The sequence below is a fragment of the Saccopteryx leptura genome, chromosome 7 (assembly GCF_036850995.1).
Source record: "Saccopteryx leptura isolate mSacLep1 chromosome 7, mSacLep1_pri_phased_curated, whole genome shotgun sequence".
In the NCBI taxonomy this organism is placed as follows: Eukaryota; Metazoa; Chordata; class Mammalia; order Chiroptera; family Emballonuridae; genus Saccopteryx; species Saccopteryx leptura.
This window is the reverse complement of record NC_089509.1, coordinates 53762854-54299908: the sequence shown is the minus strand read 5'-3', so window position 1 is coordinate 54299908 and position 537055 is coordinate 53762854. Positions and strand designations below refer to the sequence as shown.

The window sequence follows — 537055 nt, the reverse complement described above, 5'->3', positions numbered from 1 at the left end:
TTTGCCAGTATTTTGTTTAATATTTTAGCATCTGTATTTATTAGAGATATTGGTCTGTAGTTTTCTTTTTTTGTGCCGTCCTTGCCAGGTTTCGGTATGAGGGTTATGTTGGCCTCATAAAATGTGTTTGGAGGTATTGCTTCTTCTTCAATTTTATGGAAGACTTTGAGTAGAATAGAAACCAAGTCTTCTTTGAATGTTTGATAGAATTCACTAGTATAACCATCTGGGCCTGGACTTTTATTTTTGGGGAGGTTTTTAATAGTGTTTTTTTTATTTCCTCCCTGCTAATTGGTCTGTTTAGGCTTTCTGCTTCTTCATGACTCAGTCTAGGAAGGTTGTATTGTTCTAGGAATTTATCCATTTCTTCTAGATTGTTGAATTTGGTGGCATATAGTTTTTCATAGTATTCTACAATAATTCTTTGTATATCTATGATGTCTGTGGTGATTTCTCCTCTTTCATTTTGGATTTTGTTTATATGATTTCTTTCTCTTTTTTCCTTGGTGAGTCTTGCCAAGGGTTTGTCAATTTTGTTGATCTTTTCAAAGAACCAGCCCCTTGTTTTATTAATTTTTTCTATAGTTTTTCTGTTCTCTATTTCATTTATTTCTGCTCTGATTTTTATTATTTTCTTTCTTCGGCTGGTTTTGGGTTGTCTTTGTTCTTCTTATTCTAGTTCCTTAAGGTGTGAAGTTAAGTGGTTTACTTGGGCTCTCTCTTGTTTGTTCATATAGGCCTGAAGTGATATGAACTTCCCTCTTATCACTGCTTTTGCTGCATCCCAGAGATTCTGATATGTCGTATTGTCATTTTCATTTGTCTGTATATATCTTTTGATTTCTGCGCTTATTTCTTCTTTGACCCATTCATTTTTTAGAAGTATGTTGTTTAGTTTCCACATTTTTGTGGGGGTTTTTTTCTCTTTTTTGCAGTTGAATTCTAATTTCAAGGCTTTATGATCAGAAAATATGCTTGGTACAATTTCAATTTTTCTGAATTTGCTGATGTTATTTTTGTGGCCCAACATATGGTCAATTCTTGACAATGTTCCATGTACACTAGAGAAAAATGTATACTCTGTCACTTTGGGATGAAGTGTCCTGTAGATTTCTATCATATCCAGGTGCTCTAGTGTTTTGTTTAAGTCCAATATATCTTTACTGATTTTCTGTTTGGATGAACGATCTAGAGCCATCAGCGGTGTATTGAGGTCTCCAACTATGATTGTATTTTTGTCAGTTTTTGTTTTTAGGTCAATAAGTAGCTGTCTTATATATTTTGGTGCTCCTTGGTTTGGTGCATATATATTAAGGATTGTTATGTCTTCTTGATTCAGTGTCCCCTTAATCATTATGAAATGACCATTTTTGTCTCTGAGTAATTTTTCTGTTTTGTAGTCAGCATTATTAGATATAAGTATTGCTACACCTGCTTTTTTTGGATGTATTTGCTTGGAGTATTGTTTTCCAGCCTTTCACTTTAAATTTGTTTTTATCCTTGATGCTTAGATGTGTTTCTTGTAGGCAGCATACAGTTGGATTTTCTTTTTTAATCCATTCTGCTACTCTGTGTCTTTTTATTGGTAAGTTTAATCCATTTACATTTAGTATAATTATTGACACTTGTGGGTTTTCTATTGCCATTTTATAAATTGCTTTCTGTTAGTTTTGTATCTTGTTTGATTCTTCTCTTTTGTTTTTCTATCATTTGTTTTTGTTTGTTTGTATTCCATACTTCTTTCCTCTGTTGCTACCTTTTTCAAATCATGTGCTTCTGTGGTGGTTTTTTCAAGGGTGGTTACCATTAAGTAATGAAAAGGGTACCTACCATATTCATTGTAGTACCCTATCTTATGAGTGTTTCTGCACTCCATCGTCCTTTGCTACAGTTAATCTCCGTCCTCTCCCCTTTTTTTGTTTTTGTTGTCACAGTTTAAATTTGGTTTTATTGTGTTCTTGGTGGAGCTTTTACTTGTGGTTTTGCTTTGTTTTGTTCTTTGTATCTGGTTGGAAAACCCCCTTTAGTATTTCCTGGAGTAGGGGTTTTCTGATAATAAATTCCCTCATCTTTTCTGTATTTGTGAATGTTTTTATTTCTCCTTCATATTTGAAGGATAGCTTTGATGGTTATAGTATTCTTGGCTGAAAGTTCCTCTCTTTCAGAGATTTAAATATTGGGGTCCACTTTCTTCTACCCTGTAGAGTTTCTGTTGAGATATCTGATGATAATCTAATAGGCCTTCCTTTATATGTTGTATTCTTCTTTTCCCTGGCTGCCTTGAGAATTTTTTCTTTGTCGTTGGTTTGTGCCATTTTCATTATGATGTGCCTTGGAGTAGGTTTGTTGTGGTTAAGAAAACTCGGTGTTCTATTTGCTTCTTGAATTTGAGGCTTTAGTTCTTTCCACAGGCTTGGGAAGTTCTCATCTATTATTTGTTTGAATATGTTCTCCATTCCATTTTCTCTCTCTTCTCCCTCTGATATACCTATTATTCTTATGTTATTCTTTTTTATGGAGTCAGACAATTCCTGTAGGGCTTTCTCATTTTTTAAAATTTTTGAGTCTCTCTCTTCTTCTCTCTGTTGTGCTTGAAGTTGCTTGTCTTCTATGTCACTAACCTACCTTCTATCTGGCCTGTTCTATTAGCTAAGCTTGTTACCTCATTTTTAAGTTCATGAATTGAGTTTTTCATCTCTGTGTGATTTGTTTTTATAGTTTCAATTTCCTTGGTAATATATTCTTTGTGTTCATTGAGTTGTTTTCTGAGCTCCCTAAATTGCCTTTCTGTGTTTTCTTGTATATCTCTGAGTATTTTTAGGATTTCTATTTTAAATTCTCTGTCATTTAGCTCCAAGGTTTCCAATCTATTAAATTTTTTTTCATAGATTTTTCCACATCTATCTGTGCTACTTCTCTATCTTTTGTATCCATGATATATGATTTCCTTTTTCTTAATGGCATCTGAGGGTGGTCTTGTTGATAGCACTAATGAGAATTAATAAAGAATAAAGAATAAAAAGTTAAAAAATGGAAAAAAATTTGGAAAAAAACAAAACAAAACAATAATAATAATTTATTATTCCCCCCTTTTTTTCTCTTCCCCTCCTCTCCCCTCCTCCTTAGGAAAATATCATGATGAACTGTAAATTATATTATGCTAAATGAAACAAAAGCTGCCTATAACAGAGGGCCTGAGTTGGGGGGAAATGTTCAAGGGGCAGAAAAGGAGGTAGGGACCCACAAAATGCAAAAAAGGAAAAAATTTGGGTCAAGTATAAAATGATTTGCTTGTAAGTGATGGTCGACTAAGAGATATAATGAGAAGGATAAGAGGGAAACAGGAAAGAAGAAAAAAATTACTATTGTATTAAGTGGAGCAAAAACTAAATAGAATGGATAGCCTGGGTTGGGAAGAATGCTAATGAGTTTAAAAGTGAAGTAAAAAGCACCCAAACTGCCACAAAAAAACGAGTCCCAAATAAAATAATTTGTTTGTGATTGAGGATTGAATAAGAGGAAAAGTAAAAGGAGAAAAGAAGAAACTAATAGAGAGGGAGAAAAAAGAAAAAGGGGAAAAGGAAAAGAAGAAAAAATAAAAAACACAAAGAAAGAGATAGAGAGAGAAAGTTAAAGGTTTTGGAGTGTAACCCTCACGGAGAGTAAGGAAGAAGAAAAGCAATAAAATGGGAAATGTAACACTTATGGGTAGTATTGTTCAAGAAGAGGAAAGAAAAGACAGGCAGAGAATAAAGGGACCAAGGTGGAGGAAAAAGAAATAATAATAATAAAGGCCAGAAGATGAAAGAAACAAACAAAAATAATAATGGAACAAGTTATAAAGTCTATGGATTTTTCTTGATTTTGAGAGGTTAACTTCTTCCTTTTTCTTTCCTTTCCCTCTTCCTGGTTGGTGACTCTGTACCCCAGGCTCTGCCCCTGTGGCACACTTAGGTAGAAATTTGCAGTTGTTGAGACTCTACGGCGATGTCATATATTAGGCTTCAGTCTCATTGGTAGTCAAGGCTTGCAAATGCTAACAAGCCTTGACTTCCTTTTTCCTCCACCTTGGTCCCTTTATTCTCAGCCTGATGATCGAGCTATGAGGCTGCCTCTGCCTGGGAGTAAGAGGCTCAAAGAGCTGGCAAATCCCCACTCTATCCCCACTCAACACAGGGCTCTGGGTAAGGTTTTGTCAGTCAGAGCCACCAACGTAATCAGGCGGGGCTGGGAGCCAATTGCTCTCAAGGTGACTTTCTATGAGCCTCCAGGCCTGTTCAGCATGCCTAGCACTCTGTGGGCCACTCTCCCCAGGCTTTTTGCACTTTGTAACCTGTTTTGGCTGGGAAGAAGATGCACTAGTCACTGCCTGCAGTATAGGAGGTCTTAACAGCTGCCAAGTCCCTCTTTTTAGCGTATATTCCTGAGTATGAAAGCTCTGCCAATCAGAAGTTGCCCCCACCCCTTTAGCAAGAGGCACTAAAAAATATCACACCTCTTGTCTTAGATCGCTGAACTGAGAGAGATCTTGTCAGTTAGAGCCACATAGGTCAGTTGGGAGGTGAGCAGACTGTGGGTTAAGCTAATTTCAGCGATTGAATCCACCGATCTGCTCCAGAAAGAACTGCAAGCTGCCCGCGTGCCCCTCCATCGAGGCTTGATTGTTAGCTTGAATGGCTGGGTGAGGTGCCCCGCCTGCCCAGAGAAGCTCAGGTATAGGGAAGTTCGAAGTTCGCTTTGGCACACTCCCCGCGCTGCTGGCAGCTGCTGCTCGCGTTGCAGGGCGTTAGCCGCATGGGCTGATTCGCTGCAGGCAAACTCTTTCCTCGGCTTGAATGAACGTCAGTGCCGCAACCTAGCTTCCTCCACACCCTTAGACACCCCCCCGACTCTCAGTTCCAAGTGAAAGCAGCCTTTGCTCAGGTTAGTGAGGAAGGCAGAGTGTTCCTTTCTCCATCTTATTTCCTTCAGGGTTGATTATATATTTAGTCAATTTTTTTGCTCGATCATACCTTTGTTTTCAGTATGTGGGACTCCCAGACGCTCCAAGGATAGATTTTTCTGTCTCTGGTTGATGAACTTGTTGAAATTTTGGGGAGATTTGTCGGTCACACTCCTCATGATGCCATTTCTCTGACGTCACTCCCCAGCACCATTTGTTGAAGAGGCTTTCTTTTCTCCATTGTGTGTTGTTGGCCCCTTTATCAAAAATTATTTGACCATATACATTTGGTTTTATTTCTGGGCTTTCTATTCTGTTCCATTGGTCTGAGTGTCTATTTTTCTGCCAATACCATGCTGTTTTGATTATCGTGGCTCTATAATATAGTTTGAAGTCAGGCATTGTAATGCCCCCAGCTTCATTCTTTTTCCTTAGGATTGCTCTGGCTATTCGGGTTTTTTTTATAGTTTCATATAAACCTGATGATTTTTTGTTCCATTTCTTTAAATAATGACATTGGAATTTTGATGGGAATTGCATTAAATTTGTATATCACTTTGGGTAATATAGTCATTTTGACTATATTTATTCTTCCTATCCAAAAACAAAGAATATTTGTCCATTTCATTATATCTTTTTTGATTTCCCTTACCAGTGCTTTGTAGTTTTCATTACAAAGATCCTTTACATTCTTTGTTATGTTTATTCCCAGGTATTTTTGTTGTTGTTGTTGCAACCATGAAGGGGATTGTTTTGTTTTTTTTAGCTCGTTTTCTGATGTTTTATTGTTGGCATATAAGAAGGCAATGGACTTTTGTATATTAATTTTGTATCCTGCGACCTTACTGTATTGGTTTATTGTTTCTAGTAGTCTTTTTGTGGAGTCTTTGGGATTTTCGATGTATAGGATCATATCATCTGCAAAAAGTGAAACCTTTACTTCTTCTTTCCCAATATGAATGCCTTTTATTTCTTTCATCTTCTTAATGATTTCTGTCTACTTGTTTATCAATTACTGAAAGGGAAGTTAAAATAACCAATTATATGATAAATTTTAGTTCTGTGATTTTGCTTTATGTGTTTTAGAACTCTCTTATGAGGCACATACAAATTTAGGATTATGTATTATAGAGGAATTTATTTTTTATTCCTTATGTAAAATACCTCTCTATTTTTGGCAATATTTTTTGTACTGAAGATTACTTTGAAATTAATAGAGCTACCTCTAATTTTTTTATAATCATAATTTTCATAATGTATTTTCCTGTTATTAATTTATTTTAAAAAATTTTATTGACTTTTAGTGAAAGGAGGAGGCAGAAAGATATAGGAACATTGATCTATTCCTATATGTGCCCTGACGGGGGATCAAACCAGCAACTTCTGCACCTTAGGACAATGCGCTAACTGGTTATGGCAATTTTCTTTCTTTTTTTTAATAACAGGCTTATTAATGTATAATTCATATAGTGTAAACTTAACTCCTTTTGAGAGTACAAGTGCTGCTTGACCAGTCAGTGGTGCAGTGGATAGAGCATTGGCCTGGGATGCTGAGGAACCAGGGCAAAACCCTGAGGTCACTTGCTTGAGTATAGGATCAAAGACGTAACCCCATGGTCACTGACTTGAGCCCAAAGGTTGCTGACCTGAACTCAAGGTTGCTGGCTTGAGCAAGAGGTCACTGGTTGGCTGGCTTTCCCCCATCAAGACACATATGAGAAAGCAATCCATGCTTTCTCTAACTACGGTTTCTTTAACTAAGGTTTCTCTAAGGTTTCTTTAACTAAGGTGCTACAACTATGAGTTGATGCTTCCTATCTCTTTCCCTTTCTGTCTATCTGTCCCTCTCTCTCTATCTCTCTTGCTAAAAAAATTAAATAAAAAAGGGGCACAAATGCTTTTAAATATATTCAAAGTCATGAAACTAGCACAAATATTTAATATTAGAACATTTGTGTGTGTGTGTGTGTGTGTGTGTGTGTGTGTGTGTGTGTGTGTGTGACAGAGACAGAGTCAGAGGGACAGATAGGGACAGACAGACAGGAAGGGAGAGAGATGAGAAACATCAATTCTTCTGTGCAGCACCTTAGTTGTTCATTGATTGCTTTCTCATATGTGCCTTGACTGGGGGGCTACAGCAGACAGAGTGACCCCTTGCTCAAGCCAGAGACCTTGGGCTCAAGCTGACGAGCCTTGCTCAAACCAGATGAGCCCACGCTCAAGCTGGCGACCTCGGGGTTTCGAACCTGGGTCCTCCACATCCCAGTCCGATACTCTATCCACTGTGCCACCGCCTGGTCAGGCTAGAACATTTTTATTATACCTCCTCCCAAAAACCTGTATCCATTACCAATTATTCTCCTTCCATCTAGCCCTTAGCAACCACTGATCAAATTTCTGGCTCTCCTCCAGTCAGGCTACAGTTGCTACCCAAACCCAATAAATTCAATGTTACTGACAAAAAACAACAACTAAAACATTTATGGTTTTATAGATTTGTTTTTCTAGAACTCATATAATTGGAATCATATAAATATGGCCTAGTGTGACTGATTCTATTATTTAACACTTTTTCCAGTTTCATTCATGTTGTAGCATGTATCAATACTTACTTGTTTATGATTAAATGATATTACGTACATCATCCATTTTGAGGATTTTTTCTCCCCTTTGGATGGTAGAGGGTAAGAGTCCAACTTCATTATTTTATATCTAAATATCCATTTGCCCCTAGCATCTCTTATAGAAAAATTTTCCCCAACAAATTATCTTGGTATCCTTGTCAAAATCAATTTACTGTAAATGTAAAGTTTTACTTCTGGATTCCCAATTCTGATATATTGATTTCTCTGTCAATTCTTATTCCAGTACCACACTGTCTTGATTACCATTGCTTTGACATAAGTTTTGAAATCAGAAAATGTGAGTTCTCCAACTTTGATCTTTTTAAAGATGGTTTTGTCTAATCTGAGTTTCCATATGAATTTCAGAATGTCAATTTCTGAGAAAAAATATCTGATATTACATTGAATTTATAGATCATGCTGGAAAGTATTGTCATCATAACACTATTAATTCTTTTGATCTATCTTCTAAACAGGAGATACCCTTTTATTTAGTTGTGTCTTCTTTAATTTCATTTAACAATATTTTTTTGTTTTTAGTGTGAAATCTTATACTTTTTATTAAAATATTCTTAAGCATTTTATTCTTTTGGATGCTATTGTCAATATAATATTTTTTTTCTTAATTTGATTTTTGGATTGTTCATTGCTAATATATAGAAATAAACAATACAAATAAAGTTTGTATTTTGATTTTGTATCCTCTAACCTTGCCAAAATTATTAATTCTAATATTGTTTTTGAGGATTTCTTGGGTTCTCTAAATACAACAATTTTACTTCTTCCTTTTTAATTTGGGTGCTTTTATTTCTTTCCCTTGTTTAGGGTGATTTAATCTGGCTTGGATTTAAGCTTCATGTGGTAAGTATGGCAGGTTAGCAAAAGAATAAGACCTGACCAGAGCTTATTGATAATGAGGGCAGCTGCGTGAGGCCACAAAATGGGACAATATCCCAGGTGTCCGCATGCTGCTACAGAGAACATGGTATGCAATCATTAAGCTGTAGCTTCCCCTGCATCACTGTATTCCCACAGAATGCTGGCCTTCCCAGCTGACTGGGAAACAAAAGTAGTGATTACCTGTTCTAGCTCTGAGACTTTGCAACAGGAACCTACAGAGAAAAGCGCCAGAGTTGGTTCCAGTGCCTCAGAAATATGAATTATTTAGAGAGATTTTATAAGTTTGATAAACATGTAGTATTGCTGCCTTTTTACATAAGTCTTTAAAGGACACGTGAAGAAAGTCACTTACTGTGTTTCTGACTGGCTAAAAGGTCAAAGCAAAAACTGCTCGCAGCTAATCATAAGAGAAGCCAAGCAACTTGGCATACAGCTGTGGCTAACAGAAAACTCCTGGCTCAGAGGGAGTAACTGGGAAATGAAGTCTCACAGCCAAGTGGGGGAAGTAAGTCCACACTCCTTCTGGTTCAGTGTTCATTCCTTGCTGGTGTTTGGATGGGGATGTGGGCAGAATTCTGGGCGAAGCAGCCTTATTCACGTGGAGGGATAGAAAATTTGTGGTATACATGGGTCATGTGGATAATCTTTAGCTCCCAGTTGTTGCAAAGATTAAACAAATAGTACACGTACCTCATTTAGCCCAATCCTGCCTCATTAGTACACAATACACAGTCATTATTGTTAGCAGTGTGATTAGATCCTCTTCTGTCAGAATGAGCAAATAGAGAAAATCATCAATTATAGAAAACTAACATTTTGTAAAGCAGAGCCAATCTGAATCAGCAGGACATCCCCAAGGAAATAGGAAAAACTTTGAAAAATTGTAATGTATGTTTACAACATAATTCATAGACAATATATTGATGAAACTAGCTGATAATTCATGAAAAAAAGAAAAAGAGGAGGAAAGTGCTCTTGGAAATGCAGATCACAATTGCTGAATTATAAACAATAAAATATAATAAAATTAAATTATATAAATAAGCAAATTAAACATGACAGAATATTGATTCAGGGAACTAGAAACATGTTCAAAATAAATTCCCAGAATTGAAAAGGAAAAGGAATTCAAAATGATAGAAGATCAGAGATGAAACTGAGAGTCAATGTCTGTTTAACAGGAATTCTAGAGAGAAAGAGGAAAGAAAGTAGAAGAAAAACAATAGAGAAATAATAGAGAAAAATATTTGTAACCTGAGGAATAAAGTGTAAGTCTTAACATAGAAACAACTTGGTAAATGTGATTCAAAAATTGAATAAAGGCTACAGATGCTCAGGAAAATCATAGAGAAACTTAAATGTAAAATTTAAGTACAGTTTAATTAATACAGTTTAAATAATCAGTAGTAATTAATAAAACCTACAGTTGGTAATTAAATAATTGTTTTTATGAACAATTATTGCGGACATGAAAGTGTGGCTATAAAAATTAATATATATTTTGAAAATAATTACTTAATAAGAATACAAATATAAAAAAGAAAATAATATTAACACTTGGAACTTAAAGGCCTGAATAATTCCACACATAAAAAAAAATTATGACAATGGGAGAAAAAAATAAGATATATGCTAAATAAAACCAAACTTCCATGGATATATATTGACATTAATAGAAAAATGTATGTTCAAATTTGTTTTCCAAAAATTTAGAGATGATTCTATTAGTTTTCTATAACAATAGTAACAAATCCCCATGAATTTGTGGTTTAAAACAACTGTGAATTTAGTCTCTCACAGTTCTGGAGGTCAGAATCACTGGGCTGAAATCAAGATAGTGGCTGGGCTGTGCACTCTCGCAGGCGTCCCCAAACTACGGCCCGCGGGCCGCAATGCGGCCCCCTGAGGCCATTTATCCAGCCCCTACTGCACTTCTGGAAGGGGCACCTCTTTCATTGGTGGTCAGTGAGAGGACCACTGTATTTGGTAGCCCTCCAATGGTCTGAGGGACAGTGAACTGGCCCCCTGTGTAAAAAGTTTGGAGACCCCTGCCAGAGGCTCAGGGGAAAAGCTGTGTCTTGCCTCTTCCAGCTTCTGGTGGCTGCCAGCATTCCTTGAGTTGTGGCCGCATCACCCCAATTTCTGCCTCCATGGTTATTTTGCCTCATCTCTCTCTCTCTCTCTCTCTCTCTCTCTCTCTCTCTGTATGTGTCTGTGTCTGTCTTTGTCTTTTTCTTATAAGGACTCCTGTGATTTTATGTATGGCTCATTCAGATAATACAGGATAATCTCTCCATCTCAATATCCATAACTTAATCACATCTTCAAAGACTCTTTTTCCTTTTAGGGTAACATTCACAGCTTCAAGATTATGGATATATGAAGGGATTATTTTGCTTATCACCATGACCATTAGCAAAATAAAAAATTCAAATCACCAAATGGGAAAAAAAGCAAGGATACTAACCCAGCATAGTAAATGATTTTTGTTTTAAATAGTAAGAAAGCATAAGAAAATAAAAAGTTAAGGAAAATCAATTATATCCATTTTCAAATAAATAAAAATAACTTGAATTTTACTATAAAATAAAAAAGACCTTTAGATTGGATCAAAAAATCACATCTGCCTGGCCTGTGGAGGCTCAGGTCATTCTCAGTTGACCTGAAATGTTGAGGTCATCAGTTCAAAACCCTGGGCTTTCCTGGTCAAGGCACATGTGGGAGTTGATGCTTCCTGCTCCTCCATCCTTCTCTCTCTCTCTCTCTCTATCTCTCTCTCCCCCCTCTCTAAAATGAATAAGTAAAATCTAAAAAAAAACCTTAAAAAAAAGTAAAAACCACATCCACATATTAGCTACTAATGAAAGGGCCAATTAAAATAAATAATAAAAAGAAATTAAAAATAAAGTTATGGGCAAAATATAAAACAAATAAAGAAACAGTGTCATTATATATATATCAAAGTAGAACTCAAAAAAGAAATCATTAAATGGAGGCAAAGAATCTTTTTTATATTGATGAAAGGTAAAATCCACAACAAAATATACTATTTAATAACACTTATATGTTAAATTACATACCTTTAAAATATAAAAGTGATTGACAGATACAAAGTGAAACTATTAGCAAGAATATTTAATATACCTCCATCTGTTTTTGTAGATTAACAAAAGTTAATCAAGGAAATGCAGAAAAATCAAGTATAATTACAGTTATACAGAAACTGTTTCGAATCAGCTCTGCCAAAGGTCATGTCAATTTTTCTGCATGTATAAGAGTGAATGAAAATGCTCAGTGTCTTATAAAAAAGCAGCAGATGGAATGACAAATTAATTAACACAAGTCTGATGAGTTCATTTACAGCTAAGTGAACAAAGGCAATTTCTTACAACAAATACCTTCAGTGGTATGCTTTTAAATGTTTTACAACCAGTGCTCCAGTGGGAAAAATGACGCTGATTTGTAGTATTTGCCTATTTCTGTGATGTAAGAACTCCCACCATGGGTAATTTCAAACTAACTGTGTTAAGTTACTAAAGGCAGAGTGGTAAGATATATCCAGTTGGCTCTCACAAGCCAGTATGAGTTAGCTCTAGCATATGACTGATGCAGTTAATGACTTAGATAAGAAGCACATTTTTTTAAATAAACAAGTTTGAGAAGTTTTTTGATCACTCAAGCCTCTTGGATAAACAGTGCATTCTTCAGAGACATAACTAAAACTTTATAGGTAAACAGTTTAGTATCACAAAAACCCACTTACCCCTATCATCAAATATAAAAACAGGACCTGATAATAATGCCAAGAAGGAGAGCATGGAAAGACTTAAATTTATTGCTCCTCATGGTTAATTTCCAATGGTGTTCCTTGCTTATTATATCATTGTGGCCACCAGAATATAAATACATCTAAGAAGAATAATCTGAAGCTTTTTCTTTTTAAAGCTTCTCATCAGGTAATCTGTAACCTAAAGCCTATCACTTTTTTTATTTATACATACACACATAGAGATTTATATCCTACCAAGTATACATTTTCTGTGAATATTAATTGTTAGTTACTATGCAATTTAACAACCACAAATGGTCAAAAAATTTAGAGAGGACATGATGAGATTGCACTTAAAATTTATACAGGTATACCTATAAATGTATTAACTATTGCTTATTAGTTTTGTGGTGGAGTAGCGTTGATATAGGGTAAGAGGATAGGTCAACGGCAGTTTACTGGGAAGAGAAGAAATTTACATTCGTGTAATAGAAAAATGATAAGAAAAAGTCTTAGGTTAATGATAAGTACTTGTGGTAAATGTATTTGTTTACAGGGTTCATAAGCGTATAATTATGTAATTATGTATGTTTGGGCATATTATGTGGCAACAGAATCAGTGTACAGAATTAGTGCATTTATGAGAAAATGTCTTGGTCAATTAGATGTACGAAGACTGGCAGGATAAAGAGGAGGGAACCACTTGTTTATAATCTTGTAACCACAGAAATGAGACACAGTTGGATTCATCAAATTGGAACAAAGGGTACAGTTAAAACTTAACTATTTAAACACCATTTCTAATTGCCCCAATAATTTAAAGATTAGGTTCAACTGAAAACTCAAACTAACAGTCACATTAGATAGAAATAAGTACTTCTTTCTTGGAGAGCTCTGGAAAGGTGGTCCAGGGCAAGGCATTCCATTGTGACTGGGCTCCTTCTCCTTACTCCTCTGTGTGTTGCCTTAATTTCATTGTACCAGGTGGTGGTAATTCATCCCAAGCCACCAAATGGAGTAATGGGTGAAAGGGAGACTGTCAATATAAGAAGCGTCCACACTCGTAAAAAATTTTTTTTAATTTTTATTTTATTTATTCATTTTGGAGAGGAGAGAGAGAGAGACAGAGACAGAGACAGAGAGACAGAGAGATAGGGGGGAGGAGCTGGAAGTATCAACTCCCATATGTGCCTTGACCAAGCAAGCTCAGGGTTTCGAACTGGCGACCTCAGCAATTCCAGGTTGACGCTTTATCCACTGTGCCACCACAGGTCAGGCCGTAAAAATTTATTTGAGCCAAACTGATGACAGTTGCTGGGAAGCAAGATCATAACGGATTGAGAAAATACTCCAGAGAATGGCAGCTTTTCACTTTATTTAATGCGTTAGAATCAAAGGAGAAGGTGTAAGGGGGTTACATAAAAACCATTGGTGGTAGACTAGGGAGGGAGAGAAAAGAAAGCGGGGAAGTCTCTAAGAATGAGTAAAAAGTGGAACAGATACTTCTTTTACATTGGTGTGTACGGGATAGCTAACAGTGAAAACATTTAGAGCACACAGAGATGGTGTTCAGGAGAACAAGGTAACAATGAGGGACTTTGTGCTCTGGTGGGAGGTTGTCCCCTAAGCGGTCTGGGGAAAGGGAATCACTCTGCCATTCCAAAGGCATGTTATCATAGATATAAGAAGACAACAGACAGGCTCAGTTAAGGTAAAGATTGACCTTTGTCAAGGAAGGTACTGGCCTAATACATGACTAGCTGCCATGACTCCCTTTTAATTAGGAAGTTTTAATTTCAGATCATCCAATGTGGTTATTTTAGGTCTCTGAGTTTTTAAGGCCTGAGCTTGTCGAGTTTAGCATGTGGCCCCTTTTTCATCCCCAAGACAAAAGGTGTTTTGGACTTGTCTCTTAAGGAAGGTTCTTGGAAGGTACTGTACTCTATTTCCTCCTAAATCCCATTGACTATGTGTCTAAATTTAGCAGAACAGGAGGCTCAGAAACGTCCTATTTGTTCCTGACTGCCATGGACTTGGCCAGATGTTTTATTTTTTGGACAGAGAGAAGGCATACTAAAGGACCCCTGGGGTACTGATGAATACTGCCTTTCAAATTAGTGAGAAGATTCTACTACAGCTGATCAGAAGGCTTCCCCTGATATGACATGTTAAAATGAAAAAAGGCATGTGTGAATCATTTAAATGCTAATCAATAGCAGAGCAATAAGTGACAGGCTTTTGACGAAATGTAGGAGCAGCAAAGATGAGATGGGTCAGACTATATATCAAATGATAGAGACATTCTGGGTTTTCTCAAGGATATCCTGGGCAAGTTACCTGACTATTAGTATATTGCTATTTGAAGTTCTGCCTGTAGACCATTAACAGAAGCTTCGTGGAAAGTGTCAGAATGCAAATCTTGGACCCTACCCTAGACCTATGAAGCAGAATTTCTGGAAGGAGTTGGAAGGTGGGGCTGGGCACAGGAATCTGTGTTTTAATAAGTACTCCAGGTGATTTTTAAGTGCTAACAAAAGCATTGTATTAGCATATGGGCATGAACAATGTAAACCACATGTTTTAAGTCCAATTTGCTTCCCTGATGCTGTCACTGTCTTTGCATAAAAGAAAACATTAGATGGAACTGGATATAGAAGTTAGCATTAGTAAAATAAAAATTAAATATTTATATATTTAAGAAAATAAGAATAAATCTTCCCCATATGCCTATATATAATAGAATTACTGTATTTTTGAACACTAATATATATATGAATATATTATAACTATTAACTGACATTATGCTTGATGTGGAAAATTAGACACATTCAATGCAGTCAGTTGTTTCTATTATTTAATATTTTCTTTTCAGAGTTAAACAATGCAATTAATCCCCAAATCAAAATAAATACAATACATACTGGAAAGGGTACTATAAACTTATCATTATTTATAGATATGATTTTCTTTTTAGAGAAATAAACCTGCTTGAAGGAATCATGTAAAAAACTAGCACAATAAATATGCCAGTCTTTATAGCCTAATCTAATCAATTAATGATATTAAATTAAAATTTCAAAGTAATATTTAGAAAAGGTAAACTACTCTAATGTTCAATTACTATATTAGCAAAAGTAGCTATGGAAATTCTGAAACTATAATTGGGATCTTGGTTTTATATGTACTGTACAAATAAGAGAAAGAAATGAAACCATTGTAATAACTGCACCAGAATAAGAGGGCAAAATGACAGAACAAAATGAAAAATAAAGAATCAGACACTTACATATAAAATAACTTATTATATGATAAGGAGCATTTGAAGCTAGTGAAGAAGAAAAAGGTTACTCAACAAATGAAGTTCATAACTTGAAACTGTTCATATTCTTTGACTCAGAGATATGTGTAAGAAAGAATATCCCAAATATTCATATATTTTTTTTAATAGGTGAAAATGGTAATAATTTATAGGGAGAAAAGGTATAGTTTTTGAACTGTGGCACTGGGATATTTAACTATATGACAAAATAAAATTATATTCTTACTTCCTGTCTAACAAAACAGTATATTCTAAAAAGATTAAAAAATTTTTATGTTTAAAGGATATAAATGCAAATGAAAATGTGATACCTTCTTAAACTTATCAGCTAGAAGATTTAAAATCAGCCCTGGCTGGATAGCTCATTGAAACGCAGAGGTTGCCAGTTTGATTCCCGGTCAGGGTACATGCAGGAATAGATTGATGTTCCTGTATCTCTCTCCCTCTCTCCCTTCCTCTCTCTAAAATCAATACAATAAACATTTTTTTAAAAAAGGAAAGTTTAAAATCACACTATGTTGGTGAAAGGGTAAGGTATACAGGCACTCTTAAATATTGCATGTGGGTGTACATATTAGCATAAGCTCTTTAGAAAACTATAAATATTTAGCATTATTTATGAAAAAAAAATGCTCATCTTCTTTGACTCACCGTGTCAGTCAGGAATCCCCAGACAGACAGAACCAACAAGACATATGCAGTGGTAGGATTCAGCCGGTTTACACCCATTCAGCAGAACTGATGTTTAATTTTTTGTTGAGTTCGGCGAACCGGTTGTCAAAATGGTACTTGTAATCAGGGTTCTCTCTAAGGTGGGTGCCTGGGCAGCTGTCCAATGTGGAAATCACAAATTTACACTCCTTACTCTTTTTTAACATTCATCTGTGCAGCAGCATATTCTAAGTGCCCATAGTAATGTTCATTCCATCCATAGGTGAAAAAAAAATTGATGAAACTCTGCTTGTAATACTTATTTATTCATTTTATAAAACTCATTGTACCTTTGATGAAATACTACATTTTAATTCCCTTGTGTTTGTTACTTTAGTAAACCGGTTGAATTCCACTACTGGTTTTGTGTACCTCTTTTATTATTCTTATTTAAGTATTAAATGCATAAAATAATAAACTATATACCTTTTGGTATGTCAGTTTTTTATACTTAAAATGGCCATTAGGGCAGAGAACAGGTTGTTAAATTATTTGGATTCCACCACTGGATATATGTATAAAGAAATTTCTTCTGAGGAATTGATGCAAAAGAATGTAGAGCAGGCCAGCGGGTAGAGACTGGCGGGAGTTAATGCTGCAGTTGTCAGGCAGAATTACTCCTTTTTGGAAAGACCTGTTGTTTTTTTCTGATTGAATGAAGCTTGTATAATTGAAAACTGACAGTATTCACTTCAAGTCAACTGAATGTAGATGTTAACCATATTGATAACATACCTTCACAAAAACACTGAAATTAGTGCTTGATTAGACACCTGGTTACTATTCCTAGCAAGGTGATAGATAAACCATCAAACTCACTAAACTCACTTCTAAGAGTTTACTTTAATGAATATACTTGCCCATGTAAATGTTACACACACACACACAAAATAATTGCAGAGGATTCCACGATGGCCACGCAGTAGTCAGACATTACAACAGCCTTCTCCCAGGACCAAATTGGATTACAATTTACTTTAAGAATGACCATTGTGAAAAACCAACTTTGGACGAAATGAAGGACTTTACTATAACCAAGGATCACAGAAGAAGCCACACTGAGTCTGGTAGAAAGTGTTAAGACGCAGTGGGGGCTGCCCCACTCCCAGGAGCGAGGGGTAGCAGAGTGCCCAGAAGGACTCTCACTGCGGGGAGAGGGACCCTGAGAGATGGGGGAGCCTCAGCCCCAGTTTGGAGCCCCAGTGACTGGAAGAGGCAACCAGACAGCACTGAGTGTTGAAAAGAGCAGGGTTTCTGTCTGCAGGGGGGAGATGGCTTTCAGAGTGACAGACTCAGCCTTAAAGGGCCCACACAGAAAATCTTGTTCACAGCCACTTGCCTGAGGCTCTGAGGGTGGGAGAGCTGAGAGGACTGGAGTTGCATGAGGAAAGTGTAAAGTTGGAGGCACAGGAAGAACTATGGTGACTGTGACCAAAACACCTGTGCAGAGTCATTCTCCAGGGCTAAAGTGGACACATACAGGGGACGAGCCCTCCCTTTGTCCCACACCAGTCTGGGAAAGGCAGCTGCGCCACCCCCGGAAATCTCTCCATATCCAGCCAAGGGAAAGGCTCGTTCAGAAAGGCAAAGAAGCAGGGGTGGGTCAGTGACTCAGGTTTCTGGTGAGACCCGAGTTATACCTACCTCCTCCACTGCTGAGAACGCACCCCGTTCCCGGAGAGCCAGCGAGCAGGCCACACTGCTGGAACCCTGAGGCCACACCCACCCCACTTCTGTGGCAACACCCTAATGAGATATGTGAAAAAATAAATAAATGTCTGGAAAGAGTGACAACAACTGAGACTAAAGAGCAAGCCACACCCACTGCCACCACACTAATCCCTGGAGTTCCCTGCTGGGCCCAGTGAGTAGCTAGCAATTAGAGGCAGCAGAAAGAGAAAATCAGATGGAATTCAGACTTTCCTGTGGCTCACCTTGTTGGGGAGAAGTAAAATTCAGGTATCCAGCAGAGTCCAGGGTTAGGCCCTGGAGTAGGGGCCACATTCCCTGTATTGAGCTACAGCCCAAGAGACCCCTGAAATAAGGGTTCCCACTAACATCATAGTCCCGACCTCAGCTGCCCTAATCCAACAAGTTTGCAATTTGTGGAGGGGTAGGTTAGGTGAGGCCAGTCAGGCTCACACTACAGTCTTTCAACAGAGGACTCTGGAAAGATGAGGCAGCTGCAAGAGGAGCTGGAACAGCTGAAAAGAGGAGGCAAATATTTCAGAGCTTACAGCTTGTACGGAGCTGCTGACAGCTCTAAGCAAGAGGAAGTTGATCCTTATAGACAGGTTGGCCCCTCACACACTACCTAGGCACAGAAACCACCCACAAAACAGCAGAAAGAGCAGTAGCTGATGACAAGCAACCCACAGAGGATTACAAACAACAGATGATGCCAACCCAAGAAGATCTAGAACCAACAAAACTGATAGCTAGAAGCAGAAAACTTAAACCCTAGGCTCAGCTAGCTATTCAAACAGCACACCCAAAGGAGGTGTCTATACACAGAAAAAATGGGAAGACAGAGAAATGCAACCCAAATATATCACCAAGAGAAATCCCCAGAAAAATAACTGAATGAGATGAAAGTAACCAAATTACTGGATGCAGAGTTTAAAATAATGATTGTTAGGATGCTCAAAGATCTTAGAGCAACAATGGATGGACATAATGAGCACCTAAAAAGAGAGATAGCAAGCATCAAAAAGGACAGTGAAATCATAAAAAAGAATCAGTCAGAAATAACAAATACAATATCAGAAATAAAGACTACAGTAGAAGGAATTAAAAGCAGGCTTGGTGAAGCAGAGGTCAAATCAGTGATTTAGAGGACAAGATAAATGAAAGCACAGAAGCAGAGCAGCAAAAAGAAAAGAGGCTCAAAAAGTCTGAGGAAACTCCAAGAGAGCTCTGTGACAACATTAAGAGAAACAACATTTGCATCATAGGGGTTCCTGAAGGAGAAGAGAAAGAAGAAGAGATAGAGAATCTGATTGAATAAATCATAGCTGAAAGCTTCCCTAAATTGGTGAAGGAAAAAGTCACACAAGTTCAATAAGTACAAAGAGTTCCATTAAAGAGAAATTCAAAGAGGCCTACACCAAGACACATCATAATTAAAATATCAAAATTAAGAGATAAAGAAAGAATACTAAAAACTGCAAGAGAAAAGCAGTTAATTACCTACAGAGGAGCCCCATAAGGATGACATCTGACTTTTCAATAGAAACACTAGAAGCCAGAAGGCAATGGCAAGAAATACTCAAAGTAATGCAAGACAGCCTACAACCAAGACTTCTTTATCCAGCAAGTTTATCTTTTAAAATTGAAGGAGAAATAAAAAGTTTCCCAGACAAAAAACAACAACAACAAATAAACAACCAAACACTAAAGGTTTATTACAACTAAACCAATGCTGCAAGAAATGTTAAGGGGCCTGCTGTAAACAGAGCAAAGGAAAGAAAAAAAAATCTAGAAAAAAAGGACTGTAGATTTAAAAAATAAAATGGCAATAAACAACTACATATCAAGAATAACCTTAAATGTAAATGAATTAAATGCTCCAATCAAAAGACATAGGGTAGCCCTGGCTGGTTGGCTCAGCGGTAGAGCGTCGGCCTGGCGTGCGGGGGACCCGGGTTCGATTCCCAGCCAGGGCACATAGGAGAAGCGCCCATTTGCTTCTCCACCCCCCCTCCTTCCTCTCTGTCTCTCTCTTCCCCTCCCGCAGCCAAGGCTCCATTGGAGCAAAGATGGCCCGGGTGCTGGGGATGGCTCCTTGGCCTCTGCCCCAGGTGCTAGAGTGGCTCTGGTCACGGCAGAGCAACGCCCCGGAGGGGCAGAGCATCGCCCCCTGGTGGGTCGAGCGTCGCCCCCTGGTGGGCGTGCCAGGTGGATCCCGGTCGGGCACATGCGGGAGTCTGACTGTCTCTCCCCATTTCCAGCTTCAGAAAAAAAAAAGAAAAAAGACATAGGGTAGCTGAATGGATAAGAAAACAGGACCCATTCATAGGCTGCCTACAAGAGACTCTTCTCAGAACAAAAAATACAAATAGACTGAGAGTGAAGTGATGGAAAAAAGTATTTCATGCAAAGGAAAGGGGAAAAAAATCTGGAGTAGCAATACTTATATCTGACAAAATAGACTAAAACAAAGGCTGTATAAGGGATAAAGAAAGTCACTACATAATGATAAAGGGAGCAACCCAATAGGAAGATATAACCATTATAAGTATCTCTGAGCCTAACATAGGAGCAGCTAAATATATGAAGTAGATTTTGATCGACATAAAGGGCAAGATCAACAGCAATACTATAATAACAGGGGATTTTAATACCCCACTAATATCAATGGACAGATCTTCATGAAAGAAAATTAACAAAGAAACAGCAGCCTTAAACGACACATTAGATCAATTGAATTTAACAGATATTTTCAGAACCTTTCACCCTAAAGCAGCAAAATATACATTCTTTTCAAGTGCTCATGGTACATTCTCTAGAATAGACCACATATTAGGACACAAAATGAGTCTCAATAAATTTAAGGAGATTGAAATCATACCAAACATCTTCTTGGATCACAATGGCATGAAATTAGAAATTAACTACAATAGAAAAACTTAAAAACTTGCAAACACTTGGAGACTAAATAGCATGTTTTTAAATAACAAATGGGTTAACAATGAGATCAAGGAAGAAATAAAAAATTTCCTTGAAACAAATGAAAATGAACATATAACAACTCAAAATTTATGGGACACAACAAAAGCAGTCCTGAGAGGAAAGTTCATAGCATTACAGGCATACCTTAATAAGCAAGAAAAAGCTCAAATAAACAACTTAACCCTGCATCTAAAAGAACTAGAAAAACAACAGCAAGTAAAGCCCAGATGTAGTAGAAGGAAGGAAATAATAAAGATCAGAGTGGAAATAAATGACATAGAGGCTAAAAAAACAATACAGAGGATCAATGAAACCAAGAGCTGGTTCTTTGAAAAGGTAAAGATTGATGAACCTTTAACCGGACTCACCGAGAAAAAAAGAGAGAGGACTCAAATAAATAAAATTGGAAATGAGAGTGTAGAAATAACACCTGACAGAGCAGAAATACAAAAGATTGTAAGAAAATACTATGAAGAACTGTGTGCAAAAAAATTAGACAACCTAGATGAAATGAACAAATTCCTTGAAACATATAATCTTTCAAAAATCAATTTGGAAGAATCAGAAAACCTAAACAGACTGATTACAACAAATGAGATCAAAACAGTTATCAAAAAACTCTCAACAAACAAAAGTCCTGGGGCAGATGGCTTCACAGGCAAATTTTACCAAATATTCAAAGAAAAACTAACTCCTATCCTTCTCAAGTTATTTCAAAAAATTCAAGAGGAAGGAAGATTTCCAAGCCCCTTTTATGAGGCGAGCATAATGCTCATTCCAAAACCAGGCAAAGACACAACAAAGAAAGAACACACTATGTTTTGGATATGGCAATGTATTGCCAACTATGTATTGGATGGGCCAATATCCCTGATGAGCTTAGATGCTAAAATTCTCAACAAAATATTAGCAAACCAAATCCAGCAATACATAAAAAAACTCATACATTATGATCAAGTGGGATTTATTCTGGGGAGGCAAGGCTGATACAATATTTGCAAATCAATCAATGTGGTTCATCACATAAACAAAAGGAAGGAGGAAAACCACATGATAATATCAATAGACACAGGAAAAGCATTTGATAAAATTCAGCACCCATTTATAATCAAAACTCTCAGCAAAGTGGGAATACAGGGATCATACCTCAACATGATAAAGGCCACCTATGACAAACCCACAGCAAATATCATACTCAATGGGCAAAAATTAAGATCAGGAAAAAGCAAAGGTGCCCCCTTTCCCCACTGTTATTCAACATATTTCTGGAAGTCCTAGCCATAACAATCAGACAAGAAAAAAAAAAGGCATCCAAATTGGAAAAGAAGAAGTAAAACTATCATTATTTGCCGATGACATGATACTGTACATAGAAAACCCTAAAGTCTCAGTCAAAAAACTACTGGACCTGATAAATGAATTCAGCAAGGTGGTAGAATATAAAATCAATATTCAGAAATCAGTGACATTTTTGTACACCAACAATGAACTGTCTGAAAGAGATATTTATATTAAGGAAACAATCCTCTTCACTATGGCAACAAAAAAAATAAAGTACCTAGGAGTAAATTTAACCAAGGAGGTTAAAGACTTGTATTTGCAAAATTATAAAACAATGATAAAACAAGTGGAAGCATATACCATGTTCATGAATAGGAAGAATAAACATCATTTAAATGTCTATATTACCCAAAGCAATCTATAAATTCAATGCAAATCCTATTAAAATACCAATGTCATACTTCAAAGATATAGAACAAATATTCCAAAAATTTATATGGAACCAAAAAAGAACACGAATAGTCTCAGCAATCTTGAAAAAGAAGAATAAAGTAGAGGGGTATTACACTCCCTGATATCAAGTTATATATACTACAAGGCCATTGTACTCAAAACAGCTTGGTACTGGCATAAGAACAGACATACAGATCAATGAAACAGAACTGAGAACCCAGAAATAAACCCACACCTCCATGGTCAATTGATATTTGACAAAGAAGGTAAGAGCATACAATGAAGTAAAGACAGTCTCTTTAACAAATGGTGTTAGGGATATTGGATAGGTACATGCAAAAAATAAAAAAATGAAACTAGACTACCAATTTACATCATTCAGAAAAATAAACTCAAAATGGATAAAAGACTTAAATGTAAGTCATGAAACCATAACTATCTTAGAAGAAAACATAGGCAGTAAACTCTCTGATATCTCTTGCAGCAATATATTTGCTGATTTATCTCCAAGGGCAAGAGAAATAAAGGACAGGATGAACAAATGGGACTATATCAAGCTAAAAAGCTTTTTTGCACAGCTAAAAACAGTATGAACAAAATAAAAAGACGAACAACACAATTGGAGAACATATTCAACAATATGTCTAATAAGGGGTTAATAACTAAAATTTATAAAAAAAACTTTGAAAACTCAACACCAGGAAGGTAAACAATCCAATCAAAAAATGGGCAAAAGAATTGAATGGACACTTCTCCAAAGAGGACATACAGATAGCCAATAAGAATATGAAATAATGTTCAACATCACTAATCATCAGAGAAATGCAAATTAAAACCACAATGAGATACCACCTCACACCTGTCAGAATGGCACTCATTAACAAATCAACACACAATAAGTGCTGGTGAGGGTGTGGAGAAAAGGGAACCTTCCTGCACTGCTGGTGGGAATGCAGACTGGTGCAGCCACTGTGGAAAACAGTATGAAGTTCCATCAAAAAATTAAAAATGGATCTGCTGTTTCACCCAGCTATCCCACTTTTAGGAATATATCCTCTCCATGGAAATCTTTAGTAAAAGGCGAAAGATTTATACGATATGAAGAGAAACAAGAGTATAGGAATATATCCTAAGAATATCAAATCAATGATTCAAAATAAGACATGCAGGCCATGTTTATTGCAGCATTGTTTACAATAGCCAAGATCTGGAAACATCCCAAGTGTCCCTCAGCCGATGAGTGGATTAAAAAGCAGTGGTACATATACACAATGGAATACTATGCGGCCGTGAAAAAAAGGAAATCTTACCTTTTGCGACAACGTGGATGTACCTGGAGATTGTTATGCTAAGTGAAATAAGCCAGACAGAGAAAGAAAAATATCACATGATCCCACCCATATAAGGAATCTAATGAACAGTGTGAACTAAGGAATGGAATAGAGGCAGAGGCGGGGTCAACGGGACCAGAGGGAAAGGGGATGAGAGGATGAGATCAAAGAGTGGAAAGGGATTAGTGAAATTATGTATACATAACACAGAGACAAAGAGAGCAGGACTGCAAATCCTGGAGGAAAGGGGGGGCATTAGGGGGAGGAGGTAAAGGGGTTATCAAGGGGAACATGGGGGGTGGGGGGAGAGGGAGATATATTCAATGGGACATTTGAATCTATGTAAACACAATAAAATAAAGTAAAATAAAATAAAAATATAATAAAAGAAAATAATTGCAGCATCTTTTATAAAAGACCAGTAACAACCTAAATGTATAGAAACTGAGGACTTTTGTGCAGTTGTCCAAGAATGTTCATAATAGCTCTATTCTCAATAGCCAAATCTTAAACAAATATTGAACTCTAGTTAATAATATGCATGTAGTTAATACATAGTAAATGTATATTAACTATCATATATTGTAAGTGTACTTTCACCTTTCAAAAAGTAATTTGTTTTCAATATAAATATGCAGTATTGGCTATGGCTCAGTAAATTGGGCTTTATTATACACAACTGATGGGAAAGTAAGTGTGCAAATAATGTTTAGTATGTAAAATTCCTAAATCTAATCTATCAGAATTGATTTTTTAGACAACATTTTAAAGTTAATTATTGTATGTATATTAGATGGGACACTAAGCAAACTAAAATTCTAAGAAATTGTAGAATATCAATTGCATGAAGACATCACAAAATGCTTGAAAATAAAAATTTTATTAAAAAAATTAACACAAATTATATAATATTTTTAGAAAATGTACTAGAAAGATATATACTAGAATTTTATCAGGTATTATCTTGTAGTTGTATATTATATACTATTTTTTCCCTATATTTCAGTATTTTCAAATTTCCTACAATCAACTTATTGATTTTTAATAGAAAAAAGGAGTAAGTACTATTCTTGGAAGGAAGTACTCCAAATATTTGAAGCAACCAGGAAATTAAAACAAGTTTAACTAAGAGTAGTTAGCTTTGCTGCATAACAAACTACCCAAAACTTAGTTTTTAAAACGATAGCCATTTATTTGAGTCATGATTCTGTGGGGCAGCAGTGTGGGTTGGGCTAAATCAGACGACTGTGTTCTGTGGCCAGATTGACTGGGGGTGGCTGGTTGTTGTCTGGGGCGTCTTGGCTCTTTTCCATGTTGTTTCTCATCCTGTAGCAAAGTAGCCCAGCCTTGTTCGCACAGTCACTCAGCAAGTTTCCAACAGAGCTAGTGGAACCGTGTAAGGAAGGACATTTTAGGTCTTGGTGAAACTGGCAGACATTGCTTCTATAGCATTCCATTGGCCAAAGCAAATCTCAAGACCAACCCAGAGTCTAGAGGTAAAAAAAGAGATTCTACCTGAAGGAGCTAAAACGTCACATCATGAGGGGGTTTGAATACAGGCAGGGGAATAATTTGTGGTCATTTTTGCTATTATGCCATTAATACTGATATATTAGCTAATATACTGAGTGTTAAGGACATGAATAATATGTAAAGATCTTTAGAGACAAAATTATAAGGAATCAACAAATTCATATGTAATTATTTATAAAAATTAACTTTAAAAATCTACTTTTATATTAGTTATTCAACATGGTAAGGTACATCTACAACATGCTATGCTTTTTAGATTTGGAAAACCTTAGTCATGAAACGTTGAACAGGCCTCATTCATTTTAGGAAAAAAGGAATGGGGGAAGTGAACATAAGATTTCAAAATCAAGCAAGAACATCCAGCAGAGTCTCTTCATTGTCAGTCTTTACCATTTGTATGCCAGTTTGTCTTTACCTATTATGAGAAATTTTATAATTTCATTCATGAGAAATGAATTGATACGCACAATACATTCACACACATTTCCTTTCTTTTCTTTTTTAAAAGGAGGAGAGAGAAGGCAAGTGGGAGTAGCATCAACTCATAATAGTTGTTTCTTGTATGTGCCTTGACCCTGCAAGCCTGGGGTTTCAAACCAGTGACCTCAGCATTACAGGTCAATGCTTTATCCACTGTACCACCACAAGTCAGGCAACACATTCCTACACAAATTCTCCCCCTCTGAAAAGTGAATCTACATTGTTTGCATCTTTGAACTTCAGCCAGTTGAAAGTTTACATAATGTTAGCACAGAAGTGCTGTAGAATTTCTACCCAGTATCTTTTCTCAAGAAAGTCTAGAACACTGTGTGCATATATACCAAATCTTGGAGATCACTTCTAATTTTAGTTTTATACAGATAACTAGGTCCCAAAATTTAAATTTTAAAAATCTAATGCTGGTAAATTTTAAATTCAAGGATGCTACTTGTAGTAGATATGGTGGATTGGTGTTTAACAGCTGTTCTATCTTTCTGTATGTATTGTATTATACTGTGGAGGATGGGAAACTAATAACTATGTTTCTCAGACTTTCTTGCAGCTAGGGTTCTGGATGTGATTTTGGATCAACCAATCAGATGCTCTTGCCACTGTGAAACTTTAGCTGTGCTTTTGCTCCATTTTTTCCCTCCACTGATGGGAAAAACAATGATAGACACATTTTCTTTTTCTGTGGAAGTGTTAGCTAAAATCCCACTGTTCCAAAATTGCTTCCTGGTTTCTTAAGACAAAGTGTGGACTGTTTGTTTCAGCTCTGGCCCAATTGTGGAGCCAGCAGCAATAATGTGACTTCCTGATCCTGGCAGGTTCTTCCAGCCTGTTGGTTTCCCGACTGTAGTACTTTCCTGATCTTTAAGTCTTGTAAACTACATGCTGACCTAGAAGCATGGTTCTGAAACTGGAAGATCCCTGAGGGTGAAAGCCTCAGCAGCTCCCTTGGTATCCACATTAGCTTGGTAGGGCTGCCCTAACAAAGTACCACAAACTGATACTTTTAAAACAACAAAAATTTATTTTTTCACAATTCTAGAGGCTAGAAGTCTAAAATCTAGACATTAGTAGAGCCATGCTTTCTAAAGTCTCTGGGGGCAGTCATTGCTCACCTCTTCTAGTTTCTGGGGGTTGTGGCGAGTCTTGGCATTCCTTGGCTTACAGATGCATCACTCTAATCTTTGCCCCCAGCTTCCCGTGTCCTTCCCTCATGTGTCTGTGTCTCTTGTTTTCTTGTAAGGACATTGGTCATTAGATTAAGACCCACTCTAATTCACTTCAACCTCATCTTAACTTGATTACATCTGCAAGAACCTATTTCCAAATAAGGTCATATTACAGGTTTCAGGAAGACATGCATCATGTGCAGGGATACTATTCAACCCAGTACTGTGCTCTAATACAGCAATGTAGCTATTGGAATCTTTTTTGAAAGTTCAATCCAGACTCAGTCCCTTCATTCCTCTCTCAAAATCTGAAAATCTTTTCAAGTCCTATAATGAATAGTTTCCTTTTTAACTAGCTAGAATGGATTCCATTCTTTGCAAATGAACTCTAACAATGTGGCTTTATACTTATTTTTCCTTACATGTTTAACTTAATGTTTTGCTTTTTATCACAGATATTGGTAAAAAAAAAAAAGCCTCCTAACTTGAAAACTAATTCTTTCATAACCATACCTTTGAAATATCAAGAGTTCTGTTTTTAATTGCTACTTCTGGGTCTATTAATAAAGTCCTAATTAATACAGATGGAAGGAAAAGAAACAGCATTTACTGAGAGACTATTATATGTCAGAGACTTTATTGTTTAATTTGGCAGTACAATTTATCTAAGTTGAACAGAAAAGAAAAACAGGGCTCAGAAAAAATAAATAAATTTAATGGTATTTTACAACTAGTAAGTGGAAGTCTAATTAATTAAACAATATGTACTTCATTGGAGTGGGAGAGGGTAGTTAAAGGATTTTAAGTATCCTGACTGGTAGATCAACATGGCATAAATAACATAATTATCAGAAATGGAACTAATTTAAAACAAGAACTTATAAATATAAGGGAATAAGAGATGACATCAGAGTAATGGCAGTATGAGAGATACTCCTGATCTCTCCCATTGAAATTTCAACAAATTGAACAACTAAAACACAGTGAAGGAACCCCACCTGGGCTCACAGGTGCACCTGAAAGATCCATGCATTGAGTGGACTAAAGTCGGGACAGGGTAAAAAGGGGGTTGGAAGATAAAACACAATTGCAGTGGGCTTTGGAGAGGAGAGGAGACAAACCTGGAGTGACTGGGGTTTTTCTTTTTTCTCTGCTGAACTACAGGAAGGAAGGAAGATTAGGCTCTCTGGATTTTATCTGAAGGGTATGGAGAGGGAAACTTGGCATGACTGGTTCTCCTTCTGCTGGGAGGAGCAGTGAGATAGAGGGACAGAGGGGGCGATAAACCAAAGCGGCCAGAGTGCACGGTCATGGCCAGTGTTCTCACGGTCTGCCTGCAATCCACACTTATCAGAAAGCTAAAGTGAAGCCCTCAAGCTTCCCAGATACCTTCTCTCACCTTGTGGTATGTAGAGAAACAGAGACAAACCCCACAGCTAGCTCTCCAGAGCCACTCTCTCCCCTGAAGAACAGAGGTGCTCCACATCCAGTCCCCAGGTCTGTTGAGACTAGGAAAAGAGTGCCTGAAAGCCTAGAAAGCTATTGCTAGAGCCATAAAGCCCTCACAACATGCCCCACCTACCAATGTGACTGAAGCCCCACCTACTTCATTGCAACAGCAATATCTCAGTGGACAACCCAGGAACTTCACAGAGCTAAAAGTTGTAATATAGTGACACCTACTGGAAGAAACCTCTCAAAACTGAAATTTATTTTTCTGTTTTATTTTCCTTTTTACCTTCTTATTCTTTTTTCCTCTTCTTCTCTTTTGAATTTCATTTTCTTTAATTTTTATAAATTTTATTCTTATTTTTGGGGGGTGTTTTTAAAAATATTTTGTTTGCTTTCTATCTTTTTTCTGTGGTTTTCTTCTTTACTTGTCATAGGTTTTTAAATGTTTATGTTTTTTATTGTATGTTTTTATTTTAACTTTTCATTTTTAAGGGTTTTTTTTGTTGTTGTTGTTGTTAGGGTTCTTAACAATACCATTCTCAAATTCTATCAAGAAAGAAGAAATTGAATACCATGGCTACACAAAATAGAGACATTCTTCAGAAAGAAAATAAAAAATCTTCAGAAAAAATTCTCAATCACATGGAAGCCTTGGAGTTAAATGATAGGGAATTCAGAATTAAAGTTCTGAAAATACTCAACAAGATTTAAGAAGACACCAATAGGCAATTTAATGAGCTCAGAAAACAAATTAATGAACAAAACAAATACCTCACCAAGGAAATAGAAACTTTAAAAACAGAGATGAAGAATTCAATATGTGAATTGAAGACTGAGTAGCAAGTTTAGCTAATAGAACAAGCCAGATAGAGGAACGAATCAGTGACATCAAAGACAGGCAACTAGAGATGCTACAAAGAGAAGAGGAGAGAGACTCATGAATTAAAAAAACTGAGAGAGCTCTACAAGAATTGTCTGACTACATTAGAAAGAGCAATTTAAGAATAATGGGTATATCAGAAGAAGAGGAGAAGGAGAAGGGAATGGAGAGCCTATTCAAACAAATAATTGAAGAGAACTTGCCAGGTATATGGAATGAGTTAGAGCATCGAATACAAGAAGCAAACAGAATGCCAAGTTACCACAACCCAAACAGACCTACTCTAAGGCACATCATAATAAAATTGTCAAAAATTAATGACAAAGAAATCAATGACTCAAGGCAGCTAGGGAAAAGAAGACCATAACATATAAAGGAAAGTCCATTAAGTTATCATCAGACTTCTCAGCAGAAACTCTACAAGCCAGAAGAGAGTGGACTCAAACATTCAAAGCACCAAAAAGCAGGAATTACCAGCCAAGAATATTATATCTAACAAAGTTATCCTTCAAATATGAAGAAATAAAAACTTGCAGACATACAGAAGCTGAGGAATTTATCACTTGAAAACACCTCCTGCAGGAAATACTCAAGGGGATTATTTGACCAGATACAAAGAACAAAACCAAAACTATAAGTAAAAGCTCCAACAGGCAAAATAAAAACAAAGATTATCTTGACAACAATAAAATAAAAAGGGAGAGGATAAAGATCTGCAGTAGCAAAGGAGGATGGGGTGCAAAAGCACTCATAAGACAAAGTACTCTTGTACATATGACAAGTTTTCTCTTAACCTAATGGAAACCATACACAAAAAAGCTACTACTGAAACATATAGTTTTAAAAAAGAAGAAACAGGAGAAAGAAGTATGGAATACCACCAAACAAAAATAACTGACAGAACCCTAAAAGAGAAGAACCAAACGAGACACAGAGCTATCAGAAAACAAAAGTAAAATAGTTATAGGAAATCCTCAAGTGTCAATAATTACCCTAAATGTAAATGGAATTAACTCACCAATAAAGAGGCACAGAGTAGCATATTGTATCAAGAAGCAAAATTTAACCATTTGTTGCCTTCAAGAAACACATATAGGCCCTGGCCGGTTGGCTCAGTGGTAGAACGTCGGCCTGGCGTGCAGGAGTCCTGGGTTCGGTTCCTGGCCAGGGCACACAGGAGAAGCGCCCATCTGCTTCTCCACCCCTCCCCCTCTCCTTCCTTTCTGTCTCTCTCTTCCCCTCCTGCAGCCAAGGCTCCATTAGAGCAGGGTTGGCCCGGGCATTGGGGATGGCTCTGTGGCCTCTCCCTCAGGCGCTAGAGTGGCTCTGGTCACAACAGAGCGACACCCCGGATGGGCAGAGCATTGCTCCCTGGTGGGTGTGCTGGGTGGATCCCGGTTGGGTGCATGAGGGAGTCTGTCTGACTGCCTCCCCATTTCTGGCTTCGGAAAAATACAAAAAAAAAGAAAAAAAAAGAAACACATATAAGTTGCCAGGACAAAATAGATTCAAAGTGAAAGGTTGGAAAATGATTCTCCAAGTAAATAATATCCAAAGAAAAGCAGTGTAGCCATACTTATATCTGACAATGCTGACTTTAAGACTACAAAGATAATCAGAGAAAAAGATGGACATGTCATAATAATAACAAGGACATTGTATCAAAAGACATAACACTTATTAATATATATGCAACAAACTGGAGACACCAAAACATATAAGACATCTAGTAACTGACCTAAAAATAGAAGCAGACAAAGATACAATCACACTTGGAGATTTCAACACACCATTGACTGCTTTAGGTAGATCATCCAAACAGAAAATCAATAAAGAAATATCAGTCTTAAATGATACTCTGGACCAAATGGACATAATAGACATTTATAGGGCATTTCATCCTAAAATATAAGATTATATATTTTTCTCCAGTGTGCATAAAACATTCTCAAGGGTAGACAATATGTTCAGCCATAAAACTAACATCAATAAATTTAGAAAGATTGAATTTATACCAAACATATTTTCTGATCATAAGGCTTTGAAATTAGAATTCCACTGTAAAAAGAAAACAAAGAAACCCACAAAAATGTGGAAATTAAACAACATACTTCTAAAAAGAATGACTGGGTCAAAGAAGAAATAAAAGCAGACAAAAGATATATATATAGGCAAATGAAAATGACAACATGACATATCAAAATTTCTGAGATGTAGTAAAAGAGGTAAGAAGAGGGGTGTTTATGTCATTATAGGTCTATATCAAGAAACAAGAGAGATCCCAAGTAAACAACCTAACATCACACCTTAAGGAACTAGAAAAAGAACAAAGGCAACCCAAAGTCAGCAGAAGAAAGAAAATAGTAAAAGTTAGAGCAGAACTAAATGAAACAGAAAACAAAAAACTAAAGAAAAAATTAATACAATAAAGAGCTGGTTCTTTGAAAAGATAAAAAAAATTGACAAACCATTGGCTAGACTCACTAAGGAAAAAAGGGGAAGAACGCCTATAAACAAAATCCAAAATGAAAGAGGAGAAATTACCACAGACATCATAGATATACAAAGGATCATAGTAGAATATTATGAAAGATTATATGCCACCAAATTCAACAACCTAAAGGAAATGGATAAATTTCTAGAATTATACAATTTTCCTAGACTGAGTCATGAAGAAGAAGAAAACCTAAATTGACCTACAAGCAAGGAGGAAATAGAAACAACTATCAAAAACTTTCTCCAAAAGATAAGTCCAGGACCAAGCGGTCACATTAATAAATTCTACTAAACATTCAAAGAAAATTTGGTACTTCTCCTTCTCAAAGTCTTTCAAAAAATAGAAGAAGCAATACTCTGCAACACATTTTACGAGGCCAACATAACCCTCATACCAAAACCTGGCAAGGACAACACAAAAAAAGAAAATCACAGACCAATATCTCTAATGAATACAGATGCAAAAATTCTAAACAAAATACTAGCAAGTTGAATACAACAACACATTAATAAATAATACATCACGATCAAGTGGGATTCATTCCAGGAACACAGATTGGTTCAACATAAGAAAATTAATCAGTGTAATATATCACATTAAGAAAACAAAAAAAATTATATGATCCTATCAATAGATGCAGAAAAGGAATTTGATAAGATGCAACATCACTGTATACTGTATTTCAAACACTCAATAAAAGAATAGGAGGAAAGTACCTCAATATAATAAAGGCCATATATGACAAACCATCAGCTAGCATCATACTAAATGGTGAAAAAAATGAAGGCTTTTCCTCTAAAATCAAGAATGAGACAAGGTTGCCCATGCTCCACACTCTTATTCAACATAGTTCTAGTAGTTTTAGCAAGAGCATTCAGGCAAGAGAAAGAAATAAGAGGAAATATTGAAGAAGTAAAGGTCTCACTTTCTGCAGATAATGTGATCCTATATATAAAAAACCCTAAAGACTCCACCAAAAAACTATTAGAAACAATAAACCAATAAAGTTGCAAAATACAAAATCATTATACAGAAGTCCACTACTTTCCTATATGTCAAAGATGAAACTTCAGAAAATGAACCAAAAAATAAATTCCTTTTACAATTGTAACAACAACAAAATACCTAGGAATAAACTTAACAAAGGATAAGAGGGACCTATATACTGAAAACTATGAAACATTATTGAAAGAAATTGAAAAACACACAGTGAAATGGAAAAATATTCCATGTTCATGAATTGGAAGAATCACCATAGTTAAAATGGCTATATTACCCAAAGCAATATACAAATTTAATACAATTCTCATCAAAATCCCAATGTCATTCTTTAAAGAAATAAAACAAAAAATTACCAGGTTTGTATGGAATCATAAAGAACCCTGAATAGACAAAACAATCTTGAGGAAAAAGAAGGAAGCCAGAGGTATCACACCACCTGACTTCAAATTATACTATAGAGCCACGATAATCAAAACAGCATGGTATTGGCAGAAAAAGACATATAGACCAATGGAACAGAATTGAGAGCCCAGAAATAAAACCATATATATATGGACAAATCATTTTTTACAAAGGAGCTAAAACACACAATGGAGGAAAAAAAGCCTCTTTAATAAATAGTTCTGGGAAAATTGGAAAGCCACATGCAAAAGAATGAAACCTGACATAGTTTGTCCCCCTGCACAAAATTTAATTCAAAAAGGATCAAAGACCTAAATATAAGATCTGAAACAATAAATTACATAGAAGGAAACATATATATTAAGCTCATGGGCCTTGGTCATAGTGTACAATTTATGAATTTGACCTCAAAGGTAAGAGAAGTAAAGGCAAAAATAAATGAATGGGACTATATCAAACTAAAAAGCTGCACAGCAAAAGAAACTGACAACAAAACAAATAGGCAGCCAGCTAAATGGAAGATGATATTTGCAAACAACAACTCTGATAAGTGGTTAATATCCAAAATACATAAAGAATTCACAAAGCTAAGCAACAAACAAGTAAACAATCCAATTTTAAAAATGGGGAGAGGACCTGAACAGACACTTCTCCCAAGAGGACATACAAATGGCCAACAGATATATGAAAAGATGCTCATCTTCATTAGCTATTTGAGAAATCAAATCAAAACTACAATAAGATACCACCTTATACCTGTTAGGTTGGCTATTATCAACAAGACAGGTAGTAAATGTTGAAGAGGCTGTGGAGAAAAAGAAACCCTCAGTCACTGTTGGTGGGAATGCAAATTAGTACAACCATTATGGAAGAAAGTATGGTGGTTCCTCAAAAAATTAAGAATAGAATTACCATATGACCCAGCAATCCATCTCCTGGATATCTACTCCCAAACCTCTAAAACATTGGTATGTAAAGACACACGCAGCCCCATGTTCATCGCAGCATTATTCACGGTGGTCAAGACATGGAAACAACCAAAGTGCCCTTTGATAGAGGATTGGATAAAGAAGAATTGGTACATCTATATAATGGAATACTACTCAGCTATAAGAAATGATGACATAGTGACATTTATATCAACATGGATGAACCTTGAGAACATTATACTGAGTGAAAGAAGTAAATCAGAAAAAACTAAGAACTGTATGATTTTATACATAGGTAGGATATAAAACTGAGACTCATGGACATAGATAAAAGTGAAGATAACCATACCAGGGGGAGGGAATATGGTGTAGGGGGTGTAGGGGGAAGGGAATAAAGAGGGACAATATACAGTGACGGAAAATAATTTGACTTTGGGTGATCAGTACACAACATAAGCAACAATTCAGATGCTATAGAAATATTAATATTTACTGTCTGACCAGGCGGTGGCGCAGTGGATAGAGCATTGGACTGGGATGCAGAGGACCCAGGTTCAAGACCCGAGGTCGCCAGATTGAGTGCGGGCTCATCTGGTTTGAGCAAAAAGCCCACCAGCTTAAACCCAAGGTTGCTGGCTCCAGCAAGGGGTTACTCGGTCTGCTGAAGGCCCGCGGTCAAGGCACATATGAGAAAGCAATCAATGAACAACTAAAGTGTTGCAACACGCAATGAAAAACTAATGATTGATGCTTCTCATCTCTCTCTGTTCCTGTCTGTCTGTCTCTGTCTATCCCTCTCTCTCTCTGAAAAAAAAGAAAGAAAAAGAAAAAGAAATATTTACCTGAAACCTATGTATGCTTATTGATCAATGTCACTCTCTTAAAGTTAATTATCTAAATAAAATTTAAAATTTTTTTTTAAAAATGTAAAGGAATATAATTCCCTTCAAATAAGTCAAATTTGGGGGCTCTGTAGTGATTTCAATTATTTTCCTAAGTAATTTCAATATTTTCTTTTGGAATTGCCATTAAAGTTGGAGTCACACTTATTTGAACATGTTTTTTTTTTTTTAATTTATTAATTTTAATTTATTATGTTTACATGAATTCAAGTGTCCCACTGGATATAACTCCCTCACCCCCACCCCTGTGTCCCTTTCTATATTCCCTTTGCTCTCCTCCCCCTAACTCCCTCCCCCCTTCTCTCTAGGGTTTGCTGTCCTGTTATCTATATCTCTGTGTTATATATATATATACACCATATTTTTCGCTCCATAAGATGCACTTTTCCCCCCCAAAAGTGGAGGGGAAAATGCCTGTGCATCTTATGAAGCAAAAAATACAGTATTTTATTAGATATTTTAACACTCCATTTGCTTCAAAATATTTTGTTTTCTTATTTTTCTCCTTACAATCCTAAGTGTATCTTATAATCACATGCATCTTATGGAGCAAAGAATATGGTATATATTCTCAATCCCTTTACCTTCTTTGATCCCATCCCCTCATCCTCCTTTCCTCTGACTGCTGTCCCGCTGGTCCCTGTGACCCCAATTCTGCCTTTATTCTGTTCCTCAGTTCACTTTGTTCATTACATTCCACAGATAAGTGAGATCATTTGACATTTGTCTTTTTCTGCCTGGCTTATTCCACTTAGCATAATAATCTCCAGGTCCATCCATGTTGTTGCAAAAAGTAAAATTTCCTTTTTCTTGTCTGCATAGTATTCCATTGTGTATATGTACCACTGCTTTTTAATCGACTCGTCCACTGATGGACACTTGGGCTATTTCCAGATCTTGGCTATTGTAAACAATGCTGCAATAAACATGGGGGTGCATTTCTTCTTTTGAATCAGTGATTTGGTATTCTTAGGTTATATTCCTAAAAGTAGGATAACTGGGTCAAAAGGCAGTTCCATTTTTAATTTTTTTAGGAAACCCTATACAATTCTCCACAGTGGCTGCACAGCTGCATTCCCATCTTCTTAATTGTGAGTTTTCTTCTTTTGGGTTGCTTTTTTTCTTCTTAGAGTGACTACAGTTTTAAAGACCAGCCAAAGTTGTTAGTGCAAAGAGTAGTGAATAAAATGATCAAACAATGATTTACACAGCACACAAATGTTTTAGAACCACTGCATAATAAGCATGCCCTGCTGTTTGACCTTGTAGATTAATTCAGCATGCCATTGATGTGGAAGAAACAAATTAACATTGTCTTCATTTGTGATTCGGGCAGGCGTACTTTCTTAGATCTTTCGTTTCTTGGAGTTTTCCACTTGAGATATTGGCTTTTTCTTTTCGGGTCATACTGGAAATATCAAGTTTCCTCAAGTTTCTATTGTCCTCCAAAACACATTACTTTGTCCAGCTTCTCTTGAAAGGTCAGAATAAAATGTCAAGTTTTCTGTGTGTCTGCTTATCACTCCAAATGCACGGCACAGTCTTCAGAGCACCTTTGCTTTTGCTCAAATTTTCTTTTGCAATCAAGCTGTTTCGTGGCTATAAATACAGGAAAAGATGTTCAGCATCTCTCCAAATAAGAAAAACAAAATTAACGCTACAATTACACCTTTTTTCACCTACCAAATGGGCTAAGATAAAAAAGTTTGATAACTACAGGCCTGACCTATGGTGGCGCAATGAATAAAGCATCGACCTGGAATGCTATGGTTGCTGGTTTGAAACCCCAGGCTTGCCTGGTCAAGGCACAAATGGGAGTTGATGCTTCCTGCTCCACCCCTGTTCTCTCTCTCTCTCTCTCTCTCTCTTTCCAATAAATATGAATAAATAAAATCTAAAAAAAAAGAAGTTATAAAAAACTTTGATAACTACGGTATACTGCAAAATAAGCCTTCATAATAGTTAAGAGGAGTATAAATTAATATAAACCCTACTGTAAGTAATTTGTCAATATCCTTCTAAGTTAAAAATATACATTCCCTCTGATCCAGCAATCCTACTTCTAGGAATTTTCCCATAGGTATATTTTGACTCATGCCATGTAATACATGTACATATAATATTATTCACTGCAACTGTGTTTATAACAGCAGAGTCCATCAACAGAGGTCTGGTTAAGTCAATCATGCATGACACATCCATGCAACGGACTGTTAACTTTTAAGAAGAATAATTATTGAATATTCTATATCCTGTTTTGGGAGGTGATTATATCAGGTATTAAATTCTCAAAATGTATCACATTGAACCTGAGAATCTTAGTGAATGCAAATTATAGCTCAGAAAAAAAAACCCCAAAAAAACAAAAAACAACCAAAAAGCCATGGACAGCATAAGGTTAGGGTTTTTTTTTTAATAAAAAGGTAATGATATCTTTTCTAAGATATGTGTTAAGTGAAAACAATGGGGCTGGGGATCAGTGTGTATGTTATCATTAGTATAGAACAACAATATGTAAATATAGTTGTAAATGCGTAAGTATCTCTTGCAGGATGCAGCAACAAGGTAATAGTAGTTGCTGTTAGGAAAGAGAACAATGTGAGTGGAAGATAAGGGCAGGAGGGAGAGTTAGTTTCCATCCTATACTCTTTCTACTGTTACGTTTTTATAACTTATACATGTAAAATGTATTCATAAGTGAAATAATTTTTTAAATGAAGCACTTTCATAATCTAAATTTGTCATCAGCCACTATTCTCATGGTTAATTGCTTATTTGAACAAATCTCTAATTCTGTCAATAGATGTATGAACTCTTTGGGTTACTAGGCTGCTACTTTCCACTTCACAATAAACATGCTGCTAGATTTTTTTCTTTAGATTTTATTTATTGATTTAGAGAGAGGAAAAGAAGAGACAGAGAAGAGAAAGGAGGAGCAGGAAGCATCAACTTGTAGTAGTTGGCTTTCATATGTGCCTTGACCCAGCAAGGCTAGAGTTACGAATTGGTGACCTCAGTGATCCAGGTCAATGCTCTATCCACTGCACTACCACAGGTTAGGCACATTCTTGCTAATTTTTAATAAAATATTTGTGCCAATAAAAATTTTTTGACATGATATCATCTCCATAAGATCTTTCTTTTAGTAAGTTAAGTATCTCACTTGCTGAATTAAATCCATACAATATCTATGGGAAATATAAAATGCGCCACACATTTTCATCAAAAGGGATAAAATAATGTCCATTCTTTATGCATGCAGCTGCTTTGATAGCCCAGCCAAAGGAACATAAATGGTAAGCCTGCTATGATTCTCAATATTCAAATACCATGTGCCTTACATGACTTGAAAAATAACAAAAAATTGTAATTTTTATTTTTTTCAAAATTTTTCTTTTATGTGTTAGTGTAATTTAAAAATATTTAAACTAACAAAGTAAAAAATAATGATCTGGTTATTTATTGAAATGTTTCAGACTCTGGCTGGTTGGTTCAGTGGTAGAGAGTCGACCCGGCATGTGTATGTCATGGGTTTGAATCCCAGTCAGGGCACACAGGAGAAGCAACCATCTACTTCTCCATTCCTCTCTCTCTCTATCTCTTTCTCTCTCTTCCCCTCCCACAGCCATGGCTCAATTGGTTCCAATGCCTCAGCCTGGGAGATGAGGATAGCTCTATGGAACCCTCACTTCAGGGGCTAAAAATGGCTTGGTTGTGAGCATAGCCCAGATAGGCACAGCATCGGCCCCAAACGAGGGTTGCCAGGTGGATCTGGTCGGGGTCCATGCGAGAGTCTGTCTCTCTACCTCGCCTCCTCTCACTTGGAAAAGAAGAAAAGAAAAAAGATAAAAAATGAAATGTTTCAAAGTTCTTTAATATTACCTGGCTTTTCTGGTCTATTGAATTGCTTACATATACCACTATCCTTTGTATCTAAGGAACAATTGATTTGGAGATTATTCACTACTTGACTGAATTAACTGCTTCATATAGTTAATGAACCATGAAATACCTTTATACAGCTTTTACTTGATTGGGAAACCTAACTAATACATCATTTGTGTAGATAATTCAAACTAATAGTTTCTTTAGCATTTTTAAAACACAGATTAACAATGGCCATTGTTCACAGACTATTGTCAAAGGTGCATAAAAGTAGTTTTGGAACTAATATTCATAACATTTGGATGGAGGAATAGAGGTACGTTTTGAATATTTGTCTCCAAACTCATAATTGTCAAAACTTGGTGCTTTTTTTTTTTTTTTTTTTTTTTTTTTTTTTTTTTTTTTCATTTTTCTGAAGCTGGAAACAGGGAGAGACAGTCAGACAGACTCCCGCATGCGCCCGACCGGGATCCACCCGGCACGCCCACCATGGGGCGGCGCTCTGCCCACCAGGGGGCGATGCTCTGCCCATCCTGGGCGTCGCCATATTGCGACCAGAGCCACTCTAGCGCCTGGGGCAGAGGCCGAGGAGCCATCCCCAGCGCCCGGGCCATCTTTGCTCCAATGGAGCCTTGGCTGCGGGAGGGGAAGAGAGAGACAGAGAGGAAAGCGCGGCGGAGGGGTGGAGAAGCAAATGGGCGCTTCTCCTGTGTGCCCTGGCCGGGAATCGAACCCGGGTCCTCCGCACGCTAGGCCGACGCTCTACCGCTGAGCCAACCGGCCAGGGCAAAACTTGGTGCTTTAAGAAAGGATACTGTATTCTGTTCTTAGGGATTGTTTCCTGGCTATCTACCTGCCTTACCTTCTGGTTTTAAGTGTCATTAAACTGCATAGCACAGCAGTAGTCAGGTTTAATTAAAATTAAATTATAATTTAATTCAGTACAATTTTGTATAAAAGTTTAATGTAGTGATAGCAAACAGGTCTTTGTCAAGAGAGAGGAAGGTAGTGCAGAGTGTGTTTCAGGCTTTGACATTGAACAGAGCAAATTTGAATCCTGGCTCTGCTACAGATAAACTGTGATTAGGGTTCGGTTTAAGTTACTTAAAAATTGTTACCTTCAGTTCTGCCATCTATAAAAATGCACATATTGGGATATACATTATTAGGTTAGAGAAGATCACTGAGACGATGTATCTAAAACACTTCCTATAGTGTCTTTATAATTTCTAGCTATTGTTATTCTTATAAAAGGAAATGCATTGAATTGTAGATATTCCTGAAAATTATCCTAAAGCAATATGTTAAGAACCAATGTTATCTTTGTTATGAGGATTGAAATTTCATTTATTCACCCACGATTCATTCACATGTGGAGTCTGAAAGAGAAAGTTACACTAACGTCTCCTTTGTATCAAAGGAAAAAAAATCCTTCCCCCCCCCTTTTTTTTTGAGAGAGAAAGAAGAACGAGAGAGTGTGAGAGAGGGATAGAAGTATCAACTCATTGTTCCATGTAGTTGTGTATCCACTGATTGCTTCTCGTATGTGCCTTGACCAGATATGGAACCGTCAACCTTTGGCTCAACCCAGCGACCTCGGCACTCTGGGCTCTATCCACTGCAACACTGGTCAGGCAGGAAAATAAAATCTTTTTATATTAAGGAAAAAGCTTAATTTTGTGTATAAACCTGATTAATTTATTGTAAGGGCATTCTTTTAAGACATCATTTTTGGATCTTTCATGTATTAATAGCATCTGAAGTTTCTATTGTTTTAATTTTCTGTCCTCTTCATCGGCTCTTCTCTCCCAGGTTTAGGGGACCCTCTACCAAACCCAGGCTACCAGAGAATGGTTAAAATAGGACCCCGTGGCCCAATAATTTGAATGTTCTATTTTTGGAGTCTGATGCAAAACTATAATCTCATTCACATGACCAATCTATTTCCCTATCCCTGAGGGACAAATTATTTATCTACATATTGGTTTCCATTAGCCATTAAGCTCCTTTGAGAGTAGGGACATGCTCATTCTCTCTTTCCATCATTCCACAGCCCTGTGTAGAAAGCTAGCACATGGAAGCTACACATAGTTTGTTTCTTTAAAATAGTGCAATAAATGTTATTTTATTCTAACCATTTTGATGACAATATTTAAAAAACAGTTAATATTTTAACAGTTATTTCAATTTTCTTATTTCAAAAAGACTGAATCCTTTTTAATGGGTATTTTGCTTTCATTGTCATTTGTTGTGACTAATTCAGGAAAGTCACCAGTGACCACTGAGCCTTTGAGGGGTGTCACCTTTCTGGGCGCCCCTTGACGGGAGTGCTTTTCTAGTTGTGGCTTTCCGGTGTCACAGTGATATTCTCAGGGCTGTCACAGTTATTTCCAACCCTGGCTGCACATCAGAATCATCTAGATGCCCAGTTGCTACATGCAGATTATGGTTTCATAGAATATAGGTGATACCCAGGCACGAGGAATTTTAACAAGCTGCACAGGTATTCTGATGCCCAGCCAGGCTGAGAAACACTTGGATCATTTGTGCTTTGCTCTGGGGATGACCGAAGTGCCGTTCTCCCTGGTCTAACTCGTGCATAGGCTCTACGCCTTTTGAAACATGCTATTAAAAGGCTGCAAAATAGTGCTCTACTGTCTGAGGCAGACTACAAAGGTTCGGCCTGCACAGCATTATTGTTCTATAATTGTGAAATATTTCAAACATACAGAGCAGTAGGAACAGTAATGTAATAAAACCTTATGGACCTACCAACCAGTCTCACAAATCTTATCATCTTGCTATATTTATTACTGATTTTTATTAAAGCAATAAAACATTACAGGTGCCACGGAAGCCCTCTGAGAGCCTTTCCCCTGCCTCCCCTCTCTAGGGGTAATGACTACGCTGAACTTGGAGTTTATCATTATGACCCATGTTTTACTAATATGTATTTATTCAAAGACTGTGCTTAGTGTTTTCTTGTTTTTAAACATTATGTATTATGGTATCAGATTCTGTGCAGTATTTTTTAAAGTTGGGCCAATATTTAAAAACTGAAAAATTTCACATAAAATCAGATTTGTTGGCTTCTCTTGAAACTACCAGAAGATCTGGCAACATTAGGCTGGCTTTCTGGCCTGACAGTGTGCTGTGCTGGGCCAGCGCTGTGCTGTGTGACACAGTCCCACGGCTCACACTGTGGAGGCATATGTGCCTGCACCTGGACTGTGTCTCCTTTGATGCGGGCTTGGCCCCTGCTTCTGAACTCCCTTTCATTGTAATTCTGTTCTTTCTTCAAGGCCATTTGTGCTGGGCTCTCCTAACTGCTTCATATCATAAGCACTTACCTCTCCATGTCTCCCTGGCTGCCACTAATATCCGCTTCCCCTGCTCTCGACTCCCTTTTGTCTGGTCTCCTTTTTTAATTTTTCTTGCCATATTTTGCAAATTCTCTTAGGATTCTTGACTTTAGCACCAGAAGGGCATGCGGGTTAGGTTTTTGTTTTTGTTTTTAGACTTTGCCAGTCAATAGTAAAAGAAGTAACTTATCTTGGTCTGCAAAAGAACCCAAAGCACCCCATCTCTGTGACCTCGGATTTTGGCCGTTCTCCCTATTTTAAGTGTTGTTCATATGTTTTGGTAACTTTTGGGGGCAGTTGGGATGCTCAAAGACTGGACATGGAATAAAGTGGGTTTTATGGGTTATACAATTCTTAAGGACTGAAATAGTTCTGTCTTTTATTTTTTCTACAGTATTTGGCAAAGTGCTATGCAAATTATAGTCCCTAAAATATATTTACTGAATGAAAGAATATTAATAAGTTGAATTTTAAGTGTTTTATTATATACTCCCCCGAGCAGCCAGGGCAGCCCCTGCCCTCTTGTAGTTTTCAGAACGCTGGTAACCCAAGAAGCCTCCCCTGATAAAGATCAGGGCCTGGAGGGACGCCCGAGAGGCAGAGATATGGAGGAGTGGTCAGGGCTGGCAGATCACTTCGGTGGGAGGATTTTTTAATAGAGAAGAAGAAAGAAGCTTTGAGACATTCTTGGTGTTTGGAAAAATCTGAAGGTGAGAGGGCTGAAAAAAATATTTTCAGAAAGTGTTGTTTTGTGTACTGAGTGGGATTTGTATTGTGGTTCTTCTTCTTCACTGGGAACAGGACTAAAGAATCGAATTGCTTTTAATTACATTTTTATGACATTTTACCTAGGACAGGACTCTCAGGTTTTAGACAGATTCCATCATAAAAGAAATACATATGTCAAGTAGGTTTACTAGAGTACCTTTAGATGTCTTAGCAGAGGACAAGCCTTGCTAAATACAGAGGTCTTCCCCCATGGGTGGAGAAAGCAGGGCTTCTAATGAAACCTCTCTCCCCAGGACTCAAATCACGATCAGATTCCTCTGAGATTAATGAAGAGGTATTAACTACCACCAGAGCAATTTTGTCTGTAATATAAAATGCAATAGGAAGTCAATTTCAAGAGTTGGTTGGGAAATAAATGAAAACACATGTCTGGAAGTTATAATTCATGTAAGTTTAATTCCCTAAATCACATGTGATGAATTTAAAACAGTGTCTTTGCAATAATTCTGTTTAAAATAGATGTAAGTCTCTCTTTTCATTTATGGTTGGGAAATAGGCACTAATGACACCTTAACACTATGTTGCGTATTAAGTCACACCAGCTCCGGACTTTGGAAAAGATGCAGCATCGGCTATGTCAGAGAAAAGCATGTGACATCGCTCTCAGTTAGAAAGGTTCATATATTCTCAAAAACATTTTCAGATAGATATTTGCCATCTGTGTCAATAATTCATTCACATATTTACTCTGCTGTTCTTTTAATTATTATTATTTAAAGTAACATTAAGAACAAGTTGTAAAGTCCAGGGCTTTGGTGGAGTGGTGGCTAATTTCCTCTAGTGCTCATTGCTAATGTTGGTCCAAATAAAATATAGTTAGCTAAAGAACAATCCTGTGATCCCGCTGTATTAGTTCCCTATGGCTGCTGTAACAAAGTACCGCAAACTTGAGTGGCTTACAACAACAGAAATCTACTCTCACAGTCTGGAGGCTAGAAGTCCAAGATCAAGGTGTTGGCAGCATTGGTGCCTACTGGAGGCTCTGAGGGAGAATCTGTTCCATGCCTCTCTCCAAGCTCTGGTCGCTGCCAGCAATCTTTGGCATTCCTTGACTTGTAGACATATCATTCCAATCTCGGCCTCCCTTGTAGTCACATGGTCTTCTCCCTGCGTGTGTCTGTGTCTGTGCGTCCAAATTTCTTCTTATAATGATACCAGTAATTGGAACAGAGCCCAGCTTAATCCAGTATGACCTAATCTAAACTTAATTACATTTGCCAAGACCTTATTTGCAAATAAGGCCACAGTCACAAGTATTGGGGTTTAGGACTTCAATATATTTATTTTTGGGGGGACACAATTCAATGTATAATACTCACCTTCCTCTGAGACTACCACCCCTGAGTCTCTCCGAGTCATAAATTCTGGAGCCACTACTATACTACTACAGTGTGTGGTATGGGTCAGGTGTATTGAATATACCAACTCACTTCATCCTTATAGCAACTCAGTCATTCCAGGAGATTGTCGCTATTTTAAGGAAACAGAGTCTCAAAGAGTTTAAGCTGCCAAACAAATATTTAAATCCAGCTTTTACTGACTAAACTCATACCTTTTCTACTATGCCTCATCATTACCTTAACTCAAAAAATCATTGCATCTTTGTCTTTGGAAACAATCATGTAAATCAAACTCAGCTCTTTAACAACTCTCTGTCCCCACCCCACCCCAAATAGGAGAGAGCTGTAGATGGAAAATATATGATAAACGTTCTCACACCCAAGAACATCTGGTCTTTCCCACCATGTAATGGCAATGACTTTGCAGTAAATTACAGGTTAGCCATGGGAGAAAGACCATCTGCCAATCAAGAGAGCCTCCTATTCCTTCTTCAATAGATGAATTTCTAAAACATTTTATGAATTGCACTTGTGCCCATTTTAAAGTATTGGGGCAATTTGACTTTTAACAGAATCCTCATCTGTCATCAAGTTCCATTTCTCCATTTCTTAAATAATTCTTAAATCTACCCCTCATCATTATCCTCAATATCATGGCTTTATTCACATACATATTTCTCTAACTTGACTACTGTATTGGCTTCCAAATAGGTCTCTCCACCTCCACTTTCCTCCCATCTAATCCACCCTTGACATTGCTGATTCATTCTGATGCTTCAAAGCATGTTTTTATACATTTAGAAAGTGTTATATTCATTGAACAAATATTTACTGAGTATATTTTTTGCCAGATGTTATTCCAGGCACTGGGATACAGCAGTGAACCAGAGGAACAAAAATTCTAGCACTCACGTATTTTGTACAGTTCATGATTGCCATATCTCTTTCTCCAATATCCTTTGTTACAAATCTTGGCAGATAAGAATAATGATGATGATGTCATTGATGAGAGTTTTCATTTTAATGAACACTTACTATATATCAGTCATTATGCTAAGCTGTTTATATACAAATTATGTTGTAACAACTCATATGCAAGTTATTATGATGTTCATTTTGTGAATGAGGATATTGAGACTCAGTTTAAGTACAAAGTCAGAATTTAAAAAAATGTTGGAGGCCTCATTTGAATCTTGACTCTTTCTTCAAGGTGTTGGCCCCTCCACTATGCATCTTCTCTTAGATGTTCAAAGTGTTTTAGAAGATGAAAACACTTTTCCTCTAAACTCTCAAATTTAATAACCAGAGGCCTTCAAATTAAACCAGCAAAAGATGTTAGTAAGAGGAAGTGAGGTTTATTTGCCTATGTAATGAGCATAAACAAGGAAGTACTCATTGATGTATTCAAAGAGTGATTAGAATCGAGGGCCTAGACCATTTTAAGAAAGGGTGATAAATTGTGGAGAAGTGACAAAAGAAAAGGGGGTCTGGGCTCCTGGGCAGGGTAAATTGTGAGAGGGTGAGTAGGAAATATACAGGGGTGGGAGGGGGAAACTAATGGTAAACAAGAGTTATTCACACAGATCCATCTCAGGGTCTCTGGGGGGGGGGGTCATTCTTTCTTCCTGATATAGGGAGGGCACCTTTAGAAATGGAAATTTCCTTTGTAGAAATGGAAATTCCATTTACAGAATAGAAATTTATACCCTAGTTTTAGGCAATAGGGGGAAGGCAGAGAGATCTTCCTGTGACTGTCTTGTCTTCATTGCCTTTAACTCAAAATTATCCTTATGCCAAAGTGGCATATTTTGGGGTAGCATAATCTGATCCCCTTCAGGGTTTATGAATAAATATCTGAACACTATTTAAGCTCTTTTATTTACTTTTTTTGACAGAGTGTGGGGCAAATAAGTTTGTAAAATTGTGCTATTTGATTTTGCTCACTTTTATTGTTAAAAATGGCCACTGCCCAGATATGTGATCTGTGAAACTGCTAATTACCTTCCTGCTTGGGAAGGGGCTTTGTTATGCTAATGTGTGCTGGAGGAAGGGTTTTTGTGCCAAAATGTTTTAAGAGAAGAAGAAGGAAGAAGAAGGAGGCCATGTTTTTGCAGAGTGAGAGCAGGGAGGAAGTGTGCTGAGGAGAAGAAGCAGCCAAGATGGCAGGGTGCTGAAGGAGAAGCCAGATTGTGCAGAGATAAGAAGAGAGAAGGAGCTGGGGAACCAGAGGGGACTGAGGCTGGTGTGGGGGGGTCCTTTGATTCTAGGAAAAACCAGAAAAGATTCTCCGGTTGTAGAACTGGAGAACATGTGAGTGGGTTTTGGTGCTCTCTGTGTGTTTGTTTTTACTCACTGGCTGGTTGTGAGGCTAGAACAAAGGCATGGCCCACCAGTTTTTGACTCCACTCTTTCTTTACCATCTGCCCGAATTCAATGAGAACCTGCATATGAATGGCCACGATTGCGGCAGCCCCTGGCCTTATACAGAGACAGAGAGAGAGTCAGAGAGAGGGACAGATAGGGGCAGACAGACAGGAAGGGAAAGAGATGAGAAGCATCAATTCTTCATTGTAGCTCCTTAGTTGTTCATCGATTGCTTTCTCATATGTGCCTTGACAGGGGCGGGGGTGGTGGTGGTTACAGCAGAGCAAGTGACCCCTTGCTCAAGCCAGTGACCTTGGGCTCAAGCCAGCGACCTTGGGCTTCAAGCCAGTGACTTTGGGTTCAAACCAGCGACCATGGGATCAAATCTATGATCCCATGCTCAAGCCAGTGACCCCACACTCAAGCTGGTGAGCCCTTACTCAATCTGAATGAGCCTGTGCTCCAGCCGGCAACCTCGGGGTTTACGATCCTGGGTACTCCTTATCCCAGTTCGACGCTCTATCTACTGCGTAACCAGCTGGTCAGGCTATTTAAGCTCTTTGTAAAGCAAATAACAACTGCAATGATCTGTTTATAAAATGGCAATTTTGTATAGTCAGTATACTGAAGCACTGGTTTGCTTTTAGAGGACATTTGACAATGTCTGGAAACATTTTTGATAGACATGCCTGAGAAAGGGGATGCTATCGCATCTAGTGTGTAGAAGCCTGGGGAATAGACCTCTACAACACAGAATTATTTGGCACTAAATATCAAGAGTGCTGAAGTTGAAGAACCCTGACATATAATGAGGCAGTTGTAAACACAATAAAACTGACTCATATTTTTTCTAACTTTTAAAATCTGACTGAATGTATTCTTTATGTATTGAAATAAATCTAGTTTATATTTTAAAGGTTTTCTGCTCTGCCATCTTTCAGTTTAAATTCAGTAATGGGTTTTCCTTGAATTCGCTGCATATCAGTTGACTACTATTTAAATACATGTATTTCTGCATTTTAAGTAGCATTTCACTCAATTATTTATGAAAACATTAGCTTAAAATTCTCATCTAATGCTTTTATGTAACAAAAATACTTCATATATAAAAATGATGCCAAAGGCCAGTGAGAGAAGACATTCTTCTTTAAACCTATTAACTGGTAGTACTGATGGGTCTGTACTGAGTCATCAGTTCTTGCAAGTCCTCACCCTGGTAGCCATCTGGAAAGTCATCCACCGGGGACAAATATCTGGTATGTGGTATGGAACAGTTGGTCTTGTGGAAAACTAAGTGATCTGTGTTTGATTCAAATCTGTGCTATTGATCTTGACAGCATCATGCTTTCCTCTTAAGTTCTAAGAACTTTCCCTGCCTTCGTAGTTCCACTTCATGGTTTGAAAATCAAAATTTAAATTCATCTGACAAAATGAAAGTTATATTCATTTAATCATTTTTCTTTTCCCTTAAAAATAGTTCTTAGAAGTTCTCTGGGTTGGGGAGCAGCACTTGAGCAGGGGAGCAGCAGGTACGGAAAGCTCCCGTTCCCTAGGCCTCCCCACTGAGAATATCAGAGGCCTCGAATTGATTGGTTCAGAAAGTCGTCTGTTTCTTGACAGACATTAAAATCAATACACAGTTTTGAACAACCATGCATGAAAAAGTACATGTTCTTAATTCCGCATACATTTCTGCTAATAGACCAGAGCACCAGAATTGCTTTATGTCCACTGTTTCATAATGCTAAGAAATTAAGCACACTCAAAACATTTCACATGAATGTTTTGATTAGATATATAAGGTTTCTCTTAACCAACTTCTGGGTTTCCTCTGAATTAGCTTTTTTTTTTTTCTTTTCTTTTTTTTAAAAGTAAGGTGATTTTTGTGCATAAATGCAGGAGACAAAGTATCACAATTACAAAAGATTATGTTCATTATTCATATTTATTTAGTAGTCATCACCATGAAAGCTACATAAGATAATTTTGGCCAACTGACCAACACAAGCACTGGTTCACTGCATCGTTTCAGTTTAAGATGGGAATGGTGTAATCTTGGTCATCTCAACTAAGGGAACACAGAGAACATTCAGTGTTAAATACGACACCTGTAATTAGGAAGACTTATGGTTTCACCACAGCAATTTTAAGGATGAGGTAATTTGGGGAAGAGTTGAAAAACCAACAATTAATTAAAAGTTTTCAGTGCAGTTTATTTATGCCGCAGTACATTCTTTGACACCCAGAATATTCTGTAAAAGAAACGCCTGCAACCTGTTGTCCCAACGGGTTAATGTGGTATGTAATTAATGGTACAGAAATAAAGTGTCCAGCTCTCTCTTACATTTCTTATTCTAACTTCACAGGCCCTACATCCCTTCCCTGGGATCCACGCGGTTTGGAACAAACGAGAAAAAAAAAAAGTCTGTGAAACAACCAGGAGCTTAAGGAATCATGTTTCACTAAGAAAAAGTAGAGGGGCAGCGATTAGATTAGCAAGGTGGGAAAGTGATATTGGCAGGTAAAGCGTTGGAAAGTTACAACTTGGGTTATTTTTTAACTGGCGTCCTACAAACGGCCGGCGTGTAGGTGTCTCTCTCACTAGCTTGTAAAATGAACTTCGGGTTCTGGTTAGTTGGGGAGACTCCTGAATTTGAGAACCTGACGGCGGTTCAACGACCCCTCCCCGGGGTTCCTAGGGGGCACCTTCCGGGAGTCTGACTGGGGCGAAGGCGCAGGGAAAGCACGACATTGAGGGGACGAGGGACTCGGGCCCCGAAAGCAAACACAAAGCGGCCTTGCTCCCCTTGGGCGGAAACTCCTGCGACCCCGTGCGGGGCGGGCGGGGCGGCGGTTCTCCTCGCGGAGGCAGACAACCGCGCGCACGAGGTTCGGGGCGCGCGGCGAGCGCGGCGGCCGCCGCCTCCTCCCCTCCCCGCCTTCGCCGGCGCTGCCTCCTCCCTCCGCCCGGCTCGGCCTCCCTCGCTCCCTCCCCTCGTTGCTGGCTCCCGCGGTGGCGGCGGCGGCGGGCGGGGAGGGCGTGCGCCGGCCGAGAGGTGTAGGCGGCGAGGAAAGGGAAGTTTCAAGTGGAAGGTCGCCCGTCGACCGGCGCGTCCTCCTGCTCTCCTCCGGCAGCATCATGGCGGAGCCGAGCGGTTCGCCCGTGCACGTCCAGCAGCCCCAGCAAGCGGCCCCGGTGACAGCGGCGGCGGCGGCGGCCCCGGCGGCCGCGACAGCATCGCCGGCGCCCGCGGTCCCAGCCCCGGCCCCGGCCCCGGCTCCAGCCCCGGCTCCAGCCCCGGCTCCGGCCCCGGCCCCGGCCCCGGCCCCGGCGGCGCAGGCCGTCGGCTGGCCCATCTGCAGGGACGCGTACGAGCTGCAGGAGGTTATCGGTCAGTGTAGCGGGCGGCGGGGCCGGCCCAGGCGGGGCGCCCGGGCCGGGTGGGAGGTGCGGCCGGGGGCGGGAGGGGCGCGGGATGCGGGGCTCGTCTGCACGCACGCCCGGGAGGCAGAGCGGCCGGCTTCGGGGCCTACCGGCTTCAAGTTTTTTTTTTTTTTTTTTTAATTTTAATTTATTTGTTCGTCTGTGAGCGCTGGTGCTGCAGAAGGCGGCGCGGCGGATGTGACTCGCACTGCAGACAAGCCGCATGCTGCAAACTTTTATCTCCCCGACCGCCCGGGTGGAGGAGTAGGGGCCCCGGCAACGCCGCTGCATCTCCTTCCACCCGCGCGCTGGGGCCGCAGCCCGTGGCCGGCGACCACGCGGATAGGCAGCCGCGGGAGGGGTGGGGTTGCGGGGGCTCCGCCCTGAGCTTCCAGCGCCCCCGCCTCGCGCCCCGGGGGACCCTCTGGGCGCAGCCGCGCCTCTGCCCTGGTCAGCAGCCTCTCGCTGTGGGTGAGGCGGCTACGTAGAAGTCGCGGAGGCCCAGGTTATTACTTGAGTCCGGGAGGATGCTGGCCTCCCTCCCTGACAGCCGCTGCTCCAAGCTCGCGGTGCAACCCGGCGCTCCGCGGCGCCCGGGTACCCGGCTCTCCGCGCCGAGGCGCGCCGCCTGCTGCCCAGCCCGGCCGCCTGGGGAAAGCAGGCGCTCTGGGCTCCTGCCCTGCGTGAGCGGATGCTTTCTTCTGGTACCAGGCCGAGTTGCAAGGGTGAAACTCGAGGCTTCCGGTGATCTACTCCTTGACTTCGGTGCCTTCTAGTCGGTTCACAAATATCACCTTATGTTATATTTTTAAAAACCTGGCAAAGTCGACAGGCAGAAAGACGGAGTTACTTTTCCTTGGGCCAAGCACGTGAAGGGTCAGGAGAATTGTGTTCACCCTTCACTTTTGAATCTTCTTTATTGAATCATCCTATTTGAGAGGCTTGTTAAACCCCGTTAGGGACACCCCCGGGTAAAGTGCGCCCTCAGCTTCTAACCTTACTGGCGCTGGGATGGGATTTTGCCTTGTATCTTGATAGAGAAGTACGGTGACAAAAAAGGAATTCAGAGTATTCCTCTAAAATACTGTTTTTGCTTTTCATTAAAAAAAGTTCTTCAAATCCCCACCTTTAAAAGACTTAAGACATTAGATGTTTAAATATATAAATGTATATATGAGAAAATGATGGGCAGAACAGTAACCTAGGATTTAAAAGCTTCAAATAACCTAAAATGACATCTCTACATAAAATCCTTTGAAATCCGGACCTTCCATAACTGTTGGCCAAAGAATTTCAAGGGATGAGTCTTGGTCACTGCCTGGATTAAATAACTTCAAAAATGTCTGAAAGCTTAGAATAGTCAATGAAAATCCCTTCCTTGTACCTGGCATATAAACCCCTTCATCTTTCCAGTTTTACTGCCTGCCCTCGTCCTGTTTGGCCCCTCCCATATTGTAGGTTCATGAACTGTACCTGAAATAGCTGTTAGGACACATCTGGTCTTCCATTCCTTGCTATCTTTATACATGCTCTTCTCTGTGCCCGTCTTTCTAGTGAATCTTGCTCGTGCCTTCTTCTCCTGAGGCAAAGGACTTGTGCTTCTGCCCCTCTTTTCACATACTTCATAGCATGTAACCCTATAGTTTTTATTTGTTCTACAAAATCCGAGCCTGCTATATCCTAAGCATTGTGTTAGGTGTTCCCAGTATAGAAATGAATAAAGATGGCCCTTACCCCTCTTGGAATTCAGGTATTTATGTAAATTATTCTATAGGATGTGACCCGTGAGTACTAGGAGAGCACATAGGGAGTGGCTGCTAGGAGAAAGAAGGAAGCAGGATATTCCACAAAAGCATTGAATTTGAGCCAGATTTTAGTCTGAGTAAGAGTTGGTAAGGTGCTCAGTTATTTCTTTGGCTGCATTTCCTAACCATCTGATTCCAGGGTGGTCTGATTTAACCCTGGGTCTGCAACTTGTAGGGAAAGTCCATAGAAGTTGAATGATGGTATCTATCCCATAGTTTTCCATAGGGTTAGGACCAGAATTTATTTATTTATTTATTTATTTATTTATTTATTTAATTCAGTGAGAGGAGGGGAGGCAGAGACACTTTCACAGACGCCGGGACCAGGATCCACCCAGCAAGCCCACAGGGGGGCGATGCTCTGCCCATCTGGGGCATTGCTCCATTGCTCCATTGCTCAGCAACCCAGTTCTTAGTGCCTGAGGCTGAGGTCATGGAGCCATCCTCAGGGCCTGGGGCCAACTTGCTCAGCTAGAGCCATGGCTGGGGGTTAGAGAGAAATGAGAGGGGAAGGGGTGAAGAAGCAGATGGGTGCTTCCCCTGTATGCCCTGACTGGGAATTGAACCCGGGACATCAACACGCCAGGCGGATGCTCTACCACTGAGCCAACTGGCCAGGGCCAGAAATTACTTATAATCAACTTAGATGTTTATTTTGATAATTATTAAGGTTAAAATGCAAGCTTTGTCTTTTGAAAACAAGACTTTTTTAGTTAACCAGTTTTGTGAACTAAAGAATAAAATATTAGTTTAAGTGATGGTATTAATTGCAAACCCTTTTTCAGCTTGCAGTAACAACATTGTTAATTATGGCTGATCAATTTAATACAAATGAGAAGAAATTTAGCTGATGAATTTGAGAACAGAAACACCTGCTCATTACTTCTATTCTGATTTTTTTTTTTTCATGTTCACACTGTGGGAATAGCTTCTCTATACTTCAAATTTATCTCATATTTTCTCAACTAAAGGAGGTGCCCTGTGTGGAGGACATTATGTTGAAAAATCAAATTGCTGGAAAAGGATTTTGCAAGGGCTTAGTGTTTATAGGGAATTACAAACCCATTTCTATTTAGTGTGTAATGCTTTTTGAGTAATTAAGAGTGAACTGTAGTTAAGCAGTTTTGCTTAAACATTACACACAGAAGTTAGTAGTTTAAACACTGAACCAGTTTGGACATGAATGTGGGTGGACAGTGTTTGCCTCTCCCAGCCATACAGCAGGTGACATCTGATAGGGCTCCAGCAGTGTGAACTGTGACCAGCAGGAGGCTCAGATGTGCTCCAGCAGATGGCCAAGGTGTTTGAACTTTCCAGTGTGGCAGGGAGCACTTTTTCTTCATTTCCTTGTGGATGGAGGTTGGGGCCTCAAGATTAGGAGAGAATAAATAAGTTTGCTGAAATCCAAACAAAGCAGGTTCAGTTGTCTGACTTCTGCTTTAGAAAAATAAACACAGGCTTTTGCAAGTCTAAAAATAAAGTTTTCTCTTTGTTGTACTGTTCTTGTGTTGTAAAAGATCAATGAAGAATTTGTAATGCTCTGAGGGGTAATCTGGTTCAGAAAGTTTTACATAACCTAGAAACGATGTAAAATCTGTATGTGTATATGGGAGCTTTATATTTAAAGAGGGCTGAGCAATGTGAAATTACTACATTTTTTAAAGCGATTGGTATTCTTGTCCCTGTAGTTTTCAAATATTTATGTCTTCTATACAAGTAACTGCTATTTGGAGGCTTTCTAACCTATTTATACTCTTCGGGCTCATTGATCTTTGTTTCTCACTTCTCCCTCCATCTCACCCTCAAATTCCTTCTTTAGAAGTGTAAGAGACACTCAAAGATATGCCAACTGAAAAAATAGTTTAGTTATTGGTGATGTTACTACTATCATCTTGATTTGCTAAACAAAGAGTCATGTAAATGTTGACTTGGGCATCCCTAATAGAACCAAACAACCTCAAAGAACCTTTCTGTCAAAGAGTGGTAGTCTTTGCAATATTAGTTTCTGTGTTTGAATCAGACAGTTCTAGCAAGGGCTATTATCTTTACTGACTTTCCTCAGAGACACCATAAATAGACTTGTGTCCATAGCATGTTTAATTTTCTTAGATTTTTTTGCAGTGTGTAAAAAAATCAGTCGTTTTGCACTTGATTTCTCAGTGTTGTTTCACTTTTGCTGTGGGTGGTCATTTAGAATGTTCTAGAAGTAACACCTGAATTTTCAGTCCTAGTGAACAAAAATAATTTAGTCCTCTGTTGACTTTGTTCAGTTCTCTCCTCTGAGGCTTTGTTTAACCATCAGATGCATTTTCTGTGGCCCAGGTAATAGGCGCATGGTCAAGTCTTCAAGGAACAACCACCTTTCTTTTCAGAAAGACCCACAGCAGCCCCGAGTGCTCGCGCTCTCTCTGCTCTCGGAGTTTCTGCGGAGGTCTGTGGGGCAGGGATTAGAGCTGGTTTTACAGATGTCCTGGAGGGAGCTGGGGACAGCAGGAGCCACACCGGGTCACAGTTGTTTTTGAAGGGCCGGGAGTGCGGGAGCACTGTGTGTATTCTGGTCTCTCAGGCCTTCTTCACACCCGGCTTGCTTTGCTGCTGCCCCTTGTTTGTTAGTTTGGCATTTTGTTTTTGTTTTTAACTAAAAGAGGCCTGAGATGCTTAGCCCAAGACAGGGCTTTTGATTTTCATATTATTTCTTTTTTTTTTTTGTAAAGAGAAAAATGTATCTAGAAATACCCTTTTTGTATTTTTTTAAGTCATTACGGTAAAATATACAGATATACACAGGATTTACCATTTTGACCATTTTCTAAGTGTGAAATTCAGTGGCATTAATTATGTTCACAACAGAAATGCTCCTTTAAGTGTATGCTGTTCAAATTACCATGTGGGAAAATCTTGAAGTAAAAAAAAAAACTTATGGTAGAATTATGCGATCCTTGCTTTATTTATGCATTTATTTGATTTGTGGCCGATAGCATGAAATTTCCCTGACTCTTACTGTCTTTTGTAGACTACATGTTTGATGGTATTTAAGAGTAAATTAAAGCATTGTGGGCTGTGGAGTCAGACGGCCTGGTCTATTTCATATCTTGGCAATGGCAGTCACTGGCCTTGCGACCTTGAGCAAATTACTGAGATGTGTCTGCATTCAGATTCCTCATTTGTAACATTAAGGTGATAAAAATAGGGTTGTGAGGATTGAGAGAATGTAAAGCACTTAGAACAGTGTCTGACATAGTGCGTGCTCGCAATTAGTCTTAGCCATAACTGCTGTAAACCACATTTGCTAATCAGATTCAGGTTATCAGAAGGGAACACGGTCTGTCTCTGGCAAGATTCTGGAGTGGCTTGATGAGTTTCCTCTGCTTGGTTTTTTACCAAGGAGGAGGCAGGAGGGAGAGGGTGCCCTGTAGTCTCCTCCTTCCATTCGGTGGCTAGAAGGTGGCTTTCGGGAGGAGTCAGAGGCCCAGGTGGGACCGGCTTTCCCGTGCCCCTCTGCCCCTCTGCACCTCTGCTGTGGGAGGAAGCTGGAGAGGCCTGTGGAGCTCCTGGCGATTTGGACAGCTCAGGGGTTTAGGTGCCAAATGGCCCTCTGACAAGTGGTGAGAGCATCCTGCGGGAAGGTTGCTGGGAGGAACAGCCCATTATGAAAGGGCTCTGGGAACAACCTGCTAAGACTGCACTTTTCTTCCACCTCTGAGTTTGCCCTGCGGAGGCTGCCATGCTGGCAGGAAATGCTGCTGACTAAAAGAAATGTTCATTGTCCCAGTGAGTGAAAGGACAGGGGCATTTGTTTTTAGATAAAGTCATCACTGTTGCTCCACTATCTCCTTCCCTCTCTGCTTTTTCCTCAGCCTGTAAATATTCTCCAGTCTCTCTCTCTTCATACTGAACAACAACAAAGAAGAACAGAATGAGACACTCTTACTACTCCTTCCTCCTCAAGCTACTACCTTACTTCTTTCTTTCCTCACCTAAGCCATTTCTTGGGAGAACCTCCCATTAACCTGTCAGCCCTCTGCAGCCTGGCTTCTGCCCTTCTGCTGTGAAACCACAGTTACCATCACCCTTGTGTGGCCAGAGCCATGGATACTCCTTGGCGCTCCTTGTCCCTTTTCCTCTTTCCGGGCTTCGACACCGTCTGTCCCTTCTCCGCCCCCTTTCCTGCCTGACCCTGCTCCATGATCCGCTTCTCTGTCTTGAGGCTTCACCCACCACCTGCAATGCCGACGGTCTCCCTGATCTTTGGATTGGTGTGTGGGCTTCTTTTTGTGTGTCTTTGTTCAGATATTCCACAGAATTTCATACTCAAAATTAAATTCATTGTCTCTACACTTCTGCTTCAGTCTGAATTCTTCTCTTTCAGCATACTCCATCATCCTTAAGAACCTTGGGTAGGAAACAGAAACACCTGGCTATCCTCCACTTTCCCTGTCTTCTTCCATCTCCCACGTCTAATTGGTCACCATTCCTAAATATTCTGTGTACTTGCTGTGTGCTTTGATCTGTCTCCAACTCTTCCCTTTGGCCATCACTGGTTTAGTTCAGTTCAGGCTCTTATCAGTTCTAATCTGGATTATTGTAATAACTTCCTGACCAGGTTCTTGTCTCCATTCCTGCTTCCAGCTCTAGTATGTATGGCTACCAAAGTGAGGATGCTATACAAAAATTTATCAGTTACTCCCAGACTTAAACACCTTGACTGGCTTTCCCATCATTTTAAAGATTAACTCTGAGCACAGTGTTTAAGGCCTTTTGGGAATTTGTTGCCTGCCTTTCCAGCCATACATTACCATTTCCATTCTCAGATTCCCAGCCAGTGGGAACCTTTTGCAGTTGCTGAAATGCTTCGTGCTTGCCCAGCCTGTGCTAGGAAAGTTTTCCCCTGCTTGACAAACCGTTTCACCACCCTTCCTTTCATTTTCATCTTTTTAACACAGAGCTTGTCTCACCTTTATTGAAGTAGCCTATGCTTGTGGGAAAGTGTACACCTCATAAATGTATAACTTGATGCATATTTATAAATTGAACCCACCCTGTTCTGGGCTCCCTTTTAAGACGTGGAGTAAATGATCCCTCTTCACAGAAACTGTCTCTGCCCCTCGCCTCCTTCCTCTGCCCCATTCTGTTGAGTATTTCACCCTCTGGCAAACCTCACACTGTATGAAAACTGTTTGCCTCCTTCCCCATCCTGGTGCTAGATGTTAATTCCTCCTTGAGTACAGCATGTCCTGTCTCCATACTCCACACCCTGTATTAAGTATAGAATTTGATAAGTGTTTTCTGGATGAAAATCGGAACTCTGGAGACAAATACTCCCTTCCTCCTTGTGGAATAGGAACATTTGCCTTACTTCTAAAAATTGACCTCTCTGGTTTCTGAAGATTTGATCTTGTCTGTGGCTAAAGATGATGCTTATTTTGTTGCATTTGGGCCTATCAGCTTAAAGGGCTCTGAAGAAATTAGCTCATTAATCCTTCCAGCTCAAGCATAAGCGCTTTGAGTGCTTCTACCTGCCTGTGTTGGCAGGTACGCAGGCAGGCCGTGGCCTGGCTTCCCTGAGGCCGTCTGACTGCGAGGGGGCCTCTCAGGACTAAAGGGCCAGAGCTCTTGCCACAGTTGTGGCGTCCTGCTTGAGCACCACCGCGCAGGATAGGGAAGTCCCAACACCACTTTCTTCTCCACAGCTTCCCTTTCTTGAGGGCACCCCTGAACTCTCCCTGGGTTATGTCTTTCTGTATAATCCAACCTCGGAGCACTCTGTGGGGGCTCATGCGGTGTAGAGTCAGGACAGCTGGAGAGATCCGGATACGGGTGACACCCAGGAGCAGACTGTCAGGACAGGTGGTTTTCAAAGGTTGTTATGGTGACTGTAGTTGTGTTTTTGTAAGTGACAAGGGACTGAGGGTGATAGGATTGGTGAGGGACATGCTAACACTATAGAATTGGGCCACTCCTTTTAAGTGAAAACCAATCTAATAGGTGTTATAATTCCTTTTTATTTTTGGGGAACTTCTTTTTTTTCTATTTACATAGAATTCTCCATGTAACCACATGAGATTTTACATTACCTTCTCCCCCACCTCAGGACATTTTTTTTTTAATTATACCAAAACAACTCCCCAGATGGTTGAAGTGATACGAGTGTTTCAAGTATTTCTTTTTCCTAATCTGCTATCCATCCTTCAAGTTTTTGCTACTTAAGAAGAATTCAATATATTAATTAAAAAGTCATTTCAGATCTGGCTTAACGGGGAAGCAGAGGAGAAATAGCAGCCCTTAGAGAATGGATTGGCAGTGCTTTAGCTCTGAAATTGATTTAGATAAACACTTTGGAATCTGATGTGAGTAAATGCTGATGTATTTCAAGTTTCTTCTTACTTGCCAAATAGTTATTTGAGAATAAAGTCTGGCTTTGCTTTAAAAACTTCTTGGGTATTGAGGAATTAGATGAATTGACCTTTTCTTTTTTTGAGTTATTGATTGATTTGAGAGAGAGAGGAAGAGGAAGAGGAAGGGGGAGAGAGCGGTCTACATGTCCTGTTCCACTTAGTTGTATAATACATTCATTGGTTGCTTCCCTTATGTGCCTTGACTGGAGGTTGAACCTGTAGCCTTGGTATTTGGGACGATACTCTAACTGAGCTAACTTTGGCCAGGGCTAAATTGACGTTTTAAGATGATTGTGTATTTTGACATATCAGAAAACATCATTTTAAGATAGTTTTATTTTCAAACTTCTTCCAAGTAAGTGGCATTTATTATAACTCTCAGAGGCCTAGTACTGGGGATACTCATTCAGTTCTTCCCTTAAGTGAAAACATACATTTTGGTGACATTTATAGAATTTATGTTTCCCAGCCTTTAAGCAGTACTAGAGCTGTTTACTGGAAGAATTGGTATGGTAAGTAGAGATTGATGGCCTTCTGTCATATGAATGATTGATCCTCATTTGGGGAGTATTTGAAGCTAGTGACCTGTGACAATACTGAAACTTCTCACAATCACTCTATTGATGGTTGCGGTCTTATAAGAATTTGTGATCTTGTTTTGAATTGGTAGCATTAGTTTGTGCCAGGGTTTGTAACAGGGGTATTTCATTTGTTCCTGCCCTGTTTAGTTTGGGAATTGAAAAAGGATTGTATTCTCTGGATTGGTGCCTATTGGCCTATCCTGTGTTGCTTACATTTTAATTTGAATTATCTGGTCTGTCCATTCCTCTTTCCTCCCTCTGTCCTCCTTCCTTTCTTCCTTTTTAATTGGCAATATCACCATCCCCTTTGCTTAATGGTGGGGCAACTCAAGGAAGCAAGGGAAGAGAGTGCTCAGGGGAAGGAATGATAGGTCCGTGCTGGCTTTTCCAAGTGAGGAATGATGGAAGAACATAGAGGGGATAATGAAATTTAATTTTGGAATAAACCAAAGAGAAAATCCCTTCTTGCTCCTTTGTTTTACAGCTGAAGACCCTAACAGCCTAATTTGAAATGATTTTTGTAAGGACTTCTGTGATCCAGAAGTCCTTACACCCTCAGGCCCCATGACTCCTAATTAGTTCACTATTTTCTTCTGTTTACATCACACTGCTTCCTCATTGGTGAGAAGGAAGAAGTTAGAAAAAGTATCAACACAGTGAATTTTATAACTACCATCTTAATAAAGTGAAATATATCTCTACCTGGGAATATATTTATTATGTAGATATAGTAAAAGTTTTATTTATTCATTTAGAGATGTTAAAATGATCTTTATAATATTTCTTCACCACGGCACGTTTATTTAACATGTAAACCAGATGATATATAAACATAAAATAGCGTCACTCCACCATCAGCATTTTGCCTGGTCTGTTACGATATTGTATTTTGAGTCTTTGGTTGTAACCTGTCAGTGAGGAGAGGTGTGCGCGTGGTGGAAAGTAGAAGGCAGAGGGGCAGCAAGCTGAGGGAGGGTGAAGTAGATGAACCGAGTTCTGCACGAGAGCTAGGTAGGTCCCATCTGCCAGGCCGATAACTTTAAAACACAGTGGCAACAGCATTCCTGTCAGTCTAGGTCCAAGCTGTCCTCTATGGTAGCCGCTAGCCACCTGTGGCTATTTAAATTGAAATTAATTAAAATTAAATAAATTTGGGGCAGGGAGAAGGATGAATAGGCAGAGTGATTAAGGCAGTGAAACAACTCTGTGTGATACTATAATGTGTCGTTATACATTGTCCAAACCCACAGAATGTACATCACCAAGAGTGAACCCTAATGTGAACTGTGGGCTTTGGGTCATAGTGGCGTGTCAGTGTAGGATCATCAGTTGTGACAAATGTATCACTCTGTGTGTAGGGGAGGGGATGGATAGGAAATCTCTGCTTTCCTCTCAATTTGGCTATGAACCTAAAACTGCTTTAAGACAATAAACCGTTTTAAAATAGTTATAATAAAATATAGTTCCTCCATTGCACTAGCAGCATTTCAAGTGCTCAGTAGTAACCAGTTGTGGCTGATGCAGGAACTGTGTTTTTTTTTAGTTAATTTTAAGTCTAATTCTCATTCAATAAAGTACTTTATTGAGTAGTGCAGATACAGACTATTTCTAGCACCACAAAAAGTTTTGTTAGTGCTGGACAGTCATTTCTCAGAAATGTGAAAACTGACTAAATATTACTGTGATGGCCGAAATGGCAGGAGGCCCCCTCCTGGTAACATGGTGAAGCAGGACCACTGACTTAGAAGTTCAGAAAGGCAATGCTGACCTGGCTAAAAAATAATCTTTCATTTTTACTCTGTGTTCTCTTTGAATGCTGATTTATATTTTTAGAAGAACATTCATTCTTTTTTGTGTGTGGTGAAATAGATCCCCCCCATTGTAGGAAGATAGCTTTGAGGCATGGGTTTTTATCTTACCCACTTAACTCACTCTGGGATGTTCTTGTGATTACTGTAAACAAAAGAGAATCCTTGCAAATGAAATTCAGTATTTTCATAATGATTTTCAAAATGTCACATTTCCCCCTCTTTTTAAAAAAGTTTTTCATTGATTTGAGAGAGAGGAAGGGGGGAGAGAGAGAGAAAGAGAAAGGGGGGGAAGAGAGAGAGAGAGAGAGAGAGAGAGAGAGAGAGAAAGAAGCAATTAACTTATTGTTCCACTTAGATGTTCCATTTTCAGTTGTGCATTCAATGACTGCTTCTAGTACCTGCCCTGACTGGGGTTTGAACCCATGACCTCAGTGTGCCCAGACAATGCTTTATTTACTGAGCCACCCAGCCAGGGCCGAAGTGTTACATTTCCTTAAAAAATCACTTCAGAGTCTTGGGTTGGATGTGGTAGCCAGAATCACTTCAGTGTATCTTCTTTTATGCTGTGGAAAGGGAACTGACTAGGTCTTTTTTTTTTTTTAAAATAAAGTTCCAAAAAATTGTAAAATTAATTCTACTCAGAAAAAGTAATACCTCTGTCAATTTGAGTCACTTAAACCATATGTTTTGAATTATGGTCCCTTCTTTTACTTTGGGTTTAAAACATTTCAGTATTTGAGTACTTATAGGATTCATGGTTTAGCCTAAATTATATATAACAAATAAAACATCCAGTATTCTCAGGACGTTAATAGAAATTCAAATTCAATAACCACTGTTTGGGTGGGACACGTGCTATGTTAGGGAAGGGAATTTGTGACTGAGGGTGAAAAAAAATCTGTGTGGGGAGATGAACTAGATTTCAGTTTGGGCAGTTTGGGAACAGTCTCTACTTTTTCTCATTTAGTGTCCCTTGGGTGACTGGGGCCGTAAAATATAAAGTTTTACTATGTAATCCTTTTTTATTTTTCCACATAGATGCCCTTTCAAGTTTCTGGAGCCCTAAATCCAGTGCCTGCCCTTCAACAAGGGTTGTTGTGGAAACATTTTTAACACGGCACCTTTCCTGGGCATGTGGGTGGCCGAGCTCAGGCTAGGAGAAGTGTTTCTGTGTAGTTTCACATTGTGATCATTAGGACAAACTTAGTATTTTTGGCATAAGGAGAGATCCGAGCTAGATTGTTTATCTTCACTAACGTAAATATTCATCAGTTGTTTAAAAAGTGACAGTCTTGAGGGCTAAGAGATAATGAGCCTCCCAGTACATTGGTAACCATCTTTCTGTTTCTGTGGAAACAGCAAGACTTTTTAAGGGCTATGATTTTGTGTCCTGCTCTTTAACACTCATAAGAAATAGACAATGGAGGCCGGGCCGGTTGGCTCATTGGTAGAGCATTGGCCCAGCGTGTGGATGTCCTGGGTTCAGTGGTGGGATTCAAATAATTGAACAACTGGTTCTCTGCACTAATGACCGTTTTAAGTATAAAAAAACCCCGATATACCAAAAGGTAGTTTATTATTTTATGCATTTAATACTTAAATAAGAACAATAAAAGAGGTACACAAAACTAGATTATGTTATGAGTTTTAAAATATTAATGGAAAAATATTAATACCTGAAAAAAACAATAAAACTTATTTAAAATGTTTCCATATTGCTCCTTGATTGGCATCCTCACTTGCAGTTGTCTTCGCTTTTATCTGAGCATCATTGGCTCTGTGATTTATCCTTAACCATCTTTTCACTGTAGGAGTAGGATTCTATTCTTTTACCTGTGGATGGAGTGAACATTACTACGGGTGCTTAGAATACGCAGTTGCACAGATGAGCATTAAAAAAGAGTAAGGAGCAGTGGACAGAGCATGGACTGGGACGCAGAGAATCCAGGTTCGAGACCCCGAGGTTGCCAGCTTGAGCGCGGGTTCATCTGGTTTGAGCAAGGCTCATCAGCTTGAGCCCAGGGTCACTGGCTTGAACAAGTGGTCACTAGTTCTGCTGGAGCCTCGAGGCACATATGAGAAAGCAATCAATGAACAACTAAGGAACCACAACGAAGAATTGATGTTTCTCATCTCTCTCCCTTCCTGTCTGTCTGTCTGTCTGTCCCTATTTGCCCCTCTCTCTGACTCTCCCTGTCTCTGCTACAAAAAAAAAAAGAGTAAGGAATGTAAATTTGTGATTTCCACCTTAGAGAGAACCCTGATTGCAAGTGTCGTTTTATTTTTTTTTATTTTTAATAAATATTTTTTTTTTTTCATTTTTCCGAAGCTGGAAACAGGGAGGCAGTCAAACAGACTCCTGCATGCGCCCGACCGGGATCCACCTGGCATGCCCACCAGGGGGCGATGCTCTGCCCCTCTGGGGCGTCGCTCTGTTGCATCCAGAGCCATTCTAGCGCCTGAGGCAGAGGCCACAGAGCCATCCTCAGTGCCCGGGCCATCTTTGCTCCAATGGAGCCTTGGCTATGGGAGGGGAAGAGAGAGACAGAGAGGAAGGAGAGGGGGAGGGGTGGAGAAGCAGATGGGCGCTTCTCCTGTGTGCCCTGGCCAGGAATCGAACCTGGGACTCCTGCACGCCAGGCCGACACTCTACCGCTGAGCCAACCGGACAGGGCCAATAAATAAATTTTTATTAATTTTAATGGGGTGACATCAATAAATCAGGGTACATATATTCAAAGAAAACATGTCCAGGTTATCTTGTCATTCAATTATGTTGCATACCCATCACCCAAAGTCAGATTGTCCTCTGTCACCTTCTATCTAGTTTTCTTTGTGCCCCTCTTTCTCCTTCCCTCCCCCTGCCCCCCGTAACCACCACACTCTTGTCCATGTCTCTTAGTCTTGTTTTTATGTCTCACCAATGTATGGAATCCTGCAGTTCTTGTTTTTTTCTGATTTACTTATTTCACTCCGTATAATGTTATCAAGATCCCACCATTTTGTTGTAAGTGATCTGATGTCATCATTTCTTATGGCTGAATAGTATACCATGGTGTATATGTGCCACATCTTCTTTATCCAGTCTTCTATTTTTTTTTTACAGTGATTAAAGCCTTTACGCAAACTCTTGGCCAATACAGCAAGAATTCATAAAAGAGTAGTGTCTTTAACAAGTTCACCAAGTCCAAGTTGGCCCCAACACCATGCCAAGTCCCTGATAAATGCAACCCAACCCCAGTTCAGTCTGTTAGGAGCTGTCACAAGGAGCAGGAGTCCAGGAAAGTCCACATCCAGGAAAAGTCCACATGGCACTGGAATTGTTGCCACAATTCTATACTTTGGAGCTCACGTCCAAGTCCCAATGACTGCTGCTTCTAGCTGGTAATGATTCGGGTAGACTGGAAAAGCCATCTGCAGCATGTGTGGATATGGAGCTTCTGTTCTCCTCTGCCTGGAGAGATGAGACCAGGTTGCTTTTCCCTGGAGCTCTGTGACTGTGGCTTGGTAAAGAGAACCTTGGGATACACTAAGCCGGGTGGCAAAAATAGATTCATAATAGAAGTTGGCAAAAGGGGGAAAGAGAATTCTAAATTAGGAGTAGGTCCCAGCCTGAAATATGAGTGGGGCATTGAGGTAGGAGGAATAAAGGAAACACTATATATTAAACAAAGCAGCAGAAAATAGGACTATCAACACTCACAACAGAGATCTTAGAGGGAAGAATAAAAACCTGACTATTCAGGCAAGACATAGTTAAGTGGCCCTTGTGCAAGTCATTTTAACAACTAGTTTGCCGAACTCAACAAAAAATTAGATATCAGTTCTACTGAACTGGTGCAAACTGGCTGAATCCTACCACTGCCTGGGTTCGATTCCCGGTTGGGGCACACAGGAAAAGTGATCATCTGCTTCTTTACGCCTCCTCTTCCCCCTTCTTTCTCTTTCTCTTCCTCTCCTGTAGCTATGGCTCAATTGTATCAACTGCATTGGCGCCAGGCACTGAGGATAGCTCTGTGGAGCCTCTGCCTCAGGTGCTACAAGTAGCTTGGTTGTGAGTGTGGCCTCAGATAGGCAGAGCATCGGCCTCAGAGGGAGGTTGCCGGTGAATCCTGATCAGGGAGCATGCGGAAGTCTGTCTATCTCTCCTCTGATCACTTGGAAAACAAGAGGAAAAAAGAAATAGACAATAGAGGCAGCTTTATAGCTTATATATTTACTTAAATAGCCTTAAAGGTAAAGGGGGATGGGATAGCTGATGTGCACTTGCTGCAACAGGTGCAAGTTACGGTCAGGCGCTTGTTCTGCTGTGCTCACGGATGATAGTCCCTTTAGTTTCCCATAGTAAGAGTGAATTGTTCTCAGTTTGTGTTGTTGTTTAAAAATTAAATATTCCTATGTCTCTTGAAACTCTTTAGAAGCAAGAGAGTGAAAAAAATATGAAATGTTAACTATATGAGGGATAACTGACTTTGAAATTGATCACATTAGAATTTATTCTGTATAAAGAAGTATTGTTTCCTTCAAGGGTGCATGGTGGGAGAGTGTCCAGTTATACTTTATAGCTACATTTTGAATTTTAAAAATTACCCATTTTTTATCAGCCCTCCTATGAATAAATGAGACTAATTTCCTAATGTGACATTCATTTGCTCTTAAGATATTTCCTGAACTGTTTTAAGCAGTTGTGGCTTTATGGGAATAATTACTTATATTATTAGTTGTTTAAAGTCAGTTTTATTTACAATTGTTTTTAATATATTCTGCATCACTACTTCATGGAAGTAATGAGATCATACAAGACACTGGTTTGAGATGACGATGAGCTGTTTTTCTAGAGGTAGAGATAGCAAGAGCCGACGGTGGACTGCGAGGATGGGGGGTAGAGCGGGGTTGGGGGGAGGATTCCAAGGTCAGGTCTGTAGAGCCCAGAGACAAGTCAGGAGCACTGAGCAGCAGAGGCTAGCCGAAGCTTCAGAAGACCTCAGACCTGAGCAGGAGTGAATAAGAGAGACAGAACTCAGGAGCATAACCAAGTTGTAGATTTTCTGGGGTTCAGCAAGGGGTCAAGGCAAGTAGGGACAATGTAATTTTTCCCCAGAAAGTTTTAGTGGCAGCATTTTGTTGAGGAGGGCACCTCACTTGAAGCTTTGCCTCCAGACAAGGGTGCCTCTGACATGCTGAAAGCCTAAGTTCTCTGAGTGGGGATTCTGACAGTCTCTGTATCAACTATGCATAGCTGTGTAACAAACAACCCCAAAATTTAGTGGCTTAAAATAATGACCATTTTATTTGCTTACTATTTTGTGGGTTGGCACTTTGGGCTTGGCTGGGCTAGGCAGTTCCTCTGCTCCCATGTAGGGCCAGTCCATGGCCAGCTGGGCTGGGGCAACCTGTTTAAGATGGTCTTACTTGTGTGAGTGGTGGTGGATTCTGGCTGTCAGCTGGCCCTCCCTGTCTGCTGGTTCCTCATTGTCTTTTTTGCTTGTCCTTTATTCCTTGTCTATAGCAGTGTTCCAAGACAGCTGGAGTTAGCTGCAAGGACTCTTGAGGCCGAGGCTTGGTAGTCACACAGTGCCACTCTGCCTCGTTCAGTTGGTTAGAGCACATCACAAGGCCAGCTCAGATTCAAGGGAAATTGACTTCCTCACTTGTTGGGAGGCGTGGTAGAATCACATGGCTAAGGGACAGGTTTACAGGGATGGGAGGAATTCTTACTGCCATCGTTGCAAACTCTCGATCACAGCCGCTTTATTTTGCTCAAGGTGGGTGAATATGCAGCGTTTGTCATTCACTGAACTTCTGTCTTTAACTTCTGATGGGGGAGCTAAACACCAGTGATCTTTACCCTGGTGCTTGTCATGTGGTTGACTATAGGTTTTGTAAACTAATTTGTTGTGTGAATTATCCATCAGGGTGATTTTTGCTCGAAATGTGACTTTAGAAATGTATAACTTGCTAAAAATTTAAAGATGTTAATTCCAGTGTGGCATTTGAAGGGCGAAGGGGAGTGTGTGTGTGTGTGTGTGTGTGTGTGTGTGTGTGTGTGTATGTTGCTGATCCTTTTTAGCTTTGAGGTGTTTTATTCCAGACTGACCTCCTTAAACCTCAGCACCGCGTTAAAAGTGTAGATTGTTTGCATGCGTTTGTAATATTCCTCCTGCTGTGTAGCAGTCAGCAAAGTAGTCCTATCACAGCCCTAAAAATAACATGTCAGTTTAAGGGCAGATTGGTGCGAAGACAGTTATGAATGTTTCTTTACTTTGAAGTCAGTCCAGCAATATTTTACTGCTAGTTATAGTGTCCTTAAAAAAAAAAAAGAATTGCCAGCCTATTAGAATAAAATGATGAGAAGCCTAGTAGTAGTTATTGACAGAATTTTCCCGTATTTCTATAGTCAATCATACTCTAGTGGCGGAAAGCGTAGATGGGGCGGTGCTGTGCAAGTTAAATTGCAAAGTTTCTGGTAAAAGGCCTTATAAAGTGTATGCTTTTAGATGTGGGAATAAGATTGAATGATTGAATGTGTTCTTTATAAATTTAGAGATTTAAAAGCTAAGTGACTTGCCTTTTATTTCAAAAGGGAGGAAGATCCGTACATGGATTAGAATTGAGGAGTGCCCTTTCTGTGGTTGGCCAACGCCTCTTTCTCCCGTAAGGTATAATGAGAAAAGGACGTTACCTAGACCTCTGAGTTATATACATAAGTCCAAGCTGATTTTATCTTAAACTTCCCAAATATTACACAAGTAATTTAAATGATCATCATAGAAAATGTGTATAATACAGAGGAGTAAAGAGAAATGTCATTAGCTACCTCGTCACCCAGGGCGAGATACTGTTTGAATTTTGGTGTTAGAGTGTAATTTTAAATGGGATAGGACTTTTTTCATAAGAAAAAGTAAATTGATATTTTTGGAAACTGATACTTTTTAGCATTTCCAGAACTTTCACATTTATTTTATTTAAAGTAAGAAAAATATAGCAGTCTTAGATTAATACCTGCTTAGCAAAGTGATTTGTTTCTTGTGAATTTGGTGTACACTGAGAGTCAAGCATACTTTATGATTACTGGACAGAGTATATATGTGTATTTTTCTTATACTCAAAAGTTTGCAGAATCCCAGAATACATTTACTAATGAGGCCTAACACCTCTATTACAATTTAGTATTTCTTAGAGTGTCTGTTATACTTCGCCTTTTGTGCCCTGGGTACCATGGGTCACCTTATTATGATATTTGGCACTTTACTCAGTAGAAGTTATGAGACAGGGAAGTTAAGAGTAAGTAACTCTCTTATTGTGGATACATTTGAGTTTAGTAATGACTTCTAGATTTCACACTGACCTTTCATATCAAACACAGAGCTGGCAGTGTGAGAATTTTCTAGGTTGGTTAAATGTGATCTCTTTTTTGTAGAACTAGTTATTGATTTCATGTGAATGTGGGAGAAATGAATCCCTATGAACTTAATTTGATGATTTGAATGTTGAAATTTTTGTTTTCTAAATTTCATAGTATTTTAAACAACATTGTTGTTGGCATGACTAGTCTTTATTTTATTAAAAAGTTTTAATTTTTATTCACTGAGCGGAGAGGAGAGGAGAGGAGAGGAGGCAGAGAGACAGACTCTCGCATGCGCCTTGACCAGGATCCACCTGGCAAGCCCACTAGGGAGCGATGCTCTGCCCATCTGGGGTGTTGCTCCATTGCTTAGAGATTGAGCCCTTCTTAGTGCCTGAGGTGGAGGCCATGGAGCCATTCTTAGTGCCTGGGGCCAACTTGCTCCAATCTATCCATGGCTGTGTGTGTGTGTGTGTGTGTGTGTGTGTGTGTGTGTGTGTGTGTGAAGATACGAGAGGGAGAGGTAGAGAAGCAGATGGGCGGTTTTCCTGTATGCCCTGACCAGGAATCGAACTTGAGACATCCAAACGCCAGACCAGTGTTCTACTGCTGAGCCAACTGGCCAGGGCTAATACATCTTTATTTTTTTAAGATTTTTTTACTTACTGATTTTTTGAGAAAAAAGACAGAGAGGCGAGAAATGGGAAGCATCAACTTGTGGTACTTGCTTTCTGTATATGCCTTGACTGGGCAGCCTAGATCTTTGAACCGGTGACCTTCAGCATTCCGGGTCGATGTTTGATCCACTGCACCACCACAGGTCATTAAAAAGTTTTTAAACTACAGAAAAAGCAACCCTCAATTTTTTATTTTCCAGATATTTCCCCTTTGTGGTCATTTTGGTGTGTATCCTAGACATCCTTCTGTGTATACATATACACAGATTTTTCCAAAATATTATTTTACATGTAATGTGGTAGCTAGGCATATGATTCTACAACTTACATAAACTTTACTTCTACAGAGTAATATATATTATGTATATATTTTACTTCTTTGTATTTCTGAATATATTTGTAGTAAAATATACACATTACAGATACTCACAGTTACCACTCTAGGCCATTTCTCATAGATCCACTTCATTAAAAACTATGCCAGTTTATTTCTTTTCTGGGCCCACCTCTTGAAGGTACTTGAATCCTTTATTGATTAACTGATTGGTGCCTCCAGGTTTCCCTGTTTCTGTGAGACAGTATCCAGAAGGAGGATTGCAGGGAGAAACGCTATTGCATTTGTAGTTTTGAGGGATACTGTGAAGATTTCCTCCAATTTATTTTGCTAATTGTCTTCTTAGTTGTTCCCGTTTCTGCCTTCAAGGTAAAAGGGAATTAGACTGAGAGGGCATCTTGCCTTACTCCCTCCTTGACCCAGACCTAAAAGATCTGAGACTGTGAAGAGAAAGTGGATGGGGTGAGGTCTTCGTGGATTGGAAAAAAGAAGAATTATCATCTGAGTTTAGGAAATGAAAGTTGCATCATTTTATGGACCCGAAATATGAAATGTCATGAAATTTAAAACTGTGAACAAATTTATGGAAAGTTTTTTCTGAATTGGTGAGAAGTCTAGAGTGTACAATTAAGAAACTTGAATAATATAGCCTTTTGGTTGCAAGGACCAAGGACTTACTAAAATTCCCCACAAGTAGATAGGGCATTTCTTATAAAGATGGATGTGGGGCTAGGAAGGCAGGAATCACATCCTTAATCCTAGATTTCACAGCAGCCCTGGAAATACTGAGCATCTAGGTCTTCGGAAATTGCAGTCAATTGTGTTTTCATGAACCCTGGAAATGAATGAGACCTCAGCAGCGGGAATTGTCACCTCATACCTGGGTCCTCTGACCTGGATGTGACCTAGCCAGTCGGTGTGCGTGCGTCTACCTTTGTTCATAGCTACCTGTTCATCTCCTTCTATCCTGTAGTTTCTGCTGAGTCAGAATTTTGGCTCATTCAGAGCCTTTATGGCCCTTACAGTTTTCACTCTCTTCCTCTTCTCCTTTTAGTCATAGCTACAGGTGCTAATAGCTGTATTCTCTCTCTGTTTCACGATTTTAATCTCAAAGATTGAGAATCCAGTGTTTACCAGGGTTCCCTCTATAGGACACCTGCCAACCTGTGAACTGCTGCCCTGAGCCTGAGTGCTGTCCTCCTATAAGGGTTGTTAAGGGTATATGTAACATGGAAAGCTCTTGCCTGCGAAGGGGACTTGAGTGTGTGGTAGGTACTACAAGTTAGTATTTATGTAATGTTACGCTTAGGTAAGGATCCTATCCAAAATGTAGCTTGTTGCTAAAAATATTTATACTTATGAGCTGCTTAAAAAGCAGTTCTTTCTTTAAAGTCAAGTAAATACTTCCCTGGGAAGCATCCTCCCTTTTCCGTATGGAGTGTAAATTGGGAAAATCTGTGCCCTGTCTCAGTTGTAAAATATCTTCAATTCTGAAATACTGATGCCCAGATTATAAAATATGGTTGTTCCTTTCTGCTGGACTTAAAAGTACTATGAAATAGTTCATTCAGTTTATGTGATGATGATGAAGTTCTGAAATATATACCTGGAACCCGCTACAACTCATTTTCTTCTTATGTGAATAGGTTTATCCCAGATGTGTCTTCTCGGGTGTGTATTGGGTAGAGGATGGGGTCCTCCCCGATTTCCTTAGGTGTTTGGCACTTCGTTGCTTCAGAGATGAGAGGTTGTTGATATTTCTCTGGAAGATTTCTCCTGTTTTTCTTCCTCAGAGTCATAGTCAGTACACGCCCCCCACCCCCTTTTTTCCCTCTGTTCTCCCTCCTCAACCCCTGTCTGCTTCTCTTTCAGATGAATGGCTAGTGGATTGAATGATTCAGTGACTCTTGAATTCTTGAGTCCTTAACTTTGGTGTCTGTGTCCCTCAGCATCTCAAAGGCCAGTTTCCCTGTTATTTTTAAAAATGGGAACCATGCTCATAAAATGCTGTTTTAGTTTGGTTTCAGATCACTTGAGATGTAACCTGATTTGAGAGGCATCATTTAAGCTCCTGTTTACCAGAAAGTTTTGATTATCATTTTGTAGGAACTTTTGTTAGGTAAAAGGAAGATGAACAACATATTTGCCTTCGGAAAAGACAACCAAATGGTCTTATTTCATTTTGGAAAGTTTCTTCTGGTGGTCTTGAATTCTGTTTTAATCTGCTTTAAAAAAATCTTTTAGCGCATAAGCAAAATTAAATATTGTTTTATTGAAGTGCAATACTTTATTATTTAGAAGAAAAATCTTGTAATTACATTTTAGCAAGGATTTGTATAATTTAAAGCTTTTATTTGACAGCCTGATTTTAGCTGATAGGCATGTTAATCTCTATTTGATTGCTTTGGTTGGGAGTTGAAAATGACCTAGGGCCTACCTCACAGTGCGTTCATAAATGTGCCTTATTTTATAGGTTTTCATTGTGTGAAATAATAAAGTAAATTTTCCTGCATTTCTAGTATAGATTTGAATGTTTGTCTGATTACCAGGTTTAAAGAAAAAGTTAACCGTTTTTCCTTTGGGCTATATGTCCCCTTGCTTCCTTTTTCTCTAAATGCTGGAGTGTGTGTGTGTGTGTGTGTGTGTGTGTGTGGTGTGGTGTGTGTAGCGAATTGCCCTTTTATCAGTACTTTGTAGCATGATAGTGCTTTAGGAAAGAGAATTTTCTTGTTTTATAAGAATTTCCCCTTCTTTTCTACTTAGGTTTAATTTTCATTACACTTTTTTCTTTCTCCCTTTGGAAGTACCAAAGGGTGTGTAAGAATGATTACATATATTATATACAACTATTTATTATCATTTTTATGTGTGTAGAATCAAAAGTTATATTTGTATAAAATTATATATGACCAAAGAAAATTTATAAGTTATTTGACTCTTGGGGGAGAATTTCATTATATATTTTGAGAGATAGTAATCTTTGGGGAAAAAATTTAGAATTGAAATTCTGGGGAGGGGGTTTCCTCTGTAACAGGAAGATTGGAGGACAGGTAAAGGTGATTCAAGCCGACAGGATGATTCTGTGCCAAGGACTGAACCGAGTACTTCCCATCCTTTATGTCTCATCCTTACCTCCTTCCTACCTGGATTGGTATGATCGTCTCAGTTTTACAAATTAGGAAGCAGATGTGGATGATCACATAATCTTTTGAAGGTCACACACACCTGGATCTGAGCCCAGTGATGTCTGGTCACAAAGTCCCTGCTCTTTCCAAGGTTCTCTTTGCCTCTTCTGCTTTTGCTATCTGATCTGCCTTTAGGATTCTCAAGCTGTCCAGGTGAGGAGTTAATTTCTAGAAGAAGACGCACAATTTTTAAAGCAGCATCGTGTGGTAGTTAGAGCTGAAACTTGCACATCAGGCTGACCTGGGCATGGATCCCTTTGGTGTTACAGACCAGCTTTGTGACTGAGCCAGTTTCTTGGCCTCATTGTGCTTTGTGGCATTTCATCATTAAAATGTATATTTTCCACACCAGTGGACCTTTCCATTGGTATAGATAAGTGACTATTCACTGACTTAGAGAATTCAGTAAACTTTAGTTAACACCTCTTATATGGTCATTAAGGGAGATAAACTTCACCCTCTAAGCCTTTTAATTTAGTGATAACTTTCTACATATACATATATATCTAATATTTTAACAGGTTTCTTTTGTGTTGTTAAAAAGGATGAATCTTATAATAACTTAAGCACTGATTTAAACATTTCACAAATGGAAGATCACGGACAGATGTGCCTATATTCCAAAGCAATTTTTATGTGTTCTCAAATAAACGAATGCTACTACATTAGTTGAAGTGGTTCTGGAAATTATACGGGAGGATAAGGAATTTCTAAAAATGTCCTCTACTCTTCGACCTCTCATCCTGTCTTCTCTATCATACAAAGTACCTAAGAATTTAATAAATAGTTGCATAAAGCAGCAGTTTTCATGGCCTGTATCATCTACCTGAGTCAATGATGGGGACATTGAGAGGTTTAAAAAGTTATTAACATTAATGCTGACTTGTTGACAACTGTAAAGAACACAGAATTCTGGCAGTGAACCCAAATACATTTCTTTTTAGATGAGAAAATCATAGGGCTTTGCTCATATACTTCACACCATTGAAACCTGACTAAAATATTCAACCCAAATACCAGACTATTAAATATTTAAAAGAAAAATACCATGCAAACACATTACTCTCGAAACACTCCTCTAATACCCTGGAATCGCCTGGTAGGTGGTACGAGGCTAGCTATTGGTTAAGAAAGCTCTTGCATGTTGAGAAAGTGGAAGCATACTTCTCAACACGAGAAGAGGACGAGGAGAGTGATGAGTCTATTCTTTAGAAAGACCTGAGCACTTGTGAGCTGGCTGCGGGTCAGAATCTCTCCCTGCCTGTGCTTATTTCATCAGAGGCGAGGTTGCTTACCCTCCATCTATTTAGTTGGTGTGTTTTCAGCTCCACTGTGTGCCAGTCATTGTCTTGGTGACATAAGGAGGAAGCTCTTTTTGGGGTCTGGCATTGAGGAACTTAGAAAGTCTAGAGATGAAAACAGAAAGGGACCCAATTATACCCCAGTGAGGCAGTGCTCTGGTGGAGGTGTGTAACTAAAATTTAGAGCTAATTGCCCATCTCCAAAGTCTTTCTGTTTTTCTTTTTTTTGTGTGTGTGACAGAGACAGAGAGGGACAGATAGGGTCAGACAGGAAGGGAGATGAGAAGTATCAATTCTTCATAGCAGCATCTTTGTTGTTTATTGATTGCTTCTCATATGTGCCTTGACTTGGGGGCTACAGTAGACCGAGTGACCCCTTGCTCAAGCCAGTAACATTTGGGCTCAAGCCAGCAACCATGGGGTTGTGTCTGTGATCCCACGCTCAAGCCAATGACCCCGTGCTCAAGGTGGTGAGCCCTTGCTCAAGCTGGATGAGCCCATGCTCAAGTTGGGGACACCTTGGGGTTTCGAATGTGGGTCCTCTGCGTCCCAGTCCGACACTCTATCCACTGTACCACTGCCGGTCAGGCAGTCCTCTTTTTCATCAACAGCAATCACATATTGTCAGGATCCTAAAGGAAGGAATTTCAAATCCAATTTGTGAAATTCCTGCCGCCTGCTGTGTTCTGTGACGTTTGTTCCAGGACAGAATTGTAGATAGACAGGACTGATATTTTGATCAATCTTGGTAATTCTCTGCATAAAAACAATTTCTGTGGTTTAGTACTGTCTATACAAATGTGGATTAAATGCTAGTATTAGTTAAATATACAAGGTGGGGCAAAAGTAGGTTTATAGTTGTGAGTACATGAAACATGGGTTTATTCTTGTGTTATTATTTATTAATTATTATTTCTCATATGAACAACTGTGTAACCTATTTTTGGCCCACCCTGTGTACATAAGCATGTGTATATGTATAGATATGTCTGGCTTTTTGATGTGCATGTATTAACGTCATGCTTTTATCTTATATAGTACGTAAACCGCGGACTCTGAGACAATCAGTGTTTAAACTTCCAACAAGGAAGAGAAATAATGAAAAGGAACAATGGTTTTTTGTTTTCTCAGAAACTAAATTTGCCATTGTTCTGAGAACTCAACAAATGACCACAGGATGTGAATTTTATCAAGAACAAAGGTATCCTGGTTGTAGTGGAATTTTTTACTTCCCCTTATCCTGTTCACATGTCTCCCTGTGTAGAAATGAACAGTTCACTATGATTAACCAAGTTAACAAATAATTTCAGTACAAAAGAAATGGACTTGGGAAACAAAAAGAAGAATTATTTCTGACTCTGTCTTCCAGATCAGAATTCGATGTCAAAGATTTTTGCCTTTTACTGGAAAAATATTTTTCTGTATATCAGGTGGCCCACTATGAAATAAAACCCCTCCATCAGTACAGCCTGGATTTAATTGGAGGCACTTTAATTGGCAGTGAGTCAGGGTGTATAATCTTACTCTTTAATCTCCTCAGTTGCACACATGTACAATTATATTATCTTTGACAATTTAAATAAAAAGTTTTGTGTTTTCTTTTCATCCAAAAGAAACTAAAGCATTTAGAGGAGAACAATACAGAACCAGAACTTTCCTTAGAAATACTGGCTTTCATTTTATGGACTGTTTTTCTTGATCCAGTTGAAATGTCTTACTGTTGATTTTGATGTTTCTGTGGCATTGCCTGTGTGTTTCGTCATTGCGGGAACAGCGTTGTATTTGTGTTGCTCATTAACTCTTATACTTCGTTGGTGCTGTGTTAACAGCTGCTCTGTCCAGTGCTTTATATGCATGTCTCATTTAATGCTCGCAAAAAGCCAATGAGGAAGCCAAAGCCTGAGATTAAAAAAAACATTGCCAGGGTCTGACTCAGTTTCTGTCCTTGAAAACACACCTGCTTCACCATTACCGCGCAGAGCCCAGAGTGGTCCTCGCTCACCGGAAACCCCGTGGTGGACACAGGCGCTGCATCGCTGTCAGAGTGCTTTGTTTGCCGGTTACTGGAGTTGCTCATCGCGGCATTTCTTTTCATTTCATACATTTTCTCACATTGAAATTTATTGTCATGATTATTCAGATACACAAGGTGACTCTCCATTTCTTTTCTGCATGAATGCTCCATAGTGTGCCGTTCTGTTTCCACAGTAAGATAAGCAAATAAAGGTTCACACTGTACAGTTTAGAGTAGCTAGTGAATCAAAGTTAGCAGTATGTAGTTATCAGAACTCGATGTCAGCAAGAAAAATAGGTTCAGGAAACTTTATTTTCTGTTCCTAAGCCTGGGTTCATGTTAGACAACACTGGGGTTGCTAGGAAAGCAATGGAAAGACCAAAGGTTTTTTTTTCTCCCCACTGAGAGAGGAGTGCTTGCTACAGAGCAGTTGGAGAGATTAGATAGAAGTGTCTGAGTGGCATTGGGTTTGGACAGTGGAGAACAGGAGACTTACAAACAACCCTCCGATAGGAGGGAGGTGAAAGAAGCTGAAGGAAAGCCTCCCTCTCCGGAGGAAGGGGATTGCCGGGCACTGGCCTGTGCGACCAACACTGGGTGCAAGGAAGGCGCCTTAGTCATGACTTAACCTGTGCTCTCCAGGCAGCTGACCAACACACTGAGAGTTCAGTATATATGGAAAGTATCTGAACAGATAAATCATCTGAGACTTCTCTTTCTTTCCACTTACTGAACATAAAGAGAGACGTTTGGGCCACCAAGGCCCAAGTGAACCGCCACAGACGCTACTTTTGCTGGTAAGGCTTTGTGTAGTCAGCTGCCTGGAAGAGGTGACACACGAAGGCACTGTGAAAGTGAGCTCTCCCGAGACATTGTTTCGGGACTTTTATCAGTTTTTGTGGGTCTGTACAAGTTACTTGCCTAAACTGGATACCCTGGGCAGGCCCCAGAACCCTCTATGAAAACGAAACAAAACCTCTGCTGTCTGTGGGGCTCAGTGCGTGACAGCAGTGGTGCTGAGGGCTCGGGAGAGAAGTGCTTTGCTGGGCAGACACAGGACTGGCGGAATCCTCAGTGTTCCCAGCAGCAGGAGCCGTACCTGTAACTTCCATTTTTGCCTCCTTAGTGATGATGCTATATTATAAGATGTTTATGTGATCCTTATATATTCTAGTATTTTCAAAGTAGTGAAAGTGTAAGTGATTTGCTGTTAGTACTGTATTTCCCCATGTGTAAGACGCTCCCATGTATAAAACACGCCTTAATTTTGGGGCCCGAAATTGGGGGAAAAAATGTGTTACATGAAGTTATTGAACTCAAGTTTTATTCATCGTAAAATTCATACAACTGCTCATCTGCGCAAAAAAGCGGGAAATGCAAGTAAAAAAACTACAACCACTGTATAAAACACACCCAATTTTTAGACCCCAAATTTTTTGAAAAAAGGTGAGTCTTATACATGGGGAAAGATAGTAAGTTATTTCTATCTAAATCTTGATACTAATGTGAACTTGACCTTGAAGTCAGTACTTATGCTTTAAAAAATATATATTTTTAAATAGAACACATTAGTTTCCAGGGCTGGCTTTAAGATCTATATCTACATGTCTGTATCTTCTATATGAATCGCCTTCTCTGATAATGAAGGTCAATAGGAAACTGAACTAGGTAGATCTACAATGGACTGAATTCCCTGTGTGACTTAAGGAATTACGACACATTTACTTGCCAGGCCCCTTGAATGTTCTTAGCTAACGTGGGAGAGCGGGATGCTTTGAAAGATTCCAGCAGGGCTGCAGTGAAATGCTTCATCACTTATTTGGGTTTTGGGAGTTTGTCCAGATTCATAAGAAAATGTCTTGTGGCAATACAGCACAGGCCTAAGAGAAGTCTCCTTCGCCGACACAGCACATCTGCCCTGGTGCCTGGGCTGACTTTTAATTTATTTTTATTTTTTATTTTTTTTTCAGAGACAGAGAGTCAGAGAGAAGGATAGACAGGGACAGACAGACAGGAACGGAGAGAGATGGGAAGCATCAATTATTAGTTTTTCATTGCACATTGCGACACCTTAGTTGTTCATTGATTACTCTCTCATATGTGCCTTGACCACAGGCCTTCAGCAGACCAAGTAACCCCTTGCTGGAGCCAGTGACCTTGGGTCCAAGCTGGTGAGCTTTTGCTCAAACCAGATGAGCCCATGCTCAAGCTGGCGACCTTGGGGTCTCGAACCTGGGTCCTCGGCATCCCAGTCTGATGCTCTATCCACTGTACCACTGCCTGGTCAGGCTGGGCTGACTTTTTAAAGAGTTTTGTCCTCAGACATGGCTGGGGAAAAGTGCCCTGTGCTGAGCAGGGGCAGGTTGAGCAGGTAGTCACCAGGCTGGGGAGCGCCTGATGCAGGCATGACAGAGACCTCCATGGCAGATCTAAGTCCTCGCCTGTTCTTGGGATCAGCTCTGGATAAGGGGGCCCTCGTGGAGTGAGCTTCGATTTTAGAAGGTTGAAAGCACATGGGTATGTCTTCCTCTGAACATAGAACAGCGTTGGCTTATAACAGCGTTTCATTGCTGAAAGGCGTGGATTTCTGTAAGATTTGCTCAAGCTAAAAATGGTGATTTGCTACTATATTAGATAATTCACTTCCCTTAAAAATGACATTTAGCCCCTTCTGGATGGACAGCCCTGACCCAGGAATTTCTTGGAGGAACTCCAAGGGAGTTTTTCAACAGCCAAACACTACTTGTCCCTTGGTGCACACTTCTGTCAAAATAAATTAGACTGGTAAGTCATAAATTAGGAAAATATTTGGTGACTTGTGTTTATTATTTAACAAGTAGAATAAACAGTTGGCCTCAAGAAAATAAAAAACAAACAGAAACTCAGTCCCGGGTTGCTTGACAGAAGATCATTTTGCTGTTTGCGAATAGTGAGGACATACAGGCTCTGGGGGACGGAGCCTTTCCTCCGTCACGCTTTGATTTTGTTCACAGCTCCCTTGCACCTTTCGTTGGTCACCTTGCGCCCTGTTGGCCCTGCCCTGTGGATTGGGTGGGGAGGTGGAAGCCTGGGAGGGAAGGGGTTGGGAGCCCTTTCCGTATCTCACTGTTTATTTCCCTTCTTTCCTCCATGTTGCAAAGTTTCTCCTTACTTTGCTTTTATCAAGTCTATGAATGACTCCCTTTGTCAGGCTTATTGAAATGCCCTGTGGGACGGATGCTATGCAGAAAAATAATTTGATTGCATAACTGCCCAGTCCTTAGAGATGCCAGATCGCCCTTGGCACAGGGACAGACCCTCCTCTCTGGCAGGTCCTATGAGAGCGGGGTGCAGTGCGTCTGAGAGGTGCCTCTGTCCTCCACCCTAGTACCACGGGGATGACCTTTTACCCCAGCTCTGATAAAAGGCTTATTTTAGATTTCTGAAATGTCTGTCTTTCCTTAGCCCAGAAGGCAACGTTTCCTTGTGTGTCTGTTTGCCCTGTGTGATTCTTTCCAGTGGCTGTTTCTTCACAAATGTCAGGTTTGTCTCTCCTGTGTCACCTTGAGGCAGCTGATATTCGTGTCTAATTATGAAAAAGGGCAGTCTTTGAGTTTATTTTGATGAGAACAAAATCCCAGAGAACTCTATTAGATACACTGTAATTGGGCAGGTGATACATTGGTGTTTGGAGTTTGGAAAATAGATCTAGAGAGTGTTTTTGGCATGGTTCTTGGAGGAGCCAGAAGCTCCAGGGCGAACTTCATGGACTCATTACTGACACTGAGTGTATCCTCTGAACTAAGTCCAGGCCTTTAAACTTAATACCAGACAGCCAGGCCAGGCGGTCACTGCACTTAGGGAAGGGCCATCTTGGGGCGAAGCATCATACAATGAACTCCTATACAGCTAACCTTTTTAAAAATTTTTCCTCCTCTGTAAAATCAAATTAAAACAACTTCAGTTTGGTGGTTGTGGACATGGAAGGGGTTTAAATGCACTCTTTGGCTGTTTGGTGGAAGCAGTACAGTTGGGGAGGAGTTTGGAAGGATGCATATAAAATAGCTCTTAGAACCACAATTATTTCAGAATAGGGTTTGATTTTGGCATAGGCAGTTGCATAGCATATTTGATACTTTGTTATGAAACTTTCAGTAATTGGCATATTAATTATGATCAAATAAATGAAGTTGAAAATGTGTGGATCTTCGTACCAGCCTAGAACTTCAAAATGATAAAGGATGGTATATACTATTGAGAGTTCCAAGATACATGCCAGTGGGTAGAAACAGCAGTAGCATACAAGAGAATATCATTTACTTATTTTTTATTTTTTAAAATTCTTTCAGAGAGAGGCAGGGAGAAGGAGAGAGAGACAGAGACAGAGACAGGATCATCAATTTGTTCCTGTATGTGCTCTGACCGGGGATTGAACCGGCAACCTCTGTGCTTCAGGTCAATGCTCCAACCAACTGAGCTATCTGGCCAGGGCTTAATTTTTTATTTATTGATTGATTTTTAGAGAGACAGAGAGGAAGGGAGAAAGGAAGCATTTTTTTGTTGTACCACTCAGTCGTTCATTCATTGTTTGCTTCCCATTTGTGCCCTGACTGGGGATTGAACCTGCGACCTTGTAATTTTGAGACGTTGATCTAACCGATTGAGCTAACTGGCCAGGGTGAGAATATCATTTCTTTAAAAAAAAAAAAAAGGCAGCAATCCAGTACAGTGTTTGGCCCCCAGGTGTTGAGGGTTCACCTTCCTGTGTCACATGGCACTCTGTCATCAGCAGGCTGGGCAGGGGTTTTCTCAGAATTATGCTCTGTCACATGGTTTCTTGGCTTTCATTTATGCCTGTTCCCCTTACTCATTCTTTCCCCCCTTTTATTCTTTGTGAATGTTTGTGTTTACCCTATAATTTGTATTTATTCTTGTAAAATACTTGTTGTTTTGCATGTTTTTTCTTGAGATGTGATTCATATAACATAAAATTAACCCTTTTTAAGCAAGATAGCATTGAGTACATTCATAGTGTTATGCAACTACCACCTTTATCTAGTTCCAAAACTTCTATCACTCTAAAATAAAACCCGGGGCTTCTTCAGGAATTACTCTCTGGTCTCCCTTTTCTCCAGCCTCTGGCAGCCATCAGTCTGCTTTCTGTTTCTAAGGATTTACCCGTTCTGGATATTTCATATAAATGGAATTATACAATATGTGACCTTGTGTGTGTGTGTGTGTGTGTGTGTGTGTATTTTAAAATCAAGTTCATTGAGGCTAATTTACATAAATAAAACACGTTTTTTTAGAGAAGCTTATGCATAGGTTTTACTGTCTTTTGCAGCTTTCACATTTATTTACAGCAACCCCATGAGGGGGCACTGTCGTCACCCTCGTTCTGTAGGTGAGGACTGAGGCTCAGGGGGTCTGAGTGGTTTGCTCCCGTTGCACAGCTTCTGAGCGGGGGCTGGCTGCACAGACCAGGCTGCTGACCACGTAGTCTACCGCCTCCCAGGTCACTTCCATGTGCATTGTCAGAGCTTGCTTTCTCTCACACAGCAGTATGCTATTTTCCCACTCTGACAAAAAGTGGCTATGGAGTATTCTGTTCCCTGCATGTACCATAATTGAATTGTTTTCCCTCATTGATAGATTTTGTGGATGTTTCTCTCTTTTTTTTTTGGTCAAGAAATACATATTTTTTTAAATTGCGTATTTTTTGTTATGAATTATGAAAGGAATACTAAAGACCAAAGAAATTTCTAAAGCAATATTTTTTCATTCTAGAAATACGGCCGAACAAGGAGAATAAGCTAGAACACACACGATTTCCCTCTGAGGTGGTTACTGTAAATATTTTTTTTTTTTTTTTTTTTTTTCATTTTTCTGAAGCTGGAAACGGGGAGAGACAGTTAGACAGACTCCCGCATGCGCCCGACCGGGATCCACCCGGCACGCCCACCATGGGGCGACGCTCTGCCCACCAGGGGGCGATGCTCTGCCCATCCTGGGCGTCGCCATGTTGCGACCAGAGCCACTCTAGCGCCTGAGGCAGAGGCCACAGAGCCATCCCCAGCGCCCGGGCCATCTTTGCTCCAGTGGAGCCTTGGCTGCGGGAGGGGAAGAGAGAGACAGAGAGGAAAGCGCGGCAGAGGGGTGGAGAAGCAAATGGGCGCTTCTCCTGTGTGCCCTGGCCGGGAATCGAACCCGGGTCCTCCGCACGCTAGGCCGACGCTCTACCGCTGAGCCAACCGGCCAGGGCACTGTAAATATTTTTAACATAGCTTTCCAATCTCTTTTATACATTATTTTTTAAGTAAGGGAAAAGAAAGCCCTTTAAGGAAAGGATGGTACTGTGAAGTTTTGTAATAGAAGGTTTATAATATATTGTGAACATTTTTTAAAATCTAACAATAGTATTTACTAAGTGCTCATTAAAATGTGACAAGGACTATTTTTAGTGTTTTATACCATTTCATAGGAATCATGTGAGGTATGTGTGGTTATTATAGCAGATGAGGAGATTTACTTATGTTTTAAATTTATATAAGAGGCTTTGTGCCCTAGCTCTATTTCTTGCTTTTAAAATTCAGCCCTATGTTCTTATGATTAATTTGTTTACCTTGTTGTGTTTGCCTACCATTGGTTCCTACCATGAATTTCCTTATGTCTTCCTCTGGCCCCATGTACAAGGGAACATCCTTGTACACGCCCCCGTGGACCTGTGGGAGGAGTCGTTGGGATATGTATCCAGGAACAGGATAAGTGGATCATGAGAAGGGTATACAGGGAAGTCACAAGTAGGTTTACAGTTGTAATACAAATAAATAATACAATAATTAATAAGTAATAATATAAGAATAAACTTGTTTCCTGTACTTAAAACTATATGTACTTGTGACTAAGAAGTCACAGAGGCAGAGTCTTCTCCAGAATGATTGTGCTGGAGTCTACAATCCTATATGTTTTGTGTGGTTTCAGAGATACGTGTATAAATGCCTAGAAAAAGGACCAGAAGGGTATACACCAAACTGGCAACACTGGGACACGTGGCAGGGGACCGGGAGGGAGATGATGGTCAATGGTTACTTGAACCTGATTGGTCATGATCTGATATATTATAAGGAGAATGTCTTTGTGTGTAACTTGTCATTATAACTTGCTGTTTAAAAAAGGTCTGGAAAGATGACCTTTATCTGAAGTTTTCAGTTTTCTTCTGTGAACACATGTGAAGTTGTGAATGCATGTGTTGACGAGTCACGACACGCAGGATGGGTTTTCTTGCAGCTCGGTGCTTTTTGAGGCATGCTCTGAACAGTTATCCTAGGAATACCTGTAAGCCCTCTTTAGACATTTAATTCAGGTCCTTCACATATTGAGTGGCTCAGAGAGGTTAAGTGATATTCCCAGTGGTACAGGGTCAGGAGAGCTAGCCAAGTTTGCTGTGGAGATGTGGTGCTGGAGAGGTGGGCCGAAGCAGAAGACTGCTTTCCGGAGGCCTCATTGGTTTCAAACCAGGGCTGGGGAGGAAGTGGGTGCCGCTTTCCTGCAGGTGAGATGGGGAGGAAACATTCTCAAGAACAGTGAGTTTCAGTAACTTCCTTATGCAAACACTTAACTGAATGAAGGCATTAGTTTGGTCTGTTTACTGAGCACAAGGTATTAAGGTAATCTTTGCCAAGCGCTTCTCTGTAAAAATGAGTGTGTGTGGTTGTTAAGTCAGGACTCAAGTCTCCTTTTCATCTCTTCTAAAGTGAGAGAAATGAAGATTCTTGTAGACTGACGTGATACTTATTAAAAATTTTATTGATTTTAGTGAGAGAGGAAGGGAGGAAGGAAGAGAGAGAGAGAGAAAGGAACACTGATTTGTTCCGTTTATTCATCCATTGATTGATTTTTGTGTGTGCCCCGACTGCAGATCGAACCTGCAACCTTGGCGTATTGAGATGACGTTCTAACCAACTGAACTACCCTGCCAGGGCTGAAGTGATACTTTTTAAAGGTACCATTCAGGTTTCGTTTGGAGTTTAGTTTCAACTAAGATGCCTCATTCTTTTTTATGGAGCCCAAATGAGTAACAATAAAGAACTTTTTAAATAATGGTGATAGAGCAGGGTAGTTTTCTACATGGACCTCGGTATAGTCTCTGGTCCGGTCACTTTCATTACACCCTGATGATGCTGCATGATTTGGTTTGTAACGGAACCAGTGAATGTTTGTGTCTGAATTTTACTTTCAGACCTAAGAATAGGGGTATTTACATGAATGCGTTGTGCTGAAAGAGGAGGCGTGTGCACCCAGCTGCTCTGATAGGTTCTTTTTCATTCCAGCCCAGTGATAATAGGTTTCCTCTGATGTGCTACTTGGAGACAGAAGACAGGATGTTGATCATGCTTTATGAAGTAGACATGTGTTTGCTACTTAGAACTAAGTAAAAGAAAAATAAAGGTAAATTGGAAGGCAGATGCAAATATAAAGTCACATCTCTAAGACTGGTGTTTCCTACCACAGATGAGGTCTGGGAATTCACTGGTTTGCAGGTAAAAGGCACAAAAGCACAGTTGAGAAGGCAGAGCTTCCGGTTTATTTGTTGTTCCCAGGGTTGGTGAACTCTGTGTAAACTGCAGAACAGAAATGACTCTTAAAAACAGTTGCACACATGTGATAAGTACCGAATGGATGTGTGCTAACCAATAAATAATTTATACTACTTCCTCTGGACTCATTTGATTGAAATAAAAGATAGTGACTTTAAGTGCATACTTGTTCTTGAGCAGGGAGGTTGAGCAATACTGCCACATTGAGTGACACTCTTGAGATGAAATAGGTAGGTTTTTCATAGTTTGCCTTTTGGCTGAATCTAAGTTAAAACCTTTTAACTGTCTGGATTTATAGCTACTTGCTAATCTTTTGCCCTAGAATATTAAAGGTACAAGACTTTTAAGTTGGGTTGAGAGGACTGAGTTTCAGTTTGTTGGGTGTGTTTAGATTACCATAGAGAAAAATGGGCTAATTAATTACCCTTTCTTTTTAAACTATGTAATACTTGCTCAAGATTGAAATTTTGGTGAGCGCATTTCTGCTTTATTTCAGAGAAAGATGAGTGAAATAATAATTAAATTGTATATAATTTTGTGTAGATTTTTTTTAGATAAAAAGAAAACAAAAGGGATATTAAAGGTTTTTCCAAGTGCAGATTTTCGATCCATTATTCAAAGGGTGACAGTTTGCTAACTGGTAGATAAACAAATGGGAATGTTTGTCTTGATGTTTCTGTGCAGCTTGTGTGATCTGAAAAGTGGTAATGAAATTCACAACACTTGTAAGCTAGAATGTTGTTTTTTTATGAAACCACACATACATTTTCTTTCATAACTATTCTCTGGCTCTGCCTGTGTGGGCCTCTTTCAGGAAGGTGTAGGAAAAATGGTGCTAAATGACTTGTGAAGTGAATTTTTTATATTTGCATTACAATTCTGTGGGTTTAGACTTTTAATTTTTACAACTGCAGGTGCTATTTGTAAGGAGTGTCAGTTTCCAGTACATTCTGAGCAGTCGCAATATGACCCTTAACAATATATGCATATGCCTATTTTATTTTTTTCTGATGTCTATAGAGTTCGCACGTCCTTGCAGCCTGTGTGGAAATTGATACTGGGTTTTTTGTTTGTTTGTTTGTTTTGGGTTTTTTTTTGTATTTTTCTGAAGCTGGAAACGGGGAGAGACAGTCAGCCTCCCGCATGCGCCCCACTGGGATCCACCCGGCATGCCCACCAGGTGCTACGCTCTGCCCACCAGGGGGCGATGCTCTGCCCCTCCGGGGCGTCGCTCTGCCGTGACCAGAGCCACTCTAGCGCCTGGGGCAGAGGCCAAGGAGCCATCCCCAGCGCCCGGGCCATCTTTGCTCCAATGGAGCTTTGCCTGCGGGAGGGGAAGAGAGAGACAGAGAGGAAGGAGGGGGGAGTGGAGAAGCAAATGGGCGCTTCTCCTATGTGCCCTGGCCAGGAATCGAACCCGGGTCACCCGCACACCAGGCCGACGCTCTACCGCTGAGCCAACCGGCCAGGGCCGATACTGTTTTAATTACCGTATTTTTCGCTCCATAAGACGTACTTTTCCCCAAAAAAAACTGGAGGGGAAAATGCCAGTGTGTTTTGTGGAGTGAAAAATACAGTATTTTATTAAATATTTTAACACACTATTTGGTTCAGATTTTTTTTTTTTAATTTTCCTCCTTAAAACCCTAGGTCCGTCTTATGGTCAGGTATGTCTTATGGAGTGAAAAATACGGTACATTATCGTATGGTAAGAGAAAAGATTCAGTGGTATATCTAAGAGTAGACATTCAATTTCAGCTTCATGGTTGAACTTCCTCCCATCTCCCCCAATAAGTGTTTTAGGTGGTCTCTTGATAATTTCCATTATTTTTTTTAAAGTCTAACTGTAAATTCTCTTGACTTTTGCTTAAGACCATCAATAAAAATTTATCAAACTGCTCTGTGTGCTTTCTTCGTCCAGGCTGGGTCTACAAAGGAGCGGGGCAGAGCCTAAGGTTCCGGGGTTCCTGGAGTAGAGGGTTGATAGGCTTCTCTGGATTTAGGTGGAAGTAAGTGGATAGTTTGATTTTAGATGGATTTTTGGTACCCTTGGCATGTCCATCAATCTTGTTCCGTTAGTTAGGGGAGGCTGGGCTTTATTTTATTTATTTATTTTTCTGAAGTGAGAAGCAGGGAGGAAGAGATAGACACCCGCATGCACCAGACCGGGATCCACCCGGCATGCCCACCAGGGGGTGATGCTCTGCCCATCTTGGGGTGTTGCTCTGTTGCAACCGACGTCATTCTAGGACCTGAGGCAGAGGCCAAGGAGCCGTCCTCAGCACCCGGGCCAACTTTGCTCCAGTGGAGCCTTGGCTGTGGGAGGGGAAGAGAGAGAGAGGAAGGAGAGGGAGAGAGGGAGGGGTGGAGAAGCAGATGGGTGCTTCTCCTGTGTGCACTGGCTGGGAATTGAACCCGGGACTTCCACACGCTGGGCCGATGCTCTACCACTGAGCCAACCGGCCAGGGCCAGGATGGGCTTTATACAACCCCCAAATCATAGGAGCCTATCACAACAAAAATGTATTTTTTTCTCTAAGCCCGTATGAGTCTGAGAGATGCTCCAGGTCAGCTGTCCTTCGTGCAGAAACTCAGAAATCCAGGGTGCTTCTTTCCTGTGGCTTTGTCATCTGATGGCTGCAGGAGGGGGAGGCATTGCAGGGAGCTTTCCTCTTCCTCAGTGATGAAGAGTCACTCATCACTGCTCACATTTCATTGGCCTGGTTATTTGCATGGCCTTGTCTTTTGCAAGGTAATGCAGTGCTTTTGTGCTTAGGAAGGAGAAATTGGTGAGCCCTGATTATGTTTACCACATGTCTGATTGAGGATGGGGATATCAGAGAAGAGACTGAATTAGAGATGAAGAAGTGAGAGAGGTCATTTATAGTAAAGGAAATGGTGGAGTGAATTTATAAGGGAAAGGGTACACTTAGAGAAGGTCTTTGCATATAGCTTCCTTCATGACCCAGGCAGTATGGTGCTGTAGCAAAGTATGAGAATAGCTATTGCTGCTTTCAGGAAAGTGCAGAAGGTCTGCTGGTCCTGTTGTTGATTTTCATGTCTGCCTCCAAAAGTGTACTTGCACTTTTGATTGATTGATCATTTTAGGGTGATGTGAACTTGTAGGTTAGCAGATCCTTAAATCTTGTTGACAACAGATTGTCTTAGCCAGAGCTTAGGTGGTAAACTGGTAAAAATGCTTATTATCATTATTATTATTTTTTAAAATCTCAGTGGGATTAGGAGAGAGTTTGTATGTGCTCTTGTGCATATTAAACATTATGAAGACACTGGTCTTCTGATATCTTTTTTCCAAGGGTGTTTGTTACTTGACCTTGACATTGGAATGTATAACCATACTACTTCTAACCCTATACCCAGAGCATCTACAGAGAAGCACTCTACTGGGTCCAACGATGAGCCACTTTTTGTGGGTGCTTACTGCTCTGGTTCTTCGTCTCTAACCTTGTTTTTCTCACCCCTCTCCTCTCTTCTCAGCAACTCTTCCCGTTTATTCTGCCCTCTATGGTCTTGGGGAGCAGGCAGACCTGTATTTGGAGCTTAATCCAGTGACCAGCTGTTGACTTTGGGCAAATTGCTCTCGAAGATTCAAGATTCGGTGTCTATATCTGTAGCATGGGGCTAGATAGCTGCCTCAGGGGATTCTTAGTATTTAGGAATGTATGCAAAATACCACGGTACCTAGTACATTCGAGTTGCTCAATTAATGTTAGCTATGATTAGTATTATTGTCATTTCCCATAGTTCTATGCACATGTTAAGTAATTTTTTCATGAAAACTTTTTCTTCATTGTTTCACCAGGCAGTGGATAGGATTTACTACATTGAGCTGCCAAAGCACTTTACAGCTCCGTTGACATTTATGTTATTGTTTTCGTATACATAGACTGTGTACTGAAATTTAGCATCCCACAGGGCAGTGGGTATCCGTTACTCATTGCTATTATTTGCTGCATTGCGTGGGGAAAGTAATAGATGCTCAACTAAAGGTTAAATTTTGTCAAAATGCAATATAAGGGGAAAGGGCTCTAATATATTTATAAAGTAGTCTCCCTATTTGGGTGAATTTTCCTAAGCTGGTAAATAAAATCACTCTTGAAATAGTATTGTTACTTTTCTGGTTAGAGTATATATATGATTCTCACTGGTTATGTAATTGAAGCTTTAATGCAAAAATAAAGGAAAATTAAAAGAAATGATAAAAAACCATGCAAATGGTGTAAAAGATTATCACTGTCATAAAGGAGCAGTTCATGAGTACTGAGAGGTGAACTTAACACGACCGTGGTCATTTATACAGCTGAGAAGGTAGCTCTCATTTCTCTGTGCTCAGCAGCTTGCAAGACTCACAACTTTCGGACTGGTTCTGACCGGGAAGTCGTACCTGGTAAGGTAACAGAGGGGTAGTAGATGAATCTCTCCTGAAGTTGGAGTTGCACAAAGTGGATGGATTTACCTGGAGCTATGCTTGTATTTTGTACCCAACTTGTGTTTATGGAGTTGGTTCCTTTCCTCTGAAAGGGTGCAGTTGCCTTCTTGCTTCTCTCTGCCCAAGGGCATCTCGGGAAGCTTGGCGATGGTGCGGGAGTTCTCTCTCCCCTCACTACCTGCCTGGGTTGGTCATCATCTTTGAACATCTAATCCCCAAAGATATCCTTGAGAAAATGCTTGCTGTTTTTTGTTTGTTTCAATCCTTTATTTTCTCCCAGAAGTAAGAGTGATGCTGGGTATCTGTCTCATAGGTTTGAAACAGTATAAAATGTTCAAGAATGTAGAGACAGCTTAGTATGCTGAGACAAGCACTCTCATTGTTACAGTTAGGGGGTCATATGATTTGCTCAAAGTCAGCCAAGGAATCAGGATTCTTGATACCATATCTGCTGCAACACTTGACTCATCAGGCATAGCTTTTTGCTTGTGGGTATTGTGCTCTATGCATGGGACAGAGAAACAGGTGTAGACATGCCAGCGGTGGGCTTTTGTGGAGACTAAAGGAAGTCCCCATGTGGACATTGTTGTCAGGGATTGTGCTCTGTGTTGGTGGTACACCATATGGATAGTATGCAGCTGGTAGAATGATATGAATTGGGGGCTTTGTCTTGCAAATCTGCTTAAAAAGAACTGGCTGCTGAAACACATGTCCTCATTTTCTTGCCTTAATTGTCAAGAGTAGGCCTTATGGCATTGTCCTCTTCTGAGTTGCTTCTTCCAAAATTTGCTACTAAAGCAGTTGAACCTATATGTAAAAAGATCCACTGCAGTAAAACTTATTATTGCCCATATAATTCTCAATAGTAAGTAATTTATATTTGGCTATAGAGGGTTTTTTTTTAACTTTAATGGTATAAAGTAAGTTTTTATTACAAAACAATACATACTCATTGAAGAAAAATGGGAAAATGTAGGAAAACACAAAGAAGGAAAAAGTCACCCATAATCCCATCTCTAAAAGAGAAAACAATATTTTAGTGTTTACTGTATATTCACAAAATTAGTTTATAACCTATTACTGCTATTATTAATATATTATCAATTTTCTCCTTGTCTTTGCATATTATTCAAAGATAAATTCAGTGTTACTTAAAGTTTGCTTTCAGCACTTTCTTATGCATCATTTCCAAACATGCAGCAAAGTGGGAAGAAATTTGCAGTGTCGATCAACCTATATTCTACCATCTACCCATCCCTCCTTATACATCCATTGACCTATCTTGTTGCCCCCCCCCCGCATTTCAAAGTGAATTTCAGTGTCGTATGTTACTTTTAATTAAACTAATTTACCTTTATAATTGTGTTTGGTTTATATCAATATGCGAGGGGGTTTGTGTTCTCTGAGCCCAGAACACTTTGCAGGAGGAGTTTGTTGGTTGGGGGGAGGAAGGACATCCAGGGGTTTTAAGTTGGCCGTGGAGCTGAGTGTGCATCCTTAGCCTCTGAGGAGCATACGAACGCCTAGGAAGACTGACTTCCTTTGCACTCATCTGCTTTTGTGCCTAATTCAGACTCCAGCATGGGGACAAGGGAAATCTTTAGAGGGGCTAATACTTCTCCTTTGTTCTCAGCGCTGTTGAGAGCCTGATGCTTGGTCAGCAGTGAGCATGGACTGACTTGTTGGTAGGAAGCACTCCAGCCTGGTTTCCACCAGCCTGCAGGTGGGGCGGTTGGCTCTAACTGCCCTGTGGAGTTAGATCCTGTCCTCCATGCTGTCTTCCACCTCGGGTTCCCTGGGCCGGGGGTTGAGGCACTATTGCTCTACTCTGTAACCTCTCTCTTGTTTCTGCTGCAGACAGGTTATTTCCTGGTGTTTGAGTGACAGGCTCTTCCAGGCTTGCGTGGTGGTTGCGGAATGTTGAGGGGCCAGTGCAGGACAACCTGGGAGGGCACAGGAAACACTTCTGACATGGATCTCTCCAGTGCCTGCTCTGAAGTTGCCCGAAGCAGTGTTTCCCAAGGGGTAAGGCCAGGTGTGAGGCCTTGCTTTGTGTGCAGTTCCCATGTTAGTGCCTTGTGTATTTAGGCACTGAAATGCCGATTGACAAGTGGCCTGCCCCTCTTCAACCCTCCAGACTCCCTGTAGTTATTCTCTGTGAGCACGCGGTGCCTTTCACAAGCCTTTCAAGAACACACGTCGGTTCTCCAAGCCGTGTAACCTTTCCTGTGCTTTCAAGTGTCCCCAGGCCCTTCAGAGAGTGCCGGCTCTGTGTCTTCCCCCTGCTTCTCTTCCCACGCCTCCCATTCCAGGGTGTTCCGTCTCAGTGTCATGTTAGCACCATGGTGAACCATAGGAAGCCTCAACTCTGACATTGGTGACAGCTCTGACGTGTGCTTTCTCATAAAGTCAGCCTCGGCTAAAACACCTTCCTCGGGACGGGGCTCTCTGGAGCCCTGGCTTTGCAACCAGGTCCCCCAAGGCAGAGTGAGGCCTCTTCCCTTCTTTGGGCTCCATCTCCTCCTGAGGACAGTCCATCCTTGAGCCTCTCAGGCAGGCTGTCCAGTTTCCAGGTATCCAGGTGTACGTCGGTTTTCCCTCTGGCAGTTTTAGTTCTCAGTGACTGGGTTGGCCAGGACCTTGATACTTGGATGGAACATCTGGTTTTTGTCCCACCCCACCTCCTCCTTCCCTCTTTCAGACAGATACCCCTCTAACTCAGAGCTGTGGTTCTCAGCTGAGGGAGATTTTGACCTCTTCTCCCTCCACCCTACGGGTTTTTGTCGTGTCTGGAGACACCTTTGGTTGTTATAGCTGGGGAGGGGCGCGGGAATGCTGCTGGCCTCTTATAGGTAGAGGCCAGGGATGCTGCTAAACAGCCTGCAACACACAGGACAGGACCTGCAACAGAGGATTATCTGGCTCAACATGTCAGTAGTGCCGAGGTTGAGAAATCCTGTCCTAGATATAAGGTGCTTTTCTTGAAAATCTTCCCATTGATGGCTTTATATAGCCAGTATTATACTCTTTTCTATCAAAAAGTTCATCTGCACATCTAACTGAAGTCCCTCATGCTTCAGTCAGTCTGAAGTGGAGGTAATAATTTGTGCTCAGTTTTCTCATCTTTTGCATATGATCACATTCTCTGAAACTGCTCTCAGTTAACTTTTAAAATGTATTCTCTTATAGCCTCTTTCTCTTTTTTTAATCTCTCGAGGTGTTTTCAAAACTTTTCATATATAATGTCTCTTAAATTATAATTACTCAGTCCAGAGGCAGCTTTCTAGCAGTTTGACCACTGCTGCATATGATAGAAGTGATTATTCTTGGATGGAATTGTGGGTGTGGGGGGCACTTTAAGACTGACCATGTAAATGACCAGTAGGAGGGCAAAACAAATTGCTTATTTACTTTTCCCGCTTAGTAGAAGGAGTCACGTGGAAGGAAACTTTTCCATTCAGAGACCTGGTTACAAATCTTTGCCACTTATGAAGAATGACCTTGGACCTCAGTTTTCTCAGGCATAAAATGGGGTTGTTGGGAACCTAAGTGAATGGGACTGTGTCTGTACTAATGAGCAGTGGCACTTGTGAGTGAACAGGGACTTTGCACTTGAATTTATTGTGTCCATGATTTCTGTGGAAGGAAGTGCCTCAGATTCTTAGGAAGCTTCATCTCTGACTAGTTGTTTTTTGTTTTTCTGGGATCATTGACAGAGAATAATGTTTTAGAGTATTTCAAGAAGGACAAAACTTCTTTGTTCTCGTTTTTAAGGACAACTAGAGATATCTTTTTATTGGATGGTCTTCTTGAACATTAATTTGACTCAGAGTCCTAAGTCTTTTGGGAACAGCTCAGGGGTGGGAAAGCCTCCTTGTTCCTTGGCTGATGGGACTGTGATTCGGGGCTGGTTGGGGGAGGTTGGAAAGAGGTGGTGTTTATTCTCCATGGGGTTCTGGAAGGCTTTGGGGAAAAGAAAAGGTGAGACATGGACAGGATTTTTCCGAGCTCCAAACTATTCCTTTAGGAATGGGATAAAAATGACCATTTTCCACCCACTTGCAAATTATTTGTGTCTAGTTTGTCTTTTCTCTCATTGTATTATGCCTGGCAATCTCAAATATTGACTGCATTCATATTTTAAAGAGTTTCTGTTTGCAGTCAGGGTTCGAGGTGTGGGAGGCGGGCTCACTGCTTGGACCTGTGATGACTAGGGCTTGCTAACTCCTGAAATGCATGTTTGTCATTTCCGGACATCAGGCAAATTAAACCTCCCAGGCTTGCCCAGAAATGACATTTTACTGCTTCTCTTGTGCAGTAGTGCTGGGTCTGCGAGTGTTCGCAGGGAGATCTTTCTCTGTGGGATAGTTTTACCCACACTTTTCGTTCAGGCAGTCTTGCTGCCAGCCAAGGTTTGGCCTCTGCAATGTGGGCTTTTAATCCAAAATATTTAAAAAGAAAATCTTGGAAGGAATTTTCATCATTTATTTAATAAATGAAAGTGTGAGGTAGATATTAAGAGTCAACTGGGGAGTGGAGTTGGAAATGTAAACCACGTGAGATGTGCTTTTCGAGTTTTTAAGTTCCTTGTTAATTTTTTTTTCTTTAAGAACTCCCTTGAAAGTCCTGTTGGTTGAATTTAATTAGTTTGAAGTTGTGAATGTCACTCTTACATGAAAAGTATATAAATCAACAAGTCAAGTTGTTCTTGGTTGTTATATTATTATTATTATTATTATTTTAATGAGAGAGAGCAACAGGAAGGGAGAGAGATGAGAAGCATCAACTTGTAGTTGCATCACTTTAGTTGTTTATCGATTGCTTCTCATATGTGCTTTGACCGGAGGGCTCAAGCTCAATCAGCGACCTTGGGCTCAAGCCAGCAAACTTGGGATCATGTCAGTGACCTCAGGCTCAAGCCAGTAACCCTGCTCTCAGCTGGCGAGCCTCTGCTCAAGCCAGATGAGCCCACACTCAAGCTGGCTATCTCAGGGTTTCAAACCTGGGACCTCGGCATCTCAGGTTGGCACTCTATCTATCCACTGCGCCACCACTGGTCAGGCTTGGTTGATGTTTTTCAATCCCACATACAAGTCTTAGCCTCACTGAGTTAATAGATTTTTCTGTTTGATATTGTTGGGTGCCTGAGCCCATGAAATTCATCATAATAAAACCAAGTAGAGGACATATAATTATTTATAAACTGGTATAAATATAAAAGGTGAATGTTTAATGGTTAAATGGTAGTGAAAAATGAGAAGGAATTAGCTGAACTGAATAGTTTTTAATTTCAATTTTAATTAGAGGTATTTTTAAAAATACATTTGGTTTTAAGTTGAAAGTGAGCTGAGATGGTAGTTGGTTATGCATGGTTCTTATAGATTTATAGTGTGCCAGTTTCTAAGACTATGGCATTCATTTAATATTTCCATGGATTTTTGCTGTGTAGTCATAGCCTTTCCCACTTCTTAAATAATTTCATGTATAGTTTTTGATACACAGTTGACAAAAAAAGCATGGAAATGTTACTTTAAAGTTCAAGAGAGAAATGAAGGTGAATGGAAAATAAACATTTTTTTTTGTTGTTGTTGGCCCTATTTGGTCATTTTGGTTCTGGCTAGAGAATGTGAGGAATTGTACTGCAGGTCAGATTCTATCGTGAAACAGAATATGACATCCAGATACTCTTATAGCCAAACATTTCCAAGGCCCTGCTGACAGCTTAATTATTTCAAGTAGTATTTAATATGACTGAATACCAGTTGTCCAAGAATCGGAGGTCCTTTGGAGTCTTTGTCCAGTATAAGTCCTGGCAGAAGATGGGAAAGTCTGCATGGCCATGATGTTGACACACAGGGTGACTGTTTCCTTTACAAAGGCATTTCTCCACCAGTGACTTGGAAATACAGTCCGGCTTACAAAACTCCCTCAGGTCCCAGGATGCGGTGCAGGCTCTCCTGTGGTGAGGTCTGCTCAGTACTGTAGACAGCCATCATATTTTCTCCTTCAGACATTCTCCCAAAATGGTTGGACTCACAAGTTAAGAATAGCTAATAACAACACGGGACAGGTAACCCATTTGGGTTGTCAAGGCTTGTGAGCATCTTCACAGAGAGACACCCCCTGGCCTCCTTTTAGAGCTGAAAACAACTTCATTGGAGTCAGCCTCCTGTCTGCTGAATGGTGTAACTCCCTGAGTATCAGTGTATCAAGGGATCTGGGGTTTTTCTTTTAAAAATCCCTAAAGTTCTCCTGGCCCTCTGCTACTTTTAGCACTGCCTAAAATACGATGCTGTGGCGAAGAATCTGGGGGACAGCTGGGAAACTGCCGCTTGCATGAGCGTGACATTTTTTTAGACATGCACGGAGGAGTTAGGAAGCCTTGAAGGAAAAGTACCTTTAGAATGCAGTATAGTATTCTCTCCATATAGAACATGTGTCTGTATGTTGTTTGCATGTTTAAATTACAACATGTTTAAATATAGTAAACTATTTTAATGTAGTGCTGTTCTTAAAACAGGCAGAGAGTTGACCCCTTGCAACGTGTCATCTGTGAACTCTTTAGAGTACTTAGCCACCTGGCGAAGGCTAAGGCTTTGAAATGACAGTGCTGCGAATGTGGTGTTCCATCTGGGTCCAGATGCCATTCACTCATTTAAAAAAAGTTCACACTTTCTGGTGCAGGTTCAGCTGATTTCCTTTTGTGCTTTATGAGTTATTCTAGTATCCTAGGTAAATAATCCCTGAATGAAGTTGATGTATTTCTTTTTACTCACTTGACTTGGCAAGTCATCGACAGATACATGATTTTATAAGCAATTTAATGAGTTACTAAATATAGTTGACTTAACAGGAGCCTTAACACTTATGCATTTGGCATTGTTTTAGCTTTTATTTGCATCAAAGGTGGGCTATCCCTTAAACTTTTTTATTTATTTATTTATTTATTCATTTTTAGAGAGGAGAGAGAGACAGAGAGGGAGAGAGAGGAGAGAGAGAAGGGAGGAGGAGCTGGAAGCATCAACACCCATATGTGCCTTGACCAGGCAAGCCCAGGGTTTTGAACCGGCGACCTCATCATTTCCAGGTCAATGCTTTATCCACTGCACCACCACAGGTCAGGCCCTTAAACTTATATGTACAAAACTGAGAGGAAGGAGGGTTCAAATACCCAATTTTAGGGTTAAAGGCAATAGTTTATGGTTTAGTAACAAGTTGGGATGTTGTGTTGCAACTAATATAATTATAAACATATTTTAGAAACAAGAAAAATGTTTACAGTCTAATTCACAATGCAAATATCAGAATACAGAGCCATAATTATTATCCCAATATATATGAGTATATGTAAATTATGTGTGTGCCTGTATATGAATAAGGATTGGAATGTAATATGCTGCCATGAAAATAGCTGTGTTTGGATAATGGGATTTTAAAAAACTTATTTCAAAAACTCTTTGTCATTGTTTATTATGGTTTGACTTTAAGGAAGGGATGAAAAACATTTTATTTGACTGCTTCATTATTTCTTTTAAGCCCCCAAAAGTAAAATAGCGGGAAGTAAAATAGCGGGATGGGAAAAAATACATTCAAATACCAAATATTTCTACTTATTCTTTTGTTTTTATAAAAGGTTTCATAGGAGGCAGTGCACATAAATATTCCTTTGTAAGAGAAGACTGAACAGTTCTTTTTTCCCAGGGACTGCCTCTTGAATATGTAGAAATACATCCCTCCTGTTGCTTGTCTCTCCTCACTTAGCAAGTGGGGGCGAGCAGGAAGGAGGCTTTCACATCTCCTTCCTGCATCCTCACCCTTCCTTGTTCTTTTTTTTTTTTTTAATTATTTTTATTTATTTATTCATTTTAGAGGAGGAAGGGAGGGAGAGAGAGAGAGAGAGAGAGAGAAGGGGGGGGAGCTGGAAGCATCAACTCCCATATGTGCCTTGACCGGGCAAGCCCAGGGTTTTGAACCGGCAACTTCAGCATTCCAGGTATCCACTGCGCCACCACAGGTCAGGCCCTTCCTTGTTCTTGATGTCAGAGGTTGATCAAACAAGTCATGAGAGCCCAAGCCTTTGAAATTGTTATCTGTGCAATAAGAATGTATTCTGGTGGGTGGACCAGCTCTGGTGGCAGAGTTTTGAGGAGGACTATTTCTTATAAAATGCAGTGATGATTATAGTAGAAGTGACCACCTAGTTGGTTTTAGTCCTTAAATGTTCTCTGCCCAGTTTCCAATCCATCAGCAAATCTTATGGCTGTACTTCTATGTTCTAATCCAACCTCTCTCCTTTACTCAGTGACCTGAGCTGTGACCACATGACTTTGTGCCTGGACATCTATTGCAGCTCCCTGACCAACCCATGCTGCTTCTCTCTTGCTCCACAGGCAGCCTCATCTCCACAGAGCAGCCAGAGTGAGCTTTGTAGAATGTGAACCAGGTCATGTAATTCTTCTTCTCAAAGTTCTCCAGAACACTTATTTTAGTCTACAGCGCTCTCTCCATGTGTCCAGCCCCCTTCCCACCTGTCTAGCTGACAGTTTTTCCACCAGCCCTCACAGTCAACAAGTGTCAGCAAGCTCTAGCCACACCACCCCTGTCTTTGCCCCTTGAGCTCTCCAAACTTGTTCCTTTATATGTTAGAGCTTGATCAAACAACGCATGGCAGCCCGAGCCTTCGAAATTGTCATCTGGAGCAATAAGACTATATTCTGGTGGCAGAGTTTTGAGAAGGACTCTTCATTATAAAATGCATTGATGATTGTAGTAGAGGTGATCACGTATTTTGTTTTAGTACCTAAATGTCTCTTCTCCAGATACTTTTCTGGGGGGAAAGGGCCTCAGGGCCTTTATATGTGCTGCCCCTCCTCTGGGAATGCTTCATTCATGGGCATTTGCATGGCAGCTCCTTGTCATCAGCCCAGATGTCACCACCTCAGAGAGGCTTCCCTGATCATCTTAGCTCAAGTGCTCTCCCACCAATCAATCTCATGCCTTAGTTTTATTTTTGTCATAGCACTTATCACAAAATGAAATGATCTTATTTGTGATTTTAAAAATAATCTATTCCCCCTATTAAAATGTAAATTCTATGGGGACAGGTAATTTTGATCTCTTTCTTTTTTTCCGGCACCTTAAGTAATGCCTGGCACATTCTAGAAGCTCAATACAATCTGCTAAGTGAATAAAGAAGAATATTCTCTTTCTTTTTTTTTTCTTTTCTTTTTTTTCACTTTTCTGAAGCTGGAAACGGGGAGAGACAGACAGACTCCTGCATGCGCCCGACTGGGATCCACCCGCACGCCCACCATGGGGCGACGCTCTGCCCTAATCTGCCTGTCCTGGGCATCGCCATGTTGCGACCAGAACCACTCTAGCGCCTGAGGCAGAGGCCACAGAGCCATCCCCAGCGCCCGGGCCATCTTTGCTCCAATGGAGCCTTGGCTGCTGGAGAGGAAGAGAGAGACAGAGAGGAAAGCGCGGCGGAGGGGTGGAGAAGCAAATGGGCGCTTCTCCTGTGTGCCCTGGCCGGGAATCGAACCCGGGTCCTCCGCACGCTAGGCTGACGCTCTACCACTGAGCCAACCGGCCAGGGCCAAGAATATTCTCTTTCATTACATGATTGTACGAAGTTCTTTCCAACTTTAAGATACTGTGATTCTCTGTGTGTTGAAGGCGTTAATACAGTTGTACATAGCCAGTAGATCATGTGCTTTGGTTGCTCCCCTCCATCCCATCTCTGTTAATGGTGGGGCATTGTTATACCTTCCATCCATTTTGTCCTTCTGACTTAGACTGGATGGGCTGAAGTCACAAAGTGGAGCTAGTTGACACACGAGGAGACTGAATCTGAAACTTGGGCCTTTTCATGATTTGGCCCATATACTGCACCTAACAGGCCACAGCCCAGAGCCTAGCCCTCAGGGCCTAGCCATTCTCACCAACAGGTTTTTACTCCTTATGTGCAGGGCATTCATCTTGCCAGTGAGCAGGCAAGGGTGTAGGTAACTGCCTTCTGAGAGCTTAGAGTTCAAGGTACACGTATTAGTTGGTCAAAAACTTGATAGTAAAGACATAAAACTAAGTACTATCATTTGTTGAGTAAATGAAACAAAAGAAATAAACAAGTTTCTCTGTTGAAAGATCAATTTAATAAGTACTTATCAATCTGATCAGCCTAGCTATCAAAATAAGGTAATAAAATAAATGACTATGAGTCATATTGAAACTTACGCCATCCTAAGCGGCTCTCCATAGAAACACATCTGCTTCCTATTAGAGATATGATCACAGTACTGGGACCTTGTACTGTAAGAAAATAGTTTCAATGAAAAAAAAAAGAGAAGAAATATTTGTAATGACTCTTTTCCTGGAAATAGTATACCAGGTAATCTGTTTGTGTTGAATTTAGACATAGCATTGCTGTGATAAAGTTTAGTTGTTAAGTGTGAGTGGGGCTGGGAGCCCAAACTATGATAAATTAAAGCATATACAGTGAGTGATCTGTATCCTTACTTACCTGTGGTACTTGAGGAATCATGTTTTCTGGGTTAATAAATTTCTAGATAACTGAAGTCCAATTAAATCTCAACCGTAGTTGCTGAAAATAATTCTGAAGTTTACTTGCACTTTGTCCACTGAGGCAGGAAAGTAAGTATAGTTGTCCTCATCTTTCCATTTGTAGTGAATTTCTAAAATGGACCTAAAAATGGGACAGTAGACTTACATGTGGAGGGCAGTGTTGAATCTTTATTTTTGCAGGGCTAAATGCACATCATGTTCCTGTAGGAATGTGCTCCTTCTGGACTCCTGCAAGCCGGGAGCCCCCTCCCCAGGCTGGTGCCTCGCCCTAACTCCCCAGGCGTCCACGGGGGCTCCGCGTGGGTCAGGAGCTTTCTAACTTTCTCCTCTGTGAGGAGGTAGGTGCGGTGCCTGAAAGCTTTTGGGTGATTTTTGTCAGCTGTGTCCCTGTGCTCTAGCAAGTCTAGGGACCAGCCGCATCACATTCCCTGGAAGTTTGTGCAAACATGGAATCGCAGAGCCTACCCAAACTTACTAAAGCAGCGTCTCCGTTTTCATAGGCTATCCGGGTGACCTCTGTGGCTCTCTGCACATCTCCCAATTCTTATGTAGTCCTAAAGCTTTGGCCCCCAGACCCAAGACTGTGGGAAGAAGTTCTCCTGATGTCCTGCCAGGCTCCCGCTGGTGGTAATGAGGGGTCCTTCCTGGACTTCCAGTGGGAGAACCCACAGAGTGGGGCTGGTGGAGGCAGGAACTGAAAGCATGCTGCTGCTTCCGTCAGGGACTGGTGGGTGTCAGGGCCCCTCACGGGGTGTTTCTGCATCTTTCTTCTTACTCAGCCATTCTCTCAGGACCCATGGGGTTGCCAAGGCACTGTTTTCCACTGCCCTGGACATTCGTGTTCCTGTAGTCAGCACTCCATGTCCAGCTGCCATTGCGTCACCCCTGCTTCTGGGTGAGAGTGCTCCAGAGAGAGGGAGAGGAACTCCACGCTGTAGCATTGCCCTTACTTCCTGTTGTATGTTTGTAACTTGTGTGTGGGGGGCTCAGTCTGTTGCCTTTACTTCCTGTTGTGTGGTCTAATGTGGGGTAGAGCCTCAGGTTGCCAGGGGAGACCAGATAAGCAAGAATTTGATTATGAGTAAAATTAAATCAGTTGGAGTGGTCACATCAGGTGGGTGGCATTAACCTGAATGGATTTTTTTCCCTCTGTCCTTGAGTGAGGAGATTTTTTTTAGTTACTTGCTGCTTCATGGATGTGGTCGCCAAGGATATCTGATTACCGGAGAGGTGGAGCTGCAACAATGAGTCACTTCCCTCCATCATTCTCTGTACACCCAGTCACGTGGTGTACAAGGTAGTTGCCAGCACTGGCTACCAGAAGTGGGTTCGATGAGATGGAGTTCATAAGAAGCTGGCAGGAGCTGGGCGATTTGGGGAGGTGCAGGAAAAGGCATTCTTTCTTCTTTTTATTTCTCTTCCCAGAAACTTGTAGTAGGCCTAGTTCTAGTGTCCATGTAGGTGTCTAGGATAATCATATTGTTTATAATATTAATATTAATAATTAAAACGTAATGAAACACTTAAGTGCCAGGCATGTTCATTGGCATTATTATATGCATGCATTCTTTCATTTAATATTAATAGCCATCCTGTGAGGTGGGTGCTGTGGTTTTTCCTTTTTATAATGGAAGAAACTGAGGCACACACGCACGAGCAGCTTGTCCAAGGTCACAGAGTTAACAGCTGTCTAGCCGTGTGCTCCCACTCACAACTGCTGCGGGGCCAGGAGGAAGGTCAGTGGGCTGCGCTGGGTTTGGCAGTACAGAGTGCACGTTTTGGGAGTGTTAGACATGAAAAAGGGTCATGTTAGGAATTATGTTTGAAAACAGAGTGAAATGACAACTGAAAAAAAAAAGCCTGGCCTTTGTTAGGTGGAGCTTGGAATAGGCTGCAGCCTGTTGTTGGAGTGGCCTCTCAGCGTGCACTCTGGGCTCCTTGGAGGCATTAGATAGACCTTTCTAGACCAGCTCGTACACTGGACGGGCGCGCGGCAAAGCACATTTCTTCTTTGCCTGCTGTTTCTCTGTTAAACGCTCCTCATAAGGAATACTAGGGGGGTTCTGGGGAGCTGGAGCGGGAGAAGGGACGTGCTGATCCTGTCTGCTTACCGTGCCTATCAGCTTCCTTCCAGAAAGGGTCTGTCTTTCACTCTGCTAGCCGCAGGGCTTTGGTCCCAGCTTCCTACGTCCTGGAACCAGCTGCCTCGTGCCCCTCCGAGCTGCCATCACCGACCGGGCCTCGGAAATCTGGTCCCTGCCCCATGTGGACTCTCACTGACAGCCCGGCCTCCAGGATCCTGAGGGGTCAGCCGCTGCCCCTCAGAAGTCTGGGCCTGGCTCTTGGGCCTTCTCTAAACTGTTAGATTCTGATAACTGCCTCTGCCCTCTTTGAGGTCCCCAGCCCGAGGGGTGGTAGCTGCTTCCTGAAGTCACTCCACATCACTAAGTCTTTTCAGGGCTCTCCCACCTATTGAACTAATTCTTTATATTAAATTATACCTGTTACATTACCTCCTGTCATAGTTTTCTCAACTGGCCCCTGGATGATTCACTTTCCCAACTCCTGGTGTCCTGGCTGGCAGAGGGGGCAAGAGAAGCCAATGTCCCAAACCATGGTTCCCAAGAGGGTAGGGGAATTGCTGGAGAAACTTATTAAAATGCAGATTCCAGGCATCTAGTTGCAATAATTCTAATTCAATAGCTTGGATATGGGCTCAAGAATCAGTTTTATAAACAGACATCTTAGGTGTTTCTAATGTAGTTACCCAGTCTCAGATACTTTGAGAAAATGTACCTTAACCCAGGGCCTTCTCATTCTCATGGGGTTACTAATTGAGTGTGGGGTTGTTGTCCTGGGTCTTAGAAACAAACTTCACACACACACACACACACACACACACACACAAATAAGTAGGCTATGGGTATGCTGATCATGACCAAAGGTCACCCAGGTCATACTTTGCCCCTGGAGTCTGAATGTTAACTTTTGTTCTGATGCAATTTGCTGAAGAAAGGAGGTTTTCCCTGATTGTGCACCATCCACTCGCAAGGCCTTGCACCCCTAGGTGCTGTCCATTCAGAGGGACACCTTTTTCTCCTTCATACAAAGGCAGTGTGTGTGCATTTAGCCGAGAAGGGGTGAACAGGACTGATGTCAATCAAAGTAGATACTGGCTCTTCTTTTTGCATTTAGAGCCCTTCCATTTCCAGGTGGCTTAAGGTAAGAGCAGTAAGGAGTTGGAGATCAGCATCATACCATATTAGAACAGGACACTTGTGTCTTTTGGCCTTTGCCAGTGGGTGTATCTGTTTATCTGCGTTAATAGCAGTGGACATTTCTTTGTGGAATGTTGGCTTCTATTTGGTCGATTTAATCAGCAAAATGAGTAGGTTTTGCTGCCCCCTCAAAGCAGAACAGGAAGTTCTTCAGTCCTGCCAGATCATGGGGCTTTGAGTTTACAGGGCACAAGGACTTCAAGGTGACCTTTAACTGAGTATGAAAATCCAGTTTGCTCTGTAGGAATGTGTTCCTCCTGCAGTCTAGGGCCTGATGCAGTGTTTCCTGAGATGAATTTTGAGGGCTGTCATCGGCTCCTGTCTGTCACCTCGTCACGTTGTTAGGTGTTCTGTGTCACCTCTTTATACTCAGGTGGAATCATAGACTGCCTTGCTTTACTTTAGCCCACCTCACTGCGTATGGCAGGGGTCTCAAACTCAACTCAGCATGTGGGCCGCAGAGCAAGATCACAGCCGTTCGGCGGGCCGCACTAGGTCTACAAAAGGCAACTGTTACGCAACACTTTTCTCACTGCAGTTGAAAACAAAAAAAAATCAGTACAACAAGCACAATCGTACATGCAGTTTACTCAGTGTCACAAAACGACCAGAAACTGTAGTTCGCATCACAACTGCTGTTAACTAAGCTAATATCTAGCTAGGATGCTAGAGAAACGAAAAATACAAGTAGGCCCCTAGGCTTACTTAATTTTATCCAAAATATTTTGAACTTCGTGGATTAGTCTGCGGGCCGCACAAAATTGTTCGGCGGGCCATGAGTTTGAGACCCCTGGCGTATGGCTCCTACTTGCTGAGCAGGGGCTGGTGGATTCAGTATTTTTAAATTGAGTTTCCCAACTCATTCTGGGTCTCGCTAAACTAAGACTTGGGAACTACGATGGTGGAACATTGCTCTTCAGAGTGAGCTTTCCTGTGACTCTTGACTCCAGAATTGAAAGGGATGTTCTGCAAATCAGAAAGCGTTCAGGTAGATGGCAGACAGCCTCCTTGGGTTCATTCTGGAAGGTAACTGCCACCAATGACTTCCTTGAAAACATACAATGAGCCGTCCAGAGATAGCATATTGAGTAAAAGTGCTCTTTTTTGCCTCTAGGTTGTATAGCCTATTACTGGGGTGTCCTGTGTGTAGGCCCAGCTGTGAGCACAGCTTCATCTCCCTTGTCTGTAGGTGGCCTCCCAGGGATGGGCTGATGCGAGTCGCACTCACTTTGCAAACACTGACGGCCTGCTCAGCGTTCCAGGCAGGGCTCTCGGTGAACAGGCCGATTCTCAGAGAAGCGAGGCTGAGGGGCTGCTCCATGGGTGTGGAGGCGCTACGACGAGGCAGTAAGGAACCTTTGGGGGCAGCGACTGACTCTGCTTGGGGTTGTTAAAGAAGGTAGCAACTCACATCAGTCCTTGTGACCAGCTTGTCAACAGCTGGTTCCTCCCAATCAAAATAGGATATTTTTTTCCTTAAAAAGTAAACACTCATTCTCTGACAGTAATTATATGGTTTACTCCAAGTTTCAAGTTGGTTATTGTCAATGTTGGGCCTGGAACCCTAGAATACAGTTTCACCTTTGGGGGGATCTAATCTCTGAGTGCTCTTCAGACTAATTGTTATTATTTTTTTTACTGGCAAGAAAATATATTCACAGAATGTTTTTTTCAGCTAGTGTGTATCATTAAGAAAACAAAAAATGATAAGTAAATCCCAACATAAATCACATTGAATTAGATGGAATTTTTTAAAATTTTTTCATTTATTCATTTTAGAGAGGGGAGTGAGAGAGAGAGAAAGAGAGAGAGAGAGAGAGGAGGAGGAGCAGGAAGCATCAACTCCCATATGTGCCTTGACCAGACAAGTACAGGGTTTTGAACCAGCAACCTTAGCGTTCCAGGTTGACGCTTTATCCACTGTGCCAGCACAGGTCAGGCAGAATTTTTTTTTTAATTAAGTGAGAGACGGGAGGGGAGGCAGAGACAGACTCCCTCATGCGTCCCAACCTGGATCCACCCTGCAAGCCCCTACCAGTCAGTGCTTTGCCTGGCTGGGTCATAGCTCCATTGCTTGACAACTCAGCTATTTTAGCACCTGAGGCTCAGTCCATGGAGTCATTCTCAGTGCTTGGGGCCAACTCTGCTTGAATCATTCAAGCCATGGCTGCGGGAGGAGAAGAGAGAGAGAGAAATTGATAGAGGAGAAGAGAGGGGTGGAGAAGCAGATGGGTGCTTCTCCTGTGTGCACTGACTGGGAGAATCCAGGACTTCCACACACCAGGCTGATGATGCTCTGCCACTGAGCCAACGGGCCAGGGCCTAGATGGAAATGAGATTTTGTTACGTAATAGTTTCTTATCACCTGTACACTGTTCTTCTTTAACCTGATTCTTAGAATTTCCCTGTACCTCAATAATAACTTCTTTAATGATTTTTTTATGTTAGATAATCCCAATCTACCCCCTGCTGATTTTAGAAAGGTTTTTTTGTAATGTGTTGTTATATTTTTTTAATTTTGGTTTAGAAGTAGCTTGAGGTCCAAGGTAAGTTTATTGACATTTCATTTATTCCAGTTTGATTCCACACACCAGTTTTTCTCCATCTCTCTTATGATCAGCACCCCAGGCTACTTTTTTGTTTTTCCGTGCTATTAGTTGATTCTTGCTGAGTTCCACAGATGCTCATTTTCTTGGGTGAGGCCTATGACCTTTAAAGATATAAACAAGCCATACTTTTCCCAAGTAAGGTGGCTTATCCAGGTCCGTGGTGAAGTGTAAGTACATTCATGGAGTAGCCATTTCTCCACCTCACCCTGGTCTTTATTTATTTATTTTTGGTAAGCTCTAAATCTGTTCCAACAACCTCAGAAGGAAGCTCTACTAACTGGTTCTTTTGACGGAGGCAGAAGTGCATAACGCAGCCAGCTTGGCTGTAACACAAACCAGGTCACTCAGGAGGGCCACCTGCTTGTAGCTGCCTTGAGAAATGTGGCCTTCCTGTGCCCAGCCCGTGTGTACACGAGGTCAGTGTGCCAGCCACCAGCCAGGCCAGCAGTAGTGTCTCTTCTGTAAAGGGATCTGTATAAATTGCACATCATACTTGTCTCACTGTTTCTGCTCTTTGCGTCTGCTTGAGAGTTTACCGTGCACGTGTTCCTTTCACACAGCGCGCACCACATGGCTCTGTACTTTCTTGTTTGTGTGAAGTAGTAGGCTGAGGTGGGCAGCGACATGTAGTAAATCAGTTTGGGCCCATGTTCTGAGTACATTTCTATATTACGCTGAGCCATAGGAAAATGTGATCATTTTTTATCTAGAAGAATGCCAACTTTATATGTGTAACCTAATAAATAATTAGAAATTTGGACCATCAGTAAGGAAGGATACACTTGGGTATGCTTTTATTATTATTATTGATTTTAAAGAGAGAAGAAGGGAAAGGGAAAGAGAGAGACAGAGAGAAACATCGATTTGTTGTTCCACTTATTTATGTAGTCATTGGTTGATTCTTGTATGTGCCATGACCCAGGATTGAATCTGCAACCTTGGCACATCTGAACAATGCTGTAACCAACCGTCCTACCAGGCCAGCACAGGAAAGGGACACCTTTTAATCCAATAGCTAAGTAATGTTAGGGAAGCAAATTGTGGCCTACAGCAAGCTTTTGTGTGACTTACAATATTTAAAACTCAAAATTTTTAAAAAATTGCTAGCATGATCATATTAGGAGGTCTCACACAAAATTCTGGATTTTAAGCTTTCCTGCAAAAATCAGAATCTTGCCAGGCTAGGTCAGCCATCTCACACAGCAACAATGGGCAGAGGCAGAGTGGCAGCTGGGTCCCTCCCTGCAGAGCTCACATATGTCCATTCATACTCTGGCCGGCCTCTGGCCCTCATGTGACCTGCTTGGTCGCAGGGTTTTTGAGGTTGGACACATGATATAAATAGAGCACGTAGAGTAAGTTGGTAAAGAGAGAACTGGAAGAAATCAGCTGGACAAAAGCCATTGGTTTTGTTTACTATGTGCCACTAGCCAGCAGCTCCAAAAAGAAAGCCGGATACAGCCCTGGACTATTCACCGAAAAGGACAGGTTAGCATATCAGTGAGGTGTCCTCTCGTGTTGAGGAGATGGGCAGACGCCTACTAAACTTTTGGCCTGGAGCTCCTCATTTACGTGGGGTGTGATGGCAGAACTTTCTTCCACTGGCTATTATTCATGTCAGAGGCTGATGCAATATCTTTTTTTGTTTATTTTTTAAATCCTGACATTTATGGATTACTGGACAGTTGACCACTTTATGTCCTAACTTTAACATAAAGTAATGTTTGTTGATTATGTTTTTAAAAGCACCAGATGTTTATTGCTACATTTTTCTTATGGGGGGGGGGCTGGAAATAAAAAGAATACTCATTGACCGAAAATGTGCTGAACAAGTTGTGGTACATCAACACCACGCAATATTATGTAGCATTAAAATGACAAATTGGCAGGACACCAGTTGACCTGGAGGGATTTCCCTGAGGAGTAATACTAGTTAAGATTTAATTAGTGCTTCCTGTGTGCTAGGCATAGTTCCAAGGGCTTTTAATGGAGTAACTCATTTGATCATCCAGCCACCCTATGAGCTCAGTGCTGCATCCCCATCTTATAAAGGGAGAAACTGAGGCAAGGAGAAGTGAAGAAAAGTCATCCAGGGGTGAGCAGTTAGCTAACATGTGGCAGTGCTAGGGTATGAACTCCTGTACTCTGGATGGACAAAGATTTTTTAGAATCATTTTTTTAGGTTAGTAAAATACATTATCAGCAAAGTTCAATTATAGAATATTAATTCATAAGTGATCCTGAATTTCCCGGCTTATTCTCTTATATTTTAGACTCTTAGACTCACCATGTTGCATCAGACTTTAGAAACAATTTCGTCTTCTGGTATTCCAGTTTAGCCCTCCTTCCTCCTTTTAAACCAACTGAATATTCTTGGTAAGCGAAATGAAACTTAGTTGTAACCTGGATCCACTTTGCCCTCTCTTTTCCTGCAAGAGTCGTATGAACTACAGATAGAGTCAGCCTCTCTCATGGTACAGCGTCAGGAATGTGTGCCGGAGAGAGCCAGACATATATTGAGTTGATGTTTTCAGGGAATTGAAGCACGTTGTTTATTAGGCCTTACAAGAAGATTTTATTATGCCCATTAAAGAGTCCAGGGTTAGAGAGAAATAAGTCCCCACATTGGAGGGATTCAATACTAGGGTTGAAGAGAATCTCTTTTCAAGGGCCTTGCTAAACTAAAACTAGGGAACTACAGTGGGCTACCAGAGGCCCTTTAGTTGAATCTTGCCTCTTATTGCTGTAAACTTAATTAGGTTTTTGAGAACTAATTTATATGACATTATTTACCACAGGTGATAGTGGGACAGTGACTTAGAATAGACAATGAAAGGCTTTAGGATTAGTCAGTTCTGGTTGCCCTGACAAAATATGGTATCAGAGAGCAGGTGCCTTAAGCAACAGAAGTTTATTTCTCACTGTTCTGGAGGCTAGAAAGTCCTGATCAAGGTGTGGGCTGATTGGGTTTCTGGTGAGAGAGCTCTTCCTTCCTTTCCTCATTCATTAAGTGAATAGTTGGAATAGATGGTCTTTAAGGCTCCCTCCACCTCTGATATTTTTCTTGATCTCTCTTGTAGTCGAAGGAAATCTTTAGATTCAAAGCAGGATCTCCGAGATTGTCCCACATTGTCTAATGAATGGATAAACCCAGTCACACTATGACAATTAAATCTTGAAGTTTTATGTTTATTCTCTCTAGGATGGTAAGCTGCCAGTTGTTCTTTAGTCAGCTGGTTGTAAAGCAATAATAATTCTCTTGTTGTAAAGCTCTAATAAAATCTTGCCCCCACCACTCCCTCCTGCTTTGTAGAATTCTCTTTTTTAAAGATACAGTAGGGGAAAATAAATATAAGGTCTACCGGAAAGTTCTGTCCGTTTTTGGAATAAAACAAAATACAAATTTTTCTTACCATCAATAAACTTTATTAAATAATATAATTGCCATTATTATTAATGATTTCTTGCCAGTGTGAGGGCAATTTGTATATCCCATTTTTGAAAAATGTTTTATCTTTTGATGCGAAAAATTGAACCAGTGCTTGTTTGATATCTTCTTCATTTTTTAATTTTTTGCCCTTCAAAAAATTTTGTAAGGACAAAAACAAGTGATAGTTGGAGGGTGCTAAGTCCGAGGAATATGGTGGATGCGATAGACATGCTTCCGTAGCATTTCTTCCTTGTTGAAATTCGTAAAAATTACAGTGGCGTAAATGAACTTTATCAGTAGCCATGGGTGCACTATGGCTTCACACATAAGACAATTGTGAATCAACTTTGTTTTAGTTAATTTGCTACGTCAGTATGTATACATTAAGTGATAAAAATAGAGAGGCACACATGCGCCAAATAAACATATGCTTACGTGTCGAAACTTGTTGTGATAGAAACGGACAGAACTTTCCGGTAGACCTTATATTTTTTTTACTTACTGACTGATTTTGTGTGTGTGTGTGTGTGTGTGTGTGTGTGTGTGAGAGAGAGAGAGAGAGAGAGAGAGAGAGAAAACATTGATTTGTTGTTGAACTTATTTATGCATTCATTGGTTGACTCCTCTACATGCCCTGACTGGGGATCAGACCCTGCACGCAGCCTTGGGACCAGGCTCTAACCAACTGAGCTGCCTGGTCAGGGCTATAGAATTCTTGTGTCCGTATTCTTACATGTCTGTGGAAGTCAGGAGGCTTCTTTAGCGAAGGACTTGGGTGTGACAGTTAGCCCCATATTACCTGCACTTGTTTTATCCTTTCTGGGAATTTGTTTTCTTTTTTCCTGTTTTTTAGTTCCCTGATTTGACAATGTTCTGTGTTGTGGATTAAGTTTGGAGGAGTGGGACCAGAGGGAGATTTACAACAGGTAGGGCTGAGAATGACTTCCTATCAGCAGCTGGTTGAAGATGTTTGCTGATTTCTCTGCTGGGCACCAGACCCAGTGCAGACTAGCTACTTACAGCGGTCTGTGGCCCTCCTTCAGTGATGATCTTCTGTTCTGGAGACCTTGACTGCAAAATACACTTTGTTATCAGCAGGGCTCTTTGTAGTGTTTGGCTCTGGTATCTGCAGCATTCTGGACTGAGCCCAGCATGCTGTGATCTGCAGGGCCCTTGAGGCCAGCGGTGGGACTTGGAGTAGCAGCTAATGGAGCAAGCAGAGAGGTTAGGGACAGGGAGGCCTTTTCAGCAGCCTCTGACAATAGCACTCTCTCCTGGAACTGAACTCTAGAGAGAGTGAGGCTCACAGGAACCTTCCCTCTAGGTTGTTCCTCTTTTCTTCAATCATATAGGACAGGAGAAAATACTTTCTTAGCAAGGCCAGAACCAGTGGGCAGGGGAAGGGCACGCTCTGGCTTGTGTGAAGTAGGAGAAAGTCTGGAGCTTGGAGTCCGGCAGACCTGACTCAGATCCCAGCTCAAGTACTTATCAGTCGTGCGGGTCATCTTCCGAGTCCCAGTTTTTCTCACATGTAAAGTAAGGCTCATAAGAAGTGTAAGGCTTGTAAGGAAAATTATATGAGTATAGTGCCCTCTCTATGGTGGGGGTCCGTCTATGGGGATTTTCTCCTCCAGTGAACACAGGTTGGACTTCTTGGAATGGGGGCCTTGAAGTTGGAGACCTGGGTTTAGAGCGTTAGGCTGATCTGCTCAAGTCACCAGGTCAGTCAGGGGACCAGTGCAGATGAGACCACAGGGCACAGGAAACGGCAGAACTTTATCTTTATAGACACTCATTGGGGCACTTTTCTTGGCATGGTCAAGCCTTGATCTGCCCTAGCAATGTCCTGCCTTTCTGTCACATATGTAAGGAGGGCTAATGCCGATCTCTCTTCTGTATTGCCAGAAGATCGTCCTTCTCCCTTCTAGAGGTATTTGATGACTCATTTGGGAAGTAGTGACTGAGAAAAAACTTGAAAGAAAGGTATAGAGTCACGCCTGGGTCCCTTTAGCACAGTCCTCAGCGCAGGCTGTTTTTCTCATTGACAGTCTGCAAGTGGCAGAGGATTTATGTGATAAGAATGAGATTTTTGGTATTTGCAGAACCGAAATGCCTTAACCTGGAGGTGGTTTTTGCCCCTATGGAATATAAATCCGATTAGGAGCTCTTTGTGCTCTGCACAAATCATTGCATGTCTATATTTTGCTCTTATAAAATATGAGTAACGACATGACTCAGTCTCCTAGGACTTTGAGTGTATTAGCTAACGATCATGAAACCTTAGCAATAGGAAACTCACTCGAATGCCAAGAGCTTTTGTAATTACACATTTGCATCACTTTGCTTGGCATCCTTGAAGGGGGTGCTTTGCACATGAGAATACTCAGGTTGATTTTTGTTTCCTACTTGTAGAGCAAGCTCAGAAGAAATAAGCTGAAAAAGTTCTCAGGGCAGATAAATTGTCACCGTACCTCATGGAAACCCTGAAGTAGCTCGGCTGGAGTGGCTTGTTTGAGGCTGAAGTAGGAGGGAAGAACCTGAGCTTTTGTAAAAGCTCCAAAGTTAGGACATATCAGGACTGAGGATGGGAATGGGCTTCCACGCTGCATTGTATTTATTTATTTATTTATTTATTTATTTTTATTTTTTTTGTATTTTTCTGAAGCTGGAAACAGGGAGAGACAGTCAGACAGACTCCCGCATGCGCCCGACCGGGATCCACCCGGCATGCCCACCAGGGGGCGACGCTCTGCCCACCAGGGGGCTATGCTCTGCCCCTCTGGGACGTTGCTCTGTTGTGACCAGAGCCACTCTAGTGCCTGGGGCAGAGGCCAAGGAGCCATCCCCAGCGCCCGGGCCATCTTTGCTCCAATGGAGCCTCGGCTGCGGGAGGGGAAGAGAGAGACAGAGAGGAAGGAGAGGGGGAGGAGTGGAGAAGCAGATGGGCGCGTCTCCTGTGTGCCAGGGCCGGCAATCGAACCTGGGACTTCTGCATGCCAGGCCGACGCTCTACCACTGAGCCAACTGGCCAGGGCCCACTGCATTGTATTTAGATGGTCATGTCCTTTGTCCCTGTTTCCTCAGACCTGCCACTTTCTCAGCCTTTGTTCCGGGTGGTAGTAAACATATGCGGTGGGCTCTTTTGATGGGAGTCACCTTCCTGGATTGTGAGCCTCTGGAGCACAGATACTGACTTTGTATTCTGTCCAGTTTTTCCTTTGTTTCCTTCCAGATATTTTTCCTTTGTTTCCCTCCAGATAATTATATTGATACTTAAGAAAATCTTGGCCCTGGCCAGTTGGCTCAGTGGTAGAGTGTTGGTCTGGCGTATAGATGTCCTGGGTTTGATTCCTGATCAGGGCACACAGGAGAAGTGACTATCTGCCTTTTCACCCCTCCGCCTCTCTCTCTTTTTCTTCTCTCCTTCTACAGCCATGGCTTGATTGGAGAGAGTTGGCCCCAGGTGCTGAGGATGGCTCCATAGCCTCCACCTCAAGTGCTAAAGAAAAAAAAAAAAAGACTCCGGTGGCAATGGAGCAAGGGCCCCAGATGGGCAGAGCATTGCCCCCTAGTGGGTTTGCCGGGTTGATCCCAGGTGGGGCACAGGTGGCATGCGAGAGTCTGTCTCTCTGCCTCCCCTCTTCTCACTAAAAACAAAACAAAACAAAAAAACAACAAAAAAAAACTTTTAAAAAGATGTCAAATGGTGATTTTGTGAATACCTTGAGTTAAAAGCTTTAAAAACATAGATATTTATGAAAGGGGTCATGAATAGTTACCGGAAAGCGTGCCATTTGATAGCTGGTGTTTTTATCTCATTGCAGGCAGTGGAGCAACTGCTGTGGTCCAGGCTGCCCTATGCAAACCCAGGCAGGAACGTGTGGCAATAAAGCGGATCAACTTGGAAAAATGCCAGACCAGTATGGACGAACTACTAGTAAGTAAAAGTGAAGGGGATACCAGCTGGGTGCTTTTCGTAACTCATGGTATGGGTATGTGGCATGCGGGAGCAGCAGGAGAGGCCAGAGCTCAGCACCGTGGTGTGATCTCCCGTTTGGAGGCATGCATGTCTTGGAGCACAGCCTGCAGTCCGCACCACTTTATCCTCCCTGATTAGTTATGCTATGCCTTATGATTGCATTGTATAGCATGCTTCGTTTTGACAAACAGTATTTTGCTCAGTCCTTTCAGTTCCTGGGTGGGGAGGGTCTCAGTGTGGGCTCTGTTTTCTAAAAGGAGAGAACAGGCTCAGATGATCTACGGTCAGGTGACACCAAGTGCAGGGTTGGATGGGGACTGGCCCTCAGTCTAGAATTGGGACACAAATTACTCTCCAATTTGTTGGTCATAAAGTACAACATCACCTACAAATTCCAGTTACGCAGAATACTGTAGGGTAGCTTGCCTTTGGCTAATTAAGAAGAGTTTGTAGTTTTTGTATATGGAAACTTGTAACTCTTATTGTAAATGAAGAATATCACATAAATAATTGAAGCTTGTCAGCGTGGCCATGACCCTAGTAGCACTGGTTGGTTGAAGGAACATTTGCTTTTGGCTTAACTGACTCATTATTAAATGAACAGCTTGGCAAATGGTTATTAGTTGCCCGGCAAACTGTGAAGGGTTTGAGAGTTTAATCTCATAAATATAGTTGTCGTTCTGCCTGCCAATTTTCTTCTTTGCCTTTTGGCCATTTATTTGAGGATAATAGAAGACCGCAGTGGAGGAGTTAACTGATTGGTTATTCCAACACTAATCCCAGTACAAATATTAGCCCAATAACCCATACAAGCTACAAACTATAATGACAGTTGGCTCCAAGTGAAGAAGGCTTTTGTTATATTCTACATTGGGAATGGAATGCCATTAACAAGAGCTTTTTGTCTTTACTCAGAATATAGCTTTTCTTTCAGGCTTAATTACAGCACACTATAGTATAAATTAAGTACAAGGATAGGCGGTACTTTTCCATATCTGTTTGGCCTTACATTTTAAATTAGGCTACACAAGGCATAGCTTTCACTGGGATTGAAGCAACAGATTGCCAGCTAAAACTCAGATTAAAGCAAGGACTTCCATAATTTAATGTTAATTTAAAAATTTGCATACATTTAAGGCTTTTACCCTCTTTGTGCTTTGCTCACACTGAAACTGTTACTGTGTACTTGTATTGCTTGTTATTATGGTGGCCAATCAAATAGTGCTTTTGTCATCTGACCAATTTTCAAGGTCACTTTCCCTGAATGGAAAAAGTATTGAACAAGCTGTACAGAGTCAGGTCCTACTTCTGCCACTAACTTGTTTTTTTTTTTTTAACTGTAGTCAAGTTACCTAACAGCTTTGCCCTATTTAAAAGGAGAGTTGAATCAGGAGATTGCTAAGATCTCTTTAGGAACCTCAAATTCTGACTATACTAAGTATACATTAGTTTTTAAAAAAACTTGGAGTATACTTTTAAACTTACATACTGTTCAGAAACAGCACTGAAGAATTGCCTAACATACTTGGTTGTGGTGCTAACATACTTGGCAGGCCTCGTGGCCATCTTTGGGGTATCATACAGAGCGTGTGAGGTTTATGTGCACTGTGTCTGACGGCTCTGGAACCAGCCTTCTGGGCCAGTGCTGTGGTCCCTGCTCTCTACCAAGCCCTCAGAGGTGCCCAGCTCTTCCATGTTTTCCCTCTGCTGATTTTTATCAGCAGTTGCCTCTCAGGGATGGTCGCTGTGGAAGGGGCCAAGTGGAGGCCATTAGGAGACTGTCATTCCAGGCCCTTTCCTTTGTTTCCCTGGGACCAGGATGCCTATCAGTGTCATTTGGGGGTATTCGTAATTTAGGCAGAATTGTCAATGTAAGGACTGGTGCTTTTATGGCTTTGTGCTTGCCTCTGTATGCCTCCATTAATCTGAGAATTTAGGATTAATGAGCTTATTGTTTATTATTATTATTTTATTTATTTTTCTGAGGTGAGAAGCGGGGAGACAGACTTCTGCATGTGCATGACCGGGATCCACTTGGTGTGCCCACCAGGGGGCGATGCTCTGCCCATCTGGGGCGTTGCTCCATTGCAACTGGAGCCATTCTAGCACCTGAGGCAGAGGCCATGGAGCTGTCCTCAGCGCCCGGGCCAACTTTGCTCCAATGGAGCCTTGGATGCGGGAGGGGAAGACAAAGACAGAGAAAGTAGAGGGGGAGGGGTGGAGAAGCAAATGGGCACTTCTCCTGTGTGCCCTGGCCAGGAATCGAACCTGGGTATTCCACATGCTGGGCTGATGCTCTACCGCTGAGCTAGCCGGCCAGGGCCAGTGAGCTTGTTTATTATTATTAAGTCATTTATTTCTTTCATTCTTTCCCCCCCTTAATGGCTATGTTATATTAATATATGTGCATAATTATCTATTTTCATTTAAGAAGGTATATTATTTTATTGTTTTGATCTTTTTTTATCTTGTGCCTTTGACCTTTATTAGAAAAATGATTTATTGATTTGAGAGAAACATCGATTTGTTGTTCCACTTATTTATGCATTCATTGGTTGATTCTTGTGTGTGCCCTGACCAGAGAGATCTAACCTGTGACCTAGCATGTCAGGATGATGCTCTAACCAACTGAGCTATTTGGTCAGGGTGAGTCTTTGACCTTGATATTTCTAGAGATGGGGCGGTGGCGGTGGGTCTGGTTCTTAGGATGTATTACATTTTCAAACAAAAAGGAATGGGATTTATAGCATTGCTTGTCTGATATTGCTAGGCTTTTGTGGTCTAGCTGTTGGCAGATGAGATTGTATGGCACAAAGTTGCTGTAATCCTTTCCATTTCTAGTAGTGCTGTTAATTGCACTTTTATTATCTCTGTGGGTTCACATTTTGGCAGTGTTTGGACATCCGGTATCCTGATAATCCTTTAATTCTGGGTGTGTGTGTATTATGTACAGGTCAGTGCTCTGCATCATTTCACACTCTATGCCATGTGTTAACTGGAAACCATTGTTCTTATAAGAAACAATAGTCACTGGAATCCTTATCTTGTGAGTGTTATATCATAGAAGTCAGTTATCAACTGTCTGCTGGCTATTGCAACAGCTACCTCTCCTGCTGACACGGTATCGCCTCCCTCCCCCTACTCTCGACCTGTTCTTAACCCCTTACCCTGACTCCCACAGTAAGGTGGCATTTACACAGGTCAGATGTGATGGCACAAAGCAGTGTTGGACAATTGGCCTCTGCTTCTTTATGGGGTGGAGGCTGTTAGATGTTCCTGTGGTCATAGAGTTTGTTCTGGGTTTTGCTAAAGCATGATTCAAGTGATTTCCTGATTTCTGAAGCAAAAAATATTATAGTGCCAGTTTCTCTTAAAATGAAGGGAATAATGTTGAGATCATTGGTGCTAAATAATTGGCAATTTAAATAAAATTTCTGCTATTGAGAAATGTGTAGTGATATTACTGATAATTTGGTTTTAGGTCTAATACACAGTAATAACTTATTTTGTAAGTACTTAGAGTCTCTACATTGTGTTTAGGCCCATGAAAAGGATGAGTTTGGTTGTATGTGGGAGGACAAAAGTATATGCTCACAAAAAATTCATTTTATTTAAACAACAAAAACATTTTAGAATATTTTTCTTGGCATCACATGATTAGCATTTAGTCAGTCTAAACCAATTATTTTAAATTTTTATATATGTCTTGGATTTTGGCCTTTAACTATATATTAATCTCTCTAGGTAAGGTGATCTTGGTGGTTAATTTTCCAGTACCCAAAGGGGTATTACTGGTCTGTTCTATATTCCTAACCACCCCAAACTAGATTCCTAGATAATTTTTTATGTGTGTGTGACAGAGACAGAGAGAGGGATAGATAGGGACCGACAGACAGGAAGGGAGAGAGATGAGAAGCACCAACTATTCAACTTCGGGACCTTAGTTGTTCATTGATTGCTCATGTGTGCCTTGACTGGGGGAGGGGCTACAGCTGAGCAAGTGACCTCTTGCTCAAGTCAGCGACCTTGGGCTTCAAGCCAGCAAACTTTGGGCTCAAGCAGGCGACCATGGGGTCATGTCTATGATCCCACGCTCAACCAGCGACCCCGCGCTCAGGCTGGTGAGTCCGCACTCAAGCCAAATGAGCCTGTGCTCAGGCTGGCAGCCTTGGGGTTTGAACCTGGGTACTTTGTGTCCCAGTCTGATGCTCTATCCACAGTGCCACCGCCTGGCTAGGCCCTAGGTAATTTCTTATATTTGTTAATCCCACATTTGCTGTTAATTCTGTATTTGTTAATCTTACAATAGTATAAATGATTGATTATAGTTATCTGAACACCCTTTGGGAGATACTTATTGTTTTAGAGCAGAACTTGTTAAATGCATAATTAAACCCTACTAGCTGGGAGGAGCTGGTAGGTGATAGGAAAACAAAGAGGGTCCCTGTTCTTTGGGGAGCCTTTGACTAGTAAATGAGTCATTTCATTTTTGTAGTGGGCGGTGAGATATTTTTGAGTTATGGCTATCTTTCTGTACATTTTCCCATGGTTTAGCTGGTTGATAGATTCTCTTATGTGTATTCCATTGAGGGAGATCTTGCCTTCCAGGAGGAATTTAAGACTTACTGAAAGGGTCTGACCTACTGTCATGTGGATTAGTGTATTCTCTGTAAAGATAGCCTTGAGGTTTCTTGAAAAAGCTGGTTCTCTGGTTTGCGGTCAGCCTCAGAGGTTGCGGATGCTACTGCAGGGTACACCTGGCTTCCCTTAAGACCCATTACATGAGTGGGGAATTAATCTGCTCTTTTTCAAACCATCTGTCTTTTCAGTCTTTATCACCAGGTGATGGTGAATCCTGTGAATGCGAATAGTCCTTTTATTTATCTGGAAATTCACTTTTCAAACCTTTGGAGCACTCTCCTTTATTTTTACCCAGGGATTGATTAACATTTCGGGTGATTATAGTACTTATAGTACTTGACCTTATGACTTAAAAAAATTTTTTTTTGTTTTTTGTTTGTTTTTGTGACAGAGACAGAATCAGAGAGAGGGACAGACAGGGACAGACAGACAGGAACGGAGAGAGATGAGAAGCATCAATTCTTCGTTGTGGCACCTTAGTTGTTCATTGATTACTTTCTCATATGTGCCTTGACTGGGGGGCTACAGCTGAGCCAGTGACCCCTTGCTCAAGCCAGCGACCCTGGGTCCAAGCTGGTGAGCTTTGCTCAAACCAGATGATCCCGCACTCAAGCTGGTGACCTGAGTCTCGAACCTGGGTTCTCTGCGTCCCAGTCTGACGCTCTATCCACTGTGCCACCGCCTGGTCAGGCAATATTTTCTTTTTTTTTTAATTTATTTTTTAAAAGATTTTATTCATTTTAGAGAGGAGAGAGATAGCTAGAGAGAGACAGAGAGAGAGAAGAGGGGAGAAGCAGGAAGCATCAACTCCCATATGTGCCTTGACTGGGCAAGTCCAGGATTTTGAATCAGTGACCTCAGTGTTCCAGATCGATGCTTTATCCACTGTGCCACCACAGGTCAGGCAACTTTATGATTTTTTTACTTTAAACATATCATTCTCATTCTTTCTATAGATTTGAGTTCACATTTTTAGTCTGTCTTTGGTACTTAGTCATAGAAAACTGAGTAGCGTTTTTCATTCTTTCCATACACATTGTGCCACGAAAACTTAGAGTTTAACTCTTAGGGGCATGCGGGCTAGATGTGTAGGAGAAGTCAGGGCCCTGGGGCCAGGCAAAGTGCTTGTTTCTTAGAAAAATAAATGAGAGAAAAGTCTAGAGATTATAAAATAATATGTAATGATCACTAAAAGATTTCAGTTTGTGATAGTCGACAGATGTGAGCAGTCATTTAAGCTACACAGAAGTGATGAATGCTGAAACTTATGAGAGAGGGAGAAGAGCTCTTTGGTCAGAGGGCCTGTGTTCCTCATGGGGGTCGTGGAATTTGGACACACCAGTTTCACCCCTGCTCCTAGTCTCTTCATTTATTCAGCAAAGAATTCTACTCGATGATACGAATTTATTTTTATCATCAAAGTTCTGTGATTCGGTGTATTTTAAAATTAATTAATGAAATCACTTTAAAGTCGCTTGAACTAAAACATGAATTACTAGCAAATTATGCTTTATAACTTAGGATAGAGTCAAGTCACTCCAGTATTGTCGGGTAACAGAATCCGCTCTGAAGACAGAGATTTGAGTTGGGAGTTCGCCATCTGTTTCTCCTGTGCACATAAAGGAGGAGTTTCTCTGTCGAATTGGAAAAACTCTGGTATATTCCCTCCTCTTCCTGTATCATCTCTATAGACATATTCTATTCATCTCATTAATAGTATTTATATATAAATGAAGAACTGTTGTTTTCTGAGAACAAAGGCACTGCCCGTTTTGCTTTCTGCTGTAGTGTTACTTTATTATGTCTCGTTTCTCTTCATCCGGTGTCCCTTACACCCCTCCTTCCTATTCCCCCTCCTCCCTCTCCCCCTTCCTTCTCTCTCTCTCCCTCTCTTCCCTCTTTCCTTCCATTTTAAAATCTTTTTTGTGCTTTTTAACCTAATCTCTGTAATTATATTGATACTTTTGTCTATCTTGTTTATTGTAGAAAAAATAAACAAGACATCAAATAAACAAGTTTGAGGACATCAGCTTAAAAAACTGGATTTTTAATTGTATCATGAGAGTATTTTTCCATTCTTCTTGAACTAAAGAACTTTCTAACAAGTAAATTAATTACTTACATTCCAGCTTAGTTCCTCGTTATATGTGGTAACAAATTACGTGTGGCTGTTTCTTGTAGAATGTTTTATACCAAAGACGCAGAATTACAATACAAGTCTACTTCACTGAATATGGTGCTGTTTTGAGCTTCTCAGGTCTCAGTCATTGAGTTTAGTGTTGTCATTTGTCCCTTGCCACTATTCTTTGGAATTTTCATGTATTTGGAGTTTGTATTTACCCAAGTATAGTCCAACAGAGAACAGAATCAGAAATGAGAAATTTTTGGATATTTTGAAGAATTATATTTTTAAGAAATTAGAAAATAGATACTATATATGTAAAATTATTTTTAAGCTCTTAAGATACATTATCTTAGGAGTTTATATGATTTGGTTGGAGAAAACAATTTTTGTTTTTGGAACATCAAATTTAAAAGTTATAGTTGATTCAGATAATTAAATATACTAATTGAATTTACTTTTGTTTTTATACATTTGTTGGAAATGGCTTGCTAAAATGTTTATTTCTCTCTCTTTTTTAAAAGTAAGTGGAAATTAACATTGCAAGGCCATTTTTCTGGACTTACATGTGCTCATAACAAAGAGACCCAACACATACTCATTTTCAGAGTAGGAGAAAGATGGGGAAAACCTTCCCAGATTGAACATAGCTTTAGATACATCTCATTTTCTTTATACCTCACTTTTGCCATGAAGACTTCTGGAAAAATGTTGCTTGGGTTGTAATTTCCTGTCATTTTCTTTCTTATTTTGGTATGGTTATTTCCACAATTAATTAAGCTGCTGCTGAGAAAGGTGAACTATGAAATACTCAGGAAGAAGGTTGGAGAGTATGAGGCAGGGTTTCTGCCACTTTTGTGGAACGGTTCTTCCCTAGCCGAGTCCCAGACTGCAGACGGCATCTGGGCATGGGACATGGGACACCAGAACTAAGAAGATACTTTCCTTTCGCCGCACATTCTTACCTTTTGATGATAAAGCCAAATGCAGCAGCAGTGCTAAACGTCGGTCCGCTGGATTCCAGCAGCATCCACTGGCTGACGAGAAAAGTCTTTGTGAGTCTGTTGTTAATGAAGTCTTCCATTTTACATTTTCCAGGACTCCCAGTCGTTGACCATTAAATGACCACACCGTAGTCTGTCGATGGCTGAGTCTGATTCAGATTCCATGATGACCAACTGAGGAGCTCTCAGAACCCATAAGGCATCCTTATGACTATTTGCTAAAGAACTTTTTCACCCAACTCGAAAAGATAATGGCTCCTTCCTGTAGTATTTCAACATTCCTCCTTTATTCTTTGCTTACTTTCCTCTCCTTGTTTCTTTTCAAGTTAATAACTGTACGGTGGCTTCTACCTTTCCAACCAGAATTCTTGAGCTCGTTTTCAGTTTTTGCAGAGTGCCCGATTCTGTGGCATCACAGCCAGGGCCCTGAGACGTACTTTCCGTCTGCCAGCAGGTAGACGTTTGCCCATGGTGTTTGCCTGGGGACTTGGGGGGATTTTCCCAGCCCTCCAGCTCCCATGACACTTGACCTTTTTATAGCTGCTCTCTATAACTTGAAAAACTTCTATCAACACTGAGTAAGGCTGTCACAGAATTTATGCTTCCGTTTTTCTGATTTCTTAAAATGTTCTTCTGTCTTTGAAATATCTAGATTTTCTCCATTTCTAATCTTGCCTTCATTGGACTATGCTTAACCACAGATAACCAAATCATGTGAAAATGATTACAAAACTAAGTGGGAAGGGACATTGGTTGATTCCTTTATAAGTAGTACAAGTCAGAATACATGACTTACTCTTTCTTGAGTTTTTCCCTGTTGTTCTATTATTCTAAAAGAGGTGAGAGTTTTCTGCATATGTGGTATAAAATTTCTTATACTTAAAAAAATTTCACAATGATATTTTTCATGACTGAAAATGACAGTCCAGAAAAAATACACTGCTCTTTTAAGAATTTTGTCAGTCTTTTTCTTCTGTTGCTTGGCGGACATTTGAAATAATTGAATTCCATGTTTACTTTTTGAAAAACATTTTTCTACTTAAACTATAGGGTTATTTATGAATATTGGTTAGGTTACCCTTCATAATGATGCTGATGTTATAGAAGTGTAAGCTGGAGACCAACTTTCTGCAAAGTGGTTTAATTTAACACGGTTAACCCTACTGTCATTAAGGGAATTCTTTTAATACTTGGAGGGTGCTGAATACGTTTTAAAGATGTATTTGGTTATCTCTTACACTTGAAAATACATATTTTGTTTAATAGTATTTATAGATCATACTTGTTTTTATCTGTTTAAGTTGAATTGTGGAGTGGAAATGTGCCTGGGAGGTAGATGTTTCTCTCAGCATCTCGCGGAAAGAGTGGTGCATCTCAATGCTTAGCCCGAAAGCAGTGAGTCTCAGCCGTGGCTGCATATTCGAATCACCCGGGAGCTCTGAAGAGTTTTATTCCTGGGCTGTATCCTAAACCAGCTTCCATCCGCATCCCCAGGGCTGGGACCCAGGCATTAGTTCTTTCACAGCTCCCCGGGCGATGTCAGTGTGCAGCTGAGGTTGAGGACCTCTGCTTTAGAAGGAAGTTAGCTGTAGCATCTCCTCGGATTTAACTGCATAAAATGTTGGAGCGTAGGTGTGATTTCTTAGCTAAGGCTGAGTAGGATATTTTGCCATCAATACAAATAAAGAAGAATTTACATAAATTGTGAAAATATGCTAATTTGGTTAAATATAGTTTAATATTTTGAATTCAGAATTCATTTAAACTTTTTCTTTTTAAGTGTGAATCTCACACTATTAAGGGACAAAAAATTCTAGGCTTTCACATTTTCCTAATTCTTGTTATCTTCAAACTCTTTTTTTTCTTTCTCTTTGTTCTGAGCCCTTTGCATAAGCGTCTGTTTAGATTTCTTATTCCAAAATGGTTTGAGGCAGTGTACCAGGATACACGAAGTATGAAAAGGTGGTATCAGTTAAACACAGGGTGAGACAACTAGGAGAAACATGGGTGGGGAAATGGAGACTCAGGGAGGACGCTAAAAATTCATGGCCCAGAGACCCATGCCCAAGTCATAAGACACTCCTCCAGCCAGCAGGGCACACACAGCACATCCTGTGACGTTTCTGTAGGAGCAGTGCCACTGCCAGGGTCAATCTGTGTGCCTTTGAGGTTCAGTCCAGAACCGGGGACACTTGAGATTAGTGATCATGTAGGGATGCTCGCAGGCTAAGAGGGTACTGGGACATCAAGAGACTGACTAGTAACATTTCTGTTATGTGCTAGGCACTTTGCAAAGACTGTTACAGATCTCATTTCGCGTCCTATGCAGATGGCATTGTTAAGCTCCTTTTACAGAAAAGGCAACTGAGGCTCAAAAGAAGCTGCGTAACCTGACCAGATTATCAAACTGGTGAACGGCATAGCCGAGCCTCAAAGCCCGCCGGGTCTTAGACTGTAGCCCTTCTGAAGTGGCTCCTGCTGACTCACGTCCTTGCTACAGTTCCTGCTTGTCCTCAGTACTAATTAAAGGAAAATAATTTTTTTGGAAAAAGGATGGGGAAACAAACATATAGCAGTATCAGAAAATGCCTTGTAAATGTTTTAAAGAGTTGTGTGTTTTTTAGTTTTTGGTTTTGGGGGCCAGTTTTTTCCCCTCCCACTCCATCATTTATCCAGGGCAGGAAACTGTTTTGTGTCCCCCGCCAAACCTAGTGTGTCGCACCTGCGGTGCCCGTGTCATGCCTTGGCTTGGCACACTTGGCTGGCGGCACAGCAGCGGGAGGTCCCTCTTTGGCCTGTCTTCTGTCGCATCACTCACAGCAGAGGGGAACTGCGGTGGCTGCCCTCAGTTTCAGCAGAAACTATTCCATTTCAGGTCCGTTTTCTCACTCCTGTGAGATTTGACTTGTGATGTGCTTCAAATGAAGCTGCGTGAGCAGTCCAGCTCTTTTAACTCCAGGGAAGATCAAACACTGTGCCGTGGCTGGTTTGGTACTTGGTGACATGCCTGTCCTATTTCACTGGACTCCCAAAGGGGCCACCGCATCTTGTTCCTTGACTGTGGTCTTGGCAAATGCGTGGCCTGGATTTCAGAGTCTTTTGAGTTCTTCCCACTTTGACCCTGTGTTTTATTCTCTCCCTTCGAATTTTTTACCCTTTCCTGTAGTTGTGAAATTCAGACCATTTTAATGCGACAGTCTCCCCGATTTCCAACTTTGCTTCCCACCCATTTTCTCAGGTCCGACTCAGCGAGGTGGGGACGCCGGCCTGCGCTCCTACTCGGCCTTCCTTCCCCGTTCCCGCCGCCCACTGCCTCTCTGCCTGCCTTCTGCCACTTTGCCACTCGAAGTCTATTAGAAATGCAGGCTCTCAGGCCCCACCTAGACCTGCTGGTTCAGAACCTGCATTTTCACAAGGGCCCCAGGTGATCTGTACACCTATTCGGGTTTGAGAAGCATGGCTCTCAATCACACTTCTTCCATGGATTGTACGCTAATTAAGTGAACAATGTATATTAGCATACATTCATTCTGCAGGAAGAATGAGAGAAAAGGTTTTTATAAAATCATGTTCATTTATTCTTTGGTCAATACTTTTGTCACTTTTAGAGAGAGGGAGCAATGAATGTGTTTGGGATTAAATGGCTTGGCCTACTCTGTATGTGGTGTTAGGGCATTGGGAAAAGTTGGATAATTTAGCTGAGAGATTGTCACCAAGAAAGGATTCAGATAGCAGCCATCATCACTGTTTTGAAAAGAAATAGAAAAAGTATGTAGTTCTGTAGAATGACTGAAGAAATGTTTATTTTTTTCAAAATATAAAATATAAAAACAATATAAAGTTGTCTTAATTAGTTTGGGATGCCATAACAAAAATCCATACCACAGGCTGGTTAGCTTACAAACCACAGAAGTTTATTTCTCGCAGTCTAGAGAATGGAAGGCTGAGGCCAGGATGCCAGCATAGTGTGGAGGGGGCATCTTTCAGGATGTAGACTTCTCACTGCTTCCTCCCATGGCAGAAGGGGCCAGTGCGTTAGTTCTCTGGGGTCTCTGTTATAAGAGAAGTAATCTCATTCGTGGGGGCTTCACCCTGATGATCTAGTCACCCTCCAAGAGCCCCACCTCCTAATATCATCGACTTAAGAATTGGTGGTGGGGGGTCCACAAATATTCTGACCATGGTAAAAATACAAACAAAGTTTGTACCTCTCTAGAAGGGCAGCTCCACAAAAACTTTAAATATAAGCTAAAATAAGGATTGGATAGGCAGGTACAGCACTTAGTTCTTTCTTCTTCAAGCGTTATTTCTACCCTCTGTGTGGAAATATTTCTTACCATTGGGGTTCAGTGCTAGCATAAGGCAGAGTGAGTAGTGTTCTCTAAGGCAAATTTCAGCATGTCTTTTAGTGTTAGATGCTCTCCTGCCTGGAGAGGCTGTGCAGTAATATGGATGGTGTAGGAACGGGGGACAGGGACCCCATGGCCAGTGAAGAGGAGCAGTGAGGCTTCATGGAAGAGGAGCGTGAGGCTGGGAGGGGTCAGACTGATGCAGGTCCACTCTCAGCCCCCCCCCCTTCTTGGATCTGCCATGGGGTGGATTAGTAAGGGTGGTTTCTGTAGTTCTTGCCCTTTTTTATCTTTTAAAACCTCAGGGGTAGCCTGACCTGTGGTGGCACAGTGGATAAAGTGTTGACGTGGAAATGCTGAGGTCGCCGGTTCAAAACCCTGGGTTTGCCTGGTCAAGGCACATATGGGAGTTAATGCTTCCAGCTCCTCCCCCCTGTCTCTCTCTCCTCTCTTTCTCTGTCTCTCTCTGTCTCTCTCTCTCTCCCTCTCTGTCTCCTCTCTAAAATGAATAAATAAAATAAAAATTAAAACCTCAGGGGCTTTAAATGTCCAATTGGTACCTCTAAGACTCAAAATTTTAAAGGAATAGAATTTGTTAAGTGATATCCATATTTTATCTAAAAGAACTTCTCCTTAGATTAATTAAAAGAGTTTCTTTCCTCCATTTCCCCCATTTCCCCCACCTCCCCCACCTCCCCAATCTTCCCCATCTCCTCCATTTCCCCCTATCTCCCCCACCTCCCCTATCTTCCCCATCTCCTCCATCTCGCCCGATCTCCCCCATTTTTCCCATCTCCCCCTATCTTCCCCATCTCCCCCTATCTCCCCCTATCTTCCCCATCTCCCCCTATCTCCCCCTATCTTCCCCATCTCCCCCACCTCCCCCTATCTTCTCCATCTCCCCCTATCTCCCCCTATCTTCCCCATCTCCCCCACCTCCCCCTATCTTCCCCATCTCCCCCACCTCCCCCTATCTTCCCCATCTCCATCTCGCCCGATCTCCCCCATTTTTCCCATCTCCCCCTATCTTCCCCATCTCCCCCTATCTCCCCCTATCTTCCCCATCTCCCCCACCTCCCCCTATCTTCCCCATCTCCCCCCACCTCCCCCCACCTCCCCCTATCTTCCCCACCTCCCCCCACCTCCCCCTATCTTCCCCATCTCCCCCACCTCCCCCTATCTTCCCCATCTCCCCCCACCTCCCCCTATCTTCCCCATCTCCCCCCACCTCCCCCTATCTTCCCCATCTCCCCCCACCTCCCCCTATCTTCCCCATCTCCCCCCACCTCCCCCTATCTTCCCCATCTCCCCCCACCTCCCCCTATCTTCCCCATCTCCCCCCACCTCCCCCTATCTCCCCCCACCTCCCCCTATCTTCCCCATCTCCCCCACCTCCCCCTATCTTCCCCATCTCCCCCCACCTCCCCCTATCTTCCCCATCTCCCCCCACCTCCCCCTATCTTCCCCATCTCCCCCCACCTCCCCCTATCTCCCCCCACCTCCCCCTATCTCCCCCCACCTCCCCCTATCTTCCCCATCTCCTCCATCTCCCCCTATCTTCCCCATCTCCCCCACATCCCCCTCTCTTCTCCATCTCCCCCTATCTCCCCCTATCTTCCCCATCTCCCCCACCTCCCCCTATCTTCCCCATCTCCCCCACCTCCCCCTATCTTCCCCATCTCCTCCATCTCGCCCGATCTCCCCCATTTTTCCCATCTCCCCCTATCTTCCCCATCTCCCCCTATCTCCCCCTATCTTCCCCATCTCCCCCCACCTCCCCCTATCTTCCCCATCTCCCCCCACCTCCCCCTATCTTCCCCATCTCCCCCCACCTCCCCCTATCTTCCCCATCTCCCCCCACCTCCCCCTATCTTCCCCATCTCCCCCCACCTCCCCCTATCTCCCCCCACCTCCCCCTATCTTCCCCATCTCCCCCCATCTCCCCCTATCTTCCCCATCTCCCCCCACCTCCCCCTATCTTCCCCATCTCCCCCCACCTCCCCCTATCTTCCCCATCTCCCCCCACCTCCCCCTATCTTCCCCATCTCCCCCCACCTCCCCCTATCTCCCCCCACCTCCCCCTATCTCCCCCCACCTCCCCCTATCTTCCCCATCTCCTCCATCTCCCCCTATCTTCCCCATCTCCCCCACCTCCCCCTATCTTCTCCATCTCCCCCTATCTCCCCCTATCTTCCCCATCTCCCCCACCTCCCCCTATCTTCCCCATCTCCCCCACCTCCCCCTATCTTCCCCATCTCCTCCATCTCGCCCGATCTCCCCCATTTTTCCCATCTCCCCCTATCTTCCCCATCTCCCCCTATCTCCCCCTATCTTCCCCATCTCCCCCACCTCCCCCTATCTTCCCCATCTCCCCCCACCTCCCCCTATCTTCCCCATCTCCCCCCACCTCCCCCTATCTTCCCCATCTCCCCCACCTCCCCCTATCTTCCCCATCTCCCCCCACCTCCCCCTATCTTCCCCATCTCCCCCCACCTCCCCCTATCTTCCCCATCTCCCCCCACCTCCCCCTATCTTCCCCATCTCCCCCCACCTCCCCCTATCTCCCCCCACCTCCCCCTATCTCCCCCCACCTCCCCCTATCTTCCCCATCTCCCCCCACCTCCCCCTATCTTCCCCATCTCCCCCCACCTCCCCCTATCTTCCCCATCTCCTCCATCTCCCCCTATCTTCCCCATCTCCCCCACCTCCCCCATCTTCCCCATCTCCCCCATCTCCCCCTATCTTCCCCATCTCCCCCATCTCCCCCCATTGCCCCCCATCTCCTCCATCTCCCCCCCACCTCCCCCATCTCCCCCCATTCCCTCCACCCCACATAACACACACACACGCACACACACAGTTTCACAGTGTGCTCACTGGCATGTCAGAAAACCTGATACTTTGAGTAGGAAATGATACAGATCATTTAAATGCAAAGGGATAAAAAACGTGTTTTTCCAGACCTGACCTAACTTTGCATCAGTGCAAAAGAATTTCTTTTCATATGGGCATTTTGATTAATGATTTAAAACTTTGAAGTCTGGAAAGACATTCATGTACATTGAATATGAAATGGTGAGAATGTAGAGCACACATATTTTCAAGAAATATGGATTATTCCCATTTCTGTGAACAGCAGAGGGATCTGTTTAAACTGGACCCTACCTGGTGCTAAATGCCGTCAAAATGGGCCATCCCCACAATGAGCAGATGCCAGGGACTTGAAATCGGAATGGTCTGGGCAGTGTTCCATGTCTCCTTCAGAAGCATCTTATGGTATCAAAACCTAACACCAGAGACAGATGGAAACTGGAACTCAGGTTTCAGATCTTGTTCAAAGGACAGGAGTTGCCGAATAGAAAAGTGTTAGATTTAGAACACCTGTAATCAGTTAAATGGATGAGGGAAAGTTTTATTAAATAATGAAAAGAATAGAAAAGTTAGTGATTCCTTAGGAGTTTAACCATGGTTAAAAGCACGTAAGCAAGCATATATATGAAGGTGTGTGTATGTGTGACATGTCATGGTATTTTGGCAAAGTTATCTAACATATAGGGTCTTAGATATTTGAGGCTTAATTAGTACTGAATATGCAAGGTTACAGCCCAAACTGGAATATTATTGTCAGATAATTTTAAGTTAACTCTAAGTTAAGTAGTTGTTCATTGTGATTGAAAATATTTATAGGATACATAAATACATAAATACATTTCATCATAAATACAAAACAGCATAAATGAATTTTCTTTGACGATTTAGATTGTTCTTGTGGCTTTTGGACAGCACCTTAAACGTGAGTTATACCCGTCTGATACCTTTGATTGAGGGTTATTATTCGGCTGAAACTTGATACTAGTCATCTAGTGATAGCTTAAAATGACAAAAGAAAACCAATATGAATTTGACTATTGCAGAAAAATGTGGTTTATTGAAGTTCCCATTTATATGATTTCAAAACTTTGTTGTTTTATGTCTCCCTGTAAAACTTTTTTCTCTACAGCCATATTTCCAAAACTGTGACAGGCAAAGCATTGATTCCCTGCATTGTTATATGGATTCAACTATACAGCTCACAGAAATTAGGGGGTATTTCTAAATGAATAGGAAGCGATAAAGAAAGAAGCATTTGATTTTTCTTTTATTAAACAAGAACATCAGAAAAGCAAATGACAAGTCAAAGAAAGTTTGATTATGCAAGTGAGATTCAAAACCAACTTTTATTTCATTGGTGAAAATGCACTGTACAAAAGGCTGAAAGTCCTGGAGTATCTGCCCATCCCCTGATCCCCTAACTTTTGTGAGCAGTTGATCTACTGTGGGACTTCCCAGAGCCTTTGACAGCACTGATACTCCTTGTGGCTCTTTAGAGTGAGATTTAATATCTGATGTGTCCCAAGCCTATCTCACTGTACCAGCCTCCCTCTGTCCCTTTGTTTCCTGAATGGAATATCTACTATGGAGGACAGTTTGGGAAATAATACTCTAGCATTTTCTTATGGACTTTCTTATTTATCATCACAGCAGTCCTGAGAAACAGAAACAGTTCTTGCCTTTCAGATGACGGCGGAGCTGAGATACGTTCCAGAGTTCAGGCTGACACCGGGACCTGTTTCTCCTGGTCAGTCACCCAGGGTTTTGTCTCTCTGGAGGCCTCTGGGTCAGGTTGGAGGTGCTGAGTCGTGCATGGCAGGGGTCTGTGCTGACAGAGGGCTCATCTAGGCAGTATGGTGACCTGCCATTCCTCTGCTATGGCTGTGCACAGGGCTCCAGGGCCTCCTACAGAGGCCTTTCTAAATCTAGCAAGTTGCCAATGAGGATAGGAGGGTCACTTCTTATGTAGCTTCTTTGAAGTAAAGGTTTAGGCCGTGCCCCGCTCCCCCGGCACCCCCATTCCCACCCTGGGTATACTTTTAAGTAGGAAAGTCAGCCAGATACTTAACTGTGGTTCACTCATGTTTTGCTTCCTGATTTTCATGCCATGTACTACTGTGTCATGTTTTGCTTTTTTTTTTTTTTTAATAGAAAGAAATTCAAGCCATGAGTCAGTGCAGCCATCCCAACGTAGTGACCTATTACACTTCTTTTGTGGTAAAAGATGAACTCTGGCTGGTCATGAAATTACTAAGTGGAGGTAAGTGGATTTTGCCATTGTTTTGTTTTCCTTCTGTGCAAACCAGCGTAGTGAGGAGGATTTCAGATTTGATCCCCTTACTCCTATATTTAAAATTTTTGCTTGGTTCATTATATGCTTAGAGAATAAAGTCCAATTCAGCTTCACCTCTAGAATATGTATCCCCTTCTACCCCGGCCTTCATGGCGTGGGTTAGACTCCCTGAATTCCTTCTGCACGCTGACGTCTCTGTGCCGGAACGGGCGGCAGCCCCCTTCCTGCCCTTCCCTCGCCGTGCGGGCAAGTCCTGAAAGGCCACCTCCTCTTTGCAGCTATCCCTTACTCTCTTCAAAAAAGTTAACCAGTCCTTCCTCTTTAAACCCTTTGTTTTTTAAAATTATTCAAGTCCTTACCATGTTGCAATATAAATACTTCAGGGCTGTTAGGAAGAGCTGTGGTGGTGGAACCTCTGTAGCTGTGCTGTCCAGTTCTGCAGGTCGCATGGGCTCTCGAGCACTTGACATGCGGCTGGTATTACTGAGGGACTGAATTTCTACTCCGTTTCAATTAGCTTATATTTAAATGACTCAGGTGGCTAGTGGCTATGGTGTTGGACAGCGCTAATTTAGATTATGGACCGTGAAGAAAGCAGTCTAATGCACTTCTTACTCATTGAACCTGGTACCCAGTGGGTGCTCAGTAAATGTCTCAATTGAAATGGTGAGAGACTTTCTGTGTGCTAAATTATTTGCGTTCTTGATCCAGAGTGGCTGTATTTTCATCACGTTTGCGTTTGGGCAGGGAAAGGAGCTTTCCCTCCTAGCTTTAGAGCACTGAAGTTATAAAAGCCACGGGCAATATAATTTATGAAGCACTTTTGCATTCCTGTATTTTATTTCTTTTAATCTTTTAACATCGCTAATTGTTTAGGGATGATATGATAACCATTAACTCTGTGGCTAGATCCTGTTCAAGGCAACTTACTTGCCCTATTTCATTCAATGTGGACAATGTCCCTGAATGGCAGGTGTCAGCATCCCTGCTTTTCATAAAGTACACTGATGCTCAAGAGAGTTCAGCAGCTAGCCCCAGGTCACACAGTACTTGTTAGTGCTGGAATTTGTGACGGTAGGACCTGTTGGCTTAAAGCAACTCTGGAAGTACTACACTTTCATTTTCCAGACCCAACAGCTGAAACTTAGAAAGCGTAAAGGATTTCCTCCATAGCATCCAGCATACCTCCCTTCCTCGTGCTGTCTCATTCCAGTGTCACTCGCTGTAGGTCCTCCTGAGACAGGGAGCTGAGGAGCAGAGGGGAACGCTTCGTGGTGTCTGGTGAAGTCCACACTGGCTTTGCAGAACTCAGGTTGTAGAGCCTGTTTTTATCTGCAGACCCATGTCCAGCTAAGGCTGGATCATGGAGGCATTTTAATTTTTTTGAAAAAGTATCTCGGATCAAACAGAGCCCAGAAAGAAGATGACGAATGCCTTGGAATTGCCCGCGTCTGCTCGTGTGGGTCTCAGGGGGGAGTCTGGGGGCTCTCAGCTTGGCTCTGTTCCCAGCTTGTCAGTGCTATTCGTCATTGTTTCCTAGAGAGCCTGGCTGGTTTTTAATTAAAAAGTGAAAGAAAAAAGCAAAAGGAACACTGTTGGAGCCAGACCACAGCGTAGAGTGCCAGGCCTGCTTCTTGGTTCTTTGGAGGATGGCACTTTATCAGTAAGACAACTTAACCTGGTGTCTCCTTGTGGGGTCCACCAGCAGTGAGGAAGCGAGAAATTCTGGTGACCTGGGACCCTGGATAGCCCCACATACTCTGTTCAAGCTGAGGATTGTACTTCCTTTGTTTATTTTTATCCCAGTTAACCTTTTCTAAGCCTGAGAATATCCCCTGTCCACTTTCCTGAGGACTTGATAGACAATTTCATTGGCTTTTTAAAAGAAGGCAGTTGAGTCTCCGGGGGTTTTGTGGGTGAGAGGAACAGGTTCAGACAGCTTTCTACATGGGGAGGGGGCGTGGGCGGACAGGGTCTCCTGTCCAGTGCTGCTTCAGCAGGCCTGAGCTGGACAATGCCCGGCATGCTGTTCCCTCATAAAATAAAAATAAAATGATTTTGGAAATAAAATTTTCTGAGTGATTCAAAAATCCAAGAGTAAAAAACAAATGTTTTATTTCTCTCTGAGGTAGAAAATGTGCATTTGTTTTCTTCTGTAATATTTAATCACGTCAAATCTCTCCAGGGGGTAGGTGGTTAGTCTGGCATACTAATATCTGGTGGGGAAACTCAGTCCTGTTAATGAATCACTGACAGCCCAGAGCCAGATTCAGGTCCTGAGGTAAGCCATTTGTTAACTCCTTAGAAATGTTGAACCCTCAGGTAATTATGGTTTTTAAAATGACCTGGGGGTTAGGAATATTAATTAATATGTGTTGAAACATGAATTCACAGTGCCAATGATACTAATCTGTTTATTCTACCCGAGTACTGTGTATTCATTTCTTTATTATAAAAGCAAGTACATCAAGCACCGAACAAGTAAAAAATAAAGATTGTCTAGAGTCACAGAAAGGAATCTTCTGGTTGTAAGCTGGGCCTAGAGGCAGCACACCTTTGTGGTCCCCTCCCGCCTGTGTTACAGATGTCACAGAAAAGCTGTGCCGCTCGCTCTGCTCTGACAAGTGCGCTGCTGCCTCTTCTGGCCTTGCAGACTTGCAGTTAGTGCATCTGGTCATGGGCGGCATGCAGTTGTTCACGTGCCTTGGGAATAATTGTGTTAACCAAATTTTTTTATCTCCTTATTTAGTTTTCTAAGTGGGGAGCCCTGTTTTGGAAATGTAATGAAGATACTTAACCAGTCTTTTCAAACCTTTTGTTCTGTCCACTTAGGTTCAATGTTGGATATCATAAAATACATTGTCAGCCGAGGAGAACATAAGAACGGAGTTCTGGAAGAGGCAATAATAGCAACAATTCTTAAAGAGGTTTTGGAAGGCTTAGACTATCTACACAGAAATGGTCAGATTCACAGGTATGACCTCTTACAAAGATGTTTAAATTCAGCTGTATCTTTAGTCCTAGTTAGTAAATAATATTAAGGAAAGACATATGGCTGGTAGGTAGGTATTGGCATTATCTCCAACTTAGGCTAAAGAGATGGGGGTTGGGGGAAAGTACATAAAAAGGACATAAAGTAAATTTTGATGAATTATATTGGTGTCCTCAGAGTTGGTATAACTGCATTTACTGAAGTAAGAACCGAATATAAAAAGTACTGAGTGGATTCATTAAAAAACTGGAGTTAACATACATGCTCATCTGGACTAAATATCATTTCTAACTTTCTAATACAGGCAAGAGTGTTTCAGACATTATAACATGTTCATTATTTTTGACACGATGGTGAGAGGGAGGGAGGAGGCACTAATTTAATTTTCTTTGTGACATAAAATGCCATTTTAGGTAGCCAATCTGCATAAAATATAGTATGAGCACCTGGGGTTTTGAGTGGGTTAAGGTTACTTGAGCTCGTAGGAAGAGTTGCAAGTAAATAATCATTTACCGGTAACACTAATATTTTAATTTCACTACCCTGAACCATAAGTGAGCTATTTACTTTTTTCCTTTCTTTCTCTTTTTCTTTTATTCTTAGAGTGAGAGACAGAGAGCCAGGAAGGGAGAGCAATGAAAAGCATCAACTCATAGTTGCGAGAATTTAGTTGTTCATTGATTGCTTCTCATACGTGCCTTGACTAGGGGACTCCAGCCAAGCCAGTGACCCCATGCTCAAGCTGGTGACCTTAGGGTTTCAAACCTGGGACCTCAGCGTCCCAGGTTACCACTCTGTCCACTGTGTGCCACCCCTGGTCAGGCTGTGCTTTCTTTTAGTAATTAGAAAAAATACTACTTTAGAAATCAAACTTACAGATTGTCTTTTTTCGTTCTCCTAAGTGTTAAGACTACTGAGCTCATTTCTATATAATGAAGAAAGGTATTATAGAAAACATATTTAGTGTTCATAGTATCTCCCCAGAGGAGAGATTGATCAAAACAATTGTTTAAGAAGCTGATAGGACTGATTTGGAATTACATCACAGACAAATTTAAGTGGAAATAAAACAGCTTTACATAAGTTGGGCTTTAATTCTTGATAAAATGATTGTATTGTGAGTATATGGACAGTTTCTAACTGTAATAAAATAATCTACTCACTATTGATTTAATTAAATCTGGATTATGATTTCACATAAAATATTTGTTACTAAGATCTTAACCATTTCCCAGGAGCAAACCATAAAATCATATGTATCTTGTAATTTTTAAAATCTGTGATATAATTTTAGTATCTATAAAATAAGGTCAAATAGTTGCATTGTATGATATGCTTGAAAACCTCCCTGGATGAATTAATATAATATAATATCTGTACTGCACAATTCATTCTCCATTTTTTTTCTAATAGGGATTTGAAAGCTGGTAATATTCTTCTGGGTGAGGATGGTTCAGTACAAATAGCAGGTAAAGCTGATAAAGATAAAAAATTCTTTCTTGTTTACAGAAGTGTTACATTTTCAAGTAATATGGACTTATTCCTATGAAATGAATAAATGCATGTAATCTCTTTTAAGAGTGTATCTGGGCTGCCATGTTAGAATGTTTGGTTCTTAGGCCTAACACATTTTCCTATCGTGATAAATCTTGCTTAGCTCTTGTAAATGTATTTTAGAACATAGCCCTTTGAAAAAGAACAATTTTACTTTTACTTTTATTTTCTACATTTTAGAGTGAATAATGGCAATATTTATATAACTTCAAGAAAAGCACTTTGAGAGTTTTTTTGATGAGTTTCAGGATTTAAAACATTGTGTACATTAATTTAAAACCTTTTCATTTCTGAAGAGGTGTCTGAAAGAATTCTGAGCTCTTAAAACCTAGGGCTTACTTTTCTCTTAAATTTGACCCTGCCTGGCTATTCTTGACAGTTGTTTGGCATGTAGACAAGAAATATCTACTGAGTGAATGCATCAGACAAGCCCCTTCTATGTATAGAACCTCTCATTTTGTTAACACTTCTCGAGTAGCCTGAATATCGTGGGGTAATGTGGCCATATCCATGCCGACTCTTGTTTTACCCCATGTCCATGAAGGTCTGTCTCAGCGGTCTTCTCGGCTCTCAGAGCTTGTGGCACTTTTGGCTGGACATTCCTTCCCTGTAATGGATTGCTCCTGTCACTGAATGCTGTTCAGCCTTCTGGCTCCAGGCATTAACTATGACTAGCAGCATCCTTGGTGAGAGTCACTGACCTGACATCTATTGAAGAATGCTAAAGTTTGCCCCAAATGTTGAATCGGCCTACCGTGCTGCTTTGTGAGTTGGAGTGGAAGAACCTTATTTTTTTTAGTTTTTTTTTTTTTATAGGTTTAGAGTTTTCACATGAATTTATATTGGATCAACATTAATCATGGTCTTTGGTCCCAGTCTTGTTTCTAGACAAATCTAAGGGTTTGGGGTTATTATGAGAAATGCGAGAATTTCAGCAGAAAACAAACACACACCCAACACAAATGATAAGCCTTGCATCATTTTGGTTTATTGTTGGTCCTGTTCTGCTTTGTGTATAACCTTTATAACATTTTGAATTTTAAACCATAAAGTCTGACCTAATAAAAGAAATGAAAGGAAATAACTCGGTAAACTTAATGAATTTTCAGTAGTCAAAGCCATTTTTTAACTTCTTGTTATGAAGATTTTCAAGCAGAGTTCAAAGTAGAAAGAAGATTGGTAAGAACCTTCTTGAACCATCACTTGGTTTTAATAGTTATCTGTCTTTGACTATTCTTGATTCATCTATCTTCTCCTTTCCTACTTTGGTGATTCTTATTAGCAAAGCTGAATTTTGTTCTTGAGGCATCCAAGTTAGTGCTTATGTATGCATATCTTGTCCTCGTTCTAAAATGTGGCCCTAATTCCACAGGGTAGGGGCAGTTTGAAAAAAACAAAAAACAAAACCCCTTCAACTAAACAAATAAAAACTGAAAAAAATTTGTAGACAAAAGCTTTAAACTGTCAGTACCATATTAGTTTAGTTGTTAGAAGTACAAACTGTGGGATCATCAGGCTTGGCTGAATGAAATTCCTGGGTCATCACTCAAGCTCTTTGACCTTGGTCAAGTTACCTGACCTCCTAAAGACTCAGTTTCCTTAAAGGGGAATACAAATATAACCCACACCATCATTTTTTATGAAATCAAATGAGCCTCTTTATACCCATTGACCTTGATAGTGGCTGGTATCCATATAATAGGCACATGGTAGAACATCAGTAGCTTTTGCTGTACTGCAGCTGTTCCTGGTACTTGTAATAGTACCACTGCTGTCACTGTTGCCACTACTGTTACTACACCCAGCGGGATCACACTGACTCTCCCTGGCACTCGAGGGATCATTGGAACCTCAAATTTGTCTCGTAAGAGGTTCAACTCTGAGGGGCTTTATGAGGTATAAAAAGGTAGTGCTTACTAATTATGGAAATTAGAAGTTAACTTGTCATTGATCTTGCTCTAAGCTGATAAGTACAAATAACTTTTTGTTTTGTAATAAAATGATCATTAGTCACTAAGAGGATCACAATAGCAGTGAAACGTGGAGGTGGGTCAGCCCCTGCCCGCCGTTGCCACTTGGTACCCTGCCAGTCAGCTCGTCCCTGTCATTATTCCTGTCAGGTCAATGACCCGAGCTCCTTCTCTGGGCCTCTGGTGCACACTGCCTTTTTTTTCAGTTGAGATCCTGGGGAGGTAAGATATCCTGACCTTTTCTTTCCCTCTCAGGACTTTTGGTTTTTTCCTCACCGTAGGTGGTGGTGCTGAGTGTAACCTGGTCCGCACTTGCTCTGTGAAGGCTGCGGGTTGAGAAGGGCACGTACAGAAAGCCAGCACCGGGCTTGTTGTGAGGATTAAGCGAGTCCGTGTCAAGTGCTTAGAACAATGCCTGGCACGTAGTAAGGACTTTGTGTACTGCCACTCTGGGCTTGCCTTGGGACCCTTTTTGTGCCTGTGACCTTGACCTCATGCTTGGGTAATAAATACCATGCACTGCAATTACCATTCCCAGATGCATAGCAGTGGCTTAGCGGGCATTTAAATTGCAGTCTACATCTCTGGAGCCATAACTTTGGAGAATTCACATTTAATTTTCTTCATATTCTCGGACCTGAGCACAGCATTGAATACAGAATTTAAGTTATTTATTTTTGTTTTAACTATAAAATAAGATTATTGTTTATAAAACATTTGGAATATTTCTTTGGAAAAGGCAGATGCTGCTGCTATCCTTTTTTTTTAATAGGATTTGACTCCTTGGTCAGCACTTGGTCACTGCACCGAAACTGCCTGGAGTCTGGGGGAGTTGTGCTGGGTGAAGTGGAGGCGTTGAGAGTGGAGACTCACAGGGACAGCAGAGCTAGACCGTCTCCGTGTTGCTACCTGCTGTGTTGGAACAACAGCTCACTGCTCTCACTCAGACTGTTTGAGCTCTCTTCCTTTTACATCTTTATGCTCGTTAGGCTTTGTATTTTGAAATAAAGTTAAGCAGGGAAGAAGTTTGTATTTATTACTTAGAATACAATGCTTGATTACCTTATGAGTATTATAATGAGCATTGGTTTTAAAAAGAATATTTTAGCTATTCTGACAGAAAACAATTTTTATTTAAAAAATTACTCTCCCGCCTGACCAGGCGGTGGTGCAGTCGATAGAGCGTCGGACTGGGATGCAGAAGACCCAGGTTTGAGACCCTGAGATCCCCAGCTTGAGCGTGGGCTCATCTGGTTTGAGCAAAGCTCACCAGCTTGGACCCGAGGTTGCTGGCTCGAGCAAGGGGTGACTCGGTCTGCTGAAGGCCCGCGGTCAAGGCACGTATGAGAAAGCAATCAATGAACAACTAAGGTGTCGCAATGAAAAACTGATGATTGATGCTTCTCATCTCTCCCCATTCCTGTCTGTCTGTCTGTCCCTATCTATCCCTCTCTCTGACTCTCTCTCTGTCTCTGAAAAAAAAAATTACTCTCTCTACTGTATATACATATTCAATATATTTCCTTTCTCGAACTTTTTGTTAGAAAAAAGGAAATTAAGGGGCCTGGTTCAAACCACAAAAAACTCCCACCTTATTATGCAGCCAACAAGCGAGAATAAGGCTAATATTCTTGGTTCTATTTCCAATGGTATAAATTCATGGAAATGATACACAGTTTTATTGACTGTGGATACAAAATCGGAAACGAGTGCATTCTGAGTGTTTCCTGCATGCCAGGCCAGGGTCTGTGTGCTGACGCTTTGTGACTCATTCAGTCTGTACCACAGCCCCTTGGGAAATACTATTTTCATACCCATTTTATGGATTAGAAGCCAAGGTTCAGAGAGGGGAAGGTAGTTGCCTAGGTCACATGTAGACGATTCGGGCAGTTCAGCTCCAGAGCCTGTGACCCCACATCTGTGGGATTTCTAGGAAGAGAATCCCTAATTCCAGTTTTGGCTGGAAGACCAGTAAGCCATCACTAACTCTTCTACAACTCTCTGTAAATTGCTTTAATTTTGGGTTAGAAAACATATTCAGCACATTTCCTCTCTTTTTCAAGTTGTGACACAGCATCATTGATAAGGTTTTAGGAGAAGCAATCATCTTACAATCATTATAGGTGTCATTTGGTGCAGAATTGAGCACTGTCGTGACACCACATTCCTTTAAAACTGGAAAACTTCAGGTTTAATGTAGTGAATGAAAACCTGAGGACTGCCTCTGTGGAGTTTAAAAGAAAATGCTTTACTTCTTCTTCTGTACTAGGACAACCTGTGTGTGTGACTTCCCGGTAATAGCACTGGAGAGGGTGCCTTGGTGAGCGCAGTTGTTTTGGCTGTAATATGTGATCGAAGGAGTGGCTCTTTGAAAGTCATGCCTTTCCCACGGCCTAGCATTTTTTTTTCCAGTTTGATGCTCTGTCATATTGTCAGGAAGAGCTTAGTGCTTTGTCTGGCAAGTGACTAAGCCTGCTTGTCCAGAATTAATGAGAGATGGTATCCTAAGCCAACAGAAATGCATACAAAACGGATACCTTTGTGGTGGTCACTACAGATAAATTTATTTTAAGAGTCTTTTAAATAGTGACCCCTCATAATGTACTGTGAAAGTGTTGCTTTCAAAACATTTCTAAAGAACTTTCTAGATGCATACTACTACGTTATAGAAGGTAGACTTCATACTCCTCTTCACTTATATGCCTTTTAGGTGTGTGTATGCGTGAATCTGAATTTCCCATCCCCAGTTTTCCTAACAAGTCCGACCTGAGCTGAGCTGGGGCAGCCTAGAGCCCTGGGAAGTTGTCACCACATCTGTCTCACTGTATCTGGGGCCACAGGCACTAGGTTCTTCACTGTCTGAACACATGGGCATGCCTCGGGGTAGCATCCTGATTTTTTGGGGGGGCAGATTAAATCCTTAGTCAGACTTTGTGTTTTCAGCTTTAGTCTGAGTCTCAAACGACTTGAAAACCCTGTGACTAGAACTTCTGCTGGAAAAACATGCAACTAGACGTAACTTGCTTCCAGTACTCAGATACTATTCTCAAGGAGCCAGAGGGAGGCATGCAAGGTGGCGGAGGCTTTCTGCCCAGGGCTGCTGGGTTCCTTTGTTGTCTGTCCTTCTGTGCTCTTGGGGTCCAGTCGAGTGCACTTGACGGAAGTGGAGGGAGTGTTTCTTGTGTTGCAGGGAAGACAGGCTGGTGCTTCAAGCAGGTCATGTGGGCTCCTTGTACGCATTCTGTGCAGTGTCAGAAGGACCTGAAAGTGCCTGTGGCATGCAGTCAAGGCGTGATGATGTCATCGTCTTTAGGAGTGTGTGGGCTCTGACACCAGCCAGCTCCCTCTAACCCTGTAACCAAGATATTTAACCCTTCTGCACCTCAGCTTCCACTTCTGTGCAATGGGAAGATGCTAGAGGGTTAAAGGAATTAACACACATTTCTGTTTAGAATTAAGTCACATTTTGTTTTGAAATGGGGGTGGTCTCTTTAATTGTTTAGACCGCTGTCACCTGGCAAGAAGGTGGCTAGGGAGGCCAGACTGAGCACCCCATCCGAGCTCCCGCCATATCATTATGCTCTTTCTCCTTCTTTACCCCTTCGATTCCCCTTATAGCACCGTAGTAAAAAAAATCTACAGTGCCTGTCTGACCATGTAATTCCATGGTGTGAAGTTAAAAACCTTTGCTGATGAAATAAAGCTCCAGCTCCCACGCTGTTTTTCCCGACTCCTGCACCCGCGCCTTCTGCTTCCCCTCTTCGCAGCCCCCTTTCTTTAGCTGACTCACTTCTTCTCGACTCAGTTCAGGGCAGTCTGATCTGGAGAAACCTTCCCCACCCTCTCTCTACTGCACCCACCCTCACTACGTCCAGCACCTTACCCTGGTGGCTTGAAAGTAGCCACCTTTACATACTCCAACTAGATGGCCGTGACACGGTATTGAAATGGGGTCTCCCATGTCGCCTCTTCCCTAAGGATCTTGTACTTATCAGGAGTAGACACTCCATGGCGTTCATCTCAACACCTCCCGGTAGTGCCTGATACTTGGCAGGTGCTCCTGGACTTTGGTCAGGGTGACTGGAACTGCAGGCATGCTGGACACCCTGTCTCGGCGGGCTGTGCACGTGCGCATGCCTGACAGCGGCAGAGGAGGCAGGTGTAAGTCCCGGCTGAGAGCTCACACGAGCCAGAATATTTCAGCCTAAAAGAGGGAGGTGGAAATATTTACAGTATTTAGGTATGTATACTAGTGCACAGTGTCAAAGCTGTTGTTTTGTAACTAACACTTTTCAGCTCTGATTATAGGCGAGCTCTGCCTTCGCTGGCTGACGATGAAATGATTAATAATGTTAGGAAGAATGAAGCAGAGCACATGAATTGAGATGTTGTGTCCACTCAGAAAGCAGAGGACAAATACAGATGAAAACCTTTGGGGACTATAAGCCCTGGCTGGCTGGCTGGCTCGGTGGTAGAGCATTGGCCCAGCGTGTGGAAGTCTGGGTTTGATCCCTGGCCAGGGCACGCAGAAGAAGTGCCCATCTGCTTCTCCACCCCTCCCCCTCTCCTTTTTCTCTGTCGCTCTCTTCCCCTCCCACAGCCGAGGCTCCATTGGAGCAAAGTTGGCCCAGGCGCTGAGGATGGCTCTGCGGCCTCCACCTCAGGTGCTAGAATGGCTCCGGTTGCAATGGAGCAACGGCCCAGATGGGCAGAACATTGCCCCCTGGTGGACATGCCGGGTAGATCCCGGTCGGGCACTTGGCAGGAGTCTGTCTCTCTGCCTCCCTACTTCTCACTTCAGAAAAATACAAAAAACAAACCTTTGGGGACTATAAAGTGCTTTATAGTGAACCACGATATGTGGTTTGAGTTTCAGAAAGGTTATAATTATGTGAATTATGGTTTAACATGCTTGCCAAAATTCTCATACTCTTTTCTTTTGTTTAAGTAATATGGTCAGCAAATCAATATGGCCTCCTGGATTTGGGGATCCTGGTCAGTGGTAACATTTGTGAACCTCTAGCAGGAACTGAGAATGCAATCAGTTTGGAAACCTGGTGTTCCTTTCTGTCTTACACCATTGGTGAGAAATTTGGGGAGATTTTAAGCAGCTTCCAGCAGTTGTGTGAGCGCGGACTTTAGGGAGTCTGCCTGGGTGAGCTTTTCTGAGGGGAGTTGCTGCTCTGCTCCCCTGCTGGAGTGTGCTCAGTGGGCGCTGTAGCTGCGTGGGGACAGGCCTGCGCTTCAGGGCAGACTCCCTTCGAGGTCATGAGGTGGGTCGCCTCAGTCTCCACCGCCCTCCCTCCTGTCCTCCTCAGCCCTCTGCCTTCCCTTCCTTTCTTCTCTCCTGCCTTGGAAGGCCTTCTGTTTCATTATTCAACTAAATTTTCTGTATTACCACAAACTGTTAAGAACTGGGAGAAACAAGAGGTTTTAGACTGAGAGCAAAGCTGTTCAAGTCAGTTCTCTGCTGGATCATTTTAAATTTATTTTATTTTCCTGTTTCCCAGAACCACCATTTGTTAAACAATGGCCCTTCCCTGGTGAGAAGGTGAACCCAGACTTCCACACGCTGGGCCAATGCTCTACCACCGAGCCAGCCAGCCAGCCAGGGCTTATAGTCCCCAAAGGTTTTCATCTGTATTTGTCCTCTGCTTTCTGAGTGGACACAACATCTCAATTCATGTGCTCTGCTTCATTCTTCCTAACATTATTAATCATTTCATCGTCAGCCAGCGAAGGCAGAGCTCGCCTATAATCAGAGCTGAAAAGTGTTAGTTACAAAACAACAGCTTTGACACTGTTAGAAGTTTGGGTTCAGAACATGTTAAGTGATTAGTCAACAGGTATTTATTGAGCATTTAGTATGTTCCAGCACGGCCCTCTGATACGGGGGTGAGCCATGGAGACATTGTGTTTGCCCTCATGGAGTTTACAGTTCAGGCAAAACAGACATAAAACAGTGGAATTTAATTTAAAAAAATTGCAAGTGGAGAGAAATGTATATAATTGAGGAATCTAAGTTAGCTACAGTAGGTCTAATTTAGTAGGTTTTCCTGAAGATAAATCTTAAATATGTATTGTAACTGTGAATGGTTTAGGAATAGATATTTTAGACTAATAACATCTTATAGATTACTGCATATATCATAAGTAGGAATTTTTAGGAAATTTAGAGTTGACATGTGTTTATATTCTATGGAATATGGTTTAACACTTGATTTTATAGAGTACCTGTGAGGCTAGCATTAGCCCAGGGTTATCTAGCCCCTTGGGTTACTGTCTCACCTTGTGCCCTCCACCAGTTCTCTGCTGGCCGTGGGTCACCTGTAAAATGGTGTTTCGAGTTCTCCGGTTTTCTTTCCCCTCTACAGATTGTGTAACTGCCACACTGCAGAGCCCTGCAGCCCTCGACCCCCCCCCTAAAAAGCAGCTGCCTTTTCAGTCTCCCCATTTCATGGCAGCGCCATCTTTCTATTGAACAGACTAGAAATTTGGTGTTTCCTCAACACTTCTCTTTCTCTTGTACCCGGTGTCCTATCCAGTTTGTCAGCAAGTCCTGTGGTTGACCATGTCACACCACCTCCCCTGCTGCTTCCTGGCCCCAGCCACCCTCGGCGCTTTGTCTGGCCCCAGCCACCGCCAGGAGGCGCTCTCCTCTTCCCTCTGGGCTGGCTTCTGTACGCGGCGTCCGGAAGGGTGCTGCTAAGCCAAGTTCAAGGCTTGTCTCAGGGCTTTTCTCAGAACCTTCTAATGTCTTTCTATCTCAGAGTGAAGTCCAAATCTATATGGTGGCCTAGGAGGCTTACAAGATGTGGTTCCTCATTACCCGGTTGACCGCGTTTCCTGCTTTCTCCCTCGTTCTGCTCCAGTCAGCCGTGCTCCGTGCCACGCCTGTTCTTCCCTTGGGACCCTTGCATGGGTGCCCCCTCTACCCGGAGTGCTCTTTTCAGCAGCTCCTTCAGACTCCTGGCTCCGATAGCCAGCACATCGGTGAGGCTCCCGTGGTCATCCTGTGGTGAATTGCAGCCCCTGCCCCAGCTCCCCATCCCTGGCCTGTTAGTGGTTCTCAGGGTGTGATTCTAGACCAGCCGCTGCACCATCACCTTGGACACTTGATAAACAAATTCTTGTGCTTTCTCATCCCCTGATCTGCTGAATCAGAAGCTGTGGAGGTAGGGCCCGACAGTCTGGGCTCTGTGAGCCATCTAATGATCCTGAGGCACAGCCAAGTCTGGAACCTCTGCTGTACGTTATACTTCAGACTTTGTTTATGATCTGTGTTGACCTCTCCACCCCTCCCCAATTTAAAGTTCACCTCCATGAAGGCAGGGGTTTCTGCCCTGTAGCCCCGTGTTTGAAACTGGAAATGACACTTAGCAAAGGGCTCAGGAAGTAGCTGTGGAATGAATTACTGAACATACGACTATTAAGTAAATTTAGATTAAAAGAATACTGAGCAACAGAGTCTAATGTGTGATCCTCATATTTTAGTGAGTTACCAGTGTTAGGAGTTTTGGATGTAAGGTTTTCTTTATCACAGATTAAAAAAAACCTTCAGATTCTTTGAAGATTCTTGAAGCCCCAATTAGTCCTTTGCAAAACTATGTGGAAATGATGTAAATTGTTGCTTTAAATGCTTGTGGCAACTGGAATTGTGCTATTTTAATCATCTCCCATAGGGACCATCTCTTTAAATTGTACAGATGGTTATTCTGGTTTATTGGAAGCTTCTAGTAGAGTGAGTTGAGTGGAGATTTGTAGAAAAAAGACCCACATGCAGGCGTATGAATATTGGATTGAAAATTCAACTGATTAATATTTGATCTAAGTTACTTGTGCCTATCTCTGCGGAAAGGCCAGCCAGACACCCCCATTGGTAACAGAGCATGCATCTGGCTTGGGAAATGAGCACACCTGTGTCATATGCTTACCTAGTGCTCTCCTCGTGGCAGCTCTGCCAGCTCAGCTGAGTAGGTCTCCCAGGTGTGGTGACTGAGTGCTGCTCAGTGATTGGGCCGTTGTTTAAGGTGCTTCTGAGGATTGTAAAAGCAGATCACTCTCAGATTTCCTAGTGTCACTTTCAGTCCTTGCCCTCAACCCCCAGCCCCAGTGTCCCCTCTTCCTGTCTCTTAACTCATTGCCTTTTGACAGTTCAGCTGCCCAGGGGCTCAGTTTTTTAAACTATAAAATAAGGAAGGTTACATGACTTTCTCCAAAGACCTGTTGGTCTTGCATCAAAATGTTCTGAGTGTCCCTTCATTAGTTTTAGTCATTGAAAGCACTCAAATGAGAGGATGACGAGGAAGGGGGGAAGCCAAGTGTCTGTCATATGACTACTTTTTACCAGAGCATCTTTCAGCATATCCCTCCTGCCTCCCCTTGCGGAGCTAGGGAATCATGGATTTGTGATTTGGGAATTACCTGTGGTTTTTGCTTTATTCACTGTAATTGTTTTTTCTTGATAGAAAGTTGACCACTGCTGTGTTCTTGGTCGTGTCTATCATCGGGCTTGAACTAGCTCTTGCCTGGTACCTGCCGCTGGCCTGGGATTAAAGCCCCATCCTTTGTTGCCCTCCTCCCGTCTGCTGCTGCCCCGCCAGGTGTGGCCTCCGGCTCCGTGTCTCACCAGAAATTCACCTGCTTTTGGGAAGGGTTCTGTGGCTCTTACATAGATGGGCAGATTATCTGTAGTTTGCTGTTACCTTAAACTAGTGCTGTCTTTCACACTGTGTCCAATGGTCTGTATTAGTCAGCTGAGCCGTGAGCCAAATGTGAATTGACATCAACCACCACTCCTTTTTCTACTTTGTTCTTTTAAGCCTGTGCTGTATTGATTGTGAGAGAGAAGGTGGAAGAATTGGGCAGGGAGTGGCAACTTGTATATAGCCTTGGCATTTTTACCAGGAATCCTCCTGTTGAATTTTTCTTATCGTTTGTCTGTGTCATTATGAATTGATGCTGATTCCATGTACAAAGTGCAAGCAAGTGCTAAGAACTTCTGCCTTATGAATAAAAATATAACACATTTAAAGGAAATCAGCTGATGGCAGTTCCAAGAGCCTACCCACAGTCTCACCAATCATGGGAAGGTTTGCTGCTTTGAGTTTCTTTTTAAAAGGTGAAACTCTACCTTTAGGGAATAAAAAGATGACTTCTGATTTCTTTTCTTCTTCTGCTGTCAGAAAAGGCTGTGAATTGTAATTCTCTGATGTATCAAAGAAGGCCAGGACTGCGTCTCTCTCATTCATAGATGGGGAACATGGATTTGTCCAGAGCAGCTGAGAAGTGACTTTCTGGGTCCCAGACTCTGGAAAGAGGGCAGACTATTTTCTGACTGTGAATGCCTCCTGGGTGCGGGCTGCAGCACCATTTGCTTGCGAAAAGGAACAAATGGGATTGAGAACCAGGATTATTATGGGAGGGAGGGAGATTGGGTGAAGAGGGAGGGTTTTAGAAAACTTTTTGGTTCTGTCTGGTTTTTCCTGGGGTCCTGTCTGGTCCATCTCGGGGTCCCTCCCATCCAAACAGGGCAGGTGGCATGTCCCAATCCATAGTGAAGTGGTGTGTGAGTAATTGATTACTAATAGTAGGTAAGGTACCTACATATTTATTATTGGCTTGTTTAAATGATGAGCAGATTCAGTGTTATCACTTTAATAATATAATGATAGTATCAGCACACAATTGTATTTCTCAGGTTCTTTTTTCTTGTGGGGGGAGAGAAAGGGGGCAGTTTTACAGACATCTCTGCTGAGATGATGCATTCCCTGCGGCTTATCTCACCTGGGCTCCAACACCGCAGTGAGCAGCTGTTACTAATGGACTGCTAATAAGTATTGTGATTATAAATTATTTTCATGTATTAAAAAAAGATTTTGTACAAGTCTAAGTATTCCCATAGAGGTGTTCTATGTGTGTGAATTTGTTTGTCCTGCTTGACACATTAGAATCACTGGGTCAGATAGTTCTGCGTAGGCTGTGATTTTCGTTTTTAGTACGGTAGTGGCTCCTTTATCTGCGGGTAATACATTCCAAGACTCCCAGTGGATGCTTGAAAGCACAGAGAGTACTAAGCCCCATGTAGACTGTGTTTTTTTCTCTACTTACACACAGATGATGAAGTTGAAACTACTCTTGCACTTTGGGGCCATTATTAAGTAAGGTAAAGGTTACCTGAACACAAGCACTGTCATATCTTGACATGTGATCTGATAACCCAGGTGTGCTGAGTGACTAAGGGTGGGTAGCTCTACAGGGTGGATAGGCTAAGACAGGAGTGATTCACGTCCGGGATGGGACAGTGGGATGGCGAGAGACAGGGTGGATAGGCTAAGACAGGAGTGATTCACAGCCGGGATGGGACAGAGCGGGATGGCGAGAGAGTTCTCACACTTCTCAGAGCGGAATGCAATTGAAAACTTAGGAATTTCTTTTCTGGAATTTTATTTTGGAATTTTCCGTTTAATATTTTTGGACTGCAGTTGAGCACAGGTAACTGAAACTGTGGAAAGTGAAATCGGGGTAAGGCGAGGGGCGGCTGAGGCGTCAGTTGCCCTTGTACCTGCTGTGTTATAAGGTACATGAACATGCACTAAGCTTTTCTCCTGCTCCCTTCTTTCCATTGCTGTGCTGTCCTCACCTCAGAGGGGAGAGAGGGGAGCTGCGTTCTGAGGTCTCCCAGTCACACTGCGTGATGCTCGGGCACCTCGTAGGAACACAGCACCCGGGCAGTGCTCCTCCAGCTGGCACAGCACATCTGCGGTGGTCTTGCTGCCGTGCAGATGCTGACTCATTGGGACTCGGGTGGGACCCAGGGTTCTGCGTTTCATCAAGGCTTGGATGATGCTAATGATTCTGGTCTGGGGACCCCACTTAGAGTCACAAGGGCCTGGACTAGATTGGTAAAGGTACTTTTCTCTCCTGTGTTCTGTTTCTGAAGTGTTTATGTAAATTTAGCCCCAAACAGAAACTATTGGCAAAAGTGAAATAGAATCTTCTTGCAGTATGTTTTTACCCCTTGAGATGCCTATGCATTTATTTGTTTTGATTTGTGCCCCTAACATTAAAAGCCACGCTTAATATTGGAGCTGTTTAAAACTCCGGAATTGCACTGTGTGCTAACTTCTTTTCTTTTCTTTTCTTTTTTTTTTTTTTTTTTGTATTTTTCTGAAGCTGGAAATGGGGAGGCAGTCAGACAGACTCCCACATGCGCCCGACCGGGATCCACCTGGCATGCCCACCAGGAGGCGATGCTCTGCCCATCCTGGGCGTGGCTCTGTTGCGACCAGAGCCACTCTAGTGCCTGAGGCAGAGGCCATGGAGCCTTCCTCAGCGCCTGGGCCAACTTTGCTCCAATGGAGCCTTGGTTGCAGGAGGGGAAGAGAGAGATGGAGAGGGAGGAGAGAGGGAAGGGTGGAGAAGCAGATGGGTGCTTCTCCTGTGTGCCCTGGCCGGGAATCGAACCTGGGACTTCCGCATGCCAGGCTGATGCTCTACCACTGAGCCAACCGGCCAGGGCTATGCTAACTTGTTTTCTTGCTGACTTTTTACTAAGTCTTTGTGGGGATTGCGATGATTTTGGCCTCTGCTGCAGTGGTTAACCCTTAGCAGCCAGGGAGGATGAATTAACACAACTGGACTGAGGAAGGACAGGAGACTGTAAGAGTTAAGAGGCCTTTGGGTACAAATACCAGAGTGCTTGACGGGCAGAGGATTAAACAATGCAGACATTTAATTATCTCACATAACAGAAGTCTGGGACATTTGTTTCTAAGGTTGGTGCAGAAGCCCAGGGATATCACAAAGGTCATGGACTCTTTCCTGCTTCCTGTCCTGCACCTCAGTAATGTCAGGCAGCACGTGTCCCCATGGGCTACCCTTGCTCCCAGCATCACATCCTCACATGACAGTGTTCCAGACAGGGGAGTGGAGAACAAAGGAGCCTTATAGGGTGGTTCGTGCCCTCAGGCAGAAAAGTCCCCCACGAATGCCGGCACTGTGTTTCCCCTGGGTCTCACGGGCCAGGACTGGGGCAGACCCTCAGACCCTTCACTGGTGGGAGCAACCAAGTGCCTTGATTGCTAGATCACCGCAGTTAAAACAGTCGAGTGTTGAGTAGGCAACCATTAGTGTGCACCACAACATTGCTGAGAACCTACAATATGTATTCTCTGCTTGTGAAACTGTTGTCCAAAAAGCCACGTAAATTAGCAGGGAGTGTGGTGAGGACCGCACAGGCCCATTGATTCCAGAGGGGTCCTCGGTGGCAGTGCAGTTCCTTCCGTGTCCTCCCCTCTTCCTTCTACTCCCAGGCACTGGTGGTGGGAGCCTCATGGGAAAGGCCAGGCCCCATGGTTTACCTCTGCACCGGGTTACACATCCACACCAAGGCTGTTAGTATCTGGCCTCTTGCTAGTTACCCTCACATTCGCGGCACAATGAAATATCACTATTGGAGTAGTGAGAAAACTGCTCCTATGAGCAGAGTGGCATTATGTCAAGAGGAAATGAGCCCAGTGAGTGTTGGCAGCTGCCGTCTTAGATGTTGCCACATCCTGACTTGGTCCCCTGGGCTCTGCTTCTTGCTCTGGGTTCACTGAGTTCTGCTGAGCACCGCACAGGGACCCAGAGGGGTGGGTTCACCAGGGGACTCACCGCGTCCCCTCTGCACCGCGCTCTCCCTGCCTCGGCTTGCAGGGTTCCTCCCAGGCACGAGGAGCAGCCCTCCCGTTTCCACTCCGACCTTCCTGGAGGTCTGATGACACTCCGACGATGGCAGGGCTCCAGGAGAGTGGGGAGTGGTTCCAACTGAGTTTAAAAACAAAAATAAACAAAACCTGGTGGAAAAGGCTGGGTTTAATTATATATTAAAACACATATGTCTTCCATATTACACTCAGAACTAAAGGTGTCACCTTCTGTTTGCTGGTTACTCAAAGACGTCTCTCCCCCCAGATCCACTCGGTGAGAGAAGGCAGGCACGGGGCTGGGAAGTCACAGTTCTCACCGCTACGGCCTCAGAGATGTGCCTCTTTCAACTGCACGCCAGACCCCTTAACTTTCACATTCACTTTCCTAAAATGCAGTTGTGATCTCGCACTTGCTGGTCAAAATCTCTCCCCACAAGGCACTTGCACAGAACAGGGCAGCCATCCCTGGCCATAACTTGTTATGTATGTGGAAGCCGACAGGCTCCTAGCACTGTTTCCTCCTGACGCAGCATCTACCCGATGATCATGTCCGTTAGCCAAGCGCTTTCAGCTCCTTTGACCGAAGCATCCAGCACTGCTGGGGTGACGTTCCAGGACCCTGTGGGGCTCAGGCAGGCGGGTGCTGGCTGCCCTGACCGTGTGCCTGGGCCTTCAGAGAACATTTCAGTTTTGCCAGTAAAGTCTTGAGAGTCTCTTGTGAGAAAAAAACACTGGGACTCAAACCAAATCATGAAGGGATTGTTTTACTGAGAATATAAATATGACATTTAGGATTAACGAGAGAACCTCAAACTAGTTTTTCGTTGTTAGGGAATCACAAATTGATCTTTACTCAGGGAAGAGCTTAGGAATTGTAGAGTATTAACCCCATCACTCCGTTGTGCATTTCCTCATCAGCATAGAAAAATAGACTTTTTCCAGAAAAAGAAGACTGAGGCCAAGTGACTCACTCCTCTGTGAAGGACTGTGGGTTGTATTCACACTAACCCTCACTAACTTGCTGTAGGTATTCTTGGCAAGTCATTTCATCTTTTTCTGTTCCTTCCTCTTTCAATTCCAGTGGCCACTAAATCATCACGTTTTCTTCAGGATTAGTCTGTCCTCTCACATTTCTGGAATCTCTGTTCAACTACAGGCCATGCTGGTTTTACTCCTGGGCTGTGGCTGTGGCCTTCCTTGCCTCTAGTCTTCCTCCTTTCCTGCACATCCTGCACGATGGTGCCAGATTTTCCTCCTCCCTGGGGAGAGCCGCGGGAGTGCAGGGGGCTTCCCATCGCTGCGGCTCAGGCTGCTTGGGCTCCTCAGCAGTCTCAGTGCTGCTTTGCTGGTAGAGCATGGCCTTTGAGTGCAGGGGGCTTCCCATCGCTGCGGCTCAGGCTGCTTGGGCTCCTCAGCAGTCTCAGTGCTGCTTTGCTGGTAGAGCATGGCCTTTGAGTGCAGGGGGCTTCCCATCGCTGCGGCTCAGGCTGCTTGGGCTCCTCAGCAGTCTTGGCGCTAGAGCATGGCCTTTGGAGAAGCTGCTTCTAGAGGGAGCGCCAGGGGCCTGCAGGTCTGGGGGCCCCCGCCCCAGTCCCACCCAGCCACGTGGAGGTCTGAGGTGATCATGATCTGTTGTAATGTTGTAACCCATTTTGAATACATGTTAGGAAGCTCTGAACTATCAAATGGTGATTGCATTCCTCTCTAGCCAAGGCTTGAAGCGACCTAAGCCATTTTCTTCATGCACAATTCAGGCTCCTCCTGGGTAATGCTGGCTGTTGTAGATGCCGAGGTAGGTAGGGGCTGGTTGCTCAGCCACAGTGTCACTCCCAGGTTTTAAGGAAATCAGGTTTTAAGCCAACTTTTGCCATTTATCAGCAAACAAGCCCCTGCAAGTTTCTCACAAGTTGTTCTGTAAGCTCAAGAAAATCCCTGCTCACTGTCCTTCTGGGTGAATGACAGGTGAACCAGCAGCAGACATGTGACACTCCAGGTGCAGTGCTCTTATACTCGGGTACTTAGCATCTAGCTCACTAGATATAGACCCGGTTAGGGATTTAGTGTACACTGAGGCCTACCTGGAATCTTTCTTTCTATTCATGCAAAAGTAGGAGTCTAACTCAAATATTTTAGCCACTTTCTGTGTGCTAACTACTTTGCCTTTCACCAATGTAATTGCATTTCTTTTTATTTTATTTATGTATTTATTTATTTATTTATTTGTATTTTTCCGAAGTTAGAAGTGGGGAGGCAAACAGACTCCTGCATGTGCCCGACCATGATCCACCCTGGCGTGCCCACCAGGGGGCGATGCTCTGCCCATCTGGGGTGTTGCTTCCTTGCTGCCGAGGCCATGGAGCTGTCCTCAGCGCCCGGGCCAACTTTGCCCCAGTGGAGCCTTGTTTGCAGGAGGGGAAGAGAGAGACAGAGAGGAAGGAGAGGGGGAGGAGTGGAGAAGCAGATGGGCGCTTCTCCTGTGTGCCCTGGCTGGGAATTGAACCCAGGACTTCCACACGCCGGGCCGATGCTCTACCACTGAGCCAACTGGCCAGGGCCAGTAATTGCGTTTTTAACACACATCCATGTCTGTCAACAGGTGACTACTTTCCCTGATAATCGTATCATTTTGAGGATTTACCTGGCTCATACTTATCTGTACTTAGACACAGATTACAGATTCTCCTTAAGGTTTAGCATTCACATATCAAAATAAAACAATTCCCATGCTACTTAGTTGGCACACCACAAATTAAGCAAAGGTGATGGCTGCCCACCAAACACACCACACCGGACACAAAGGAGGGCCGTGCAGAGCCCAGGACACCGAGCGCCAGGGCGGCCAGGGTGCTTCCTCGAGCAACGTGGCCTCCGCTGCTGGCCCGGCAGCTGCCTCTGGCGTCCCGAAGCCTGTGCCGCCAGAACCTCTCAGGCCTGGGCATCCTGGGTCGGACTGCCCGCTGGCCACCTCGGTCGTAGTGTCACAGCAGTAGTTCCATATGCTGTGTGGTCGAGTATTTTAGCTACATTTTAGGCATCATAAGAACAAGTTGGCAAACTAGTTTTGCAGGCTAAATCAGGCAGGTGGGATTGCTTTATTTTGCTTTTCTACTGAAAAAACAAACAAACAACTTTTGCCAATAATAACAACACAAAAGATTTTACATAAAAACCTTGATGTTTGGCTTCCTCTGGGAAAATTGGGACATCTGCGCAGCTTTCTGGTCCAGCTGAGAGCAGAGCCTGCTGCAGACCTGGGGCAGGAGGGCCCGAGAACTCCCGGATGGGCCCAGCACCTCCTGCCATTCTTGTGCCGAGACCAAGGACCAGGAGCCCTTAATCACTGACATGGTGCTGCTTGTTTTCAGGACCCTCTTCCCCTCTTTATATTCCTGGCTGGCCCCTGTAGGACTTGAGTGTTTGGCCCTGGCCGCTGTCGGCCGGCTTTCCTGGTTGGCTCACTGCTGTGCTTTGCTCGTGCTGTTTCTCCAGGCCCGCCTGCCCACATCTCCACCTCATCTTCAAGGCCAGGCCCACGGCCCGCTTGAGTGTGGCCTCGCACAGCTGAGGGTCCTGGCTCCTCTCTTCTACTCAGCGTGGCATAGCGTTTGCTCTACACATGATTTCGTTATTTAGTGTTTCATGTCTTTTTTCTCCTACATAAAGGTCAGGAAGCATATCTTTCTCATATTGTGTATTTATTACTGTGAAAAAATGCTCACACTGAGCCTACTAAGTACCTTGTTTTCTAAAAGGAGAGCATAGTAGCTATTGATCTACTTAACAACTATTGTAAAGCACATTTGTACATGGTGAAAAGAAGTAGGACAGTGTTAGAAATATGAAAGTAATATAAAAGTAGGTGTAACCAAGAAGCCTAATAAGGAGGCAGTGGCCCAGAAAAGGGAGGTGCCTTGCTGGAGTCACAAGGGTGGCAGATAGCCTCGTCCTTGCTCTAACCACTGTGGTACCCATCCTTGCCAGTTAGGGCTATGCTGTTTTCTGGAGGATGGGCCACTTTCCAAATCAGGTGGCTAGCTACACAGCCAAACGCTGCAGATTCTCCACAAGGTTTAGCATTCATGTATCAAAATAAAACAATTCCCAAAGTTACTTAAATAGCACACCACAAATTAGGCAAAGGTGATGGATGCCCACCAAACTCACCACTCCTGGACACAAAGGAGGGCCTTGAAAAACCCCAGTGCACCGAGAGTCAAGGTGACGAAGGTGCTGCAGTCCAGCAGCCCCAGCAGCCTGTGCTCTGCTGTTGGCCCCACCCTCCGTGGAGGGAGCAGTGGGGCTGGACTGGGTGAGGACAGCGCAGCGGGGCAGAGGCGCACTGGGAGGGCAAGGAGTGGAGAGGAAGCAGCTCAGCTGGCCTGGAGCTCAAGGGAGTGGTGAGAGATGAGGCAGGCAAGGAAAGGGAGTCGGATTTGCATGTGTCCTGAGGGATGTTGACTTTATTCTGGGGGAGCAGGGCACCTTTAAGGATTTTTTTAGGAGGGAGGAGGCTGCCACAGGAATCTTGGCTTACCCTGCGGCAGTGGCCGTGGGGAAAGAGAGGGATGGATTCAAAAGATGCGCGAGCCTGTAAAAAAGCTACAGATGACCACTTTCTTTCTGGGTGAGATGCAGTTGTTTTTGGAGGCAGGAAGGGGGCTAGCTAGCTTTTGTGTAGCTGTAGAGTCCATGTTTCTAGAGAGACGTTCGTGGCTTCTGACTGAAGGGTCTCTGGCTCCACTCCCTGTGGCTGTGTAGCTGTAACCCTTAGGGAACAAGGGCGCTGTTCACGGTTCCTGCCCGGCCACCTCCCTCTCTGTCGTAGGGAAGCTGTTTCCACAGAATATACCAGTTTTCCTGTTGACACAAGCATACTATGTACTTTACTCAAAATGTCCTGTTTCTCAGTACATATAAGTCTTTCTGTATACATGTTAGTCATACATAGGAGCAAATTGTGTATTCATTCTGTAGTCATAAATGTGAGTAGATGTTAAGAGAGGTGTTTTCTGCTTATGGAATATTTTGAGTTTTAAGGATGTTTAACACTCTGTTTATAACTTTAAAGTAAGTGTTCTAAGTGGAGGCTGTGAATAAATTTGTGAATTATTAAAGCTACATTGAAGGGGTATTGTCAATAATGAATTGCTACTATACATCTTACTTTGCTGTTTTTGTGCTTTAAAAAGGTCTAACGTAATCAGATTGTATTTTTAAGGAACTTAAAAAATCTAATATTAAATGTAGATTTTTAATGTCTAGATTCTATCTTTTAGAAAGAGAGTTTGGGGTTGCTTCAGTTGCATTTAAAATAATCTTTTTTTCTTAAAGCAGCTTTTACCCATGCCCTTAGTTATTTACAGATGACATATCTATCTATCTATTTGTAATATGTTACCAAATTATTTTAATAAAAATGAAATGTCAAAGTCATTGGTAAACTTCTTTTCAGAAATATAAAAGAAGTCGAAAATAATATTTCTGAAAGCCTTAAATTGTCTTTTCTTCCATCCAAACAAATACTTTGGTTCACCTAGCTCTTCTATACGAGAATGAATTTTATCTCCTCCTTCCTGTAGGTAACTGGTTCACGGGTTCCAGAGATATTTTTCTTTCACAAAACTTAATTTTTCTGACCACAATATAAAAATTTAGAGTTTTGGAGTTTGACACATTTGTGCAAATTAAATTTTATAGCATTTTCAAAATATACTCCTAATATTAATATGAGAGTAGTTGGAACAAAGACTGTCAATTTTTATTCCTTTTGCTTGTAGTTGAGTTGAGTAAATTTAAATGTAAATAAAATGGAATAGTCAACATATTTCAACTCGGGGAATAGTGTTCTGTTCTGGCATACCGTAATATTACAGACATAAAGCAAATGGTAATATATTTTGACCATAGTTTGTAATTGACATTGTTCTTTGGTTAATTGCTGACATCCTGGCAATCAACCAGCAAAGAAGATTTATATGAGCATTTGAAGGGCCTCACACTGCAGAGTCTGCTGCGGGGTTTTGAGGTGTCGACTGTCCTTTTTTATAACTATATTCCAGCTTACTGTTGAGCTGTCGTTGAGTTGGCTCTGACTGGTAGGTCTGTACTAGCGCTAAATACATATATAGTTGATACCTACTAATTTTAACCTTCAGTAAAAATTTAAGAAACACACACATTAATAATCATACAAACATCATTTTTGCATATACGGGGGGGCAAAAGTAGGTTTACAGTTGTTTGTGTGGAAATTAATAAGTAATAATACAGGAATAAACTGTTTTGCATATTCCAAATGTAAACCTGTTTTTGCCCCACACTGTATGCATGTATGAGTAGACAATATGCCGAATTAATTTATTTTCTCACAAAAAGAACTTCTAGTGTTACTTCATTCCATCTATACAAATTTCTATCTGGAAATTGTCCAGAATGCAAACATTGAAAGAAAACCCCACCTCTACCGATTGAGACTCTCCACTGTGTGGAGTTGGTCCATGCAGACAGACTGGGCATGCCGCTCCGGAACCGGAGTGTGTGGATTGCCGTCCTGGTTCTGGTGGAAGGGTCCCGATTGAGACTCTCCACTGTGTGGAACTGGTCCATGCAGACAGACTGGGCATGCCGCTCCGGAACCGGAGTGTGTGGATTGCCGTCACGGTTCTGGTGGAAGGGTTCCGATTGAGACTCCCCACTGTGTGGAGTTGGTCCATGCAGACAGACTGGGCATGCCGCTCCGGAACCGGAGTGTGTGGATTGCCGTCATGGTTCTGGTGGAAGGGTTAGAGAACGCTTTAAGCAAGGACATGGGAATATAAAGATGGGGGTTATTCATCCTTTATTAAAAAAACCCCACTCCCCAAACATTGATGATGTTAAGTTAAAGAGGGTAGGAAATAATCATAATAAAAGAAAAACAAAAAGAAACTACATCACGTAATGGTTTTACTGCCTCAGGGGCTTTTCTTAGAAATTATTTTCTAAAATGAATCTTAGCTAAAAGCTAAGATCCTTTATATTTAGGCATTTGGGAATGTGATTATATTTTTATTGATGTAATCATTTGTGGTTAGTTACCACTTTTGATACCTTTTTTGGTGGAAAATATAATTTGGTCTGCCGAGCTCCAGGACCGGTGGGCTTGCTGACCCATCACCGTGATGCAGGCGTGGTGGGTGGCGGACGGCCCTGGTGTGCACCCGAGAGAGCGCCACCGTCTGGGGCGGTTCACCACCAGGGTAAAGGTCGCCAGGGGAAGGGCTGTTCAAGAAGTCAGAATCTGTAAGCAGTAATATCTTAGGGTGATTTTTTTTCCTTTCAGATTTTGGGGTGAGTGCTTTCTTGGCCACAGGGGGTGATGTTACCCGGAATAAAGTAAGAAAAACATTCGTTGGCACCCCATGTTGGATGGCCCCCGAAGTCATGGAACAGGTAAAAAAAAAGGATGATTTGATTGACATAGTACAGTAGTACGTATTATTAACTCACTAAGATTTTATTCAGGTTAACTGTTTTACTAGAATGCATTATATAAGTAAAGTCTAATTCCTGATTTGCTGGGCCTTAACAAATTAGTATCCATGATCTGCATACACAGCCGTGAACTGATGTAATGTGGACTTCACGACGAGTAACGTGCCTGCTATATAATTGTGTTTGCTTTCTGGTTCCTTTCGTAGGTGCGAGGGTATGACTTCAAGGCTGACATGTGGAGTTTTGGAATAACTGCCATTGAATTAGCAACAGGAGCAGCGCCTTATCACAAATATCCTCCCATGAAAGTAATTACCATTGGAAATAATGTCGGGTTTAAAATATGGTTTAACAGAATCTATTCTGTAGTCCTCTTAAACACAGTCATTTTTCTCTTAGACCTAAGGAATGCAGCCAAGTTAAATCTTGTCTGATGGTCTCAGGGGACAGAACAGGACAAAAGTAGCACAATGCCCGGCTTTGAAGCTACTTTACATTCCTAGCACAGGGTGGAGTAAAGGATATGATCAGTTTGGTTGATGGAGGTTGATAACTGTGATGAATGCTGGCCATTACTCTTTTGTAGCAGAATATCCCAGCACCCCAAGGAAAAAAAAATAGATTATAGTGATATCATCTTTGCAGATGGATTCCCAAATTTTGCGGCCTTTCTTAATAAAAAAACATCAGTCTATAACATTTACTGTTTCATAGTGTCACGTTGGTGACTCATTGAAATAAGCAAGCCCTGTATTTTTAGGAAACAGCATACATTTGGATACTATTTTTTAGATTTTTGTGATTCTTGTAACTGGCCTACATCACTATTGCTCTTAGTTTTTGAGATCATGGTAGCAGGGTGAATTTATTTAATTGGATTTTGTTTTGAGGCCAAAGTATTTGAGTGGAAATTATGAAAGTATTTTACAGAGAATATGGTCCATGTTTGTTTCAACTTTTTCCTAGGAAATACTGTGCTGGAAATATTTAGGAGGATTAAAAGAAAAAGCCATGAGGATAAAAACATTAAATAATTTTACTGATTAAAAAGTTAATATAGTCTGCCTGACCAGGAGGTGGCGCAGTGGATAGAGTATCGGCCTGGGATGCAGTAGACTGAGTTTCGCAACCCCAAGGTCGCTGGCTTGAGTGCTGGCTCATCTGGCTTGAGCGTGGCCTCACCAGCTTGAGCAAGGGGTCACTGGCTCTGCTGTAGCTCCCTGGTCAAGGCACACATGAGAAAACAATCAGTGAACAACTAAGGTGCTTCAACTATGAGTTGATGCTTCTCATCTCTCTCCCTTTCTGTCTTTCCCTCTCTCTGTCTCTCTTTCTCTCTCACTTGCTTAAAAAAAACCAATACATTCTTATTGTTGAAAATCTGGAAGTACAAATAAGAATAAAGAGGAAAATAATCATTCATAATCTCATCAGTTACAGATAATCCTTGTTAAGGTTTTAGTATAGTTTGTTACATTGTTTTTCTCTATATATTTACATACATACATACATACATGCATGCATGCATATGTGTACACATGTATTAATATAATTAAGGTTTTGTGGTGTGTGTGTGTGTACATACTATCTGATTTTGTTAGTAATTTGAGTTGTAAACAGTAAAGTGACCTTTCAAAGGCAAAGCACTGAAGAAACTTGAAGGACTTTTTCTTCCATTTGGTTTTTCTACATTTTTTTTCCTATTTCTTGTTTTCTTTCTTTCCCTACTTCGCATTTCCCACCTGAATCCAGAATCACATTGCTACTCCCAGCCTGAAGTCCTGCGGCCTCTTCTCTAGACTGCACTGTTCTCCCCCTTCCTTCTGTTTGCTATTATCCTCCACCAGCATAGACTGTCACTTTAATCCTTCACCTATTCAGGCATCTGGCAGTGTTTGAAAAGTGTCTTGGCATGTATAGCATTTGCATAAGTTAAGGCTGATTTGTGAATTAATGAGCTTCATTCGTTGTATAGGTCAACTTCTATTCTTAATCAAATAGTTTTGATGCCTGGAAGAGTGGAAGTTTTACCTCTTTGATTTGCCACTGTATTTTGCCAAACCCTTAAGCAATTTTCGGTTTTATTGTTTTTTTCACTTAAAAAAAAGGAAATCATGTTATTTTCTGGGGTGTTGTGAATTTATTTTTAGGGTTGATAATGTTACAGAAGCCTTGAGTTTCTTGCTCATGAATGACCTGTACACATGCACATGCTCTGTGCGCTGGCTTTCTCTCCCGTCCCTACCCCCTTCCCAGCCGGAGGGAGCCCCGTCCTCACTAAATCCATGCCGGAGGGAGCTGTGTGCTCCTCGTGGCTGTGTGAGAACCAGTTCCCAGGAAGCTGTCCCTGTGCCTTTGGGAGATCATTCTTAACACACAGAGCAGATTTTGTAAGTTCTGTCAGGGGAATAACAAAAAGGTTAAAGGGCACATGAACAGATTTGTAAAGAGAAGTGTTTTCAGTACATACTTTCTGTTAAGTTCTAATCATGGGAGAGCAGGGTTGTTCCTAACCAAGATTGGTGTTTGATGTTTCTGTGAAAACTTAAAAATTCAGTTGCAGCAATTGCCATATTGAGGTTCTGTCTTTATGTTGTTTTTTTTCCTGCCATAGGTGTTAATGTTGACTTTGCAGAATGATCCGCCCACTTTAGAAACAGGAGTGGAGGATAAGGAAATGATGAAAAAGTATGGCAAGTCCTTTAGAAAATTACTTTCACTGTGTCTGCAGAAGGATCCTTCCAAAAGGTACGTCAGACGTGGTGAATGAGTTACTGACCTGGTCTGAGCCACGACAAAGTTTTGTGGAGGGGGCAAGGCTGTGTGGGGAGGCCTGCAAGGCGCTTGCAGGGCAAGGGAAATCCTGCTCTGGCCCACAGGTCTCCAAGATGTTAGTGGAAGACAGCATGGGTCCACAGGGAAAGGAGCCCATGGAGATGGGGGAGGCAGAGGAGAGTTTTAGTGTTAATAAGATTCACTGCGCTTGTTAGGTGTCGGCTCTGTCATCAAAGGAAATGAAGTAAAACAGAAATCAAAAGAAACCGGTAGTGGTGCATTCAAGAAGCTGAGCTAATACTCTGCACTGGTAGGTTGAGCTGACCTCTCAGGATTTGAATATCCTGCTAGCTGCAGTCTAAATCCGGCAGATCTATTCAGTTTTGCATGAGTTTCCTTTTAGTTGCAGAACAAGTTGTTTGTACTGTTTAAAAGATTATCAATAGATTGATATTTTTGCATTAGAAAGATTAATCGTGCAAACAGAAGCAACTTGTTTTAAATTAACTTAAGAATTTTCTCTTTATTCTCCATGATTGCCTCCATACTGTAGTGTCTGTTTTCTGAGTTTGTGTCTTCCTTCTTAATTTCAGGGACTTTGAAATATCCTGAGTGATAATAATAGAGCAGGTATCCTTTATCACTTACAGGAGAACGTTAATGATGTGAACCACACACAGGCCTGGCCTGGGTAGGGTCCCCTTGTCAGGCTTGGCTGTGTGTGGCCCCATCCTCACATGCAGTGAATGTAGATCACAGACCTGGAGAAGACTGAAAAGTTACCTTCTGCCCTTATCCACTCTAGGGTCTGATTTGATAGTTTTATTTTAAAACATGAAAACTGGCTTCTCTGCTGAAACTTCCTTTTTCAGGGAAGGACCTGCTTTTTGAAGAATTCCTTTATTCTTATCTTAAATTCTATGTGAAACTTAAGCCTTTTTTACCTTTACACAGTAATCAACTGAGGAGGCTACACGTCTGTGCATTAAACACAGAAGACATTATTCTCCCCATTCTTTGTAGCTGTTCTCTTCATTCCTTTACATGCTACTGAATTTGCCTTCGTCTTTGCTGTGTCGGTCACCTTTTTCATGGAGCCAGGCCTGAGGACTGATTGATGTTAAGCATCTTGAAACTATTTATTGTAAAAGGGGTGATCATTTTGTCACACCTATAGTCTGTTTCTGCTTAAACATCCTAGTTGCCCTTTATATTGGATTTGTAAGGCTCGTTTTTCCTCCGATGTTATACTGATCTCTTATTAAGGTTCCTACTTCGCTCTCTGATTGGGTGAAAAATGCTCTTAGATTCTAATTTGGTTCCGCAACACTTGCTTGCCTTCTCCTTGTATGGAGTGTCATCTCCAAACATAACTTTTTGCATCAACAAGGAAACAGTGTAATCCTGCAAAGCCCAATGAGAGAAGTACTTGTCTTTCCAGTTAGCTCTGTGTTACTACTGATGGTCTCTGTGGTTCTTGAACTAGTTGAGATGCCACCTAGTGGTGGTGATGTGTACTGTCACACTTCCCGCTCTTTCAGAAAAGGATTCTGCAGCGCAGAAGTGTTCGTGTGCTTAATGATGTAGCAGTGTCTTCCTTTAGAAGGTTTGTAATTTGGTAAAAATAAATTATATCAGATGCTCATGCATTATATTTAACAAACCGTCCTTATTTCTTAATAACCTTGAAAGTCTTTTTTAGGGTTTATTTATTTTATGAATTTACATGTCAGGTTCCCATGACCCTAGCGCAAAAATACTATTTTAAGAAAGAGCCGTTCAATCAGACTTTTACAGAGTCTTTCTCTCAGAGTACTCTCTTAGTAACGTTATTGATCTGCATAGTATTAGTAGTCTAAGGACTTCTTTTAGATATTTTCTTTGTATCTTAATCTGTTCTCACTGCTATACCGTTGTCCTCTGGAGCAGAGAGTGTTAGTGGTGCACAGACTTCCCATGTGATTATTTTAACGAAAAGACGTGGATGTAGGAAGTCTTGGGGGGAAGCTTCATGAAATGTGAGAGTGGAAAAAAGACAATAGTGTTGAGTTACTGCTTATACAGGATGCAGTTTTAAAATATGTATTCTCCTGAATTAATAAGTAAACATTAAATTGCTGCACAATTCTGAAAGAAACCACGACTGTTTTCTGCATTCTCTGCCTTTGCTTATTTTGTCTAGGGGCTCTTCCTTTCTCTCTGTCCCCCGTCCACCTGTCTTCTGGCACTTAGTTCAAGGGCTCCATCTTATTAGAGTCAGAACCCTGGGTGAGGTTCCCTGCTCCACTTTATCATCATTTGCATGACCTAGTTTCCTTGTCTGTAAACTGGGCCTAATAACACCTGTTTCAAAGGATTGATGTCAGGATGGAGTAAGATAATATACTTCAAGTGGACGGTACAGTGCCTACGGGTCCTAAATAGTCAATAAATTGGGATTGCCACTCATTATTTGCCTTTTTCTTCCTGACTGGGGTTTTTGCAAATTTTAATTTTCCTCCATATGTTGAATACATGCCTCTTGTAGCACTTATCACACTGTGTACAGATACTGACTTCCATATCCGACACCTTGTGGGCTTGTGTGTTTTTCTGAAAGAGAGCCTGTGTCACTCATTTTTATATCCTCCTATTCATAGTGTCTGTTCTGTCTCACATACTCAGTCGTATTTTTTTTTTGATGGAGACAGAGAGAGGGACAGACAGACAGGAAGGGAGAGAGATGAGAAGCATCAGTTCTTCGTTGCACCACCTAGATGATCATTGATTGCTTTCTCATATGTGCCCTGACCGAGGGACTACAGCAGACAGAGTAACCCCTTGCTCAAGCCAGCGACTTTGGACTCAAGCTGGTGAGCCTTGCTCAAGCCAGATGAACCCGCGCTCAGGCCATCTACCTCGGGGTTTTGAACCTGGGTCCTCTGCGTTCCAGTTCGATGCTCTATCCACTGCATCACCGCCTGGTCATTCTCAGTAGTATTTCTTGAATAACTGGAATTAATTGAGTGTTTGCAACTTGGGGATGATTTTGACTCGTTGAGAAGAGTTTCAGAAACCCGATTCAAATGGACTGCAGAGTGAACGCAAGATTTTTGATAATTTACATTTATTTCTGTTGCCAGCATGTGGATTAAATACTTACAATCTGAAAGTAGTTGAATGGCATCAAAACCCTGGTCTTGCTGAGTACTTTTTAGTCGTTAATGAAAATACATCTCAGGGGAGCAGGGACCAGGGCATACTCATTCCTGTCCTGGAGCTCTCAGCCTTGCTGAGAAGGGGTCATGCTCTCTCTCAACCTTGGTATTCATGGACCTTTCCTGAAAAAGAGAGCTGGCCTGGTGGAGCAGTTTGCCTTATTTATGTCTGTGATCTGCACAGGCTTAGATGAAGAATTACTTATATTTGCATAGCAGAACATTTTGCTATTTCTTAAAAAGAAAAGAAAAGAAAAGAGCCTTATTCTTGTAGATGACCTGTTTCCTATGGATGCCAACTATAAAAGGAATTAGCATTTTCTTTGAGCAACTAGGTAAATGCATTAGAAACAAATGAAACCTGAATATTTCATTGGGGGGAGGGGTGGCCAAGGTGGGCGGTGGGGTGGGGGGAATGCAGTTCTGCCTGAGGTCAGTGAACTATTAGGAATTATAGTGCAAACTGTAAGGACTACTGAAACAGTGTCATATTCATCCTGAATCCTCTGAAAATTATTTTCGGTCTCAGTGGACTTTGGTTCATCCATATGTATTAACTGAATCCTTGAACAGATTTTCTTCTGAGAATGTTGGTACTTGCAGACTACAACATTGTTTTTAAGGATTTAAAATTGAATCATCATTCAAAGCTGGGACCATTATTTTGGTTGCTGGTCTAACAGTCCTCATAAAGCAGTGTTCGTATTTATGCTACACGGTGCTGCTTGATAATTGATGGCAGCCATGTAAGACATAACTGCGCTTGCACAATTCTTTGTCCTGTAATGCTCAGCTGAGAGACGGGCAGCATTGATGGTTCCATATTTTCCCTACACTGACAGTTACTATGGCATAAAACTAAAACAAACAAACAAAACACAGAAGTCTAGTCAGGGAGGGCAGCGTGCACCTCAGCTTTTTTCATTCCTTCTATCACCTTTTTCTCTGTCTCATTTCCCTAATTCTTTCCAGTTCCATTTTTAAATCCTTTCTCATGGGGTCAGTTTGGCACATGGATTTGATTCCAAAGCTGAAGACACCTGAGCTAATTTGAGCACTGAAAGGACCTATCTAGTTCTTCTCTGTTGAGTAGAAATCCTCTATTAGTTAACATACGTAGTAAGCCTATAAAAAAGAATGTGGCGTCTATAAACCCTGTCTCAATTCTCATGCCATTACATTTTTGTATTTAATGATGAAGGCAGAGTGGAGTTCAGAGAAAGTTTTCTCTGTGGTCTGCTTTTCCCCTTCACAGTTCAGTTACCATGGAAATGACCTTGTTGGGGAAAGGAAAGTATTTTCCCAGCCCTGGGTCTCAAGGTATGCCTGGTGTTTCCCAGCATTCTCTCGGCATTGGCCCGGCCCTACACTTGACCCTTAGTGTGCAGACGGAGGAAGTAGGGGTGCAGAGGGGACGGAGCCCTTTGCTCATCACCTCAGTACATCCACTGTGTACAGACTGGCCCCCTTACCTTCATGGGGGGGGGGGAGGGCTGGCATGGATCTTATTTTTATTACATCATTCTTCTCTTTCCCATTATATTGAAAAGATGCTTAGACTTTACTAAGTCTAGTCCAAGGAGTTTCTTTATCCAAGTGGTTAGTCGCGTTTCTTTTACTATTTTATTGTGGTATGAAATTGAGCTGCAGCTGTTTTCATCTCTGTGCTAAGCCCTGGGCATATAGAAATGAACACTGTGTGGTTCCTGTCACTGAGGGGGAGGTGGTAATAGATAGTTACAGAATCAGAGTGTGGCTGGATTGGTGTGTGATCACCGAGTAGGGAGCAGTGAATTTGACTTGTAGGAGCTGGGAGGCGTATCTCTGAAGATGCCTGACATTTACATTGGCTCCTGACCTCTGGACAAGGGTGTGCCAGTTATTTCCAACACATTTTTAAAGCAAGAAGAGCAGTGTGTGCTTTGTCATGAAAGAGCAAGGTGGGTGAGCACATCATTGTAGCTGGAGGACAGGGTCACGCAGGATGTGATGGGAAACGAGGATGAGGAGTCGGAGTCTCTCAGGCCCCTCAACTCCATTGGGGTAAGTAAGAACTTGGGTCTTTTTAGAGGCCGAGTTCTGGGCCGCTGTAGAGGTACACAGTTTGTACATCACTGCACCGACGTTTCCTGATTCTCTGATGTGCCTGGCTGGTGGGTTGGAATGAGGAAGAGAGAAGTGGCAATGTGACGACCCGGGAGGCGGCTGTGTTGGTTTCAGTGCATGTGATGTGGGTTTCAGCCAAAGCAGTGGCCCTAGTCATGATTTTCCTAGGTTGTTTTTTTACTTAAAAAAAAATTCAACCTAAGCCATTTGGTATATGCCTCCTAGTTTTTGAAATTTTGTTTCAAACATGGTGAGGTACCAAATACGGCCCCAGATCTTGCTCAGTCTGTTGTGAAATGAGGGGCTCCCCTCCGCGGTCCCTTAGCAGCCCTCCCTGCCCCCCAAACACAGTTCCGACACTCCTCTTACAGTCTAACCTCACACTCCCTATCTGCTAGAGGTAAGGTGCTGAGGGTTGAATTTATATCTGTCATATTCACTGTAGTATGCCTTGCATCTAGCAGAATGCCTGGCACATTGTAGATAATCAATAAATATGTACTTACTGAGAGAATGAAAGGATGAATCTGGAGTAGCTGGAGGCCCAAATCATTGCAGATGATCCTTAAGAGTATATGTTAACATAACAACCAAAGTTAAATCACATAAAAGAATAGCGTCGTTTTTTTAGTTCTAGTGCCTGTTTAAGAAGGTACATATTCATAAATCTGAACAAACTTGCCAAGGGACCTGGCACACAAGATGTAAACTGGGCCCACCTGTTGCTGAGTTCTTTATTTACAGAGGATTGACCGTTCAGGGTTTTCTTCAGGTGCACGCAGCCAGTGTTCCACCTGAAACTGAGGGAAAGAGCAGGACCGTTTCAAATTCTGGCTCCTTGTTCAGAAATGCAGTTTCGGGCCCTTGTAGACCTTACACAGTTTGTATGTCGTTGCACTTAGTATTGTTTCCTAGACCTTTTATTTGCTTGGGTTTGGTCCCTGGAAACATTTTTTTTTTTTTAATTTATTTTTATTTTATTTATTCATTTTAGAGAGGAGAGAGAAAGGGAGAAAGAGAGGGAGAGAGAGAGAGTGGGGAGGAGCTAGAAGCATCAACTCCCATATGTGCCTTGACCAGGCAAGCCCAGGGTTTTGAACCGGTGACCTCAGCATTTCCAGGTCGACGCTTTATCCACTGCGCCACCACAGGTCAGGCACCTGGAAACATTTTAATGGAGCTTCCTGGTTCCAAAGAAGTCATTGCTAAACTCTTCAAATATGAGAATCCTTTTAAGCGTGTACCCCCCAACAGTACTATTTGTACCTTTGTTAATCATTGCCTGAGATCATACCTCCCTTCTCCCTTTTTTTTATTATGGAAAATTTAAAACATACAGAAAAGGTGAAAAAAGAGTCCAGTATTTACTTCTATACCACCCCTTAAATTCAACAATTATTAACATTTTTCATATCCACCGTATCTATTTATCTACGTTTTACTTGAACAGTTTGAAGATAAGTAACAGACTTAATACTTCAGCTTGCATTTCTCACAGACAGACACGATCCTACATAGCCACAGTACTTCTCTACAGCTGAAAAAATGATCAGCAGTTTTCTAAAATTGCCTAATACCCAGCATATTCAGTGTCTTTTGTAGCTTTTTTCTTAGCTTTCAGACACAGGATTCAGGCAAGGGTCACATGTTGCACTTGGTTTTATTTCTTTAGTCTTTTACAATCTAGATCAGTGCCCTCACGTTTCCCCTGGTCTGCTTTGACACTGCCTTTTTGAGATCAGGGTAGTTGTCTTGCTGGCTGTTCTGTATTCTAGGTGTATGTGATTTTTTTTTTTTTTTTTGCATTGCTGCTGGTGTTAGAAGGGACTAGTGATGAAGGAAGCTGTTCTTTATGGAATAATGCTAGCCAATATGCAACAGAAGTAGAAAATCAGTATTCTGCCACCTCCTATGAAGTATTTATATAAGGCAAAGATGTTAAATCATCAGGTGAAAAGGTTTTAGGACTAGGATATTCACACTGTGCCGGAGTCTTAGCCAACAGAGTCCTTTCCATTGGGGTGGGGACTCATCCTTTCACACTGTGGAGAGCTCAGGCCTGGCTCCCAGGTGCCGTGGTTTTCACTCCATAGGACGCACCTGACCATAAGACACACCTAGGGTTTTAAGGAGGAAAATAAGAAAAAAAAAATTCTGAACCAAATGGTGTGTTAAAATATTTAATAAAATACTGTATTTTTCACTCCATAGGATGCACAGGCATTTTCCCCTCCACTTTTGGGGGGGGAAAGTGCGTCTTATGGAGAGAAAAATACGGTAGTTAAATTTAGCATCACTCCCAGTGAAATTACCTACCATTATGTGCCTCTAACGTGCTGTATTGTGTACATAATGTCATCTAGGTAGTATTTTTCCCCCAAATACTTGATTTGACCTAGACAAGCCTTCTGACCTGATGTTCAGTTAATAGGAAGTATAAGATGGAAGAACAAGTTAAATGACACCATGAAGAAACCATCAGACCAATCCAGTAATCTTTTGAAATGAATTTTCATTTTATTAATCATTCTCACATTTGCCTTCTCCTGAAAAACAGTAGTCCTTGTATACCTGAGACAGCATGCATGGTGTGTGGACCCCTTGCCTCTCCTGGGGAGTTTCCTAGTACTGTGGACTGGAGTTACTTGACAGGCTCATCTTGTGGCGTATACAGCTTCTTAATTAATATAGGAATTTAGCTCACAGATGTGTCAGTCTGCAACCTTTTAGAAACACTACATTCACTTAGTGAAGTATAAGGATGAAGGATGGAAAATTGATCGTGCCCCAGATATTTAACTTAGAGGAGTTTTGAAAAAACTGGAAAATTGGCACTCTTTTTTTTGGTGCCAGGTTGTGTCTAATTTAGTGTCCGGTTTGCTATTCCTAAAACTAGTCTTTCAGAAATACTCTAGGACTAAGTTGTTTCATCAAGGCAGTGTATTTACCGAGTGGTCATTGTTTCAACTCTAATTTATTATTGATCTTTCAGGCCCACAGCAGCAGAACTTTTAAAATGCAAATTCTTCCAGAAAGCCAAGGTAACATGCTTAAAAACCAAAGTAAATCTGCTATTTTGAAATCACTATGAATTTCCATGTATCGTATTTGATGTTAAACTGCTGGGGATATTTGTTTTGCAGAACAGAGAGTACCTGATTGAGAAGCTGCTTACAAGAACACCAGACATAGCCCAAAGAGCCAAAAAGGTAAGCACCATCAGACCTCCCGACCCAGCAGGAGCTGCTCCCCGCCCAGGGACACGGGACCCAGAGGAAAAGGAGGGAAGAGGTTTCCACGCACTCAGGAGATGATTATCAGAGGCTCTCTGGTTAGCGATCACTCACACAACTGCCTTCTGCCTTTTGGTTATCTCAGCTTGTCACATGTTTGGGCGTAGGAACAATGGCAGACTCAAATGATTACATTTTTCCAATTGTCCTCTTTGCTTAAAGAAGGTCAGAGGGGAGGAGATGGTCATGAGTTTTGAACACTGGAGAGGGAGAATGTCCTTGAATATCTTTCATTAGGATTTCACAGAGGAGGAACGGTCTTTTTAAAGCTGTTGGAAATGACAAAGGGGCCAACAGGACTTTTGTCTCTAATAGGTGTTTGGAGTATCTGTGGGGTATAGGTTCTTTCCTCGTGAAAGACCCTGTGATGCCTTTTACAGTCTGCCTTCTGTTAACTACATTATATCACGGTTACTTTTCATTCTAGCGTTGAGATGTTTTAAATGGTATGTGTGTGTGAGATTCTGTGTTTACCAGAGTTTTATTTATCTGTAATTACTGATTCATTATGGTATGAAACAAATCAAATTTAACCTCGGTTTTGGTTTAGTTTGGTTTTAAAGTTATATTCTATATTCATAATTCAAAATATGTATGTAGTCACAAGTTTAGAAAGGGAGGTCCCTGCGCCCTCCTTTCTGCAGGCATCGGGCAAGCTGATGTGGATCTGAGTCGTCAGCTCTGTGAGTAGAATTGGCAAGGAAGTAGGCATTACTGATTGTGTCTCCTCATGCCTAGCTGTCAGTAGCTTCGAATGGTAACCTCTAGACATTGCCTTTTCTAACACATTTTGTATTAAATGCATTTAGTTAATGCTTTAGAGTTGTTTTAAAATAGATTTTAAATAGACTTCAAGAAAGGACCCCTTCTTTGCAGGTGTCTTTCTTGAGTGCCTTTGCCGGACCTGCAGACTTCTGGGAGGTGGGCTGGCCCTGGGGCCTGGGCCTGGGCGAGGGGTGGCCATGTTGGCTGCCGAGACCTGGGCAAAGTTGGGCTGTGGGATGGCTCTGAGGGAAAAGTGGAAGTTGGGCAGATAGGCCATCAGAGTGGCACATCTTCAGGGCAGAGAGAGTGGAAGTTCAGTTAGAGGCAATGGAAAGGGAAGTGCCCGACCGTTGTCTGAGGGCACCAGAGAGGAGCCCGCCCGGAGGAGGAGCGTGGGGAGATCCCCTGGGGTGTTGGAGTGGAGCAGGAGGTCTTCTGACCAGGTATCTACAATGGCAGCCGGGGTTGAAAAAAAGTAGAAAGCCATTGGTTTGTACAGTATGTGTCCCTAAAGAACATTTTTCTGTCTTTGCTTTTTTTTTTTAATTTGCTGGAAGTTTTATTTGATCTCCCCCGTAGTAATTCTCTGAGAAGAGGTTTTCAAGGCCTGTCTCTCTGTGGAGCTTCAGCGGCACACCTCTGCTCCGTGTTAAGTGGCCGGCCAGCCTCTCAGGCGCAGCCCAGCAAAGGGGGTCACTTCCCTCCCAGCTTTACTCTCCCTGTGCTCCTGAGTCCGCAGAGCGCTGGGGTGGTTTTGATATTTCAGACCTCTCTCCCCCTCGTCTGCCCCTCTAACCACTCTCCGGCTCCTCTCCTCGTTCCTCTCTGCACGGGGCTCCAAATGGCTTCCTCCTATTTCTAACTGGGCAGTGCAGTAGATTTCTAACCATTCTCCCTCCATTCCTCTTCTCTGTTCCTTCTTAATACTCTACTGCAAGATTAACTTTCTGTTCATGTCGCTTAATTGGTTAAAAGAAAGTGGTTTCCAAAATTAAACAAAAATTAAAGCAAAGAAAAGAAATGGGGTTTGAGGGAAGGTTCTTATTAAAGAAAGGCCATGCTCCTTAGCCTTGAATTCATGACTCCATCTCAGCTTCCGACCTTGCATGCTAAATGCCCCCCCTCCACCCCCACTGTGAGAGTGTTCACTTCCTAATCTGCCCTTGGCTGTGGAACTTCCTCCATCAGTTTAGGAAAACAAAGACACTGTTCAGGCTGTGATGATTTTATTTCCTTTCTTTCAAAAGAGATTTCACTGGTTTATTACATGTTAGGTGCTCTGCATCCCAGGTCCCAACTTGTGAGTATCTGAAACAAGAAGCCGCCAGAGTTTGGAGAGATGTAATTTTCCAACCACGTCTTCTGCTCTTTCCCTTCTCGTTTGATTTTAGGCTTAAACCTTGGGGCTTGTTTCATCATCCATTCTGTCAAATGGGAAACGGCCACACCTCCCATTGACACAGGGAAGAATAAAGGGAGAGTATAGATTAGTTCCTTAAACGTCTTATAGAAAAGAGAGTGGCCCACTGCAATGGTGTCTGGCCCTCTAGCTTCAGTAAGTCGGCTGTTTCCCTGTCATAATTCTCACTTGAGAGTGCACTGTGGTTCTGAGCTCCACCCCACTCCTTGCTCATGGGTTTGGTGGCAGGTACACTGACCAGATCAACACTGATCACAGTGCTTGTCTTGTTCATGTAAGTGCCGCAACCTGTTGGCTAGCTCAGTGAACACATGTTACTTGAGTTACCAAGGAAAGGCCATTTGAAACTGTTTTCCACTCTCTTGCATCCCCAAAATGCTTGGCATACACTTGTTCCGAGGAATCCTATTAATAGTAGACAACCCTCCCCCCCCCCCCCCCATGATAGTGGTAAGCGGACATGCTGTTCCTTATTTGAAACTTCTCATGCAGCCTTGGTCACTAGGAAGTAAATATTATTTTAATCACCACGTGCACTGGAAACCTTTGTTGTAGGATGTCTTTGCTTGTCTTAGGTTCTTACAGTGTTTAAGTAAATTTAATTTAAAACTTGGGGCAGGGAAGTCTTTTTTTGTGTTATTTGTGTGACTTCTCTTCATTGACATCTGCTCGGCCACTTACCTGTTTGCGGTGGTGCCTCCTGCGGGCTTGAGTTTCCTGGTGCAGGTTTGCTCCTCAGAGGCCACTTGTTGATGTTAGTCCTTTGATTTTTGTCTCCTCAGTTTGTTGTTTTTTTAAAATAGGAACAGACAGTCCATTGATATACCAGTGTTTACCTGAGAACTAGGCCTGTTGACCAAGCTCTGGACATTTAGGCAGCTATGTTGATTTGAAATTTGTCATAAGCTGTCTCTTTTCTTCCCTTATGATAACCAAAATTGAGAAATAGTTTTCAGTATGTATTTTTCTTTCCCATGAATAATTCTCATATTTAGAAGAGAGAGGAGCTGGCGTTGAGCTGTTCTCAGGAAGCCCGTGGAGCCCCGGGTGCTGTCCTTGGGCCTGAGAGACAGAGCCTGTCACACTCAGGAGTGTGGCCAGAATGTGGAGCGCTCGTTGGGAGTCGCATATTCCACAGGGGTCGATGATTTTGTCTTCATCCTGACTGACTCCTTTAAGTCAGGGAAAAAAATATAAAAGAATAGAAACAGACTAGTGTGGCTTCCCTCGTAATTTAGTGATGGAAAATGACTTTTGTATGTATGGAAATTAGAGAAATTAGGGATTGTTTTCTTCCTGAAGGTGGAGCATTTGGTTCATTCTGGGTACTTTTGCTGATAGTGTGGTTTAGGGATAATCTTAATTTTCTTTTCTCTTAATGTTTCTGTCTGTGAAATGGAAATTCTGTCTGACCTCAGACATGTAGTGAAGGGTAATGAGAGATGTGATAGTCCTGGAGCATAAGACACTCTAAATTCTAATGAGGACATGCTAAAAATGACTCATGAGAGCAGAGTAGTTAATATAACTACTGCTACTACTACTTCTCCTTTTTCTTCTTCTTCTTGTATTTTAATGTTTATTTTATTAATTTTAGAGAGAGGTAGGGAGAGAATGACAGACAGGAACATGGATCTGTTCCTGCTGTTCCTGAATGTGCCCTGACCGGGGATTCGAACTGGCAACCTCTGCTTCAGAACAGTGCTCTAGCCAACCTAGCCGTCCGGCCAGGGCTATGTCACTTATAGCTTTTTTTTTTTTTTTTAAAACAGAGACAGTGAGAGTTAGAGGGATAGATAGGGACAGACAGACAGGAACGGAGAGAGATGAGAAGCACCAATCATTAGTTTTTCATTGCGCATTGTAACACCTTAGTTGTTCATTGATTGCTTTCTCATATGTGCCTTGACCGCGGGCCTTCAGCAGACCAAGTAACCCCTTGCTCGAGCCAGCGACCTTGGGTCTGAGCTAGTGAGCTTTTGTTCAAACCAGATGAGCCCGCACTCAAGCTGGTGACCTTGGGGTCTCGAACCTGGGTCCTCTGCATCCCAGTCTGACGCTCTGTTCACTGCGCCACCTCTTGGTCAGGCTATATAATTTCTTTTTAACTTTACATTTACCCTAGTGCAGGGGTCCCCAAACTACGGCCCGCAGGCCACATGCGGCCCGCTGAGGCCATTTATCTGGCCCCTGCCTCACTTCTGGAAGGGGCACCTCTTTCATTGGTGGTCAGTGAGAGGAGCATAGTTCCCATTGAAATATTGGTCAGTTTGTTGATTTAAATTTACTTGTTCTTTATTTTAAATATTGTATTTGTTCCCGTTTTGTTTTTTTACTTTAAAATAAGATATGTGCAGTGTGCATAGGAATTTATTCATAGTTTTTTTTATAGTCTGGCCCTCCAACGGTCTGAGGAATAGTGAACTGGCCCCCTGTGTAAAAAGTTTGGGGACCCCTGCCCTAGCATGAGAAGAAAGGGCTTTATAGCCATTACTCCTTCTCATGTGACTTTTTGGGGGTCTGTCTCCAGCCATCTTTTGGGTTTTGAAGGCGTAATCGTGTAGTGTTACATCATTTACTTTACTGTGTTCACTGGGTGGGGAAGAGTGTAAAGTTTTCTGTTAAAATCTAATGCTTAAGACCCTGGCCGGTTGGCTCAGTGGCAGAGCATCGGCCTGGCGTGCAAGGGGTCCCGGGTTCGATTCCTGGCCAGGGCACACAGGAGAAGCGCCCATCTGCTTCTCCACCCCTCCCCCTCTCCTTCCTCTCTGTCTCTCTCTTCCCCTCCCACAGCGAGGCTCCATTGAAGCAAAGATGGCCCGGGCGCTGGGGATGGCTCCTTGGCCTCTGCCCCAGGCGCTAGAGTGGCTCTGGTCGCGACAGAGCGACGCCCCGGAGGGGCAGAGCATCGCCCCCTGGTGTGCAGAGCGTCGCCCCCTGGTGGGCGTGCTGGTTGGATCCCGGTCGGGCGCATGCGGGAGTCTGTCTGACTGTCTCTCCCCGTTTCCAGCTTCGGAAAAATACGAAAAAAAAAAAAAATCTAATGCTTAGATGGCTGTGTGCATTTCTGTTGGGGCATCTAAGCTTTAGAGTCTGCTGATATCTGTGCTTTACGTTAGTGAGATGAACCTTGAGTCACCACATTCACACTCATAGTCATACATTTTCTGTTGCTAAAACCCACCAATGGCAGGACAGGGGCAAAGTGTTAGGAGCTACAGAGATGTAGAAATGGCAGCTGCTCAGAACAAAAAGCACATTGGCCCGAGGAGGGATGAGGGGAGGAAGCATACAGTTCTTTTTATTGCAGTTGCTTGTGTTTTTATGGGAAGTAGTAGAATCACTGGAGGATTTTTGTTTCAATTTTCTGAATTAAGAGATTGAGAAGTTAGAGATTCATTATCAGAAGGAGGAAAGGGGTATTTTATTACTGCTGCATTTAGGTGGAACCACTGTGAATTGGAACAGCTGGGATAGTCTCTGTGCATCCCAGAGTTTCTTATATCGGCCTGTAATAATGGACTCATGGGAAGGACCCAAGGTGTTGGCTTAATTTCATCCTCCTTAGTGCTAAGGAATACATGGTAGGAATATTACAATTCACATTTATTTAATATAGTTGACCCTTGAACAACACTGGTTTTAACCGTGCAAGTCCACTTATATGTGGATTGTTAAAAATAAATTCACAGTCAGCCCTCTGTGTCTGTGGGTCTATCATCCATGAATGTAACTAACATCAGATCAAAGCAGTACTTATTTTCAGTCTATGATTAGGAATCCGTGGATGTCACGGGCTGGCTATACTTAATATGTGTTTAATATTTGTCCTTTCTGTTTTTGTGCTTTATTTTGAAATAACGTCAGACTTACAAAAAAGTTTCAAAACAGTAAATGAAAAAAACCTGTATATGTTTTCTTTCTGATTCATTCTTTTTAAACATTTCAAAGTTGTAGACCTGATGCTCTTTATCTTTAAATAAACTTTAGTGTATTTTTCCTAAAAACAAGGACATTCTTTTACTGGAGGCCCAAGTGATGATCTGTCTTACCACTCCTTATAGTGGTCACTTGGAGAGTTACCTTTCCTCTTGGTGTCTCGGAGTCCTTCCTTACTGTCTGTGGACCACAGCACCCTCTGTCCCCACCTGAGACTCGGTACTTTTCCCCCCTATGGCGTCCTGCTGTGGATTTCGTGACATACTGCTGGCCGAGGAAGCAGAGAACACAAGGGCCAGAACAGGCTCCTGGGGCTCAACTTTCTTCCTCTACATCACCCTGGGCTTGGGGACCTTGACAGCACCCACCAGTGAGAGCTTGAGGTAGCTGCAGAGCTGCCAGCCTTGCCTCTGTCACACTGGGACGCTGTGGTGCCCTCTTCCTCTGGCGTATTGGGGACCAGCATATGAACCACTGTGGATTGTGGGGTGTACAGACCCTTCTTCCCACCACCCCTCTCTCAGAGGGACTTGATTTTGTTTCTAGATTGTACTGAAATATAGTGGTGACCGGCCCTGGGCCTCTGTTGGTCTGGGTGAAAACAAGCAAGCAAACAAAAAAACCCGACACAATGCTATTATTTAATTTTCAGATTTTATACAAATTTTGCCAATTTTGCCACTAATCATTTATCTGGTCCAGGATCCAGTTCGCACTCACTTGGTTATTATGTCTCCTTTAATCTGGCTTAGTCTTTCTTTTTCTTTCACAATTGTGACATTTTTGAAGATTACAGGCTGATTACTTTGTAGAATGGCCTTTGGTTTGGGTTTGTCTGATGTTTCGTTATGATGAGATTCACTTTATGCACTGTTGGACAGGAATGTGATGCTCTGTTCTTCTTGGGGGTAACAGTTAAGATACACATGGTGTTGATTTATCCCTTTACTGGTGATGTTAACTTTGATCACATGTTTAAGGCGGTACCAGCTATTGCAAAAACTTCATTGTAATGACAATTACTTCTTAATAGGAGGAATTCATTAATATCACATTCTTTCATTATATTAAACATTAAAAGGTAAAGTGAATGTACTTACTCTACAGGATCATTAGTCTTTTTCCTAAGAAACATTTATGCTTTATGTCACTCTGGTTTTCCAATCGTAAGATACCAATGACAGGATTTCCCTGTGATTTCTAAGCAGCCTTGCAGACAAGGAACACTTTGCTGGAGTGTGATGTTTGGATGCAGGCAGGAAGTGGGTGTGGCCTCTGTGTCTGGTCTGGGAGCAGCGAGAGCTGGATCAGTCATTGTGTGAGCTGCCTGGTCTCTCTGAGCCTGATCTATCCAGTGGGCCCAAGGACACTTCCTTTGTGCTGCCCTGGGGATGAGATGATCCACCTAGGATATCTGGTGCTGTGTTTGACATGTATGGGCGCTCAGTCCAACAGAGGCTGCCATGACCACCGTGTGAACAAAGACAAAATTATCGTGGTTACTTTAGAACAGTGATTTTCAACTGTTTTGCCGCAAGAATTTTTAAAACATGCAGTACCTGACTGTTTAATGAGGGGCAGGGACCTCTCTTTCCTTAGATTGTCAAATAAAATATGGCAACAGCCAACACAATAGCTGTCTGGTGTGAATGAATCAAGATTGTACCTTTTTTTTTTTTCCAGATTGGCAAGAAATATAATAAAAATTTTTGGTATGTTGTAGAATTTTAGTAATTAGTTTATGTGTGGCACAAGATGAAATAGGTTGAAAATTGCTGCTTTAGAAGTATGCAGAGAGATAGGGAATGAGGAAAGAGTCATAGAGGGGTGGGTAGGGGTGGGTGATGCGGTTGTGTGTGTGTTTTTTTTTTATTGCTTTAGATGGGATGGAGAAAAAGTATTGAGGTCTGCTAGAAGGAGGGAAAGGCTGACATAGCCATTGCCTACTCATCTGTCTCCATGGTTTCTTTTCTGCCCCATCAAGGTGGTGGCAGTGGGCAGTAGCTAGGACTTGTCCTCACTGCAGCCATCTTTCCCACAAGGAGTGTGAGATGTGTGTTTGTGAAGAACCTAAGTACAATAAGAATTAAATGCACACATAACTGGTATTTGTTTAAGTTAGCTTTTAGAACACTTTCATATATGCTTCCTTATGTATTCTAAAGAATTCAGCTTGACAGGTGGGGTAGGTGGTATTATCACACATTACAGATGTAAGTGTGAGGGCTGAAATGACTTGCCGGAAGTCCCATGGCTAATAGGAGGCAGTTCTTATTACTGGTTCCCAGCTCTTCCCACTAAATCATACTTCAGAAGGAAGAGGAGAGGGAGAGGATGGGGAGGAAGTATAGATGGAGAAGAGGAAGCCGAGTTCAGTGGTATAGGTGGAAAGGGGGGATAATGTTTGTCACTCTCAGAGTGAGTAGTCAGCCATTTAACACATGTGCTGGGGTTGTCTGCACCATTCACAGGCACTCGGAGATGCTGTGAGCCTCACTGTCAGAGCCTGGAAGTTTGCCAGGGTTCTAGCGGATGTGGAGAGAATATATGATAAACGGAAGGGAAGAGAGATGGCTACTGAGCGTTTGGTAGCATCAGTAGTTGCAGAACATCTGCCAGAAGCTTAGCTTCTCATTCATAAAATGCGGAAGGTAGTAATACCTATCTGCTTGTGAGGACCATGTTAGGTAAAGCATAGGAAGTGTATATAGCACAGTGGTTGGCACAAAATAATAAATGGCACTCACTGTTATAGTAAATTTTATCCTTTTTATGGTCACATCTATTGCTTTATTTATAGTTTTGTTGTTGTAATGTCATTGTTTTTTGTAACACTTGTCATTGCTGTTGCGGGCATCACCTCCACTGTCAGCATTACTGCTCTTGCGGGCATCGCTGCTGATGTCATGCTGCTGCTGCTGCTGTCACACTTGCTACCATTACAACCACTGCTGCCAGTACTGGGCGCTGCGGGACAGGCAGATGAAGGGCACAGGCCAGGCAGGAAACCTCGGCTTCAGTGGGGAGCACAGTGCAAGCATCACGAGACATGTAAAACTCAAAGAGCAGGAGAGGATAAACGTGCGAGGGTATGGTTATAGAATATATATGCTACAGGAATGGGAAAGGTCATGGAGCCGGTAGATGGGGGAGCCAGGGAGAGAAAAGGGAGAACAGCTCATAGTTACTGTGTATCTTCCTGTACCGTGTTAGACACCTGGTTTTGAGTTATTGCAGCCTTTCAATAATCAACGATGTCCCGAGTAACAGGATGTAGGATAAGATAAATTAGGTTACTAAGACTGGTTTAAAAAAAGCTATTACTATTTTGAACTATGAATGGAAAAGAGTAGTGAGGATCATAAATTTCTCCTGGTTCATCACAATCCTTCCATTTGAAGACCTGAAAATAGAGACCTAGGGAGGTTGGGCCTTGACCAAGGCCACGTCGTCATATAGTGGCAGAGCCCAAAGCCAGCTTACCCATTTGCTACAATTCAGTCTCTTCTTTCAGTCAATAAAGAGGGAATATCACTCTCAATTTCTGAAATTATGCCTTTTCCCCTCCTGCCATCTTATAATTAATTTATAAGATATTGAAGGTGGTACATACTATCAAGAAACTGGAGAAGAAATAAGGTGATTTCAAATGCTTTATAAATGGGATTTAGTTTTGTTCCAGGCCTTCCCGGTAGAGGGCAACAGTGGCTTTTAATTCTGTGAGGTTGTGCAAAGCAAGCTGAATAAAAGTTTTTGGCTTTGAGGAAGGTCTCAGATATGGAGTAGAAGGATCAAGGGTATGTTTGGTCCTTTCTGAGCCCTGATTTAAGCCCTGAAGTCAGTTGGAATGTTGTTGTTTTTTTTAACTGGGTAGGAGGTTGAAGGGTGATGATTTTAAGTGATTTTTACTATTACCACTTTTATTCTAAATTACAAATCAAAGTAGCTCACATTTGTATTTTCTATAATTCATGTCAAAACCAAAAATCTCAATTTTGAAGGTAGGATTGGACAGTTTCTAGTATTTTGTGGTCAAATTAATGCCGTTCTGGGTGGTGACAGGCTGTTTCCAGAAAGTTCTTTAGCTCCTGCAGTTCTCAGGGCTGGGTAAATAGAGGCAGGGGGACGTCAGAGTGTGACTCTGAAGGAGAAGTGGGCTGGCCCTGTAGTTGTCACATTTATTACGGATCATGTAAAATTCTCCTGAGTATTCAGGTGGGCTTGAGGGCGGGCGTTCTCTTTCTGCTCTGCGTTTCTTTCCCATCCTCTTATTTACAGGCAGCCCACGTGGTGGTAGTGGATCTCACTGAGGAACTCACATGCAGGAGGAAGGAGGACCGTGCTGGTTAAAGTTACTTTTCCCATTTTAAAGGGAACAGGTGGCCAGAGAAGTTCAGGTTGTTGGTTTAACTGGGTCAGTATCTGGTACAGATGTTCCGCTAGTGTAAGCCTGTGGCTCTTTTCTTCATTTTTTATTCTAAATGCGTTATTTTAGTCTGTTTAGAATGTCGAGTTCATTTGGTCAAAGAAATGCTTTTGGACACTAGAGGGTGCTATCAGAATAGTTTATTTTCTCTAAGATTCTGTGGACAGGGATTGCTTACTGGTCTGTGAAAACCCTTGCTGTTGTAGATTTTTTTCCTTTTGCCCTGTGCCTCTGTAAGCAGCTTGACCGGTGTTCATGCTGAGGATGAATGAGTGGAGGTAAGGACATAGGAAAGAACAAGTGGAAAAAGCAACATAAATTACTTTCAATTCAATTGCTGAATTGAAGTTAAAAATACATATATTCTGGGTACGTGGCCCCTTTCTGGTGGCATTTGATGTTTAGCCTAAAGAATCCACTCTGGAAATTGTGATTTGCTGGCCCTGGTAGTCCCATTTAGGGGGAACATTTGTATTTTCAGATTGAAGTATCTTTTAAAGACACCAGTTGCTTGAGAACCGCTGATCTATGGCCACCACTCCATTGTGCGGCAACTGAGCTATTTTAGTATCTAAGGTGATACCATAGAGCCATCCTCAGCTCCCTGGGCCAACTTGCTTGAACCAATTGAGGCATGGCTGTGGGAGGGGAAGAGAGAGAGAGACAGAGAGAAGGATTGGGGAGGGGTGGAGAAGCAGAGGGTCACTTCTCCTGTGCACCCTGACTGGGAATCAAACCCGGGACTTCACATGCCAGATGGACACTCTACCACTGAGCCAAATAGCCAGGGCTTGATTGCTTTCTTTTATTGGAAATGAATAGGCAGAATCAGTGGCCTTATTTCACATCTAGTTAGATATGTATTTGAGATCTGTGTGTTCAAATGCATTATGTGACTTTTCTTTTTGCCTTTTGGAAATTTGCTAACTCTTTCCAAAGCTTGTATGCATCAGCTAACTTTCCTGAAACTTAACCAACATGTGCCCAGAGAAGCCCTCAGGTGCGGGCTCACGCAGTGTTCACCGAGCAGCACTGATAACAGATGATGGCAGACGGCCACAGAGGTGGTTTGCCTGCATTCACCTTCCCAGATTGCTCTCATACTACTAGCATGCTTTTTCTCTTAAAGTAGATACAGCAGGAAGAATGGAAAGGAAATTGGCTAAAGTTGTAGAAAAACTAGTATAAAGTTAGAGCCTTTTTGGTCGTATGAAAACTAATAGTATGATTATGCCTTATCCCTGGTTCAAAATTCTTCCATAGCTTCCTGTTCTTTATAGGATAAGTTCCAAGTTCCTGCTGCCTGTAGATGAGGTGTCCACATCACTTGTAGGGAAAGGACCAGTCCAGGCTCCTGTGATCTATATTCTGGCCACCTCTTCTAGCCTTTCTCTCGGCCACTTGCCACCTCACCGTTAACAGACACCCTGAGAAAATTACTGGTTCTACATTTTTACCAGCACACTCCTGAAGTTCTCACATGAGTCTTCTGCAAAGGTGCATGTGTACTGGTCCCTCTGTTTAGAAAGCTTCTCCCCGAACTTGTATCGTCCCACGTCTGGTACCTCTTTTGTGAAGCCTTCTTATACTGTCCCCCTGGGACTCCAGAGAGTTCATCAGCCTTCGTCTGTACCTTGGGTGTAATTCCCTTGTTGCACTTCATGTCGTAAACAGTTTATTTTCTCATACTTTGCCTTCTGTGCCAGACTGTGAGCACCTTGGGTGCAGGATGAGTGCCGTCCTCTTTCTCGGGCCCCCAGTACCCAGCGCAGTGTCTTGGATGAGTTCAGTAAGGCAGATTGCCACGTGATGATGATGGCCTTTGTGGGAGTTGATGGGAGAGCGTGAGGGGAGACAGAGCAAACTTGCTTTTAGTTTAAAAGGAGAACAGTTAATATTTTCTTTCAGTTGGTACTGCATTATTGTATTTCATCTCTAGGACTCAAAGTTTAGGTTTAAAATCCTCTGTTATTACCAACTTGCTAAGGGTCTTGGGTGAGCCAATTAATTTAACTCACCTTTGCCACCTTATCATAAAGTAGGATGGTTAGATTTTATTATCTAACATGTGTCTATTGTCTACTTTGGATTATTTCAAAGCAAAAATTTAGTCCCAAGCCTTTAGCATATTCTGTGTTGACATTTTCTTCTCCAGCTAGCACGCTGTGGCCCAGTAGTTGTTGCAGTTGTGGCCATTCACATGCAGGTTCCCATTAGATTCAGACAGACGGTAAAGAAACCGAGGAGCCAAAAACTGGTGGGCCGTTCCTTTATTCTAGCCTCGCAAATGGCCGGCGAGTAAAACACACAGGGCTCCCAAACCCCCTCATTCAGTGCTCACACAGCTACTGACATTTCCAGGTTTCCCTAGAATCAAAGGCCCCCCACCAGCTTAGTCTCCTCTGGTTCCCCATCTGCCAACATGGCTTCTTACTCTGCAAAGCTGGCCTCTCTCTCCTTCCCTTCCATCTTAGCTTCTTTTCTTCCTCCAGCAGCATTAGCATAATAAAGCCCCTTCCCGAGCAGGAAGGTAATTAGCAGTTTCACCTGGCAGCACCATTCACATGGGCAGCAGCCATTTTCAACAATAAAAGTGAGCAAATTCAAATAACACAAATTTTACAAACTTATTTGCCCAACACACGCATATTAAGTTTTCCCGTCACTGGAAGCCACATTTAATTAAGAAGGTATTTCAAAACTAGATTTAAATTAGCTCTTAGTACTTCCTAATTTTGGATTAGCTATTATTTATCCCATCATTTATGGGAAATAATTTAAACTTAACCCTCTACATTTAACTTGATATCATGATCCTGTAAATCTTTTAAAATGAAGATGACATTTTGGAGAAGGAAAAGTGAAGGAAATAGAAGTAATGGAACTTTCGTGCATAGCTGTGAAAGGAAGAAGTCCAGGTGAGTAGAAGGGACCCAGACGTTTTGCCCTGCTTTCTCCTGACCCCCTGTGTTGTGGGCATTCGGGAAATGTGGCGGGGCCAGCAGAGGGAGCGGTACCCATGCTTAAAACACTGTGTGAGTGCAGGGCAGGAGGGGCGGCGGTCCTTGTTTTATGTTAATCCAATTTGATTGTTATAATAGAAATGCAAGGGGTTTTTTTTAAGGCCAGGCTTTTTGTTTCGGTAATTTCTTTTTACTTTGAAATTAAGCAGTTTTAAAACAAATTAAAATTCAAGAGTCCCGATTAAGGTTGCACTTTGATACAGGATGTTCTAAGTTTCCCATTAAACTCTCACAGATGCTAATACTGATTCAGGAGTGTGTATAACAGCTTTCAGTTTCTTTCTCACATTTGGAAAGGAAGGGAGCCCTTGTACAACAAGCAATAATGGAGCTAAGAAATTCAAACAGTAGTTTTAAATTTAATCCAAATTTACAAGGGCATTTGAAATTGTTTTGGTTGTTATACAGCCAGTTTGTTAGCTGATATAATTCACTTGGGGAGGAAGTGGGAAGGCCCTGTTTTATTAAGACTGGAGGCCCCCTTGTGGGTAAGGACCAAGTGCTGAGGCCCAGGACTTTCTCCATGACTCTTCTCCGCTGAAAGCAGTATGAGGTGGGAACGAGAGAAAGGAAGGTGCAAAACCAAGCCTGAAAAGAGGTGAAAAAGCCCAGGAATAGGTCTCTTGGTCTGGAGGCTGGGATCCACAACAGTCTCTGTTTAAAGGTAGTATCAAGCTTGGGCAATTCAGCCAGGCCCAGCCGGACCTGCTCACTTACTGGGTAATCTGGGCATCAGCTGAAAATCCCTCACCCCCTCTCTGCCTCATCTGTCAAATGCAGTTTGTTCAGCAGCTTCTCAATGAGCATCTGGGTTGAAAATCAAATTCTAAATTGGGCCTTCAGTGGTTGGCACAATCTAGTCCCTTCCTCATCTTTCAAACCTGCCTTGTGCCTCAGTTCTGCATGTGTCTGTTTGCCCAAGGCTTCTGCACATACTGTTGTCCCCTCTGTTTGGAAGTGTCAGCCACCTTCATCCTAAGAAGACCTACCTCACTGTCAGCTCAAAGAGTCATGTCTGTAGAAAACAAAATTGGAATCATGCATTTATGGCTCTGTGATCTACCTGCATTTACATATAAGATACCTGAGGACATCTTTTTGTGTCAGAAACATACATTTGTGTCATCCTGTTTAATGGCAGCATAATATTCTTTTGGAAGAATACTATAATTAATAATCAGTTCTTTCTGATTATTTCTATTGTTTGCAGCTTTTTTTTGTTGTTGTTTTGGTTTTTTTGTATTTTTCTGAAGCTGGAAACGGGGAGAGACAGTTAGACAGACTCCCGCATGTGCCCGACCGGGATCCACCTGGCACGCCCACCAGGGGCGGGATGCTCTGCCCACCAGGGGGTGATGCTCTGCCCCTCCGGGGCGTCGCTCTGCCGCAACCAGAGCCACTCTAGCGCCTGGGGCAGAGGCCAAGGAGCCATCCCCAGCCCGGGCCATCCTTGCTCCAATGGAGCCTTGGCTGCGGGAGGGGAAGAGAGAGACAGAGAGGAAGGAGGGGGTGGGGGTGGAGAAGCAAATGGGCACTTCTCCTATGTGCCCTGGCCGGGAATCGAACCCGGGTCCCCCACACGCCAGGCCGACGCTCTACCGCTGAGCCAACCGGCCAGGGCTGTTTGCAGCTTTTAAATTGTTAACCACACCGGGGTGAATATTGTACATACATTGTTGCATTTAGTTTTACTTATTTTGTTAGGATATGTTCCTAGGAATAGAATTGGTTAATCAAAGAGTATATATGCATTATAATTTTTGATGCATAATGGCTTACAAATGTTTAAAATGGAAGATGCTGTATTCAAATCCCAGCCTGAGTCATTGGTCTTTTTCCTGTAGAATAATATGTTACTTACACACACACACAGATACACAAATTCAGTGCCTAGCATATGGTATTTAATATTATTATTTATTTTTGGTATTGAAATGCATTCCTTTACATTTGTTTTATTATATATCCCCCCCCCCCCACACACACACACACATACAGGTACTTTTTTGGTAGAGAATATTCTAGATATTCTGGCAGTTTTTGTGACCCTGAGACTTTCAGTAACTTGAGATGCAATAACAATGTACCATGTACTAAAAGTTGATGGATATAGAGCCTGTTATGGAGGTCCTGCTCAGGGTCTTGACCCCTTAGGGCCACTAACAGTAGTGCGAGAGCCATTGTGGTGAGAAATGTGGGGAGCCCTGCTGTTCTGCAGCCTGTTCGTGATTAGGGAATTGTTTTTAGAGGGGGGACGGGGCTGAGTGTGTACCGTTAAGAGGTGTTTTTGCTCATTATTCTGTCACTGCAATTTCTCCTGTCCAGAAAAAACAAATGATACACCAGCCGCTAGGCTGAGAGTAATGATCAAACCTTTTCCATCATCCCTGAGCTTCTGGTTTTAGCACCTCCTGTCGAAGCACAGCACCACACAGCTGGAGTACTGAGCTTTATTTGCTTTTGTTGTATACTGGTGTCCGGTTCAGAGCCCGTGATCTTAACCATTTATAGCTTTTAGAGTTGGAAACCTCATTTTCCTGAATCATCACATAGGATGTCTTGAAAGGCATAATAACCTTGCGATTACATTCTCACTACCCCTTGGCTGGCTCTGAACCCCGAGTGAGTCTCGGCTTCTCCGAGCCTTGATTTCCTCACCGTCCCAACCTCCAAGGGTTTTTTGTAAGGAGTGAATGTGATGGTTTTTTATCAAATGCTCATGCAGCGTCTGGAACAGAACCTAATATAAACATGACAGTTTATATCAAATGCCTATGGAGCATCTGGAACATAACTAGGATACCATAAATGCTTTTGCCTTCTTTCTGCCCTCATGCATCAGGGAATGTTTGGTAAGGAAGGAGTTGTGTGTTATACAAGGGAGCATTAGGAAGGGTTTAAATGTCATGTGAGGGTTGTCTTTTGTTTTCTTAAGGAAATTAATGTCTAAGGTTAGTGACTCATCCCACTCTCTCCTTTTCTTTCTGTCTCTTTGGAGCCCCAGCAGCTTATCTTTGTTCTTCAAATAAAACTCTTTGTTCTTGTTCTGCCAACACATACACTGTCTTGCTAGTTTCCTTAAGGACTTCATATCACTGAAGTTTATTTAGATCTCAGTTGTTTATTTGTTTTAATTGTAAGATTTATTATTCCTTCATTTATTTATGAATTTTTAAGTTATAATTAGAAAGGTTTCCTATTGAGTGTATTTTTATTAACGATTATAACAAAGTAAAAGTGTTCTGAAATAGATGACCTCTAAAACAGCTCCTCCCACTGACTTTTTCTATAATGATGTCATTTCTATGGATTACCACCTGCATTTCCACCATTTACCACTTGGAGAAAGTCTCCTGTCCCCTTTTCTTACAGGAACTTCGTGCCTGCTTGTTCTGAAACTTACTGTGCAGACACCCAGGCCCCTCGGCCACACACTCAGGTTCTGTGGGTCTAAATCATGACCCAGGACTCAGCGTCTTTAATATGCCGTTCAGCTGGTAGAGGTGCAAGTGCCTGAGACACACCTGCTATGTCTCCAGGTTTGGAAGGAAACCATATCACTAAGCTCACTTCCCAAAAATATATTTAATAATCCTGCTTTTTAATCATACAGACATAATTAAATGCCTCTATTTTTATCTACTTCTGTTCTCCCTCTGCCCCCTGGCCTTCGGGCATGCTGGTCCCACCTCTCTGCCATTGACACTCTGTGTTCCACTGGAGCCACCCCTCCTGGCTGTTACATGTCAGAACTGTCTCAACCCTGACTGGTGGCTCAGTGGATAGAGCGTTGGCCCAGCGTTTGGATGTCCTGAGTTCAATTCCCGGTCAGGGCACACAGGAGTAGCAACCATCTATTCTGTCCTTCTCCCTCTTCTCCTTCAGCAGCCAGTGGCTTGATTGGTTCGAGCGTGACCCCAGGTGCTGAGGATAGCTTGGCTGATTCGAGCACGTCAGCCTCTGGTGCTCAAATAGCTCGGTACTCAAGTATCACCCCAAGATGGTGTTGATGGGGTACATGCGGGAGTCTGTCTATCTCCCCTCCTCAAAAAAAATATTAAGAGCTATCTTATCTGCATTCCACCAGTAGCAAGCTTTGAACTATTTGGTGTGAAGCAGAGCTGCAATATCTTCTTAAACCACGGCTTCTTTTGGTATTGCTTAATATATCTTAAATTCATTATTAAAGTGAGCATATCTGTCTTCAGAGTAATCTGACGTTTTTAGCATTATTAATGTAGGCATTCATTTTTACCATCCTCATAATGCTAGTTTCTCTGATGCATAATATAGGAAGGTGTGTGGCAGCCTAACAAGGCAAGATGGATGAATGAGATTTTGGCCTACCTTCATGCAGAGTGGGAAATACAGTAATGTGGATAGAGAGTTTATATTTGGACAAGGAAGAGAGAGATAGGAAGCAGTTTTGAGCTTGTATGTCAGGAGAGATTCTAATAATGGAAACTAAAGATTAAATAAACTGGAATTAAAAATTGTGAAGGACCTACAGGAGTGGAAGAGACCCTACCTGTCATCTCAACCAGAACTTCCTAGCCAGTGCCCAGAGTGGCCAGAGTACACTGATGAACTATGAACCGGTTACAGGCAAGCCACAGTATTGATCCCCTCTTCCCTCAGGGCAGTTGAACAGGGCTTGGGATCACTGAGTTCTGGAGCCAGTATGCGGTATAAATAGCATTTTCTCTATTTGCAGTGAGGTGTGCACAATTTTTTGAAATAACTTCCAAATGTTTTAAAATTTTGTGCCTTTTTGCCTAGCTAGGCAGTTGCTCAGTGGATAGAGCATCGACCTAGGATGCTAAAGACCCAGGATTTGAAACCCCGAGGTTGCCAGCTTGAATGTGGGCTCACCATCTTTGAGTGCGGGGTTGCTGGCTTGAGTGTGGTATAATAGGCGTGACCCCATGGTCACTGGCTTGAGCCTAAAGCTCACTAGCTTGAAGCCCAAGGTCATTGGCTTGAAGCCCAAGGTTGCTGGTTTGAGCCCAAGGTTGCTGGCTTGAGCAAGAGGTCACTGGTTTGGCTGGAGCCTGCCCCCCTCCCCCCAACCAAGGTTCATTTGAGAAAGCAATCAATGAACAACCAAGGTGCCACAACTATGAGTTGATAACTACTCATTTCTCTCCCTTCCTGCCTCTTTGTCCTTGTCTGTCTCTCTCTTTCTTGCTTTAAAAAAAAATAATTCTGTAAACCATCCAAAAAAAAAAAAATCTCATCTGGAACTTCAAAACCTTGAATGTAGGAGATTTTGAGAAAGCTTAGGAGTTTAAAGAGTTTTCAGTTTGATGATTCTAAACCTGTCAGATACTGGTCTGACCTTGTCTATGGAGAATAAATGGATTTTTAATCAGTGCCCATGACCTAGATCACTGAATTTGGCTCCTGGTTCAGTATATAGATATAATTACTTAAGCAGAAGTTAGGTGATACAAATAAGAAGAATTAACGGGCCCTGGCTGGCTAGCTCAGTTGGTTAGAGTGTCATCCCAGTACACCAAGTTTGCAGGTTCAATTCCCCGTCAGGGCATCTATAAGAATCAACCAGTGATGTATAAATAAGTACAAGTCAATGTTTCTCTCTCTGTCTCTCTCTCTCTTCCCCCATCCAACATCAATAAGTAAAAATTGGAAAAGAAAAGGGTTGACTGTAAGTTCATTAAGGAGCAGGAACTGTTCTATTTATTTTCAGTGTTTATCAAGTTCTGTGATAAAATAGGAACTTAGTAGATGTTGGCCAAATGAAGAAGTATGATAGGATTTATTTTTGTCTCTACTGGAAGTTGGGCTAGATGTCTTTCACTACTCCAATAAAGATTCAATATTTTATCTCTTAGTGCTTAGAGGCAAAGAGGGAAGTTTTTTTCTGTTGGAATTGAGTATAGTGAAAGCTCTTACATTGTAAGTAACGTTTAAACTTCCAAGAACCTTAGGAAGTGCAAAAGAATTTGAAAGTGGAATTTAAATAAATATTGAAAACTTCTGTTGAAATATATAAAGAGAAGATTGCTCATTTTTTGGAATGTATTTTGCTTGTTTTAGAGTATTTTTTCCTTTACTGTGTACATGTGAGAAAATCAGTTGGGCTTGCCACTAACTAGATACTACCTTAAACATAGGCTGCACTGTGTTTCTGGGTTCACAGAAAGTGGAGAAAATATGTAAAGATCCAAAAGAAGAAAGAGAAAGCTAGAAGCTAACATATGAGTGGTGTGTTACAGGTAAGGGTGAATGTCCCAGCTCTGCAGTGCCAGGAGAAGGGAGTTGTGTCTCACCTGGCATTCAGCCCGTGCACAATGTCTTATTTTTAATATTGGCAATTGAAAGCCGAGACTGAGACTCCTGAATTGAGCTGACAAAATGTCCCTAAGTGGATAGTGCCTCTTGGCTTTCGGCAGAAGCAAATACACATGTTCTTTGAAGGAATACTTTCCTCCAAAGATAAAAAAAACATTGGAAATAAACAGCTAATGTAGATAGCCCCTAAAGAAATTTAGATATTGGAATTGTCTATATTATCTATGCTATGTAAACAATTATATATGGAATATTTAAGTAAATAAAAGAATCATGAAAACGAACAAAAAAATATAGAAACTGATCTAGCAGATTTGATAAAGAAACAGCTTTTAGAAAGGAATCTTATAACTGTTAAAATAATAGAAGTAAGAATAAACACCCCCCCGCTCCCCAGTGAAGGAGTCAGATTAAAAAGTATTGGTGATTAGACAGATTAGACACAGGTGAGAGAAGACCTGGTTACCGGAGTAAACGACCAAGAAAGTAATAGAAAGAGACAGGAAGATGGAACTTACGAGAGAAAGAGAGAGAGGTTAATAAATGTAGAGGACAGAATGAGAGATGGTGACATTAATTATAGTTTCAGAGGAACGTAGAAAAAACACAGGCGAAGTAATATTTGAATAATTTTCTAGAATTTATGAAAGCTAACATTTCACCGAAACAGGAAAAATATTATGAACAACCAAATAAATAAAAAGAAATCTGCAGTTTAGTATTTTGAAGTAAAACTGCAGAACTCAAGAGATAAAAGGAAGATCTTAAGATCAGGTAGAGAAGTAGAATGGGTCACCTGTTAGGGAATAGTGATGCCTCAACAGCAACAATCAGCGCCTGTGGACAGAGGAATAACAGTAGCTCCAAAGTATTTAGAGAAAATTGAGATTATCAAGATGAGGAAGAAACAAAGATTTTAATTTGAATAAAAACAAGAAAGTTGATACTGAAAAGACCTACATTAAAGGAACCTTTGGGGAAAAGTAAAGTGAGAAGAAAGGAGTTGATAAAGGCATGAGTAAAAATTAGAGAAACTTGAAACAACAAAAGGATATAATGCTGTGACTAGCCTGACCAGGCTGTGGCGCAGTGGATAGAGCATATAACGGGGACACGAAGGACCCAGGTTCGAAACCTTGAGGTCGCTGGCTTAAGCATGGGTTCATCCGGCTTGAGTGTGGGATCATCGGCATGACCCCATGGTCGCTGGCTTGAGCCCAAGGTCGCTGGCTTGAGCCCAAAGGTCTCTGGCTTGAAGCCCATGGTCGCTGGCTTGAGCAAGGGGTCATTTGCTCTGCTGGAACCCCCCAGTCGAGGCACATATGAGAAAGCAATCAATGAACAACTAAGGAGCCGCAACAAAGAATTGATACTTCTCATCTCTCTCCCTTCCTGTTTGTTCCTCTCTCTGTCTTTGTAACAAAAATAAATAAATAAATAATAAATAAATAGAATAATGCTGTGACTTAATATATGCCATATATCTAGAGGAGATGCATACATTTTAAGAAAAATGTAACTTACGAAAAGTGGGTCAAGAAATAAGAAAATTTGAGTAGTCCTAAAGGTTAACAGAAGAGGATATTTTTTATTATTTCTAGGACCTTATTAAATGAATCTAATACAGGTATTTAAGAAGTTCAGGTAGGAAAAGTATAAAACTTCTTTAGGAGATATTGAAGAAAACCTAATAACTGGACAGAAAATTATGCTCATCAATAAGACTCAGTGTAATAAGGAAATCATTTATTCTCAAATTGATTGATAGAGTCATTGTTGTTCCAAATCAGATTTTCGAGAAACATGACAGGCTAGTTCTAGAATTTATTTTACTAACAAAGGTTTAAGAGTATACAGCATCACTCCACATGATATTGTGATATTGGGAAGAGGAAATGATTAATGAAATAAAACAAAGCACAGAAATAGAGCCTTGCTGTGTGGCAGAGATGTACTGCAGGTCTGTGGAGAAAGGAACTATTGTATTAAGTACTAAATAGTTTTAGGACAAGATATACATCCATATGGAAAAAAATCCTATCCTACACCTTTCAGATAACTTCATTCCTAACTAATTAAAAATTTTACATAAAGACAAACGTTTAAAACTTTTAAGGAAAAAACCTTACTTTGGAGCAGGGAAGGTTTTCTTAAACAAGAATCAGAAGGTCTATCAGTAAAAGAAAAGACTGCTGAAGTCACTTGCATTAAAATTAAGGACTGCTGTTTTTCAGAGGATACCTTTTTGTTTAACAGAATGATAAAACTTGACCTGGAAAAAGCTGTTTTTAAGACATATAACAAACAGGTGCTTGGTACTTAAAATATACAGAGAACTTCTTATCATAGAAAAAATGAACATAAATACACAAACAGCCATTTCCCAGGTGAAGATATACAAATAAATGGCCCAGAAACATATCGAGATGTTATCAGTGGTATGTTTGAATTGGAAAAAAACTGTTAATTTGAAGAAAATGGAAGGTAGGAATTAATAAAGCATGAGCAAAAATTGGTGAAATTTGAAAGAACAAAAAAGATACCACAAACAAATTAGGCTACAGTTTCAGCAGAGATTAAAATAAACTAGATGCTATCAGACATATCAACCTCAACCAGAAAAACAACACCCTATTAGAGCAGCAAAAATTAAGGAGCCCAGTAATTACCATATTTTGTTTGGGGCATAGACCTACTGCACCTCTTACAACTACCAGGGGAGTAGAAAGTAGTATAACCAGTTTGGAAGAGAATGTGGCACCTTCTTTATAAATTATATTTCTATATCTTATAGCTCAGCAATTATATACTGAGAGAATTCCATATCCAGAGACTCTTTGCACACCATGCCAGGAGACATTTATGACAATGTTCAGAAGGCAGTGTTTGTAATTGTATTAAGTGTAAGGAAATAACCAAGATATCCTTACGCAGCAGAATGATTAAATATTGTGTACCCACACATTTGAATATCATACAGCAGTGAAAATGAACAGTTATGGTACAGAAATGTAATATTAAGAAAATAAGCACGCTGCAGAATACTGTAGTCAGAACGATGCCATTTTTATAAAGCTCAAAAACAAGCAAAACTAATGATAATCTACTTAGGGGTATGTAGTTGAGATCATACTATTTTTTTTAAAAGAGGTAAATGACAGAAAATTCAGTTGTGTCTAGGACTAGGACATAACTTACGTGTATGGTACATATATACAGTTGTGTGTATCAAATAACAGATACCATCACCATAAAAGAGGAGTCACGGCACCTCTGTTCACTAAAGGTTGAACAGTGGACCAGCTACCTGTCTTCTTCAAAGCTCAATTTCCTACTGAAAAATGGGGGGATAGTAATACGGTACCTGTGTCACTGAGTGCTTGTGACTCAAGTTAGCACATAATACAGAGTAAGTGTGCAGCATATTTAGCTTTTGTTATTTCCTCATTTTTCCTTAAAAGCTAATGTTCTATACGTCACCTAGAATAAAAGGACATAGTGTTCCAACACAGAATGTACTTCTGTTCTGGTTGTACTATAGAAATGAGATGTTCACAATATGTATTTAAATATGCATCAGTAAAGCATTGATTTCTTCAGAAGGGTTAATGAGTTTAGTAGAGATTCCTTGCTTCTGACAGACCAAAGAAGAGGCCTTCTGAAGGAAGGAGCAACCTTTCTGCCCCCGGAGTCTTTTAAATTCTGGAGTGTTAGTAAAAGTGCTGCATCATTGCTGAGCTGCAGCGGAGGAATACCGGAGAGAGGCAGTTTTCTAGAAGTGGATCAAAGGTTGCTTCCTGGCGGGGTCAAGGCATTGCAGACTGTGCTGTTTCTTGACTTGGTAATCGCATTTAGCTGCAGCAGTTATGAATACAGTTCAGTAATGCCAGAGATCTTTTAGAAAGTGTGTTACAGATCATTTAAGTGTCATGTTGTTGCTTCCGGGAGCTTCCTGGGTGAAATCTGAAACTGGCCCCCAAACTCAAAGGGCAGGAAGAGATTGAAGAGAGAGGCAGACCACTGCAGATTGATAGAGGGCGAGTTTAATAACACTCCACAGGCTTGTCTGGGGCGCTCATGAATGAGTAGCTTTCCACCCTGCCTGCTGGAATCTTAAAAGTTAATGGGGTTCAATCAGGTATACCATCCAGATAGTCTCCACAACACATGCCTCTCTCCAGGCTGTGACCTTGAGAACTCCCACTGTGGAATAGCGGAGGAAGGGTGCATTCTAAGCAGAGGGTGGGGTCTGGTGGGGAGCCTCCCAAAGCCTGGGGCCAGCTCACAGGTCAGCTGCCCGTCATGCCATGTTATCAGCTCCTCCAACACATTCTCTACTAAGTAATATTTCCTCAAGGTTGTTGAAACAATTGTGTCAAATTAGGAAGAGAATATTAAAAAGTGGCTGGTTTGAAAAGTTTTGACTGCACACATTGGGACACACCAACTGGATTTGTCAAAAATGGTATTACTGTTCTAAGAGCAGAAGTCACTATAAAGTGAGTGATTCTTTGGCCCTTGACCCGAAGCTTAGGCAAGTATAAGAATGTTTCTTTATGTGTGGTCATAGGACATAGTCATGAGGAACAGTATTACGGTAGTTATTACCACTATGGTGGATTAATAAACAATGTGTGAGTAAAATTCCCAATACTGCCCCACAGTTTGGGTTTTATTTACAAGCATATTTATTTTAATGTTCAGTGTAACTTCAAGGCAAACAAAAGTCCAGATATTATGCAGAGCAGTTTGTGTGTTCCAAAATTGAATGTAGATACATAAATGTGAATTGTTTTTTAAAGGTCAGGTGGTGAGTCAGTGAGGAAAGATTTCCTTTGTTTGATGGCTGCTCCCTCATAAGAAGAGGTGCTTGAGCAATTTCACACTTAAATGCTTTAATTTTTAAAATTAATTTTAGAGAGAGAAAAACATCAATTTGTTGTTCAACTTTTTTATGCACTCATTGGTTAATTCTTGTATGTGCCCTGACAGGGGATCAAACTCACAACCTTGGGGTATCAGGACAATGCTCTAACCATCTGAGCTACCTGGCCAGATCCCACACTAAGTGCTTTACAAAGGCTGACAGACAGAGATGGTGCTTACCTAGCAATAAGATTAATTAGTCTAATGTCTTGTAGGACAGATGCTTTCTTCTCTCAAGTAGGTTCGTGGTAAGTGAGGTGAAACATCTGGAAACCTCCAGATTGCCAGAAGGTTTCCCTATGGCAAGCGGGATTACAGGCGAGCCCCCAAGTTCAAGACCTAAGGGTATTTAAAAGACCAATTCATCATGCTTTGAAGTTATTCATCTGAGAATTAGAATCAGAAAAAAGCAAAGGTTGCAATATTTGAGAATAAAGCCTGAGGGTAAAATTGCAGTCACCCTCTGATTTTCAATTTAATAGCCATGAAGTTAACTAATGATTACTTTTAAAGTATTTTGTAAGCAGTGTCCGGAATGCTAAATAGATGTTTATGGTAAAATAACCAAGATATATTTTTTTAAAGGTAAAGCCATTTTATATGAAATAATTTACCATTCTCCCAGTGACTCATCTATTATAAAAGTAGCAGATCATCAAAATGATTCCTTAACTATTTTTGAGTGAGTTTTATATTATCATGGTTTCCATGTAGTTCTGGATTATAGTGTTAAACTCTAACCGAAGGGCAACTTAATCTGGAATATAATCTAGTCTTTCAAATTTTAGTTCTAATATACCCATGTATAGTCAGTAGGAAGTGAGGTAACCATAACAATAACAAGAATAGTAACAATAACAGTCTATCTTTATTGAGCTTAAACTAAACCAAATACTGTGCCGTGTGCTTGACTGGCATTTTCTCATTGAATCGTCACAAGATCCTGATAAGGCAGGTGCTAATATATCTCTGTATTGCAGTAAGGAAACTCTGGTGCTTGTGTTGTAATTTAGCTGGAGTCTCACAGCTGGTGTTAGATTGGGGGATTTGTATGGAGGCAGTGTGGTTCTAAAGCTAATGTTTTAAAAATATTATGCAATCTTGCCTCCACAGAGAGTATCATTACTTTAGAAATATATTGGACTCTTGATATATTACTGTTCTCAAAATCCATGCAGTGGGATTGCAAGGCGGGACTACCTTGAACAAAACCCTCATTGTTCTGTAAAGGAAGACAGCATTCTTATCTTAAATTTCAGTGCTAACGTGAGGTTCTAGAAGAAATGCAGCCCTTCAGTAGGACACAGCCGGTTTCATTTCTCCCATAATTGGAGTCATTACTCACACAAGGTCTTGCCCTTTCGGTTATGAATCCTGCAAACCCTGGCTTTAAAAATCTCAATTAAATGTGTACCACTTTATGCAATCCTTCTAAAAGGCACAGTTGGTATTTCCTGCAGATGTGAGCCCCTCAAAAAAATGGTGTTTGCATATTTAAAATTTTCCCTTTAATTCTGCGGGTTTTATAGCTACACCTTGTCAGTCCCAGCTTGCATTTAAAATTGACTTACAAGCCCAAAGTCCCTTTCCCAAGACCCTTTATTTTTATGCCAATTAGATCACATCACACTGTGGGGGTTTTCTGAAGTGTGCCCAATGAAAGAAGGGAGTCACAGGCCTGATCTGCTGACTCTGTTGTTTTATAAAATGACTTCACGGTACCTGCATGGGCCAGAGTTGGTTTGCAGTTTTCTGAACCATTGAGTAAGGTTGTATGTACCTAATGGAGCAGAGGCCTTGTTTTGTTCCCACTGAAAATCAGGTTGGAAAGATCATGGGAAATCTGTAAAGTTCATAGAAATGAGTAGGGTTCTCTTTCCTTCTATTAAAAAATTATCTGGCAGTGACTAGAGGTTGCAGTGAAGAAGCACTTTGAAAATCCAGCCTGCCTATCACTGCTGGAGTCACCTTTTTGAAATTGTTTCTCATATGTGAATCCGCCCAGTCTGACCATACAGACTTGGTTTTTACTCATTTTAACCCCAGAAGGCAACATATTATGCAATTCCTTGCCTTGCCTTTTTTCATTGAATATATCCACGTCTTTTATATCACCTTCCTCATTCTTTTTTTATTGCTACCTAATATTCTAGTGTAAGACCTATTTAACCAGTTCTCTCCCGTTGGACATCTGGGTGCTTTCAAACTTTTGCAAGCACAAGCATTGCTTCATTTATTACTCTTGTATCCGTGTCATTTTGCATGCATGTAAGTTTTTCTGTAGGATAAATACTCAAACTAGAAATGCAAGCTCAAAGGGTATAGTTGTGTATAATTTTGGTAGATGCCAAATTGTCTTCCAAAACACTATGGTTTTTCAAACTCTCCTTTCCCATTATTCAGTCAGAATGCTAAGCTTCAGCTAAAGTAATTAGGATACCTAATTAATGACCCTGGAAAATATATAGATTTTCACCAATTTTCTGAATTTCTGAAAACATTACTTCTTTGCAGCCTATTCTACACCTTCACAATTTCTTCCCAAACACACAGGAAACCCTCTTTCTTACAGGCTCATGGCGTCATAGTTCATGCCGCCTTCTTTTCTGAGTTTTTATGGTCTGTGCGCTCTGTGCTCCTGTGAAAGCCCACCTCATACTCCTTGCAGTCTAGTTGTTTCTTTGGCAACAGGCTTTCCTTTCAGGCAGGATCATCAGCGGTTTGAGAGCTCTTCGCTTTCCTTGTCTCATTTTACATCCCTTTTTAATGCCTCGGACAATGCTTTGTACATTGTGGGATTCTTTCTTAATCTGCTGAGGAAAATAGATTTGTTGTTTTGGTAAAAAAATAATACCTGCTTATTTGAGGGAAAAAAAAGACTCGAATGTATAAAAACTCCCTGAAGTATCACTATCCAGAAATAACTACTCTTGACATTTGGTTACATGTTCTGTCAGTTATCTCTATGTACACACACACACAAAACACACATAAAGCACACAGATAAACACACACACATGTTCATGTGGTTGTGAACAGTTTCATACTTCTTAGACCTTATTATAACTGTTTGGTATATAAAACTGTTTGCTTTTCTTCAATAAAAGAGGTAGCGCTTTCCCCATCATGTCAACTGGAGTGATTCTATATAGTTTTTTTTCTCTATATAATTTTTAATGACTACGTAGTGGTTTCTGAACCCCAACCTTGGCTTGTTTTAGTCAGTGCTGAAGCGATTGACATTGTGGTCTGTATAGTAGTTTTCTCTCCGAGTCAGCACAGCCGTTGGCACTAGTGCAGCATCTCCTCAGGTAAGGTGAAATCTCTGCCCTGCAGGTGTCGCGTTGGATCATGGGTACACAGTGTGGGATCTAAAGAAATAGTTGTAAAAGGAAGAAAGTTCACAGAAGTTGTAAGTTTTTTTTTTGAGGCAGCTGTCAGATTCTAATAACTGGTGCCTTCAGTAGCAGCATTCAGTCATCAAAAAGTATCAAGCAATTTTATTACGTTAAAGAGAGGGGAAAACATCCCAAAGAGATACTGTAGAAATAACCTTTGTGTGAATTCATGAGTGTACAGACGAATGCCTGCTTCCTCCCTTTCGTTCTGCTAGGCAGTAACTGCCAGTCTACTCCTTCCCCAAGCACTTTTGGAAAGCTTGCCGAACTTAGGATAATTATTATAGAAACATTTCCCTCCTGCCAAGGGACTGAGAAGAAGAAGGTTTTCTGTTCTTGGAGAACAGTTTGCTTAAGAAAATACACCTTTGAATGAAAGGGCCTATAGCTGGGGGCTGTTTTGAAGCCTACTTAAGGACATTGTGGTGTGTTTATTTCTTTACTACTACTACTCCACTTTGTTTCAGAGAAGATTTGAGATGGTTTACAAAGATGCCGACAATGGGCCTGACACAACTGGTTTGATAGAAGACAAAAAGGAGGTAAAGGGACAACAGGGTAGGAAAGTAAGAGAAAGCCCAGGAGTCAGGTTAGTTCACACAATTGCACATGAAACATGAAATCGCTATCTCTAGAGCTCCAGAAAGGTTGAATACAGGCAATTTTCTATGGTTTAAACACAATGTTAAGACCTTTGTACTAGCTTGAGGTGAACCCCAGGTTTGGTTCTGAGCCAGTGTGATCAGGCTGTAACCTCATTATCGTTACGATTAGAACACAAACCTCTGGCTTAGAGGAGGTCCAAATATTCCCGATAGTGAGGCCGAAGGGAAGGAAAGCGGACCTAGAGCAGCGGTTTTTAAACTATAAATTCATGATCCCAGAAGGTCACAGCTGGAAGGCCCTTGAGGGGCAGTCCTAGTCAAGCTTCCTAGGATCCTGTGAGCCCTTGTAGTTGAGCAGGACATCTTCGGGAGAGGGATCGGCAGGGTGCAGAGTTTGCATGTGACTCTGACTTTGAGTCTGCCACATAACCTCTCCAATACACCGTTTCCTTGTTTACCAAATAGGAATTAGGACTGGTTCTTACCTCATCGGGTTGTCATGAGGATTAAATAAGATAATGCAAGAAAGGGAAATGCAAATCAAAACCACAGTGAGATTCTACTTCCTACCCAATAGTGTAGTACTCCAGCCCGCTGGGAACTACCAGTGTCCAGTGGAAAAAACCTACTCAGTACACAAACTGATGTCAAGAGGAGGAGGGGAGGCCTGCCAAGGGATACAAAGAAGACCTCCTGCATTTCCTTTCCCTCAGCTTTTTTTTTTTTTTTTAGATTTTTTAAATTCATTTTGAAGAGAGGAGAGAAAGAGACAGAGAGAGAAGGGGGGAGGAGCATGAAGCATCAACTCCCATATGTGCCTTGACCAGGCAAGCCCAGGGTTTCGAACCGGCGACCTCAGCATTCCAGGTCGATGCTTTTATCCACTGCGCCACCACAGGCCTCCTTCAGCTTTTATTGATCAGAAGTAGAACAGAGGTCACAGGATTACAGGGGAGGGAGATTAGGTGATAAGGGGAAAGAATGACTAATGGACTTTTGCTGACATGGAGGAAGGGCTAATTTGGGCCAGTGCATCCTTTTTCTTTTGCTAATTAAAAAGCACAAAGGAAGGGGCAATCTAGAACCATGATGGCGAACCTTTTTATAAAAACCGCCCACTTTTGCATTGCTGGTCAACCTGGTCCCTCCCACCCACTAGTGGACATTCCAGCTTTCATGGTGGGCGGTAGCAGAACAACCAAACGGCGCCACCATTGGCCGACCATGAAAGCTGGACTGTCCACTAGTGGGCAGGAGGGACCAGGTTGACCAGCACTGCAGAAGTGGGCAGTTTTTCTAAAAGGGTTTGCCATCATGGATCTAGAATCTCCAGGCTAATTTTCTAAAACTCATTCACATGCATTCCTTTGTGTCTGAACGAAGGTCACTCATTCCCACAGCTTCTTGGTGTTTGCATCCAAGGGACATTCACTCAGGGCTTTTAATTAAAGTTCCCCAATCCAGGTCATAGAGGTTCAAGATTAGATGGGTGGTTCCCTACACAATAGGTTGGCCATAATCAAACTGACAGATAATAACATGTATTGACAAGGATGTGAAGAAACTGGAGGCTTCATACATTGCTGGTGGAAACAAATGATGCAGCTGCTTTGGGGAAAAAGTCTGGCAGTTCCTCAATAGGTTAACATGATTCAGAACTTCCACTCCTATATACATCCTGAGGAGAAACACCCAAACTTGGACATGAATGTTCATAGCCACATTATTTATAAGAGCCCAAAGTGGAAACAACCCAAATATCATCAGCTAATGAATGGAAAAAGCTATATTGTGTGGTACTATGTAAGATGTCCAGAATAGGCAATTCCATAGAGACAGAAAGTAGGTTAGTGTTTGTCCAGTGCTGGAGGCTACAGGGAAGTGTGGAGCAATTGCCAATGGGCAGGGGGTTTCTTTTTGGGGTTGATTAAATTTCCTTCTATAATTGATTATCGTGATGGTTGCATAATTGTGTGAATGTACTAAAAGACCATTGACTTGTACACTTCAAATAGGGAAACTGTAGGATAGGTTAGTTATATCTCAATAAAGCTGTATATAATAAAAAAGATAATGCACAGAAAAGTTCTTGGTCTAATGTAGTCAGCAGTACTACAGTATAGTCAGTAAATGTAGATAGTTTTTTTTTTCCTTAAACCAATGATGAAACTGCAGCCCAGAGAGGTGCAATGCCTAACCTGGTCACGGGCTCCCTTGGCCGCCCAGCCCCAGTTCTCCTGCAGACAGTCCCCGGGAGGGCAGCCCCCGGTCGGCACTGGCTGCTTTCCCTTCTGACCTGGTCCTCCGTTGTTCAGACTTCAGTCGGCTGTTGGTTGGTCTTGTACTTTTCTGCTGTAAAGATTTTCAAGTTTCTCAACTTTGGATGCAATATAAACCCTGATATAGTCAGCAAAATTTTCAATTAGCCATGATAAACTTTGAAAAATTGACTCATAGCCCTGCCTGCTATTGACTTTTCAGAGACTGAATGGCCTGTCAGAGAATTACCCGGGCGCTTTGCTTTTTCCATTGTTTTCTGTGCACCTGGTGTTGGCCATTTCACCTTTCAGACTTTCCTCCTTGAAACAGGTGGGGAAATCCAGAGCAATGGAGACCCATGTCTCTTGAGCAAATGTGGCATAACTTTTGAATTTGTAGTGGTGGGAAGTGAAATTTGGGTTTTCTATTTTAATTTTTTTGTATGTTTATATTATGTTATTAAAAAAAGCTTTCTTTGGCCACTGCAGTTGGCCAAATTTTAACATTGTAAGGCCAGTGGCCGCCGCTGTCGTGACCGGGCACATGCAGGTTCAGGTTTTTATTGGATTTGGGCAGACGGTAAAAGAACTGTAATGTCAGAGGATGGTGGGCCATTTCATTTATTAAAAGTCTTGTGCCCTGGCCGGTTGGCTCAGCGGTAGAGCGTCGGCCTAGCATGCGGAGGACCCGGGTTCGATTCCCGGCCAGGGCACACAGGAGAAGCGCCCATTTGCTTCTCTACCCCTCCGCCGTGCTTTCCTCTCTGTCTCTCTCTTCCCCTCCCGCAGCCAAGGCTCCATTGGAGCAAAGATGGCCTGGGTGCTGGGGATGGCTCTGTGGCCTCTGCCTCAGGCACTAGAGTGGCTCTGGTGGCAACATGGCGACGCCCAGGATGGGCAGAGCATCGCCCCATGGTGGGCGTGCCGGGTGGATCCCGGTCGGGCGCATGCGGGAGTCTGTCTGACTGTCTCTCCCTGTTTCCAGCTTCAGAAAAAAAAAAAGAAAAAAAAAAGTCTTGTAACAGCCTGATCAGGCAGTGGCGCAGTGGATGGAGCGACGGACTGGGAGGCAGAGGACCCAGGTTCGAGACCCCGAGGTCGCCAGCTTGAGCGCGGGCTCATCTGGTTTGAGCTAAGCTCACCACCTTGGATCCAAGGTCGCTGGCTTGAGCAAGGGGTTACTCGGTCTGCTGTAGCCCCACGTCAAGGCACATATGAGAAAACAATCAATGAACAACTAAGGTGTCTCAATGAAAACCTGATGATTGATGCTTATCTCTCTCAGTTCCTGTCTGTCTGTCCCAGTCTATCCCTCTCTCTGTCTCTGTTTAAAAAAAAAAAGTCTCATAACAGCGGACAAGCAAACAGGCAGAGAAGACTGCTTCCCTCTCACTCAGGGCTCCGAAAGCCCTGACTTATTCTCGGGACTCTCCCGGACTTACAGGCCCCCACCAGCCTCTGCACCCTCTTTTTCTCTCTCTCTACACTCTGCAAAACTGGCTGGGGGCAAAAACCCCTTCTCCTGCAGACAATAGCAAACAGTGGTCCCTCCCAAGCAAGAAGACAATCTGCAATTTGCAATCTGCCACTCTGAGGGCAAGCACCTACTGCCTCCATACACTGTACACACATGGCGCTGCCCCATGCCAATGCAACTGTTAGCCAAAATATAAGCGAGCAAACCTAAAACACGTTTCACACTTGGAATACATTGGTTTGCCCAATAAACATGAAGAAATTATGAAGGTCAGTATCAACCTAGTATTCTCAATCCAGTGAAACTGACATGGCGTAGGTCATTTGAATTATATTAGCTTGCTATAGATTAGTGTTAAGAAAAACACATAAATTACCAATAACCTGAATAATGTGTATGGTAAACTTTGTATAAATTTTAGTGCCTTAAAAAGGGTATAGCTGAGGGTTTGACAAATATGACAATAAAATGGAAGCTTTCTGAAAGTTAGATTTCAGTAATTCTCAAGCTTCAAGAATAAATCTCTCTTTAGAAGTATTTGAGGAATAAAGTAATAAGATCCCTCTTTGGAGCTTGAAAGTTTCCACCAAGTGGTAAACATTGATACAAAGTTAATAAAGAGGTTAACTCTTCACGATAATAGCCGCACTTTTGTTTGGATGGGCTTTTCACTCCATAGATACTAACTAAGGCGCACTTGGATGTATTAGGTCATATTGATTATTATCTATGGGTTATCTATTGCTGTGTCATGAGTCATCCCAAAACAGTGGTTTAACTGAGCTGTAGTCATGTTATTATTATCTCTCACAGTTCTGGAGCATAACTGGACTCAGCTAGGTGGAGATTGCTTGAGTTGTTGTATAGTTGCAGCCATGAGTGACTGCAATGTGACCTTGCCATGTGGTTTCTCTTCTTCACAGCATAATGACTGGTTTCCTAGTGTGAGCCTCCCAAGAAGGCCAGGCAGAAACGCTGAGGCCTTTTTTTTTTTTTTCTGGTAAGTGAGAGGTGGGAGGCAGGGAGGCAAAAATATAGACTCCCACATGTGCCCTGACCAGGATCCACCCAGCCAGCTCCATAAAGGGTGATGCTCTGCCCATCTGGAGCCACTGCTCTGTTGCTCAGCAACTGAGCTATTTCAGCACTTGAGGCAAGGCCATGGAGCCATCCTCAGCACCCGGGGCCAACTTGCTCAAACCATTTGAGCCATGGCTACAGGAGGAGAAGAGAGAGAAGAAAGAGAGAGAAGGGGAAGGGTGGAGAAGCAGATGATCGCTTCTCCTATGTGCCCTGACCAGGAATCGAACGTGGGGCTTCCACATGCTGGGCCATGCTCTACTGCTGAGCCAACTGGCCAGGGCCTCTGTGGCCTTTTCTGACTTATCCTGGGAAGGTACATAGCATTGCTTCTTCTGCGGTTACAGGCTTCCCTAGATTCAAGAGGAGGGAATATAGATTACACAATATCAATGACACATTGTAAAAAGAGCCTGTGAGATGGGGGAGCCTGGATTCTGTTGGAAAACACAATCTGGGCAGTCACTTTTTGATTAAAAGGCAATAAAAATAGACAAAAAAATAGGAAAGAACTCTCAGGGTTGGTAGTGGAGTGGCAACAGTGAGCTGCAGCCAACAAAAATGAGAGCAGGTGATAAATGCAGGAGAGACAATGGCTCAAATAGAAGTATAGGGGAGGCAGGACTAATAATCTCTGGTGAACAGGGTGTCCCTGATACTTACTGGACCCATGATCACAGAAACTATACCTGAGGTTATATACTTGCAGCATCTCATTGAGAACAAGGCATATTAACTAATCGTGTTCAGCATCTGGGACACAGTAGAGTCTTTTTCTAGTTACCGTAATTAACTGGCCAGGAAGTGGTAAAGTACAGTAAGTAGGTCAAGTGTCAAAATCACCTTTTGATTGAAATGGATTTCTAATTTCCTGTAAGGGAAGTAGAAGATACCTGTACAAAATGATTGTGCAGAACTTGAATGAGAAAATGGGCACTTAAACAGTTGTCCTTTCTAACTTCCTCCTTCCCGTGAAATAAATACTTATTTTTATTATTAAAATATGTACAGTTGATAAAGTCAAATATTTATTGGGTGCTTCCAACATGCTAGGCACTGCTTTAGTATGGAGTGTTTGACTAAAGAAGAGTAAAAAGGAATAAATCTAGTGATTACCTAGTATTGTTTTTTTTAAACGTATTTTTTAAATAGATATACATGTTTACTTTTTTTAAAATTCATTTTAGAGAGGAGAGAGAGTGAGTGAGTGAGAGAGAGGGGGGGGGGGGAGAGGGAGAAAGGGGGGAGGAGCAGGAAGCATCAACTCCCACATGTGCCTTAACCAGACAAGTGCAGAGGTTTCGAACCGGCGACCTCAGCATTCCAGGTCGACGCTGTATCCACTGCGCCACCACAGGTCAGGCTAGTATTGTTTTATACAAGCATTTCATTTACCTTTTATGTTCTCTTGCTATGAGGCCTCCAGTAAATCATTGAGCTTCTGAAAGACTCCATTTTTCAGATTCTGTGTGTAATACCTGTAAGGTATTTTCTCCGCCAAGGAAGAATGAAGGGCATAGCCACAAGGTGTGGAATAGCAAAAGCTTTATTTAGTAGAGCGCTTCCGGACTAGGTTCTCTGGTCCGCAAAATGGGCCAGAGAAGTCGCACGGATTCTCCTGCGTGGGGGTAATTTATAGGGTTGTTAGGGTGATGGCGAGTTGATATGACGTGGCGAAATTTCATTGGCTGATAGTTGTTCTTTTTCAAAGGGCTCCTGGGAAGTTTCTTTTGGCGTGCATGTTCCCGGACCTGGTTCCTCACGTGACCTTCCCCCATTGCCCACTGACCTCACAATACCCATTTGCAACAGCTCTTGTAGGTATGGAGACATGTTTGTAAAATGAAAAGCACACAAGGAAACATGACATAAATACTGAATTTTATACCTTTATAGACACTAATTGAATCAGATGCTCTGAAGCAGAGGTTTTCAACTGCTGGTCCACCAGAAATTTTGTGTTGGTCCACGAAATTTTGGTGGACCAGCAGTTGGAAAACACTGCTCTAAAGCAGCATCCTGCATCATACTGGTATAAATGCAAGCATTTAGTGATTGTATGATTGTATGCTTTCATTCATTCCACTAATCATGGTTGAACACCTGATGTGTGCCAGTTAGTATACCAGGCTCTGGGGTTCAGGGATAAACAATCTGTTCTGTGGAGCCCACATGAGGAGGGTTCCTCTCTGAAAAAGTTCTGAAAGTCCTTCAAGACTTAGTGGAAAGGTGAAGTGGATACATAAGGAAATATAGTCACCTGTGTGCATTTTCTCAGGCAGGGTACTTGTATTTCAGATAAAAGTGATGTGGAACAGCTTTGGAGTGGCTAAAATGCAGCCGTCAGCAATGATGCAGTAGAACACAGGTCTTTTCAAAGAAGTCATCTCTGAGTGCAGTGTGTTTGTGAATGGTTTTAGAATGCTGGAAAAATGGTTGATGGTACTTGTCAACTTCAACCCAGTCCTGTGTTAGGAAATCAAATTTAGCAGGATTAGGACACGTCCTAAAATGGTAAAGTAACAGCTTATTTTCACTCTCCCCTGTACTTTTTGGGGACAGTTATATCTTTTGCAAGATTCTTTTTTCCTATGCTCACTCATTTTATGTATGTATGTCTTTATATGTATATATGCATATATGTATCTAGTTATGTATGTAACATAAATACACATATTTATAAGAGTATAACACATGGTATAAATATGAATAAGATCTCATAAAGAAGTTTATCTTTAACTCAGACATTGTATCATTAATAATTTAAATCTCATTATAACATTATAACCTGAGTGCCACATCCTTCTTCCTGTATGGAGACCTTAGAGAAAAAATTGTGGCTTGATGCCATCTTCATTCATTCATTCATTATTAGTGTTCATAATGATGACCTCAAATTTCCCAAGATAGTTATAGTGGACCACATATTTCAAAAAAATAGGTAAGTCTGCAGTAGGTTTTTAAACTCCATATATTTGGGTGTAGTCCATAGTGATTGATCCTGAGAGTTCATGAACTGAGGACACATCCAGTTTTTGTGTTTGAGGGTAGAAGTCAATACAAACGAGAATTTTCAGACACATTCTAAGTTTAGAGGCATGGGACTAAATGTTTCACATCTCCCATTTGTCCTCATAATAACCTGTTTAGGTGGGCATTTTCACTCCTGCAGGTGAAGAAGCCAAGACTTAGGTAGGCTAAGTAATGATATCCAGTGAGTGGTCAAGTTGGAAGTGTCACATCTGTCTCATGCAAAAGCCTTTTTGTTGGTAACTGTTTGGTTGTGCTGTAGAAGGATTCTAATTTTGTCTTTGTTCTCTTCTTTATTTCCTAAATTTTCTATTATGTGAATCAATTTTATAGTCCAAAAATATCAACCAATATAGTTTAAAATGTGATGTTAGATTAGAAAGCATATTTTTTGCATGTGATGTGAAAAATACAAAATTACATAAACCAGGACAATATAACCCTATGTATAACAGTTAAATAGATATAATTAATGGTTAAAGTGAAATGCAATGGGCATATATTGTATTAAGGTATCTGCTTCAGATATTTTTCTAGGGAAAATAATTTCTATTGATTTAAGATCTTTACTCTCAGAATCCAAATAGATTTTATTTCCTTGTCAACATGATTAGGGAATTGTCTTTTGACAAAGGCAAGAAAAGCATAGTCTTATTCTTTTAGGCACTTTACCCATGTAGAAAGGGTCGATAGACTATTTTGAGGAAGTCTGGTGATGAAAGGAAGAGGGTGGTGCCGGCGTGGCTAGCGGACGCGGCTGGGGTTTCTGACAATAGCGGGGAGTTGAGCATGTCTTGCCTCTTCCTTTTCTCCTCCCACCACCATAGTTTGATTTCAGGTTCAGCTATCAGTACTGCAGGAGACAAATTAATTTAGTTAATTAAATCAGCTAAATTTAGGCTTTTTCTTTAGTTCTTTCTCCCTGCTGCCCCAAACACCTACTGCCAAATACTCCTTCATTTTTGGCCTTGAGCTTGTCCCAAAGATCCATTGAAGGTTCTGCCTCAGTAGGTATTGGGTAGGGCCTGGGAATCTGAATTTTTAACAATGCCCTAGGTAAGTTGTATGGTCAGGCACGTTTGAGGACTCCTAGCCTGCATGGAGTAAAGCCTGCATGGAGAAAAGCAGTAGGCAATGAGATGTCAAAGCTGGACGGGTCCTGAACTTGAAAAGCCTTAGATCCCAAGCCATAGGTTTGGGAGGTGGCGCTCTAAGCTTTGGGAAGCGGAAGTGGGCACCCTGTACACAGGAAACTGACTGCAATTTGGATCGGAAGGTGTGCCAAGAGTAGTACGCAGTCTGAAGGAGGAGATTTAGGTGGGCAGAAGTTGTTAAAGCCCTGTTGGCATGAGGTGATGAGAGTCTGGACTAGAACTGGCAGAGGTGCAGGGAGCAGGAACCAGAGTTAAGCGATGCTGAGGTGCCGGACGTGGAAGAGCCCGACGTAATTGGATGTGAAGACAGAAGCACAGAGGAGACAGCAGAGAGTGAGGTGGTGTGGGTAGGCGGATAGTAGTAGGGGGCTGCTTAGGAGGGAAGGTGGATGCAACTTTGTTGACATCTATTTGAGTTTGAAGTCCCACCAGTTCTTCCATTTGAGGTGTCCTGTAGGCTGATGGAAATGTGTAGCTCAGGAGAGACCCCTGAGAGAGCTGTATGTGGCACTTTTCTCCATGGAGATGATTGTGGAAACCATGTGATTGGATGAGACTGTCAGGGGGACTTACAGAGAGGATGAAGAAGTCTGAGGGGAACAGTTATGGGTGGGTGGAGGACGGAGAGAGCTGTTGGAGGACAAGAAGAAAGTGCTGTCACAGGAACTGAGAGGGTGGAAGTGGTCAGCAGTTCTAACTTTTGTAGAGAGGGTGAGGAGAACGAGGTCTTTTGAAAGGACTTTGGATTGTGCTCAGTTTCAATAATTGGAGAAGCTGAACAGTAAGATTCAGTGAGTAAAGATGATGAGGAAGTGCAAGGTGGTCGTTTTGTAAAGTTTTACGGTCAAGACGGGCAGAGAAGGTTTGGAGGCCAGTGGAGACTCGTGTGTGTTCGGGAGCTCGTTGTGGAGGAGGAGGAAGATGAGTGAGGTGGGGCACGTGTCGTGGACGATCCTAGAGGGCAGAGGCTCACAAAGACAGGTACTGCCAGGGTGCACACCTGCTCTTCACGTTCAAGGTCCAGGACCGCACTGGGACTGCAGAGAAAAGGCACACTCAGTCTTATTCTATAAGTAATCCCAGAGAAGAAGGAAAGGTGATGGTACGAATCTGAGCCTGGGCGACTCAGCGGTGGAGGCCTCCCAGGCTAGGGGAGGACTTGGTCGCGAAACACAGTTGAGCATCTGGATGAATACTGTGATGACAGGTGCACAGAGTGCCCGGGCTTGTAGAAGAGGGCGAGGGCGGTGGACACGACCCGCATCTAGGACACAGTGCTTTCCTTGTTCTGTGCAGGGTATGTGGCTGTCCTCCTTCGCCAGAGGCCAGGAAGCATATCTCAAGTCGGGGACCAACACAGGCAGATACTTGGAAGTGTATTGGAAGAACAGTTGTTTGCATGGTTGAAGAAGAGAGAAAATATTCAGAGATGAGGCTATAAGGGTGGACAGGAGCCAGAGCACATGTCATGTCTCTGGATGAGGAGTTGAGGTTTTTTATTTTTGTGTGTTTGTTTTTCCTGAAAGCTTTCACGGAACTGTGATGAGAATTTAAGCAGAAATGTATAATCTAGTTTGCCTTTAGAAAGACTCCTCTCACAGTAGTATGGAGAGTGGTTTAGAGGGGCAAGACTAGAAGCAGCAGCCGACCACGTTCATAGGCTGGTGTTTAGTCCAGGAGAGAATTGATGGGGACTTCAGGCAGAGCACGCAGAGATCAGGTGGAAGAGATTCAGGATGCAGAGTTGAAGTGACTTTGGTTTTGGAAGCTTTCTGTGGGGATGGGAGATTTAGGACAAAGCTGAAGTTGATTTCCTGCTTTCTGACAGACTGTTTGGAAGGTAGAAAGAAACATTTACAGGAGAAGATGCTGAACATTTGGAATGTGTTGGGCTTGCTGTGCTCATAGGATGTTTTATCTCAAATAGAAATGTAGACTAGATGAGTGTATGTGTCTACAAATCACAGGAGGGTGTGGCTTTGGAAGAGAAACGTGGACGTCCTCAGCACAGGAGTGATAGCTGAGAAGAGTGAGAGCACTAGATATGCTGGGAGTGTGTATCCCCCCCCCCCCACATGCACACACACATACACATGCACACACACACAGTCTCTGTTCTTGACTCAAGAACTAGTGATCCATTTTCTGTATTTTCTGGGTGCCTTCTGCCTTTCAATTCTTAGCTATCTACAGCTTAGCCATTGGACTCACTGCAAGTTAGGTAGAAAAAGAGAAAGATAACAGTACTCAAATACACTTAGTTTTGCTACTGTTTAGCAGATGTGATGGGAGGCTTAGATCCTTAGAAGAGGGTCCTGTTTCACAGTGAGACTGGGATTACTTGTGAAACTCATTTGTGTTGACACTTGCTCTCCCCTACCCCCTACCAAGGACTTTGAAGCTCCTATTAAAGAAAAAAATCACCCCATGAAAATATACAACTGTTATTGCTTGGTTTCTTTTTAAAATAGGTGCTTGGACAGATACTGTCTTTGGAATATATATGAATTAGAATTGTATAGTTTTTCAGAATCCTTTATTTCATTGCACTGGCAGTCTCTTTTTGGTACTAAACGAACAACAACAAAATCGAATATAAGGCCCTTTTCAGTATTGAATAGCAGCACAGTTGAGACATGACCCCAGAAATAAAACTCCTTTCTAGAGCATTTTTACATTGGGGCCTTCGTCATAGCTTTCATTTATCCCTGAGAATTAATTTCCCCCATAATGTAGAGGACGTGAGCGTGACCCCTGTGGAGGCGGTGCTTCCTGTTAGCAAGAGGAAAACAAGGATGTTCTTCCACGGTCCCTGTAGTCGGGAAAGCAGCCTGTCTCAGAGCTTGCCGAAGTGGCTGTGGCAGCTGGCTTCCTGAGAGAGACCCCAATAAAAACTGCTCGAGATTTAAGAGTGTGAACTACATGTGGGTCTCTTTAGATCCTGTTTTGAATAAATAAAGTGAAAAAGACATTTTTGAGACAGTGGGGAAAGATTGAACATAGGCTGATAGTTAATTCTACTGAGGACTTATCAGTGATTTTGGTGTTTGTGAAAATGATATCATGATCATATTTTAAAATGCCCTTGCCTATTAGAGATGTGTGTTTACAGGTAAAACAGTATGATGTCTAAGATTTACTTTAAAAACACTGAAGCAAGAATAGTTTGGGTATAAACATGAAATCTCAATAGCAGAATGTTGATAATTGTTGAGGTGGGTGAATAAGGTTCATTATACTGTTCTCACCTTCTATAAATCTATGAACAGTTTCATTAAAAATTTTTTGAACAAAAGTAAATGTAGTAAAATGTAGTAGCTGAGAACAGGAGGGAGCTGAAGGTTTATTTCTCATGTGTTTTTGATACTTTTTTTTTTTTAAGTGAGAGGAGGGGAGATAGACAGACTTCTGCCTGTGCCCTGACCAGGATCCACCCAGCAACCCCCATCTGGGGCCAATACTTGAATCAACCAAGCCACTGGCAATGAGAGAGAAAGAGAGAGAGAAGGGGGAGAGGGAGAGGAAGAGAAGCAGACGGTCGTCTCTCAGGGTTTCCTGTCCAGGGATTGAGCTCAGGATGTCTGCACACTGGGCAGACAATCTACTGAACCAACCAGTCAGGGCCTGTTTTTGACACTTCTGTGTCATACATGTCACTCTTTCTGCACGTAGGGTGACCCTTCTGCCTCACTGACCCATAAATCAAGGAGTACGGCACGACAGCTCGGATGTGTTTCTGAGACAGTGACGCTGCACTGCCAGGACTTAGGCAGTGGTCTGAGCACTTCCTATCTCATCCTCCTTGGAGGCTTTCGTCTCCAGTGGAAGTGACCATGCAGGGGATTCCGTGTCTCTTGATATTTTTGAGACTTTTGAACGAGTAGACATGGGATAATAACTTGGGTGGAGTAATCTGTAAAGAGAGATGGAGTGGGAAAGTGTAGAAATTTAGATGTGAGGCATGCTTCCGCATGTAGACCTTGTGATGTAGTCATGGACTCCTCTTATTAATTTAAACTTGTGCTGGAATCAGACCCTTCACTCTTTCAGTGCTGTGGGGTTGTCTTTTTCTGACTACACTCCCATCTGCCGTCTCTGTCCTCTGCATACAGCAGCATGGTAAAATGAAGTGGTGCAAAGGGAACGTGATTTCAGTGGGCCACACAGACCTGTTTACTTCTTTGAATCCCAGTGCAGTGGGATGGTAATATATATGTCATCTCAGATGCATAGGGGCCCATCCATTTTGATCATCCTCTTTGCTGTTATTTGCATTTAGAACTATGCCTTTCCTCTCAGGGTGTTTAGATGCTTAGAGGAAGGCCCAGAGTTATCCTGACACCAGCTGCTGCTTTGCTTCGGCAGGTAGAATAAATTAAGCCCTTGACCTTCCCTCTACTCATAGCTGCTGTGTCACCACAGTGGTCCATGATACTAAAAGGTGGTGGTGTCCAAGGAAATGATAAAATGCCTTTAAGTTGCAGGTTGAGATATCTTGGCCCAGAACAATCCTGTGCCTTTGTATTTTAGACTTTTTATTTATTCATTCATTTGATCAACTAACATTTCCTAAGTAGGTGTGTATTGTGCATTAGTAGTCTGTAGGGGGAACTGGTTCATGGACCAAGGTTTTGTTTATGGCAGCAAATTTCAGTTATGTTCTGGATCTGGGGAACATGGACATGAAGATCCAAAGTGGTTTCAGGAAGTAATGGGGTCTTAACTTGCCTCTCTCCTCAAATCCCTTAGTAACTCTGTGGTGCTCTTTCTCCAGACCCTGACATCCCTTTCCAAAAGGAAATGGTGGGAGAAGGATGGGGCGAAGTTTCCACCTGGTGCAAGCATTTCTTTTGGCAAAGCTTTTGGGTGGGGCCGGGTGGCAGCAGAAAAATGTTATTCATTCATTTAACAAATATGTATTTGGTGCTTACTAAATACAGGATTCTCTAAATATAAGGACGCAACATAGATTTAACTACATCTTTCCCCCAGGGCCTGTGCCATCCCAGCTTCAAATTTTCTTAATTTCTAGCAAATACCAGATTAATGAAAACAATGGAATCAATTATTCTGTACACATAATTTAGAAGAAGACAAACTCATCTATCTAGCTAAGAGAAATGTAGAGGTAGAACATTAATAAGCATGAACTCTTACCATTACATTTCCTGTGTGTTCAAAAGTTTTATAGTTGTTTCATGAACTGGACCAACAGTTTATTATAATGAGTTCATTCAAGGATTCATTGCATTAAAAATCAAATATTTAAAATGTTGCAATCTTAAATTGTTACAGTTATTGTAATAAAAGCTGGTGAATGTAAACTGATATTCTTGTTTTGATTCCATTGTCATGTCAAGGTTTTAGAAGTATCTTGCGTTTTTAGTTCTTGAAAATTTGTTAGACAACTCATCTCTCCATCACTCCTTAACCTCTGGGGAAAGTCACAATCTTTGAACATTTTTTAGAAGTAGGGATTTTTAAAAAGGGGGGTATGTGTGTTTTTAATTTTTAAATACATGGGTTTTGACTGACAGCATTATACACAATTATGATAGTAATTCAAATGATGCCAAAGGATATACTAGACTAGAGGGAATGTTTCTTTTCCACTGCCAATGTTCCTTTCACAGAATATTCTTGGCCTCTCTCCGCTTAGTGATGTATCTGATTGGTGAGTTTGGAGCAAGAAATCAGGCCCAGTGGGCCACGCCCTTCCCCTTCCTTTCTCCTGGAGCCAGCCTGCTCCCGGGGAGAGGAGCTCTCAGTCACTGTGCCCTGCCTGCACAGGGAGGAATGTGCTGGTCACTCTTACTGGGGTTGTGACAGGGTAGGTAAGTGTTGTCTGATCCGAGGGTCAGTTCATCAAGAAACATTGCTGGCTCAACAGTTTTTTAAATTATTTAAAAATTTTTTAAAATTGATTTTTAGAGAGAGAGAAAGAGAGAGACGTTGCTTTGTTGTTCTTATTCATACTATCATTGGTTGATTCTTGTATGTGTCCTGACAGGGGATTAAAACCTGCAACCTTGGCATATCGGAACCACGCTCTAACCAACACTACCTGGCGAGGCCCTTGCTGGCTTAACATTAAGTCATATTCTCAAATATTACCTTCATAAGGAATAAGGGTAACATTTTGACTCCTCTATGCTTATTGGTTTTATTTCTAAATTAGTTCAGAACTAGAGAGGGGAAGAAGAGTGTTACTTTGATTCTTTAAGGGGTACAATATAATGAGAGAGAAGTCCCCCTCTCAACCAAGACGTCATCACCAAGTCCTAAAAATTCTTCCAGAAATACTCTGTGCATATACAGATGTATCTAGAAATATGTATGTGTACCTCCCTTCTTTTTATGTTGGACAGTGACGAATGCTCTGTTCTCTTTTAGCTTTTTTCATTTTGATGATCTCTTTGATACTTGTAATTTGCTGCATACTATTCCGTAATATGGATAGTGGGTTGATTTTATAACCAGAAGGAATAAACATGTTCCGTTTGAGCCTCACATCCTGGTAAACAGAAAGTGTAAGGCTCTGCTGTTGGTCGACAGTCACAGCAGCTGCTTTCTGTGATTTCTTTTTATGGTGAAGAGGCATATTGTGTGTCTTAAGGTGATAAGGCTTGGTCCTTGGTAATGGACAGCACGCTGGAAATCTTGTGTGTAGGGACCTCCTCTTTCAGAGAGCCATCTGTTTACATTTAACTGGGAACTATAAGCTGAGTGAGAAATAGCTACAATTTCTTTAGGGTAGTTACTAATATTTTTATAAAGGAACTACTTGGTACTGACTTATAAAAGTTATTCTAAAATGTTTGTATAAATGTATATATTTTAAAAATCAGATATCTTGATGAAATTATAATATCATCCATATTTTCTGTATTACAGTTTATGTAAAAGTTTCTGAGTCTGGATGTAATTTCCAGTCTACAAAACTCAGTGCATTCAGGCCTTTCCCATGGGTCATTATTTGCTGTGCAGATTTTGTTTTGCCAGAATGTTTTCCAAGGTGGTGGAGTTGGTTACGTTACTCAGTTAACAGAATGATGTCTAACCAGTAACCTCTAATCTTCATGTTGGGTGTTTCTGCAAGGGAAGAATGCAGTCTGTATTAAGTTATGGTAGTTCATAGCATCTTAGTTATTTTTGTTTTATTGTCCTTTCTGTTGAACTCTTTTTATATTTCATTTGGGGACTTGAACGTATTCCATTACCGAAGATCAGTGGATGCTGTCGTTGGAATTGCTCTTCCACTTGCTCATTTGCTGTTTGTTTTTCGGTACCAATAGCGAGGCCACAGGATTTAGTGTATGAGATAGTCAGGCTGCAACCAGAGAAACAGACCTGGAGGAGACATATAAAAAGATTTGTTTCAAGGAATTGGCTTACGTGATTAGGGAGACAGGCCGAGTGAGTCTGAAATCTGGAAGGCAGGCCTGCAGGAAGGGCAGACCGAGACTCTGAGGGAAGGCCCAGAAGAACGGGCGGCATTCTTCTTCAGAGAGGCTACAACCCATCCGGGAAAGCCTTTCAGTTGTGGAATCAGACCCCCCAAGATGATGGAGGAGCGTTTTCCCTGTTGGAAGTCAGCAATGGACTTGAATGATACCTGTTCAGTGCCTTCACAGCCACGCCTCGGCTTGTGGGGGTTAAGTAACTGGGCTGTAGCGGAGCCAAGTTGGCACTTAAACCTGACCATCGTGGTTTCTCTTCTGGTTCCAGGAATCCATCATGCAGCCTGCCTGGAGTTGTGTGCAGCTGGCTGGATGCTCTTCTTTCTCTTTCCTACCCCTCCTCTTTCTGCAATTAAGTTAACTTTGCAACTTATTGCTGTATCCAGGGCAGCTTCGACTGGTTCAGTGCCAAACATTTATTCTTTTTTTTTTCCTTTGGTTTTATATGAAGTATGCTTTCTTGTTTGTGTTATTTGTCTAACCAGGACAGAACATTCCCATTGTTTTCTTTATTAGCTAAAGTTACAGATCACCTTGGCACCCATTCTAGCAGGAGCTTTGGTTCTCAGAGACAACAGTTGCAAAATTGGAGGCCGATTTGTTGGCTCCTAGCTGTTGTCATTGTTCATTGTCACCCTGACTTGGGGAAGTGCCATATTGGAGGTTTGATAGGACTAAAACAGAAGAAGGAGTCTAATTGCTTCACTGTGTTTTGTGCTGCTTCTTCAGAATAGCTCCCTTCCAGCTTCCAGAACCTTCTCTTTCAAGACATTGCCCTTTCATGTTGGATTTTGAAAGTTACAAAATTCCATTATCATTATCTGAAGAGCAACATTTATCAAATTTGATTCTTTTCACATTAGAAAATGTTAGAATATTATATTGAACTTGAAACAAGTATGTCCTTCAACTGAACTAGCCCAATGTTTTGAATTATTATTGAATTATAGAACTTTGTTTCTCTAAATTTTTTCTAATTGCTTACAGAACCATTTTAATATTCTCATTCCTTTATTCTATCCTTTCACGTACTACAAAAAGGAAATGCTGGATTTTTGCAGAACTAGAGAAGCATGAATTCCAAGAGGTCAAAAAAATGTTAATGCAAATCATGGGCAAAAAGGTCTAAGATTTAGCTGTACCCACTTGTCTGTGATTAATAAAAATGGATTTTTTTCTTCTTGGTATTTTAATGAGTAATAACATAGTCAGATGAAAAAATTTGTAAGTATAAATTAAAATCTGAGTATTCAGAGGCCCGGAATGTCTACAGAAAACACTGTCCAAGAAGCGAAGTGTGATAAGAGTCTGTTTTCTTTCATGGTAAGGGGTATCAAATCTGATCTGATTTTCAAAGAATTACCAAGTATACAAAAATGAAAATGCAATTCAGTAACTCACCTTAGGACCATCTTCATTTTGATTATCTATTGCTCTGTAACAAATCAGCCTAAATGTAGCAGCTTAAGACAGTAGTCATCTTACAAAGTTTCTGTGGGTCAGGTTTCAGTAGAGCGCTGGCCGCAGGTTCCTGGTCTCAGCAGCGGCAGTCAGCTGGCCAGGCCTTCTCGTTCTGGGCGTGCCTAGTCTGGGCTGCCTGATGGCGTGGAGGCCGTGAGGTCCAGTAGCCACATTGCTTTGGTTCTTATGGTTAGAGGCGAGTCACAAACCTGGCAAGATTTGTGGAGATGGCACTGGACCCCATCTTTTCATAGTATAGTGGCAAGATTCTGGAAGAACACATGGGACAGGACGTACTATTATGGGCATCTTTGGAAAAAACATTCTGCCATGATCTACCACCTGACTACAATAATTCATGTCTCTCCACATGCAAAATACACTCTTGCATTTCCAGTCTCACCCCATTATGACTTCATGGTTTGGGCTCAAAGTCAGGGACCTGCCATCTAAGTCCAGTCTGGGTACAAATGAGGCTCCTCAGAACCTGCCCAGTACCCACCCAAAGCACAACAGGAGGACAGGTACCTTCACCTGTGTCCCAATGTGGGAAACAGGAGATACACAGGCCAGTGGCAGCCCTGGATTCCAGCGAGGTCCTTGTCAGTTCCTGTTGCGCTGTTCGCTGTGGCTCTCACCTCCTCCTCTGGGCCGTGGGTCCTGCTCTTTCAGTCATCCTTTTTCAGGAGCAAGAGCTGCCGTTTGCAGCTGAGTAGGCTTCTTCTATGGCTTCCTGCCCATAAAAATTGGGGGATCTCAAGGCTCTTTCCATTTTGTATTCACTCTGTTTCTTTTAGTCTAACCTGGCAATAATTCTAAGGTACAAATATCTAAAATAAAATGAAATAGAAAGTGGATTTTCTGTGAATCTTGTTGGGTTCCCCATTAGACAAGAGCTATGACCCCAAGATGCTTAGGTTTCTTATGAAACTGCTGAGGGACAAGAGCCTTCTGGTTCTTAGAATCTCTATTATTTAATTGAGAGTTTCTACTAGGTATGCTCTTAAGATCCTTAGAAGGTCCTAGGTCAGTTTGTAAGTGTCTAGGAGGCAGTGGCTTAAGTCATTCTGAAGTCTTAACAAAGTGTCATATAGTCACACCTGGGATTTGATCCTTGTTGTGAAGTTGTTTCTTGATTTGAGAATTGCTTGACATCGGAGAGGCTAAGAATGAGAAATGGTTTTATATTGAACAATGTGTTCTTTAGCTCTCTCTGCTCACATTTTATCTTAGGTAGCAAGCAGAACCCAGGTGTCACCTTAAGTTTTCTGCCTGGAAATCACTTTAGCTAGATCACTGAGTTCATCGTGTGTGTTTTCATTGCCCACTTTCCTGTACACATCAGTGTTGCCAAACTGTCACTGCGTGGCAGATCCTCTTGTTCTCTACAACATTTTCCTTAGTGTCCTGTAGCTTTCACTGACAACCTTTGTAAAACAAGTCCTTTCATTATCTCACTCTGTTCTTGTGCATCAGGAATTTAGGAAGGGCTTGTCCGACGTGGGGTCCCCAGGCACTCGTGTCAGAGTGGAGCTGGGGCCCCGAGCCACCGAGGAAGCAAGTTTGACTGCCACAGGGCCCCTGTGATCACTGCTGCTGTGAGTCACTGAGTTTGGGGTGACTACTTTCTTGTCAGTAGTAAGTGGAACAAGGAACAGTACTGTTTTCTCTCTGGCCTTTGTTACCCTCATGCCCCAGCATCTGTTCAACTCTGGTTTCAGGAATCCAAATATGAGCATTCCCTTTCTGTGTTTTTCCACTGCCTGAATTCTGAGCCCTCTGATCTGGGGTATAAACTCACAGACAAGTTTATCCCACAGACGCATCATTTTCTAGGCCGTGTAGAGGAAATTCTTTTTAACTTGAATACATGTTAACATTTTTTTTTTTTAAATCAAGAGCATTCACATGAAGTCCGGATGATCCACTTCTGGAAGAAGCCGGTCTGGCAGCATCGGGGCTTCCTTCCTGCAGCAGCAGAGTGCCGGGCACGCCCTGGGGCGGACAGTCCCCCCAGATCATCGGGCCTCACTGCTCTGCTGCCTTTGACTTCGCCATTCGTATAGTACAGGTTCTCCATCCCGCTTTGCCAGCCGTATTCGTAGTCATTTGCTTATTAACCCAGTCCCTACACCCCAGTACCCTGTGGCCCAGCCAGTTCCATGTGTCAGCAGAACTTGGTAAGGTCTTGTCTTCTCTGCTTTCTTTCTTTCTTTCTTTCTTTTTTTTTTGACAGAGACAGAGAGAGAGAGAGAGAGAGAGAGAGAGAGAGAGATAGGGACAGACAGACAGGAAAGGAGAGAGATGAGAAGCATCAATTCTTTATTGCGGCTACTTAGTCTCCTTAGTTGTTAATTGATTGCTTTCTCATATGAGCCTTGACCCCGGAGGGCTACAGCAGAGTGAGTGACCCCTTGCTCAAGCCAGTGACCTTGGGCTCAAGCCAGTGACCTTGAGCTTCAAGCCAAACGACCTTAAGGCTCAAGCTAGTGACTATGGGGTCATGCCTATGATCCCATGCTCAAGCCAGCAACCTCGTGCTCAAGCCGAGTGAGCTCATGTTCAAGCCGGCGACCTTGGGGTTTCGAACCTGGATTCTCTGCGTCCAAGTCCAATGCACTATCCACTGCACCACCGCCGGTCAGGCTTGTCTTTTCTGCCTCTCTGCCTGGTGAGCTCTTCTTGTCCACCAACAACCAGCCTCCTTTGCTGTCTTCGACAGACTGGGCAGATGTTCTGCAGTCTTGCAGCATTCATACCTCTCATTTCCATTTTTTTGGAATTATTAGCATAAATGTCTGTTCAACTCTATGGATTGTGAACTATTCCAAGGTGCAGGCTTTTATTTTATTTGCTTTTTCTCTAGAACTTGTCACCAAAGTAGGTATTAAATAAAACTTTGTTGACTCAATGAATAAATAGGTAATTGATTCTTTAAAAAGGCTAAGGTTAGCTCTTTACCCTGAAGGAGTTTACAGATTGGTATGTCATTCGTTAACTGTAATGCAGAGTAGAATGATAGAAAGATGCAGGCAAAATACCAAGTGGGAGAATGGCAAAGCCTCTTCAGTTAGAAGAAAAGAGGCAAGTAGAGAATATGGAAAAGCAGGTCAGGCCACGGTATGTAATACAGATGTAAAAAGGTAGAGTTGTGAAAGTAGGTAATTTGTAAAAACTGGACTGTGGGGCACCTAAAGGAATATGGTGGGAATAAGTCTTGAAAAGATAATTTGGAGCTAGGGTGCAGAGAGACTTGAATATTAAGGAGTCTGAACTCATTCTGTAGGCAGTAGTGAACTCTTGGTTTTTTGAGAAAGTGCTAATGTGTGACTCAGCAATATGAAGGATAAAGTAGACAAGAGAATAGAGGTCAGAAGATTGATTAGCAGTTTGTTTGAATAGGAGACACGAGATCTGCATTGAAGGGATTGTGATGTAGCACAGTGGAAACTGAGGAGGTCACATTCGCTGCATATAATGTTTGATAGATTTGGGTTGTGAGAAAGATGTCCTGTGTGTTTATTATGTGCCAGGTATCATGCTGAGGACTTTACAATGCTGTGTCCTTTGCCAAGATGATAGGTGGGAGAATTTTGGAGGGTTTATTTTAAACACAAAATGGAATATTATTTTAAATGCTTTGTAATTAAAATAATTTATAGGAACTATGTACCCTTACTTTTAAGCCAGTATCCAGTGAATGCTACATGCAGACAATTTCTATAACCATATAATACACACACACACACACACACACACACACACACACACACACCACACACACTGACATGCTTAGTAGAAATAATACATTCATGCCCTTCTGTTTTTCTGGGATTAGAAAGTACAAACATTAATGTCAGCTAATCCAATAGTTCTTCATTTTTTACAGTTTGCTTCTTCCAAATATTCTATCAAATAACCAAGGTTCAGACCTGTTATAAACAAAATGAATAATTTTTCAATGACAGTTATGTTTATCATCAAACTATTACATATTAGTATTTACAGGATTTTTGAGAATCTAATTTCATGGCAAGGCTCTGTAATTCCATTTTGTAGAAAAATCACCAGGTATAAAATTCTAGATTCTGTTTGCAAAAATTTATCTTGCACTTCTGAGTATAAAGGAAACTTGAAAATAATGTGATACTTTTCTTTCCAAGTCTAAAGGTTAGAAAAAAGGTTTTCTGGTCAATGTGAACATATGAACACTTGGGAGCATGGATGAAATTAAATTCCTACTTATAATAGTTTATTAGTATAAATATGTATCACAAGGTTAAATAACATACATAAAACATATTTATTTAGAAATATATCATTTGTTTCTTTTCTTACTTTGTACAAAGCAATATTATTTAGACTCTAAACTTGAAGTATTGGCATCAATCATCATAGAGCCAGTTTTGCATCCTCTCAACACAGTTTTTCAGGGGACACCCTTTTCACTCTCACCAAAAATATATAGCACTGTATTTCTTCATGGTGCTTTTATACGAAGTATTATCCCAAGCCACAAATATCAATTTGAGTAATATTTGAGTAAAAAATATAGATTCTCTCCAATTTTTATATTGGTATGTGTTTGGTACATCAAAAGCAATTAGTGTGTTGCTTTTAAAGGTGAACTTTGAGAGACTGTACAGTAAAATTGAGACATTTGCCATAGTAAAGTAGTTATTCCCTGGAATAAGTGCTAAATTTATTTTACACGTGTTTGTCAAATTTTATACTATTACCATGAGCTGAATTTTATAATCAGTGGTGTACTGTAGACATGGAAAACTGTCAGCCCAGCTGTGAAGGGGAGTACAGCATTTTCTCATTTTCATCATGTTAATACACCTCCTCTGGCCATTTTATGTGACTAATGTGAAGTCAACTATCTGGCAAACTTTCTGAAATTACAGCAGTGGGCATTCCTGAGCCAGTGTGAGCCAGCTCCCGCACAGAGGTGTTGATTAAGATAGACGACACTGGAGCAGTGTCAGAATGTGGCAGGCAGTGGAGCCTTCACAATGGGCTGGAGATGGCCAGCTAGAAATCGACTGGGCATTCATCTCCAAAAGAATGTTTGGAAAGCAAGACTAAGAGATGAAGTTTCTGAAGTCATCAGTTTAAGTGAGTGAGGAGAAGGCATGGAGGATGTGTGTTCATCCGGAGAGACAGTGCCTATGAGCTGAGAGCAGGCGGTGGCCTCAGAGCAGCCCTATGTATGGTGAAGATGAGAACAAAGAACAGGAGGTAGAGGAGGAGGAGGAGAAACGTTATGAACACAGGTTTGGGGAGAATGCCAAATAAAAGAATGGGATTCAGCTGTGTTTAACAGGATATTATTGTGGCAACAGAGAGGAGCATCAAACTAGGCAGTTGTGAAGTTGTTAGATCCTGGGGAATGAGAGAGAGAGAGAGAGAGCAGTGTTGGTGGCCTTTGGGGGGAACAGATAACATTTTGTATGAGAGTGAGGATGGGCTGAGGAAGGGAGGGCACAATTAGAGACAATCTTTAGAAAAATATTGAAGTGAAAGGAAGCAATGGAGTGACTGCGTAAGGAGCAAGCCGAATCCATCCCCATGCCCACCCCCTCTTGTGACTAGAAGTATAGGAGGGAATAAAACAGGGGCCAAGGCCTGGCTCTCAGTGTCTTAAAGGAGTAAGTAGTGAGTAGATAAGGGAGGAGCACAGCCGGAGCAGTTGGGGAGTTGGTCTTTAAAGGAAAAGGAACCCAGTTTCCTGACGCCCAGGAGGGAAGGAGCTGAGGGCGGGGAGGGCCTGGCGGAGTGCGTTGGGAATGGCAGGGCTGGTGGAAGCTGCTGCTCCCTGGGTGGCATGTGAAGGTATTCAGGAGATTGGGGCTGGGGAGACCGGCTCTCTGCTGAGGTCAGCAGTGCAGAGTTAGGGTTGGACCCCTGGTCATGCTTCCTAGCACTGTCTCTCCCAGCTGCATGACCTTGAGCCGGTATGAGCCATGCCTGTTTTCTCTATGAAAAATGGGGTAATGAAGGTCCGCCCGCAGGGCTACTGTAGATTAAGTTGGCTAATACATTTAAGGTGCTCAGACTGTGGTTAACTATTGTTATGTTGACAACAGCTGATAGTATGGGTTGGGAGCAAAAGTGTAGTCTAGCTCGGCGTCTCTCATACATGCCTGAGAATGGGAGTCACATGGGGATCTTGCTGAAAGGAAGAGTCGGGTTTAGTGGGGCCCACGGTTCAGCCTTTCTAACACGCTCCCAGCAGACGCTTTCCTGCTGGCCCAGGGACCACCCTTGGAGTGGCAGGGTCGTAGCAGTCCCGATGCCGCAGCTACTAGTGGCCTGTGATCGTCTGAAACAGCACCGGGAAGCTTGGCTGTTCTCCATTCAGGAATGCCGAATGGCTGTCTGGACTGAGCCTGTGGCTTTCCTCCCAGGTGTAGATTGGACAGGCCCAGGCACAGGGGCATGTAAGTGCAGCATCAAGAGAGTCAGCTGTGGGCTCCAGGCCGTGTGGGACGGGGGTGAGGCCAGCAGGGGCTGAGGAAAGAGGCAGGGGAGACGGCTGCAGAGCACAGTGAGGCCAGGTGGTCAGTGTGGGAGGGAGGTACCAGAGAGGTGGTGCTCATAGGGCATGTCAGAGTAGAAGATACGGGACAGGAACATGCTTACTGCTGAAACCTCACTGGGTCTAATTTTATTTTTAAATTTTTCATGATTTAGAAAACTTTTTGTTTCACAGTTCCTCATGGGCATTATGAACAGCAGTTGATTAAAAACATGTTTTGTACTTTGGTCAGTAGAATGCTTGATAAAAGAAAAGATACTGGTGTTTTCTGCCAAGTCAGCCCAGCCTCAGTGGGCAGACAGTTGCGTGGGCTTCCTAGGTTGCTGTGGTGCAGGCTGCAGTCAGGCCCTCACCTGTTCACCCAGTGGAGAAGTGGAGTGCAGGATGCCCAGTGACCCGGGCAGTCATTCCAAGGAGATTCCGAAATCCCGCCCCCAGGGAGAAGTTGACGTGGCAGTAGCAGCTGCCGGCGGGTGCCTTGCACAATTGGACAGATGCTCTGAATTTTGGTCGGCATGTCTTTGTTTTTTGTCTTCCTGCAACCAGCAGTAAAATCTTGGGACAAGCAACAGCAACAAAGAAATCACATTTGTAAAGCCAGTAGCCACGGCCACCATCATGGCTGCCTGGCCTGTGCGGGTTTGCATTTGATTTGGACAGACAGTAATGAAACAACAGAGCCAAGAACTGGTGGGCCATTAGCTTTAATCCTAGCTCACACCTGGTGGGCAAGAAAATACACACAGCAGGAAAACACTTCCCTTTCCATTCAGGGCTCCAGAGCCACTGACTTATCTGAGTTTCCTAGAATCAAAGGTTTCTACCTCACCAGCTTTATTCACCTCTGTTCCCCATCTCCTTCTCTCTGCAAAAACTGGCTTCTTCTTCAGAGGTGCCATCTTGGCTGCCTCTCTGCTGCAGTGCTAATTTCAGGAACTGAGAGAGAGCATGAGCCCTGGTCTGCCCCGTTTTATGGTGTAGAAATCAAAACTTTTAATCCAACATACAAATAAGGAAGTCTCTGATACAAAGTCACTTATCTGAGGCATAAATGGGATTCCTCATAAGAGTGCACCACCGCACATCATGCAACAGTCAAGGGTGTGGGGAAAAGCTTAGTATTAAAAGGGTTGGAAAGGCTTAGTCTTAAAACTAAGCCTTAGGCTATAAGGAAGGACCCTGCCTGCTTACAACCTGTCCCCCACACCCAATGCAAACTATAAGCGAGCAAACATATACATCATATTTGCAAACTTATTTGACCCACAACATTTATCTGTTGTTTAGAGTGTATTAGAGACACACTCCTTGATATTTAACATTTAACGCCCTGTATAGGTAGTTCACCCGCTGGCTCTCAGATATTCTCTTTCATATCCTCCTCCTTGTTCTGGGGTCAGGGCCAGGTGGCAGCCTGGGATGTTGTATAGAGACCCTGGGTCCTGATATTTATTTATAAGGCCCTGTTCAGTGGGAACCATTGGGGACGACTGGTCCGAGCACTCCAGCGCTGCCTAGTTGCTGCCGTTCCCCACTCTGGCTGCCCCGCCCTACCTCTGCTCCTGACATCTGACCCCGGGGCCACCAGCCAGCGAACCACATTGTTCCTCTGTCTGAGCCTGAGTTCTTTTCTTGGGAGAATATCCTATTTCAGTTCATTTCTTGAGAGGATTTTCATAAAGATGCTGTTTTGAAAAAGGGGAGAAAATAATTACTTTCCTTTTCAGATATAAATACAACTGCTCAGCTGTATTTTATTCCCAGTCTTGGGAATAAATGTAACTGCACAAAACTTTTCTACCATCACTGTTGCCAGCTGTGACCTGAGAAGTTTGTAGGTCTAGCTAATCACTTAAATTGACCTCATTTCTCTGAAGATCATTGGATTATGTTTTTAGTCCCACGAAAGAGAAAAAACATTCATTTTATCGTTTCTTGCTTGGCTTTGCTGAGTAAATCATTTAATAGAATAAGAGCAGTGTAACGTTAACAGTCCTGAGGGTGTGGACCTCCCTTCTCCTCATGGTAGGGATTGGGGAGAAATAGCATTTATGCATCTTTTTTGAAGTTTTTATTTTGTAGAAAATTCTTCAGTTCCTAACTAAGAACCCCATTTATTAAACTATGTGAAACTTAGTTGCCTTGCCTCTTAAAGGTAGAATTTGTTTCCTGTTCTCCCTACAAATGCCCTACAAAGATGTAACTTCTGCAAAATTGCTTTCTAGTCTTTTTAGTAGAGGTCAGTGTCACATAAATACACAATGAAGCTGCGTGTAGCAGATTTTTTTCCCTTCCAATAAACTGAGAAGGCATTCTTAATGAACAAATTTGTATTCTTATTCTTGCTATCATTATACCAATATTTTATGCTACATGGATTTTTGAATGTTCTTTGTCTTAATTTCTGGCATTTATTTGTTCAACCAATATTTATTACTTAAAGGTCCATTTCTCCATTTCTCTCCTTGACATTTTGCTTTATCTTTCTCCCAGCAAATAAAACCAAGCGGGAGACAGCCAGGATTCTAAAATAACATAGAAATAGAAGATGGCCATTTTATTGTCTGTTGCTGGATCCTGCTTGTAGAAATGAAACTGACAGCTCCTATAAACAGAGTGATAGGAAATGGAGTGTAAACTAAATATTAAGGTGTGAGGCTGCACTATTGTGGAGAATTTTTCAGAAAGAGAGATTTCCTTAGTACAGTCTTTTAGATGAGTACTTGAAGAATAATAATTCATTAACCATGCTTGGGTTTACAATTTTAGTACAAATAGTTTTGTTCTGTTTCTAAAACACAATTTGACTTATTTTCTCACCGTTTAGTTAATTTGTTTTGAAATAGATGTGGATTTAAATTCTTTCTTCTAAATGTAGTCATTAACAAATTTTCTTCTACGTTGCTGTCATGATTAGTGTTGTTAAGAAAATACTTTTATTCTATACATCAACAGAAAATTATTTCTCCTCTCCTATCCCTTTCTGTGTAGCTTTCAAATGAACCGTCTGTTCTGAAAATACTGAAGTGCGTATCAGCATTTTTCTATCATACTTTGCCAGCATCTATAAGCACCATTAAAATTAATATCTTTAGAATAGGTCTTTTCAGTGACTCAAATTGCAAGTGGAAAAAGTGACTTGTGCCAAGTACAGAAGGGGTTTTATTAAGTGCTAAGTGTTTTAAAGGAGAATTAGTTTAAAAAAAATTTTTTTTGGAGTAGAGAGAAAGCTATTTTATTTCTTTTTCTTTTTAAATTGAGCATAACTGTTCGCAATTATGAATAAGAACTTTTTACTTGCTTTTTAACTTTCCATGTTGGAGCTCAGATCTTCTAGACAAGTGGGCAGGCTGACTTTTACAGGTCCTACACGGTAATGTCTTAGACGCAGACTCAGCCCTGAGCCGGCATGGTTGAACATGTGTATGCACTTACTTTACAGATAATATATTTCCCCATGTTGGGCAAATAAGTTTGTAAAATTTCTGTTCTTTGATTTTGCTCACTTTTATTGTTAAAAATGGCTGCTGCCCACATGAAACAGCTAATTACCTTCCTGCTTGTGAAGGGGCTTTGTTATGCTAATGTGTGCTAGAGGAGGCGTTTTCTTGCCAAAAAGTTTTACGAAGAGACCACGTTGTTGCGGAGGAGTCAGGCAGCCAAGATGGCGGGGTGCTGAAGGAGAAGCCAGTATGTGCAGAGTTTGTGCAGAGAGAAGGAGATGGGAATCAGAGGGGACCGAGCTATTGGGGCCTTTGATTCTAGGCCCCAAAGTGGCTTTGGGAGTCCTGAGTGGAAAGGGAAGTGTTTTCCCGCTGTGTGTTTTTTACTCGCTAGCCAGTGCGAGGCTAGAAGGAAAGCAGGGCCCACCAGTTTTTGGCTCCGTTGTTTCTCTACCTTCTATCTGAATCTAATGAGAATCTGCACGTGCTTGGCTGTGATGATGGTGGCCATGACTACTGACCCCATGTATAAGGCACTCCCATGTATAAGATGCACCTTAATTTTGGGGCCTAAAATTTGAAAAAAAAAAATGTATTACATAAAGTTATTGAATTCAAATTTTTTTCATTATAAAATTTATATGTTTCCTCATCACTGTCAAAACTTCCATCTATTAGCTTATCCTCATCTGTGTCTGATGACAAATTACTGTCTTCGTATATAGCCTCATCCTCAGTTCCTCTATGGCATTTGAAATACCACAACCATTGTATAAGAACACACCCAGTTTTTCCCAGGAATGTGCGTCTTATACATGGGGGAATACGGTAATTTCTCTGGTGCTTCCTTGGGATTAATGAAGCTCCTGTGATAGAACTAAGTCTTCTCTATTATGGGAAATGGCCTTTCTTTGCATTCAAAATCTTTCAAAGTCTTCACAGGACATTTATAGACAACTTCTTTTTCATAGTTTCAATGGCATAAGAAGACTGACATTTGAATGGGAGTCTGAAGACTTTTTTACTTGCCTTAATTTTGCCCTTGTAGCTGTGGTGTTGGGTCACTTTCTGGGTTGTTGTCTTCTCATCTGTAAAATGAGGGGGTTGGACTAGACCAGTGGTAGTCAACCTGGTCCCTACCGCCCACTAGTGAGCATTCCAGCTTTTATGGTAGCAGAGCAACCAAAGTATAAATAAAAAGATAGATTTAACTATAGTAAGTTGTTTTATAAAGATTTATTCTACCAAACTTAGCGAAAATCTGACATAAAGTACTTGGTAAGTAATTATTATTATATGCTTTAACTTGCTGTAACTCTGCTTTATAAATTTATAAAGTAAAGTTACTTCCCTACTTTATAAATCACCATTACTATGGAACCGGTGGGCGGTTAGAAAATTTTACTACTAACAGAGATACAAAAGTGGGCAGTAGGGATAAAAAGGTTGACTACCCCTGATCTAGACAGCCTCCAAGGTCCCTTTCCACTTGAAGTTCTCTGAATCTGTGGATCACTGGCAATTATGTTCACATCATGTTTATCTGCTACATTGGTTTGTTTAATTATGTTTCAGTCCATTATTTTTTTAAGGCAAATAACTTTGGTCAGAAGCTCATTATTCTCAGTCATTCTATCCTTTTAAAAGTTTTGCTTTTTTTCAAGCTGTTTGGAAAGCATGCCCCGTGGATTACATCTCTATCCTAGTTAAGAAAAGTTTTTGGGAAAAAATTGCAGAAGACTGATTATAATCTCTTTAGATTCTCTGGTTAGGGCTGTATTATCTTGCTGTGTTCCTAGCAGTCTCACCAGTCTCAAACTGTGCTACAAGGTGTGTTAAGAGTAGTCTGATGCTGTTTTGTTTTGCTCGAGTAGGTTGAGCAGAATCCAGGGGAAACAGCATGATGTCAGGTTCTGAAAAAGAGCAAGGTAGCCGCAGAAGGATATCGGCTCTTTTGTCTTAGGTTTTAGATTGCTGATAGCTCTAGTCTGGTATGCTTCGTTAGGCTGCCTGGCTTCCCTGCCTTCTCTCTGTCAGCAGTCTGTTGCTTGCTTGCATTTCCTTAGGCAATTTTGGAGCCTACCATGAGGCATCATTTTATTTGTAATAATTAATCAAGTGTTAACTGAAGCAGAATCTAAAGATGAACTTGATCCTTAATGCCTGATGTGTTTGATATTCTTCCAAAATAGTTTGTTCTAGGTGTGTATAGTAAAGCATTTTAAGAACACAGTATCTTTGGAAAGACGATGAGTGTGGGAGTCTGGAGGCTGTGTAGTGTGTCTGGGTATTCACTGCTAGTGACTCCTGAATTCATAACGACTTAGGTTATTTTCAGGGTACGTGCATGCTCTGTAACCCAAGCAGCAACACCAGTAGCGCTGTTCACACTTGATGCATAAAGAATTGCATGGTTTCCCCCTCTGTTCAGGTAAGAAGAGTTCCTGGATCAAGTGGCCACCTTCATAAAACCGAAGACGGTGACTGGGAGTGGAGTGATGATGAGATGGATGAGAAAAGTGAAGAAGGGAAGGCAGCTTTTTCTCAAGAAAAGGTAGATGCATTGATGATGATTAGCTCACCTATGAAAGTTTTATTTTTGTGGTGTTTTTATGTATGTATTAATGGATACATAATTGTTTTTGCAGTCACGAAGAGTAAAAGAAGAAAATCCAGAGGTAAGTGGTGGTTATTTATTGATTTAAAAAAAATTGCCACTTTATTCTGCACCCCACTGCACCCCCCAGAATATCAGAGTTTTGTCCATTTGAGGATGAGACTTCAGAATACTGTTCTCACGCAGTAGTAGGGAAAAAAAAAATAGATTTGCAGGTCTTGATTTTGTCCAAGTTACTCTTGAGCTGTAAAAATTGGGGCAGATTACTTCCCGTTCAGCCTCAGTTTCCTCCTGTGTCAGATGGAGCTGACCACAGTGCTTGTAAAGCTGCCCTGAGGCTTGATGAAAGCATCTACATAGAGCACTCAGCCGAGGCCTTAGCACAGACTAGAAGCAGTTCATCTTAACTCTTGGTGTGATTGTCGTTTAGAAAACATAGTAGGCATACAGGAAAAATTTCTTTTCGATTTATATATAGTTTTCAGTAAAGCAAGATATTAAAATGGTTAGCAACTCCAGGTTGAATCTGTTGACTTAATTTTTAAATCTCCTGGGTAACTAAGTAGGCACGGAACACTCTTTTATCAGCTTTCCTCTGAGACCTCCTCATCTTTTGATTAACTTTACTTCCTCCATCCGGTTAATTATCCTAACGCCTAATGACTAATGAAGACTATAGTTCAAAGGACTTGCTATGTCTCCTAGAGGAAATTTGAGTGTATTTAAATGTCTCCAAATATTTTACAGACCTGGTAATTAATATGTACCTTGATAAATCCTCATTAAGGAAATAGAAGACTTTGGGTTATGAATAAATTCATTCCAACATTTTTAAAATTATCAGACATTTTCTTTTGATTAAATGGAATAAGTGTCATTCCGCTTTATGCAGCAGTTGCTCGCTGGGCCTTCTGAGAAGACGGCGTCAGAGCTGCAAGCCCGTCTTTCCCCTGCTATTGTTCCCTCCCTCTGTTTTCTTTTCAGCCTGTCTGCCTCCTCTGGCTAACTCTCTTTTCAGATCTTGTTTTCTCCTACCTTATGAATTTATCTTTCCATTTTATACATGAAATGTAAGCTTTAGAGAAGGAGGCTATCCTACGAGTTCAGGACAGTGATGCTCAGCTCCACAGTAGGACACGTTGACTACACAGATGTGCTGGGCGTTGAGAAGGATCTTCACCAGGAATCATGAACTCTGCCCATTTCTTGCCCAGTTTACTATTTTATCTAGAGTAGAGAATCAAGGTTTTTTTGGTTTTTAAAAAATTTATTCCTAAGAGTATTTCTGTCAATATTAAAACTGTCAGTTCTGCTAAGAAATAGAACAACATGATTTAAGTAGCACCATAGGCTCAGAAAGCATTCATTATTGCAGTGTTTTTAGATTATAGACCCAATGATTATAGACTCTATAAATACAGCATCAGCGTGGTTAACTCTTGCGAACCAGCACCAGTCTTCCAACTGGTGGTTGGAAAACACTGCTTACCTACAGCATATCTTCATTAGATAATATTCACTGAAGCCTTCCTTACTAGTTCAGATTGAGGATTGTTAATTTTGTTGTGACAATATCTTACTATGTGCTTGTCAGAATTGTTCTAACTGATGTGTTATTTGGATAATAACAGTATCGTTTTGGCAAGAATATTTTCTGCAGAGACAGGAAGGAATAATGTATAACACGCTTTCAGTTGATTAGGTATGACCTGCGTCCTTCTTGCATGGGGGTATGAAAGTCTTAGGCACTTTGCTGTATATCTAGACTCATGTGATTTCCCAGCAGCATGTCTGTTCCTACACTGTTGATAATGAAAGAAGCATGTAGCTAGGCCTCTTATTTCTGTGGAAGGATACATTTGTTTGAATATAAACACTCCCACCCCATTTCAGGAATAAGCAGCCCACCTGCTGTTGCTCAGGCCGGTGTTTGCGGAAGGCTGGCCTTCCAGTTCTTGAGATGTGTTAAGAGCAGCAAACAGTGATAGTTTCTATGTCCTCAGCTTTTAAAGTAGTTCCCTGGTTTTCCAGCCACGCCAAACCACTTTTTGTGAGCAAAGCAGAAAATATTTTGTCCTCCTATTAACAAAGGAAATTAAAATTGTTGAATATGTAATTTTTCGACAAATACACACACACACACACACACACACACATTCACTCACACAAACACACACACATCCCTACTATGTTTTAGTAGGTATTGATACATCAGGTAGAAAAACAGTGAAATGTGAAATTCCTATGCTTGTGGAGCTTACAATCTAATAGAAATAAACTATATAATAGCCTTTATAAACACACAAATTGTGTGGTTTGTTAAAATGGGATAGGAATAATGGGAAAAAACAGAAAGAATGGGTGGAGGAGGTACAGGCAATGTGGTAAGGGGTTATAATTTTAAGTGGGTTGGACAGAGTAGTCCTTAGAGAAAAGGAATGTAGAGTAAAGACTTGTAAAAGGTTTGAAGGAATTAAGTTGAATCAAAACTGAAAGACCACTTTTGTCTCTCCATCCTTCTCACCCCCCTGTGACTGTCGCTTCTTTCCACAGAGGTGGTCAGTTTTGCAGTGTTTTCTTCCAGGCCCTTTTCTGCTCACTCCCATACAAATATATATAAGGTCTACCGGAAAGTTCTGTCCGTTTTTGGAATAAAACAAAATACAAATTTTTCTTACTGTCAATAAACTATTAAATAATATATTTCCATACCAATCCTATCTTCTAAATATGGTCTGAAATGGTTTGCTGAGCTGATTTAAGCCTTTCTGCGATCTCCGATGTTGTCAGAAAAGGATCTTGCTCCAACATGGTCTTAACAACATTGTCATTGATCAAAGATGGTCGCCCAGAACGTGGCTTATCAGAAAGGTTGAACTCACCTGTTTTGAATTTTTCGAACCATCTTCTGCATGTCCTATCAGAAACTGTACCTTCACCAAACACTTTCAATAAATTTCTACATGCTTCTGTAGCATTTCTTTCTTGTTGAAATTTGTATACAATACAGTGGCGAAAATGAACTTTATCAGTAGCCATGGGTACACTATGGCTTCACACATAAGACTAACGTGAATCAACTTTGTTTTAGTTAATTTGCTATGTCAGTATGTATACATTAAGTGATAAAAATAGAGAAGCACACATGCGCCAAATAAACATATGCTTACGTGTCAAAACTTGTGATAGAAACGGACAGAACTGGCCCTGGCCGGTTGGCTCAGCGGTAGAGCATCGGCCTAGCGTGCGGAGGACCCGGGTTCGATTCCCGGCCAGGGCACACAGGAGAAGCGCCCATTTGCTTCTCCACCCCTCCGCCGCGCTTTCCTCTCTGTCTCTCTTGTCCCCTCCCGCAGCCAAGGCTCCATTGGAGCAAAAGATGGCCTGGGCGCTGGGCATGGTTCTGTGGCCTCTGCCTCAGGCTCTAGAGTGGCTCTGGTCGCAACATGGCGACGCCCAGGATGGGCAGAGCATCGCCCCCCTGGTGGGCAGAGCGTTGCCCCTGGTGGGCGTGCCGGGTGGATCCCGGTCGGGCGCATGCGGGAGTCTGTCTGACTGTCTCTCCCTGTTTCCAGCTTCAGAAAAATGAAAAAAGAAAAAGAAACAGACAGAACTTTCCGGTAGACCTTATATATGAAGAAATCTAGCATATTATTTTTAAAAACTTGAGTGGGATTATGAAAACAAAAACATTTGTTCAGTTTATCTTATATCTTGACATTACCCCCCATTAGTTGCTATCTGCCTTTTTATTTTTAACTGCTACATAATATGATGAATGGCTTGAAATGTGTTTAACCATTTCCTTCTTAGTGAGTGAGTGTTTAAGTTGCTATTACAAACTGCTTTCCATTAACATTTTTTGTGTATGCATTTTGAGAGGCACATATTCAGGTAAAGTATAGGTATGTAGAATTGTGATATGTTTGAAGTATCTGCCAATTCTGAATTTTTATAGTTGCTGTCAAATATAAAAATAGTTGCAATTTAAAAATATTACAATTTTATTTGTCAATTATGACTCATTAAAGCTGGGGGGGTTGGCAGAGATGTACCGATGTATACAGCTAATGAGTTTTTACCTTATTCTTTTAAACATCTTTGAAGGAGAAAATGCTTACTGTGCCAAATGGCACACTTAAATGCCAGGCTTTTTACATTTTAATAAGCTTTTCAATAATGCTTGTCATTTAAAATGCAGTTTAGTGTTTTGCTTGACTATAAGCCACTTGAAGGACCTAGGATATTGGATTATTCATGTTTGTATTTCCTTAGTATCTACTGGATATTCTATACATTGTTTGTTAGCAACTAAGTACCTACACAATGAAATAAAGACATTAAGAAGTATATGAATGGGCATATCGTATCTAGTGGGTCAGAAGTGGGGGGAAAGATCAGAAGATGTTATGTAATTTAAGTGCAGTGCAGAAAAAGTAGCCTGAGTAGTTCTGTGTTTGGACAGAGATGCCACACTAAAGGGTGAAGTATTTTAGAAATGCTGACTTGTGAGGGGCTATTTGGCTTCCTGGGTAGTATCAGGCAGAATACAGGATTAGTCGGAGAAGGTTGGGAAGGCCAAGGTGGGGTGTCTGTGAGAGGGACACTGGGTAGATTTGCCTGATACTGGGCCATATTTGGAGATTCCCTAACTCAAAGAGAATTTCCAGTGTCAACTGTAAAGTTTTAGCGTTAGACCACTTATCTTGAGATTCGCAGCCAAACCCATTAAAAAATTGGTCTAGTATTCTCATGCGATTTCTTAGGAATAGCCTTGGCAAAGAATGTCATCCAGGAGTAGCTAATAGTTTGTAGCAAGTAGATAATTCATACACATGTCTTTTATTTATCTTATTCCACATGGCTGGTGGAAGCCAATGGAAACTAAAGATTGGTAATAGAATAGTAATAATAAAATTAGCTAATTGAACAAATACTAATGTGTGCCTGGCTTTTGCATGGAGCCATGTTAGGCACAGTGGCCCTGTGGGAGTTATAAAGAAGCGAGCTTGCTCTCTCAAGGTTTCTCATTTCTTTGGGGGCTGGGGTCAGCGGTGGTATTTATAAAGAGTAGCTTCCTTCCATAGGGTTTTCTAGTTTATATAGCCTCCTAGCTGACATAACATTTTCCAAATATTCTCCCATTATTGTTCTTCTTTTTCACCAGTGATTTCGGAATCTCTTTTTATCAGACTCTGTAGTAATCAGTACGTACCTGTTTTATGATTTTTGGTTTTGTTTTTTGGTCAGTTTTGCTTTATACTGGAATTCTCTATGTAAAAGTGACATTGACTTTTTCTTTAAATTCACAGTTTCTTTTGGTTTCATTTAACTGAGGAGAACATTTACCAGGCTTGTCCTTGCAGAAGAATGTTAAAGAAACATTCTTTTTATAGCAGCCCCTCTCTTAGGTGCACACAGACAAGTGGGTTGCAACCCTGGCTCTGCCCCCGGAAAACTGAAAGCTTTAAACACGTGCTGCCTGGGCCCAGTCTGGACTGTGATTTAGTAGTTTGAGGTGATGTTCAGGCAACTCGGATTTTTAAAAAGCTGCTTACATGATTCTGACACGTACTAGGAACAAGGACCACTCACTGTCTAGGACAAACACACCAATCCCTCTGAATCCAAAATCCAGACTGGAATTTAGAAATTGTGTGCTCAGAATTCCTAAGGATTTGTTTAAAATCTATCAAAATCTTTAACAAAAAGAAAAAAGTAGAAGGAAAAAAAGTTATGAAAGATGTTTCAAAAATCTCTTGGAAACATTGTCCTTATTTAATCAAGTATAATTACAATTCTGAAGGCTGGAAGTCCAAGATGAAGGTGTTTGCAGGTTTGGTTCTTCTGAACCAACCTCTCTGCTTGACTTGCAGATAGCTATCTTCTCACTGTGTCCTCACAAGGTCTTTCCAGTATGAGTGCTAAAATAAATCAAAACAGGACCTTTAGGGTGGGCCCAAATCAAATCCAACTGGTGACCTTAGAAGTAGAGGACATTTGGACACCACAAGAGACACCATTGATGCGTGCACACAGAGGCAGGCATCTTGAAGAATTTTGTTACAGAGTCGAGGCTACATCAGTTGTGCAAATGTTCCGTTTCCTAACTCATATTTTATTCTGAGATTTGTTCTGTGTAGATTGAGGTTGAGTTAATATTGCTAGAGATTAGTCATATTGTAAAGCCTAAATTTATTGCTTATATTACTCCAATAAGTAGCATGCATGATAATTCAAACTTTTTGCTTAAAATTTTTTTTTCTGATAACATTGTGTTTTCCAAATGTCTGTTAGCTCTCATACGTGTGTGTGTGTGTGTGTGTGTGTGTGTGTGTGTAATATATATATTTCCATTTGTAGATGAAGGGAAAGATTTGAATTCTCCCTCCAAATTTGCTATACTTAGCCTTTGAGCCTGACCTGTGGTGGCGCAGTGGATAAAGCGTCAACCTGGAAATGCTGAGGTCGCCGGTTTGAAACCCTGGGCTTGCCTGGTCAAGGCACATATGGAAGTTGATGCTTCCAGCTCCTCCTCCCCTTCTATCTCTCTCTCTGTCTCTCCTCTCTCTCTGTCTGTCTCTTCCTCTCCTCTCTAAAATGAATAAATAAAAAAATTTTTAAAAAAAAGCCTTTGAAATCACAGATGGCTTTAACTTGATACTTTTATGATGCCACTTTTTAAAAGGTGTTTTTGTAGGTGACTGGCTTTCTGACTAGTTGTGATAAAACTTAGATTTGTGATCAGAAATCTTCTGTATTTCTGAAAATATTTTACTTTGGCATAATTTTAGCTTTATGGGAAAGTTACAAGGGAGTGTTCACATGCTCCTCACCCAGGTTTTTCCACTGCATTAATTTCTTAGGTGATCATGGTACGTTTGTCACAGCTGAGACACCAAGAGTGCTACGTTCCTATCAACTAACCTCAGACTCCATTTGTATTTCATTAGTTTGCCCACTAACAGCCTTTCTCTGTTCCAGGATCCACTCCAGGATAACAGGTCACATTTAGCCACAGTAATTTTAAAGATAGAAAATGAGAAGATTAGGCAGAGCTCCATGAAAAGTTGGAAGGCAGACCTTGTCCCTTTCTTCTCTCCATTCAAGGATCTTTTTCTCTGTCACCCGGTCCCAGAGACCTATTTCCAGGGCAATGTCCAAATTAATCTATTATTTTTTCTTTTCCCTGCCTATCAGAACAGCATTCTCTGAAATATTATTCTTATAAGCAAACTGTGTGACAACAAAAAATTCCAATAGACAAATTTATATCATCCTGTTGATAAATGCCAGCTGCTTAATGTGTTAGCTTACTTATAAATTTTTACATGTAAAAATGTGTGCTCCAAAGGGGTTCCCTAAACAGTAGAATGGGGTTTATAATGGTGAAATTCAGAGGACTGCAGTTGGTTGTCAAGGGAGATATTTTGTACAAGGGGACTTCCCTCTCCACCACTCCTGGGTATCTCTGCACGTTCTTGGAGGAATCCCCCGTATTGCGTGTGAGAGCCTGTTCCCTTCATTCCATATGTGGTTACACCTACACAGTGAGTGAGATGATGGAGTGCCCGACTTCCAGCCCCAGGCCGGCCAGTACCCTCCGTCCTGATGATCACCCAGGAATAAGGGGGCTCCTCAGGGGAAAGGGAAGGTGTCCCCTAGTAAATGCTGTAAGGGGTTTTCAGATTACAGTGCTTCTTTGACTAAAGGTTGGATATTCTGGAAGTGTTGATGTGTCTTCTGGTTGTAGCTCAAACTATAATTAAGATTGTGGACTCAGCCTGAAAAAATTCTTTACAAGGAATCATTTGGTGTAGGCCCAGGTGCTTTGGCTGGTTAAGGAACACAGGGCATTGCTCTGCTAATGTAGTCATTTCACCCCAACACTTTGTTAGGAAAATTTTCAAAAATATATGAACATTAAAGCAGTTTTATAGTGAACATCCACATACTCATCACCTATTACCTATATATACTATATTTGCCTTATCACATGCCGTATATCTACTCATCCATCAGTCTGTCTTCATTTTGTGATGCATTTCTAAGTAAATTGCAGACATCCATACCCTTTCCACTGTTACCGTCACTAACAGTTGTTTTTGAGGAAGCACAGAAAGGAAGCATTTTATGCCCTTAACCTTTAGAAAATTCTTGGTGCAAAGAATTTCTGATGACTTCTGATTACAGTGGTACCTTGAGATACAAATTTAATTCATTCTGTAACTGAGCTCGTAAGTCAGTCAACTCGTATATCAAACTGCCGATACTGGACTTGTGCACCAACATGCCAACTAGCGCCAGCTTCCTGAATCATGACTCATATCTCAGAATTTCGCTCGGATCTTGAACAAAAATACGGACCAAGTTGCAGCTCGTATCTTAAAAAATTTGTATGTCGGTCTGTTCGTATCTCAAGGTACCACTGTATTTTATAATTGATAGTAAGTTTAGAAATAGGAACTTCTTTTCATTCTTTTTCATTGCTGTTTCTCTTTGAGTTTAAAAAAAAAAAATTTTTTTTATGTCTGTCACTCTTTGTTCAGGGCAGAGTTCACAAAAGTAGGGTTTGAGACCAAAATAATTTGGACATCACATTAGAGTCAGGTTTCCAACTTTGAGAGAAAAATACAACGTATCACTCTGGCATATCTGTTTGAGAAAATGTTTTAAGAACCCAACTACCCTTTTATAGTTTTGAAATCCAATAAATGAACTGTGCAGAGTAACCACGAAGGGGGCAGATTCTACTAATTCTAACACCCTTTCGTTAGGAGGCCCTTGACTTTAGATGAAAAATCACATGATAAGAAAAAATGGCCTCGGGGCATCTTTCTGTTACTGAGTTTAAATAGCAAATAGCCCCTGTCTTTCACTTTTGCTCAGTGGTTCTTTAAAACCATGTCTCACCCGGGGCACCAGTTAAAGACACAGTTCTTCACTGTCTCCATGAAATTCTGAATTAGTCTGGGTGGGATGCAGGAATCTTTAATAGGTGTCCTCGGTAATTCCAGTACAGGGAGTGAAAGGACCACACTTGAGGAAACACTGCTTTCAAGTTACTTAAATTACTGAAACTTTTAGTCTCTGGAAATGGGGGCTAATGGTGCCTCACTGACCCTGACGCCTCACTGGGGTTTTCTTACGTGCTGTGACGGTGGCTCTCTTGACAGACTGCGGTGAACGCCAGCAGTGTCCCCGAGCAGATACAGTCCCTCTCGGTGCAGGACTCTCAGGTATGTTTCTCCGCCAGTCATTTATGTCTAAAGTGCTCTATAACCAGATATTGTTTTAAAGAAAAACTTAACACTTTAGAAAGATAATTCAGGGTAGTACTTCCCAATCGAGGGCTTGTAAACTCTTTTTTAAATAGGGATGGAGAAAAGAACGCCGTTAGTGTTGATAATTCTCGGGGCCTCTGACCTTTAAATGAGGAGTTCAGGAGCAAGGATTGATTACCAGACTGCTTCTGAAATTGCTGGTACTGTGTGAAATAAGAGAAGGAAAGAAAATGACTCACCGTTCTGTTAGATTCTAGCCACAAAACACTGGAGTTAATTGATACTTTTATTTTTTGCTCCTGGTTGGATTTCTGTAAACTTTTTATATTTCTTTTATCATTGCATTTTACAGGCCAGTTTATCCCTACAACTTGCCTTGTACAAATAATAGTTCAGGGACTGTGAAATGCGTTTGTATTAAATGTTATATGACAGAAGCCGTGTGCCATGCGCTGTGCTGGGTGCGGATGAAGGGTGCTGAGCGGCACGGGGAGAAGCGATGGACGTGGAGCCAGAGCGCAGGCGCCTCGGCTGGTTTGCTGCCTAAGTAATGGGCGAGCTCTCAGCTCTCTAACTGGTCATACTATCAAGCCTCACTAGCCTTAGGAATCATGAGTTGTTTTTCTTTTTTCAAATCTGCATATTCCATTTAAATTCTTGGCTAGCCTACCTGATCCGTGTTTTATGAAACTGCTGTGTACTGAGGAGACAGAGTGGGTTTTATGGTTGCAGAAAGCCTGTGTGAGGTCAGATATGCAGTCCTTGGCCCTTATTTTGTGGCTGAGGAAGCAAAGATTTACACACAACTGGATAGAGGCAGAGGCAGGGTTCAGTTTCGGTCTTTACACTATATTAGACAACTCAGTAAAACACCTGGAGATAAACTGTAGGGATAGCTTGAATGATGAAAGCAAGCTGGGAATAATTGTCAGAAGGAAAAGAGAATAAACAGGAAGAAGGATTAGGATAACTAGTGTTGTACAGTAGAGCATGTTGTAGTTTATGCCTTATTTTCGTATGTATTATTTTGTTCTCCCAGCAACCATTTGAGGCAGCATTATCCCCATTGTATAAATGGAAAAGTACGTTCAGAGAATGGCTTGCCTACAGTTACGTAGCTGGTCAGTGGCAGAGCCAAGGCTTGACCTGAAAGCCATTATTTTTCTACTCGAAAATGAAGGTCTACTCATTTCCATGGATTCATAGGAGTAGAGATAGGTTATATATTATAATAAGAGAAATTCATGATTGAGGATCTGTATTCAAGGAAATAGGCTCTAGGTGAGAAAGGCAGGGAAGATGAACAGTGGCCTAATCTACTGGATTCCGCCTTCCTCTGCATGAGGTTAAGGGGGCCAAACGAATCTTCGTGCATAACTGAGGCCCAGTGGGAAAGAGTCCATGGCCCTGGTTGCAAGGTGTTGGGTTAGATGGCTGAACCTTCTTTGGACTTACTGCAACTTATACTGATGATTTATAGGGCTTGTCCTACGGGGAGGCTTCTTACATGAAATACTAGTGCTCACAGTTGTGATGGGAAGGAGGCATCATCGTAACCTTCACACAGAGGTGCTATGTGCTAAATAAGACCAGCAGATACAAAGATGTAGTTTTTAAATTTCCAGAAAGAAAAGGTTGAATGAATCACGGGCTGTCGTGATTTTGTTTCCTGAGGTTGTAACACTGTGTGCTGTTCTGTTTTTAAAGGGCCTACCCAACGCTAGCGAGGACTATAGAGAAGCTTCCTGCGCTGTGAACCTCGTCTTAAGATTAAGGTAAGCGATGTTGTTCAGTTTGCTTTGCTTTTCCTGTAGTCCAGTATTCTGATCTTCTTCATTAACTTTTCATAATATCAGCACTAAAAGAAAATGGCGAACGTGTTTGATTTTCCGAAACAGCCAGTGTGCTGCATCCCAGGACTGACGCTGCTGGCTGCTTACTGAAGAGGGGCAGGAAGGAGAGAATGGTGCCGCCTGAGTGTGTCTGCAGGCTCAGTGTTCCCTTCATTAAGCTTTTCTTCCTTTTCACTCTTGGGTTTTTCTTATTTTTTCTTTTTACAATGTGAGATCACAGTAAGAGAGTTTTAATGAGTTTCTTTCACACTTCAGTAGTCGGCCTCTGTCAGAAATAAACCGTGCTTGTACTACACATTGCCTGTTCAGAACGTTTTTCAGTGGCAGGTTTGATCGGCCGCTGTGGAGAAGGGACAGATCTATTTTGAAGGACCCTTCAGTCTCCTAGGAAATGGATACAAATGCAGTGCCTGGGAGGAGAGCTGCCTTTGTTTCTAGTGAGTGAGAGCTCTTTCCTTTCTAGGGATTTTTAAATTTTAAGTCCCATCTTAATGTTTAATTCTTTGTTAACAATTTGGTATCTCAAGGCAAAAGAAATTAGCTTAGACTTAATTGTAAACAGCTTAATTTACCAGTCAATCAGAACACGGTCACAGTTTTGAAGGTGTTTTCAAGTAAATTAATGCGTTCTCCTTTGACAATTAAACATGTAAAGCACATGGCTAATGGACGATTTTCGGAGCTGTGTCTATAAAAAACAGGTTCATTTTCAAGGTTCGTTTCCAGCCCTCTAGTTATCATAGCCTGTTAGGGTAGATTATTATGGCCATAATCACCCCTTCCTTCTGATGGTCAGTTACAATCTGCAGTGCATTTTCACACACTTGCCAGGGGACCCTCACAACAGCTCTCTTCTATGATTTAATTTAGAGTTGATTTCCCAGGCAAGAAGTGAAATTATTACAAGACTGTTTTCCTTATATTTAAAAGTAGCCTTGATTATGAGTCACAATTGGTGTGTTTTGCAATCCCTGAAGGATGAAATAGCTCATTCCCTTCTCATTTGATTTCAGAAGCAGGTACTCCTTTCATTTATTTTTCTCTTGTTCGTTTCTTCCTTCAGTCCACCTGTTTTTTATGAAAAGCCTACCTCTCTAGGCTCAGTGTTTGTCATTGAGATGCAAGGGTGAGCAAGACTGTGATGGTTACAGTCTTGTCCACTGAGTGTACAGTGTTGGAAGTGACCTTTAGAATCCAATCCTCCAATCTCCTACTTGGTATCTGCAGGGATCTTTTTTTTTTTCTGAAGTGAGAAGCAGGGGAGGCAGAGAGACAGACTCCCGCACTCCCGCATGCGCCCAACTGGGATCCACCTGGCATGCCCAGTAGGGAGCAGTGCTCTGCCCATCTGGGTTGTTGCTCTGTTTCAACCGGAGCCATTCTAGCACCTGAAGCTGAGGCCATGGAGCCATCCTCAGTGCCTGGGCCAACTTTGCTCCAGTGGAGCCTTGGCTACGGGAGGGAGAGAGACAGAGAGAAAGGAGAGGGGGAAGAGTAAAGAAGCAGATGTGCGCTTCTCCTGTGTGCCCTGGCTGGGAATTGAACCCGGGACTTCCACACACCAGGCTAACATTCTACCACTGAGCCAACCGGCCAGGGCTGCAGGGATCTTTTCTTTAGTGTCTCTGCTGGACATCTGCCAGCTGCTGCACATCCTCAGCTGACCCTCCTGTTCTGTATCCAGTTCTGACCCTCAGAGCTACTATCATATCAGCCTCTCTAGATAAAAGTGTCCTGATGAGTGCTAAGATGCATATTTCGAGCCTTAGCTTTAAATACTGTTTTGCTCTAGGTACTGGAACAATATAGAGCTGATGCATTTCCTCATTTCTCTGAGAGCCGTTTGTATATTTGCAGGGCTTGTTCGTCTCTTTTCTTGTTTTTTTGTTTGTTTTTTTGTTTTGTTACAGAGACAGAGAGAGAGTCAGAGAGAGGGATAGATAGGGACTGACAGATGGGAACATAGAGAGATGAGAAGCATCAATCATAAGTTTTTCATTTCAACACCTTAGTTGTTCATTGATTGCTTTCTCATATGTGCCTTGACTGTGGGCGTTCAGCAGACCGAGTAACCCCTTGCTCGAGCCAGCGACCTTGGGTCCAAGCTGGTGACCTTTCCTCAAACTAGATGAGCCCACACTTGAGCCGGCGACCTCGGGGTCTCGAACCTGGGTCTTTCCACATCTCAATCCAACGCTCTATCCACTGCGCCACCACCTGGTCAGGCTTGTCTCTTTTCTTAGGCAAAGTAGTGCATGGAACTTTAGCTGTGCTTCTCATAATATACACTGCTCACAAAAATTAGGGGATATTTCAAAATGAATATGAAGCAATAAAAAAAAGAAGCATTTGATTTTTTTATTAAATAAGAACATCAGAAAAGCAAACAAGTCAAAGAAAGTTGATTATGCAAATGAGATGCAAACCCTACTTTTATTTTATTGGTGAAAATGCACTGTACAAAGGGCTGAAAGTCCTGGAGTATCTGCACCGCATGTTCCTTGGTCCCCTATTTTTGTGAGCAGTGTAGTTCTACATCCCTTCATAATCCTGATAGTTCACCTTTATTGAGATTTAGTCTGCACCTGCTTTTGTTATCTTTTTCTCATGGGTCTAGGTCAGCGGTTCTCAACCTGTAGGTCGCGACCCCGGTAGGGGTCGCCTAAAGCTAGTTTTGGTCGTTTGACCCCCTCCGGGGTCTCGACCCACAGGTTGAGAACCGCTGGTCTAAATGGTGGTTTTCCTGAGTGTGTGGCTTAGATCACTACTCCCACAGGATGTGAAGACAGGGCTTCATGTTCAAATAGGTTGTGCATGGTATCCACCAATTGTACACACACACACACACACACACACACACACGCACATCCCTTTTTTAGAAATCACAAGGAACATTAACATTAAAGGTTCTAAGAAAATTCTTGTAGGAAATGAATTTATTTACTTTAAAACTTATTTGACCTCAGAAATTTTTTCAGGGAATTGTTTTCTAGTTTAACATTGTCCCTTTTAAATGTAGCAGCTGTAGTTACATACAGGCCTCCAGATATGGTCTGAGCAGGCTGGAACACAGAAACAAGATTGTGTGATTTCTGCAAGTCACATGCAGCCTAATTCATCCCAAATTTTCAATGCTTTTTAAAAATTTTTATTTATCGATTTTAGAGAAAGAGAGGAATACCGATTTATTGTTCCATTTATTTGTGCAGTCATTGGTTGAATCATGTATGTGACCTGACTGGTGATCGAATCTATAACCTTGCTGTATTGGGACAATGCTGTAAACAGCTGAGCCGCCTGGCCAGGGCCTCGTTGCCCGTGGAACATCCATTTACCTTGGCAGCAAATTTGACATGAACTAACACTCAAACTAAACCTGATTTTGATTTTTTTTTATTTGAATGGCTATCTGAAGTGCAACATGTGTTTTAACACTCTATCTGTCTTTAACATTTATCAATATAATGACGAATCTGCTGGTTTTGACTCATTGCTTGCCTACCATACATTTCACTCTTGGTTGTCAATGTGTCATAGAAGTTACAGTGTTTGGATATCATCACTTACATCTGATAAACCAATCTTTGACATCTTTATCCAAAACATTGATTAACCTGTTCAACAGTTCAAGTAGGATAGAGCCTCTGGCATCTATTAGAAATTGCTCACTAAGTGACTTTCAATACTTTAATCAGTATTTTCGGTATAATTGCTCAACCAGAACCAAATCCTATTGACTCCCCTGCCTATCAGTGGATATTAACTATTAAGAAGGCTATCATAAAAGGATCCATTGAAAGTGATGCTGAAATTAAGGCATACTCTAACAGTAGAGTTTTCCTGAATCTCACCACCTAGAAACACCTTCCAAACATGGAAGTGATTTTAAGTATAACTTATTTTCAGCAAACATATGTTGATATAGAATTGTTTGTATGCATTCTTCCCTTATAATTTTATGAGGCTTTTGTTTAAATTAGTGTTTTTTATATTTGAGAACTTGTAAACCTTTCTGAATATACTGTTAAGACTCCTTGAAGGGCAAGTGTTGTACTTGGAGAAATAGCCGTTGAAAGTTAAAAGTTAAATGGTATTAAATTTTCGTGCTCAATCTGTGCTGATATAACTGTAGACAGGCAATACATTCATTCTTTCTGTAAATATTTATTGAGCACCTACTCTGCATAGGTGCTGTGAAGCAACAGGGGAAAAAAACCAAAAGACAAATTTCTTGCTCTCCAGAAGCTAACATTTTAGAAGTGGGGACAGGAGCAGTTTCAAGTATTTGTATTACATGTTATGATGTATCAAGTTCTCTGAAGGAGAAGCTACATCAGGAGGACAGAAAGCACAGGGAGTGCTATTCTATGTTGGGGAAGGCACATTCATTTTCTATGGCTGTGTAACAAGTTACCACAAATTCAGTGACTTAAACAACACCCATTTACTATCTCACAGTTTCTTTAGGTAAAAAGTCTGGGCACAGCTTAGATGGCTTCTCTGCTCTGTCTCAGGCATGCTCATTTGTAAGTCGAGGTCTTCTTCCAAACTCATCCAGGTGTGGTCAGAATTTAGTTTCTTGTAGGTGTGAACTGAGGTCCTCAGCTCCTTCAGACCACCTTATTCCGCAGACAGTCCACAGCATGACTTTGCTCTTTTCCAGGACAGCCGGAGACCATCTCTCTTCTCCTCCAAGGGCTCAGTCTCCTAAGAGTTAAGCCAGTTCTATTAAGCCAGTCTTACCTAGGATAACTCCCTTATGAGTAAGTCAAAAATCAGCTAATTTGGAACTTGAATCACATCTGCAGAAACCCTTTACCGTTTCCATGTAATATAGCTTAATCATGGAGAAGACAGCTCATTATAGTGAAAGATCCCATTCACACTTGGGACATCTACACCTGGGGACAGGAATAATGGAGGCCATCATCAGATTCTGCCTACCACAAAAGGGCTAAGTCAAGTGATATTTGAGTAGAGCACTGATGGAACTGAGGATTCAAGCCATAAGGTTATTTGGAGGAGGAGTTCTGCACAGAGCAAACAATGATTGCAAAGATCAGAGTGGGAAGCATGTTATAAGGAGTTATAAAAATGGCCAGGGAGCCCTGGCCGGTTGGCTCAGCGGTAGAGCATCGGCCTGGCGTGTGGGGGACCTGGGTTTGATTCCCGGCCAGGGCACATAGGAGAAGCGCCCATTTGCTTCTCCACCCCCCCTCCTTCCTCTCTGTCTCTCTCTTCCCCTCCTGCAGCCAAGGCTCCATTGGAGCAAAGATGGCCCGGGCGCTGGGGATGGCTCCTTGGCCTCTTCCCCAGGCACTAGAGTGGCTCTGGTCGCGGCAGAGCGACGCCCCGGAGGGGCAGAGCATCGCCCCCTGGTGGGCAGAGCATCGCCCCTGGTGGGCGTGCCGGGTGGATCCCGGTCGGGCGCATGCGGGAGTCTGTCTGACTGTCTCTCCCTGTTTCCAGCTTCAGAAAAATACCAAAAAAAAAAAAAATAAAAAAATAAAAAAAAAATTAAAAGTGGCCAGGGATCCCTGACCAGGTAATTCAGTTGGTTAGACCATTGTCCCAGTATGCCAGGGTTGCAGGTCAGGGCACCTACAGGAATTAACCAATGAATGCATAAATATGTGGGAAAACAAATTGATATTTCTTTCTCTCTTTCCCTCCTTCCCTCCCTCCCTTCCTCCCTCTCTTTCCCACCTACTCCCCCCCTTCCTCTCTATAAAATCAATTAAAAAAAACACCCAGGACACCAGGGTGGACAGAGTGGAAGGGGATGAGATCAGAGAGTTAGCAGGAGCTGAATTATGTAGCACTGTGTAGCCTGTGATGAAGACTTTGGATTTCACTGTTAGTGGGTGGGAACAATTGGAGGTTTGTAAGCAGAGGAGTGATATGATGTGATTTAAATTTTAACATGAGGCCCTGGCCGGTTGGCTCAGTGGTAGAGCGTTGGCCTGGTGTGCAGGAGTCCCGGGTTCGATTCCTAGTTAGGGCACACAGGAGAAGCACCCATCTGCTTCTCCACCCTTCCCCCTCTCCTTTCTCTCTATCTCTCTTTCCCTCCTGCAGCCAAGGCTCCATTGGAGCAAAGTTGGCCCGAGCGCTGAGGACAGCTCTATGGACTCTGCATCAGGTGCTAGAATGGCTCCAATTGCAGCAGAGCATTGCCCCTGGTGGGCATGCCGGGTGGATCCTGGTTGGGCGCATGAGGGAGTCTGTCTGTCTGCCTTCCCCCTGCTTCTCACTTCATAAATACGAAAACAAAAACAAACAAAAATATTTTTAAATGATCATTATGATTGCTTCATGGAGTGATATTTAGGGTGTGGAAGCAGAGAGCGATGATGTGACCTGGACCAGTGGGGAAGTTAATGGAGGTGGCACACAATTATTGGACCCTGGGTGGGGGAGTGAGAACTCAGAGATTGCTCCAGGTTTGGGTCTGAAAATATAGATGAATGGAGTTGCTATTTCCTGAGATGGGGAAGAGAGTTGGAATTGCAGGTTTGAGTAGAATCAAGAGTTCAGTTTCAGACATGTTAAAGTTGAGTTGTCTGATAATTATGTGATGATATAGGGTATATGAATAGATTTCAAAGGAAATTTATTTCTGGGATAGAGATATAAACTTATAATCTGTTGGTACAAATGGTATTTAAAACTATGAAATTATATGAGATCACCTAAGGAGTGATGTAGGCAAAGAAGCGGTCTGGTGTACTCTCAGGTGGTGTATGGACGAGGAGCAATGGACTGACTGATAAGGAGAGGCTGCCAAGGCAGAGGAGAGAATGGTGGCCCAGTGAGCCAGAGGAAGTGTCTCAAGACGGGAGGAGTGGAAAGCTCCATCTATTAATAGGTCGAGTATAATAGGAACAAAGAATTCACCATTGTATCTGGCAAAATGCAGCACATCTTGAACTGTGGCGAGAGTTGTTTCGTTGATCTGATAGGGACAAAAGCCTAACTGAACTGGGTTCAGGAAAGAGGAGCAAGAGAGAGTGTGGCAACAAGAATAGAAAACTTGTCAGTCCCTCTAACTCTTGGTAAAAAATTTGCTATATATGGGGGACTAAGGAAATGGGGTGATAGCTCAATGAGAATATGGGGTGATAGGAGTTTTTTCTAAGCATTATTTATTGGTTAACCCAATAAAGAAGGAAAAATGGAATGAGAGGTGGGGACAGTGTAAGACTGATACCCTCAATGGGTGGGAAGGAGTGAAACCTAGGTGTGCTCATAGATGTCAGCCCTAGGATGTGAGAGTCACCTGTCGGACAGCACAGCCACCATACGGAGGGCAGGCAGAAGTGCAAGGAGAGGGCGATTCTGGTGGGCCGTGTAGAATTTGTTGGCATTTTCACAGTAAAATAGGGTGTGTCATTATTTGAGAGCGAGGAAAGGAAGGATGACCAAAGGTTGAGAGCTGGGGAGATAGTTATGTCGGTGAGTCGGAGAGTAGATTGGCCAGAGAAAAATGCTAGGATGATCACGCTGTGTGCCAGTGACCACCTGGGGTTAGTGATGGTGAATTTAAGGACATGATCCTGAGGTCTCAGTGTAAATGTGCATATGTGACTGATTGTAATTGAAATGGACCATAACATTTAAAATACCCATAGAGGCTCCTAGGAGCACACTCACAGGCCCCAGTTTTACAATCACTGTTTATTTCAATCATAAACAAATATGGGTTATAGGATTGTTCTCAGTGATCATGTGTGCAGGGTGGCAATCTTCTGCCCTCTTTTCTCTCTGGCAGCACCCACACATCGGTCCAACTTTCTTCTCTTCGAACCCGCAGAGTTCTAAGTTGCTCACTGAGTATCAGAAGCCTGCCCTCCTCTGCTGGCCTCCGCCATGCACTCCCTTCATACCCCATTCCCCGTGTGAGCTTTACTCTGGGTCACTTGTACCACCTCTGGGCCTAGGAAAGCTCTCCGTCTGACCAGTCTGTGTGAGATGAAGCTGAAAGGTTGTTCTAGCCAGTGCTTATCAGATTTTAGAAAGTTTATGCCCTCTTTTGTACCCTTGTCATTACTTTTCATCTCCACATCAAGGTTCTGATTACATATGTAGACATATAAATAAATGCATACACGCATTTACCCTCACTCTGTGCGAATCACTGGTCTGGACTATGTGTGGCTGTTGGGTCTTGGGACACTGTGCTTGCTTTTCTTATCGCTTGAGGTCATTTGGACATGACATTTATGTGTGTTATGCTCCACAGGCTAGTCGGTAGAGGCTTCAGTTCAAGCTAGCCTTCCGTCAGCTCTTAACTCATGCTGTATGGATGACTGCCCTCTCCACCTCTTGGAAAGGTCATTCTGACTTTGTTTTTGGCATAGCATTTTACAGACCTACCTGCTAGGAATGTGCTCCTCTCTGCCACCCTCCCCCACCCGGCCCCTGGTTGTCAGGTAAACCTCACCTTCATTCTGCAAGTAGGAAACTGGGAAATAGTTTACTTTTCAAAGTGTCATATTCTGTAAGAAAAGACAAATATATAGTAGCTACAAGTAGTATATTTATTTCTCCATTTTTCCATTATTCATTTCTGGTGATAATAGGCAAAAGACTGAGGAGGCAAAATAATTCCTTCCTTGAAAAAATGTAATATTGCTTTAACTTTTACAACCGTTCTGTTCTGTGTGAGGCTGGAGAAAAGGGTTCAGCCACAGGCTGGATTGAGAAAGGTCAAACGTAGTTTTTTTTTTTATGTACTTGTCTACAAATGTTCTCTTGTCCATAGTATGTATGGTCATGTCATCTATGTTATTAAAAAAAAACTATCATGAAGTTAGGTAAAAGATAAGGAAATCCTCTTAAACATATCTCAGGAGGAAAATACCAAGTGGGCTATCGCAGAATTTATATACAGTCAGTAGATGGTAGTACAGTTTCTGATTTGAGCCAATATTTTGCCAGTAGTATATTTTTTGTAAAATAGAATAGTCATGTATTTGACATAGAACATATGCTTTTTAGAATTAGGCTCAGTGATTTGGAAAAATGATGAATTTAGTTAAATTGTTCATTCCTTTGTGTCCGATGCTGTTCGTACTTTGACAGCTCAGCCCTGTGGATTATAGTTACATTTTGCTGGAGGCAGCCATGCCAGATGTTGTCATACATAGATGCTATGGTATGGTATAGCTGTCAATTTGCTCATAATGAATTTACCTTGTTATTATGCAACAGTATTATTAGACCTTGATGGGCCAGTTAAAGTCCCCAGACCAACAAAACATCTTTTCCACTTGTAGGGAAAATGGTCTTTAGAATATGATAATTTATTTTAACAATAATCCTTTAGCGTGCCAATATCGCCTAGTTTGACTTACTATTTTTGTTTAGTAAATGATGAATTTAGCTTAGCCTTAGTAAAACTATCATTTCATAGGGAGAGTTGAAGATTGAAACAATACTGATTGCTGTTTTAACATCAGTGTGCCTTAATTCAAATTCCATGTCATCATCATTCAGAAGGGATTATAATTCTCAAGTCATTCTCTAGCTTGTAAATTCAGGTTAATTGCATATTCTTACTAGTCAAGTGGTTTTACGTCTTGATTAATTTTTCCCAAAAAGGTTAAGTAGTGTAAGCATAGTGTTCAATTGTGGCAATGCTTTTTAAGTACATGCTGTTCCCTCCCACCCAACAGACTACTTGTTTATGGCTTTTTCTTGTGCAAGTCTTTGTTAAAAATCCAAAGATGAATAAGACAGGGTTTCTACACTCAGAGAGCTTACCATGTAGGTGGAGAGATCAGAACCTGCACAAATGACTCTAACACAAGGTAGAAAGTCATAAATGCAGTAAGAAGACAGGAAAAGCAGAGCTCTGGGCAATTTAAGGAAAGTGAGAGCCCTTGTCTCCAAATGCTGCCTTTGGGTTACTTGTTCCCATAGTAACTAGTGTTTATTTTCTTCAACATCCAAATTTTGAGGAGAGTAATGCTTAGGTTGAATCCAGGGGCAGTGTCAGGCTATGTATGGCCTTTGATTGAGGGCCTTATCAGACATTTTCTGGCAAGGCCATGTTTGTTTTCCAATAGTGGTATGTATTATTATGCAGGCAGCAAGGGACTAGAAATACAGTTCTTTAATATGAAAAGCAGTTGGCATTTTACTAAAATTTTTTTGAATGTGTTCTTTTGGTTCTTTCCGCTTCTCTGAGAACTGAAGTCATGGTTGCACATCTCGGCCTTGTTGCCAGCGGGTCCTTCACACGGCAGACCTTCCTGCTGTGTTCCCGGCACTGTGATGAGCACTGTGTGTGCTTTGTGTTGTGCAATCATCATTAAACCTCCACAGCATCAGTGCTGTTACTGACATTTCACAGCTGAGGAGGTCAAGGTGTAGAGTCATGGCGATAGTTTGTCCAGCGCTGTCCGGCTCAGAAGCAGAAACGGGCCTTGAACCTCGGTCTGTTCACCACACTGGTCCCTGCGCTTTTCCACTCGACCCTCTGACTTGTGTACTCAGTGCAGTTCCATTCTGATGCAGTAAGAAACCCATCTGCTTTTAGGATTGTTACACTGACCTATCTTTTCATCAACGTTTCATGTAGATGTTCTGTGAACAGCGTTTCCCTGTAAACTCATCATGAACTCTTGTGACAGGAACACCTGAACGTGTTCTGGGGGAGACGTTAAGGGTGATGATGCCAAGAGCAGCCGGTGTTTGTAGTGTTTCAAGAATTTTGAGAACACCGTCACATCACTTGCTCAATTTAATTTTTCCTTTTATTCTGTGTTTGTTGCCCACTGATGAAAAGAAAGATTGAAAATGCTAAGTGACTTTCCTACAGTGACAGAGTTAGATCACCCAGGCTGGAGGTGTTGGTCTTCGGATGCTAATTTAGAGCTGTGAATGGTCGGGTTCAGGGTGATGGCATACATAGGGATGATACGGGATACTGTGGGTTGTGGGCCTTTTGCCTATTCAATATTTCCCTACTGGTAAACATGCGGAAGGAAGGCAGATGTATATTCAGGAAAAAATATGGTAATGTCAGGGAAACAAAATAGAAAAATTAAAAAACCATTCATTGTGAGATATTGCCAATTTTTTTTGACAATTGAGCAAGACGATGTTTGAGTACAAATACCTTCAGCAATAGGGAATGCATAGAGTATTTTATTTTTAAGCACTATATGGACATCTTAGAAATTTGGAAAATCAAAATATATTAAAAGAAAAATAAGAATAAGAAATAAAATTCTTCTTAATCTCACTACCCAGAGGTATATCATTATTGGCCTCTTGAAAAATATTCTTCTAGTAATTTTTCTATACTTATGTTAATGTACAATTTTTAATTTATTTTATTTTTGTGGCAGAGACAGAGAGAGAGAGAGTTAGAGAGAGGGACAGACAGATAGGAAGGGAGAGAGATGAGAAACATCAATTCTTCGTTGCTGCTCCTTAGTTGTTCATTGATTGATTTCTCATATGTGCCTTGACCGTGGGGCTACAGCAGACCGAGTGACCCCTTGCTCCAGCCAGTGACCTTGGGCTCAAGCTGGTGAGCCTTGCTCAAACCAGATGAGCCTGCGCTCAAGCTGGCGACCTCGGGGTCTCGAACCGGGATCCTCCATGTCCCAGTCCGAGGCTCTATCCACTGCGCCACCGCCTGGTCTGTTAATGTACAATTTAAAATTTTAAAATGTTATGTATTTTTTTTATCAAGCATAGTGTTTTATAATCTTTATTTGGTAATGTTTTTGATATCTTTTCATATCAATGAGTGTAAATCTAGACAGTTTTTTAAAGTGACTGCCTTATATTTTGACTGAATGTGCCAAAACATATTATAACTTTCAAGTATTATTTGGTATTTACAGGGTTCCCAGTTTTTAAGTATAGCAACATGTAAAAGCCTATATGTGCCAAAATGATGTTTGAAAACTGCCCAGTAGAAAACTCCCTTTAGCATTGAATTTGGACCTTGGTGAAATGCTCTCCAACTTTGAGAAACCTGAGATAGCAGACTAAGCCCAGTACCAAAGCTCCCAGGGGTTATAAGGGCTGGTTGTGGCTCTTGGGTTGGCAGAGGAGTCACTGTTCACATAGCATCTGACACTGCTTCCTTCCTCTGGTAGGGCTGAGATCTTAGAGCAGTGTTGTAATTCAGAGACTGCTCTGAAGCCACAGACACGAATGATTCCTGAGTGTGTGTAAGTTGCTTGCCAACACTACAGAACACAAATACAGGGTTCCACTTTGCCACTGTTCTTTGGAGTTCTTCTAGTGCATGTTCTTTAAGAAAGCCTCCTCTGGCTGCTTTCTGGGCTCAGAGGAAGTGACATCTGAGACATAACAATTGGACAGACGGAGATTGTTTTAATGTTTGTAGAGCCCTACACAATGCCTAGCATGTGATAGATCCTTAATAAGTGTGTGTCACACAAATGCCAACCGAGGGGTTCTCAACTAGAGGCATGTTTCACCAACTTTTTAATATCAAGATGCCTCCAAAGACCTATTTTTGGTGTAGCTCTTTCTTTTTGATCTAGTAGAAATGTGTACAAAAATGTACAAAAAGCACTCTTTGCTAGATTTCCTCTACAGTAATTCCCAAGTAAGGCAATCCTTTGGATGTAATATCTAGATCAGGGGTCCCCAAACTATAGCCCGCGGGCCGCATGCGGCCCCCTGAGGCCATTTATCTGGCCACCGCACTTCTGGAAGGAGCACCTCTTTCATTGGTGGTCAGTGAGAGGAGCACTGTATGTGGCAGCCCTCCAACGGTCTGAGGGACAGTGAACTGGCTCCCTGTGTAAAAAGTTTGGGGACCCCTGATCTGGATCTTACTTTTCAAAACACGAATGGGCCGCAAGCTGTAAGAACTGAAACATGATTTCAGTGGCAGAGATATAAAAGCAGTCGCACTGAATGACGACCGTTGCAGGAGCATTGTCTGTCCCACCTGTACAATCTGCCTAGCTTGGATTGCTTCTCCTAAGGTATCCACTGGCTCTGCGTACCTCGGGGTCTCAGGACCGAGTCTCGGCGTGCGAGTTTTGAAGTGTCAGTGTGTATGCTTCTTCCTTTAGACACCCTTCATGGTAGAAGGCTCCCCACTCACACAAAAAAAGTCTTCCTGATTCCTTAGGTTGTTTAAAGCTGGAAGCTGGCATGCCACTGGGGACCTTACCCGTAACTCAGCTCGGATGCAAACAGTTTGTTGTCAGGGGAGCTCTGGTCTAACCTCAGAGAACGGCAGCAGTGGTGCAGTGGCACATGACCAGTCGCTGTCAATGCCAGGAACAACACCCACTGCCAACATGCACGGGAGTAGCCTCCTCGCTCTCCTCTCATTCATTATATAAGTTCCCTAGTGCTCTGGCCTGCTGGTCTTATTTGCAGGACTAATTGTTTGGTCACATTTCTGGGGCTTTCACATCTTTCCTGAGCTCTTCTTTCTCATGAGCTCTTTAAGGTCATTGCACAGATAGACATGAAGAGGAAGTGAGGAACTTAAAAAGCTTTGGTGGCATTTAAGTCAATGTTAATTATGTGACACTGTGGCTGGTAATAGCCTGAAATCTTAACAAATACCTTAGTGTTTCATGTTATCCTTTCTGTGATGGAGCAGGGCTGCCTCCCTTACCCTTTTCTGTACCGGATTCCACATTTCCTGGCGGCCGCTGAGGGGACCTGTCACCTTAGCCTTCCGCAGTTCTCCTCTCTGGTTTTACTGGGGAAGGTTGTCTCTTAGGACTTGTCCTCTTGATCAGAGCTGAATAATTCTGAGGACTGTTTGTAGAGTTATTTCCATTTTCAGTTACCGTATCCCCAGGGATAATGAATGGTAAGATTTCTCAAAATGTTGAAGGTAACAAGCATCTTTCTTTCAGCTTGAGGTTTTTCTTTGCATTAGCTTTTCTTTCCCCATGGAAACCAGACTTCCTGGACTATCTGCTCAACTTTATTTTGCAGTTCCCTGAGTTCTGGAAGACTTTATTCTTCGTACAGTTGTTGACTGGTGGTACAGCGGGAAATCTCAGTGAATTTCTTGGTTGGTCTGTGTATTAGTTTTCTATCTCTGCCTTAAGAGATTGCTGCGTACCTAGTGCTGAAAACAGCACACATTTATTATCTTACGGTTCTGTAAGTCAGAAGTCTAACATGGTCTTGTTGGGCTAAAATCATGGTATCTGCTGGGCTGTGTCCCTTTCAGGAGGCTCCAGAGGAGACTCTGTTTCCTAGACCTTTACTGTAGGACTACTTTTTTTAGATTAGTTTTAAGTTCACATCAAATTTAAGAGGAAGTTATAGAGACTTCTCATTTACCCACTGACCCCACACATTCATAGCTTCCCCCGTTATCAACATCCCCAACAGAATAGTATGTTCGTCACAATCTATGAACTTATTCAGACACATCCTTCAGGGTTTGCTCTTGGTCTTGTACATTCAGTGGGTTTGGGCAAATGCATAATGACATGTTTCCACCATTATAGTACCATACAATGTTTTCACTGTCCTAAAAAACCTTTGTGCTCCATCTGTTAACCCTGTCCCACACTCCTGGTGGCCACTAGTCTTTTTTACCATCTCCATAGTTTTGCCTTTTCCCAGAATATCATGTAGTTCAAATCTTATATGTGACCTTTTTTGATTGGCTTTCGCTTAGTAATATGCCTTTAAGGCTCTTCCATGTCTTTTCAGTCTTGACAGATCACTTCCTTTTAGCTGTGAATAATATGCATTGTCTGCATGTTCCATAGTTTATTTATTCATTCACCCACTGAAGGAGATCTTGCTTGGCTTGCAAGTTTTGCAATTATTAATAAAGCTGTTATAGACATCCACATGCAGGTTTTTGTGTGGACATATTTTCAGTTCCTTTGTGTAAATACCAAGAAGCACGACTGATGGACTGTTGGTAAGGGTGTATTTAATTTTGGCCCTGACTGGTTGGATCAGTGGTGGAGCATCAGCCCGGTGTGTGGCAGTCCTGGGTTTGATTCCTGGCCAGGGCACACAGGAGAAGCGCCCATTGGCTTTTCCACCCTTCCCCCTCTCCTTTCTATCTCTTTCTTCCCCTCCTGCAGCCAAGGCTCCATGGGAGCAAAGTTGGCCCGGGCACTGAGGACGGCTCCATGGCCTCTGCCTCAGGTGCTAGAATGGTTCCAGCTGCAACGGAGCAACATCCCAGATGGGCCAAGCATCGCCCTCTGCTGGGCATGCCGGGTGGATCTGGTCGGGCACATGCGGGAGTCTGTCTCTCTGCCTCTCCTCTGCTTCTCACTTTGGAAAAAAAATTTTTTTTTTAAAGTGTATTTAATTTTGTTAAAAAACGGCCAAACTGTCTTCCAGAGTGGCCATGCCATTCTGTGTTCCACCAGCAATGAAGAAGAGTTCTTGTTGCCTCACATCCTTCTCAGCATTTGTTGGTGGTGTTTTCATTGTCAATGTTCCAGATTTTGGCCCTTCTAATAGGTGGTATCTTAGTGTTGTTTTAATTTGCATTTCCCTGATGACATAAGATATGGAACACATGCTTATTAGCCATCTGCATATCTTTGGTGAGCTGTCTGTCAAGGTATTTGGCCAGATTTTCTTTTCTTTTTTTCTTTGTTTTCTTTTCATTGAGTTTCAGGAGTTATTTGTAGATTTTGAACCACTGTCCTTTATCGTGTATGTCTTTTGCAAATGTTTTCTCCCACTCTTGTGGTCTTCTCATTCTCTTGATATTGTCTTTCATAGAGCAGAAGTTTTTAAATGTAATGAAATCCAGATTATCAGTTATTTATTTTGTGGATTGTGCTTTTGGTGTTGTATCTTAAAAGGCAACAGCATACCCAAGGTCATCTGTATTTTCACCTAGAAGTTTTATAGTTGTGTATTTTACATTTAGGTCTATAATCCATTTTTCATTAACTTTTATGAGTGAGGTAAGGTCTGTGTCTAGATTTCTTCTTGTTTATGTGTATGTGCTGGTGTGGTGTTCATGCACCGTTTGTTAAGCAGATTATCTTTGCTTTATTCTATTGTATTTGCTCCTTTGTCAAAGATCACTTGACTATATTTATAGAGTATATTTTTGGGTTCTTATTCTGTTCCATTGTTCCATTGATCTGTTTTTCTATTTTTTTTTTTTTTTTTTTACCAATACCACACAGTCCTGATTATTTATTATAGCTCTATAATAAGTCTTAAAGTTGGGTAGTGATGGTCTTCCCATTTTATTCTTCTCCTTCAATATTGTGCTGGCTATTCTGGGTCTTTTGCCTCGCTATATAACCTTTAGAGTAAGGTTGTTATATCCATAAAATAAGTTGCTGGGATTTTGATCAGAATTGTACTGAATCTAATTGAGAAGAACTGACATCTTGACATATTGTTTTTTTTAATCTAAGAACATGGAATATATTTCCATTTATTTAGTTCTTTGATTTCTTTCATCAGAATTTTGTAGTTTCCCTCCTATGGAGCCTGTACATATTTTGTTAGATTTCTACCTAAGTATTACACTGGGGTGGGGGAGTCTAATTTAAATGATATATGTTTTTAATGTCCAGTTTATTACTTGTTTATTGCTGATATATAGGAAGGCAACTGACTTTTATATATTAACCTTGAATCCTGCAACCTTGTTATTCTTACTTATTAGTTCCAGGGGTCTTTCTTTTGTCTATTCTTTTGAATTTCTTACATAGATGATCATATCATCTGTGAAGACAGTTTTATTTCTTTCTTCCCAATTTGTTTACTTTTTCTTTTCTTAACGCATTAGCTAGTATGTACAGTATGATTTTGAAAGGAAGTAATGAGAGGGGACATTCTGGCCTTCTCCCTGATCTCAGTGAGGAAGCTTCAGTTTTTCACCATCAAGTATGATATTTGCTGTAGGTATTTTTAGATATCCTTCATCAAGTTCAGGAAGTTCTTCTCTATTCCTAGTTTCCTGAGAGTTTTAATCATTAACTTACCTGAACTTAAAAGCGTAGACTGAGAAAGAGGTAGAAAATATTCACTATATTTTAGGGAACAGTAACAAAATTAAAACCCATCACTTGATATGGGTCTTAATTATGTCAGAATTTGGCTGCACAGTGTAACTAGAGAGTATCTTCAGAGCTCAGAGTCTCTGGGCCACATGGAAATCAGACTGTCGTGCAAATAGGAGAAATACTCTTTTAAAATTTTTCAGAAAATAAAACTTTATACTCTCCTCTGATAATCTACTCATCTCAGCGAGTGTCCCCTGTGAGGTAAATAGTTCAGTAACTTTAATCTCCAAAAGAAAATAAGAGTTTGGTGGAGTTTTTAATGAATTTGGATCCTGGAGATGCTATAAAACATATCTGGCCACAAAATATATATGTAACTTGTCTTCAAATCTGTTGGCTCATTTTTATTTGCAGAAATAGATCTCGTTTCAAGGAAGTGCTGGGGGGCTGCTGCCCAACAGGCTGTCCTGGGGACCTGGGTTGGCTTCCCACACCCATTAGTGTGGGACTCAGTGTTTGTACTGATCTTATAAACCAGAGCATGTGACAGTGGGTATTTCAAGATGACTTTTCAGTTCCCTACATAAAAAAGTTCGTATGCCTGCTGATTGCTTTGTTGTCTTAATGGAGAAGTTCTGGGGATACAATTATCAAACTTTGCATATTTGTCTGGAATTGGTTCTGTATTTTCTCGCAGTGGAGTAGAAACAAGGTCAGCTTAGTGAAAAAGCCAGTGGATCTTTGTAGTTTGATACAGTCTCTTTTTATGGCTTGCTTGTACCATTTTGCTCCTTTCTGCACAGAGAGAGCTTTCTCTGAGAATGTTCAGATGAAGTATTAGTCCTTTAAAAGACTTAAAATGAACGTTTATTACCACAGCATGGGCTACACCATTTTAAACTCTTACATTGTAAATCACACCAAGGATCCTTGTCACGTTGGCCTTTTGACTGTATTAGGCTAACTGCTCTGTTGAAGGGAAGTTCAGCATTTGCTTAGAGTATTTTTAGCTATATCCAGCGAACTAAAATGAACCATCTTTGTTTCTCAAAATATTCTGTCTTCTTCACCCGCCCCCTCCCAGAAGATCTAAAAGAAAATGAGGAAATGAAAGAAATTAGGGCTGCAAGGTATTTAATAATTCTTTGTTTATTCTTTTGCAATCAGTTGATTGAATAATCTATACTTTCTGTTAAAAAAATAAAAGTTTTTTTTTCTTTAGCCATTGACTTCAGAGAGCTTTGTCAGACCTTCCATTCCCATCTTTTAATGACATATTGGGCGTTATGCCATAATTTTCCTGTCAGGAAATAAAAATGTTGAGTCTAGTCTAGACTTCAGTCTTATGTTCAATTTAGCCTTTATCTCGTCCTCTACTGGTCCCCTCTGGCTGAGAAGGTGACACAGTCAGCTCTTTCACCCTTTCCACCCTCCCTTTTCTGTACTACCTTCTCCTCTTGGTTGTCACTTTTTCTCAAAGACTAACTGCCTGCCAGTGTCCTCCAAGGCAGTTGTGCCAGACTGGCTCTTTGATGAGACCTGACGAGACACTGAAGAGTTCTGGGCCGGGCCATCGCCACTTCCTTCCTTCACTTGGGCAGGTGGGGAGGAGGTCCTCAGGAGTAAGGTCATGGCAAGATGACTTGATTTGGGCTGCCTTCCAGTTGTCTTTGGTGCACTAAGCCACGGGTATGTATGCGGGCTCTACGGCCGCTCCTCCTCTCTACTCTGTGTCTTACCAGTTTACTTTTTCTCATTCAGGTAGTTAGGGGTAGGATTAGTCAATAACTTTTCCCCATAGGCTGATAAACATCTGGGGACTGAGGCTCCGATCTTCCCTCTTCGGAGGTGCCTGTGATGAATGCCTGGGAGACTCCACAGGAGGTCTGGTCGTGAGGAGTCCCAGCACATTCTCTGAACTGATCATTCACAACTGAAGATTTCTTCTTGTTCTGTACCTCAGCCCCCAATTTTGCTTTTATAGATAGGGATTGAGGGAATCAGAGGTCATGGTTAGGTCTAGGGTAGGCATTTTGGCCATTTATTAATAAGAGTTGGAGTAGCAAGCATACTTCTAGTGTTTGCATAATTTTTTAGATTATGGGGTACCTGATGCCTATTTATATTTAGCTTAGCATTCTGGGAGCCAATTCTCGGGCAGTGGGAAAAGATCCCCTCAGTGTCCATTGATGCAGCCATTCTTCCTCATGTAGATGGAACGACTTCTGGGCAAGTTATTATGGGGGATATCTGCCGGCTAGCAGGGCTTACATTTCAGCCTCTCAGGACTTTACATAGTTGTATACTTTAATTTATTTTTGAACCTCTTGGCCTTTAAGGATCATAGTGCATTTTAGTTTAAGGAAATAAAGGTATAAACATAGGAAATATTAAATATTTATATTAGGCAGCGTGTGATGAATTGCTTAAATAAGTATAATTGAGAACAAATGAGGTAGTTCCTCACATATCAGAGTCCAGTGGAGCGGCCTGCGAGGGCCGCCTGTCGGACTCGTTGTGAGGGCTGTGGGAGGGAGAGTCAGGAGACAGCGATGTGGTGCCTGCTGCTCTTAGGAGCTGTGCCCTGCGAGCACAGGAGTGGGAGGGACTGAGGAGGAAGTGTGCAAGGGGCCAATGCACAGCTTAGGACTAACTTGATTTTTTTTTACCAGACTGAATTTTGAAATAACATCATTATATTCTATAATTTTGGTGGGGAGTGTCTGTCATAGTTTCTAAGGTAAAAATGAACAATAATCTATTTGAGAATTGTGTTTTACTTTCAAATATTAAATAGAAGTTGCTGTTTGGTAACTGCTTTGCTTTGTTTTCTGAGTTATCAGGTTTATTCCTTTTCAGTGTACTCATTTATTTTTGTTCTATATTTATTTGAAAGGAGAATTTAAAATAATTACCCTTTTTAATGTCCTGGTAGGATTGTTACCGTGTTTGGGCTTTTAAATGTGGCTTGCTGGTTTGCCCCAAGTTTGCAGAAGGCTGCACTCTCGGCCCCCTTCTCCCAGTCTTGTGTGTCTGCATTGCCCATGCCCAGCGTGCTCAGCGCTATCTTCTTTCATTCAAGAAGTCTTCACTCACCTTTCCAAACAGCGGTCATTGATTTCACTAGGTTTGCACCACCGCAGTGCAACGGAGAGTGTGTGAATTACAGTGTTGGTAGGGTTGGTGGTGTAAACATTTTAATCATTTGCTTTCTTCTCTTTTTATGAACTTCTGATCATTTTTATACTTTATTTTTTAGAAAATTACTAGAGATGACCCTTTACAGTATTTTCATCCTTTCTATAAACAGACTTAAGGTCATCTTTCAGTATTTTCTCAAGGTTAATAGCAAATCAAGCTAATGCTCGGGAACTTCTTTAAGGCTAGAATCTACTTTATGATGTTCATTAAGTCACTATGTTTAAGGATTCTGAAACTCATAATGGCCTTGGATTTCAGTTGCATATTGACTGATAAGGAAAAAAGCTTTCCCCCCTTTTGTTCTCTGCTATATTTTTAGTGTTGAAACTGTGGAAAGGTCCATTAAGTCTAAGGTTGCCATAAAGGGAGGCTATCTCTGCCATTAATCAACAATAACCTTGATATGCTCAACAGTATTTCAGGGACCTTTATCCCTCAAAAGTCAGCTATTGTTGTTTACTATGTCCTGCATAATTCAGAAGAAAATGAGCCATGTAAATATGATACATTTTAGATGGCTTATGGATACATTTAGTGGCCTGTGGAGCTGCTGTCAAGGACGGTGGGCTGTGGGCACCATCTTCGCATGTCCGTCTGCCTTGCTCCAGCTCGCTGGTGTGTCCCAGAAAGGAGCTCATACACTTGGGGAAGCCCTGGCTTTTGCAGTTGCCTCCAGAGCCGCCTCCAGATTACCCGGTACTGGTGGCTCGCAGGGCTTACACTTGCAACCCCTTAGTTAGTAGTACTTTACATATTTGCATACTTTTATTTATTTTTTTATTAAATTTACTGGGGTGACAGTGGTTAATAAGATTATGTGAGTTTCAAGTGTACAATTCTATGATACATCATCTATATATTGCACTGTGTGCTGACCACCCAAAGTCAGTTCTTCTTACATCACCATACGTTTGTCTCCCTTGACCCTTTACTACCCCCCATCCCTCGGGTAACCAACATACTGTTGTCTGTGTCTTTGAATTTTTGTTTGTTTGGTTTTGTTTTGGTTTTTATTTATTGATTTTAGAGAGACAGAGAGAAACATTGTTTTGTTTTTCCACTCATTTATGCATTCGTTGGTTGATTCTTGTATTTTCCCTGACTGAGGATCAAACCCGCAATCTTGACATGTCAGGATGATACTCTAATCAACTAAGCTACCAGGCCAGGGACTGTTCGTTTGTTATTGTTGTTTGTTCATTTGTTGATTTTAGGTTTATATTCTATTCTCTCTTTTTTCACTTAGCATGATGTTCTCAAGGTACATTCATGTTATCGCAAATGGCAATATTTTATCTTACCTTATGGCTGAGTAGAATTCCATTGTATGTAGGTACGACATCATCTTTATCCAATCATCTATTGAAGGATACTTAGGTTTTTTCCATGTCTTGGCCACTGCTAATATTGCTACACTGGCCTGACCAGGCAGTGGCGCAGTGGATAGAGCATCAGACTGGGATGCAGAGGACCCAGGTTCGAGACCCCGAGGTCCCCAGCTTGAGTGCGGACTCATCTGGTTTGAGCAAAGCTCACCAGCTTAGACCCAAGGTTGCTGGCTCGAGCAAGAGGTTACTCGGTCGGCTGAAGGCCCATGGTCAAGGCACATATGAGAAAGCAATCAATGAACAACTAAGGTGTTGCAACGAAAAACTAATGATTAATGCTTCTCATCTCTCTCCATTCCTGTCTGTCTGTCCCTATCTATCCCTTTCTCTGACTCTCTCTCTGTCTCTGTAAAAAAAAAATTAAAAAATAAAAAAAAAATAATTCTACACTGAACAGACCTGCTGCCTGAGGGTCTGAGTTTTGGTCAGTCTTATTCTGGATGCTGAAATCCTCCCCTTTGGGACACTGACAGGTCTTGGCACTTCTTCAACTACTAGGAGCTATTAAAAATATAACAGGCTGGCCTTGGCCAGATAGCTTGGTTGGCTAGAGCATTGGCCCAAAACACAGATGTTACCAGTTCAATCCCTGACCAGGGCACATACAAGAACAGATCCATGTTTTTGTGTGTGTGTTTCCCTTCCTCTCTGGCTAAAATTAATAAGTTGAAAAAAATTAAAAAATGTATATATATATATAACAGGCTGCTTGGACAAACATGGAGGTTTGAGAGAAGACCAATATTTGAGGCTGGACTAATTAAGTAGTTTTCTCTCTTACAGGAGCCCACTCCTTCAAGGCTAGGAGAGGCGGGTTTTAATATACTATATAGAAACCAACACAGAGTTAAGCAAAATGTAGAAACAGTGAAATTTAAGGTGGGGCAAAAGTAGGTTTAGAGTTGTGAGTTTGTGAAAAACAGAGTATGTTCTCGTATTATTCATTAACTGTTGTATTATTTTCCATTCAAACAACTATAAACCTACTTTTTTCCCGACCCTGTATGTTACAAATGAAAAAATAAGACAAAATTTCAGAAAAAGAATATTAATGAAGTAAAGATAACTAATTTAACTGGTAAAGAGTTCAAAGTAATTTACATAGAGATGTTCACCAAACTGGGGTAAAGAATGAATGAACACAGTGAGAATGTCAACAGAAAGATGGAAAATATAAGAAAGTACCAAATAGAAGTCACAGAACTGAAGAATACAGTAATTGAACTAAAAAACATACTAGATGGGCTCAAAATCAAACTAGATGAGGCAGAAGAAAGGATCAGCAAACTTGAAGAAAAAGACAGTGGGACTCACCCAATCAGAGCAAAAATAGAAAAAATGTGAAGATAGTTTGAAGGACTTATGGGACAACATCAAGTGGGCTGATTTGCATTATAGGGGTCCCAGAAGGAGAGGGAGAGAGAGAGAAAGAAAGGTGCAGAAATATTATTTGAAGAGAGAAATGGCTTAAAATTCTTCTAACTTGGCCAAAGAAACAGATATTTAGATCCAGGAAGTCCAGAGAGTTTCAAATAAGAGGAACCCAAAGAGACCCACACCAAGTCACATTATAAGTAAAACTCAAAAGTTAAGGACAAGAAGAAAATATTAAAAGCAGCAAGACAAAAATAACTTGTGTACAAGGAAGCTCCCATAAGACCAAGAACAGATTTTTCAATACAGACATTGTAGGTCAGAAGGGAGTGGCATGATATATTGAAAGTTCTGACAGAAAACAAACCTCCTACCAGGAATACCCTCCCTGGCAAAGTTATTCAGAATTAGATAGTTTTTTAGATACGCAAAAGCTAAAGGAATTCATCACCACTGAAGTTACCTCACAAGAAATGTTAATGGGACTTCTTTAAACTGAAAAGAGAGGTTGCTAAGTAGTAACAAGAACACATATGAAAGAATAATCTCGCTTTTTCAGAAAAAGTAAACATATAGTACAGGTAGCAGATTAATTACTTATAAAGCTAGGATGAAGGTTAAAAGACAAAAGGAGTAAAAATAAATATGATTACAATATGTAGTTATGGGACACAGGATGAAATATGACATCAAAGATATAAAAACATGGGAGGAGAGTAGAAATGGATTCCAGGGGTCCCCAAACTTTTTACACAGAGGGCCAATTCACTGTCCCTCAGACCGTTGGAGGGCCGCCACATACAGTGCTCCTCTCACTGACCACCAATGAAAGAGGTGGCCCTTCCGGAAGTGCTGTGGGGGGCCGGATAAATGGCCTCAGGGGGCTGCATGTGGCCCGCGGGCCGTAGTTTGGGGACGCCTGGATTAAACTTAAGTTGTTCTCATCTTCAAATACACTGTTACAGAAATAAGTTTTTATGTGGAAACCACAAAGCCAAAACTTATAATAAACACACAAGAATATAAAAAAGAAATATAAGCATATCACTAAATAAAGTCATCACCACAAAGAGAACAACAGAAGACAAAAGGAAATGAAAGGAACTACAAAAATAGCTAGGAAACAACAAAATGGCAATAAACTTAATCTTTCAATCAAAAGACATAGAATGGCTGAATGTATTAAAAAAAAACAGGACCTGGCCCTGGCTGGTTGGCTCAGCGGTAGAGCGTTGGCCTGGCATGTGGAAGTCCCGGGTTTGATTCCCAGCCAGGGCACATAGGAAAAGCAACCATCTGCTTCTCCACCCCTCCCCCTCTCCTTCCTCTCTGTCTCTCTCTTCCCCTCCTGCAGCCAAGGCTCCATTGGAGCAGAGTTCACCCGGGCGCTGAGGATGGCTCCATGGTCTCCACCTCAGGTGCTAGAATGGCTCCAGTTGCAACAGAGCAACGGCCCAGATGGGCAGAACATCACCCCCTGGTGGGCTTGCTGGGTAGATCCAGGTTGGACGCATGCAGGAGTCTGTCTCTCTCTGCCTCTCCACCTCTCACTTCAGAAAAATACAAAAAAAAAAGAAAAACCAAAACAGGAACCATCTATGAAAGTCAGTTCAACAAGAGGATATAACATTTGTAAATATTTATGCACCAAACACAGTACCTAGTCTATAAAGCAAATGTTAAGAAACATAAAGGGAGTAATATACAGCTTTATAATAATAATAGAGAGGACATTAATACTTCCCAAAATAGAGGAATTTAATACCCAAATTTACATCAATGAATAGATCATCCAGACAGAAAATCCAGAAGGAAACATGTTATATCAGATAGATTTAATAGATATTTAGAGAACATTTCATCCAAAAGCAATAGCATGGATATTCTTGTTAAGTGCACTTGGAATGTTTTTCAAGATATATCACAGTTGAGGCCTCAAAACAAGTCTTTTTTTTTTTTTTTTGTATTTTTTGTATTTTTCTGAAGCTGGAAACGGGGAGAGACAGTCAGACAGACTCCCGCATGCGCCCGACCGGGATCCACCCGGTACGCCCACCAGGGGGCGACGCTCTGCCCACCAGGAGGCGATGCTCTGCCCCTCCGGGGCGTCGCTCTGCCGCGACCAGAGCCACTGTAGTGCCTGGGGCAGAGGCCAAGGAGCCATCCCCAGTGCCCAGGCCATCTTTGCTCCAATGGAGCCTCGCTGCGGGAGGGGAAGAGAGAGACAGAGAGGAAGGAGAGGGGGAGGGGTGGAGAAGCAGATGGGAGCTTCTCCTGCGAGCCCTGGCCGGGAATCAAACCCGGGACTTCTGCACGCCAGGCCGACGCTCTACCATTGAGCCAACCGGCCAGGGCCTCAAAACAAGTCTTAATAAATTTAAGAAGATTGAAATCATATTAAGCATCCTTTCCAACTAGAAATTAATTACATAAAGAAAACTATAAAATACACAAATATTTCGAGATTAAACAGCATGCTTCTGAATAACCAATTGGACAAAAAATAAAGAGGCAATCAAAAAATACCTTGAGAATAACAAAAATGGAGATGTAACATATTAGAATTTATGAGAAGTAGCAAAAGGAGTTCTTTGAGTAAGTTGACAACAATAAATGCCTACTTCAAGAAACAAGAAGTCTCAAGCAATTTAACTTGGCACCATCCATAAAAATTAACTCAAAAGGAATAAAGACTTGAACATAGAACCTGAAACCATAAAACTCCTCAAAGAAAACTTAGGCAGTAAGTTCCTTCATATAGGTCTTGGAGATGATTTTCTTTTTTAATTTGCACCAAAAACAAAGGAACAAAAATGAAAAATAAATGAGGGGAACTACATGAGACTAAAAACCTTTTTTTTTTTTTTTTTGGTATTTTTCTGAAGTTGGAAACAGGGAGGCAGTCATACAGACTCCCGCATGTGCCCGACAGGGATCCACCCTGCATGCCCACCAGGGGGCGATGCTCTGCCCATCCGGGGCGTCGCTCTGTTGCAACCAGAGCCATTCTAGCACCCAAGGCAGAGGCCACAGAGCCATCCTCAGCCCCTGGGCCAATTCTGCTCTAATGGTGCCTTGGCTGCGGGAGGGGAAGAGAGAGACAGAGAGGAAGGAGAGAGGGAGGGGTGGAGAAGCAGATGGATGCTTCTCCTGTGTGCCCTGGCCAGGAATCGAACCCGGGACTCCTGCACGCCAGGCCAACACTCTACCACTGAGCCAACCGGCCAGGGGAGACTAAAAACCTTTGACACAGCAAAGGAAACCAACTGAAAAGGCAACCAATGGAATGGGAGAAAATAATTGCAAGTTATATATCTGATAAGGAGCTAATACTCAAATATACAAATAACTCATACAAGTCAATGACAAAAACAAAATAAACAAGTCTAATTAAAACATAGGCCGGCCCTGACCAGTTAGCTCAGTGGTAGAGCATCGTCCTACCTGACTTCCACTTAATGTGTGGATGTTCCTGGTCGATTTTCCATCAGAGCACGCAGGAAAAGTGACCATTGGCTTCTCCACCTCTACCTTTACCCCTCTCCCCTCCTCTTTTTCATCCCACCCCCTCAGTCATGGTTTGAATGGTTCGAGCAAGTTGTCCCCAGATGTTGAGGATGGCTCTATGGCCTCGTTTCAGATGCTAAAATAGCTCAGTTGCTGAGCAACAGAGCAGTGGCCCCAGATGGGCAGAGCATCACAGGCCTGGTAGGCGGCTTTCTGGATGGATCCTGGGTTGGGGTACATGTGGGAGTCTGTCTCTCTGCTTCTCCACCTCTCACCTAAAAAAAAATGGGCCGAAGTTCTGAATAGACTTTTTTCCAAAGTAGACACAACATGGCCAATACTGTAGGTACATGAAAAGATGCTTAACACCATTAATCATCAGGGACATACTAATGAAAATTACAGTGAGGTATCACCTCATACCTGTTAGAATCTCCATTATCATAAAGACCTGAGATAACAGGTGTTGGCAAGGATGTGAAGAAAAGGGAATGCTTGTGTAACATTGATAGGAGTGTAAAGTGGGCAGCCATTATGGGAAACAATATGGAAGCTCCTTTAAAAATTAAAAATAGAACTACCATATGATCTAACAGCTCTACTTCTGGGTATTCAAAGAAAGTAAAGTCTTAATTCAAAAAGATATCTCCACCACCATGTTTATTGCAGCATTACTCACAATAGCTAAGATAGGGAAGCAACCTAAATGTTCATCATGGTTGAAAAGATAAAAGAAATCATGGTATTTATATACAATGGAGTATTATTTAGCTCTAACAAAGAATGAAATCTTGCCACTTTTGACAACATAGGTGGAACACAAGGACATTATGCTGAGTGAAATAGAGAAAGACAAATACTGTATGATTCCTCTTATATGTGGAACATAAAACAAAGCAACACACACCAAAACCATTGATTCCAGAGAACATTTTAAAGAATGGGACATAAGAGGGTGTGACAAATGGGTGAACTGTTTTTTTTTTTTTTTTTGCCTGTTTATATAAATTAAATAATTGTTTTTAAAACTTAAGGCAATGAGGCCTGACCTGTGGTGGCGCAGTGGATAAAACGTCGACCTGGAAATGCTGAGGTCGCCGGTTCGAAACCCTGGGCTTGCCTGGTCAAGGCACATATGGGAGTTGATGCTTCCAGCTCCTCCCCCCTTCTCTCTCTCTGTCTCTCTCTCTCCCTCTCTCTGTCCTCTCTAAAAATGAATAAATAAATAATTTAAAAAAAAGTAGTGATGGTTTCTTATTAAAAAAAAAAAAAAAAAAAAAAACTTAAGGCAATGAATAAGGGGGTGGGGAGAGATATATTTGGTGGGACACTTGAATCTATGTAAACACAAATTAAAATCATAAATTAAAAAAAAACAAAACTTAAGGCAATGAGTAAAATAAATAAAATGCCACCATATAATATGTTCCATATGTGAACAAGGACTTTAAAACCAGCTCCTCTAGAGAATTGATTATTTTTGTAAAACACTGTCCTCTCCCTGATTTGAGAGGTTAATTTCCACTGGCTAAGCTCTCAATAATGGCCATGTTTATTATTGTTTTTATATACAGAATCATGTGGGAATTATTTTACATGACGTGATCTCACTCTGGGGGATTTCTCTATTGGGTCATCTTCAGCCTCTTCTGAGGGAAATAATAAATGGAAATTGGAATTCCCTATATTTCAAGTATATATAAAAATGCCAAAAGTACAAGTTCAGAAATTGTTAGAAGATAAAAATCTTCACGAAATTGTATGTGCTTATGATGAAGTTTTGGAGAGAAACCAGGAAGCGGACTGTGTGGCATTAGCAGCCTCTCTGGTGGGTCAGACGTGCCTGTTTCGTGCTTCCAGCGTCATTGGAGGCAGTGGCGGCCGTCCTGCCGCATCGCTCCTGCAAGGAGCATGTGCAGACACACATCACATTTGCATTGCTTCCATGTTTTAAGGTTTAGAAGCAGCTGCAACATGATTTAATCAAGCTGGGAAATAATGTTTAGCTGTGTTTGGGGAGTTGTTTGTTTGCCTTGTTGTTGTTTTTTCTGTACATACATACTTAATTGCTCCTGTTACTGTGGTGTATATGTATTTTCATTTAAAAATTAGGAATCATTAGCCTCCAGATTAGACTTGCCTCTGTTAGCTATTGGTGAGTGTTTTTTTGCTGTCAATGACTAATAAATAGAACTTCTCAGATTAATTAATTGTTTGCTCAACAGAGTTTTTTTAGAGCCCACCATATGTCAAGTATTGTGTTTTGGGATAAAAAATGAACAAAACTAGTTAAAAGATAAAGGGAAACATGCCCTGTTTTCTGAGGGAAAGGTGGCCTTGTTATTTGTTGTCCAGAATCTGGTAATTGACAATTCATTGGATGGAGTCAGGCAGTAGGGATGGATGGATGGAAAAGGTAATAATAGTTCATAACCTTTGTGGGGGATGGCTGTAGACTTTAAAAAAATCAGAGTAAGTTGTGACCCCCTCCCCCAGTGCCTATATAACATTTACACAGCATTTTGTGTGCAGTTTAAGTGGGTTTGCTGACCCACAGACTCCAAAAATGTCCTGGGTTAGAAGGAAGAGAGCTAGAATTAAGACCCTTATAAGCTACTGTTAACTGTTACGTTTTTCCATGAATGCCCAGACTCCATCAAACCCTCCCACCTTTGAACTGTGCTAACTTGATTTGAAATACGAATTTGTGTTGTCATGTATTTGTTGGCTGTTTTGAATATGCCCAGGGAAGCTTGCTAATGTCTACGGCAGAGTTTAGGCTACATATCATACAAAGATGATTTCTAAATGGAGAACTCATTTCTGGGTGGACTGACAGGTGGGGCTGATACTGAGCCAGTGGCAGAGCAGAAGAAGGAAAACTGCCATAAATGTTCAAAACATGACTTCTATGCATTTTACCCATCTTTTAGTTTTAACTTCTGCTCATTGATCATGGAAATAATTAGATATTTGTGAAAAATGGAACAGGGAAAGAGGTAAGCATCATTTCAAGCTAGGAAACATGAACAGAGATAAAAACAAAACAAAACAGACCTGTGGTGGCGCAGTGGATAAAGCATTGACCTGGAACGCTGAGGTCGCCAGTTCAAAACCCTGGGCTTTCCTGGTCAAGGCACATTCCCCCCCTTCCCTTTCTCTCTCTTCTCTCTAAAATCAATAAATAAAATCATAAAAAAATTATTTTTTTAAAAGACAAACAAAACGCATGCATTTAACTCGGGTGCCCACTGAAGCCCCACCACGTCAGCCAGCCTCTCTCCGAAGCCTTTGCCCAGCTCTGCCTCCACTGGCCTCCACCCTGCTTGCTTCCCTTCCTCTGTTCCTAGAGTCCTAGATCACACCTGGCTTCTTACTTGATTTATGATTGATCTGTTTTCGTGAATCTTTTGGATTTCTTTCCCTAGTTTCCTTAAGGTTCAGGCATAATTCCCAGCTCTACTTTCTTCTCTATCTGGATTTGTATCCCGTTTTGTCAGAGGCCAGAAATCTCCCACATGAGCCACCCCCAGGTGGACTTGGACATAAAATTCATGTACAATTATGGAAAGGCTAATATGCTCCACAAAATAGATGTTTTGAGAATGTGGCACCTATTAGGAACGGAGGAGTAAACATTGTAAAAATATATTTTTAAAAATGTGTTGTTTAGATATATGAAAAGATGCTCATCTTCATTAGTTATTAGAGAAATGCAAATCAAAACTACAATGAGATACCACCTCACCCCTGTTAGATTAGCTATTAACAACAAGACGGGTAATAGCAAATGTTGGAGAGGCTGCGGAGAAAAGGGAACTCTCATCCACTGTTGGTGGGACTGTAAAGTAGTACAACCATTATGGAGGAAAGTATGGTGGTTCCTCAAAAAACTGCAAATAGAACTACCTTATGACCCAGCAATCCCTCTACTGGGTATATACCCCAAAACCTCAGAAACATTGATACGTAAAGACACATGTAGCCCCATGTTCATTGTAGCACTGTTCACAGTGGCCAAGACATGAAAACAACCAAAAAGCCCTTCAATAGAAGACTGGATAAAGAAGATGTGGCACATATACACTATGGAATACTACTCGGCCATAAGAAATGATGACTTCGGATCATTTACAACAAAATGGTGGGATCTTGATAACATTATATGAGTGAAATAAGTAAATCAGAAAAAAACAAGAACTACATGATTTCATACATTGGTGGAACATAAAAACGAGACTAAGAGACATGGACAAGAGTGTGGTGGTTACCAGGGGTGGGGGGAGGGAGGACACGGCAGGGAAGGAGGGAGAGGGTTAGGGGGAGGGGGAGGGGCACAAAGAAAACTAGATAGAAGGTGACGGAGGACAATCTGACTTTGGGTGATGGGTATGCAACATAATTGAATGACAAGATAACCTAGACATGTTTTCTTTGAATATATGTACCCTGATTTATTAATGTCACCCCATTAACATTAATAAAAATTTATTTAAATTAAAAAAATGTGTTGTTGTTAAACTAAGCAAGAATTACTGTATTTTTCGCTCCATTAGACACACTTGACCATAAAACACACCTAGGGTTTTAAGGAGGAAAATAGGAAAAAAAATATTCTGAACCAAATGGTGTGTTAAAATATTTAATAAAATACCATATTTTTCACTCCATAAGATGTGTGAGCATTTTCCCCTTCACTTTTTTGGGGGAAAAGTACGTCTTATGGAGTGAAAAATATGTTACTTAACCAGAAGAGCTTTAGGATATACATAGAAAACATACAGAATAATGACTTGGAAAAAGGGAATTGATGTGACATACCATAGAGCTATTTAGAGGAACTAAAACTTAAGCATTGATTTAACCACATGATATAAATGAATGATGTATTATTTCAACCTTGCCTTTTCCCAGAAAGGATATAAACTAACTTATAATATGAAAATTTAAAGCAGGAGAGAGAAAATGATGCCAACATGAGATTTTAAAAATATTTTGAGAATGGAAAGAGAATTGGACCAGGAGCCCAAAGTAATAAAATTACAATCACTGAGAAGTAAACTTAGCCTGACCAGGTGGTGGCATAGTGGATGGAGCGTCAGACTGGGACGCGGAGGACCCAGGTTTGAAACCCCAAAGTTGCCGGCTTGAGTGCAGGCTCATCCAGCTTGAGCCCAGGCTCACCAGCTTGAGTGTGCAGGGTCGGGTTTGCTGGCTTGAGCGTTGGATCATAGACATGACCCTATGGTTGCTGGCTTGAGCCCAAAGGTCGCTGGCTTGAGCAAGGAGTCATTCGCTCTGTTGTAGCCCCTCGGTCAAGGCATATCTGAGAGGGAAATCAGTGAACAACTAAGGAACTGCAATAAAGAGCCACAATGAAGAATTGATGCTTCTCATCTCTCCCTTCCTGTCTGTCCCTCTCTGTCCTTCTTTCTGTCTTTTTGTCTCTGTCATAAAAGAAGAAAAAAAAGGTAAATTTAGCTCTCAGCTTCTTAGCAACCAAGAAATTATAGTTGTCTGTACAATTCTTTTCTGATAAAAGTAAACCTGTACAATTAAGAGATTATATAGAGAGGCAAGTTTTTGCTTGAATCTAAATTCAAGAGAAATTTATCTCATGGTTTTGGGTAACATAGCAGAAAATTTGACCTATTGTATTTTTGCAAAACGTGCAAGGGTTCTTGAATTGCTTTTTCTTTGATTGACCCTCCTTAGAAGTCAAGGGCTTATCCTCATTGAATTACAGCATAAAGTTAATTCTTTAGAGGCTAAATTAAGTTCATGTCTTTTTTCCCCTCCTGTGGATCAATTCTGAGAGGGGCTGAGCTTAGAGACGTTAAGGAAATGGTTTTGGCAGGGAGAGGAGAGCAGTTAGTTCAAGTTAAGAGTTCTGACAACCACGTGCACATTTTCAGCATGTCGATTGAAGGGAATTCTTATGTGTAGAAATTATATGAGCAACTAGCAATGTTGCCATTCTCATAGGGACATTAAAGAAGCTGATTTGCCCATCGCCCAGATGTAGGAGGCCTCATTTGCAGATGTGCTGCAGAGAAGGAATTGTGAGGATGGATCATGCAAAATTTTTTTAAATGAGCCTCTAACACTTTTTCCAACTATTCAGTTTATTCCCTGTCATTCTAAACCATACAATAATATAGGACAAGTGCTTTTAGCTTGGGCAAATAAATCACTTTGTGTAGATGTGATCGACGACTTCCTCTTCCCTGTGCCTGAAGTATATCCTTTGGAACTTTGATTACATTAAATGTTGCCTTTTAAATACATCTCTAAGAGTTGGGCTATAAGAGTTGGAAATGTTGGACTTTTTTTTTTTTAATTCAGTGAGAGGAGGGGTGGCAGAGACAGACTTCCACATGCTCCCCAACCAGGATCCACCCGGCAAGCCCACAAGGGGGCAATGCTCTGCCCATCTGGGGCCTTGCACTGTTGCTCAGCAACTAAGTTCTTAGCACCTGAGGCTGAGGCAATGGAACCATCCTCAGTGCCTGGGGCCAACTTGCTCCAATTGAGCCATGGCTGCAGAAGGGGAAGGGGGCCCGAGAAGTGAGAGGGAGAGAGGTGGCAAAGCAGATGGGCACTTCTCTTGTGTGCTCTGACTGGGATTTGAACCCAGGACTTCCACATGCTAGGCTGACACTCTACCACTGAGCCAACTTGGCCAGGCCCAGATAGTTTTCATTTTACTGTTAGCAGATGTTTATTATCACAAAAAATAATATTGATATTAGTGTGCTAATATTCTACTTCTTAGAAGCAAAGTAAAAAAGATCAGCTGCTCCTAGTGAGATGGGTCATGTGATATTCTCACTAGGTGGTAAGCTCCGAGCAGGTGCTGACCAGGTCTGTTTTGTTCACCTCTGTGTGTTCTGTGCCTAGCACAGTTTCTGCCAAAGAGCTTCGTAAACACTTGTTAAAAAAATAAAGCACATTCTTACCTCCCTATATGCTACGTTAAATAGGCTAACACCAACTAGTTTTTAAAAACCAAGACATTATTTAGATATATTAATGAAAGAAATTGGAACGAAGCCCTTTGAAAGTGGAATTGATATGTGAGGATATATTAGAAGATATATTATGCCCTCAATTTCCAAAATTCATAAAATTTAAGGAAGGATGTGCATGAGACTTGTGCAGCTTTATAAGTTTTCATGTACTAAGAGCTCTTTGCACTCAGCCTAATTATTTTGAGATTTATCTATTGTTGTTTTATGTTTGAATAGCTCCTTCCTTTTTTGTTGCTGAGTAGTATTTCATTATATCATTATATGGGTTTTGTTGCTTTATTCACCTGTTGATGGGCATTTCCCCCAGTTTTGCACTATATGAATAATGCTGCTATGAATATTCATGTACAAGTCTTTATGTATAATATATTTTTATTTCTCTTAGGAAAACACATAGTTGTGAAAAAACTGGGTCAGATGGTAGGTTTGTGTTTAACTTTTTAAATTAAATTTTGGGGGTGTATTAATAAGATTATATAGGTTTCGAGTGAACATTTCTATGATACATAATCTGTATATTGTGTTGTGTACCCACCACCCAAAGTCAAACCATCTCTCTTCACCATATATTTGGCCCCTTTTACCCTTTCTAACCCCCACGTCCCTATCCTCTGGTAACCACCATACTGTGGTCTGAGTTTCAGATCTCTATCCCATGTGTGAGTGAAATCGTGTGGTTCTTAGTTTTTTCTGAGTTATTTGCTTAGCATGATATTCTCAAGGTTTTTCTATGTTGTCACAAATGACAGTATTTTATCTTTTCCTATGGCTAAGTATTACATAGAACATATGTACCACATCTTTTTTATTCAGTCATCTAGTGAAAGGCACTTCAGTTGTTCCCTTATCTTGGCCACTGTGAATAATGCTACAGTGAACATAGGAGTGCACATATCTTCGTGAATAAATGCTTTCAAATTTTGGGGGGTAGATACCCAAAAGACAAGTTGCTGGGTTATGTGGTTATTCTTAATTTTTTGAGAAGACTCCATACTGTTTTCTGTAATATACCAGTTTACATTCCTACCAGCAGTGAATGTGAGGGTTCCTTTTCTCCACAGCCTCTCCAACACTTGTTATTACCTGTCTTGTTGATAACAGCCCATCTAACAGGTGTAAGGTGGTATCTCATTGTAGTTTTGACTTGCATTTTCCTAATAGCTAGTGAAGTTAAGCATCTTTTCATGTATCTGTTGACCATTTGTTTGTTGGGAGAAGTGTCTGTTCAGGTCCTCTGCCTATTTTTTAATTGTATTGTTTGTTTGGTGTTGAGTTGTATGAGGTTTTTATTATATATCTATTTTGAATATTAACCCCTTGTCAGGGTTGTTATTTACAAATATCTTCTCCCATTTGTTATTTACAAATATCTTCTCCCATTTGGTTTGGTTGCTTTTTTGTGTGTTGTTGGTGGTTTCATTTGACATATCAAAGCTTTTGGGATGCAGTGAAAGCAGTTATTAAAAGGAAGTTTATATCATTATAGGCCTATCTCAAGAAATAAGAAATATCTGAAGTAAACAACCTAACATTGTATCTTAAAGAACTAGAAAAATAAGAACAAAGCAGCCCAAACTCAGCAAAAGAAAGGAAATAAAAATTAGAGCAAAATTGAATAAAACAAGAGAACAGAAAGACTATATAAAAAATCAATACAACAAAGAGCTGGTTCTCTGAAAAGCTTAATATAATTGACAAAACCTTGGCTAGACTTTCTGTGTTTAACTTTTTAAAAAACCGACATACAATTTTAAAAGTAAATTTTCCATTTTCTATTTCGACCAACAGTGTATGATATTTCGACCAACAGTGTATGAGGGTTCTGGTTCCACCACATCCCTGTCAGTAGTAGTGAATCCTTTTTCATTTTAACTATTCCAATAGGTGTGTAGTGGTGTCGCATGATTTTAATTTTTATTTCTCTGATTAGAGACATTGAGCATTTTCTCATGTGTTTAATAGCTGTTCAAATCTTGAGTCAATATTTTACTGAATTTTATTTTATTATTACTGAGTTGTAGGAATTCTTTATTAATATAAGTCGTGTGTGAGCTCTATGTATTGTGAATATTTTTTCATACAAAGGCTTGCATTTTGGCTTTTTAATGGTGTTTTGTTGAATAACAAGTTTTAAATCTTGATAAAAAGCTTAACTTAATTTTTTGTGATTTTTTAATTTTTGTGTACTATTTAAGAAAATTTTACATACTCAATGCTGCAAAAATAATCCTATTTCCTATTTTTTTCTTTGTTACCCAGTTGTTTTAGCCTCATTTATTCAATGAGCTGAACATTTGAAATAAGCTGGTCATAATAAAAATAATGAGTTTGGGTTTGTTTTGGCTGGGGGTACAGGGGTTGTGTAATTCAAAAGAATAAATGCGGAGTCTCCCACCTAAGTAAGTAATACACCTGTTAACATTTTGGTGTCTTTCTTTCAAGCACTTCTTCCATACTTGCATGTGGGTTTATAATTACACCATAGATAAGGCTTCGTAACTGAATCTAGCTAACATCATGTAACATTTCTCTGAATGTTTCAGATTATCCTCTAAACCTCACCCAAGGAGTTTCTATTTTACTGTCCCTTCTCCACATTGGTGACCAAACACACTTACTGTGCTGCTTTTATTTTTTAAGTTTTAGTTCAGTTCTCTGCCTTTTCTTTTTAAATCTTTATTACCCAAATGATGATAAATCGTATCACAGCATCTCTTCCAAATCTCAATGAAGCTTTTTGAAGGAACTTTTTATTCCCCTGCATTATAAAAGTAATAGGTGTTCATTAGAGGAAATTTGAAAAATGCAGACAGTTATAAAAAAGGAAATTACCCATCAAACCACCATTCAGGGATAAGCACAATGAACATTTTGGGCATTTTCTTCTGTTTCTTTTGCTCTGTGGTTTTTATTCTTATTTTTTATTGTTCCAATTATATTACTCATGCAGTTTTGTACCCTGCTTTTTATACTTGGTACTACATTATCACCTTTTCTCATGTCATTGCAAATCCTTTATAAATAATATTTTAATAACTATGTAATATTGCAATCTGTGGTTATTCCACTGTAATTTATTTTTAACTATCTTTCTGTCACTGGAGATTTCATTTGTTTCCAGATTTTTGCTCCAAAAGACATGTTGTAACAGTTGGTTTTATTCAGAAAACTCAGATGTTTAATTTCCTTTTTATGTTGGATTCATAGATGTGGAATTAGTATATCAAGGGGTATAATGCTTTCAAAATTCTGGAAACATATTGCCAACCAACCCTCTCAAAAGGTAGTATCAGTTTCTACTCTCATTATCAGGGAAGGATGCTCTGATAGACTGTATCTTTGTGAGCATTTCACGTTTCCTATTCCCATTTTGTAATCTTTGTTAATTTAATTTGGTAGATTAAAAAATAGTGATTAGATTTTTTTAGTTTGCGTTTCTGCTGAGCCAGATCTCAAAATCCCATGTGGACAGAGTCAGGGAGGGCAGGAAAAGACTCTTCGATCATTACAGGGTTTCCAGTAAAATAACTTAATCCTTGTAAGAAGAAATGGATATTTCAGTTATTACTCTGAAAGAATTCACACCATGCCCTACAATGTGCGTTAGTCTTAACAAAGCAAGCCCTTAAGGCTTTCCTTTGGAACTGAAAGTTTATCATAATAGCAAAGAAAGAAATTAGGTTATTCCAAAATTATTGTTCTTAGTGATTACCTGCTGAAGTCCAATGATCATTATTTTCTCTGTGGAGTGCTCTCATATTATCCCTTTAATAATGAGATGCTGAGGAACAGCCTCTTCATTGCTATCTCTTTGTTTCTTCTTTCCTTTTTCCCTAAAATGTGTGCTCTTGCCTTCGCCCTGCTCTCTCAGTGGCCAATAGGAACCCTGTTGCTAGGTGTCCTAACTGGCTTGTAGAAAGCAGAAGCAAAGCATCTGAGAGAAAGTCTTGACTTACAAGTATCAGTGGATACTACTCTTCTGAGAGCTCAACCAGCTGTAAGTACCCAGATAAGTCTGAAAAAAATGCATCACCTTCTCCCCTTCAAATCTCTGCTCCTGACCCTGTTGTCTAAATATTTGAGTAAACATTTTTGCTCCACGAAGAACAGTAAATCCCATTTTTAGAGCGAGAGCTTAGCAGAGCTCTTGGGCCAATACTGTTCTCTCAACTCTAGGGCCAGAATCGTTAGGCTTGCCTGATGCCAGGAAGAAGTCAATATTGTGGCACCTCTTTTCCTCTAAAAGCATATGGTGATATGTTTTTGACTATTCTGGAGTTCTGTGGTATAACCTTCTAATGATTAAAAATTACCCGGATAGGTAAGGACAGGGAGCCCACACCAGGAGCCTTCTTCGCCAGCCCTGTCATCTTTCTACTAAGGCAGCACGGTGCCTTCCCCATACCCCACGCAGTACTGTAGTTCTGCTGTTGGCAGAGTGGCCGTGTGGACTTGGCTGATTCCATGGCAGATATTCTGAGTTACGCCCTGTTCCTTGGTAAACCCGTTCTCATCTGTCTTAATGTAAGAAACCTGCAAAGAGACACTGAAATTTCTCTGTCATTTTGTCCCTGGTTTGATAGACTTGAATTATTCCTATGCTAAGCATATACTGGTGAGTTCACTTTAGGAAACGTGGAGTCTGGGAGTGCCCTTGGTTCTCTTACGGCTTCCTTCATAGTATAAGCACTTCCCTTGCTCTTCCCATCTGTGTGGGTGAGGAGAGTCTGGAGGGGGCGGAGCAGCAGGGTGTCACAGGGTAGACACTTGGAAAGAGGAGTTCACGGTCCTAACATCTGAGATGAGAATTCTCCTAAAGGACAGCACACCAAACACTTTTAATGCCCCTCAGCTTGTTTGCCTGCACAGTTCCTTTCCAGATAGGAATTCCATGTGGGGTCGGAAGCTCGCTGAGCACAGTTGGGGCATTTTTCCACTTCCTCTGCTGTCTCTTCCCGGGGTTTGCACATTGCCCATGCGTCCTACGTGTATCTAAACTGAGCGCGTTTCTCTGCTTGCTTCATTTTTAACTCGCCATTAGTGTAACGTCTAGTTTAGTTCCAAGATTTGATCACATCTACTCAATTCAGTGGCATATTATGTGTTTTGTTTGAAGTTTAAATAATTATATCTGATGCATATTTTTACCTATGTTCTTTTTATCAGAAGGAAAGAAAGGCAAAGTAAAATATCAGACTGTTCTCTAATTTTTTTTAAAAAACTACCCATTAGGATTTTTTAGAATTGTGAGAGTAGTAATATTTTTATTTTAAATTATTATTCTAAAATTGAAAGGAGTTTATAAGAAGCATGTTGATATTCCGCATCAAGTACTAAAGTGAAATTAAATCAAGTCTTAATGTGTCCCAAGCAAAGCAAGGTCGCTATCATCACAGGCATCCTTTTTTTCTGGCTTTTAAAACTCCTCAAGGGTGGAAACCTTTTTTTTGTTTGTTTGTAACAAATCAAAAGTGTAAACAACATTCTGGGTACAAGAGGTTCCCCAAACAAGCTTGTATCACTAACAGCCAGCTCTGGTACCGATTCCAAGTCTTTCAAGCACACAGCTGTTTGGCAGCCAGATCCAGGCTCCAGTTCATAAAAAGCCTCACAGGTCACTTAGGGCTGTTTTATTAATGGCCACATCAACAGGCTGCGGGGGGTCAGTTTGCTGAGGCGCAGATAAAAGTGAGCATCACGTGTTTTTTCCTCCCAGTTGGCCCAGTGGGAGATCATATTAGTGTTCTAAAAAGTTATGTAATTAGCATGGCACTCGCTCTTCCTTTGGTGAGCCAAACAGGTTTTTAATGTTCAGAATACAAACCGTGCAAATGTCATCCTCATAACGCTCCATGCTGTCACTGATAGCCGAGGGCATTTCTGAATGACGGATCTGTAATAACAGTGATGATGAGAGCCGCAATTAAGTAGCACTTAGAGCTGGGAGCCCTGTTCCCTCGGGCCTTCCTGAGTCCAGAGATGCCTTGGATGGTGGAGAGTATGTAATAGAAAGGACACTGTGCTGTCTTCTGGTGCAAAGGAGGAAAGTTGGCAGAAATGTTGGCCGAACCACTGACAAGATGGATGCTTCTCTTGCATCTCTTTTTTTAGGGAGTTCCCCTAATCTTGCAAATACGGTTACACATTTTAGGCATATTTCCATCTTTTTTTTTTTTTTTTTCATTTTTCTGAAGCTGGAAATGGGGAGAGACAGTCAGACAGACTCCCGCATGCGCCCGACCGGGATCCACCCGGCACGCCCACCAGGGGCGACGCTCTGCCCACCAGGGGGCGATGCTCTGCCCATCCTGGGCGTCGCCATGTTGCGACCAGAGCCACTCTAGCGCCTGAGGCAGAGGCCACAGAGCCATCCCCAGCGCCCGGGCCATTTTTGCTCCAATGGAGCCTTGGCTGCGGGAGGGGAAGAGAGAGACAGAGAGGAAAGCGCGGCGGAGGGGTGGAGAAGCAAATGGGCGCTTCTCCTGTGTGCCCTGGCCGGGAATCGAACCCGGGTCCTCCGCACGCTAGGCCGACGCTCTACCGCTGAGCCATATTTCCATCTTAACTGCTATATATTTCCACCTTCACATAAACTATGATCTTTGATTTGACCAAACAAAGTGGAGAATTTAAATGATTCGTAAGGGAAAGAGGTATGGGCTGGATTAGCAGGCGATTTCTCAGATCCTCATGTGTCCGTGCAGCCTCTGAGGATGGTCACGGATTCCAAAGCTTCCCTAGCCTCCAGTCTCTGTTTTCTTTAAGCTCAGCTGGAAACTGCCCTTCTCCAACTCCAAATGATCAGGCCTTGTTCTTTCCAGTAGTATTGGGATTCTTAAAGACAAAGACCTGTACCCCCCAAAATCTTGTTTTAGATGTTGGAGTTTATGGTTAGAAGGTACCATAGGATTCAGGGGAAGTCTGGACCCCCCCCCCCCCCCCCCCCCGCCACATTGCAGCTCAGGTTAGATGAAGGGATGAGAAAGAACTGATTTCAGGACAGCGCCCAGTCTGACATGGAGAACTCCACGGCTAAAAATTATATTTATTCTTACTGTTGTTGTTATTTAACCGATACTAAGTGCTTGCTGTGTGTCAGCCATATCTATGTTTTCTCATACCTAATCCTCTTAGCTACCTATGAAGTAGTTACTGTTGCTACCTTGTTACAGATAGAGATACTAAGACTGGGAAAGTTAAGTGAATTGACAGAGGGTCTTATCACTAGTCAGCGTTACAAGTCAGTTTACAGTTGATGTTTAAATTCAGGAATGTTGTCTTCAGAAACCAAGCCAGACAGGCTGAGTGGACCTAATAAAAAGCATGTTTTCTTTTCCTTTGACCTCCTATAAAAACAAATCAAAGATTAGAGGTAGGGGGGTAGGGGAGGAGATGAGATAGGGAAGAAGTCTTTATCAGGAGATGTGCTCCCCTGGCTTCTATACTTAAATAAAAATGCATGTGTTGTGGGCTTTAGAATAGCCTGGTGTGCAGTGCACAGGTGGCGTGGCCACAGCAGTTCCTAACTGTAGGTGTCAAACCTTTTCAGCCACCCGAGCCTTAGTGTCAGGCAGAGTAGTCCACTGCTTACATTTACTGTGAGTCTAGTTCAGGCTGAGCCCACTACTTTGGATGTTGACTGTTGGCTCCCTGCTCATGGGGAATAAATAGCTTGCTGGCCAGAAATCTCTTCAGTGTCACAGATCCTGTTTACCTCTCCCAGCTCTATTCTTAATGTGCCATCTCTATTGATCATAGCTCTGGCCTGTGTAGCAACTTAAGTGCCCTCATCCCCCAAACTTTTTTTTTTTTTTGGTTATTGAGTTATATGTATAAGGTTGATTACCTCCGTACCTAGTTTTGTCAAATGTGCTTTTACTTAAAACATCGTGCATCAGGTAAAGAGTGATAATGTTCTGCTTGATCCAGTTCAGTTTCTTGTGTATTTATTGAGACCTTCCTTATGTACAAGCCCTGTGCTAGGCATTCTTAGGGAGAGGCATAACATAGCATCATAGCTCCTCTGGCCTATCTTTTGAACTCTCTGTACCTGTGTAGAATGCTGACGATTGTATGCTATCCCTTTATCTTTCTTATGGCTATTCAGTGGCATGCTTAAATTTTTTTTTAAATCAACTACTGTTCTTAAATTTGAATAATTTTCAGCAGTTACTTTATTTTGCCTCAAATCACTACAGAAAGGCTCTGCTGTAAGCTAATCATTTTGGAGCCCCCTTGACTTTTCCTCTCAGCCCCTTCCCCCTCCCTTGTCTGGTGGCACTGCTCTTTGTACTTCCTTTATGGAAAGGACATCTGTCAACTTACAGTAAAGAAACAAATAGAAAGCAGTTTGTAGGATACACTGTATAAATACTTTTGTGGAGTGAGAACTCTTCTTTATCCAGCCTGGCCTACTTTATTTAATTACTAATGAGATCTAGACAGCTAAGTTACTTTTAAAACATGTCAGAGATCAAAAGATTGGGGGGAAAAGTCCATTACTGAAAAAAAGCATCATGAAGAGAATTGTTGGATATATCTTTTTTATTAGTGATTCTTAAATAAGAAAAATGCACAATCTCAGCAGTCTTGGGAAGTCCTTCACTTCGTGATGCAGTTAGTTATACACCTGGGAGTTGCTTATTAAGCATTTTTCAGCATGTTTTCAAAATACAGTATGGCTCTAAAATGTGGATTCTGTAACTCACACATGAAAATCAGTCATTATTTGACAAAAATACAATGCAAATTTGAACACAGGTAAAGAATTGCTTTGAGCATTTGGAATGAGTTCATGTATTACATGCATCTGCTTTTGAGTCTTGTCCTCAGTTATGCCATTCATGGTGGAGCTGGTGTTGCGCCGTTGATGAGTTGGCTTCATGATTAAGCTAAGGGTCATTCCAGTTTTGGCGACTTATAGGTACTTGAAATTTTCCAATTAGGACAGTTTGGTTTCTTTTTTTTTTAATCTTTATATATATATATATATATATATATATATATATTTAGACTTTATTTATTTAATTTATTTTTATTTTTTTACAGAGAGAGAGTCAGAGAGAGGGATAGACAGGGACAGACAGGAACAGAGAGATGAGAAGCATCAATCATTAGTTTTTCATTGCGCGTTGTGACACCTCAGTTGTTCATTGATTGCTTTCTCATATGTGCCTTGACCATGGGCTTCAGCAGACTGAGTAACCCCTTGCTCGAGCCAGTGACCTTGGGTCTAAGCTGGTGAGCTTTGGTCAAATCAGATGAGCCCACGCTCAAGCTGGCGACCTTGGGGTCTCAAACCTGGGTCCTCCGCATCCCAGTCCGATGCTCTATCCACTGCGCCATTGCCTGGTCAGGCTAGACTTTATTTATTTTAGAGAGGGGAGAGAGCAAGAGAGAGAAGAAGGGAGGAGCAGGAAGCATCAACTCCCATATGTGCCTTGACCAGGCAAGCCCAGGGTTTCAAACTGGTGACCACAGCGTTCCAGGTCGACACTTTATCCACTGCACCACCACAGGTCAGACAGGATGGTTTGATTTCATTGCCAAGTGATCAATGCCTTTTTAAAAAAACTTTATGTGAAGCTATTGATGGGAGGAAGCATTGTAATAATGAGTGTCATAAATTAGTGCACCAAAGACCAAGAACAAATTTAGTGTTTGTTAAAGATATAAATGTTGATTTCTGAAGAATTAGCCAGGATCAGATGAGGAGAAAGAAGACATCAAATGGTGGTTGTTGTGTGTTGAGGACACTTTACAGTAGTGACAGGAGTTGTGCATCGAAGTCAGCATTGGGGCCTTCAAAAGGGCATCCGTGGGGGGCAGATAAGAGCAAACTTCTGATTTCCCTTCTCTCATTTGTGGCCATCTTCAGATTTAAGAAGAAAATCAATCATAATAATACCTGGAAACATTTTCAGATATTAACCTTCACTTTATTTATTTTTTATTTTAGAGACAGAGGAAGGGAAAGAGAGAAACATTGATTTATTGTTCCACTTATTTATTGATCGATTCTTTTTTTTTTTTTTTTTTACAGAGACAGAGAGAGAGAGAGGGATAGACAGGGACAGACAGACAGGAATGGAGAGATGAGAAGCATCAATCATTAGTTTTTCGTTGCACGTTGCGACTTCTTAGTTGTTCATTGATTGCTTTCTCATATGTGCCTTGATCGCAGGCCTTCAGCAGACTGAGTAACCCCTTGCTGGAGCCACTGACCCTGGGCCAATCTGGTGAGCTTTTTGCTCAAGCCAGATGAGCCCGCTCTCAAGCTGGAAACCTCGGGATCTCGAACCTGGGTCCTTCCACATCCCAGTCCAACGCTCTATCCACTGCGCCACCGCCTGGTCAGGCATTGGTTGATTCTTTTATGTGCCCTCACCATGATTGAACCTGCAGTCTTGGTGTTTCCGGACAGTGCTCTAACCAGCTGAGCTAACCAGCCAGGGCTTATCCTTCACTTTAACTCATATCATGCAAATGACATGATATATCATTTCATCCCCTTGCCTTTTTGGGATATGTTAACCCAAAGAAACCTTCCCACCGTCGCTTTGTGGGATAAAATAAAACAAGGACCTGCCCTGCTCTTAGGGGTTTTCCAGCTCTTGTAGTGTCAGGATCCGTCCCCGTTGGAGAATCACATAACTTGAAGCAAGTGGAGGTTTTTTTTTACATTGTTTGTTTTTGTTTTGTTTGCCTTGAAAAGTTTTTGTATTTTTTATTTTTGTTTTTACATTATTCAGAATAACAGTCCTGTCTCAGTCCAGCCTCCTGACAGGTGCGGCCTGATGTGCTTTAACAGGCATATATATTCCCCTCTGATTCCTATCAACAACCTATCAGATGCCTAGTAACAAAAGTATTTTCTCAAGTACTTGGTCAGAAATCCACCTTGAAGATTTATGGTGTCTTTGCCAAAAGGTTATCCACCCTAGGCTGCACATACATTTACTGATAGGCCATTTCTGTGAAATGGATCAAAAGGCAAAATACTTACTCATTCTCATTTATCATTAAATTTGATTGTTTTAAGACACCACCTGTGGAAAAGCCAGGGCAGATTCTGCTTACATTTCTAACCCATAGGACACTGATTCCTCATTAGTGCTGCATACTTCTCTCCTAGATGGTTGGGTATTGTAAACCTGGTTGAAAGTGATCATTTTATCTTTAAATTTGCCAGTCTTTAATGTAGTTTTCCCTCAGTACGACTATACATATAAACTAATAAGGAAATTACAATAAGAAAGTTAAAATAAAACATGCTTCTTGCTACTTTTATGATACGCTGGCTAAAGTTTAAAGAATTGTCTGCTCACTTTATAGTGTTGACACTTATACTGAAGTTCTTTTATGGTTAACTCTCTTGATTAATAGCACTCATTCTTTAAAACTTTAAGCAAAATATTATCCTTTCTTTGTTCTGAAGCAACAAAGTTTGGTGTTCAGCAGAGCAGGTGTTCAAGTTCTTGGCTAGCTTCCTTTTGAAATTCAGACACCCTGCAGCCCACCTCCCTTAGCAGTTAGTTAGCCAACACTCCAGGGGAGGACATTAGTCAGTCTCCTACATGTTCACAGCAGAATATTGCCTCCGCTTCTCATGTATGTTTTAGCTAAGATGAAAGATCTATATTTAATCAACACACCGACTGTCAGATGCCTTCGAATACTTGTCAGAGTTCAGTCATGAACTCGCCTATTGCAGCACTCGACAAAGATACTTGTGGGGCACCAGGAAGCAGCCTATCTAGGCCATTCATTTCTCCGGGTTCTCGGAACTTCCTTTATTGAGGTAAATCATCAGGAAACAATATACCTCCGCGATATTATTTCTGCTCCCAGCAGAAATGCCATCATTCAGGTAACATTTAATATTGTGCGTTCAGCACATGGGAGAAAAAAATCCTGTCTTCTGCACAACATAGTTGAAGACATTTATATGAAAAAAGTTTCTGTCTTTGGCAACAGAGTTGAAGACATTACTCAGTGTCTCTTACAAAGTGGCTTCCATAAAAAAGTTTCTCTGTGGTATTAATGCTAAGAGGGAAAATAATTTTTGCCTTGCATGTTTCTTTTTTGATAAAGTAAGAACTGTATAATGCAACACTCCCCCTTTTTCCTTAACTGCAAGCAAAGCAAATTCAGTAACTGACATCTCCAATATGTGTAGTATCTCTTTCAGCATTCCCTTTAACAATCTGTTATTTTTAATAGTCAAATATTCAGTTGTGTATTTGGTTTAATTTTGAAACTACCTACCATACTATATGCAAGTAGTAGACCAGGGGTCCCCAAACTACGGCCTGCGGGCCGCATGCGGCCCTCTGAGGCCATTTATCCGGCCCCTGCCGTACTTCCAGAAGGGGCACCTCTTTCATTGGTGGATCAGTGAAAGGAGCACAGGATGCGGATGCTGGAGTACCGTATGTGGCGGCGCCGCTCACGTACAGTACTACTTCCAGTGACACGGGAAGCATGCGTCACGGCTCCGGAAGTGCATCATATCACTTGTTACGGCTAGTAGTGACAAATATGGAACCGGACATTGACCATCTCGTTAGCCAAAAGCAGACCCATAGTTCCCATTGAAATACCGGTCAGTTTGTTGATTTAAATTTACTTGTTCTTTATTTTAAATATTGTATTTGTTCCCGTTTTGTTTTTTTACTTTAAAATAAGATATGGGCAGTGTGCATAGGGATTTATTCATAGTTTTTTTTTTTATAGTCCAGCCCTCCAACGGTCTGAGGAACAGTGAACTGGCCCCCTGTGTAAAAAGTTTGGGGACCCCTGTAGTAGACCAAATAAATTATTAGCAAGGAAGGTGATAATTGCCCATAATAATTAGTTTGTAACAGTCTGTACTTTAAAGAAGTAAACTTCCATTATCTTGAAAAAGGCATAATCCTAGAATTTGCAAATATGTGCAGCACCAACCACCTCCCCATATTCTGTGTCTGTCTGTATAAATATACCTCCCATGACATGACGTCCAGAGCCCAGATGAACATTTATTGAATCCATGGCTTAGAGATGCCTTTACACTTTTAGTATCATGGCCTTGGCATGTTGACTTGGGTGTCTAACGCATTGAAGAGATGTATCCATCATAATATTAGAGTATGGGTTTTCTGCATTAAGCCCTGACACACTCCAGACTTTCAAGCATGAATGATGCCACTGAAGGCTGCTTCTACATGCACATCAGTGGGTTTCTATCAGCAGACGTACACAAAGCCTCTAACCAATACGTGTACTTAACAACTTTCCTGCTACCAAAAAATACGATGTAGACTATAGTCTTTCTGTTCCTACCAACTGTACATATGATTGTAGCTTTTCTGTGGCTGCTCCATTTCCCTTTCACCTTATATCAGTTCAGTAAATATATTCACAGGACATTCTAAATACTGAAAAGGACTGCTACCCATGAAAATATAGTTCTGTAATCATGACAGGAAGCAGAGCCTTTATGCAGTAATCTGTTCACATATTAGTTACCACAGCTCAGATGTGACACAATCAATTTTGTATGGTGTAGGTAAAACAATACTAAGATTTTGTATATTAAACTCTGAAATAAATACAACAAAATGTTGCTATTTTAGAAGTTCTGGATGGTAGATCACATATATTTGTATTATTACTCTTTCCACTTTCCTGTACGTTGAAATGTTTTTCATGATTTTCCAAAGTATGTACTGGAGGAAAAAACGAACACATGTGTTAATGTTGGAGCGTGGGTCCAATGAGGGAGAAGAAACGGCGTGACCTCTGCCTGGAGGCGTGGAGGTTTTCAAGTTCCTGTTAAAGAAAAAGCCCTTAATTTAGTTTGGATTATTTCCAGGTGAAAACTAGTGTATGGTAGACAGTGAAAGCAGTTATTTACGATAATATTGTTACATGCTATGTATTCATGGGTGTCAACATTCTTATAGAGTATCAATTGAAGTCAGGTGGAGGGAAGACAGGGATGACAAATTTCCACACAGGGGAAGAAGCTGGCTGCCCCTCTAGGAGCAAGCCTCTGTTCCCTCCCTCTCCATCTGTCTGTCTCTCCACTAAGATATGTTTTGCCAGCACACAAATATGTTTCTTTTCGCCCATCTTAAAGTAGCCTTCTCAATACCTCATTATGGCTATTCCTCTTCATCTCCTTACAGCTAAATCTCTCAAAAGCGTTGCCCCTGACTTCAGTTCCTTTCCTACCACGGTCTCCTGCACCCACTTCTCTCAGGCTTGTGACTTCCTCCCTCCATTCAAACTGTCCTTTGCAAACTTATATGTGGGAGAGGCGGGCAGGCCGGGAGACGCAGCAGGTGAGCAGGGGAAGACTGGGAGCGGTGAGGGCGGGCGACAGGCAGAGGCAGGGCTTGGAGGGTCACACTAAGGATTTTGAATTTTGTTTGTAAAATAAGGGTAGTGGGGATGGAGACTTTCAGCAAAGGAGTGACATGATCAGACTTCGAGGACACAGCTGACTGACTCGGCTGCAGATCATGGGCTTGAGCGTAGAGGGACCAGTTAGGAGCATCTCGGGTGTTTAGGGCAGGGCCGATAGCACCTTGGGCAAGGGCTGTGCACTGAAGACCACAATGGGGGACATTTGTTAGATTCTAGGTCTAGTTCAGATTTCCTGTTGAGAAACATATTTTGATACATCTTTTACCCTTCCTAAGCCTTAGTTTCCTCATCTGAAAAGAACAGGGGAGCACAGTTGGCCCTATTTCCAGTATTGTGGTGAGCATGGAGGAGATTACGTATGTGAAGCACTGAGCATGTACCAGCTGATAGTAAATGCTATTATTATTTTTCCCATCTCACAGTGGGGGAAACAGGTTACAGAGGCCACATGAGGAGCAAGTGGATTTGAGCACAGACCTCTGTCTCAGCAGCTCATGTTACCTCCTCATTCTGCACCTGGCTGCCTCCCGGGGTGGAGAGAAGTTCCTAACTAGCTCAGTGGGAGCTGCTGTCCCTTTTTCTTTCTAAATCTGTGGGAAAGGTCTTCAGTTCCAAGAGTAGGAAAGATGCAAGCTGAACTAGAAGTGATGTCCTGATTCCTAGTCCAGCCTGTTTGCAAGGTACCCAACCAGCTGCCAGGGCGGGTGGGGGTGGGTAGGACATTCCTGGAGCATGTGGAAGTCCCTCTGGACTTCCTTGGACACCAGCACTACACCCTGACCTGGAATCTCAGGTTAAAGAAGGAAGAAAAGGGCTGTTAGCTAAGAACATCCTCAGCTGCTTAAAAGGAAGGGGCACCTCTGGATCCCCGGGCAACACTGTACCTGCCGGGCTTACAGGAGTCCTGGGCGATGTTACCCCAGCGGCAGCCCTCCACCTCAGAGCTTGGGAAAGTGGGTGACTTTTAGCCTCACTCCAGAGCACCCCTGTGGTGGAGGGTACACAGTACCAATGACTTTTATACTTGATAATACTCTCTGTCAAGAGTGGGCTTTGCACTTCTAAGCCCTTTGTTCACATCTGGTTCTTGGGGGGGGGGGGCAATGGGCAGCCATTGTGAAGCTGAGGAATGCAAACAGTCCTCAGATGGCAGTTTGGCTTTGGAACCCTCCAGGAGCAATAATAGGCCCAGTTGTCCTGACACGGTATAGTAAGGGGTGCAGAAGAATGCTGTTGTGCCTGTAAAACATGGGCATCCGCAGCGTGGCCCTGCTGCACCTCTGCCACCAGGAGGAGGGTTGTCACCACCCTCGTAGGCAGCTGCCTCATTCGAGTGTTCGCTCTGTCCCTGGCAGATGAATTGAAAGAAAGAGAAGATCAGCCTTACACACAACAATCTACATGTATCTCTGACCTTCTCACTTTGCATGGACGTAGCGATATATATAATACATTTAAAAACTGAGCCCACATGCCTGCCTGGACTAAACAGCTGGTCCTGAGTAGTAGTTACCTTGGCTAAGAAGCTTTGCAGCTGACAGAGTACCTACATCTTACTGTTTTTGTTTTTTAAATACACTTCCTGGTTTACCTCATTTAAAGTTCCTGCAGTGGTGCTTGCAAAAAGCTTGTAAGATGTCATCATTTCTTATGGCTGAGTAGTATTCCATAGTGTATATGTGCCACATCTTCTTTATCCAGTCATCTATTGATGGGCTTTTTGGTTGTTTCCATGTCCTGGCCACTGTGAACAATGCTGCAATAAACATGGGGCTGCATGTGTCTTTACGTATCAATGTTTCTGAGTTTTTGGGGTATATACCCAGTAGAGGGATTGCTGGGTCATAAGGTAGTTCTATTTTCAGTTTTTTGAGGAACCACCATACTTTCTTCCATAATGGTTGTACTACTTTACATTCCCACCAACAGTGTATGAGAAACATTTACAGCAAAATGGTGGGATCTTGATAACATGATACGAAGCGAAATAAGTAAATCAGAAAAAAACAGGAACTGTATTATTCCATACGTAGGTGGGATATAATAGTGAAACTAAGAGACATTGATAAGAGTGTGGTGGTTACGGGGAGGAGGGGGGAATGGGAGAGGGAAAGGGGGTGGGGAGGGGCACAAAGAAAACAAGATAGAAGGTGACAGAGGACAATCTGACTTTGGGTGGTGGGTATGCAACATAATTGAATGACAAGATAACCTGGACTTGTTATCTTTGAATATATGTATCCTGATTTATTGATGTCACCTCATTAAAAAAATAAAATTATTAAAAAAAATAAATAAATAAAATGAGTATAATAACAAAACAAAAAAAAACTTGTAAGAGTATAAGTTGGTACAATTTAAATGAAGGGAAATTTGACAATATCTATCTAATTGCAAATACATCTGTCCTTAGATCAAGCAGTTTGCTTCTAGACATTTTTACACTCATATTTGCAAAATGACATAAGAACAGGGTTATTCATTGAAGCATTGCTTATAGTGAAAGACTAGAAACAATCTGTTCACAGAATGGGAACCGGTTTACATACAATGGAGTACTGTGTAGCTATAAAAAGGAATGAGAAAGCTCTCTGAACCAATATGGAGAAATTCCAAGGTATATTACTGAGTTAAAAAAAGGCAAGATGCAGAACAGTGGACATAGTACACTATCAATTGTTTTAAATAGGTGAGAGGAAACGATGAGTGTACATTTGCTCATCTATGCATATAACATCTCAGGAAGGATGAGCGGGAGAGCTTGTAGCATTGGCTTCCTCTGTGAGGGCAACCAGGTAGTTGAGCAACAGAGCTGGAAGGCTAGTTTTTACGCAGTAGCCTATTGTACCTTTTGATTTTTAAACCATGTAATTACATGAGAAATATACAATGAGAGATATGGGGTTGTGCCTTACCAAATTTAAAAGTTTAGTGTTTAGTTTTTATTTTTTCTAAAAGGTTTAGGGCAGAGGTAGTCAATCTTTCTATACCTACCGCCCACTTTTGTATCTCTGTTAGTAGTAAAATTTTCTAACCACCCACCAGTTCCACAGTAATGGTGATTTATAAAGTAGGGAAGTAACTTTACTTTATAAAATTTATAAAGCAGAGTTACAGCAAGTTAAAGCATATAATAATAATTACTTACCAAGTACTTTATGTCAGATTGTCGCTAAGTTTGGCAGAATAAATCTTTATAAAACAACTTACTATAGTTAAATCTATCTTTTTATTTATACTTTGGTTGCTGTGCTACCGTCCACCATGAAAGCTGGAACACCCACTAGTGGACGGTAGGGACCAGGTTGACTACCACTGGTTTAGGGGTTTTTAATAAAAGTTATCAAAGGTGGCCTGGGTCTTGAAGCTGTTACTCTCAATGTTTAACGTTTCCTCTACAAAATTACACAGACTTAGTTTCTGACATTAAATCATACCAATTTTCAGCTTCCCTGAAATCAAGAGTACCCTGTGCCATTTCAATTAAAGTAAATGTACTTTCAATTAAAGGTGTTAAGTATGAGTATGAAAAGATTAATTCTTTATAAAAGGATGACCTTCAGTAGTTAGATCCAATTAGGCATTTTCCCAACTATATTTCATGCTGATGGGACAAGTCTACTACTCACAATCAATCACTGTGATCTTTTCAAAGGTGGATATTTTAGGTTCAGAGTCATAAAAGAAGGACTTGACTAGGCAACCCCTATAACTGAGCCACAGTTGATGTAGACAAGAGATTATGGGTGCTGATATTCCTTTTGTGGTATTAACATTTAAAGACTCAAGGTGTGCCTTATGATATTCAAGTACAGCTCTTATTATACCTCTCTTCTTACGGCCTTAGAACAAAATAATTTAGATAAGACTAGTCAAAGGACAGAGAGGAAAGGAACGAGGACATAACTTAGCATCAAACCAAATTCCTTTTCATCTTTTTGTTCTTCTGGCATTTCATTACTAAATTACTCCAAATACTTGCTTTCCTGGTGACCCTTTTTTCTTACTGGACAGTTTTAGTTCTAATTCCACCTTTCCTGATACACAGCACACAAAATCAGGCTATTAGATAAATGAATGCTTGCTGATCTTTTTATGGTAGTGTGAAATCTTGGGAATATAGTCTTTTCTCAAAAGTGAAAGAACTGAGTGTTTCTATTTGTATTATGTATTTTCAGTATAGAATTTCTGGTCCTCACTCTACCACTCATAAAATTTGTGAACTTGGAAAAGCCTTGAATATACCTAAAAAATGGGAACCAAGTAATGCCTACTTTGTATACCTCAAAAGTTGATTGTTAGGTAAAATGAGATTTGATTCATGAAATTTGTTATCAGAGCTTCTCAAAGTGTGGTCCTGTGACCCCTAGGGGTCCTTGAGACCCTTTCAGGGGGCCCATGAGGTCAAAACTATTTTTATGTAATATTAAGTAATTATTTGCTTTTGTCACTCTCCTTCTTTCACATATGTACAGTAAAATTTCCCAGTGATGGGCTACATGAGATGTGATATTGCAACGGGTTGAATACAGAAGCAAAAGTATAAGAATCCAGCTGTCATAAGCCAGACATTACAAAGGCTTACAAAAATAGGAAGCAGTGTACTTTTTCACTGATTTGTTTTTCTTTTGGAAAGTAAAGTTATTTTTCATTTAAAAATTTTGTATTAACATGTCATTTTCAAATAAATAAAACATTTTTAAGTGTATCAGGTTTAGTTTCCAATACAATAATCTTGATAGATATAATCAACATAAACAAAAGCTCCTTTAGGGGTCCTTAATACTTTTTAAGCATGGAAAGGGCTTCCAAGACTAAAATGTTTGAGAACTGCTGACATAGGGAAGCACTGTGTAGATGTGTGGTGACATTGGTAGTTTTTTAGGAAAACTGAGGCTATCTGACCCCTCCAACATGCAAACAGTCACTGCGGGCACTGATTGCTCATGACACACTCCAACTCAGGTAAGGTTGCTTATTCCCGGCTGCAAGATGATCTCTGAACCATCTGCGGTTGTCTGCAACTTCATGTGTTGTTCATGCATCTGTTTTTTGTGGGTTTTTAAATAAAGAGTTGGGAATTTTCAGTGTTTAGACACTCAGGAGGTCCTGAGAGAAGCACAGCTGTAGGAATTGCTAATGTCCGCTAGCTGTACTCTGTCTCTGAGAGGAGTAGCGATGAAGTAAGATGGAGACACCTGAGAGGAAATTCAGAGTTGTTCAGTGCTCCTAGTTCCGTGGCCTGGCTTAGTCATCCCCTGATTTCTTGAGTCTTTACTTCTCTGCTTATAGAAAGGTCTGAGACTTGCGCCAGCTCCTGCAGGCACTGCGTTCTAGAAGGGCTTTCTCTCAGTGAAACTGGGGAAGGAGGACCACTTAATTCTTTTATTGAATATATACAGGGTGGGGAAAAGGTGGGTTTACAGTTGTTTGTGTGGAAAATAATACAATAATAAATAATACAAGGATAAACTGTGTTTCATAAACTCATAACTGTAAACCTATATTTGCCCCACCCTGTATGTATATATTACAGTTTTATGTAAGCATTGTATATTTATTTAACTAAGGTTTAAATATCTAGTGGGTAATTTTACAACATTCAGAGGTCCCCCCTCTAACTACAAAATACATACTTTATTCTGGCCATTTTGTCATGTGGTTTAATGTATAGCGCTATCATGAACTTTATTGCCACAACTATCTTCTCTGTTTGTTTCACTTTAAAAAATAACTTGATAAAATAGTATTTTCTCAAAAAACAATATGAAAAATGTATTGAATATCATTTATTCAGAACTAAAATCTTCTGAAACTTTCTATTATGATATGATATTTAAGATTACTAATTTTGTGTAGATTTATAAAATGAACATTATACTGTTGGGATTTTGTGATATGAGCAGGTTTATATAAGTTAAATTCAATCAATGAAACAAAAATCTCCCTTTATTATTGTTGTAACTGTTACTCTCAGTTGAGGGAGTACTTGGAGGTAACCCAAGACTGTAAAATGCTATCTACATGTTAGAGCATCTTGTAAAAGTTCTAATACATTTAGTTTGATTAAACTCTTCTCATTAAATTTTAATATGTTATGTGTTATGTATTTCAGGAACTCCAGAAAGGAACTTAATGATATACGATTTGAGTTTACTCCAGGAAGAGGTGAGTTTTAATTGAAATTACTATTTTATTGGTACAAAAAACATTTCAGAAGTTGATTACAAGCACATGTTTATAATTAACTATTCATAAATGCTTTCTCTCAAAACAAAAATGGAAAGAGGAAGGTGGGGAGGGGAGGAAGGACTTATGGTAATTATAGGGAACCCAAACTGAAACACTGCTGACTGTCTGACCTCCAGTGGCATGGACTGTATGCATGTGTATGTGTGGATATAAATAAATCAAGCATATAGCTCAGCTCTTAGAGGAAGTACTTGCGTGGTGATGAAGGGCCTAGAAGAAGTTGTCATCAGTGCCATGAGAAGCATGTAGCAGTTGTAATGAGGGTTGAACAGCAAACAGTGATATGCAAAAAGGTAACAGACTTGGCCGTGTACTCAGTTCAGGTTACACAACGCCTGTGTCTGTGCCTCTGTTTGCTGCGGGCACCACTGGTAAGCTTGGAGGGAATAAGGCCTGTCTTGAAGCTGAACACAATTTTAGTGTTTTAAATAGTTACTAAACAGTTTAAAGGCAAGACTGCTTGCTTTTTCAGCTCCTGGTTGCCTGGAAGTCATAGAACCATGTCATATTTGTTGGTAGTTCTATCACCTGGCAAGAGGTGATTTTGGTTAGTTAATTACAAGTAACGTATATGAACAGGCTTCAGAGACCACAAGACTAGTTGTTCAACAAAAATTACTGTTTCCACTCTTTGGTTTATAACCAAAACAACCTGGAAAAGTGAAAATAAGATACAAATGCTAAGGCTGTAACTGTTATCCCTCACCTCTGGTTTCAGAGTTTCATGTACATGAAAACAGCCTTGATGTCCGTATTGAATATTGTTCTAAAATACATTCGTCTTCTACATTTGAATGTATTAATATATAAGCTAATAACATTGCATTTTATGTATTAGATCTGCATATAATTTTTTTTTTTTACAGAGACAGAGAGAGAGAGTTAGAGAGAAGGATAGATAGGGACAGACAGACAGGAACGAAGAGAGATGAGAAGCATCAATCATCAGTCTCCCGTTGCAACACCTTAGTTGTTCATTGATTGCTCTCTCATATGTGCCTTGACCGCGGGCCTTCAGCAGACCGAGTAAACCCCTTGCAAAAGCCAGAGACCTTGGGTCCAAGCTGGTAAGCTTTGCTCAAACCAGATGAGCCCAAGGTCAAGCTGGCGATCCTGGGGTCTCGAACCCGGGTCCTCTGCATCCCAGTCCGACGCTCTATCCACTGCACCACCGCCTGGTCAGAGCATATAAATTTTGACTGGTTAAAAAGTAAATTGTATTTGCTAGAATTTTGCAAATCCTAAAGTACAAGACTTTCTTTTCTTTTTAAATTTATTGGGATGGCATTGGTTAACTGCCTGACCTCCTTACTGTTATCACCTGCAAGAGAACACAAACTCAAATACTTAGGGGAGCCAAAGTTAATGTTGGGGCCTTCAGGAAACTAGAGAGTTTTCTCTAAATACATGCAGGTTCAGATTTAAAAAACACTGCCAGCCAAACAAAATATGTTCCGGGGCCTATAGTCATGAACTCACTGGCTCTGAAATGCAGTTCCTTGTAAGCACAGAGATCTAATGATTCCCTTTATATTTTAATTAAACTAACATTTGAAGCACCTTTCACAAAATAATGTAATTAAAGCCCGGATGAATTTGCTAATTAATCTTTCTGGGAACATTCATCTCTGACAGTTTAGAGTCAGTGTGTGAAATTATACAGTGCCAGTTACTGATATCAAAAAGCTATTTATTTTGTCCTAATATAAAAATACTGACCAGTCAATGCATTGATAAAATCTAGTAATTATGTAATAAATGTTTCAAGTACAGTAAGTGAAAGAACAGATTCTCATTTCTTTTCCTCTGATTGTTTAAAATCGACAATGGCAATAAAAATCAATTTTAATTTAAAGAGCTAACAGAGAAGTGCATTTCTGAGTGGAGGATTCTGGGGGCTCAGACAGCCCTATGAACGTTCCCTGGCCCTTTGTGCTGGCTGTGGCAGCCTCGTTTGTCATAGTTAGATCCAATGTCTCTGCTTTGGTTGCCCAGACAGACACCATAGCATTAGCTTCTAGATGATAGCTGACCCTCCCTGGTCAGCAAACACAGGCCCATTAGTACGGAAACACCATGGCCAGATTGTTGTACCTATGCGATTCCCGGGGCTGTCTGTGTACCAGACATTGTCTGCATGCCCTCTGTGCATGCACACCATGGGTGTGCTATGTCTGTGCTGTATCTACACAGAAATACAGAAGATACAACACAAACGTCTCCGGTACTCTCTGTCCTCCTTTCAGGGCAAGCCCTTTGGGTTTATCATGTTGGAAGCCAGAGCATATATGATTATTTAACTTGTTTACACATCAGGAATGTCAAGCAGCTTAAAGAAAAATAAGTTACCACTTACCTTTATATTTATGTTCTAAACTATTACATACTACTTTCTGCACACAAAATAATAGCTTAATGGCACACACACACACACACACACACACACGCATGCACACACGCACGCACGGGACATTTCTATTCATGGCCAGCCAGCCTGAGCTGTTTGCTATTTTTATATGACTCATTTGATACCCAGGAATCCTGAAAATAGTAGGAGATGTTGTACACTTTAACCTTCTGTGAGTGTCATTGCTTCGGTTCTGTTGGAGGGCTAGCCCTCCCTGTGGCTTCGTTTGTTCTATTTTCAACTACACTCTGAGATTATAGCTCCTTCCTCAAGTGCAGAGTCTTACTGATACTTTAGAGATGATGGTAACATATTCAGATGCTTTAACAGATGACCAGTCCATAGAAATATAATGACTGTTTTCTGTGTGCCCTGTTAAGCCCTTTAGTTTAATAGGCTTCTCTTCCTGAAGTCTGCAGTGCATCCAGAAAGTTGGAGATTGTGAGGCAGAATGTTGTAGCCAACTTCATAAGTCCAAATTACATTCAGAGTAGAACCTTTCTTTATGCTACCCTCGGTTTCATGATAAGAGATCATTTTATTCCTAAGGGAATTTTACAAAGTGTTTCCTAGCAATAAGGACAAGGCCCAAGATAAGCCTACCTTATATAGAATTTTATTTTGTAATTATTTTTTATTTTTCAATTACAGTTGACATACAATATTATTATTAGTTTCAGATATACAGCCCAGTGATTAGTTTAGTAAGATTTCTATGTGTTTATTTTTAATTTTATTTCATTCATTATGAAATAGAACAAATAAAATGATAGAATGCCACAATTCCACAATTTCTTGGCAGTAGAAAGAATGTACATTGGCTCTCAGACTTTTATTGCAGATCTGGGAATTTGGGCCATGCAAGAAAGTGAGAAAGAGAATGCACCGAGTGTAAGATGCCTCTCAGGTGTCTTCACTGCTCCATCGTTGTCACCGTCTTATTTATTAATTACTGTGTGTCAGACACCAGGCTGAGCCCTGTAAAGCCCAAGAATTAGTAAAGAGAATTGTTCCTCCAGCTACATGCTTACATGTGTGTGCACACACACTCACATTGTTACAACGTCTAAATCACAGGTGAGGCAAGGAAGAACTGTGTTGAGGGCAGCCCCTGGCACAGCGAACTGCAGTTCAGTTTAGATGCTTGTTTAATTCAGCAGCTATACCAGTGTTTCTCAAAGTATGCACCAGGGCACACTGGTGCACCCCAGAAGATTTCCAGGTGCACCCTATGGTATTCCAGAGAAATATGTGCCTGTTGGGGACCAAAAAACCAACAGGGTTTTTGGAGTTTAGATTTTTGGGGGACAGAGGTATAGGGAATTGGCTGTAAACTGACAGTCTGCCCAACCCCCCACCTCACTTGCCTGATTAGGTTGTAAAATACTGTTAAGCTCTGGTGCTGGATTGTTTACACTACCCCCCATGTTCCCCGGAAAGACTGAAGGCAAGTTTCTTCTATCCTTTGTTTGGTATAAAGTTAAGATGATATGTATGGTGGGGGTTTTGGATTGATGATTAAACATAAGAAATTGTCTCTTGAAGCCTTTTGGATTTCTATAAAAGAATATGTGGCAATATCTAAAAAAGGCATTGAACATTTTACTACAATTTTCAACATCCTATTTATGTGAATTAGGATTTTCTACCCTCAACACAATTAAGAGTAAAAAGAGAGGAATCTTAAATGTATTGATGAGAAAATGAGAGTTTGCCTTTAAATATAAATATATGCCCAAACATTGAAGAAATCACTAGGACACATATATCAGGCTCATGTTTCTCATAAACACAAGAATGAAAAAACTTAACACATTCACACCGGGACCTGCCAAATTTACTAAATCTTACTAAGAATGTATCTATATATATAAAAAGATAACTTTTTTGTCTTTTTTTTTAAACCTCTCTTTTTTTACGAATTCTAAAAAGCATAACAAAAAATGGTACATAAAAATATTTCTTAATGTCAGAATAAATTTAATTTTGTTAAATTTAATTACCATAAAAGAACACTTAGACTTTATATATATATTAATATTTGACTTAATTATTATAACATATTTCTCGGAAATTTGTATATAGTGCACCTACAATTATTTGTAGAATTTTAAATGTGCCCGACTTCAAAAAGTTTGAGAACCACTGGGCTTTACTTTCACATTTTTGCTGACTCGAGAAGACACTTAAAGTCAAGCGTTCATTTAGGTTGTTACTGGCAGCTGAGCTGGTTTCTTTTTATTCAGCTACAGTTCTGGATGTTTGTGAGAATATCAGGCCACGGGAACACGGGAACCACGTCACGTCCTTTATGAAAACATAAATTCACAATGGTTCTTTTGAGCACGTTGCAGATTGTCAGTTCTCTTTACAAGGTCTTCATGCAGACATCTCACTATAATATTCATTCATAGCCTTTCAATTAAGTAATTTCAGTCATATTCACTTGCTACAGCCTATTCCGGCCCTCTTTATGAGATTGCTAACTCCTGTCACTTACCATTGAGCACTATATTCTTTATTCAACAACATTTTCTAAGAAAATGAATCTGTTGTTATCAAGTGATCAGTTATGTTAAAGGAATGTCTTAATAGCATATATTTAAATAGCTCATCATAATAGTCCAACAACTATAAGGTTGTATCAAATTCTACCTATTCAACCTTTGCCATAAATTCTGACTCAGTAGATACGATTGACAAAAAAGGATTGATGGTGACTGGAATGGACCTTAGAAAGAAGGAAGAGCAGCACCATGGGACCAGCTGTGACAACTTCTAGAGGTGCACTTGAGGGTTAGAGAGTAGCCAAAGGGTAGAAGTTTCCTGGTTCACCAAAAATGAAACAATAACTTTGTATAACTTCTGTTAAATAAATAGCAAGATGCAAATTGTATGCAGCAATGATTTTTCCTCTGGATAGAATCTGAATTGTTGAATCAAATCACATGTGGGTGTTTTTTGTAAATTAAAAAAATATATTTTGCATTGTACCAGGTTGCTGATTTTTATATATTTACTTATTTTTGGTTACTAATACATATTCATTTCATATTTGAACAGATACGGCAGATGGGGTGTCTCAGGAGCTCTTCTCTGCTGGCTTGGTTGATGGCCATGATGTAGTTATAGGTAAATCATTTTTTAGTATGCAGTGTCATTTATTGATATATCAAATGGAAATGTGTTTAGAAATATTTTCTTAAAGAATAATGTAACCTGTGGATTTTTGAAAATTTCTTTTTGAATTCTCGTCCTTTTTACCTGAAGGAAGTATATTTAAAAGTCATATCTGATTTTCTTTTTAAAAAAGCTCTTAATGTAGTTCGTTCTCATTTATCTGGATGTGATTTAGCCAATAAGGAACCTCACTTGTTGGAAACATAGCCGAGAACCTAGAAGTAAGACCCCAAAATCCGTGACATAGCTGTCAATTCTGTGTACCAAAGTATGGGAACCTCTGAGGTCCTTTTATGAGAGTTTCTCTGTTCTTTCTTTGGACACAGTTCTAATAAACTTAGATATTAGTTTTTTCGGCCCTGAGCAAAATGCCTCATAAAATCTTTAGGTTGATCTTAAAGATAGTTCAGGCCAGTTCTGTTATTGTGCCGACAAGGAAGCAGTCCTCAAGTGAGTCAGGGCCATGCTGCTGGATTGTGGCAGACCCACTTCACTTTGAGGCTGTGATTCTTTCTGCCACTTCTAGAATCAAAAGAGAGCTCCATGGAGACCGGGCAGCTTGCTAACTAACAGATATGATAGGAGGAAGAAATGACTGGCGGCCTCCTGACAAGGCAAAGGAGGCAGAAAAGCTGTAAGAGGCAGACATGCCATCTAAGGAAAAGTATAGCTTGATTCTACGGAGGGGAAGGGTGAATAGCTCCGTGGTCCTCGGCACATTCTTGGTTATGAAGATTATATCATTTAGTCTGTTGCTGGATACTATATTTATAATGATGTTCCTAAGTAAAACAGGTTAGTTAACATATTAATTATGACATTATAGTAATTATACTGTGAGTTATAATAATACTACATTTGAGAAATATATATGCTTGAAATGAATTGGGCCCTTAAATATGTTTTAACTAAGAAACATGTCAGTTTCTCTTGCTGAGCAAAAACTTTTTATTCTGATGTAGTCCCATTCATTTATCTTTGCCTTCACTTCTCTTGCCATTGGAGTCAAGTTCATAAAATGTTCTTTAAAACCCAGGTCCATGAGTTTAGTACCTATGTCTTCTTCTATGTACTTTATTGTTTCAGGTCTTATATTTAGGTCTTTGATCCATTTTGAATTAATTTTAGTACAAGGGGACAGGCTGTAGTCGAGTTTCATTCTTTTGCATGTGGCTTTCCAGTTTTCCCAACACCATTTGTTGAAGAGGCTTTCTTTTCTCCATTGTGTGTTGTTGGCCCCTTTATCAAAGATTATTTGACCATATATATGTGGTTTTATTTCTGGACTTTCTATTCTGTTCCATTGGTCTGAGTGTCTATTTTTCTGCCAATACCATGCTGTTTTGATTATTGTGGCCCTATAATATAGTTTAAAGTCAGGTATTGTAATGCCCCCAGCTTCATTCTTTTTCCTTAGGATTGTTTTGGCTATTCGGGGTTTTTTATAGTTCCATATAAATCTGATGATTTTTGTTCCATTTCTTTAAAAAATCTCATAGGAATTTTTTAAAGAAATGGATAAACAGACAGCCAACTAAATGGGAAATGATATTTTCAAACAACAGCTCAGATAAGGGCCTAATTTCCAAAATTTACAAAGAACTCATAAAACTCAACAACAAACAAACAATCCAATAAAAAAATGGGAAGAAGACATGAATAGACACTTCTCCCAGGAAGAGATACAAATGGCCAACAGATATATGAAAAAATGCTCAGCTTCATTAGTTATTAGGGAAATGCAAATCAAAACTACAATGAGATACCACCTCACCCCTGTTAGATTAGCTATGATCAACAAGACGGGTAATAGCAAATGTTGGAGAGGCTGTGGAGAAAAAGGAACCCTCATTCACTGTTGGTGGGACTGTAAAGTAGTACAACCATTATGGAGGAAAGTATGGTGGTTCCTCAAAAAACTGCAAATAGAACTACCTTATGACCCAGCAATCCCTCTACTGGGAATATACCCCAAAACCTCAGAAACACTGATACGTGAAGACACATGTAGCCCCATGTTCATTGCAGCACTGTTCACAGTGGCCAAGACATGGAAACAACCAAAAAGCCCTTCAATAGAAGACTGGATAAAGAAGATGTGGCACATATACACTATGGAATACTACTCAGCCATAAGAAACGATGACATCAGATCATTTACAGCAAAATGGTGGGATCTTGATAACATTATAAGGAGTGAAATAAGTAAATCAGAAAAAAACAAGAACTACATGATTCCATACATTGGTGGAACTTAAAAATGAGACTAAGAGACATGGACAAGAGTGTGGTGGTTACCAGGCGTGGGGGGAGGGAGGACTGGGGGAGAGTTAGGGGGAGGGGGAGGGGCACAGAGAACTAGATAGAGGGTGGCGAAGGACAATCTGACTTTGGGCGAGGGGTATGCAACATAATTTAATGACAAAATAACCTAGACATGTTTTCTTTGAATATATGTACCCTGATTTATTAATGTCATCCCATTACCATTAATAAAAATTTAATTAAAAAAAAAAAAAAAAAAAAGAAACATGACTTACTCGAAATAAGTCCTTCCCCAGTAATGCTGGAGCGTCCGACTGAGAGGGAACTTGAAGCAGATATACCACCCATCAGAATAATTTCTTCCTGAAAATTCTTTAACAGGTCATTATAAAGTGAATTATTTTGTTTAAATCAGAATAACTGAGTTTCTAGTAGGAGATTAGAATTCTGGCTACAGAATCAGTATCTAATATGTTATTGATATACAAACTATTTTCTAAATGTAAGAATACAAAAAATATCCTTTTTTTCAATATATTATTTGCTATTTATTTATTTTTATTCAGGGAGGGAAGAAGAGGCAGAGACAGACTCCTGCATGAGCCCTTACTGGGATCCACCCGGCATGTCCATCTGAGGCTTTGCTCTGTTGCTCAACAACTGAGCCCCTAGTGCCTGAGGTGGAGGCCATGGAGTCATCCTCAGCACCCAGGCCAACTTTGCTCCAATGGAGCCTTGGCTTCAGGAGGGGAAGAGAGAGAGAGAGAGAAGGTAGAGGGGGAAAGAGATGGGTGCCTCTCCTGTGTCCCCTGGCTGGGAATCGAACCCCGGATGTCTATATACCAGGCCGATGCTCTAGCACTGAGCTAGCCAGCCAAGGCCCCAAAAATATCTTTATAATTAGAAAAATATTAAGCTTTTTCCTATTTATTATATGGGAAGTGTACACATTGATTTCACAAGGAAGCTCTAGATTCCTCTGCCAAGTGGTGCATGAATAAGGAAATAGGTATTATAAAGGAAAGTGTTTATGTGTATCTCCTTATATAGGTTTTGTTCCCACTTTCCTTTAAAAGCTTGTGAGTCCTCATGGCCAACAGAGTTTTTAGTTAAATTTTGTTACCTGAGTAAAAATGTCGGTTTAACGTTGGTCTCTACTATAAATTCCATATCAGAGAGCTTTATGTTAATAGTTCCTAGGTAAAATAATAGATGAAAATAATAATAAATAAAAAAACTTATTTTAAGCATCTACTGATGACTCCTATCGGGCAAGAATTTGAGGATCAAATCTATTGATTTGAGTTTATCCTGGCAGTTGTTAGGAAACATGGACAATGAAAGAGATTCATGAAAAATTATTAGGTTACATTTTTTTTTTTGTTTTAAAATTTTATTTAGAAAATTGACTTTAACAGGGTGACATTGATCAGTAAGAATACATAGGTTTCAGGTGAAGATTTCTATGGCATTTGAACTGTTGATTATGTTGTATACCCATCACCCAAAATTAAATCATTTTCTGTCACTGGATATTTGTTTCTCTTTAGACACTCTCCCCCCCAACACCGTTTATTCAAGTACCCTTCCCCCTCCTTCCCCTCTGGTAACCACTTAACTTTTATCTATGTCTATAAGTCTCATATTTACTATATTTCACCTATGTGTGAAATCATACTGTTCATAGCCTTTTCTGACTTACTTATTTTACTCAGTATAATGTTCTTGAGGTCCATCCATGTTGTTGTAAATGTCACTGTATCATCATTCCTATCACTGAATAGTATTCCATTGTATATATGTACCACTTCTTATTTATCCAATCTTCTGTCCAGCGACACTTTGGTTGTTTCCATGTCTTGGTCACTGTGAAAAATGCTGCAGTGGACATGGGGGTGCATGTGTATTTATATACCAGTGTTTTTGAGATTTGGGAGTAGATACCCAGGAGAGGGATTGCTGGGTCATATGGTAGTTCTATTATTAATTTTTTGAGACACCACAATACTTCCTTCCATAATGATTATACTAATTTGTATTCCCACCATCAGGGAATGAGGGTTCCTTTTCCTCCACAGTCTCCAACACGTGTTATTATCTGTCTTGTTGATAATAGCTAATCTAATAGGTGTGAGGTGGTATCTCATTGTAGTTTTGATTTGCATTTCTCTAATAGCTAGCAAAGATGACATCTTTTTATATATCTATTGGCCATTTGTATGTTCTCTTAGGAGATATGGCTATTCAGGTCCTCTCCCCATTTTTTAATTGGATTGTTTGCTTGTTTGTTGCTGAAATTTGTGAGTTCTTTAGATATTTTGGATATTAACCCCTTATCAGAGCTGTTGTTTGCAATATTATCTCCCCTTTAGTTGGTTGCCTATTTGTTTTGTTGTCAGTTTCTTTTGCTGTGCAGAAGCTTTTTAGTTTGTTGTAGTCCCATTCATTTATTTTTGCTTTTACTTTCCTTGCCTTTGGGGTCAAATTCTTTTTTTTTTTTTTTTTTAATTTTGATGGGGTGACATTGATAAAATTGTCTTCCGTCACCTTCTAACTGGTTTTCTTTGTGCCCCTCCCCTCCCTCAACCCCCTCCCTCTCCTCCCCCCCACCCTGTAACCCCAACACTGTTGTCCATGTCTCTGAGTCTCATTTTTATGTCCCACCTATGTATGGAATCATATAGTTCTTAGTTTTTTCTGATTTACTTATTTCACTCAGTATAATGTTATCAAGGTCCATTCATGTTGTTGTAAAAGATCCGATCTCATCATTTCTTATGGCTGAGTAGTATTCCATAGTATATATGTACCAAAGCTTTTTTTTTTTTTTTTTTTGTATTTTTATGAAGCTGGAAACGGGGAGGCAGTCAGACAGACTCCCACATGCACCTGACCTGGATCCACCCGGCACGCCCACCAGGGGGCGATGCTCTGCCCATCCGGGGGGTCGCTCTGTCATGATCAGAGCTACTATAGAGCCTGGGGCAGAGGCCAAAGGAGCCATCCCCAGCACCTGGGCCATCTTTTGCTCCAATGGAGCCTCGACTGCGGGAGGGGAAGAGAGAGACAGAGAGGAAGGAGAGGGGGAGGGGTGGAGAAGAAGATGGGCGCCTCTCCTGTGTGCCCTGGCTGGGAATCGAACCCGGGACTTCCGCACACCAGGCCGACGCTCTACCACTGAGCCAACCGGCCAAGGCCGTACCAAAGCTTTTTAATCCACTCGTCCTCTGACTGACACTTGAGCTGTTTCCAGATCTTCGCTATTGTGAACAATGCTGCCATAAACATGGGGGTGCATTTCTTCTTTTCAAACAGTGCTATGGTGTTCTTGGCGTATATTCCTAACAGTGGTATAGCTGGGTCAAAAGGCAGTTCGATTTTTAATTTCTTGAGGAATCTCCATACTGTTTTCCACAGTGGCTTCACCAGTCCATTCCCACCAGCAGTGCAGGAGGGTTCCCTTTTCTCCACATCCTCACCAGCACTTATTCTGTGTTGTTTTATTGATGAGAGCCATTCTGACTGTTGTGAAGTGATATCTCATTGTGGTTTTAATTTGCATTTCTCTAATCATTAGTGATGTTGAACATTTTTTCATATGCCTGTTGGCCATCTGTATGTCCTCTTTGGAGAAGTGTCTATTCATTTCTTTTGCCCATTTTTTGATTGGATTGTTTGTTTTCCTGGTATTAAGTTTTACAAGTTCTTTATAAATTTTGGTTATTAACTCCTTATCAGATGCATTGTCAAAAATATTCTCCCATTGTGTAGTTTATCTTTTTATTCTGTTCTTATTCTCTTTAGCTGTGCAAAGCTTTTTAGTTTGATAAAGTCCCATTTGTTTATCCTGTCTTTTATTTCACTTGCCTGTGGAGACAAATCAGCAAATATATTGCTGCGAGAGATGTCAGAGAGCTTACTGCCTATGTTTTCTTCTAAGATGCTTATGGTTTTACAGCTTATATTTAAGTCTTTTATCCATTTTGAGTTTATTTTTGTGAATGGTGTAAGTTGGTGGTCTAGTTTCATTTTTTTTATAGGTAGCTGTCCAATTTTCCCAACACCATTTGTTGAAGAGGCTGTCTTTACTCCAATGTATGCTCTTACCTCCTTTGTCAAATATCAGTTGTTCATAAAAGTGTGGGTTTATTTCTGGGTTCTCAGTTCTATTCCATTGATCTATATGCCTGTTCTTATGCCAGTACCAGGCTGTTTTGAGTACAATGGCCTTATAATATAACTTGATACCCAGAAGTGTGATACCTCCCGCTTTATTCTTCCTTTTCAAGATTGCTGAGGCTATTCGTGTTCTCTTTTGGTTCCATATAAATTTTTGAAATATCTGTTCTATATCTTTGAAGTAAGTCATTGGTATTTTAATCGGCATTGCATTGAATTTATAGATTGCTTTGGGTAATATAGACATTTTAATGATGTTTATTTTTCCTAACCATGAGCACGGTATATGCCTCCACTTGTTTGTATCTTTTCTGATTTCTTTTATCAATGTTTTATAATTTTCTGAGTATAAGTCTTTAATCTCCCTGGTTAAATTTATTCCTAGGTATACTTTATTTTTTTGGTTGCAATGGTAAAGGGGATTGATTCCTTAATTTCTCTTTCTGATAGTTCATTGTTAGTGTATAAAAATGCCTCTGATTTCTGAGTATTGATTTTATATTCTGCCACCTGCTGAATTTATTTATCAAGTCTAGTAGTTTTTTGACTGCGACTTTAGGGTTTTCTATATACAATATCATATCATCTGCAAATAATGATAGCTTTACTTCTTCTTTTCCAACTTGAATGCCTTTTATTTCTTCTTCTTGTCTGATTGCTGTGGCTAGGACTTCCAGGACTATGTTGAATAAGAGTGGTGAAAGGGGGCACCCCTGCCTTGTTTCTGATCTTAAAGGGATTGCTTTTAATTTTTGCCCATTGAGTATGATATTGGCTGTGGGTTTGTCATAGATGGCCTTTATCATGTTGAGGTATGTTCCCTGTATTCCCACTTTGCTGAGAGTTTTGATCATGAATGGGTGCTGGATTTTGTCAAATGCTTTTTCTGCATCTATTGAAATTATAATGTGGTTTCTCCTTCATTTTGTTTATGTGATGAATCACATTGATTGATTTGCAAATATTGTACCAGCCTTGCCCCCAAGAATAAATCACACTTGATCATGGTGTATGATTTTTTTCATATATTGCTGGATCCGGTTTGCTAATATTTTGTTGAGGATTTTTGCATCTAAATTTATCGGGGATATTGGCCTATAATTTTCTTTCTTTGTGTTGTCTTTGCCTGGTTTTGGAATCAGAATTATGCTCGCCTCATAAAAGGAGTTTGGAAGTCTTCCTCTTGAATTTTTTTTGAAATAGCTTGAGAAGGATAGGAGTTAGTTCTTCTTTGAATATTTGGTAGAATTCACTTGTGAAGCCATCAGGCCCAGGACTTTACTTTTTTGGGAGTTTTTTGATAACTGTTTCAATCTCATTTGTTGTAATTGGTCTATTTAGGTTTTCTGATTCTTCCAGATTAATTTTTGGAAGATTATATGTTTTCAAGGAATTTGTCCATTTCATCTAGGTTGTCTAGTTTTTTGGCGTACAGTTCTTCATAGTATTTTCTTACAATATTTTGTATTTCTGTTGTGTCAGTTGTTATTTCTCCACTCTTGTTTCTAATTTTATTTATTTGAGTTTTTTCTCTTTTTTTCTTGGTGAGTCTGGTTAAAGGTTCATCGATCTTGTCTATCTTTTCAAAGAACCAGCTGCTGGTTTCATTGATCCTCTGTATTATTTCTTTGGCCTCTATGTCATTTATTTCTGCTCTGATCTTTATTATTTCCTTCCTTCTACTAGCTCTGGGCTTTACTTGCTGTTCTTTTTCTAGTTCTTTTAGATGTAGGGTCAAGTTGTTTATTTGAGCTTTTTCTAGCTTCTTGAGGTATGCCTGTAATGCTATAAACTTCCCTCTCAATACTGCTTTTGCTGTGTCCCATAAATTTTGAGTTGATGTATGCTCATTATCGTTTGTTTCTAGGAATTTTTTAATTTCTTCTTTGATCTCATTGTTTACCCATTTGTTATTTAATAACATGCTATTTAGTTTCCAAGTGTTTGAGTATTTTTCAGTTTTCCTGTTGTGGTTGATTTCTAGTGTCATGCCATTGTGATCAGAGAAAGTGCTCGATATGATTTCAATCTTCTTAAATTTGTTGAGACCACTTTTGTGTCCTAACATGTGATCTATTCTAGAGAATGTACCATGAGCACTTGAAAAGAATATACATTCTGCTGTTTTAAGGTGAAAGGTTCTAAAGATATCTATTAAATCGAGTTGATCTAATATGTCCTTTAAGTCTGCTGTTTCTTTGTTAATTTTCTTTCTTGAGGATCTATATAATGATGTTAATGGGGTATTGAAATCCCCTACTATTATAGTATTGCTGTTGATCTCGCCCTTTAAGTCCATCAAAGTCTGCTTTATATATTTAGGTGCTCCTATATTAGGTGTGTTTATATTTATAATGGTTATATCTTCCTTTTGGATTGCTCCCTTTATCATTATATAGTGACCTTCTTTATCTCTAACTATAGTCTTTGTTTTAAAGTCCATTTTGTCTAAGTATTGCTACCCCAGCTTTTTTTTCATTTCCATTTGTGTGAAATATTTTTTCCCATCCTTTTATCTTCAGTCTATGTGCATCTTTTGATTTAAGGTGTGTCTCTTGTAGACAGCATATGTATGGGTCCTGTTTTCTTATCCATGCAGCTACCCTATGTCTTTTGATCGCATCATTTAATCCATTTACATTTAAGGTTATTATTGATATGTAATTGTTTGTTGCCATTTTATTCTTTAAAACTGTATTCCTCTTTTGCTATATATTTTTTTCTCCTTTGATCTATTTACAGCAGGTCCCTTAGCATTTCTTGCAGCCTTGGTTTGGTTGTAGTGAATTCCTTGAGTCGTTTTTTGTTTGGGAAGCTTTTTATTTCTCCTTCAATTTTAAACGATAGCCTTGCTGGATAAAGTAGTCTAGGTTGTAGGTTCTTGTTCTGCATTACTTTGAATATTTCTTTCCATTCCCTTCTGGCCTCAAGTGTTTCTGTTGAGAAGTCAGAAGTCATCCTTATGGGTGCTCCTTTGTAGCTGATAGTCTTTTTTTCTCTAGCAGCTTTTTTTTTTTTTTTTTTATAATAATTTTATTTCTTTAATGGGGTGACATCAATAAATCAGGATACATATATTCAAAGATAACAAGTCCAGGTTATCTTGTCGTTCAATTATGTTGCATACCCACCACCCAAAGTCAGATTGTCCTCTGTCACCTTCTATCTTGTTTTCTTTGTGCCCCTCCCCACCCCCTTTCCCTCTCCCATTCCCCCCTCCCCCCCGTAACCACCACACTCTTATCAATGTCTCTTAGTTTCACTGTTATGTCCCACCTACGTATGGAATAATACAGTTCCTGGTTTTTTCTGATTTACTTATTTCACTTCGTATCATGTTATCAAGATCCCACCATTTTGCTGTAAATGTTCCGATGTCATCATTTCTTATGGCTGAGTAGTATTCCATAGTGTATTTGTGCCACATCTTCTTTATCCAGTCATCTATTGATGGGCTTTTTGGTTGTTTCCATGTCCTGGCCACTGTGAACAATGCTGCAATAAACATGGGGCTGCATGTGTCTTTACGTATCAATGTTTCTGAGTTTTTGGGATATATACCCAGTAGAGGGATTGCTGGGTCATAAGGTAGTTCTATTTTCAGTTTTTTGAGGAACCACCATACTTTCTTCCATAATGGTTGTACTACTTTACATTCCCACCAACAGTGGATGAGGGTTCCTTTTTCTCCACAGCCTCTCCAACATTTGCTATTACCTGTCTTGCTAATAGCTAATCGAACAGGTGTGAGGTGGTATCTCATTGCCGTTTTGATTTGCATTTCTCTAATAGCTAAAGAAGATGAGCATCTTTTCATATATCTGTTGGCCATTTGTATTTCTTCCTGGGAGAAGTGTCTATTCATATCCTCTTCCCATTTTTTTATTGGATTGATTGTTTGTTTGTTTGTTGTTGAGTTTTATGAGTTCTTTGTATATTTTGGATATTAGGCCCTTACCTGAGCTGTTGTTTGAAAATATCATTTCCCATTTAGTTGGCTTTCTGTTTTTTGTTATCAGTTTCTCTTGCTGAGCAAAAACTTCTTAGTCTGATGTAGTCCCATTCATTAATTTTTGCCTTCACTTCTCTTGCCTGTGGAGTCAAATTCATAAAATGCTCTTTAAAAACCCAGGTCCATGAGTTGAGTACCTATGTCTTCTTCTATGTACTTAATTGTTTCAGGTCTTATGTTTAGATCTTTGATCCATTTTGAGTTAATTTTTGTACAGGGGGAGAGACTGTAGTCGAGTTTCATTCTTTTGCATGTGGCTTTCCAGTTTTCCCAGCACCATTTATTGAAGAGGCTTTCTTTTCTCCATTGTGTGTTGTTGGCCCCTTTATCAAAAATTATTTGACTATATATATGTGGTTTTATTTCTGGACTTTCTATTCTGTTCCATTGGTCTGATTGTCTGTTTTTCTGCCAATACCATGCTGTTTTGATTGTCGTGGCCCTATAATATAGTTTGAAGTCAGGTATTGTAATGCCCCCAGCTTCATTCTTTTTCTTTAGGATTGCTTTGGCTATTCGGGGTTTTTTATAGTTCCATATAAATCTGATGATTTTTTGCTCTATTTCTTTAAAAAACGTCATTGGAAGTTTGATGAGAATTGCATTAAATTTGTATATTGCTTTGGGTAATATAGCCATCTTGATTATATTTATTCTTCCTAGCCAAGAACAAGGTATATTCTTCCATCTCATTATATCTTTTTCGATTTCCCTTAACAATGGTTTATAGTTTTCATTATATAAGTCCTTTACATTCTTTGTTATGTTTATTCCTAAGTATTTTATTTTTTTTGTTGCAATCGTGAAGGGGATTATTCTTTTGAGTTCCTTCTCAGTTGTTTCATTGTTGGCATATAGAAAGGCTATTGACTTCTGTATGTTAATTTTGTATCCTGCGACCTTACTGTATTGGCTTATTGTTTCTAGTAGTCTTTTTGTGGATTCTTTGGGGTTTTCGATGTATAGGATCATATCATCTGCAAAAAGTGATACCTTTACTTCTTCTTTTCCGATATGGATGCCTTTTATTTCTTTGTCTTGTCTGATTGCTCTGGCTAGAACTTCTAGTTCCACATTAAATAAGAGTGGAGAGAGTGGACAACCCTGTCTTGTTCCTGATTTAAGGGGGAAAGCCTTCAGTTTAGTGCCAGTTAATATGATGTTAGCTGATGGTTTATCATATATGGCCTTTATCATGTTGAGATATTTTCCTTCTATACCCATTTTGTTGAGAGTCTTAAACATAAAATTGTGTTGTATTTTATCGAAAGCCTTTTCTGCGTCTATTGATAAGATCATGTGGTTTTTGTTCTTTGTTTTGTTGATATGGTGTATTACGTTAACCGTTTTACGTATGTTGAACCATCCTTGAGATTCTGGGATGAATCCCACTTTTAGCAGCTTTTAATATTTTCTCTTTATCACGTAGCTTTGGTATTTTAATTATGATGTGTCTTGGTGTTGGTTTCTTTGGCTTTCTCCTTAATGGAGTTCTCTGTGCTTCCTGAACATGTGAGATGTTTTCCTTTTTCAGCTATGATATGGTTGAACAAAGTCTCTATCCCTTGTTCTTTCTCTTCTTCTTCACGAACTCCTATGATGCAGATGTTATTTCTCTTCATGTTGTCACAGAGCTCTCTTAGAGTTTCCTGAGACTTTTTGAGTCTTTTCTTTTTTCTGCTCTGCTTCCGTGCCTTTATTTATCATGTCCTCTAGCTCGCTGATTCGATTCTCTGCTTCATCCATCCTGCTTTTAATTCCTTCCCTTGTGTTCTTTATTTCAGATATTGTATTTGTCATTTCTGATTGATTCTTTTTTATTATTTCAGTGTCTTTTTGTATATTTGCCATCTCTTTATTTAGGTGTTCGTAATGACCATCTGTTGTTGTTCTAATATCTTTGAGCATCCTAACAATCGTTATTTTAAACTCTGCATCTGGTAATTTGGTTATATCTGATTCATTTAGGTCCTTTTCTGGGGATTTCTCTTGTTTCATTTGTGTTGCATTTCTTTGCCTTCGCATTTTCTCTGTGTAAAGGAAGGTTTTGGCAACTGGAGTCCACTGGGTATAGCCTCTGTTCTCTAGGTATGGTCTGTCTGCTGGCCCGCCATCCCCTCTTCTGTTGCTGCCTAGGGCTTTTGGGTTTGGGCGTTGCCGGTGCCTGCCCAGTGGGGTTGTTGCTGTGGTTTCCACCTCTCCTTCACGGGAGTGGCTGTGATCTCGTGCTCGGGTGCACAAGCCTTGGTGGCCTTGGCCTTTGCCTCGCCCCCGTGAGTAGCATTATGCTCGGCCCTGAGGTCAGTGGCAGCACCTTTGCTCAGCTGCAGGTCTCCGCCTGTTTTCGGGTTTTCACCCCGCCCTTGCAGGAGGAGCCCACTCGTGGGATGGCTGCAAGCCCTGGCTCCATAGGCCAGGCGGGACTGTGTGCCCACGCTCAGTAGTGGGACTCTGCCTATTCTGGGCTTTTGGCTCCACCCCCGTGGGAGGGGCCGGCTCTCAAGTCAGGCCACAAGCCTCGGCGGGTCAAGGCTTAGCTCCTGCACCCTTGCTCAAGGGCAGGTCTCCACCCCTTCTGGGGTTCCTGCCCTTCTCCTGCAGGCCGGATTACAGGCTGTCGTCAGCTGTGCTTGACCACTTTGACCACCTACTCCTCCCCAGCTGGGCAAGATTGAGCTCACACGTGAGCCCAGTGGTGGCTAGCAGGCTTCCGCCCCTGCCGACAGAACTGCGCCTCTGTGTCCCGCTGCTGCCTGCCCTCGGGCGAGCCCTCAGCCATGTGGGTGTGGGCGCTGCAGCTCAGACCCTAACACTCACTACTGTAGACCCGAAAGCTCCCTTCTTCTAAGCAACTCTGCTCTGAGTGCCACGGGAGAGCTTGTTTGGCTGCTCTCCTGCTTCCCTTTGCTGGTATTGCTCTTTCCGGGGGAAATATTCACTTCAGATTTGGGGAGTTACTCGTCCCAGGGGTTAGGGTGGCTGTCTCCCAAAATGTTTCTCCCTGTGCCTCCTAGATTACACTCTCTTCCTGCTACTCTAGTACTCTCCTCTCTCCCCATCCCCCGGAGCCTCGGGTGAGTTGTTGTGAGAGAGGTGGTCTGCACAGTCCCTTTAAGAAGTATCCTGGCTCTGAGAAATCAGTCTCTTTCTCACAAACAGTATCCTGACTTATTTCCAGCTAATTACTGTCCTTATGCCTCTTCTAGGCTCTGGGGCTGCAGGCTGGGGCTTTATTCCTGGGGCTCAGGACTCTCCCCTCTCTGCTAAACTCCCTTCCTGCCACGCGAGTCTCTCCTGGCTGCCGTTCACTCCGGGGAACTGGGCAGCCCTCTCCACGTTTCCGCTTTTCCTACCAGTCTCGGTGTGGCTTCTGCAGTGTTCCTTGGTTGAAGAGTCCTCTTAGTTTAGTCCAAAGTTGGTTTTTCCAGATGATAGTTCTTAAAATTATTCTGTAATCCACTTTGGTTCTGGGAGGTGGATGTTGGTACGTCCACCTACTCCAGCGCCATCTTGTCTTCCCCTTTGGTGACTCTTTTACAGAAAAACTCTTCAGATATTTGACAACATTCTATAGTATTAACATTTAGTTTTTTCTCCATGTGAAAATCCTTAGAATTCTGAGGAGGAAAACTGTAAACATAGAATGCTTTTCCCAGTAAAGGTATTATTAGTTTAAGATGGGGATCAAATTCTTAAATTGTTCTCTAAAGCCAAGGTCCATGAGCTTAGCACTTATGTTTTCTTCTATGTAATTTACAGTTTCAGGTCTTATATTTAGGTCTTTGATCCATTTTAAATTAATTTTTTTGCAGTTAGACAAACTGTAGTCAAGTTTCATTCTTTTGCATGTGGTTTTCCAATTTTCCCAGCACCATTTATTGAAGAGGCTTTCTTTTCTCCATTGTGTGTTTTTGGCTCTTTTGTCAAAGATGATTTATCCATATATATATGGTTTTATTTCTGGGCACTCGATTCTATTCCATTGGTCTGTATGTCTGTTTTTCTGCGAATACCATGCTGTTTTGATTATCATGTCTCTATAGTATAATTTGAAGTCAGATAGTGTAATACCTTACCTCTGGCTTCATTCCTTTTCCTCAGGATTACTGGAGTTTTTATGATTTCATACAAACCTGGTAATTTTTTGTTCTATTTCTTTAAAGAATGACATTGGGATTTTGATGGGGATTGCATTAAATTTGTATATTGCTTTGGGTAATATGGCCATTTTAACTATGTTGATTCTTTTAATCCATGAACATAGAATATTTTTCCATTTAATTATATCTTTTTCGATTACTTTCAATAATGATTTGTAGTTTTCAGTATATAGGTCCCTCTCATCCTTTGTTAAGTTTATTCTTAAGTACTTTATTTTTGTTGTTGTTGCAGTTGTAAAAGGAATTTTTTTTTAGTTTATTTTTTGAAGTTTCATCATAGGCATATAGAAAATCAGTAGACTTGTGTATATTGTTTTTGTATCTTGCGACTTTAGTGTATTGGTTTAGTGTTTCTATTAGTTTTTTAGTGGATTCTTTGGGGTTTTCTATGTACAGGATCATGTCATCTGCAGAAAGTGATACCTTTACTTCTTTTTCCCCAATATGAATGCCATTTATTTCTTTCTCTTGCCTGATTGCTCAGGCTAAAACTTCCATACTATGTTGAATAAGAGTGGAAAGAGTCAGCAGCCCTTGTCTCATTCCTGATTTTAGAAGAAAAGCCTTAATTTTTTCACCATTTAGTTTGATATTAGCTGATGATTTGTCATATATGTCCTTTATTATGTTGAGGTACTTTCTACTCTGATTTTGAGTATTTTAAACTTAAAAGGATTTTGTATCATATTGAATGCCTTTTATGCATCTATGATAGGATCATACGGTTTTGTTTTTTGTTTTGTTGATGTGGTGTATTTTGTTGATTGATTCCCATATGTTGAACTATCTTTTTTTTGTGTGTGTGACAGAGACAGAGAGAGGGACAGATAGGGACAGACAGGCAGGAAGGGAGAGAGATGAGAAGCACCAATTCTTTGTTGTGTCACCTTAGTTGTTCATTGATTGCTTTCTCATATGTACCTTGACGGTGGGGGGGGGGGGGGCTACAGCAGAGCAAGGGCCCTTGCTCAAGCCAGCGACCTTTGCACTCAAGCCAGCGACCATGGGGTCTGTGATCCCACGCTCAAGCCAGTGACTCCACAGTCAAGTTGGTGAGCCAGCGTGCAAGCTGGATAAGCCCGTGCTCAAGCTGGCAAGCTAAGGGTTTTGAACCTGGGTCCCCTGCATCCCACTCTATCCACTGTACCATTACTTAGTCAGGCTTTACCTCTTATTCTTCTTCACCTCTTCACCTATTCCCCTTCCTGCCTCTCTGTTAAACATTAGTTTCTTCTCTATCAGTTTATTTATTTTGATTTTTATATTGTATATTTAGATTTCACTTAGTATAAGTGAAGCCATCAAGTATTTGTCTTCCTCTGTCTGACCTATCTCAGTGTAATACCCTCTAAGTTCACCAGTGTTGTCACAAATGGCAAGATTTCTTTCTTTCTATGGATGAGTAATATTCCATTATATATACATATGTTTGAGTGTGGTGTATGTGTGTAGATATGTATCTATATATACATCACATCATCTTTTTCCACTCATCTATTGATGGACATCTAGGTTGCTTCCATATCTTGATTGTTGTGAATAATGCTACAGTGAACATAGGGATGCATGTATCTTTTTGAAATAGTGTTTCGTTTTCTTTCAAAAGTGGAATTGCTGGGTCATGTTAGTTCTATTTTTAATTTTTTGAGCAACGTCCATACTATTTTTCATTGTATCTGCCCCAGTTAACAATCCCACCAAGAGTGTATAAAGGTTCCCTTTTTTAACATTCTCATCAGCACTTGTTATTTGTTTACTTTTTGATAACTGCCCTTCTGACAGGTATGAGGTGGTATCTTGTGGTTTTGATTTGCATTTCCCTGAGGATTAATGATGTTGAGCATCTTTTCATATGTCTATTGGTCATTGGTATGTCTTCTCTGAAGACATTTACTTAGGTCTTCATCCCATTTTTAATTGGATTATTTGTTTCTTTGCTATTGAGTTATATGAGTTTTTAATATCTTTTGGATAATAACGCTTTGTTGGATGTATGATTTGCAGATATTTTCTCCCATTTGGTAAGTTGCCTTTTTGTTTTGTTGATGATTTTCTTCACTGTGCCAAAGATTTTTAGTTTGATAAAGAAATTTGCTATGTTTCTATGCATTAATAACAATCAGAAGGATAAATTAAGAAAAAAATTTCATTTACAATCAAATAAAAAAGAATAAAATAATTAGGAATAAATTTAACCACGGAGGTGAAAGACCTGTACCTGTACTCTGAAAACAAAGTTGGAGGTATCACACTCTAATGTCAAACTATGCTGTAAAGTTATAGTAATCAAAGCACGATAATACTGGAACAAAAACAGACACATAGAACAATGGAGCAGAAAAGAGAGCTCAGAAGTAAACCCACATTTATATCGTCAATTAATCTACAACAAAGGAGGCAAGAATATACAATAGGGAAATGACAGTCTTTTCCATAAATGGTGCTGGGAAAACTGAGCAGATACATGCAGAAAAATGAAACTGGACCACTTTTTTAAAACAAATACAAAAATAAACAAAATGGATTAAAGACTTATGTGTAAAATCTGAAACCATAAAACTCCTAATGGAAAACTTTGAGTAAGTTCTTTGACATAAGTCTTAGCAATAATTTTTCTGGCTCTCTCCCCTAATATGGAAAATAAAAATAAACTAGTTGTTGAGTTTTTTAAAGGTGGAAATTAAGGCATACTTTATGTACAACTTATTGGGTGTGTTTTCAGTATAGGCATAACCAGAGAGCTTCTATTTTTATATGATTTAATTACCTATTCTTTCAAAGTTTTTTTATTTTGCCTTTTTTCCCCCTTTTAGAAGAGCTAAACCGTAGTGTTGGAGTAAGACCAAGTATGAGGTCTTTCTTGTTGAGTAGCATTAAAGATGCCTGATGAATATCACACCTAAGAGTTACAAAGAACATTTATATATTTCATTTCATCATCACATTGATTCTGTAAGGTAGAGAGAACAGATTGTTTTAAATCAGTATTTTATGGATGAAATGGGGAGGTCAAATGAAGTTTCTTGGACATTGCAACTTATCATGGTCCACTAATTTGGATCTTTTAACTCAAAGCCTAGAGTATAACCCTGACACTCTTATAGAATTAATCTGATAACTTCAGCCTTGAAAAATGGGTCCAGATATACAGTGTGTCTGTAAAGTCATGGTGCACTTTTGACCGGTCACAGGAAAGCAACAAAAGATGATAGAAATGTGAAATCTGCACCAAATAAAAGGAAAACTCTCCCAGTTTCATACCTATTCAGTGCAGATCGATGTGGGCTCACGCACAGATTTTTTAGGGCTCCTTAGGTAGCTATCCCGTATAGCCTCTACAGACTCGTCCCTGACTGATGGCCTACCAGAACGGGGTTTCTCCACCAAACTGCCAGTTTCCTTCAACTGCTTATCCCACCAAGTAATGTTATTCCTATCTGGTGGCACTTCGTTATAAATGCACCGGTATTTACATTGCACTTTGGTCACGGATTCGAATTTAGTGAGCCACAGAACACACTGAACTTTCCTCTGTACCGTCCACATCTCGACTAGCATGGCCATGGGCTGCTCCGCTGTACACACGGTGTTACATCATCATCTGTGCATGCACACATGCTGCCACATCATCCTACAGAAACTGGAAGGGTTTTCCTTTTATTTGGTGCAGATTTCACATTTCTATCGTCTTTTGTTGCTTTCCTGTGACTGGTCAAAAGTGCACCATGACTTTACGGACACACTGTATTTAAATGGTAGTCATTTTGTGACTCCTGATTTAAAAAAAAATAGCTTGTGCTTCCTTACTTGATTTTCCTGCACCAGTAGATGATTTTATTTTAATTTTTGACTACTTGACAAATAGATAAAATGTGTTTCAGTGTCTCCTCTAACCTATCTCAGCAATTCTCTGCTCCCTCCCTTATTGTCTATTTTCATTTTACCGAAATTGTCCCACCAGAATATGAATATATTTTTATTTCTCACATCCTAAAAATGCCCCTCCTGCCTAACCTCCCATAACAGATAATCTCAAGAGTCACACCTCCTGACTTCAATTTCTTTACTACCACTGTCTCTTGAACGCATCCCAGTCAGGCCTTTGACCTCCCATGTCCTTACCAATTGTTCTTTCAAAGTCATATCTGGGTAAAACACTACCTGGCTGATAACATGGCAAATACAAAATACAAAGATTGGTTAGAGTAGAGGGAGAAGGTAAGCGGCCATGAATGACTGCCATGGCCCTAAATCCAGTGGCTGGTTCTCAGTTCTAATCTTACTTGACCTGTCAGCAGCATCGGGCATAGTTGGCATTGCCCTGCCCTGTGATACGTTTTCTCATTTGATTTTTAAGATTCTGTTCTCTCTGTGTTCTTCCATGATTCTGGTGCTTCCTTCTCGTTTCTCTGACCTCTGAATATTGGCATGTCCAAGGACTCTTTCCTTACGTCTCTTCTCTTTTCCCTAAGCACTTACTCCTTGACAATCTCATCCAGTTTCATAGTATTAATGCCTTTACGTTCTCTATCTCCCAAATTTCTATCTCTAGTGCAGCCCTCTCTTTTGAATCCCAGACTTACATCCAGCTCACTCTTTGGTGTTTTCACTTAAAAGGCTAATAGGCATCCCGAATTTAATCCACATCTCCAAAATCCAGGCTCTGCGTTTCCTCCCAACCTGCCTGTCCAGTGGCTCTGCACTCTAGGTTAATGTTGGCTGTCTTTTCAGTGTTCCCCCAAAAACCTATGAGTTGTCCTTAACTTTCTCTTTTACCTGAAATTCAGTTGATCTGAATGTACCCATGATCCAGCCTTTACTCACCATCTTGCTTCCTGTCCTGCTTGAAGTCCCTCTCGTCTCTCAGCTGAATTGCATTTGTCTCTTCACTGGTCTCCCTGCTTCTGTCCTTGCCTCCTTTCACCTTGTTCTCGTCTCAGCAGCCAGAGAGAGCCAGTCCAGCGAGAACACACTACAGCTCCGTTTATGTGAAATGACCAGAATATGGAAACCCATAGAATCAGAAAGTAGGTTAGTGGTTGCCAGGTCCTGAGGAACAGGTGGGAAAGGGAAGTGACCGTTAATATGTATGGGTTTCTTTTGGGGGTGATGAAAATATTCTGGAATTAGAAATGGAAATGGTTATACAGCCTTCTGACTGTACTGAAAACCAGTGAATTGTGCACTTTAAAAGGGTGAATTTTATGACACGTGAATTATATTTCAAGGAAAGTAAGCCAAATCACATTAATGCTTGAAATAAAACTCTCTAATGGCTTTCCATCCGCTGCATGATCTGTCCCTGTCACTTCTCAGACCTCCTGCCTCTCTGCGTTCTACCTCCTGCTCATTCTGCCCCAGCTGCCCTGGCCTCTGGACTTCCCATTCCCGCTGCAGGACGCTCCTTCCCCGGACACGGACACGGACACGGACACGGCGTGCATCTCCTAAACTCTAAATACTGCTTCACAGGAAGGGTTCTTCCCTGACCAGCCTAGTTAAAATTACTTTATTTTTTTACCTAGTCTCTCCCCATCTAATAGGCTGTACATTTTATTTATTTGTTTTATTAACTAGACTGAGTTTCCCCCCGATAGTCACTTTCTTAAAGGCCGGTTTCTCTCTGCTTGGCTGACTGACTGCTCTGGCTCCCATGCCCCGTGCCCCGAACCATGTGGTTCTCATCATAGGCACCCCGTCCACACTTCATCCTGAAGTGCACAGATACATTATAACATTTCCTTTAGAAACCGACTCTGTGGAATATAAGATTCTAGTATTTTAAGAATCTCACTTTCGAGAGTACAGAATTCAAGTAGCATTTTATAAATATGAAATCCGTTCACTTGACAAAAGCCGGGCCTGAAAAAGTCCAATTCAGCTTAGAATGTGGGATTGTAAAGGTTTGAGTGAGTTCTTGTATGTGCATTTTTTTCACCTTCCATAATAGAAAACAAATAACATTTAAATAGATTTAAAATCTCTTTTTTTTTCCCATGAGAATTTTCTCTTGAATGGGAGTAAATGCTTAAAGGCAACATGACAAACCTGAAAAATAAAAGCAATAGGATATATTATGGCGCAGTAAATGTTATGACTTTCATTATAATGTAGCAAATGTTATAAAAAAACAACAGCAGCTCTTCTGCACCTAGCTCAGGGCAGCATGCCGTTTGTGTGCAGAGCTGCGCAGAGCAGGGTTGGACCGAGGACCTGGTGCAGTGACGCAGGGGGGGCTGCCTTCGCGCAGAAGCAGGGCAGTGGAGAAACTCAGGGTGGTGTTTACGGACTGTGGGGGGGCTCTCCTACCACCACCGGTCTTCTAGCTGGGCTAGTAAATTAACAGAGATCAACTGGAGAAAATGTCCAAAGTTTATTACACGAATCCACGTGCAAGGTTGCCGTAAGAATGAACCCCGAAACACATCGGACAGTTGAGGCTTACATGCTAAAGGGGCCAAGGGTCTGGGTTTTCAAAGGGGAAATAGGCAGTTTATAGGAGGCCGAGACAGAGCTGAATGTGTGGTTAAACACTTCTACTAGGCAACCCAGAAACAATAGGATGCTGGGGTCAGTCTAGCTAAAAGGCCTGGGCTTGGATCCTCCCTGTCTGATGCTAAGGTAAATCTGCTCAGATTCTGTCCTGGGGCAGGCATTGAATTTTACTCTCTCAGGCAGAAAGGGGGAAGGTCAATGGCTCTCTCCGAATCCTTTGCTTCATAATAACCAGCTTAAAATCAATATCCCAAAAGGCACATTTTAGGGGGACAAAACTTTAGTCCCCTTGAACTGAAGTCCTAAACCCCCTTCAGTTGTACTTAAATGCAGCACTACCTGAGGCAGGAAATGGGAACTGGTAAGGTGGGAAGGCCTCCTGGGTGTGTGTGTGTTTAAAAAAATAAGTTAACTTTGCAAGATGCAAAACTTGATGATATGCATGTATAAATTTGCTTATCTTGCCTGGCTGGGGTGACTGACAAATGGAAATAGACCGTCTGAGTCCCCATTCTAGTCATTTCTAAGAGGGCTCCCAGGCATGACTGAGACAGTGAGGCAGCAGAGAAACCTGTTTCTTTGTCTCCCAGTGAAAAACATAAATCAGAAGTTTCCTCTGCAATAGACGCACAGAGGAGAAAAAAAACAAACCCATGCAGAAGACAACCAAATTTCCGAATTCTGTTCAAGGCTTGTGATACGTGATATTTTTGAGTCTCTTGAATACATGGGAGAACTTCAGCAAAAGAACCCATAGGTGTTTCCTAGTTCCCTGGCCTGCTGATAGGTCCTGCGAAGCTGCTGCTCTCCCATCTGCAATGCCCCACGTAGGGCCCGGGCTGCTCCAGTGAGTGAATAGAGGACGGGAAGCCACGAGGCAGCTGCCTTCCAGAGAAATGCCTACCAACTGCTCTTTGCTCGGTTTTTATATCACCATTTCCTGGCTTTGCAAAACATATGTCTCTTTTTTTCCCCCCTTCAAGTGGAGTTTAGACCCAGATGTTGGCATTTCTGTTTCCTGAGAAGGGAGCTGTGTTCTGCATTCATTTGTATAATTTTCCTCTGATGATTTGGAACCCAGCTGACTAGTTATCATGGCACTGGAGCTGCCATTAGCTGTAGAGATCCTCACAAGCTCTGCCAGGGAATGTACATGCTGTTCCTGTCCCGGGTGCTTTTTCCTGCACGTAGACCCTCCTGTTCAACACCTGCCTTCCCTTCACAAATCACCGTAAATGCCCCCTCCACGAAGCCTTCTCTGATGCCCTGTCCCGACAGATTCTGGAGGGCAGCTTTTCCTTTTCTTGAATGCCAGAGAACTGGACTGGTAACACTTTCAGGGGACACGTGGCTTTCGTCCTGCTGTGCCCCCTGGTGCCTGTCTTCCCTGTGTGGAGGCTGAGGGTCCTTCAGAGCAGGCCTGTCTTCGCTTTTATTCTGCTCTCTCCCATTCTTGCCACACAGACAATAATTACACCTACACATAAATTGAATACCTTTAATTCTGTTTAGCAAATTGAACACTGGAATAGTTTATGAATTGATGATTTAGACAATACAAATCTTGTTGTACCCTCTCAAGACTGAAGAGTAATTCAACATGATGGATTTCTCTCTCTCTGCCCCTCTCTCCCACCCAAACTGACTTTCTGCCTGACTTCTGAACCCTACCTCTTGGGAAGGAAGAGTGCTTGGTCCACAAGGCCTCTGCCCTCTAGTGCTGGTGAGGCTGTGGACAGTGTTCATCTCAAAGGATGGACTGTGAGATGCCTGCCTTACGATCTTACCTTGGGTTCTTATTAAAAATGCACATTTTGAGGGTCCAGCCTAGAGCCACAGAATCTGGAGTCTCGGGCATAGAGTGTGGAAATCTGCATTTTGAATGAGCATCTAGGTGACTCTTGTACACCCTAGAATTTCTGTGGCCATTTCTTTAGTGTCTGATTGCAGTAAACTTTGGAGACTGTTTCAGCTCATTTTATCATCTGTATCTTCTTTTTAATTTCACTGATTTATTTTGGTTTTCTACTTTACTTGATTCTCTTCTCTCTTTAGGAGTTTATTTTAAAACGTGCCAGTTAACTTTTTAAAATTGTGTGTGTATAAGGGTATAGGTGTTCGAAAGAGCATCATCACTGGTGTAAATTTTCACCATAATGAGCCATTACAGTTTTTATGAAAACTGCTGTTGCCGCTCTGGGTGCAGGAGACCTTGCAGGTGGCCTTCAGTTTATATTTCTATGTACCAGCAAAGTGTCGTTAGGCTCTAATGTATGCAGGGAACGGAATGTTGGCTCATTCGTGAGCATATGGCTGGGTGTGGGGAGAGCTTGTTCCCAGTCAGAGCTGGGGTAGTTAAGTCTGTCGTGAGTGATCCGGGACTTGTTACCAGTAGCCACTTTCACAGTGAGGCCTCGGAGAGAGTGATCCGGGACTTGTTACCAGTAGCACACTTTCACAGTGAGGCCTCGGAGAGAGTGAACATATCCTCTCACATTCCGTTCAGTGATTATGCTGCGAGGTTTACTGATGTTGAAATTCACTGAAGGAAATCTTCCAGATACAAAATAGTGTGCCTGTGACACAGCTGTACTATAATTTTAAAATGGTGACAGGCAAAAAACAAACCAAAAAAAAAAAAATGAAGAAGAAGAAAACTTAAGAAGCCCTTACTCACTGGGTTTAGACAGGCTCAGGGTTACTTGAATAATATCAATAAATACAGTTGAGTGATTCCTGATTAAAAGTTGTCTGTATGTTCATTTTAATAGTCTAGGGAACTAGGAACTAGAAGTGGTTTGGGAGCCTGATTGCTTTCCTTGTCTATTTTTAGCAGAAATAAATATTGAACAGTTTAATATGGCACAGGGTTACCATTTTCAGAAATGTGCCACTGCTCCTTGTATCCCTAATTTTTTTTCTTTTAAAATATCCTTATTGATGTATTTATTCCCTAAATAAGAAATTTAAATATTAATTTTAGTATAAAATTAGTATGCAAAAATTATTTTTAAAATTTAGAAACAATAGCCTAGACTATCTAATATAAAAATACCATACATGACTACCATATCTATATAGATGAATTAAAGTTGTTGAACGCTGTGGAGAGGTGGTAGAATCCCACACAGCATTGCTGTTTAAACAGCCAAAGAACTGTGTGCTCTGAGGAATGCGGGGGACGAGGCCTGAATAAAAGTGCACTGTGCACATTCTCTCTCCCTCTCTCCCAGCATTAAACTCATATTAATGGCCTAGGCGTTACTATATGTTTGTTTATTCAGTTGCAACAGAAAGACTAAAGTAAAATATAATTCTTGTTTTAAAGAGTGTCATTTTTATAATCTGGTGACGATATTCTCCTGCTCCTCAAAATTCAAGGCAGTTAAGCATAAGAAACGTCTTCCTAACAAACCGTGTCAGAAGCTGGCACGAGCTGCCCTCCTGTGTTGGGACCCACTGCCAGTCCAGCTGCTGTGCCTCCTGTTGGCCAGTTCCTGGTGGCACATACTCCACGATCCACATAAGAGTTGGCAGAATTGCTTATACAGGTGTTCTGATTTTGAGGGGAAGGGGACAATTTAAAATTACCTTTCAAAATATAGGCAAATGTTATTTCCAGCTAGTTCTAAAAAGTATTAAATAACATCTGTAATTTCTCCAAAGTTGTTCTCAGTTTTTGTGTTACATGATTATGAGTCAGGGTAGCAGTAACCCACACTGGAAGCCCTGGTTTTCTAATGAACTTTGTCCCTTTTTATTTAGTTAGGAGTCATAGTTCCTCTTTAGATCACGGACTCCCGTTTAGATCTGTATTTAACTTCACATATGTGAAACTAGAGCTAGCTAGGTTCGTCTTTGATATTCACGAAGACAGTAGAATCTTGCTCTTTTCAATTACTTTAAATTCTTCTGGTTTATTTTGTTAATCTTGCTTTTAACTCTAGAATCAGATGTTTTAAGATTACACTCAATACAGCCACACTTTCTGACTACAGAATTACAATAAGCCACAAATTATGTATTTGTAACAAGAGAGTACCTTTCCAGTGGAAGCAAAGCAGGCTTACTCTGCTGCAGGAAACCTAGTCTTTCTGACAGTAGACCTTTTTCTAGCACTGCCAGGTATATGGGATTTATATTTAAGTGGTTCTTCTCCTGAAGCATCTGCTCCACTAGGAGATTGATCTGTCTTTGGCTATAGTTACAGTGCACGTGTGCATGTGTGTGTGTGTGTAGTTACACACTTCTAAAGTCTCTGGACTTATATAAATCTTAACTATTCCATCAATAGTACAATATTGCAGATATAAGTAGATGCCCAGTTGCACTTATTAATAGATTGATAGGCAGATCTAATTCTAAACCAAGTCTTTCTGCTGGGTTTTGGGTTTTTTTTACACACCCTATTAGGTGAGATAAAAGAGAAATCATTGCCTCCTAATTTCTTATATAACAGAAAATAGAACTCCTTGTTTACCCAATCAAAAAAATTAAGTAAAGAAACAAAATTAGGTCAACATTTTTGATGCAGTAACTGCTTATCACTGTTTTGGCTTCATGTCTAATTATAACCTTTAATTTGATCCTGTATATTTGCATTTGGTTACCATTTTTAAAAACAAAGGGGGTCGGCCTAGCGTGCGGAGGACCCGGGTTCGATTCCCGGCCAGGGCACACAGGAGAAGCGCCCATTTGCTTCTCCACCCCTCCGCCGCGCTTTCCCTCTCTGTCTCTCTCTTCCCCTCCCGCAGCCAAGGCTCCATTGGAGCAAAGATGGCCCGGGCGCTGGGGATGGCTCTGTGGCCTCTGCCCCAGGCGCTAGAGTGGCTCTGGTCGCAACATGGCGACGCCCAGGATGGGCAGAGCATCGCCCCCTGGTGTGCAGAGCGTTGCCCCTGGTGGGCGTGCCGGGTGGATCCCGGTCGGGCGCATGCGGGAGTCTGTCTGACTGTCTCTCCCTGTTTCCAGCTTCAGAAAAAAAAAAAAAAAAAAAACAAACAAAGGGGACCTTTTTTGCCAACCCTAAGAAAACCTACTTCTTAATTTTTTAAATTGAATTTATTGAGATTACATTAATAAAATTATGTGTTTTGGGTGTATAATTCTATTTTAACACATCATCTGTACATTGTATTGTGTGTTCACCACCCCAGGTTGTCTCCTTCCATCACCATTTATCCTCCCTACTTCTTAATTTTGCACTCTGTAACTTTAGCCTCCCAAAAATATGTAAGAATGCTTTCACCCCAGATTCATTTTAAGACATAGAGATACCCTGAATGGCCACATACTTGAGAAACATGTTCTTTTCATTATACTTTCTCATTGTATCATCAATATTTGTGTCCAGTTTTGTTCTTGAGCTAATGTGTTTTAGAAGTGCCTACTATCTACTATGTAGCTCATGTCAAACATTCCTTAAAAACAGGATTTCCTGGGAGGATGCCATGTCTGATGAGCCGTAGGACCATCCAGCAGGAATTTGTAATCAGGAAAGCATTGAAGAGCGTGGGTGCAAACTCACGGGCCTCGCTGTGCACCCTTCTGGCCAGAGGACACTCTGGTACTCCATTAAACTAGGCAGGCCGATTCTTTTTTGGTCTAATTTTTTTGATAGCAAAGTGCCTTAACTTTTACTCTTAGGGAGCAAGCTCCTCAGTCAGCCATGAGAAGTTTGTTAGTTGAAATGAGGGTATCAGATTCAAAGTACCTTTTCAGGAATAGACCCCAGGAGAGCTAATTTATAACAGATTTTGAGACTTCCTTGTGATTGTTAGCTGGGTCTTTAGAAACTCAGTATTCTCACGCCTCATTTCTTCGATGGACGGATAGATTCAGGGTCAGAGTTCTGCTGCCAGACCTCTGTGCTTTCTCATCTGTCTGGCACGCAGGGTCGGAGGACAGGAGAGACTGGCAGGTTGCTCAGGCATTGGCCTTGCTCTCCTTCCCCATGAGTTGGCTATTAATCCCTCTCATACCCTTCTCACTGCTTTGCTTCTAATGCTTGTAGTTGTCAGTGGAACTGAGAGATAAGGTAAGAATGGCATACACTGGAAATTTAACATCTAATAGAAAGGTAGAGTACAGATTAGGAGACTTGATTCAGACAGCACTACACTTGGGAAGCATAAAAATGCTATAGATTATTCTGACTAATGGGCTTCTTGGCTGCCGGCACAGTAGGCTTGCTGGAGTGCTCCGGATTTCTTCTTTTAAAGAAAGTTGGCTTTTCTGTTTAGTGCTTATGAAAATTGTTATTAGGTAAGGAATGGGTATGAGAAACTAATTTTTTGTTATTTTTTCAGGATGAACTTTTTAATGTAAAAAATATAGAGCTCTGTACTTAATAAAACTCTGAATGGTGGTTTTATATGGTTAGCGATAATTAAATATAGCAGCTCAGGCTCCTTGACATACTCTGAAATGTTCACGTAGTTCAAATGTCTGCCAGCTAACTGGTTCTCAGCCAATTATACCAGTTTCTCCCCTGCGATATTATTGGGAGCCCCAAAGGGATGTGTCCAGGGTCCGCTGGTCATTTGCTCAGTGCTGGTTACCATGGGCTGGGCTCCCTGTTTCCCCTTTGTTCCCTGTCCAAGAGACTGCTTGAGAGATGCTCAACAGTGTCACTAGCCAGCATGTGGGACCCAGCGCCCGCAACAGTGGTGCCGCTTGCAGCAGGTGCCAGGGTGCTTCCTGTCAGCGGGCCCCAGGGTGCTTGCCAGCATGCAGAAGTGGGGGAGAAGAGCCTCCACCACCTTCACCCTCCAGGCCTGAAGCTGCCCTACTCCACTCATTCAGTAAACAAAGCATCTCATCTCCTCTGTGCTGGTTACACCCGGTGAACAAAGCACACGGGTTTCATGCCCCCATGAAGCTTCCAGGGTGACAGGAGAGGCAGGCACTGGGTACGTTCATACACAGGTAGAAGTGAAATTACAAATAGTGAGACGTGCTCTAAAGGAAAAACAGTGCAGTAAAGACAGTAGCAAATGGGGTCCTCGTTTAGATACAAGAGCAGGGTCACGTCTCTGAGAGAAGAATATCTGAGTGAGGTCTTTAGGTTTAGCCAGGCCATGTTGGGCACAGGCACAGCTTGTGCAAAGATAGTAAGCTTAGTAAAAGGTGACCGGTGTGGCTGGTGCCTGAGGAGAGGGTGACATGAAATAAGGCCAGGCTGGAAGCAGGGGCCAGATAGCGCACAACCTGGTAAATATCCATTTACCATGATGCCTTGTGAAAACCAAATCCTAGTCACTCAGTTTTGATTGAGTCTCTATGTTGGTAGGGTATAAACTTTGCCCCTTCTCTACCTTTTTGCAGTCAAAGAAGGCAAATAAATGCTCCTTGAGCCTCATTCAGTCTGCAGTTTATGTGGGCTCAGTGGGCTCAGACCCCTCTGCTGCCTGGACCTGCTTCCCATTTGACTGAGGAGAGCAGGAAACAGAGAAACTGGACAGTAGGCCTGGCGGACTTGAAGAATAAAAACTAAAATACTTTTATATTCTAGGTTCATTTCAATTTGAGGGCATTGAAAAGTGACTTGTAATTTAATGTTTGGGGAGCGGGAGAATTTCAGAGATACCTTCCAGTAATTCTGAATCCAGTTCTACCAAACAAAAATTAGGATTCCTAGAAAAGGCAAAATTTGGATATTAATTGCAGGCATTTTCTGTATATTAACTGGTAACCAAGAGGTCTTCTTGTATCTTCCCTAAGAGGATGAAGTATATTTTCCATTTCATAATGTTGCCCTATCCTCATACAGATTATGGTGCGAGTTAAGGGTAATGCTTGTTGTTTCAAATTTATTAATTGCAGTTGAATTTAGTGAATTTTCTTTCAGGGTGTAAGGCCACAATTACCCAAATTGAAGCAGGCATTCGAGTGGCGTCATACTCAGAAACCAGGCATGCTACAGGAGGTTCTTGGAACCACCCTTTGTTCTGGTGAACCGGCGTAGCGCTGGGGCGTGCTGTCCCCCAGCGACGATTTCCAGAGTGTTAGTAACCAGCAAGGCTCTCCTACAGTGCTGCTCATTCCTTTTTTACCCTTCCTTCATTGGCTTTAATCTCTAGGTAATACTTTATTCTAGGGAAAATAGCTTGGAACTCTGAGGAGTAGTGGTTAAAGCAAACAGTGAAGGGGACAGACATTCCACACGGGACTTTGTGTCGGCTCTGTTGCTGTGCAGGCTCCATTGACTGATGCCATCTGCAATTCTTTAAATAACTAACTGATTTCGGATAGATTGGTTATTGGTAAATTTCTGCAAAATCATTTTTTACATGTCTCTGGAGTGGCCACCTGGCTTTCCACATTGTTTACTGATTCTTGTGAGTAAACTGATAAAACCCCCATCTTCTTAGACTCTGAAATCTGAAACACGCAGAGACCTTGAGGCGTAGGGACAGAGTGCTGGCTTCCCAGGCAGAATCAGGTTCAGACCCCGCTCTATCAGTTAATGGCTGTGACTGTAGAAGTGACTTCACCTCTCCAGTCCTCACTTCTTCTTTACACACAGAGTGACCCACTTAAAGAGTTCTTCTGAGTCTACTGATTATGAATGGCCAGCCTCTAAAGGCAGTCAGTAAGTGGTTATTTCCTCTTCTCTTTTGGAGTCAGTTCCTCTGGCCTCCTGTAAGAGAATGGAAGGCAGCCTTCAGTTTCCCCAAGTAAAACGAGGCTCAGGCCCCTGGCGGGAGTGGAGGTGGCTGCTCGTGGGAAAGCGTGACTGGCGCAGTCCCGCCCTGAGGGCTCCCGTGTCTTCCTCTGCCGCCCCAGGCGAGCCCCGCGGTCCTGTCTGCTGTCACTGCTCTGGCCTAAGCAGTGCTGGGAAGTGATTCCAGAGCAATAAAATGAAAATAGACACTCAGGACTAGGTAACTAGATAATCGGTCCTACCAGATATTAATAGTTTGCTTGTGTTCATTCAGCCTGGAGGAGATGCTAAGGCCACCTCCTTGTTGAGTATTTGCCTGCTTCCCTGTGGCAGAAACCGCCCTTTCCTGCTGCCTGGGAGGACGTCATGCGGGCGTGTGCGGCTTGGCCTAGAAGAGAGGTCCAGAGAGACGGGAAAGCCTTGTCCTGCTGAGGCTCACCCTTTGAACTGGAGTTCCATAGCCAGTGATCTCCCACTCTCTCCTCTTTTGAGTGTCAATTCCTACGCCAGAAACCTCACTCTTTCTCTGGTACTTGATGACAGCAATGTCTGCTAGCTTCAGGGGAGCTGACACCCCGTCTCATGGAAGCTCACCGTTGTCCCAATGGGAGTGTGGGCAGGCTAATCGGCCTCAGCAGGACAACCCAGGCAACCCAGACAGAAGGCAGAACATGTGTAATCTCTTTTTCAAATATTTGAGTAAGTATTTGAAACTGCCAAAGCTTTCCCATTTCCTCCTCTTCATGGACTTTCTTGGGTGGCAGTGTAATTCTTCAAACCTCCTTCATCTCATCTCTCTTGATAGTCTCCAGTTTTTCTGTATCCTTCTGAAAGACGGTGCCCATTCATTATCATATACAGACTCCAAATCCTAATGTTGATATGGGGGTTGCAAAGCATTGTGGGAGTACTACATTTCCACTAAAGGCACCAAATACTATATTAGAATATTAGATAATATAGATACCTTTAAAAAAATTTCCATTGATAGAGCAATGGGGGGGGGGGGGAGAAAGAGAGAAAGCATCAACTTGTTCCACGTAGTTGTTCCCTTCAGTTGTGTACTCATTGACATGTGCCCAGACCAGGGATCGAATCCATGACTGGTGCACCAGGATGGCGCTTTCTCTACGGAGCCACCCAGTCAGGGCCTACATACCATTTTTTAAGTAATAAACTTATTATTAGCAGAGAAAACCACTTACTTGGTTAAAAAGTTTTAAATGTTTTACTGTGAAATTTAAATTTACAGAAAAGTATGTAAAATACTTAAAAACTTACTGAGAGTTGAATGTTATTGACATGTTTACTGCAGATCACTCTTCCTCTCCCACATCACTTGTGAAATCGTTTTCCAGCTGGCTGCCCCTTACCCAGTGTACTCTTACTCTGTTATTCGTATAGCTGTTTTGTGACCTGAAGTCTTTAACTCTGTCTACCAGTATTGTTCTTTGTTTGGGTCTGTAAAGTCTCTGTTGCTGCACTGGAGACTTCTTCCCAGGGAGTTCTAAAGCCAGCACTTTTTCTGGCATAATATTTAAGTTTATTAAAATTCTGTGAAATGAACCTTGAAAGCATTATGCTAAGTGAAAGAATCTAGATGCAAAAGGTCACATATCGTATGATTCCACTTTTATTAAACCTCCAGAATAGATAAATCCTCAGAGACCGAAAACAGATGAGTGGTGGCTGGGAGCTGGGGGAAGACAAGAATGGGGAATGACTGCTTGACGGGTTGGGGTTTTCTTTGGGAGTGATGAAATGTTTTTGAACTAGACGGAGGTGCTGGTTGTACATTGTGAAGGTACTGAATGTCACTGAACTGTTCACTTTTAAAGAGTTACTTTTATGTTATATAAGTTTCATCTCAAACACCATTCTATAAAATGATATTAAAATACTGGAAATTCAGCATTGCATATAAATTTGAGTAATGTTGATATTTCTTTAGTAGTGACTGTATATGAATATTGTTTACTGCACACCCAACCTAAAGTACTACTTTTTTTTGGTGGTGGTGGGTGGTTATTGACAGTGTAGTAATCCTTGCAGATATATAGAGTTTTAAGAACGGATGACGTTCACATAACATTTGAGACTGTGCCTTCGTTGTCCTCACAACAGTAGAAAGCTCTACAGCTTTCTAGTAAGGTCCTGGGTACCGACTGGCATGCACTCTCTCGCCATTCCCCTCCCTCCGCTGTCCACCAGCTGATGTAAGGCTGTATTCCAGAATGACGAAGGAAAGTGTCTGAGTCAGTCCCAGAAAGTTTTCCTTTGGGGCGACTCCAAAGGGATGTCCCTTGGACAGGTTTGTAAATTTTGCCCATTGTATTTAGCCTATTAACATTTATTTCCAAATAAAATATGTTCATCTTAGCATATTACGGGATTTTAAGAAACTGATAAGACAAAGGGAATATCTTCTAATTCTGTGTTGTTATATGAACACGGCCAATGCCTATCAGGGAAAAAGTGGAGAATTTGAATGATTCTCCAGGAGAAAGTACATTTTTAGTTGGAGTGATTTAAGCTACAAGTAACAGATAACTCTGTTAAAAAGGTTTTAAACCAGAAGGACGGTTAGCTTACAAAACTGGAAATCCAGAGGGCGGGAAGGTTTCAGGGTTGTTAGCCTCTCGGCCTCATCAGCCGGGACCCGGTTCCTTCCTGTCTCTGCCCAGCTCCCCACAGCTCGGCCCCATCAGCCGGACCCGGCTCCTTCCTGTCTCTGCCCAGCTCCCCACAGCTCGGCCCCATCAGCCGGACCCGGCTCCTTCCTGTCTCTGCCCAGCTCTCCACAGCTCGGCCTCATCAACCGGGACCCGGCTCATTCCCTTCATTGTCCTCAGAGGCTGCCAGTGGCAAACGGTGCTGCATGTTTTCTAACTTACATTTGGCTTTTCATGGTCCTCTCTAAAAAGCAAGAAAGGTCCTCTCAGAAGTCTTTCCTCCTGTGTCATTGATCAGTATTGTCCCTCCAACCATCCCCAACTAGACCCAGTGCATGTGGGACGGAGAAATCCCCAAGAACTCCCTGTGGGGGGGCATCAGCCACAATATTCACTGGGAGCCCCTAGATACTCTAGATCTGCTTTATAAATTGTCTGTTTAAAATTGTCTACATTCTAGGTCTTCACAATATTATGTGGTTTTCAGGTTAAGCCATGGTAGTGTAACTTATCTTTTAAATGGCTATTGAGATGTGTTATTTGAGCCCATTTCTCAAAAAGGAGGTAAAAACAAAATATGCCTTTATTTATGCCCATATTTCCTTGGTGTCTCATGCTTGACAGAAGAGCAAAATCTAGTTTGTTTATGTACCTTTTCATGGATGTTGCATGTTATATATTAATAGGTTTGTTTTTAGTGGAGAAACCCTCGTCTAAAGTTGGTGTACACTCAGTTCTTCGTTGCTGATTGGATTGTTTTGCTCCATTTTCTGAACTGCATTTGGTATGCAAAAATTCAACCTTAATTATGTATTAAAGACTTTCCACTGGCTTTAAGCCATGACTTCTTATGTTTGAATATGTTAAAAAATAAATCCCAAACTTTGAAAAAACTGATTTTTAAAATTACTTCAGCCCACATTTTCTGTCTCCGCCGTAATTGAATCGTAGTGCTTGAGGCGCTGAACCTCTGCAGTCCGGCCTGCGAGTCTCCTTTGCCTGTGGAGTGCCTCCTCTGTTGGCTGACCAAAACTACCATCTGGTGAACTCCTCGGGTTTTTACCACAAAGCCCTGAACCACGTTTTAATCAATAATCCCCATCCCACATCCTTTTTTCTGCTCTAATTCGCATTCCTGAGAATTCCTTCAGTTGTTTTGTTTTGATGGGTTGGGTTTTATTTGTTTGGTTGTTATAGTGTAGAGACTGCAACCTAGTGGTCCAGGGCTTGGGTCTTGCCTACAAATGTATTTTGTTTAGCTTGGACATTATTTTTAAGTTTTGGAATTAATTGCCAACATTTAAAAAGTGCAAGAGTTGACATAGATAATCTAGTTCCGACTTGTCTTAGAGAAGCCAGGAGATCTGAAAACAATTGAGTATAAAATCCCAAATGGCAGAAATCCTGTCCCCTCTTCTTCTCTGAGCTTCCTGATCTCTGGCCCCTGCAGGCTGTGGCATTACTGGCGCCTATAGAGTGCATTAGTGCTAACTGGTGCCATCCTGTATTCTTTCTAAATACCCAGCATATTATCTCTGCAGTGCTAAAGTAAAAGAATATTTTCCTAAGCAAAGCAGAATTGTTCAAACTATCAGTGCAAGGCTCTCCAGCTTTTTAAAGATGCCCATCCCCCTTACAACTCATTGGAAACCACCAGCATCCTTAGACAAGCTCTTGGACCAAAAGAATTCAGTGTGCACCTAATTGTCCAGTTTGGGAAAAGATTTCATACTAGACACTAGAACATAAACCCTGGTCTAGTTTACCCCGGGTTATATTCAGGACTACCGGAAAGTTCTGTCTGTTTCTATCACAACAAGTTTCAACATGTAAGCACATGTCTATTTGGCTCATGTGTGCCTCTCTATTTTTATCACTTAATGTATACATATTGACATAGCAAATTAACTAAAACAAAGTTGATTCACGTTAGTCTTATGTGTGAAGCGATAGTGTACCCATGGCAATTGAGAGAGATTGATCATTTACACCACTGTAATTTTTACGAGTTTCAACAAGCAAGAAATGCTACAGAAGCATGTAGAAATTTATTGAAAGTGTTTGGTGAAGGTATAGTTTCTGATAGGACATGCAGAAGATGGTTCGAAAAATTCGAAACAGGTGATTTCGACCTTTCTGATAAGCCACGTTCTGGGCGACCATCTTTGATCGATGACGATGTTGTTAAGACCATGTTGAGCAAGATCCTTTTCTGACAACATCGGAGATAGCAGAAAGGCTTCATTCAGCTCAGCAAACCATTTCGGACCATATTCCAAAGATAGGATTGGTGTGGAAATATTCAAGATGAGTGCCACATGAATTAAGTCAGAAGAATTTGGATGATCGAGTCATCATATGCACATCTCTGCTTGCTCGGAACAAAATCGAGCCCTTCTTGAACCAGATGATAACTGGGGATGAAAAGTGGATTACCTACAAAAACATCGTAAGGAAAAGGGCATATTGTGAACCCGGAAGACCTAGCCCTTCCACCTCTAAACCAAATTTGACTCTGAATAAGAGAATGTTGTGTATATGGTGGGACATTCGAGGACCATGAGCTTTTAAAACCGAACGAAAAGCTCAATTCGGAGAAGTATTGTCAGCAACTGGATAATTTAAAGACAGCAGTCCAAGAAAAGAGGCTGGCGATGTTCAATAGGAAGAACATCATACTGCATCATGATAATGCCAGGCCACATGCTGCTTTGAGGACTCATCAAAAAATTGCAGAACTAGGCTGGGAAATTCTGTCGCATCTACCATATTCCCTGGACTTAGCACCCTCCGACTATCACTTGTTTTTGTCCTTACAAAATTATTTGAAGGGCAAAAAATTCAAAAATGAAGAAGATATCAAACAAGCACTGGTTCAATTTTTCGCATCAAAAGATAAAACATTTTTCAAAAATGGGATATACAAATTGCCCTCACGCTGGCAAGAAATCATTAATAATAAAGGAAATTATATTATTTAATAAAGTTTATTGACGGTAAGAAAAATTTGTATTTTGTTTTATTCCCAAAACGGACAGAACTTTCCGGTAGACCGTATATTTAGCCAAGGAAGCACAGATCCTTAGGAAGCCAGCCATTTAGTCAGTCATAGCTTGGATGCCTGCAGGAGCAGCCCCATTACGAACACCCACTGTGAAAGTGTCCCCTGCTGATATTCTGCTATACAGATTCTCTGGTCACTTATTAATACTTTATTGATAGAGCTCATTAGTACTAATCTCAATCAGTATGTTCTCCCCATCTAGCATATAAAACTGCGGCCTTAACCTACAGGCCATATTCATATGACTGGATAATAAAGCAGCAGCAACAACACAGGTTCTTCTTGCTCAAAGATAATTACAGTGTCATTCTGACATCTCCTTAGTAGTTTTTTTTTGGGGGGGGGGTTGTTTTTTTTTGTTGTTGTTTGTTTTTTTACTTATTTTTTTTCTTTTGTAACAGAGAAACAGAGAGAGGGACAGACAGACAGGAAGGGAGAGAGATGAGAAGCATCGATTCTTCATTGTGGCTCCTTAGTTGTTCATTGATTTCTTTCTCATATGTGCTGGGGAGTTACAGCAGAGCGAGTGACCCCTTGCTCAAGCCAGCGACCATAGAGTCGTGTCTATGATCCCACACTCAAGCTGGTGACCCTGCACTCAAGCTAGTGAGCCCACGCTCAAACCAGCGACCTCAGGGTCTTCTGTGTCCCACCCAGTCTGACACTCCATTGTGCCACCACCTGGTCAGGCTTCTTATTCTTAAAAATCATAATTTTGACCTAACTCCATGATCTCTTCTATCCCCATCACACTAACTCACATCCCTTCACATTTTCTTTGGGGCAACTATCAGCCCTTATGTCACTATACCCCTACCCGTCTCCCTTTCTGAACACCAGGGTGGTGCCCAGGGCCGAATATTTCAACACTAATGACCACTTCAAAACAAGCACTCCAAGTAGTGTTCCGTTGACTTAGTTTTCTAGTCTGGCTTAGATGTCCCACCATTGGGGAAGAGTATAAGTTGGAAGAAACAGTGTCTTTCAGTAGTGACTTAGTTGGCCATTATAACATTTTTATGATAAATAGGGTGTTGCAGAGTAGCAAGTTCTAAACAGTATTCATTAACATCTGCTAAGCACTTACTCCTTTACCCAGTGGGGAACCTGGAATTTCCTTAAAATTGAAGCTAGTTTGTCCATACCATTTTACCATGGCATTCCCTCCTTGTCCAGCTCTCTAATAGATTATTGTCACGTAGGACTCTGAACACTGTGGCTGATAATGCCTGGTAAAATATGATTTCTGGAAAAGGCTTGTTGAGTGGCTTTGTTGAGAGTGTAATCACTGGGCTAAGCTCCACGCACACAGGGTGTTTTTGTCTGCTTTGTTGACTGGTATCTCCTAGAACACCGGAAGAATAGAATAATATTGAGTGCTTAGTAATTATTCAATAAATGTTGAACGAATGATTGAGTTAACTTAAGACATACCATTGTACATACTATAAAAATCCATAAGTTCGTTTTACTTTTGGGTTTTATTCAAATGGCTGGCATGGGTCAGTAGCAAAAATTGGGGATTCGTATTTTTACTGTTCAGATTTATAGATTAAGCAGGATGGGCACTCCAGAGGCTTCTGTCTTCCAGAATTATGGCTTAGAAACCAGAAGCCGGAATGTGATCGTTTTTTACTACATTACCCAGGCAAGAATGAATCCATCATTTTTATCTCACCATTTCTCATTAAAAGCCTAATGCCAATATGTCATCCAGAACAGCGCCAAATTTCACCTCCTGCTAAACGAAGAAGCAAATATCGACATTTGAACAGCACACGTGGGCCTGTGGCAGATTAACTTTTTAGAAATGCAAAATATATATATTTGACTGACCTCCAGCCCCTCAGAAATAAATCCTCTGCACAATCTTGCCAGAATGTCATTTGGTTGTGAACAGGGCCCCTCATTTGTCTTACGAGACGTGCACACCACGTGCCAGGCCATGCATTCCTCCCCGCTCCTCTGTCCCCCCGGCCGCTGCGTGTCCGATAAGGTGAAGAAGTGGAGCCGCCACCCTGTACTTTGTCATTCGCTGCATTCTCACCTTCCTGAAACATTTTTGTTTTAGTTTCTGATCATTTAGTTGCTGTTTAGCCATGTTTCTAGTTTGTTCTTAAACTTTGAACCTATTTCTCCTCTTTAATTAGCCCTGGTATTCTATCTCCCAGCACTGGGAACTTTCGTCTACCCCCGGGACATTTATAAAGAGGTTCTCTGGGCATCTGGGTGGGCAGCATTGGTCATGGTCTCCCACTGCTGAGCACCCTGTTTACTTAGCTGTACTTCTAACAGGTGATGGATGTGTTTTCTTTCCCTTTCTTTCTTTTTTAGTTCAGAATTTCCTGCAATTTAAAAAATTCTTTGTCTGAGATGTGTATGATGTAAATAACACTTAATTAGACAAAGGGACTATTTCATTTTTGCTCTTCTAAGAAAACATCCCTGTCTGGATATATACAGAAGGATGAAAGCATGGAAACAAAATCCTTTTCAAATTTCTTGAATAATTATTCTGCACCTAAACTCCAAGTCTTCAACACAGCCCCATGAACGTCATCGTCCACTGCTGTCCGGCCATCCTCACCAGGGACCTCTTAGGTGTCCAGTTTACCACCTGTTGTCCAGCACTGGCTGAATATTTGGCATATTGATTTTTGTTTTTCTTCTTCTTGAATAACAATCAAATGAATTCTCTGGACCAGGTGCCTTTGGTTCTTTGGGGACCATGGATATTAGGAATGCATAGGGTAGCAGTTTAGTGAAGATATCTCTGTGACTTGCCCTAATAGTATTACCAAGTCTTGGACTTTCAAAACCACATCTAGACCCACATTCACCAGTTTTGTTATTCCTTGTTTGTCAAATCGCTAGCTTTGTTGGTTAGACTAGAGGATGATCCAGGTGGTGGGTCCTTCTGATGCCTGGGACTGGGTATGAAGCCTGGAAGCAGCTGATGAAAGATGGGACGTTGATCACCGTGCTCAGCCCCGCTCTAGACCAGTCTCAGCTGTACCAGCGAACAGGGGCAGCAGCGGGGAGGAGAGGCAGCAGCGGGGAGGAGAGGCAGCAGCGGGGAGGAGGGGCAGCATCGGGGAGGAGAGGCAGCGGCGGGGAGGAGAGGCAGCATCAGGGAGGAGGGGCAACATCCGGGAGGAGAGGCAGCATCGGGGAGGAGAGGCAGCGGCGGGGAGGAGAGGCAGCGGCGGGGAGGAGGGGCAGCATCGGGGAGGAGGGGCAGCATCGGGGAGGAGAGGCAGCGGCGGGGAGGAGAGGCAGCATAGGGGAGGAGGGGCAGCGGCAGGGAGGAGGGGCAGCAGCAGCATCGGGGAGAAGGGGCAGAGGAGAGGCAGCGGCGGGGAGGAGGGGCAGCATCGGGGAGGAGGGGCAGCGACGGGGAGGAGGGGCAGCATCCGGGAGGAGGGGCAGCATCCGGGAGGAGGGGCAGCGGCGGGGAGGAGGGGCAGCATCGGGGAGGAGGGGCAGCATCCGGGAGGAGAGGCAGCAGCGGAGAATGCTCCGCACCCTTCTTCTGAGAGGGCTGAGCATTGTGGTCTGGGGGGGGGTGTCTTCAATACCGCCCTTCGTTAGAACCATAGGTCATTGATTGCTCCATTTATCACTGTGGCTGCCTTTCACACAAAGCGTGGAGCATAAGCCAGCCGCTAAGCTGCCCAGCTTCTCACTCTGGCTGCTAGGGGCATTTTTCTGAACATACCCCAATCTAATCGTTTTTTAGGCACTTTTAAACATACTTATGAACTAAGAGACATTGATAAGAGTGTGGTGGTTACGGGGGGAGGGGGGAGAGGGCGAGGGGGAGGGGGAGGGGCACAAAGACAACTAGATAGAAGGTGACAGAGGACAATCTGACTTTGGGTGATGGGTATGCAACATAATTGAACGACGAGATAACCTGGACATGTTATCTTTGAATATATGTATCCTGATTTATTGATGTCGCCCCATTAAAAAAATAAAATTATTTAAAAAAATAATAATAAACATACATATGATCTCTCAGAAATTTTACATGTGAATTTATAAAAATCATCATTTAATGTAAACTAAGTCAGCCCTGTCACATCTGCTATTCCAGCGACACTTTTATCCCCCTTATATATATTAACAAGATGAAGCCTTCACCTAAGGAAAAAAGTGTTGTTTTTTTCTTAAAGCAGGAAAAAAAATATAGAAGCATCAACAACAAAATAATCCTCAAAGCAGCTTTACTTTTGTGCTGCTTTAACTGGGACTAGCTGTCAAGTTTTTGAGTGTTAGGTGTTTAGAAAATCTTGCCCAAAAGGCCCTAAGATCAAAAAGATGCTGGAGAACACGGAGGGCTGTTTGATGTGTGTTTCACTTCCTCTCTTGGTTCATTCACTATTCAGGTCCCTGAGGGGATCTTCATATAAGCCTCCTGACTACTTCGCAGGAGCAAAATTAGCCTTTAGACGAGATGGAAGCCACGCTGGCATCTGCTTCTCGGTGTAGGGGAGGGGACCCCAGACATCAGGGCCACATACTGTCTGGTAAGTCCTGATTATTATGTTAAGGACTTGCCTTACAACAGTAACCGTTTGTTTTAAGACGTAGCTGTCTGAGAGGCAGTGTGCGCTGTGGGTGTGTGTACAGTCTGGAGAGCCCCACTGCCTGCATTCAGGTTCTGCTGCAGCCCCAGCCTCGCTGGGTGGCCTTGGACAAACTGCTTCACGTCTCTGTGCCTCAGTTTCCTCTGTAAAATGGGACAAATGCTAGTTGCAGCCTCATAGTCCAGCTGCAGGGATAACAAGTTGATATATATAAAGCACGGTAAGTCTCAGTCAATATGTTATCGTTAATCATTAATAATAGTTTATTCAGAACTATTTTATTATTCCAGTTTGCAGGATTCCTCAGTCAAAATGAGAAACTGTCACCTCAGGGACTTACTCAACCAGAGGTCATTAGTAGTCAGTGAAATTAAAATCTCATTAAAAGTAACACAGAAAGACATAATTCTCTGGGGGGTCCTTGGGGTTTCAGTATTCCCTGGGTGCGTAATGGTCTTTGTGAGCACATTCAGCATCTCCACCAGCTGGGGTTACCTCTCCATGCCATTCCTAGGATCTGATTAGAATTTCAGGGATAATCTCCTTCATGATCTGTTTTACTAAATGATTCAACAGCACGAACAGATATATCAATAAAAAAGAGAAATATTATTTGCTTTTTTGTCTTGGGATTAGCGTATCTTTATTTTTCTCACAAATGGTCTCCAGCCTTCCACAGTTAACTCGGCTGCCATAGAGGTCTCTAGAAAGAGGAGTGATGTTATCACAGAGTAGAAAAAGGCCGCAGAGTCTGTACGTCCTCGCTCTTTTCACAGTTGGCTAATCTAAGTCTGTTAATCCTCTTCTTAACAGCCTACCCGTATAGGATTATGGTAAGCCTGTGGAAGGGGAAAGAGGGAGGGCCTTGGTTTTTCTAGTGGCTCCACAGTGGGACTGGGACCGAATTGTCTTTGCTTGTGCCCCGTCTTTTGAACCAGGAATTGACATTAGTTGCAACTCACAGCTTTTAATTCGATTTTTTTCCAGTGGGTAGGGAAAGGCAGATATGCCCCGAGTTAATGAGATCTTGCTGCCTTAAATAGCATTGCAATAAGCAGTGCTGACTTGTTCTCTCTGAGGCTACGGTGCAGCCCACGGTCTTGTTTGCCCTTTTCACTGCTGTCAGATGTTCTTCTGAGTTTTATTCCTTAGTGCAGTATTGATGATCATCCCCAAGTCAGCGTCTCTTTTCTGGCTCCTCTTCCATACTTTGATTGCTGATGACTCCTCTTAGTCCTCCAGCGCGTCGCAGCACAGGGCTGAGCCCCTTGTCCACATCCTCCTACAAGTGGCTTCCTTCCCTGAGATAATCAACAGCTTCATTTACATGGAGAGCAAACTCCCTGAGCCTCACAGTGACCTGTGCTGTTCCTTTCCTGTCTCTTCTCTTGCCAGAAGTGTTTTGTTTGTCTCCTGTTTCTTATTCCCCAGAGCAATGTGACATCTATTCCACTTATTTTTTACCTGCTACCTGTCATAAAATTTCAATCCAGTTGTTGTGCTCAAGTATCTAAGGCTTAAAGACAGCAAATTGCTATCTTCTCTCTTTATCAGGGAGGGACTGGAAAACTGAAACTCAAATAGTTTTACCATGTTTCATGTACTTGTAAGGAACTTGCTTAAATACATAGCAGTTTTGAAAGTTTGGTAATCTTTAGTTCAGAAATTCCAGTATCATTTCAAGGACTAAAGCAAAGAGTATAGCAGGCATTCCCCAGATTGCTTTGGGTTACTCTTTTTACGCGTAAGAGTGATTCCGTTTCCCAGCAGTCCTCAAGGCTCTGCAGATCCTCTCTGCAGGATGTCCTGCTCCCCGCCATTCTTGCAAATAATTTCTAATAATGGTAACAAAAACGTCCTGACTGTGTTTTGGCATTGAGGGCAATGTTCCTAAAGCATACGTACATTTAAGATCATCTCTGCTTTCCCACCCCAAACGAGATTGGTGTTGGCCAAGCACCTATTACTGGTGAGTTCCAGTCTAGAGAAACATAAATGGGATAGAGACTCAGACGTGCTATGACTATGGACTCTGTGCTCTGAGTATTTGGCAGAGTCAGTGTTCCTTTTCTTTTCCCAAAAATTCTGTGTTTTATTTCATGAATAAGATAGAACCTCGGGCCTGTTACAACAGTGAGTCTTAGGCTGCTGAGAGTTTAAAATATAAGGTTGTTCGGAACTTTTTAGGGGATATTTATTCTTAAAAATACCTTTTTATGACTTGTAGTGGCTGCTGAATGAACATCTTGTTAATGTAAAGCGTGCAAGTTAATATTTGGTAGTAATAATAGTAAATTGCATGTGTGGAGTCTGAGGCTACGCTTGACTGTTTAGGCTGCTTCCCCCCTAAATTAATGTCATGTATCCACCAGAGTTCAGTAAGGCCAGTGGTTTCATTCCAGTGCACTACCAGGTAATAGAGATGTAATTAGGATGTTATAGAAATGGGCAATGAGGTAAGATGGGAACTTTCTTCTACAGACAGCCTCAAATGCAGGACAATTTCCTCTTGGTCTTAACTGATGTACAGACAATCCTCCCTGAAGAAGAGAGGCTGGGATTGGTAACCCATGGGTGTTCCTTCTAAACATCAGGACACATTATAATCTGCTTTTCCATTGCTAATTTTTATTCAGACAGTGCTGTGGGAAAACAAACAAGTGTTTGAACAAAAAAAATCTATTCAGAATTTCTCCCACTGAAGATGGTCTGTCCCCCCCCCCCAGTTTTGTTTTTATCTTCTTTGTAATAATAGCTCTCCTTTTTCTATTACTATAGCGGAAGGGAACAATATCAGGAAAGACAGATGAATTCCCTGATGAGTTTTTTTTAATCTGTTTAATTAGGGCAACTAATATAGTGAGATGCAGTGATTTCTCAATTAATGAATCAACTGTGGAGTAAAGCGCTTCTACATAGGTTGGTTATGTTAAAACCCATACCCCATGCATGCAGACATCTTAAAATATATGAGGTACATCTGCCTGCCAAAATCAGGTAGTCTAATGCCTACTTACCTTTTTCTTTTTAAATGCTTACTTTATCTTAATCCAGACAGCGTTCTTTATTTTCTTTATATTCTAAATGAGAATTCTACATTTTACATGGTCAGTAAATATGAACATTGGCTGTACATACATAAAGCTTTCATTTTGTAGTGTATAAAAAACATTGGTGTATTTGATGCATTTAATTCTAACCAGCACATCACATGACTGTTAAAATATTTTTACATTTACAAAGCCAAATCAAAATTTTAGATTTCTTTCTCCAGAGTTTTATAAGGAATGAATGATAATGTTTTGCAGCGTGTATCGTTAACGTCATTATTAACTGGTATTTAAAACCCTTTTCCTGCAAGATAAAGACCACAGTCCTTGGTGGACAAGGCCGAGGTGATTGGCGCCTACTGGCATCTGGACCTGTGTCTCCCACAAGCCCTCATCTCCGGTCCCGCCCCAGCGTCTAGACACCATCAGTGCAGCTCGCAAACTTGCTCTGCTTTGCGCTTTCGTGGGCTCTGCCTCTAGACCTGGAATGCTCCCATTCACAGGGCAAATGTTGACTCTTCTTTCAAGATGTAGTACCTCGTCCCAGAACCCCAGCCAGAGCTCTCCAGGAGGTTTGCCTCCACGTTGTCCTGTATCTTATTTCTGCTCCTCAACCAGCACGTATGGGGCTGGACTCATTTGTTTATGGATTTTCCCACACACTGTGCAGGCACAGTTTATGTTTCTCATGTTTGTATCTCCACAGCATCTATCAGGAATGCCAGCTTATAGTACACACTTCTGTAAGAATTTATTTAATAGCTGAATGATTATAGTGCATGTATTAGAACACATACCTATTTTAAAAAAAAAACCCTCATGCGTCTTAATAGGCAACAGCTTGAATTTCCTTGTACACAATATACACAAAAGATGCATCTGCAGAATCTTTGAATAAGTATCACTGCTCACTCCTCCTGAAACTCTGCAGGGTTAGAAACAGTAGCAATATGAGTCCAGAAGGCTTTAGGTTTCCAAGCTGGGAGAGGAGCAAGCACAGAAAAGTAGGAGAATATAGCCCAGATCCTACATTATGATTTAGAGATAGAAGACCCAGGGCATGTTGTCAGGGTAGAATGGATACTTTCATAAGCATGAGTGCTCCACACCCAGCTTCCAGCATCTGAGAGACTTAGCAGACAGGAGGGGTGAGGATGCCTCAAGTTCAGTGTACTATAATCAGAAGGTCCACTTGAATGTCTGAGCTATTCTTACAAGTTTAAGTCATTTTCTTTGGGAAAGCCTTTAAAAGTAACTGCCACATCTTGATGTCAATCCCATCCCAACTTATTTTCATGCAACAATTAACACTAATTGGGGATGGGGGGTTATTGATCAGTTTGTTTTTAGAGAGACAGAGAGAAGAAGCAGGGACAGCATATAATTGTTCCACTCAGCTATGCACTCACTGGTTGCCTCCTGTGTGTGCCCTGACCGGGGATCGAACCTGCAACCTTGGTGTTTTGGGATGACAGTAACTGAGCTAACCAGCCAGGGCCAACAATAACAAATATACAGGAGAAATGTTAAATTGAGTAGGACACTGGGACAAGAAGGTTTTTTACAAAGTATTTAATTTTTATATTCTATAAGCTCTTTTCCACATTTCCATAATTTTTTCATCTCATTACAACTAATTGTGAAGTTTCTGCAAAAAGTTTCATTTAAATATTTTACCTTGCTATTAAAGATATTATAGCCCTGGCTGATTGGCTCAGCGGTAGAGCGTCGGCCTGGCGTGTGGGGGACCCGGGTTCGATTCCCGGCCAGGGCACACAGGAGAAGCGCCCATTTGCTTCTCCACCCCCACCCCCTCCTTCCTCTCTGTCTCTCTCTTCCCCTCCCGCAGCCAAGGCTCCATTGGAGCAAAGATGGCCCGGGCGCTGGGGATGGCTCCTTGGCCTCTGCCCCAGGTGCTAGAGTGGCTCTGGTCGCGGCAGAGCGATGCCCCAGAGGGGCAGAGCATCGCCCCCTGGTGGGCAGAGCGTTGCCCCCTGGTGGGCGTGCCAGGTGGATCCCGGTCGGGCGCATGCGGGAGTCTGTCTGACGGTCTCTCCCCGTTTCCAGCTTCAGAAAAATACAAAAAAAAACAAAAACAAAGATATAGAACACAGTCAGCCTGTATTCTTACACTTGACCCAACCAATCCTTCAAGGATGGTGGAGGTTAATATTACTGTGGCTACAGCCTAAAATAGTACTAATCTAAGAGTGATCCATGCACTGTCTATGCTGCAATGTCAACCAAATGCATTATTAGTAAGCACAGTGTTTCATACAGCTGACTTTTGTTTTGTTTTGTTTTGATAGCAAGGGAAGGAGGCAATGGCTGATTTACATTCTGTGTGCACTCTATACCATGTATGGACGGGTGAACATGTTGGCATCTGGTGACTTTGAGTTTCACTAGTCTGAGGCACAGGAAGATGGTTTTCTAGTCTCATATTAAGAATTATAGAGAGATGACGTCAGAGTAATGGCGGGGTAGGAAGCGATACCGATAAATCTCCCCCAAAACTCAACAAGATCTTCAACCAGAAACAGAAAAACCTATACTTGGAGCTTCCAGATGCTTCGCAATACACCCAAAGGTATGATTGAGTGAAAAATTGGCTAAATATATAACCAAACCCCGAAGGAAATAGGGAGTAAGAAATGCTCCGCCTTCCTCACTAACCTAAACAGGGCGGCTTTCTCTGGTAACTGTGAATATAGAAACTGAGGCGGGCAAAGGGGGTGAATACATCCAGGCCGCGACACAAACGGCCGAACCAGGCTGTGGCACGGAGATCCAAGCCAAGGAAAATCTGATCCTGTGGCAATCCGGGCAATTCAAGCTAACACTCGCGCCAAACCCAAACAAAGAAAGACAAGCGGCGCGGACATTTTACCCGGTCTCCTGGTTGGTGCGCAGTTAGTGGGCGAGAGATTTCTTCCTAAGCCCCGGAAGTGGGTGCCCGTGTTGCCCCACGGAGAGGCAGGGTCAGAGGCCTTTCTGTGGGCCGAGGGCAGAGTCTCTGGGCAGCCCCAGCGCCCTGGGAAAGCCACGCACGGGAGGGAGTGAGAACTAATTCCAACTGTGGAGATTTTCCGTGCTGGAGGGTGTTTCACTCAGAGGGAAACGCGGCCGGCCTCATATCCTGGTTTGCGCGCGCAGATAAGGAGTGAGCGATTCCTCCAAGTGCCTCGGCAGTGCGCGCCCGTGTTATCGCACAGAGGGGCAGAGTCAGGGGCCTTTGTGTGGGCCAAAGCGGAATCTCGGGCCGCCCCAGCGCCTTGCAAAAGCCGCGCACGGGGACGGAGCGAGACTCAATTCCAACGCTGCAACTTTTCCCTGCGGTTGGGGGTTTCACTCAGAGCGTGAGACTGCTGGCCGGATATCCTGGTCTGCGCGCGCAACCAGTGAGTGAGAGTTTCCTCCAAGCGCCCCAGAAGTGGGCGCCCGCTTGTGTTACCGGACAGAGTGGCAGAGCCAGAGGTCTTTGAATGGCCGGAAAGCCCGCCTGATTATGCTAGCAGCTCTGACTGACTGAGCCTTACCCAGAGCCCTGTGCTGAGTGGAAATAGAGTGGGGAGTTGCCAGCTCTTTGAGCCTCTTACTATCCAGGCAGAGGCAGCAGCAACCCCATAGCTGGATTATCAGGCTACTAATTGAGGAAGGAAAGACTAGGAGAAAGGCTCCAGGAACACGGACTCTCTCACTGTCAGAGCCTATAAATGCTAATAGCCTCGACTGCTGACGAGACTAAAGCACAATACATGACATTGCCATAGAGACTTATCAACTGCAAACCTCCACCTGAGCGTGGCAAAGGGGCAAAACCCGGGGTACAGAGTCACCGACCAGGAAGAGGGAGAGAAAAGAAAAAGCAAGAAGATAACCTCTCAAAATCAAGAATAATCTGCAGACTTTATAACCTATCCCATTTTATTATATTTGTTCGTTTGTTTCTCTTATCTTCATTCTTGATACTTTTTTTTCCTCCTCCAATTTGGCCGATTAACTCTCTACCGGTCTTACTCTCTCCTCTCCTTGAACTACACTACCCATAAGTGTTACATCTCCCATTATCTTTTCTCTTCTCTTCCTTTCTCTCTCTGAGGGTTGCACTCCAAAACCCTTAACTCTCTCTCTCTCTCTCTCTCCTTTCTTTTTTCTTCTTTTAGTGGTTCCCTCTTTTTTTTTCTCTCTCTCTCTTTCTTTTCTCCCTCTATATTAGTTTCTTCCTTTCTCCTTTACATCTCCTCTCATTCAAACCTCAATAACAAACAAATTATCTTATCTGGGACTCAAACTTATGTTTGTGGCATTTTGGGGGGTTTTTACTTCACCTTTTTAACTCACTAGCAGTGCTCCCATCCCTGGCTCTCCATATTATCTAGTTCTTGTTCCACTAAATACAATAGTAATTTTTTAATTTGTCCCCCCATTTTTCCGTTTTCCTCTTAATCCTCTCATCATAACTCTTAGACAACCAACACCTAAAAGCAAATCATTTTATTCTTGACCCAAATTTTATCCTTATTTGCTTTTTGTGGGTCCATACGCTTTTTTTTTTCTTTTTTCTTTCTTTTTTTTTTTTTTTTTTGCCCCTTTATTACTTTTCCCCCAATTCAGGCCCTCCATCACAGGCATTGTTTGTTATAATTCACAGTCCACCACAAGATTTTATCAAGAAAGAGGGGAGAGGAGAGGAGAGGAAAAAAGGAGGGGGGGAATAATTTCCTTTTTTTTTTTTTTCTTTTTTTTTTTAAATTTTTATTTTATTTTATTTTTCTTTATTTCATTATTAATTTTTTTTTAAAAAAACAACTCTTTTCGATTTTTTTTTTATTATTTTTTTAAACTTTTTATTCTTTATTAAATCTCATTAATACTATCAACAAAACCACCCTCAGATGCCATTAAGGAAGAGAAAATCGAATATCATGGATACAAAAGAAAGAGAGGTAACACAGCTAGATGAGGAAAAATCTATGGAGAAAAAATTTAATATATTGGAAACCTTGGAGCTAAATGACAGAGAATTCAAGATAGAAATCCTAAAAATCCTCCGAGATATACAAGAAAACACAGAAAGGCAATTTAGGGAGCTCAGAAAACAACTCAATGAACACAAAGAATATATGTCCAAGGAAATTGAAACTATAAAAACAAATCAAACAGAGATGAAAAACTCAATTCACGAGCTGAAAAACGAAGTAACAAGCTTAGCTAATAGAACAGGTCAGATAGAAGAGAGGATTAGTGAAATAGAAGACAAGCAACTTGAGGCACAACAGAGAGAAGAAGAAAGAGACTCAATTAAAAAAAATGAGATAGCCCTACAAGAATTATCTGACTCCATCAAAAAGAATAACATAAGAATAATAGGTATATCAGAGGGAGAAGAGAGAGAAAATGGAATGGAGAACATACTCAAACAAATAATAGATGAGAACTTCCCAAGCCTGTGGAAAGAACTAAAGCCTCAAGTTCAAGAAGCAAACAGAACTCCAAGTTTTCTTAACCCCAACAAACCTACTCCAAGGCATATCATAATGAAATTGACACAAACCAACAGCAAAGAAAAAATTCTCAAGGCAGCCAGGGAAAAGAAGAATACAACATATAAAGGAAGGCCCATTAGATTATCATCAGATTTCTCAGCAGAAACTCTACAAGCTAGAAGAGAGTGGACCCCAATATTTAAAGTCCTGAAAGAGAGGAACTTTCAGCCACGAATACTATACCCATCAAAGCTATCCTTCAAATATGAAGGAGAAATAAAAACATTCACAGATACAAAAAAGATGAGGGAATTTATCATCAGAAAACCCCCACTCCAGGAATTACTAAAGGGGGTTCTCCAATCAGATACAAAGAACAAAAAAAAACAGAGCCACAAGTAAAAGCTCCAAGAAGAACACAATAAAACCAAATTTAAACTGTGACAACAACAAAAAGAAAGAGGGGGAGAAGATGGAGATTAACAGTAGCAAAGGACGATGGAGTGCAAAAGTACTCACAAAATAGTTTGCTACAATGAACAGGGTAGGGACCCTTTTCATTATTCAAAGGTAACCACCATTGAAAAAACCACCACAGAAGCACATGAGATAAAAAAGATAGCAACAGAGGAAAGATGTATGGAATACAACCAAATAAAAACAAAAGATAGAAAAACAAAAGAGAAGGATCAAACAAGACACAAAACTAACAGAAAGCAAGATATAAAATGGCAATAGGGAACTCACAAGTATCAATAATTACACTAAATGTAAACGTATTAAACTCACCAATAAAAAGGCACAGAGTAGCAGAATGGATTAAAAAAGAAAATCCAACTGTATGCTGCCTACAGGAAACTCATCTAAGTAACAAGGATAAAAACAAATTCAAAGTGAAAGGCTGGAAAACAATACTCCAAGCAAATAACATCCAAAAAAAAGCAGGTGTAGCAATACTCATATCGGATAATGCTGACTACAAGACAGGAAAAGTACTCAGAGACAAAAATGGCCATTTCATAATGGCTAAGGGGACACTGAATCAAGAAGACATAACAATTCTTAATATATATGCACCAAACCAAGGAGCACCAAAATATATAAGACAGCTACTTATTGATCTTAAAACAAAAACTGACAAAAATACAATCATACTTGGAGACCTCAATACACCGCTGACGGCTCTAGATCGGTCATCCAAACAGAGAATCAACAAAGACATAGTGGCCTTAAACAAAACACTAGAGCACCTGGATATGATAGACATCTACAGGACATTTCATCCCAAAGTGACTGAGTATACATTTTTCTCCAGTGTACATGGATCATTCTCAAGAATTGACCATATGTTGGGCCACAAAAACAACATCAGCAAATTCAGAAAAATTGAAGTTGTACCAAGCATATTTTCTGATCATAAAGCCTTGAAACTAGAATTCAACTGCAAAAAAAGAGGAAAAAAATCCCACAAAAATGTGGAAACTAAACAACATACTTTTAAAAAATGAATGGGTCAAAGAAGAAATAAGTGCAGAGATCAAAAGATATATACAGACTAATGAAAATGACAATACGACATATCAGAATCTATGGGATGCAGCAAAAGCAGTGATAAGAGGGAAGTTCATATCACTTCAGGCATATATGAACAAACAAGAGAGAGCCCAAGTGAACCACTTAACTTCCCACCTTAAGGAACTAGAAAAAGAAGAACAAAGACAACCCAAAACCAGCCGAAGAAAGGAGATAATAAAAATCAGAGCAGAAATAAATGAATTAGAGAACAGAAAAACTATAGAAAAAATTAATAGAACAAGGAGCTGGTTCTTTGAAAAGATCAACAAAATTGACAAACCCTTGGCAAGACTTACCAAGGAAAAAAGAGAAAGAACTCATATAAACAAAATCCAAAATGAAAGAGGAGAAATCACCACGGACACCGTAGATATACAAAGAATTATTGTAGAATACTATGAAAAACTTTATGCTACTAAATTCAACAACCTAGAAGAAATGGATAAATTCCTAGAAAAATACAACCTTCCTAGACTGAGTCAAGAAGAAGCAGAAAGCCTAAACAGACCTATCAGTAGAGAAGAAATAGAAAAAACCATTAAAAACCTCCCCAAAAATAAAAGTCCAGGCCCTGACGGCTATACCAGCGAATTTTATCAAACATTCAAAGAAGACTTGGTTCCTATTCTACTCAAAGTCTTCCAAACAATTGAAGAAGAAGCAATACTTCCAAACACATTTTACGAAGCCAACATAACCCTCATACCAAAACCAGGCAAGGATGGCACAAAAAAAGAAAACTACAGACCAATATCTCTAATGAATACAGATGCTAAAATACTAAACAAAATACTAGCAAATCGAATACAACAACATATTAAAAAAATAATACATCATGATCAAGTGGGATTCATCCCAGAATCTCAAGGATGGTTCAACATACGTAAAACGGTTAACGTAATACACCATATCAACAAAACAAAGAACAAAAACCACATGATCTTATCAATAGACGCAGAAAAGGCTTTCGATAAAATACAACACAATTTTATGTTTAAGACTCTCAACAAAATGGGTATAGAAGGAAAATATCTCAACATGATAAAGGCCATATATGATAAACCATCAGCTAACATCATATTAAATGGCACTAAACTGAAGGCTTTCCTCCTTAAATCAGGAACAAGACAGGGTTGTCCACTCTCTCCACTCTTATTTAATGTGGAACTAGAGGTTCTAGCCAGAGCAATCAGACAAGACAAAGAAATAAAAGGCATCCATATCGGAAAAGAAGAAGTAAAGGTATCACTTTTTGCAGATGATATGATCCTATACATCGAAAACCCCAAAGAATCCACAAAAAGACTACTAGAAACAATAAGCCAATACAGTAAGGTCGCAGGATACAAAATTAACATACAGAAGTCAATAAATAATAGCCTTTCTATATGCCAACAATGAAACAACTGAGAAGGAACTCAAAAGAATAATCCCCTTCACGATTGCAACAAAAAAAATAAAATACTTAGGAATAAACATAACAAAGAATGTAAAGGACTTATATAATGAAAACTATAAACCATTGTTAAGGGAAATCGAAAAAGATATAATGAGATGGAAGAATATACCTTGTTCTTGGCTAGGAAGAATAAATATAATCAAGATGGCTATATTACCCAAAGCAATATACAAATTTAATGCAATTCCCATCAAACTTCCAATGACATTTTTTAAAGAAATAGAGCAAAAAATCATCAGATTTATATGGAACTATAAAAAACCCCGAATAGCCAAAGCAATCCTAAAGAAAAAGAATGAAGCTGGGGGCATTTCAATACCTGACTTCAAACTCTATTATAGGGCCACGACAATCAAAACAGCATGGTATTGGCAGAAAAATAGACACTCAGACCAATGGAACAGAATAGAAAGTCCAGAAATAAAACCACATATATATAGTCAAATAATTTTTGATAAAGGGGCCAACAACACACAATGGAGAAAAGAAAGTCTCTTCAATAAATGGTGCTGGGAAAACTGGAAAGTCACATGCAAAAGAATGAAACTGGACTACAGTCTCTCCCCCTGTACAAAAATTAACTCAAAATGGATCAAAGATCTAAACATAAGACCTGAAACAATTAAGTACATAGAAGAAGACATAGGTACTCAACTCAGGGACCTGGGTTTTAAAGAGCATTTTATGAATTTGACTCCAATGGCAAGAGAAGTGAAGGCAAAAATTAATGAATGGGACTACATCAGACTAAGAAGTTTTTGCTCAGCAAGAGAAACTGATAACAAAATAAACAGAAAGCCAACTAAATGGGAAATGATTTTTTCAAACGACAGCTCAGATAAGGGCCTAATATCCAAAATATACAAAGAACTCATAAAACTCAACAACAAACAAACAATCCAATAAAAAAATGGGAAGAGGATATGAATAGACACTTCTCCCAGGAAGAAATACAAATGGCCAACAGATATATGAGAAGATGCTCATCTTCTTTAGCTATTAGAGAAATGCAAATCAAAACGGCAATGAGATACCACCTCAACCTGTTCGATTAGCTGTTATTAGCAAGTCAGGTAACAGCAAATGTTGGAGAGGCTGTGGAGAAAAAGGAACCCTCATACACTGTTGGTGGGAATGTAAAGTAGTACAACCATTATGGAAGAAAGTATGGTGGTTCCTCAAAAAACTGAAAATAGAACTACCTTATGACCCAGCAATCCCTCTACTGGGTATATATCCCAAAAACTCAGAAACATTGATACGTAAAGACACATGCAGCCCCATGTTTATTGCAGCATTGTTCACAGTGGCCAGGACATGGAAACAACCAAAAAGCCCATCAATAGACGACTGGATAAAGAAGATGTGGCACATATACACTATGGAATACTACTCAGCCATAAGAAATGATGACATCGGAACATTTACAGCAAAATGGTGGGATCTTGATAACATGATACGAAGCGAAATAAGTAAATCAGAAAAAAACAGGAACTGTATTATTCCATACGTAGGTGGGACATAATAGTGAAACTAAGAGACATTTATAAGAGTGTGGTGGTAACGGGGGGGAGGGGGGAATGGGAGAGGGATAGGGGGTGGGGAGGGGCACAAAGAAAACAAGATAGAAGGTGACAGAGGACAATCTGACTTTGGGTTGGTGGGTATGCAACATAATTGAACGACAAGATAACCTGGACTTGTTATCTTTGAATATATGTATCCTGATTTATTGATGTCACCCCATTAAAAAAATAAAATTATATAAAAAAAAAAAAAAAGAATTATAAATAGGGTCAGATTTCATGTCCTTTATTTTTTAGGTTATGGCCTAACCTAGAGAAAAGTCCCAGTCAGCTCTTGAATTGACTTACAATTATTAAAGCAGTGATTAATTCAGTCTCACTCTGTGCCTGTTACTGGCTGTTGATGCTGTACTTTAAATGCTTTGGCGTATATCACAGATAGAGGGGAAAAAATAACCCAAGAAAGGAAGATAAACAGATGTCCTCTGGGGCATTGCCACGTGGTGGAAGCAAAGCCCAGCTCCCCTCCTCCGCATGGGCTGCCACGTGTGGGAGAAGCGCTTCCCTTTGAAAGGCCGCGCCGCAGGCCAGGCTCGATGTCCTTCAGGTCTCTGCACCCTCCGTGCCTCTGCCAGATGGCTCTGCCTTAGCTGGCTGCGCTGACCCATAATTTAAGCAGCATTTCTCATATCAGTGTGATTACTGTCTCATTAATTTTAACTTCTCCAAAGCTTCTCCTCTTCCAGGAGCCACCAGGTTAAATCTCAAGCTGTGTCCTATTAATACGTGACTATTAAAAAACCTCTATAAAACAGATCAAGGTAAAGCAAGAGTGACAGTAAGAAAAAGTTGATCCTCTGAAGTTTGGTGTTTCGTTTCCCCTTGGCATATTTTCTCTGACTGATTAGAACTTTTCTAGAATTTGTGTGATTTGACAAGGTCATAAAAACAGCTTAGAGCTTACTAAAAACAAAGTGTTTTTGTTTTTAATCGAGTGATGATAGGCGTTGAAGGAGAAGCGTTGTTTTTAGTTTTATACAGAGTTGCCCTTTTGTCTTAATTTGTAGTACTTGCTGGAAGTCTGCCTCAACAATGGTTGTGAGTTTGTCAATAGAATCCCAGAGTGTATTTTATCTTCATTCCTTGCATATGTATAGTCTTTGTTAATATCTCCAGAATGTGCTCTTGGGTGTGAGACTTCTCGGAATCTAGACATTTAGCCTAATTAAGTAGACCTTATTGCTGTAGACAGTGAAGACTTGGAAAAGCGGTCTTTGTGCCTCAAGAAATCGAGATTGGGTGGATTTTCTGTTTTTTGTCTCTTTTGACTTTCATTATATAATTGCTTTCTCTTAATTCTACCCAAACTTATGACCTACGCATAAAACCCTACTAGAAGAGGGTTGAGGTTTCTGAACTGTGCAGAAAGTTCTAGTTGATTTTCTAAGGTACGGGCTGAAGCTGCTTGAGCTCTGTCTGCATGGGAGTGTGTGTGGGTGTTACATTTACTAGATGAGCCAGAAGATGTGATAGGTGCTTCTGAACATCTTACCTCTTGGATGAAGAAACACCTGTAGTTCTTTTAACAATGACATTTGGGTTTTTTTTTGTTTTTGTTTTTATAGAAAAAGCCTACCTTCTTAACCCAGAAAAACCATTCTTGCATTTATAGAAATTCTTAGTACTTTCATATACTCTTTTAACACTTCCAATAATACCCTTTTACATTTTTTTGGTCAGAAATCATCTATTAAAAAACTCCACCAAAATATGCACTTTGAAAGATGTTCTATTAGGGAAATATAAATTGAAGCTACAATGAGATACCACTGCACATTAATTAGGGTGGCTGAAATTAAAACGACTGATTATACCAAATGCTGGCAAGGATGTAAGAAACTGAAACTCTCAGACGTTGATGGTGGAAATGTAAAAATGGACAATCACCGTAGAAAACATTTTGGCAATTTTTTATAAAGTTAAACATACATCTACTATATTATCCAGTTGTTCTACTTCTCGGTATTTACCCAAGTGGAAGGAAAATGTGTCTCCAAATGAAGACATGTAAAACCTTAATTTGTAACAGCAAAAGCTCAAAACAAAAACAACCCAAACATCCACCAAGAGGTGAATATTTAAACCAGCGGTTCCCAACCTGTGATTTAAACAAATGTAATACATCCATATAACAGAATGCTACTTAGCAATAAACAGAAATGAATTAGTGATACATGCCATACAACGTGGGTGGATTTTTTTTTTTAATTCCATGAGAGGAGAGAGGCAGAGAGACAGACTTCCACTTGCACCCCTACCAGGATCCACCCAGCTAGCCCACTAGGGTGCAATGCTTTGTTCATCTGGGGCGTTGCTCTGTTGCTCAGCAACTGAGCTTTTCTTAGGGCCTGAGGCAGAAGCCATGGAGCCATCCTCAGTGCCCAGGCCAACTTGCTTCAACTGAGCCATGGCTGCAGGAGGGGAAGAGAGAGAGAGAGAAACAAGAAGGGGAGGAGTGGAGAAGCAGATGGGCACTTTTCCTGTTTCCTGACCAGGAATAGAACTTGGGACATCCACATGTCGGGCCAATGCTCAACAACTGAGCCGAACGGCCAGGGCTGGATGGATTTCAAAATAATTATGATGTGTGAGAATAGCCAGGCCAAAAAAAAAAAAAAAAAAAAAAATGAGTCTATACTATATAGTCCATTTGTATAAAATTTTAGAAAATGCAAACTAATCTATAGTGGCAGAAAGTCATTTTCTGAAGAGAGTAGAAAGAAGGACAGGGAGTGGAAGGTGGGGGGAGGTAAAAGGACATAAGGAAATGTTTGGATGTGATGAATTTGTTTATCTTGCATGTGGTGACAGTTTCACTAATGTAGACATATGTCAAAACTTAGCAAATTATATACTTTAAATATGTGCAGCTTATTATATGTCAATTATAGTAAGACTGTTATAAACATACAGAAGGCCCCTCTAAAAGAAGATGTTACTAAGCATTTGGGACAATGATTTAGTTAAGATTTAAAATGATGGCCCTGACCAGTTGGCTCAGTAGATAGAGCATCAGCCAGGCATGCAGACATCCTGGGTTCGATTCCCAGTCAGGGCACACATGAGAAGGGACCATCTGCTTCTCTTCCCTTCCCTCTCCCCTTTCTTCCTCTCCTGCAGCCAGTGGCTCAGTTAGTCTGAGTGTTGGCCTCAGGTGCTGAGGATAGCTCAGTTGATTGGAGCAGTGGCCCCAGTGTATTGCCAGGTGAATCCCTGTCTAGGTGCATGCGGGAGTCTGTCTCTCTATCTCCCCTCCTCTCACTTAAAAAACACAAAACAAAAAGATTCTAAATGACATGACCCCACTGAGAATCTTTTGAAAGCTACACACTCTCTCTCCAGAAAAGTGCACACAACATTTTGCCTACAATTTAGAGGGTCAACACACTAAAAACCCCAGGTTAAGACAGCTATAGTATTCTTTATATTTTTTTGAAGAAACTAAGTACTTTTCAACAGCTGTATCTCCCAAGCAGTAATTTTCTTTGTCCAAAGCAAGTAAGTTAATTCTTCCATTCATCTCAGATGGATGTTGGGTATTCTTGGCAAGCATGATTTTAAAGTTTAGCCATTCTTCATATAATATTTTTATTTTTTACTTTCTCCATCCTCATTCTAAAGAGGAATTAAACTATACACACACTGGTATATCACCTCCACCAGCTAAATGAAGCTATAATTTTGCTAATTGTATCATGTCATTGCTTTCAAAATGAGCAATAATAGATAGCATACTGATTATTGGACACTTCCATTACCACACTATGGTCCAGTTCATAAAATTCTACATAAATACAGTAAAGGAAATTTAGGATCAAAATAACAATTTTATGATTATATTTCAAAGGACTGATTCAATACTGGCCAGTTTAGCTGTTCAAAGCTGTTTCACAATATTTTATTTTGCCAAGATAATAATAGTGAACTGGACTTTACCTGAACCTTAAGGAGAATGGCAAGTGTATTTATGCTTGTTTCCCATAATCCCTTCCTGTTATATGTAAATAATAGTAATATTCAAGTCTGCCTGACATTTTGGTCTCAAAGTTGCTTGCTTATAGTACCTATAACACTCCTAAATTCTCTTATAACTACTGTTTTTTATCACCATCCATAATTCTGAGTGAAATGCAAAGAAAAATGTCATGTAATATACATATTTCCACTTTCCTCTAATATTTCACTTGTCATTTACACTGTCTTATACATTTGGTAATGGAAATGCCTTCTTAAGTGATTGTCATGAGTTCATCCTTAGACTCTTAAGGTTTCCCAGGAAGAAGTCTCAGGCATAGATTTGCACACAGGCAGTTTTTGAGGGGTGCTTTTTTGATCAGCCCCTGTGAGGGAATATAGAAAGGAGAATTCAGCAGGCGGAGGAATTAAATGGCCACTGGATCACCGCACACACCTCAGCTAAGTCCACGGGGGGCTTTGGCTCTGCAGTGCCCTTAGGCTTGTCCTCTGAGGGAGCAGGGCTTTCTTCTCTCGCTGCCAGTCACTGGATGCAGTGTCCTAGGGGGAGGGCCTGACCTGGGGTGAGACGGCAGTGTTTGCCTAAAGGGAATTCCCGAGGAGGAATGAAGTCGAGCTTCCTCAGCCGCCGGGAGCCCCAGCAGATGGGAGGGCGGTTGCCTCATTCCTGAAGAGAAGAGCAGGGCTGCACTCCCCAGGATCCACGGCCGCCCCGCCCCACCTCGCACTGTGGTGATACACGTGGGGAGAGTTTCTCCAGGGTGGCTGGCCTCTTCCTGAGAGCTATAAGGGGGAGAGTTAGGTGAGTGTGGCTTCCAGTCCCCACCTCCGCATCGAGTCTTGCGGCCACTGGTACTGGTCGTTCATCCTCTGTCACCCACTGTAGATTCGCTTCATCTGGGACACCCCCTATGCTAGTATGGGTGTGATCTGGGCAGTGACCTAGACTCTCATCTCTGGGAGGGGAAAAAAACTGAATGAAAAACAGCCAGTCTCTAAAGTCATGGTTGCCTAGGATACCCAGTATTCATTTGAGATGAGCCCAGAGTTTGTTTATTTGCTTTGGAGAAAATAAATAGAACTGTTGCATAAGACACACATTTGTAGAAAGTCTTCTAAGATATGACTATTTCGTTGGTTCTTAACCTGGGGTTTTGAGAACCTTGGAACCTTACAAATCGACATGTACTGTATATCAAGCACTAAGAACATAGCAGTGAATAAGACAGATAATGTTTTTGTACTTATTGGAGCTTATGTTCTAGAAGTGGGGGGCTAAGTGAAAGGTAACATCCAAGATTCATTCGTGAATGTATCATATGTTTGGTGCTATGAAAAAGAAAAATTCTGGGGAAAGAAATGGAGAGTGAGGTGATAGTGGGGATGTTAATAGGCTAGTCAGGAACATTGGAACGGAAGCTGGAAGGAAAGGAGAGAGACAGTCATGGAGGAGGAGTGTTGTTTCCAGCTTAGGGAATGGTGGGTACCCAGGCTGCTGTGAATGTACAAGGGTGAACACAGAGACTGTTGTGGCCGGAGCAGAATGGTGAGGAATGAGGTCAGAGAGGGAGCAGGAGGCCTGAGCAGGTGGGTTTTGTAGGCCATTGTAGAGCTGTGACTCTGAGCTGTAATGCCATTGGAGGGTTTTGAATAGAAAAGTAACACAATCTGATTACATGTTAGAAGGCCTGTCTGACTGCTGGGAGATGGCTAGGCCACGGAGGGGCAAGAATGGAAGCCGGAAGACAACAGGCCTTGTACTAGTCCAGCCAAGCAATGATAGTGGCCGTACTTGGGTAGTAGCAGCAGAGTTGTCCATTTCTATGTATGTAGATATATTTTCAAAGGTTAACATTTTGCAGAGGTGAATATGATTTTTTCTGGATTATGAAACAGTTTGAATCTAGTGAGGAAATCAGACCTATATTGAATTATCACATAATGGTAGAGATCCAGGGGATAGTGGGGGTTATAGAGCCCTTCCTGGGAAAATCCAAAAAATAAACTGAAGAGGAAGGGTGAGACTGGACCATGGATGGTCTCATGGACCACATAAAAGTCTTAGATTTTAGGCCCTGGCCAGGTAGCTCCATTGGGTTGAGCATTGTCCCAGTTGGCCAAGATTGTGGGTTTGAACCCTGGTCAGGGCACATACAAGAATCAACCAATGAATACATAAATAAGTGGAAAAACAAGTTGATGTTTATCTTTTTCTCTTCCCCTTCCTCTCTCTCTCTTTCTCTCTCTCTCTCTCTTTCTCTCTCTCTCTCTCTCTCTCTAAAAATCAATAAATGAATTTTAACAAGAATAAAGACATTTTATTTGGAAGTTGTTGTACAGTATTACATAAGGAGGCAACACATTTTAATTGATGACTTAGATTCTCCAAGTAACTGGTGAGTGTGAGAAAAGTTAACACAAGGAAAACAGTTAATAAATAAATGCAGTTGTCTGGGGTAGAGATAATAAGCTAATAAGCTAATATTTATTATGCACTTGCTGTACATTGAGCACTATTCTAAGCATGTTATATATGTTAGCTCAGTTCTTGAAACAGCTCTATTAATACCACATTTTACAGAGTCACAGCTACAAACACAAAAAGGCTAAGGAAACTTGCAAGTTTATGGGGTCGCACAGCTCTAAGCAAGAGGCAGGATTTGAACCCAGGCCCTCTGGCTGGAGAATTCAGACTCTTATACATATGCTACATTCATTTCATAAATATACAAGCCTGAATATTTAGGGAAGGTAATATGGTAACTCTCTTTAATGTTGTCCCAACTGAATTATCAGCCATAATTTCACATTAGTGTTATAGTAGTATCCATTAGAAACCCACCCTCACGTCATCTTCCTTTCTCCTTCCTCAGAGCACAGATTCTCTTTTGCCACCCATTTCTCTTTCTCTGCACTCTCACAATGCCTTTCTGTAGCAATGCAGTGTACAGAGCGGGTGTTTAGAGTGTATCTTTGGATAAAATAGTATTGTCACGACATCACCTTGTCTGGTAACCCAAGTCCGTACTCTTGTGTTATCTCAGTTTCTTACTAGGGAAATCCATCAGACTTGGTGTTCACTGGTGTGCATTTACACACAGCTTTTGTTTGGGGATATCTGGAAATAAATAACTAATCTCACTGGCACCAGAATTTCAGTACTAGATGAGGTTATTGTGAAATATACTGGTATCCGGGGAGGAAAGTATATCTTTTGACTAATCACTTAGAATACAAACACAGACTGTAAAATAGTCAGTATATGACTGTTATTTTTTTAACTGTCAAAATGTGGGGAATTTGACTAGTACAAGGGTTTTATAGAGAACGCTTTCTGGAGAATGCCTGGCTTAGTTTGCCAAAGACGTGTTGGCTCTGCTGCCTTGCCTCGGTTTCGATTCAGGAAGGTATTGAGCAGCAGAATCTCTTTCGTGTGGTTGTTAATGATATTGCAGTTCCATAGAGCGGAGTACTTACTGTGCTTTAGGCCAGATGTTATCCTAAAGAACAAATAGAAACTTCTAGTCCTGACAAGTATTCAAGCATAAATTGAGACACAGGGACTCAAAAATAAGAAACAACTTGCTCACACAAAGGTTTCGTAGCCCTAGTGGTAGAGCAAGAAGACCACAATCCCCCGGGGCCTCGGTGTTCCCAGTGTCCTGTGTGGACGTGAGGCAGAGAGAGCACCTGTGAGCAGAGACAGGGCTGGGAGGAAGGAGGGATGAGCTCAGAGATGATTACCGAGTCGGCATTAGAAACTAAGGGAATGAGTTTTATTTGGGGGAAGCTGGGAAGGACAGGAAGTCATTTGATGAACACTGAGTAAACAGGTTCAGAGCCCCCTATTTTTTTGGAAACTACAATACCTAGAAACTGAAGTTCAGTGTTACGAGCACAAACTTGAGAAGCTCTAAAGTAACAAGCAGCCCTATCCAGCCCTTCTCAGCTCACGTTCCAGGTAGGAGATTTTTTATTTTTGAAACCCAGGTGCACAGTCAGGAGAAGGGAGAAAACAGTGACACCCATCCTTTTAATGAGCATTACTACTGGGAAAGAAATTAGCATCACCCTGGATTTTATGTGATGTCAGTTAAAATGAAGGTATTTTATAGCACTTTACAACAAATTAGAATCAACTAAATTGAAAATAAGCCTAGCAGCTGGGATAAGTAATCAGGTAAGAGGCCAGTTTTGCTATTTTTGCTTTGAGCTGAAGACAGAATTTGAATTTCTAATGTCTCTGAGGTTCACAGTCGGGGACTGTGATTTCCGGAATGATTGTTCAAGACGCCGGCAGCTCAGCCTTGCCCTCGGTCCCCCACTTGCTTAGCCATGCTCCTGGGAAACTGGCCTCAGCACAGACGCGTGTACCCCAGAGAGGGGGTATGAATTAGTGCAGGACGGAGCTCCGCTCTTCACAGCACAAGCGAGAACAGACTGGAAATAGATGACCCAGAACAAAGCAGTAAATCATCCACATTAACTGAGACATTCATGAAAGGACTGAAATTCGTATGAAGACACTATGGCCACTCGTGAAAACAGCCCAAATCCTAGGAGCTCTTAAAACACTTTCATGTTTTAAGAACATGGTGACTGTGTTGAGCTATGCAATTGCATGTGGTCAGGGTGCCCTGACATCATGAAGACTGGCTCTAGTGAACAGCATTGTACAGCACAGCTTCCCTCCATGCTCGTGTTCCTGGCGTGGATTACCGGGCGGTTTTAGTATCTGAAATCTGTCCGGAAACTGTGGAGGAGGCCAAAAGAAGTTTGGTGATGATAATGGTACAGATAAGTGGCCCAGGGTAAACCTGAGTTTGGCTTGTGTGGGCAAAAGAAAGAGGAGAAAAAGGTGAGCAGGAGAGAGCTGTTACCATCAGTGAAACTTTGCAGATCGCTCAGAATTTACATGTTAAGAAGGCAACAGAAGATAAAATGTTGCTTGTAATTATGGTCTATAGAAATAGGCCATGTTGAGTACAGTAGTCCCCCTTTATCCATGGTTTTGCTTTCTGAAGTTTCAGTTACCCATGGTCAACCACAGTCTGAAAATATTAAATGGAAGATTCCAGAAATAAACGATTCCTAAGTTTTAAATTGCACTCTGTTCTGAGTAGTGTGACAAAATTTTACACTGTCCAGCTCCGTTCAGTTCTGTCCCAACCCTGATACGACTCCTCCTCTCTTTGTCCAGCTTACCCACCCCACGTACGGTCCCCCACTGGTTAGTCACTTAGTGCCATCCTGGTTATTGTACTGACTGTCGCAGTACCACAGAGCTTATATTCAGGTAACCCTTTTTTGATTAATAATGGCCCCAAGCCAAGAGGTGTGACGCTGGCAATTCAGGTGTGTAACACAGAAGCTGTAGAGTGCTTCCTTTGAGTGAAAACACATGTATATACGTAGGGGAAACAGACTGTCCAGGTCTGGACTGCCCCCAGTTTCAGGCACCCCTGGGGTCTGGGAGCCGGCCCCTGTCAGTGAGGGGACTGCTGTATATAACTTTTCATGGTTTCCCCTTTGTAGCTGATGGATGAAATGAAGTGAACTGATTTGCATAAAACCTATGTATTTAGTGTCCAGTTAACCTTAGAGAAAAATAAAATTGGCAGGTTTCTTTCTACTGACAAGCTTTCTACTTGAAACATTTTTCTCAAAATATTTCTGTTTTTTATCTTAAGGATATATATTACGATAACTTTTCAGATAGCTAATTACTGAAGCAGCAGATAATTTGATAATGGAAAAACGGGACCTTCTTCCCCAATTCTTTGATAGTACTTCTCCTTCCCTTATCAATAGCCCTGGCTTGATTTTCAGTATTTTATACTTGTAACTTTGGATATGGAAAGAAGAGGTATTAAATTTCTGTCACCGCTGCCTTTGGGTCATATTATTCACAAACTGTACCCTATGGCAGAGGAGTGAGGAGGAAGAGCTGACTCCTCCACTAGAGGGTCACATCCATCATGACACCATGGAGAATGGGACGGGTCTCGCATGAATCTGGCTCATAGTGAAAACGTATCTTCACTATTGAGCTCCACTCTAGTGCTTGAACCCTGATCAGCTGACTTGGGAATTGTTCAGGGTGGTTCTTCACTGGTTTGATAGATCACTGTGTTCTGAAAACCTTAAAACATGTGCCCAAGTCATAAAGGATGTCCACTGTATTTTGTGGCTTTGGTAAACATGGGCGCAGAGATTTGAGTAAATTTATAGAACAGGAGTTCAAATGTGCTGACCTGTTATTTCCAGAGAAATGGCCTTGCAGTACCTCTCCTCTGGGTTTTGTGCTGCCCCCTCCTGGCTGACACATTTCTTAGCAATGAGTGTTGAAAAAAACCAAATCGGAGAAATACTGGTATCATTTTTACTTTCCATCAGAAAGTAATTTCTCATTTAATTTTCTGAAAGGTCAAGGTACAGTTAATTCTAAATTAACTATATATTATTAATTCAGATGTGCTGAAGATATAAGTTGGTGTAGAAAATATATGAGAGTACTTTGGTCATTTATATGGATTTCATGTCTGTGAAAAGAAATGATTTTGCAACTAATTGCATCATTAGTCAAATTTTCTGAATCATTGATGTGAAAATCCATTGTTACTGGAAATAATTTGGACACCTTCTTCATGTTTGTATTTTACAGTGGCTGCTAATTTACAGAAGATTGTAGATGATCCCAAAGCTTTAAAAACCTTGACATTTAAGTTGGTAAGTAGAAAGTTATGGAAAGAAGGTAAATATTTTGCTGTGCCATCAAATAATAATAGACGTTCATATCCTGCTCTGTAATTTTGTTGCTGCTGTTTTTTTCTTTGAGGATCCATTCTTTCATCCCTCATTTCCTGTTCAGCATTTCGGAATATTTTCTGCTCATGGCCAGAAATTTCCATCAGCATAGCTTGTTCTTTTACCATCACATCCTTTATGCAGAGCGGCCGCTTGAGTAATCTTGAACGCCATACCACTGTGCTCCCAGTTTGTATGGCCACATGACCATATAGAACAAAATCAAACTGAATTCCAAACAACACTGCTTTTTTCTAGGATTATGACATTTGTTGTTTGGATGATGTATATCAGAGTTTTCAATAATTTTTTAGACGAGCATTTTATTTTGTTTTCAATGAAAGTTAACATATATTAGTTACAGGTGTACAACATAGTGATTAGGCAGCAAATAGGTATTGTACACAAAGGGTCGGTCATCTAGACTTGAAATTGCTTGCAGCATTCTGACTGCCCTTGATACAATTAATTTATAATTTTAAAATGAGTCATTTAGTGTACAGTTTGCTACAACATTTACTAAAGCATTCCTGAAGCTAAAGCTGTATATTTCTAACTTTTCATACATTGAGGCTGGTTATGTTAGAAATGGTCTATGGCCCTGGCCGGTTGGCTCAGCGGTAGAGCGTCAGCCTGGCGTGCGGGGGACCCGGGTTCGATTCCCGGCCAGGGCACATAGGAGAAGCGCCCATTTGCTTCTCCACCCCCCTCCTTCCTCTCTGTCTCTCTCTTCCCCTCCCGCAGCCAAGGCTCCATTGGAGCAAAGATGGCCCGGGCACTGGGGATGGCTCCTTGGACTCTGCCCCAGGCGCTAGAGTGGCTCTGGTCGCAGCAGAGCGATGCCCCAGAGGGGCAGAGCATCGCCCCTGGTGGGCGTGCCGGGTGGGTCCCGGTCAGGCGCATGCGGGAGTCTGTCTGACTGTCTCTCCCCGTTTCCAGCTTCAGAAAAATACAAAAAAAAAAAAAAAAAAAAAAAAAAAAAGAAATGGTCTAGGTAATTGCAAGCAATTATAGAACAGCTCACTGAAGGCTAGTGAACATAGACAACATTCTAATTCCACATTTCAAACCACAGTCATAGGTTCTCGCAGAGAAGAGATGTTCCAGCAGTTTTTCTGCACCATGGATTTTTAATTTAATAACTGGGGTGGGGCACAGAAGTGCAGAATACTGAGCATTCTGGGGTCATTGTAAAACCGAGAGTGGGTGGTCACGGCCCGAAGTGGAGAGCAGTCCAAATAGTCAAAAGTGACTATTTCTTAAACGTTTTAACAAACAACACATGGTGACTGATTCCTAAACTATTAATTAATCTTACCATGGGCCAATCAGAATGCTGCAAGCAATTTAAGGCCTAGATGACCAACACTTTGCTGTATACAACGTGTATTGATGATCTGTCTGTTTTATTTCTTGTGAGAATTTAACAGAAAAGGCATGTAGCCAAAGATGCTAAATGGTTATTAGTTACAGTAAATGTAAGCCTGGTGCTAACTTAACTTTGCAGGTCTTGCTTCTCATCTAATTTCAGGTAGGTAGTCTATGTGATAAATCCTCTGAAAATCTTTGTGTTTTTATTTTATCTGAAGAAATTCTTTGTTCTGATAATTAAACATTTTATTCAGGTAGAATGAGAGTGATAAATTGACAAATGAAAATTTTACCTCCTTGCTTGGGATTCTTCTGTCAACTCTTATGTTTCTAATTCACCCACATCTTTGTAAACATGTTTCCTTTATATGAAAATATATTGATGAGAGAATGGCAGCCTGTGCCAACATTTCAGGCAATATTTATGTTTTTGGTTTAGTTTGGTTTGGTTTTTTCTGAAGTGAGATGCTGGGAGGCAGAGAGACAGATTCCTGCATGAGCCCTACCAGGATCCACCCGGCATGTCCACTAGGGGGCAATGCTCTGTCCATCTAGGGTGTTGCTCCATTCTTACTGGAGCCATTCTAGCACCTGAGCCAGAGGCCATGGAGCCATCCCCAGCGCCCGGGCCAACTTTGCTCCAATGGAGCCTTGGCTGTGGGAGGGGAAGAGAGAGAGATAGAGAGAAAGTAGAGGGGGAAGGGTGCAGAAGCAGATGGGTGCTTCCCGTGTGCCCTGGCCGGAAGTTGAACCTGGGACTTCCACATGCCAGGCTGACACTCTACCACTGAGCCAACCTGCCAGGATCATATTAATGTTTCTTTATTAATTTTTTATACCATTAGAAAGAAATCACACCGCCTCAAGAACATTTCCCTAATTTTGAACATGTAAACAGAGAGATGAGAGTCTAGAACTTTCGCGCCAGCTTATTCCCACTGTCTCTAAACTTGCTTCCCTATAAAATAGGAAGAGTACCCTTGACCCTTTTCTGCTACCGCGGGTTTTATAAACAGGGCTACTGGATTCTCTAAGCAGAATAATAGTGTGAAACTCCTCCTCCTACGCTAATCAGTTTATTACAGTATCTTCTTGATTCTGTCCTGTTCATCCCCATTTCCAGCATCCTGGTGGCATCCTCCTATTGTCCCAGCTGATCTTCCTGCCTATAGTGTGCCACCTCTATGTAGCACTCTGTGGCGACAGCCAGAGTAATTCTTCTGCAGTTCCAAAATGCTCCAAATACTTGAGTGGTTCTCCACCACCGTCATCTGAAACTCAGCCCCCTGGACGTGGCTAAGGAAGCCTTCCCCGATCGGACCTCTCTTTAGGTCTGCTCTCTGCCTCCCCAGTGTGCCCCACCCCGCACCCTCATCCATTCATTCTGTCTCCCTGTTCCCTACTGTTTTCATCTGTTGGCACTTTGCATGTCCGTCTTACTAAAAGACCCTGTTTTCCCCACTTCTCTAGGCCTCTGTCTCACCAGTGCCTAGGCCTGTCCCAATTTGCAGCCTGGTTTTTACTTTCTCTGATTTCCAGTCCTGGCTTAGGTGCTCCTGTATTCTCCCCCATAAGGATTACATTATATTGAAACTGTGCAATCTTATTTGTAGCTCTAATAAATCTAGAGACTTCCAGTGGACGGAGATTTCTGTCTTGGATCCCCAGGACCTGGCACAGTGGCTGGCACAACAGGGGCCTGGTAATAATTAAATTATGTCAGAAAAATACAAATCTCATTTAGAAAAACTTCAGTCTGATCTCAATAGGACAGTAACATCTTGGTAAAAAACCAGAAATTCAAATTTATTTGCCTTCATTCATCAAATTGGTTATTTTACTGAAGAGTAAAAGATCAAAGTATTTCATAAGCATTTTTCCTCATAAGCCACTGCTACGTGTAGCCCTTTATCTCTCAGCTGTTTATCATTAGGATCTCAAACCTTTCCTTGCTTTCTGAAGGAGAGCATTAGGGGCCTGACATTTGTCTAAAGAACTAGACAGTGGTTTCACTCAGGGCATGACAAGACACTTTAAAAAATTACTAGTGCCCGGTCCTACACCGGGTGCTCTTGGTGCAGCCTGGGCTCTGGGAATTTTGAACACATCCCTGAGAAGCATTCTACGTGTAGGCTCCTTCTCCAGTCTCTCCTCTTCCCACTCCCACAGCTATTAGAAATACTTGGTTCAAGTTTGAAAATATGTCTGTTCTTATCTTGTCTGTCAGCTTGTATAAGAAAAACAATGGCACAGGTGAAAGGATATTGGTTTCATAAAGAGGTGCATTTACTTTTTTTCTCTGTCCAATCTTTAGCTTTTTAGATCTTTAGATTCATTTGACAGATAATTGAAGTGTGATATCCATTGTTGACATAGCCAGGGACAGGCAGATCAGAAACTTTTCTTTTAAATCACTTTTAACAAAGTGGTTCAGGCATAGAGCATTGCAGCTCAAGTATAATGTGTTTTGGGTTTGAGATATCTGTACTGTTTTGCTATTGTTGTAAGCCGTAACAGAAAGCTTTATAACTGTTTTTTAAATCAGTTTTTAATTCGCTACCTTGTAATTTTGTAAAGCAAATGATTCTTGCTGCTTTCATGTAGAATTTTTTGAAGTTGCGTTAGTGAAAATAGGAAGTAAGAGATTTAACTTGCCCTTGAAGATAGAATGCAGATTGTAAATCCGTGTAATTACCATCCAGCTGGTACACATTTCCATGAGCAGTATAGATTTTAGTTACTGAGGTTGAGTAACATGCCTTGCAGATAGCAATTTCCTGAGCATTTCAGTAATTAACAATAAAAGGGCCTTATTAATAGAGGCTTTCAGCTTTGACATACCTGGAGGCTGCATGACTAAGGTGACATTTTCCAAAGAGCGTAAAGCTGGAAACTGTCAGTTCAGGAAGGTCCATGTTGCAGCTCTCCACCTCTAAGTGTGAAACAGTGGCCCCAATCCTGGCAGTGTCAGCTTTACCTGGAAACTAGAGACTTGATAAAAATATAAATTCCAGGGCCTAGCTGAGGCCTAAGGAATCTGTGGGCTTTAACAAGCTCTCTAGGTGAGTCTGATGCAGGCTACAGTTTGGGGACCATTGCTTCAAAGGAAACATGGAGGCTCAGTAGGGTAGCACAGTGGTTCTCAAACTCTGCCAGGTCTATGAATCGCATCGGGAGCTCACAACATCCCAGTGCCCAGGCCTACCCTCAGATCAGTCGCAACCTCTGGGGTGAACAGGGGCATTGCTATGTTTTCAAACTCTCTGGGTGGGTCCAGAGTGCACCCAGGGTTTGGGGTGAAGGAAATCCTTGTGGTTGGTAGTGGAGGATTCAGGCAGCGGCCAAACCTGCTGGTCCAGCAGGATGGGTCCAGAGCTGGGCGTTTTCAGAGGTACAGACACGAGTGAAAGCACGCATCATTCTACTGGCATGCTAAGTGCCTGCTCATGTATACATTTCCCTTTGAAGCTGGGGTTCACAAAATGTGGGTCCTGGAATTCTGGGGTTCCTTGACACCCTTTTTAGGAGATACTGGGTGTGAAAACTCTTCCCAATAATACTAAGGTGTTACTTACGTTTTCCATTGTGTTGATGGAGGAAAAGCCATAGTGGGGAATACTGCTGATGTCAGTGTGGATCAAGGCAGCAACACGGGACTGTATAGTAGCCGTCAAAGCCGTGCACACACTCAGTCACTAAAAAAATAAAATATACAACAAAGCCAGTTTTATTTAAGAACTTTCCTAGTAAAGCAGGCAACATTATAGATTTTATTAAATCTCTGCTTGAGGACACGTGTTTTGAATCTGTCTGATGAGCGGCACTTCTTCAGTATGCTGAAATACAGCGATCATGTCCAGGAAAAGCAGTTTTAAGACTGAGTTGTGAGCTGAACTACTCATTTTCCTCCTTATTTTCCATGAAATACCATTTTTACTTTGAAGAATAGCTGACAAACTATGGCTATTCAGACAAGGGATGTGGCAGACTTTTCCAAAATGAACCAAGTAAGCCTGGCAGTTCAAGGAAAACAACTGACATTATTTATTGTCAATAAAAAATGTTAGCTTTTGAACAAAAAAAGGATTTTGGAAAACTGTGTCTGCCACTTTATATTTGACAGCCCCCCCCCCCCCCCGCCAGGAAAGACTTTTCTGATGAGATGGGTGATATTAATGAATACGATTTGTTAACATAGTATGATGACATGTTGATATTGTATAATGAAATATGTCGATATTGGAAAATCTCCATAACTCAGTCATGCTGAAAAATCATGCATGGGTAAAAGATCTATTCAGACTTCCATGCAAGATAACGGAGTAGGTAAATGCTGTGCTTGCCTCCTCCCATGACCACATCAATATTATAGAACAGCTGTCATTGGGAACCACATGGAAACGAGCTGAACAGAAGTTCTATAACTAAGGGTATAAAGAAGCAGCCATGTCAAGACTATTGGGAGGGGCGGATACACAGAACCAGCAAGTCCCACACCCACACATGGCAGTTTAGAATCAGGAGAACAATCTTGGCTGCTCAGATCCCCCCTGAGGAGGAGGGTTCCCAGCCTGGGGCACCTGTACCAGGAAGAGGAGTCCCCATAGCATCAGGATGTGAAAACTAGTGAGAGTTGCATATGAGTGAGAAGAGGGCTGCTGGAGACCCAGGAGTTCCTTTAGAAGAGCTCGCACAGGGACTCCCTCACTCACAAACTCACTCGCTCTGAGCTCCAGTGCAGGGGCAGCAGGTCAAAAAGAGTCAGGAGAAAGGACATGAATTAACTAGCCTCAAGGCAAAGGCTGGAGGGGTCAGAAACACTGGCAGGCATCATTGCTCCTTTGTTGAGTTCTTCCTCCAACCCAGCCAGCAGGCCTGTACCAAATCTGAATCTCCATTAAGCTGGCTGATGCTGTTCCCCTCGGCACTGGTGATTCCCTGAGACCCCCAACCACACCCAACTCACACATCAGGCCCAAGCCTGCTAGTGGCTTTTTCACACAAGCAGCCTGCCTCAGCTCACCTTGTGAACTTTCCAAAATCTCTCAGAAGTCCACAAATTCCAGACAAGCAGCAGCTGGCCTCAGCGTGCCCTGTACCGCTTACTGAGCAGATCCAAGCTTGGCACAATTGATGACTGGTCTCAACTGGCATTGTAACTTCCATCAGGTGGCCCTAAGCCTGGCATAAGTGGCAGCCAGTGTTGGCTGTCCTCAGTCCATATAGTGGTACCCACCAAAGGGTCCCTACCTCAGTAGTTGTGGCAGCCATCCTTGGATCACAGCATAGCCTCCCCCAAGTGCCTCTAAGTCTATTACAAGTGGCAACCAACCACAAATCCCTTTGTAGCTTCCACCAGGTGACCCCAAGGTGGGCATAAATGGAGGCTGACCTTGACCTGCTCTGAGCACCTCCCAGGAAGCTCCAGACCCACCAGAACACCACCTAACCATCTCCACAAACAAATCCAAAGGATAGACTCAGCTGGCATCTGAGCTCTGCTTAAGTAACTCCCACTCTGTGGGGTTAGCTCTTGTAGAAAAGCTTGCCCACTGTAGTCATGGCCAGCCCTCACACCCAGTCATCCTGAGGATTAGTGCCACCTACTGATATGCCAACAACAATCAAGGCTCAGCTACAACAGGTAGGCACACAAAACCCATACATGTGTCCCTGCTGAAGTGCTCAGGTGGCCAGGGAGATTACAACACTGGGGCCTATAGGACCCCTACTATGTAACATATCCCAAATGAAAGAACAGGACACATCACCAGAAAAAGAGCTAAATGAAATGGAGCCAAGCAATCTACCAGTACAGAGTTCAAATACTGGTTATAAGAATTCTCAATTAACTTAGGGAAAGAATAGATGAATTCATTGAGAATTAAAAAAAAAAAAGTCATAAATGAAGAATACAATAACTGACATAGAGAATATCAATACATTAGAAGAATTCAACAGCAGGTTAAATGAAGTAGAAGATCAAATCAGCAATCTGGAAGACAAGGTAGCAGAAAACACAAGAAAAAAACAAGAACAGGCCAACAAACTAGAAACAAAATCACAGATACAGAGAACAAATTGATGATTGTCAGATGAGAGTGGGGGTAGTTGAAAAAGGTGAAGGGATTAAGTATAAATTACCAGTTATAAAAACAGTCATAGGAAAGGGAATATAGTCAATAAAATTTTTGTAACTATGCATGGTATCAGATTGGTACTAGATGTATTGGGGTTATCACTTTGTAAGTTATTCAAGTGTCTAATCACTATATTATACATCTGAAACTAATATAATATTATATATCAACTATAATTAATTAAAGATCCATTCAAACTGCAGGGTCGACCAGTATATTGCAATATAGCAAAGTATGGGAAGTTCAATGCTGTGATTTCAGATTCCAGATAACAGCTAAGTTTTAAGAAACTACCTCTTGGCCAGTTTTGGTATAGTAACAAACACTGTCCACAAGTACCGTATTTTTTGCTCCATAAGACACACTGACCATAAGACGTACCTAGGGTTTTAAGGAGGGAAGTAAAAAAAATATTTTGAATGAAATGGTGTGTTAAAATATTTAATAAAATATACCACAATAATATTTCAACAGCAGTATTAACAACCATTAGTACTGTTATTAACAAATAAGAAGAGACTTTAATGTACAAATACTCTCCTAGTTGTCCAGGAACCCGCAGCAGCTAAAAAAAAAAGTACATTCACTCCATAATGTATGGACATTTTCCCCTCCACTTTTGGGGAAAAAATGTGTGTCTTATGGAGTGAAAAATATGGTAACTAGAAGGCTGTTAAAATATTCATGGGAAACAACAAAGCAATAGATTAAATGCAGAAGCAGGTATGAGAATCCAACCCTCTTCTATTAAGACATTTAAAAGATTTGCTAAATGTAAAGCAATGTCAATCTTTGCAAATTTTTCTTTTGTTTTGGCATAAATTGTTATTTTCATGAAGAGTTTATATTAGCATGTAATGGGTTTTTTTGTGTTTAATGGATTTAGTAAAAATATTTTAGAAATTTCCTTTTTAATTTCTAAGGCAGTATAATAAATACATATAACCTACATAATAAACATGTTTAGTCTTTAAATATATTTTAATAACATTTGAACATTAAGATATGTAAAATTTTTGTTTTAATTTCTAGGAAAATTTAGTACAGTAAATATAACCCACATAAACATAAGGTTTTGAAACTCTCGATAATTTTTAAGGGATCCTGTGAGACCATAAGATTTGAGAAGTGCTGCTTTGAGGGTCTCTGCTTCCTTGTCTCTGGATTTCAGAATCATTTACATATTGCCCCGTTAGTGTTTTGCAGGCCACAGTGAGATAGACAAGGACTCAGCTTTGGTTCCGAGAGAATAGCACCGAGGAAGGGCCGAGTGCCTGGGAGCAGAGCCAGGCAGCCTGGCCTGTGCCTCTTTGCCGGGAACAGTACCTTCCAGCGTGGCTGCCGGAGGCCCTGGGGACAGAGGGTGGGAGGTGGACTCCCGGAAGACTCCCTGTGTGATGCACCCACGATGATCACTGGTTTAACCACCCCCTCTTGTAAATTCTCACTTCCATTACTCTTCACTAAAAATACTAAAAAAATTTAGTATTTTTCTTTTATTTCTATTTGGTAAAACCGCTACTGGGTCTTTTGTTTTTCTTTCTAATCATTTTAACCTCCTGCTATTCACATTACCAAATTCCTGATGTAGCTTCCAAGTGCCCTGATGTGCTTTACACCTGCCAGTCTGACCTTTGTGTTGCCAGTAGCAGTCTGTCCTCAGATGTATGGCAGTTGTCTCTTAATTATACAGATGGTCTCTGCCTCCATTCAGTGGGTTGAGTAAATGACATTGTTCACACACAGTAGCTAAGCAGTAGAAGGGAAGGGTTAGGGAGATAAAGAAACAGATAGTAGAATGAGAAAATCAGTAGGAGAGGTGAATATTGCAGTATCAGTATGAAAACACCCACCAGAAAAATCTCAGCAGAAAAGTCTTCTGTGCCTCTAGTACTTTGTTAAAAGGCATAAGGAAAGGAATGTTTCTGATCTGCCTCTGGCACTGCAAACAATGAAAATTGTACTTTGGTGAATAATTTATCTGTCGAGTATAACTAGGGAAATCATTGGATAGAGCACAAAGTAAATTTTTTAAATGCTAACTAATGTTCCTACCCTTTAGGCTACTGATTTTCTTATATAAGCGTAACTACTCGCACTGAATGTTATTTTAAAGGTAATTATTTTAAAATATTCAAGTTATGTGTTCTAATTAGCTGCTTATTTTAAAGGAAAACGCAGGGTCGACAAAGGGCTGAGTTTATGTGCTGCTCTGGAGTGGTGCTAAGCAGGCACATGGTGATGTTTGGAAAGGGATTTTCTTTCGTCCACGAAACTAATTATTTTGACAATAATTTAGCAAGAATTAGGTCAAGAAAAGGTTTGTGTAGTCTTTTGGTAACTAGTTGCCCATTTCCAGTCACTCATCAGATTTTTTCTCTCCACTTCCGGTGCTTATTTATATACTGTCCAGTTCTGATTTATGTACTGTCGTGATGTGTGTATGTTTGTGTGAGAGAGGTGAGAAGGAAAATAGAAGTAACTTAGGAATTAGGACTGGTCAGAGGTTTGATAGGCAATAGCTTATTTCCAGTTTCTTTTGATCTTGAGGAAAAATAATAAAGTATTTGACATACTATAATTTGAGCCAATTTTAGGCAATAAATATGTCCTAAATTATTAAAACAAAATTCTATTATGGAAAAATATCTATTAGGGCACCTTTACCTATAAAAATTACTCTGGTGTTTAAATAGCAGTTATCTATGAAGAGGCATTCCACTACTTGGTAACTGCTTTTTTTTATCCTGGCCAGATTTACAGAGGAGATGATTTTGGTAAAAACTAAATTACCCCGAGTGACTTGTTAGATCTCTTCTGCACATTTTCATAATATACATTCTTAAAAGTATTATTAAGGAGCTCTGAGTTGAAAGCATATTTAAAAATCACTTTAGTTGTTGAAAACTGGGATGCAGTTTCTTGGCAGTCCCACAGCCGAGAGCCTGGGCGCAGTGTGATTTAGCAGTAACACATCACCCCGCCCTTCTCTGTACTTGATAGCATGATGACCAGATTTCTTACAGCAGTTAGCTCCCACCATTCCTTTGTGAGTTTGATTCTCCTGGAAGAAGGGAGGACACGCGGTCTTACATTGAATATGCCTTTGCTTGGTTTTGCTATCACATGAACAAGTCTATAAAAACCAGCAGTGACAAACCAGCACTCAAGGGTTTGTTTTTCTTTCTCCCCATTTTCAGGCCTCTGGCTGTGATGGATCTGAGATTCCTGACGAAGTGAAGCTGATCGGGTTTGCTCAGTTGAGTGTCAGCTGATACATGTCCCTTGGTATGCCCCGATCTATCATTGCTCCCCTGATCACACTCCCCATAGCCTTACCCCCCAACATCCTCCCCACCCCCTCACTCCCAGTTCCCAGCAAAATCGGAAGATTGTGAAGAGGCCAGCTTTGATGAAACGGGATAAAAAAGAATTTTTTTAACTTAACACTCCGAGTTCTGCTTTATTCTCTAGCAATCCACAATATAAGAACAAGCAAATGCCACAGCTGCACGACTGTTGCTAATTTTTCCAAAAGCTATTTAATATTCTTAGCAATTAATTTGGATATCCCTTAAGTAAAAAGAATCTGAAATACACTCAGGTGGTTCTATTTATTGGCAACAAAAGGAATTTTTTCTATCAGAAGCTATTCTTTCATTGTTGTTCTTTCTGTTATACTTTAACTGTATATCTGACAATGCTGCCTCGTTTATGTTGTATTTAGAAATTAATATACTTATTAAGATTTATTAGCCAAACTTGAATTCTAGTTTTAAAACTGTGAATTTTATTTTTCATATATTTATGCATTACACACCTTAGCTATGAGAAGAAAAGGTTTTGATTATATGCTTCTTGCAGTAAATCTCTTGTTATTTAAACAAAAGTTTCAGGTCTATCTTTGGAGTATTTATAACTTCTGATTTTTGAAATGACTGAATAAAGAACTAGGATGCTTATTCTTTTGGTTTGTTTGTCTAAAAACCAATCCACAATCTGACTGTCTCTTGGGAGAGGGAGGTGCCTTGCAAACTTTCATATTAAGAATGTGCCTGAGGCTGCTTTACTCTAGAATAGTCTCAGTTCTAAAATGTCCTCTACATAAAGTGGCATCTGTAAGTTTTGCTTCATTGAAACATTTAGAATGTGATATAAAATGTTGCCATTCTATTAAATTGCTAATTATGTACCCATCTCTGATTTGACTTCCTTAAATGATAGGATTTGTTGTCCCAAAGGTTGATAAACTTAAAAATACCAGAATCTAAATTTTTCTTGAAATTCTGCAGAATACCTAGTTGGAGTGAAAAATAAAAGGAGGGGGGTGTGCAATGACTAAAAGGTCAAATGCTGTTAAGTTTCAAGAATAAATACTTTCAACTCAAGTAGCCCTCTGCTTGACTCTATATTATGGAATATAACCCTTAGGATTTTTAAAATTGGAATCTGAACTTTCAGGGAAGTGGGCTCCCAGGATGGTACCATTTGCTCTTCCCTTGCTAACCCTAGATATGGCAGCTCTTTAATGTCCTTTAAAAAGCAAATATATATTACTAAGGAAAAAGAAAAGTTATTTATAATTGCCTTGTCATAATTGTTAAGGTGTTCTAGAGCCATTTGCATACAATTTAATGTAATATCATTCCATTCTATTGTTTACACAACGATTACTCAAAGATGACTGCAAAGGTAAAAGGAAAATAAAAGTATTGCACAAAGATTTTGTGTCACATTGTTTTGTTCCTCCTCTAGGTATTATTTGCATTGCTATAGTGATCTTTAGCACTTTCATAAAAATGCCTAGTACCAATTAACTAGAGGAAAGTGTTCTGGAGGAATAATAAGGCATCCATTTCAGTCACAGAGAATCAGATTTGACAACTTGAATTAGCTGAAGAAAATGAGGAAGAAACATTCATATTTTATGCAGTCTTTGAATTAAAACTGTAGGGCTACTTGCCCTGGCTGGCAAGGTGTTTTAGCACCATCCTGACATGCCAAGGTTGCGGGTTTGATCTCTGGTCAGTGCTCTTACAAGAATCAACCAATGAATACATAAATAAGTGGAAGAAATAAATGTTTCTCTCTCTCTCAAATCAAATTTAAAACCATAGTGCTAAAGAGGGGTCTTGAATGGTGACATGGGAAAACCCTGAACTTACCTCCTCCCACAAACACATCAAATCTACACCTACAAAGAACAGGAAAAACAGAGTTCCACAAAAAGAATCCAAAGAGCTCCGAACCAAGAAACATCACAATTAAAATGCCCAAAGTCAGAGGATCTTAAAAGCAGCAAGAGAAAAGCTGCTAGTTAAGTACAAGGGATTTTCCCATAACAATTAGCTGATTTTTCAGCAGAAACTTTGTAGACTAGAAGAAATAGCACAGTATCTTCAAAGTGATGAAAGAGAAAGTTACAACCAAAAACACTCTGCCCAGCAACATTATCATTCAGAATTGAAAAAGACAGTGTGTCCCAGACAAGCCAAAGCAAAAGGAACTCATCATCTGAAATGGCACTATAAGAAGTGTTAAAGAGACTTCATTAAGAGGAAAAGCCAAAAAGAAAAAGAAAATATACAAATGAAAAAACTCAAAGATTTAGTAAAAGTAGTAGATCATGCAATTATAAAGCTCATATGAAGATTAAATGACAAAGGTAAGACCATGTATAAGTATAATAGTAAAGGGATACAAGCACACAAAAGATGTGAAATGTATCAAAAAAAATAAAGGGTAAAAATGTAGTGCTTTTAGAATGTGTTCAAATTAAGCAACTGTCAAGTTAAAATAGATTGCTATAAACATAGCTTGTTGTACATGATTCTCATAGTGTGTGTGTGTGTATCTCCTATAATAGATGTATAAAAATAAAGAATTGTGAACCCAAACCATCACTAAAGAAAGCATTCAGTGTACAAGAAAAGAGAGTAAGGGAATAAGAAAGGAATAGAGAAGAACAACAACAAAAAAAACCCCAATAAAATAGCAATGAGTACTTATCTATTCATATCACTTTAAATATAAATGGACTAAATGCTCCAATCAAAAGACAGAGGAAGGTTGATGGATAAAAAACACATCTGTACATATGCTACTTACAAGAAGTTTATTTAAGATAGGAAGACAGAGTAAAAGTGCAGAGACGGAAAAATATATTTTATGGAAATAAAAAGAAAGTTGGGATAGCAGTACTTATACTAGACAAAATAAACTTTAAAACAAAGATTGTAACAAGAAACAAAAGAAGGGCATTTCATAATGATAAAGGGAAGAGGATATAACACTTATAATCAGCACTTATGGTTATCTACCCAATGTAGGAGCACCTAAATACATAAAGCAAATACATATATGAAACAGATACAAAGGGGGAGATTCACAGTTAAACAGTAAGAGGAGAGTTCTTTAACAGCTCATTGACATCAATAGATCAGATAGAAAATAAACAAGGAAACAGTGGCCTTAAATGACACATTAATTCTCATGGGCTTAATAGATAGTTACAGAACATTCTACTCCAAAACAGCAGAATACACATTTTTTTCAAGTACACGTGGAATATTTTTTAGGATAGGCCACAAAACAAGTCTCGATTTAAGAAAATAGAAATTATGTCAACCATCTTCTCTGAGCACATTGGTGTTAAACTACCAATTATAAGAACAGTGGAAATAAACATACAGAGGGTAAACAACATGCTAGTAAACAATGAGTTAATGAGTAAATCAAGAAGGAAATAAAAAGTATTAGACGAAAGTGAAAACACAGTGACCCAAAATCTGTGACACCCAAAGCAGTTCTAAGGAGAACCATAGAGATACAGTCCTACTTCAATAAACAAGAAAAATTTGAAACAATCTAGCCTTTTACCTAAAGGAAATAGAAAAAGAACAAAGCCTTGAGTACAAGGAAGGAAATGATAAAGATCAGTGGGGATGTAAAGCCAGTAGCCACGGCCACCATCACAGCCACCTGGCCCATGCAGGTTCACATTTGATTCGGACAGACAGTAATGAAACAATGGAGTCAAGAACTGGTGGGCTATTCGCTTTAATCCTAGCTTCCACTTGGCCGGCAAGAAATACACACAGTGGGAAAACACTTCCCTTTCCATTCAGGGCTCCCAAAGCCACTGACTTATTCGAGTTTTCTAGAATAAAAGGTATCTACTTCACCAGCCTTATTCACCTCTGTTCCCCATCTCCTTCTCTCTGCTCAAACTCTGCACAAACTGGCTTCTCTTTCAACACTCCAGCATCTTGGCTGCTTTTCCTCTCCTCCACGTGGCCTTTCTCTGCTCTGCTCCATGCTGGAGCCTTCACCTAAACAACATAGATACAAAAATCCTCAACAAAACATTAGCAAAGCAAATTCAGCAGTACATTATAAAAATCATAAACCATGATCAAGTGAGATTTATTCCTGGGATCCAAGTTTCATTCAGTATCTGCAAATCAATCAGCATGCTACACCACATAAGGAAAATAAAGAATAAAACATGATCACCTCAATAGATTTCGAAAAAGCATTTGACAAAATTCAACACCCATTTATGATAAAATCTATCAACAAAATGAATAAAGAGGGAACATATGTCAGCATAATAAAGGCCATTTATAACAAACCAACAGCTAACATCATACTCAATGCTAAAAAGCTGAAAGCTTTCTAAGATGAGGAATAAGACAAGGATATCCATTCTCATCAGTCTCATTCAATAGTATTGGAAGTACTAGCCACAGCATTAGACAAGAAAAGAAATAAAAGCCATCCACATTGGAAAGGAAGAAGTAAAGCTGTCACTATTTGGAAATTATATCATACAATGTATAGAAAACCCTTAATACTCCACATAAAACCTAGAATGTTATTTTAGGAAAGTTTCAGGATACAAAATTAATATTCAGAAATCAGTTGCATTTCTAGGCAATAATGAACTGTCAGAGAAATTAATAGTTCTATTTATAGTTGCATTAAAAAGAATAAAATAGCTAGGAATAAATTTTACCAAGGAGGGAAAAGACCTGTACTCTGAAAACTATGAAACATTGATGAAAGAAATTAAAGTAGACGCAAATAAATGGAAAGATATATACCATGCTCCTGGATTGGAAGAAATAATATAAAAATTTCCATATTACCCAAAGTAATCTACAGATTCAATGCAATCCCTGTCAAAATATCACTTGACATTTTTTACAGAACTAGAATAAACAATTCCAAGATTTATATGGAATTACAAAAGACCCCAAATAGCCAAAGAAATCCTGAGGAAAAAAAGAACAAAGTTGGGGAGGTATCATGCTCCTTGATTTGAAATTATACCACAAAGCTACAGTAATCAAAAAGTATGGTACAGTGAGGGATTCCAAGATGGCAATGGAGTAGGTGGAGATTCCAACTGCCACATTCCAGTACCAAATTGGGTTACAATTTAAAAACCGTCATCTTGAAAAACCAATTTTGGACTAAAAGAAAAGTCTATAACCAAAGATAACAGAAGAAGCTGCATCAACACTGGTAGGAAGAGTGGAGACATGGAGAGGGTTGCCCCACTCCTAGGAGCAAGAGGTGGCAGAGGGTCCAGAGGGACTCACTGCGGGGAGACTCACCCAGAGAGGTGAGGGTCCTAAGTCCCAGGATGGGCACCCCATCATAGAGCCCCAGAGCCTAGAAGAGGTGCCCACACAGCATTTGGCTGTGAAAAGAGCCAAGGTTTCTTTCTGTCTGCGAGAAAGAGACAGAGCTCTCGGAGACACAGGCTCCAAATTAAAGGGCCAGTGCAGAAAATCTAGTTCACAGCCACTTACCTAGGGCTCTGGTGGGAGAGAGCTGAGAAGACTAGAGTTGCATGAGGAGAGTGTGAAGTTGGTGGCCTGTGGAGAGACACTGGTAGGGGGTGGGGGAACTACGGCCACAGGAACCCCTGTGCTGAGTTATTCTCCAATACTGAAGTCACCATCTTTCTTGGGAACAGTCCCCTCTGTGTGGTAATAGCTTGGGACAAAGCAGTTGTCCCACTGTTGGGAATCTCTTCTGCCCCACTATGGAGACTGAGCTGCTTTGAAAAGGAAGCCAGGAAGCAGGGGGCATGTCAGTGACTCAGTGTTCTGGCATTTAGGCCAGAACTTCTCACCTTCCCCATACTCCCGAGTCTATGGCTGGTGCTTCTGCCTCATGGGAGATTCAGTAGAAACTGTCCAGACTGTGGGAAGACCACATCTTTGCATCTCAGAGGCCAAACCCACTGGACTCTGGGTGACCACACCTTACTAAGGTTTGTGAAAAAAATCTGATCAGACCGACATCTGGGGCTTAGCCATACCCACCACCCTTCCTGATCCCTGAATTGCCGCAGGCGCTAGACTCTACCAGAGGTTTTATTTCAGTGGCTAAGCCCAACAAAGCAGCCAGCAGACAGAAGAAGCTGCAGGAGACAGATCTCAGGGAACCTTGGCCTTTTGCTGACCTTCCTTCAGGCCCAGTGTGGAAGAACTAATACCTATCCTTCTCAAACTATTCTAAAAGATTTAAGAGGAAGGAAGACTTTCAAACTAATTTTATGAGGCAAGCTTATTCTCATTCCAAAACCAGGTAAAGAAACTACAAAGAAAGAAAACTATAGACAAATATCCCTGATGAACATAGATGCTAAAATTCTCATCAAAATATTAGCAAACTGGATCCAGCACTATATCAAAAAGATCATACATCATGATCAAGTAGGATTTATTCCAGGAAGGCAAGTCTGGTATAATATTTGCAAATCAATAAGTGTGATTCATCATATAAACAAAATGAAGGATAAAAATCACATGATTATATCAATAGATGCAGAAAAAGCATTTGATAAAATTCAGCACCCATTTATCATCAAACCTCTGAATAAAGTGGGAATACAGGGAACATACTTCAATATAATAAAGGCCCTCTATGACAAACCAGCCAGCATCATGCTCAGTGGGAAAAAATTAAAAGCAATTCCCTTAAGATCAGGAACAAGACAGGGGTGCCCCCTTTCACCACTTTTACTCAACATAGTTCTGGAAGTCCTAGCCGTAACAGTCAGACTAGATGAAGAAATAAAAGGCATCCAAATTGGAAAAGAAGAAGTAAAACTGTCATTTGCTGATGACATGATACTTTACATAGAAAACCCTAAAGTCTCCATCAAAAAACTACTAGACCTGATAAATGAATTCCACAAGGTGGCAGGATATAAAATCAATATTCCAAAATCAGTTGCATTTTTATACACCAACAATAAACTTTCAGAAAGAGAAATTAAGGAAACAATCCCCTTCACTATGGCAACAACAACAACAACAGAAAGTACCTAGGAATAAATTTAACCAAGGACGTAAAAGACTTATACTCAGAAAATTACAAAACATTGAAAAAAAATCAATGAAGTTACAAGTGGAAGCATATAACATGTTCATGGATAGGAAGAATTAACATCATTAAAATGTCTATATTACCCAAAGCAATCCATAGGTTCAATGCAGTTCCTATTAAAATACCAATGACATACATACTTTACAGATCTAGAACAAATACTCCAAAAATTTATATGGAACCAAAAGAGAACCTGAATAGTATCAGCAATCTTAAAAAGGAAGAATAAAGTGGGTGGTATCACACTTCCTGATATCAAGTTATACTACAAGGCCATTGTAATCAAAACAACTTGATACTGGCATAAGATCAGGCATATAGACCAATGGAACAGAGAACCCAGAAATAAACCCACACCTTTATGGTCAATTCATATTTGACAAAGGAGGCAAAAGTATACAATGGCGTAAAGACAGTCTCTTTAACAAATGGTGTTGGGAAAATTGAACTGGTACAAAAACAAAAAATGAAACTAGACCACCAACTTGCACCATTCACAAAAATAAACTCAAAATGAATAAAAGACTTAAATGTAAGTCGAGAAACCATAAACATCTTGGAAGAAAACATAGGCAGTAAACTCTTCGATATCTTTTGTAGCAATATTTTTGCTGATATATCTCCACAGACAAGTAAAATAAGGGAGAAAATAAACCAATGAGACTATATCAAACTAAAAAGCTTTTACACAGCAAAAGATACCATTAACAAAAGATAAAGATAACCCACACAGTGGGACAACATATTTGCCGATATGTCTGATAAGGGGTTAACTTCTAAAGCTCAACACCACAAAGGCAAACAATCCAATTAAAAAATGGGCAAAGGAACTGAATAGACACTTCTCCAAAAAGAACATACAGATGACCAATAGGTCTATGAAAAAATGTTCAGTGTCACTAATCTTCAGAGAAATGCAAATTAAAACCACAATGAGATACCACTTCATACCTGTCAGAATGGCTGTCATTAACTAATCAACACACAAGTGCTGGCAAGGGTGTGGAGAAAAAAGAACCCTCTTGCACTGCTGGTGGGAATGCAGACTTGTGTAGCCACTGTGGAAAACAGTGTGGCGTTTCCTTAAAAAATTAAAAGTGGAACTACCTTTTGACCAAGCTATCCCTCTTTTAGGAATATACCCTAAAAATTCCAGAACACTAATTAAAAAGAAGATATGCACCCCCATGTTTATTGTAGCAGTGTTTACAATAGACAAGATCTGGAAACGACCCAAGTGCCCATCAGTGGACAAGTGAATAAAAAAGCTGTGGTACATATACACAATGGAATACTACATGGCCATGAAAAAGAAGGAAATCTTACCTTTTGCAATGGTATGGATGGACCTGGAGATTATTATGCTAAGTGAAATAAGCCAGGCAGAGAAAGACAAATAGCATATGATCTAACCTATATGTGGAATCCAAGGAACATGGTAAACTGAGGAATGGAATAAAGGCAGAGGCGGGGACACAGGAAGCAGAGGGACAGCTGTCAGAGGGAAGGGGGATGAGGAAATGTGATCAGAGAAGGTGAAGGGATTAGTAAAATAATATATATATAACACATAGTTACAGATAACAGGACAGCAAATCCTAGAGGGAAGCAGGGGGAGGGAGTCAGGGGGAAGGTGTAATGGGGAGCATATTGTTGGGGGTGAGGATTTACATTGAGTAGGACAATTGAATCCATCTAAATACAATAAATTTAAAAACTTAATAAATTTGTGTGTATATATTGTACAAAGACATGTAACAAGTAGTCATAGCAGCATCATTCATAATGATGCAGAACTGCAAACTATCCAAATGCCCTTCAGCTGCTGAATGGGTAAACAGAACATTGCATATCCACACAATGGAATACTATTTGGTAATAAAAATGAATCAACTACTGATGCCTGGCACTACATGGATGAATCTCCAAACTATTATGATAATTGAAGGAAGCCAGATGCAGAAGACCACACATTGTGTGATTCCATTGATATGTAATTTCCAGAATCAGCAGGTGCATAGGCACAGTGTGTAGAGCAGTCTAGGGCTGGGAATGGGAATGGCATCGATGGCAACCTGGCGCCAGAGAACATCTTAGGGTCATGGCCATGTTCTAAAATTGGTTTATGATGAAGGCTGTACAATTCTATAAGTTTAGTAAAATCATTGAATTGTAACTTGCAATGAGGAAATATTGATATGTAATTATACCTCAATAAAGTTATTTTTAAGAGAAAAAAGGTATGGTATTGGTACAAAAAAAGAGAGAGATAGATCAATAGACTAGACTAGAGAGCCCAGAAAAAATAAACCCATGTTTAAATGGTCAATTAATCTTTGACAAAGGAGGAAAGAATATACATTGGGGAAAATAACAGTCTCTTTAATAAATGTTGCTTGGAAAACTGGCTAGGTACATTCATTCAAAAGAGTGAAACTAGAACACTTTCTTATATTATATACCAAAGTAAACTCAAAATGAATTAAAGACTTAATCATTAAACTCCTAGAAGAAAACATAGGCAGTAAACTTTTTGAGATCGTTCTTTAGCATTTGGGGGGGGATGTTTCCTCAATACAAAAATAAAGAAATGGGACTAAATCAAACTAATAAGCTTTTGCATAGGGAAGGAAACCATCAACTAAATGAAAGGCAACCTACTGGATAGAAGATATGTATTTGCAAATTATATATCTGGTAAGAGTTTAATCTCCAAAAATATGAAGAACTTATACAACTCAACACCTAAAACAAATAAGCCCATTTAAAATGAGAGAGCTACAGGCCCTGGCCGGTTGGCTCAGCGGTAGAGCGTCGGCCTGGCGTGCGGGGGACCCGGGTTCGATTCCCGGCCAGGGCACATAGGAGAACCGCCCATTTGCTTCTCCACCCCCACCCCCTCCTTCCTCTCTGTCTCTCTCTTCCCCTCCGGCAGCCGAGGCTCCATTGGAGCAAAGATGGCCCGGGTGCTGGGGATGGCTCCTTGGCCTCTGCCCCAGGCGCTAGAGTGGCTCTGGTCGCAGCAGAGCGACGCCCCGGAGGGGCAGAGCATTGCCCCCTGGTGGGCAGAGCGTCCCCCCTGGTGGGCGTGCTGGGTGGATCCCGGTCGGGCACATGCGGGAGTCTGTCTGACTGTCTCTCCCCGTTTCCAGCTTCAGAGAAATACCAATAAATAAATAAATAAATAAATAAAATGAGAGAGCTACATAGACATTTTTCCAAAGAGGACATACAGATGGCCAACAGACGTGAAAAAATGGGCAACATTACTAATCATCTGGGAAATGCAAATCAAATCTAAAGGAGATACCACTTCACATCTGTCAGAATGGCTACTATCAAAAACACAGCAAAGTTTAAGTGTTTGTGAGGATGTGGAGAAAAGCAAACAGGTGCACTGTTAGTGAGATTGTAAACTCTTGCAGCCACTATGAAAAACAATATGGAGGTTTCTCAAAAAATTAAAAATAGAACTACCATATGACCCAAAACTAAACACCAGTTCATTGCAACATTGTTTACAATAGCCAGCAAATGGAAGTAACCCACGTGTCCATCAATAGATGAATAGATAAATCAGTACTATATATACACAATGGTACTACTATGTTATAAAAAAAGAATGAAATCTTGGCATTTGTGACAACATGGACGACCTAGAATGTTTTAAGTGTAACAAGTCAGAGAGATAAATGCCATGATTTTATTTATATGTGGAATCTAAAAACAAACAAAATGAAACAGAAACCCACTCATAGATACAGAGAATAAATTGATAGTTGCCAGAGGGGATGTGTGTGAACGTGGAAGAGGATTAAGATGTACAAACTTCTAGTTATTAGTGATGGGGATGTAACATACAGCATAGGGAATATAGTCAGTAATAAGTATACATGGTGACCAATGGTTAGTAGACTTATTCTGATCATCACTTTTAAGGTATATACATGTTGTGTACCTGAAATTAATATAATATTGTATGTCAACTATAATTTTAAAACCCAAAACCATAGGGCTGCAGGGGACAAGCGAGCATAATTTCAGTTTTGTGCAGTGGGCGCTGAGACTTGGAGTGCTAAGTCACTTGTCCAAGGCTCTAAACCAGGGGTCCCCAAACTACGACCCGCGGGCCACATGCGGCCCCCTGAGGCCACTTATCCGGCCCCCGCCGCACTTCCAGAAGGGGTACGTCTTTCATTGGTGGTCAGTGAGAGGAGCATAGTTCCCATTGATATACTGGTCAGTTTGTTGATTTAAATTTACTTGTTCTTTATTTTAAATATTGTATTTGTTCCCATTTGGTTTTTTTACTTTAAGATATGTGCAGTATGCATAGGGATTTGTTCATGTTTTTTTTTATAGTCTGGCCCTCCAACGGTCTGAGGGGCAGTGAACTGGCCCCCTGTGTAAAAAGTTTGGGAACCCCTGCTCTAAACAGAGCTCCCAGCCAAACTAGACTCCCTGGGCCCTGGTTTCCTGACATTTAGAGCATGTTCTCAAACCCTCGACTGCACAGATCGTGGGCAGAAACTGTGTAAAGACCATCATCTTCTACTCGGTGCGCATACGTACCTGTATAACTGGAGAGCTCTCATTGTGCAACATGTTATCAGGTATCATTTAATATCTATATTTAATTTAGGCCCATATTCCCATTCTTTTTCTAATGGTGGTGGTGGAGTTCATACACATTCATATAATAGAATAAAATTGTAAAAATACATAAAGAAATTAGGATGAGGAGACAATAAGAACTGGTCAATCAGGTAAAGCAAACGTAAAGTTAGAACACAGAAATTAGAGAGGTCCTTCATAATTGCTAGAATAGTGCACAGATTTAGATTAGAGCTTCGAACCCACCTATAAGGAAAAGAAATGTCTGATCGGATACAGCCTACTCTTTATAACATCTTTTTAAGTTAGGAGAAAAGATTTTCCCCGGGTACCAAAACCTGAAATGAAATTATCCTAGAAAGTTGGAGTGATGTATTCAGAAACTTAAAAACTCTCAAAACATGCATACAATACATACAGAGTTTTGAACACTTTCTTTTCTAGTACTTTCAGTGGAGAGTCATAGGCTAGTTACATGACAGGAAACTCTGGTCAGCACGGAGCTGAGAGCGTGGTCCAAGTTTTTACTTGTAGTTTAAAAAAAATGCCATAATCAAAGTTCAAGTTTAAAGGAATGACTGGACTACGTGTTCTTTAGCCAATCTCTTGTGACTGTTCCTCTTACCCAAGCTTTCCATTAAAGATGAATGCAGGCGTGCAATGGAGTGGCTCTGTTCACTGGCAACAACTTAAACCTCACTAAGCACAGATGTTTGGTGTATCTTTGGACAGATTCATATGCTTTGACAAACAGGAGAGTTCACAACCTTTTAGTAAAATCAAAGCACTCACATTTCATGCACCTAAATGCATGCAAAAACTGTTCTGCATCCATTGTGCCTCTACTGTGCTCAGCTGGCAAGGATGTAAAATGAAAATTCCCTTTGTCTCATCTTAACTCGAATATGTTGTTATCACATGAACAAAATGGTTTCCTGTATTGAAAACAGCTTTTAGAGAAACCTATAAATCGTGTGTGATGAAATTTCTTAAATAAAAAAAATTATCCTTGTAAAGTTGTTAAGTTCCCTGTTATCTGACATATCATATACTGGTAACTATGTTAGATGGCCATCTCATCCTGCCTGAAGGAGTAGGGTGAAGTAGGAGTCTATAAGGGAAGAGCCAAGAATTCCACCCAGAAACAAATGTGGTCTATATACAATGATCTTAGCGTGGAACATATTCATATCAGGATTTTCAATCACTCATTCCAATAATGCACCTATGGTCTATTTAGTCTTAAGCAATATGCCTTCCTGGTGAACCCTCCGAGTTAAAAATTAGTAAGCAGAATCTACCATTAAGTAAATTACAGAGATGGTAAATATAAGTCAATTTGGGTTCTGCCAAAAATTAGGATTTGCATTGAATAGTAAATGATTTTAGGTCTTTTTTATTGGAAGTATATTTGATAAGAGAAGCTGTTGCTTAGTGAGGCCCATTTACTTTGATAGTAAAAACATATGCTCAGTTTAAAATAAAATGTTTATCTATCCTTTATCGATGAGAGCATGCTTCTGAGCTTATCCCAAAATGGCTTCATACAATTACAAATCAGCATAAAGGGAACTGTTTTTCTGCTGCACACATTTTTTTTTTTTTGGTCAAATCTGTTAGGAAATGCTACCCAACAACTCTGATTCTCAACAGGAGTTTAAGGGGCAGGTTGGGCACAAATTGTGTTGCCAGGGTGGTTAGTACTAGAGCATTTCCTCAGGGCCCACGTGAGAAATAGGTAAGACTTTCCAGAGTTCTAGGTTTCAAGAGGTCTATTCATTAGGCCTAATAGCCATAAACAAATGGTTTTTTTTTTTTAATTTTTTTTTTCATTTTTCTGAAGCTGGAAACGGGGAGAGACAGTCAGACAGACTCCCGCATGCGCCCGACCGGGATCCACCGGGCACGCCCACCAGGGGGCAACGCTCTGCCCACCAGGGGGCGATGCTCTGCCCATCCTGGGCGTCGCCATGTTGCGACCAGAGCCACTCTAGCGCCTGAGGCAGAGGCCACAGAGCCATCCCCAGCGCCCGGGCCATCTTTGCTCCAATGGAGCCTCGGCTGCAGGAGGGGAAGAGAGAGACAGAGAGGAAAGCGTGGCGGAGGGGTGGAGAAGCAAATGGGCGCTTCTCCTGTGTGCCCTGGCCGGGAATCGAACCCGGGTCCTCCGCACGCTAGGCCGACGCTCTACCGCTGAGCCAACCGGCCAGGGCCTAACAAATGGTTTTTAAGTGACAATGTCCATTGTGTATTGGCCTGAACTAAAAATTCAAGTGAGAAGCATTTGTGAGGCAACACTTCCTGGAATTTTTTGTGTGGGATGTGCAACAGCAGGAATGATTAAAATGTTTAATGCATGCAAAGTGTGTAGACTGTAAGAGCATACATTTAAAATATGATAATGTGACTGACTCTCTCCAGGGCCCTAGACACAAAATCTAGCAACACCCAAATTATCTCAATTAAAAAAAAAGGGACTGGAATTCCACTAGAATAGACAAGCTAATTTAAAAAAATGGTCAAAAGTTACTGTCTCCAAAAGGTTCCAGCAATTGTCTATATTAGGGGTAGTCAACCTTTTTATACCTACCACCCACTTTTGTATCTCCGTTAGTAGTAAAATTTTCTAACCGCCCACCGGTTCCACAGTAATGGTGATTTATAAAGTAGGGAAGTAACTTTACTTTATAAATTTATAAAGCAGAGTTACAGCAAGTTAAAGCATATAATAATAATTACTTACCAAGTACTTTATGTCAGATTTTCGCTAAGTTTGGCAGAATAAATCTTTATAAAACAACTTATTATGGTTAAATCTATCTATTTATACTTTGGTTGCTTCGCTGCCGCCCACCATGAAAGCTGGAACGCCCACTAGTGGGCGGTAGGGACCAGGTTCACTACCACTGGTCTAGATGCTATTTTGCTGCAGAGAACATGCCTGGTCATATAATAGTGGTTGATGTCCCTTTATCTGCCTTTTTGCACCATGCACACCACACAGCCAGGGTTAGTTTGGGGATCTAAGAGCAGTGTAGAAAATTTTGCAAAATTAAGTTATCAGCTACTGCGCACTTTCTGCCAAACCAAAGGATGTTTATATTGTGCACCCCCAGGTAAAAAAGCTAATAAACACCAATAAAACTTGCCCTACATGAGTTGTAGTCAACAAAACAAGCATCATTAGCTGAAGAGACTTACTGATTCCATAAAATTTAGCTCATAACTCATCAAAGAGCAAGGAATGTTATTAAAAGTTATAATCTTATGCTATTATTTGAATTGCTACAGAACAATAAAAGGTCAGTAGCAGAATAATCACTCCTATGATGTATTTATTCCTCATGCAGAATACTGGTTTGAGAAATCAGGACTTATAATTTTTTACAGAGGCAACCAGTTTATTGGTTAGGTAGAATGTTCAGTAAATGAATGGGTCTATACTCCAGGAGAAGATAGTGCCCTTCTTTAAAAATGGTATAGACAATGCTCTGGCCCAGCCTTCACCCAGGTGAACAATTTAGTATTGAACAAATCTGGCAGCAGCTCTTAGATATGTTAAATACCATTCAGTTCAAAATGAACAGGTGACCAGGCTTAGTACATACCAGTAGATTTTTCACATACTTAAGTCTTTTTATTCTTTTCTCTCTAAATTCTATGGAATTCTGAAAAAGGAAGTATGTGAATCAAAATGAAATGGAAGACTGAGAAAAGTACAAGCGTGTGGCTTATTGAGATGCTTATACTGTTCCTGCATATTACTGGGAAAGCCTGAATTCCAATTCGTTCTAGAACATTGTATGAAGCATACAGTATTATCAAAGCATACATATTATCAAGTACATTATCAAATGTGATTCACACAATAGTCCTGTGGTAATGTGTATATGGGACCAATTTCTTTTTTTTAAAGATTTTATTTATTTTTAGAGAGAAAGTGGAGGAGCAGAAAGCATCAACTCATAGTTGCTTCTCGTATGTGCCTATACTGGGCAAGCCCTTGGCCTCGAACCTGCTACCTCAGCATTCCAGGTCGACACTTTATCCATTGTACCACAGGTCAGGCTAAGACCTATGTAAGGCCAGTGGTTATGGCTGTGCAGGGTCACAGTGGATTTGAGCAGGTGGTAAAGGAACTGTAGAGCTGGAGGTTGGTGGGCCATTCCGTTTATTAGAGTCTCACAATGGCGGATGAGCAAGCAGGCAGGGAAACCGCTTCCCTCTCTCTCTCAGGGCTGAAGAGCAAACAGGTGGGAGGAGGACCCTTTCTCTGGCAAGCAACAGCAAAAAATGGCCCCACCCAAAGGCAACAGGCAATCCACAATCTACAGTCTGCTGCCCTGAGTGCAAGCACCTGCAGCCTTACATAGACTATACACACGTGGTGCTGCCCCGTGCTCATGCACCAATCAGGCAAAGTATAAGAGAGTAAGCCTAACACACTTGTTTGTTCAGCAACCTATTTCTTACTGTGGGTTGCAGCCAAAAAGTGTGAAAGCCACTGCTTGAAAGCACTTTGAGTGTTAGAATTGCTATTACTTGAAGCCCAAAGCAGTCAATCTGCTAAGCACTTTATAGCCTCTTATTTAATCTTCAACAATTCTATTGGTTAGATTTTATTACCCCACTTTTTATTTATCTATCTATCTATCTATCTATCTATCTATCTATTTATTTATTTATTTATTTATTTATTTATTTATTTATTTGTGAGGGGAAGGTAGGCAGACAGACTCCCGCATGCACCCCAACCAGGATCCACCTGGTAAGACCACTATGTGACGATGCTCTGTCCCTCTGGGGCCCTTACTTTATTGCAACTGGAGACATTTTAGTGCCCGAGGCAGAAGCCACAGAGCCATTCTCAGTGCCTGGGGCTGACTCGCTCTAATTGAGTCATGGCTGCAGGAGGGGAAACGAAGAGAGAGAGAGAGAAGTGAGAAGGGGAGAGGGGGTGAGGGGGAGAAGCAGACAGGTGCTTCCCCTGTGTGCCCTGGCCGGGAATCGAACCTGGGACATCCACAAACAAGGCCAACACTCTACCATGGAGCCAACAGCCAGGGCTACCCCACCTTAAAGATGAGAAACTAGATCTTAAAAGGAGTAAGCTGCCCAAGAAGTACTGGGCTACCCCACCTTAAAGATGAGAAACTAGATCTTAAAAGGAGTAAGCTGCCCAAGAAGTACTGGAATATGCAGCAGGCATTTGATTGTAGATATAGCGGGTTATAAAGCTTGTTCTCTTAATCATATCAGACAACCTCCCCTGCCTGGATACACTTGATTGTAGTTTTGCTCTGGACCAGGGACTAAACCAAAAGACTTTGCCTACTTTACCTTGCTGAAACCTCACACAACTCTAGGAAGCCAGTTTCATTATCTGTATTTCATAGATGAGGAAATAGATGTACAGAGATCTAAAGTTCTCCAAGGTCAGCCAACTAATTGTCAATAGAGGGGAATTGAACCCAGGTCATTCGGACTTCAAACCATATCCACTATACCTTAGAGCAGTGTTTTTTAACCACAGTCTGCTAGAAATTTCATGTCCACAAAAGAGTGAACCACCCTGATGTTGTATGAAGATTTAGACCCAATGATCTTAATCGAATTTACTTATGCTCAGCATGATTTCTGCCTTAGCAGCCTCCAAATTCTCCTATTTTCACCAGTCCCCAAGTGTAAAAAGATTGAAAAACACTGCCTAAGAGAGCTGCCTCTCTAAGGGCAAATCCAGATTTTGTGTGGCCTAAAGTTTATACAGTTTGGGATAGGGGGTCCTTTAAGTTTTGGGTACAAAATTATTCTTCAAAAATTCAGTACTGTGTTTTGGAAGGGGACCTGAAGATTATTCTGGTAGCTCTGCCACTGAGTCCTAGATGTTTCACTTGTGTTTCATTTCACAATTTGTATTACAACTAACTCTTGTATATCAGAAACTTTTTGTGATGTGGCTTCCAAACCCAGGAAGATCATTTTCCCAAGATCAAAAAACCAGAAACACTCATTCGAGAAGGGACCGTGTCAGTCTGATTCTTTATCTTAAATGCCTTTTTAAAAAAAAAAATGGAAAGAATTTAAATAAAATATAAACAAAGTACATTCTTTGGCAATACGACTGTCTTCCTGAAATGGCTTCTGCTCAGGTTCTGTTGCTGTCACTGTGACCTCACCCAAGTCTGTTTCACGTCCCTAAGCCTCAGCATACCATTGTTAGATTGAACAGGATTCGTTAGTTGATTATTAACTTCCTTTCCAACATGAACATTCTAGGGGCCTAACTAAGCCAGGAACAAACAGGTTGCTACTGGATTGAACTGGTCCGTCCCTCCAACTGTAACAGTTGAGCGGTTGCTGAACTGGGTTTTAGAAATTCCAACCAGCTAATGAGAACCCTTTATTACACAGAGAGTTGTAAAGGAAGAGTCAGGACCCTCCTCCAGGAAGTTAAAATGCTGGATGTGTAAATTTGCTGGCTAGATTGTGAACTGAACTATTTCACAAGGTCTATCAAAAACAAGTTGTATACCTTAAATATAAACAATGATCTGTCCACTCTGCTGGGGAGGAATGAAGCTGGGTGGGACTAAGAAGAGGTGGAGGGGCAGAGCCCACCCCGCAGCTTTAGTGCTTTCTGCTTCTTCCCCGAGCCCGTGCGGAGGGCCTGGGCTACAGGGAGCGTCAGGTGCTTCAGGCCCCTTCCTTGTGTTTACACGGATTGTTGGATGTTACCGTATTTCCCCATGTATAGGACTCACCCTTTTCCAAAAAATTTGTGTTCTAAAAACTGGGCGCATCTTATACAGTGGTTGTGACATTTCAAATGCCAAAGATGGAACTGAGGACCAGACAATATATGAAGACAGTGATTCGTCATCAGACACAGATGAGGACAAGCTAATGGATAGGAATTTTGACATTGATGAGGAGTTTTATGAATTTTATGATGAATAAAACTTGAGTTCAACTTTATGTAATACATTTTTTTTTCAAATTTTGGGCCCCCAAATTAAGGTGTGTCTTATACTTGGGAGCGTTTTATACATGAGGAAATACAGTATTAGATAGTGGCCATGGTCTTCAAATATTTCAAATATTTATTTTTCTGGGGCTCTAACCTAACCTCACACTCCACAGGGGCCATTCTTCCAATCTCCTTGTTTGCGCCAGGGCTCCTGTCACAGGAAGACTGGCAGGAAGTGTGCTGAGGAAGGTGAGCCAAGGAGGGTGACGCCTGGCAGAAGGTCCAGCCCCACATGATAAAAACAGTCACAGTGTTCTTACTGACTCTTTAGTCTCAACCCAAATCTTGCACATTGTATATGCCTACTATTTTTAGCATTTTTGTTTTCTAATGCATTAATAATTTAAATTATTAAAAAGTTAACATTACTAAAAAATAGTAACCACAGAACATCTATCTTATCCCATGTATTTTTCATATGTATTATTTCTCAATCTTCTACCTATGCAAAGTAGGTATACCTGTTCAATTCACAGATAAAGGAAATGAGGTTCAGAGAAGATAGGTAACTTCTCTGAGGTGATCAGCTAGTTAAGTAAATGGCAGGACTGGAATTTAAACTTTCATGAGTAATGTCTTCTTACCATACCACATGCCTCCCAATTAAATTTGCTTTCTTCCTTTATTTATTATAATGTTATTATTTCTTGCCTTTCAACCTACCAATAGAGTATAGGGAACTGTTTCAAATGAAATGTATAGGAAAATCTCATACTGTAACTGGATTTTTAAAAATTCCATGAGGAGAAGCATATTGTTGAAAACCAATGACTGCAATGAGACCAGCAAAGAATTTAAGCTTTGTAGGGCCAGTAGCTATGGCCATCATCACAGCCACCTGGCCCACGCAAGTTCCCATTTAATTCAGACAGATCGTAATGAATTAATGGAGCCAAGAACTGGTGGGCCATCCTTTATTCATCCTCGCAACTGGCGGTCAAGAAAATACACACAGCGGGAAAACACTTTCCTTTCCATTCAGGGCTCCCAAAGCCACTGACTTTCTCCAGTTTTTTCCTAGAATCCAAGGCCCAATAGTCTTACTCAGTCCCCTCTCCATGCCGCCATTTTGGCTGCCTCCTCCCCTCTAACCACGTGGCCTCTCTCCCTTGCAACAACATGGGTTCCTCCTCTCTCTGCAACAATGTGGTCTCTCCTTTTTCAAAATGGCCTCCTAGCTCCTCCTCTTAAAACTTCTCCCTGGGACAACCCCTCCTCCAGCACACATTAGCATAACTAAGCCCCTTCCCAATCATGAAGGTAATTAGCTGCCCCACATGGGCAGTGCCATCTTTAACAATAAAAGTGAGCAAAATCAGAAAATAAAGATCACAAACTTATTTACCCAACAAGCTATAAAAATGGCAAATAGTAGTTGTAAGCCAATCAAGAAAAAGACAGTTGGCTGGGTAGTAGCATTTTTCAGCTGTTTCCCGGTGTTGGCAACTTTTCAAAGCCACAAGACTATTAAATGCATTAGTATAAGGAAGACTGTGATAACACCAAAGTCAACTGTGCAAAATGTATTTAAAAGTGTTTGACAGATAAGTAGACTTAAAGTAGCAAATTGCTAAAAGGATCAGCCCAGAACTGTGAAACACACAATGATACTTCAGTGTGGGTTAAAAGAGAAAGGGTTGATTTGTCCCTCAGTAGAGCCATCACGGAGGTCGATCAAGTATTTCTTGAACTTCTCAGTACCAGCCTGATATAAAATAAGGTAAAACGTCTTGAAGTGTCACTTGGCCAGTGCTCACTACCATTAAAAGATCACATCTGAGTCTAAATTCCTTCTGTCCTTCATTTAATTCTAAAGCTCTTTGTTCTCCATCAGGAAGATTGGAGACGTTTTTAAACAATGATACAATGCTGGGTTCTATGTGGTAGAGCCCTGTAAATTTCACGGAATACTTCAATGTTGCCTCTTAAAAACAGTATCATCTATGTTTATGCTCCATTTGTGCAAGGAGACTTTGCCATTGCTCAGGATAGACATGGCTAAGCAATCACAGCCAATTTCTTAATTGAGCCTCAGAGTATTTTTCAAAACAGCAATCCAGACCACCCCAACAATTAGGCAATGTGAAGAGCTAAGCTATGAAAACAAGAGCCTCAGATCTATTTTGTTCACATCCATATACATAGGCCTTAGCTTAGAATCACACAATAAATGTTGAATGAGCAAATGTATGGCATGGTTGATTTGTACCAACTCCCTCAAAGTTAGATTCACAGAAGTATACCGTATTTCCCCATGTATAAGATGCATCCTTTTTCAAAAAATTTGAGGTCTAAAAACTGGGTATGTTTTATACATTGGTTGTACATTTCTTTTACTTGCATTTCCCGCTTTTTCGCACTTGTTGTCTTTGTGCTCATTGTTTAATGATGAATAAAACTTGAGTTTAATAACTTTATGTAATACATTTTTTTTTTCAAATTTTGGGCCTCCAAATCAAGGTGCATCTTATACATGAGGAAATATGGCATTTTTTAAAAAAAATCCCAGGGTTTCAGAATTCATATGATTTAATCTCCTCTGACAATCTTCCTTGGAACCCAAGCTTTCTAACTCCCTGCCTTGTATTTCTTATACTCTTCATAGAAAGAAATTCTCCCATTGTTAAAGGAGAAATACACAAATATGAGACCAGCCAGTTTTCTGAGTTAGGGCCAGGGTTTGTGTTTCTAAAGTTTTTAATTATAAAGAAAATATATTAAATATAGAATGATCCTCTGACTATCATCCCCAAAGACTCCTGGTCTAGAATAAGCACAACAAAATGTTTGCTATATGAAATTAGTTTCACCAAATCACCTTGAAGCCTTTTACTGAAGAGAAATGATTCCAGCATTAATAACTGAGCCAGGGACATTTTCTTTATTCCTGTTTTCTGTTGAAGACTGTTGAGGTTCTGTATTCATTGCTTGTCCTTGAGTTTGCAATGGATGTCTATGGGGTGGCCATATTTGGAAAGTCAACCTCAAAGCAGATCTTAGACCAGACCCCATCCAAAATGGGGAAGGAGTGCCAAGCATTGAACAAGGATGACTTTTTCTTCAAACACATTTTCTAAAGAGCAGCACTTTGCCCACCTAGCCTCAAACATGAGAGGATGGGAGTATAAGTTTCAATAATGTTTTCAGGTTTCTGAAGCTTTGTATCACCTTGTATTGATCTTGAGAAAATACTGTAAATTCCTGGTCTACAAAAGAAAAAAAAACTTACATACACAGTGAATTCTTCATCTCTCTTTCCCCATTTTTATATTCTCCAAAGACTCCCTGTGTCCTGGGAAGAGGGGTGGAGAGCTAAGAGTCTTTAAGTTGTCTGGTCCTCCATCACCTTCATGATTTCATCTCCTACTATTCTCCTTGATGTTCTCTCCTTTTCAGTTGCACCAACCTCCTTGCTCCTCCTTTAAGGCACCAGGCACTGCTTAGCCATTCCTTCAAAGACAGTCTTCTCCCTCTCCTCCTAGTTTTACATAAATGTTTCTATCTCAGTGAGGCCTTCCTGAACTCTGCATTTAAAATTACAACCTTTAGTTCACCTACTCAGCACTCTCTTCTTCTTTGTTTTTTTTTGTTTTTTTTTTTGTTTTTTTTATTTGCAGGGAGGCAGAGAGACTCTGGCATGTGCCCTACCAGGATCCACCCGGCATGCCCACTAGGGGGTGATGCTCTCCCCATCTGGGCCATTGCCCCATTGCAACTAGAGCCATTCTAGCACCTGAGGTGGAGGCCGTGGAGCCATCCTCAGCACCCAGGCCAACTTTGCTCCAATGGAGCCTTGGATGCAGGAGGGGAAGAGAGAGAGAAAGAGAAAGGAGAGGGGAAAGGATGGAGAAGCAGATGAGTGCTTCTCCTATGTGCCCTGGCTGGGAATCGAACCTGGGACTTCCACATTCTGGGATGATGCTCTACCACTGAGCCAACTGGCCAGGGCTACCCAGCACTCTCATACCCCCTTATTCTGCTACTTTACCCCCCAAAGCACCTATCACCTTCTAAGTCTCTAACGTGTACTTATTGCTCTGGCCAGATAGCTCGGTTGGGTAGAGCATTGTCCTGAAGGGCAGAGGTAGCCAGTTCTATGTATGGTCAGGGCACACAGAAACAGATTGATGTTTCTGTCTCTTTTCCACCTTACTCTCTCTCGCTCTCAAATCAATAAAATAAACATTTAAAAAATAAAAAAAATGTAAACAGAACAAAGGGGGGAAAATGTAGCAAAAGAGGAATATAGCTTTAAAGAGTAAAATGGCAATAAACTACATATCAATAATAACCTTAAATGTAAATGGATTAAGTGATCCAATCAAAAGACATAGGGTAGCTGCATGGATAAGAAAACAGGACCCATACATATGCTGTCTACAAGAGACATAACTCAAAGCAAAAGATACACATAGACTAAAGGTAAAAGAATGGAAAAACATATTTCATGCAAATGGAAATTAAAAAGAAGCTGGGGTAGCAATACTTATATCAGACAAAATGGACTTTAAAACAAAGGCTATATAAGAGATAAAGAAGGTTACTACATAATGATAAAGGCAGCAATCCAACAGGAAGATATAACCATTATAAATATCTACGCACTTAATATAGGAGCACCTAAATATATAAAGCAGACTTTGGTCGATAAAAAGGGCGAGATCAACAGCAATACTATAATAGTAGGGGATTTCAATACCCCACTAACATCACTAGATAGATCCTCAAAAAAGAAAATTAACAAAGAAACAGCAGACTTAAAGTACACACTAGATCAACTGGATTTAATAGATATCTTCAGAACATTTCACACTAAAGCAGAAGAATATACATTCTTTTCAAGTGCTCATGGTACATTCTCTAGGCTAGACCACATGTTCAGGCACAAAAGTGGTCTCAACAAATTTAAGAAGATTGAAATCATATCAAGCATTTTCTCTGATCACAATGGCATGAAACTAGAAATCAACCACAATAGAAAAACTGAAAAATACTCAAACACATGGAAACTAAATAGCATGTTATTAAATAATGAATGGATTAACAATGAGATCAAAGAAGAAATTTAAAAATTCCTATAGAATGATAGATAGATTCATTATAGAAATGAATGATCATGAGCATACAACAACTCAAAATTTATGGGACACGGCAAAAGCAGCACTGAGAGAGAAGTTCATAGCATTACAGGCATACCTTAATAAGCCAGAAAAAGCTCAAATAAACAACTTAACCCTGCATCTAAAAGAGCTAGAAAAAGAACAGTAAGTAAAGCCCAGAGATAGTAGAAGAAAGGAAATAATAAAGATCAGAGTGGAAATAATGACATAGAGGCTAAAGAAATAATACAGAGGATCAATGAAACCAAAAGCTGGTTCTTTGACACAGTAAACAAGATTGATGAACCTTTAACTAGACTCATCAAGAAAAAAAGAGAGAGGACTCAAATAAAATTAGAAATGAAAGTGGAGAAATAACAACTGACACAACAGAAACACAAAGGATTGTAAGAAAATACTATAAAGAACTGTATGCCAAAAAATTAAACAATCTAGGTGAAATGGACAAATTCCTTGAAACATATAATCTTCCAAAAATCAATCTGGAAGAATCAGAAGATCTAAACAGACCGATTACAACAAATGAGATTGAAACAGTTATCAAAAAACTCCCAACAAACAAAAGCCCTGGGTCAGATGGCTTCACAGGCAAATTCTACCAAATATTCAAAGAAGAACTAATTCCTATCTTTCTCAAGCAATTTTAAAAAATTAAAGAGGAAGACTTCCAAGCTTCTTTTATGAGGCAAGCATAATTCTGATTCCAAAACCAGGCAAAGACAACACAAATAAAGAAAATTGTAGGCCAGTATCCCTGATGAATTTAGATGCTAAAATCCTCAACAAAATATTAGGAAACCGGATCCAGCAATACATGAAAAAAATCATACAACATGATCAAGTGGGATTTACTCTGGTGAGGCAAGGATGATATAATATTCGTAAATCAATCAATGTGATTCATCACAAACAAAAGAAAGTAGAAAAATCACATGATAATTTCAATAGATGCAGAAAAAGCATTTGATAAAATCCAGCACCCATTTATGATCAAAACTCTCAGCAAAGTGGGAATACAGGGAACATACCTCAACATGATAAAGGCCATTTATGACAATCCCACAGTCAACATCATAATTAATGGGCAAAAATTAAAAGCAATCCCCTTAAGATCAGGAACAAGGCAGGGGTGCCCCCTTTCACCACTCTTATTCAACATAGTACTGGAAGTCTTAGCTACAGTAATCAGACAAGAAAAAGAAATAAAAGGCATCCAAATTGGAAAAGAAGAAATAAAACTACTATTATTTGTAGATGATATGGTACTGTATATAGAAAACCCTAAAGTCTCAGTCAAAAAACTACTAGAACTAATAAATGAATTCAGCAAGGTGGCAGGGTATAAAATTAATACACAGAAATCAGAGGCATTTTTATACACCAACAATGAACTGTCAGAAATAGAAAGTAAGGAAACAATCCCCTTAATTATTGCAACAACAAAAAAATAAAGTACCTAGGACTAAATTTAACCAAGGAAATTAAAAACTTATATTCTGAAAATTATAAAACATTGATAAAAGAAATCAAGGAAGGTACAAACAAGTGGAAGCATATACCGTGCTCATGATTAGGAAGAATAAACATCATTAAAATGTCTCTATTACCCAAAGCAATTTATAAATTCAATGCAATACCAAATAAATATCAATGATATATTTCATAGACATAGAACACATATTTCAAAAATTTATATCAAACCAAAAGAGAACACAAATAGCCTCAGCAATCTTGAAAAGGAAGAATAAGTGAGAGGTATCACACCTCCTGATATCAAGTTATACTACAAGGTCATTGTACTCAAAAAAGCATGGTACTGGCATAAGAACAGGCATATAGATCAATGGAACAGAATGGAGAACCCAGAAATAAACCCACATCTTTATGGACAATTGATATTTGACAAAGGAGAAAAGAGCATACAATGGAGTAAAGACAGTCTCTTTAACAAATAGCATTGGGAAAATTGGACAGCTACCTGCAAAAAAATGAAACTAGACCACCAACTTACACCATTCACAAAATAAACTCAAAATGGAAAAGACATAAATGTCAGTTGTGAAACCATAAGCATCTTAGAAGAAAACATAGGCAATAAGTTCACCGATATCTCTCACAGCAATATATTTGCTGATTTATCTCCATGGGCAAGTGAAATAAAAGACAGGATAAACATATGGGACTATATCAAACTAAAAACCTTTTGTACAGCTAAAGACAATATGAACAGAATAAAAAGACAAATTACACAATGGGAAAACATATTCAACAATACATCTGATAAGGGGTTAATAACCAAAATTTATAAAGAACTTGTAAAACTCAACACCAGGAAGACAAACATTCCAATCAAAAATGAGCAAAAGAAATGAACAGATACTTCTCTAAAGAGGACATCCAGATGGCCAATAGATGAAAAAGTGTTCAACATCACTAATCATTAGAGAAATGCAAATTAAAACCATAATGAGATACCACCTCGCACCAGTCAGAATGGCGCTCATTAACAAAACAACACATTATCAGTGCTGGTGAGGATGTGGAGAAAAGGGAACCCTCCTGCTCTGCTGGTGGGAATGCAGACTGGTGCAGCCACTGTGGAAAACAGTATGGAGATTCCTCAAAAAACTAAAAATGGAACTGCCTTTGACCCAGCCATCCCACTTTTAGAAATATATCCCAAGAACACCATATCACTGACAAAAAAAGAAACGCACCGCCATGTTTATGGCAGCATTGTTCACAATAGTGAAGATCTGGAAAGAACCCAAGTGTCCATCAGTGGACGAGTGGAAAAAGCAGTGGTACATATACACAACGGAATATTATGGGCCATGCAAAAAAAGGAAATATTACCTTTTGCAACAACATGGATGGACCTGGAAACTATTATGTTTAGTGAAATAAGCCAGGCAGAGAAAGAAAAATATCATATGACCTCACTCATTTGAGGAATCCAAGAAACAATGTGAACTGAGGAATTAAACCTGAAGGGAAGGGGGGAGGGAGCTGTTAGGAGGGGGTAAGAGAGATGTTGAGGGGAACATGGGAGAGGGGGGTTGTATTTGGGGAAACACTAGAATCTATGTAAACACAATAAATAAACAAACAAATAAAAATAAAAAATAAAACGTACTTATTAAGTTCAGTATATAGTCTCATCCTGCTCTCCAAGGTTAGAAACTTTTGTTTTGTTTACTGATGTATTTAAACTTCCAGAACAGCAACAGAATAGTTTAGTATCTCAATAAATACTTGTCGAATTCTTAAGGGAAAACATGGGCGGGGCTGGGGAACAATGGCAGCAACTCAGAGACGTGCGCCAGGAGCTCTCTTGTAGAGCTGCTGCTTTTCCCTTCCCTCAGCATGCAATGTCACACATTTTATCTTTATTTGACTTCAGGGATGTTATCTTTTAAAGCACAAATACTATGGCAGTGTTGCTAAGGACTGTCAGTTCCTAACACAATACTGGGAATTGATTTGAGCTCATCACTCTTTCCCAGCCTCTAATGGAGCTCGGCTTCCTGATAAGAACCGGAATGGGAGAGGAAGCGAGGACATTTAAGAACACAGACCCCGCTGGGGACTGTGGAAATCCTGGGTGGGAGCCAGTGTGAGAAGGCTGAAGGCAGTATAACAGGGCTCAGTCTGGAGAAATGGAAATGCTAATACCACATTTACATATTAATGTTTCGTTCTGTCATGATCTTTTCAAAATCTCTCCAAGAAAAGCTTGTTTAGATGAATGACCATCCTTAAATCAGTAACATCTGTTGGCCAGGTAGAGCCTACGTCCCAAAAGGTGCCTACTAGAATTTTGTGTTAAGGAGTAAATGGGAACAGGCACAGGCATTTGGCTTCCTGAATCTCCTCATGTGTCTTTCACCAGGAGACTGAAAATGTTTATCTAATTTGCTTCATCTAGAAAGAATGGTTCTCTATTTTCCCTGCAGCTCTCTCTAGACTGGTCCAGCCGATTAGCTATCCAGATTTCACTGCCTAACATCGTGGCCCTTCCATAATTTATTTGGCCACCATGAATAAAGCCAATATTACAGCCCCCACAAAGACTACTTTATGGCTATTTTATGAGTGTTAAATTGTTGATAGTCAAGCTGTTTTCAGAGTCCACACATTATCCTTTAGTGCCCACAGATTTCAGGCCCAATCAAAGATTTGACTCAAACAACTTCGGGATAATGGCGAGAGGCTGTGTGTGGTTGGCATCAATGGCAGTATATTGAAGAGCTCAGGCTTAAAATTTTATGGCCGTTAAAGTTATTCACACTCTATAGGGACACAGAAGCTTAATGAAATCATTTTCTTCCCACCCTTCCTGGAAACCAAATGACTATTTGTAGAATAATTTGAGAACTTTGAGAAAATAAGAAAAGAGAATGGGATGACAAACCCGTGAACTCTCAGGGGATGGGTGCCTGTGAGCTAAGCGAAGGGATGCCTTTATAGGAAAGCTGAAAATTCCTCTACAGGCTCTTCTGGATTGAAAATGTTGTGCAATAAATAATAATGATGGCCAATATTTACTGAATTCTCATTCCTTGCCAAGCACTATATATATATAAGAGACATAAGATTGCATTTATAATGGCCCCTAGACATGGATGTTATCCTTGTTCTACAGATGAAAAAACTAAGTTCCTGCTTAGTGGATAGCGTCTCAGGTTCCCAAAATGAGGAGGGGACAGAATCAGGGCCAGACCAGTGGCTGAGCTAACACCCATGCCCTTCTTCACTTTATTATACTGTCTCCACACAGGGAACCTGAAGAGGCAGCTTGGTTTATTGGCTCCGTGGAGTTTCAAAAGATTTATTTTACATCAGAAGTTTTCCCCATTAGAGCTTGGTGTCAGGTTTTAGAATGAGAGTTCCCTTTATCCTTGTCTTTTCATCAAGCCCTGGGACTAAAAGGGTGGCGTGGACTCAGCCTCTTCCTCCCACCGGGGCATTCACCTGCCCATGGAAAGTGGCCAGTCTTCTCTGCTGCTCGGATCCATAAGTGTCATGTGGCCAGGCTGATGGGTTCCATGCAGAGAGCAAAATCACCAGATGGCAACACAGGACGTTCCTGACTTCACCCCCGCCCCTGCCATAGGAAAAACAACCAATTATTCATGAAAGGGACACCGCTAAGAGATTTCCAGACTGTAATAAGGTACCAAAGAACTGTAAAACTTAGTATTGGCAACGCCATTTTAAAGAGGAAAAGTCAGGCTTCTTGCCTCCTCCTTTCCTTAGAGAATAGAGGGAGAAGGATGTGGGAGCTTCCTGGCTTACAAGGATGACTGGGTCATCTAGTTTAACCATAGTTCTCTGAAAGAATAAAGGTTATCTGAAAAACTTCCTTTCCATTTCAAGAAGAGACAATGTTTGCTTATCCTACACTGATTTTAACTCTTCCTCCCTTCCTGGAGTCCTGAGAGTAACATATACCTCTAGACAAAGGAATGGGAGGTAGACACTAAAAGATTTGTGAATGACTTTGATATGTAAAACGACATCACTATTGTGTTACCTTGTAAGTTTTAATATATAGGAATGTTTTTATAGACCCTATAGATGAATGTTGTAAGCTTATTGTGTCATGCTCCCCCTCCTTTTCCCTCAACCTGTATGTGATCAAGTCTATATAACTAGCTTCAGGGCTATTTTGGACACATGATTTGGGTTAGCTATACCCCGTGTAAGTCATATGCAGCAGGCTTATTAATAAATCTCCTCCTAAAAATTCCCCTGTATCCTGCCTTGGTGTTTCTACGTAAACCTGCGGAATTAAGGTATGCTGCTTTACAACAAGACCATCCTCCTGCACCACAGAGACCGAGACAGACTGCATTGAAAGGGTAAGAGAAATGGTTACACACTGACCACATTGTCCCCTTCCCCAGGACAGGGCAGCATCATGCAAGAATGTCTTCACTGAACCTTCAGTGCCTCCAGTGGGAAAAGAGAGCCAAGTTGGGGGTGGGGGCACCCAGCTCCCCAGCACCGTGGGAGCCCCTACGCTGGTCTGTGGGACTGAACCTCTGAGAATCTGAATCTGACTGTGACAGATTGGGGGGAGGAGCTTGCAACAATGAACGCGTGGATCTTGGCAGACTAAGGTAATACATGAAGTGCCCAATACGTATCCCAACCAACAGCTTTGTTCATCTGCAGAACTGAGTTGCTAATGTACTCTGACCAGGGAGCATGGTGGGGTGGTGGTGCAGATTTCCATGGTTAGAATTAAAATTAGAAAGAAAGATTTGTGGGCCCTAAAGGCTGGTTTGCTCATGCCCAGGAATGGAGCTGAATCACATCGCCATCCCTGGGGAGAACATTTCCCCAGGCCTGTCTGGCAGAGTGGCTGGGGAGAGCACCTGGAGGTGGCATAACCCAGAAATGCTCACGCCAACAGGCAGGAAGGCAGAGCTCACTGTCCCTGGAGCAAAGCCAAAACTGGGCATGGAATGTATCCCTGCTATCCCCCAGGCAGGGGGGGGGGGGATTAGTTCATTGTCAAGGCTGAGGGTAGCTCCAGAATGCTCCTGGTTGGAAAGCCTATTTGGGAATAATTGGGAGTCCTGGAATGGCCCCTACCCATGCTGCCCAGACAAAGAACCTGAGACATAGCCCCACCCTCTTTGGAGAGTATCTCCCAGCCCCATGTGACCGGAAAGGCTGGTAGGAACACCCGGAAGCTGCATTAGACCAAACGCTCTAGGTGAGAGACAGGGAGATATAGCAAATTGTTTGCAGAGAAAAACCAGTGGTCTTATTTGGCCAGGGAACTTGGGGTATGGGTTGGCTTGAGTTAAGAGCTTTACCACCAGCTTTTGAGCTCCTTCTCCTACTGTGCTAAGACAAGGAAACTAATTCATAGCCCTGTTCACTACTGAATACATACAGCCTTCAGCCTGTCCACCCAGGGAACCTAACCAGAGCACCTGGGAAGCTATGGAGCCAATTCAACAGTCCTTTGTCCAGTGGTGCTTGAACAGACAGCACAGCTTGTGGCTTCTTCATCTGTGGAGCAAAACCCATGGCCCCACCTGGCCAGGGAATTCAGTGAACACTCCTTCCTGACTGGAGTTCCCAAACAATGAGCTATACAGGCCCAGGTCCTATCCTCCTGTCCTGCTGCCCTGCCAAGGCAGGGAAGCTAATTCATATCTCCAACTACTAGTTAGTAAAGGATCCAGTCCCAATCATCTAGTATGCAGGACCAGGCAACGATGAAGCCCACTCTAAGCCTCACTTGGGTGGCAGTCCCATCCAACTACTCTCAACCAGCTGCATAACTCCCTATCCCTAACTAAGAGCTCAAACAGTCACCTTACCAAAACAAACAAACAAACAACACAACACAACAAAACAAAACAAAAAACGGACCACTCTTTTATACTATATACAAAAAGAGCTCAAACTATACTTAAATTTAAGACATAAAACCATAAAATTTCTAGAAGAAAACAGGCAATAAACTCTGACATTGGTCTTAGCAATATCTTTTTGGAAATGACTTCTTGAACAAAGACAAAAACAGTAATGGACAAGAGGCTAAATCAAACTAAAAAGTATTTGCACTGTGAAAGAAACCATCATCAAAAAGCCAACCTACTGAATGGGAGAACATATTTGAAAATGATAAATGTGATAGGGGATTCATATTCAAAATATATATAAAGAACTCATACAACTCAACATTGAACAAGCAAGAAATCTGATTTTAAAAATTAGCTGAGAAAAAAAATGGTCAGAGGTCCTGAGTAGACAGCTCTTCAAAGACAAAATACAGTTGGCCAACCCATGAAAAGATAATAAACATCACTAACCAGTAGGGGAATGCAAATCAAAACCACACATTTGGAGAGACAAGATGGTGCTGGAGTAGGCGGACGTACCAACATCTACCTCCCAGAACCAAAGTGGATTACAAACTAATTTTATGAACTATCATCTGGAAAAAACCAACTTTGGACTAAACTAAGAGGACTCTTCAACCAAGGAACACTGAAGAAGCCACACTGAGACTGGTAGGAAAAGCAGAAACGCGGAGAGGGCTGCCCAGCTCCCCAGAGCAAACAGCAGCTGGGAGAGACTCACGTGGCGGGAAGTGAGTTTAGCAGAGGGGAAAGGGTGCTGAGCCCCAGGAACAAAGCCCCAGCCTGCAGCCCCAGAGCCCAGAAGAGGCATAAGGACAGTATTTAGCTGGAAACAAGTCAGGATACTGTTTGTGAGAAAGAGTCTGATTTCTCAGACCCAGGATCCTTCTTAAAGGGACCGCACAGAACATCTCTCTCACAACCACTCATCCGGGGCTCCTGCGGACGGGGAGAGAGAGGAGAGGACCAGAGTAACAGGAAGAGAGTGTAATCTAGGAGGCACAGGGAGAAACATTTTGGGAGATAGCCACCCTAACCCCTGGGACGAGTCACTCCCCAAAGCTGAGGTGAATATTTCCCCCGGAAACAGCAATACCAGCAAAGGGAAGCAGGAGAGCAGCCAAACAAGCTCCCCCACGGCATACAGAGCAAAGTCACATAGAAGGAGGGAGCTTTTGGGTCTACAGTAGTGAGTCTTAGGGTCTGAGCTGCAACACCCCCACCCACGCGGCTGAGGGTGCGCCGGAGGGCGGGCGGCAGCGAGAGACAAAGTGCGGTTCTGCTGGCAAGGCGGAAGCCAGCTGGCCACCACTGGGCTCAGGTGTGAGCTCAATCTTGCCCAGCTGGGGAGAAGGGGGCGTGCAAAAGCAGTCAAGCTCAGCTGCCGGCAGCCTGTAATCCAGCCTGCGAGAGAAGGGCGGGAACCCCGGAAAGGGTGGAGACCAGCCACTGAGCAAGGGCAGAGGAGCACAGCCTTGCCCCGCCTGTGCAACCCAGGCTTGCGGTCTGACTTGGTAGCCGGCTATCCCATGGGGGTGGAGCCAAAATCCCAGAAGAGGTGGAGTTCTGCTACTGAGCTGAGCTTGGGCATGCAGTCCTGCCCGGTGGTAGAGCCAAGGCTAGCAGCAGTTCCTCGAGTGGGCTCCTCCTGCAAGGGCAGGGCGAAAGCCCGGAAACAGGCGGAGACCCGCAGCTGAGCAAAGGTGCTCGCCAGTGCCCTCAGGACCGAGCATAACGTCACACATGGGGGCGGGGCAAAGGCCAAGGCCACCAACGTTTGTGCACCCGAGCACGTGATAACAGCCACTCCCGTGAAGAGAAAATGCAGAGGCAGAGAAATACAATACAAATAAACCAAGAGAAATCCCCAGAAAAGGACCTAAGTGAATCAGATATAACCAAATTACCAGATGCAGAGTTTAAAATAACGATTGTTAGGATGCTCAAAGATATTAGAACAACCATAGATGGCCATTACAAAAACCTGAATAAAGAGATAACAAATATAAAAAAGGACATTGAAATAATAAAAAAGAATCAGTCAGAAATGACAAATACAATATCTGAAATAAAGAATACAATGGAAGAAATTAAAAGCAGGATGGATGAAGCAGAGAATTGAATCAGTGAGTTAGAGGACATGATAAATAAAGGCACGGAAGCAGAGCAGAAAAAAGAAGAGAGACTCAAAAAGTCTGAGGAAACTCTAAGAGAGCTCTGTGACAACATGAAGAGAAATAACATCCGCATCATAGGGGTTCCTGAAGAAGAAGAGAAAGAACAAGGGATAGAGACTTTGTTCAAACATATTATAGCGGAAAACTTCCCCCAATTAAGGCAGAAAAACATTTCACATGTTCAGGAAGCACAGAGAACTCCATTAAGGAGAAACCCAAAGAAACCAACACCAAGACACATCATAATTAAAATACCAAAGCTAAGTGATAAAGAGAAAATATTAAAAGCTGCTAGAGAAAAAAAGACTATCACCTACAAAGGAGCCCCCATAAGGATGACTTCTGACTTCTCAACAGAAACACTTGAGGCCAGAAGGGAATGGAAAGAAATATTCAAAGTAATGCAGAACAAGAACCTACAACCAAGACTACTTTATCCAGCAAGGCTATCATTTAAAATTGAAGGAGAAACAAAAAGCTTTACAGACAAAAAACAAACAAACAAAACAAAACAAAAAAAAAAACTCAAGGAATTCACTGCAACCAAACCAAGGCTGCAAGAAATGCTAAGGGACCTGTTGTAAACAGATCAAAGGAAAAAAAGAATATAGAAAAAGAGGAATACAGTTTTAAAGAAAAAAAAATGGCAATAAACAATTACATATCAGTAATAACCTTAAATGTTAATGGATTAAATGATCCAATCAAGAGACATAGGGTAGCTGCGTGGATAAGAAAACAGGACCCATACATATGCTGTCTACAAGAGACACACCTTAAATCAAAAGATGCACACAGACTGAAGATAAAAGGATGGAAAAAAATTATTTCACGCAAATGGAAATGAAAAAAAAGCTGGGGTAGCAATACTTATATCAGACAAAATGGACTTTAAAACAAAGACCATAGTTAGAGATAAAGAAGGTCACTACATAATGATAAAGGGAGCAATCCAACAGGAAGATATAACCATTATAAATATCTACGCACCTAATATAGGAGCACCTAAATATATAAAGCAGACTTTGATGAACTTAAAGGGTGAGATCAACAGCAATACTATTACAGTAGGGGATTTCAATACCCCATTAACATTATTAGATAGATCCTCAAGAAAGAAAATTAACAAAGAAACAGCAGACTTAAAGGACATATTAGATCAACTCGATTTAATAAATATCTTCAGAACCTTTCACCCTAAAACAGCAGAATATACACTCTTTTCAAGCGTTCATGGTACATTCTCTAGAATAGACCACATGTTAGGGCACAAAAGCGGTCTCAACAAATTTAAAAAGATTGAAATCATATCGAGCACTTTCTCTGATCACAATGGCATTAAAGAAGAAATCAACCACAATAGAAAAATTGAAAAACATTCAAACACTTGGAAACTAAATAGCACGTTATTAAATAACAAATGGGTTAACATTGAGATCAAAGAAGAAATTAAAAAATTCCTAGAAACAAACGATAATGAGCATACATCAACTCAAAATTTATGGGACACAGCAAAAGCAGTCCTGAGAGGAAAGTTTATAGCATTACAGGCATACCTCAAGAAGCTAGAAAAAGCTCAAATAAACAACTTAACCCTGCATCTAAAAGAACTAGAAAAAGAACAGCAAGTAAAGCCCAGAGCTAGTAGAAGGAAGGAAATAATAAAGATCAGAGCAGAAATAAACGACATAGAGGCTAAAGAAACAATACAGAGGATCAATGAAACCAGGAGCTGGTTCTTTGAAAAGGTAAACAAGATCGATGAACCTTTAACGAGACTCACCAAGAAAAAAAGAGAGAACACTCAAATAAATAAAATTAGAAACGAGAGTGGAGAAATAACAACTGACACAACAGAAATACAAAATATTGTAAGAAAATACTATGAAGAACTGTATGCCAAAAAACTAGACAACCTACATGAAATAGACAAATTCCTTAAATCATATTATCTTCCAAAAATCAATCTGGAAGAATCAGAAAACCTAAACAGACCAATTACAACAAATGAGATTGAAACAGCTATCAAAAAACTCCCAAAAAAGAAAAGTCCTGGGCCTGATGGCTTCACAAGTGAATTCTACCAAATATTCAAAGAACTAACTCCTATCCTTCTCAAGCTATTTCAAAAAATTCAAGAGGAAGGAAGACTTCCAAACTCATTTTATGAGGCGAGCATAATTCTGATTCCAAAACCAGGCAAAGACAACACAAAAAAAGAAAATTATAGGCCAATATCCCTTATGAACTTAGATGCAAAAATCCTCAACAAAATATTAGCAAACCGGATGCAGCAATATAAGAAAAAAATCATACACCTTGATCAAGTGTGATTTATTCTTGGGAGGCAAGGCTGGTACAATATTTGCAAATCAATCAATGTGATTCATCACATAAACTAAAGAAAGTAGAAAAACCACATGATAATTTCAATAGATGCAGAAAAAGCATTTGATAAAGTCCAGCACCAATTCATGATCAAAACTCTCAGCAAAGTGGGAATACAGGGAACATACCTCAACATGATAAAGGCCATCTATGACAAACCCACAGCCAACATCATACTCAATGGGCAAAAATTAAAAGCAATCCCTTTAAGATCAGGAACAAGGCAGGGGTGCCCCCTTTCACCACTCTTATTCAACATAGTTCTGGAAGTCCTAGCCACAGCAATCAGACAAGAAAAAGAAATAAAAAGCATACAAATTGGAAAAGAAGAAGTAAAACTATCATTATTTGCAGATGATATGATATTGTATATAGAAAACCCTAAAGTCTCAGTCAAAAAACTACTAGACCTGATAAATGAATTCGGCAAGGTGGCAGGATATAAAATCAATACTCAGAAATCAGAGGCATTTTTATACACTAATAATGAACTGTCAGAAAGAGAAATCAAGGAATCAATCCCCTTTACAATTACAACCAAAAAAATAAAGTACCTAGGAATAAATCTAACCAAGGATTAAAGACTTGTACTTGGAAAATTATAAAACATTGATAAAAGAAATCAGGGAAGATACGAGTAAGTGGAGGCATATACCATGCTCATGGTTAGGAAGAATAAACATCATTAAAATGTCTATATTACTCAAAGCAATTTATAAATTCAATGCAATACCAATTAAAATACCAATGACTTACTTCAAAGATATAGAACACATATTCCAAAAATTTATATGGAACCAAAAGAGAACACGAATAGCCTCAGCAATCTTGAAAAGGAAGAATAAAGTGGAGGGTATCACACTTTCAGATATCAAGTTATATTATAAGGCCATTGTACTCAAAACAGCATGGTACTGGCAATAAGAACAGGCACATAGATCAATGGAACAGAACAGAGAACCCAGAAATAAACCCACAGCTCTATGGACAACTGATATTTGACAAAGGAGGTAAGAAAATACAATGGAGTAAAGACAGCCTCTTCAACAAATGGTGTTGGGAAAATTGGACAGCTACCTGCAAAAAAAATGAAACTAGACCACCAACTTACACCACTCACTAAAATAAACTCAAAATGGATAAAAGACTTAAATGTAAGCCGTGAAACCATAAGCATCTTAGAAGAAAACATAGGCAGTAAGCTCTCTGACATCTCTCGCAGCAATATATTTGCTGATTTGTCTCCACAGGCAAGTGAAATAAAAGACAGGATAAACAAATGGGACTTTATCAAACTAAAAAGCTTTTGCACAGCTAAAGACAATAAGAACAGAATAAAAAGACAAACTACACAATGGGAGAATATATTTGACATTGCGTCTGATAAGGGGTTAATAACCAAAATTTATAAAGAACTTGTAAAACTTAATACCAGGAAGACAAACAATCCAATCCAAAAATGGGCAAAAGAAATGAATAGACACTTCTCCAAAGAGGACACACAGATGGCCAACAGGCGTATGAAAAAATGTTCAACATCACTAATGATTAGAGAAATGTAAATTAAAACCACAATGAGATATCACTTCACACCAGTCAGAATGGCGCTCATCAATAAAACAACACAGAATAAGTGCTGGCGAGGATGTGGAGAAAAGGGAACCCTCCTGCACTGCTGGTGGGAATGCAGACTGGTGCAGCCACTGTGGAAAACAGTATGGAGATTCCTCAAGAAATTAAAAATCGAACTGCCTTTTGACCCAGCTATACCACTGTTAGGAATATACCCCAAGAACACCATAGCACTGTTTGAAAAGAAGAAATGCCGTCGGCCTAGCGTGCGGAGGACCCGGGTTCGATTCCCGGCCAGGGCACACAGGAGAAGCGCCCATTTGCTTCTCCACCCCTCCGCCGCACTTTCCTCTCTGTCTCTCTCTTCCCCTCCCGCAGCCAAGGCTCCATTGGAGCAAGGATGGCCCGGGCGCTGGGGATGGCTCTGTGGCCTCTGCCTCAGGCGCTAGAGTGGCTCTGGTCGCAACATGGCGACGTGCAGGAGGGGCAGAGCATCGCCCCCTGGTGGGCAGAGCGTCGCCCCTGGTGGGCGTGCCGGGTGGATCCCGGTCGGGCGCATGCGGGAGTCTGTCTGACTGTCTCTCCCTGTTTCCAGCTTCAGAAAAATGAAAGAAAAAAAAAAAAAAAAAAAAAAAAGAAATGCACCCCCATGTTTATGGCAGCATTGTTCACAATAGCAAAGGTCTGGAAACAGCCCAAGTGTCCATCAGAGGACGAGTGGATTACAAAGCTTTGGTATATATATATATATATATATATATATATATATATATATATATATACTATGGAATACTACTCAGCCATAAGAAATGATGACATAGGATCTTTTACAACAACATGGATGGGCCTTGATAACATTATACTGAGCAAAAGAAGTAAATCAGAAAAAAACTAAGAACTATATGATTCCATACATAGGTGGGACATAAAGATGAGACTCAGAGACATGGACAACAGTGTTGGGGTTACAGGGTGGGGATAGGAGAGGGAGGGGGTTGGGGGAGGGGAGGGGCACAAAGATCATGGCTTTTCAGCATTTGCCATATTCCCCCTTTAATCTATAGACAGACAGCAAATATTTACTTATGGTGTTTCCACTATAAAGACTTCTGTCTTAGGGACAGATGCTGATGAACTATTTCAGCAGTTCCTCCTTCTTCAAAGACTTATATGTCAACATAGAGCTCCATGTTTCATAGGACATACTCAAGCTCACTCCATGCTCCCTGGAGCTTTAGCACAAGGGAATGCCCTTTTTTTTTCTCTTTTCTTTTTTTTTGTTGTTGTATTTTTTCTTTTGTTTATTTATTTTTTGTATTTTTCTGAAGATGGAAATGGGGAGGCAGTCAGACAGACTCCCGCATGCGCCTGACCGGGATCCGCCTGGCATGCCTACCGGTGGGGAATGCTCTGCCCATCTGGGGTGTTGCTCTGTTGCAACCAGAGCCATTCTAGCACCTGAGGCAGAGGCCATGGGGCCATCCTTAGTGCCCGGGGTGGCTTTGCTCTGGTGGAGCCTTGGCTGCGGGAGGGGAATAGAGAGACAGAGAGGAAGGAGAGGGGGAGGGGTGGAGAGGTAGATGGGCGCTTCTTCTGTGTGCTCTGACTGGGAATCGAACCCGGAAATCCTGCACACCAGGCCAATGCTCTACCACTGAGCCAACCGGCCAGGGCCTAGGAATGCCCTTGTTCATTAAGCTACCAAAAAGAATATTATATGGAGCAACCATGACAGACCGAGCAAGTCAGTCTCATACTATTCATCACCAGAACGCTGCAGCCTGGTGTAAACAGTTTCAACTTTCTCGGGAAGCAGCACGGAAGATTGGGAAATCCTGTCCAAGGGGTCCTATACTGCCCCTTCATTTGGAGTTAACCCTCAAGGACCCCTACAGGACAACTTTGGCAGATGGATGTTACTCATATACCTTCATTTGGCAAACAGTCGTATGTCCACATTACAGTGGATACATATTCCGGATCTATAGTAACCTCTGTCAGAACAGGAGAGGCTGCTAAGCATGTTATAGCTCATTGTCTGTATGCATTGTTCTATTATTGGATTTCCTAAACTGGCTAAACTGAAAATGCTCCTGCATATGGAGCAAAAGCATTTACTGTATTTTGTCATACTTACAATCTTTAAAGTTAAGGTATTATTAAAGTGTACTCAGCAAACATTTTAAGGTCAATTTAAAAAAATTTAAAAGGGGGTAGTCATATCCTGGGACTCCTACGGGTCTACCATATCATGCTTCTTACCAAAAAAAAAAAAAATTTGCCCTGGCCGGTTGGCTCAGCGGTAGAGCGTCGGCCTAGCGTGCGGAGGACCCGGGTTCGATTCCCGGCCAGGGCACACAGGAGAAGCGCCCATTTGCTTCTCCACCCCTCCGCCGCACTTTCCTCTCTGTCTCTCTCTTCCCCTCCCGCAGCCGGGGCTCCATTGGAGCAAAGATGGCCTGGGCGCTGGGGATGGCTCTGTGGCCTCTGCCTCAGGCGCTAGAGTGGCTCTGGTCGCAATATGGCGACGCCCAGGATGGGCAGAGCATCGCCCCCCTGGTGGGCAGAGCATCGCCCCTGGTGGGCGTGCCGGGTGGATCCCGGTCGGGCGCATGCGGGAGTCTTTCTGACTGTCTCTCCCTGTTTCCAGCTTCAGAAAAATGAAAAAAAAAAATAAAAAAATTTACATTTCTTTTGAATGCTGATGAACAGGAGACACCAAATTTTTTTTGCCTGCAAACTACTACCTTCTTTATTAGATCCAGCTAATAACACTGTTTTGTCTTTTTCCAAATAGCTCCAGATATATGGAAAAGATTTATATAGGTGGATGGGGATCCTCAAACCCCTCAGCGAGATCTTCTGAGCATGGCTTTTAAGATACCTAGAGGCAGAAAAAGCTCAATAGAGATCAGGGGAACTACCAGCTTTTAGGATACACCCTTAAAGGCTCCAACGCCCCAAGGGGGTCTCATAGGATGCCATCTGGGTCCTGCTTCAATAGTGGAAAGGAAGGTCATTGAGCTAAAGCCTGCCAGGCTTACATGCCTCTGCTGTGAGGAAACAGGGACACTGGAAGGTAGGCTTCCCCCTTGCTCCTCTAAGGGAGGGTTCAGTCTCTTCCAGCCCTGCTCCAGCCACCTATGACCTAACCTTGCCCAAAATGCTGGGGTTAGCCACTGAAGGTTGAAGGTGCCCAGGGCCGTCAGCCCTATCTACGACACTGTGGATGAGCCTAGGGTATTTCTTCCAAGAAGCAGGTAAACTGATCTCATTTGCACAAGGGCCACTTAACTATGTTTTGCCTGAATAGTCAGGTTTTTTATTCTTCCCTCGAAGATCTCTGTTGTGGGTGTTGATAGTCCTATTTTCTGCTGCTTTGCTTAATATATAGTGTTTCCTTTATCCCTCCTACCTCAATGCCCCACTCATATTTCAGGCTGGGACCTACTCCTAATTTAGAGCTCTCTTTCCCCCTTTTGCCAACTTCTATTATGAATTTACCTTTGCCACCCAGCTTAGTGTATCCCAAGGTTCTCTTTACCATGCCACAGTCGCAGAGCTCCAGGGAAAAGCAACCTGGTCTCATCTCTCCAGGCAGAGGAGAACAGAAGCTCCATATCCATGCATGCTGCAAATGGCTTTTCCAGTCTACCTGAATCATTACCAGCTAGAAGCAGTGGTCATTGGGACTTGGACATGAGCTGCAAAGTATAGAATGGTGACAACAATTCCAGTGCCATGAGGACTTTTCCTGGATGTGGACTTTTCCTGGACTCCTGCTCCCTGTGACAGCTCCTAACAGACTGAACTGTGGTTGGGTTGCATTTTTCAGGAATTTGGCATGGTGATGGGGCCAACTTGGACTTGGTGAACATGTTAAGGACACGACTCTTTTATGTATTCTTGCTGTATTGGCCAAGAGTTTGCTTAAAGGCTTTTAATCACTGTAAAAAAAATAGAAGACTGGATAAAGAAGATGGGGCACATATACACCATGGTATACTATTCAGCTAGAAGAAATGATGACATCGGATCACTTACAGCAGAATGGTGGAATCTTGATAACATTATGCGGAGTGAAATAAGTGAATCAGAAAAAAACAAGAACTGCAGGATTCCATACATTGGTGGGACATAAAAACGAGACTAAGAGACATGGACAGGCGTGGGGTTGTTAGGGGGGGTGGGGGGAGGGGGCGAGGGAGAGAGGGAGGGGGAGGGGTACAAAGTAAACTGGATAGAGGGTGATGGAGGACGATCTCTCTTTGAGTGATGGGTATGCAACAGAACTAAATGACAAGATAACCTGGAAATGTTTTCTTTGAATATATGTACCCTGATTTATTGATGTCACCCCATTAAAATAAAAATTTATTTATTAAAAAAAAAGAAATCACAATCATGAAAACAAACAAACAAACAAAAAAACCACATTCACTTCACAACTGTCAGAATGGCTATTATCAAAACAATAACAATGAATAAGTGTTGGTAAATATGTACAGGAGAAAAATCCTCGTGCACTGTTGGTGGGGTTAACAACTGCTACAGCCACTATGGAGAATAGTATGAAAATTCCTCAAACAGTTAAAACCCCCCACTAATTTGAAAAGATATATGCACCTCTATTTTTACTGTAGCATTATTTACAATCGAGGTGTCTCTTGATAGACTGATGAATAAAGTGGAAGTGGAATATATACAGAGAGTGGGGTATTACTCAGCCATAAAAAAAGAATGGAACCTTGCCATTTGAGACAACACAGATGCACGTAGAGGGTGAAAGTAGTCAGAGAAAGACAAATGCAGAGTGATTTTGCTTATATGTAGAATCTAAAAAAATAAATGAACGAACAAAACAGAAACAAACTCAGATACAGAGAACAAACTCAGTTGCCAGACAGGAGGGGGTTGAGGGTGGATAAGAAAGATAAAGGGTAGTAAGAAGTACAAACTGCCAGTTATAAAGTTAGTCATGGGTGGTGTAAAGTACAGCATGAGAATACAGTCAGCAATGTTGTAGCAACTATGGATGGTGTCAGGTGGGTGCTAGACTTACCATGGTGATCACTTCCTCAGGTATATAAGTATCTAATAACTATGTTGTATAAATGTAACTAGTATGTCAACTATAATTTTAAAATAAAATTAAAAAAGTTGTATATATATAATGGAATATTATTTAACCATTAAAAAAATCGAGAGAATCCTACCATTTGTGACCACATGGATGAACTTTGAAGGCTTTATGCTAAGTGTAATAAGTTAGAGAAAGACAGAAATTGTATAATCTCACATGTATATGAGTCTAAAAGTAAATTCCAAGCGCAGAAATAGAGATCAGATTTGTGGTTACCAGAGGCAGGGTGTGAAAGGAGGAAGGTAGTCAAAGGTACAAACTTCCAGTTATAAGATAATTAAATACTAAGGAAGTAATGCACAGCATGGTGACAATAGTTTACTACTGCTGTACGATACACAGGGACGTTGTTACCAGAGTTCTCATCACAGGGGAATTTTTTCTTTTTGTTTTATTGTATCTATATTAGATGAGGTATAACTAAACCTACTGTAATTATTTCACAATATTTGCAAATCAAATCTTCATGCTGTATTCTTAAATCTTATATAGTGGCACGTGTGAATTTTCAAAACTGGAAATAGAATCTGAGTTGAATGAATAATAATAAAAAAGAGAGCGGTGTTTGGAGGGGGACGAAGGGTTCTCATTAGAAGTGATTGAATTCACTGCGGTGTATATTCCACTAACATAGGAAGAGTAAGAGGAAGGATTTTTTTTAAAAAAATAAACATATTTACTCTTAGACTGAGGTAGACTGCTCATGATCAGGAAGGTTTGTCTAGCTACTCCATCAAGGCATGGAATGCTTTTGAACATTCCTAGAGTTGCTCTTCTACTCTCACTTAACAAACACCATCCCTGAAATCTTAAGGAATAAAAGGCAAAGCAGATGAGGCAAGGTCTCAGTTTGTTGCCTTCACAAAATGAACCAAATGTTTCCTCTTCTGAAGCAAGAACCCAGAGAGCTGTCATTAGTTGGTAGCACTGACATGGGGCTCAGGGGACCTCGCGTTGCCTCCTTAAGTGTTTTTAAACTAGGTTAATGTGAGTGAACATTACATTTCCCTGTTGCCAAATGCCTTTTGGGATGTGAAAAGAAATGATTTGGGTAAAAATTGGGAAAATACCTAAATTAAATGCTTTTCTTTGTACCAGGACTGGTTTGTCTGAGCCCTCACGTGCTGGGACTTGGGAGCTGGTGGGGAGGAGTCACGCTTTTACCCAGGCGCATGCGCAACTTCCGTGGCAAACTCTGTTAAGTAAGAAGGATGCCCCGGGCATGCCAGAAGAAAGATGAAGTAGAAAGGCTGTACAGCAACACATGAACAAGAGAAAAAAAATAAAGCGTAAAAATTTTCTCTTAATTTGTTTCTTGACCCATAAAATACTCTGGATCCATTTGACTGTTTCATGAATTTCTTTGCTCATATGCTTTCTTGGTACCATTTCCCGCCACAGGTTGGGTTTCATTTGTTTGTCTGTTTTTTTACGACTAAAAACAAATCACACAAACCAATCCATAATGAAAATCACAACAGCCCACAACTCAGAAATGAAGCATATATTCTACATTTCCAAGTACAGGATGGGACAAAAGTGGTTTAGAGTTGTTCATGTGGATAACACAATAATCAGTAAACAATAATGCAAGAATAAACTCTGTTGTATATACTCACAACTGTAAAGCTACTTTTGCCCAGCTCTGTATATTAATTTTTTTTTTTTTTTTTACAGGGACAGAGGGAGAGTCAGAGAAAGGGGTAGACAGACAGGAACAGAGAGAGATGAGAATCATCAATCATCAGTTTTTTGTTGTGACACCTTAGTTGTTCATTGATTGCTTTCTCATATGTGCCTTGACCGTGGGTCTTCAGCAGACCAAGTAACCCCTTGCTCGAGCCAGCGACCTTGGGTCCAAGCTGGTGAGCTTTTTGCTCAAGCTGGAGACCTCAGGGTCTCGAACCTGGGTCCTCCGCATCCCAGTCCAATGCTCTATCTACTGCGCCACCGCCTAGTCAGGCTATTAATTTTTCTGAAAAGTCAACACACACATAACATACTTCTAAAGTCCATCTAATGGTCAGACTAGAGGCTAGTGAAATACTGTTCTAGTGAGGGAATTAAGTCCTTTGTCTCTGTAACATTCATAAGTAGGGAACTTGGTTCACACCTACTTTATTCCAGCAATCCCAGCTTGGAACTAGATCTGTGTATATCCTGGTCGATATATACATTTTTTCCTTGTATTATAAAACTTGTAGACAACAATTATTTTTATACTAGCACCCCAAACTTAGTACTAGGAACTCTTGATGCTTAAAAAGAAACCGGTATAGAGAACATTAGCAAATACATACTACCTAGCCAGCGAAGCTCTCCATTTCACTAAAGGAACATAAAATATCAGAATTTGCAGTTTCAATTGGAAAAGTAGGGTAGAAAGAATTATTTTTTATTTTTTTTATTTTGTGACAGAGACAGAGAGAGAGTCAGAGAGAGGGACAGATAGGGACAGACAGATAGTAAGGGAGAGAGATGAGAAGCATCAATTCTTTGTTGTGACACCTTAGTTGTTCATTGATTGCTTTCTCATATGTGCCTTGACCAGGGGCTCCAGCAGAGAGAGTGACCCCTTGCTCAAGCCAGTGACCCTGGGCTCAAGCCACCAACTTTGGACTTCAAGACACCTACCTTTGGGTTCAAGCCAGTGACCATGGGGTCATGTTTATGATCTGATGCTCAAGCCAGTGAGCGACCCTGCACTCAAGCCAGTGACCCCATGCTTAAGCCGGATGAGACCACAGGGTTCAAACCTGGGTCCTCTGCGTCCTACTCAGATGCTCTATTTACTGCACCACCGCCTGGTCAGGCAAGAAAAAGCTAAAAACTGTATGATTTCACACATAGGTGGGATATAAAACTGAGACTTATGGACATAGATAAAAGTGAAGTGGTTACTAGGGGGAAGGGGAATTGAGTGAATAGGGGGTGGTGATGGAGGGAAGGGTGTAAAGAGGGACAAATACAAGGTGATGGAAAATGATTTGACTTTGGGTGATGGGTATACAACATAATCACAGTTTAAATTCTGTAGAAATGTTCACCTGAAACTGACATACTCTTGTTGATCAATGTCACCCTGTTAAAATCAATTTTCTAAATAAAATTTTAAAATTAAAAAACAAAACAAAATGTGGCCAAGAAGTACATAGTATTGTTCCAAAATGACAGTGCTAGAGTAGCAAAAGAAAAGAGCATTTTGTCAGGCACGTTTTGATTTGGAGAAAGGGTTGATTTTTTCCCCCTTTGACAGCTTAGTTATGCTTGTTTAACATAGCAGTTTACAGTGAGACAGCAGTGAATGCATTAACATGTATCCACCATGATAGTCCTGACCGAAAACTGAGCACAGGGAAGTGGGACCTCAGGGAGTCTTTTGATTCCTGAATTTATACTTAAAGAGACAGAAAAGGCAAAGCAATGCACGGAAATACAAGTATGTCTGACTGGCAGCGTAGCGATGTTCAGCTGCCTTTTTGGCATGTACAAAGCCGGTTGAACAAATGTAGATGTTACACAGTTTTTTTGTTTTGTTTTTGTTTGCTTTTAACATGGAAGTTATCTTTCTCCTTCGGTGCATATCTGCCTTACACAGTCATTTTCATTAATCGAGTGGTTGATTTCCCAAAGCTGCTTTACCTTCTGCACTAGATTGCCAGGGCTGCCATAAAGTATCACAAATTAGCGGCTTAAACAACAAAAATTCATTGTCTCATAGTTCTGGAGACATAATTCCAGATCGAGGGGTCAGCGGGGCTGGTTCCTTCTGAGAGCTGTGAGAGGGAATCTGTTCCTTGCTTTCTCTCCTACCTTCTGGTAGCTTGTTGGCAATTTTTGCCATTCTTCCTTGCTGGGCGTGGCTATGTAATGATATTCTGGCCAATGAGAGTGGGTTCTGGGCAACATCCTTGTTAAAAGCCGCATGCCCTCCACTTCCTGTACCCCCTCCCTCCACCTGGAACCTGGACATGGTATGAGCCAGCTTCAACCTTACAGGTGAAGGCAACATCCTATGACAGTGGTTCCCAAACTTTGTTTTCTGGACTCCTTTATACTTTTAAAATTAAGGACCCTGAAGAGCTTTTATTTATTTGGGTAATATCTATTGATATTTATCATATTTGAAATTAAAAGTGAGAACATTTAAAAATATTTTTTATTTCAAAATATCAATGAACCCATTACATGATAATGTAAATAACATATTTTTCAGATAAATACTTTTTAAAATTTCATGAAAGTGTCACAGTTTTGCATTTTTGTAAATCTCTTTAAAATCTGACAAGAGAAGACAGCTAGATTCTAATGTCTACCTTTATGTTTAATTTGTTGTAATATCATGTCATGTAGCTTGTAGTATATATCACTGTATATTCATGAGAAAATAAAAATGAAAATGACAACAATGCCTGACCAAGCGATGGCGCAGTGGATCGAGCATTGAACTGGGATGTTGAAGGACCCAGGTTCGAGACCCCAAGGTTGCCAGCTTGAGCGCAGGCTCATTTGGTTTGAGCAAAGCTCACCAGCTTGGACCCAAGGTTGCTAGCTCGAGCAAGGGGTTACTTGGTCTGCTGTAGCCCCACGGTCAAGGCACATGTGAGAAAGCAATCAATGAACAACTAAGGTGTCGCAACGAAAAACTGATGATTGATGCTTCTCATCTTTCTCCGTTCCTGTCTGTCCCTATGTATCCCTCTCTCTGACACTCTCTCTGTCTCTGTAAAAGAGAAAAACGAAAAGAAAAGAAAATGACAACAATGCCTCAGAGTTCTCATAAAAGTATTTTTGATCTTGTAAGCCCTTGAAGGGATCTCAGGGACTCCCCAGGAATCCCGTGGCCAGACACTGAGAACCACTGCTGAGGACAAGTTAGAAAGACTGGAGTTCCCATGGTACTGAATGGAACAGAACCCTCTAAGCCCCGCGCCCCAGAGCACCCACCCACATGCACCATCGCGTGAGTGGTAAGTCTGTCTTCAGTAAGCCACTCTACCTTCATCTCTGTGTAAGCAGTCAACTGAACATCCTAGGAAGCATTTCAGTGGCAGGGTGTTTAGCTTCAGAGTTAAGAATGAAGTGATATTTCTTGTACCAAGTCTGAACTAAAAGTGGGAAACTAATCTAGAAAGCCTCCATTTTCAAGGTAAGTGGGAGGAAGTGCATTTCCTTATAGAAGCTGTGGAAATGTTTCCAGAATTTCAAATCCAACGTGTGCCTGTTTCACTTTGTCCCTCCCACTTTGCTCGTTTATGACACAGGTTTACCTTGGAGGTTTGGCAGGTTCACCTCGAGTCCCCCACAATAAAGTAAGTATCGCAATAAAGTCACCTTTTTTTTTTCTGGTGGAGGGTTTTGCCTTCAATTTGTAAACAAACAGACAAACAAACAAACAAGCATCTGTGAAGTGCAATAAAATGAGGAAGGCCCCAGTAGGGAAATGAACCAGTGGGCGCTTTGGAGACTTTGTGGCAGGAAGGTGACGTGATCAGAGCAGTGCTTCAGGAAGATCAGTGTGACAGTCCCGGGAGAGTGGACCCTGGAAAGCAGAGAGGCGAGGTAGCAATGTTGAGCCAGGCAGCTGTAGGGTTACCGCAAGATTCCAGGAGAATTGACGAGGAGTGAGGGTTAGGTCGGGGAGGAGGGTGGGAGGGGCAGAGTGGGTTAAAACTATTAATGCCTGAACCTTGGCTACCGGCACTGGAATTGAGAACTATGGCACAGACCACCTCCCTCTCTGCATGCAGACCATTCTTTATTGCAGCTTGTTTTCAAAATCCTGACCACTGGCCTGCACCACGAAGGAACATCAAAGATCCCTTTAAGTCTCCCCCCCCCCCAACTGCCAAGAGCAAGACCTCCGGTTTCTCTCCCCAGAGTCTGATTACCTCCCACCCCACCCCACTCTCCGTGCTGAAGGACCTGAAACAAGAGGACACGTGGCCACATGTCCACACGGAGTAGCTTGTAGAGGAATGAGACCTGCCCTCTCCAGGATGTCTGCATTACAGTCCCACCCAAAGGTCTTGCCTCCCAGTCTTGGCACAGGAATAGGGGGTCACTGGCCAGGATGGTGGCCCCTACCTGTCTCCAGAATATCCTTGATATTTCTTGGATTTATCATAGCTCCTTCCTCTTGAAAGCTGGAGTGATATATGAGAATGCATATTAACGGTAGCTAACGTGTGGCTAATTTATAGTGTGCCAGGAACACCTTCGGTGCTTTTTATACATTAAGCTATTTAGTCCTCGTAACAACCAGTTAAAACAGGAACTAATTTTACCCCATGGTATGGCTAAGGGAACTTAGAAAGAGGAGGTTAAATAACTTGCCAAGGTCATATGCCTAGTAACTAGAGGAGCTTAGATATAAATAATCAGCACATGCGTCTCTAAAAGCCTGTAGTGTTAATTAAACGTGGCATTCCACCATCTTATATGTAGGGCTCAGGGTTCAAGCCTGGGTTCTGGAAGATAGCCATTGGTGGGATTCCGCCAGTTCACATGAGTTCAGCAGAACCAATACCTGATTTTTTTGTTGAGTTTGGCAAACCAGTTGTTAAAATGGCACTTGTAATCAGGGTTCTCTCTATGGTGGGCGCTTGGGCAGCCGCCAATGTGAAAATCACAAATTTACATTCCTTACTCTATTTTAAGGTTCATCTGTGCAATCGTGTATTCTAAGCACCTGTAGTAATGTTCACTCCATTCATAGGTGAAAAAAATTGCTAATGAGGATGCCAATCAAACAGCAATGTGTGCCTGACCTGTGGTGGCACAGTGGATCAAACGTGGCCCTGGAATGCTGAGGTCACTGGTTGGAAACCCTGGCCTTGCCTAGGTCCAGGCACCTACCTGAAGCAACTCTTATGAATTGATGCTGCCGACTCCTCCCCACTCTCTCCCTCTCTCTCTAAAATCAACAGTCTTTTTTTTTTAAAGTAATATGCAAATATCTTAAATAACAGTTTTATTGTTTTTTGTCAGGTATTATTTGATATTTTTTCATTAATATTTTAAAACTTTCTTATAACATAATCTAGTTTTGTATTCCTCTTTTATCATTCTTATTTGAGTATTAAATGCATGAAATAATAAGTTATCTTTCAGTATATCTTTTTTATACTTAAAACGGTCATTAGGGCAGGGAACCAGTCGTTAAATTATTTGAATCCGCCTAACCTGTGGTGGCACAGTGGATAAAGCGTTGACCTGGAAATGCTGAGGTCGCCGGTTCGAAACCCTGGGCTTGCCTGGTCAAGGCACATATGGGAGTTGATGCCTCCAGCTCCTCCCCCCTTCTCTCTCTCTGTCTCTCTCTCTCTCTCTCTCTCTCTCTGTCTCTCCCTCTCCTCTCTAAAATGAATAAATAAATAAAAAATTAAAAAAAAATTATTTGAATCCCACCCCTGAAGATAGCTGTTTCCAAGAAAGTGAGCAAAAGAGAAGGCAGGGAGAGCCTGATGTTATGTACCAATTCCCAGCACCTGACACCCAAGCAAACAGAACCAGAGAAAAATCAACCCTATTTTCTTCCTGTGCCTTTACACCACATGCCCAAATTCATCAGGCCTCAAGAGCCAGACACAGAATGGCGTCGAGTACGAGTCTAAAGGAATGAGTCTGGAGTGCTGGTTTTGAATCCAATCAGGAGCTTTCAGTTATAAGCTGCTGAACAGTAGGGAGAATCGTCCCCGGTTCTAGGTTGCTACTTGGCTTCTAATTACACATCGCTCAAAAAAAGAATCAGTCATCAGGGTCAACACGTTGGTGGAGTCTCAGCCCTACCTGTGTGCTCCGAGGAGGTGGTGCTCTCTCCGTCCAGGAGCCGCCTGACCACCAGCATCCTAGAGCCTCCAGCTTTTCCCACTAGATGGGAAGGAATTCGACCCACTGATCAAAGGCCAGCCATGTGTTTTACTTCCAGAGGGATCATGTATCCTTATTTGCTGAATCCATACTTTTGCCCTTGGCAATTGGGTCAGTTTTCTACTTATTTTTAAAATGCCAACTCAAACCTTCCAAAGTCCCTGATACCCACTTTCTCCTGCAACAGGGCAGAATCCCCATCCTGGAATTTTCACACCACCTTGATTGACCATACTTGAGTTTGGCCCCGACTATAAAACTGCACTGTAACTGATTGCTTGCCTACTTGTTCTTTCACTAGATTATGAATATAAGATCAGGGTTGTACCTCATCTATCTTGGGGCCTCTGCACTGAGCACAGTGGCCTTACACATAGCAGGTCCTATGGTTAATGAAGGAAAAACGAAAGAATAGAAAGCAAAAATGAGAGGCAGATAATGGCACTAATACCTTTATGAGGTAAAAGATGTCCTGAAAATAGCCCCCGTCCGAGTCCCCTCCCTGGTCCTGCTTCTGTATGTGATGTGCTACCATGATCGAGGAGTTATCAAAATGCAAATGGTACTGAGAAAGTAAATAATTCTTCATCAGCCCATAGCCTTTAGCTAGGCAATGGTTTTTAAAAGGTAAGTTACAGGGAAAAAAGAGACTGGGATATGGGGTGCTCACAACAGGTTGTCCCAGGCAGAAGGGAGAAAGCTGGAGACGCTGAGCTTCTTGGCAGAGTTAAGGAAGGGGATGAGGAGATTGCAGACAAATTTCCTTACATCACAACTGTCTCTAGCACTAGCCCAGAAGGAAAAAATATGATTATTTTGCATATCCTATTGACACATTTTTGGAATCCTGGTGCTTATTTTAATCTGTAGATATCAGAGTTATACCAACCAATCTAATTTTTTGGCAGCGTGGGACCCAGTGAACCAAACTGTTGAAGAGTATAATTCGGTGCTTTCAAGGCCAAAGCAAATGCTGCATATGTAGCCTTCCTTTCTCTGAATAAATGAACTAATCAACACACTGGATGAACCCACATTTCCCTTTCACGGCCAAATCCCACTTAACATGATAATGATTCTCCAGCCCCCTGAGGTAGTTTAGTCTGGAATTGGTTGTGCTGTACCATTTGGTGGCTTATTAAGCACTTCAAGAGACCTCCATGACTGCACTAGACCTGGCAAAACAAATCACACTGAGCTGCTGTGAACTGTGGCTCTGAGGTTTATTTGGGCAGGGACTGCGGTCTTCCTGCTGCTGAAGCCCCCACCCCTTCCACTGTCATTTGCTCCTCTCACCTCCCCTGGGCTGCCTATGTTCAGAGTCATTCACTTTTCCGAAGCCAACTGCTCTTCCTCGTCTTTGAGTTCCCAGGTGCCAGGTCTCTAAGATTTGACCTTGGGATCTGCCAACTCAAAGCTGGGGTGGCTTTTTTCCATCTGCAGCAAAAGCCACTTCAAAAAGCAGGCCAAGAGCTGAGCTTCTCACACTTTCCTCGCTGGATGGGTTTGTGGCTACAGAAACCAATTACTGAAGCTCAGCTGTAAGAAATGAAATGTATTTAGTCACAGGTAAAGTTCATGAACACCATATTAGCTGCAGAATGTGTGCTGTGGAATCTTTTACAAATGAATGCACATCCTGCTCCTTTCACAAACAAGCCATCGCCAGAGCGATATTGATGGCAAAAACAGAGGCAAGTCTAATAGCCTGGCAGCCTCAGAGCAGCTCAGAATAACTAGCTATGGCACATAGTACTTCATCTTCATCAGATTTTTCCCTCTGTTTATTTAAAGCATCTGAAATACCCAGGTTCCCTTGGGATCAAACAGGCTTATAGCCCTGCAGGACAAACTCTTCTCTCCTTCACACATTCTGGTTTAATATTTGAAGTTGTTGCACCAAGAGAAATTGTTGCACAGTGAGAACTCAGGAGGCAGATGAAGGCACATATGGATAACATTTTGGCTCCACCGGCACATTCCTGAGATTTACTCTATGCTCCCTTCCAATTGGCCAAAAATTGTTTGGGAAACAAAAGAATAAACCACCAGATTTAGTTAGCCTGTGCACACTAGATATGAACTTTGGTGAAAAGGGCTTTTTAATTGAGAGGGCGTCTTACTTGTGATGAGTTGTGGTTCCAAAGAGAAATTAAACCTGGAAGACCACCCAGATTCAAATGCCATTCTAGGTGGAAAGGGAAAGCTTCCTAAAACCACAGATCTGAAAGGGCATTGAGGAGGCCTTGCGAAGTCAGACTTCCCAGGCCTATTGTTCAAAACATAAGGTGAAAGCTATCTGTATTGTTGGCTCTGGTCTTTGGGTCATGGCATCTCTGGTAGTCCGTTCTCTCTGGTTTTTCTCCAAACAGGAGACAAGCTGGCTTTTCAGATTGAGTGCTAGTTTCTATTGTCAACTCCTTTTATCAATGCTGAGTGATGGGAAGTTAATCATACAATATTTTGTAATTGCTTCTAAGTGTTCTTTGTTTTTTTTTTTTTACTTTTTATTTACTATGGGGTTAATAAAAACTCCAAAGGAAGTTTAAATATAAAAAAAATAAATAGAATTTGTTATGAAATGTTGCAAATGTGTACAGAGACCTTTGTCCCACTCAACCCTTTTTTCTCACTTTGGGCCAATGGCCTCACTGCTTTCTTTACGGGGAGGAGAAAAGTCCTTAGGTATGTTTTCTTGTTCTCCCTCCGGTATCTTCAGAATTCCATCTTCAAATGAATCCTCGTCTCCTTTTCACGATCTCAGATGGTGTGTGGCCCTACTTTCCCAGGGTAATTAGCCAACCTGATTTTTTTTTTTTTTTTAGGTGAGAGGAGAGGAGATAGTGAGGCAGATTCCTGCATGCGCCCTGACTGGGCTCCAACTGGCAACCCCATCTAGGGCCAATGCTTGAGAACAGAGCCATTTTTAGAGCCTGAGGCTGATGCACTCCAATGGAGCTATCCTCAGTGCCTGGAGTCCTGCTTGAACCAATCAAGCCACTGTCTGCAGGAGGGGGAGAGGGAGAGAAGAGAAAGAGGGAAGGGGGGAGAAGCAGATAGTCACTTCTCCTGTATGCCCTGAGTGGGAATTGAACCTGGGTTATCCATATGCCAGGCTAATGCTCTATCCACTGAGCCACTGGATAAGGCCAATCAACTTGATATATATATGTGACAGAGACAGAGACAGACAGAGGGACAGATAGAGACAGACAGCTGGAAGGAAGAGAGATGAGAAGCATCAATTCTTTGTTGTGGCACCTTAGTTGTTCATTGATTGCTTTCTCATATGTGCCTTGACTGGGGAGCTACAGCAGAGCTAATGACCCCTTGCTCAAGCCAGAGACCTTGGGTTCAAGCTTGTGAGCTGTGCTCAAACCAAATGAGCCTGTGCTCAAGCCAGCAACCCTGGGGTTTTGAACCTGGGTCCTCCACATCCCAGTTTGATGCTCTATCCACTGTGCCACCGCCTGGTCAGGCCCAACTTGAATTTTTACCCATACTTTCTTCTTTGTTCCTTTTGTGACTTTGTGCCTTTACATTTCCTCTTCCCTGGGCACTACAGTTTCTACTCCTGCCCTGGATCCCCCACCCAATTGCCTGCACGTAATGCCCAGAAGGTTTCATAAGCTAACCTCCTAGTTTACTTCTGCTTTTCCCTTCCAAGACCATTGGCCAAATGCCACTTACCATCCACTTCCAGTGATAGTAAAAATAATAACAAGGAGTAGTATATAACATTTGGGTGTCTACTCTGTGCCTCTTGAGCAATGTACATATATTGTCCCTCAGCCGCACAAAAACCCTAAGAAGCAGCTACTATTATTCCCATTATCTCCACTTTGAAGGTGGGGAGATGGAGGCATAAGACATTAAAGAGCCTTCACAAGGTCACACAGTAAGGTTATAGCAGAGATAGGCTTGAAATCCAAGTAATCTGATCTCTGAGCCCATGGTTTACACCAGTATCCTGTACTACTACTCTTTGCTCTCCCGCAATCAGCCCTTCCAGCATTCTGAATCCATATGCAGGAAGTGCACTGACCTCATGAGACCTTAATCCATTGACATTATCAATTTTTTGTTTTCACTGACCTTTTCTGCAGTATCTATCTGACAGGACTGATCTTCTGTCCCCATCTTCCTTTTGACTTCCCCTCTCCTTTGGCTCTCGGGCCACCACACTACTGTGGTTCTTATCCATCTCTGACCTTTTTTTCCCTCTGACTTCTTCACTAGCTCTATTTTCTTCTCTTAATATAAATAAATGAGCATGGCCTACATCTTAGTCATTAACACTTTGTCACTCTCAATATGAAGTCTCTTACCCTATGCTTTCCACTGTGTCATTTGCTGATGGGTCTTAGTTCTACAGTTCCAACCCTGTTGTCTCTCTTGTCACCAGACGTGGATCTCCAACTGCATGATGGACTTCTCCGCTAAGTTATCTCAGCTTCACTTCAAATTTAGTATAGATTAATATAAATGAATCCTATTTCCCCCCACTCACAAGGACATTGTTCTCCCTGTCCTCCTTCTCTGTTTTTGTTCAATGGTAGTATTACTCAGCCAGCCACCCAGACATAGCATGTGGCTGTCAGCTCTGAAACACCTTTGTCACCACCAGTCAGCCTTATCTAATCAAAACAAAGCCTTTTTAGTTCTTTCTTTCATGATCCTCACACGTTTCTTTCCAATTCCATTCTCTTTCCACTGTCATAAGCCCAGGAAATGCCCTTATTAGCTCAAATGCTTCATCTACAGCTCAAGTCAGTCTCTGATCTTCTTGCCTTTCTTGTGACCCCAATCTATATGGCTGGCTGCCAAAATGTCATCAATCTAAATCACTACTTTCATCATGCTATTACCCTGCTCATAAGTCTAAAGAGGCTTCCTATAAACAAAACCCAAACTTATTAGCCTGGCATTTAATTCCCTTTCTAACCTAACCACAACTTATCTTTCCAGCTTTCTGTTCTCTACTCCACGTGGGCTCTTGCCAATAGCCAAACATTTTCAGCTCACTCTTGTGCTCACACCATTGCTCTTCTCCCTGGGATGACACCCCTGCTGTTGTCCACAGACTACTTACCTTTCAGGATCTAGCTTCTGTTCTCATTTCTTCAATCAATATGTTATGACCACATTCCCCGAGAAATGATCTCCTTCCCCTGAATGTTATGATAATGATCATCTACGCTATCGATACAGCACTTAGCATTTCCTGTCTATCTTTCGTGTGATATGTATTTCCTCCTCAACCATTTTTTTTTTAAATAGATCAAGCAGTTGTTAGAGTCTGGGTATTATATTAGGTGCTTTAGCGTTACCATATCTTAGCAATAATAGTGAAAAGTAGGTATTTTATCTGTATTTATAGTTAAGGCGATTTAAAACTCCGAGTAGATAAGTGAACTGGCTAAGGATGCTGCTAACGTGAATCTAGCCGACTTGCCCTGGGGAATTTGACTTCAGGGCACATTCTCTTTCTGTGGTACCACCCTTTCAACTGCCTCGCGGGCAACAACACTATTTATGTGTCCCCGTATCCTCCATGATGTCCAGCACAGCTCTTGAACATAATCCTTAAAATGTTTGAAAAATGTTCTGTCCAATTTTAAATTTTCCCACATAAAAAGCCAGGAATAAAATTAGAGGAAAAATCATATAATGGAAACTTTATTATCATATTGATTATATATTTAGCCAATTTTTCGCTCAATCATACCTTTGGGTGTATTGCGAAACATCTGGAGGCTCCAAGGATAGGTTTTTCTGTTTCTGGTTGAAGATCTTGTTGAGGTTTGGGGGAGATTTATCGGTATCGCTTCCTACCCCGCCAACGTCATCAATTATTATCATATTGAAAGAACAAGAGTTAAGATCAGTAACAGAAGGGGAAAAAAATAAATTTAAAAAATATTTTAAATGTAGTTATTCATTAACCCATTTATATAAATGGCCCCAGAAATTCAAACTTCCAGTGGTTTAGGAGAATATTTTCTTAGGTTGGGTTCCATCAGGAAATAGACTTCAGTGGAGGTTTGTTCGTAGGAATTTATTGGGGAACTATCTGAGTACATCAGGGAGGGAATGAAGGAAATGATGTTGGCAGAGGAAAAAGCTGAATAGCGATGCAATTAAAAACAAAGGCCTCCGCTGAGAAAATGGTCCCCTGATCCATGTGGAATCCTGAGATGTTGCTTCCCATTTTGTCCTGCCTTGAGGTGAGGGTGCAAGTTTTACAACTCCCTCTCCTCATCAACTTCATTAAGTCAGGCTGTCCTGGCCAGCTCAGGGCAATTCCTGAGAGGGACTGACTGAGCAGCAGACACTTCTGGCAGCGGGGGAAATGAGTTCCAATGATTTGAGGAGGAATCTGGTGGCACACCACAGCGTCCCCTTCAGATGTCTATGACTTGTCCCCTTCCTGTCCGTGTTCCCTAGGCACCCAGTTACCTCCTCCAGAGGTAATCAATGTTAATCGCTTGTTTTTGTACCTTCCCAGGGATGTTTCATGACATTTAAGCAAATACATGTAGACATTATTTCCTCATTTATACACATAATAGCATACTGTATGTATTGTATAACTCTTGTCCTTTTGACTTAAAATAGATTGGTTTTTATTAATGTCAGTTTTCAAGGAAGGTTTTTTTTTGTTTTGCTTTTTTGCTTTTTTTTTTTTTTTTTTAGTTAGAGAGAGAGAGACAAGGACAGACAGACAAGAAGGGAGAGAGATAAGTAGCATCAACTAGTAGTTGTCACATCTTAGTTGTTCATTGATTGCTTTCTCATATGTGCCTTAACCAGGGGCCTCCAGGCGAGCCAGTGACCCTTTGCTCAAGCCAGTGACCTTGGACCCAAGCCAGTGACCTTGGGCTTCAAGCCAGCAACCATGGGGTCATGCCTATAATTCCACGCTCAAGCCAGTGACCCCACGCTCAAGCTGGTGAGCCCACGTGCAAGCCGGATGAGCTCACACTCAAGCCGGTGACCTTGGTTTTGAACCTGGGTCCTCAGCATCCCAGGCCATGCTCTGTCCACTGCGCCACTGCCTGGTTAGGCAAGGATACATTTTTTTAAGGCAGCTTTTCATGTGGATGTATATTGAATTATTTCACCTACTACCTATTGTTAAATGATGTTTTTATTTTCAATCACTTGCTATTACAAATGCTGCTATCTATAATGAATAACCTTGTACTTGCCTCATTTCATTCACATATGAGTATATATGTACAATGAATTCCCAAAACTGAAATTGCTAGTTTACAAGATTTGTATACCTGTAATTTCAATTCATACAACCAAACTGTCTTCCAGAATTTGGTAATATATGAGAATACCTATTTTTTCAATCCTCATCAACACAATGCATTATCAAATGCTTTTAACCTTTGTATATCTGTTGGATAAAACAATGGAATGTTAGTATAATTTTATTTGCATTTATTTATTTAATTTCTATAACATTTATATGGCTCTTAGTATGTGCCAGGCACTGTTATAAGCACTTTACAAATATGAACTGATTTATTATTCATAACTATCCAAAGAGGTGGGTTCTATTACTGTCCCCAAAATTTTGATACGAAAACTGAGGCACACTGAAGTTAAGTAACTTGCACATGGTCACACAACTAGTAAGATGTAGAACTAGAATTAGACCCAGGATCAGAAGTTTGGTTCCAGAGTCTATACTTTATTATGAGTGAGAGCGAATTTTTTTCATATGTTTAATTTGGATTTTTATCTCTGTGAATTCCCTTTCTTTTATAGTTGATTTATATTTATTTTTAAAATTTTATTGAATTTATTGGGGTGACATTTATCAATAAAACTACACAGTTTTCAGAGCATAATTCTGTATCACCTGTGTTTTGCACTGTGTGTGCACCACCCTAAGTCAAGTCTCCCTCCATCACCATCTATCCTCCTTCTATTCCTCCTCCAGTCCCTGCGAATTCTCTTAAGTCCTTATCCTTATTGTGTCTTTTACATAATGGACTTGAGAACTTTTTATTTATTAAGGAAGCTACTTCTGACTGATTTTCCAAGTTTATCTTTTGCCTTTTTAATGATACTTCATTTTCCATATAGACATTTCTGATTTTTATGTACTCAAATTTATCAGTTTTTTTTATTTTATTTCTGAGTTTTGAAAGGACTTCCCACTATAAAATGATTTCTTCTGAAAATCCTAAAGTTTATTGTAGTGATTTTTTGGATTCATTTTTTAAAACATTTATATCTTTGTTGCTTTTTGAGTTCATCCTAGTGTTAAGTCTACTGTTTTGAAGATGGTTTACTAGCTGTTCAAAAAATGTTTAAAAAAACTCCAAACTTTTCTCCTTTCTGCATTGATTGAGATGCTATCTTTATAACATAAAGTCTCTCTACATATTAGGTTCTGTTTCTGAACTTCCATTATTTTGATCTGACTGTCCACACATCCCGTTCTGTTTCATTACTGCAGTGTTGTGATCACAGTCTGGTAGAGCTAGTTTTACTTCACTACTCACTGTTTTTGTAGTCCTTCCCTCAGAATTTTACTTGATATTCTGCTTGTTCATTTTTATTTTTGAACTTTATACAAATTAATTTATGTCCTATTTTGTTCTCCCCCAAATTATGTTTGGATCATATTAAATTTATTAATTAATTTAGGAGGAATCAATCTTTATTTATAATGTTGAATCCTTTATCTAAGAATAAGTTATGCTTTTCTATTCCAGTTTAAAAAATCGTTTCTCTTAAGAGACTTTTCAAGTTTATTCAGAGATTTTACACATTTATTGTTAATTTCACCAATTATTTTGTTTTTAACATTAATTTTGTCATTAATGCTTTTCAACTTTAAGTTGAAATTATAAACGGAGTCTTTACTTCCATTATATTTTATACCTACCGTTTGTTTATTATTTAAATGCTGTTAATTTCTGTATGTTAATTTTATTATCAGTCATCTCACTGAATCCTCTTATTATTTGTAGCCAATTTTTAGTTGATTCTTTATGTTTTCTAGGTAAAGATTTTACCATTTATATTTAGTTTTATATCTCACTGACTAGTTTTTATACACTTTATCATTCATCTCTAATTTCAGTGACTCATACCTGCAAAATGTTAAATAACAGTGATAATAATGAAAATATTTGTTTTATTACTAAATTTAATGAGAATGATTTTAACGTGTCTCTATTGGCCTAGTAATAGACATATTTTTAAAAAATTTTTATTTATTGATTTTAGAGAGAGGGAGAGAGAGAGAGAGAGAGGGAGTAAGATTGTAGTTGCTTCACTTCAGTTATTCAGCATTTGCTTCTTGTATGTGCCTTGACTCGGCAATCCAGTCAAGGTCACCGGTTGAACCAGTGACCTCACCATTTCAGGTGAACACTCTGTCTACTGCATTACCACAGGTCAGGCTAGCTATATTTAACTAAAGAAATATTCATCTATTTCTAGTGGCTTAAGATTCTTTAACATCACAAATGGATTCTGAAACTTATGGAATGCATTTCTAAAAAATCTGGAGGTATTTATATGATTTTTCCTCTCTTAGATCTAATACTACAGTACATCACATACATCAATCTCCTAATACTGAAATGTCTTTTATTCTTGGAAAAATATTACTTGGTTAATATGTAATGTGGTACATAAGTCTTCTATTATTTTATTTAAAAGTATTCTTCATTGGTAATCATAAGAGAGATTGTCTTGTAAAGATTTTTTTTTTACATTTTTGTTGAAAGTTTGTATTACTTCTTACTTCAATGAGACATTGAATATTTTCTTCTCTTTCCTACACTACAGAATTATTTGCTCTTTGAAGATTTTTAAGAAATCCACTACAACCATTTGATCTTTGCGTTTTTGGGGGGGAGTGAGGTGGGATAGAATTTTGAAATGTTAGCTCTTCTTTTAAATATTTTTAATATTTATCTATATTGAAAATGTTTTGAGTAAAAGTTATATTTATCTAGAAAACTATTTTATCTGGATTTTCAAATTTATTTGACTGAGACTGAGTCAAGTTATGTTTTATGATTCCATTGTTTTTGTAAATATAATTTCTTTCCCCTTAAAATTTCTTGCTTTGTGTATTTATGTCTCCTCGTATTTTCTTGATTACATTTGTTACCAGCTTACCTATTTTCTTTTTCCAAAAAATGTAACTGGCTTCTGTATTTATGGATTTGATCTATTTCTGTCTGTTCCTTATTACTTTCTACATTGATTTCTATTGATTATTTTATTCCGCCTTTCTTTGCTTTACTTTGTTCCTCCTTTTCAAGGTCTCATGTGGGATATTAGTGAATTTGCTTTAATTCTCTTTTTATTGATATTGGCATCAAAGTCTCTGCTTTTCTTCTGAGTGCTGTTCTACCCAATCACACAGGTGCTGGCAAGTAGTATTTTTATTGTTATTTTTTGATATTTTTTTTTTTTTTTGTATTTTTCTGAAGCTGGAAACGGGGAGAGACAGCCAGACAGACTCCCACATGCGCCCGACCGGGATCCACCCGGCACGCCCACCAGGGGGCGATGCTCTGCCCACCAGGGGGCGATGCTCTGCCCCTCCAGGGCGTCGCTCTGTTGCAACCAGAGCCACTCTAGCGCCTGGGGCAGAGGCCAAGGAGCCATCCCCAGCGCCCGGGCCATCCTTGCTCCAATGGAGCCTTGCTGCAGGAGGGGAAGAGAGAGACAGGGAGGAAGGAGAGGGGGAGGGGTGGAGAAGCAGATGGGTGCCTCTCCTGTGTGCCCTGGCCGGGAATCGAACCCGGGACTTCTGCATGTCAGGCCGACGCTCTACCACTGAGCCAACCGGCCAGGGCCTTTTTTGAAATATTTTAAAATTTGTTTTGGAGTTTCTCTTTTCCCTATGATTGGTTAAAATAAAATGCTTAAATTTCTGTTCTGGTTTGGCCATTAATTTCAAATTTAATACATTATAGTCAGTGATTACACCAACTTCACCTTTGGAACATAAAAACTTTTCTTTCATGGCCCAATCAGTTTTAGGGCCAGCCTATTGGTTCTTGAAAAGTGGAAATGCTCTCTGTGTCCAGTATAGAGTTTGATGTCCATATTTGTGTTTTATATAGTTGCTCAGCCATTGCTTGAAGGAAATGAATTAAAATTTCTTTTTAATGTATTTCTGCTTCATCTCCTTGAATTCCTGAAGTTTATGATTTATTGAATGTTGCTGTCAAATTACTTGTTTCATAGATAGTCATACTTATTACCACTGTATTAGGTAACTTTAATATTACAAAGTAGCCATCTGTGTGTCCTGATTATTGCTCTTGGTCCTGAATTACACCTTTTCTGTTACTAAGATTGTGACCTCTGCTTCCTTTTTGTTTACACTCTTCTGTGTCTTAAGCAATTCTGTCATTTTCTTTTTCTTTTTTTTTGTATTTTTCTGAAGCTGGAAACGGGGAGAGACAGTCAGACAGACTCCCGCATGCGCCCGACTGGGATCCACCCGGCACGCCCACCAGGGGCGAAGCTCTGCCCACCAGGGGGCGATGCTCTGCCCCTCCAGGGCGTCACTCTGCCGCGACCAGAGCCACTCTAGCGCCTGGGGCAGAGGCCAAGGAGCCATCCCCAGCACCCGGGCCATCTTTGCTCCAATGGAGCCTTGGCTGCGGGAGGGGAAGAGAGAGACAGAGAGGAAGGGGGGTGGGTGGAGAAGCAAATGGGCGCTTCTCCTATGTGCCCTGGCCGGGAATCGAACCCAGGTCCCCCGCATGCCAGGCCGATGCTCTACCGCTGAGCCAACCGGCCAGGGCCAATTCTGTCATTTTCAACCTGTTTGAATTATTTAAAAAAAAACAACGTTTCTTGAGTCTTCAGCATAGTTTGGTTTAGCAATTCCAATTCAAGTGATTTAGCCAATAGAACATAACAGAGGAATTTACAATCATGCATTGCTTAATGATGGGGATATATTTCATTGGGCAATTTCATCATTGTGTGAACATCATAGAGTAGTTACACAAACCTAGATGGTATAGCCTACTACACACCTAGGCTATACAATATAGCTTATTGCTCATAGGCTACAAACATATTATTTTACTGAATATTGTAGGCAATTGTAATACAATGGCAAGTATTTGTGTATTAAAACAGAAAAAGTACAGTAAAAATATGGCATATAAAAAAAGCGATATGCCAGTTCATGGTACTTACTATGAATGGAATTTACAAGACCGGAAGTTGATCTGGGTCAGTGAGCAATGGTGAGTGAATGTGAAGCCCTAGGACATTACACTACTGTAGACTTTATAAAAACACTGTCCCACAGGCCTCCCCCTACTTCCTTCCAACAGGATCATAAATTGACCATTAAAGCTATCAATGATACTTCATGAGCAACAATGTGAGCTGGATTGATTAGAAATATTGAGGAGAAACTGGCTGGATAAGCATAGATCACCATAATAGTGACTGTCATGAAAATTAAAAGGTGGCCTAAAGATTAGTAGGAATAAGAAATCAAACCAGAGCCTGGCCTGTGGAGTCGCAGTGGATAGAGCATCATCAACTGGGAATGCGGAGGTCACCAGTTTGAAACCCTAGGCTTGCCTGGTCAAGGCACATAAGACAAGCAATCAATGAATGACTAAAGTGAAGCAACTATGAGTTGATATTTCTTGCTGCCTCCTCCCTCTCTCTCCTCTCTCTGTAAAATCAATAAGTAAAATATAAAAAAAAGAAGAAGTTAAAAAAAACCAAGATGAAGAGATAAAGGAACATAAGTGGTTGTCACAGCAATGCAGTTTTAGCTATTGCATGTTGGAACTGTAGTCAGATTAGGAAATTTTTGGTATTCATAACAACAGTGGGCATTTAACATGGAGAGGGTATTGAACTGAGGAGTCAATTGTCTGACTTTGGAAATTTGATTTTGGCTCCATATATCCCACCTCCCACAAAGGGCTCTCTTTGGCATTGAACTGACAGAAGAAATAAAACCTATCTATGCTTTATATCATGACAACCTGAAAATATTTTGAAAGTACAGGGACAGGCTGGCTTGAGACTACCACAAAAAGCTTTTATTAATGTGGCAGTAGCACTTTTTACTTGTTAAGCTACTTACTATGAACCCATGTCCTTGTACAGGCTCTTAGGTCCTCAACAAAGAATTTAAAGCAATGTACTGTGAACACCATCCACTAGATCTGGGAGAATTGTAGCACCCTTTGAATATATACTGCTGGGGGGACAGCCTGCTCTGTGCTGGAACAGGTAGTGGTGATGGATTGGGATGTAACCTGTGTACTCAAAATTTAGATGTTGTGAGTGAGAAGAAATCTATTATTAAGCCCCACAGAAAACAAACAAACAAACAAACAAACAAACAAACTCCTCCTGAGCCACATATTCTTCCATTTCTTACAGGAAATTCAGCTTTATTATAGTCTTATGGGACCACTGTCATATATGTTTCATAGTTGTCTGAAATGTTGTTATGTGGCACATAACTATACAAATATTATATGCAAGAATAATTATCAAAAAAGGGGGTTGATTAAACACATTATATTCAAAATATGTAATAACATATAAACATACTTAAAGATTTAAAATGTTTAAATATAAAGATATTTCATATACTATATAAAATATATTGTGATAAAGCCAGTTAACAAATAGATTGTGTAGTTTGCTCCCAACATTGATATACTTTCCATATCTGTATACCTGTACATCTATACACTATAGCTATATAAAGACTAGAAGATGTGTATAAAATATTAATAGTATTAAATGGTAGCATTGAAGTTGGTTTTAATTTTCTTCTTTGTGATTTTCTATATTTTCTGAAGATTTTACTATATACATATATTTTTATAATCTCTAAAATGTGATTTAGAAATAAAAGTGTCTCCTTTTATTTTATTTTATTTTATTTTTTAAATTTTTTTTATTAATTTTAATGGGGTGACATCAATAAATCAGGGTACATATGTTCAAAGAAAACATGTCCAGGTTAACTTGTCATTCAATTATGTTGCATACCCATCACCCAAAGTCAGATTGTCCTCCGTCAACTTCTATCTACTTTTCTTTGTGTCCCTCCCCCTCCCTCTTCCCATCTCCCTCCCTCTCCTCCCCCCCCCCCATAACCACCACATTCTTGTCCATGTCTCTTAGTCTCGTTTTTATGTCCCACATACGTATGGAATAATGCAGTTCTTGTTTTTTTCTGATTTACTTATTTCACTCCGTATAATGTTATCAAGATCCCACCATTTTGTTGTAAATGATCCGATGTCATCATTTCTTATGGCTGAGTAGTATTCCATAGTGTATATGTGCCACATCTTCTTTATCCAGTCATCTATTGAAGGGCTTTTTGGTTGTTTCCATGTCTTGGCCACTGTGACCAATGCTGCAATGAACATGGGGCTGCATGTATCTTTACGTATCAATGTTTCAGAGTTTTGGGGGTATATACCCAGTAGAGGGATTGCTGGGTCATAAGGTAGTTCTATTTTCAGTTTTTTGAGGAACCACCATACTTTCTTCCATAATGGTTGTACTACTTTACATTCCCACCAACAGTGGATGAGGGTTCCTTTTTCTCCACAGCCTCTCCAACATTTGCTATTACCTGCCTTGTTGATAATAGCTAATCTAACAGGTGTGAGGTGGTATCTCATTGCAGTTTTGATTTGCATTTCTCTAATAGCTAAAGAAGATGAGCATCTTTTCATATATCTGTTGGCCATTTGTATTTCTTCCTGGGAGAAGTGTCTGTTCATGTCCTCTTCCCATTTTTTTATTGGATTGTTTGTTGTTGAGTTTCATGAGTTCTTTGTATATTTTGGATATTAGTCCCTTATCTGAGCTGTTGTTTGAAAATGTCATTTCCCATTTAGATGGCTGTCTGTTTATTTTGTTGTCAGTTTCTCTTGATGAGCAAAAATTATTTGACCATATATATGTGGTTTTAATTCTGGAAAGTGTCTCCTTTTAAAATTATTTGACACTAAAATCCTGGCAACAGTTTACAATAGGCCTCCTTATTACCTGCTGTACCGGCCCAGCATTCCGGCAGAAATCTAGAAAGTATCTGGTTTTCCTTGAGTAGAGTTCTTGGACTTTGGCACCTGAAGGAAATGCACCCTCTGTCCTCACTTCCCCAGAAGCTTCTGTCTGACTGCCTCAAATGGGGGGGGGCTGCTTACTCCTGTCCCAGGGTCCCCATTCTTCTTCAGGCCCAGCACTTGTTGCCTCATTTTACCCATGGGTTTCTGAAGTGCCTCCTTCCCAAGAATTCCTCACAGAACAGTTCCCAGAAGAACAAGATGTGTTTTTTCTTCCTCTTATTCATTTACTAGTCCTTATTTACTTGGGAGACATGAACATTTCTTTGACTAAAGTACCTGTCAATTTTGCTTTTCAGCTCCTTCAATGGGTAATTTAACTGTCTCATTAGTGTTTTTATGTGTGGATTTTAAAAGAATTTCTTTGAGTTTTTGTTGTCCTTTTACCAGTTGATGTGGAGACACAAGTCATCATTATAAAGGCTCTTAAGAAATTAGAACCATTGCTCAGAAACAATGTCCATAAAGAACTCTCAAGATGTGTGTTTTCTATCCTAGGAAGGACTTCTCTGATTAAATTCCCCATTTGTCAGCCTCGGAGACTGAAACAAAGTCTATTGGTGCTTTGGTTGCATCCCTAGTTTTGGGAGGGAGGGGTGTCATGAAAGTGCATGCATTGTATTGTTTTGTTTTGATTTTTGCTCTTATTTTGTTTCTAAAGACATGGCTATTTCCATATACAGGTTTGGGCAATTACATAACCACTAAAGGAAAAGAACTGTCTAAAAACAAAACTAGACAAAATAAAATGCAATCCTTCAAACCATCCATTTCAACTTTTCTTGGTATAATTTGGTGTTGAGATGACAGAGTAAAAACCTATAATTTTGTTGTAAGTGCATTATACTTCTTCCTTCTGTTACATTTCTATATCCAATTTCCCAGAAAATTCTTAAAGCAAGTATTGTATTGATTAGGATTTTATATCAAATTTACTGCTAGACTAAGATAAATCTGACCTAGCTGATAAAAACCAAATACTTCCTTTTTTTAGTCACAACCAGGGCCATTTCTAGGAAAAAAAAAATCAAGTATGCACAGAGTGTTATTGTCTCTTCTCCTATTTTCGTTCTCACTTGGGGTCCCCAGAAATAAACCCCAAGCATCTGTGTTGCCTTGAAAGACCCTCAAAAGCAAACCCTTTCCTTGGGTTGAATTTCTTGGCAGATATATTTCATGAGCTGGTACACTATTAGCAACTGGTAAATGTCACATCACAATTCAAGTATCAGAACCTCTTGGAAAACTGAAAAAAATCTGGCCTACAGAACTTAGAGTGCTACAGAATAGCAGCTCACTTCTTTTCAGAATTTTTAAATACTTATTTATATTACATAAATAAAACTATATATTTAAAGTATACAATGTGATATGTTGATTTGTGTATACCTAATAAGATGATTGCCACAATGAATCTTATTAACCTTTCCTTCATCTCCCACAGTTAGGTATTTTGTGTATAGTGAGAACACCTGAGATCTCCTCTCATAGCAAATTTCAAGTTGTTATTGTTATTATTATTATTAGCCAGAGATGCAGTGATATACATTAGGTCTCCAGAATGCATTTATCTTATAACTAAAAGTGTTTATCCTTTTATCAGTATCAGTCCTTTTCCTATTTTACTCTTTATCAGTATGAGTTCAGGTTTTTTAAATTTTAGATTCCACCTATAATTGAGATCATGTAATATTTATCTTTCCATGTCTGACATTTCATTTGGAAACTGTATTTCTGGGATTTATTTCCTTTTAAAGGTTGAATAATATTCCATTGTATATTTTCTTTATCTAGTCATCTTTTGAAGGATACTTAGGTTATTTTCAAACCTTGGTCACTGAGAATAATGTTACTTTTTAAAAAAATTTTGTTTAGAAAATGAAATTTAACAGGTGACATTGATCAATAAGAGTACATAGGATTCAGATAAATGTTTCTATAGCCTTTGAACTGTTGATTATGTTGTGTACCCATCACCCAAAGTCAAATCATTTTACGTCACCACATACTTGTCCCTGTTTACTCCTCTCCCCTACCGCCTACCCCACATTCCCCTCCCTCTGGTAACCACTTCACTTTTCTCTATGTCTATGAGTCTCAATTGTATATCCCACGTATGTATAAAATCATATAGTGTTTAGCATTTTTTGATTTACTTATTTCAGTCAGTATAATGTTCTCAAGGTCCATCCATGTCGTTGTAGTAAATAGCAATATGTCATCATTTCTTATAGCTGAGTAGTATTCCATTGTATATATGTACCACTTCTTTTTTATCCAATCCTCTACTGAAGGACACTTTAGTTGTTTCCATGTCTTAGCCACTGTGAATAATGCTGCGACAAACATAGGGGTACATGTGTCTTTAAGTACCAATGTTTATGAGTTTTAGGGCTAGATACACAGTAAAGGGATTCCTGGGTCATATGGTAGTTTTAGTCTTAATTTTTTGAGGAACCACCATACTTTCTTCCATAGTGATTGTGCTAATTTGCATTCCCACCAGCAGTGAATGAGGGTTCCTTTTTCTCCACAGCCTCTCCAACACTTGTTATTACTGTCTTGTTGATAATAGCCAAACTAAAATGTGTGAGATGGTATCACATTGTAGTTTTGATTTGCATTTCTGTAATAGCTAATGAGCATGACATCTTTTTTGTACATCTGTAGGCCATTTGTATGTCTTCTTGGAAGAAGTAGCTGTTCAGGTCGTCTCCTCATCTTATTATTTATCTATTTTTTAAATTTTTTCCCCAAAGTGAGAAGCGGGGGGCAGCAGACAGACTCCCCCATGTGCTTGACTGGGATCCACTTGCCATGCCCACCAGGGGGTGATGCTTGGCCCATCTAGGGTGTCACTCTGCTTCAAACGAAGACATTCTAGTGCCTGAGGTGGAGGCCATGGAACCATCCTCAGCGCCCGGGCCAACTTTGCTCCAATGGAACCTTGGCTGTGGGAGAGGAAGAGAGAGATAGAAAGAAAGAAGAGGATGAAGGATGGAGAAGCAGATGGGCACTTCTCCTGTGTGCCTTGGCCAGGAATCGAACTCAGAACTTCCACACACCGGAATGAAGCTCTACCGCTGAGCCAATCAGCCAGGGCCTCCCCATTATTTAATCAATGGATTGTTTGCTTGTTTGTTGCTGAGTTTTGTGAGTTCTTAATATATTTTGGTTATTAACCCCTTATTGGAGCTGTTGTTCGCAAATATCATCTCCCATATAGTTGACTGCCTATGTATTGTTTTTTTTATTTTTTAAATTTTAATTTATTGTGTTTATAGAGATTCTAGTGTCCCCTCTAATGCATCCCCCTATCCCCGTGTTCCCCACAACATCCCTTTTTTCCCCCTCCCTGCAATGCCCTCCCCCTTTCTCTCCAGGAATACCTTTTCTGCTCTCTATAACGTTATGTTATGTGTGTACAATTTCATCAATCTCTTTTCCTTCTCTAAACCCTTTGTATCATCATCCTCTTTACCTCTATCAGCTTTTCCTCTGGACCCCATTGATCCCACCTCTGTCTCTATTCTGTTCCTCAGTTCACATTGTTCATTGGATTCCTGAAATGAATGAGGTCATATGATATGTTTCTTTCTCTGCGTGGCTTATTTCACTTATCATAATAGTTTCCAGATCCATCCATGTTGTCACAAAAGGTAAGATTTCCTTCTTTTGCCTGGCCCCATAGTATTCCATTGTGTATATGTACCACTGCTTTTTAATCCACTCATCCTCCGATGGGCACTTGGGCTGTTTCCAGATCTTGGCTATTGTAAAAATGCTGCCATAACCATAGGGGTGCATTTCTTTTTTTGAATCAGTGATGTAGTATTCTTGAAATATATTTCTAAAAGTGGGATGGCTGTGTCAAAAGGCAGTTTCATTTTTAATTCTTTGAGGAATCTCCATACTGTTTTCTACAGTGGCTGCACCAGTCTGCATTCCCACCAGCAATGTAGAAGGGTTCCCTTTTCTCCACATCCTCACCAGCACTTATTCTGTGTTATTTTGTTGATGAGCGCCATTCTGACTTGTGTGAGGTGATATCTCATTGTGGTTTTAATTTGCATTTCTCTAATGATTAGTGATGTTGAGCATTTTTTTATCTGCCTATTGGCTATCTGCATGTCCTCTTTGGAGACGTCTCTATTTATTTCTTTTGCTCATTTTTTGATTGAATTTTTTTATCTTCCTGGTATTGAGTTTTACAAGTTCTTTATAAATTTTGGTTATTAACCTTTTATAGAACTTATTGTCAAATATGTTTTCCCATTGTGTGGTTTGTCCTTTTATTTTGTTCATAGTGTCTTTAGCTGTGCAAAAGCTTTTTAGTTTGATATAGTCCCATTTGTTTATCCTGTCCTTTATTTCCCTTGTGTGTGGAGATACATCAGCAAATATTTATATATTGCTGCGAGTGATGTTGGAAAGCTTATTGCCTATGTTTTCTTCTAGGATGCTTATGGTTTCACAACTTACATTTAAGTCTTTTATCCATTTTGAGTTTATTTTTCTGAATGGTGTAAGTTGGTGGTCAAGTTGTATGTTTTTGCAGGTAGCTGTCCAATTCTCCCAACATTATTTATTAAAGAGATGGTCTTTACTCCACTGTATGCTATTACCTCCTTTGTCAAATATCAATTGTCCATAAAGCTGTGGGTTTATTTCGGGGTTCTCTGTTCTGTTTCATTGAGCTGTATGCCTGTTCTTATGCCAGTACCAAGTTGTTTTGAGTACAATGGCCTTGTAGCATAACTTGGTATCAGGAAGTGTGATACCACCCACTTTATTCTTTTTTTTTCAAGATTGCTGAGGCTATTCTTGTTTTGTTTTGTTTTTTTGGTTTCATATGAATTTTTGGAGGTATGTCTTTGAAGTATGTCATTGGTATTTTAATAGGAATTGCATTGAATTTATAAATTGCTTTGGTAATATAGACATTTTAATGATGTTTATTCTTTCTATCCATGAACACGGTATATACTTCCACTTGTTTGTATCTTCCTTGATTTCTTTTATCAATGTTTCATAATTTTTCGAGTACAAGTCTTTCACCTCCTTGGTTAAGTTTACTTCTAGGTATTTTATTTATTTTTTTGTTATTGCAATAGTGAAGGGAATTGTTTTCTTAGTTTCTCTATCAGACAGATCATTGTTGGTGTATAAAGATGCCCGACTTCTGAGTATTAATTTTATAACCTGCTACTTTGCTGAATTCATTTATCAGGTCCAGTAATTTTTTGACTGTGACTTTAGGGTTTTCTATGTACAGTATCATATCATAAGCAAATAATGATAGTTTTACTTCTTTTCTAATTTGAATGCCTTTTATTTCTTCTTCTTGTCTAATTGCTGTAGCTAGGACTTCCAGAGCTATGTTGAATAAGAGTGGTGAAAGGGGCACCCCTGCCTTGTTCCTGATCTTAAGGGGATTGCTTTTAATATTTGTCCATTGAGTATGATGTTGGCTGTGGGTTTGTCATAGATGGCCTTTATTATGTTGAGGTATGTTCCCTGTATTCCCACTTTGCTGAGAGTTTTAATCATAAATCGGTGCTGGATTTTATCAAATGCTTTTTCTGCATCTATTAATATTATCATGTGGTTTTTCTCCTTCCTTTTGTTTATGTGATGTATCACACTGATTGATTTGCAAATATTGTACCAGCCTTGCCTTCCCAGAATAAATCCCACTTGATCATGATGTATGATTTTTTTCATGTATTGCTGGATCCAGTTGGCTAATATTTTGTTGAGAATTTTAGCATCTAAATTCATCAAGAATATTGGCCTATAATTTTCTTTTTTTGTGTTGTCTTTGCTTGGTTTTGGAATCAGAATTATGCTCGCCTCATAATAGAAGCTTGGAAGTCTACCCTCCTCTGGAATTTTTTGAAATAGCTTGAGAAGGATAGGAGTTAGTTCTTTGAATGTGTGGTAGAATTCACCTGTGAAACCATCTGGCCCAGGCCTTTTGTTTGTTGAGAGTTTTTTGATAACTGTTTCGATCTCATTTGTTGTAATCAGTCCATTTAGATTTTCTGATTCTTCCAGATTGATTTAAAAATATTATATATTTCAAGGAATTTGTCCATTTCATCTAGGTTGTCTAGTTTTTTGGCATACAGTTCTTCATAGTATCTTCTTACAATCCTTTGTATTTCTGCTGTGTCAGTTGTTACTTCTCCACTCTCGTTTCTAATTTTATTTATTTGAGTCCTCTCTCTTTTTTTCTTGGTGAGTCTTGTTAAAGGTTCATCTATCTTGTTTACCTTTTCAAAGAACCAGCTCTTGGTTTCATTGATCCTCTGTATTGTTTTGTTTGTTTTTTTAGCCTCTATGTCATTTATTTCTGCTCTGATCTTTATTATTTCCTTCCTTCTACTTCCTCTGGGTTTTACTTGTTCTTTTTCTAGTTCTTTGAGTTGCAGTGTTGTTTATTTGAGCCTTTTCTAGCTTTTAAGGTATGCCTATAATGCTATACACTTCCTTCTCAGGACTGCTTTTGCTGTGTCTCATAAATTTTGAGTTGTTTTATGCTCATTTTCATTTGTTTCAAGAAAATTTTTTATTTCTTCCTTGATCTCATTGTTGACTGATTTGTTATTTAATAACATGCTGTTTCCAAGTGTTTGAGTGTTTTCAGTTTTTCTATTGTTACTAGTTTTCAGGTTTTCTATTGTTTCTAGATTTCTAGTTTCATGCCATTGTGGCCAGAGAAGATGCGTGATATGATTTCAATCTTCTTAAATTTGTTGAGGCTCATTTTATGCCCTAACATGTGGTCTATTCTAAAAAATGTACCATGAGCACTTGAAAAAAATGTATATTCTGCTGCTTTAGGATGAAAGGTTCTGAAGATATCTATTAAATCCAGTTGATCTAGTGTGTACTTTAACTCTGCTGTTTTTTTATTAATTTTCTTTCTTGAGAGATCTATCTAGTGATGTTAGTGGGGTATTGAAATCCCCTACTAAGATATAAATATTGCTACCTTATCTTTTTTTTCATTTTCATTTGCATGAAATATTTATTTCCATCCTTTTACTTTCAGTCTTTGTGTATCTTTTGTTTTGAGGTGGGTCTCCTGTAGACAGCACATGTTCGAGTCCTGTTTTCTTATCCATTCAGCTACCCTATGTCTTTTAATTGGAGCATTTAATTCATTTATATTTAAGGTTATTATTGATATGAAGTTGTTTATTGCCATTTTATTCTTTAAATCTACATTCTTCTTTTACTAGATCCCCCCCCCCTTGTCTGTCTACAGTAGGCCCCTTAACATTTCTTTCAGTATTGGTTTGGTTGTGATGAATTTCTTGAGGTTTTTTTTGTCTGGGAAGCTTTTTATTTCTCCTTCAATTTTAAATGATAGTCTTGCTGGATAAAGAAGCCTTGGTTGTAGGCTCTTGTTCTGCATTACTTTCAATATTTCTTGCCATTCCCTTCTGGCCTCAAGTGTTTCTGTTGAAAAGTCAAATCTTATCCTTATGAGGACTCCTTTGTAAGTGATTGACTGTTTTTCTCTTGCAGCTTTTAGTATTCTTTCTTTATCTCTTAGCTTTGATATTTTGATTTTGATGTATCTTGGTGTAGGTTCGTGATGGAACCTTTTTATATAATCCACCCACTTTTGCAGTGCTGGTCAACCTGGTCCCTCCTGCCCACTAGTGGGTGTTCCAGCTTTCATGGTGGGTCAATCGCAGTGCCGTTTTGTTGCTCTGCTACTGCCCTACATGAAAGCTGGAAAGCCCACTAGTGGGCAGAGGGACCAGGTTGACCAGCCCTGCAAAAGTGGGCAGTTTTTATAAAAATGTTCACCATCATGAGTGTAGGTTTTCTTTGGGTTCTTTATTAATGGGGGTTCTCTCTGCTTCTTGAAACTGTTTGACTCTTTCTGCATCAATTTAGGGAAATTTTCAGCTATAATTTTTTTAAACAGGTTTTTTTTATCCTTTGTTCTTTCTCTTCTCTTTCAGGAACCCCTATTATGCAGATATTGTTTCTCTTCATGTTGTCACAGAGCTCTCTTAAAATTTCCTCAGAATTTTTGATCCTCTTTTCTTTTTGTAGTTCTCCTTTCGTGCTTTCACTTCTCTTGTCCTCAAAGTCACTGATGCAATCCTCTGCTTCATCCAGCCTGCTTTTAATTCTTTCTAGTGTATTCTTCATATCTGATATTGTTATTGTCATTTCTGTCTGGTTCTTTTTGTGATGTCAATGTCCTTTTTGATGCTTACAATTTCTTTATTTAGGTGCCCATTAAGTCCATTTATTGTAGCTTTAAGATTCTTAAGCATCCTAAAAATCATTTTAAACTCTGCATCTGGTAATTTGATTGCTTCCCTTTCATCTAGATCTTTATCTGGAGATTTTTCTTGTTGATTCATATGGCTTATATTCCTCTGTCTTCCCATTGTTTCTGTTTTTGGTTTTCAGGCTTGTTTGAGTTGTGGTTTCCTTAACTAGTAGAGCAGCTTTTCTGTATTCTATATCTTAACTGGGTCAGATGTGAGGAACCTTTCTTTAAGATGTCACTCTAACCAGGGTTGTTAGGTCCTGAACTGATTCTCTCTATATCTGGCCTCTAGATGTGCCCTTCCTGGACCTTCTTGGCCGAAGCCTGGAGCAGACTAGTGGGGGCTGCTGCCTATGACTGGCCCTTATTTTTCTTTTTGGAGCAACAGGCAATCCAGATTCTGTGGCTGCCTCTGCTAAGCCCAGGTGCCTTTGTTAATATCAACTTAATCTGGCTTTTATCTACTTTTGGCCTGGAGGGTGTTTGCTTAAATGTTCAGATTCCCCTGAAATCAGTTTTCTGCTGCCTCTTATTGGTGGCTACTTGTTGGGCTCAGTACTATATATCAGAGATTAGGTAAGGTATTGGATATGGCTTGCCCCTTAGCCTCAGGAGTCATTCTATCCAACCTTCCTTTATATTTTATTTTATTTTTTTATATTTTTCTTTCTTTTCAGCCCTCAGAACAGTGTGGCCACAGGAGTCCAATGGGTATGGCCTTTGTGTTCCCGAGGTGCAGTCTGTCGGTAGGCTCACCACCAGTACTGTTGCCCCCTCAGCCATTCAGGCATGGGCTTTGCCAACACCGGCCCATGGTTGCAGTTGCTGCAGCTTCTGCTTTGCCTCCGTGGATGGGACTGTGTGGCTCTGCCACATCTGCAAGCCCTGGCCAGCCCCCCCCCAAGCCTCCGCCCCACCCAGCAGTCAGGACTGCTTTCACACCTGGGCCTTAAGATTGGGCTGGTTCCCTGGTTTCTGCCCTGCCCCCCGTGGGTGGGACTGCCTTCATGTGTCCAGGCTGCAAACCTTGGCTGGTCCCTGGCCTCCACCCAACCACCATGGTCTGGACTGCATTCCTGTGTCCAAGCTGCAAGCCTTGGACAGCCGGGCTTCCACCTTGCCCCTGTGGGTGGAACTGTGTTCACGTGTAGTAAAGCCAGTAGCCACAGCCATCATCACAGCTGCCTGGCCCATGCAGGTTTACATTGGATTCGGACAGTTGGTAATGAAACAACAGAGCCATAAACTGGTGAGCCATTACCTTTAATCCTAGCCTGCACCTGGTGGGCAAGTAAAAACACACACTGGGTTCCAAAACCCACTCATTCAGTGCTCACAAAGCTACTGACTTATCTGAGTTTCCTAGAATCAAAGGTTTCTAGCTCACTAGCCTAATTCACCTCTGTTCCCCATCTCCCTCTCTCTGCACAAACTGCACAAACTGGCTTCTCCTTCAGCATTCTGCCATCTTGGCTGCTTCTCCTCTCCTCCATGTGGTCTTTATCTGCTCTCCTCTCTAATGCTAATCTCAGGAACTGAGAGAGAGTGCAAGCTCCCGGTCTGCCCCATTTTATAGAGTAGAAATCAAAACCTTTAATCCAATATACAAATAAGGAAGTCTCTGATACAAAGTCACTTATCTGAGGCATAATGGGATTTCTCATGAGAGTGAACCACCCCACATCATGCAATCAGTCAATGGTATGGTGAAAAGTTTAGTCTTAAAACTAAGCCTGAGGGTATAACCACCCTGCAGGCTTACAGTCGGTCCCCCACACCCAATGCAAACTATAAGCGAGCAAACATATCATATATCATATTTAAAAACTTATTTGACCAACACATGTCCAGGCTGCAAGCCTTGGCTGGCCAGACCTCTGTCCTGCCATGGTGAACGGGACTGCATTCATGCATCTGAGCTGCAAGCTTTGGCCAGCCCCCGGCCTCAACCTTGCCCCCGTGGGCAGGACTGCTTTGGCGTGGCCCCTGGCAGGTCTCCTGGCTTCCACCCTGCCCCTGTGGGCAGGACTGTGTTCACACGCTTGGGCCACAGCCCTGGACTGCAGCTGGCTCCCGGCTTCCACTCCCGAGGACGGGACCATGTACCTGAGTCCTCGCCCACCCTCCAGTGAGCACTTAGCAGTGTCGGCGTGGCATTGTAGCTCAGACCTCAGCACTCAATACTATCCCTGACAGGCTCCCTTCTTCTAAGTGACTCAGCTCTGACTGCAGTAAGAGAGCTTCTGTTTGGCTAGTGACCTACTTCCCTTTGCTGGTATTGCTGGTTTCAGGAAAAATATTCACTTTAGATTTGGGTAGTGACTCAGTCCAGGGGTTAGGGTGGTTGTCCCTCAAAGTGTTTCTCCCTGTGCCTCCTAGATTACACTCTCTTCCTGCTACTCTGGTCCTCTTAGCTCTCCCTGTCCCCCGGAGCCCTGGGTTAGTGGTTGTGAAAGAGGTTTTCTGCACGGTCCCTTTAAGTAGAATACTGGGTCTGAGAAATCTGTCTCTTTCTCACACAGTATCCTGACTTGTTTCTCAGCTAAATGCTGGTCATATGCCTCTTCTAGGCTCCCGAGCTGCAGGCTGAGGCTTCGGAGACTCTCTGAGTGCTGCGGCTCGCTCTGGGGAGCTGGGCAGCCCTCTCTGCATTTCCGCTTTTCCTATCAGTCTCAGTGTGGCTTCTTCGGTGTTTTTCGGTTATAGATTCCTCTTGGTTTAGCCCAAACTTGGTTTTTCAAGATGATTATTCTTAAAATTAAGTTGTAATCCACTTTAGTTCTGGGAGGTGGAAGTTGGAATGTCCGCCTACTCCATTGCCATCTTGCTGCTCCCTTTGTTGTCAGTTTCTTTTGATGTGCAGAAGCTTTTTAGTTTGATATAGTTCCATTCATTTGTTTTTGCCTTTACTTCCCTTCCCTTTATGAGTCAAATTTATGAGTCAAATTCATAAATTGTTCTTTATGGCCAAGGTCCATGAGTTTAGTACCTATGTTTTCTTCTATGTAATTTATTGTTTCAGATCTTATATTTAGATCTCTGATCCATTTTGAATTATTTTTTGACCATGAGTACAAACTGTAGTCAAGTTTTATTCTTTTGCATGTGGCTTTCCAATTTTCCCAGTACCATTTATTGAAGAGGCTTTCTTTCTTCACTGTGTATTTTTAGCTCCTTTCTAGAAGATTATTTGTTTATATATATGTGGTTTTATTTCTGGGCTCTCAATTCTGTTCCATCAGTCTGTGTGTCTGTATTTCTGCCAATACCTTGCTGTTTTATTGTGGCTCTATAATTTAAAGTCAGGTAGTATGATACCTCCAGCTTCATTCTTTTTCCTCAGGATTGCTTTGGCTATTCAGGGTTTTTTATGGTTCCATAAAAACAAGGTGATTTTTTGTTCTATTTCTTTTAAAAATGACATTGAGATTTTAATGGGGATTGCATTAAATTTGTATATTGCTTTAGGTAATATGGCCATTTTAACTATGTTATGGAATGTTTTTTCATTTTATTGTGTCTTTTCCAATTTCTTTCAATAATGCTTTGTAGTTTTCAGTATATAGGTCCTTCACATCCTTTGTTAAGTTTATTCTTAAGTATTTTATTTTGTTGTTGTTGCAATTGTAAAAGATTTTTTTTAAGTTTATTTTTGGAAGTTTCATTGTTGGCGTATATGAAAGCAATATACTTTTGTATATTGATTTTTTTATTCTGCAACTTTACTATATTGGTTTATTGTTTTTCATGGTTTTTTGGTGGAGTCTTTGGGGTGTTTTATACACAGGATCATATCATCTACAAAAAGTGATACCTTCACTTCTTCTTTCTTGATATGGATGCCTTTTATTTCTTTCTCTTGCCTGATTTCTCTAGCTAAAACTCCCAAAACTATGTTGAATAAGAGTGTAGAGAGTGGGCATCCTTATCGTGTTCATGATTTCAGAGGAAAAGCTTTCATTTTTTCACCATTTAGTTTGAAATTAGCTGATGGTTTGTCATATATGGTCTTTATTTGTTGAGGTACTTTCCTTCTACCTCGGTTTATTGAGTGTTTTAAACAGAAAGGGATGTTGTATCTTATCAAATGCCTTTTCTGCTTTTATTGATAGAATTATATGAGTTTTGTTCTTTGTTTTGTTGATGTGGTGTATTACGTTGATCAATTTTCCTATGTTGAACCATCCTGTGTTCCTAGAATGAATCCCATTTGATCATGTTGCACTATTTTTTAATGTGTTGTTGTATTTGATTTGCTATTATTTTGTTTAGGAATTTTACATCTGTATTCATTCTTTTTGTGTGTGTGTGTTGTCGTTGCCAGGTTTTGGTATCAGGGTTATGTTGTTATCATAAAATGTGTTAGGGAATATTGCTTCTTTTTCTATTTTTTGGAAAACTTTGAGATGGATAAGTACTAAGTATTTGGATATTTGGTAGAATTCACTAGTGTGGTGATCTGGCCCTGGACTTTTATTTTGGGGGAGGATTTTGATAGTTGTTTCTATTTCCTCCCCGTTTATACATCTATTTCCACATTATAAAAATACTTCCACATTTTTGTGGTTTCTTTACTTCCTTTTTGCACTTAAATTCTAATTTCAAAGCCTTATAGCCCTGGCCGGTTGGCTCAGTGGTAGAGCGTCGGCCTGGCGTGCGGGGGACCCAGGTTCGATTCCCGACCAGGGCACATAGGAGAAGCGCCCATTTGCCTCTCCACCCCCCCCTTCCTCTCTGTCTCTCTCTTCCCCTCCCGCAGCCAAGGCTCCATTGGAGCAAAGATGGCCCGGGCGCTGGGGATGGCTCCTTGGCCTCTGCCCCAGGCACTGGAGTGGCTCTGGTCGCGGCAGAGTGACACCCCAGAGGGGCAGAGCATCGCCCCCTGGTGGGCAGAGCTTTGCCCCTGGTGGGCGTGCTGGGTGGATCCCGGTCGGGCACATGCGGGAGTCTGTCTATCTCTCCCCGTTTCCAGCTTCAGAAAAATACAAAAAAAAAAAAAAAAAAAAGCCTTAGAATCAGAAAGTATGCTTGTTATAATTTTAATATTCCTGATTTTGTTAATGTTAGTTCTATGGCCCAACATATGGTCTATCCTTGAGAATGTTCCATGCACATTGGAGAAGAATGTATAACCTGATGTTTTGGGATGAAATGTCTTATAAATGTCTATTATGTTCATTTGGTCTAGTGTGTTGTTTAAGGCCAATATTGCTTTATTAATTTTCTGTTTGGACCATCTATTTAAAGCCATCAATGATGTGTTGAAATCTCCAAGTATAATTATGTTTTTGTCTGTTTTTATTTTTAGATCAGTTAGTAGATGTCTTATATATTTTCATGCTCCCTGGTTCAGTGCATATATATTAAAAAGTGTTATGTCTTCTTGACACAATGTCCCCTTTATCATTATGAAATATCCACTTGTGTCTCTGATTACCTTTGTTGTCTTGAAGTCAGCAGTGTCAGATATGAATATGGCTACACCTGCTTTCTTTTGGATATTATTTGCATGGAGAATCATTTTCCAACCTTTCATTTTGAGTTTACTTTTGTTCTTAAACCTTAAATATGTCTTTTGAAGGCAGCATATGGTTGGGTTTTGCTTTTTGATCCAATCTGCTACTCTATGCCTCTTTATTGGTGAGTTCAGTCCATTTACATTTGGGTAATTGTTGACACTTGAGGATTTCCTATAGCCATTTTAGTTTTGTTTTCTGGTAGCTCTGTGTCTCGTTTCGTTCTTCTCGTTTGTGTTCTTGTCAGTCGTTTTTGTTTGGTGGTATTCCATACTTTTTTCCCTTGTTCTTTTTTTAAGCTGTGTGTTTCAGTAGTGGCTTTTTTGTGGGTGGTTACCATTAGGTTATTAAGAGGAAAACTGTCATATGTACAAGAGTCTTTTGTCTTATGAGTGCTTCTGAACTCCATCCTCCTTTGCTACTGCACATCTTTATTCTCTTCTCTTTTATGTTATTGTTGTCACACATTATCCTTGTTTAAATATGACCTTCTTGGAGCTTTTACTTGTAATTTTGATTTGTTTTTTGTATCTGGTCAAATAACCCCCTTTGGTATTTCCTGCAGTGGGGGTATTCTGGTAATAAATTTCCTCAGCTTCTTTATGTCTGCAAAAGCTTTATTTATCCTTCATACTTGAAGGACAACAGTCATGGATATCATATTTCTGGCTGATAATTCCTCTCTTTCAGTACTTTGAATATTTGGGTCTACTCTTTTCTGGCTTGTAGAGTTTCTGCTGAGAAGTCTGATGATAACCTAGTGGGCCTTCCTTTATCCATAGCTAACTTGAGGATTCTTTCTTTGTTACTAATTTTTGACAATTTTATTATAATGTGCCTTGGAGTAGGTCCATTTGGGTTGAGGTAACTTGGTGGTCTGTTTGCTTCTTGGATTTGATGTTCTACCTCTTTACATAGGCTTGAGAAGTTCTCATCAATTATTTGTTTGAATAAACTCTCCACTCCCTTCTCCTTTTCTTCTTTTTCTGATAAACCCATTATTCTTATATTGCTCTTTCTGATGCAGTCAGACAATTCTTAGAGAGGTCTCTCATTTTTTTAAATTTGTGAGTCTTTTTCCTCTTCTCTCTGTAACATCTCTAGTTGCATGTCTTTGATGTCACTTATTCTTTCTTCTATCTGGCTTGTTCTATTAGCTAAACTTGCTACCTCAGTTTTCAATTCATATATTGAGTTCTTCACCTCTGTTTTTAAAGTTTCAATCTCCTTGGTGACATATTTGTTTTATTTATTGAGCTCATTAAGTTGCCTATTGGTATTCTCCTGCATCTTGTTGAGTATTTTTAGAATTTCAGTTTTGAAATCTCTATCGTTGAACTTCAAGGTTTTCATGTGATTGAGATTTTTTCTGGAGATTTTAAATTTTCTTTCTGAACTACATCTATCTTGTGTAGCCATGGTATTTGATTTCTTTTTCCTTGATAGCATTTGAGAGTGGTATTGTTACAAACTCTAACAACAACAACATTAAAAAATTGAAAAAAATACAACAAAAATATAAAAAAAAATTTTAAATGACAGGTAGGAAAGAAAACCCACAGAAAACAAAGGTTGAAAACCCCCAAAATCAAACAAAACACCCACAAAATAATAAAAAATATAAAAATTAAACAAAATGAAATTCAAAAGGGAATAAGAAAATAAAAAGAAGAAAAAAGGAAAAATAAATGTCAGTTTTGAGAGGTTACTGTTTTCTACAGCAGGTGTCACTGTAGTACAAGTTTTAGCTCTGTGAAATTCTTGGGATGTCCTCTGCTGAGATGCTTCTTTCACAATGATGTAGATGGGGCTGCAGTGCATTGGTAGATGGGGCATGTTGTGAGGGCTTTATGGCTTTACGGCCATAGAAATAGTAATTTCAGGCCTTTGGGTACTCCTCCCAGTGTCTCAGCAGACTGGGTGACCTGACACGGAGCACCTCTGGTCTTCAGGGGAGAGAATGGCTCTGGAGAGTTAGCTGTGGTGTCTGTCTCTGCCATTCTCTGTACCTGTGAGGTAAGGGAGGCAGGATCTGGAGGCTGGTGGACCACACTTTGGTTTTCTCTGTCTCTGTGCCAAATGTGGGCTGCAGGCACACTGCAGGAACACTGGCTGTGACCCCTTGTTCTGCCCCTGCTTTGGTTTAGTATTTTCCCCTCTACCCCTCAATCTCTCTTCTCCTCTCTGCTGAAGGAAATCTAGTTATTCTGGGCTTCCCTCTCTGTATCCAAGCAGACAATACCCAGACAGCCTTAGCTTTACACCTCATGATAGCTCAGCAGAGAAAAAACAAACAAACAAAAACCAAACAGTCATTCTGGGTTTATCTCCTCTCTGGATTCATCCATGATTATGTTTCCACCCATTTTTCTTTTTTTAGATTTTATTTATTTATTTTTAGAGAGAGAGAAAGAGAGAGAGAGAGAAGGGCCAAAGAGCAGGAAGCATCAACTCCATATTGGCTTGACCAGGCAAGCCCAGGGTTTCAAACCAGCGACCTCAACATTCTAGGTTAATGCTTTATCCACTGCATCACCACAGATCAGGTCTCTGTCCCTATTGAACCTGTCCCACCTTTAGTCCATTTGGTGTGTGGATCTTTCAGGCACACCTGGGAGCCCAGTTCCTTCACTGCATTATAGTTGTTCAATTTGTTGAAATTTCAATGGGAGGATCAGGAGTATCTCTCAGCTGCCATTACCCTGACATCTACTGAGAATAATGTTTCAATGAGAAGTGCAGATACCTCTTCAAGACAGAGTTCATTTCCTCAGGTATATACACAGAAGTGAGATTGCTGGCTCATATAGTACTTTAAAGTTTAATATTTTGAAAAATATCAATAATGTTTTCCATAATGGCTATACCAATTTCTATTTCTACTAACAGTGCATAAGAGTTCTCTTTTCTTCACATTCTGTTCAACATTTGTTTAGGTTGTTTTTCTTTTCTTTCTTTTTTTTTTTTCTGACTTTTTGATAATAGCCATCCTAACAGGTATGAGGTACCTCATTGTAGTTTTTGTTTTCATTTCAATTAGGGATATTGAGTGACTTTATAAACCTGCTGACCATTTGTAAGTCTTCTTTGGAAATGTATCTATTTGAGTCCCTTGCATATTTTAAAATCTAGTTATTTGTTTTTGTGCTACTGAGTTCTATGAGTTATTTATGCATATTGGATAGTGAGTTCTTATGAGATCCATGGTTTTCAAATCCTTTCCCTCTTCTTCAGTGTCCTTTTCATTTTGTTCGTGGTTTTCTTCACAGTGCAGAAACGTTATAGTGTGATGTAGTCCCATTTGTTTATCTTTGTTTTTGCTGCCTGGGCTTTTGGTGTCAATTTACCCAAATCATTGCCAAGACCAATATCAAAGTACTTTTCCCCACATTTTCTTCTATGAGTATTGGGTTTCAGGTGTTATTTTTAAATCTCTGACCCATTTTGAGTTGATTTTTGTGGCTGGTATAAGATAAGGGTCTATTTTCACATCATGATAGTGGTCAGGACCTGCTCTGGACTCTGGAGCAGGTGTGTGGTTCTGGCTGGTGTTGCTCACATGCACACCTTCAGAAGCTGGGGCTAGCTGAGATTCAGGTGGCAGTGCTGGGTCCCAGCCTAGGCTACCCTCAGCAGTATTGGCAGGGGTGACTCCGATGGGGGTGGGGGGCAGGGAGGGATTCAGGCAGCTTGAATCTATGAACACAAAACTGCGTGGAGCCTTCAGCTGCAAAGGCTGCAGCTGGTCTGCAGCAGCTGTGCCAACTGTGGGTTTTCTGAGGCCCCGAGCTGTCCTCTGAGGTCCCTGAGGGGTCCTCAGGGATGAAACCTGCAGGAGTCCACAGAGTCCACCAGGGCTGTGAGATTCTCGGTGGTAATGGTTGCTACAGAGCTCTGCAGAGCAGGCTATTGGGAACTGTGTTCGCTCCAACCGAGTAGCTGATGCTGGGAGCCTCCACCCTTCTTTGTCCCTAGCCATCTCTCCTTGTCTTAGCCATGCTGGTCTCTGGGTGGGGGAACAGGCAGTGCTGCAAAGCGCTGGGAAAGCTGGTCCTTCACATTGTCCCTCTTGGCACTGAGCGCCCCCAGCCTTGGGGATGGGCTCATGCAGGAAAATAAAACTGTTACTCCTACCTCTGGGTGTGGTTGTTCTCAGGTTTCTTGCTCCATTGTGTTGTTGAAGCATAAGTGGACTTCTGAACTCTCCCAGAACTCTTTTCATTTATGGAGAGCCAACTGCTGTTCTCTGTGGGGGAGCACAGGGTGAGGTCTCCCATTCTGCCATCCTAGTGACGTCACTTGCAGCTCATTCTTAGGCTGGACATGTGTTCTTCCTCTCCAATTTGCTATGATCCCCGCCATTCACTTGTTTTATACCTTGTTCCCTTTATGTCACTTACTTAGGCAACTCTCTTTATTCCTGAAGGCTTTTGTGTTTCCTCCCCTGAAGCAGAAACTGATTAAGACTTAACTTTAAGGTTGTGGTTCTTAAACTTTAGCACATATCAAAATCCTATGGAGAATTTGTTAAGGCACAAATGGCTGGGTTCAGCCCACCATTCAGTAGCTCTAAGGTGGGGCCTGAGAAATGGCAATCTAATAAATACTTTGGTGATGCAGATATTGCTGTTCTTTGTGGGGGGACACAGGGTGGGGTCTGTAGCAAAGGTTCCACCATGAGAGCCACTGCTTTAAGGTATCACTCCTCTATGCAACAGCTATAGTTTCATTCAGTCAGTTAACATTTATTGTGAAATGCTTTGCTCTATGTTGAAGATTCATTAGTGCTCATATATATATATGAGCTACAACCTTAAAGTTAAGTCTTAATTAGTTTCTGCTTCAGGGGAGGAAACACAAAAGCCTTCAGGAATAAAGAGAGTTGCCTAAGTAAGTGCCATAAAGGGAACAAGGTATAAAACAAGTGAATGGCGGGGATCATAGCAAACTGGAGAGGAAGAACACATGCCATATATATATATGGTTCTTGTCTTGATAAACAGGCAAAAAAATTTTCTCACTTTGCACAGAGATATATGTATAATTACAATTGACAGAGCTGTGAACAGGTATGGCTGCCTTGAGGTATGACAACAAACTAATCTGTGGAGGGTAAGTAGGACTTGGTCAGACAGATCAGCAAGGAGAGGGAGCTACCAAGGTCATTGGAAGGGTGTGTGTGAAGGCAGGCAGAGCAGTCATCTGGATTTAAATGATGCTTATCTGATGGGGATTTCAAAGACTGTAGGAGAGATTTCAGGTTGGACTAGTTCCCAGCCATCATTACAAAGAGCCAGGTGCCTGTTCTGATGACTTCTGAAGCTGACTGTTTCCAAAATTGCAGGGTCTGGAGCCAGGAGAGAAGAAACCCACTGTCAGTCTTGGAGATCTGATCCATCATCCTAATAAAGTTGGCTACATAAGGGAGCTGTGACCAAAGTTATTTTGAAATTCTCCTGTTCTGGAGGAAATCCCAGTGGCATATTGGCAACTCATCCCAATTCTTCTCTATACAGTTTCTGGACCTCTGAGCATTGCTAAGGAAAGAAAAAGGTACCAAACTGCAAGATCAGATCATTAAAGTTTCAGGCTCAGTTCACCTGGGCTTCTGCCCTGGCTCACCAGTGCTTTTATTCCTTGTCATATCAGCTGTCCATGTCACAGTTGCCCCTCACATCTCTGGTTTCAGTCCATCCTTCCCACCTGTGGCTGACGACCTCCCACCTCATCTGTGGATTCTCTTTCTGTGCTATCTGAAAGCATTTATTTTTCATTCTTTGGCTCATAGCTCTTTCTTCTTATTCTCAGATGTTTAAATGTAAAAGTGTTTGTTTTTGTTTGCCTTATTTTTATTCTTTTCTCTTTTTGTCACAATCTGTAAACAAGTGTACCTCCTATTTAAACATTTTCCTATATTTGTTCTTAAACTTCATTTTTATATTTTCTATTTGTACTCATTACATTTATTTGTAAATAAGAATACGTAATTCAGACCTTAAAGCCTTTGTTTTTACTCTTTCCTTTGAGAAAATGGAATGTTTTGACATTGCCAACCATTGTTGGCTCTTTTCAAGGCTGATTTGTTTTCTGCCCCTTCATTATTTTTCATAGATTGTCCTCTGTCTTCATTTTCTAATATTATAGAATGTTCTTTAAGGTCCCATTAGGTTTGAAATATTGTGATTACAAGGAATTCATTTCTTTTCCACATACGTTTTGATTGAATTCCAAGCTTTTAATAAAATTAATTTCGATTATTTTTGTATCATTACCAAAACAAAAACAACAAAAGCATGCCCTTCAGTGCGTTTTACAACTTCTCTTCTACCTTGCAAATTAATTATATCATGCTACTAGCCAACTTCTTTTAAGCACTTTTATTCTAAACCCTTAATGTGGATATCTAAAAATGTATCTTTTCCTGACAGTGTATCTTACACACTGATTTTAAATATTTAACTTTGTAGGTTACTTTGGTTTCTATCCAGATTTTTCTCAAAGCAATAGAATCCTTATGCCATCTTTCTTGTAAGTAGAAAGCATAACAGAGCCTTAAATAACTTTCTCCTCACATTTCTTCTTGGAGTACATGCGTTTTACAAATTTGATCTTGTGCCTGTCCAATTCATATCACTGCTTTCTCTTTCCAGCACAGATTTCCTGGATCTTGCAGTATCTGACTGATAATCTAACTTCACGAAGGAATAGGCCTCCTGGATTTCTCTTTTCCACTATGCTGTTGGAGAAGGTACCAATACCAGTCCCTGGTTCCCTTGTATTTATATTTTGTAAATTTTTGTCTCCCTTCTCAAATCTGACACTTGCCGTTTTCTTTTTCCATGGTCTGATAGCATGGGCAGTTTTCAGCTTCCTTGCCCTGTTTGTATTATTATTTTTCCAGTTTAGGTGATATTTATTTATTTGGATAAGATTTCCTTTGACCTCACTCTTTTCTTTTGACTTTTTGAATTCTAAGTCTTCACTTTGTTAAAGATGCTCTGTAATTCCCTTTTATTGTGTTTGAATGTTTTATTGTCTGTCTTATTATTATTATTTTTACAGAGACAGAGAGAGAGTCAGAGAGAGGGATAGATAGGGACAGACAGGAATGGAGAGAGATGAGAAGCATCAATCATTAGTTTTTTGTTGCGACACCTTAGTTGTTCATTGATTGCTTTCTCATATGTGCCTTGACCAGGGGGCTACAGCAGACCAAGTAACCCCTTACTTGAGCCAGCAACCTTGGGCTTACACTGGTGAGCTTTGCTCAAACCAGATAAGTCCACACTCAAGCTGGCGACCTTGGGGTCTCGAACATGAGTCCTCCGTATCCCAGTCTGATGCTCTATTCACTGTACCACCACCTAGTCAGGCTGCCTTATTATTTTTATTTTCTTTGATACTTTTCTTAATGCTCTTGCCTTTTCCACCTCTCCTCAGGATTTCAAATAGAGATAACTTGTGTAACTTATGATGTATTCATATCATTTTGTTTTCTATTACTGGTAATCTTTATGTTGAACATGTTTTGATTTATATTTCTTGAATTGCCAAAACCATAAAAAACATAAACACTATTACTTTTGTCTACATAAGCTAAGGAATTTAGTAAAATTTTATTTCCCTTTATCCTTTTTTAAGATACATTCAAGTGTTTATTATAATATTTGAACTTTCATTCAGATTATTTTCAATTTATTATTAATTTAGTATTGTGACTTCTTTTTATTTATATTTAAAAAATATGTTGTTATATAGCCATATTACAACAATTATTTTATTTAGTCCTTTGTTTCAACACTTTCAGTGCTAACTATCAAGATATTTCCTATCCTGAGATCAGTATTTTTATTTGTCTCTACATGAACTTGAATATTCCTTGAATTTTATCAGAGGTCTGCAGTTGAAATACCTGGGATTCTTTTACTGTTGATTTCCCTAAACTTGAATTTAAATATATTTTTGGAAATGAGATTGTTTTTACCTTGACAACTCTACTAACTGGAAAGAGCATAGACATTCATCTGTATGAATCAGTGGTTCATCAATACAACAAAATACTATGATATTATTTTTTAAAGAAGCAAAAAGTTCTCCCTATATAATATGAAAAGATCTTCAAGTGATAACATTGATAAAATAAAAACATTATTGTACATTTCACACCCATGTTAATAGCAGCCCTATTCATAATAGCTAAGCTGTGAAAGCAACTCAAGTATCCATGGATAAATGGATAAACAAAATGTGCTGTACACATACACCACAAGGCAATTATGAAACCTTAAAAAGGAAGGAATATCTGATACATGCTACAACATGAATCTTGAGGATAGTATGCTAACTGAAATGAGTTATCCTGACCTGTGGTGGCGCAATGAATGGAGTGTCAACCTGGAATGCTGAGCACTGGTTTGAAGGCCCAGGCTTGCCTGGTCAAGGCACATATGGGAAGAAACTACTATGAGTTGATGCTTCCCACACCTCATCCCTTCTCTCTTTCTCTCTCCCCTCTCTCTAAAATCAATTAATAAAATCTTGCCCTGGCCAGATAGGCCAGTTGCTTAGAACATTGACCCAAAGTGCAGAGGTTGTCCATTTAATTCCTGGTCAGGACACATACAGGAACAGATCTGCGTTCCTATTTCTCTCACTCTCCCTTCCTCTCTTGCTAAAACTAATAAATAAAAATTAAAAAAAGAAAGAAATAAGTTAGTCCCCAAAGACTAATGCTATAAGATTCCACTTATATGAGGTGTCCAGACTACTCAGATTTATAGTAACAGAAAGTAAAATGGTAGTTTCCTGGAGCTGGGGATAGAGGAAGGAGGATGCGGTGTTGTTGTTTAATAGGTATAGAGTTTCAGTTTTGCAAGATGAAAAAATTTTGGAGATTGGTTACTTAATATGTGTAACCATTAAGAACAACTCTACTGAATTGTTCTTAGATATGGTTAAAATGGTAAATGTGTCATGCAATTTTTACCACAATGAAAAAAAATCATGGTACAGCATATGAAAACTTCAAAGTAAAAAAAGGGTTAAAAGTATATGTATTTGTAATGAGCTGAATAGGCACAAACAGTATAGCATACAAAAGACTATATCAATAGTACTTATAAGTTGTAAGTGGGAAGAAGTTTGGAATATATGGATGTAAGAATCAGCATTGAGAGGGAGCTTATTCACTGGAACAGTTTTTATATTCTATGTTCAACCATGAGAACATATCACTAATTAATTAAAACCAAAATAAATACACTCAAACACTGAGGAGATGATGGTGGTGTTTATACTCCTCCAGATTAATCCCCTTTCTCAGTAACAGGCTAAGTCTCATAGGGAGGGAATGCCTCTTGAATGCTCCATTCCCTGGGCTTTAAATGTTTCTTTTTATAGATAAAATCTGTTTAGTGGTGGTGGTAGGCAGCATAATGCCTCCCAAGGATGTCTTCATCCTAATAGCTGGAATCTGTGAATATGTTACTTTACACGGCAGGGGGAACTAAGGTTGCAGAAGAATTAAGGTTACTAATCGGCTGACTTTAAGACAGGGAGGTGATTTTGGGTTATCTGGTAGGCCCAAGTATCATCACAAGGGCTCATTACAGGGGAGAAAAAGAGGCAGGAGAGGGAGTCAGAATGACATAAGAAGGGCTATACCTGATGCGGCTGGGTTTGAAGATGGAGGAAGGAGGTCATAATCCTAATCTAGAAGCTGGAAAAGGCAGATAATAGAGTCTCCCAAAGGAATGCAGATCTGGCCTGACCAGGCAGTGGCGCAGTGGCTAGAGCATTGGACTGAGACGCGAAGGAATGCAGATCTGCCAACACCTTGATTTAAGCCCAATGAGACCTGGGGATGTTCTCAGACCTACAAAGTATAAGATGATAAATTTGCATTGTCCTAATCCACTAATTTGTGGTCACTTGTTGCAACAACAATAAAATACAGTGACTGTGGTGGTGGTTGAGGAGATGACTGGGAACAAAATAATCAAACTCCAACTAGTCTTTCTAAAAAACCTATTTGTTTATTCACTTTCTGAATTAAATTTGGATAAAGTTGAAAAATCAACAAACCAAGAAATTGGCACATTGTCATTTCTTTTTTAATATAGGGAAGAAGACCGAAACCAGAGTGATTCTCTTCCCTTGAAAGGAACAAATTTTTCTATTTTCCTAATTGCGTAATTTTCCTTCTCTCTTCATCCTTGAAATTAAAAAAAAAAAAATTCTGTTGATACCCAGTCAGGAACTAGAAGTTTTGAACCAGCAACCTCAGCATTCCGAGTCAATGCTTTATGCACTGTGCCTCTCTCTCTCTCAGGAACTAGAAGTTACAAAGGAACAAGAACCACTCTTCTCTTGCAATAAACAGCAGCATATTTTTATACACCAACAATGAACTGTCAGAAATAGAAATTAAGGAAACAATCACCTTCACTATTGCAACTAAAAAAATAAAGTACCTAGGAGTAAATCTAACCAAGGATATTAAAGGTTTGTTCTCGGAAAATTATAGAACATTGATAAAAGAAATTGAGGAAGATACAAACAAGTGGAAGCATATACCATGCTCATGGTTAGGAAGAATAAACATCATTAAAATGTCTATATTACCCAAAGCAATTTATAAATTCAATGCAATACCAATTCAAATACCAATGACACACTTCAATGATATACAACACATATTCCAAAAATTCATATGGAACCAAAAAAGGACATGAATGCCTGAGCAATCTTGAAAAGGAAAAATAAAGTGGGAGGTATCACACTTCCTGATATCAAGTTATACTATAAGGCCATTGTACTCAAAACAGCTTGGTATTGGTATAAGAACAGGCATATAGATCAATGGAACAGAACAGAGAACCCAGAAATAAACCCACACTCTTATGGACAACTGATATTTGATAATGGAGGTAAGAGCATACAATGGAGTAAAGTCAGCCTCTTTAACAAATGGTGTTGGGAAAATTGGACAACTACCTGCAAAAAAATGAAACTAGACCACCAACTTACACCAATTCACAAAAATAAACTCAAAATGGATAAAAGACTTACATGTAAGCCATGAAACCATAAGCATCTTAGAAGAAAACATAGGCTCTCTGACATCTCTAGCAGCAATATATTTGCCGATTTATCTCCACGGGCAAGTGAAATAAAAGACAGGATAAACAAATGGGACTATATCGAACTAAAAAGCTTTTTTTTTTTTTTAATAACATCAAATTTATTTTTATTATTTTTTTATTTTTAATAAATTTTTATTAATGTTAATGGGATGACATTAATAATTCAGGGTACATATATTCAAAGAAAACATGTCTAGGTTATCTTCTCATTAAATTATGTTGCATACCCCTCACCCAGAGTCAGATTGTCCTCTGTCACCCTCTATCTAGTTTTCTCTGTGCCCCTCCCCCTAAATCTCTCCCTCCCTCCCTCCTGCGTCCTCCCTCCCCCCACCCCTGGTAACCACCACACTCTTGTCCATGTCTCTTAGTCTTGTTTTTATGTTCCACCAATGTATGGAATCATGTAGTTCTTGTTTTTTTCTGATTTACTTATTTCACTCCGTATAATGTTATCAAGATCCCACCATTTTGCTATAAATGATCTAATGTCATCATTTCTTATGGCTGAGTAGTATTCCATAGTGTATATGTGCCACATCTTCTTTATCCAATCTTCTATTGAAGGGCTTTTTGGTTGTTTCCATGTCTTGGCCACTGTGAACAGTGCTGCTATGAACATGGGGCTACATGTGTCTTTACGTATCAATGATTCTGAGGTTTTGGGGTATATACCCAGTAGAGGGATTGCTGGGTCATAAGGTAGTTCTATTTGCAGTTTTTTGAGGAACCACCATACTTTCCTCCATAGTGGTTGTACTACTTTACATTCCCACCAACAGTGTATGAGGGTTCCTTTTTCTCCACAGCCTCTCCAACATTTGTTATTACCCGTCTTGTTGATAATAGCTAATCTAACAGGGGTGAGGTGGTATCTCATTGTAGTCTTGATCTGCATTTCTCTAATAACTAATGAAGCTGAGCATCTTTTCATATATCTGTTGGCCATTTGTATTTCTTCCTGGGAGAAGTGTCTGTTCATGTCCTCTTCCCATTTTTTTATTGGATTGTTTGTTTGTTTGTTGTTGAGTTTTATGAGTTCTTTGTAAATTTTGGATATTAGGCCCTTATCTGAGCTGTCGTTTGAAAATATCAGTTCCCATAAACTAAAAAGCTTTTGCACAGCTAAAGACAATAAGAACAGACTAAAAAGTCAGACTACACAATGGGAGAACATATTCAACAATACGTCTGATAAGAGGTTAATAACCAAAATTATAAAGAATTTGTAAAACTCAACACCAGGAAGACAAACAATCCAATCCAAAAATGGGTAAAAGAGATGAATAGACACTTCTCCAAAGAGGACATACAGATGGCCATTAGGCATTTGAAAAAAATGCTCAATATCACTAATCATTAGAGAAATGCAAATTAAAAGCAAATGAGATACCACCTCACACCAGTCAGAATGGCGCTCATCAACAAAACAACACAGAATAAGTGCTGGCGAGGATGTGGAGAAAAGGGAACCCTCCTGCACTGCTGGTGGGAATGCAGACTGGTGCAGCCACTGTGGAAAACAGTATGGAGATTCATCAAAAAATTAAAAATGGAACTACCTTTTGATCCAGCTATCCCACTTTTAGGAGTATACCCCAAGAACACCACAGCACTGTTTCAAAAGGAGAAATGTATCCCCATGTTTATGGCAGCATTGTTCACAATAGCAAAGATCTGGAAACAGCCCAAGTGTCCGTCAGTGGATGAGTGGATTAAAAAGTTGTGGTAGAGCCTGACTTGTGGTGGCGCAGCGGATAAAGCATCAACCTGGAAACGCTGAGGTTGCCGGTTCAAAACCCTGGGCTTGCCTGGTCAAGGCACATATGGGAGTTGATGCTTCCTGCTCCTCCCCCCTTCTCTCTCTCTCTCTCCTCTCTCTATAATGAATAAATAAAATCTTAAAACAAAACAAAACAAAAGTTGTGTAGATATATACAGTGGAATACTATGGGGCCATGAAAAAGAAGGAAATCTTACCTTTTGTGACAACATGGATGGATATGAAAACTATTATGTTAAGTGAAATAAACCAGGCAGAAAAAGAAACATATCATATGACCTCATTCATTTCAGGAATCCAATGAACAATGTGAACTGAGGAACGGAATTGAGACAGAGGAGAGATCAAAGGGACCAAAGAAAAAGAGAACGGAGGGAAAGGGATGATCGGATGGGATAAACCTGAAGGGAAGGGGGGAGGGCGCTGTGGGGAGCGGTGCAAGGGGACAGTTGAGGGGAATATGGGGGAGGAGGGATGCATTCGGGCAACACTAGAATCTATGTAAACACAATAAATTAAAATCAATAAAAAAAGATGTCGTTCATATATACAATGGAATACCACTCAGCCATAAGAAATGATGACATATTGCCTTTTACAACAACATGGATGGACCTTGAGAATAATTTGCTAAGTGAAATAAGTAAATCTGAAAAAGCTAAAAACTATATAATATTACACATAGGTGGGAAATAAAACTGAGACTCATAGACATAGATAAATTTTACCAGAGGGAATGTGTGGGGGGAAAGAGGGTAGAGATACTGTACATGGTGGCAGAAAATGGCTTGACTTTGGCTGATAGACACACAATGCAATTAGCATGTTATAGAGATGTTTACCTGAAACCTATGTTTTCTTATTGACCAATGTCACCCTATTAAATTTAATATCTAAATAAAAAAGTAGATTAGTTATATGTGTGTGGGCGCAGTTGTGTTAGGCTTGCTTGCGGGGTTACCAGCTGCAAGCCCTTTGCCTGATTGGTGGGTGAGTGTGTGGTTGCGCCACGTGTGTACGGCCTATGTAAGGCTATCGGTGCTTGCACTAGAGAGATGGGGATTGTGGATGTGCAAACTGCCTGCCCACCACTGTGTGGGGCCATTTTGCTGTTTGTTTGCCTGAGAGGCTGTTTCCCCTGCCTGTGTGCTTGTCCGCAGTTGTGAGACTTTATTAAAGGGAATGGCCAACCCTTTCTGGCTCCGCAGTTTCTTTATTGTCTGCCCGAATCCCATGTGGACCTGCCTGGCCATGATGGCGGCCGCTGGCATTACAACATGAAAGTACTAAAACAATATAGCTTTAATTTTTAGGAAGCTCAATGAAAACGATTTATTACAAAACAAGGGAATAAACACAGGATGTAGGAAACAAAATACCTGAACCAAAGAAAGGATTTGAAGAAATCTGTAGGAGAACAGGCATGCAAATTAATCATGGAAAGCAGTCAGTTTAAAAGGTGCGGGGGCTGAGAGGGAAAGCTTGCATTTTTCCCTCCTTTGGGAGAAAGAATTAAGAAATTAGCTTTGGATATGTCCCTAAATGTCACTTTCAATGGGCAGTGTTATTCCCATATGCATTTACTCAGCACCTATTTAGTAAGCCCCTGTTGTGTGCCATTGCTTAGTTTGGGGAAAATAGCTGTGTTAGGCTTGCTCACAGGTTTACAGGCTGCAAGCACTTTGCCTGATTGGTCAGTGGGCACGTGGCAGTGCCATGTGTGTGTGGTCTATGTAAGGCTATGGGGTGCTTTCCTTCCCTGACGTTTTTCCCAGATCGCTCTCCCGCTACCATGAGGTGCGGTTTTCCGTGCTCCCTTGCTCTTACTGCGAAAAGCAGACTTTCCTTTGTTTATTAGCTCTTTCCCTTTGTTGTTTATTTGCTCACTTGTCTTTGTGAGCCTCCAATAAACTGGGATGGCCCAACACTTTCGGCTCCGCAGTTTCTCTACCGTCTGCCCAAATCCAATGTGAACCAGCCTGGACTCAGCCACCAGCATTACACTTAGCCAAGCGCTGTAAACTTAAAGTGAACCAAAAAAATCTTTTGTTCATGTAACATAAGAAGATAATAGCGGTTATCTTCCCTCATGCCCCTTTCATAAAGGAAGTCTTCTTGCCATGTTATAAACAAGTCAGTCAAATGCAGAAAGAGGGTTTATATAACTTGCTCAAGGTTGCCAATTAGCAAGTGCCAGGGCTGCGATTCAAACAAGGACCTACATATAGCCTGTGCTTTCTTTGCTCTGTTTCTTTGCTCTGCTAGGTTTTTTTTTTCTTTCAGGGGGAAATAAAAAGTCTTTGCTAAGAAATCTGCTTTCGTAGAATTGTACACTTAGCAAAACTCGTGAGGAAAATAATTTTGGAAACTCTCCTGGCTGGCCATTGTGCGGATGATGTGTCTGGGTAAGCTTGCACTTGATCGCCTGATAATAGGCTCGGCGCGCAGAGGGACGACCAGCAGGGGATGTTGCGGTCGGTACCCCCCCCCCCCCCCCAGTGATTGCTCAGCAGAACCGCAAATTGAAAATAAAATAAACTTGTAAACCATTGTCAGTGATGTAGTTCAAAGACGGTATGTGCTGAAGGGTTTTTAAAGTTGTTTTTCATTACAGCCTGCTTTTTTTCAACAGGCAGAATTCATTTCCTTCGCTTTAAGTGTGCTCAGTGAGGAGAAAACGGATCTTGAAAGGAAAGACAAGAAAGACGGAGGTCTTATTTCTTAGTGCAGCGTGTGAAATGCATCCTATTCTTCAGTGCTCGGCTCATGGTCTTACTTCCTTTCCCCACCGCAGTCACTCACCCCACCACACCTCACAAAACTCCTCCAACAGTCTGTCACTCTCCTGCAAGCTGCTCCAGGTACTCAAACTCTGTGTGCAGCCAAGAGACATTTGCTGCATGTGGACAGGTGTCTGCTGGGGCCACAGCATCGCCGCAATGAGGTTTGATATAAGACCCTAAGCCAACCTCAAGTTTTATTAGCGCAATGGTTTCAGGCTTTGACGCTTGAAACCAGGACTGCCTGGGTTCTAATCCTAGCTCCATCTCTAACTAGCTTTGTGACCTGGGACAAGCTGCAAAGTATTTCTGTGCCTTAGCTTTCTGTAAATAGGAATGATAATTCCTTTCTACATGGGACTTTAAGGGAACTAAGTGAGGTAATGTATGTAAAGTATTATAACAACGTCTGGCAAAAGTTATGAGTGATTTTAGGTTTTAAGGAATTTGCTTTCCTCACCAACTTTCTTTTACCATGCCTTCCTATCTTAAAAACAATTTGCCCCAGGATTTTAAGCAAAAGAGTCCCAATGGACAGTATGATCTATCTACATGGTGAAGCAATCAGTTTTCATTCCCAATCTGTTCTCCCTGACAGACTGACCTTCAGGAAAAAGTAGTCAGTTCAGATGCCTTGCATCTGGGAGTTTCCTTCTCCCAGACAGCCTCGAATCCTTAGACTGGCGGTTTCCCACTGGAGTCCATGAGCACCTTTCTCTTTCCACAGCCGCTCTTCCCTAGTGCCTCACGTTACCTGCTAAATTGGGAAATCTGTGTCAAGGATTCTGGAGAGATTTAATTGGTAACTTTCGCAAAGTTTATATTATCAAGAGGTTTGTAATGGTCAAACCTGATTTCACAAAGGAACATGCTTTTTCTCAAACCCAGAAAGTGTGACTGGTGTTCTACATTAGCTGTATGGACTATTGTGTCTTCAGTCTTTTTATTTTTTATTTATTTATTTTTATTATGCTGCATTCCCATCACCCAAAGTCCAATTGTCTTCCTTCACCTTCTAACTGGTCTTCTTTGTGCTCTTCCCCTCCCCCAACCCCCTCCCTCTCCTCCCCTCCCTATAACCCCCACACTCTTGTCTATGTCTCTGAGTCTCATTTTTATGTCCCACCTATGATGAAATCATATAGCTCTTAGTTTTTTCTGATTTACTTATTTTGCTCAGTATAATGTTATCAAGGTCCATCCATGTTGTTGTAGATGACCCGATGTCATCATTTCTTATGGCTGAGTAGTATTCCATAGTATATATGTACCAAAGCTTTTTAATCCACTTGTCCACTGGCGGACACTTGGGCTGTTTCCAGATCTTCACTATTGTGAACAATGCTGCCAAAAACATGGGGGTGCATTTCTTCTTTTCAAACAGTGCTATGGTGTTCTTGGGGTATACTCCTAAAAGTGGTATAGCTGGGTCAAAAGGCAGTTTGATTTTTAATTTTTTGAGGAATCTCCACACTGTGGCTGCACCAGTCTGCATTCCCACCAGCAGTGCAGGAGGGTTCCCTTTTCTCCACATCCTCACCAGCACTTATTCTGTGTTGTTCTGTTGATGAGCGCCATTCTTACTGGTGTGAGATGATATCTCATTGTGGTTTTAATTTGCATTTCTCTAATGATTAGTGATGTTGAACATTTTTTCATATGCCTATTGGCCATCTGTATGTCCTCTTTGGAGAAGTGTCTATTCATCTCTTTTGCCCATTTTTTGATTGGATTATTTGTTTTCCTGGTGTTGAGTTTTACAAGTTCTTTATAAATTTTGGTTATTAACCTCTTATCAGACATTTTGTCAAATATATTCTCCAATTGTGTAGTTTGTCTTTTTATTCTGTTCTTATTGTCTTTAGCTGTGCAAAAGCTTTTTAGTTTGATATAGTCCCATTTGTTTATCCTGTCTTTTATTTCACTTGCCCGTGGAGATAAACCGGCAAATATATTGCTGCGAGAGATGTCAGAGAGCTTACTGCCTATGTTTTCTTCTAAGATGCTTATGGTTTTACGGCTTACATTTAAGTCTTTTATCCATTTTGAGTTTATTTTTGTGAACGGTGTAAGTTGGTGGTCTAGTTTCATTTTTTTGCAGGTAGCTGTCCAATTTTCCCAACACCATTTGTTGAAGAGGCTGTCTTTACTCCAATGTATGCTCTTACCTCCTTTGTCAAATATCAGTTGTCCATAAAAGTGTGGGTTTATTTCTGGGTTCTCAGTTCTGTTTCATTAATCTATATGCCTGTTCTTATGCCAGTACCAAGCTGTTTTGAGTACAATGGCCTTGTAGTATAACTTGATATTAGGAAGTGTAATACCTCCCACTTTATTCTTCCTTTTCAAGATTGCTGAGGCTATTCGTGTTCTCTTTTGGTTCCATATAAATTTTTGGAATATGTGTTCTATATCTTCGAAGCAAGTCATTGGTATTTTAATTAGTATTGCATTGAATTTATAGATTGCTTTGGGTAATATAGACATTTTAATGATGTTTATTCTTCCTAACCATGAGCACGGTATATGCTTTCACTTGTTTGTATCTTCCCTGATTTCTTTAATCAATGTTTTATAATTTTCCAAATACAAGTCTTTAATCTCCCTGGTTAAATTTATTCTTAGGTACTTTATGTCTTCAGTCTTGAACACTTAAGGCGATTCACCTGTTTACCAAAACTTCTCTGCGTGCTTCATGGGTGAGCTTGAGTCCCTGGCCCTCACTATCAGAATTTAAATAGATAAGCATGTGTCCATTCTGCTACTGATGTTCAAAGACTTTGTGAACTAAAGCAACAACACCTGTGAAGGAAAAGAAAGCTTACCCTTTCCTTAAAGGCTGGGACTCCTCCAGGATCTGTCCCAGGCCCAGTTCCACCTCCCTGTAATGCTGGTGGTTGAGGCCAGGCAGGTTTGCATTGATTTGGGCAGACGGTAGAGGAACTGTGGAGCCAGAAAGAATTCGGCCATACCTGTTTATTGGAGGTACACGTAGCCAGGTGAGTGAATAAACAAAGGAAAACTGCTTCTTGCAGTGGAGGGCAAGGGATCAGGAACCTGCTCCCTTATGGTGGGGTCTGAGGGAATCAGGGAGCCGCACCTTGCAGTGGCAGGAGAGCAATCTGGGAGAATCGCCACTGAGGAGAAGGACCTATTGCTTTCCATAGAGACACACACGTGGCTTTCTGCCACGTGCTCACGCACTAATCGTGCAAAGTGCTTGCAGCTGGGAAACAAGTGAGCAAGCCAAACACAGCTGTTTTCGCCACATCCCTTCATTTTTCTTTCCACAACTCCCTTCTCCTCCCTTAACACACTTAAAAAAAAGTTTTTTTCTCATCTTTTATTTATTTATTTTTGAATTATTTTTATTTATTTATTCATTTTAGAGAAGAGAGACAGACAGAGAGAGAGAGAAAGAGAGAGAGAAAGAGAGAAGGGGGGAGGAGCAGCAAGCATCAACTCCCATATGTGCCTTGACTGGGCAAGCCCAGGGTTTCAAACCGGCAACCTCAGTGTTCCAAGTTGACACTTTTATCCACTGCGCCACCACAGGTCAGGTGCTTTACATACTTTTAAGAAGCATATTCACATCCAAGCTTCAAAAACTATACTGCTCACAAAAATTAAGTGATATTTTATAGCTTCATATTCATTTTAAAATATCTCCTAATTTTTGTGAGTAGTATATCTCTAAATTTGTGGATATCTGGACAAAAGGTGGTCTCCACCCTCTCCATATTCTTCTTCTAGGCAGAGGAATACTATCTGAAGAATGGCCCCCTTGTGAAAGTAGGCAGAATCACTGCTGTTGGGGTTCTTGGGTGGGTTTCCCCCACCAAGCACTTCTCCACCACCAGCTGAGTGTCCCACAGTTTAACTCAGTTCTGGCACTGTCTACCTGGAGATCGCATCAGATCCCACATGTCACGGGCTCAGTCCCAGGACACTGCCAAACAGTCAGATGCCAATCCCAAGTCCAGGGTGCCACCTGTGCTCTGACCTCTTGGCTACAAATTAGAGGTCCCGATGACCTCCTCCCTCTTTGGATTTGATTAGTTTGCTAGAGCGGCTCACAGAACTCAGGGAATCGCATTTATCAGCTTATTAAAGGACACGATGAAGGATACAGATGATCAGCCAGATGAAGAAAGACATGGGGGGGTCTCGGAGGGTCCTGAGCACAGAAGCTTCTGTCCCCATGGAGACAGGGTGTGTCACCTACATGGGGTGAATATGTTCATCCCCCTGAAAGATCTCCAAACTCTCTACTTTTGGAATTTTAGGGAGGCTGCCTCACGTAATAGGCATTTCCAGCCCTTTTCCCTCCCTAGAGAAGAGGGTGTGGGGCTGAAATTCCAAACTTCTAATTGCTGCTTAGTTTTTCTGGTGACCAAGCCCCAATCCAGGATCCATCCAGGACCCACCCAGAGTCATCTCATTAGAACCAAAGATGCTCCTTCTGCTTCTTTACTGCAAAATGACAGAGGTTTTAGAAGTTCTGTGTTAGGAACAGGGGCAGAGACTTATAAATATATATATTATAATATCTAAATATACATAATATAGGTAAATAATATATAGAATACACACACACACACACACACACACACACACAGAGTGGTACCTTGAAATAAGAATTTAATTCGTTCTGTAACTGAGCTCATAAGTCAGTCAACTCATATATCAAAATGCCGATACTGGACCCATGCACCAACATGCCAACTAGTGGCAGTTTCCTGAATCACAACTCATATCTCGAAATTTTGCTTGGATCTCAAACAAAAATATGGACCTAGTCGCAGCTCGTATCTTAAAAAAATTTGTATGTTGGTCTGATCATATCTCAAGGTACCACTGTGTGTGTGTGTGTGTGTGTGTGTGTGTGTTTGATTTTTTCCCCTATTGTCTCAGAGCTGCATGTTGAAGGATCGGTTCAGGGGTGCACCTCTTTCCTTTGTTTCTTTTCCCGCTTCTCCTGGACTGAACATTAAAGACCAGTCTTTGATCATCCAGGAGAACAGGCTCTGCCACTTTGCTCTGTCTCTTCTTTTGGTGCAGCTGCCCTGGCTGGCGACTCCAGCGCCTGCTTCTTCCAAGTGGAGCTGGCCACCATCTGCTGTCGTCGATTTTCCTGGACCACCTTCTTTTTCTTCACCACAGCGGTACGAGCAGGGTCAGGGCACAGTTTGCAAGGGAAAAGAGTCATGTCTACTTTCCTCTCCCTCTCAGCTTCTCTCTCCCTTTCCTTCTCCTTTTCCCCACAGAGCAGCTGAGCTGTGGCGACTGCTGTAGTTGGGGGCTTGTCTGGTTAAGCAACAGGACTTGGGGAGACATATGTCTTACAGAAACATTTTTTTTCTTTTTGTTTCCTGGTTTCAGTTATTTTTCTAACATTTGATTTTCAAATGTACTTTTTACTTCTCTTTCTCTCTCCCTCTAGATCTGATGGATAGTTCCTAGTTGTATTTTGCAAATTGGGATGTGTTAGCTTACAAGAATGAGGAGTAATGGCCCTCTGTTGTTTTTACCTCCTAGCATCTTTTTACTCTTCTCTTGGAAGAAGCAGTTACCCAGTTTATCTCTGGGAAGGTAACCCCTTCCCTCAATTCATGTTCCTGTCCCATGGAGCATGTAGCTCAGGCCTGGGCCATCAGAGCACTGCATTGCCTGGTGACAATGCTTGTTTAACCCTTTGAGTAGTGAGGTTTTTTAATGCTCACTGACCCCCTGGAGTGAGTTCTTTTTCAAAAATGCAATTAGTTCCAGTTTCCAGTTAGTTTTATTAACTTAAAATCATGTTTGCTTGATAACCAATTTATGGAAACAAAAAAATACATTTGCCTTTTTTTAATGTTGCCTTACACATTTTAAAAATAAATCGATTGTACTCTGGATGATCAGGAGCCATGAGGACGTACATGAATGTTCATACTGCTCAAAGGGACCCGAAACCAATAAGACTTTTTCCAGAATGTTAGGAAAATGCTCTTTCCACTAGATTTGAGATGGGAGGAGGTGATGTTGGATCTCCTGGCACCTGTCCTCAATCACACAGGGACTACCTGCACGAGAATGAAGCCCAGCCACAGGGATACGTTAAGATAAAGGCTAGAAAGATACCTGGAGACTGAGCTAAGGGACAAAGTATCCCTGAAACCAGCCTCACTTTTAAATTACAACTAATGAATTCTGTCTTTTCTTAAACCAATTTGGATAAAATTGTCTGTCTCTGAAAATGGGGAAATGCCAATTAAAGAAGGGGGCTCAATTCCAGGCTCTCTAATTCATTTTGCCAGCGTTGTCATCAGTCATCACTCGTATTTGGGACCCATCCCCAGTTCATCACGCAACAGTGCTGTCATTTCTTCAGCTATTGCTTGTTTTGTTCTTCCATCTTCCCCAGGATTCTATTAATGGGGCAGATATTGTTACCTGGGAACCAAGGTGACGATATCTTATCAACACAATCAGAATTTCATCCCAATTTGATAATTTTTAGGTCTGTATTTTCAGATCAGACTTTTAGCTCTTACATTTATATCCATGATTCATTTTGAGTTAATTTTTGTATATGGTGTGAGGTAACTAAAATCTTTTTTATTTTTACTTTTGCATGAAGATATCCAACTGTGGTAGATTATTTGTTAAAAAGACTATTGTTTTCCTTTTGAATTGCCTTGGCATCTTTGTTGAACTTCAGTGGACCATAGATATTAAGGATTTATTTCTGAACCCTCAGTTTAGTTCCACCGACTTATACTTCTCTCCTTACGCTAAAACCACAGTGCTGTGATTCTGTTTGTATTGTTTTGAAATTGAGTGATAGAAATTCTCCAGCTCTTTGTTTTCCTTCCTTCCCTCCTCCCTCCCTTCCTCCTCCCTCCCTCCCTCCCTCCCTCCCTCCCTCCCTCCATCCCTCCTTCCTTCCTTCCCTCCCTCCCTCCCTCCCTCTCTCCTTCTCTCCCTCCTTCCTTCCTTCCCTCCCTCCTTCCTGCTCCTCCAGGGCGTCGCTCTGCTGCAACCAGAGCCACTCTAGCACCTGGGGCAGAGGCCAAGGAGCCATCCCCAGCGCCCGGGCCATCTTTGCTCCAATGGAACCTTGGCTGCAGGAGGGGAAGAGAGAGACAGAGGAAGGGGGGGGGGTGGAGAAGCAAATGGGCGCTTCTCCTATGTGCCCTGGCCGGGAATCGAACCCGGGTCCCCTGCATGCCAGGCCGACGCTCTACCGCTGAGCCAACCGGCCAGGGCCACCCTTCTTCTTTCTTTCCTTTACCAAGGCCATTCTGTGTTCTTTTCATTTTCATAAAAATATTAGGAACAGGTTGCCATTTGCAAAAACAAAACCCACAATATCTTAGGTAATCCTGTACTTTGTTTCCAATATTATAATTGAAACTGAGAACAGTATGATTTAATTAGAAAAAAAAAAGCATTTGGACTTAGGCCATAAGACCTGGGGTTTGAACCCTATCTTTCCAGTTATCAATTTTTGACCCTGGAGAAATCACTTAATTTCTCTCCTGGATTCTTCAACCCCAAAATTCTACCAATAATACTTACTTGACAGGTAGCACTTAGTTTCTGATTTCATGCCCCAAAACCTCCTTCCTCCCACCCTAGTCATTGCTCCACTTCAGGAGGTCAGATTACTCGTCCTAAGGGTTATTTTATGACAATGATTAGGTCTCATTTCTACCTGTGGGGGGTCGCTATTTGTCAACAGATGACATATGTATATGTTTCTCTGTCTGCTCCTGATGCTTCCATGCTCCAGGAGCCCTGCAATCTGTTTGTACATGCTTCTCCTCCCTGTGCAGTATGGTATTTCTACCCTTAGGCTGGGTAAGAGTTCGGTGATTGGTGGAAGAATGAAGCTATCTTTGACCTGGATCTAAGATATGAGTTCCAACTTGGTTTTAAGATAGAATCCTATAGTACTGGACTATAGTACTGGGCTCAGTTTCAGTGAAACACTGGTGTGCTATTTTGCTTCCCATTGTTTCTGTTTCTTAGGTGGGTATACTACTTTCTGTAGGACCTCAGCTTTCTCCAGTAAAGTCTTAGAGAAATCTGTATATAAGGTATAAACAGAGTGAGTTTCTGACTCAGGACTGTACTAGAGACTCAAACTTCATGTTAATTTTTAATACCTTCCAACAAGTTTCTGTGAAGATTTAAAGAGGTGATAAAGCCATAAGCCCCTTGTATGGTCCAACATAGGTGCCTAACAAATGCTAGTAGTTCTATCTAGAATCTAGCCTGGAATACTAGAGTCTTGCTACTAAGAGCAGTCCATGGACAAGCAGCATCAGTATTGTCCGAGAGCTTATACAAAAATCAGAACCTTGGGTTGCACTGAACTATCAATCTGCACTTTCATAGGATTCCCAGGTATTTACAAAGGACATTACAGCCTGAGAAGCATTGGTATAGAGCAGGGGTCCCCAAACTAAGGCCCGTGGGCCGCATGCGCCCCCCTGAGGCCATTTATCCAGCCCCCACCACACTTCTGGAAGGGGCACCTCTTTCGTTGGTGGTAAGTGAGAGGAGTCGCTCACGTACAGTACTACTTCCGGTGATGTGAGACGCATGCGTCACGGCTCTGGAAGCGCATCATATCACTTGTTCCGGCTAGCAGTGACAAATATGGAACCGGACATTGACCATCTCATTAGCCAGAAGCAGGCCCATAGTTCCCATTGAAATACTGGTCAGTTTGTTGATTTAAATTTACTTGTTCTTTATTTTAAATATTGTATTTGTTCCCCTTTTGTTTTTTTACTTTAAAATAAGATATGTGCAGTGTGCATAGGGATTTGTTCATAGTTTTTTTTATAGTCCGGTCCTCCGACGGTCTGAGGGACAGTGAACTGGCCCCCTGTGTAGAAAGTTTGGGGACCCCTGGTATAGAGTATACCTGTCCCTCATGTTGTCCTTTCTGCTCTCACCACCATGCTATCTATAGCTTGGGTCGCCTCTAGGGCTGAGCATATTGTTACAAATGACATGTTTTTCAAGTTAACTCAGATACTTCCATCAATAATGTTTGAAGAGAAGTTTATAGTTGTGAATTTATCTTTTCCTAGAGAAAATGTGGACTAGCATATGTTGAAGAAACCAATAGAAAGGATGCGCAGTCAGATAAGGGAAGCAGAGTGGCTCTGAGAGTGGCATGAGACAGGCGCGGAGACAAGTCCCTGTGAGCAGGGAGGGCTTGCCTTTCTAATGAGCTGGCGGGTGATGGATGCCTCTCCACAGCATCCTTTGCTGCCAAGAGGGAAAAAAGTACAATTGGACTTATAGATTGTTCTTTCTACTCTGCAGAAATGTGTGTGTGAGCTCTGAAAGACAGAAGCTCTATTAAGTTCCTGGTGAGCTGGGCTAGACTCTCAGTGACTAGGGGGTATAGATTTTTGACATGTACCTTATTCATATTCATTAGATTTGGGTATTATCATATCAATATTTATTTTAAAACTCCTATTTTTTTTACTTGTACTCTCATGTTTAATTATTTTCTCAAGATTTCTTTTTGTCTTTTTCCACTTTCTTCCTTTTCAGATTTTTCCATTTCTTTGTACTATTTTATCATAAAGGGTTATCTGAAGAATCTTTCTCTAAACATTAAACATTATATATGATGACTACTGAATAAAATACAAATCTCATTTAAACAGAAGTTTGAAAAGAGATCAGTGAATGCCAGAGGCTGGAAGTGGGAGGCTGATTTACAAAGGGGCATCAGGGAATTGGGGGGGGTGATAGACTGATTTACAAAGGGGCATCAGGGAATTGGGGGGGGTGATAGACTGATTTACAAAGGGGCATCAGAGAATTGGGGGGGTGATAGGCTGATTTACAAAGGGGCATCAGGGAATTGGGGGGGGTGATAGACTGATTTACAAAGGGGCATCAGAGAATTGGGGGGGGGTGATAGACTGATTTACAAAGGGGCATCAGAGAATTGGGGGGGGGGGGGGTTGATAGAACTGTTGTATACCTTGATGGGAGGCTGATTTACAAAGGGGCATCAGAGAATTGGGGGGGGGTGATAGACTGATTTACAAAGGGGCATCAGAGAATTGGGGGGGGTTGATAGAACTGTTGTATACCTTGATTATGGTAGTGATCACCCAAATACGTATACGCATTTATCAAAACTCATAGAACTGTACCCTTTAAAGAGGTTAGTTTTAAAGTATGTAAATTATAACTCAATAAGAAAGATGGGAACGGAAATTTCAAAGCTGAATAGAAATTAAAATAATTACACTGAGTTCCATAGAAAAGAGAGTGGTGGTGGGATGGGTTAATGTTCTTACTTTTTAGAGCCTGCATGCTGTTTGGATGAAGAATGTAGCCTGTAGTGCTGGGGGGACCGAGTTCACAGTGAGTTACAGAATTCTGTGTTGCCTCAGTTTCTCGATCTGTCAGCGGAGTTCACAGCAGCATCTCCCTAACGGAGTGAATGTTAGGATTAAACAACAAGGACAAAACAGAGACATGGGCACTGAAAAGTTAAGCCTTGGTCATGGGAGAAACTTTCTGATGTTTCCTTTCCCCTCACACTCTTGCTGAGGTCATCCCTGTCTCTGCTGAAAAATAGTGTTAATCATGAACCCCCCCCACGGACTCTGCCCAACCTGCCATGTCAGGCGGCCACTGCTGAGTAAACGCACTGGAATAAACCTTAGAGAGAGAATAAATCACCTCTCATGCCATGTTCCCTTCAGGTGAGGACTGAGGTCATTGCAAAAGGCATAACAAATAGTAGCCATAATGTACCAAACTAATAGATTCTATAAGAAAAACTAAATGGAGAATTTTTCTTGAGTGCTAGGCACCTCTGACTGAAGAGATAGAGCCAGTGCTATTATAGATGTAGTTGAATCAATAATATTTTTTTCACTCATTTCTTTTTCATTTCACAAAACTGCCTATTTTAACCAGCAAAGAGGTAAGGAGATATTATCAGGGACAATTTTTCATCCACACATCGATTATATTCTGTGACACTATTCTTCTGAATAGCCGCATTTCTGTTTTTTGTTTTTTTAAGTTCTCTCAGAAATGTATTCAATTTTCTTCCAGCAGCATGAATTCATCTGGAAAGCTATGACAATCAATTAAGTAAATGGGAAAATAGAATGCTTGTAATTATGATAATCAAGCTATATGAAACCCACCCTCTTAGGTCTAATACCCACACATCTTTAAGCAATATATTAATTAAGCTTTGGGTAATTGTTATAATTAGAATCAAGCTTTTATAATTTTTAAAAATCACTGAGAGAAAAAAATATTTTAAAAAATATATGCAGCTGTTGGGGTTTAATGCAATTCATTAGCATGACTATTTGTCATTTCCCTGGATACATGATGATAATTCCGGTAAGCCTTATTGATGTGACTCCTCATATACAGTGGGGAGAATTTTGTATACACCTTTTACAGATGTTTCCCTGTTCCTCTAAGTAGGAGGCTTGCAACCTTTTCCTGTAAAGAACCAGATAATAAATATATTAAGCTTTGAAGGCCAAGAGTCAAAGTTGAAGATATATGACAAATTTTCAGTTTCTGAATTGATGAAATTTATATATATATATATATGTATATATATGTATATGTGTGTGTGTGTGTATATATATATTACTTTGTATGTGTGTATATATATGTGTGTGTGTATATATATATATTTTTCTCTCAGTGATTTTTAAAAATTATATAAGCATTGATATATATATATATATATAAATGTTTTTTTAAGTAAGAGGAGGGAAAATAGTGAGACAGACTCCTGCACGTTCCCCAACCAGGGTCCACTTGGCAACTCTGTCTGGGGTTGATGCTTGAATCAACCAAGATATTTTTGTGTCTTAGGCTGACACACTTGGACCAACCTGAGCTATCCTCAGCACCTGGGACTGATGCTCCAATCGAGCCACTGCCTGTGGGAGGAGAAGAGGGATATAAGGGGGAAAGGGAGGGGAAGAGAAGCAGATGGTTGCTTCTCTTGTGTGCCCTGACTGGGAATTGAACCTGGGACTTCCATATACTGGGCCAATGCTCTACCCACTGAGTAACCAGCCAGGGCCGATGGAATTAAAAATCTAATAAAGTTATAATGGAGTACAGTTTTTTTGTAATACACATCTGCTAATGAGAAAGGTCAACTTATTACTGTTGGGATAATATTTTGCTGGGTTGGGGTTCAATGTTAGTGTGCTCTATCATCAAGTCATTATAAATGTTCATGTTGAAACCATTCTTAGCTCCTGGGCAGCAGGCTAGATGTGGTCCAGAGTGTAGTTTGCTAATCCCTGCTCTTGAAGAATGTTCTCAGCTTTAATGTGCATCAGAATTACCTACAAGATTTGTTAAAACTGACTGCTGGGCGACACACACCCCACTCTCTGGTGGGGCATTTCTAACAAATTCCTGCTTGATGCTGATGTCCCAGGTCTGAAACAATACTTAGGGAGCACTGCTCTTGATGTCAGTCCTTTTAAATAGTCACATTGAATACAAATCTATCTACCTTATGTATTAATCATTTACTCACGTATTTTGACTCACCTGACAGACTTTACCTTTTTGATCTAGGTACAAGGCTAGTAAATCCAAAGTTAAATTTCCATTCAAAAGTAAAGAAGATTTATTGAGCTAGACTCGGATTGATAACAAAAGGAACTTTTGTCTCTTAACTTGCTATTAGTTTCTTGCTTACAACCTCAGGCATCAGCATCTACTTGTCTGCTCTAAAAATGCCAGAATAGCATTTTTCCAGTCCAATTAAAATGTAAAATAGTATACAGTATTCCAAAGGATATATGTGGGTGAAACCTACCGTTTTCCCTTAGATTCAACCCAGACTAACTCTCCAAGCACATTAATAATATAATACTCTCTGGATAGAATTTATTGGCATGTCCAACCCATAGAATTTAATACAAAGACTTTTCTGATACCACCAAGGGGCAAGATAAATAGCAGTTCCCTAAATCTGGGAGTTGCCTATGGTCTGCTACACCAGATCATCTCTAAGTTGACTGTTAAGTTGCAGTGGGCTGTCATGAACGAGCTCTGGAAGGTTTGAACTATTACTTATACTGGCATTGTGGAGAAGCTTAATGATGCCAAGACATCGGGCAATTGTAACGATCACTCCTCACCAAAAATAAATGAATTAAATAAATAAAAATAAAACTTTCAGAAAAGAAGCAAAGTGGAAAATATGTTCTCCTTTTGTTTATTTGTCCGAATAGTTTTTTAAAAATCAGCTTAATGGAACCATAATCTTCCTCGTGACAGCTGGGCTTATACATTAGCATCGTGCTTTCAATCAACAGTTGACATTTCAAGAGGAAGTTGAAGAAACTGAATGTAAAGACATCTTCAGCATCTATTCATCATTTTCAGTTTTATAACACTGATACAAAAAATAGTATTCTGATTAGCAGCTTGATTGGCAACCCATGTAACCCTAAACAGTACTACAAACCTGGAGAGTGCACTTTTACAGACAATTACATTTGGCGAAATAGTATGTACAATTTTGACAAATAAATACATAAATACAATCATTCATATATACCGCTATACCTAAATGTCAATTATCATCAAGTGTTTCTAGTAAATTACTTCTCTCATTCACAAGTTACTTTGTTGCTTATAAAAACTACCTTCACCTTACTGAAGAAATGACATTATCAATTCCCCCACTAAACCCACATGTTAGGAAAGGTAGAAAATGAATCCCAGACGCTTTATGTAAATATTCCATTGTCTTTTGATAGAAGAAACTTGATTGAAAAACTTCCTTTGCTTCTCTGTAAAGTTTCTGTTTTCCCCATATCATATCACACAAGGGGTTTTGGTCTTCTGAATTTAATCCAAATCAAAAATGATCTTTATTTTTTCATTGTAGTTATTTAAAAATACAATATTTTGTATTGAAACTGGCATTTGCACCAATATAAGAAGACAGAAAGCCACACAAACTAGCCACCAAAGATAAAATTATTTTTTCCCAAAATAAATTTAAAAAGAAAATGTAAGAATACAGAAACTAATTATTAATACCATTTGTAATCCAATGCAAGATGAAATATTTTTGTAAAAACTGAATGACTTGTAATACAATACTGTCTGAAATATTATTTTATACCAGAGACATGGTGATAAATTTTTTAAAAAATGGCATCACAAATAATTGAAATCATAATTTGGCCAGTGTTATAAAATTAACAAAAGTGGAAAATTTTCTGATCACTTGACTTAAATATTTTTTGAATAGTCAAAAAACAAAGGGCACACATGCTTAGGCTATTAAAACTGGACAATGGCCTTGCCTCACCAAGCTCCATGCAGAAGAAAATGTACCCAGCAAGCACATTCTAGCTATACAGAAAGTTGGGGAGAAGAAAAAAATGCCTTTAAAATATATACATATGGTCTTTGATGAATATTTACATGTGTGTCACATGGGCACTACCTAGCATAAAAAAGTTAGGAAATATTTAAGACATATGATTCTCTGATTTTTGCTCCTTTTTAAGATTAGGGCTCTAGTCATAATGTACACAGACACACACACGCACTCAAACACCCCAATTCATAGATGTACATATATGATGTTTATAATGTGTAATTCTTTGACACCAGTGGTGACTTGACTGAGCATAGGGTAAGTGCAAGGTGGGAGTATGAGAGAGAGGCTTGACTCAGCCACGTGAAAGGTGAACCAAGTACAGTCAGGAGATTTCTGCAGTGATCAGATCTACAGCAGTTAAAGGTTAGGGTTGGACGGTGGCTTACCTGTGCTAATCCATCTCTCCCCAAGCTACCTAATGATGTTTCCTACTCAAACTCAGCATTGTGCTGACTGTAAGTAAGGTGAAGATGTATTTAAAGGGGCTGGGAAGCCTTTCTCATAGTGGGTTCTTTGGGGCTAGGGATGAGAGATCCAGTGTTTTTAGGAGATAGGCTATGATGTCCATTTGTTCCTTTTGTCTACCTGTTTTCTATCAACTTCCGAGGGGCTTCCAAAGGTCAGGTTAAAAAAAAGTATTCTCTTTCAGTTGTAAGCCATTCTTTGAATGAAAACAGTTCTCTCATGAATGGTAGAAGATGAGGACTGTGTGGGTTGGCTGAGAGCCTATTCTCTAATAGAAGTGGACTAGCTCTACCAATCCTGAAAGTTCTTACTGAGAATTCAGATTTCCTGAGATCTAAGTTGCAAAGCATGTGCTTCATGGCCAGAGGTTCCTCCCCACAGAAAGCCAGCTGCCTTCACTTTAAGCACCCTGGGATATCAAGGCAATGCACTGAAATAATAACTTATTCATGGAAACCATAAGAAATGACAGAGAAACTGAAGCTTCCTCAAACACCTAACATTTGCAAGGAAAAGTCAAAGTCTTAGAAGAATCAGGTGCATTAATAGTTTATATCTGATCTTTATTTTTGGCAGATTATATATTAAAATGATGTCACTACTACTTCTGACCATCATTGTAATTATGTAAGTATTTTAGCATTAGCATAATGCACGATACATTGCATTATGTAGCACCTTTTAAACCAGGGATCTCAAAACACTTAAAATCCTATTTGCTCTCACAGCACCTGTGAGGTAGGTGTTTTTTTTCCAGCCATTTAAAAAATGCACATACTTGAAGCACAGTAAGGTAAGGATGCCTGCTCACATGACTCAAGAAGTATGATGGCATCAGTAGAAACTGAATCCAAGCTTCCCCCTCTTCTTTCCCAAGAACCTCACTTGCAGAGCCTTCAGAAAACCTCCTACCAGCACGGCTGCTAGAGGTACTTGGATGTTTCAGATAGTAGAGAGAATGACGTCTATCAACCGTAGGGCCAAATCATTCAATAACATTGGTATCTGTTAAAAGATTTTTTTCAAGTTCTTGGCAAATGTGTGTGAGGGGCATCTTACACTAGTGCTAAGCTTATGTTAATTATAATGCTTACATAAATTTGTATTTTCTCCGTGTGACTTATTGTTCTTCTGGCCTTGCACCAACTTATTTCTACACTTGTGCCCACCTGAGCCAGAAACTACAAAATGCTCTTAGCGACACAGTATGGAGGACAGCAGGCGAGATCGCATTCGGCAAAGTCTCCTTGGAGGCACCGGGTAATGTTTGTTGGATGAGCAAGCAGAATTGTCTTTGAAACATACCAAGTATTTGATTCTTAAGCTTAAATTTCCATTGGTTTAACTGCAGCCTCCTTGCCAGTACTAAGTTCATTTAGCGTTGGAACCACACTACTGTACACATTGTGGCAACGTGTAAAAATTCAACGCAACAGCACACATGATGTTAATAATTTAATAATCACACCCAGTGTGTCTTCCTGACTGTGCATTATTTCTGGATGGTTTTTTTGAAAGAGAGTTACTAATTTGTTTACTTCTGCAGAGATGCTATGAAGACATTACTGTGAGATTTAGTTTCCCAGAACCAGATTTTTAAAAATCTCAGGTGCACGGTACATAAATCCTAGCAGTTGTTAGGAATTTGCTTTTTGAGATAAATGCAAGGCCTTAAGACCCGAGAATAAAATCTGGCCCTGCTAACGGATGTATTGTTTCTATGACCACAGCCTAACACTTGTAGGTTGGTAATCCAAGAAGGGAACGAGGAGCGGGAAGAAAACACTTTTTACAAAACCCCCTTCACCAGTTCACTTCTCCTGGTGACACCTGGAAAATACCAACACCTTAAGCCCCATTTCTTAAAAAAAAGAAGAGAAATGTATTTACACTGGTAAAAATCCTAACATCTGAGATGTTTCTTGCTTGACATGTCATTCCAGATCCTGTGCATTTCTTCTGGCGAGATCTGATGCACAGTGATAACTCGGCGATACCTACACAAACTGTAGGCCATTTTCCAGTGATTGAAGCCACTGTTCTGAAAAGGATGGATGCCCAGCTTTCGAAGACACAGTCCTACATATACATCTTCAAGATGAAGCAGCCTTGTGTGGAGTGAGGTCTTGTAGATGAGTTCAGCCACATCGGCTGAAAAGATATAGCCAGTCCCCGAACAGAATGGCGGGTAGTTACTGTCAGGGTACAAATCCCTGGGCATATACCACTTACTGCGGACGTCCCGGATTGGCCCTCCATTGATGACATAGCCAGTAAAATACCTTCTTCTTGGCTTGGTGGAGGGTTTTAGTAGTTTGTAAATAAGATTGTCCATGTTTACAAAAATGTCACTGTCAGTTTTCATGACATACTTGGCTTTTGAACAAAAAGTGGCCACCCATTTCATTCCCATTAGTGTTTTGAGGGTGAGGTTATGGTAGGAGTCAATGAAGTCCTCCACGATAATGTCGTGGAAGATTTGGCTCTCCTGCTCCACCATCTGATTCAGAACAGGATCAGTGTTCTTGCCTAGGAGAAACAGAGTGGCGATCTTGATCCCTTTAAAATTGTTCTCATCTCCCCATGTCTCTCGGATTGCCTGGCGGGCATCAAATTCTTTGTGGGTGGTACTGATGAGGATAACAAGAAAAGGAATGTTTTTCTCACATTTATTGGGTTCATTTATAAGGAATTCAAAAGAATGTGGGTTTATAGGTCGAGTTCTTATGTTGCCAAATGTTAAGTTTTTCCTGGCAACTGTTAGGTGGCTGAATGGCTTGGAGCCAGTGTAAGAAGAAGTAGGACGAGTTACGCTCAAGTACCAGAGAGCGCTGGCCCAGCATACGACTGTCAACACATATAAACAGGAGACTTTTGAAGCCATGGTCTTGAGAGCACGTCTATTCCAGATACTGAAGAATATGCCTTCTTGGCACTAGTTTCCTTTCATCTTGCAAAGGTAGCATATTACCAGTTAACCCTAAAGTTCGATAGAGAAGTGTGAGTGTAGGATTGTCCATGGGTCTTAGTGGCAGTCTGGTATCTCTGTATTCATTCTACTTTCTTCCAAACCTGATGGAAGGTTCCATGCCTCATAGAGCTTCCTCTTAACTCTGCAAAATCAATAAAGTAAAGTTGTTCAGATTCATGTAGTCATTTCATATTCTCAAATAAACATAATAAGGGTATAAGAATTGGCCACAGTGCTAAAACAAACAAAACCAATCATTTCCATCAGTACTGAAAACTTCCTGAGACAACCGTTCCCTCTCCTCTTCCCCAATAGATGTGGTTTATGGATAATCATGCTCCATAACAAGTATATAGACTATAAACTCTAGATGAATATGAAGTAAGTGGAACAATAATCACTAAAACAAGTTTCCCCCTCTTCCCAAGAGGCCTTCTTTGCAGTTAAACACTTCCTGACACTAAAGTCTTTTTTCAAGCAGGAAAGTCTCACACACGGCCTCATCTCTCTTTTCTATCTCTCTGACTCTCAGTTTCTGTTTGCTTGACTCCAATGAAGTAAGCAGTTCTCAACATCTCATTGCTTTCTCTAGCTCTGTACTTGAATATGTGTCAATCACCACTGGAAAATCTCTGCTAGAGTTCTCTCCTTTGGTTCAGACTTAGAAGCAAATCCCAACTTTTCCTCACTTTTTCTTCACTTTGGCTCTAACAAAGGTTAGCTCCCACTTCTCAGTTTTCTACGATGCTTCATATGAATAATATCTGTATTCCGCATGTGTGAAGACCATCACACAAATGTCTTGTCAGGCAACTGGCAGCATTCATTTGGGAGTTAATCTAAATCACTATATGTGGTTTTTGGCAATTTACCCTTCTGTTCCCTTGCTGAAATTATACCGCCCTTTTCATTCTTTTAACTTAAACTTCCTGTAAACATTTCAGGACTATAAGAAGACAGACAACTGAGCTGGGAGTGGGGGGTGGGGCACAAATTCAATGAAGATGTGACACAGCATTTTAATTTGTGTTCAGATAAAAAAGTTGTTTTTTGGAACCCAAATCCTTTCTAGAACTTCAGCTGCTATCATGCCAGTTAAAAATATGTGCCCAGTTACAACGTCCGCTCATGTAAAGAAATGTCTCTTTCTTCCCACCCAGAGCAAAATGTGGTAGTCCTGTACGATAGAGATAGCAGATAATAGACATCAATTTCAACAAAGCCTGCTTCAAAGAAAACTATGCATTTAAATGTACAGACCATGTTGAAAAAAATTTAACCAGGATAACAGGCTGAAAATCACTCTTCTAAACACAATAGTCATAATGAAATGAAAAGCCATGATGGGCAGCAGCAGAGATGATACACATTCTCTTGTCTAAGCCAAGAGCTAACTGTGAATGTATGCTCCATTTAAGGCCAGCAATAACTCAGTGTGGTTACAGTTCTAACTAAATGAGTATTAACAGTTCTAACTAAATGAGTATTAGAATGGCTTCAAGCAGCATGACTCTAGGCGTAGTCAGGCCTTCTCTCCTTGGAATATACTGACATTGCCTTTATTTGAATTACAAAGGGATATGAGTGAGTCTCAAGCAGGTACTAGAAACCAAACTTTCTCCACCATTATCCTAGTCTATTTAGCTGTTTCTTTAAAAATTTATTTTTATTTTTAATTTATTGTGTTGACATGGTTTCAAGTGTCCCACTCAATATAACACCCTATGCCCCCCATACCCATGCAAAGCCTCTTTCCACCCCCATTTCCCCCCTTTGACCCCACTTCCCCTTCCTCCACCCCCCCCCCCCCCCCGGCTATTGCTACCCTGTTGTCTGTGTCTATGTGTTGTGTACATATGAGTTTGGCTAATCCCTTCATCTTCTTTGATCCAGTCCCCTCTTCCCTCTGACAAATGTCTATCAGTTCCCTGTGACCTTGCCTCTGTTTCTATTTTGTTCCTCAGTTCATTGTGTTCATTAGATTCCACATATAAGTGAGATCATATGATATTTGTCTTTCTCTGCCTGGCTTATTTTATTTAGCATAATAATCTCCAGGTCCATCCATGCTGTTGCAAAAGGTAGGATTTCCTTCTTTTTATGGCTGCATAGTATTCCATTGTGTATATGTACCACTGCTTTTTTATCCACTTGTCCACTGATGGATACTTGGGTAACAGATCCAATCCTGGCTATTGCAAACAATTCTGCAATGAACATGGGGTGCATATCTTCTTTTGAATTAGTGTTTTGGGGTTCTTAGGATATAGTCCTAAAAGTGGGATAGCTGGGTCAAAAGGCAGTTCTAGTTTTAATGTTTTGAGGAACTGTCATACTGTTTTCCACAGTGGCTGCACCAGTCTGCATTCCCACCAGCAGTGTAGAAGGGTTCCCTTTTCTCCACACCTTCATCAAAACTTCTTTTTTTTTTTTTTTCATTTTTCTGAAGCTGGAAACGGGGAGAGACAGTCAGACAGACTCCCGCATGCGCCCGACCAGGATCCACCCGGCACGCCCACCAGGGGCGACGCTCTGCCCACCAGGGGGTGATGCTCTGCCCATCCTGGGCGTCGCCATGTTGCGACCAGAGCCACTCTAGTGCCTGAGGCAGAGGCCACAGAGCCATCCCCAGCGCCCGGGCCATCTTTGCTCCAATGGAGCCTTGGCTGCGGGAGGGGGAAGAGAGAGACAGAGAGGAAAGCGCGGCGGAAGGGTGGAGAAGCAAATGGGCGCTTCTCCTGTGTGCCCTGGCCAGAAATCGAACCCGGGTCCTCCACACGCTAGGCCGACGCTCTACTGCTGAGCCAACCGGCCAGGGCCATCAAAACTTCTTGTTTGTTGATTTTTTTAGCCTATCTTTATCATCAAATAGCCCTTGCCGCCTTTCATACTTTCCTACTAAACTGTGAGCCACCTATTACTAAGCTGTTAAGGGACCCAAAGTACCTTACCTGGAAGAAGCTCTTGTCAAGTTCTCTACTGGAACCACTAACCAGGCTATTGATGGAGGGTTAACAGTGTGTGAGACATACTGGAAAAACTGAAATACGACCCATGCTTCTCTTCAAGAAACTCGCAGTCTATGAGGAAAGACTGGGATACAGATTTTCACCTTGAGGCTATTGGCACACACAGGAGAGGTGGGCAGGGGGACAAGACGTGAGAGAACCAGGGACAGCCTTGCAGACTGTGAGCAGCACAACTGCAGACGGCACCACTCTCAGAAATTGCAGTGGGAATCCCATGCCTCCCTGGCCTGGAGTCAGATGGTGAGTTAGTCCTGGGGAGGATGCCATGGAAAGTTCAGGAAAGTTAGCTGAGCTGAATCTTTAAGGACAACTAGGAATTATCTGATGAGAGTTGGGCATTCTAGGTAAAGGGGGTGGTACATAAAAAGGCATGAGGTGAGAGAGCAGGTGTGTGCCAGGCGTGCATGCAGTGGAGGGAAGGAAGAATGTAGGGTGATGTGGAGGAGGGTGGGGCAGGGGAGGTTTGGGGCTATCAAGAGAAGCAGGGCCCAATGGTGAGTTGCACTCAAACTGTTTTGAGCTGAGTGAGTAGCTGGTTACTCATAGTTGCAATCTGTCCTATCCACTGATTTCAATAGCAATTCATTCTTCCACATTAAGGATTTCTTTCTTCCACAGTTCTATGCCCCAGAAGGTTAAGTGACAATTTGTTTTCTCCAATACCTTTCTGTGTGATTTTCTTGGGGGAAGGACTCCATAAACACAGGTACCAGGAGATTTAGAAAGAGCTAAAAGAGGGAGAAATAGAAGAGAAATAGATGAGATAGTGAACAAGTTTATGTATTTATAAACACCTTTCAATGAAGAATAAGCATTTACCCTTAGACAGCTCACAAATATGATACTTCATGCCACTGTCATCGTAGGCCTCATTGTAAAATGTGGCTGCCATATATATATTTTACAGAGTTACATTCCCTACAGTGTTGCCAGAGGTATTTTTTTCCATGCTAGAGATAACAAAATTGAAACTCAGAGACATGAAATAGCTTGTTCAAGATCACACAGCTAGTAAGTGAGTATTTAGTGGTCCCTTCAAGCCTCCTAAGGCCTGCTAGGACAAGAGGCAACATCTCGGATGGGAAAGCCCAGGGTGCTGGGAGCATCTCAGGCGTCTGGGCTCCCAGGTACCCATGTGTTCATTTTCTTAGATGTGTGTTCACTGCTTGGGTTTTCTTCAAGTTCGTTTTGGTTTGCTACACACCACACTACAGCGACTCTGTGTGGATCCTTAGTCACACAAAAAAATGATGATGTGTAAAGAGCACTTTAAAGCTGGAAAACGCTGGGGCTGGAGAGAGAGCTGCAACCACTGGAGAGGTTTGGAAGCACTCGGCAGAGTCCTTCATCTGCACTCCTGAGAGACACACACACACACACACACACACACACACGCACACACACACATACACACGCACACACACATACACACGCACACACGCATACACACGCACACACACATACACACGCACACACACATACACACGCACACACGCACACGCACACACGCACACACGCACACACACGCACACACACATACACACGCACACACATACACACACACGCACACACACATACACACGCACACACATACACACGCACACACACACGCACACACACACATACACACGCACACACACATACACACACGCACACGCACACACGCATACACACACATACACACGCACACACATACACACGCACACATGCACACACATGCACACATGCACACACACGCACACACACATACACACGCACACACGCACGCACACACGCACACACACATACACACACACGCACACACACATACACACGCACACACGCACACACTGGCTTCTTTTCAAACTTGACAACAAAAGTAGGTTCAGTATTATATGTTGGTCACCAAAAGTAAACAAAAGTTATCACCTATACAAACAGTGGATTTGAAACGAGACAAGGAATCGGCCTAGAAGCTGAAGAGCGGCCAAAGATAACAATAAAAGGTGCTAGAAATGATCCTTCTGCTTCCAGCAGAACAGATTTTTCAGGGGACCAAACAAGCACAAACATATGCCTCCTGACCAGAACTAGGAATACAAATAAAGAGACCAGAGAGTAGCATGGTGAATTTAACTCGAAGGAGTCATTTCATATATATTGGACGAAGCAGTTGGTAATGGGCCAGATGTCTCGGTTTCACTCCTTGAGTCATTCTAACTTGCTATGTGACTTTCTGTGCCTCAGTAACTTTAAGAATAAAACAAGGGCAAAAGTAACATCTGCTTAATGTCCAAATATATTCTAGGTATTAATGACCACTGCCAATCGTTTGAGTTTCGGGGGAAAGGGTGCCGTACAGGCAGATGGTGTTATGATACAAAGAGCAGGATCAATAGAAATGAGGACATTATGTCAGGTCATCAATCGATTCTTCTAGATATATAGGATTGGTATCGGTTTTTTTTTTTTTTTTTTTTTTTTTGGTTTGCTCGCCAATGGTTAGTGACTACACTGTACAGATTTTCCTGCTAGAGAATTCTATTTTCTTTCTGGAAAACTAGAACCCAAAGGTCCACTTGTTAATCCAAATTCGGAGGGACCCGAAATATGGAAGACAGGAACAAGGTCCATCGTTTACACATCAAAGCTTTATTGTCTAGCTTGGCCAAGCGGCGGGAACTCCGACAGAAATCTGACAGAAATCTGACGGACAGTGCGCTGGCCCTTTGTTCTACTTAGTTTTTATAGTTTCGTAAGTGGGAAGTACAGAAGCAAAAATTGCAATTAGGAGCCCCTTACCACTATTGGTTATAGTCATATGTCCTTTAACATGATAGGACCACGTTCAATTTGTAAGCCATACATCATTTTGGAGAAAACAAAATTTACAAGTCAACACAATGGTAGAATGATGTCTCTTTACATATTAAAGGCATTCCTATATTATCTACTGTTTATCTGCCATCTCTCTGTCCAGAGTCACACACGCATTTACATAGGAGAGGTAGTTTTGGTGGGGACAAATGCCCGCGAATGGCTCATTGCTATAAGAAAAGGTTTATTTTGGCTTTTCTCTCCCTGTACCTGGCTAGCCATTCACCCTTTTCCCCACAGGCATTGGTGGAATGTCTGGGAATCCATGTTTTCCTCCCCTTTGCATTTACAATACAATGCAAAGGGCTATCCTGACTATGCCAATCACACAGTACAGAGACTATTCTCACAATTTCTCTGCACACTTTAACCCAAATTAATAAAATGTTCTCCAAGCCTCCTAAAATATTAATATTAATTCTGTAGCCTTTTGTACTTTATAAGACCTGCGGGTGAAATGGCTCAGTGGCTCCTCACACTGAAAAACAAAACTCAACTGAAAAGTTCAGAGGAAGGAGCGGAGTGTCCCCATGCCCAGTCCTCTGGAGGCTCCCTGCAGTTTTAAAAGATTTAAAACCTTGTTTAACTGACATGTTAATGTGTCAGTAAAGTAGCAGGCTGCACGTATGACGTGTGTCACTCCTTTTAGCAGCCCTCCCACAGCCACACACACTGAGGATATGTTAACTTGTCCCCCTTTAAATACAAATCCCTCCAAATAGAAACATTCACTGGAACACACGAAAGATTTCCCCACAGGGGCCTTACTGCATATCACAGATTACCAGATGCACAGAACTCTCCAGTAACTATCCACTTTCACCTTTTAGGAAGTTAGTGGGGCAGACTTTTCTATTTAAGAAGCACATGTTTCTCCTAGAAAATGTCTGGTGGACAGCCTGTTATTTTGAGTAATTTATTTTTCTAACAATCCTCTTAACTTTGCTGAAGTTCTTCTATTATGTGGCTAGAGGTAAGTCCTCAAAGCAAGTGGGTGGTATCTCTTGGGTGGCCTGTGCTTAGTTTGGAGTGCCAAATTCTCCCCCCCCCCCCCGGCAGGGTTCAGGCAGGCACAAATCAGCACTGGCTTCCTATGCCTTGGTTACCACTTAGCTTTTTCCACCTTCCCCACTCTCATGGGCAAGGCTGCACGGACCCGCCCCAAGGCCTGCTTGCATGCGCTGGTGTCTCAAAACTCATAGTTAACTCCAGGTTCAGATTTCCCTCGGATTTTCAAATCTATTTCATTTGTTCATCGAAGATGTACGGAACACCTGTGAGAGGCCAGGCACTGTTCTGCAAGCTGTTAGACAGATGGGAAGCTTGCTTTCCAGGAGAGGAGGCAGAACATAAACCACATGATAAATAAATTACAAAGATATGTCAGGTAGAAATAAGTGCTGTGATTCAAATAAAATACGGGTAATGGGATAGAGACTGAACAGATGTGGGAGGGGAGAGGGGGGTACTTTATATAAATTGGTCACTCTCTGAAGAGGTGACATTTGAGCTGAGAATGCCTTGAAACTCTGGTTCAGTCTTTGAATCTTTGAGATTTTGTTCTTTTGCTTGGCTCTTTGGAATTAATGCTTTTTTAGAAACAAGTTTTTGGTTTTGACCTCTGCCACTCCGGGGTCTTCTGGATCTTTATGGCTTCCTGTTTCCCAGCTGTGGCCATTCTACCCACTCCTGCACATGCCCTGAGCTTCTGGAGAGGTAAGTTGTGCATTGTATTGGTTTGCTAGGACTGCTGTAACAAGTACCACAAACTGGGTAGCTTAAATGACACAGGTGTGTTGCCCAACAGTTCTGAAGGCTGATGTCAAAGACGATGTTGGCAGGGTTGTTTTCTTCTGAGGCTGTGATGGAGTAGCTGTTGCATGCTTCTCCCCCAGCTTCTGGTGGTTTGCTGGCAATCTTTGGCATTTCTGGCTTAGAGATGCATTATCACCCAGACATCTGGTTTTCTCTTTACTTGCTCTCATTCTACCTGTGTGTCTGTGCCCAAAATTCCCCTTTTAGTAAGGACACAGTCATATTAGATTAGGGCCTATCCTAATGACCTTATTTTCACTTGATTACTTCGAGCAGGATCCTATTTCCAAGAAAGGTCACAGTCTGGATTCCTAGCAGTTACATTTACAATATATCTCTTCTGGGAGACACAATTCCACCCAAAACACCTACTTTCCTGGGTAGCAATGAAACAACATATTTTGCTCTATAAGATTTCACACTTCATTTTCTTGATTTAAGCTCATAAATTCTTGGGTTTTGATAAATCAACTTTTAAAGGGTGAAAAAATTGGAATTAGCATTCAGAAAAGAAATGAGTGTGAAAAGGGACACCGATTTGATTTATTGTTAGATTCTTTTTTTTTTTTTTGTATTTTTCTGAAGTTAGAAATGGGGAGGCAGTCAGACAGACTCCTGCATGCACCCGACTGGGATCCACCCGGCATGCCCACCAGGGGGCAATGCTCTGCCCATCTGGGGCATCGCTCTGTTGCAACCAGAGCCATTCTAGTGCCTGAGGCAGAGGCCATAGAACCATCCTCAGCGCCTGGGCCATCTTTGCTCCAGTGGAGCCTTGGCTGCTGGAAGAGAAGAGAGAAACAGAGAGAAAGGAGAGGGGAAGGGGTGGAGAAGCAGATGGGCGCTTCTCCTGTGTGCCCTGGCCAGGAATTGAACCCAAGACTCCTGCACGCCAGGCTGACGCTCTACCACTGATCCAACCGGTCAGAGCCTATTGTTAGATTCTTTAAAAGCTAGTTTAGATTATTTTTTAAAGACTTCATGAGGGAGGAATAAGGCATATTTTTAAGTAGTCATTTGCTCCTGCCACTTTCTCTTTCCTTTTAACAACACCAATTAGTTGAGAAACATAACCCAGGACTACAGCACATTTTCCAAAAGCATGGGTCCATACAGTTCCTGAGATATGAGCCGGTGTCTGGGGGATAAAAGAAATGCTCCTGTCACCTCTGCAGATGTGAAATGTGACCAGCACTTCTATTATTCCAGGCCAGTTTTGAATATTTGGAGAGCACATGACATTACATAACTGGTTTTAACATGAAAATCCACGTAGTAACCTTAAAAACAGGTGGAGAAAGTTCTCAATTGGGGGGGGGGGACAATTTAACCAGTTAAAAGAGAAGAAAGAAAGGAAAATAGAATTTCAGAAAAAAAGAAAGAGAGAAAAAGAGCTAACTACTAGTCCTTAAGAAATGCTCTTGAAATAGATGAAGAGCTGGCTGTATATATAGTACATCATGATTTAAGTACATCACGAAAAATGTTTGGATCTCAAATGGCTCAGAGCTGGTGTATGAGTGAAATTAGAAAGAATAATAATGAAAGCTCTTCATTCTATGGGGAAATACAGAAGCTCAGACAGCAATAGGACTAATTGATAAACAAGCCCCAAAGGTGAGAAATTCTATTCGGCTGCATTAATTTGGTGAATGATTATCTTGACGCCCAACTTTCTCCCCTTCCTCTTGCTCTTGTAATTATGCTCTAAATAAGCACAAGAAAGGAAGAAATAAAGCACTATCAGCCCTGGATAAAGGCCCTTGAAAGAAGAATTTCATAAACCATTATGTTATACAGCTTGCTAAGTTATTATCTCTCCAAATCACTGAGGGCTGGCTTGCTCTCCTAGCTTTCCTTTGACGTAAGACTCCTTGGCTATGGAAGGCATCATACCCATAGAAGTCAAAATCCCTGAATGCTCATAGAAGTAAGTGTTCCGACTCCTCTGTCTTAGAAAGACAAGAAAGCTAATTTGTTCCTTTAAAATTTTTAATTATGAATTCCTTCAAGGAGACCTCATCATTGAACTTGCCCAAAGATCATTTGCATCAAGGACCTGGTAGAAAGCAAAAGGTGTTATTCTTCATGACTTGGCAGTTGAAATCATTTCTTTCTTAAATTCGGAAGAGATTATTTGAACCTCTCTCCGTTTAGTTCGATATACCTTGAAATTTATTGAAAAGGTCTTTTAAATCTCTGCATCCAGAAGAATGGGGCCAGCGTGAATGAGGAGGGGTCGGGCTGAGGATGTCTTTGGGTCTATGCTCTTGCTATTCTGATTCACGGCAGAAAAGAGTGCACTTCAAATTAGAAAGGAAGATCATAGCTTTCTTCATATCAATATATTGCCCTAGTTCTAGAAAGGATTCAGAGAATTTTTAAACATTACTACAATGCTCTCAGGGAAAAATGAAAATGAGGGTATCTTATTATTTTAAATAAATGGTTGGCTTCTTTTGCAGTGATGTATCTTGACTGCCTTATATGAGACACATTTTTAAAGATGAGCAGAGCAATCACTTATTTAGTCAAAAGAGTCTGGGAGCCTGGCAATGTGGCTGGGTAGGGCTTCTCCATTGGGAAAGAAAATGCCAGTTTTTTTTTATTACAGCTGTAAAAGAGGATGGGAGGAAAGGCAGTCTACTAATATAATTAGCAGCTGGGAGAATTTAAAAATGATGAGCTGCGTGATAGCAAAGAGAGTATTCATTTGGCTCATTATTTGGGGTGGGGCTGATATAAATAGATATTTTTAGAAACCAGTGTATTTGCTATCTCAAATTTACAAACTCTAAGGTGATATTTCTTAGCTCATCACAGAGAGGTAATTTTATTTAGGTCATATTTAAGAGAATGTACAATTTTTATTTTTATTTTCTAACTCAAATGCTCCTTTATATAATATCAATTTATTGCAATACATAGTAGCCAAAATAATGCTGTCAACAAAAGTTCTTTTGTAGGCAATCTTATGGCACTGGGAATCCAGATTGTGAGGCATTGGTTCTGCCTTGTTTCCTCATCTATAAAACAAGAATGGTCATGTCTGATCATACTCGGCAGGGACACCATGGGGATCAAATGAGATGCTGTATTTGAAAACACAATACTTTGTAAGCTGAATACTGCTACATGAATGAAAAGCATTATCATTGTTAATATAGAGATGATAAATGAAGACAAATCCAGAGATCATTGTCTATAAAACATTTTATAAGCAATGGTCAGTCAATGCATACTGACTATTTTATCCAAAAGCAGGGTTTTTTAACTAGGCTGTTACTCAAAAAAAAAACCAAAAACGTTGACATTTCCAGTTGACTGTTTTCAAAAAAGTTTCAATTTAATTTCACCTTATAATGCCTATATACTATAAAGGACTTATACTGCAATATCATACAAATGAAAGGAAATGTCATTATGACTATATTATTAGCACTAATATATCAAATTAGAATTTTTTCAAATATAACTTTAAAATATCAAAAATCCACCAGATTTAAATAACTCTCTCAGTACCATATATATAGCCATAATCAACACAATGTACACTAAAATAGCCTGAAATGGTTACACCATGATTATTTTATAGATGTTTAAATCAAAGTCAATACAAGATTCATAATTTTTTTTTCATAGGCTGTCAGGGTTGTAATAAACCTATCCAAAATATAATATTACAGAGTATATAATCATTTCATCACTAAGGGACTTCTCAATGTTTACCATGAAAATTGGCTAGAGGAATTGTTCCAGAAAGGCACCCAAAGGAAAGCCTGGGTGACAATGACAGTTCTGTTTGGCAGAGTACCTTTTAAAACAGGGGTCTCAAACTCAACTCAGCATGTGGGCCGCAGAGCAAGATCACAGCCATTCGGCGGGCCGCACTAGGTCTACAAAAGGCAACTGTTATGCAACACTTTTCTCACTGCAGTTGAAAACAAAAAAAAATCAGTACAACAAGCACAATCGTACATGCAGTTTACTCAGTGTCACAAAACGACCAGAAACTGTAGTTCGCATCACAACTGCTGTTAACTAAGCTAATATCTAGCTAGGATGCTAGAGAAATGAAAAATACAAGTAGGCCCCTAGGCTTACTTAATTTTATCCAAAATATTTTGAACTTCGTGGATTAGTCTGCGGGCCGCACAAAATTGTTCGGCGGGCCGCGAGTTTGAGACCCCTGTTTTAAAACATGCCCCTTTGTTTCAGAAATCTGTGGTTTTGTGTATAACCTTCTTAAATGAGTACCTGCTGGCCGATCAGATGAAAAATGCCCTTTGTTTCACTCTCATCCTTAGTCGTCTGTGTTGGTTCTCACAGGCGGAAGTTCCCTCTGCCAGTCCTCCGCGGCTCTGCCCAGAAGCTGTTCACCAAACCCCTGCTCAGCTTCACCCTCACCTGATCTGATGCTTGACATTTCTATTTCTTCACATTCCCTCCTTTTTATATTTTTCTTTTTGCTTAAGGTTTCTGTTTTCCTGAATGGTTAGAAAGCCAGCCTGCCAGTCCTCATCCTACGGATGCCTTCGACTCTTCACCACAATCAACCTTATATGGCTCTTGAATCTACCTGAGGCTACACCGGCCTCCTCTAACTTGGGCAGAGATCACAATACTAATCTCCCCCAAGACCTTTGCGGTTCAATTCTTATTCTTGTGTAATTTCCATTCTCTCTCCTCCACTGCATAAATTCTCCACTATTGTCCATCATCTTTACTCTTACTCCTGAGCCTACAGCTAGTGTGAAGTAAGGTCTCATTATCAGAGAGACTAAGACATTTTGGTTTCCTGGATGAAGAACAGAATTGGCAATCAACAGAAAAGGAATTGGCAATCAACAGAAAAGGATTCAAGTTGTAGCTTTATTATGAAATCTTCTGGGGAATATTTTCCCCTTAAAAGTCCCTCTTTGTACTAAACTTGCATTAAGCCTCACTGATTAGAATTCCTTCCAAATTTTCTCAACCCCCTGGACGAAGGGCTCTTTGCATTTGGCATTTTCAGTCTCCTCCACATTCCCATGGGCATCTCCAGAAGTGCTTCTCTGCCTTTGCTCAGAAAAACAGTAAGAATTACAGCAAAGTGTAAAAATAACCCCAGAAAAACAGTAAGAATCACACCAAAAGTGACCCTGGCATCACTTTTAGTTATGCCATATTTTTCTCCTCATTTCCTAAAAGAATCCCTAAATGAGTGCATTCTCCTGGTTTTCTCCATTCCCTCACCTATTTACAATTGCAATCTGTTAGCATGACACATGATGTCATTCTGAGTAAAGCCATTAGACTTCCCAGGCCACGCCTCCCTGCTCTCACCTGCTCTGACACACTTGGCCACTCCCTTCTTTTAACTCTTGCCCAGAATACCTTCCCATTGCACTCTCATGTTGCAGTCGGACCTTTCTGGTGGACCTTTGTTTTTTCTTCTTTTCACTCCTTCACTACCCGCTCTTCACGTCCTATCAGCTTTTCAACAATGTTCATCAGAAAGGTAGATCAGCCTGACCAAGTGGTGGTGCAGTGGATAGAGCATTGGACTGAGATGCGGAAGAACCCAGGTTCAAGACCCCAGGTCGCCAGCTTGAGCAAAAAGTTCACCAGCTTGGACCCAAGGTTGCTAGCTCCAGCAAGGGGTTACTTGGTCTGCTGAAGGCCCACGGTCAAGGCACATATGGTAAAGCAATCAGTGAACAACTAAGGTGTCGCAATGAAAAACTGATGATTGATGCTTCTCCTCTCTCTCCGTTCCTGTCTGTCCCTATCTATTCCTCTCTCTGACTCTCTCTCTGTCCCTGTAAAGAAAAAAAAAAAAAAAAAAAAGGTAGATCAGCGACCAATGAGCTTTCTATTCCTTCCTACACTGCTCACAAAAATTAGGGGATATTTTATTGCTTCATATTCATTTTGAAATACCCCCTAATTTTTGTGAGCAGTATATTTGAGCACTCGTCTCTCTCAGACAGGGAAAAATGTAAGATTAAACCAAAACAGGGAGATATTTACCTTCCTTCTGCTTTTTGGCTATTATTTTTTCCTTGTAGAAAATATATTTCTAAATACAAGATTCTGAGTTCAATTTCTTAAACTAAGAAGTTTGTAAATAGACAAAATTATTATAAGGTATGTAGGACAGGTTTTGTTAATGACAACAAAAGGTAAACAATGCTTCTGTGCTTTTTGTTCATCTACATATCTGAGCGTTTTACTTTTCTTTGTATCTGAGATGTCAGGCTGTCTCTGGAACTGTTGAAATGTTGTAAAGTATCCTTCAAAGAATGGTTTTACTTGGTCTATTAGAGATGACTTTTCATGAAATTCTAAGGCTATTTTTTGTTTAATGACTAGGTTTTAATAGTCATTTTTCGCCCCAGTAAATCCTAGACAGATGGTACAGGTGACTTTTCTAAAGATTTCAAGCTATTTGCTTTCCCTTTCCCTTATTATATAATTTAAAAACCCATCAGACAGAAAGTTTTGCAAAAGAAGAATTTAGGAAATGTCTCTAAGTATACTTGGAAACAGGTCTATTGTGAAAAGACATAGCATTCTTTCTTCTTTTCCTCTCCTCTCCTCTCCTCTCCTCTCCTCTCCTCTCCTCTCCTCTCCTCTCCTCTCCTCTCCTCTCCTCTCCTCTCCTCTCCTCTCCTCTCCTCTCCCCTCCCCTCTTTTCTCCTCCCCACTCCTCCCCTCCCCTCTCCTCTCCTCCCCTCCCCACCTCTCTCCTCTCCTCCCCTCCCTTCCCCTCTCCTCCCCACTCCTGCCCTCCCTTCCTCTCTTCTCCTTTCTTTCCTTCCTTCTTTCCAAAAAAAGTGAAACCACACAAATGTGAAACTATCAGATTAGAGGGAGAAAAATCTCTCTTTCCATTCTCTACCATGTCTCTTCAGTCAGAAGAGTAACCATGTTCATGAGTGGGTAGATTATTAAGGCACATCATTATTATGCTTTGTTAAATCAGGATTCTGACATTCAGTAACTAATTATTTTAAAATATTTTTATGTTTTTCAATTAATTCAAACTAAAAATCTAAAAAACAAAACAAAACAAAGAGCTCACTCATCTCTCCTATACCCTAAGCCCAGTCTCTGGAAGCACAAATCTGTTCTCTATATCTGTAAATTTTATTAAAAAATTTTTTTAATTCCACATATAAGAGAAATCATGTAGTATTTATCTTTCTCTGACTTATTTCACTCAGCATAATGCCCTCAAGGTCCATCCATGTTGTCACAAACGGCAAGATTTCATTCTTTATTATGGCTGAATAATATTCCATTTTATATGTATACATATGTAAACATACATACAACCCCCATTTCTTTATCCGTTCATCCATCAGTGGGTATTTAGGTTTCTTCCACATCTTACTTATTGTCAGTAATACTACAGTGAACATGAGAATACATCGATCTTTTTGAGTTAGTGTTTTCCTTTTCTTCAAATAAGTGCCCAGGAGTGGAATTGGTGAATCATATAGTAATCCTATTTTTAAGTTTTTGAGGAACTACCATACTGTTTTCCAAGTGATTGTACCAACTTATATTTCCACCAACAGTGCACAGGGTTCCCTTTTCTCCACATCTTCACTGACACTTGTTATTTTTCTAGTCTTTTAAATAATAGCCATTCAAATTGGTATGAGGTAAGATCTCATTGTGGCTTTGATTTGCACTTCCCTAATGAGAAATGATGTAGAACATCTTTTTTTTTTTTTTTTTTTTTTTTTTTTTTTTTTGACAGAGACAGAGAGAGAGTCAGAGAGAGGGACAGATAGGGACAGACAGACAGGAAGAGAGATAAAAAGCATCAGTTCTTCATTGCTGCACCTTAGTTGTTCATTGATTGCTTTCTCATATGTACCTTGACCAGGGAACTACAGCAGAGCGAGTGACCCCTTGCTCAAGCCAGTGACCTTGGGCTTTAGCCAACAACCTTGGGCTTCAAGCCAGTGACCTTTGGACTCAAGCTAGCTACCATGGAGTCATGCCTATGAACCCATGCTCAAACTAGCAACACCACGCTCAAGCTGGATGAGCCTGTGCTCAAGCCAGCGATCTCAGGTTTTGAACCTGGGTCTTCTGCATCCCAGGCTGACACTCTATCCACTGTGCCACCTCCTGGTCAGGTTTGATTTTTTTTTTTTTCTGAAGCTGGAAACGGGGAGAGACAGTCAGACAGACTCCCGCATGCACCAGACCGGGATCCACCCGGCACGCCCACCAGGGGCAACGCTCTGCCCACCAGTGGGTGATGCTCTGCCCCTCGAGGCGTTGCTCTGCCATAACCAGAGCCACTCTAGCGCCTGGGGCAGAGGCCAAGGAGCCATCCCCAGCGCCCGGGCCATCTTTGCTCCAATGGAGCCTTGGCTGCCAGAGGGGAAGAGAGAGACAGAGAGGAAGGAGGGGGTGGGGGTGGAGAAGCAAATGGGCACTTCTCCTATGTGCCCTGACTGGGAATCGAACCCGGGTCCCCCACACGCCAGGCCGACGCTCCACCGCTGAGCCAACCGGCCAGGGCCCAGGCTTGATCTTTTAATTATAATATGACTTGGTATGGGTCTCTTTGGGTTCCTCTTATTTGGAACACTCTGGGTTTCTGGATCTGGATGTCTGTTTCCTTCTGCAGGTTAGTAATGTTTTTAACCATTATTCTTTCACATAAGATTTCTGTTCCATTCTTTTCTCCTTCTGGGTTCCTTATGATACAAATATTAGTCTTTTGATGTCCCATAGTCCCTTAGGCTATTTTCAGTTTTTTCATTCTTTTTCTTTTTGTTGCTCTGATTATGTGAGTTCAAAAGCCTTGTCTTTAAATTGACTTATCCTTTCTTCTGCTTCATCTAGTTTAATAATGAACCACTCTAGCATATTTTTCAGTTCAGTTATTATATTCTTTAATTCTGTTATGTCTATTTGATACTTACTTTTATTTTCCATCTCTTTGTTGAAGATGTCACTGTGTTCATCCATTCTACTCCTCAGTTCAATGAGCATCTCTATGACCATTAATTTAGAGTCTTTTTTTTTTTTTTTTTTGTATTTTTCTGAAGCTGGAAACAGGGAGAGACAGTCAGACAGACTCCCGCATGCGCCCGACCGGGATCCACCCGGCACGCCCACCAGGGGCGACGCTCTGCCCACCAGGGGGCGATGCTCTGCCCATCCTGGACGTCGCCATGTTGCGACCAGAGCCACTCTAGCGCCTGAGGCAGAGGCCACAGAGCCATCCCCAGCGCCCGGGCCATCTTTGCTCCAATAGAGCCTTGGCTGCGGGAGGGGAAGAGAGAGACAGAGAGGAAAGCGCGGCGGAGGGGTGGAGAAGCAAATGGGCGCTTCTCCTGTGTGCCCTGGCTGGGAATCAAACCCGGGTCCTCCGCACGCTAGGCCGACGCTCTACCGCTGAGCCAACCAGCCAGGGCCTAATTTAGAGTCTTTATCAGGAAAACTACTTGTCTCTATTTTAAGTATTTTTTCTAAAGTTTTATCTTTTTTGTGTGTTTGTTTGTTTTCATTTGGAACACATTTTTTGTTTCTTCATTTTGCTTGACTCCCTGTGTTGTTTCCATGCAATAGATAAAGATAACTACCTTTTTAAGTCTTCATGGAATGGCCTCCAGTAGGAGTTGAATCTTGTTCAACCTTGCCTCAGCTCATGGTTGTCTCTCAAACACCTGTGCTGTGCTTTGAAATATTATTTTTAAACATTAGTTTCTATTTAACCAAAAATTCTTTGCTAGGACTATATAAAGTGCTTTAGAAATAACTATTTGTACATATAATTTACATATTTAGAGGACACATCATTGCTTCCACTGCTTCTACTTACATCTATGATGTTCTTTATAGTTTACATTTAATCTCACTAACAATTATAAGATATAGGCATCCTTGTTTTCATTTTATAGAAGAGGAAATTGAAGCTCAAAGTGAATAAGCAATTTTCCCCTGAGTTGTTAAACCTGGATTTTAACATAGTTCTGTTAAACTGTAATGTGTGGGTCTGTCTATACACTGTATTTTATATTACATTTTTAACAGGGTAGTCAGATTAAATTTTTTTGTTTCTCTTATTTCCTTTAATTACCTGTGGAGTAATAGGAGAGGTAGGGAAGATGGACTCATATCTGCTATGGATATTACTATGGATCAAGGATCTTTCTGGCCCTAAGATCCTTAGTTTCATAACTTACATGTGTCAGTCATTATTTTTTAATGAGAACTGGAGAAAGGATTAAGGACTGATCTCCATTCACAAGACTACTCCTTTCATAATATTAAGATATCTAAAAAAAAACCAAAACAAACCAATAATGTGCTTAGAGTTCATGCAATTACAAGTCAAAAGGTAATAGTTATTCTTAAGGAACATTTTAATTAAGCCCTGAAGACCAGATGAGCTATCATCTCTATCATAATGAAGCAGTCATTTTGTCTTGGGAAGAGTATAAGACTTGGTATCTACTCTAGTCAAGTAAATTGTCCATTTATGGCAGATAAGCAGGTTAGCTGATTTCCCAATTCAATCCCACTTTGGCTTTTCCTCCAAGAAAGTCGCCAGTTATGAAAAAAGCTGAAGTCCAAAACTAAATTTTCCAGGCCCCTTTACAACTAGGAAACAGACATATGATCTAGTTTCCACCAATAAGATGCCTTTGTGCAAGATGTAGACACAGGAGTGAGCAACACAAAACAGCAGTGGCTTTCTGGTAATTCAGGTTGACCAGAAAGAACACACAGTGATAAAGGTGTCTGGTTCTTCTGGAACCACTTTGATGGAATTTCTAGCTTCCAAATGTGAACATTATAGGTGTGAATAGAGGCAGTAGAAACAATGATGTGTTCTCTAAAACAGCCCCAAGGAATTAATTGTCAGGCACTGTTTGGGCTGTGTTGTTCATGGCCATACTGTTCTAGCCAGTTAGTAACCAACCTGGAGCTTGTCCTCCCAGAAATTCTGTGAACTGCCTAATTCAACAAATTCCTTTCTCCTTAACCTGGTGAGGTACATCCTATTGTTTGCAACAAAGGACCCCAAGCCACACACCAGTCTTTCTACTTCTTTAAATATAAAATGAGGTGATAATAATCTAGTTTTCATGTTGTTTGTGAGGTTACATGGCAAACTTTAAAATGATATATAGAAGTTAAATTCTGTTATCATTAATTGATGGCCACTTAAGCATTGCTTGAGAGAACTACCAACTACCATAAAATAAATAAATAAATGAATAAATAGCCCCTGCTGTGCTCATCTTGGAAAATGATACATCATGTTCAGCCTATTGAATTGAGGATTATATTTAAAAACTATTTTTGCTGGCCCTGGCCGGTTGGCTCAGCGGTGGAGCGTCAGCCTGGCGTGTGGGGGACCCGGGCTCGATTCCTGGCCAGGGCACATAGGAGAAGTGCCTATTTGCTTCTCCACCCCCACCCCCTCCTTCCTCTCTGTCTCTCTCTTCCCCTCCGGCAGCCAAGGCTCCATTGGAGCAAAGATGGCCCGGGCGCTGGGGATGGCTCCTTGGCCTCTGCCCCAGGCGCTAGAGTGGCTCTGGTCGCGGCAGAGTGATGCCCCAGAGGGGCAGAGCATCGCCCCCTGGTGGGCAGAGCGTCGCCCCTGGTGGGCATGCCGGGTGGATCCTGGTCGGGCGCATGCGGGAGTCAGTCTGACTGTCTCTCCCCGTTTCCAGCTTCAGAAAAAAAAAGAAAAAAAAAGAAATAAAAACTATTTTTGCTCTCTATGTTAGTTAAAATGTATTGCATGTGTCTTTTGACTAAATATCAGATGGTCTTCTTGTAGTTATCTTGTTTAGGGCAAGATGCCCTGGATAACAAGTGGTTATCACTTTCAGAGAACTCTTGTGCTCCTTTCTCCTAGGTGAATGCACTGAAAATGAGGCAGCCTTTGTTTAAAAATCAGCTACCATAAATACACTCACAGAAACTGCTGAACATTCATTAGTTCTTTTTCCAGAATTTGTTCATTTTACAGAATTACATGTCATCATACCTGTGCCTACTCTTGAGTCTAGAGATATACTGACAACTTATTATTCTCTGTACTATTTTTTGTACTGGAAAATAACCATTATGCTTTTGTTTTAATTTATTCATTCATTATATTTGACAATCCCACAATGAAAACTTATTTATGTTATATGTAAGCATATAAACTAAAATATCTACTAAGTCTCTACACTTAAGGAACTTATATCTATATTACTATAATCTATGTTGGAAGAAATAAGGAATAATTAGAGGTATGCAACTATAACTGAAATATTTAACTTCTAATGGGAATGATTGGGCTAGATTCATGGAAAAAACAAAATTTGAGTTTGATCTCAAATTTAAAAGAATGGATAGAGAAGTCTCAATAGCAAATAATTAGTTGTAGGGAGAGACAATCAATGGTAAGAGGAAAGCATTTGCAAAGAAACAAAGGTGTTATTTTATTGATTTGGAGTTTAGAGAACTGTTCAGTTTGGCAGAGTGTTGGATTCATCATAGAGTACAGTAGAAATTGAGAATGCAAAGGGAGTCATTGCTCATGAGTATATATTTTTTCTCCACCATATCTTCATCATTTCTTTATCTTCAATATATTTTTATAACTTTACTGTCATGTTTGTATTTTAGGTTGATTGTTTCCTTATGTATTATGAAAAGACTCCTCAATCAATATATTAGTTTCTTCAACTGGTTTTAACTGTGTCTCTTTGATAGACTGTAACTTTCATAAAGAAAAAGATTTTATCTGGTTTTATTACAGTTTTATTACTCTCATTATTATGTCTATCTTTTGCACTGTGCTTAAAGCCTAATAGCATAGTACAAAAAATATTGTAGTTAATGAAAAAATAATTGTTGAGTAAATGTCTTCCAGATAGCCATAACCAGAAATCTGTCATCCAACCATAGCATCAACAAGAGCCCTTTGCTGAGATATCACAGGTGGCGGAACCTATTCTAGAGCAAGTACTAGAAAAAATATACTGAAAGGTGTTTTGTAGTTTGAGTGTATGATACCTTCTTCCATGCCTGGTCCTTCTCACTATGCCATTTAAATCAAATTTCAGCCTCTGATTTAAGTCCTGAATTCATAACTTTGTTATAATGTTTCTAAATTAAAAGTAAAATTTCTGAATAAAAGATGAAGTTTCTGTTGACAATAAACACACACACACACACACACATACACACACACACATGAAGCACTAATAAAAGAGAAACTCAGGAAACATAATGTAGAATCTGGACCAAGTTGTCAACTGTCAAAACCTTGAATTATTCTTCCCAAATATCTTTCTGAAATAATGTTTAAATAAATTATCTGGCTTGCTGTTGTGGTGGGTCTTTTTTGACTACATCTATCCTGTCCACTTTACAGCACTAACATGTGTAAACTGGATCTCCAAGGAGAGATAAAGTGATGCAAACAGTGCTTTTCACCTTGGGTTACCATAGCCACAGTCATTTGCAATAGCTACTGTACTGTGTTCTTCTATGAAGTCCCCTAACAAGATGTTTCACCTCATGTCATATCCAAGCTACTGATAAGAGTATCTACACTGAAAAGTTTGGAGCGTATACATCTTCATTGCTAAAACTGTCCTTCCAGGAAATTATCTTCAGAACTACTTTAGGTTGGTTTGAATATACTTGGAAATTCTATAGAGATCATATGTTGCCATATTCAAGAGGATAATTTGCATTTTGAGATAATAGGAATGGGATGAAGAATAACCCTCTAGTAACTAGAAAGTTTTCAAGGCATAAAACACAATAACAATAATGGGTTCCATAGGTCCCTGGGCATGTGTCAGTCCCAGAAGGCTAACAGAAAGTGTAGACACTTCTGAGTCCCTAGGAAGCTCTAGGGCTATTGTCAGAAATCAAGATTTTTTTTTTTCTACTTGGGTCATAGAGCTAAGCAAACAAGTAAATGCTCAGTAGAAGTAAGTATTCATGTGGTCTGAAACAAGTTTTTCAAAGTGCTACCTTAAAGGTGGATTATATTTCCAGATCCTTATTCTGTGGGTTGTGAGATGTGAATGGGTAGAAACATTGGGTTAACCAAAGTTCTTCAGGTTTGTTTTTATAACTGTAATGTCATGTTTATATTTTAGGACTTCTCAGAGCCTTTAATATGACCTATTCCTTTGAGTATCTCAAAACTGAAATATAACAGGGCTTACAGAATTTTGCTATTAGTAAGAGCTTCTTAGGAACACAGTTTGGGGTACCATGCCCTGTTGGATAGTTAGCATGCTCCATTACTTCCCTTTTGGAGTTATAAATTACTATCATGGCTTTTTTTTGGTATTGTTATTTTTTGTTTCTTAAAAAAAAGTGATCTAAAAATGCAGATTTGTCACAGTGTCTTGATTACTTTATGAGGTAAACATAGTCCTATTAGAGTATCTATTAAAAAAAAAAACTCTGGTAAGTCTAGTATCTTACTACCTGGATTTTCCCTTCTTTTTATAACAGTGTATTTTAAGAATTTATTGCTTTTGAGAAAGTTTTTGTTTTAGTAGTACAAAAACAATGCATACTTAAGACAACATTAGAGGATCAAATAAGCAAAAAGAAGACAATAAAAGTCAAGCAGATATAAGCACTGTTGACAAGTAGGTGTAGATCTTTTCATATTTGCATTTTATATATTTTAATTTATAAATACAGGGTTATATCGTATGGGCAATTTCATGTACTCTTTCCCCCCACTTAGTAAGTATCATCAGCACCTTTGCATGCTATTACCTACTCTCCTGTCACTTTATTTTCAATCACTGCCATATTTCTTCTCTGTGACCATTTTTCTACTGTTGGATATTTAGTCTAACAGGCTCCCTGCTCTTCCCAAGAACATTCTCAGAGAGTCTCATGATGTGAATATCAGGACAGATGACAGTGTTGTTGGTTCTATAAGGCCTTGTCCTAGAAACTTCAAATGTCTCAATTGCAGTGTCAGAAAATAAAGGCACCGACAATGATCTGCCGCCTGGATTCTTAAAGTCATACTCACGGTGCTACTGATAGCCATAACTTCCCAAGCTGACTCATCAATCTGTAACTACAACTTATTCCTGGGCCACTAATATTAATATTTCAAAGAAGCAGTACAGCAATTGAAACCTGCAATTTATGGGTCAAATCCACAGAATGGGACTAAGTCAACTCTTCTGGCTCTTGGCATGAGAATGGTATGGTATCCAGGGGCCTTTAGGATGAGGCAGTTCTCTGTTCTGTGTGAAGTATCCCAGCCTACATATCTCAGAGCTGGTTCTGGAATGAATGGTCACATCGCTTATACCACAGTATCTTCAGCACCATAGGGGTAGTTATTAAGAGGCTGAAATCAGTACATGCTGGTAGTTGGTTTGATGAGCCAACTCCTCTAATGATTTTAGCTGACTGCCAAGTACTGAGGATCCCTATCAGGAGAGTCACCATAGAAGTTCTGGGCATCTGGTCAGGTGTGACATGAAGGAGTGTGGCGGGCTGGATTTCCTGGGTCTAAATGGAGCTCTACTGCAGACATGCGGTTTTGTGAGGATTAAGATATCAATTGCATTCCATCCTAACTTCTCTAACTGTAAAGCACCCTGAAGTAATATTTCATAGAAAGAAAGCCAACTTGGATTAAAAATAGCTTGTCTATCTCTATGAGTGAAATGTTTATGAAAATTTGAAGCTACACCCTTTTATTTTTTAATTCCAAGATGTTAGATTTTGTCAGTGATTTTGAAAAGCCCTTCCTAAGGGAATTGTACCAGGAGACAGTATTGTGAGCTGGCAGAGACCTTGAGCTCAAGTTCTGCCCTTTACTGGCTGTTTCACTGCTCCGCAATTGTTTCCTCAGCCGGAGAACGAAAAACGTGCACCTACTTCAGACTCATGAAGAGGAAATAGTGGGAAAGTAGTCTTGTTTTCATAAGGGATTAATAAATACTATTATTACGACTTTTAACATTTAAAGAAAATTATAACTAGATTTAAATATTTTAATGCAATTTATGATCAATAAGGATGCTATTACTGTCTCTACTGTCTCTACAGGCACTGTTTTAGTTACCCAGGGTAGAATGTTGAATACCAGACTCTCTCTAGGGAGTTGAAGTCTAGAGAGTGGTCACCTTCGTTTTAACTCAATTAGTGTTGTAAGTAATAAAATGAATGACATCAAAGTATGTCTGAGATGTTGCGAAGATGCTCAGTGGAGACAAGTGTAGGGAAGACTTGCTGGGGTTACATGGCAGGGCGGTGGATTTTCAGTTGCTGGGCGTCAGCATGGGTTAGTGAGGTGCTGTGGTTGGGGATTTCCCCTTGAGCTTTCTTTCTTTTTTTTTTTTTATAATAATTTTATTTTTTTAATGGGGTGACATCAATAAATCAGGATACATATATTCAAAGATAACAAGTCCAGGTTATCTTGTCGTTCAATTATGTTGCATACCCATCACCCAAAGTCAGATTGTCCTCTGTCACCTTCTATCTAGTTTTCTTTGTGCCCCTCCCCCTCCCCCTTTCCCTCTCCCATTCCCCCCTCCCCCCACCCCCTTGAGCTTTCAATTCAGGCTTAATGGAAAGAACTGGAGAGAAGTCAAGTGTTTGTGTTTTGTTGTGACCATTCCTTTCATTGTCTTAAAGAAGATGTGATAAAACAAGCCCCTACTATTTTCTGTACAAAGTCACTTTTGTAATACTATATGTCTTAATAATAGCGTAGTTCAGGGAATAAATTTTAATTCATTTGACTTTCTTTTTTTTTTCAGGTTCCTTAAAATTTAATGCCAAGTCACATATTATTCAAGCATTTAAAACCCGGACCAAGTCAAGATAAGAGTTTCTGGCATTTAATCAAGCAAAAAGAAGAAAAACAAAACAAAACAAAAAACAATTATATTTTAAAGGAAATATGTTATGGCAGGGAAAATTACTTAAATAAACTCTCCTCCCATCCTTCTTTTTGGCAGTTTACCATGTTTTTCCTTCTCTCTGAGATAGTCTCTTGGCAGCAATACAGAAACCCAAAATCTGTACTCACTGTAATCATTTGGATGTTTTGTCTTTTTAAAAATATTGTATTAATTTTAATTTATTGTGTTAACATGAATCCAAGTGTCCCACTCAATGTAACTCCCCCCACTAGTCCCCCATTACCCCCTCCCCCCTTTCCTTTGGGATTTGCTGTTCTGTTATCTGTATCTCTGTGTTATGTATATATAATTTCACAAATCCCTTCACCTTCTCTGATCCCATCCCCTCATCCCCCTTCCCTCTGACAGCTGTCCCTCTGCTCCCTGTGACCCCACCTCTGCCTCTATTCCATTCCTCAGTTCACTTTGTTCACTAGATGACATGGATGGACTTGGAGATTATTATGCTAAGTGAAATAAGCCAGGCAGAGAAAGACAAATAGCATTTGGATTTTTTGTCTTTGTCTGGGGCATTTTACTTGCCTAATTAAGAACATGGCTTCAGTGGCTGTTGGCTAAAATATAGCCTGGTATTGCTTTTCCCCGTTAGGAAAAGTGGGAGCCTGGCTGGGACCTCTGGTCCTCATTAGATGGCTGATGTGGTTTATTTGCACATTTTGCAGAAGCTGCTCAGGCAAGTGTGGCAATGCCACTGTGGCCAGGCTTAGTAATTGGAGAACGTGAAAGATTATTCATGTAACCTCCATTCCCTGGGGAATGTGCCGATCTGGAGACTTAGTCACATTGTCTTTCTTATCCTTAAGGCACTATCTCAAATATATATTTGGTTTCCATTCAGACAAGTGGCTCCCAATGATCAAATGTCAGAAGTGAATGAACCACAAAAGCCAATCTTGTTGTCTTAAGAGTGAAGACCTTGAGCAGATCCATACTGTGTTCTAACAATGGATTGAGGAGATTGCGCAGGAGTAGCACTTTTTAAATGAAAAAAAAAAAAGTTGAGAGAGAGTGAGAGAGAAATGGACTTTCTGCTCCAAACATTCACACATTCATTGGCTGATTCCTGCATGTGCCCTGACTCGGGATAGAACCCTCAACCCTGGTGCTTAAAAAAAACTGTTCAAGGGGGTTGTGAGTATGACACAGTTTATCAAGTTGTTATTCTTAGCGAAATGACTGGCAGTATGTAAGGCAGTGGCAGAGTTTCTTAGCTTGCTTAAACAGGATTTCAATGTGTTTATAAGCATGATCAATTTAAAAAACTTCATTACTACAGTTTACAGGGAGAAAGTCTGTAGAGAGATTAACCATTTGTAACCAAAGTACAATAAAAGAACCAGTGGAAACTAGAACTAGAACCTGAGTCTCTGATTCTATAAAGAGACTTGCTAACTTATGTAAAACAGATCACATGGTCAAGGATGCCTTTAAGAATGGATAAGCCAGTGTAAGCTGGTTTTTCTCCATGTTCCCACATTATGCTTTGAGTCAAAGCCTTTGACAAAGGATACACACTAAGAAGACCATTATCCAGACAGGGCTGACTTGTTATAAAGAAAAATCTAGGCTTCAGTTGGGTGCCATCTATTTATTGACTTCAAACTTAAATTTTCTACAGTGGGCTTTCCAGTGGGCCCAAGTGTTTACACAGAAAACAGTTACAAGCCCTGGCCGGTTGGCTCAGCGGTGGAGCGTCAGCCTGGCGTGCGGGGCACCCGGGTTCGATTCCCGGCCAGGGCACATAGGAGAGGCACCCATTTGCTTCTCCACACCCCTCCTCCTTCCTCTCTGTCTCTCTCTTCCCCTCCCGCAGCTGAGGCTCCATTGGAGCAAGGATGGCCCGGGCGCTGGGGATGGCTCCTTGGCCTCTGCCCCAGGCGCTAGAGTGGCTCTGGTCGCGGCAGAGCGATGCCCCGGAGGGGCAGAGCATTGCCCCCTGGTGGGCAGAGTGTCGCCCCTGGTGGGCGTGTGGGGTGGATCCCGGTCGGGCGCATGCGGGAGTCTGTCTGACTGTTTCTCCCCGTTTCCAGCTTCAGAAAAATGCAGAAAAAAAACACACAAAAAACAAAAAAACAAAAAACAACAACAACAAAAAAACAGTTACATACACTGTCTCCATGATACATAATGGAGGCTCCTTTTAGTCTGGGTCAGTATAAAGATCCTATGACTCACAAGAATACCATTGTCCAGACCTAATTCTCTTTATTTTTTGAGTCCTGACCTATGTTAGTGTTCTTTTTTTTTTTCTTTATTCAGTGAGAGGAGGGGAGGCAGAGACAGACTCCCTCATGCCCCCCCCCCCCAAACTGGGATCCACCTGGCAAGGGCACTAGGAGGCAATGCTCTGCCCATCTAGGTCATTGCTCCTTTGATCAACAACTGAGTTCTTCTTAGCACCTGAGGCTGAGGCCATGGAGCCATCCTCAGTGCCTGGGGCCAACTCTCTCCAACAAAGCCATGGCGGCAGGAGAGGAAGAGAGAGAGAAACTATAGGGGGAGGGGTGGAGAAACAGATGGGCGCTTCTCCTGTGTGCCCTGACCAGGAACTGAACCTGGGACATCCACATGCAGGACTGATGCTCTACCACTGAGCCAACTGGACAGGGCCATGTTAGTATTTTTTTTTTAAAGGAAACCAACACACTCTATTTTGTCCAGCAAAGTTTTTTTTTTAGATAATAATCCACTTTACAATATAATTTAATTTTTCACTGATATAAAAATCTAAGAGTGAGTTTCTTTTGTTAAAAACTCTGATTTCATCCTTACAGTCTAAATTTCAATGCTAGAAGGAGTTTTAAGAGATGACTTAAGACAATCATCTACCCCAGGGATAAACCACCACATTTTAGATATGAATGTATCTTAGGAGCTATAGAAAGAGAGTTTCTAGAATTCCCCTTGGGAATTTCTGCTAGGATCTGATCATATTCACTTCCCGATATAATTTTCAGGCAGAGACTAGCTAGCTATATTCCTATAATTTCAGCACACATCTTGCAGTTTTACCTTGGGACTTGGTGGCAGTCTGACCAATTCTGTCTTATAATACTTACGTGAGGATAGATCATTAACTTTTAGCTTTCCTTTCTGCAGATTAAAACATGTCCATTTCAGTGGTAGACGCTGTTGTCCCGTGTCACCGCACATAGTTGTTCAATGCTGTCCAGTGTCACTTTTCAATGAGCAACTCAGGAAATAGCTTCCGTTGGATAGTGGTTTTCTGACATATCAGCATGAAATATCTTCAGGATCTTTGTGAATTTCACATCAGGGACTAAATTTCCTTAAGATCCTCACTGTGTGATTTGCAGGAGTCATTAGTGCCTTCCTTTTTGTTGTTGTTGTTTTTGTTGTTAATTTCCTTGTCTGGGAGTTTTGAATTCGTAACCTCTGTAAGGAGACAAGACCATCTGCCATATAGCTTAACCTCTGAGCTGTGGGCTTGGAGGAAGTATATACCAAGGACAAGCAAGCCAAGGAGGGGAACAGGGACAGTTTATTTCCAGTTTTCACAGACAAAGTGGGCAAGAATCTAAATCCTGGCAGGAGGCTACATTAGGTGCCAGGCTGCTCCTGTCATTTACATAATGTATAATCTAAGATGTTGATTCATCTCTGATAGACAGGCATGTGTAGTGAGGGGAGGCAAAAATTATGCATCACCCCTGTTTGCCTGTAAGAAAACAATCGCATTCCTTCTCTCCATCAACTCCATGGAGACAGAGACCTTCTGCTCCACTGACCTTGCCTCTTGTCTCCACCTAGCAGACTGACTAATGGTGCCAGCTCTTCCCCTGTTGCTTCCTCTGATGCTGCTGAGTGTAGCTGTTCCTCTCCCCAAAGAAAGGAACCCCCGTAAATGTTTCCAGCTGGTTTGGATGCATTTTGAAATTTGTATATTTAAAAAAAAATTGAATCCCATCCCTTAATGAGATTTACCTTTTGAAGACTATGGTCTTCAAAAGGTGCTGTGATGTTAAAATGGAACCATCTGATGGTAATGCATTTGCAAATTAACTGATTTTAATGGGGTGTTTGTTGAAGGTGGATGTCTGGCATAGAATTTTTGTTTTAGAGACTGGACTGTTTGCATGCTTATGCAGCAGCAAATGCCTTTGTTTTAACAAATGGTTCCTCTCATTTTAATAAAAATTTTAATATTAAATATTTAGTGAAATTTGTATTTTTAAATATACAATGGACAGCCTGATTTTTAAAACATTGCTTACCTTTGTACCCATTCCCATCTCTAAAGTAATGGTGTTGTTTAGCATATTCTTTGGGGGGAATCAAGGGTGAGAGGTTTTTATATCCCTTCTACCATAAACATTTTCTAAGTATTTCCATAAACACTTATTATAAACATTTTCTCTAATTCTGAGTAATAATCCTCCTTTTTAGCAACGAGAAAACTTAGACCCAGAGTACTTAAGAGACTTTTCCAATTCCTTGTTATTGAACAACATGAAATTGCCATTTATGTAGCTTTAAAATGGTTGAACATCAACAGCTTTACTGGCTCAACCCAACAGCTATTCATGCGGACCAGTATTCAAACTCAAGTCAACCAGGATCAAAGTCAGCCTTTTTTCCACTATTTTATGCTGCTACTTTGTTTGTTTATATTCTTGTATTGTGCCAAATATCTAGCCTTATATGCATTAGACACTTAATATAATATGTGGTTACTGGCTTTTTAAAAATGAATTTAGAGGAAGCAACAAAGAGATACATTTTGTAACCATTTAGCAAAGTATTAGGTATCTCTGTTTCACTGCTGTAAATCTGGGTGGTCATAAGGTACTATTAGTTGCAATCTCTTCAATTATTAATTCCTCTGCTTTCTACATATGGTACAATTTCCCAATGTCCAACTTGCCATCACTACTGATGGGCTCTTTTTGGAACAGGTGAGGTCCTGCCTCTCTGATCTCTCTTCCTCCTGTGTTTTCTCTTGCTAGCCAGGCTTAGCAATTTCACAGGTTTTATAAAATGACTAAGAAAGCACTTAGGTAATCTGCCTTCAAAATATCTCTCCCCCTTTTTTACTCACTCAATTAACATCTCCACTTCACACTTTCATTTCTTCTCTCTTTAACATAGAGATAATAGTCTAATTTTTTGACCACAGGTGTTTAGCTCAATTCCTTGTAGTGACCATTTTAAGAGCATTCTCATACATTTTGGAAGAACCCAGGTGGTTTTCATATTTAGTATGTCCAAAAGATATGAATTTTGAGAGCAAATCAATAACTGCACAATTTATAGTGTAATTACATAGTAATTACTTAATTTGCTTGTGAACATTGAATCCTCTTCATGGATTTTAAACAGATGTCACAGCAGATGCACCTCATTTAAGGGAGAATTTCGATTAACTGTAGCAGTAGTCGGGGTTATTATCTTCAGTGGTGCTGAGTTAAATTGATAATAGAGGGCACTGTTGAAAACTGTTAGGAACTATCATTCAGACACAGAGAGGGACGGAAGTTGTCAAACATTGGAAAGTTCCCATTCCCATGAGTAAGTGTATCAAATATGGTGTCAGCATTTCAAAGTGTTGACTAGTACTTGTCATTGGGGTTATGTGACAGTTGTTGATAGTAATAACTGACTTTTGTAGAGAACTTATCAATGCACAAACTTATTTCTACTTATGTTATTTCATTTGATTATCACTGGAATCCAGGATATAGATAGACATGTCCTGAGGCTCAGGGGTCACCGAGGTTCTTAAAGGGGCTGTGTTGTGGAGCCCAAACCAGAGCCCAGGCTGCCTGATTCCCAAGCCACTAATCTTCACATGACACTGCTTCTTCAAGCAAATAGTTCATTCGACAAATCAATTGGACTGTGCATGTGTTTAAAGAAATTAACTGATATTTTGATTTGTTAATTTAAAGTCAGAGTAATTAAATTACTTGTTTGTGAAAATACAGGTTAAGAAGCACTTGTTTATTTTTTCTTCATACTCTCAGTTTTGTTAGTATGTATCTTCAAAAAGGTACAATTTGAAATCAATTCTTTGTGCAACATAGGAGACCGCTAGACATGTACTAGTCTCTTCAACTAAATCCATATATATATCCAGGATAGTCACCACTAGTGGCATCATCTTCAAATATGTAGAACAATGTGCCTATATTGATATTGATGGTGTCAAATTATAAGCAAGTTTGAAATACAAGAATGTACAAAGGCCTCAGTTGAAATCTTCATGGCATTTACAGAAGGGTGGAAAAGCTTGCATAGATCCTTGGTATTTCTTTCTGACTTTCTTTCCTCTTCCTTTCTGATACCTTATTTTTTATTTTCAGCAAGAATTGATTCCTACTCTACCCCATCTCAGTGTAATGTATTTTCGCATCCAACTCTGGACGATGCTTTGTATACCCAACAGCCTGACCACGCTGACCCTTTCCCCCTGGTCTGTGAGAAAAGGCCAGCCTTAAAGAGGCTTGTGGTTCAGGAGGCTATTCAAGGGGCAAGGGCTGGAGAGAACTTACTTTTGCTAAGTCCTTGAAGGTATTTACCTGGGGCATGACTTCCAGAAGCAGGTGGTGACGGCCTAACGACAGTGATAAACAATCTGGTTGTCTGTGTTTAGGTCTCCCATACAAGCGTCAGAGCTCGGCAGGGAAAAGAGGCTTTTTCTCTTTCTGTGTGCCTCTCCTTCTTTGTAAAAAAAAAAATCAACTGTGCTCTCTACAGATTTCTTTCCTTGTCCTTTCCTCCCAAAGGCTCTGTGGTTGCTTGTCACCCCTTCTCCTGTTTTCCCGATTGTCACACCTGGAAGCCCAGCTGCCCCCGTGCTCTGTCCTCACCACCTCCCAGCCTGTGTGCCCTTCTCTCCTCCTCCTCCTGGAGAGCTGTCCTCCTCATCGGAATACTTTTCCTCTTCCAGCTTCCCTTCCTAGTATTTTCTATCCTCTTCTCTCACTTCCTCCCACACTGCTGAGGACTGTTTTCCTGGACTATCTTCTCAGGGTCCATTAGCCAGCACGTTACTCTGAGCTGCAGGGGATGTGCAGATGAGGTTGATGAAGAAAGTCACCAACAAAGGATGAGGAATGACATCAACTGAGACTTGGAAAGTATAGGAAAGAGGAAATTAGAGGCCTCTACAGCCTACAAATCAAACTACTATCGGTTTGATTGGCTTTTCTGTCCTGCTCCAACTTTATAAACAATTTGCATATCTGTTATATTAGAAGTATATTCATTAATATAATAAAAACTAATTAGCCTAAGTTTGCGCTAATTAACAATAGTAATTAATATATTAGAAATAAGTTTTGTAAAATGTCTGACATAGCGAGTGGAACATAATATATACTCAATAAAAGACGGTTATTACCTTATTGCATTTTTAAGACCCAAAGTGACTCGAATAAAAATAGAGGTGTGTTCAAACCATGGAGCAAAATCCAGTTGTAAAATAGCAGCACTGTTTTTTTTTAGTTCTCTGTGTTATAATAGATAGATAGACCCGTGATGGCGAACTTTTTTATAAAAACTGCCCACTCTTGCAATGCTGGTTAACCTGGTCCCTCCTGCTCACTAGTGGGCGTTCCAGCTTTCTGCAATGGGTGGTAGCCAAGCAACCAAACGACGCCACGATTGGCCCACCATGAAAGCTGGACTGCCCACTAGTGGGCGGGAGGGACCAGGTTGACCAGCACTGCAAACTGGGCGGTTTTTATAAAAAGGTTCGACATCACGGAGATAGATTGCGGCAGTTGGCTGTGAGGGGTGTGAGGAAATTCATAACAACAGTCACCAGTACGGAACTTTGAAAATAATGACTTGGGGACAGGAGAGTATAAATGAAAGACCGAGACCGCAGTCCCGGACTGTATTAGTCGGGAATGTTTTGTGACCTCTACAGGCTTCCGTTTCCTAATCTTCGCAGTGAGGGGCCTGCAGAACCGACGTGCGTCTGTTCCTAGCTCACAGGGGACCGTGTGTGCAGAGCTCACAGCACAGTGCTTAGCATGTACTGAGCACTCAGTAAATAAAGGCTGTTCGTTATTGGGCTGCGATTTTTAAAATGAAAGCCGATTTTAGTTTATCCTTATAAAAACACTGATTTTACTCACTTGTCTTCTGGTTTACATTGTTGAGAGAGCGAGCAAATGGAGTTATGTTTAGCTAACCTGTTGGGAATCTGTGACCAATGAGAAATTCATCTGTTATGTGAACTGTGGAAAGAAAAATGTCAGAAACCACTCTAGTAGGTTTGTCATCAACTACATGACACCTGCTTGTCATATTGGTGCCCATTTCTAATGTTGATAGAACATTTTGCAACAGGGTGGTGTTCATTAATTCATAAGGGACTTCATCATAAGCTAGACTTACTTCACTAGGGTCTGAGGGATAGTTTGTGCTATTAGGAAAGCTATGAGAAGCCATCTGTGGAACGTCAGGTACTTTTATCAGTGAAGGAAGATTTGTTGATCATTTTATATTTGGCATTTTCCAAATCCTGAAACTATATGTTGTATGGTAATTCTTTTGACCAGTATTTATCGAGTACCTGCTACTTTCCGGCTCTGGGCTGGGAGCCAGGGAGTCAGAAGTGTGTTACAGAGTCAAAGGTACAGTCAGAACCTGTTGAGAAAGCACGGGGCCTTGCACCCAGTTGAATAAATATTTTTTGAGGCAACTGAAAAATAAGCCCTTACTTAATCACAAATGCTGTCTGTTAGAGAGCTAGAACAAATTACCCTAAGTGGGCCGGGGAGGGACCAGCTACTTTGGGTGTGACACTTTGCTGCCTGGAAAAGTCCTTACTGTGCTTACATACCCCTCTGAGCTGTCTCTCCAGGGTTCAGTGAAACCCGCTGAAAACACCCACCACAAAGTCCTCGAACAAGGCGCCGTTGATGTGGCCAACCCAAACCCAACTCCCGCCCTTGGGGACTTTTCTCTTTTTTTCTTTTATTAACCTTAGAATTGTGTAATGCTTTGGTTTCTATTTCAGCCTGTTCAGTGGCCAAGGCACAGCTGGGGAAGGAGCATCCAAGGCTGTAAGCAAACACGGCATCAGACCAGCACAGTCCTGGGCAGGAGCCACGCAATGGGGGGAATCACAGGGACCGCAGCCAGGGAGAGCTGGGGCAAGCATCGTTTGCAGAGAACACGCCTGGCTCCTGGCTCCTGGCTCCTCAGCCCTCACTGCCCACAGCTGGAGCTGCTCAGCTTTATCTTGCTCATTCAGTCTCACCGTGGCACCAGGCCAATCCAGTTCCCACGTCAGGAGAACTGGGGGGGACCTGTGGCCAGTCACACAGTGGCTGAGGATCTCCTTACATCCCCACCTGACCACATGCTCCACCTTTGGGAGTGGAACCAATGACATTTTGTTTTTTTCTCTGAGACTCACTGGACCATCCTGTATCTTGTTCACTGTCACTGGCACGTGTCTTGTTCTGGGAACCTCACTCTGTGGACCTTCTCTCTGTTTGCTCAACTAGCATGAGAATGGGTAACACCCACTTTCAGGGCTGTGGTTAGCAAAAAATGAGATGACCCGTGAGGACCTGGCCTGGGGAAGAGGCAGAGTCCGAGTCTGACCTTTGTATGTTTGTTACATCAGTGTTCTTGGGGCCTTGAGTTGTGCCTCCGAACATGAAGCCTAACTGTTTTGGTGTGGAGGGCATGTGGTAGACCACAGTGTAAAACCACATGTCTTGTTTGTTTGTTCGAATATTTAAAGTGAGAGGTTAAAGAAAACTGATTAAGAGACACCTTGTCAGGAGTGGGGTGAGGGTAAGAGAATGAGGCTCAGAGAAGGGGTAGGAGGGAAACTATAGCACACACAACTATTGGTCGATAGAACATGTGGGTTAGCCCTGGCCTGGCATTTGGATGTCCCGGGTTCAATTCTTAGGGCACACAAGAGAAGTGACCATCAGTTTCTCTTCCCCTCCCTTACCTCTGCCTCTTCTTTTTCCATAGCCAGTGGCCTGATTGGTTTGGGCTTCAGCCCCAGGTGCTGAGGATGGCTCATTTGGTCTGATCAGGTCAGCCTCAGGTGCTAAAAATAGCTAGGTACTCAAGCATTGGCCACATATAGGAGTTTCCAGGTGGATCCCAGTAGGAGCGCATATGGGAGTCTGTCTCACTATCTCCCCTCCTCTCACTTAAAAAAAGAAAAAGAAAATAATGTTCCAGCCTCACAGTGGACACTGAATTACAAGCTGGCTAATTCATCAAACACCTTAACAAAGAGATTAGAGAGTGAATCCAAGAGCTCCCATCTCCACCTGGCCCAAGCTCCGAGCAGATGGAGGAGCAAATGGCCAGTCACTAATTCTTTCGGAACAACTGCCCTGTGTCAGGCAGAAGAAAGGGGGGATCCCCTTTCAGAAAGGAAAATGAAAAGGATGTGCTAAGGGGGAAATTACAGTGTAATCTGAATATGATAACATGGAATTAGTAAGAGAATTGTCGCCCATTGGCTGCCTATCTCTGGACAAACTAGTTTGGCCCATAGTAAGGAAAAAAGTAAAAAAACAAACTTTAAAATTAATTTTATTTAAAACAAACAAAGAGATAAAAGATTTGGGAAAATATTTCAAGGAGTCCCAGGTGAGAGTAAACATCAGGGGAAACCCGGGATGGGTGACAGGAGGGTCCCTGCTGTCCTCTGGCTTTCTGTACCCTGCTCCTTTCTCCTTCCCTCCCCTTGCTTCCCGACTAGCTCCTTCTGTCTCCCCCAACTACTTGTTAGCTACCCGGAGCCTCCTCGGTCCTGCTTCATATTTCAACCTGATGAGGACCTTGTTCCATCAGAACTGAATAGTTTATCTAGAAAGGAATTCACACAAGCCAGTGGAGGTAGTCTGTTAGGTAACTGGTAGTCCGTTAGGTAACATTTGTAGTTTTCCAGGGAGTCATTTAGAGCTTTATCAGAAAAGTGAGAAGGAGGCTTTTAGTTCATAAGTGTGACAAGTCATTAGCCTGGCAGGTATCTTTGAATGGAGGAAAAAGAATGGGCAAATTCCACAATTCCCTACCTCACTGCAGTGGACAGCTGCCTGCTCCCTATCAGTCAGGCCTCGTCTGGGCGAGGCTGGGCACTTCTGCGCCTCCACCTTCCTTGTCATTGCTGCCTGCTTGTGATGCTTCCCAGGACACCGTGACTCCATAGTGAAAAGGACTCTGTGTCTTAAAAGAAGGAAGGACATTTACTGCACACTGACTGTGTTCAGTCAGTTTTCTAGGTCCTTTATGTTCACTAACTAATTTAGTTTTTACGACCATGAGATAGGTAATTCTATGCCCATCTTAAAGATGACGTATGGAGTCATTGAACCATCTGCCTAAGGTCACAGGGCAAGTAAATGTCAAAGTCAGGATTCAAACCCCAAGCTGATTCCCAGGCTCACACTGAAAACCCTGATATAGAGTCACTATTGCTGATTTTCCTTTTATGTCTTTGTGGTGGTTAGTTTCATGGGTCAGCATGACTGGCACACAGTGCTCAGATATTTGGTCAAACATTATGGATGTTTCTCTGAGGGTCTGTTCAGATGAAATTTGCATTTAAATCAGTCGACGTTGAGTAAAGCAGTTAGCTGTCCATAATGTGGGTGGGCCTCATCCAATCAGATAAACTCCTGAATCGCACAGAAGGCTGATTTTCCTTCAGCAAGAGGGGCTTCTCCAGCAGGCTGCCTTTGGACCCCAGATACGACTCTTAGCTGAGTTTCCAGCCTGCCAGCTGGACTTGGCAGGCCTCCACAATTGTGTGAATTATTTCTTAAAATAAAACTCTTATATATGCACGTCCAATTGGTTCTGTTTGTCTTGAGAATCCTGATGATATAGCTCCTTTGCTAATGAGTTTCTCAAAGTTAGGTCCTAGGCTTTTTTTTTTTCTCCGTCTAAATTTTGCTTGTTTTCTATATAATTTTTTTCCTGTCCTCGGCCTTGAAAGAGGGAACTCAAGAGTTAACATTTTAGCTTGAGTTAGAGAGGCTTAATGGTTAATACAATAAAAACTTTGTTCCAGGAGTTGGGATACCTGAACAGGCCTACATGATTTAAGGACATCTGCAAGTAATCCACCTTTGTGCTCCAGGAGATCTGTGAGCAATCTACCTTTGTGCTCCAAGGATAGATGCCCTGCTGACTATAATCCAGTTAATTTTGACAATGATATAATTCCCATTGAAATTCCAAAACCCCTTACCTACTCTTTTCTTCCCCCAAAAAAAGATGGCTTGAGATAGAATGTTGAGTTTGCTTTGGGTACCTAACACCCTGTCTTCTCAGAGTACTGGCTGTCTCAATAAAGTGCCCATCAAGATTTAATCCCTGTCTCTACTTTGGCTGAGTGGTGACAGGCAGCATGACCACCACTATTTCCAGTTTCAGCCTCAGTTACTGTCTATATGCCAATAATTCTTACATTTATGCTCTAGCTCAGATGTATCTATGGAGCTCCAGACCTATTATCTATGTACTTGGCATGTGTTTTTTTTTTTTTTTATATCTGAGGGGCACCTGAAGGTAGTACGTACAAAAGTAAATTTTGATCTTGAAATCCTGATTCTTCAGGGTTCTCTAACTCTGTGAAATGTCCCTATATCTATCTGAAAGCCCAGCAATCACTTTTTTTTTTTTTTTAGTGAGAGAGAGGAGGCAGAGAGACAGACTCCCGCATGTGCCCCGACAAGGATCCACCCGGCAGGCCCACTAGCGGGCGATGCTCTGTCCATCTGAGGCCTTTGCTCCATTGCTCAGCAATGGAGCCATTTTTTAGCATCTGAGTCAGAGGCCATGGAGCCGTCCTCAGCTCCCGAGGCCAACTTGCTTGTACCAATCAAGCCATGCCTATGGGAGAGGAAGAGAGAGAGAGAAGGGGGAGGGGTGGAGAAGCAGATAGTCACTTCTCCTGTGTGCCCTGACTGGGAATTGAACCTGGGACATTCACACGCTGGGTTGACACTCTACCACTGAGCCAACTGGCCAGGGCCTTCTTCTTTTTTTTTTTCCTTAAGTGAGAAGTGGGGAGGCAGAGAGACAGACTCCTGCATGTGCTCCGACAGGGATCCACCCAGCAAGCTCCCTATGGGGCAATGCTCTGCCCATCTGGGGCTGTTGCTCCATTGCTTGGTGACTGAGCTATTTTAGCATTTGATGCAAGGCCATGAAGTCATTCTCAGTGCCCAGGGCCAACATGCTGCAATCAAGTTATGGCTGAGAGAGGGAAAGAGAGAGATAGAGAGAGAGAGAAGGGAGAGGGAGAGGGGTGGAGAAGCAGATGGTTGCTTTTTCTGTGTGCCTTGACCAGGAATCAAACCCGGGACATCCACATGCTGGGCCAATGCTCTACTGCTGAACCAACTGGCCAGGGCTGACCAGCAACCATTCTTAACAGCACTCTCTACCTTATCTTCCTACGTAACCTAACACCATGTGCTGCCAATGTCGGTGCAGAAATTTCTCAGATCTTTTTACTTCTCTCCACCTTTACTACCACACCTTACTCAACCTATGGGTATTTCTTATCTTGGCTCCTATGGAAAACTTTTAAATGGTCTAGTCACCCATTCTGTTTCTCCTTTAATCTTATTTCTTCATAGTGATATTTTAAACAAATGAAACTGATGATATCATTCTGTGTCACTACCTGTTTGAAACTATTCAGTGACTTTCCATTGAGCTCAGGAAGAAAGCTAAATTATTAGCATGCCTAGATGGTGGTTCCCAAGGCCCTGCACATCTCATTCTACAGCAATTTTCTTTTCACTCTCTATACTCCACCCAACTTTCTTCTCCTCAGTTCCTTAAAAATGCTTCCTCAAATCACTGGTCCTTTGTACATACTGTTTTTTAAAATGTAAAGAATTATTCCAACCTCTCAACTCTCATATCATGAGTTTCTTCGAGAGGGAAACTGTTGTGTTCCATACATTCCTCCCTCAGTCTAGTCAGATCCTTTGTTATACAACCTCTAAATTAATATGAATCATGACTAAGATTTATTGAGTACTTAACAAGTTCAAGTAAGTATAGTGCTAAATATTTTACAATCATTATATAAATATTATCTAACTAAAACCTAAGAAGTAGGTAGTATTATAATTCTCTTTTGCAGATGGAGACCCCAAGAGCCTGGGTGGGTGCCATGAACCAACACAGCTAGTAATTACTTCCTGCTTTATTTATAAGGCAAAGTAAGGCCATTAGTAAGTCAAAGAGATGTCTGATCACATTTCCAAGGCAACCCAAGAATTCTACCAAGTGCAGGAAACCCTCAACATACATAACATCTTAACTTCACAAAGCAAAGGATAAAAGAAACTTGCCTCCAGTCTTTCTAGGGGACATGGGGGGTAGGATGAGTATGAACAATCCAGCACCACAGCAAAATAGCCTTTAGCAACTTCACAGAACAAGTGAGATGGGGGAGGGGGGTTGGGCAGACTGTCAGCTTACTGCCAGTTCACCACACCTTTGTCCCCCAAATATCTAAACTGCAAAGACCCTGTCGGCTTTTGGTTCCCAACAGGTGGGAAGCTGAGTGCATAATACAGTAATATGATGACTTGGTAGCTATTTGGCCCTCTCATTAGAATGTGTATTTGGAGTGAACTGGGGCCAGGTAGGTTACTGATCGGCACCATTAGAGGACTGCTGGGCACATAAAATGTGTTTAATACCTACTTGTTGATTGAAATAATGATAAAAATTTGAATGAGTAATGAACTAGAACACATTTCAATATTGAAACTAACTGAGTATCCCTTTCATTCTCTACTATAAATTAGTTGCCTATGAGATTATTTACAAATTTAGATAGTTACTTGCAAATGAGGAAATGGCATTTCCAATACTAGAGATGTTTTAGGGCACCTTCCACTGATCTTTTTGATGACCATCTGCTCCATTTCCAAATGAGGCAGCAATTTAGTTTAATTTTTCTCACAGTGAAGGAGAATTTCTTTTGTACCAGTTCTTCTGTGTTCTAAAATAGAAGTCACACTCTCACAGACACACACTTACAAACATGTACATGCTGTGTTAGATAGGGCCACACTAGCAGGTCTAAGAAATAAACCCTAAATTTCTGAACTTAACAAAACAGTGATTTATTTGTGTAACAACCTAATTGGGGGGAAGGCGATCCTACTCTGCCAGACAGCTTGTCACCTGGTAATCGCTCCATCTCTGAGGGCCTCAGAGTTCTCTGACCCTGATGGCTGCAGTGCAGAGTGAGCACGTGGAAGGCATGCCTACACCCTAAAAATCCTGACCCCAAAATGAAGCACATCACATCCACTCATAGTCCATTACTAGAAAGTCGTCATGTGGTCATACCCAACTCTAAGAAAGGCAAGTACATGCTGTGTAATTATGTGCTCAGGAAGAAGAGATAAAACATATTTGAGTGAGTCACCAGCCTCTGCCCCACCTCCCATTCCTATAATACAAAGCAGAGAGATGCTTTAAGATTAGAGAGATGCCCCGGAGTATGGGAAGATGAAGCTTAATTTTAGTGGTGGGCATTTGGAAAGGCCTGTAGAAGAGAGAATTTTTCAATAATCCTTGAAGGATAGGTGAGTCCTTAGTAGGAACAGACATTAATAGGCATAACTGAGACCAACGTAACAACTGATGAGGTATGAAGTCAGGAGGGAGTGAGAGAGTGAGAAAAAAATGTATACTTCTGCCTTAGTCTATGTGTTCATAGCGCAGCATCAAGTTGAAATTTTAATAATCTCTTTTCTTGAACTCCTATAAGTAGTTAAATAACAAACTGAACTACCCTCTCCACCATGAGTATCTTAGTACCTAATGTGAAGATATGAAATAATTAGAAGGTATGCTGTGTAAGAATTTTAATGTCATGAAAAACTTCTATTTTCAAAATTGTGCTAATTATACAGGATGAGGCTGAACAAAGGGAAGACATACAATTAGCAAAGCATAGCTTATTATAACCAGCTCTGTTTCGAAGCTCTTCTGAATCTAGATATGTCATAAATCAAGAGTGATTTAGTATTTATTTTTTAGAAGAAAACTGGCGATTTTAGAAATGTAGGGCTTGGCTATTTTGGATGTGACTGTGGTGATGATACAGGGAAACTTTTACACTCTAAATGGCACAGAGGAAAGAGCAGGATGATCCTAATCTCTGGGCCACTTCCTCCACTGTATGGAGATAATGATACAGACAAAGTGAGACAAGTTGTAAGAAGCTAGGGAAATTTCTCGACAACTGGAATAAGGGAAATGGAGACAAAATGATAAATAAATGGCCAAGCAATGAATAACCAGGTAATACATCACAAGGCCCTACCCTCCCTAACAAAAGACACTAGAAGCAGATGGTTTACATCTCTCCTCTCCAACCAGGGATCAGGAAGCTTAAATCTCCCTAGTCTGGGAGATAGATAACAGAGACCCAATTAGTGCCATTAGTGTCAGCTAAACCCAAGAATGGATAAAGTCAGAGAAATAAATAACAACAATAACAAAAAACAATTAGAGCCAGACAGGTCCAAGATAGAGATGAAGCTGACCAGACAATGATCCCAAACCCCACTATATGCTCATTTTGGTGCATCAGCATATTTGATGTGATCAGCACCTGGAAAGCTGATCAATATTCTATTGAGATTGTTTCCTGAGCCTTCCCTTAAAGTTCCTGCCTTTAGAAAACAGATAAAACCCATCAAGACAAAGGACCCAGTGTGTACTCTCCCTTGAGTACATCTGTGCCTCCCTTTTCTCAGGTGCAAACTTTTACTTTCTTTCTTTTAAGTTCTGGAAGCCCTCCTCTTGCTTAACTTTTCAGTAAGCCAAAAGCAGCCCCAAATTGGCTCACTTCCGTCACTGTGACTTGTACTTCTCAGTGAGTCCAGGAGCCCAGCCTAGGCTCGCTCCTCTTACTGTATATTGCTTCCTCTATCCTACTCCCTTCCTTTGTTTCACTGTTCCCAGCTTAAATAAACGGACTCTCAAAATCACCTGGATTTGTGTCTTGTATTCTTTCCTGCATAAAGTCAAGAACCCACACATTCCAAGCCAAGCTGGGGCAGAATGGCCTTGGCCTGGTCCCTTTCTGGTGACAAAAGCACTTAGCACTAAACCTGAACTGCATTAAAGACCCATTTTAAAATTTTAGATCTATTTCCCTTTCTTTCTCTTTCTTTATTTTTCTTAAGCAGGATTTCACTTAGCTCAGTAAAAGTCCTTGAGACTTTAAGAAGTATATAAGAATGACTGTAATATCAAATGGATGTACTTCCTCTAAGTCTACCAAACTTCAATAAAGGCAGTTATATTATCAGTGGCTCGCTCTCTGAGTGGTGTCAGGGATAAAGAAATACCTTAGTAGTCAAATCTGAGGAGGACTGACTCAGCTCTTCTTTTCTTCCAAAGAAGATAAAGTGCATCTCATACAACTTGCTTTCTTTTTTGCTAGGGTTTTTTTGTTTGTTTTCAAACAAGATCTCTAGTGCGAAAGACAAACTCTCCCTCATGTGCAGTAACAAGGGCTATGATTAGTACCATAAAGGTTTGGGATTTTCCCTAGATTTTGTTGCCAGAATATTAGAAATTGATATGTAAGGCTGAGAGCTTAAAATATGCACAATAGTACACATTATTCATTGCAAAATCACTCCCCACCCCACGCCTCAGCTCAGCTATGAACAGTCTATACACTCAAGTGCATCTCAGTATTGACTGAAAGGATAGAGGTCCTCAGCTCCTGAAAAGGCATTAGGATTGAATTATCATGTCAATGGCCCACATGCTAAGAGGCAAGAGATAAAATATGAGGGTTTGATTTGTGTAAACAAATCAAAGGTATTTAGAATCAAGCTACTTAATCTATGATAAAGCACTGCCAGGAATATAAACATCAGAACAGCCCTCAGTGCCAGAACAGGAAAGAACTGAGATGGTAGAAGGAACTCTGAAGATTATTTGCTACTTTTCCCTGATTTACTATAATCCAGCTCTATCAGCCTTTCAGTTCAGTGAACCAGCCAAACTCAGTCTCTTGTTTTAAGGCCTCTATAAATCATCCTTGTGTCTTTTCACAGATGCCTCTTGTAATCGTGAGGATTGTCTCCTTTAAGCTGTATTAACAAATAGCTTTCATATCTCAGTGGCTTAAGGCAATTAAAGTCTATTTTTACATGCTGTATATTCTGAGTGGGTTGGCTGAGGGGATCTCTGTTCCATGAAGTCGCACAAGTTCAGGCTAAGGGAGCAATCATATCTTGGACCATGCCACCAGTGAGAGTGTCACAGGGAGCTGGAGCAACAATTGAATGCTCCAGCATGGAAGTGACACATGTTGTTTTTAAGAACAACACATTGACCAGACCAAATGCCATGGGCCTATAAACCTCAGGGAGACTATGGCAATGGAGTCCTACCATGTGCCTGGAAAAGGAAGGGGATAGGAAGAGCCCTCTTCACTCTCACACCTCCCCTGATTAACCTTTTGAAGAGGTTCTAACTCTTCACTGCCTTAGGACCCCTTTTGTATTTATCATAGGGCTTATCACAAGTCGTAATTGCATTATTTACTTATTAAATGATGCTTTCTTCATAGTCTGTTTCCACTATTGAACTATAAGATCCCTAAGAGGAAGGACCATGTCAGTACACCAGTTCTATGACACAGTTATCAAAACTGGTCAATCTGCCTAATATATTGAAACACTGAATGTATTTGTCTTGAATCTGGAGAATCCTTATGGTGATAATTCCATGTCTCTCAGCCTAAATCCTTTCTGGCTAAATGCTGATGCCTCTCCATGGCTCTTACCAGAAACTCCTCTCTTTACACAGTGGCAAAGGCTAAAAGCAAAGGCAAACTGGGCATTCTTTCAAATGCTGTTATGGAGCAAATTAGAAAACTCTCAACTAAAACCTCACAGAAATCTCCAAAGGCCATGAAAACCAACATAGCCATTGCAAATTGCTGTACATTTTGTAAGTGATGAAAAGAATAGAGAAATTTGGTGAATTGGCATTTTCTTGAATTTTGGCAAATGAGCACGCAGGGGATCAGTTCAGAGCTGCATCTCACCCTCCACTGACAGAAGCACTTCATAGTCAGACTGAGCCTGGTATTGGAAGGTGCGCTGACGTAACTGCCCCTTTTATGGGCAAAAAAACTGTAGTTAAAAAATAAATTTAGTTACTGGTCCAAATCACAGAGGTGATGGTGGGAAAGATAAAAGTAGGGCCAAGTCTCTTCTTGCCAGTGTGGTGCTTCTTTTCCTGAGTCACAAAACAGAAAGACTGCATTCGTTGCTTTAAATTTACCAATCTATTTAGGGCAAAAAGTAAGTGTATAAAAGGAATATTTTGAGTGTTTCTCTTGCTTTTGAAAATCACTTCAAATAAAAAACATTTAAATAATTACTTGTTATTTTAGATATTCCTTTATAACTATGCCATCATTTTCTATATAAAATACTATTATTTTCAAGTGAAATAAGAAATAATTGAAGTACAATTGCCCGTGAGACAAGGTTATTTCAGCAAAGAAGTTTCAAGAATCAATTAGCTATGGCCTTGGAGAAATGGATTTTTAAATAGGCATTATCTCAGGTCACCTAAGGCATGACTTTAGTTCCTTAATATTTCATCTTAAAAGAGGCCACCACTAAAATCAGCCAAAGGTTTTATAGATACTCACAAATACGAATTTTTTTTAAAAAGGATTTTTTTTAAAGCTATCATGCTTTTTCTCCTATATCCATCAGGAACAAAGCTTTTATGGCAAGGGTGTTTTTTATATATTATAGCAGGTAAACATTAATTAAAGAACAAACTAAACTTTTCCGTGTCCTTATTAGTCCGTAGACGTTATTTCGAATTGTATAGACTTGCGGGTATTTCCCCCAGTGGCGGCCTGCGTAACTGAACAGCGTGCTCTTCTCCTACCTGATGGCCCCGAGCGGGCTGTGCTCTCCCTACCGCAGGTGCGGGGCACAGAGCGTGGTCTTCATCCCTGATGCGCAGGTGCGGAATGGCTTGCACTAGCGGAAGCTGCTGCGGAATGGCTTGCACTAGCGGAAGCTGCTGCTTAAAAACTGCAGACTCCTATGTGGGTAACAAGACAAGAGAAAACTTTAGAAACGATGAAAAGTAATCAGGCTCTGAGACATCCATGGAATTCGGTCATTTAAAAAAATGGACGTACTTACTTTATAGATACAGTACACAGAATGGCATGTGGGTGAGCACTAAATAGAGGTTGAGCAAATGAAAAAGAGAATGAATAAACGAACAAATGAAGGTCAGAGCTGGTCCTAGAATTGCAAACCCACATACTCACAAGACCAGGCAAGAGGGTAAATGAGGGAGCAGACTGAGTGGGAGACAATAGGGAATAGGAGGACTGCAGTGGACTAGGGCGCTCAGGTCCCGTCAGAAGGGGGCAGCCACTGCTCATGTTTAGCTGATGGTTTGCTGATGGTTTTCACTGATGCCGTAAGGAAAAACAAGCTCAATGATGCCACTACAGGTTTTCAAGGAAAGACAGAAATACAATTTCTTTTATTAACTTTAGAAAGAGAGGGAGAAGAGACAGAGAGAGAGAGAGAGGAGAGGGAGAAACCAATTTGTTGTTCCACTTATTTACACATCCACTGATTAATTCTTGTATGTGCCTGACTAGGGACTGAACCTACAACCTTGGCATATCAGGACAACGTTCTATTCAACTGAACTACCTGGCCAGAGCACAGAAATACAGATTTTTTATGTGAAATCTCTTGAATTTATATTTATATTTAGAATTCAATTAAACAAAGCAAAACATTGTGTGGGTCAAACAGGGCTAAAGAGAAGGCCTACCTGAGGGTCATGGGTAGCCAGCTTTTTCCTAAGGTGTAGGCAATATCGAAATTTGCAAATGATGAAAAGGGGTTTAGGGGTCTGAAGCCACTTGGGCAAAGACACTCAGCTAATTTATGGTAGAGCCGGGATTTTAGGCTTCACTTCCACTTAGGACCACTCTCAGACTGGCGGAATCTGACCAAACCTGTTGAAATAACAAATTGGAAGCCAACCTGAAGCAGGCTTCAGTTGATCTGATCCTCGGGTCTCAAACTGTTTTTATATAAATCTTCATAATGAGAGGTGTAATTTTCTGTTCTCACCATTTGTATTACGGGAAGCTGAGTGACTGAAATATGATGGTTTTCATATGAAATAATACTCTGATTACAGGCATTTGTTTGGGATGGTGTTTATGTGAAGAGTGGCAGGAAGAGGTAGGGGCAGAGGCATGAGTAGGACACTGGATCCATTTGCTGGTTCTGGTTTCTGCTAAAATTCTGCTCTGTTTATATGAAAGTGATGTGTGATAGTTAAGTGTATGAAATGACTTTAAACATTGACTTGGCTACTTACTGTGATTTAAACTCTTTAGGCCCCCTGTGTAAAATGTACCTGAATTGTAGAGTTGTGTTGTGGTTTAAAAAAATCAATGCAATGAAGGTGTTTAGAATGGTATTTATACAGGTATGTACTTGGTAAACTATTGCTAGTATTTGTAACAAATGTTATCACTTATGAAATGCCTATTATACACTTATTTACTTCTTATCTGTAGTCATCACTACAATCCTTCTCATTTTATATATTATATTATCTTTACTTTAATAGTGAGAAAATCATTAACTTGGGAGATCAAGTCTTGTCTAATGTCACCCTGGTATGTTGTTGACCCAGTGTCTGAGACTAGGTCTACACAGCCGAGCCATTTATTTAACCCACCCCTCCCGTGCCTTGTCACTGTTCAACCGAAGATACATTCAGATCTTTAAATGGAGAGAAAAATCAATGTTAATCAAACAACTAATACTTAACAAGTCAAACACCAAAGCAAAGGAGTACCAAAGCAAACAATAAAAAATATTGCACGCCTAATAATCTTCTTCTTTATGTAAAAGTGTATTGTTTTGTAATGGGAGTGTGCCACTGACTAAGAATAAGACAGGGAGCATGTGGACCGCTTTCAGTCTGCATAAACCCTCATTCTTACCCTTTAAAATGCTCTGGCACTTAATAAATTATTTGCTTACTATTGATCGATCAATCAATTTTCATAGAGATAGCTTTCAGAACTGAAACATATTCAATATTGACACTGGGAAAATAACACCAAGAATATTCTATTCTAGCATATTTTAAAAGATTGCTTGCTTTTATAGAATTTTTTAATACAAAGAAAGAGTATATGAAGCATCTATATGAAACTATTGAATGAAGAAAGGGAAGGAAACAAGAAAGGAAGGAAATCAGCAGTTACTGACTGCTAACAGGTGCTATGCCAGGTGCTGTTACACACATATTCCACATAGTAGCATTTACTGGATGAAAAAGAACCAAACCAGGGCCAAAGGACATGTGGAAAATGTATACAGAGCCAAGCCAATTTTCTCGAGCAGATATTTCAGTGTAAGTATCTCAAACTTTACTTGGACAGAACTCTTTACCTTGACCACTCATTTTATTTTTTTCTTTATTTAGACAGAAAATATATAATTTTAAATTAACTTTAACCAAGCAAGGGTAGGGAAGGAGAGTGTCTTTTAACTAAAATATTTAATTATCATCAGTGCTGGGGGAATATAAACTAGGAAACATAGATACAAATTTTCCCTGCTTTAGGATGAACTGAACATTATCCTACGAGATAATGATGCCTATTCTCAGCAATAATATATAGAGAAGGAATGTATTATACAAGAAAAGATGAAAAATGTGAGCCACTTTTTCAGTCTGATTCTAAAGTGTAATTTCAGTATTTAAGTTAGAGGCATTGCAATTTTCCAGAATAGAAAATGCATTCAAATGCAGGCAGGTCTTAGAATACAAAACAATATTTCTAAGTCAAATAGAAATGAATTTGTTCACTATCCACTCTTTTGGATAATTGCCATTATTGCTCTTTTTTTTCCCTTGAGCAGATAATTGAAAATTGACTAGATAAATTGTTGTGTTTTTTTCTGGGAGAAATAGCCTAGACTCAAAATTTGTCACCCACATTTTTATCTAAGTTACAATTTTGCCAGGCCTAAAAATTATAGCTAGTCTAGTACATTATTCTATTACATCTCATTAATATCTTTTCTTCTTTTTAGCTTCATGTGGCAGAAATCTTGCCAGTGCCATTCATGCCTGAGGAATCCATCCACTTTTTAGTCCTCCATACCAGAGTTAACTATGAAGTATTTTAGTAACAGGATAGGACAAATAAGATAGTAATAATATTTGAACATGTGGTTTAGTCTTCCTACTTTTGCAATAAACCTCTTTGTGGCAACAAAGAAATCTGTACTGCGAATCTCAAATGTGAGCACCTGGCCACATTTGACCCAGTTTGTGTGTGGTCTGTCTGCAGCCAAAGACTTGAATAAAGACCAACAGAACAAAATGGAAAGCACCGCTGAGTTGCCTATTTATCAATTTATCAAGATAAATTCTTGATTCATTAGGAAACCAGGTTGAAGTAACAGTTGAGTTAATTAGTTAATAGATGTAGTAGAGAGAACTGAGGGTTTTCACTCTCTTAAAGGTAAATAATAATCAACTTAATTTTTTATTTTTCTTTGTCATAGGTCAATCAGGACTAAAAGTCCTTGGGAAACTGACTTTGAGACTCTGAGATATAAAGGAAGCTTCTGGGACCATGTTCTCAGGGGCAACACCTGTGCTGAGAAGAGAAGAAAGAAGGGGAGGGAGAGGTTAAAATGTGACACAGTCACAGCAGAACCTGAGCTGACCCTCTGGGAAGCTCTGGCGCTGGGACGGGCCAGCAGAGGTCTGCTGTGTGCTAGAACTGGCCTGCGCGGGCGTGTGCTAGAGCTGGTGTGCAAGGCCTTGGGTGGAGCTGACTGCGCATCTCTTCCTAACTTTACAGTGACATCATGTCGATGCCTTGAATTTGGGGGCACATGTGCTGGGTATTTACAACCCTTGAATTTGGGGGCACATGTGTTGGGTATTTACAACAAGAGATTTGCAAATTTTAGAAATCAGAGCTTCTGTCACTCCCGCTCCCAAGGCCTCTTAACCTCTGGAGAGCTGGTTTGCCAGCAAACCCCCAGTTAAGAAAGATTGATTAGTACCTCTCTCTGCCCAAATCCATGTGATAAGAAGTACTTAATTGCACACAACGTGACAGAGAGGGAATGATATACTATACTCCTAGGTATGGTGTTGCTGTAACTTCTCCAGGCAAGGTGTCCTCTATTCTACACAGAGTACTATTTTAATCCCAGGATTTCTAGTCCTGCTGTGTTGTCAGTGATCTTTATTGTTGCCTTTCTGAAAGAAGCAACTGAACTCCCATGGAAATGAAACCATCGCTGAAAGATACAAGTTGGTGATATGATCATTAAAGCCTAAATGACAGAGTTATCAAATGAGTAAGTACTGACAATGATTAAACAACAGCTTGGATAAAATAATAAGAAAAATGCAACTGAAATGATTTTTAAAAGTAATCCTATTTCTTTACATGATTATTCATACCAATAAAGTAGAATGGTAATAACTGCTGCATGTCTTTGTTTAATGAACTCATAAAAATACTTCTGGAGCCAGTAGAGAATGTTAACCATAGGTGGGAGATGATTTTAAATATTTTAGTGAAGGCACACAAAGAATTTGGGTTAAAATCATTCCAGCTTTTAAAAAGTTAATCTTAAGAAGATGCACTAAACCAATTTCTGTTCTCTGTTCGCAAATATCAATGTCTTTAGAAAACTCAGGGAGGTGATGTCAGAGAATTCATCATTAGTTGGGATAGCAGAAACTGTTAGGGGAATCATTCTGAACAAGTCCGTTCATCTCTCAAAATTATTTTTTCTTCTAAGTCTTTAACTCCATAGAAAAATAAAATAAGGGGATACCCAAGATTTGACAACAGAGATTATACAGAAACTCTTCTCAGCTTTGCCCCTTAGATTCTAAACCCACACTAAATCTTGTCTGTGTAGCAAATGCAAAACACCACATAAGTATCCAATTTAGGATAAAACAATAGACATCAAAGAGAGGAGAGCTTATATGAAGATAGAATTAGGAAACTTAGTAAAACAAGTGTGAATGATTCAGAAATTCAATAATTAAAAAGTGATTCAGGCCTGATCAGTGGTGGTAGAGTCGATAGAACATTGATCTGGGGTGCTCAGGTCCCAGGTTTGAAACCCTGAGGTCACCAGCTTGAGCATGGGGTTGCTGGCTTTAGTGTGAGATTATTGACATGACCATGTTCACTGGCTTAAGCCCAAAGGTTGCTGGCTTGAAGCCCAAGGTCACTGGCTTGAGAAAGGGGTCATAGGTTTGGCTGGAGTCCCCAGTCAAGGCACATATGAGAAAGCAATCAATGAACTAAAAGTGATGCAATTATGAGTTGATGCTTCTCATCTATCTCCCTTCCTCTCGCTCTTTCACTTAAAAAAAGAAGTGACTCAGTAATGACTATATCTATTTTATCATCTATCACATTTCTGTAACAGGCATCAAAGCAGACAGGAGGTAGGTTTCCTTTTTTTTTTTTCTTCAGTGAGAAGCAGGGAGGCAGACAGACAGACTTCTGCATGCCCTCCCCCCAACTGGGATCCACCCAGCAAGCCCTCTATGGGGCAATGCTCTGCTCATCTGGAGACATTTGTCTGTTGCTTGGCAATTAAGCTATTTTAGTGCCTCAGGCGAGGTCATAGAGCCATCATAGAGTTGGCAGGAGCCCCCAGTCAATTCACGTATGAGAAACAGTCAATGAACAACTAGTGCCCGGGGCTAACTTACTCCAACTGGGCCATGGCTGAGGGTGGGGAAGAGAAAGAGAGAGAGAGAGAGAGAGAAGGGAGAGGGGGAAGGGTGGAGAAGCAGATAGTCGCTTCTCCTTTGTGTCCAGACTAGGATGGAACCTGGGACGTTTGTATGCCTAGCGACGCTCTGCCCACTGACCCAACCTGCCCCGGCTTAGTATTTTCTTTAGTGTGGTATTTTACTCAGAGCTGGAAATCCAGAGGAACTTAAATCCTTCTTGAGACATACAATTCAGATAATTAAGTACAGAAATGGAAATAGTGAAGCACAGAGAAGAGACCCCGAACTGTGTGTGTGTCTTTGTATGTAATCAAATGCATTTTTGTCCTGAATGAAGTGTTCAGAATATTGGTAATTAAGAGTAATAGTCTCTCTTGTATTGCCTGAAAATAAGAATGCAGTTACTGTTTCTGCTAATCAAATAGGGGATATTGTGAGGATAAAGAAATACAG

The 537055-nt window shown here is 40.9% G+C and overlaps 2 protein-coding genes, 1 long non-coding RNA gene, 1 other non-coding gene and 1 pseudogene across 9 annotated transcripts in view; 1 reads left to right on the top strand and 4 right to left on the bottom strand.

Moving 5' to 3' along the window:
• Window positions 1-23644: 23644 nt before the first annotated feature.
• Window positions 23645-23787, bottom strand: LOC136379183 (U5 spliceosomal RNA; annotated as a pseudogene).
• A 26209-nt stretch (window positions 23788-49996) lies between these two features.
• Window positions 49997-373833, top strand: STK39 (serine/threonine kinase 39). Of its 5 annotated transcripts, none has more exons than XM_066346005.1 (19): window positions 49997-50275; window positions 50318-50388; window positions 112620-112732; window positions 129913-130021; window positions 132887-133028; window positions 134460-134515; window positions 156584-156693; window positions 156942-157043; window positions 159350-159483; window positions 167806-167854; window positions 167957-168022; window positions 227262-227384; window positions 227479-227508; window positions 236624-236686; window positions 238439-238506; window positions 292592-292644; window positions 298199-298267; window positions 362218-362282; window positions 373072-373833. In XM_066346005.1, exons 1-19 carry the CDS (start codon window positions 50136-50138, stop codon window positions 373144-373146), a joined length of 1638 nt encoding a protein of 545 aa, XP_066202102.1. In that variant the 5' UTR covers window positions 49997-50135; the 3' UTR covers window positions 373147-373833. The 5 variants fall into 5 exon arrangements, with proteins under 5 accessions (XP_066202102.1, XP_066202101.1, XP_066202100.1 ...); XM_066346004.1 differs by having other exon boundaries at window positions 50312-50388; XM_066346003.1 differs by having other exon boundaries at window positions 49997-50388.
• Window positions 373834-434347: 60514 nt separating this feature from the next.
• Window positions 434348-434423, bottom strand: TRNAV-GAC (transfer RNA valine (anticodon GAC)). Its single transcript has one exon. It is a non-coding gene; the product is annotated as a tRNA-Val (tRNA).
• Window positions 434424-481476: 47053 nt separating this feature from the next.
• On the bottom strand, window positions 481477-530810 carry B3GALT1 (beta-1,3-galactosyltransferase 1). 2 transcript variants are annotated; one of them, XM_066345807.1, is made up of 3 exons: window positions 530699-530810; window positions 489801-489865; window positions 481477-486250 (listed from the first exon to the last, which is right to left on the bottom strand). In XM_066345807.1, the coding sequence occupies exon 3, from the start codon at window positions 486019-486021 to the stop codon at window positions 485041-485043; it is 981 nt and encodes a 326-aa protein (XP_066201904.1). In that variant the 5' UTR covers window positions 486022-486250; window positions 489801-489865; window positions 530699-530810; the 3' UTR covers window positions 481477-485040. The 2 variants fall into 2 exon arrangements, with proteins under 2 accessions (XP_066201904.1, XP_066201905.1); XM_066345808.1 differs by lacking the exon at window positions 489801-489865 and having other exon boundaries at window positions 530699-530800.
• A 24-nt stretch (window positions 530811-530834) lies between these two features.
• LOC136378656 (uncharacterized) overlaps window positions 530835-537055 on the bottom strand; it is a 548249-nt gene continuing 542028 nt past the window's right edge. The window contains exon 3 of the long non-coding RNA XR_010746631.1: window positions 530835-530857. This is a non-coding gene — a long non-coding RNA (uncharacterized lncRNA). The remainder of the gene's footprint in view (window positions 530858-537055) is intronic.

What these genes read in the sequence shown, in the direction of transcription:
- STK39 (XM_066346003.1), top strand. Translation starts at nt 50,136, where the DNA reads ATGGCGGAGCCGAGCGGTTCGCCCGTGCACGTCCAGCAGCCCCAGCAA. An exon ending in AATTCTTCCAGAAAGCCAAG is followed by an intron (nt 167,855 to 167,956) that starts GTAACATGCTTA and finishes TTTGTTTTGCAG; the next exon opens with AACAGAGAGTACCTGATTGA. An exon ending in CAGCTTTTTCTCAAGAAAAG is followed by an intron (nt 227,385 to 227,478) that starts GTAGATGCATTG and finishes TTGTTTTTGCAG; the next exon opens with TCACGAAGAGTAAAAGAAGA.
- B3GALT1 (XM_066345807.1), bottom strand. Translation starts at nt 486,021, where the DNA reads ATGGCTTCAAAAGTCTCCTGTTTATATGTGTTGACAGTCGTATGCTGG.